At 42.7% G+C, this 573,391-nt stretch overlaps 6 protein-coding genes across 13 annotated transcripts; 2 read left to right on the top strand and 4 right to left on the bottom strand.

Moving 5' to 3' along the window:
* Positions 1-19,090: 19,090 nt before the first annotated feature.
* On the bottom strand, positions 19,091-87,400 carry TMEM255A (transmembrane protein 255A). Of its 2 annotated transcripts, XM_033945317.1 has the most exons (10): positions 87,145-87,400; positions 60,479-60,621; positions 54,231-54,293; positions 42,435-42,524; positions 33,708-33,785; positions 30,043-30,131; positions 28,273-28,432; positions 26,267-26,410; positions 22,706-22,916; positions 19,091-22,600 (listed from the first exon to the last, which is right to left on the bottom strand). In XM_033945317.1, exons 1-9 carry the CDS (start codon positions 87,206-87,208, stop codon positions 22,752-22,754), a joined length of 996 nt encoding a protein of 331 aa, XP_033801208.1. In that variant the 5' UTR covers positions 87,209-87,400; the 3' UTR covers positions 19,091-22,600; positions 22,706-22,751. The 2 variants fall into 2 exon arrangements, with proteins under 2 accessions (XP_033801208.1, XP_033801207.1); XM_033945316.1 differs by having other exon boundaries at positions 19,091-22,916.
* Positions 87,401-108,511: 21,111 nt separating this feature from the next.
* On the top strand, positions 108,512-212,088 carry ATP1B4 (ATPase Na+/K+ transporting family member beta 4). 3 transcript variants are annotated; one of them, XM_033944649.1, is made up of 10 exons: positions 108,512-108,632; positions 108,723-108,800; positions 110,046-110,112; positions 132,422-132,584; positions 143,526-143,654; positions 151,075-151,179; positions 158,371-158,567; positions 165,390-165,446; positions 176,637-176,732; positions 210,179-212,069. In XM_033944649.1, exons 2-10 carry the CDS (start codon positions 108,766-108,768, stop codon positions 210,404-210,406), a joined length of 1,077 nt encoding a protein of 358 aa, XP_033800540.1. In that variant the 5' UTR covers positions 108,512-108,632; positions 108,723-108,765; the 3' UTR covers positions 210,407-212,069. The 3 variants fall into 3 exon arrangements, with proteins under 3 accessions (XP_033800540.1, XP_033800541.1, XP_033800542.1); XM_033944650.1 differs by lacking the exon at positions 210,179-212,069 and adding an exon at positions 181,286-184,998; XM_033944651.1 differs by lacking the exon at positions 151,075-151,179 and having other exon boundaries at positions 210,179-212,088.
* LAMP2 (lysosomal associated membrane protein 2) lies at positions 188,558-222,321 on the bottom strand. 4 transcript variants are annotated; one of them, XM_033944648.1, is made up of 9 exons: positions 222,187-222,321; positions 217,024-217,139; positions 213,411-213,624; positions 209,139-209,303; positions 208,690-208,874; positions 206,511-206,633; positions 203,663-203,726; positions 201,282-201,446; positions 188,558-189,055 (listed from the first exon to the last, which is right to left on the bottom strand). In XM_033944648.1, the coding sequence occupies exons 1-9, from the start codon at positions 222,230-222,232 to the stop codon at positions 189,039-189,041; spliced, it is 1,095 nt and encodes a 364-aa protein (XP_033800539.1). In that variant the 5' UTR covers positions 222,233-222,321; the 3' UTR covers positions 188,558-189,038. The 4 variants fall into 4 exon arrangements, with proteins under 4 accessions (XP_033800539.1, XP_033800535.1, XP_033800537.1 ...); XM_033944644.1 differs by lacking the exon at positions 188,558-189,055 and adding an exon at positions 189,252-189,449; XM_033944646.1 differs by lacking the exons at positions 188,558-189,055; positions 222,187-222,321 and adding exons at positions 189,252-189,449; positions 221,347-221,499.
* Positions 222,322-238,105: 15,784 nt separating this feature from the next.
* Positions 238,106-411,785, bottom strand: CUL4B (cullin 4B). Of its 2 annotated transcripts, none has more exons than XM_033946652.1 (21): positions 411,657-411,785; positions 381,134-381,520; positions 361,423-361,538; positions 331,861-331,964; positions 331,187-331,256; positions 320,880-320,953; positions 320,570-320,732; positions 320,290-320,379; positions 311,897-311,979; positions 310,209-310,276; positions 309,827-309,945; positions 298,424-298,616; positions 289,135-289,239; positions 285,151-285,261; positions 276,688-276,773; positions 269,798-269,905; positions 254,411-254,524; positions 249,020-249,125; positions 248,770-248,942; positions 247,853-248,005; positions 238,106-241,528 (listed from the first exon to the last, which is right to left on the bottom strand). In XM_033946652.1, exons 1-21 carry the CDS (start codon positions 411,754-411,756, stop codon positions 241,433-241,435), a joined length of 2,619 nt encoding a protein of 872 aa, XP_033802543.1. In that variant the 5' UTR covers positions 411,757-411,785; the 3' UTR covers positions 238,106-241,432. The 2 variants fall into 2 exon arrangements, with proteins under 2 accessions (XP_033802543.1, XP_033802545.1); XM_033946654.1 differs by lacking the exon at positions 411,657-411,785 and adding an exon at positions 381,891-382,045.
* MCTS1 (MCTS1 re-initiation and release factor) lies at positions 411,737-442,136 on the top strand. Its single transcript, XM_033946655.1, has 6 exons — positions 411,737-411,895; positions 426,920-427,072; positions 427,143-427,240; positions 433,952-434,085; positions 438,497-438,564; positions 441,910-442,136. Exons 1-6 carry the CDS (start codon positions 411,885-411,887, stop codon positions 441,989-441,991), a joined length of 546 nt encoding a protein of 181 aa, XP_033802546.1. The 5' UTR covers positions 411,737-411,884; the 3' UTR covers positions 441,992-442,136.
* An 11,440-nt stretch (positions 442,137-453,576) lies between these two features.
* Positions 453,577-462,112, bottom strand: C1GALT1C1 (C1GALT1 specific chaperone 1). Its single transcript, XM_033945890.1, is given in 8 exon segments — positions 453,577-457,286; positions 457,289-457,336; positions 457,339-457,423; positions 457,425-457,517; positions 457,519-457,611; positions 457,613-457,699; positions 457,701-458,035; positions 461,276-462,112. Coding segments are annotated over 7 exon segments (951 nt in total). The 5' UTR covers positions 458,031-458,035; positions 461,276-462,112; the 3' UTR covers positions 453,577-457,071.
* Between the last annotated feature and the right edge of the window lie 111,279 nt (positions 462,113-573,391).

Here is a 573,391-nt window from a genome sequence, read left to right as displayed (position 1 = left end):
GTGGTTGTTAGGGAATACCTGAAGTTGTCATAGAGCCTAGTGTCCCTTGCTGGTTTCACTTTCAGGAGAAAAGGAGGGAGATAGCAACCACTGGGGGGGTTAAGGAGGTAGTGTATCTTAATACCTCCAGTAGACAGCTGTCTAGTCGATGCATCTTTCTGTTACCTTGACATGACAAGTACTAGATCGAAATACGGACATCTGTCTTTTTAGTCTTGGATGTCTCTTCCCCTTTTGTGATTAGAGTTGGACATCTATATTTTGGGACCTCTGTAGTCCCATCCAAAACATACCCGGACCGTGCCTCTTTGCTATGGATGTACTGCAGTGCTTGATGTCTGTATTCTGCCATTGCAAAATTTGGGATTTGGACATCTAAAACAAGAATAGAGTTTCTAAAATAAATACATTAGTGTGCAGGTTAACTCTCCATTGAACTCCATGTTAACAAGTGTGCACTAAAAACAGGCATTAAATATCTAATGGGCCTTAATATTTTCAGAGCCATAAGGTTCACCATATTTGGTGGTGTAAGTTTTGCAAGCATTTGTGTTTTCAGAACTACAATTTATAGTGTGGTGCTTAAGTTAATTTGGATCAGTTTGGTAGAAATAGGAACTTCTTCCTTATTTCAACTAGCGACCTGTTCAGATAGTTATTATTAGGCCCTCAGCGTCACCACTCAGAACTCAAACGTCTCATTGTTCTGAGCTTTACGTGGCAAATCGTCACTGGGTCTAATTTTTCTAATTTTTCATTTTTTCAAGAGCTTTAAATATTTCAATTCTTATAACTTTCTATAGTTTATGATATAAATGAATTTTATTTCACTTAGCTTTTATATGGTTGTCTCTATTTAGAGCTGTCATAGTGAAACTATAGAAAGTTATAAGAATTGAAATATTTAAAGCTCTTGAAAAAATGAAAAATTAGAAAAATTAGACCCAGTGACGATTTGCCACGTAAAGCTCAGAACAATGAGACGTTTGAGTTCTGAGTGGTGACGCTGAGGGCCTAATAATAACTATCTGAACAGGTCGCTAGTTGAAATAAGGAAGAAGTTCCTATTTCTACCAAACTGATCTTTATGAAATAGCCACCTGAAGTTGTGTATGCTATTTATATTTAAGTTAATTTAGAATCATTTTGTCATGAAATAAGACTCAATGTCCTAAGCCATAGTTAGAAAAAATATATAATGGACTGAAAAAATGGGTGCATAAGCAGCCTTGTTTTTAATTAAATCTCTATTTGGGTAACAAAACAGAAAAAGAAACATGGAAGTAAATCTTAGCTTGTGGCATTTAAATTGTAACTTGTTTTAGCATGATAATTCATAACAAGGAGGAGTCGTTTGGTGACAACACCAGAAAAAAAATAGTGTCCCTTCAGCTTTTTTTTTTTTTTTTTAAATACCAATAAGGAAACTAACCTTGAGAAAGGATATGGATTTAGTTTATTTTTTTGATATACCACTGTTTGGGATACTGTTTCAACGGTTTACAGTCAAATTTAATATAAAAACAGAAATTACTTCTTTATAGTAAATGCTAAGAAAAGAGTAGTTTGTGAGATTTGAGGTCTATACACTGATCCCACTGTAGATTTTATTTGCCTTATACTTAAATTCACTATCAAATGCATCTTGATATAGCTGAAAGTATTTCTTTGCCTTGAAATGAGTGTAGGAGGGTTTTAATCCTGAGATAATTGGGTGAATCCATATGGTTGGGCTAACAACACTACTAAAGAGACACATGTAGAATCTAAGAAAATGTAACAAAATAAAGGTACAACCAATAGTTTGTTGAAGTGATTTCATTGATTTATGGGGGGTCTGCTGCTATGTAGCCTACATAACGTAGAAACATGATGGCAGATAAAGGCCTAATGGCCCATCCACAGTAACCATTATCTTTTCCTCTCTCTGAGAGATCCCACGTGCCTATCCCAGGCTTTCTTGAATTCAGACACAGTCTCTGTCTCCATCTCTTCCTGGAAACTGTTCCATGCATCTATAACCCTTTCTTTAAAAAAGTATTTCCTCAGATTACTCTGGAGCCTATCACCTCTTAACTTCATCCTATGCCCTCTCATTCCAGAGTTTCCTTTCAAATGAAAGAGACTTGACTCATCTGCATTTATGCCACGTAGGTATTTACGTCTCTATCATATCTCCCTTTTTCTGCCTTTCCTCCAAAGTATACATATTGAGATCTTTAAGTCTGTCCCCATATGCCTTAAGATGAAGACCATGCACCGTTTTAGTAGCCTTCCTCTGGACCGACTCCATCCTTTTTATATCTTTTTGAAGGTACAGTCTCCAGAATTGTACACAATATTCTAAATGAGGTCTCACCAGAGTCTTATACAGAGGCATCAATACTTCCTTTTTCCTACTGGCCATACCTCTTCCTATGCACCCTAGCATCCTTATAGCTTTCGCCATCACCTTTTCAACCTGTTTGGCCACCTTAAGATCACATACAATCACACCCAAGTCCCGCTCTTCTGTTGTGCACATAAGTTCTTCACTCCCTAAACTGTATCGTTCCTTCGGTATTTTGCAGCCTAAATGCATGACCTTGCTTTTCTTATCATTAAATTTTAGCTGCCAAATTTCAGACCATTCTTCAAGCTTCGCTAGGTCTTTGTTCGTGTTATTCACATTATCCGGGATGTCTGCTCTTGCAGATTTTGGTATCATACGCAAAGAGGCAAGTTTTACATGACAGCCCTTCTTATACAGCTTATAAAAAATGTTAAAAAGAGCATGCCCAAGAACAGAATCTTGAGACACATCACTGGTAACATCCCTTTCCTCAGAGCGATCTCCATTGACCACTACCCTCTGTCATCTTCTACTCAACCAGTTCCTGACCCATCCTGTCACTTTAGGACCCATCCTAAGGGCACTTAGTTTATTTATTGGACGTCTGTATGGAACACTGTCAAAGACTTTGCTAAAATCTAAATACACCACATCTAGCGCACTCCGTCTATCCAATTCTCTGGTCACCCAGTCAAAGAAATTGATCAGATTTGTCTTACAAGACCTACCTCTAGTGAATCCATATTGCCTCCGGTCCTGTAATCCACAGGATTCCAGAAACTTCACCATTCTCTGTTTTAAAAGCATTTCTATTAATTTACTTTCCATAGAAGTCAGACTTACTGGCCTGTAATTCCCTATTTCTTCTATTCTTCCACTTTTGTGTAGAGGGACCACATCTGCCCTTCTCCAGTCCTCCGGTACCACTCCTGACTAGAGAAACATTAAAAAGGTCAGTCAGTGGAGCCACCAGAACTTCCCTAAGTTCCTTCAGCACCCTCGGATGTACACCATCTGGCCTCATCGCTTTGTCTACCTTTAATTTAGCTAGCCCCTCAACAAAACACAACCCTCTGAAAATTGATCAAGGTTTACTGCTCCTCCATCCCTGTTTGCGTTTGTCTTCTGGGGTCCCATTCCCAGCATTTTCAGCTATGAACACAGAAAAGAAATATTTAAGCAATTCAGCCTTTTCTTTATCAGTTTCTACATATTTCTCCCCTTCATCTTTGAATCTCACAATACCACTTTTACACTTCTTCCTATCACTGATATATCTAAAAAAGTTGTCTCCCCATTTTACCATGTCAGCTATTTTTCTTCCATTTGTATCTTTGCTTTCCTGACTACTCAAACAGCCTCTTAACTTTTTCAGATAATTTGGTTGTCTTCCTTTCTGTGATCTTGTACTTTATGAAAACTAACCTCTTATTTCTTACCTTCTCATCTAGTACTTTTGAGGACCAAAGTGGCCTTCTTTTCCTCTTACTTTTACTTACTTGCTTCACAGACCATGTAGCTGAAGTATCAGTTGTAGATTCTCTTCCCCATTCCAGTCCCAGTAGTGCAGGGCTTGGTTGTGATAGAGCAGAGCATGCCATGATGCCAGTATTTCCCTGACATCAGGATTCAATTACACATTGCTGCCGGGGAAGGGGGGGGCAGGTAAAACTTCCTCTTCTATATCTTCCAGCAGTTATTCTGTATTTGCTCTTTTCTTCGTGTCTCATAAAGTGATCCTTTGAGTCAGTTGCAATTGGGAAAGATGGGACTGCAAAGTAAATCCATATCTTCCCTTTCCATTAGTACTACTAAAAGCAGCTCTTAAAAATATCTTAAACCAACAATCTCAACCTCAATTTTGGAATCACCAATGCGGATGTCTGCATTTTCCTGTATTTTTATTGAAGAAAGGGGAATTACTCACCTGTAATGGAGGTTTATTAAACAGCAAGAAACTGCTTCCTTCCAGTCCCACTAACTTACTGAGTATCTATAGCTATGATGCGGACTGGTGCAGGAGTGGTGGTCCATAAAGTTTTAAAAGGTAAAAAGCTTATGAAAATCCATATGGCTGCCATCTTTGGATTATGTGACCAATAAGGTATTTATGGCTACACTACCCTGCTATTTATAGAGAATTCCCATTAGAGATGGGCAACTTTGTTTACTAACATGAGATGGTCAATAAAAGATGGGGTGGGAGAAGAGGAAGGTGTATTTTATATATATATATATTTCCCCCCCCCCCCAATTCTTTATTATTTTCAATACTTACAATAAGTGTCATAGTAAATACAAACATTTTATATCCAAATTCCACACTTAATAGTCTTATAATATCCATTTCAGAATTATATCCTTCTCCCCCCTAAATAATCACAATATCCATACATAAATATCTATAGTTACCCCATATCAGTTATTCAAAATTCCCACCTCCCCCCACCCAGATATGCATATTTAAAGGGAAAAACACTATTTAAACGTTACAATATTTTGCTAATGGCTCCCAAATCTCCTGAAACCTCTTAAAATTTCCTTTTTGAATGGCCAATGTCCTTTCCATTTTGTACATATGACATAGTGAATTCCACTAAAAACTATAACAATTCTTCCAATTTGTTGTATGGTGACTCCTGTCATAATTAATAAAAGCCTGTTGTTTTTAGATGATATTTGGATTTTAGCCCTCATGACCATGCCAAATAATACCGTATCATAGGACAATGCCACTGGATTTTCCAATAGACAGTTAATTTGGCCCCATATTGAATTCCAAAATGATAAAATAAACAGACAATAGAACAATAAATGATCTAAAGTCCCTGTTTCGAGATGACAATGCCAACATCTATTCGACTTAGAGCTATCTAACTTTTGTAAACGAACTGGGGTCCAGAATGCTCTATGTAACAGAAAAAACCATGTTTGTTTCATAGATGCTGACATTGTACATGTCAACCTCCAAATTCTTGACCATTGAGACGCAGAAATTTGGTGCTTAATCTCAATACTCCAAATATCCCTAAGACCAGCTTTTGGTTTTTTATTTGCAAATTCAGCTAACAATTTATACCATTGTGCGGCCTGGTGTCCCAGGAAGTCCACCTGAAAACATATGAATTCCAAGCTATACTGTGTATTATATTTTTAGTATTTGATAATCTTGTTGTAGATGTATATTTGGATTTAGCTTTCACCTTTTTAGCAGTAGTTTGGCACGTTACATTTAAGTACAGCAAGTATTATTTCCTTGGTCCTGAAGGACTTATAAATTTGTATCTGTGGCAAAGGAGGGCTAAGTGACATGACTAAAGTCACAAGTTGCTGGAGTAGGATCTGAATTCTGGCTTCACTGGGTCTTGGTCCACTGCTCTAACCCACTGAGCTATTCTTATATTCTTTGCAGAAATGAATATTCTTCATCAATGAGCAGGGTATATGCATTATACAACAGGAGATGCCATCAGATGATATTTACAGAGCTCAGAAAAATAAAGTCCCCCTCAGTCTTTTCATCTAAACTGTTGCACAAACGTGGTTTTGACTTTCTCACTAAATTATTTTTCCATTGTATTTTCTTCTTCTAAGTTCCTGCCCCTTGAAAAACAATGAAAAGTTATCTTTTTTGTTCTTTACTCTATTTTTTTCTTCATCCAGCAGTGTAAGGAGGAAAGGGGGTGCCATCTTCCCTCCTTACCCCCACTGGACCTGCTGCCTGACTCTCGCAGGAGACAAGCCCTGCCCCCTTCAAGCTCAGGCTTTCTTCAGCCCTTTAAGGGCTGTCGTATAGGCAGTCCTTTCCTGCTGAAGGGCTCTTTGTGAGAACCAAACAGGACCGAACACAGGACCATACTTGTCTCCTCCAGAAAGAATTTCAATATCCTCCGCCACCTCCACACTTCAGCGCCAGTAATAAGGCAACTGTAAGCTACTTAGTTCAGCGCATAAAGAGAACTCTTCTTATGTTCATTGCTTCAATGAACACTCTCTTTAATGCCCTGCCTATAACTTTTCCTCCTTTACCTGAACCCTTTTTCTACACACTATTTTAGTGGTTGGGACAAACAATAACAGTGACCAACTACTTATTATTCAAGATGTAAACGTAATTCCAATAGTAGATCACCAGGAAAGCTGTAAAATGAAGTTGCTTCAGATATACTACTTGCCCATGATCTGAATGCTCATTCCCTCTGTAATAAGACCCTGATTTTAAGAGATCTGATAACTAATTGCCAGACAAGAATAATAACTGAAATATGGATCCCAGATGACAACTCTCCTATTTTAGTTGACCTCTGTGCACCAGGATACAAGGTGCTTCATTGCCCCAGAAAACTGAAGAAAGGCATGGGATTACTCCTACTTTATAGATCATTTCTATCATTAGAACTATTAGATAGCTGCAATGAACAGGGATTAGAGTAGATGATCTGATTATGCAGCATGAAGAACCCGGAAGATGGGAAAGATCTAAGCATGCTCCTGATTTATAGACCACCTGGTAACTGATACAAAATAGAGGATAAACTTTAATTTCATTGTACCACAACCTTTACTAATTTGATGATCCTAGGAAATGCATGAGGTTCTCAGAACCGTTACTAGCCTTAAGCACAAAAATAAGAAGGCTAGAAAGAATTTGGAGGAAGCATCAGAAATAGGAGTACGTACTATATAGAAACATAGAAACATAGAAATAGACGGCAGATAAGGGCCCACGGCCCATCTAGTCTGCCCACCTTAATGTCCCTCCCCTACCTTTGCCCTGTGAATAGATCCCATGTGCCGATCCCATTTGGCCTTAAAATCAGGCACGCTGCTGGCCTCAATCACCTGTAGTGGAAGACTATTCCAGCGATCAACCACTCTTTCAGTGAAAGAGAATTTCCTGGTGTCACCTCGTAGTTTCCCACCCCTGATTTTCAACGGATGCCCTCTTGTTGTCGTGGGACCCTTGAAAAAGAAGATATCTTCCTCCGTCTCGATGCGGCCCGTAAGATACTTGAACGTCTCGATCATGTCCCCCCTCTCTCTGCGCTCCTCGAGCGAGTATAGCTGTAATTTGTCAAGCCGTTTTTCGTATGGTAGATCCTTGAGTCCCGAGACCATCCGGGTGGCCATTCTTTGCACCGACTCCAGTCTCAGCACATCCTTGCGATAATGCGGCCTCCAGAATTGCACACAGTATTCCAGGTGGGGCCTCACCATGGATCTATACAATGGCATAATGACTTCCGCCTTACGACTGACGAAACCCCTTCGTATGCAGCCCATGATTTGTCTTGCCTTGGACGAAGCCTGCTCCACTTGATTGGAGTTGGAGAAGGGAAATAAAACTATATAAATTAGCAGTAACAAGCAAAGAAACTATGCCAACCTTACTAATCAGTCAAAAAACTCCTCCAAGAGTCTAAGATCTTTAATTCATTAATATCCACCAAGGACATAACATCCAATGCCACCCTACAACAATATGATGAAACTAGCATGGCAAGTTACTTTCAGGAAAAGATTAGGATAGTGGAATCTTTCACACAGTTTGGAAGACTGTGGTGAAACAGACATAAATGACAGTAGGGAGGAAGGAATACCAACTGACAGCAGCTGGAAGGAGTTCTGTGCTATCATCCCACAACAAGTCTCTACCCAAAAATGCTGTTGCTTGGATATCTGGCCAGCTAATATGCTAGAGCACACGCCACCTGATTTTTTGTTGTGCCTGACATGCTTTGTTAACATATGCTTAGGCAAAGGTATATATCCAAAATCAATATCAATTATTGCTTTGCTCCCTATACCTAAAGCATCAAGTCAGGTTCTAACTAGATCTGAAAACTACAAACCAGCGGCTGGAATACCCTGGTCTGCCAAACTGCTAGAATTCAGTGTTAATACACAACTCATACTTTTTAAACCTGACAGATGGATTCCACAATTCACAACACGATTTCAGGGCGATGCAAAACACAGAATCCTTATTGTTGGAATTAACCTCAAAAATTAAATCCTACCTAAGCAAAGGTAAGCAGACTTTCCTGCTACAATTTGATATTTCCGCTGCATTTAGCACTGTAAATCACTCACTGTTACTTCTAAAACTGAGTGAATTAGGTCTACACAAAGTAGTACTACTACATTGGTTCATGGAATTCCTAGGAAATAGATCATATGAAGTAAGAAAGAGGAACAAAGTCCCAAAATTGGAACACGTTTTGTGACATACCACAGGGCTCCCCGCTATCTCCTTCATTGTTTAATGTACTCAGACTGGAAGAAAGTAACTAGCGATGTGCCTCAGGGCTCGGTTCTTGGGCCTATCTTATTCAATATCTTCGTAAATGACCTGGAAGAAGAAACGACCAGTGTTATTGTCAAGTTTGCAGATGACACAAAGCTATGCTGGACAATCAGGTCACAAAAAGACAGCGAGGAACTTCAGAGAGATTTGAAACAACTTGAGAGATGGGCAGAAAATTGGCAGATGAGTTTTAATGTGGAAAAATGCAAAATGATGCACCTGGGCAGAAAAAACAAGGAGCATGAGTATAAATTGTTAGGTATAACATAGGGGAAGAGCGAACAAGAAAAAGACCTAGGGGTACTGATAGACAGGACCCTAAAGCCGTCGGCTCAATGCGCAGCGGCAACAAAGAAACAGGATGTTAGGCATGATAAAGAAGGGAATCACGAGTAGATCAAGGGAGGTCATAATGCCGCTTTATAGAGCAATGGTCAGACCACACTTGGAATACTGTGTCCAACACTGGTCTCCATACCTGAAGAAGGATATAACACTGCTGGAGAAGGTGCAGAGGCGAGCGACGAAGCTAGTAGAAGGTATGGAGAACTTGAGCTACAAGGATCGCCTCAGAAAACTGGGATTATTCACCCTTGAGAAGAGAAGACTGAGAGGGGATCTGATAGACTTTTAAATTGCTAAAATGGAGCAAGCTCACTCACCAGCAGGGGGAAAGGATGGAGAGCAAGAAATAGCTTTATTCACATTGGCGAATGTGACCCAGACTCGGACCAGAGGTCATGGCCTGAAGCTGAGAGGGGACACGGCCAGGACAAATGTCAGAAAGTTCTGCTTCACACAGCGAGTGGTGAATGCCTGGAACTCTCTCCCGAAAGAGATGGTGGAGGAAACTACCATTCTAGGATTTAAGGGAAAATTGGATGCACATCTTCTTGCAGGACACATTGAGGGATACGAGTGACTAATGTATGCATCAGGGTATGCCTGGCTGAGCCTCCGCGTGTGCGGATCACCGGACTGGATGGATCCCAGGTCTGATCCGGCGCAGGCATTTCTTATGTTCTTATGTATACTTAAGAGTCTTGAGCAATAAATTTTCCTCTTCTCAAGTCCACATATTTTCCTATGCAGATATCATCTTCCTTCATTGCTCAGCCAAAGAATCCTTTACATTACAAGTCTTAATGGGGATTATCAAGGATCTGAGTAATTGGATACAGAGGAACTTCCTCAAACTTAACAAATAGAAAACAAAAGTGCTGTGGTTTGGAAATTATAACTCACTATCAAACACAGAGTTGATACTGGCTACAGGTGAAGAGCTGAAAATGGACAAAACGTCTAAAATACTAGTTGTTCTGGACATTTACCTGACTTTCAGAGACCAGATTGATTCTCTGGTCAAAACATTCTTTCCTTTTTTTTTTGGCTTAGTCAGTTAAGAGCGATAAGATCCACCCTAACCCAGAACAGTTTTAGAATAATTGTGCAGGCTGTTCTACTTCCATATCTAGACTACTGTAACTCCTTATATAATGGTATCTCCAAAAGGGAATATAAGAGATTGCAACTGCTTCAAAATACAACAGCTAGACTAATTTTCTGGATAGGCTGATTTGAGAAGGTTCGTCCATTACTGGATGACTTATAATGGCTGCCAATGAAAAAGAGATTTCAATTTAAGATCACTTACATGGTCGAAAATGGCAAGTAGATTCAATTGACGGTGAGCATTTTTTCACTAAGCAAAGGGAAATTTCTATAACTAAACTTGCTGAAGTGACCCTGGAATCATTATGGGATCTTGTGGCTAACTTTAGTAAAGCCATAAGTCCCCATTTTCAATATATAGAAGGGAAACTAATTGAACAAACAAAAAAGATAAAAGAACTTAAAAATGATATGCTTTCTTCTAAAGTAACTAGTGGAAAAATGGAACAGGACTTGGTATCCTTTAAAAACATTCAAGAGACATTAATCAAAGATAATACAAATCTTAGGAGAAAAATTGAGTCTTTGGAAAATAACGCTTGTGGTAATAACCTAAGATTGATTAATTTCCCAAGGGTCGCTATGGTGTCCCCTAGAGAAATGATTAAACGATATCTACAGGAAATACTGGGAGTCTCGGAGGAATGTCTACCTCCACTCTCTCAGGTTTACTATTTGCCTACAAAAAATCAAGTTCAATGTCAAGTGATTAATAACCAGGAGGTATTAGATGTTTCAACTTTACTTGAAACATCAGATAAAGAAATGGCAATTCCAGCGACATTAATCTTAATGGTGGCTCTTCAGCCAGATAAAGCATGGATTTTGAGACTATTCTTCAAAAATAGACAAAAAGAAGCGCCGACGTGAATTTCTTCTTTTGAAGCCAGGTGTTTTAGCTTTAGGGGCTACATTTTACCTAAGGCATCCTTGCAAGTGTATAGTGCATCACCGTGAAATTAAGTATGTTTTCTTTGAACCTTCTCAGCTAACTAATTTCTTGGCATTATCTCGTTTGAAGGAAGAACATCATTAGCTCTTTAGATTAATTTAGGCATTAGCTCTCAGCCCTACAGTTTTATATTCTTGACTATTTTCTTAATTTTCTCGCATTTTGTTAATCTTGGATCCCTTTGTAGGAGTTGAGTAAAGTTAAACATATATATATGTTCTTTTTTTGTTGTTTTTTTCTTCTTTCCTTTTCTGATTGTTGCAATGTCAACTTTGATGGAATTTGTTCTTATGTTTAACTCTCTGTACAAGTTAATATGCTTGATATAAGTTTGAAAATGATACAAATTAAAAAAAAAAAAAGATCACTTACATGGTCTACAAGGCAATATATGGAGAGAACTGAAAGCAGAAATTAAGGTCACACATTCTTTTTCATAACTCAAGCACTGCAATGTCCAAATTGGCCTTCTCTTTCCCCCAGCAAGTTCAACAAAAAAGTTATTTGAGTCTGTTTGAATTCCAGGGCCCCAAAGTTTGGAATAGCCTACCATGGAGTTTGCATCAGCTATCCTCTTAGGAAGATGCTGAAGACATACCTTTTTCTCCTTGTAACTCACTTGAGATGTACCCTATGTCTTAAGAACCTCTTTGTGACATCAATTGATTATTCTATAACTCTTTTGTAAACCGCAATGATTCCTATCTGAAATTTGCGGGATATAAGAAATCATATGATATGGTACGCTCTAAAAACAGAATTTGACCTAGCAAACCTCTCTTATAAGATGCAATAGAATTGGATTTTAGATTTGTCTTTCCCATATATTGAGTAGATGAGTTTGATCACAGTGGTCTATGCTGTGACAATGTTTTAATAGACAAATGCCCTGTATATAGTCAGACCCCAGAGAGTTTGCATCAGCTCCAGCATGACAGATAGAAAGACCGCACCTGCTTTTTTTGGGAATTTTTTTTTTTTTAATGTTTGGGGGAGGGGGGGTTGTTATATATATATATAAATCCACAATCTCAATGCTGGGAAACTCAGTGTAAAAGGTCCTCTCTGATAAAGGGCTGTATTTCTGCTTAATTAATTTTTCAGTTTTTTCAAGCAATGGTATGTAGTGATTCAGGAGTTCTCAAATGTTCGTGGTAAAATCTGATGGTCCGTTGTCGCAGCTGCTACTGTAACGATTTTAAAAAGGCAAGTCGTTCTTTAAAAACTGTGCATGCAAATGAGGTTTGCGAAGGGTTCCTAAATTTACAAGTACCAATTGCTGGTGAGGGGAAGATTCTCGGCACTTTAACATGGTTGCTAAAATGGTCCCAGACAGTTTAGCGGTCATGTATTTTAGTGGCGGATTATCAAAACGGTGTACCGTGGTCGTGTCCGAGCTTCCTAGCAGTCTCCGACTCTGCCATGCAAATGTTTTACGAGGCCATTAATATTTAAATGAGCACTCCAGGTGATTCTCTACTATCGCCAGGTGATTACCTGATCTTGCTGTCCTACATTTGCGAGCAGAATTTTCCGGCAGGTCTGAGCTGTTCTAGCCTTACTTTCTGGTCAGTGCCTGAGCACTGATTGGCTCAGACATTGACAGGAAAGTAAGGCTTGATAGGTCAGACCTGCCAGAAAATTTTGCTGCCATCAAGCAACCCTCCCCCCCCAACAGCGGGAGAGATGACTACTCCTTTCTGCTGCTACCATAAGTAACCCCCCCAACAGCGGGAGGGATGCCTTCTCCCTCCCACTGCTGTCATTAAGTAAACCTGCCCCCTTGACACTCCCCAGTAGCAGGAGCGATGCCCACTCCCTCCCACCACTGCCATTAAGTAAACCTCACCTGACACCCCCTAGTAGCGGCAGGGATGCCTACTTCTGCTGCTGCTGCTGTAAGCAAACACCCCCCGGCAGTGGGAGAGTTGCTCACTCCCTCCTGCTGCTACAGTTGTGCCCCCGACCACCCCCTGCCCCTTTATTTATGAAGACCTGTCGGAGGGATGCCTACTCCCTCCGGCCAACAGGCCCGCCTCTTCAAAATGGCAGGCCTTCCCCTCCCTGATGCATCCTGGGATGCACCGGGGAGGTTCCTAAGACTCTGGCCCAGGTTGCTTAAGGCCCCTCCTATTTTAAAGAGGCAGGCTCGTTGGCTGGAGGGAGTAGGCATCCCTCTGGCTGGCCTTCGTAAACAAGGGGGGGCATGGGGTCATCAGAGGCACAATGGCGGGAGTGGGCATCCTTCCCGCAGCTGGGGGGGGATGTCAGGAGGGCTTGCTTAATGGCAGTTGCATGGGGGGGATGTTGCTTAATGGCAGCGAGTGGGCATCCCTCCTGCTGTTGGGATTTGCTTAACGGTAGTAGCGGAAGTGAGTGAGCATCCCTCCCTCTGCCGTTGGGGGGGGGGGTTTGCATGATGTCGGTGAGAGGGAGTGGGCATCCGTCCTGCCAATCTTCAGTTTGGGGGTAGGGTGTTTTTTTTGTGTGTGTGTGTTTATTCTGTGCATTTATTGATCGCTATCACCAGCGATTGGCACATGCAAATTTAGTGACCCTCGCATGTGCTGTTTTTAAAAGAATAACTCGCTTTTTTGAAATCATTACAGTAGCGGCTGCGACAGCAACCTGTCAGATTTTACTGCAAACATTTGAGAATTTTCCCCGAGTGACTTGAGGTAGGATGGCTTGATCTGTGTAGAGAAGTTGTTTCCAGATGGATTCACACCATAATGGAGTTAAGTGATGCTGAAGAATTCCTTTCATTGGATGCCTTAATAGTCTGATCTGGTAAAAGAACAGGGATTGCAACCACAGCTCTGGAAAGTTTCTCCTTAGAGTGGGGATTGCTGTAATCTCAGCCTCATTGATCAGAAGGAAACTAATCTATGGCTAACTGCCTTCTGGAAAAATCTTGAACATTTTAATAACTCATGAACTTGGATGGCTGACTTTTGGGCATTTATTTTTCATGACAAAACCAAGGGATTTTCCTACTAGGTTGTGTGATGCTGCTTATGGGCGGTTTCTGAGGTGACAGCATTCAGCTGATTAATTCAACTACAGATTTGCTGCCCTTATTTCTCTTGGTTCTGAGACTGTTGTGAGCATTCCATACATTTCCTTAAGGGATGCCACCAAATGTTTCTCAGATGTGCTCCTGGGTCTCTGACAGCTTCAGGCTCTCCTAACAGGATGGCAGCAGCAGCAGTCTCTGATGATGGGAGGGACTCTGCATCCTCCCTTATTCTGTCAGTTGACTATGGAAAACAAGTCTGAGCAGGAAAGTTGTTTGCCACATTCATGGATTTTTCAGTGGTTGAATGTCTAGGCTGACTGGTAGATTTGGGGAGGAGAGATGTTTACTTCTTCTCAGTCTATGAAATGTATGAGATTCCTTTGTCGCCAAAAGAAAGAGAGGTTGGATGTCTTCAGCGTATGTGTAGATTGTTTCAAGGGGGGATAATTGGAGGAGTTTCAGGGAGGACATATAGATGTTAAAGAGAATAGGGGTGATCCTGAGGGACACCGCAAGATGGTGTCCAAGGAATGGACATGGTCCCATTTATGTTGACAGTGTAGGAGCGAGAGCATAGGAAGTTTGAGAACCACTTTAGGACGGTGGATTCAATTCCTATCTCAGAAAGTTGAAAGCTATTGGGAAAAGTAAACCAATCATGGTTCAGAATGGAGTTTTCTTCTGTAGAACCTAGCTACAGATCACATACCTGAAACGATCAGAGTGCAGCAGAATTTTGTGTGAACAGATGATATTCTGAAATAAAGAGAACTAGCAGAAGTGTCCTATGATTTATTTGAAGTCAAATAGAATTTTTCAGCCAGAGGAGGAGCATGCAAATGGAGAATCTTCTTCACTTCAGCAAGAGGCCACAAAGCTTTCCCTCTGCCACTACTTGCCTTGCCAGAAACAGGAAGGTGGGTGGGGCCTGGACGGCTGCTGATCTCTTTCTCTGATTGCTTCCGGCAGCGGCGCACAAGAAAGGCGCAAGCTTTTCGTGCGCCTGCCTGGTCCCACACTGCTCTCTTGCTGCTGTCAGTTCTTGTGAGTCCCATGAGAACTGTAAGCAGCCAGAGAGCGGCGCGGGACCAAGCAGGCACGCAAAAAGCTCGCACCTGCCTTGTGCGCCACTCTGCAACTGCTGGAAGAGATCAGCAGCTGTCCAGCAAGGCAGGAGCAGGGAAAGTGCGCTAGACCACTGGAATTTTAAAAAAGGTACTGGAGGTGGGGGGCTGCCTAACACTAGACCTGCCTTGTACCTTGTCCCAACCTACCACTCAATCACCAGATGGGGGACAGGGCAGGGCGGTGGGCAGAATTTCTTTTTTTTGGGCTTTCCTCCTCTACAGGAGAGTGTGTCCTATGGTATGGTACGTCTAATAGAACGAAAAATATGGTATGTTAAAAAGCAATGGTTCCACCATTTGTATTAAATGCTCCATCGGATCCAGTACCTTTTTTCATGCATTCTGGATATGCCCTACGGTTCGTGCTTGTTGGACTGCTATGGTCTGACTAGGCTGTTGCAGTGTACAATTCCGCTGTCAGTGAAAGGCTTTCTGCTGGATAAATATGAGGTCTTTAAGTTAGCTATCAAGGGACACTGCCTTTTGTTGTGCAAATATGCCCTAGTGGGCAAAAAAGTTATTTTGTCAGTGTGGTTGAGTGAAGCAGCCCCTTTTTTGGGGATGGAGAAATCGTCTCCACGCCTTGATGTTATTGGAACTTAAATATGCCAAACTCATCCCGAAGTGCAGGACCTTTTTCTTTCAGATCTGGGAAGTGCACATTTTTTCCCTTAATCCTAAAACCCTAAGTGCAGTGTTAACTCCCTTTGAAAGGGGAGGGGGACAGCATCACATTTACAGGGGGGGGGTTGTGGGGAGGAGGTTAATGGGGTGAGGGAGACTCGAGAGCTGAGACTCTTTAGCTGGGATGGCCATAAGAATCAGGCTGCCAGTATTCCTTTTGGTTTCTCCTTTTTTTTTGTAGTCTAGCTCTCTAGTTCCTGGATATTGCCAATATCAGCAGTACGTTGTTCTACTTTTGATTCAGTTCTAGACTGGATCTCATGTTTGTCTTTCAGAGTATTTGGGGGGGGGGGGGTCCTGCTTGAGTGCTTTACTATGTAAAATGGAGACAAGATGTACATGCTGTTGTTGTGTTTTATTGGTTGAATATTTGATATGTACGTCTTGGTGTCTCAATAAAACAGATTTCAAACTAAAAAGCCATGGTCCCAGCACAGACCCCTAGAAAACACCACTATTTACTCTTCTCTATTGAGAATACCGATGCACATTGAAAAGAATAACCCAAATTATAGCTACATGATAATAGGTTCCACATTAGGTGTTGCCACAAAGGAAAAGGATTTAGGGGTAATTGTAGACTATAAGTTTAACATTTTCTGTTTAGAGTGTTTCGTAAGCAAAAACTACCAGTGTTAGGGATTAGGAAGGGAATAGAGAATAAATCACAGAATATCATGTCTCTGTATTGCTCCATGGTGAAGCCGCACCTTGAGAATTGGGTGCAATTCTGGTTGTTGCATTTCAAAAAAAGACATAGTAGAACTAGAAAAGGTACAGAGAGGGACAACCAGACTATTAAGGAGATGGAAGTACTCTCATATGAGGAAATGCTAAAGAGGTTAGGGCTCTTCAGCTTGGAGATTGCTGAGGGGGAGATATGTCAAAGAGGTCTATGAAATCCTCAACGAAGTGCAATGGGTAAACATGACTTGATTGATCACTCTTTCAAACAATACAAGTATTCTTGAAAGGTTTCAGCATTATAATGCAAAGTACTACCAAACACCATTCTCACCTAGAAAGTCCTAACTCTATGGAAGCAAGTAACAAAATGCTGGCCAGTGTTAATGACTCATTCAGTTCTTCAGTACAGTGGTGACTTTCTTAATTACCTATAATGGAAGATAGCCATATCTAAACTTAGGTATATATTTGCCTGCTTTAGTAAGTGCAATAAGTTGTTATTGTCTAATCACTGAGGTTATTGATTGGCTGCTCTTTTAATTGGAATTTTCTTTATTTGGCTTATAAAAGATATATTGTTGTTTTATGTACTCTAATCCAGTGGTTCCCAACCCTGTCCTGGAGGACCACCAGGCCAATCGGGTTTTCAGGCTAACCCTAATGAATATGCATGAGAGAGATTTGCATATAATGGAAGTGACAGGCATGCAAATCTGCTCCATTGTTTTAGTTGGAAATTATTCAGAGATCTTGCTGTGGTTTCTCTGCATCTATGCAAAATCTGTACCCTCGCCTTACACAGAATTGCCAATTCCATATTGAAAAACAGCAAGCCATTTTTGGGCCCCATGCCTCCAATCACATCAGTTTAGCTGGTTACATCTTACATGGCTGAAATGTTTCCATAGGTGCACAGCACTGGCACACCCATGGGTGAACAATACAGTATATCTTTTTCCCCCTTTCATAATTATGATCTGGATGCTACACTACCGGCTACATGGTGGCTCATAGAAAGATACTGAAAGAATACAAAGGCCAACGTTGCCCATCTGGTCTACCCACTTGAGATTCATGTAACCTGTGAGTTCCTGTATGCAGCCAAATCTAATTTCTTCTACAACTTTCCACCACTATGTATCCTCCCCAACTGATAAAAATCTTCAACTTGGCCTCCATCATCCTTGCTGGGAGGTTACTTCAAGTCTTGCCATGCGTCGTATAGGATCCATACATAAACCAACTCCCAGACTTGCTGTCATGTTAAAATTTAGCCTCCCTTAGCCATTAAAGTTTTGGATTTACCTATTTCTCATCTTTCTTAGAGGAACAGTGCAACTCTACCATTGTAGTTCAGGATTGAACCAGCTTTTTTTTTTTCCATCTTGGTGCCTTTCAGGAAGCCCAACAGAGAACCAGTGCTGTTCTTGGGCTGGAGCTACCACTCTGTGTAGATTACTCTAATGCTTTCTTAAATGCAAACTATTGTTCCCATCATCTTAGCATGATGGAACCTCTGTCTATATGCCAATTTTTTTTTATTTCTGATATTTTTGGTCCCTGATCAGATTACCACAGCGATTGTAGGCCAAAATCTAGTTTCTGGAAGAAACTGTTTTGCTTTAATTATTTTTTCTTCCTCAAATGTCTTAGATTATGAGCTTTGTTCTGCAAGGATGGGGAAAGACTTCTGTAAATCAGATCTCATCTTTTCAACCCATTTTTATGGGATATGATTCTATCTGGATAACTATTGGCCAAAGTGCTGCTGTAAGTGTTCAGTTATGCATAATATATAATAAAATATCACAATTGTGGAGAGCTGTAAAAAAAGAGTCCCACAGGGGTCTCCAACTTTGTCATGAGCTCTCTAGATACATTTCTGGTTAATCTGGAGGTAAACTATTCTTACTCTGCTCATAACCTTTAGCGTGTAAAATTTTAATTCCAACATGGTGTGTCCAGGCTTGTATGGATGTTGTTGAATCATGCCTGCACAATTATCTTTAACTACTGCTAAAACAAAAATGATCTGGCTTAGACCTTTGACACCACCACTTATAGATAACACTCCTTTAAAGAATGTATGCTTGAAAATGAACACTGCAGCTGCTTGGCATCACTTTTGATTCTATGTTAAATTCTGAGCATTATGTTGTTCAATTGACCAAGCAGATTTTCTGGAAACTGAGGCAATGGTGCAGCAGATGAAAATACTTCTTTATTACCCGGTTCAGTTGAATAATCCATGCCCTTATAATTAGCAAACTGGACTATTGTCATTTACTCTGCTCAAAGATGTTATGCAGGAGACTGCAGCATACTGTGGCTGGATTGATCGGCCAGGTAAACAAATGGGGAAAAAGCAAATGCATTTGCTTCCTCTAAAAGCATGAAGACAGTTTATATTAAGTATGTTAATATTCAATATTAGGAGCACCTTTGTTTGAAACGAAATAATCATCTGTGGAGTATGGAATAGTTGCATTTTTGTTTTGAGGATGACAATTTTAAATCATTTTTTTGAAGCATTATGATTTTTTGCACATTGGTTTGGGCTTGAGACACAATTGGACACTAGGGTTTATGGATAAGCCATGAAGGAGTGTTAAATTGATGGACATTAAGGCAAACAGTTCCATCGCATGAGAAAGGAGCGTCGCTACCAGCAAGTATATGCTTGTCAACTAAAGATAAGTGTTTTATTATTACTTCTTCAATCTTTATGGTCTTGTTAAGAGGAAACACTATAGTCACTGTTTACTATTGTAACAAGAATGCTGGTAGTGTAGTGATGGTTCCTCTTCATATTGGTCTCGCCTATATGCTGAGCACACCATAACCTTTCAGGGTATATAATCTGTATCCCAAGGGAGTTTGTTATTGAGTTTCATTATTCATTATTTTTTGTGAGAATTATTAATATGCATTTAATTTGTTTAATATCAATATAATTCATGGTTGGGTGCCTTTGCCATGCACAATGATGCTGTCATTTTCTTCTTCTGGGAAAAGTCTTTGTGCAAATGGTCAGTTAAAGCTAAATTAACCATCTATTGATGGCATTAGATAGAAATGTATCCAATCTGCAAAGATTTGGAATGTTTTGTGAACAGAAATTAGGCTGGAAACAAACAGTAAAATATTTAAGAAATGCTTAAAAACTTGTCTATTTAAGTGGTAGCTAAATGATGAAATTTTCAATTGTTTTTGTATACTTCTATGTACATTCCTAGTATCTAACTTGAGCTGGATTATCTTTATTGTGATCTGCTTTGAACCTTATAGTTAAATGTCAAATACAAAGAGTTGTAATGCAATGTGGGTAAATGTAAACCCTTTTCCCTACCCTACTGAACCTAAAAGAACAAACAGATATCACAGTTTGATCTATTACAGATTTTCACAATGATCCGACAGTGGCATGATATTAACAAAATAAAACAAAAAGTACCATTGTTTTGTTAGCCTGGCACCAAAAACAGTAGTAGTAGTAGTAGAAACAACACTTTTGACCCCATGCCCTTGCTAAGGCTGAGTGGGTTTTTATCTGATACACAGGATTCATGCAGACTCTGCAATGTGTGTACATGCACAGCTAGAATCTAGGAATTTCAATTGTAAAAGTTCACAGAATTGCTAGGATCACAACTCCAAAGCTAAGCATTTACTGTAATTTTTTTTTTATGTTGTGTGATGGTGTTTCCAGAAGAGTTTCTCTGGAATTTCAATGCAGCCATGATTGCATGCATGATGAAATCTGGTTAAATACCATACTACTTTGATACACAAAATGAATAACTTTTCAAACACTCCCTTAGCTGAGAAAACAGAGGTAACAAAACCTCTCAGAATCACAAAACTATAGGGTATTAGACCGGTCATGTACTAGATATGCACCTTTTAGGGGCCTAAAAATTGAAATATATGATTAATTTGCTTTTTTATTATAAAAACATACAATGATTCAATCATAGGCACAGAAGGCCGGATTCTATCAACTGCACCGATAGTGATGTCTGCCTAAAAAACATTTGTTGATTGCGTGTCAATCACCCAACGGCACCGTTTGTAGAATCGCAGCTACCTCAAACATGGGCCAGATTTTTGAAGGCCTAGATGTCCAGTGCTGTGATAAGGTGAAGTTCCTCTCCCAGGCCAGCGGAGAGAACCTGAGCAGCTGAAAGAGCTAATCTTCATACCATTCAGCAAGGGCTGCTGGGAGCTGTCTGCTCATGCTGAGGGAAAGGTAGTGCTGAAAAGGACAAGGTCCCAAGCAGAGAAAACCAACAGCTTCAGGAGCCAGGCAACCCTTGGAGTAACTCCCGGTAAGCCCACTACTGAGAAAGTGAGACAGATGCACCCTGCCCTGTATGGCCTTCCTGGTAGAGCTTGGAGAACCCTCAAATTTGATGACCAGTAGAGGGCCCAGTGAGAGAGAGTGTTTGAGGGACCTGGAGAGTCCTCAGAGAGAGGGGACCTGAACCTGAGAGGCTGGCAACCAGAGAGACCGGTGGTAGCCTAGAGTGAGAGTTTACATGGTAGAACTTGGGAGGGATTGGAGAGCCCTCAAGCTTGATGACCAAGGGGAGGGCCAGTGAGAGAGCATCTGTGTGACCTGGAGAGTGCTGAGAGAGGGCCTGAGGCACCAGGGAGAGTCCTCAGTGGAATGCCTGAAGGACTGGGGGAGTCCTCAGGGAGTGACTGGTGACCAGAGGATCTATGGAGAGACCAGTGTACTGATGAAGTTTGGGCTGATAGTGGCTGGTGGGGAGATTGGTGGTGACCAGCAGAGGAATTAGAGTGCCCAGCTGGAGCCAAGAGGCTAGCAATTGGAGGGATTAGTGTTATCCAGGACTGGTTTGGATCCAAGAGGCTGGCAACCAGTGACTGATAGGACCCAAAGTGAGTGAGCAGAGGGACTGGCTACCAGAATGTCCAGAGATGACTACCAGCAGGACCAGCAAAAGCTGGACCTTAGACATTCCAAGGCACCTCTGTAGATGACATTCTTTTTTAAAATCTGTTTTAACGGTATTGCCAATTAAGTTAGGTGCCTAACGTAAGGTATTATTTATAGAATATGCCCCAGATTGCCTGCTTAGTTTTGGAGTGGGAAGGAAAGGAGAAGAGGACCAATTCAGTCCCAGCACCTGAAACTTTGGAGGCCCAAACTATGCCTACGGCTTTAATTAACTGATCCATCAATCTAGATGCATAACTTTCCTCCAAGCAGATCCATCAGTTACATCTGGAGTGAAAATTCAATTGTAGAGCTTGAAAATGACCGCAGCCTAGTAGAGCTTAAGTCATTTTACAAAGAGGCATGTTGAAAGTACCAAACAATTCATGCACAAATGATTTTTGTTTGTTTTCTAAGAATCATCAATCTTAGCTGTAAGACCAGCAGCACTGCATCACTGGATTCCATTCCTTATAGAATCTTTAAGACAAGAGCAGATCAAACATTAATTTCTCTACCTTCCCAAGCAAATTCTGATAAATGTTCTACAGCAAGTAGGTCCGCGCCTCCAAAAGGTTCAAACTGCATCAAAGGGCTATCATTATGTTATAGTTGGGTTTAAGTCCTTCAGTTTGCTCTGTTAATTCCACTGGTAGTGCTTTGGTTGATATTTGAAATCAAGCAATGAAAGAAACTAGATTATTTTGGCAGTGTTTTCTTTCTTGTGGTTCCCCATGCCTCCATCCATAGAATAATAATATACAGTTTGATATGTCTTAACTTCTCCCTAAGACTATGTTCCATCACCGCTTATTCAGAAGATGGTAAGATGAAGTGCTCCCCTGTGGGTACATATACAGTTTTAAAAGACTATTTCCTTGTGGTAGAGAAAAGGAAGTAAAAATAGCTTTATTTTACTTTTCCTTACAAAAATAGCTATTTGCTCCCCTGTTTTAGGGAGGACGTGGGACAGAAGATTTTTTATGTCTTCTTCATCAGCACGAGTCCTCTGCTAGAAGCTCACACCTGGGACATGGATCTAGAGGAGGACTCCTCCGCTCTTTGCATATACTATCCCTAAAATAGAGATGTAAATACACATAAATATATTATATATATATATTTTTTTTAAATATTACTTGTATGGCTTAAGATCAGAGCTAGAAAAATGGCACTCTGCACCTGCAGGGGAGCACTGTCACATAGGTGAGCTTTAGAATGGATTCTTTCATGGGGTGTAAGGTGGTGGCTTTTCATCTGGTGGATGATATTGAGGAGAGTAATGGGGGGGTGGGCCACTTGCCGGCCACAAGAGGTTTGCTGCAAACGGTGATGTTGGAGGAGGGTCCTCCGAGAGACCAGAAGGTGTAGAGACTGGATAAATGCTGGAATGCTGCCAAAAAATAGACAAGAGCTTCTCAGTCTAACATCAAAACTGTGCAAGCATTCCTACAAGCTAGACAGTCCACTATTATATCTCTGCTTGATCTGGACAGAAATGCAATACAACTAGGCTAGTTTACATTTATAGAGTTTTGATTGTAGATAAAGCAGACGATGCTGGATGAAAAAACAAACAGATCTTGGAACAAGTTCTGCGTAGATGCTTTATTCAGGTAATCAAAGTATCACAGTCTAATTCTAACTAGTTAATTTCAGTCACTTTTTTTTATAACAAAAAAGTATCACCAAGAGATTGCAATAGAGTTAAGAGAGCCTTTAGAATGAGTTTTACTAGATGTGATTCTCAGTAAAACAGTTGGCACACTGTTCAAAAGACACTGGTGATCAACTTTGGGACTTAGTCACCTTAATTGATCCCTTTGAAAATGTCTTAAGCATTAGGCATTTAAATTTGGGCACCTCAAAAGTGGTTGGCCAAAGCAATAGAGTTGGGTGCCCACATCCCCCAAGGGCCATGCATGTGGCAGACACAAAGTGTGGTCCAAATGGCATAAGTCACTAGGGGCTGAAAAGCAGGACCATGTGTGAAACACAGAGGCGCTCAATGGCGGGACCAGCCCTGGCTGTAGTTAGGAGCTTAACACTAATTCCCAGCATTAGATACTCAACGCATTTTCTTAATTCTACACCAATTTATAATTGCTTGTGTTACTATGAGGGTTCTTCAAAAGTTTCCGCACTTTCCAATTTTTACAGGAGATAAGAGGGCATGTTGTGGAATGTCATGTGACTAGTCAGTCAGGCAAGCCAGCTCACTTTGCAGGTAGTGATGTATTTTGCTTTTGAGATATTTAATAAATAGTGCTTTAAAAAAAAGGTGTGGAAACCTTTTAAAGATCCCTCAGCAGCACTCTATTTTGCCAGTCCAGCAGGCAGCTCCTGCAGCCACCCAGCGTCCAGCGCTGACAGTGGGATCCTTTCAGGCCTCGATAAAGATCCAAGGCAGCTGCGGTTTTCAGTCACTTCTTAAACCCTCAACAATGATACTGTTTTGGCCTCCAGGACAATCTTTTGCATCTACTGCCCGCTATGTAAAGAAATGTTCTCCTACATTATGCCCTAGTCAAACCTTATCCAACAGCCCTGATACGCACAATCGTGCATTAAGCTCCTGCTACAAAACATCAACCCAATTGTAATCCAAATTCCTACAATTTTATATGGCTCAGCACAGGATATACAGACTCCTGCTGAAGGTATAGGCTGTCGAAACATAGTCTGTGTTGGGTCATTGGTATATCCATTCATCTAGATTTTGCTGCTTCATTTTTTATATAGAGTTTTTAATAAAGTGATTTTATTTTGGACTTCTGCTCTCATCCTGGTTATTTGTGGCTTTTCCACTCCTTGCATTTTTGATTTGACTTTTGTGGTTTGCCACCCCTTTTGGTTTTCTGGCATGGATAAGAAAGAACATTAAATATCTGGATTTTTTTTTGCTCTTGGTGGTCAGTGCTGTAAAAGTTGCTGATCTGCTATGGGCTTAATTATCTAATAGCCTGTCTACATTAAACCACCCACAAAAATGTTACCATTGTTAAATGACTAAACTAGTTTTTCAATTGTCTGACTTCCTTGCTTTGGACTCAATAGCATAAGAACAGCCTTACTGGGTCAGACCAATGGTCCCATCAAGCCCAGTAGCCCGTTCTCACGGCGGCCAATCCAGGTCACTAGTATCTGGCCAAAATCCAAAGAGCAGCAACATTCCATTCAGAATACTAAAGAATAGCAAGATTCCGGAATCCCAAAGAAAAGCAACATTCCCTGCTACCAATATAGGGCAAACAGTGGCTTCCCCCATGTCTTTCTCAATAATAGACAATGGACTTTTCCTCCAGGAAATTGTTCAAACCTTTCTTAAAACAAGCAACACTATCTGCTCTTACCACAACCTCTAGCAGAGCTTAACTATTCGCTGAGTGAAAAAAATATTTCCACCTATTGGTTTTAAAAGTATTTCCTTGTAACTTCATTGAATGTCCCCATGTCTTTGTAATTTTCAACGGAGTGAAAAATCGATCCACTTGTACCCATTCTACTCCACTCAGGATTTTGAAGACTTCAATCATATCTCCCCTTAGCCATCTATTCTGACTTTGCCTAGGGTCATTTTGTCCTGCACAGAGGGGCAAGGCACATCAGTAGCGTAAAATGGCCAATCATACTGTGCTCATGCCCAAACACATGTGGAGGGGCATTTTCGATAGTCCAACTTTGGACGTTTTCAGCGAAACGTCCAAAATCAGGGGTGGAGAAACAGCCATTTTCAAAACAGGTGAAACTACTAGATGTCTAATTTTTAAAAAATGAAAATCGTCTAGTTGGAAGTCTTGGCCATCAGAATGTTCAACCTTAGGACATTTAACGTTATTCACCATTTTTGATCACAAACAAGTCCAAGTTCAAAATGTCCAAACTGACACCATTTAGACATGGGAGTGGGGCCAGTACTGTAGTGGTCTGGCCACACATACATGCTAACAGAGCAGTGGGGGCTCCTTAGAGGGCATTGCTGTAAACTTCACATAAAGGGTGTCCGATGTACATTTCACCATAACCCCCTCAAAATTTATGCTGAGCTCTCCAAAACCTACTCTACCCACCTGTCTACCACCCCAATAGTCCTAATGGCTACAGGTGGCACCTATAGGGTAGTATGGTAGGATTTTGGAGGATTCATATTTTCCATCATAAAAATAGTAGTTTATGGGCCTGGGTCCTCCTCTCTATGGTTCATTAGCCCACCTGTGTGATGCTCTACTAGGATTTCCCATACCAGGTACTGCTGTTCTAGACAGGTATGTACTGTTTCATTCACATCTTTGTGGGGTGGAAGGGGATTAGCGACCACTGGGGGAGTGTGAGGGGGTCATTACTTAATTGCTGTAGTGGTCATCTGGTCAGCATGGGTACCTTTTCAAAACTTACTTTTAAAAACGATCTAGTCTCATATGTCTAAGTTCCATCCAGGACGCCTTGGGAAACATTTGATTATCGCCGCAAGACATCCACATGTAAGCCTGCCCAAAGCACACCTCCAACATGCCCCCTTGAATTTTGGATGCACAGCAGCTAAGAAGTCTAACAAAATGTCTAGAAAGTCAGTTTTGAAAATCGGCACTTGGATGTTTTGCCGATTAAAATGTCCACTTGCCAACTTATGCTGTTTTTTTGGACATCTTTTTTTTTGTTTTATGAGCCTCTTACTGAAATTAGGGCTGATAAATTACACTTCAGACTAGTCTACTCCTGAATAATGAACTGATTGGAACCTACCTGTAAGTCATAGGCTGTATAAGGTGGCAGATGGGGTGTACTGTAGTAGAAACTGTTATAAGATGGCACTTGTGGTCTTGAGTGACTTGGTGTTGAGGGGCGTGGTGTTTCAATGGTACAGCTAATGGTTGGCAGAGCAGGAACCTGTGAAATCAAATATATGAAACAAATATATGAAACACACACAACGCTTTAATTATGTGCACAACAGAAGAGCGGGACTTTGGTGTGATTGTATGTGATGATCTTAAGGTGGCCAAACAGGATGAAAAGGTGACGGCGAAAGCTAGTAGAATGCTAGGGTGTATAGGGAGAGATATCGCCAGTAGGAAAAAGGAGGTATTGATGCCCCTTTGAGACCTCATTTAGAATATTGTGTACAATTCTGGAAGCCGCACCTTCAAAAAGATAAAAAGGATGGAGTCGGTCCAGAGGAAGGCTACTAAAATGGTGTGTGGTCTTTGTGATAAGGCGTATGGGGACAGACTTAAAGAACTCAATCGGTATACTTTGGAGGAAAGGTGGGAGAGAGAAGATATGCGCATGAGTCAAGTCTCTTTAATTTGAAAGGAAACTCTGCAATGAGAGGGCATAGGATGAAGTTAAGAGGTGATAGGCTCAGGAGTCATCTTAGGAAAACTTTTTTACAGAAAGGGTGGTAGATGCATGGAACAGTCTCCTAGAAGAGAATTCAAAAGGGCCTGGGATTGGCACGTGGGACCTCTCGGAGAGAGAAAGAAATAATGATTACTGCAGATAGGCAGACTGGAAGGGCCATTTGGCCTTTATCTGCCATCATGTTTCTATGGCTCAGCACAGGATATACAGACTCCTGATGAAGGTATAGGCTGATCTGTTTCACCTCTTCTCGATGCTGGCCCTTCTTTCAGCGCAAGGCCCGTTTGGAAAGGCCTTTGCGCATGCACTGACATCCGTGTGCTGATGTCATGCATGCGTGCGACATCTTCATGCTGATGCCAGTGCACTTCCGGATGTCTTGAGCTGGGGGTACTAAGTTTAGTGTGCCCTAGCTCGAAAAAGTTTTCGAGACACCGATCTAAAGTAATCATCTGATCCAAGCAAAATCTTTCTTCAGTCCTTTCTGTTCTCCAAATTGACCAAAGTATTTTCTCTTCCCCCCCCCACCCCCAAGCCTCACTCAAACCTTTCTCTCCACTGAATGGGGGGTTCGGTGGATGAGTAGAGGAAAGCTGAGCTGGGTAATGGGTGTTGCGCAAGGTAGTGGATGAGTAGTACACTTCCCCCCTCCCTATTCACGGTTTCGGGGTTTGCGGATTCGATTATCTGTGATATTTTTTTTTGGGGGGAGGGAAGCATAGTTTAGGACCTTCCCACCTTCAGAATTTCACATATTACTCTTTACCTGGTGGTCTAGCGGGCTTTCAAGGCAGGAGCAATCTTCCTACACTCCTGCCCTGTGTAGATCGCCAATAGGAAATGGCTGCCGTGAGCTCCTGTCGTAGTCTCAAGAGACTATGGGAACTCAGGGTAGTCATTTCCTATTGGCGATCTACACGGGGCAGGAACGTAGGAAGTTCGCTCCTTCCCCAAAATCCCGCTAGACCACCAGGTAAGGGGGGGAAGGCGGGAGGGTGGTGGTGGTGGGTCAGAGCCGGATGAGAAGTTATTCGCGGTTTTTCACACTTCGCGGTCCGGCTCTGTCCCTATCCCCCTGCGAATACCGAGGGAGAAGTGTAGTGAGGGTTTGGCTGCGTGGCGGGTAAGTGGATGCAGATTGTGGGGAAGTTGTAGGATATATGTTGAATCAGGGGGCATTTGATGAGTGAGTGATAGATATTTGGTGGGTGGCAGCGAGTGAGAGTATTAGCATGTAGGCAATGTGAACTGGAGTAGGCTTGCAATGGTGGCTGCTGTAACAGTTTTCTAAACTGCACAGCAAATTTTGGCCGCAGATTTGGCTTCGGTTGCTCTTTTTCTCAGGGTCCTGAGGCAGTTTTATCAGCTAAAGAAGTGTATCCTCGTACCATGTCTCTAAAACCTGCAAGAACAGCAGCTGTAATGATTCCCAGGAAGAGGCCCACAATATTCAGGATCGTTGCTGACCAGAGCAAGTGGTAAAGATGGATAACATCCTCGCAGCTGCTGACATCAACATACTCATAATACTGGCCCGAGGTACCCATCCTGCATTATAAAAAAAAAATATATATCATGCAAAAGCATTTTTTTGTGGACAGTTTAAATCTTTACGAGACACCATTAAATCACTGGGGAGGAGGGGGCAGCACAATACAACAAACTGTGCTAGGCTTTGCACTAATTTGTGGCCACACAGATGCAAAAATCCTGTACTGGCACCTGGAGCTGGGCAAACATCTCTGCATGTGTTATGTGTATAAATGAGAAGCACAGAAAAGAAGCATAAAGGGCCTTCAACGTTCCAGGCACTCAAGCTTCAATTTATTGATAAACCCGACATGGGCTGTGTTTCGGCTTATTTGCCTGCATCAGGGGTCATTCATTGAAATTGAAAGAATGATTGCGGAAACAAGATCATCCAATAGAATGAAGCTGAAGTGATCAACCGGAATCTTAACAATCCAATAAGGTCCTCAGTTTGGGAAAACCAAAAGTATGCTAATGCATGCTGCAAAGAGACTGGAGCTGTGCATGTGTTATGCACCTAAATTCACCACTGCAAACATTTTATGCACAGCATAGTATTCCACATATCGATAGATGCATGTGCATGCAACTCTGGGTGCCAATATAGTTTTTTAGGCGAGGACCTGTGCACAAGCTCTAGCTGCCGCCAGCACAGACCCACAAATGTGTGATCTCCCAAGATAACACACAATTTGAGTGTAGGTCCCCCTTGCATACTGTTTACTGACTACATCAGTGAGCATAAAGTTGATATATCAGTGCATAGCTCTAATGCAAGCTTATTGCATCAACCCCTGGGCCTCTTTTCATCCTAGGGAGCTAGATATACTGAGAGGACAGTCTCGCTACATGTTATCGTCCAGGTAGTTTAATGAATGCCCGTTTTGGTCTGTGGGTGATGCCCTGCATCATCTTTTCTTTCCTACGTTCCACACTCACTGCAGGGCAGTTGCTGGCCAAAACAATGCCTTAGGCCAGTGCTGCTTTTCATTAAGCTCCTTGTCATTTTGGCTTGTGTGATTTCAGACTCGCAAATGAACTCTTTTGAACAAATATGCAAGCCTCCCCGGCCTGCCACCCAGGGCAGTCGATCTGCTTGACCACCCTTTGCTACTGCCCTACATATATCATCTGCTCCTTAAGAACATAAGAATTGCCGCTGCTGGGTCAGACCAGTGGTCCATCATGCCCAGCAGTCCGCTCATGCGGCGGCCCCCAGGTCAAAGACCTGTGCCCTAACCGAGACCAGCCCTACCTGCGTTCGTTCTTGTCTTGAATCCCTGGAGCGTGTGGTGATTCCAGTTGTCAACTGGTTTTATCTGATTCTCACAGCCTATCTTCCAGCTAAAACTTTCTTGAATACAAGGAAATACTACAACTCCCTATCCATTTCTATTATGCGTTAATCTGGTGGAGCATGAAAAGTTTTCTGCCGTCACCGACAATGGAATATTAGTGATACTAATATAATCTAGAGGACTGCGGAACTTAGGGGCTGCTATGCATAGTATATTTACTGTGAAACCCAGTTTGTTGGTATTTGGCATTAATGGAACAAATCTTTCACACGGTACCATGGCACGTCACTACACATTACAAACCACGCCTTAGTCCAGCTTCACAGTCACCTTCCACAGTTGTAGAGGTCACAGCAATAGCAGGTATTAGCTTTTATTTTAATTGTACACGGACCACGCAGTGGCAGCTGACAGACCACCTGTAAGCACACAAACAAAAAGAAAATAAATGATAGCTTCACATGGATTCCAAGCTATCAACTCTTGCATGTGCCTGTATGAAAGAGCTTGATTATTACTGGCATACATATCTCAACCTGGTGCCAACCAGGAGATGTGAAGTTGGCAAGCATCCCTATGTTCCCAGATCTCTCACCTTGGCAATGGCTGGAAGATCGCAGCATTAGCTCTGTAATTACATGGGTCATTAGCTTTGAAAGCCTGATTCTGGGCAGACTGGATAGGCCATATGGTCCTTATCTGCTTTCATTTTTTTTTTTTTTTCAATGTTAGTCTGCTTGGATCAATAGAAATAAAGGTTAAAGAAAATAGAAGTTCTGTTGAATTGGGTTGAGTGATGCTGAGATATTGGGTATTAAGGTTTTCCTGGAGGGGGGTGGGTGGGGGAGTTAGATATATACATTTACTGTTGTTTGGACACCTGAGTCTTGGCTTATGATAGTCTTACCGATGTTCACATTACATGTATGACTAGAGTGTTTTGTTTGTAATTGTGCAACTCAATAAAAACATTTCAAATGGGGAAAAACGTGTTTTGTGTAACCAAAAAGATAACTTCCATACTAAGGAATCCTTCAGCTAAGTTTGTACATAAGTATGAGAACAGACCAGGACAGACCCAAGATCCATCAAGCCTAGAATACTGTTTCCAACAGCAGCCAATGCAGATCTCAAGTACCTGGCAAGATCCCTGTTTTATGCTGTTTAAGCAGTGGATTTTCCCCAAGTCTATCTTAGGTGTAAACAAGTTTTGCAGATCATGAAGATAAAAATGATATGGGAAGAGAGTGCAGTGGAGTATGCTATACCATATATAAATCAAGGCTCATTGGAAACAAGATTCTGGGGTTGATGGACCTTCGGTCTGTTCCAGAATAGCAACACTTATGGTCTGATGTTCTAACCATCCGGTATCGTTCTTTAGTGTCTATTTCGACCTCAGTCCTTCTACACCAGCATTCTTCAGTGCAAGGCTTGAGGGTCAGTGGTTGTGCCCATTCATACTCTGATTCTTATGTGAGCCAGGTATAGGACAATCAAGCCATCGTGACACCACTGATGAGGTTGGCTCTTAGGAACTTGTGGCATGAGGCATTATGACATCACAATCTTAGCTCTGGATAGGTGCTACTCTGGGTTTCTGCCTGGTTCTTGGGTTGGAAATAGGATACTGGGCTTGATGGACTGTCAGTCTGTCCCAGTATGGCAGCTCTTCTGTTATGTGACATCACTGATGAGGTTGGCTCTTAGGCACTGGTGGAATAAGGCATTATGATAACAGTCTCAGTTCTGGAATGTTGCTATTCTGGGTTTCTGCCAGGTACTTGTGACCTGGGTTAGTCACTGCTGGAAACAGGATACTGGGCTTGATGGACCTTCAGTCTGTCCCAGTATGGGAACGCTTATGGTCTTGCATTCTTTTTTTTAAAAAAATAATTCTTTATTTATAATTTCCAGCAATTTTACAAAAAATAAACTTCTTGTCAATGCAATACAGCACGGATTTTGATACTTATACAAGCAAAATAAAAAGTGGTATAATTAATTATCCCTCCTTAGACCATAAGTACAGGGGAGGGGTTAAACAAAATTTTAAAAAAACTACAGGCATGTAAAAAGAAAATTATTCCAAAGAAAGGCTATAACGCAACACTTTACTTGCTATCTCTTTTAACACTGGGTCAACGTCAAGCCATCTTTTTCAGCTCCAGGAAGGATTTTAACTTATTAGGAAGAAAGAATATATATTTAAGTTGTGCATATTTTATAATGCGCTTACAGGGGTATGCTAATAAGAAGGAGGTACCCAAAGCTATTGTTTCCTGCCTCAAAGACAAAAACTGTTTCCTTCTTTCCTGGGTGATTTTCATGACATCCATATATGCCCATATTCTTTTCCCATAAAACAGAGATTTTGAGAATCTAAAATATAACTTCATAAATGAGTCCAAGTCCTGTTGAAAATCAAAGGAAATCAGTAGTGTAGTTCTCTCTGCCACATCGGAAATAGATTCTTCTAGAACTGCAGATATATTGTTCAAGTCCATCTGAGGAACCTGTAGCTTCTCTCCATAAGCTCTTGGGCAGACTTTTTAGGCAATGGAAGGTAATTTTATTCAATGGTGGAATATGTTCAGAGGAAAAGGACAAAATCGCCACTACATATTTTTTTTAAACATTTCATATGAAGAAATACCCGGAGTTTTAGGAAAGTTCAAAATCCTCATATTTACCCTTCGGTTGAAAATTTCTATTCTCTATTTTCCAGTGTAGCAAAACACTATCTTTTATTGCAGCAGTCTTATAGGTTTGCAAAAATTGTACTTCATTTTGTATTTTAGTTAAAGTATTCTTAATTTCAATGTTAGTTTGTTCAGATTTTTTATAACGTTATCTTCACCCCCAAAGCTTTTACCTCCTCTGGAGTCTTCCTGGTCGCAACATCCACTCTCAGGCATATCTTCAGGATGGATGCCAGAGTGTCCTCTCTGTTGGGGGAAAATTCCCCAGAGCTGGTAAACATCAGCAGAGGTTCATCTGCCATGGATCCATGCTCCGCAGGAACCTCAGGTGCATCTCCAGCAACTGTGTTTGCCGCTTCCAGGGCTGCAGCGGCGGCGGGACATACGGTGTGGGTGAGAGCAAGATCTCTGGCCCAAACAGGATCGATCGCCCCTGAATCTCTCCCGTAGCAGGGCTAAACTCACCTGTTCTCTGATTGTGGGCAGCCGCAGGTGATGAGGAGGTAGGCACCCTAACGCTGCCTTTTCTTTTAGTGTGCGGCATAGCAGAAAGGAAAAATTTTCCCGCAAACAAGACGTTCTCAGCGTGCCTAGCTTAGCGCCGCCATCTTGCCCCCCTCCCCCCCTAGTCGTCTTACGTTCTAACCATCCCGTGTCATTCAGTGTTTATCTCAACCTCAGTCCTTCTACACCAGAATTCTTCAATACAAGGCTTGAGGGTCGGTGGTTGTGTCCATTCATACTCTTAAAGAATGACTTGGTGATGGGAACAGTGATGAATTCTGTACCACCATGTCATTCTCTACTCTGTAACATGGGACCAGCTATATTTGGAAGTGTCAGCCAGTTACACATGGAAGTTGATAAAGTGCCACTTTTACAAGTGGAAAATGTTGAGCTGATGCTGCTCTTTTTGTCTACAAGTAAATTTATCAGATGGCAGCTCTCCTGGAGATGCTGACAAATATGCATGTACCCCTGCAGAGCCTCTTGTAAACCACCATTAGAATCGAGCACAGCAAATTATTGTCCATATTGTGGAAGGTGTGAATGTCTTTTCTTGTTCACATTACAGATATCCTGAAAACCTGACTGGTTGGGGTTCCCCCCTCCCCCTCCCAGGACAGGTTTGGGAATCATTGCTTTAAGTTCTCTCTTTGTTTCTCCTGTTAACACCTTTGTAATCTTTCTTTATTTCATGTTCAAATGATATATGGTAAATACCTCCGTAATTACATGTACCATCTGAAGATTTCATGCAGGGTGTAAAACATCAGCGGAAAATAATCTCACCTCAGTGGTATGGTCAGTGTAGGGGCGCGTAGCTTTTGAGAAATACTGACATCTTCCTGCGTAAATTGGTCTAAGATCCTAAAGGAAAAGAAAGTGTTATAGCATGCGGCTCATTGGAACAAACCTATAGGCCCAAAGTGTTCATTAAGCATTAAAGGCCCCAGATTGTCTAACCAGCGCCTTTGTCGGCGGCCGCCAATCGCATGTCAATCACACAACAGTGCCCTTTAGAGCAGTGGTTCCCAACCCTGTCCTGGAGGAACACCAGGCCAATTGGGTTTTCAGGCTAGCCCTAATGAATATGCATGAAGCAAATTTGCATGCCTATCACTTCCATCATATGCAAATCTCTCTCATGCATATTCATTAGGGCTAGCCTGAAAACCCGATTGGCCTGGTGTTCCTCCAGGACAGGGTTGGGAATCACTGCTTTAGAGAATCTTGCCTCCGGCCAAGACAGGTGCTGCAAACGTAGACCAGGGTTTTCAAGGCCTACATTTCCGGCGCCTATCTTTGACATGAATCACACCAACGTAGGCACTTTATGGCACCTAATGCCACTTCCAATGTTAGCCATGCCTATAAGGGTGTCTGTCCAAGTTGGATTGTAAGCTCTTCCGAGCAGGGACCTTTCTATAAATGTCAAACTGTACAGCGCTGTGTACGCCTTTCAGCGCTATATAAGTGATAACTAGGAGGAGGAGTATATAGGTGCCAGTAAGCGCCTCAGGAGACGCAATTCCAGTGCCATTTGTTCAGGCACCAGTAGGCGCTTTGAATTTTCACTTGTTGCATTTCAAACAGCGTTTCCCTCTTAATTTAGGCGCCAGTTGGGCACCTACTACTACTTAGCACTTATATAGCGCTGAAAGGCATACATAGCGCTGTACATTTTGGCATTTATAGATGGCCCCTGCTCAGAAGAGCTTACAGTCATTAGATAGACAGGACATATAGGGTTGGGGATGTAGAACCCAATGTGAGAAGAGGAGTTGACAGCGCTCTTGAAGAGGTGGGCTTTTAACTGGGCCTTGAACACTGCCAGAGACAGAGCCCTCCGTTGCTTCTCCCAAGCAAACGGCGCAGCAAGGCAGAAGGGACGGAGTCTGGAGTTGATAGCTGAAGAGAAGGACTTACCAGCTGAGCAGAGCTCACGGGAGGGATCATAGGGGGAGATAAGTGAAGAGAGATAGTGAGTGCATTTGTAGATCAGTAAGAGGAGTTTGAATTGTATTCGGAAACGGATGGGAAGCCAACGAAATGACTTTGGAAGAGGGGTAACATGAGTAAAGTGGCTCTCCTGAATACAAGTCGTGCAGCTGAATTTTGGATGGATTGGCAAGGAGCGAGATGGCTAAGCGGAAGGTAAATAGCGAGTTGCTCACCTTTTATAGAATCCCGCTTAGTGGCTGTACACAGCATAACATTTAGGCGCACCCATATAAGCCAAGGCAAGCCAGGCCTAAATGTCTGTGCCTAAGTTATGTTCGGATTAACAGTGTACCTAACTTTTAGGAATGCCTACAATCTGCCCATGCTCTTCTACTGGCTACACACCCTTTTCAATTTCATGCGCTAGAAGCGACAAGCACCACTTTGTAAATGTGCCTACCAAGTTGTGCATGGAACTTCTAATTAGAGCTATTTAGCATCAAACTGATTGACAATTATCTGCATCAACTGGTTTGTTAAACAATTAAATTGTACAAGCAAATCAGCTTTGCGCACTATCTTGCATTGAATTTGGACCTTGCTCTGTAAAGCAATACAGTCAACAGAGCTGGCTTCTGTTGAATAAGATCACTTTGGACATGTGAGAACTCATGACATCTCCAGGAGTTTTTGTTATTTTTTTGTGCCAGCGTGCCAAACAGGATAGAAAGCATTACTCTAGAATGTTTATGATGATTCACACTTTTGTTTGATAATTCAGTGGCTGATGGATTAAAATGCAGAAATGTCTAAAAACCTGGCTTCATACACTAAACCATGTGGAAAGTCTAGGGTTACCAGATTTTCCCGACCCCCCGACATGTCCTCAAAAAGGAGGACATGTCCGGCGAAATCCGGACATCTGGAAACCCTGGGAAAGTCCAAATTTTGGGTGTAAAGGAGTCTTTTCAAAATTACCATTCCCCTTTAACAGCACTCCTTCACAATCACAGAGCCATCTTAAAAGGCGGGCCACAGAGCAAAGATGAGACAATTCAGTAGGAGCAGAGAAGGGAGGGCGTGATCAAACCAGGATAAAATCCTTCAGCACAGATTAGTCAGGGAGGCCCAGAAGAAAAAGCTTTTCACTCTACGCTTCCATTACAGAAGTGAAAGCTGCAGAAGCTTTACTCGAGTGGGCCACGTTTTAATTTGGAACCTTGATGAAACCGTATCGTTGGACTTAAGGCCCAAGCCTGGGCCCAACTGTGCTAGGGTTACCATATGTCTGGGAAAACCCAGACATGTCCCCTTTTTAAAGGACTTTGGGGTGTCTGCATAGCTTTTTTTAAATTTTGGAAGTCTGTCCAGGTTTGGCAGGGCCGGCTTACCCAGAATCCAGTGGCTTTCCTTATCTTACCTCCTTGGTACTGCAATTCATTTTCTTTGGGCCACCAGAAGCTCAGCGATGTGAGTCTGCTGCCATTGGCCTGCATTGGAAGCCGCCTCTTTGCAGGTCCCGCCTCCATGGGAACAAGGAAGTCGCTCAGAGAAGAGGTTTCTGGGGCAGACTGACGGCAGCAGGCTCACATCGCTGGACTCTGGTGGCACAAAGAAAATGAGTTATAGTGCCGAGGAGATAAGAGAAGGAGAGCCACAGGACTCCGGGGGGTGAGGAGGCTAGAGAGACAGAGGAATGCACCATGCTGTCTAAGGAGTGCATACTTGGAGCCTGTGAAGGTCTTCTTTGCAGTATAGAAAATGTGCCTACAGTATATTTTAGTCACGAACACTTACAGCGGTCATAAAACTGGTGTAAATGTTCATGCCTAGATTATGATTTTAAAAATGTGCAAATCACAGTATTCTATAATTATGTGCAAAATTAGGTATTCCAGGAGCAAAGTCTTGCAAGTGCTCAGATTCACTGAAATTGGATTCCTGGTTAGCAGAATAATTACTTAAACATTTTCTGAGCTGCATCAGTCATTCCTTTAGGAGAAAATTGCTTTTCAGAGGCAAACGGTGCTTAGTACTCACACTATTTAGGGGCCGGGATGTGGGGTATGGGTGAGGCCAGGGGCAGTATCATGTGTTCTTTTTTTGTCTTCATAAATATGGTAACCCTAAACTACTGAATACTGAAAGACAGTAGTACTTTAACTTTTCGTCTCTAGTCCAGACAAGCTGTTCGTGTTTCCTTTTAAAAACCAGAGTAGTGCACGCTGTGGTCTTGTTTTTTGTGTTTATTTTCTCTTGACCTGAAGGGGGAAAAAAAAAATCACCCCATTCCTTGCACATAAATACATTGATTTTTGTTTCACCTTCTAAAACGTCTATGTGGCTATGTTTTCAAGGCGCCAGGCCCTACCCTCACAGTGCTATACTGGGGTCCTCATGTTTTTGTATGCAAAGCCTCCTTTTAATAAAACTTACATGGATTTGGCCTTTGTAATTGTAAACATTTACATGTTTCTGGTTAATTGGGGACATTTATTTAAATTCAAAATTAAAAGCGCACAAAGCAGCTCAATAATGTTGAATTATTAAAAAAAAAAAAATAGCACATGTAAATGTCTCCACACACCAGGCCCTATAGCAAAATGCTCAAATGCAAAATTTCATGTGAATGAGGTCACTAACCTTTAGGAAATCCCTTGAGTTGGCATATTGGCCCCTGGGGGGAAAAACGGTTAAAAAACAGAAATGTCAATCTGCTGGGCAGGGAAAGTTCTGTATTGTGACTTGGTATCCTCATACCAGGTCAGTTTTCTCTGTCCATTTCCTGATCTAACTGGATATAGCAAGATAGGACAGCAGCTCTTCAGTTTTGAGTAATGGAGTGTGAGGTTTATTTGTAAATGAAAAGGTCAGACTGTACCAAGGACAGATGAGGGCACTGGTAAGTATTTTTAAAGCTGAATTCTTGGATCCAAACAGGATGAAAGAAAAGAAAGGCCAAAGCGTTAGCCAAGAATCTGGTCATAAACAAATAAAGTCAACAGAAACTGAGGATCTTGTAAGTTTAACTGTACAAGCTCCTGTAAAGCACAATTACTTACCGTAACACGTGTTATCCAGAGAGAGCAGGCAGATACTTTCACATATGGGGGTGACGTCATCCATGGAGCCCGCTACGGACAGTATGAAAAGTGTACTGTCACTTTAAGTTTTAAGAAACTTCACGACTGCCCGCACCGCACATGTGTGAGTGCTGATGTCTGCTCGTGCTACCCTCACTTCCGTAAGCAAGCTAAGAAACCAACAAGGGGAGGTGGGTGGGTTGTGAGAATATCTGCCTGTCTCTGGATAACACCTATTACGGTAAATAACTCTACTTTATCCTAGGACAAGTAGGCAGCATATTCTCACATATGGGATGGAGGGAGAGTTGGCCAATGAAGGAAAGACATTTTGTAGAAAACTACTTGGCCGAAGTGACCCTCCCATCTGGAAAAGATTCCCGACCGGAGAGGGGCATGAATGAGTAAATTGAGGACCAAGTAGCTGCACTGCAGAATGTACCTATAGGAGAGGAACATAAGAATGCAACTGAAGCCGCAATGGCTGAGATATTAGGTGCTCTATCAGAGATGCTCCAAGTGGCAGTTTAGCCCAAATATGGCAAAAGAGATAACAGATTGTAAGGCATGAGGAAATAAATCTCCAGGGATAAGCAAAGCTAACCCGTAAGAAACGAGGAGACTGAGAGGAGACATAGAAACATTCAAGATACTGAAGGGAGTAGACACAATAGATAAAGACAGGTTGTTCACCCTCTCCAAGGTAGGGAGAATGAGGGCACTCTCTAAAGTTAAAAGGGGACAGATTCTGTACAAAAGTAAGGAAGTTCTTCACCCAGGGAGGATGGAAAACTGGAACGCTCTTCCGGAGGCTGTTATAGAGGAAAACACCCTCCAGGGATTTAAGACAAAGTTGGGTGGGTTCCTGTTGAACCGGAACATATGCAGGTAGGGCTGGTCTCAGGGCACTGGTCTTTGACCTGGGGGCCACCGCAGGAGCAGACTGCTGGCACGATGGGCTACTGGTCTGATCCAGCAGCAGCAAATTCTTATGTTCTTTTGAGAAGAGGTTCTTTAGAGCGTAGTTCCTTTGAAGAGAAAACCAAGGTTCTTTTGCAGTCCAAGGTATGAAGAGCCATTTCTCCAGGGTGAGAAAGAGGCTTAAGAGAAAAATAGAAGAACAACGATTAGATGTATATGACATCTCCTGACCTGTTGTCCAGACAAAAAGGAGAGGTACAGAGAAACTACTGTATCATGGTGCAAAACTGTACAAGGCTCAAAAGAAGGGAGCCACAGTGTGGAGAGAACAAGCTGAATATACCAAGCCACTAGAGACCGAAGGAGGTCGACAAGACCTGTACAAACCTGGAAATCAGAGGATGACTAGTTTGTTGACCTGAACATGAAAAATACTCATAATCTGAAAGCAAACTCTGACTGAAGTGAAGCCAAGAGTTGAGTAGGAGAGGGGCTAGGAAATCTTTCCAGAAGGAAGATATGAAGTAGGTTAAAGGCTTGATAATATAAAGAGCCTAGAACAGTGAAGACCATCTCCCCTACTCCTCATAGGGCTGCTGCAAGTAGGTTGTCTGGACGCAGCTAAGAGTCTGGAAGGATGAGAAAAAACTAGCCATCATACTTTTTTTTATTCTAGTCATGGATATAAGTTTTTCCCAGACCAATTCTAATTATTTTTATCTCCCTTCTGCCTCCCCTATGTACCTTAAGTATCCCTGGTGGTCCAGCGGTGAATCATGGCAGAAGCAAACTTTGTTTGCTCTTGCCCGTGCAGAGCCGCTAGCTGATTGGCTGCTGCGAGAACTCATGGCAGCCAATTCGCTAGAGGTTCTGCATGGGCAGGAGTGATCTTCATTTGCTCCTGTCGCGATTCACAGATGGACCACCAGGAATATTTAAGGTATGTGGGGGAGGCAGGAGGGAGATAAAAATAATTATAATCAGACTGGGATAAGAGGCGGGAGGGATCCCTCCTATAACGGCCACCGCTGGACCATCAGGTCTCATAGAAGGCTTGGCAGAGGCCTGCAAACGGGTTCGGGAGGAAGGCGGGTCAGTGCTCACCTGAATATAAACCGAGACTCCCATTTTTGAGCCATTTTTCAGCCCCAAAATCTCGATTTATATTCGAGTATATACCATCTTTATAGACAAGCAGGCCAAAGTGGTGTACATAAAAAAATCAAAAAGGAAAGAGAACGCCATTTAAAACTGGACACAGTCATCATTCAACAAAAGGATACAATTACACAAACTAAAAATTAATTATAGTAAAATACAGTCCTTGGGAAACTGAGGATCCTGGAGAATCCCCAAATGATGTATGAAAGAGATATGTTTTTAACTGAGTCTTACATTTTTCCATGGATACTTTCTTACGGAGAGAGACTACGAGGGCATTGCAGAGTAATGGTGAAATGTAAAAAAAAATGCTGTACAACGGGTGGATTCCAGGCGAGCACCTGGTGGCCAGCGTGGGTCTTCATGGCAGGAGCAGGGCCCTTTCACTCCTGCCTCTTCGCAGCTGTCGTCTAAAATGGCTGCTGCAACCTATAGCGGGTGCTCACAGCATAAGCTGCCGTAAGAAATTGCAGTTCCCACTTTAGAAGGCAGATGCAAGGGGGCAAGAGCGAGAGGGCTGCGTTCCTGCCACAAAGACTCCCTCTGGACCAGGTAGGTCTGGGGAGGGGGGGGGGCATGGGAGAAGAGCTGCATGTGGCTCGTGAGCCACAGGTTACCGACTCCTGCCCTAGATGATAATTTCAGAGAGGGTCTCTAGTGCAGGGAAAGGATCCACTTCAGAACATTTTGGAATGGATGCCAGTGGGCCCCTTGTCTTGTGGTCCCCATGCTGCATAAACTGCTTGGGAATAATTTATGCTACTGCCAAGCAGTCTTCTGTGTTGTGGCATCAAGGGCCCATAGAAACTAAGCCAGGGCTATTTGGCAGACAACTGAATGAATATTTCAAAAGTTATTAGGGGAGAGACAGACAGACATGGTGACTGTATGAGACCAGTGTCCCCACCTGCAACAAGATTGAAAATTTAAGCTACATACGTATGCGTACACTTGGTTACAACATGCAGGTAAGATTTTATTTCATGGGTCTGGAATGCATGATCTAACCAAGATCACGGAATGTGACCCTTGAAACACAGAACATACAATCGTAACAGAAAATAAGCACGAGGACCATCTCAGGGGTTGATTCTCCCCTTTCTCACACAGTGTCACAGAACCCACTTCATCAACGATCAAAGTTGTTTTGGGCACCCATCACCTTTCTCTGAAGAAATGCTTCCTAATCTATTCTACAGCTTCGAGTCCATAGATATGCATTATTAGGATGTATGTTCCGGATATATTTAACAACTCTATGTCTTTACTTGCACAATGAGCCTAGCCAAACATTTTCTCTTCCACTTATGGCATATTACTGTATGTCATACTGTTACTCAGTGATAAACAATAGTTTGTTTTAGGAATTATTTATCATTTGCAATGCTGTCATTATTTAAAACGGAGAAACATTACTGGCTTTGAAAAAGACACTATTGCCCGCATTCTACATATGGTGCCCAAAACTGAGCGTGCATGCCAAATTTGCGGGCATAGTTGGAGCAACAAACTGATAATTACCTGCTAACCACAAATGATTGATATTAACTGGCTCCAATTAGGATTTGCTTGCGCATCTCAGTAACTATAAAGATGCATGCGCAAATCTTGGTAGCGCATAACTGAAAAGGAGGCACGGCCATGGGAGGGGTATGGGCAGGTCAGGTCTTTTTCTAAAGACGTGCACAATTTGGGGGAACTCCATGCCCAACTTACACATGAGGATTTATAACCACAGTTGGCACCTAAAAGTTGTGTGCGATGCTATGCGTTATTTTATAAATAATGTCCAACTTGGAACGCCATTTATAGAGTATCACTCAGTACGCAGGTTCTTCGGCACTCAAATTTGAACACAATTTACTAAATCTAGTTCATACAATACAATCTTTATTTGTATACCACCAATACCTCTCAGAAGCTCACAGTGGTTAACATAATATAATCAAAAAATACAAAGAAAAACTCTACATTAAAATTAAAACTTTTTAAGAACATATTCCCTATAAAGAAAGGTTTTTAGATCTTTCCTAAAACTCTTGTAATTACATTCCTGACTTATTTGACCTGGTAGAGATTTCCATCGTTTGGCAGCTTGATAAACCTATGTTGAATTAAACATTCTGGTGTATCTTATACCCTTGATTTCAGGGAAAATAAAAAATAAGTCTTGTTTTAAATTGAATACTCCATTTTTTTTTTTTGCATAATTTAACAATGGAGGTGTATTTTAAACATCAAACAAAAGAATTTAAAATAAATCCTTGCTTCCACAGGTTGCCAATGCAGCTTCAAAATCCTATCTCCCTTCTTCAATCCATATATCAGTCCGATAGCTGTATTTTGCAAGGTTTGTAATTTACACAATAATGCTTTCGGTATAGAGGCATTTGTGGTATTCCATACTCACCAGATGTCTGGCAGCAAACACTCCATCGACAATGGCACAGCAAAATGCTGCTATAACCCCAAAACTGATAAAAGCTATTGATGCAACTAGCTGTGGAAACAAGGAAAACACATTAGCATCTACAGTCGCCACATTCTTGTTAAGACACTTTTGGGTTAGATGCAGTACAATAGGCAATGATCGCTTTTACCAACCCGATGCACAAAACGGCTCACTGCATGTTTTTCCCCTCAATCGCCCATTTTACGATTCTGCCATGCAAATTAGCTAAAACCCCATGCAAAGTAGCCAAGCGATTGATGCACTAACATCGCTTGGCTATGCAAAAAAATTTTTTTTTTAATCAAACAGGGGTTTTAGCTATCGGGAAAAAAACAACCGGTAGTGTTACCAACAGGTCTGCCTGGGTTTTTTTTTCAATGGCAAAATATAATGTCCCATTAAAAAAAAAAATTAAAAAAAGATCTTCCACCGCCAATGATGGTCCTCCCCAATGATCTCCCCCACTCCCCCACTTAAACTGGTTCTGTGACATCCCTACGGCAGTGAAAATGGCAGGAGGAATACCTACTCTCTCCTGTCTGGCCAAATACCCCCGATGCCATGCCCCCACCTAGTCCTGGACCCCCCACACACACCGACTCACCCATCTTCCCTTTCCCTCCCAAAAGGCAGGAGAGATGCCCCCTCCCTCCTGCCAACAGATGTTCTCCTGAGCCCTCCCCCACTCCCTGAAACCCCACATACCCTTGGAAGATGTTGGAAGCTGGAGGGAAGCATGGTCCCTCCAGCTCCAAGGCCAGCACGTGGAAAATGAGGTGCCTTACTCTCCCTGGTGCACCATGTCATGCATGGGGAGGAGCCTAAGGTCCTGATTTGCTCAAATGTCAGACTTAGAGACTTAGTCCCCTTCCCGTGTAGCTCCCAACATCTACCAAAGGTAAGGGGGGGGAGGTTCAGGGGGTGGGGTTCAGGGGGAGCATATGGTGGCAGTAGGGGGTGGGCATATCTCCTGCCTTCCACCCCCGAAGGAAGGGTAGGAGATGGCTGGGGTGTGTCAGTTGCACAGGGTGTCCAGGACCGGGTGGGGGCATGGCGCGGGGTATTTGGCCAGGCAGGAAGGAGTAGGCATCCCTCCTGCCATTTTCACTGCCATGAGGGTATCGTAGAGCCAGATTTTTTTGGGGGGGTGGGCTTGGGGAGGGCCATCATCGGCGGTGGGGGACTTTTTTCTTTTTTTTAATGGGGCAGATTGTGCACGTGTAACACACACACAACATCTGTGCCATTAAAAAAAAAAGAATCCCTAACAGCAGTGACAAGAGGCTGTTTCCTCTGTCACTGCTGTTAGGGCTCTGCACATCTGTTGGGTTTAGAACATAAGAATAGCCTTACTGGGTCAGACCAATGGTCCATTAAGCCCAGTAGCTCGTTCTCACGGTGGCTAATCCAGGTCCCTAGTACCTGGCCAAAATCCAAGGAGTAGCAATATTCCATGCTAGTGATCCAGTCACTATTACCGACTGACTTTAGAGCATCTAACCCTTTGGACCAATGGGCTGTACTGCATGCTTGTTAACATACAAGAGCTTCATATTGGTACTGTTTGGGTAACAGGCAGAGGTAAGTGAAGCGAGCCTCAGCTGAAGGACGGGTGGGGCAGGGGTAAAAACAATGTGGTGCAATTTAGAAAAGATTGCTTGGCAGTAGCATAAATTCTTCCCAAGCAGCTGCTACAGAACACAGGGACCACATGAAAAGAGACCCACTAGCAAAAGGATGGAGACCTTAAAGAGGTAAGTCCTGTGCAGAGCCATTCTATAGCATACAGAGTGAGAGTCCTGGAGGACCACCAGTCAGGTTTTCAGGATAGCCCTAATGAATATGCATGAAAAAGTTTTGCATATAATGAAGATGATAGGAATGCAGATCTGCTCCATGCATATTCATTAGGGCTATCCCAAAAACCTAACTGACAGGGTTGGGGACCACTGGCCTAGAGGTTAGTGTGTTGGGTTTGTCCTCCAGGGGCAGCAGCTTCAAATCGCATCGCCTCAGATAGTAAGCCCTCCAGGAACAAGGAAAAACCCAATATACCTGAATGTAACTCACCTTCAGCTATTACAAAAACAAAATAAAGGCATGTATGTGTGTATACACATACAGAAATGCCAAAAACTCACCTAAGTGCTCTTCTGAAACTACACGTTTTATGTAGCATGTATTTTAGAAGTAGGTGGACACACAGACGGAGTCTGGGCAGGGCACAAAGTTATGTGCATACTATATCTCTGGTACTAATTACACACACTTGCATCTGCTCCATGGTGGCACAAGAGCATGCATACCTAATATATAGGTGCATATTTTTGGTGTTAAGTTAGTATTCTATGCAGAAAAGTAGGCCTCTATATTTTTTTTTACAACAGAATAGGCACCAATCAAGCATCTACTTATAAAATTGCCCCATAGGGGGCAGCAGATGAGTAGTGGAAGAAGAGAAGTTGTCCTAGAGATGGATTCAGCTGGAAGGGCTCTAAATATTACCAGAACATATATCCTCTGACTGTAATTGCAAGGGTCAGTCTTCAGTATACTGATCCATAACAGGACATCAATGAACAACATATGAAGCTTACCATCTTACATCTCTGCTGAAGTTTAACAGCCTCTTAAATTAGCAGCTATCATTATCAGCCCTCAGACACTTTATCATGGCACAATGTAACCTTTAGATAATATCACTCTCTCTTCAGAAATCACAGCTTTGAGGCCCTACCTGAATTTCATCAAAGGCAGTGAAGTACTAGGTCTAAAAAGAGATGTAGGAGGAAATATGAAATAGGCAGAGCCGAGTATAATGGGAGATTAAATCTAATATAATAAAGCCCTAAGCGCGCATGTGCACTCCCACCTGCGTACTCCAGTTTTCCGTGTGCTTTAGGGCACCGCAGGTAGAAGTGCGCATGCGCGAGAATCCCCTGAGGCGGATGTCGGTCGCGGCGGCTGTCGGCGGCTGCAGGCCGCGACAGAAGATGCCCTTGGCTTAAAGAGAGAAGCCGCGATTGGATTGAGCCAACAACTGCCGAGTGCCAGGAGGGGAGGGACGCAGGGCCATGCCCCCAGCCGAACCTCCTGTCTCCTTCACCCAAGATTCCGTCCCAGCAGCCGAGCCCGAGAGCACATCCGGCTTTTCCTGGTAACCCTAGACAAATAGACTAAACTCTAGGGGGGGGGGGGGCAAAGTCCCATGCAAGGAAAAGCAGAACTGGCATTAACAAAAATCCAGGACCGGACTTGAAATCAGCCTCCTAGAACGAGCATAAATGTCCTCATGGTTTTGGAACCTTTCATGTAGATCAATGAGGTGGTAGAGTACTTTATAATATATAAGGAGGTTTGTAAATTTACCAAGTTAGAAATTTGTGCTATGCTAGGTTTTGAAATAAGTTCATATCATTATATCTTAGATGGAGGGTATATCATATCATGTTGGTGGTTTTCAGTTATCCCAAGTCCACATTCTGTCCACATTGATTAATCTAATATAATAAAAGCCCTAAGCGCGCATGCGCACTCCCACCTGCGTGCTCCCGTTTTCCATGTGCTGTAGGGCACCGCAAGTGGGAGTGCGCATGCGCGACAATCCCCCGAGGCTGATGTCGGCCGCGGCGGCTGTCGGTGGCTGCAGGCCGTGGCAGAAGATGGCTGAAGCCTGGCTGGAGGAGGATGAGGAGGAGCTGCGAGAGCTCCGCAGAGGCAGAAGGTGAGGAGAGAGAGACAGAGACAGATGGATGAGAAGGACAGAGGGGCTACTAGGGGGACCTGGAGAGATAGACTTCAGGGAGTGTGGAGGGCAGGTGAAACAGGGTCAGAGAGAGATGGTAGAGGGTGTGAAAGGGGGAAAGGGAGAGATGGAAATGGTAGGACCACTGCTGCTTTGGGGCACTGAGGGAGGAAAGGCTGGTACGTCAGGACTACTGCTGCTGCCGCCTCGGGTAAGTAAAGACCCTGTCAGGTGATAAATGCAATGGAGGATCTATGAGGGCCAAAAGGGTACAAAGGAAATGGTGAAAGGTGAGGTGGTGGGACTGGGATCAGTGGGAGGCAGGGTCCGGGCAAGTTTTCAAGTTTCAAGTTTAAGCGATGCACACTATAAAATTTACAATTATTAGAAAACAATACAATATGTACAAATACTTAAATAATGGTAAATTGTTCTTAATTTTAACATTACTAAACATAGGGTAAGGAGGGATGAAATACAATTCATAAAGTAAAGATGAAACATTGAGGGAAAATACAAAAGGGAAATAGGTAACACAGGTATAACAAAGTAAAATCTAATACTCCAATAATAAAATTATATTGTAAAGGCATGATAGAAGTGGGGCATAGGTGGGGGTCAGAGTCAGGGTCAGGTTATAGGTGGGGCTATTCTAGCACCTGTTACTGTAACGGGCTAAAACACTAGTAAAGTATAAGACTGCAAGTACCTGTTGCTATTCATGTGTTAGGGATGAAATGGAGGTGTTATGTTATGGCCATTGAGCCTCTGTCATTATTCTTGTGTTGGCAGTAAGGTAGAGCTACTACGTCTCCATCATCTCACTGTTTGGGCTGCTATGTTGGAGCCAATCGGTTCCATCAATTAGTCCTGTGTTGGGGATAGAATTTTTATGTTAGCATTAACTTTCATCAATGCCTGTTAGAAAATGGATGCACAAGCCATGGACTTTTCTTCAGTGAAAAGATGCCCAGTTGCAGAGAATGATCGAGTCGTGCTTCTCAGACCTACTAGAGAACTGTGATGAGAATCTTGGGAGTACAGTGTTTTGGTTTACAAAGGCTGACAACGTGCCTGCTCTTTTAGTGGAAGCCAAGGGAGCTCCTAAACATAAATCAGCCAAGGTATTCTTTAAAGATGAGTCAAAACACCAGGGTGGCTCCACTCCCATTTTGCATGTCCAGACAATGAATTCCCAATTTCAGAAAACGCATCCAACAGTAGCAATACGCAATACTGTGACTTTCGTGAAAAATGCTTTTGATAATGGTCACCCAGAGCCAGGTCCACCACTGAAAAGAAAGCAAAGAATGCTGGTCATTTTCAGTCTTCGATGGAAACAACCCACAGAAATCAAGTCAGATCAGAACTGTATTCAAGTGCTCAAATACAGGAAATTTCTCTGAATGATGTGCTTCTTAATGGACTACACTTGGCAAACTGCCTCTTAAGAATGGTAATAAATTTCAGGAGAGCGCCATAACAGTTGCTATCCAGCAAATGTCTTCCCAGATGATGAAATGGTAAAACATAAATTACTCAAGATTCCTGTAGCACGCCAACAATGACGTCACTAATGAAATTATCGAATACAGAATGAGAGCACCTTACAGATTCAGAAAGGCAGCACAGAACGGAAAAAGAGGACAGCAGAGGTGCCACTTGGTTCATGGAGAGGGACTTTTATGGACCGTGTTCAACCTAGAGAATAACACGGGGACTCATTTTCCCGTCCCAGTGAGTTCTTTCCCTCTCCCTGCCCCATTTCTGCAACCTCATCTGCACAAACCTCAAAACACTTTAAAATCATAAGTGTTTGAGGCTTGTGTGGTTAAGGCAGAGCTTACAGGAATGTGGCAAGGACAGGGATAGCGACAAATCTCGCAGGGACAGAGAAAAATGTGTCCCCATGTCATTCTCTCCACAATGCTTTTATCCAGTTGCAACACACCAATTATATTTTTTTCCCTTTCATCTTCCAGTAAGAGCTATTTATAGTTTATCAGTTTTGTTTTCTTCAATAAACGTTTCTAAAGATTAATAAATATCCATTCTGTGTGTGTGTACTCTGCCTAGAACCATATTTAATAATTTTTTAAAAATATATTTTAATACTGCACATTAATTTTTATTGTATTTTTCTTGTTGATAGTAATATTTTATTTTTACATTTTCAGCCTGGTTAATTACCGGTGTTGAAAGGTCAGTTCATATAACCCCAATCTTGAACATAAGAACATAAGAATTTGCCTCCGCTGGGTCAGGCCAGAGGTCCATCTCGCCCAGCAGTCCGCTCCCGCGGCGGCCCCTCAGGCCTATCACCTGTGCAGTGGTCCCTAACTATTCCTATAGCCTGGCTCAACTCCTACCTGTACCCCTCAATCCCCTTATCCTCTAGGAACCTATCCAAACCTTCTTTGAAGCCCTGTAACGTGCTCTGGCCTATCACGGCCTCCGGAAGCGCGTTCCATGTGTCCACCACCCTCTGGGTAAAAAAGAACTTCCTAGCGTTTGTTCTAAACCTGCCCCCCTTTAATTTCTCCGAGTGCCCCCTTGTACTTGTGGTCCCCCACATCGTGAAGAATCTGTCCCTGTCTACCTTTTCTATGCCCTTCAGGATTTTGAAGGTTTCTATCATGTCTCCTCTAAGTCTCCGCTTTTCCAGGGAGAATAGCCTGCATTGAAGTGCCTGCATTGGTTGCCAGTAGACAATTGTCTGTCAGGCCCTGCATCATCCTGTTCCATTATATTTTAAATAATCATTGGAGGTTTATCGACTGGGGAGAACATTAAGGTCATAGAATGGTATGTTATTATCATTGAGTAGAGGGGTGAAAGCACATTATGTGGATACCAGAACCTCTATGCTCTCCATTGCAAGGGTGGCGCTATGGAATGCTCTCCCTAGTCAGTTAGGTTTATGTGCTAAGAGGGTTAAGTCCTAAGAATCTTTGGAAAATTCAACTTTTTGTATCTTCAATTAGGGGGAGTTCTAAGGTAGTCAAAATACAGGGTGCCCACAAAAACACTCCTTGATTTTAAATGGTTACAAAACCAAAATTTATTGGAATATTCTTTCACCTTTGAGGCTACAGTTTCATCAACTCAAAATTTCATATGGTATTTGTTGATTACATACACTTGATGTGCGCCCCACCTGTTACTCGGCAAACATCGATGTGATAATCAAGCTTGGAGCAGACTGTCCGAAACATATCTGGCGTGATCGCATTGTAGCATGAAATGATTTTATAATTCTGATATGATCTTAAAATATGTAGCATGGGGTTATGAATTTTGAATTTGAATTATTGCCTGACCCAAGAGATTATTAATTCTGAGTGACTTAAAGTAAAAAATGATATGGTTTTATAATTTATATTGGAGTTAAAGTATATTAATTTGATGGATTTAAAAGTGAATTTCTGATGTGGTCTTTGAGCCAGCATAGCCATCTGTTCAGAAAGGTGTTAAATGCCTCATTCAATAGAGCACAAAAGGACTGAGCCATCACCTTCAGAAAGTGTTAAGTACAAAAGACATGGCCAGGATGGATACCAGAGCTACACAGAACTTTAACAAGATGTAGATCGAACAGAAGCCCTTCACACCAAATTCACCTCTGGGCTACAAGATCAAACAGAAGCCCTTCACACCAAATTCACCTCTGGACTACAAGAGCCCTTTCATACCAAATTCATCTCCAGTCTGTAAGATCAACAAAAGCTCTTCACACAATTTTAAGCTACTCAAAGAAGATTCGATCAGATGACCTCATCTGCCTAGAACATAGGGAAACCACTCAGACAGATTCACACCACATCCAGTAAAGACAGTAACAATACTCTGTATTGGGACATCCTTTTAAGCCGTTGTGATTCTATCATAACACCACCTGGGAACAGAGAAAAAGGCTGAACTGCTTTAATTCAATCATGACATCATCCACCTAGGATTCTATTTTTAGAACAGGTCTCAACCCTATAAACATGAAGTGGAATCCTTTCTAACGAGGGAAGATTCTCTCTCTCCCTCTGGACAACACAAAGGAATCCAACGAAAACTGCAGTATCAGCAGCCAAAGCAAAAACAAAAAACAAACTGCAAACTCCTATGTACCAGATGCAGGCAATGTTTATTATACCAAATATTTTATGCAGTTGAAAATACCATCTTATAACAAACCAAGTGACCTGATAGGTCCGTGTTTCGGAAAACACTCCTTCCTCAGAGGTCCTATGAAAATAAATAAGAAAATTAAGTAGATATATATAATATGTAAATCAATATGAATTGGTGTGCAAAAAAGATAAAGATCCATGTGAACAAATGTATGAGATCGAATAGACTTATGAGATGAAGAAATGAGGATAATGTGCAAACAGAATGGAGAGAAATACTTAGCAACCATGGTAGTTCTCCATTCGTTTTTTTCTTGGTTTTTCTCCTTTTCTTTTTATCTTTTCACCTTTATTGGTATTCCATTTTGGATTTGCTTTTGATAGATTTCTTTAGTTTGTGTTCACTCACCCGCTTGTGGTCTCTGTTTTCACCTCAGTTCAGTATATGTATAAGCTTTATTGTCATTCACCTTCACATCATGTGTTTTTGTCACATAACTTTCAAGCACATTGTTGCACCTCTCATAGGTTTGAGAGCATTTCTAATAGTCTATATTCTCTGGGTTTCAGTTTCACATAAACATAAGCAAATTATAATTTTTTGTATCTGTAATATTGATGTGAAATTATTATGTTCACCATGGTGGTTATATGCATGTATTATAAATGACACTATTTCTCTCCATTCTGTTCGCACATTATCCACATTTCTTCATCTCATAAGTCTCATACATTTGTTCACACGGATCTTTATCTTTTTTGCACACCAATTTATATTGATTTACGTATTATATATATCTACTTAGTTTTCTTATTTATTTTCATTAGGACCTCTGAGGAAGGAGTGTTTTCTGAAACATGGACTGTGTCATAAGGTGGTATTTTCAACTGCATAAAATATTTGGTATAATAAACATTGCCTGCATCTGGTACAAAGGAGTCTGCAGTTTGTTTTTGCTCTCTCCCTCTGGAACCAGCCTGGATCAAGCTACAATTCTTCTTCTCCCTGGATCACCATGCTGCTTCACTAGGCCATGTGACCTCTGCTCCATTTTAAGGACTATTTACATTGTGAGTAATTTTTTGAATCCAGATAAATTAATTGTTCTGCTTTAGAAACATTTGTCTTGTGTAATCCTATTATCTTTGCTCAGAAAGATCCTATCTGTAACTGCTTCTACCTGCTTGATTATGCTTTTAAATAAATTTTCAGTTTGCTTATAAATGTTCTGTCTTAGTCCTTGAATAATAGTCCTTTATAATATACAGTGGTACCTTGGTTTACGAGCATAATTCGTTCCAGAAGCATGCTCGTAAACCAAAATACTCGTATATCAAAGCGAGATTCCCCATAGGAACTAAAGGAAACTCACTTGATTTGTTCCCACTCACCCCATCCCCTGAGGCCAGCAGCGCTGCTCTACCCCCTCAAGAACTGGCATTGCTTCCCCCTCTCATGAAGGCCCCCCCGCGTGATCCGCCATCCCCCCGCTCGTTTTGCCCACCCACCCGTGATCCGGCAACCCCCCCGCTCACGTCACACCCCCCGGCATCCACCCACCCACCCGATCACATTTCTTACCCCCATTTGGCACCAGCACCAACGCACAGGACATGCCGGTGCCAGTGCCCAAAGATCTGCCTCCTTCGCGCTGGGCTTTGAGCATCTGCGCATGCTCAAGGCCTTCGGGTTCCTGTTCTCTCCGAGATTCTCGGATCTCCGAGAATCTCGGAAAGAATGGGAACCAGAAGGCCTTGAGCATGCGCAGATGCTCAAGGCCCAGCGCAAAGGAGGCAGATCTTTGGGCACCGGCATGTCCTGTGCATTGGTGCCGGTGCCAAATGGGGGTAAGAAATGTGATCGGGTGGGTGGGTGGGTGGGTGGATGCCTGGGGGATGCCAGATCGCAGCGGGGAGGGGGTGCGACGCGAATGGAGGGTGACGGATAGCGGGGGGGGACTCGTAAATCGAGGCATGCTCGGTTTCCGAGGCGCCGATTTTGCGAATGTTTTGCTCGTCTTGCAAAACACTCGCAAACCAAGGTACCACTGTACTAGTGTTTAAACCCGTTACATTAACGGGTGCTAGAATAGATGTCAGTCTGTCTATTTTTTTTTTTTTGTCTCTCTCCTTGGACGCTGCCTATCTGTCTGTCATTTTTTCTGTCTGTGTCTCTCCCTATGTCCTTAGTGCCCTCAGTGCCTCCTGCCTATGTCCTTAGTGCCCCTTCCTATGTCCTTAGTGCCCCTAGTGCCTCCTTCTCATGTCCTTAGGACCCCTTCCTACGTCCTTAGTGCCCCTAGTACCTCCTTCCTGTGTCCATAATGCTCCCAGTGCTTCCTTCCCATGTCCTTAGTGCCCCCAGTGCCTCCTTCCCATGTCCTTAGTGCACCCAGTGTCCCCGTACTGTGTCCTTAGTGGCCCAGTGCCTGCGTACTGTGCCCTTAGTGCCCCCAGTGCCTCCTTCCTATGTCCTTAGCGCCCCAGTGCCTCATTCCCGTGTCCTTAGTGCCCCCAGGGCCTCAAACCCCCCCCTGATGCCAGCTTGCCTGCCTCCCATCCCCCTGAGCAGCATGTTTCCATTTAACCCCCCCCCACCCCCCTGATGCCAGCCTGCCTCCCATCCCCCTGAGCAGCATGTTTCCATTTAACCCCCCCCCGGCGCCGACCCTACCCGGCACACCCGAAACCCCCGTTGACCCTCCCAGCCGACCCTCTCACCGCTAGATGGCCGACAAACCTCCCGGCTCCAGCAGCATCCGAGGCACAGTAAATACGCTGCTTCACGTCCTTCTACTGGCCTGATTTCCTCTGCCGCGTCTCTGATGATGTCATCAGGGACGCGGCAGAGGAAATCAGGCCAGTAGAAGGCCGCGAAGCAGTGTGTTTACTGTGCCTCGGACGCTGCTGGTGCCGGGAAGTTTGTGTTTGTCTCGCAGTAGGAGGTTCGGCTGGGAGGGTCAACGGGGGTTTCGGGTGTGCCAGATAGGGTCGGCACCGGGGGGGGGGGGAGTCGCGGTGTGTTACCTGACACCGGTCGTTAGAACAGACCCCTAAGCGCGCATGCGCACTCTGCCAACCACGGAACAACATATCAGGGAACATGGCAGTAAGAATGCGCATGCGTGCTTAGCGTTTTATTATATAATATATGTTTTTCTAAGCCAGAGAGGGATATATATTATTGGTGGAGTTCCCTTCATTTAACAATAATTTTTATAACAGCATTTATAGCTTCAGTGATGCTTTCCTGCAGATCATCCATAGCTGCGGGTAGTGGAGGTATGTACACTCTGGGCTCCTTTTACAAAGCTGCGATAGCGGTTTTAGCGCGCGCGCTAGACGCTAACGCCAGCATTGAGCTGGCGTTAGTTCTAGCCACATAGCGCGGGTTTAGCACACGCTAAAATTATGCGTGCGCTAAAAATGCTATCGCAGCTTTGTAAAAGGAGCCCTCTGTCTTTCACGTACCTCCAAAGGAAAAAAGTCACAAACAGTAATGTCATTTTGTCACCTTGCATTGTTTGAAGGTTGTAACTTCTGCACCAACTGCAGCTTATAAGGGTGAAAACGCAAGCGATTGTGTAAGATCTTGCTAACCATGCTTTTTGGAATTTGCATTTGCTGTCATCTTATTTATAAACATATTCCAATAAGTTTTTATTTTGTAACCATTTAAAATCAAGGAGTGTTTTTGTGGGCACCCTGTAGAATGCATTCGGTAGTCATAGAGAGCACTTTCTCTATTTTGTCTTGTTTGTATAATATATGTTTTTATTGGAACCTGCCTCAGTATTAGGTGTATAAATTTTAAAAATCAATCAATCAATCCTAATAAATAAATAAAAAAATATGTTTACATCTGTGTGACTAGTAAAAATCACTTACCATTTGTCTTTTATTTTCTATTAAATTTGCTCCAATTAGTCCCAGAAATGACCCAACACCAAGCTGAAATAAAAACAATTTTAAGGCAAAATGTCAATCTTTAAATGGCAAAGATAAATAACTCAGGCTATCAATGATCCGCCATTAAAATGACCCAAGCAATTAGATGAAAACAAAATCTTTTGCTGTCAGATTTTTGCATATGTATAACATTTCTTAATCTTTCTTTTCTCTGTCCTTGTGGTAATTTCTTATTCACAAATCGCATTACGCTGTCAGCGGGAAGAGAACCAGACAGACTGCTTTTTTTCTTTTGAAATCTTACATTTTCCAATAACTACCTACCTGAGAAAGTGCAGATAACTGAACTCTTGAGGTTATCCTCAGAACAAGTACAGCAGGGTTGGTGGCAGTGCAGGGTCACTGGCAATTTTCTTTCACGGGGGTGGGATTGGCATGGAAGTGGGCATTCTTTCTGCCGTCTTCGCTACTGCGCAGGGGGTGCATCGGTTTGCAGTGCCGGTGCTTCAGGAAGGGCCATCCTCGGTTGGGGGGGGGGAATGCTTTTTTTCTTTTTTTTTTTCCTAATGGGGCAGGTATTGTGCATGTGTAAGGAGGGGAAGGTGGGGAGGTGCTTTTTTACTTTTTTTTTTCTAATGGGGCAGATATTGTGCATGTGTAATATGCACGGCATCTGTGCCCATTTAAAAAAAAAGGGCTAAACAGGGGAGCGACTGGTCTTGACCAGTTGCTTTTCTTGGATTGCTAAAAGTTATCATGTTTTTAGTGCATCGGGAAGCCATGTTAGAGCATCAATCGTTCTACTAATTTACATGGCATTTTAATATTAATCAGCTTATTTGCATGGTCAATTCAGGGAATGAGCGATCGTGCAGAAAACCACACGGTGAGCCATTTTCTGCATCAGGTCGGCAAATGCGATCATCACTAAAGCTGTCAAAACAGGTTTAGTGACAATCGCTGGCTTTAGTGCATCTGGGCCTTGGTCACTACTCATTTCAGCTTGACTTCAACTGGCAAGTCCAGAGGAGAAAAAGGTTCTGTATCCCTTTGCTGATGCAATTATCCATATATCCCTGAATAATATATATGACGACTAAAGTTGCATGCTCAAATCTGTGGACATTGCTGATTTGCACATTCAACTTACTTGTTTAACAAGCCAATCACCAATAATTGCCACTTAACAAGCATTTGTCAGCACTTTACATGCACAGCTTGCTAAACCCTACCACACACATCTCAAAAGAGCATGGGAGGAAATGAGCGGGATGTGGGCATTCCTTTAAGTTACAAGCATTGTTATAGAATACACCTGATCTGCACTAGAGAATGACACGGGGACAAATTTGTCCCTGTCCCTGCAGGAACTCAATTTCCCTGTCCCCTCGAGTTTTGTCGCTATTTCTGTCCCCGCCCCATTCCTATAAGCTCTGCCTCAACCGCAAAAGCCTCAAAAACATGTTTTTAAAGTGTTTGAGGCTTCTGGAGATGAGCTTGCAGGAATGGGGCAGGGACATGAAAAGAACTTGCAGGGATGGGATAGGAAAATGAGTTCCCACGGAGCCAGGTAAATTTTGTCCCCATGTCATTCTCTCCTTGGGAAAACAGTATAGAAAGTTGAATAAATATTGTGAGAAGTTTCAGCCTCTGATAACCAGAGCTGGTAATGCGACATCATAATGCCTCCTTCCACCAATGCCTAAGAGCCAACCTCATCAGTGATGTCACAATGGCTTGATTGTTCTATACTTGGCTCACTTTTACTACATTTTGATATCTAGAGTGGTACAGTCTGCACCTAAGTTAGGCCTGGGCATTTACACAATATTTTGGTTGGCGTAAATGGTTGCGCTTAAATTTTACCAAACTGAAATCAAAGTACATACCACACAGCAAAGCAAAAAAAACAAACAAAAAAAACCACCAAGGGCCTGAACAGAACAGAACAGGATAATGGAGTTCTCTATTTCATGACCCGACATGGACTGTGTTTCAGCAAATGTGCCTGTATTGGGGGTCCATATGTTGTTAGTGCTACTTGAAAGGGTCCAGAGAAGAGCGATTAAAATGGTTAAGGGGCTAGAGGAGTTGGCGTTCTGTGAGCCTCTTCTCTCTTGAAAAGAGGAGACATGATCGAAATGTTCAAGATAATGCAGGGAATAGACTTAGTAGATAAAGACAGGTTGTTCACCCTCTCTAAGGTAGAGAGAACGAGAGGGCAATCTCTAAAGTTAAAAGGGGATAGATTCCGAACAAATGTAAGGAAGTTCTCTTCTTCACCCAGAGAGTGGTAGAAAACTGGAACGCTCTTCCGGAGGCTGTTATAGGGGAAAACACCCTCCAGGGATTCAAGACAAAGTTAGACAAGTTCCTGCTGAGCCAGAACGTACACAGGTAAGGCTAGTCTCAGTTAGGGCACCGGTCTTTGATCTAAGGGCCTCCGTGTGAGCGGACTACTGGGCACAATGGACCATTGGTCTGACCCAGCAGCGGCAATTCTTATGTTCCTATGTTAGATAGTCAATATCTCAAATACCAAGAACTCTCTAGTAGAAAATGACATGGGGACAAATTTTTCCCTATCCCCGTGGGAACTTATTTTACCATCCCGTCGAGTTCTTTTCCTGCCCCATTCTTGCAAGCTCCGTCCTCATTTGCACACGCCTCAAACACTTTAAAATTATAAGTGTTCAAGGCTTTTGTGGTTAACCCTTTCAGGACCAAGGGACATATTTGTCCCATAACTTTAAAATCCTATAAATTTTGATTGGGATAGTCTACAGTTCTAAATTTGATATGTACGGATTCCATATGATACTGCCTTTATGTAAACAAACTGGTTCCGACATTCATTCATTAGCGTCGTTGCCAGATTGACGAGAAGATTCACTTGCCACACTGTCCATAAGCCAGAAGTGTGATTTTTTAAATAAAAATAATGATATTTCACAAAAAAAATCAATTTTTTGGTATCTGCAAGCCCTTTTTACCATAAAAATGTCGTCAAAACCACAAAAATTGGCCTACGATCCTTATGGTCCTGAAAGGGTTAAGGCAAAGCTTACAGGAATGGGGAAGGGACGGGGAAATTGAGTTCCTGTGGGGAAATTCCTCTCCACTCTCTCCTTACTGGAAAATCATACACGCCTATGAAAAGCACACCTTCCATAGTCACTTTTCCTTATTTCCAAATCTGTTGAATCAGCAAGTAAATAGTAATTGTGAATTAACATTTGCAGAAGATGTTATGTCAGCTTTTATTCACTTATTGCTAAAGGGATCTTTTTACTAAACTGTGTTAGGTGTTAAAGCACATTTATCACAGCTTAAAATGGCCCTGTAGTAGCTGCCGAATTAGTTTGCAATAATCTGGGTACTATAAAGTATTTTTGAGGGGAGGGAGCAAAGAATGGGCATTCCTGTGCTTAACAATAGCATATTAACAGAAGCAAGTGGGAACGCTCATGCGCCCACTACCCACCAACAAAAAGATAGGACTAGGAGGGGGCTGCGATGGGGGTGGGCTCAATAAGGAGAAGCTGCTGCCAGTGGACTTTTTCTTGTTGGGTGGCACCGAGAGTGATCATAATGGGGCGTTTTGGTTTCAATCAAAAATATACTGGCATTTTCAGCCAAAACCCGAACCTGAATTTCAGGCTGGTCTCAGTGCCAAATCCAAAACCGAAATTTGGTTGGCCTCTAATTTGATCAAAGGCGTGTAAACTTTTGTATACAAACAGTAGGTCAGTGATGAACAAAAATGACCTGTGACAACCAAAAAAGTTAACAAAAGATTAAATTAAGAGAAGAAATGCTGCAAAATTTGTGATTATTCTGTGTTTGAGTAAGCAACTGTAAAAAGCAGTAAAGAGAAGGCCAAACTGCTCATAAGACTATCCAGCCAATGTGGCTAAATGCTGAGAAAAAAAACGGTCTTGCTTTCAATGACAACTGATGTTTTGAGGATCTAATTCAGGGGTGTCAAAGTCCCTCCTCGAGGGCCGTAATCCAGTCGGGTTTTCAGGATTTCCCCAATGAATATGCATGAGATCTATTTGCATGCACTGCTTTCATTGTATGCTAACAGATCTCATGCATATTCATTTAGGAATTCCTGAAAAACCGACAGGATTGCGGCCCTCGAGGAGGGACTTTGACACCCCTGATCTAATACAAATACTGAAGTCATTTTGTAATGTTTGAGCTACTCCTGGTCAAACATAATTATATAAATTTTGAATTCAGATGCAGGTACCGATACATATCAGTGAGTACTTTAACCAGGGTTGTCCGTCAATCCTCAAGGGTCACAATCCAGTCAGGTTTTCAGGATTTCCCCAATAAATTTGCGTGAGATCTATTTGCATGCACTGCTTCCATTGTATGCAAACAGATCTCATGCATATTCATTGTGGAAATCCTGAAAATCCAACCTGGCGAAGGCAGAGGTTGGACGCCCCTGACTTAAACAACAATATTCTTCTCTGCAACAGCTAATGGAGGACTGAGTTTTTGGCTTAGCCTCCTCTCCTGGCAGAGATAGCGCGCACATTCTCCAGGAACTGAATAAAGATGTCTACTGCAAAATTCCAGAATAGTTTCAACCTGGGTTCTAGATTTGGCCCTTAATCCAGAGATCTCAAAGTCCCTCCTTGAGGGCCACAATCCAGTCGGGTTTTCAGGATTTCCCCAATGAATATGCATTGAAAGCAGTGCATGCACATAGATCTCATGCATATTCATTGGGGAAATTCTGAAAACCCGACTGGATTGCGGCCCTCAAGGAGGGACTTTGAGACCCCTGCCTTAATCTATAGTTCATGAGTGGTGCTTAAAAAGTATAAAGCACCATAAATAAAGATTCCCAGTGTTTCAGACCCTCATTTCTCCTTTTACTATGGTGCTAAGTGGTGTTCAATCAGGTTTTAAAAGCCCAGGGAAATAAACTAACTACTGTAGAATCTCAAATCCATCACCCATGGGGACTGGTGGATGACAGATTATTGTTTTTCTGGTTGATTGAGAGAGCTATGTTAGAAACCTTGCCTAACATAGATCTCGATTCCCCCTTCCCTCCCACCCACCCCAAAGCACCAGCGGTCCTGAGCTGCAAAAAGTCCCTCTTCCTCCCTCAAGCCCCAAAACAGCAGAAGGCGGCGGGGTCCTGAGCCATGAATTCCCTCACTCCTTTCCTTACTGGAAGCAGCAGACGGTCAGGTCAGCAGGAGACAGCGCTCAAAACAGGCTGCTCATGGCCAGCCCTGGCAGGGCCTTTCCTCTGATGTGTCAGAAGGGACACATCAAAAGAAAGGCCCTGCCAGGGTTCGCCACAAGCAACCTGTTTTGAGCGCTGTCTCCTGCTGACTGGCTGTCACTTCATGGCTCAGGACAGCTGCTGCTTCGGGGAACCTTTGTTCCCCACTGGCGATAAAGTCTATAAAAGAGAGGCATCAATCGTATGGTGCTTAGTGGTGCCTAACCCCTAAGTGGGCATTTCTATGGGCGGAACATGACTTAGGTGCTACTAAGCACGGCTCTCCAAAAAACTGAAGCGTCTGAAACATAGGCCTTTAAAACTCTGGCCTACATTTCAGGCGCCGTGATTCTGTAAACGGCGCTTAAGCGTGACCGACATGCAGCTGGCACCATTTTTCTGGGTGCCGGCCGATTTATAGAATCAGCCGCTTTGTCTATTGTATAGAACAGAAAACGATCAGCCTTACTTGCTAGTTTCTCTTCTTACTGCAAAGCGGAGATGTGTGGGTGCTTTATGGAGTTGTACGAGACGAACTCAGTAGGCAACAAAATCACAAATAATGTCAGAGGGGAACATCCACAGTTTATTATTTATTTACACTGAATCTGTGGTGCCACCGGACACAGTGAAATACAAAACAAAAATTTGGAAAGATGTGTTCTTCCAGGGCTCATGGCGCTGGCGATAGCACACTTACACATGAAAGCTCATAAATCTTGTACCCACCCACTGCAAAACTTTTTTTTTTTTTTTTTTTTAAATCATGGAGCATGCATAGCCAATGAGAGATGGGGGGCGTAATGGATGAAGTTATAAAAGGCAGAGAGAGAGAGGAAAAGCAGAAAAGAGAAAGGAAGAGCTGCAAGAGAAAGTTTCTGTGACATCTCTGAAACTTTGCATGCTTGTTGCATCTCAGGCACATTGCATTCAGTAAGCATGCAGGCACACCTAGCAGTTCTCTACTTACAATAAGCCCTGGATAATAACCGCCAACAGTGACGTTTTGCGTTTTGGTGGTAGCGGCTAGGCCGACAGCTAGAATTAATATGGACACAATGAGGAGAGTCACGGTTACGAAGAGAGAGTTTCTTCTTCTCCTGTTGAATGACCCTAAAAACACACAACAGAAGCTGCTCATTTCACCTGGGAACAGCAATTTGGAAAAGTCTTTAAAAAAAAAAAAAAAGTTCCACGAACCCTCCTTTCTTTTCAAATGGTCATAAGAAGTTGTATGTGCCTTGCTCAGCTGTACCTTTCCCTCCATCCAGCTTTCTTTCTTTTGCATCAGCATCTCAGCTATCTAGCTTTGAGCTAAAGGAGGGCGCATATTTTTTTTTATTATTGAAAATTCAAGTTACATAAACATTTCAGATAAAAAAGGTCATGACACAGTAATATCCAAAAGATATAACATTCGAGAAAAAAAAATAAAACGACACAAATTTCTGGTGAGTGAAGCAAGAGCAATATCATAAACCATAATGTTTTAAAAACTAAAGGAAAAATTAAATGATGCCCAGTATCACTTTTCATCACTCACTGCTCACGAGGGTGGCTATTATTTCACATGAATTGGTTTACATTACTTTACAAGGATCCTAGCCAAACACTATAGACCAGTGCTCAAATTTGTGTGTCTGAAGAAAAAAAAAAAAAAAAAAAAGCTCTAGCACTTAGCGCCATTCTATAAAGAATGCTCTGGGTTGAGTACCCTTTATAGCAGTGGTCTCAAACTCAAACCCTTTGCGGGGCCACATTTTGGATTTGTAGGTACTTGGAGGGCCGCAGAAAAAAATAGTTCTCTGGTATCCTTGTCCCTCTCTATCTTCTTAGTTCCTCTCCTATTAACCTTCATTGTAGTTCCTTTCCTCCTAACTCTGTAAACCGTGCCGAGCTCTACGCTTGTGGAGATGGCGCGGTATACAAACCTAAGGTTTAGTTTAGTAAAACTCTTTATACTTTATAAAACTTTCCTTTAACAGTTAAAAGGAAAGATATATAAACTATAAAGAGTTTTACCTTATGCAAAATTGTCATTTCTTTAATAAGACATTAACTATTTTTTCTGCGGCCCTCCAAGTACTCTATTTTTTCTGCAGCCCTCACATTTAAAGTTTAATATCTTCTCTCTCTCAAAACTGACACATTTCAATCACTATATTGAAAATAAAATCATTTTCCCTACCTTTGTTGTCTGGTGACTTTATTTTTCTGTGCTTTTAACTATGTTTCCAGGGCCTTCTTGTCCTTTGACTGTTTTTCTCTCCGTCTTCACTTTCTGCTTTGCCTCCATCTTTGGCATTAACTTAATATTCAATTTTTCTGCTTTCTTTTCAAAATCTATGTTTCCATGTCTTCCCTTCTCATCCTCTCTCTCTCTCTTCTTCCGTCCTATTTCCATGGTCTGACATCTCTTTCCTTCCTTTCTCTCCCTCCCTCCTTCCTTTCCCCTGACCTGGCATCTGTCTCCTTCCCTCCCCCCTTGCCCTGGCATCTCTCCCTCCCCCTCCATGGTCTGGTATCTCCTTTCCTTCCCTCCCTCCCATGAACTTGGCATCTCTTGTTCCTCTCCTCTCCCTTGTCTTCCTTCTCCTTCCTTCCCTCTCTTTCCCCAATTGGGTGCAGCAGCAGCATTTCCCTCCCCCCTTTCCTGTGCAGGAGTGGCATTTCTCTTCCCCCTTCCCTCCCTCTCCCTTTCCCTGTGCAGCAGCACCAGCAGCATTTCCCTAGGGTCCTCCTTTCATATGCAGCAGAACATTTCTCTTCCCCTCCCCTTCCTTGTGGAGCAGCAGCGTGTCTGGCCGACTCCCAGTCGATCGATCCGTTCAAAGCCGCGGGTGGCGGCTCCTCGCGAGATCCGCGCCTGCGTCAGAAGCCTCTCACAATTTCTATTTGAGGCAAGATGAGCCTTCCATATATGAGGTATAGCTACTCTGTTATCGGTCGGTGATCTTAATAATCACCTAGGCGCATAGAATAACATTAGGTTAGAAAGATATGAAGGTTGTAATTCAAATAATGTTCTATGAGCTAACATCAAGACCTTAAAATTAATCCTATATTCCATGTGTAATACCTAGGTATAGACTCTCGCCCGTATACACCCAGATTTGCGTTGCCCAAATTTGGGCACGATCCATTAGGTAACAAGCCGATGATGTCAGGGGTGAGGGTGAAAGAGTGTGGGTACACCTCTCCAATAAATGAAGGCTTTTTCTTTCACTGATTAGTGCATTTCAGTAGGCTTTTTGTGGCTTCAATTCAATGGAGTAATTTTTCACATTGTCTTGACCCAGTAATTGATTCAATAAACTAAAAGTTATATACAGTATTAAAAAAAAAAAGCTTTAGTTTTAGTACTCTCCCATTTTACTCTTTAACAGAGTAATAAGACAGCAGTTGAAGCATCTGGCCTTCTTACACAGGTTGTGCGCACGGGCGCTTGTGAGACTAAGATATAAATTATCAATGTCTGTAAAGATCACAAGCACCAACTCATTCTACCTTTACTCTGGTGGCCTTTAGGTTCTATAATGGAACGTAGCTAAACCACACGACCACATTCTCCCATGTTTCTTCTTCTGATGTTCCTCTCTTTCTTCTCGTTATACTATTTAAAGTAAACATTGTAGTTCCTTTTCTGCTTCCCTTGCTTTATTGATTATTTGAATTGTAAACTGCTTTGATTCTTGTCTGAAAGGCAGTATATATCAAGAGCAAAATAAACATTAACAAGTACACATTTCCTCTTGGCCTAGTGGTAAGACAATGGTCTCCCCTCATTTCACCTCCACCAGGTGGCCAACGGTGTGAAAACATGGTTTCCAAAGCCTCGTCCCCTTTTGTAAAATCCACCGTGCTCCCCCCACAGCTGTACCCTCAACCTTTCACACCTTTGGTCACTAGGTGGCGGTGGAGAGAAGGGGTCCATTATCCTTACCATAAAGTTATCAAGGAATAAGAAAATTTTAACACAAGTATGAAGTTAGGGTTCTTTTTATACACAATGCTGGCCCTTTATATAGAGGTCTTGAGAATAGCTGCTTGCATGTTAGCGAGTTTGAAGCTTCCATGATGGGGGCCAGCTACGTATACTTCCATAATTGTAAACGTTTCTCCAAAATGTGGTTGGCCAATATTACTTCCAATTGTGTTATTTGATTTGCATAATAATGAGCTGTTTTGCAAGCATTTATATGCAACTCTGCTCATTATTTTTAGTATGATTTGGGTCAGATTTGGCTTTTTTTTTTTTTTGCATTATTCTAGAGCTACATTATTGCCTTAATGCAGCTTAGTATACATAGGGGCCTAAACATATGGAGCTTGAGACATGAACTCGTTTCTGAAAGTACGAAGGAATAATAAGACCACAGAAATTCCAAATGAAAGAGTTTGAATAATATGGCATAAATTGTATGTATTTTTCTTGATTGTATTATATTCTTCAAATCTTATTACTTGGTTTCTCTTACATTTATTAGACTTTGTATGGCCTAAAAATAAAAAAAACTCTCTTTTCTTTAATACTTTGAGTTGCTTGATCTTGTTTTGCACAGATCAGTGTGGTATCCGCTTTGGGTCCTAGGATGAGTCATCTCCCATCCCCCACCACTCCCAATCCTAGGTATAGCAACCACTAAACTGTATATTAAGCTCTGGCAAAATATTTAGTGTAAAATTCAAGAATCTGTATTGTTTCAGGAGAGGAGGGATAGGGAAGATATGATATAGACATTTAAATACGTGAAAGGTACTAATATAGTAAACAAATCTTTTCCAAAGAAAGGAAAATCGTAAAACTAGAGGGCACGAATTGAGGTTGTGGAGTGGCAGACTTGGGAGTAATATTAGAAAATTATTTTTCACAGAGAGGGTGGTGGCTGCCTGGAAAGCCCTTCCGAGGGCGGTGACGGAGATGAAAACAGTGAGAGAATTTTAAAAAGTGTGGGACAGAAACAGAGGATTTCTAATTAGGAAATAAATGATATAAAACAAACTAAGGCCAGTACTGGGTGTCCCGTATGTGGCAATTTGGTTTAGGATGAGCTGGAGATGGCTTTGATAGAAGCTCCAGTGACAGGATGGTTAGAATAGGCTGGAGACGGCTTTGATGGCAACTCTTGTCAGTGGGAACCTATAGACAGTACCGGGTGGACTTCTATGGTCTATTGCCCAGAAATATTGAAGACAATTTAGACATGAATGTATAATGAGTGCGAGTGTTGGGCAGACTGGATGGACCGTTCAGGTCTTTGTTTGCTATCATTTTACTATGAAAACAGATTTGCAGGTTGTAGTTGCTTTATAATACCATAAAAATGATGTAGAGCATGAGCTTTTGATGGAACTTATGAAAACTCATGCAGTAGACTTTCTTTTTAATGTTAAAACAATAAAAGGAATGAAAACTTTTACCAATTTTGATAGGGGAATGAGAGATAAATCAAACCACTCAAGTGCCAAATACACCTGGAGATTTATTAAAGTATGTGGTAATGGTGTTCAGCACTGAGGTCTGGACAGCTCCTCTGGCAGACCCAGAGGCACTTAGTCAAAACTACAACAAAATTAATAGCATATACAGTAAAGCACAGTTACTTACCGTAACAGGTGTTATCCAGGGACAGCAGGCAGATATTCTTAACGTATGGGTGACGTCACCGACGGAGCCCCGGTACGGACCTTTTTAACTAGAAAGTTCTAGTTGGCCGCACCGCGCATGCGCTGGTGCCTTCCCGCCCGACGGAGGAGTGCGTGGTCTCCAGTTAAGATAAGCCAGCTAAGAAGCCAACCCGGGGAGGTGGGTGGGTCGTAAGAATATCTGCCTGCTGTCCCTGGATAACACCTGTTACGGTAAGTAACTGTGCTTTATCCCAGGACAAGCAGGCAGCATATTCTTAACGTATGGGTGACCTCCAAGCTAACAGAGAGGGAGGGGGGATGGTTGGCCATTAGGAAAATAAATTTTGTAACACAGATTGGCCGAAGTGTCCATCCCGCCTGGAGAAGGCATCCAGGCAGTAGTGAGTAGTGAATGTGTGAACTGAAGACCAAGTGGCCGCCTTGCAGATTTCCTCAATAGGCGTAGAGCGGAGGAAAGCCACAGAAGCAGCCATAGCTCGGACCCTGTGGGCCGTGACAGCCCCTTCCAGCGACAGGCCAGCCCGAGCATAACAGAACGCAATACAGGCAGCAAGCCAATTGGACAGCGTCCGTTTAGATACAGGGTGACCTAGACGGTTAGGATCGAAGGTCAGAAAGAGTTGAGGAGAGGAGCGGTGAGCCCTGGTACGGTCAAGGTAGTACGCCAGGGCACGCTTACAATCCAGCGTGTGAAGAGCCTGTTCCCCAGGATGAGAATGGGGTTTAGGGAAGAAGACAGGCAGTACGATGGACTGGTTGAGGTGAAAGGCTGAAACCACCTTAGGAAGGAATTTAGGATGGGTACGCAGAACCACCTTGTCATGGTGAAAAACAGTGAACGGTGGATCGGCGACCAGTGCATGTAGCTCACTAACCCTCCTGGCAGAGGTGATGGCAATGAGGAAAAGCACCTTCCATGTGAGAAGTTTGAGCGAGGTAGTAGCAAGAGGCTCAAAAGGAGGTTTCATGAGGGCTGACAAAACCACGTTGAGGTCCCAGACGACGGGAGGAGGCTGAAGAGGTGGTTTGATATTGAAGAGGCCTCTCATGAACCGGGAAACCAGAGGATGAGCCGTGAGGGGTTTTCCAAGAATAGGCTCATGAAACGCAGTGATGGCACAGAGGTGCACTCTAATTGAGGTCGACTTGAGGCCAGCGTCGGAGAGAGAGAGCAAATAGTCCAGCACAGTTTCCACCGCCAAGGAGGTGGGATTGTGATGATGAAGGAGACACCAAGCGGAGAACCGGGTCCACTTTTGATGGTAACATTGGAGTGTGGAGGGTTTCCTGGAGGCATCCAAGATGCGACGGACCGGCTGAGACAGGTTTGCTGGAGAGGTCAGCCCGAGAGAAACCAAGCTGTCAGGTGGAGGGAAGACAGATTGGGATGTAGCAGAGACTGATGTTGCTGCGTAAGCAGAGATGGAAATACAGGAAGAGGAATGGGCTCCCTGGTGCTGAGTTGAAGCAGGAGGGAGAACCAGTGTTGTCTGGGCCACCGAGGAGCGATGAGAATCATGGTGGCCCTGTCCTTGCGGAGCTTGAACAGGGTCCGCAACATCAGAGGAAGTGGAGGGAAGGCATAGAGGAACCGATCCGTCCAGTCGAGTAGGAAAGCATCCGGGGTCAGACGATGTGGAGAGAAGAGTCTGGAGCAGAACTGGGGCAGCTGATGGTTGTGAGGAGCTGCAAAGAGGTCCACCTGTGGAGTGCCCCATCGAGCAAAGATGGAGTGGAGAGTGGGAGGATCCAGGGTCCACTCGTGAGGTTGTAGGATGCGGCTGAGCCGGTCGGCCAGGGAGTTCTGTTCGCCCTGGATATAGACGGCTTTGAGGTACAGATTGTGGGCTGTGGCCCAGGTCCAAATTCGGAGGGCCTCCTGACAAAGGAGACGAGATCCGGTGCCCCCTTGCTTGTTGATGTAGTACATGGCGACTTGGTTGTCCGTGCATAGGAGAAGAACCTGAGGGTAGAGAAGGTGCTGGAAGGCCTTGAGAGCATAAAATATGGCTCTGAGTTCCAGGAAATTGATGTGATGTTGACGCTCCTGAGGGGTCCAGAGTCCCTGGGTGCGTAGATCCCCTATGTGAGCTCCCCATGCATAGGGGGAGGCATCTGTGGTGATGATCATGGAATGAGGGGGCGGATGAAGAAGGAGGCCCCTGGAAAGATTTGAGAAGTTCAACCACCATTGAAGAGATTGCCGAAGAGATGATGTTACAGAGATGGGATGAGAAAGAGGATCCCTGGTCTGTGACCATTGGTTGGCGAGGGTCCATTGTGGTATTCTCAGATGGAGTCGCGCCAGAGGAACCACATGGACTGTCGAGGCCATGTGACCCAGAAGAATCATCATCTTGCGAGCAGGGATGGATGGTTGGAGGAGTACCTGTCGACAAAGGTGAAGCAGTGTCCGGTGCCGGTCGGCAGGAAGGAACGCTCTCATGGAGTTGGTATCGAGAAGAGCTCCGATGAACTGAAGGCGCTGCGTGGGAAGCAGATGCGACTTGGGATAATTGATCTCGAACCCCAGAAGATGGAGGAAAGAGATGGTGTGGTGAGTGGATTGCAGCACAAGTGGAGCGGTTGTTGCTTTCACCAACCAATCGTCCAAGTAGGGGAACACTTGTAGGTTGTGGGACCTGAGAAAGGCCGCTACCACAATCAGGCACTTGGTGAACACCCTGGGCGATGATGCGAGACCAAAGGGCAGCACCTTGTATTGATAGTGGTGATTCTGAACCTGGAACCGGAGGTAGCGACGTGAAGCCTGATGGATTGGAATGTGGGTGTAGGCCTCCTTGAGGTCCAGGGAACATAGCCAGTCGTGTTGAGAGAGAAGAGGATAAAGTGTGGCAAGGGAGAGCATTCTGAACTTCTCCTTGACCAAACACTTGTTGAGGTTCCTGAGGTCGAGGATAGGACGAAGATCTCCCGTTTTCTTGGGTACCAGGAAGTAGCGGGAGTAAAAACCGTGACCCCTCTGGTCTTGTGGAACTTCTTCGATGGCATTGAGGAGGAGAAGGGATTGGACCTCCCGAAGGAGGAGAGGAATTTGGGAGGAGTGAGAAGCAGACTCTACGGGAGGATGATCTACGGGTAGAGTTTGGAACCTTAGTGAGTATCCGTGACGGATGATGTTGAGAACCCACAGGTCTGACGTGATGGCCTCCCAGCGGTGGAGGAAGATGGTGAGGCGGCCTCCGATAGGCTGAGGAAGAGGCATGGAAGGTTGGAGACTGGCTATGCCCTGGAGAAAAGAGTCAAAAGGGCTGAGGGTTTTTAGTCGAAGGGAGAGGCTTGGTCGCCTGGTGGGACTGAGAACGAGCCTGAGTGTGTTGTTGTTGTTGGTGGCGAGGCCGGCGGGATTGTTGCTGAGGGGGATTCAGCGGCCTGGCAGAGAATCGACGTTGATAAGAGGACTGAGGCCTGTATGGTCGTGCCGGTGGAGTCTTCTTTTTCGGCTTGATGAGGGTGTCCCATCTGGTCTCATGAGCCGAAAGTTTTTGTGTTGTGGTATCAAGAGATTCTCCAAAAAGTTCATCACCAAGGCAGGGCGCGTTGGCGAGACGGTCCTGGTGGTTCACATCAAGGTCAGATACCCTCAACCAGGCTAGGCGTCGCATGGCTACAGCTAGTGCAGAGGCTCGTGAAGTAAGCTCGAAGGAGTCGTAAATCGAGCGCACCATAAATTTTCTGAGCTGAAGGAGGCTGGAAATCTGCTGTTGGAAAAGGGGGATTTTACGCTCGGGTATATACTTTTCCAAAGCAGAAAGTTGTTGGACCAGGTGTTTCATATAGAATGAAAAATGAAACGAGTAATTGTTGGCTCTGTTAGCCAGCATGGCATTCTGGTACAGGCGCTTTCCAAATTTGTCCATAGTTTTTCCCTCTCTGCCAGGAGGGGTGGAGGCATACACACTAGAGCCCTGAGATTTCTTTAGAGTGGACTCTACAAGGAGGCTCTCATGGGGCAATTGGGTTTTATCAAATCCCGGGATCGGGATGACCCGGTATAAACTGTCCAGTTTTTTAGGGGCACCTGGGACAGTCAGTGGGGTTTCCAAATTTTTATAAAATGTTTCCCGTAGGATATCATGCACGGGGAGTTTAAGAAATTCCTTGGGAGGTTGGTCGAAGTCCAAGGCTTCTAAAAATGCCTGGGACTTCTTGGAGTCAGACTCAAGTGGGATGGAGAGAGCTGCAGACATCTCCCGAAGGAATTTCGTGAAGGAGGATTGCTCGGGCTTGGAAGTGGTTTCAGCCATAGAGGGTTCCTCATCGGTAGAAGAGGCATCCTCTTCGGTACCGAGTGGGGATTGCTCCCACAGGTCTGGGTCCCTAACAGCCGGCTCAGTATGGCGTGTTTTAGAAAGGGACTTGCCAGAGCGCATGGATACGGTGCCGGGGGATGAAGACCGGCGTCGATCCCTGTCCCTGGAGGAATGGTGCCCATCCCGGTCCCGAGATGACCGGCGTCGATCTGGGGCCTGGGTCGGGTCCTCTGCCGAGTGAGTCTGAAGTACAGGCTGAGCAGATAAGACCGGCATGGATGTGTTCAGCGGTACCGAAGGGGTGGATACCGGTGGGGCGGTACCAGGCTCGGTCTGGACTGGTACCGGAAGGAGCGGTGCCAGTATGGTTGGAAGGAGCTGTTGGAGTTGCTTCTGTAGCTGCTCCTGAAGTTTGTCCTGGAGGATGGCCGAGATCCGGTCCTCCAATGGGGGCACCGGTACCGCTTTAGATTTCTTCGGTACCATAGGTGCTGCTCGACGCTCCGGCGATGAGGAAGCCGATGACGAGGCACTCACCGTGATCGGAGCGGAGCGTTTACGGGATCGGCGGGACGTCGGAAGAACCGGTGTCACCGCTGTAACAGGAGGTCGCTCAAGGGAAGTGGAAGGCTTCTTAGCCGGCTTACCTGGCGCTATCGACCCCGAAGGAGGATCAGGCGGTGTCGATGTGGCCGGTGCCGATTTAGGCGGTGCCGTCGACGTCGGGGCCTGCTCCATGGTAGAACCGGCACCGAACAGAATATTTTGCTGTATTTGCCGGTTCTTAAGTGTGCGTTTCTTGAGAGTTGCACAGCGGGTGCAGGTGTCAGCCCGATGCTCTGGACCCAAACACTGAAGGCACCAGTTGTGTGGGTCAGTCAGAGAGATCGGGCGTGCACACCGCTGGCACTTCTTGAAGCCCGGTTGCGGGGGCATGAAGGGAAACACGGCCTCCGCGAAATCAAACCCGGAGGCTTGTATGATTACAACAGGCCCCGCCGGGGCCGGCTGCAAAAAAGCAAAGAAAAGACACGAGTTTTTTTTTTTTTTTTTTTTGAAAAGGAAGATAAAGTCAAAAGACAAAATATATACGAAAAAGGATCAAAAAATCGCGAGCGGGAAGGCAAAATAGAGTTTTCAACGGCCGTTGAAAGCACATGCGTCTTCTTCGCTCCGCGGAAACGAAGAAACTGGAGACCACGCACTCCTCCGTCGGGCGGGAAGGCACCAGCGCATGCGCGGTGCGGCCAACTAGAACTTTCTAGTTAAAAAGGTCCGTACCGGGGCTCCGTCGGTGACGTCACCCATACGTTAAGAATATGCTGCCTGCTTGTCCTGGGATAAAAGTTGTTTTTTTTTTTAAAAAAAGGGAGCATTCAAACAAATTATCTATTTTTTTTTTTTTTTTTTACTAGTGGTGCAGCATTCAAAGCATTTAGACACACAAAGTACTATTGAAACCTATAGTACTTTGTGTGTCTAAGTGCTTTGAAAATGAGGCCCATAGTATATGGGCTCAGATCATCTACACCTATGTGCTCTCTAGAATGGACTACTGCAACTCCCTATTTAATGGAATAACCATAAAGGAACTCAAAACGCCTCCAGCAAGTCCAAAACTCAGCGATTCACATTCTATACGGCGTCAACTACCGCGACCCCCAACTCTCCTTCACGCAGAACACTGACTATCTGTCAACAAATGCTGCATATTCAAGGCCCTTGTAATGGCTCACAAAAGATTCAACAACATAACCCCCACCTACATTACATTCAAGCTCCATCAGTACATCTCCAACTGCCCCCTCCACTCTGAAGCAGAATAGACGACTATGTGTCCCCACGGGAAGATCTCTCCAGGTGGAAAAGACATGTAAGTGCTCCTACAGCCACTTCATCCCTCGGTTATGGAACTAGCTGCCTGAACAGAGACGATCACAGAACTCACTGATGGCATTCCGAAGAGCAGTAAAGACCCTCTTCTTCAGCTAGATGATCACCAGCAGAGAGATATCCCTGTCTTCTGTCCATCATGTTTTTGTGACCTGTCATGTCCTTAATTCACTATGAATGTTTTCTTTGCAACCCGTTCTGAGCTTCTAGTACGGGATAGAAATCAAAATAAATATGTTTAAGGGGTCTATTTACTAAAATGTGGTAAGGCTTTGTTACTAATTTGATGTGTACTAGGCAGCACATCTCCAATAAAGTTTTGAAGGTAAAATGGGTGTGGATGGTAAGCAAGAGGGGATGCCCTTATTACTGTATCTTACCATAATGGCTATTGCAGCAGAAGCAGTTAGATTTCTGTAGTAACCGCCTGTCTTAACTAATGCACATTACAGTAAAAATCAAGATATACAAAGACTAGGGGACACTCAAAAGTTACAGAGTAATACTTTTAAAACCAATAGGAGGAAATATTTGTTTCACTCAGAGTATAGTTAAGCTCTGGAATGCATTGCCAGAGGATGTGTTAAGAGCGGTTAATGTAGCTGGTTTTAAAAAAAGGTTTGGACAAGTTCCTGGAGGAAAAGTCCATAAACTGCTGTTGAGACATACACGGGAGAAGCCACTATTTGCCCTGGATCAATGGCATAGAATGCTGATACTGTTTGGGCTTTTGCCAGGTACTTGTAACTTAGATTGGCCTCCATGAAGATGGATACTAGGCAAGTTGGTCCATTGGTCTGACCCAGTAAGGCTATTCTTCTGTGCCATTCTTACCATCCCTTTTCCCATATTTTAAAATAAAATTTCTGCAGAAATTTTTAACATGAGATTTAACATACAGTAATGGAATTTACTATGCATTAAATATTTACCTTTTAAATGTAAGTTAACTGCTCATCTAATCTATTCTGAATTTTATATGCTATTATTATCACCAAAACTGGGTCCAAAACAGTTTATAAGACATGCATGCAATCACAAACATATAACCCAATCTTCATTAAAGGAAATTACAAAGAACAGCAAACAAATAAGAATCACGTTAGGAATCTCCAAGACAATTCTGTCTTAAGACTCTTGCGAAACAATTCATAAGATCAAAAGAATTGCGAGTGGAAGATTATTCCACACAGATACAGCTTTATAAGGCAGAAAAGGAATGGGACTTGTATACTGCCTTTTTGTGTTATACATTCAAAGCAATTTACATATATACAGGTACTTATTATGCACCTGGGGCAATGGAGGATTATGCGACTGGCCCAAGGTCACAAGGAGCAGTCCTGGGATTTGATCCCACAACCTCAGGGCGCTGAGGCAGCCGCAGCAGCTCTACCACTAGACCACTTCTCATCTCTAAGTGAATGTAGTCTTGAAAAGGCCTTTATACTTTATTCCTCTAAATGAAGCAAGCATTAAGGTCAAAGTAGACTGTAATTTTTTTTTTTTTTTTTTGTAAATCTTTATTAAATTTCCAAACTACCATAGTGCAAACAATTACAATATACATAAGTTTACACAAAATGTACATTAAACTTACAGATATTAATGCACAACTATTTCCCCCCACCCCCCACCAAATAATCAGAAAAAATACATACCTACAGGAAACTCTCTATATATTCCCCGAATGAAATTCCAATGCAAAACCCTCCCCCCTCCCACCCACCTTGGATGTATATGCTTAACTTAGTCAATGGTTCCCAAACATCTATAAATTTCTTATACCGTCCCTGTTGTACGGCCATTGAACGTTCCATTTTAAAAGTGTAACGGAGAGATTCCCACCAGAAAGTGTAATTTAATTTATCACAGTTCTTCCAATTCCTCAAAATAAGTTGTATGGCAACTCCTGTCATTATAAAGAGAAGTTTATTATTTCGGGCAGATATTTGGCTTTTAGCCCTCATTAACGTACCAAAAAGGATGGTATTGTATGTCAGTGCCACTGGATTTTCTAATATATTGTTCACTTGATCCCAAATAGATCTCCAAAAGTAGACTGTAATCTTGATGTTGATTCTTTTTCCAAATGGAATATCAATGAGATCTGTCACATCTGGTGCATCTCCATGCAATATCTTAAATATCAGACATGCTGATTGGAACATAATCCCATAGGAGGAGCCTTAGGTGCCTAAGACAACCGGAATCCTAGGCCTCCCTCCCAGTGCTTCTTAGGCCTCCCTCCAATTGGCCAGATCCCTTAGGTCACTCCCTTGCCACGATCAGTTCAGCGGCCACATCTATTTGAAATGCAGGCCAGCATTTCAGATGCCTAGGGCCGCCTAAGCTTGTCTAAGACCACTTCCAGGCAAAGCCATGCCAATGCCTAGCTTGGGCGAACTTAGGCGGCCCCTATGCATCTCCCTAGGCTCACAAAAATGCCTAAAGTGTAGGCTGCCTGTCTCGGGGTGTTTAAAAAAAAAAAAAAGGGCATCCAGATTGGTTGGTTAGACGGCGGTAGGACACCTACCGCCACCTACAATCGGGACACCATTTATAGAATTTGCTCCATTGTACCTCATCAGGGCATAAGTTGTCTTAAGCATTATTTGGAAAGGTGGGTAAAAGCTCCAAATTATTTGTATTTGCCTAAGATGGCTAATATTGGGAAGACAATAGGAAACCTTGAGCCAAGTGTAAAACCTGGTCCTACTAATCATTTTTATAGTACTACTAGATATATGCAGTGCTGTACATCAAAACCCAGAAGAGACAGTCCCCGCTCAAAAGAGCTTACAATCTAGTCAAGACAGACAACTGGACAAGAGGGGGCATCAATACACTGTGGTCAGGTAGGGGGATTTACAGAGAGATATCGGTGCTTAGCAGGTGGGTTGGAGTTTGGAATTGAAAGCAGCTTCAAAGAAGTGGATGGCTACCTCCACAATGCCTAGTGACGCCTAAGAACACCTAGGCACTTCTAGGCGGGATCCTATCCTAGCAGTTGATTGACAACCATGCAGTCCAGCACCTAAAGGTTAGGCATCATTTGTAGAATCCGGTCCTTGGTGCTGATTTTTAATTCCCATTTACTGAATCCAGCCCAATACCACAGATTCACAGATATACTGTATATGTATAGGGTGAGGCATAGGAAACCTAACTCCCATTGAGTTTGTTTTGCCATTTTCTTAGCAAACGCTTTGAATTTCAATGAAAAATTTTATGTACTTATTTAGTCATTATATTTGCGTATTACTATTAAACAACAACATTTACTGTAATTACTTTACTACCTAGTGATTTTTGCACACTAAAAATGTTTTGAGCTACACAGTAAAATAACACCATTCAAACAATACAATTAATGTGTCAGAAATTCAGTCACTCTGAATGTTCCAAATGTCCATCCCCTGCTTTAACACAGGCCTTCAGTCACTTTGGGAAGTTCTTAACAACCTTCCTCTCTTCCACCTCAATTCTTCCTCTTTCCTTTCTTCCCCCTCCCCCATGTGCAGCAGCTTTCCTTCCCTCTCACCCATCCCCTTGTGCAGCATGTTTCTATCCCTCCCTGCCTGTGCAGCAGAACCCCACCGACCCTCCCACCATGAGACTGACATATCTCCACTCAGAGGCCTCCAAAAACAGCAGCGGCAGCATGGCTCTGAATGGGCTGCTTTGCGGTCTTCCCTGCTGGGGTCAGATCTTCCCTCTGCAGCATCTTTCTTTCCTTCCCTCCCATCCTCCCGTACAGCAGAACCCCACTGACCCTCCCACTGTGATGTGGCAGAGGGAAGGCCCCAGCAGGGAAGGCCACGAAGCAGCCTGTTCAGAGCGCTGCCGCCGCCGCTGCTTTAGGAGGCTTCGGAGCGGAGGTATGTCAGGTCTTAGCGGGGTGGGGGGTCGCTGAATTAACAAGTTCAATGTTTTCAGTGAATAGGCCAGCACTAGCGTCAGGGATGGAATTGGGGAGTGTTGGGGACATTTCAGGGGGGACTTCGGGGATCGATCTTGACTAGGGCTTATTTTAGGAGAATCTTTAAAAATCATGCTAGGGCTTATTTTCGGGAAAGGTCTTATTTTCAGGGAAACAGGGTACTACCCTACTAAGACACACTTTACCATGGCTGTTTCAACCCAGCCCTCTTATACAGACTTGTCTTAGTATGTGAATGGAGAAGAGGGGAATAGCTGCATAGAACAGTGAAGCAAAAACCGCACAGTACCCAAATGAATACAGAAAATATATATATTTAGGAAGTCTAAAATATATATATTCAGGAAGTCTAAAAATAACTGAACAGCTGTACTTTATTGTGAGATGATATGTAGTGGAGTATTAGGACCCAACACGGTTCATGTTTCGGCAATACTAGCCTTCCTCAGAAATCCTCAAAAAACAAACAAGAAAACACATTTAAAGTAACATAAGACACTAAAAATGAATAAGAACTGAAAAGAAAATGATCACAAAGATGTGCAATGTGTTTCAAGTTTTATTTTAGTTTGATGAATCGCTTATTTAGTTTTACTAAGCGAGATGCAACATTAATAAAAAATAAGCATATATTTAGACATACCATTTAAAAATTTAAAATAATGGGTTAGACCAACAGACTAATCAATACACAAAGAAAAAAGGGGACAGAACTACAATTCAATGCTTTAAAGTACAGAGGAGAACCATAAATGGAAAGAACATTAGGGAGGGAAAAGTGGAAACCTGGAAGAAAATATAAAATTTGAACATAATTTAAAGATTAAAAGCATCTTTAAAAAGGAAACTCTTTAAGTTACTTTTAAAACGACTCAAATTATTTTCCTCTCATACATACTGAGGCAAAGTGTTCCAAAGTTGTGGAGCCAGTGGACCAGAGAGAACGCGACGTGCTATAGGGGATAAGTAATTTATTAATGAATTGAGGTTCATTAGTGGAAAGGGTTTTAAATATTAAGAGTAAAATTTTATGTTTAAATGATTTTTATTATTCCAGCAGTAAGAAGCAAATACAAACAGTGGTACCAATCAGGAAATAACATTTTCAACAATATAATCAGTTCCCCTCCCATCCCCCTAAGAGTAAAATTTTAAAAGTAATGCGATGGTTAATTGGGAGCCAGTGAGATTTAATCAGAAAAGGAGTGACGTGATCATATTTTTTACTGTTATGAATGAGTTTAACAGTGTGCGTAACATTAAAACGATAGTTATGTGTAATGAAAGCGACGCGAAAAATGAGTGTCAACAAACTGAATATACAAATATGGAGGAGTGAAAATTGAAGATAAGGTGTAATAAAAACAACATGAAATAATAAATGAGTGTAAACAAACAAAAATTATACAAATATGTGAGAATATAGAATAGCACCACTGTGACACTTAACCGTGCACTTTTCAACTTTTTTTTTTTTTTTTTTTTTTAATGCTGGCAGAGTGTTTGAAAAAAGTCCCGCCAAATCACCAGTTTTGAATACTGACTCATAAGTAAAATGAACTGCAGATGTTGGCTTTTCAATGTGACCATTAAATAAGATGACAATATAAAGTTTGACACCGTGAAGGGAATGTAATGTAATGTAATTTATTTCTTATATACCGCTACATCCGTTAGGTTCTAAGCGGTTTGAAGAAAATATACATTAAGATTATAAATGAGAAGTAAGAAGGTACTTAAAAAATTCCCTTACTGTCCCGAAGGCTCACAATCTAACTAAAGTACCTGGAAATTAATAAAGAAGAGAAAATAAAGATGGTTGAAAAAAGAAAAATTATATGTGAATTTATAGGATGGAAATTAAACTGACAGTGAAGAACTGTATGAAAAATGCATATGGAATGCAGTTAGAGAGGGTAGGTTACAATCTATTTATGGTATTTGTTTAATTGGAAGGTGTTAAGGTGGGTAATTTGGGGGAAGGTTATCTGAAGGTAGGTGAATCTTCTGGAGGTAAAAGAGGAGGGGTTAAGATATTTGGATGAATTTTTTGAAAAGCAGGGTTTTGATTTCTTTTCTGAATGTTTTGAGGTTGTCTGATATTGTCATAAGATTGGAGATGGAATGGTTGATTTTTGCTGCTTGTGTTGCCAGAAGGTTGTCAAACCGATCTGCATTCAATTACCTAATTTCACATCTAACGTAGTCTTCCCATTTTTATGCCAGTTGAGTGCAAGGATTTATTTACTGCTCGGCTCAGGAAGGCGAACATGTGACCACTTTCATAATTAAAACCAATATGTTCAATGATCTTGATTAGCGAATGTTAGCAAAGATGAAATGTTATTCTGCATTATGGAAAAAAATATTAATCCGAGTAAAGTTCCTGACAGTTCTAAGCTTACTCATCTAGAACAGGGGTTGGCAATTCCAGTCTTCGAGAGCCACAGGCAGGTCAGGTTTTCAGGATATCCACAATGAATATGTTTGAGATGGATTTGCATGCACTGCCTCCTTGAGATGCTAATCGTTCTCATGCATATTTATTGTGGATATCTTGAAAGCCTGACCTGCCTGGGGCTCTCGAGGACCAGAATTGCCAACCCCTGGTCTACCATGAAAGCCTTTACCTGATCAAACTATATGCATCTTAAGATACATTGTGATTCAAGGAAACCAAGCCTTCTTCTCCTCGTTGAATCTCTATAATCAGACCAAGCAAGAGACAATTGTGGAAACGGGATGCAGAGTACCAGAACACTGTGTAAGGGCAAGCAGGGCTCAACTTGTTTTATATGAAGATATCTTGTTTAGGTCCCTCCTCTCAGAAACTGCCCGCAAACGATCCTACAGCCACTTCATTCCACATCTTTGGAACCAACTCCCCCCTCAACTCAGACAACAGAACTCATTATTAACATTCTGTAAAATGGTAAAGACCCTCCTCTTCAACTAAAGATCACCCTCAGGCTAATCCCCCCTTAAGCCCTACCTCTCTCCTCTCTCCCCTGTCTATCTTCTCCCTAAATTTCAGTATAGTCCTCTCTTAGTCTATACTCTGACAAATTGTATCTAAACTCAAATAACTTGTACTTAAACTAAACTACTTATACTTAAACTCTACTCTTAATTTGCTGTATACTCCCTGTATTTAAATTACTACACAGTCTTGTATGTCCAAACATTTAAACCTATTGTACTTCTTATATGTCTAATTACTCTCCATTGTGTATGTTCACTTGTAGACCGTTCTGAGCTACTGGGAGGACGGGATAAAAATCTAAATAAATAAAAGAGCAAAATGAAGACACCACCAGATAGTTCCACAGAAAAAAGGAAGAAGCCAAAAACAAAAATTGTGGAAACAACGTTCTTGATCTAAAAGTCTTTAACAACAAGTATTCTTCACGAAAGAACGATGCAGTCGACATAAAATCAATCCATATAACACAAAGAATATTGGTGCGGACTTGACATGGTCTGTGTTTCTGTTATGAATAACCTTCTTCTGGGGTCCAATAGAATTGCGCCACAAAAGTTGAATATGCGTCGAGGCATCCAAATGTGTGTGAAAAGACTTACGGAGCGCCAACAGCGTAAAGTGCATTGCCCACTGAATTGCGGTCGAAAAGAGTAAAAGGCTGGGAACCAGGGAAACCCAATTCAAATCTCACTGTAGCTCCTTGTGATCTTAACCCTCTATTACCTCAGGTACAGACTTAAGATTGGGAACCTTCCAGGAACAGGAAATACCTTCATTATTACAGCTGTCTGGGTCTCACTGCATTTAGGTACCCAGCTGCAACAATCTTACACCAGTTGCGGAAGCCTAAAAGCATTGGCATGGCGAGCGTGAGAGATGCCCAGGACGGTGGCGCCCCGTCCCCACCCCTTCCCTTACCTCTAATGTTCACGGCGTGAGCAGCAACCCCCAACCTGCTGTTCACGCCAGCGTCAGCTCTTCCTCTGACATCACTTCCTAGGTGCGGGTCCAGGAAGTGATGTCAGAAGAGCCGACATTGGTGCGAGCAGCAGGTTGGGGGTTGCTGCTCATGTCACAAATGTTAAAAATGTATTGAGGAAGGGAAGAGGTGTGCATATGACAGGAGAGGGGGGATGGAGAGGAGAACAGGTGCAGGTGCCCCCACCAAGAGGGCGTCCTGGGCGGACCGCCCCCCCACACCCCTCATCACGCCACTGCCTAAAAGAACAGACAATATCTTTTTATCTGAATGTAATTTGTCTTGAGCTACTACTGAAAAATATTTTAGCTAAACCCATTCCATCCAAGATGTATATCAGAAGAAACTTTATTTTAACAAAGTTTCTCACGAGAGGCTCCTGAGAAAATTAAAGTCATGGGACAGGAGGCAAAGTTCAGTTGTGCATTAGGAATCGGTTATCAGATAGAAAACAGAGGATAGGGTTAAATGTCATTTTTCTCAATGGAGGAGAGTAAACAGTGGAGTGCCGCAGGGGTCTGTAATAATAATAGTAAATATTGAAGAACTAAGGCCAGTACTGGGCAGACTTGCACGGTCTGTGTCTGTATATGGCCGTTTGGTGGAGGATGGACTGGGGAGGGCTTCAATGGCTGGGAGAGGGTAGATGGGCTGGAGTGAGCTTTGACGGAGACTTCAGTAGTTGGAACCCAAGAACAGTACTGGGCAGAGCTTTGGATTCTTGCCCAGAAACAGCTAATGAAGAAAATAATAATAATAATAATTGAATTGAATCAGGTTGGGCAGACTGGATGGACCATTCGGGTCTTTATCTGCTGTCATCTACTATGTTACTATGCATTAGAACTTCCATTTCTCTACCCTCCTCTACTGGCACTTCAACAAATTGGAATTACTAAAAGATAAGACTCCGCCCAGCCAAGCAAAGCGGCCCCCTGGTAGTTTGCATAGGCTACCACCCTTGTGTCATCTGAGAAAATTCGGACAGTTTTGTTCTGCTGCGCACTCCCAAATGCCTGAAGCGCCAGGCCCGAATCACCAAGTCGGTTGATCGATTACTTCCTGAGAAGGGGACCAGCGTCTCTGAATTGGACACCTTTCACCATGTGCACCCCAGCCGTATAGGCTGGCATCCGTCATCAAATATTACCCATGCGGAGATGCGAAGGAAACTCCACTGACTAAAAACTGCAACTCCAGCCCACAGACTAAACTGCAGTGTGCTTCCGCTATTCAAGGTAGCAGCTGCCGTTGCGGTGCATCCCTCTGCGGGTACCACCCAAGCTCCATCCCATAAGCACCGGCGTCCGTCTTGTTCCCTCTGCGATTCCCCCCACCTGGGCGCATTGTGTTGATGCACCTTCTGGTCCAGTTTGTCTGTCTTGACTAGATTGTAGGCTCTTGAGTTTTGATATACAGCACATCAGAACTAGGAAAAAGGAACCCCACGTATAAGAGAACCCAACACAAGGAGGAGTGGAGAAGGAACTATTCACATCAGCCTCCGGAACAAATGTAAATTTATTTTAAAAATTCTTTAAAACATATACATGGAAAATTCTAGCCTAAAGAGTCCAGCGCTATAGAAATGATTACCAGTATCCTTAACACAAGACAAACAATTATGTAAAAGATTTGTTTTGGAAGGGTCACTATCTTTTTCACTGTAACATACAGCAAATCTTTGCTCTCACTGTGCAACGGTCACTGGGAAAATACATGCACAATATCCATAGGGAGTTCTCTAATTCAAAGATTCTGTGTAACCTTAATGACATTTTTGCTCTGCTATTTTCTTTCTCTTTTTTTCTAGATTTTGTGTCAATTTACTTTTAGATTTTGTGCTCAGGCCGTGGTCTCTCCAGTAGCTGAAAATGTATGTAATTAAAGAGCGATACTAATCCCGAAACAAAAAAAACTCCATAGGAATTCTGCAAGAAACTACTCTGAGGCAAACCCAATTATAGGATCATCTTCCATGAAAACAATGAGCTAAATAAATATATTGGGGTCCCCCATCAATGAAATGTTATAAATAAACTAGTCCTGTACTGGATTTCTTAAACTGGTGAAGGATTACAGCCTGAAACGTCTGCTGCATCTGATGCTCTAGGAAAACAGCCTCTGACTTTAGGAGGTGTTTTGTAAAACAGACAGGCTGGCAGAGACCGAAGCACAGCAATGCAGAGCACAAACTTAAGACTGCCAAGTTTTATCTGCAAATAAATCATTCTGCAGCTGACGCACTAACGTTTTTGCCACAATATCAGATATAACTGTATTACCCAATGGAAACTTCTGCTCTTGCAGGTACGGGGCGGGGGTTTCCTATTCACTTACCAGGGGTTTTTAACCCCATCCTTGGGACATACCCCAGCCAGTTATCCACAATAAATATGCACGAGAGAGATTTGCACATGCAACATTCATTGAATGCATATTAGAGAATGACACGGTGACAAAATTCATCATCGTTCCCGTCCCCGCGGATAATCGCGGGAAACCATCTTCATGTCATTCTTTAAGGAGAGAGGAAAGAATCAGAGTATGAATGGCCACAACCACTGACCCGCAAGCTTTGCTTTGAAGAATGCTGGTGTAGAAGGACCGAGGTTGAAACAGACACTACAGAATAACAGTCTCTGATATCCAGAGCAGATATTGTGATGTCATAATGCCTCATTCCACCAGTGCCTAAGAGCCAATCACATCAGTGATGTCACAATGGCTTCATTATCCTTGGCTCACATAAGAATCAGAGTATGAATGGCCACAACCACTGACTCACAAGCTTTGCTTTGAAGAATGCTGGTGTAGAAGGATCGAGGTTCAAATAGACACTAGAAAATGACAGTCTCTGATATCCAGAGGAGATATTGTGATGTCATAATGCCTCATTCCACCAGTGCCTAAGAGCCAATCACATCAGTGATGTCACAATGGCTTCAATATGCTTGGCTCCCATAAGAATCAGAGGCAGATGGCCACAACCACTGACCCTCAAGCTTTGCTTTGAAGAATGCTGGTGTAGAAGGACTGAGGTGGAAATAGACACTAGAAAATGACATGGGATTATTTCCCGCGGTTATCCGCGGGGACGGGAACGGTGATGAATTTTGTCACCGTGTCATTCTCTAATGCATATCTCTCTCATCTCATGCATATTCATTCTGGATATCCTGAAAACCCGACTAGCTGGATGTGTCCCGAGGACCAAGTTGAGAACTAAGCTTTTCTATAGAAGCAGGCAGCCAAAGAACAGCTGCAGGTAGTATTTTGAGTTCTGCTCCCTTGGGGGGGGGGGCCTTAAATCACGTGTAGGCACCCAAAGCCATGGTTCTACTTGCAGAATTGCAACATAAAACCACTTGTCCCATGGAAACGTCCAGGTACTGCAAAGTATTCCAAGGCAGTTTATGTGTTAACTGGGGATTAAGGCTTTTGTAAAGGTGCAATAGATAAAGACACATTGGATAGATTGTGAACCCACTGGGGCAGATAGGGACAAATGACTAAGGGTTAGATTCTCAAAACTTTGTGGCCAAAGCAGATGGGCCGCTGTAGCAGCCGTAACTGTAGCGATTTCAAAAAGACGAGTCATTCTCAAAAAAAAAAACCGTGCATGCAAATGAGGTTGGCGGAAAGTCGTGAAGGTTCGTTAAATTTACATGAGATAAGTGGCCGGTGATAATGACCGGCAGATGCGCAGAATACACCACGTACGAAAGAGGCGTAAATGCGCGCATGTGCTGGGAAAAGCAACGCCGTAAGCAGTACATCAATCATAGGCGTTGCCACAGCTATTGGATGAAGGGAGGGGAGATGCAACGTCGGCTTTCAACAAGTGCACATAAGATATGCCTTTTCTCCCCCCCAAAACTACTATAATTCATGTAAATCTTGTAATTTGTTTTTAATGTCAAATTTTATCATGAACCACAGCCAGAAACACATGACACGGCTATAATACATGTAGTCAAGAAGCATGCTTTTGGCCAACCCCCCCCCCCTCCACTATAATTTATGTGATTCATGTAATTTTTTACCCCCCATGAGCCACAGTCAAAACATGTACCAGAGATGCGCTTTTCCTAGTACAGGCACCCCCGGGCCAGTCGCTGATTTTTGGTTGCCAAAACCGACGCCGCACTTGGAGAATCACTCAGCGATGACGAAGAATGGGCCGGAGTGATGGTTTAAATTTTGATGAGCCCATTTGCATGGCAGAATCGGAGACTGCTAGGAAGCTCAGAAAGGACCACGGTAAGCCGTTTTGATAATCTGCTGCTAAAATACACGCACGCTAAACCGGCTGAAACCGGTTTAGCGACCACGTTAAAGGCAACCTTAAAGTTTTGAGAATCTGGCCCCAAGTACCTGAATGTAAACCGCTCAGAAAATTAATAGGCAGTTTATAAATAAATAAAATTTAGATGAGTGAGAAAACAAGATTATCTGCTTCCCCACCTAACCCGCAAACTGTAATCCCCAACTGTCTTATCCATCACTATCAAAATTTTAACCGTTGTAAACAATGTACACCTCTCAGGCTCTAATCCTTACAAATCTAGAGCTCTTTGCTCCTCTCAAATACTTTAATTGTCCCCTCCTTCCATCATATCTGATATAATTTGCTACAACAAAAGATTTCTGCATAATTAGATTATACCTATGGAATACCCATCCATTCATTACGTCTTCATCTAGAAGAGGGGTAGGCAATTCTACTCCTCAAGAGCCACAGGCAGGTCAGGTTTTCAGGATATCCACAATAAACATGCACGAGATAGATTTGTTATCTCAAGGAGGCAGTGCATGCAAATCCATCTCATACATATTCATTGTAGATATCCTGAAAACCTGACCTCCCTGTGGCTTTCGAGGACCGGAATTGCCTATCGCTGGTCTAGAACAGGGGTAGGCAATTCCGGTCCTCGAGAGCCGGGAGCCAGGTCAGGTTTTCAGGATCTCCACCATGAATATGTATGAGATGGATTTGCACGCACTGCCTCCTTGAGATGCAAATCTATCTCATGCATATTCATTGTGGATATCCTGAAAACCTGACCTGGCTCCGGCTCTCGAGGACAGGAATTGCCTACCCCTGGTCTAGAACAATCTCATGTAAAATTTAAATCTGGACTAAAGGCATTGTTTATTCATTGATGCCTTCCTTGGCTGATTTTTTTTTCTGAAATCAAAAATCTGGGAGGAGACAACTGAATATGCAGCTGGGATGTCTGCTCTACACCGCTGCTAACTTTTCTTCCTATCTTATCAACAACTGCAGTTCTGCCTATTTCTATCTTCTCTTGTCCCTTACCTCGATCATTTTTATCTCTATTTCCTCAAAATTCCAACTCCTCCTCAAGTTTATTATAAAAGTTTCCAAATTTATTATAAAATTTGATTAATCGCTTATTCCAAATTGTGAACTGCCCAGGAATTACTCCTCATGGGCGATATCAAATATTAATAAGACGAACTCCTCACCTTAATGCAGCTCTTACTTATTATGCATGGGCATTCTTTTTACTTCTCATCCTATCAGAACCTCCCAATCCACTCCTCCTATTCCATTTCAGTTCTTGTTCGCCTAACCCTCTCCTACCCCAGTCTGCAATACCTTGAATCTCTTTGCATTAGCCTCCACTCAAATCTATGTTCCTCTGCCCAGAGGATCGGTAATCAGAAAATAATGGATATACAGTAAAACCTTGGTTTGCGAGCGTAATTCGTTCCGAAAACATGCTTGTAATCCAAAACACTCGTATATCAAAGCGAATTTCCCCATAAGAAATAATGGAAACTCCAGAACCCAAAAACTTTAATACAAAATACTGTATGTACTCATATTGCAAGACCTTGCTTGTTTAGAACATCATTACACTCCTGCAGTGTCAGAGAGAGAAGAACCATCGGCTCAGTTGTGATGTGTTTATACTGTATGTACTTGTATTGCAAGACCTTGCTTGTATATCAAGTAAAAATTTAATAAAATTCACAATAATATTTGCATACATATTTTTATCATTCCTCCAAAATATATTTCTATATATCTAATCCATTCCTTTCTATATCTCCCTTGATCCCTTCTCTTTCCCCCCTACCCTACCTATCTTATTATTGTATATTTATTTGATTCCTTCAATAAAATGTTATAAAATAAAATTTTATAAAATGTTTTGCTTATCTTGCAAAACACTTGCATACCAAGTTACTTGCAAGTCTAGGTTTTCTAATCTTCTATTTCTGCGTCGCTCATACCTAGGTAGGCTCAAGGCGACTTATAGAGAGGGACGAGGATGGGGAGGGGAAAGGGGAGGATACAGGTGATTAAGTGTCAAATAGCTGAGTTTTCAATTACTGTTTATTGAAGGAACTAAGACCAGTCTGTGTTCCGTATATGAACATTCAGTTGAAGATGGGCTAGGGAGGGCTTCGATGGTTAAGATGGGCTGAAGTGCACTTTGACGGAGACGCTAGTAGACAGAAGCTAAGTACACTACCAGGCAGGGCTCTGGGTTTCTGGGCCCAGATATATCTCAGAAAAAAAAGGACCATTTAAACGAAATGGTTAATTTATGGAGCATGTATAGTTGGGCAGACTAGATGGACCATTCGGGTCTTTATCTGCCATCATTTACTACGTTACCCAAGTCTAACAACCTACTGCTGCTCCCCCAACTTGACCCACCGTCAATGCCAACCCCCATCTCTCTTCTGCATCTGGGTCTGTAGGAAACGCCAGTTCCATTCTCTAGGGACCCCCCTCTGTACTGAGCAGAACTGAATCAATTAACAGGAAAAACAGCAGCAGCTCAACCAATCCGGGCTTGAATTACAAATAAACACTTCCCAACCTTTTTTTGCAGCTGTGGTTTACCTTATCCATTCTGCTTGCTCCTTTTATTTTGGGTCTTCCCCAGGTTTCTACTTACTCATTCTCTTTTTCAAACAAACTCTGGCCTTTTTCTTTTCTTCCAAGGGCTGTTTCCCTCCTCTACCGCCTGCCTGGACGTCTTCCCTTCTCCATCTACCTCTCTCCACTTTCCTTTCTTTATCTTAGTGGCTCCTCTCCTCCCTGCCTTCCTCTGCCTTTCCCCATCCAATCTCTCCCTCCCCCCTCACTAGTCTGGGATCCTGCTGCCTCCCTTTTTACGTGCTCTCTCTCCCATTCACTTGAGAGAGCTTCCCGAGCTGGGGGGGGGGGAGCAGAGAGGGGCTGTGGACAAAGGGGGAACCCGGGGAGGGCGCAGAGGGCAGCCGACAGCCTCCAGTGCCAATACCGCCCGCTCGCTTCAATGCCACTGAAAGAAAATGCTGTCCTGAAGCCATAAATTACGACACCTCCCCCCCCCCCCGGGAATAACGCTACACTAGCTTTAAATAGCTGAATTTTTACCGTGGGCTACTATAACAGTATCTGGGAGTAACGAAATATTTCTCTGCCCCAGGGTACGGAAATATTGTCCCCCAAATTAACACCGTCTCAGAACGGTATATAAGAAATAAAATTATTATTATTATAATGTAACGCTACAACGAAACAGTGTACTGGAATAATTAAATACCGTCCCCCTATTCCGAAACAATGTCGTTCCAGCACCAAAATTTGTTTGGGGCTGATGCTAATGATGCCCCAGAATAGCACGACACTATCCCGAAATAACGAAACAACATACAATGCTTCGTCTCCGACTAAACGAATACAATATAACCGTGTCGCCAAATAACGAAACACTGTCTTGACATAACGTAGGCAGCAGCACGCACGCTTTCGGAGGGGGGGGGGGGGGGGAGGGAGCGTCCCTGGGGAGCCGAGCTGAAGGGAAAGCCACCAGCTGCTGCAGCGCGAGTCCGCGCGCGCGGGGCCCTGCCAGACCGCGGCTCGCGACCGCAGCGGGCTACTCACCCGTGGAGTCCGGCGGCACCGTCAGCCTGCAGGCGTGCTGCTGCTGAGTCAGGCGCCGATGCATGCTCGGATCGGGGAAGCCTCCGTGCCCGACCTAGAGCGCAGCCCGGGAGCCCCTGGGCCGCCGAGCGTCCGGGGGAAGCAGCGCCTCTGCTCGCAACCGCATCGTCGCGAGCCCCGCCGCTGCCGCGCGCTGGGACATTAAGACGGCATTCCGCCCGAGGCAGCCAAGTGCGCAGGCGCGAGCCGCTGGTGACGTTGGGCTGCTGTGTGGCCGAGGCGCGTCTTTGTTGTTTTTTGCACCGAGAAGGTTGAGGTTGATTCGAAAGGAGTTAAGTCATTCAGGAGATCTCGTGCATTTTGCAGCTGGGCTGGAAGGGATCAAATCTGCTTATTTGTATCCTAAGCCAGCTATGTGAGTGTCAGTGGCCAAGATCAATCCTGCAGTTATGAGGAAAAAAAAACAGGTAGTTGTCTGGGGCACCAAAGAACTACTGCAGTCACAAAACAACAGATCCTGACAGCCGCACAAATTCTAAGAACTATCAATGCATACTTTTTGTATAGGTGCCATCACACTAGCTCGCGTTCTAGCGACTTGATGAATTACAGTTCTTTTTTTTTTTTTAAATCTTTATTCATTTTTAAACTTATAATAAGTGTGATAACATATCCATACAAATAACCATAAATATATCACTTAATAATCAACAATGATACATATAATATTCTCTTATCTCCCCCCTTCCCACCCTTATCTATCATATAATCAATACTTATACAACATGTAACAATAAAAATACCTTCCCTCCCATCCCATAATTGAACTTGTAAATTCAAGGGAAACAAGATTTTTCTAATCATTACAATACTTTGTTAATGGCTCCCAAATATCTTGAAATTTCCTGAGACAACCCTGTTGTATTGCAATAAGTCTCTCCATTTTATAAATATGACATAAGGAGTTCCACCAAAAATTATAATTTAACCTATTCCAATTTTTCCAATTATATGTAATTTGTTGAATGGCAACCCCAGTCATTATAAGTAATCATTTGTTATTATTTGTAGATATCTGACTTTTTGCTCTCATTGCCATACCAAACAGCACAGTATCATATGATAATGCCACAGGGTTATCTAATAAACAGTTAATTTGGTCCCAAATTGATTTCCAAAAATTCATAATGAATGGACAATAGAATAATAAATGATCTAAAGTCTCTGCTTCGAGATGACAGTGCCAACATTCATTAGACTTAGAGCTATCCAATTTTTGTAAACTAACAGGGGTCCATAAAGCTCTATGTAACAGAAAAAATCAAGTTTGTCTCATGGATGCCAACACTGTACATCTCATCCTCCAAGACCAAATTTGTGGCCATTGAGACGCATTAATTTGATGCTGTGAATTACAGTTCTAAAAAGAAATTGGTTTAGTGCTAGTCTGGTAAAGTCCTCCAGCATCATCCCCATGCAAAAATCATACTTTAAATAGCTCTGGTGGAAGCAGCTCCCAGAATGTAGGTCAGGAAAGGGTCTTTTCTCCCTGGCCTTCAGTGACGGAACTAACAGTGAAGCCCATTGATGATGTTCTTTGCGGGTGATTGACCTATGATTGGATGAGATGTCACAGACCTATGGTTGGATGAGATGTCACAGACTTTTTTAGCCCGACAGATTTCATAATCAGTTTCAAACAGGTTCCTTTCAGACAGACAAATCACCCAATCCATGGCAAGGGGTGCCCTTCAGGCAGGCTAGCTTTCAGTTTGGGAGGAGGCCATGCAGACAATATAACAATGGCTCATGCTCCTGAAACCCATGTAGATTTAGACATGCCTGTTCGATCCGTGAGGCTTCACACCCAGCATCGCAATGTAGGAACTCCAGAGATACACAGGGACCTCAGATTAACCGCAGCACTGAGGGATTGGGCACCAACCCCCATCAAGCCTGAGGCGATACGTCCAGGGTTAACCTGATATCCCAATCATGTCCAAGAAGAGGTTATATGGGCTGGGTTCTCACAAGGTTTCAAAATACCATATCAGGCCTTGGGTTTTGGCCAGGTACTAGGGAACTGGATTGGCCACCGGGAGAACTGGCTACTGGGCTTGATGGACCATTGGTATGACCCAGTATGGCTGTTCTTATGCTCTTATGTGTGCCAAATATAGGACAATCAAGCCATTGTAACATCACTGATGAGGTTGGCTCTGAGGCATTGTGGAATGAGGCATTATGACATCACAATCTCACCTCTGGAATGTTGCTCTCATTGCGGTTCTGGAATCTTGCTATTCTTAGATGCTGGAATGTTGCTACTCCTTGGGTTTTGGCCAGGTACTAGGGACCTGGATTGGCCACTGTGAGAACAAGCTTATGGGCTTGATGGACCATTGGTCTGACCCAGTAAGGCTATTATGTTCTTATGCATGCTTATGTGGAACAAAGGAAAAGGAACAGAAACCCCACGTAAAATCCAACAGTCCTGCGAGAACTGGTGCAGCCATTCAGCGAGTGGCTCAGTGCCGGGCAGGCGCGCAAAAAACTCACTCCTGCCCGGTACACCGCTGGACTGCAAGAACTCGCAACAGCTGTTCAGAGGGGCTCAGCGTGGGGCAGGAGTGCGTAAAGCTTGCTGCTGTCTGGTACACGGGGGGAGGCGGGAGGGAGGTAAAAAAAAATTGCCAGAGTTGGCTGGGACAGGAGATGGGAGGGAGTCCTCCTGTCCCGTCCCACCAGGTCATACGGCAAGCTGGTGGAAGCCTTCAAGAAGCCCAGGAGGGGGGCGGTGGGAACTGACCCAAATATGACAAAAGATCACCATTTTTGGACCATTTTTTGGCCCCCAAATCTCATCTTATATTCAAGTATATACGGTAAATGTTTGTAATTTGCAGTTACGGCTGCAGGCTTAATAAATTCACTTACTGGTGAAGAACGAGTCTGTTGTGTTTTCTTGAAAGATACTAAGGAAGCAAAGAGTGCCACGTTCCAAATTTGATATTCTAAATGCAGTGACACATGCTGTGGTGAGCATATGTACATCAGGGTTTCAGTACGCTTCTTGGAATCTTGTAATGCACACCCCTTGGTGGGTTTTTGCCTTGTTCACATTCCAGTGGAATAGTCTGCTGTGGTCCTGAAAGAAGGAGGAAAGACACTTTCTAAAAGCACTTAGTAAGAACAAAAATCAACAAACAATAACAGTTAATATTTCTAGAACATTTCCAATGTATTCTGTACTACCTAAAATGAACCACATGTTTGCAAAGTCACTGTCCAAAATAAAATAACAAAAACCCCATAAATCTGAGCAATCTCTCTATATAATTCCTCTTGTAATATTACTCTATGCTTAAAATCATGTGCGGGGGCAAGGTCGTAGGTTCTGGGAATGGATGTTTGGCGTAGGTTTCAGGTTTACTGACAATTCACCACTCGGTTAACTACAACCACAGACTACAAAACCTTCAAGAAAGATATTAAAACCATACTCTTCAAAAAACACATAAAACCTATCCAGCACAACCAATCCCAACCCAACATCCAGCACTCTCTAAACCCTTAGTACTCTCTAATATTCTTCTGTTTACCAAACATTATCTAAAACCCCATAATTCACCCTATTCTTATCTCCTAAAAACTTCTACTTCCCGCTGGTAACCTTAAAAATTTTATCTCATCGCTTATTCTATTACTTCAAATTTGGAATGTAATTCTTGTTTTTAGTTTGAATGTAATCTGCCTTGAACCGCAAGGTAATGGTGGAATAGAAATCACTAATGTAATGTTTACTAAATTTGCTTAACTGTTTAAGGACACAAAGTCCATTCAAGCAAGTACAAACAATAAAAATTAAAAGTTAGAAAAGAACTACAGTACATTAATTAAAAGGAAAGGATAGTAAAAACCAGGTAATCTCCTGTGTATCTTCCCAAAACCCCTGGGTCAAGAAGTCACCAACAGATCAACAAATCAAAGAACTGGGAGCTCCAAAACAGCCAAATAGTGGGCCTTAAGCAATCACTTAAAAACAGATAAAGGCAAGATAGCATGAGCACAGGACCCACCACCGACCGTAAAATGTCCCTAAAAGTGGCCATGGGAACTTGGCGGACTGAAGGGGACCGAGAACAGATGCTCCTGGGAGGAACGCAAAGATCTCGTAGGCACAGATGGCAACTGGACACAATCCTGCACGTGCCTGAAACACCAAAAACACTGCAACAACGTGCTAATGTAGCCAAAACTATGGGCTCCTTTTACAAAGGTGCGCTAGCGGTTTTAGCGCACGCTTAGCGCACGCCAGCTGCTACCGCCTCCTTTTAAGTGGGCGATCATTTTTCGGCTAGCGAGTGCTAATCTTGTGCGTGCGCTCAAAACGCTAGTGCACCTTAGGAAAAGGAGTCCTATGTCCATCAAGTAAAAGCGTTTTCTGGGGTGGAGTCTGGGTTGAATATCGATGGAGTCACCACTTAAACACCTCCTTGATACTCATGATCACGTATATTGTACTTACATGCATTTACAGCTGCTCTTGTTTTGCCCACAATTTCGGCACAATTTGTGCTAGAGGTATTTATGTCTTTTTATTTGCCTTTATAATATACATATTTCACACAAAATGAAATACAAGAAATTATAGTCCACATCAATGGGAAAAATAACTGGAATAAAATCACAAATTCACATTTAAATGATCGAAAATGAATACCACTCAGCAGAACCTTTGTTGGTCTTGTAAGTTGGCAATTGGAACCCTAGAAGTGCAGCACAACAAAGAAAAAATGGAGAGACCCAATGATCCACAGTGAAAACAATCCACCGATGAAAACAAAACCAAAAAAACACGGATACTGATGTTCTGGAGATAATTTATTAAACGCTGACATATAAAACCATGAAAATTCTATTCAAAAAGTACAATGGTAAAAAATGCTTTGATGAAAATCCAACCGGACCTAACACGGTCCATGTTTCGGCGAACATGCCTTCCTCAGGGGTCCAATGGTTTGCAAACTCACATATAAAGAATTTTTTTGCTACTTCAGCTTGTCTGTGGTGTTCTTTGCTCACATGTATAAAGTTTCAAGTTTCAAGTTTATTAGGTTGCTTGTTGAATCGCTTAATCAAATTTCTAAGCGATTTACAATAAAATATACACATATGAAAACGAAAACATTACATACAATTTATCAATTATAACAAAAACAAAGGGAAAGAGAGGGAGAAATACATTTTTTATAGTAAAGAAAGAACATACAGGGAAAACACATAAGGAAATTAAAAAATGAGTGAAAAATAATTAACTAGAGTAACACTGTATAATAAAATTTAATTAATTTAAAAATGCGTCTTTAAACAAGAAGGTTTTTAATTCGCTTTTAAATTTCCCAAACACTTTCTCCTCCCGTAAAAACATAGGAAGCGCATTCCAGATCTGGGGAGCTGTACATGAGAAGATAAATTGTCTTCTTGTGCCGATTACTTTTAACGTAGGAATTGATAAAAGATTCCGTTCACTAGATCTTAAAGTTCTTTTAACAGAATATGGAATAAGTAGTCTGAATAAAAATGCTGGAGTCTTATTTTCTAATGTTTTAAAGATAATAGTACATAATTTATGTGTAATTCTGTGTATGACTGGAAGCCAATGAGCCTTTTTAAGGAGTGGTGTCACATGATCGAATTTTTTAGATTTTGTTATTAATTTAATAGAAGCATTTTGAATAATTTGTAAACGTTTAATTTCTTGTAACGTAATTCCTGTAAATAATGAATTGCAGTAATCGATTTTAGACATCACCAGAGAGTGGATAAAGACAATAGACTGTTTTCAGTCCAATTCTTTATATGTGAGTTTGCAAACCATTGGACCCTGAGGAAGGCGTGTTCGCCGAAACACGGACCGTGTAGGGTCCGGTTGGATTTTTATCACTGTATTTTTTATCATTTGTACTTTTTTAATTGAATTTTCATGGTTTTATATGTGAGTGTATAATAAATTACCTCCAGAACATCTGTATCCACAGTTTTTGTTTTTGTTTTAATTGGAACCCTAGAACATAGGTTATTCAAACGTTTTTATGTTAATACATACTTGGGGAAAATATGGTCAAGTATTTCTCTGTTTCTTTCTATTTCAGAACCCTAACATTTAGGGCTTCTTTTACTAAGGTGCGCTAGGGCTTTAACGCGTGCGCTACATTGCCCCGTGTGCTAGATCTTAACGCCAGCATTGAACTGGCGTTAGTTCTAGAAGCGTAGCGCGCGGTGTAGCGCACAGTAATTTCCTGCATGCACTAAAAACGCTACCGCACCTTAGTAAAAGGAGCCCTAAGCTGTGATAGTGGTTGTAGCGCGCACTTAGCGTGTGCTAAATTACCGCACGCACTAGACGCCAACGCCAGCATTGAGCTGGCCTTAGTTCTAGCCGCCAACGCCAGCATTGAGCTGGCCTTAGTTTTAGCCGCGTAGCATGGGTTTAGCGTGCGCTAAAATTCTGCGCGCTAAAAACGCTATCGCAGCTTAGTAAAAGGAGCCCTTAAAGTAATAATTTTAGGTGCTCTTGGATGGTTACTAAGCTAGATACTTATTAAGCAGTTATTGCAAAACCTACTGTCAAGTCTATATTTTTTAACTGGAAAGATTTTTTCAAAACTGGATTATAATAATTGGTAGAATATGCTGTGCTTATATGTTAAGTATGAGAAAATGTTTGCTTTTAAGAGTGGTAACTTAGGGGTCCTTTTATCAAGGTGCGGTAGGGGTTTAACTCGCGAAATACCGCGCGTTAAACCGCCTGCCGCGCTAGTCGCTAAGCCTCCATTGATGAGGTGTTAGTTTTTTGGCTTGCCGCAGGGGTTGGCGCATGATGAAATGCCCGACGCCCTAACCCCCATAGCGCGCCTTGATAAAAGGAGCCCTTAGTAGTCCTTTTACTAAGGCATGGTAGCCGATTTAGCACGCGCTAAATGCTAACGCGTCCATAGGATATAATATTTAGCGCGCGCTAAAACAGCTAGCGTGCCATAGTCAAAGGACCCCTTATCAGTGAAATTTTATAAAATATGGAATATAGTATTTAGATATGATGATGAAATATTTGTAACATCCCAGGACTAATTGTATTATTTAATTTTTTTTTTTTTTTTTTTAGTGTAACTTAAGATGTTTGTTTGTCTGTTTTACGGCTTGTTAAAAAATTTTAATAAACTATTTTTGGAAAAAGAACAAACCCAAAAAAACAAATTCACATTTAAGAGTTTAAATCCCACCCCCATCATCCTCATCATCAACCATTTTTCTAAATTTACCAATATCCACTTGTAAGTAGGCCTTTTACTAAGGTACAGTAGCCGATGTAGCATCGCTAAATGCTAACACGTGCCAACGTGTCCAAAGAATATAATGGACGCGTTGGCACGCGTTAGTGTTTAGCATGCACTAAATCAGCTGGCGTGTCTTAGTGAAAGGACCTCTAAATGTATCTTATGGAATTCAAAGTTATCAGAGAAAACCAAAAAAACTCTGTGGAGTGACGATGTTCCCAAATGGACTTTATTTGAAAGCATCAAAGTTCCAAAGGTACACTAAAATCATCCACATAAAATAATTCCATCCACATAAAAGTAAAACATCCACATAAGAGCATTAAAGGACCTAGTCCGCTAGGGATACAGGACCCAACACGGTCTGCGTTTCGACAAAAAGTCTTCTTCAGGGGTCCCTGGGGGTCCTATAAAGGTGAGTACGTGGGAAACAATTGTGTGGTGAACCGGAAGTTACACTGTCTTTCAATTTCAGGAATTCCTTTCGATGCAGCTGTGGGGTCTTAGCCACATCTGTAAAAATCCAGACTGGGTGACCAACAGCCTTCATGACACAAGCCTGCATTGGAAACTTGTGTGTTGTGCTGTTTGTAGCCTCTTAAACTACTTGGATGCTTTGCCACTTTTGTTTTTAAATGTAAGACAGCCAAAGACCCCATAAGACCCATGAGGAAGGCATCTTTATTTTGCCGAAACATGGCCCAAGTTGGGTCATTTGTATTTTATACATTATTTGTATTTTATTTTGTGGGTCACTTGTGACTGTATGTACCCTTTGTGGATTGTTTATAAGAAATCTGGATGCTTATTAAACTATAAACTGGTATATCCAATCATCTGTTCCACAATCTTTTTGTTATTTTGGAACGGGATGGGACAATGAAGCTGTCGGCACAGTGCGCAGCGGCCGCTAAGAGAGCGAATAGAATGCTGGGTATAATCAAGAAGGGTATTACAACCTGAACAAAAGGAGTTATCCTGCCATTGTATCGGGCGATGGTGCGTCGGAATCTGGAGTACTGCGTCCAATACTGGTCATCGTACCTTAAAAAGGATATGGCGATACTCGAGAGGGTTCAGAGGAGAGCAACACGTTTGATAAAGGGTATGGAAAACCTTTCATACACTGAGAGACTGGAGAAACTGGGGCTCTTTTCCCTGGAGAAGAGGAGAATTAGAGGGGATATGATAGAGACTTACAAGATCATGAAGGGCATAGAGAAAGTGGAGAAGGACAAATTCTTCAAACTTTCGAAAACTACAAGAACGAGAGGGCATTCGGAAAAGCTGAAAGGGGACAGATTCAAAACCAATGCTAGGAAGTTTTTCTTCACCCAGCGGGTGGTGGACACCTGGAATGAGCTTCCAGAGGGCGTGATAGGACAGAGTACGTTATTAGGGTTTAAGAAGGAATTGGATAATTTTCTGAAGGAAAAGGGGATAGAGGGGCATAGATAGAGGACTACTACACAGGTCCTGGACCTGTTGGGCCACTGTGCGAGCGGACTGCTGGGCACGATGGACCTCTGGTCTGACCCAGCAGAGGCACTTCTTATGTTCTTATGGAACTATTTGGATTTTGTTGTTTTGACCACAAAACTGAACATCTTTTTTTTTTTTTTTTCTCCAAAAATACAATTTCAGTATATTCATTTTTTCCTGCTTGGTCGAGAGGGTGACCTGGAGAATTGCCCCTCTAGAAATGTCCTCCTGAGAGGACTCCAGGAAATTAGTCAAATTAATTGATTCTAAATTGGCACCCTCTTTTGCCCCCTCCTTAGCCATCCCAGATTGTGGAACAAAAACATATCAACATTCAAAAATAATCAATTCATCTACTTTATCTAACAACAACATCTCTTTTAAATATCTACACAACAAAATCTCAGGAGTCATAAGGTAACAAGGAGGAAAATTCAAAATACGTAAAGTTCATGAACGAATACGATTTTCTAGAAACTCTAATTGTCTATAGATCAACAAACTGTCCTTAACAAAAGCTGTAGTAGCAGATTGGTTATTAACCAAAGAAGAAGACATTTGTGACAGTCTAGTGTCCATTTTATCAATTTTAGAGTCTAGTTCATGAAATTTGTCAACAGTCTGCTGAGAAAAACTACAAAGTTGTGGAACTGTAGATTTAATACACTCTTCCGTCGTAACCACCAATTACCAAATATCCTTCAAAGTAATATCCTGGGGTTGATCAATTGTTTCAGAGAGGTTAGGGGGAGCCACTGCGGTTGGAAAATCACAAACAGCACGTGCCTGTAATGGAGAAAGTGTACATACCTTGTCCACAAGGATGGGTAGATGTCCCTGTAGGACCAACAGGAGTAAAAGGAGGGGAAGGAGTGGATCTTCCTCTGTCACTTAGGGAAGCACCCAACACTGACAGTTCAGCTGGAACTGAGGAAGGGAACTTATTTTGAACATGCCTATCCATAGAGCCAGATAACTTTGGGGTACTGGCACCTTTAACCATTGTAAAAATTAAAGAAAACAGTACCTCATTTAAGCCTCTACTAGTTAAATATATCATTGAAAACTGTTTTCATCATGTACTGTTCTGCATTTTAGCAAAACTGTGGCATGGTTTACAAAATTCTCTGCATGCATTTCATTGATTCTTTAGCTTTGTCGTATTGCTGTCGTAAATGTGACCTTTGACCTGTCCTACATGTGACCTTTGACCTGTCCTACAGCTGTATGTATATTTGACGCAAACCTAGTAGATCCTACATCTGCCCTATGCCAACCTTCATTCACGTCCAGCTTACAGCAATCCTTTTCTTAAGACATTTACCCCCAAATTATATAAATGGTGCCTAAATTTGTGCGCTTACATCGGTGCGCATAGCCAATGTACGCACACTATTTAATCGACTAATTGGCAATTCACACCTCATAATTGATGCTAATTGAGGCCAATTAAAAGTTATGCATGCAACTTGGAATGTGTGATTCTGTAAAAAAATCCCAAGTAGTAAAACAGATTTTATTCTGCTTATCCTAGGAATAAGCAGCGGATTTCCCCAAGTCATCTCAATAATGGCCTATGGACTTCTCTTTTAGGAAATTATCCAAACCTTTTTTAAACCCCGCTAAGCTAACTGATTTCACCACATTCTCCAGAAATGAATTCCAGGGTTTCAATTACACATTGTGTGAAGAAATATTTTCTCCGGTTTGTTTTAAATCTACTACTTAGTAGTTTCATCGCACGCCCCCTAGTCCTAGTATTTTTGGAATGAGTGAACAAGCGATTCACATCTACCCTTTCCAGTCCACTCAGTATTTTATAGGTTAGGGCTCCTCAGCTTGGAAAAAGGATAACTGAGAAGGGATATGACAGAAAATTATAACATCATAAATAGGGGAGAGAAGACAGTCACTAGAGAGGTTATTTTAACTTTCCAACCACCACAAAGAGCTCTTCCCGTTGAAACATTTTTGTCTTTTTTTGCTGCATTTATTCCTTGAGAAATTTGAATATCTCGATCATATCATATGTCTGTCTTCTCTTCTAGGATACACATATTTACTACTATTAATTATTTCTATAGCGTCCCAAATGCATGCAGCGCTGTACAGAGTCACAAAGAGTAAGAAAACAGTCCCTGCTCGAAAGAGCTTACAATCTAAACAGGCAAGACAGACAAACAGGATATCATGGATACAGTTAAGGGGAACAGTTAATCCGCTGGCTGGGTTGGAGGGCAGAGGGGAGTACAGGACAATCAAGCCATTATGACATCACTAATCAGGTTGGCTCTTATTGGTGGAATGAGGTATTATGACATCACAATACCAGCTCTGCTTCCTAAAGATTGAAACTCTTCAAACTACTGCTACTACTATTAATGATTTCTATAGCGCTACCAGACCAGCACTGCACAAAGTCACAAAGAGTAAGAAAACAGTCCCTGCTTGAAAGAGCTTACAATCTAAACAGGCAAGACAGACAAACAGGATGTCATGGATACAGTTAAGGGGAACGGTTAAGGGTTGGAGGGCAGAGGAGTAGGATTAAGGATTGAAAGCTATATCAAAAAGGTGGGTTTTAACTCCTTATCTCTCATTTCACAGGGTTTATGATGCAAACTCTAAATCAGTGTCTCTTAAACTGTGTGTCACAGTGCAGTGGTGTGCCCTAAAGAGATCCTGGGTGTGCCATGAGAGATTCTAGAATTTTACTTTATTTTAAAAAATTCCCTTCATAAGTATACACTAGAATAGATTACATGTACGTTGCGTACGCAAGAGTCTGTCAATGTTATGAGTGTCTGTGTGTGTAAGGATACAACTTCTGAGACGAGCATCATCCTTTGACGTGATTGGTCCTTGAAAACTAACAGCAAGTAATTTTATTTTTTATGCAGTAGTTATCCTAACTTGAGAAACAAAGCAATCAAGGCTTTGTTACTGTTAGGATCTTCTTATCTTTGTGAACTTAGATTTTCAGCTCTGAGAGAAATTAAATTGAAAAAAAGAGAACGACTGCAGATGGTGGATGATGAAACGCGTATTTGCTTGTCGACTATCGAGACGCACTCAAAAACAAGCACATCCACCAAACTGATTAGCAATTCTATTCTATCTACTTTAGTTTCATCATTGTTACAATTACCCATACATAGCTTAAAGAACGTTAAATAAATAACTCTCAAATTTAATTTTTTCTTGATTTTGCAATTTTATAATTTCAGTTATAACGTGTCGTGAAAAATATTTGCTCCGTTTAGTGTGCCAGAGCTACAAAAAAGTTTGAGAGACACTGCTCTAAATAATGAATTTAAGGGCTCCTTTTATGAAGACGCGTTAGCGGTTTAACACACGCTAAACCACCGTCTGCGCAAGCCGCTACCGCCTCCTCTTGAGCAGGCGGTAGTTTTTCGACTACCGCAGGGGGTTAGTGCGTGATAAAACGTCACGGTGCGATAAAGACGCTAACGCGGCTTCGTAAAAGGAGCCCTAAGTCATGTTTACCAAATGGCCCTTGAAACAGCCTTAAAAAATTAACCACTCCACTGGCCTCCACAGTCACAGACTGGTTGCTGCTGATGTTGGCACCTTGTAACACTTCCTACGAGAGTTTCAATGCAAAGCACTTAAATTTCTCCTTGAGCAACCACAGCCAGGAGCTTAATGTATCTTTGATTTGAAGGATGGATCTCAGGTCTGCTTTGTTTTCTATCGCCGTGCCAAGGTTCTTCTGATTTCTCAAAAACTGGCTAAGAGCTGGAGCTGAACTTGGTGTCTAACCACTGAGAGCTGACAGGTTTAGTTTAGAACAGTGGTCTCAAACCTGCAGCCTGGGAGCCACATGCGGCCCGCCAGGTACTATTTTGTGGCCCTCAGTATGTTTATCATAATCACAAAAGTAAAATAAAACAGTTTCTTGATCATATGTCTCTTTAGCTATAAATCACAATATTATTATTAAGACTCGGCCAAAAAGAAAGATTTATAAACTATAAAGAGTTTTACCTCATGCAAAATTGTCATTTCTTTAATAAGACATTAACTATTTTTTTCTGAGGCCCTCCAAGTATCTACAAATCCAAAATTTGGCCCTACAAAGGGTTTGAGTTTGAGACCACTGGTTTAGAATCTCGCTCATCTGCAGATATTTAAATAAACATAAAGCAGGTATTTCCCATTTTCTTTTAGATTTCTACATCATTTACAAAATGATAAGGGTTGGGGGTTTTGGGGGGGGCATTGATGCTTTCTGTATTTTCAAACTTATGCAATTATAAGTCAGCGTTGCTATTTTCAAATATAGGTGTCTTTTTACGAAAGCACGCTAACCGATTTATTCTGGATTAGCACACGCTAAATGATAAGGTGCCCATTATATTCTTTGGGCGCCTTAGTGGGGCATAGAAACATAGAAGATGAGGGCAGATAAGGGCCATAGCCCATCAGGTCTGCCCACTCTACTGACCCACCCCCAAGTCTACTATCCTAGGGATCCCACTCCTGGTGACAGGTTCCCTTGGCTTAACCCTCTAAGGGATCCCACATGGGCATCCCATTTGCTCTTAAATTCTTGCACGCTGTTTGCCTCGATCACCTGCACCGGGAGCTCATTCCAAGGATCAACCACTCTCTCGGTGAAGAAATATTTCCTGGTGTCGCCATGAAATTTCCCGCCCCTGAGTTTGAGCGGATGCCCTCTTGTGGCTGAGGGTCCTTTGAGAAAGAGAATCTCTTCTTCCATCTCGATACGGCCGGTAATATACTTAAACATCTCGATCATGTCTCCTCTCTCTCTACGTTCCTCGAGTGAGTACAGCCGCAAATTTTTCAGCCTTTCCTCATACGATAGATCCTTGAGCCCCGAGACCATCCTGGTGGCCATCCGTTGCACCGACTCTACTCTCAGCACATCTTTTCGGTAGTGTGGCCTCCAGAATTGCACACAGTATTCCAAATGAGGCCTCACCATGGTTCTGTATAATGGCATTATGACTTCAGGCTTCCAGCTGACAAAACTCCTGCGGATGCAACCTAACAACTGTCTTGCCTTAGATGAAGCCTTCTCCACATGATCAGCAGGCATAATCGAAAGGAACGTCTAAGTCCGTTTTTGTCTAAGTCACAAGTCGTCCAAAGTAAAAAACAGCCTAGGACACATTTTTGAAAAATACGTCCAAATTTTTTTTTGTTTTGAAAATCGTCTAAGTATACGTCCTGCCGATCTGATTGTCCAAGCTGCTAAATCGTCCATCTTTATATCACATTTTTGTCCAACTTTCCGTCCAAGTCAAAAACGCCTAGAACAAGCCCTGTTAGACGTGGGAGGGATCTGCAAAGTGATGGACTGGACACCCAGATATGGCACCTAAATAGTGGGGTACCTTACAGGGCACTGCTGTGAACTTCACAAAAAGGGTGCCATGTTATCATCTCACTACAGCTCCCTTATAGGTCAATCCTTGGTTTTCAAATTTTCTCAACTATGAAACAAACTTCCTCTTATTTTAAGGGGTCCTGGTTCTTTTCAACTTTTTCATAAATCTTTAAAAAATATTTTATTTGCCAAACACTTCAGAAACCAGTCATATTAATATTTTCTAACTGTTACTTTTTTTTTTTAGTTACTGTTAACCGAGTCGAGCTCCTTTCTGGCTTTAGACCCGTTATACAAAGCTATGTTTTAGTTTAGTTTAGTTTAACTATTCAGCACAAACGCAGAGAAGTGTGCCCTAAGTTAACTTTGACTCCTTTTTGTGTACTTGCCAATTTTACAAGGTTTGCTCCCACCTAAAGTGAACATCAAAAATACCAGTCGTGCCATGGACGATTAGGCTTGGTTCCAGATACAGATAGTCAGTTGCCCAATACCCTGAGGTTAGGCCAAATCACCCATCAATCCTGTCAGAGCCTCTTGACAATTATCATCAGCAGTTTGGTGCATAGAAACATAGAAAAAAGCAGCAGAAAAGGGCTATAGCCCACCAAGTCTGCCCATTCCAAGTATCCCCTCCCCTGAATTTACTCCCTTAAAGATCCCACTTGAGTATCCCATTTTCTCTTAAAATCTGTCACGCTGCTGGCCTTTATCACCTGGAGTGGGAGTCTGTTCCAATGATCCACTACTCTTTCGGTGAAGAAGTACTTCCTGGAGTCGCCATGAAACTTCCCTCCCCTGATTTTCAGCGGATGCCCTCTGGTGGTCGAGGGTCCCATGAGCCAGAAGATATCTTCTGACTCGATGCGTCCCGTGATGTACTTATATGTTTCAATCATATCTCCCCGTTCTCTTCTTTCCTCAAGTGAGTACAGCCTCAACTTTTTTTATCTTTCTTCATACGTGAGATCCTTGAGCCCCAAGACCATCCTGGTGGCCGTTCGCTGAACCGACTCGATCCTCAGCACGTCCTTTCGGTAGTTTGGTGCATGGCTCTGGTGCTGTGATTACACGTACTGGAAAGAGTCATAGCGAGATGAAAAACAGGAAACCTTCAAGATATTTGACGTTTGTGTAGCTGCTTTAATCCTAATGTGCAAATTTGTAAAGGAAGTGCTAAAAACATACTCCCTCCTTTAACAAAGCTGCGCTAGTGTTTTTTAGCGCTGGCCGCCGTGGCAACAGCTCTGACGTTCCTAAGAGCGTCCGAGCTGTTATCACCGTGGCGGGCGCTAAAAATGCTAGTGCGGCTTTGTAAATAAGGGGGATAATGTTGAAAGCGCAAACAAAAGGTTGACCCTTAGTCCTCCACAGAAATGGAAGTCTGACGAGAACAAAAACATTGTGGAGAGGATGATGTTCAAGATGCAGGCTTTTATTTAAAAATACAATCCATAATCCACATGAAGAAATATCTAGGATCCAGAGCATTGGAGACGATGGACCCAACACGGTTCGTGTTTCGACAAAACTGTCTTTTTCAGGGGTCCCTAAAGGTCCTGATACATAAACTCCGTGCATCAGAGGCTAAAAACAATCATAGGCGAAACTCTGTGCGGATGAGAAGTCCTCCCTTTAGGGACCCCTGAAGAAGACAGTTTTGTCGAAACACGGACCGTGTTGGGTCCATTGTCTCCAGTGCTCTGGGTCCTAGATATTTCTTCATGTGGATTATTGGATTGTATTTCTAAATAAAAGCATCTCGAACATCATCCTCTCATAAATACATTCAGAAAGTTACAGCATGAGTATACAAAATGTTTAAAACAAGATGTGGATGATATATCAATTTTTTGGTATAGATAATTAGGTATAGAACAAATCCCTATAGCATGTATTAGAAGAATCAATGCTGAAATCTTATGTTATGTTACACTTGTATTCTGTCTTCCTTAAACCAAAGTTCAACTCAAGGCAGTTTACAATGTAATCAGATGCAAAAAAAAGATAATGTCACAGAAGTAATAGAAATTGAGAACAATCTTCACTCCAATTTCTATCTATAATGTTATCAGCCAGCAATGGGAATGCCCAAAGAAAAACACTTTTAACAATATTGTGGGGAAAAGCCTCAAGTCATTTTTACAGAGCCAGCAATCACACAGATTTCGAGCCGCTCATTTCTTATCATGGGCAAAAAACTCCACTGTTCAAAAAATGTAAATGTAAATTCCCTGTGCACAGGGAATTAGTACAGAAAAGCAAAATTTTCACTTAGCTTAAGGCACTGGTGCTTCCCACGTTACAGCGTTATCTTCATGCTGTTATTGAACTCCACTTCCAGCTGTGAACACGTCTGTTGTTATAAGCACCATTAGCTGTTACATGATGATGCCATATTGTGCAATATGCACTTGTGAAACACACAGCTTACTTGTGGTGGCCTTAAATTACTGTTATCAGTCTTTGAACCCATTAAAATCCTTCCCTAGAGAATAGCGTATAATGAAGAGTAACAAGGGAGGCCTGGTTCAATCCCCTCCCATAGCTCATGGTGCCCTTGGGCAACTCACTTAACCCTCAATTACCTCAGGTACTTAGATTAAGGAGAGGGAAAGTCCTACTGCACCTGAAAGTTCTTCAAAGGTTTGAGCTAAAGGCTTCTACGAAATGCAAAGTTGATCACCATTTGGCATCTTGAGGAGCTTTTTACTAAGCTGTGTTAGGTGCTAATGTGTGTTTAATGCAGCTAAAAGTGGAGTAGAGGGGGATGTGCTTTGGCATCGTGTGGTAACTCTGAAATGTGCACGCTCTAAAAGTTTTAGAACTCTTTGTGAGGGCACGCATATGGGTGGAGAGTGGGCATTCCTGCACTAACCACTTAGTTCAGGGGTAGGCAATTCCGGTCCCTAAAAGCCCCAGGCAGGTCAGGTTTTCGGGATATCCAAAATGAATGTGCATGAGAAAGATACGCATACCATTCTATCTCATGAATATTCACTGTGGATATCCCGAAAACCTGACCTCCCTGGGGCTCTCGAGGACCGGAATTGCCTACCCCTGACTTAGTTCATCTACATTACCATGTGCTAACTGGTTAGTGCAGGAATACCATATGAGCCCCTAGGCCCTGATTCTATAAATAGTGCCTAACATAGGCGCCAAGGAGCACAAGTGTCAGTCATAAGTTAGATGATGTTTATAGCCTCACGCCTAGCGGCATCTAAAGAAATCTTAGGCGCTGTTAGGCGTTAAAACCTTAGGTGCACTCTATTTATGCCAGGGTTTTCTTGGCTTGCGCGCGCCTGAGTCGAAATGTGCCCATAAATGCCCCCCAAATGCAAAAACATGCCCATGGTCTGCCCTGTAACCACGCCTACTTTCTGGTAGGTGTCTTGGAGTAAATGTCTACCTCGAAGTGGAAGGCGCCTATCAAATTAGGCACCTTTCATCTAATTAATTGCAATTTTCAATTAACGGTGCTGATTAAGCGCTTTTTTTTTTTTTCCAATTCTTTATTCATTTTCATATCTCATAACAAGTATACAATAATCATTCAATATTCATACAATTCACTTGTATAATTCATATAATATTAAATCTTATATTATCCCCCCTCCCCCCTTCCCTTCCACACATATCAACATTTTATTTGAATCTCACACATTATACCCTCACAATCCCATATCATATTATTCTTCTATAAAAAAAAAAAGTGTCTAATCATTCGAATATTCAATCAATGGCCCCCAAATTTTTTAAAACTTGTTATAATTTCCTTTTTGCATAGCAAGAATTCGTTCCATTTTATAAATATAACATATAGAATTCCACCAAAAAGTATAGTTAAGTCTTGTATAATTTTTCCAATTTCTAGTTATATTCTGAATGGCAACTCCTGTCATAATCATTAGTAATTTATTATTATTTGCTGAAATTTGACTCTTTGCTCTCATCATTGTTCCAAACAAAATTGTATCATATGACATAGCAACTGGATTTTCTAGAAAATAATTAATTTGAGACCAAATTGACTTCCAGAAGGCGTTAATACAAGGACAATAAAAAATTAGATGATCCAAAGTCCCTGCTTCTAGATTACAGTGCCAACATTTATTAGATCTAGAGCTATCAAACTTTTGTAAACGTACTGGGGTCAAAAGAGCTCTATGCAACAAAAAGAACTAAGTCTGTCTCATAATGCCGACACTGTACATCTAATTCTCCAAGACCAAATTCGTGGCCATTGAGAAGCAGAAATTTGATGCTTAATCTCAATGCTCCAAATGTCTCTGAGACCCGTTTTTTGTTTTTTATTTGTAAAACCATATATCAATTTATACCACTTAGCGGCTTGGTGACCCAAGAAATCCGCCTGGAAACACAGGACTTCCAATGATTAAGCGCTTTTAAAATAAGTTAGGTGCCGGTCCACAGAAATTTTCTGCCAGTCCACAGGGCCAGCACGCGCATCAGGCCCAAAACAGTGTTCTTCAACTGCAGGTCCACGGTGCAATCGATGCGGCATTATCTTCGAGCCAGCTCCCTCTTCCTCACTGATTCAGTGCACAAAGCCATGGGCAGTGGCTCCTACGCATGTCCTGCGACTGGACCGGAAGCCTTGGCTTCCAGATGAGGCATGGAATGCCCACAGCTTTGTGCACTGCATCAGTGAGGAAGAGGGAGCCGGCCTGAAGATAACACCAGGGGCGGGATAAAACGGCCAGGCGGGAGCAGGCCAGAAGGTAAGGCATAGCATGGAGGGAGGGAGACAACAAAGGTATGGGGGAATGATTTTATTTTTGAATTTAGTGATTGAATTATGTCAGTTTTGAGAATTTACATCTGCTGTCAGTGTGCTTTGTGTAGTTTAATTTTGTGGTTAACCATTATGTGTTGTTAATAAGATTATATTGCGTATCTGTGAAAAATGAATGGAAAAAATAGTGTTACAATTAGTACTATTATGGGGGCGGGGACTGGGGTGGAGATTGGGTAGAGATGGGTGAGGTCTGGCCCACGACTTAGCCCAGTGTTCTTTAACCATTGGTCCATGGACCGATGCTGGTCCACAGAATAATTCTTTTATTTCTGCTGGTCCATAGGTGTAAAAAGGTTGAAAAAAGGTTGTTTTAGAGACTCTGGGCCTTACTGCCTACAAAATGGGAGGCGGCACGAGCTCACTGATGGCCATATTAGCGAAAATTGACCATTTTATGGCTGGGGTAAAAATGGTCTTTGGTGGGTTTAGAGAAGGGCTGATAAGAGTGAGTGAGTGAGGCGGTGTCCACATTCTCGACTTCAGCATTTCCCAAGAGAGAAAAAAAAGAGATTGCATTTCCTAAACCAACAAATTTGGGCTCCTGCTGCAGCACAAAAGATGGAAAGCAGTGTTGGCTTTTAATTTAAAAAGGAAATGCTGATAGATGGTCAGAGCTCCTGTTGGCGGTGCGTTGCAAGTGTTGGTACACATCTGTCCTTTCTTCCTTGTAATATATTGGTCAGCTGTGAACGACGTGAAAGAACATCTTGCTTTAGAGCAGGGGTCTCAAAGTCCCTCCTTGAGGGCCGCAATCCAGTCGGGTTTTCAGGATTTCCCCAATGAATATGCATGAGATCTATGTGCATGCACTGCTTTCAGTGCATATTCATTGGGGAAATCCTGAAAACCTGACTGGATTTGTCAGCACCCTGGGGTTGTGGGTTCAAACCCCACGCTGCTCCTTGTGACCCTGGGCAAGTCACTTAATCCTCCATAGCTCCAGGTACGTTAGATAGATTGTGAGCCCACCGGGACAGATAGGGAAAATGCTTGAGTACCTGATTGTAGAACCGCTTAGGTAACCTTGATAGGCGGTATATAAAATCCTAAAAAAATCCTAATAAAACTTGATTGCGGCCCTCAAGGAGGGACTTTTAGATCCCTGCTGTACACCTGTTATGATTCTAAGACAGGGGTAGGGAACTCCGGTCCTCGAGAGCCCTATTCCAGTCAGGGTTTCAGGATTTCCCCAATGAATATGCATGAAATCTATGTGCATGCACTGCTTTCAATGCATATTCATTGGGGAAATCCTGAAAACCCGACTGGATTGCGGCCCTCCAGGAGGGACTTTGAGATCCCCTGCATTCGAGGGAATTCAGAGCTTACAAAAGTGTCAACAAATGCAGAGTTTCAAACATGAGAGACATGTCTGGAATTGGCAAGTCAGTCTCCTGAAGTCACCCGTAGCAGCCCTTGCCCCCACAAAACGGTGCCAGAGAGTTTAAAATGAAACTTCAGGAAAGATTTCAGATTGTGATAAGGAGGAGAGAATAAAGGTTCAAACAATTAGATAAAATACCATTTGGAAACTATATTGTCCTTCTGTGCTTTTATTTAGCAAAATTAAGGTGAGGGTGGGAAGGTATCTTCTGCACTAAAATATTAGTCAACTTGAACTTATAAAAGGTTCTATTTTTCCACTGCAGTTAAAAATAATAAAATGTCAGCCGTTCTCCAGCAAAAAAAAAAAAAAAAAAAAAAAAAAGTCTTAATGCATGGGAAAAAGCCACTTTTTATCGCAACTTAGTAAAAAGACCTTTTTGTTTCATACTAGAAAATGACACGGGGGACACATTTGTTCCCGTCCCCACAGGAACTCAATTTCCCCGTCCCGTCCCCGTGAGTCTTGTCGCTGTCCCTGCTCCGTTGCTGCAAGCTCTGCCTTAAAATACGCACACCTCAAACACTTATGATTTTGAAGCGTTCAAGGCTTGTGCAGAGGTGGACGGAGCTTGCGGGAATGGGGCAGAGACAGGGGCAGAACTTGCGGGGACAGGACGGGAAATTGAGTTCCTGCGGGGACAGCGGAAATATTTGTCCCCGGGTCATTCTCTATTTCATACCTTCTGTGTACATGTGTGTTTGTTTCAAATACCATCCTCCAGAATCAAAGCACTCTTTGGGTAGACCATGAGTGGGGCATGTGTAACATTAGCTGATAATTTTTCTGTCCAATATTTTCCGGCTCATGCTGGCTGTCATAGTTAAGCAAGTCTGGAAAACTGACACTGCAGAGCCAAAGCTACAGGCCTGCTCTGATCCAAAGTGATATAAATATAGAACTTGCTACCAAAAAGACTTTGCAAGCATTTGAGCAGGGGGTGGGGGGGGGGGGTCACAGTGACTGACAAGCACATATTGCCCACAAAATTTTAATGTCAGACGCCACTGCAGTCTCTTCTGCTTAAGTACAGGGAGAAAGTGAATTCTGTGTCCAGAGAAATCCTTCATTTGTTTGAAAACTGTAAGTTACAGAGGATCTAAATTAATGCAAAATATTTTCCTGCTTGGGCTTCACCATGTGAAGAAACTAAGTTTTATTCTGACTCTCTAGAGCATCCCGTTCATCTTTACAAGAATTATATACAGAGAGACGCATGCAGCCTGTTCGGCCACCAAGAAAAGCAAAAAGGTACTGAAACGATTTATCTTTTTATTTCAGGATCTGCGTAAAATAGGAAATAGATCGCTTTGGTTATTAGAAAGTGTATAATGTAATGCCAAGTTATCGTTAACTATGGAGTCAAATATGAAAGAATTAGGACTCCTTATACTAAGCTGCGATAACAGTTTTAGCGCACGCTTAGTGCGCGCTGAATTACCCCGCGCGCTAGACCTTAACGCCAACATTGAGCTGGCGTTATTCCTAGTCGCGTAGTGCAGGTTTAGCACGCACTAAAATCCTGCGTGCGCTAAAAACGCTATCTTAGATTAGTAAAAGGAGCCCTTAGTATTTGAAGTTTCAAGTTTCAAGTTTATTTCTGACTTATTGAATCGCTTAATTTAATTTGCTAAGCGATTTACAGATAAAAAAAATAGGTACATCAGATTAATTATAAAAGGATACATAAATTTGACACATTATCATACAAAATAATAAATAAAGTCATACAAACTAACAGATACACGGGGAAAGAAAGAGTGGAACTACAATCGTATATATAAAAGAAGACATGAATGGTAAAAAACAACAGGTAGGGGAGATAACGGGGAAATAAAAAGATAAAAAAGGAAAAATTTGATAATAATCCTTAGTTAAGCTTATAAATTAAACGCATCTTTAAAAAGGAAACTCTTTAAGCTGCTTTTAAACTGTTTCAGATCATTTTCTACTCTAAGATACTGGGGCAAGCTGTTCCATAATTGTGGGGCCATTACAGAAAAAATGTCAGGGCGACGAGTTCCGATGACTTTTAGTGATGGAACTGTTAGGAGTTTTTGATTGGTGGATCTTAAAGAGCGTGACGTACTATGTGGAATAAGTAATCTATTAATAAATTGGGGTTCATTTGTAGTCAATGTTTTAAAAACTAGAAGTAAGATTTTAAAAGTAATGCGATGGGCAACAGGAAGCCAATGTGACTCAATCAAGAGCGGTGTAACATGGTCAAATTTTTTGCGGTTGTGTATTAATTTGATAGCAGTATTTTGAACTATTTGAAGACGTTGTATCCCATCTAACATAGCAACATCCAGTCTGCCCATTAGTTATTCTCATTAGAAATACATGATTAAGTTAACTTGTCTCTTCTTTGATATTTCTGGGCCATAGACTAAAATCTACCTGGTGATGTCCTAGGCTCCAACTGCTAAACTCCTTCCTACAATATCTGCTTTCCCTTGTGCTAATTCTGGAATTTTGCTGTCTCTTTTCTAGTGCTATGGAAAATAATTCAACCAGTGCTGTAGCCATTGACCACCAGGCCAACGACCTATATAAACCAGTAAGTGTTGGGATCTCTCTGGGATGGCTTTTTTTTTTTTTTCTGCCGCTCATAGCAGGGACTGGGGAGTTTCACTCCTGTTAGAAGTAGTTTAGCGAACCTTCATTAGGAAAACAGCTTTGAGCTTCCCACCCAAAACCGTGCAGTTGTGCCAAGAACGCTTGCAGCATAAAAGAGAATTGTTCTGAATGCATCAGTGATGAAGTGGCAAATGCATTTGTATCGTCAGTAAACAAGAAAGGTTCATGGTTAAGATAAATTTTGATGCTGTTATGTCAGGAGTTGCAGTTTATTGCTAAAACTTTTCTCCAGTAATTGTGAGATGACCTCAGGGGTTTAGAAATGATCAGGAGAAGCATTGTTTTGATACAGGTACAGACTACATTTATATATTTATTTATTGAGATTTATTAACCGCCTTTATGAAGAGATTCACCACAGCGGTATACATCAGGTATAATTCAATATAAAACTTACAATTTTGTTAACAGCATAACAGTAGTAAACAGACCAAATATATACCTAATTACAATGAATGAGGTAAAGTTAAATAATAGGACTACCATGAAACAGTTTCAAAAATATACTTAACAGCACCGAAATTCAAATAAGAAAGATATAATACGTACGAAAAGGGGAGGGGGAGTCATAATACTTATGCAGCATCTAATAAGCACAAATTAGAACATTCCAATAGCATATAATAATAATAATAATAATCAATTTATATACCGCAAGGCTGTAAAGTTCTATGCGGTTTACAGTAGTTTAAAAAAAAAAAAAACCCCCCAATAAAAAAAGTTGAATAGAACTAAAAAAGTTAAAAGCCAATAATTAGACACTAAAATAATCAAAATAGTGCATAATAAAATTTTTATGAATTAGCTGCCTAAATATTTTGAAAACAGATGTGTTTTTAGATGTCTCCTAAATGCCCCATAAGTGTCAGTAAGCAAAAGCAATTGTTCTAAATCCTTACCCCATAACGCTGCTTGATATGAAAAAAGATTTTGATGATGTATGAAACTAATGCTTTTCTATAATATAACTAAGGGGGTCAAATGCAGATATTAGATGGGGACAAGATGGGTGGTACGGAGTGCTTTGGGATAAACAGATGGGAGGCTAAACTCAATAATAATAATAACTTTATTTTTTCTATACCGCCATAATCTTGCGACTTCTAGGTGGTTCACAATGAAGAATAGCTGTACAGTCAGCGAATTACAGTGAACAAATAGAGAGGAGGTCACTGAGCGGTCAGTGAATACAAGGTGCAAATTGGCAAGAAGAAAGATAAACATAGGTTACAATATAATTTTGACATGTTACGTTGAAAAAAATGGAAGCCAACAAATAACTGAGTACAAATTGAGAAGAAGACATTGTACAGTCAGAGGGGGGAGAGAGTCTGGCTAGGAAATGAATTTCTTAAACAAGGTGGTCTTTAGTTCTTTCCGAAAAGCGCCATATATCAACCTGGCGCCATCAATGAAGCAGCCTAGCCAAGTTTGTTGCCTGCCAGCTTGAAACTTGAATGTTCTATCCAGAAAGGTTCGGTATCTGCAGCCTGCTATTTTCGGGTAGGCAAATAGGTTGTGATTTCTGGTTATCCTTGTGGGGGAGTAAAATTCAAAATGAGGTAGTAAATAGCTGGGGGCCATTCCCCACACCAGTTTATAGCAAAAACAGGAGAATTTGAATAGAATTTGTGCCTCAATTGGTAACCAGTGCAGCAGTCTGTAGAAGGGACTAACGTGATCACTTTTCTTTAGACCGAATATTAATCGGACGGCCGTGTTTTGAACTACTGTATTCTCAATTTTCTCACGGTTTTTTTAGGTATACCCACATAAATGATGTTGCAGTAGTCCAGGGTGGATAGAATCAGTGACTGTACCAATAGTCTGAAAGATAGAGGGTCGAAGTATTTTTTATGGTTTTCAGTTTCCAAAGTGTGGAGAAGCACTTTTTTGTCACCGAATTTGTGTGTTCGATCATGGTCAAGTGGGTATCTAAGGTGACTCCTAGTATTTTTATAATTTTAGATATTGGGTGGTCGTGACCGTTTGGATGTATTGTTGTTGTAGTGATTTTGTCCTTTGGGCTAGCCAAGAAAATTTTTGTCTTTTCTGAATTTAGTTTCAATTTGAAATTGATAATCCATTGTTCAATTTCAATCATGATGTGTGAGATGAGACATTGGGATTAGAATAGAGATGTCATCTGCGTATATGTAATATGTTAGGTTGAGCTTTTGTAGTAGGTGACCTAAGGAGGAGATATACATATTAAACAAGGTGGGAGATAGAGGGGAAACTTGAGGAACTCCCGAAGGGCTTTTCCAAGAGTTAGAGAAGTTCCCATCGTGGACCACTTGATAAGATAGTTTGGTTAAGAAGCCTTGGAACCAGGTCCAAACTCTTCCTGATAGACCTATTGCATCTAGGCAGTTTAGCATTAATTCATGGTCCACTAGAATAGATCATAAGCAAAGCTAAAGTCTAGTTGTAAGATCAGGGTGCTGGTACCTTTACTGAAGAGGTCATATAGGTGGTTGAGGAGGGAGCCTAGGACTGTCTCAGTGCTGTATCCTTTTCTAAAACCTGATTGGTGTTCTTTTAGAAGATTGAATTTATCTAGGTGGTTTACTAGTTCCAGGTTGACCAGCCCTTCCAGCAGTTTGGTGAACAAGGGGGTACTCACTATGGGTCTATAATTGGATGTCAATGAGATTGTGTTCTTCTGGTCTTTGGGATGGGTGTGATCATTATGTGTCCCATATACTCATGGTATGTTCCACTTTTAAGAGTGGATGTTGCCCAGTTAAATAGGTCCCTTTTAAATTCAGGTACTGCAACTTGCATGATCTTAGATGGGCATTGGTCTAATAGACAATTCGATTTGGCGTATTTATTGAATAAGGTGAGGAATTTGTTCCAATTCGGGGGCTCAAAATGATTCCAGATCATATCGACATTAGACTCCCTTTCATGTGGTTTGAAGTGGAATTCGAAATCGGGAAAGGGGGAAGGTATAGAGGCTCTTAAGTCTATGATTTTTTTTTAAAGTAGTTGGCGAGGGTGTTGAGCGCTGGAATCTGTTCATCATGATTTTTTAGGATCTGTGTAGTATCTGTTAGTCTGTTCACTAGTTTGAACAGTTCTCTACTGTTTGTTTTGACTGCTCTTATTTTCTGTGCATAGCATTTATAACGCTTTTCTTTTATCAGGTTTTTGTAGTTTTTCATTTTTTGTTTCCAATTTCTTTTATCTTCCTCTTTGTCGGTTTTGAACAATATTCTTTCAAATTTTCTGAGTTCTTGTTTAAGGGCTAGTAATTCAGCGTCATATCACTCTTTTGATACCCTTTTATTCTTTTTGTATGTTTGAACAGGAGCTATTTGATTTAGTATATCTTTGGTGAATTTTTCCCATCTGATAGGGAAATCTTGTTCTTTCTCTGATTTGGGGTATAATTCATAGTGCGTCCAGAATTCTGTTGGCTTGATATTGCTTCTACTGGTGACAGTTTTTTTCTGTCTGGCTTTGTTTGTGTGTTTTGCAATTGAGTGTTTCTTTTGCCAAGGCAAGTTGTTTATACAGTTAAACAAGATATAAGGAACTGATTTAGTTACAATGTGTGTAGCGAGCTAAGTGCTGGTGCAGAATGAGTGTATAGTCAATCATCCTATGTATTAAAGACTTGGGTGAAGAGCCAGGCTTTCACCTGCTTCCTGAAGTAGAGGCAATCTGGAGTTAGACGTAGCCCCTCTGGGAGTAAATTCCAGACCAGTGCTGTTCTGCTGGGCTGAACTGTGGCGCATTGCCTATTACCTTTGTGTAAGCTTATTAAATGGCAACTCCTCTTAGGAATTGATGTGAGGGTATTTAGATATAGCTCGTGCCTTATGCATGGGATTGATTTCCCTCTGGTCCTTTTGTGGGTAAGATGCTGGACTGGGTTGTTCAGACTCTGGTTGTTGACAATAAATAGAGGAACATCTGAATTACTAGTGGTCTTATATTAGCACATCCAAACCCTGTTCCCTGAAATTGAGCCAATCAGAGCCTTAGGCCCTACCCACTGCATCCCAAGACGCATTGGTAGGGAGAAGGCCTTTCAGTCTGAGCACATGGCCCTATGGGCAGGAAGGAATGGGCTTGATTTGTCATCTGAAAGTACGGGGATGTCAGGGGATGTTGGTGGGGGTGTCCAGGAATGTTGAGGGATGTCAGGAGTTGGGGGGGGTCCAGGGATGTTAGGGGGTATCTAGGGATGTTGGAGGGGGAGAACTTAGTGGCTTTTTTTTATTTGGTTAGTTTGGAGGTATACTGGAGGGGATTCGGTGCCTGTGAGGGAGGGAGAGAGAGAGGAATCTTCCTGCCAGTTCAGCTGATCCTGGCAGGGAGAATCCCCATCAGCTGAGCCGGCAGGAATCCCTGAAATCGGCCCAGCTGATGGGGATTCCCCTGCCATGATCAGCTGATGGCAAGCCTTCAATGTAATTTTTTTCCCCCATCTATGGGTAGTGGGAGGGAGTTGATGACCACGGGGGAGTAAGGGAGGATCATGCCTTAATCCCTCCAGTGGTCATCTGATCAGTTTGGGCAACTTTGGGGCAGACGCAAATAAAACAGTTCTAACTGCCGGCATCTAAGTTCAATCTAGGATGTTCCGGGAAAGCTTTGATTATCGCTGCAGGATGCCCAGGTCTAAGCCCACCCATAACACACCTCTCTACACGCCCCTTTGAGCTCTGCCTGGACGCACAGCAGCCTAGAAGTGCTGCTGGATGTCCAGAAAGTCAGTTTTGATTATCGGCACGTGGACATCCAAGTGCCGACTTAGGCTGGTTTGGGGACATTTCAAAGTTTTGATTATGAGCCTGTTTAAACCTAAGCGGGTTACAAAATACGTGTAGTTTATTAATCACCTCCATCAACCAGACCCAAAGCATTTTAAAATAATATTAGAACTGGTCAGTGGTTGTCCAGCGTCAGTCCTGGAGTACTGCAAACCGGTTTGGCTTTCAGAAGATCTCTGGTGAAAAGACAAGAGATTTGCCCGTGCTGGTGCACTGTACTCAGGTATATCTCGTGCATATTTTGTAAGCATGTCCTGAAAGCCAGATCAGTTTATGACTTTTCAGAACGAGAACTGGACACTCTTCTTTCCCTTTTCCAGGCATATAAACGTAGGATTTCCTTTGCCGCATCAGTGTCAACTCTCTCTGATATCACTTCTGGGCCCCGCACCTCGGAAGTGATGTCAGAGGGATAGCCGACACGACGCAGGCAGCAAGTTCGTGGTGTTGCTCTCGCCTGGAAAATGAAAAAAGGAAGGGGGTGCATGCACAGCAGGGGGGGTTGGGAAGGAGCGGTGGGGGAGGGGCAACACCACCCCAAGTGCCACTTAACCTCGCCATGCCACTGGTCTCCATCGAGGGCTATACCCTTAGTCCAGTGATTTCCACTTTTTTTTCGTCTGGCCCTCAATGGGGACTGCCCCAGCTTCGTTTGTTGGGCTGAGAATTTTACAGCATTCCCTTGTAGTATTCTCACTATGAAGTCATTAATGCAGTACTCTGGTCTTACAAAATACTTCCCCACAGAGGTGTCACCCTGGTTAGCACTGTGGTGTTCAATATGATGTCTGTATACTGTAGGTTCGGGCTGGCCCTAAGCATTTGGCCTGTCTCTTCACTTTTCACTTTCATATTGGCACCAACAGCAGCATAAGAACATAAGAACATAAGCATTGCCTCTGCTGGGTCAGACCAGGGGTCCATCGTGCCCAGCAGTATGCTCCCGCAGCGGCCCCCCAGGTCCATGACCTGCAAGTGATCCTTCACCTAAATCGTGTATTCCCTATTCATTTACTATCCTGTATAGTTACCCTCTATCTGTATCCTTCAATCCCCTTCTCCTTCAGGAAGTCATCCTATCTCTTTTTGAAACCCAATATCGTATTCTGTCCTATCACCTCTTCTGGAAGCGCATTCCTGGTGTCTACCACCCTCTGAGTGAAGAAGAACTTCCTAGCATTTGTGTTGAATCTGTCTCCTTTCAATTTCTCTGAATGCCCTCTTGTTTTTGTTGTCCCCACTAGTCTGAAGAATCTGTCCCTCTCCACCTTCTCTATGCCTTTCATGATTTTATAAGTCTTTATCATGTCCCCTCTAAATCTCCGCTTTTCCAGGGTAAAGAGCCCCAGCTTCTCCAGCCTTTCAGTATACGAAAGGTTTTCCATGCCCTTTATCATCCTAGTCGCTCTTCTCTGGACTCTCTCGAGTATCGCCATATCCTTCTTAAGGTATGGCGACCAGTATTGGACACGCAGGTTCTCCAAGCAGTAGGTCAGCAGTATGTGCTGGTTTTACACAGAGCCGTTCCATGTTTTTTAGTACTCCTGATGATGATTGAAAGAATATTGTGAGTTTGCACGTTTTATCTGTCATGATTTAACCACAAGACTCCTGAGGCAGGCCCATTTGGGTCGAAACACGGTCGTGTCGAGTCAATCACAATAAAAAGAGACTGAGCACCAATTGGTCACCTTTGTTGTTGTTTCTTGTTGTACGTTTGAAGATGAGCGTGTATGGGATTCCATTATGCCGAATATTTTTCCCATGTGAGCAACTGTGGGGTCCTGTGAAACGTGTTGGCACAGTTTGCAGCCTGGGCATATTGCAGAGGTGTATGCATTGTTTTCTTTCTGAGTTTCTGTTGGGAGTTTGCTTTTCACTCATTTTTGTTCATTTTGAGGGCACTCAAAAAAATTGAAGGGAGATAGGTTCAGAACAAATGCTAGGAAGTTCTTCTTCACCCAGAGGGTGGTGGACACCTGGAATTCGCTTCCAGAGGAGGTGGTTGAACAGAGTACGATTTTGGGTTTCAAAAAGGGATTGGATGAATTCCTGAAGGGAAAGGGGATCCAGGGGTACAATTAGAGGGTTACTATACAGTACAAAATGCTCTTGAGTAATAGATCACTACAGGTCATTGACCTGGGGGGCCGCCGCGGGAGCGGACTGCTGGGCATGATGGATCTATGGTCTGACTCGGCAGAGGCAATGCTTATATGCTTATGTTGTTGGAAGGCCAGCATAGGTGGAGCAGAGAATATTTCTTTCAGTAATTCATCCTCCTGGTGTAGTGGCTGTAGATCTTTTATGATTCTTCTGGTTTGATTTTTCCAGTTCTGTCACTATAAGGGGGTCTCTCTATGTGATTTTCTTTTCTTTGGAACTGCAATAGGTTTTCTCTGGGTGATGTAGGAGAAGATTATTTTGATTTGTTTGAAGGATTCAATCAGGATTTTGAGGTGCTTTGGTCTCTTAGATCCATGGGCGTTGCAACGGGAGAGGCCACAGGTGCCATGGCCTCCCCAAGGAATGGTGGTCGCCGGTCAGTTCTTGCCCACCTACCCCCTAATGGCACTGTACTTTTAAATCTTTGGGCAACCGCTGTGCAGCATCAATCAGCAGGCCTGCCCCGGAACCCTTCATTCTACTTCTGGAGGCAGGCCTATTTGTTGACATTGTGTGTCAGCTGCCCAAAGATTTAAAAGTACAGCGCCAGGAGAAGGTAGGTTGGGGGGGGGGGGGGTCAAGAGCTGGTGAAAGGCTATGCCGCAGGATTCTGCTGGCTAGGGCAGAGCCTTTGTGACCCCCCCCCTAAACAAAATAGCATTCCACTGTCTAGGCTTAGCTCAGAGCATAAATGAAGGTATTATGTGGCTAGGCTATGTATAAGGGACTTTTTTGGTATGTGAAGGGTGGAAGCTGGAGTTGTGGAAGTCATTGCATCTGTCAGTTGCTTTTAGGTGCATTATTTTCATGCACCTAAAACACATCCTTCCTAGAAATGGTCCAGTGAAGCCAGTGTGTATACATTGCCAAGGTGCTGGTAGCCATTCCCAGAGATGAACTGGAGTGAGTGGTGGCATCTGCAACATTTGCCCTAATTTTTACAGTTCCAAAATGCCCTCATACAGGTCCTCCAGGATTTGGGATTACAGCTTGCTGGGTATAATAACTGCTATTACTAATCATTTCTATAGCGTTACCAGACATATGCAGCACTGTACATCATAACATAGAAGAGACAGTCCCTTCTCAAAAGAGCTTACAATCTAGTCAAGCCAGCCAAACTGGACAAGAATGTGCATCAATACACTCAGGTGGGGGAATTACAGAGGGAATGATAAGACAGACATTAAACACCCATCATGAAAGGCAAGGTTATTCCTGTATGTATCTGAGTATTTTCCAGCCTTGGTGAGTTGCTTCATATTGTGTGCAAGAGTTTCTTGCTCCATCTTGCGTCATGTCAGAGGGAGGCATTCAGTCTGATGAGTATTTATACATTGAGGGTAATTCTCTACAGGTTGCCTGAATCTAGATGCAAATTCAGTAAATATTTGGGAGCCAGAAAAATTTCAGAATGGAATGCTATTCTATAAAAGTTGTTCCAAGTTAAGTGCTACTAGTAGGCGCCTACTGAATTAGGCATATAACTTAATTTTTTTTATTAATAATAATAATAATAATAATAACAACTTTATTTTGTATACCGCAATACCAGAAGCAGTTCAGAGTGGTTTACAGAGGAAGAGACTGTACATATACAGTGAAGTTACAGAGTATAATGTCAATTACATTGGTGGGGTGATTCGATTCCATTAGTGAGTCGAGAATGGTTAGGTATGGCTGGATATAGGTCGGTTATGCAATAAGTATATCGGAGATACAACAAGGCAGGGATAATTGAAAGCGCCATTAAAAACAATAAAAAATTAATTAGCTGGTAGGCATCTACAGCAAGGCGCTTAACAGAAAAGTAGGTATGGCAAAGGGCGGAGTTTGGGCATGGATTGATTTAGGCACTGGTAGGTGTCTATGTTAGGTGCTGGGATAGTAGGCCAAGAAAATCCTGGCTTAATACACTGGCACCTAACATTATTATGCCTACTGGCGCTTAAGTTGATTTAGGCGCTGCTAGGTGCAATTCCACCCATGGCACCTAACTTTAACATGTGGTAGTTGCCATTTTGCTACTGAGTTAAGTGCCATGTATAGAATCGGGACTTTAGAGCCCGTTTCCGTTGCCCAAATTTGGACGCTGGCATTTACACCAGCTGAAACCTGGTAAAAATGCTGGTGCCCTGCTCTTGGCATTTTGACATTGAAATTGCGCTATTCTGTAACTGCCCATGCAATTGTTTGGAATGCTCCTGCCCCGCCTCTAGCCATGTCCCTTCTGAGATGCGACTAGAGAGTTGCGCGGGGACAGAAATCCCACCCATCCCCGCCCGTCCCCATCAGGATCCTCTCGGTCCCCACCCGTCCCCGCCAGGATCCTCTCTGTCCCCACCCATCCCTGTCAGGATCCTTTCTGTCCCCACCCGTCCCCATCAGGATCTTCTCCGTCCCCATCCGTCCCCATCCGTCCCCATCAGGATCTTCTCTGTCCCTACCCGTCCCCGTCAGGATCCTCTCTGTCCCCACCCGTCCCCATCAGGATCTTCTCCGTCCCCACCCGTCCCCATCAGGATCCTCTCCATCCCCACCTGTCCCTGCCAGGATCCTCTCCGTCCCCACCCGTCTCCTCAGGATCCTCTCCGTCCCCACCCATCCCCGCAAGGAATTACTTCCATCCCCACCCATCCCCATAAAAAGCAGCAATTACTTCTGACAGGATCATCAATTCCACAGTTTCTTTTGCTGTTTTCCTTGTGGAATCTCTTTGATGGAACCCTTTTTTTGTTTTCTGTTCAGGTAATTAACTTATAAACCCCCTCTTTTACTAAGGCTGATGTGTTCATTATATTATATGGACGCAGTGGCGTACCTAGGGGGGGGGGGGGGGGGGGGCGGGGCCGCCCCGGGTACCAGCCCTAAGGGGGTGTTCCCGGCCTTGCCGTTCAGTCCCCCGCCACCCCCGAAGGACCGCTCGCCCCCCTGGCCTCCCCGCACCACCTATGAACAGCCGCAGCAGGATCGCGAAGTCAGCGTCAGCATCCCTGCGCTGCTTCCTACGACGCGATCCCGCCCCTCCTCTGACGTCAGAGGAGGGGCGGGACCGTGGCGCAGGAAGCAGCAGGGATCGCTGACGCTGACTTCGCGATCCTGCTGCGGCTGTTCATAGGTGGTGCGGGGAGGCCAGGGAGGCGAGCGGTCCTTCGGGGGTGGCGGGGGACTGAACGGCAAGGCCGGGAACACCCCCTTAGGGCTGGAACCCGACGCTGACTTCGCGATCCTGCTGCGGCTGTTCATAGGTGGTGCGGGGAGGCCAGGGGGGCGAGCGGTCCTTCGGGGTGGGTCGGGGCATCAGGCCTTCAGGGTGGGGCGGGCGGGCAGGCAAGCAGGCTTTCAAGGGGGAGGGGGTGACAGGCAGGCAGGCAGGCCTTCAAGGGGGGACAGGCCTTCGGGGGGGGTGCAGACATTCAAGGGGTGCAGGCCTTCAAGGGGGGCAGGCAGGCCTTCAGGGGGGTGCAGACCTTCGGGGGGGGGTGTAGGCCTTTGGGGGGGTGCAGACCTTCAAGGGGTGCAGGCCTTCAAGGGGGGAAAGGCAGGCAGGCCTTCAAGGGGGGGTGCAGGCCTTCAAGGGGGGGTGCAGGCCTTCAAGGGGGGTGCAGGCCTTCAAGGGGGGAAAGGCAGGCAGGCCTTCAAGGGGGGGACAGGCCTACAAGGGGGGGGACAGGCCTACAAGGGGGGGGGGCAGGCCTTCAAGGGGGGGGGCAGGCCTTCAAGGGGGGGTGCAGGCCTTCAAGGGGGGTGCAGGCCTTCAAGGGGGAGACAGGCCTTCAAGGGGGGGAAAGGCAGGCAGGCAGGCCTTAAAGGGGGGACAGGCCTACAAGGGGGTGGGACAGGCCTTCAAGGGGGGGACAGGCCTTCGGGGGGGTGCAGACCTTCAAGGGAGTGCAGGCCTTCGGGGGGGGGGGGTGCAGTCCTTCAGGGGTGGGGTTTAGGCCTTCAGAGGGGGACAGACCTTCGGGTGGGAGGTAAAGTCCTTCGGGGGGTGCAGGTCATCAGGGGTGGGGTGTAGCCCTTCGGAGGGGGGACAGACCTTCGGGGGAGGGGGGGCCTGGTGTAAAAGTACACAGAGGGAGAGAGGGAAGGGGGGGTTCAAAGATACATGCATATGCCAGACTTTGGGGGTTAGAAATAATGGGTCTAAAAACAGAGGAGTGGGAGAGAGATGGTGCATAATGGGATTTAGGGAGGGAAGGAACAGAAAGGGAGAGAACTTGGAAACAGGGGATGGTGTGGAGGGGGGATAGAGATACTGGATAGGAGGATAGTTGGGAACAGAAAGGGAGAGATGGTGGATCCTGGGGTGGTGGGGAGTTGAGAAAAGGTGAATCTGTGGATGGAGACAAAAAAAAGGAAAGATGCCAGATCTCCGGGAGAGGGAAGGGAAACGGAAGGGGAGAACAGAGATGGCAGACGGATGGTTAGCACGGAGAAAGGAGACCCTGGCAAGCAAGACAACAAGAGCCTGGGACCAACAAGATTTGAATATTGATCAGAGAACAAAAGGTAGAAAAAATAATTTTATTTTCTGTTTTGTGATTACAATATGTTAGATTTGAAAAGTGTACATGAGACAGCTTGAAATGGGAACTTTTCTATTTTTGTGAATGGCAAGGCTGAGTTCAGTTAAAATATATGCTTTATAAGAAAATATAATAATGTGTTTTATAAAGTTTATAAGCATTGCTGGCATACTCGGTGAGGTGTTCCTAGTGTTGGTGGTGGTGGTAGCATGTCAGTGTGTTGAGAGGAAGAGGTAGTCTGGGAAATTCTGCTGAGCAAACTCTGGGCCCATTTCCACCCCCAGTTAGTCCACTCCACTCAACTGGTTCACACACTGAGTGGGTCTTTGGGTGTTATTTCTGGGTAGTTGTTTTAGAATCTCTTCCAGTGGTTTGTCAGTATCTCCTTCTGGTCCAAGGAAGGAAACTTTGTCAACCTTAGCATTGACCTTCAGAATATGTTTGTAACAGCGCTGCTTGTGTGGCATTAGGCTATGTAGTGATCGAAAGAAAAAAACAGACCTTTGCACATTTTTGCACTATATGGTGGGTGTATGAGGAGATTCATTTCCTGCACAGTTAAGTCCATTTTTTCTACTGAATAATAGTATAGGTACAATGAAAGTAAATAGCAAAAATGTTTGAGTAGATAATTAAGGAAATCTTTTTCATATTGCTTGCTTATGGACTGGGAAAAAAGACTGTTCAAGCAAATGTCTCCAGAACTGCTTTAATGGAAAAATGTGATTTTTTTTTTTTTAAGTACTTTGTGAAATTTATTGTTGTTGTGAAATTTATTGTTATACTTTGTTTAAACTTAAAAAGCGGTGTCATTAACAGTGAATCTAATCGAAAAATCGATTCAACAGGGTGAATCGGATCGAATGAAATATTTTTCTCTGAATCGGGCAGCACTATTGGCTACCATGAGAATGGGCTACTGGGCATGATGGACCATTGGTGTGACCCAGTTAGGCTATTCTTATGTTATGTTCTCATCTGTAGGGGCCTTTGTTTTCACTTCTTATTTTAATGTATTTTTTTCCTGGGAACTTATCAGTGTTTTTTTTATAATGGGAACAAAAATGGAAGAGAATTAATGTGTGTGGAATGGGGGGGGGGTAACTAATTTCTTCAGCTAAATAATTCAATCCACTTCAAACAGACATAGGAGAACTCACGCACCATTCACACACCCTCCAACCAAAAACGTCAAAAGAAAAAAACTGTTCGACAACCTCCTAGCCATTCGAGCTGCAACACTTGACCCCCAACTCTACAACCTATTGACCTCGACCACAAACTACAAAACCTTAAAAAAAGAAATAAAAACCCTTCTATTAAAAAAACACATAAAACCAAACTAACATAATCAGAACTGTCCCAAGCATCACCTGCAACTACTCCATATGTACTTCTGATGTCATGACAATTCAGACATAATTTATGTTATGTTATGTTTGGAATAATGGTTACATAAATGAGGTTCAATAAAAGAAAATTTTCTGTGGGAGCATTTGTTGGAACTTCTATTATCCTGATTTCTTCTATCTGTGGGCTTTCTTTAGCTAACCTACTTATCTGGGGCTTTCCACTTCTGCAGCTGCCCTTTTCACGGTCCACTTTGCGCTTGCACTCTCTGGGGAGGGGGGGTTGGGTCTGGGCTTGGTGGGGTAGGTGTGTCTGGTAGTTTTGTCTGGGTGGTGGCTGGGTGTTTCTTGGGTGCTTGTTGTGCGGATTGGTGTGTCTGGTGAGCGGTCTGGGTGTTGTTGCTTGTGGGGGTTTTTTTCATTATAAAATATGGCTGAGGATCTAGTCCGGCTTATTATTCTTGTGGGTTCTGGGGTGGGATTTGTTTGCTTGCCCCAAGTTTTGGCCTTTTGTTGTGTATTGCTATGCCTCTCATTGGCAATTTTCTCTTGGGAGAGGCTTGTTCATGCTTGTTGTTGCTGTTACTCTCATTCTGTGTTCTTTTTGATAATGTATAAGTTTCTGTACAGACCATGGTTGCTTGTCTGGACCTTTTGCCATTCTCAATAAAAATACTTTGGAAAAAAAAAAAAAAAGAAAATTTTCACTGCCTGTTTCTATTCTGACCATTTATTCCATTTCATGGTTATTGCAAAAAAAAAAAAAAAAAAAAAAAATTTTACATGAGGGGGGGGGGGGGTGTCAAAAAATGATGGGCCCCGGGTGCCACATACCCTAGGTACGCCACTGTATGGACGAACCCTTCTTCCAAAACCTTCCATCCCCGTGGGAGTCCTGTTGGCTAGAGGGGGGTTCCCATGGGAGTCCCGTGAGCCAGAGGGGGGTCCCTGTGGGAGTCCCGTGGGTTATGGGGGGATTCCTGCGGGACCCCCGCGATCCCCGTTCCCGTGCAGACCTCTAGTTGCGACCTAGGCGATTTAGACATGCGGGAAGATGCAAGCACATATTTTTAATAAGGGGGATTAACTGCAATAATTGATCGTTTACATCACTTGATCGCAATGAATTGGCTGAAAAGCCAATTAATTTTTGTGCACAACTTTGATTTGTGTGCAAATTTTGGCACCATATTTAGATTCTGGGCGTAAGTGTGTAAGCACAAATCTATATTGGCAACTACTTGTATGATTACTGTTACAGAAACAGCAGAAGAAAGAGCACACCAAATAAATATGTGATGCAAAAAAAAAAAAAAAAGAAAGAATAAAACATATGCCTTACGTGGCCACATTTTGCCCAAAGACTGCGTCACGCAAACAACACACTTCTCTCTAGAGTAACAACTATGAGGTGGTCTGAAAAAGTCCAACGCATAAATCAGTCACATGAGCCTCTATGGAAAGAACTCGAAGTGAAGGTTGACAAAATCAAATTACATACCCAGAGAGCTCAAACATTAGATATACTTCTCTCTAACACACCAGTTCAGGAGCAGTCTGAGAAAATCCAGCATAATAATCAGCAGAGAAGTTGTGTTCCAAGCAGCCTTCAAAAAAACCTAACAGCACTCCACAAACTCATGTTGCTGATTTATGCATTGGACCTTTTTAAACTACACTTCTCCCCTCCGTATTTGCTGTGATAGGTGATTAACAGAACCGCAAATACAGAAACACCGCAAATAACTTTTTCATATGTTATTCGCTGTTTTCTATTAAAAACCATAGTGAATGTAGTGAAACTGTGAATAACATGGTGGGAGACGTGCTAGGAATCAGCAATTTTTCTCCGTAAATCCTTGGAATCAGCGATTTCTGGGAAGGGGTAAAACGCAGACCTCACGGACCTGACGGACCTCGCGGATCTAAACCCACACGTCCTTAAAAATCTGAGGTCCGTGCCGCTTGTAGTTAAGTTTCTGGCTCTGACAGACCTCGGTGACAATTTAGCGCTGACGGATCCGTCTCAGCATAGGGAGGGAAAAGTATTAGGATCCGTCAGCGCTACAATGTCACCGAGGTCTGTCAGAGCCGATTTACTGGGGCTGCAGGAAACCAGTTTAAAGGATTTGTTTTAGAGCCGCTCCAGCACTAGTCTCTGGCTCCGACAGACCTTGGTGACATTTAGCGCTGACGGATCCTAATACTTTTCCCTCCCTATGCTGAGACGGATCCGTCAGCGCTAAATTGTCACCGAGGTCTGTCAGAGCCAGAAACTAACTACAAACGGCACGGACCTCAGATTTTTAAGGACGTGCGGGTTTAGATCCGCAAGGTCCGTCAGGTCCGCGTTTTACCCCTTCTCATGATTTCTCTATGCAAGCTGATGTAATTTGGCGGGAGGAGCCAGCAAGCTAAAAAACGTGAATAATCGAAACCGCGAATGCTGAAACCGTGAATGCGGAGGGAGTAGTGTACCTCATACTGTAGTTGTTACTCTGGAGCAGTGTGTCGCAAACTTTTTGAGGTGCGGCGCACTAATCTCGTGACCGCAGCTGGAGGGCACCTAGAAAGGCACGGATTTCAACACAATGATGTCACCTGCATGTACGGATGTCCTCTAGCCCTGAGCCTCCTATTTCCGCGGATGTGGGGGGGGGGGGGGATGCTGCAGAAGGAGAGGTGAGGAGAAGGTCCAGAGGCGCCAGCGAGGGGGAGAGGCGCATCCTGTAAGCAGTCAGCCGGCGCCTCTCCTCCTCGCCTGCAACTCGCGGCACACCTGGAATCTTGCCGCGGCGCACAGTTTGCGATCCGCTGCTCTAGAGAGAAGTATGTTGTTTGTGTGATGCAGCCTTCAAGCGAAACGTGGCCATGTAAAGCATGTTTTTCTTTTTATGTTTTATTTAAACTGTTTTTGCTTTACACACTAGTTTTGGCATTGTAGATCATTTGTCTCTCTTACATATGCCCATATGCCGAGAGGTTGGATAGGCTGGGGCTCTTCTCTCTGGAAAAAAGGAGGCTCAGGGGTGATATGATAGAGACCTTCAAGATCATGAGGGGCATAGAGAGGGTGGATAGGGACAGATTCTTCAGGCTGAAGGGGACAACAGGTACGAGGGGGCATTCGGAGAAACTGAAGGGAGATAGGTTCAAAACGAATGCAAGGAAGTTTTTTTTCACCCAAAGGGTCGTGGACACTTGGAATGCGCTACCGGAGGACGTGATTGGGCAGAGTACGGTACAAGGATTCAAACAGAGACTGGACGGATTCCTGAGGGATAAAGGGATCGTGGGATACTGAGAAAGCTAACCAGAAAATAAGTATAGAAACCCGACCAGGTCGTGCATGTGCAAGACCGGAGGGCTAGGACTTTGATGGGAAGATAGGACGCAATAGGAAACCAAGGTGGCATGGGGGCCCCTTCTGGTGATTTGGACAGGTCGTGACCTGTTTGGGCCGCCGCGGGAGCGGACTGCTGGGCGTGATGGACCTATGGTCTGACCCGGCGGAGGCACTGCTTATGTTCTTATGTTCTTATGTTACATCCCTTGATTACCTTTATAGAACATTTATTTATTCAATTTTTTAGCCCGTCCTCCCAAAGGAGCCCAGAACGGGTTACAAAGTACATCCATAATCGAGACAGGACAGAGATGACATAATTTACATAAATTACAATATAGACATGACAATAAAACATATGCACTAAGTAGCATCTGGTGAGATTAGGTGGCGTACTAGCCTAAGTCCACAGATGCGTGCCTAGTTTTAGATGTGAGCACTTATGCAAGCTCAATAACTGGCGTACATGTTTGTGCCTAACTGCTGTCAGTAACCTGCATGCATACGAGCTTAATTGTTAAATTAGCTCTTAATTGGAATTGACAACTAATAAGGGATATTACACTGGCACTAAGTTGCAGTTAAACGCGTAATTGCCTGTGGCAGAGTCCCGTCCAGACTCACCCGGACCGGCACTGCCCACATGTACTCAAAACAGCCACTGTAAAAAGGTGCAACCGCAAGACCGCTTTTATTTTTCTAGAGACCTGTTTCCTCACAGACTTGGGAAAGGCACAAACAGCTGCTTACTTTTCATAGCCTTAAGTCACTTCCTTATTTTCCTTATGGGGCTTGGCTTACCCTGCTTCGGTAGAGACCAGTTACCCCTGGAGGCTCTTGCACACGCCCCAAACCTACAGCCAGGGAAGTGGAAACCTCTCTCTCCCCGAGACTTCTTCCTTCCTCAGAGACTTTTTTCTCTCGTGGGGACTTCTCCCCAGTGATTCTCCTTTGTGGCGGATAGCCACCTCCCTGCTGAACCCCCCCCCCCCCCCCCCGACTCAGCAGGTTTACCTTGTTAAGGTGGCTAAGCATTGAGCTGTAAAGCCCAGAGCAGTCTGGGACATGTAGTCTTGGTTTGGCAGCTCCTGCTGTGTGGAGGTGGAATGGTAGCATTAGCGGAAGATAATGCCTTACTCCTTCACACTACCTTTAGTTCAGGGGTCTCAAAGTCCCTCCTTGAGGGCCGCAATCCAGTCGGGTTTTCAGGATTTCCCCAATGATTATGCATGAGATCTATGTGCATGCACTGCTTTCAATGCATATTCATTGGGGAAATCCTGAAAACCCGACTGGATTGTGGCCCTCAAGGAGGGACTTTGAGATCCCTGCTTTAGTTGGTATTCTACAATATGTGCACGCAAGTTAATAGAATTAGGGGGATAATGTACTTTCATACGAGTTGTTGTCTACTGGCACTGAAAGATGTGACAGCCCATCAGCATTTGTGTGCGCAACAGTTCTTTCTACACAATATCATATTCATAGCCAGCTGGTTTTATTCTTTATAAATGCTCCATGGCGTAGTAAGGAGGCTAGGGGGAGCATACCATCTCAGGTGCCATCTTCGCGGGAGCGCTGGCACCTCTCCACCCCCCCGCGTACCTCTTTAAATGTTCACCAGCAGGAGCAACGTCTTCCACCGGCTGCTCACGCTGGCCTCAGCTCCCTTCTGACACACGGCATGGTGATGCTGGGCACCACCATCCCACCTTGCCAACCTCACTCGTTATGCCACCGCTAATACTGCATTCAGGCTACTTCTATCACAGAAACCCCCTTTTTGGGGGGTTGTAAAATGGCCACCACGGCTTGGTGGTCAGTTACTAGGGTGAATTTCTGCCAGAAAGGAATTGATTATATTTCTTCACTCCTCAATGACCCTTTTTGATACATTTTCTATAATATCCATCTTTAAAATGGCAACTTGAAGGCTACCCGTTCCTCACCGCATCACCTACAAAACACTTCTGTTAATATTTTAAAGCAGCACAACAAAGAAAAAAAGAATACCCAATGATTCACAGTGAAAACAATCCACCGATAAAAACAAAAAGCTATGGATACTGATGTTCTGGAATTCATTTATTGGACACTCTTACACATAAAACCATAAAAATGCAATGATAAAAGTTCAAACCGACCTACATGGTCCGTGTTTCAGTGAACACACCTTCCTCAGGGGTCCAATGGTTTGCAAACTCACATATAAAGAATTGGACTGAAAACAGTCTATTGTCTTTAAACATGTGAGCAAAGAACACCACACAACAAAGAAAAATGGGGAGACCAATGATCCACAGTGAAAACAATCCACTGATGAAAACAAAAACAAACTGTGGATACAGATGTTTTGGAGACAATTTATTATACACTGACATATAAAACCATGAAAATTCAATTAAAAAAGTACAAATGATAAAAAATACAGTGATAAAAATCCAACCGGACCCTACACGATCCGTGTTTCGGCGAACACACCTTCCTCAGGGGTCTAATGGTTTGCAAACGCACATATAAAGAATTGGACTGAAAACAGTCTATTGTCTTTAAACATGTAAGCTTGTCTGCGGTGGTCTTTGCTCATATGTTTTAAAGACAAAAGACTGTTTTCAGTCCAATTCTTTATATGTGCGTTTGCAAAACCATTGGATCCCTGAGGAAGGCGTGTTCGCCGAAACACAGACCGTGTAGGGTCCATTTGGACTTTTATCATTGCATTTTTATGGTTTTATGTGTAAGAGTGTACAATAAACCAATTCCAGAACATCAGTATCCACAGCTTTTAAAAGCAAGCAGTCCAACTTACCTGCATTTATCGATAAACTTTTTATTCCATATGCTCCTACCCGGAATCCGCGTTCTATTACTCAAAATCTGCTTTCAGTCTCGTCTACAGTATATGTGAATTATTTCTTGACACACCCTTCAAAACTATCTTCTCGGTCACTGCTCCCACTCTATGGAGTGCCCTTCCGTCAGACCTTAGGCTAGAAACATCTCTCGAAAAGTTCAAATCTAAACTGAAAACATTCCTCTTTAAAGACGCCTACATTTCATTTCAATAAAAGCCCAAACAGCTTCTATGCAGCCAGCATTACCGAACTGAAATGCTTCTTTTGAAGCGACTCCTACCCTATTCCAGTGTGTTAAGCCCTTCCCTCCCTCTTAAGATTTTATTTTCTCGTATTTAATCTCTCACCTTTCCCACTTTTTCCCTTTGGTACCAGTAAGTCTGTATGTTTTGTTGTCCCCTCTATTTTTATCTTTATCTTTAATGTTATTTTAATAATATTTGATCATTGTAAACCGTTTAGGTTATGTTTTGATTAACGGTATATCAAAGATTAAATAAACTTGGAAACATATGTGTAGCATGTTCCTGACTTTTGCAGGGCCTCTCTTTTCTCTTGTCTGGGTCATATTTTGTGCTGCTCTGCAGCTGGTTTATCTCTTTCCGTTTGACCTCTTCATTGTAATTCTACTAGCAGCAGTCTCCATTACTACTCCAGTTTCTGCGGCCCTTTTGAAACAATGCTTTCCTCAGTTAAGAGGCTTTTAGTGTGCTTTCACCACATACTAAACTGTCTCTAAGGGCCCCTTTTGCAAAGTGGCGGTAGCGATGCACCAAAGCCCATTTGATTCCCATGGGCTTCGCTGCATTTACCGCAGCAGCATCACTACCGTGGGTTTGTAAAAGTCCCTAAATGTGTCACTTGGTTCCTCTTTAGAGTCAGCATTCTACTAATTTTCTTAACTGTGCTGTATAACAAGAAATAGCCTCGGTCTTCACTCACACTCTTTCATGGCTGCCAACAGGCCGGTTTTCAAGATATCTATGCTGAGTATACATGAGCGAGATTTGTATATAATGGAGGTAGTAGACATGCAAACCTCTTTCATGCATATTCATTAGGGATATCTTGAAAATCTAATCTAGTATTTGTGAGTCGCACAAACGTAAACAGGCTCTAGGCGACTTGAAAAGGAATAGGGTAGATAGGGCAGAGGGGAAGTAAGGAGGAAAGTGGGAGAAAGGAAGAGGAAACCTAATCGAGCTAAGAAGAAGAACAGGTGTGTAAGGCGATCTTATAAAATTAATTGTCAAAGAGAAGAGTTTTCAGTTTTTTTCTGGAACTGGGCGTGGTTGGCTTCTGTTCTTATTGACTCTGCGAGATCATTCCAGATTTTGACTCCCAGGAAGGTGAACATGGTTTGGAAGATTCTTCTGTACTTGAAGTTTTTCGTTGAGGGGGAGGTTCAATTGGATCCTGTTAAGTAGTCTGCGAGAGGCAGACCATGCGTCGGATAGCAGTTTGATGAGAAGGACATCTGAGTTTCCGTAGATGATATGATGCAGGATGCAGGATGTTTTGAATTTTATTCGGGCTGGGATGGGTAGCCAGTGGAGTTGTTTGAGGTATGCTGAGATCGAGTCATAATTTTTCAGGCCGAAAATGAGCCAAACTGCCGTGTTTTGAATGAGCTGCATTTTGTGTGTAAGGGTGGTGTTGATTCCCAAGTAGATGGAGTTGCAGTAATCCAGTTGGGAGAATATCATCATCTGGACAATGAGGGCAAAATGATGCTGATGGAAGTATGGCCTGATGAGTCTTAATTGTTTCATGGTGAAGTGGGTTTTCTTTTGAGGATGGGATATTTGAGGTTAATGGGGGAGCAGAAGGTGTGGGGGGGGGAAAGGAGGGAATTGGGGGGTACCACCACCCCAGTTGCCTCCTACCTTTGCTATGCCACTGATAAGGTACTCTCTGATTTTAAACAACTCATTATGTCTATAGCAACACTAGATGTGTGCCATGCTGGGCACTTTATATACAGGCATTTTTCTCTGTCCCTCATAGGCTCTCAATTTGACCCGTGGGTGGCCCTGGTTGATTGGGAGTGAAATCCAAGGAGCTTTAGCGACGATCGCTTTTACCGACCCGATGCGCAAAATGGCTCACCGCGTGTTTTTCCCCTTGATCGCCCATTTTCCAATCAGGACTTGTCCGGATAAATCCGGAAGTCTGGTAACCCTAATCCTTCTACCCCAGCATTCTTCAATGCAAGGCTTAAGGGTCAGTGGTTGTGCCTATTCATATTCCGATTCTTATGTGAGCCAAGTATAGGATAATGAAGCCATTGTGACATCACTGATGAGGTTGGCTCTTAGGCATTGGTGGAATGAGGCATTATGACATCACAGTCTCAGCTCTGGAATGTTGCTGCTCTTTGTTGAGTGGTTGTGCCCATTCAGACTCTGATTCTACCCTCTCTCCTTAAAGAATGACATGGGGATGGCTTCCGCGGGGACGGTTATCCGCGGGGACGGGAACGGTGATGAATTTTGTCACTTTGTCATTCATAGCCTCCATCTATTTATTTATTAAAAATATTTATCTCCCACAATGATGCACAGTCCTTGAAGAGACATCTTTCCAAGAGATCTAGCCATCTTTCCTGGAATCACCTCCGTATTTATATAACTAAAGGCTCCTTTTACGAAGCCACATTAGCGGCTTTATCACACGCACCTTTTTAGCACGCACTAACCCCTGCACTAGCTGAAAAACTACCGCCTGCTCAAGAGGAGGCGGTAGCGGCTAGCACGGCCAGAAAATTAGTGTGTGCTATTATGTGCGTTAAACCGCTAATGCGGCTTCATAAAAGGAGCCCTAAGAGTTATTGAACTTGTCTTGGTTATGAGGCAGACGTATAAAATTTGTGCTTTCTTTTAACTATATTTTAAATTCATTTAATTCTCTCAATGCCATTGTCGTCACAAACTGTGGTGTATAGGATTTGCAAAGACAGACTAAAATGACTATAACAAAGTAAAACAGGTTGAGAGAGCAAAACAGCAGATTCAACAGTAATTTGATAACAAATTGGAATGTGCAGATTCAACAGTAACATACTTATATATCATATTTGTGATTTTAATTTAATTTATTTTATTTTTTATGTGTAAAGCACATTAGGCAAAACCTCTATATTAGGGGCACGGTATACAGTAGAAGAACTGAAATGAACTGAAATTAAACTATTTCAGGGGAAAAATGACGAAGAAAGGCGAGAGGAGTCAGATGAGGAAAGTGAAGAGGGCAAGCAAGGTGTGACTAAGAAAACCTGGGCGGAGAGAAAACAAGAAATAAAGACATTTATATGGAATCCTGAGAAAGGAGAATTTATGGGCCGGACTGCTCAGAGTTGGGGTAAGTGCTTATCAATTGTTCATAAATCTACAAGCTCATAGAGACTACAAAGCTGCAGAATTAGGCTGTATCTGCTAGCTTAGCTCATTAATCAAGTTAAATAACTGAACAGAAAACACTCTGAAATACGTAATTATACTCTGGAATTCGTTGCTGGAGAATGTGGTGAAATCACTTAGCTTAGCAGGGTTTATAAAACGTTTGGATAATTTCCTAAAAGAGAAGTCCATAGGTCATTATTGAGATGGCTTGGGGAAATCCACTGCTTATTCCTAGGATAAGCAGCATAAAATCTGTTTACTACTTGGGATCTTGCTAGGTACTTGGGACATGAGATGGTCACTGTTGGAAAAAGGATACTGGGCTTATGGACCTTCAGTCTGTCCCAGTATGTCAATGCTTATGGTCTTATGTTTTTATGTGAGCCAAGTATAGGATAATGAAGCCATTGTGACATCACTGATGAGGTTGGCTCTTAGGTGTTGGTGGAAGGAGGCATTATGACATCACAATATCAGCTCTGGAATGTTGCTACTATTTGGGTTTCTGCCTGGTACTTGGGACCTGGATTGGCCACTGTTGGAAACAGGATACTAGCCATGATGGACCTTTGGGCTGTCCCAGTAGGGCATTTCTTATGTTAATTCTAATGTTTAATTTACTTTTACTTAACTGAAACATTATTCATTTTCTCTCCTCTTCAAAATGAAAATATGATCTCGGAAAAATGATGATAAATTAAAATGCTTGTAATGTATTCCTCAAATTAGAGGGGCTAAGTGATACCCCCAGAGGCCATTGCACAAACAATTTGGTGGTGTCTTTGGCCAAAATGCACTTCAGTTCTCCCCAAATTTCTCTCTGAAGACACACAGACCATTAAGAGGCTCTGAGAGTAGTGGTTAGAGCTACAGCCTCAGCACCCTGTAGGGGTTGAGAGTACCAATGCAAAAGTTGGTTCAGGGTGCTGCAGTCCTTTAAGCTGGCCCTGTGATCAATCAAAACAATACCAAAATGGTTATCTGCCCTCTCCTGATACCCATGTATATTACTGGAGAGTGTGTGGTGCAGTGGTTACAGCTGCAGCCTCAGCACTCCGAGGTTGTGAGTTCAAATCCCACTCTGCTCCTTGTGACCCTGGGCAAGTCACTTAATCCCCTATTGCCCCAGGTACATTACATAGAGTGTGAGCCCACCAGGACAGACAGGGAAAAATGCTTAAGTACCTGAAAGTAAACCACTTAGACTATAAGTGGTATATAAATACTAAAAATAAATGCATTTTACAAAACTGCGAAAGCGGTTTTTAGCGCAGGCCGGCACACTGAATGCTGTGCGCTGCTCCTGCCACTCATAGGAATTCTGTGAGTGCCGGCCTGCGTTAAAAAACGCTTTCGTAGTTTTGTAAAAAAAAGGATGGGGGGAGTTAGTTAGCTAGTCATAATAAAAGGCAAAAAGAGTGACTGAGAGTCTCTTCTAATGAAACTTCCTCTTAATGGGCTCTTCAGTAATGTTCATGTATATACAAACAGAAGAGACAAAAAAGCAATGAGGCAACAAGTCCGTAAAAACACAGAGAAGCCGTTACAGAAATAATGAAATTGTTTCAATGAACTGGTAACGCTCCGTCTCTTCTGAACTTTTCTTTTTTCACAGTGCTTCACAGACTGGATCGTTGTAACAATCTTTTCATTAAAAATTTTTTTTTTTTAATTGAAGTTGAACATATAACAAGTGATTAAATAAAATACAATGAGATTTTACAGAACAAATGATTTATAAATGTAAAACATAGACGCAGAGAAGACTAAAAGCATCTAGGTAGACAATTTTAAATACTGTATACATATGCAGCCATACAATTAGGTAAAGGCCAAAGAATAGATAAGATTCGATTAGAACTCATTTTAGTCAATGAAGCATCAGCAGCCATTCCGTCAGCACTCCAAAATGGAACAGTTGTAACAATATTATTCTCTTTGATGGTGCCTTTATCCTCCTTGATATTAGCCAGTAGTCCTCTCCGTCACCAGTTACAATTGGACAGTGGTTAAACCCAGTATTTTTCCACTCTCTCTAGATAGCCATTAATTTCTCTACGTTATATTTTCCCTTCAGTTTCCTTTATCACGCCCATGGACTCCGTGTGATTCTACGTATGCTCGCTAGCATTTATGTTTTCCTTTGGTTGAGTTCTATCTATCTCCTATTCCATTAAGATATTATCACTCACCAGCTCCACTGCTTCCAGCTTCTGGTCCTTTCCCCAACAAGAACTCTCTTGAGGCAGCAGCTGTACTCTCTCTCTCTCTGTCGGAGGATCAGAAGCAGGTCTCCCTGATGATTAATCCGCCCACCTTTAAGGTACTCTCTGTCTCTGAGACAGCTGTGGATCAGACTGGCAACCCCTGATTTGTTCAGTCTTTTTGTAAACAGGCCTCTCTCCTGTCAATAGGCACCGTTTGGAAACACATTGGGGCTGATTCTGTAAGCCTAGGGCTGCCATTTGGCTCCAGAAAATGGAGGACGGATTGCTTTACTTCTATTGAAAGCAATGGAAATAAACAGGATAGATTGAGATATGGGTTTTACTTACATTGAAAACAATGGAAGTAAAACCCGCATTCCAGGTGTCCACCACACGTTCTTCTTTACCCAACGTGTGGTGGACACCTGGAATGCGCTTCCAGAGAGCGTAATAGGGCAGAGTACGGTACTGGGGTTCAAGAAAGGATTGGCCAATTACCTGCTAGAAAAGGGGATAAAGGGGTTTAGATAGAGGATTACTGCACAGGTCCTGGACCTGTTGGCCCACCACGTGAGCGGGCTGCTGGGCATGATGGACCCCAGGTCTGACCCAGCGGAGGCATTGCTTATGTTCTTATGTCTCAATCTGGCCTCCTTTTTCTGGATCAACACACTCAATATTCTTGGGAATTATAAATATATAAATATAAATTTTCTGTTCTAGTTAACACCGTCTACAAAAAAGAAAATCTAATGTTTTAATAAAATATATTAAGAGTATAAATATTCAATAATAGTGCTCAGTGAAAGCCATTCAGAACTTCAAGGCATGAAGAGCACGGGACTCTACCAGTTCTGGCTTAAATCCATCATAGCACTCCTCTCTTCCTACCACTATAATTTTTAAAGATTTCAAAAAGCTAAAGCTAAAGCTATAAATTTATATAAGTGTATAAGTAGAGGAGTACTTATCTCAGCTGGTGTGCTTTGTTGTTAAGGAGCCCCGGTTTCTGCTTCAAGTCCAATCAAGTGCTCAGTGTTTCCCAACCATTCAAAAATCCCCACACGAAAAAACAAAAACCAAAAAATACAAAAAAGTTACAATCCAACCAATCCATAAGATAAAAATCCATATAATATTCTGCTAATCCTTCAACTTCCTTACCTCCCTTTTCTGGAGCCATATGGCGGCAGCTAAAAAATGGGTGCCTGCTGCTTGCCAATCACAGACAGGTATTGCTTGCAGAATTATGGCCAGCAAGGATCTTAGGCACTGAAAATGCAGGCTGGGATATTACAGTCAGTGGCGTAGAAAGGAGGGGGGGGCAGACCGCCCAGGGCTCTGTGTCAGTGGGGGCGCTGGCACCTCTCCGCCCCACCATGCCACGCTCACTCCATCCTTTCCCCACATACACACACACTCCGTATCTCTGTAGATCTTCGCTAATGCCTGATGCTCCTGCCAGCCTGGTTCCCTTCTAAATCATTTCCGGGTCACGGGGCCAGGAAGTGACATCAGAGGGAAACCCAACGCTGGCGTGAAGAGCATGCTGGAGAAAAGCCACTTGCGCTGGCAAAGATTTAGAGGTAAGGGGAGAGAGAATGCAAGTGTAGAATGGGGGGGCGAGAAGGAGCCGGGGGCACAGAAGGAGCAGGGGTGCAGAGAGGAGGGTGCGGGAGTGCCACCACCCTGGGTGCCTCCTACCCTTACTAGGCCATTGATTACAGTCCTTCATTTCCGGTGCCTGGGGTCCTTATAGTGTCGTGACCAGTGGCGCCTAGTGATTTTGAAGTCTAGCGCCACCCCTAAACATGCCCACTTCCAGTCCTGGAGGGCACATAAACATAGAAACATAGAAACATAGAAAAAAGCGGCAGAAAAGGGCTATAGCCCACCAAGTCTGCCCATTCCAAGTATCCCCCCCCTTAAATTTACTCCCTTAAAGATCCCATGTGAGTATCCCATTTTTTCTTAAAATCCGTCACGCTGCTGGCCGTTATCACCTGGAGTGGGAGTCTGTTCCAATGATCCACCACTCTTTTGGTGAAGAAGTACTTCCTGGAGTCGCCATGAAACTTCCCTCCCCTGATTTTCAGCAGGTGCCCTCTGGTGGTTGAGGGTCCTATGAGCCAGAAGATATCATCTTCTGATTCAATGCGTCCCGTGATGTACTTATACGTTTCAATCATATCCCCCCGTTCTCTTCTTTCCTCAAGTGAGTACAGCCGCAATTTCTTTAGTCTTTCTTCATACGTGAGATCCTTGAGCCCCGTGACCATTCTGGTGGCCGTTCGCTGAACCGACTCGATCCTCAGTACGTCCTTTCGGTAGTATGGTCTCCAAAACTGAACACAGTACTCCAAGTGGGGCCTCACCATGGCTCTGTACAACGGCATCATAACTTCAGGTCTCCTGCTGACGAAACTTCTGCGGATACACCCCATCATTTGTCTTGCTCTGGAGGAAGCCTTCTCCACTTGATTGGCAACCTTCATGTCCTCGCTAATGATCACCCCTAGATCGCGTTCCGCTGTGGTCCTGATGCCTAATTTTTTTTTTTTACTTTCAAAACATTTTTTATTGGTAAACAAAGACATACCTGAGAAACGCGAAAAAAAAACCCAACCTCGACCAAAGTAATGTCAGAACCGCATAGCAAGTACATCCAGTTGACCAGTTTAGAACTTCAACCCTAAAACCCCTTCCTCCCCCAAACCATCGTGATTAAACAAGCAGTCAGTCTCAACAAGACTAGCTCGAAATGAACCAGTTACAAAGACACTGGGTGCTCGAGGACAATGACCTGCAACAGAAACTTAGCAAAATGCTGTGACCCAACTCTTACGGGCTACCCAGCTAGTGAAATATTGCCCTCGAGTCCCATCCCCCCGGACCTCCCCCCTCCCATCCATCTCCCCTAATGCCTAATTTTTTAAATGAGTTCTTAATTGGTTTTTAGTAGCATGACCAATTATCGCACCACTTAAAATCACTTAAAACACTATAGTCTGACTTAGAACACCCTGAGAGTATCTCTCCATCTCTTACTCAGGGTCTCCCTGAATTGTTCTGCCACCTCCTTGCCTGAGCCCTGCCCCTCTGACTCCATAGGTTAGCTCCACCAGTGATGGAATGTTCTTGGGGTGTAGAAACCCAATCACTATATAAGCACCTAAGAATAGCCTTGTTGGGTCAGACCAGGGGGTCCATCTAGCCCAGTATTCTGACTTCACAGTGGCCAATCCAGGTCACAAGTAAAGAGTGACTTGGGGACAAAGATTTATCCCCATCCCGTCACCATCCCGGCATTTTTCATCCCTGTTTCCTCACCATCAACACAGTCTTAATTTTCATCCCCACATCTCTCTGCTCAAAACAGAAAGATAATTTTATGCAATTTTATAGATCTAAGACATTGAAAAAAACAAACATTTTAAACTTGTGCTGTGTGTGTGTGTGTGGGGGGGGAGGTTCTAATTTTTATTTTGATTGAAAGAACATCAGAAATTAGATAGCTCTAAGCACTGCTGTCTTGAAGCTGGGACATTAGATCATTTACTGTTCTATTGTCCATTGATACTTAGCTTTTGGAAATCCATTTGGGGAATAATTTACTGGAGAATCCAGTGGCATTATCGTATGATACTGTGTTATTTGGTACATCAATGAGAGCTAAGATCCAAATATCTCCTAATAATAATAAACTTTTACTCATTATGACAGGGGTTGCCATACAGCATATTATGAAGAACTGGAAAAATTGGGACAGGCTGAATTATAATTTGTGGTGGAGTTCTTTATGCCACATTTTTAAAATGGAGTGGGTAATAGCCATACAGCAGGGGCATTTTAAGAAATTTAAGGATGTTTGGGAGCCATTAACAAAGTATTGTAAAGAATGAATATTAGGGGTTTTTTTTTGGGGGGGGGTTCCCTTTTGAACATACACGTCCAAGTTGGGAAGGGTGTGTGGATATTTTATGTCTTCATATGTTTAAAGACAACTGTTGGGTATGTGGTAGGGAGGGATATTTGATATGTATTAGACTTTGGTAGAATATTAAGTGATGTTAAAGTGTAAAATGATTTTATCTTATATTACACTTATTTAAAGTTTTAAAAATGAATAAAGAATTTTTTTTTTAAAAAGAACATCAATAAAAATACAGCTTGTGAGGCGCGCTGGGTTCTGCATTGCGCACAAAAAAACAAACATCAGCTCTGTACTAGTGATATGTTAGGCCAGCTCTCCCCCCCCCCCCAAAAAAAAAAATGTAGTTCTTATTCAGTTCACAAAACTGCAACAAATAAAGCAAGACGTGGTTATTTTTTTTATTGTGAGCAAAACAGACATCATTGCAAACATATCAAGAACAGCCCTCAGGATATCACATGCATATAACTTAGGGACTCTTTGACGAAGCCACGGTAGCGATGCTGCCATGGTATATGCGCTGAAGCCCATAGGAAGTGAAGGGCTTTGGTGCGTTTACTGCAACCGCATCGCTCCCACAGCTTTGTAAAAGAGTGCTTTTCTCTTAGACAATTCCAGGAACCTTGAAACCTACTAAGGGAATTTTTTTTTTTTTTTTTTTTTTTTACATTAACATATAGGACATGGCTTATTGCCTTTTCAGTGAGAAATCAAACAGCCCAGACAGACAAAAGTTTCAAGTTTCAAGTTTATTAGATTTTAATATACCGACCATCAAGCAAATATCTGGACGGTTTACATTAGATTTAAAAATGACAGATAGGGGTAGGAACAATTGAAGAAATATTAAGTAATTTAAATAATATATAGTGAACATTAAAGACATTAACAAGACGGACTTGACAGTGAGGAGAGAGGGAATGGATGGGTAAAGTTACATTGTAGGTAGAAAAAGGAGAAAGAGGGGTTGGGAAAAAAACATGTTGGATGGGAATAAAATATATGGAATGTTTGTAAAAGAGAGAAATTAAATAGAAGAGAATGCATCACGAAATAAAAAAGTTTTTAAGTTTTTCTTAAATTTGTCAAGGTGTTGTTCGTCTCGAAGTGGTTGTGGAAGGGAGTTCCACAATGTCGGGGCAGTTACCGCAAAATTTATTTTGCGTGTGTAATAAAACTCTTTTATAGACGGAATCAATAAGAGATTTTGATTTGAAGATCTCAAAGTTCGAGTAGAGCACTGAGGAATGAGAAGTTTGTGAAGATATAGCGGCAGGTATCAATGTCCATTATAACTGTTCAAGTTTAGCATTACGTTTTAGAAACACTCTTGTTTCCAAGCTACTAAACATTTTTCATTTTTAAAATATTTTTATTGGATTTTAACACAATAAGGGATCCTTTTATGAAGGTGCGCTAGCGTTTTTAGTTCACGCTAAGCTGCCAATACTTTTTTGAGACTAAGGTAAGTAAACACCGATCTGGGTCAGGGGAGAGTATACACACTTTCGAGTCTGGGGTTGGCTCACATTATAATTCTAGGTCACATTGTAATTCTGGGTCTAGGGGGAGTACACATTGTAATTCTGGGTCCAGCGAGAGAACACACATTGCAAATTGTACTAAAGGAGTTCAAGTAGCCCAAGCTGGATGTTGGGGAGTCCCTGGACATCGTATACCTGGACTTCAGTAAAGCATTCGATAGCGTACCACACCGCAGGTTGCTGAGCAAGATGAGTTCTATAGGATTGGGCGACACATTGACGAAATGGGTTGGGAACTGGCTTGGAGGTAGGCTTCAGAGAGTAGTGGTGAACGGCACCCCCTCCGAAATGACGGAGGTAATCAGTGGAGTGCCGCAGGGCTCGGTCCTGGGCCTGATCCTATTCAACATCTTTATAAGAGACTTGGCAAAAGGGCTGCGAGGTAAAATAACATTATTCACTGATGACGCCAAACTAAGCAATGTAGTGGGCAAAAGCAGAACAGACATAAATTCAATATCCGACAACATGATGCGCTGGTCTAGGTCCTGGCAACTCAGCTTAAGTGCCAAAAAATGCAAAGTCATGCACCTGGGCAGCCAAAATCCATGCAAGACTTACACCCTTAATAGCGAGATCCTAACAAGAACTGAAGCAGAGCGAGACTTAGGGGTGATCGTCAGTGAGAACATGAAGACTGCCAATCAAGTGGAGCAAGCTTCATCCAAGGCAAGGCAAATCATGGGTTGCATACGCAGGAGTTTCGTCAGCCGTAAGCCTGAAGTCATTATGCCATTGTATAGATCCATGGTGAGGCCCCACCTGGAATACTGTGTGCAATTCTGGAGGCCACATTACCGTAAGGATGTGCTGAGACTGGAGTCGGTCCAGAGAATGGCCACCCGGATGGTCTCGGGATTCAAGGATCTCCCGTACGGCTGGATAAGTTGCAGCTGTACTCACTCGAGGAACACAGAGAGAGGGGTGACATGATCGAGACATTCAAGTATCTCATGGGCCGCATCGAGGTGGAAGAAGATTTCTTCTTTTTCAAGGGTCCTGCGGCAACAAGGGGGCATCCGTGGAAAATCAGGGGCGGGAAACTGCACGGGGACACCAGGAAATTCTTCTTCACTGAAAGGGTGGTTGATCGCTGGAATAGTCTTCCACTTCAGGTCATTGAGGCCAGCAGCGTGCCTGATTTTAAGGCCAAATGGGATAGACACGTGGGATCTATTCACAGAGAAAGGTAGGGGAGGGTCATTGGGGTGGGCAGACTGATACAAAATGCAGCAGTCAGGATGATTTTCGGGCTGAAGAAGTCCGATCACATAACCCCTTCTTACCGACTCCTACACTGGCTGCCGATGGAGGCGCGCACAAAGTTCAAGCTAGGATGTCTCTGCTTCAAAGTATTAAATGGTCTAGCCCCAAAATACATCACAGATCTCTTCTCATTCCCAACCAACAGACACGAAAGAAAAACACACATGAAATTTGTCTCCCCACCGGCTAGAGGGTGCAAATATAAGAGACACCATCAACAACTGCTATCATATCAAGCAGCCATATGGGGTAAAGACCTAGAAAAACTCATTGCACACACAAACAATTATGAAGAATTCAGGAAACACCTAAAAACTTACCTATTCTTGAAACACCTAGGCAACGAACCGGAACATCAACCCCCCTCGTAACATCATCACATAACTAAACTTGCAAACTGTTAACCCCAACCCCTAATCACTAACTACGAACACTCTATTCAAGTCACGGAATATTTCTACTTCTGAGCAAACAGCTTGGCACTTCCGGGCCTTGCAACACACAAACTGTTGTTAACATTATTAATATTATCAGATGTAGACTGCTATACTCTTTAATTCATTGTACGTAAAGTTTCTCTTTATTGTATTGAGATGTACACTGCTAAACTCCTTAATTCATTGTACGTAAAGCTTCTCTTTATTGTATTTACATTTTCTTTTATTGTATTCACAATCTCTTTTACTGTAAACCGCCTAGAAGTCGCAAGATAGCTGGCGGTATATAAAAATAAAGTTATTATCATTATTATTATTATTATTATAAACAGACCCTCATCAAGCATGGGATAAGTATCTACAAACTAAAAATAGAACTATGTAGACAAAACTGAACTGCCAAGAAGCCAGACTCAGCATACAATGCAACACCACAGAAACAATGACACATGTCCCCTAATACAAAATATAAAAGACAGTAGATGTAAATTTGAAAAAACTGGCAAATAACAATCACCACTTTACAAATTAACAAACAGAAATAAAATAAAAAATGGAAAATATGAGAATACCATTTTTCAGAGGCTAAAACCTCCTTCCTCTGATATCCTGTCCTGACCTGAGGAAGGGGGTTTTGGTTTCTGAAAGTTAGTAAAAATATGTATTAAAATTAGCTCAATAAAAAGATTACAGCTACAATACTATTTTATTCTAAAGCAAAAAAAAAATATTTTTCTACCTTTTATCATCTCCAGTTTCTGTTTGTCTCATCTTCACTCTCATCTTTCCACCCGGAGTCTGCCCTCTCTTCCTTCCATCCATTGTTCGCCCTCTTTCTCTCTCTCTTTCTCCCTTCCATCCAGTGTCTGCCCTCTCTCTCCCTTCCATATGTCATATTCCCTCTCCCAGTGCTTCTTCCATAAACTGGATTAATGAGAGAAAGCCAACATGGATTTAGCCAAGTTGTGTGTGCATCTCAGGGTCACACCATGTGTAGAATTTGGGGGTAAGCTTCTTGAATCATATCATACTCCCAGAATTGCAACATTTAGGGGGAAATTCATCATGGGGTGCTAACTGATTCATGCATGCTAACAATTAGCATGCACTTAACACAAACCCCTCTGTTTTACTAAGATGCGCTAAGCGTTTTAGCATACGGTCAGCGCGTACTAAATCTAACTGTTAATGCATCCATAGACTAACATGCATGCATTAGCGTTTAGCGTGCGCTAAAAAGCATAGCGCACCTTAGTAAAAGGAGCCCATAGACACCTTTAGGAATACTGTATAATGGGTATGTTAGCGTTTAGCGAATACTTAACCAGTTAGCACCAATCTCACTTATACCATAAGCATCTGTGTCCAAATGTTGACTCATAAACGCTGATCTGTGCTAATGGCAATTAAGCATATAATTGTTGATATTGAGTTCATGCGTAATGCACAGCATCATAGCATCTGTCTTTAGGCGACCTGCAAGGAATTTACCCCATTGTATTTGTCTTCCAGGTTTGATTTTACTCTTTTATCTTTTCTTCTATGCCTTCCTTGCGGGAATGTTCTCATTCTGTATGTACGTCATGCTGCTTACAATAAGCCCCTATGCACCGACACAAAGAGACCGTGTGACTCCTCCAGGTATGTGGTTCAGAAATCTTGTATCATCTCTCGGCTTTATTGTGTAACAAGTGCCGTTCTCCTGTGGCTGAAAAATTATTTGCCAACATGAAGGAAGCATGAAGCATTTCCACACCTCATTTCTGCCATTTTTTACTTTTGCATGATTTTCATAACAAGAATGGGTGAGCCTTATTAAATTAATATAATTACAAATTTGAAAAGCATAGTCAGTCATAGGTGTATATAGAACTCTTACTTAAATATTCTCATCCTTAACAAGTCAGCATAACGTAGATGACGTGAAAGTTACTGAAGTCTTAGAAATCCTTTACGTCTTCATAATTTCAATTTGGATCAGTGGCATGGAATGCTGTTACTATTTGGGTTTTTGCAAGGTGCTTGTGACTTGGATTGGCTTCCGTGAAGATAGGATAGTGGGCTAGATTGACCATCGGTCTGATCCAGTAAGGCTATTCTTATGTTTTTATCACATGCTCTCAATTCTCCACTGCCATGCTGGGAAAAGATGGGATCAGAGTGTTGCCATCACTTTTCCCAAACCCCACATAACAGACAGTTCAGGCTCTGGCTTTTCCTTTCCTTTGAGACAAATGGGGCCCTTTTACTAAATATACATACATTAATATAGTAGCATCAGACATCTATAGCAGAAAGAACCCTGCACATATAGATCTACCCAATCAAAAAAAAAAGTGGAGAAAAAGAGACCTCAGAAATTTTCACTCCTTATTTTCAGTACATTAAAAGTCTTGTAATGAAGCTAGCACAGTCATTGGTCTCTGAAAAAACTCCACCAATTACTATTTAAATCTTTTTAATTTCAGTTAAAAATCCAGTTGTGCAACAGGGTATCTTGTCCTAAGGGAGGGGCCTTATGCATCTGGGCCAGAGCCTTAGGCCTCTTCCCGGTGCATCCTAGGATGCACCGGGGAGGGGAAGACCCACCATTTTGAAGAGGCTCTGATTGACCTAGGTTGTTTAAGGCTCCTCCTATGGGAAGGGCCTTATGCGTCTGGGCCAGTCAGAGCCTTCGGCCCCTTCCTGGTGCATCACAGGATGCACTGGGGAGGGGAAGGCCCGCCATTTTGAAGAGGTAGGCCAGCCATCTAAAGAAAGGTAAGGGGGAGAGGGTGGGGGTTCGTCAGAGGCACGGGGGAGGGGGTGTTGTATGGCGGCAGGAGAGGGTGGGCATCTCTCCCACTGCCAAGGGGGGTTGGGGGAATGTTGATTGGTGGCGGGACAGATTGGGCATCGCTCCCACTGCCGAGGGGTGTGTTGATTGGCAGCGGGAGAGACTGGTCATCTCTCCCACTGTTGTTGTTGGGTTTTTTTATTTTGCGTTTATTCTGCGCATGTGCCATCACTATCACCAGCGATGGGCACATGCAAATTTAGCAAATCCTTGCCACTCTCCGCCAACCTCATTTGCATGAGCGTTTTATGGAGAATGACTCGCTTTTATAAAATCACTATTATAATGGCTGCAACATCAGCCCGTTGGTATTTTGCACGTTATTTGAGAATGTAGCCCTCAGTGCCATTGAATATCACCACAGACCACTGGGCTATTATGTGTGCAGACCAGGGATGGAGTTGGCATTTACGCGGTTAAATGCTGATATTCAGCACTTAACTATTTAAGTTTAGCAGTCAATCAATTCACGTAGGCATTAATCAGGGAAGAAATTTTTTAAATAAATAAATAAATAAAAATAATAATAATTTGGACTGCGTAAAAGTCACATGGTGTCTTTACATGGTGGTGTCTGGTACTCTTTGGAATTCCTGAATCTAGTTGTTTTTTCAGATTCTGGAATGTTGCTATTATTTGGGTTTCTGGATTGGCCACTATTGGAAACAGGAGACTGGGCTGAATGGACCACTGGTCTGACCCAGTACGGCATGTTCTTATGATTGTAGAATCTAATTGCATAACAGAAGCTAGTTGCATAAACTCGTATATTTAATGCTAGTGCCAGCTGATGGCTCAACATTGAATATCTGGAAATAACACCAGCAGTGGCTAATTTAGTACTCACTGCTGCTGGCTGAATATCAACCCTTGTGCTCAATGTAGTGTAGTAGAGAGGCCCCAAAGTTTCATGTTTAAATAGACAAAGGACAAAACTGGATTAAAGTCTCATGGAGGAATAGTGGAATTGTTTCCTCATAGTGTTAATTCTCGCTCCCACATTAGTCAATACTATGGATTTTCTATCGTTGTGATGTGTCTGACCAACAGTTGCTTCCTGTTTCAGTATCATGCCGAAGTCTGATGTCAACCTCTTGGCAGCTTCCCTCACTTTTTGAGATTTTCCCAGCTTGGGCCATCTGTTGTAAAACCTTAAACGAGAAGATTGCCTTTAAAGTTCACCCCTTTATCATCAACAGATGCTGGTTAGAAAAGAAACAAACTTATAAAGATCGGAGGACTGGTGTACACCAGTGGTATAGCCATGGAGGAAAGGAGGCCTTTTGGGGCCTGCAGCACCCCTTTAAATGGCCGACAGGAATACCAAAGCCCCATTAGCCAAAGAAATGTAGTGCCCGAGCCGCTCCCCTCCTTCTTGTGCTGTTTCTGTAATGCAGCCTGTTCAACCAGTCAAACTGCATCAAACAAAAAGTAACTCCCCCCTTCAAAAGAAAAGTAAGGCTCTTGGGCTGGGGATTCTCTGTGTTTGGTGTATGGTCTGAACAGACAGTCCCGATTTCTCATCTGGATGGCAGAAAGACTGTAACCCCTGAAGCAGCAGTGCGAAACGGAGATTTTCCCATCGGGTTTACTGGCTGGAAGATAGAGTACCGAGTGAAGTGCTCTGTGAACTCAGACCATTTTTGAAGCTAAGTTTCTCTGTCTTTTTCTGCTTTTGGATTTTTTTTTAAGTTGTTGGTGACTTTATGTTATTGTACAGATATCTTGCAAGAGCAAAGTGGAAATGTACAATCAGAATGGTGCACAAAAAAGTGTCTTTCAACTCATCTGATAAATCCAATGATCTTTATTCATCCAAACCAATTCAAACATCCAAAGCAACTCAATGACTCGACATGATCATGTTTCGGCCATCCGGCCTGCATCAGGAGTCTTAGGAGTCTTTGGGTATCAAATGGTCTTTAAAATAACAAGTGGACTAAAGTAAAATGTTCATGCCGTTGCTCCGAATCTTATAGCACTGCAAAACAACTCAGCCATTTGATACCCAAAGACTTCTAAGACTCCTGATGCAGGCCGGATGGCCGAAACATGATCATGTCGAGTCATTGAGTTGCTTTGGATGTTTGAATTGGTTTGGATGAATAAAGATCATTGGATTTATCAGATGAGTTGAAAGACACTTTTTTGTGCACCATTCTGATTGGACATTTCCACTTTGCTCTTGCTTGTTCGATTTTTGTGGAATTGGTTTCCCTGTTTTATTGTGATTGTACAGATCTTGGTCACACAATTTGTTTTTTTATTTTGGTGTGCCTTTGTATGTGGGTGGTTCCTCTGAGGGCTGCTACAGTGCTGGCTTTTCCACCTATAATTATCACCACATGTATGCAAGTATTTCCAACCTTTGAGTGTTCTCTAGAAAGTGGAGGTTTTTTTGCCAAATGAAGCTGAACTGAGGCTTTTTCTCCACTTTTTTTTTCTTTTTTCTGATTTTGAGTGCTCGGGTTGTGTATGTGTGAGCCCGTGTGTGTGTGTGTGTGTGTGTGTGATTCTCCAAACCCCTAAAGGCCCTGACAGTACTGATCTGAATTTGATTGACTGAGCAGCATCTATCTGCTCTACCAATCAGGGCCTTTAGTGGGTGGGGCAAATCCCCTGAAGGCCTTGACCGCATGCCAGTGATGAGGCATGTGCCTGAGTGTGTATATTTATATCTCTAGAAAGTTCTGTTTGTATGTATGCGCAGGGGTTTGAGGGTGTGTGTATGGGGAAGAGATGGGTATGTGTAGGTGCATAATGGGGGGGGGGGGGGGGCGAGGATCCCATAGAGACCTATTCCAGACGTCAATCCATCTAATTATTGCTCTCAATACATAAGCAGATGACAATGCAGACAGAATATATAAACTATTTATTTCATATCTTCTCTTTATGAATGTATTCATTTTGTAATCAATGAACTCTTAAGCTAGAAGGAAGTCCCACAGGGATTGTGGTACATTTAGACAGAGTACCAATAGCTGAATTAACATAGAGGAGATGGAACCAGTTTGAAGCTGCGCCTTTTTGACGTCTAATAGATCTAGAAAAAAAGGAGTTTTCCATTCACTTCTGATTATGTCCAGGACTGAAGGATGAATAAAAAGGACGTGTCTGTCTGCTTTTTTTGATGTGCAGAAGGTGCATCTTTTTAATATCATATTTTAAGAAAACTTGAGTGGCTATCGTGCCAGATGAAGGTGGTAAAATCTTGATGCTTTTCCCTCCATGCCTATGGACAGAGCTAGAGAATGCAGGGAAAAGTCTCGAAGTCTCGAAGCAAAGCAGAGGACCAGAAAGCAGGCATGGTTAGGGGCAGATCGTGAGGGTGTTTTATGTGTAGGCACCTGTATTGGACTTAGGCATTGGTAGGCCCTGATATGTAGGCCAAGAAAACCCTGGCACAAATAAGGTGTGCCTAAGGCTCAGACACCCACCCGCGCCTAAGTGCACTTTATTTATTTATTTATTCATTCAATTTTTTTTTAGCCCGCCCTCCCAAAGGAGCCCAGAACGGGTTACAAAGTACATCCATAATAATCGAGACAGGACAGAGATGACATAATTTACATAAATTACAATATAGACATGACAATAAAACATATGCACTAAGTAGCATCTGGTGAGATTAGGTGGCGTAGGTGCGTTGACTGAGTGACATTTCTGGGTGAATGACTTTAAGGTGCTGGGTTTGTAAAGAGGAAGGTTTTCACGGCATTCCTGAAGTTCCAGAGTCCATCTAGTGATCTGACAGATGGGGGGGATGGTGTGCCAATGTTTGGGTATGAAATGTGAGTGGGAGCATTTGTGGGCTGTTTCAGTTTTGAGGGAGCGGCCAGCAGGTATGGTCAGTCGTTTTTCAGTGGGAAGCCCCCAGGGCAGTGGTGCCCTCTGCACCCTCCTCTCTGTTCCCCCCCCCCTTCCTCCGCTCTTTCTGCACTCCATTCCCACCCCTGTATGTCTTTAAATCTTTGCCAGCGCGACCAGCTTCTTCGGCCTGCTGCTTGCTCCAGCGTTGGCTTTTCCTCTGATGTCACGTCCTGGCCCAGCGACCCAGAAGTGATTTCAGAGGGAGCCAGACCAGTGCAAGCAGCAGGCCAGAGTAGTTACTCATGCTGAATAAAATTTAAAGAGGCACGGGGATGAGAAGGAGGGGCGCAAGCTTGGCATGGGGAAACAGAGAGGTGCCAGCACCCCTTCCCACCCAAGACGGTGCCTGGGGTAGTTTTCCCCCCCCCCCCCCCGTCCTCCCCTAACTATGCCACTGGGCGATGCTAGGCTTGATTCTATAAACAGTGCCAAACTTAAGACTGACATGTACTATGCACAGCATTCCTAGGTTTATAGAATCGAGCCCAAAATGCACACTTAGAGCACCTTATACAGAATAATAGCATGCGTGGATCATCCCGGCACATAACTTTGGGTGCCATCTGAATAGATGACCAGCTTGTAAAATGTTTTAAGTTTATTTGTGTTGATGTATTGTCAATTTGCTCTATGTGTGTAAATTTTAATCCGTTTAGGTTATAAGCGGAGTAGACATTTTTAAAACAAACAAATCTATGGCATTATAGTGTGGGAATCGGGTTTTGTGAAATGTTGGAAGACAAACACAAATTGAACCAGTCCCCAAGAGGAATCAAATGAATCAAAGCAGTAGGGACGGAAAGAAACTTTCACTTGGGATCCACGGTTTCAAGTCCAACATTTAAGCATCCTAAGTGGACAAAGATTTATGGCATTAAAATTAAGACCCCCCTCCCAGATGTGAAATTTTGTACCACCGCAGTGAATAAAGGCGTGAAAATGATTTATAAATCACTTTCCTGATAACATCAGAAATTCCTCAGTGTGATGTACAAACAGTGTGCTAAGACAATATCATAAAACTGAGTACATTATGTACCAGTTATGCATTGATTCCTCCCTGGGGATCACCTTCAACTGCCAAGAGGAATCGGGCAAGCAGCGCTTCCTCCCTGCCGTTGACATCTCTTCTGCCAGCTTCCCTCTGAAATCAGAACTTCACAGGGCCCTGAAATCTTGTGGGATCCACCAGTCCGGCTCAGTACAATTCCAGAGGCAAGCCAGCAGAGGAGGTGGCAACATCGCATGTCATGTCCCGCCCTCCTTTTACTAAACCGTGATAGTGGTTATTAGCGCAGGGAGATGCTCCCGACGCTCATAGAGTTCCTAGACTTAGTAGAGAAAGAGAGATTGTTCACCCTTTTCAAGGTGGCGAGAACGAGAGGGCACTCTCGAAAGTTAAAAAGGGATAGATTCCGGACAAACGTAAGGAAGTTCTTCTTCACCCAGAGAGTGGTAGAAAACTGGAACGCTCTTCCGGAGTCTGTCATAGGGGAAAACACCCTCTAGGGATTCAAGATAAAGTTGGACAAGTTCCTGCTGAACCAGAACGTACGCAGGTAAGGCTGGTCTCAGTTAGGGCACTGCTCTTTGACCTGCTGCGGGAGCGGACTGCTGGACACGACGGACCACTGGTCTGACCCAGCAGCGGTAATTCTTATGTTCTTATGTTTGTCTTCTGAAATGAAACAGAACTTGGGGTTTGCCCTCTTTGCCTCTTATTCATAAGAACATAAGAACATAAGAAGTTGCCTCCGCTGAGGCAGACCCTAGGTCCATCCTGCTCAGCGGTCCGCTCCCGCGGCGGCCCACCATGCCCATTTCCTGAGCAATGGTCTATACCTATCTATACCCCTAAATCCCTTTTTCTTCCAGGAATCTATCCAAACCTTCTTTGAAACCATTTAATGTTTTCTTGTCTACAACAGCCTCTGGAAGCGCGTTCCATGTATCCACCACCCTCTGAGTGAAAAAGAACTTCCTAGCGTTTGTTCTAAACCTGTCCCCTTTCAATTTCTCCGAGTGCCCCCTTGTACTTGTGGCGCCCCTTAATTTGAAAAATCTTCTAGTTATGGGCAGAATGATAACAGCACGATAGGAAATTGAAGCTAAGCTAAGGTGATTGGCTTTTCCTGTCCCTGTTTCAATGTATTTTCAATGGAATTCTTTTCTGGAACATTCACAAAATATCTGAAAGATTTAAAATGGAGGGTTCAGATTTCATTGTTATGCTTGTGAAACATTCTCTGTAATATTTTGATTGCTAAGCAGATCCAATTTGGTGACTTGCTGAATATAGTGACTTGTCTATGATTGGAGTGATGATCCCAAGGTGTCTTTTTTATATGACAGGAGTGATGATTAGACCATATACAAGTGGATTTCACTTCACCTTCAATGCTTCAGAAATTAGCACGTGGTCATCTTATGTGGAGAGCATGCATAACTTTCTTGAAGGTAAATAATCCTAAGGTTTATAAAGAGAAGTATCCTGAGAGATGGACAGTACAAATCCCCAAATCCAGATGCTCAAAATCTAGACCGCCCGAGAATCATGACCCTTTTAAACTGCAATACAGATTCTTGGGGGGAGGTGGGGAGGTGATGATGCTGAAGCTGTTACCGTAAATGTTACAAACTGGAAAAAATGAACATTCAAAAATAAATTTTACAGTAAAATACCTAAGTTTTCTATGACTCTCCTAAGATGGTCTAATTCGATGAGACATAATATTTCAGTTTCTTTTTATATTTTCCTGTACATATATCCATTTTGATAAATGAAGCATTCTGTATTTGCTAGTAAATAAATCAACCAACAAAATGATTTTGTTCATCTCTTTTTTAGTCCTTAAATTTGAATTTTAAAATCTGAGAATCTGGGCTGACCCCCTATCCCCAAACAGTCGCATTTTTGGACTTGAACTGTAGCTTGAATCTTCAGAGAGGAAGTGTAAATTTTGATGGAAAGCTATCTGATTAGCAGTGGCGTACCTAGGGTATGTGGCACCCGGGGCCCATCATTTTTTGACACCCCCCCCCCCCCCATGTAAAAAAATTTTTTTTTTTTTTTTTTTTGCAATAACCATGAAATGGAATAAATGGTCAGAATAGAAACAGGCAGTGAAAATTTTCTTTTATTGAACCTCATATATGTAACCATTATTCCAAACATAACATAACATAAATTATGTCTAAATTGTCATGACATTAGAAGTACATATGGAGCAGTTGCAGGTGATGCTTGGGACAGTTCTGATTGTGTTAGTTCGGTTTTATGTGTTTTTTGAATAGAAGGGTTTTTATTTATTTTTGAAGGTTTTGCAGTCTGTGGTCGATGTCAATTGGTTGTAGGGTTGGGGGTCGAGTGTTGCAGCTCGAATGGCTAGGAGGTTGTCGAACAGTTTTTTTCTTTTGACGTTTTTGGTTGGAGGGTGTGTGAATGGTGCGTGAGTTCTCCTATGTCTGGTTGAGGTGGATTGAATTATTTAGCTGAAGAAATTAGTTACCCCCCCATTCCACACACATTAATTCTCTTCCATTTTTGTTCCCATTATAAAAAACACTGATAAGTTCCCAGAAAAAAAATACATTAAAATAAGAAGTGAAAACAAAGGCCCCTACAGATGAGAACATAACATAAGAATAGCCTAACTGGGTCAGACCAATGGTCCATTATGCCCAGTAGCCCATTCTAATGGTAGCCAATCCAGGACACTAATACCTGGTCAAAACCCAAAGAGTAGCAACATTCCATGCTACCGATCCAGGACAAGCAGACACTTCCCCCATGTCTTAATAACAGATTATGGACTTTTCCTCCAGGAATTTGTCCAAATCTTTCTTAAAACCAGCTACACTATCTGCTTTTACCATAACTTCTGGCCACTTCATTTTTAAGTTTAGATCTTTCCTTTCAAACAGAGACCTTGCTAGATGTCAAATACAGCACAAGGTAACTTCACATGGACTTAGCTGTGCAGGAAATGTGAATCTCCTCATACACCCACCATATAGTGCAAAAATGTGCAAAGGTCTGTTTTTTTCTTTCGATCACTACATAGCCTAATGCCACACAAGCAGCGCTGTTACAAACATATTCTGTAGGTCAATGCTAAGGATAACAAAGTTTCCTTCCTTGGACCAGAAGGAGATAAACCACTGGAAGAGATCCCAAAACAACAACCAAAGACCCACTCAGTGTGTGAATCAGTTGAGTGGAGTGGACTAACTGGGGGGTGGAAATGGGCCCGGAGTTTGCTCAGCAGAATTTCCCAGACCACCTCTTCCTCTCAACACATTGACACGCTGCCACCATCACCACTAGGAACACCTCACTGGGTAGGCCAGCTATGCTATAAACTTTATAAAACACATTATTATATTTTCTTATAAAGCACATATTTTAACTGACCTCTCTGACATCCTCAGCCTTTCCATTCACAAAAATAGAAGGAAGAAAAGTTCCCATTTCCTGCTGTCTCATGTCCCCGGCCTATACAATATTTTTTTTCTGCAGACCCTTCAAAAGTCTGACCAAATCCTCGTTTCACTTGCATTATAAAGTACTGAGGATGCCATCTCTCCCCAATCCCAGGTCCTAAAGTCTAAGACAGTAGCGCAAACTAATGCTGCCAGATACAGGAAAAAAAAATTTTGATTCGATTCAGCCCTATTGAATTGGTTTTTCAATTTGATTTTCCTGCCCAGTTGGGTGATTTTTTTCAAAACTCCTGGTGGGTTTTATAGCTTTTTCACCCCCTTTGGCTTCTCCTAACCACACTGGCGCTGTGGTGTAAATAAAATAAAGAAACAAAAAGGACTTTTCCTCTTTCTGTTAAATCCTAGCTCACGTTTGCAGTCCAACACCAGCTCTGGCAGGATACACATTTCAAATCTGACATGTTATAATCACAAAACAGAAAATAAAATTAATTTTTCTACCTTTTGTTGTCTGGTTATATTTCAAATCTTGTTGGTCCAAGGCTCTGGTTTTCTTCTGATAACTTGCTTGCCAGGGTCTCCTTCTTTCTGCATGCTAACCATCCATCTGCCAACTCTGTCCTCCCTTTCCATTTCCCTTCCCTTCCCAGGAAGTCTGGTATCTTTCCTTTTTTTCATTTCCCTCCACAGATCCACCTTTTCTTAAATACCCTTTCATCCGGCATCTCTCCCTCCTTCCCCAACATCCCAGAGTCCACCATCTCTCCGTTTCTTTTCCTAATTACCCTCCTATCCAGTATCTCTATCCCTCCTCCACACCATCCCTTGTGTCCAATTTCTCTCCCTTTCTGTTCCTTCCCTCCCTAAATCCCATGGTCCATCATCTCTCTCCCTCTCCTCTATTTTCAGACCCATTATTTCTTCCCCCCCCCCCAAAGTTTGGCATATGCATGTCTATTTGAACACCCCCTTCCCTCCGTGTACTTCTAAATCATGGTCCCCCCCCCAAAGGCCTGTCCCCCCTTAAAGGTCTGCCTGTCCCACCTTGAAGGCCTGCACCCCCCTTGAAGGCCTGTCCCTTCCCCTTGTAGGCCTGTCCCCCCCTTGAAGGCCTGCCTGCCTGTCCCCCCCTTGAAGGTCTGCACCCCCCGAAGGCCTGCACCCCCCTGAAGGCCTGTCCCCCACTTGAAGGCCTGTCCCACCCCCTTGTAGCTTCTCCCCCCCCTTGTAGGCCTGTCCCCCCCTTGAAGGCCTGCCTGCCTGTCCCCCCCTTGAAGGTCTGCACCCCCCGAAGGCCTGCACCCCCCCCGAAGGCCTGTCCCCCACTTGAAGGCCTATCCCACCCCCTTGTAGCTTCTCCCCCCCCCTTGTAGGCCTGTCCCCCCTTGAAGGCCTGCCTGCCTGCCTTTCCCCCCTTGAAGGCCTGTCCCCCCTTGAAGGCCTGCACCCCCTTGAAGGCCTGCACCACCCCCCTCGAAGGCCTGCACTCCCTTGAAGGTCTGCACCCCCCCCGAAGGCCTGTCCCCCACTTGAAGGCTTGTACCACCCCCTTGTAGCTTCTCCCCCCCTTGTAGGCCTGTCCCCCCCTTTAAGGCCTGCCTGCCTGCCTTTCCCCCCCTTGAAGGCCTGTCTCCCCCTTGAAGGCCTGCACCCCACTTGAAGGCCTGCACCCCCCCTTGAAGGCCTGTCCCCCCCCTTGTAGGCCTGTCCCCCCCCTTGTAGGCCTGTCCCCCCCCTTGCAGGCCTGTCCCCCCCTTGAAGGCCTGCCTGCCTTTCCCCCCTTGAAGGCCTGTTCCCCCCCTTGAAGGCCTGCACCCCCTTGAAGGTCTGCACCCCCCCAAAGGCCTACACCCCCCCCCCGAAGGCCTGCACCCCCCTGAAGGCCTGCCTGCCCCCCTTGAAGGCCTGCACCCCTTGAAGGTCTGCACCCCCCCCCCCGAAGGCCTGTCCCCCCTTGAAGGCCTGCCTGCCTGCCTGTCACCCCCTCCCCCTTGAAAGCCTGCTTGCCTGCCCGCCCGCCCCACCCTGAAGGCCTGATGCCCCGACCCACCCCGAAGGACCGCTCGCCCCCCTGGCCTCCCCGCACCACCTATGAAGCAGCCGCAGCAGGATCGCGAAGTCAGCGTCAGCGATCCCTGCGCTGCTTCCTGCGCCACGGTCCCGCCCCTCCTCTGATGTCAGAGGAGGGGCGGGATCGCGGCGCAGGAAGCAGCGCAGGGATGCTGACGCTGACTTCGCGATCCTGCTGCGGGCTGCTTCACAGGTGGTGCAGGAAGGTCAGTGGGGCGAGCGGTCCTTCGGGGGTGGCGGGGGACTGAACGGCAAGGCTGGGAACACCCCCTAAGGGCTGGTACCCGGGGCGGCCCGCCCCCCCCCCCCCCCCCCCTAGGTACGCCACTGCTGATTAGCAATCCAGCCTTTTAGGATCGGATCTCTAGAGCAAGGGTGTAATACAGACAAACATTGACACAGGGGAGCAGCAGTGTAAATTATACCTAAGTGAGCTCTTCAGTACAGGGAGGTCCATGGTCCACTTGTAGCTATTCCCAGATCTTGAGATATAGACTCCCCTCAGTCAGGGAGTCTTTTTCACAGTTGTTGCTTGGGAACTCATAGTTTGAACTTCCACCACTGTTCGGGGGGGAGCAATGGCGTAGCGAAGGTAAGTGGTGCCCCCCCGCTCCTTCCCAACTCCCCCTGCTGTGCGCCCACCCCCTTCCCTTCCCTGTACCTCTTTAATTTTCCCAGTGCGAGCAGCATTATGAACTTGCTGCCTGCGTCATGTCGTCTCTCCCTCTGACATCACTTCCTGGGCTTGTTACCCAGAAGTGATGTCAGAGCGAGCTGACACCGACGTTGGCAGCAAGTTTGTGACACTGCTCACGCCAGGAAAATGAAAGAGGTACAAGGGAAGGAAAATGGCATACACGCGCGGCAGGTGGGTCGTGCAAGGGGAGGGGCAGAGAGGACTGGGCCCCCCCCCTTACTATGCCACTGGGGGGGGGCATTTCTCCCAGAATGTGCAGCACCTGTATCTCCTCTTTCTTTCCCCCCCAGTGGCAAGTCTGTGTTTTTTGTTTAAAGGGACAAGGATTGCTACAATATACAGCAATTGTCTTATTTGGGGATACCCTGATCTCCATTAAACCAATGCAATGGTGCTGTCTGATGAGATCAAGAAAGGGAACACAGAACGCACCTTTTAAAAAGAAAACTGTCTTCTTGTGAATGGAAGTCAAATACATCTTTAAGGTTAGGATATATAATAGAGAAGCGCCTCTCTGTTGGAACACAAACAGGAAATACTTCCTTTAAGATTTGATCATTATTGTGGGGAGACTGCCTGCTGGCACCTTATAGACTAAGCAATTGAATGAGACATGAACTTTCAAAGACAAGAGCCCAAGTCATCTGATAAAATCCCGGAGGAAGAGAAACCACCTCATAAGGGGGGACATTAAAAGGGGACACACATTTCTAGTGACCTGAGTTCATGGATGGGGAAATGCCTCCCTGATCATTTCATTTCTTCATCTTTTTATGCACTCCTTGAAAGGACTAGGTATTCTGAACTCTTTTTGGTGGGCCACTATAATGATGATACATAACCTCGAATGTAAAGCTAACTCTCTCATGAATATAGGCTATAAATACATAAAAATGTGGTCCCCCTTGGATAGTACTTCTGCTTTCTAATTCAATTATATATATTCCAACTGTTTCAGTAACAACGATCATTAATCTCTCTTCTTTTCTTCTTTATTCTCTCATGTTGACCACTTTGGATATAACTTTCATGGGTCTCCTATTGAACTTTCTGGTCTCCTCATATGGCTTCATATGGTTGCTCTCATCTACTTAATATACATGAGAGCTTGTTGCTCCCTAATTGTATATCTGTTATTGGTTGTAACATATTTAATGTATAATGTACTTATTTTGTCATGGCTTAAAATTTCAATAAAAAGATTTAGAAAATTGAAATTGAAATTGAATTCTGAGATGGAAGAGGAGATCCATTATAAATGATCTTTTCCGGTATCAAAATCATTTCTTTGTAATAATCTTAAAGATATTTTGATGTCTTGTTCCAAGGTAGCGGACTGGGAAGAAGCATCAGGAAATATTTCCGCACGGAGGCGAGAGTGGATGCATTAGCCTTCAAGATTCTACACGGCATCCTACCGCCCGTTATCCCACTCCTTTGGAATTCCTCTAACCCACTCTCCTCTAGATCTTCCCAAAAACTGAAACTATCTTTCCCATCTACAAAAGGTATATCCCGCGCAGGAAAACTTGGAACATCCCTCCATTTTAGAACCACAGAACTCTGGAACAACCTCTCATCCCCGCTCAGAAATGTTAGCTCCTTCCAACCCTTCCGTAAACACCTGAAAACTTGGCTCTTTTCAAAAATCTAATCACCCCCCGTTCTCTAGTACCCTGTTCCCTCCCCATCTTCTTTTTTCCCTCTCCTATATCCATCTTTGTAGTTCCTTTCCTCTCAACCTCTGTAAACCGTGCCGAGCTCTGCGCTTGCGGAGATGATGCGGTATACAAACCTAAGGTTTAGTTTAGTTTAGTTAGTTTAGTACAGTCTCCCAGTACAAGGTGGAGAATAAAGCAGTAGGAATCCAAGAAGGCCTGGTGTAAAAACCTGAAGGAAAAGTCATAGATGAACTGTGTCTACAGCAGTGGTTCTCAAACTTGTCTTGAGCGAGCACCAGCCAGTAGGGATTTCAGGATATCATTAATGAATATACCTGAAAGACATTTGCATATAATGGAGACATTAAGGTTTGGGGGGGAGGGGGGGTACGGGCCTGTTGGGGGGTGTTTGGGTCTCTTTGTTCCCTGAGAGGACATCAGAGTCCAGTCCTCTTTGGGGGGGAGGTGGCCCTCCTTTGACTGTTATTGGAAATGTTACAATCCTTATCTGTGTTCTGTGGTTGTGAGTTGTTATTCTCTTTACCAATAAAAAAAGTTTCATAATAATAATGGAGACATTAAGCATGCAAGACTATCTCATGAATATTCATTTAGGATACCCTGAAAACCCAGCTGGTTCGTGCTCTCCAGAACAGGTCTATGGCATTCAAAAAAGGAAGTAAATTAGGTTGGTTAGAATGAAATTTCAATTTTTTCCTGCCGTCATATATTATATTTTTATCTCAAATACTAAAACCATGTTTTGTTTCACTTTAGCATATAATGATAGTGTACAGGCAGTGAAGAATGTGAAGTGTACCCCAGGGAGCTACTTCATGCAAGAAGGAGCTGTGATGGAAGAGAAGAAAGCATGCCAGTTTAATCGCTCTCTCCTGGAAAACTGCTCTGGGATTGAGGATCCAACCTTTGGTTATTCTGAGGGCAAACCCTGCCTCTTTCTGAAGATGAATCGGGTACAGAAAGTTATAATTAACTAAAAGCTCTCTACTTTTACCAAGGATAAATAATAATTTTCATTTTGCTTGGCGGTTTTCCTTCTGCTCCTCAACTGCGACAGTGCAATAAGCCTTCATTTTTAATTATTTGGAGATTTCCCTGTTGCTTAGGTCCTTATTCAGGGTTGCCAACTGTCAACAAATTCACTGAGCCAGTAAAAATTTAGTAAAATTATAAGGGACTGTGGCACCCTGAGCCAACTTTTGCATTATTGCCCCTCCAAACCTCCCATGACCCAGAAGCTTCCCCTCTGTCTCAAGCCAAACCTCCCATGACCCAGAAGCTTCCCCTCTGTCTCAAGCTTCCCTCCTCACCACACACATTCTTGGTGATAAAGGGAACCAAAATTGAAAATCCCAATCCAGCATCTCGCCCTGTTTACCTGCAGATGGGAGGGAAGGGAGAGGGAGAGATGCTGGACCAGGATTTTGGCACTCTTAATCACCAGTGCCTGAATCAGTATCTTGCCTGGTCTGTACTAGAAGTCTGCACAGGAATGGGAATCACCGGAATCCTGCGGGTCCCATGGGGACCCTGCAGGGACCCCCCAGGTTCACAGGATTCCCATGGGGATCCCCCAAGGTCCACGGGACTCCCACAGGAATGGACGCTGGCTCAACCTACCTTTGTTCGATGGATTCTTCTGCCCTGAGAGTTTCTTTTGTGCCTTCCGTGAAATCTCACAGATCAGGGGGTGGGACTGAGAGGTTGCATTCACCAAACATCAGGCACGTGTGCATGGTGACTGGTGATTGGTGAGCTGACCTCTAGCCATGCTTCCTCCTGAGGCATCTTCTTGCTCTCGCTGGATTCCTTTTGCCTTGAGGTTGAGGAGTAGCCGCTGTTGGAGGAGCCATCAGAGCTATCAGAAGAACAAGGCTGTCATAAGTAGGAATTAAATCCTCTTGCAGGGAGAGTGTCAGTGTGTGCTGAGTAGTGCAACACTGCAATCATAAATCTCATCCCTGCAGCTCCGCTCCACTCCACTATGTCTGAGTCCTTGGTGGTGGCTGCTGAATTGCACAGTGAAATTCAGCGGCCACCGCCAAGGACTCAGAAGTAGTGGAGCGGAGCTGTAGGGATGAGATTTATCATTGCAGTTCTGGATCCTTCCGTGCAAGAAAGACTGAGGGGAGAGGCTCTGAGTGTGGAGTATAGGAGAATGAGAGCTGTGGCTTGGGGGGAGTTAGGAGGATGGGAACAGGATAGAGCTGGAAGAAGGCCTAAAAGCGAGCATAGAGACTAGAGATACATGGCATTGAGGAGGGAAAGCAAGCAATGGTGATGTCAGTTGGCTCTGTGTTCTTGGTGCAGGCATTTCCTATGGTACGAGGTATGAGAGGCCCTGAGACAAGTGCAGGCAGGATTAGTAATATTGATATATCTAATCTAATCTTCTATTTCTGCGTCGCAGATATCTAAGCAGTCTCAAGGCGACTTACAAAGAGAAGTGAGAGGAAGCAGAGAGAGGCAGGGAGAGAAGGGGAGGAGACATGGGGGAACATTTGGGCAGGGGAAGATCTGAGATGTTCAAGTGTCAGAGGTAGGTTTTCATTTTTTTTCCGGAATGTGGTGTAGTTGGGTTCCGTTCTGGTCGTTTCAGTGAGGTTATTCCAGGTTTTCACCCCTAGGAAGGTAAGCATGGAGTGAAAAATTTGCTTGTATTGGATATTCTTTATTGAAGGAAGGTTTAGTAGTATCCTGTTAAGGGTTCTGTGAGAGGTAGACCATGCCTTTGAGAAGAGTTGGATGAGTGGAGCTGCTGAATTTCCGTGTATTATTTGGTATATGATGCTAGATATACTAGTTTACTTTGTGGTTAAAGTACATCATTAAGACCACCATTTTTAATTTAGATTTATATATCCATGTGAGAAATTCCAGATAAGTGTTTGGTAGAAATTTCTTGTAGTTGCTAGAGAATATTTTTATTACAGAATCATTTATATAGTATGCACATTACAATATTTATGGGGGGAGGGATGGTTGGGGATTCCTTCTGGGGACGGGCAGGGATGGAGACATACCTTGGCTGCTACATGTATGATTCTGGTGCTCTCTGTCTGACTCTTAGAAACATAGAAACATAGAAAAAAGCAGCAGAAAAGGGCTATAGCCCACCAAGTCTGCCCATTCCAAGTATCCCCTCCCCTGAATTTACTCCCTTAAAGATCCCACGTGAGTATCCCATTTTCTCTTAAAATCCGTCACGCTGCTGGCCTTTATCACCTGGAGTGGGAGTCTGTTCCAATGATCCACTACTCTTTCGATGAAGAAGTACTTCCTGGAGTCGCCATGAAACTTCCCTCCCCTGATCTTCAGCGGATGCCCTCTGGTGGTCGAGGGTCCCATGAGCCAGAAGATATCATCTTCTGACTCGATGCGTCCCGTGATGTACTTATATGTTTCAATCATATCTCCCCGTTCTCTTCTTTCCTCAAGTGAGTACAGCCGCAATTTTTTAAATCTTTCTTCATACGTGAGATCCTTGAGCCCCAAGACCATCCTGGTGGCCGTTCGCTGAACCGACTCGATCCTCAGCACGTCCTTTCGGTAGTGTGGTCTCTCCGACTTTTTTGTATGGGCTGAGTCTGATCCCCAGTAGGTACAGCACCATAGGAGATGCATGCAACAACTGAAACTCAGCAAAAGAGGTCTGAAGGCATTTGAAAACCATCCACGCTGACTTGCCATTTGTTAGTCAGATTGGTCCTGTTCTGTCCTGAGAGCAAAGTTAACCCTTTAATTGGCATATGGCGAAACGGCTGCTTTACGTAACTTGACGTTGAATGAGAGCAACGGTGCCAAGTAAACAGGCTTTGGGAGATGCAGATCTCCCATAAGAGCCATCGAAGACACATGTCGCAACAATGCCATATAAAAGGTTAAACTGACAAGTGACACAGAGGGACAGACAAATCCGGACCCATGGCCATGCCCATAGGCCCACCCAGCTCCGCCCCATTCTGCCTGCGTTACGCCCCCAGACGGCATCCATTCATGCGCAGATGTGACGTGATGACATCACACACACGTGCGAGCGACGTCACTGCATTGCGTCCCCACATGCGAAGATGTCCCCTCCCGATGCGATTTTGACAGGAAGCTTTTCAAAACCCATGCAAAGTGCCGGGTTTTGAAAAGCTGTCTGGACCCCTGGACCTTTCTGACCTTTTTGTATGTGCAGCAGGAAGAAACCTATCGCAGTAGTCCTTCAGCTGAATTATAGTTCTGAAAATGTATACAAAGATAAGGAGCTTTGTGGTATATATAGGGGTGAGTTTGAGCTGTGCATAAAAAGGTGACGGTAAAAATGTGATAAAAGTTAGATCATAAGCCAGAATGCAGCAGTAAAATGAATAAATTTCCATTGGTTGGCAACCCTGGTCGCCCTCCCACCTAGCTTAGTCATTATGGCAACAGTCATTGGCCAGGGACCACAAACGGTGGTATCTTGAGAACCTAGCTAGCATGGACACCAAGGGCTAGTGGTTTTAGCACGCGCTGCATTGCCACGCACGCTAGACGCCAACGCCACCATTGAGCTGGTGTTAGTTTTTATGCATAGCGCGGGGGGGGGGGGGGGCGGACACAGCGCGTGCTATAAACGCTAGTGTACCTTAGTAAAAGGAGCCCCAAGTCTGAGCACTGCAGATGGCTGTTGAGTGAGGATTGGAGAATGTTTTCGATGCATCCCCAACCCTTCCTGGACCACAGAGCAGAAGCCAAGTGTCCCACAGGGCAATGTACAGCACTTGTCACTGAGTCACTGGGTTGCCCCATAAAATATTAGATTTTTGATGTGATCTATCCTATGCAAATTTTCAAAGTACCGTACTGTCTTTAAAACTATCACAAAGCACACATTATCTCATGATGACTAATTTGCTGTGTTTGTCCTCATGTTTTTGCTGTAATTACATTTAGCTGTAGACAGTATTTCTGCTACATGCCTAGAAACTTATATGGTCATGAAGGGTATAGAGAAAGTAGAGAGGGACAGATTCTTCAGACTAGTGGGGGCAACAAAAACAAGAGGGCATTCCCAAAAACTGAAAGGAGACAGATTCAGAACAAATGCTAGGAAGTTCTTCTTCACTCAGAGGGTGGTGGACACTTGGAATGCGCTTCCGGAAAAGGTGGTGGGGCAGAGTATGATTATGGGATTCAAAATGGGATTAGATGATTTCCTGAAGGAAAAGGGGATTGAAGGATATAGTTAGAGGGTTCTTATACAGGATATTTAACGGATAGGGAATAACATGTTTTTAAGCAAAAGATCACTTACAGGTCATAAACCTGGAGGGGCTGCTGCGGGAGCGGACTGCTGGGCATGATGGACCCCATGGTTTGACCCGGCAGAGGCAATGCTTATGTGCTTATGTTAAACAGTTTTGTTAACACTTTGCGAGCCTTCTCTGACCCTGACCCGATTCACTAACCTCCCTCCCGATCCGATCCGCCCAAGCAAATGAGGGGAAATGGCAGGCAAAGTAGGAAGGCAGTGATTCACTAAACAGAAGAAGGAACACCGACTGGGCTGGCCGATCCAAAAAGAAGCGACTGACGAGGACCAGTTGCTGACGTCCTTGCCGACTGTCCTGCTCTCTGCCGCCCTGTCCCCAGAGTGCGAGCCTGTGCTTTTAACCTGCGGGTTAAAAACATGTTCTATATATCTGGCTGCAGCGTGTTCTGTAATCTGTTCCACTAATGTCCACACAAAACTGCAGCCCCTCCCCCCTTTTGTTTTGACCTCGCTTGTGCGGTCTGCGCATGCGTCTGGATCGCTCTGCAGCGATCCGTGGGGTGGGTGTGGGGCATGCCTCTGATCAAATAATGTGCATGAGGACTGTTTCATGAATCGGTCGCCCAACAAGACTTGGCCACGGATCGGCCAACAAATTTCATTTAATTTAATTCTTATATACCGCTAGTAACCGTGAGGTTTCTAAGCGGTTTACAAAAATGATGCATTACAAAGATACAGAACAAACAAACCAAAAACTGCAGATGTTGTACACGACGCAGGCAGTCTTTATTGAGACAAGTTAATCTTTTGATTAAAAACCTTTAACCAGGTAAGGGACCCAACACGGTCCGTGTTTCGGACTAACCTTCGTCAGGGGTCCACTTTGTCAACTATTGCTACTTGTCCAAGGCTCTTTTCTCTTTTGATAATTTTCCCCTTTTATCGAAAGTGGACCCCTGACGAAGGTTAGTCCGAAACACGGACCGTGTTGGGTCCCTTACCTGGTTAAAGGTTTTTAATCAAAAGATTAACTTGTCTCAATAAAGACTGCCTGCATCGTGTACAACATCTGCAGTTTTTGGTTTGTTTGTTCTGGATTGTTTTTCACTGCAGAGAGTTGGACCCTGGTTTTTTCCTTTGGTTTGGTTTGTGGCTTTGCATTACAAAGATACACTAGATAAAAATAAATAAGATAGGTACTTGGAAAAATTTCCCTAATTGTCCCAAAGGCTCACAATCTAACTAAAGTATGAGCTTAGTGAATCTAGCCCATAGTCTAAACATATTTTTCAGTGGCAGTTGTGTTAATTGGTAGCACGGCCTATTAGCACCTTAATTCTACTACACCCCACATCAGAGTAGAATTACAGGGCCTTGTCAATATTTTCACACCCTTGTACATTTTTCACATTCTACTGCCAAGAAGAAAACGCAACTCAAAATGCAATGAAACGAGAGTTTGTTTGACTCGTCGGCACCACATCCTCCGCACTTTCACAGGGAAGGAAAAACGTAGAGAAATCATTCAACAATAATGAAGACTACGGGTTCCTTTTACGAAGCTGCGTCAGCGGCTTTATCGCACGCACCTTTTTAGCGTGCGCTAACCCCCCACGCTAGCCAAAAAACTGACGCCTGCTCAAGAGGAGGCGGTAGCGGCTAGCGCGGCTGGCAAATTAGCGCGCGCCATTATGCGCGTTAAACCGCTAACGCAGCTTCGTAAAAGGAGCCCTAAGAAACCAACAGTTTTTATTGCATCCATATCGTGTCTTTCCTGCTCACTTTCATTTTGTTACAGCCTGCCGCTGATGTTTCTGGCGTCACGCAGATTGCTGTGGACGAGGAAAGCTGGAGGGACGTTTTCTCTGAAACTATCCTTCAGCTTTGGTCTGTCGCTGTAATGGCAACCACCTTCCCTTCTTCTCTCCCCTGGATCACGCGTGTCGTCTTTGAAACATGCGCGACCTCTCCCAGCAATACTGGACTAAAGACTTAGGGGGTCCTTTTACTAACCGATTTCGCGCGCGCAAAATATGAAGGCGCCAATAGAATATAATGGGCACCTTAGCTTTTAGCGCGCGCTAATCTTTAATGCACGCCAAATCAATTAGCGCACGCTAAATCAGCGCGCCGTAGTAAAAGGACCCCATAATCTCGAGTCTCCTGTACCTCTGCACTGTGGCCTGAGCTGTGAGGCCCAGTCTGGGAAACCACCTTGCTTTTATTCTTAATTAATTTATTAATTTTTCAAATGACATACCACGTAATCACTTGTACAGAAAGTAAGTTGGACCTTGCTTTTATAAATTATGGTTATTGCAGTTCTTGTTTTATATAAGAATTCTCACTGCTTTGAGCTTTGAAGGGAAACCAGCACAGAATTAAAACCGTATCGGTTTGGGCTAGGCTGGATTAATACACGCTTGCCGATGAGTGAAATGGACAGAGGAATTTGCAAATGGGGCTGCGAGCGGCCAGAAGAGCCTGCGGCCTTTAACAGAAGAATTAAAGTGTTTTTTTCTTTCTATAGATTATAGGTTACCGACCAGGTCTGGGGATTCCAGTCTCTGTCTCCTGTGAAGTTCAGGTAATTATTCCGATGAGCTGCTGTCTGTAATAATTCTCCATATTGAAATTAAATAGAGATTCATCCTGTGGTCTGCGCTACAGAACTAAACTTTTTCCTTTACTATTTCTTGGGCTATATTTATCGTTTAGGACTCTAAGGGGCCTTTTTGTTACGGTGCAGTGAAATCTGGGCTTTGCATGTTCTATCGGGGGACTTTGCCCTGCACTAAGCCCAGATTCACCATGGCATTAAAGTTGGGCATGTTTTTCTTTGTTGCAGATAGTGTGCAATATGGCCCCATTAATGCCTGGCACTTGTAAAAAAAAAAAACAACAACCAAAAAAACATGGGAGCACTTAGGCCCTGATTCTATAAATAACACCTAAACTTAGGCGCCTAGATCGGAGCCTAGCCAGTCTAGGCACCTAACTTAATTTTCTTCATTGGCTTAATCGGCGCTGATAATTGAAAGCACCATTAAAAAAATTTTTTTAAAAAAAATTATTAAAAAACAATTAATTCGCTGGTAGGTGCCTCACTTGGTAGGGCCCAAACTCTCTAAATGGTGCTGTTTTTGGCGACTGCCTTAAAAGGAGCCACCGATTGTGTGCCAATCATGTGACTTTGCCATTTGGAGAATCGCTCCTTCGGGAAAGATAGGCGCTGGAAAGATAGACCTTTTTTTTTTTTTTAAAATAAATTTAATAATAACAATGTCAGATGATACCGAGGAAAAAAAGGTTTCTAAACACAAAGTTTAACAATAATTGTACAGCACAGAAAAATCCTTTTCAAGCCCACAATAATGGGGAGACATGCCACTTTACAACTAACAAAATTTAGGAAAACTAAGAAGTTGGTTCTTGATTCAGATGAATCACAACCATTTCCTACTAATTGGGACTCTAACATCCTACCATTTCCTCAGTAATAAATCATTTAAGGCAAAAGAAAAACAAAGAATAAACTCATTTCTGTTCTCGAGCTATTAGGAATTGTTGAAAAAGAAAAAAAAAAAAAAGGAAAGGTAGACCAGGGTTTTCAAGGCCTACGGTTCCGGCACCTACCTTTGACGACAATTGCATCTACATAGGCCCTTTATGATGTCTAACACTGATTCCTGCGTTAGCCACGCTAACAGTGGCATTAGGCGCTATAAAGTTTAAGTTTCAAGTTTCAAGTTTATTAGATGGCTTGATTAACCGCTTAAACCAAGTTTCTAAGCGGTGTACATTTTAAAAACTACATATGTAGGGTAACAAGACAGTCAATACAATTAATAAATAAGCTTAATGTGCTAAAAATTAACATTGTTAAACACAAGGTAAGGAAGGATGAAATACAATTTGTAAAGAAAAGAGGAGACATCAAAGGAAAATACAAAAGGATAATAAGACAATTGGGGGAAATAAAATAAACAAAGCAATAAGATAAAAGATTAACTTGCAAATGCATCTCTAAAAAGAAAAGTTTTTAATTCATTTTTAAATTTAGCAAATTCTTTCTCCTCCCGTAAAAACATAGGGAGGGCGTTCCATGTCTGCGGTGCTGTACAAGAGAAGATAAATTGTCTCCTTGTATTAATAATTTTAAGAGAGGGAATAGATAAAAGATTTTGTTCGCTAGATCGTAGCCTACTTGGCCAATGAAATTTGTTTTAAAAGGTCTTTCAAATGGTGTTTGGCTCATAACTTAGGCGCTGGTAGGGACTGGCACCTAAGTTAAGGAATCGTTTATGGATTATGGGCCTAGATACCTACCACTTTGAGGTAGACATCTGCATCAAGGTGCCTACCAGCAAGTAGGTGTGGTTAGGGGTGGATTCAGGGCAGATTTGGGGCATGGTGCCAGTAGGTGTCTACCTTAGGCCAATACACCCTGGCCTAAATGGTAGTGCACCTATGGATTCAACGCCTTCCGGTACCTAAGATCTCTTAGGTGCCACTAGGTGCAATTCTATAAACGGTGCCTAGCAGATGATTGGCAACCAGTGGTGTAGTAATGAGGGGGGGGGGAATGAAGGGGAGGTCCACCTCAGATGCCATCTTGGTAGGGGCGCCAGCAACCATCCTCCTCTCTGCCTCCCCCGCTCCTTCCCCGCCCCTCCACTACCACCCACCCATGCCCTTTCCCTTCCCCCGTGCCTCTGTGACATTTGGTGTGAGAGCAGCGACCCCAACCTGCTGCTCACGCCAATGTCGGCTCTTCCTCTGATGTCACTTCCTGGGCCCTAGAAAAGTGGCGTCAGAGAAAGAGCCGAAGCTGGCGAGAACAGCAGGTTGGGATTGCTGCTCACGCCCCGAACGTTAACGAGGCACGGGGGAAGGGAAGGAGCGGGTAGGGTGGGGGCGGAGAAGAGGGCGGGGGAGGGGTGCCTCTCACCCTCGCTACGCCACTGTTGACAACCACGCACAATGGCACCTAGGAGCTAGGCGCCATTTATAGAAGCAGGTCCTTACTTCCCTCCATTTTGGAGGTGCGAAGTGCTCCCATGTCAACCCTAAGTTATCCAGTTTGTGCAAGATAATATGAACCCACTAGCTAGATCACTCAGGAATATCCACTTCCTCCCATGAAAAACCCCTTCTAAAAATATTTGTAGAAAATAGCTAATGCAAAAAAAATGGAGAATTTTATGAGAGTTAAGAATCTTTGTTTCTTGAATTTTCCTGTTACACATTCTCTTTCTCCATTAGAGCTTTTAAAAATGTACTGAATATGAGGGAGGTCTTGCAGGATGCATATGTGGAAACTTTTGAACCTGATCATCTCCACCACATTCCAAGGGCTTCGAAGGAGATAGTAGATGAGGGGGAAATAGATAAACTAGTTTCAGCAGATAGTTTGAATATATCTCAGTTTCTTGAATCATCTCTCTCAAACTTTCTCGAGCCGGGGCAGATTAAAGGTAGTGGCCACGGCTTGAGGCACCCAGAGGTGCGCGGACGTCGCCGTGATGACATCACACTTATGCGGGACATCATCAAGTCGACGTCAGCGCATGTGCAGAGGTCCTCCAGATGGGCCCTGAGACGCCAGTAGGGGGCGCCAGCAGGGAAGAGGGCTGGAGAGAAGGAGAGGCACTGGCGCAAGCGGATTGCCTACAGCAGCATTTCTCAACCACTTCAAGCTAAATACCCCCTCAGTCTAACAAATATCAACCGAGTCCCCCAACCACAGACCTCCCTAGGCCCACCCAAGCTCTGCCCCCAGATCCCATCCCCTTTACTAATTGTAATGCAATTTTTTCCATTCATTTTTCATATACACAGCAGATATAAATTCTGAAAACTGACACATTTCAATCACTATATTGAAAATAAAATCATTTTACCTACCGGCGAGCCTCTGCAATTAGCTTTAAAGGTGAGCCCGGGAGGCCAGGGGGGAAGCCAGAGGACGCTAGAGAGAAGGGGAAACATGCAGGCCTTTAATGAATCGGGCAGCACTGGCGCTGTACTGGGTAGGGAAGTCAGCTGGTAGGCACCTCTCTTCATCCTCAGTGTGCTGTGGCACACGTGAAATCTCAGGAGGAACACAGTTTGAGATACACTGCTCTAAGGACATAATAACTAAACAGGCTACATTGTTGGTTGTGTTCAAAGCAAAGTTAGAGAAGCAAGCTATTTTAAAGTTGTTTTTCATGAAGAAACAAAATTTGTTCTGTGGCCGAGTGATCATTTTTCCTGATGTGTCTAGGCAGACTCAGTTGAAGAGGAAGCAGTTTGTACTGCTTAAGCCAACGGCTCTAGCAGTGGGTGTGACCTTCTTCTTAAAATTTCCCTGCAAGTGCCTTAGATCATTGATGATGTTTATTTCCTTTAGCATTGTTTGATGTGTATTTGTTTATGCTGATGTTTAATTGATATTTCTTTATGTTTGTTATCTAATTGTAACGAATTTAATTAAAAAAAAAAAACCCTCAAAAACCAGCCGAGTCTATAAATGGCAGCTAGGTTAGGCACTGCAATGCCTAAGGAAAAGTCATGCGCAACTGAATTGATTAAATGGCGTGTTAATTGACCATGCCATTAAAAAAAAAACGATTAAAAAATTATTTTTTTAAATTGACAATTAAGGTTGCGCGTGGTTATGCACACTGCGCCTAGCGACACCTAAGCTGAGGCGCCCTCTGCCGCCTAACGACGCCTACTTGAAAAGTAGGTATGGTTAGGGGCGGAGAGTAGGCATGGTAAACATAGGCATCGCTAGGCGTGCGAGTTAGGCGCCAGTAGGTCAGGCTCGGAAAACCCTGGCCTGATATATTGGCACCTGCCACAAGGACGCTCAGCAAAGCCTAAGCACGCCTAGACACCGCAAGGCGTGATTCTATAAGGGACGCCTAGAGGTTGATTGACAACCGTGCGAAGCAACGCCTACAAGTCAGGCACTGTTAGCTGCTGTTTATAGAACCATCCCCTTAGTGCATACAAACAGGCGTAATAACACGAAACACGTTAACACGTTGGCTAATGCTAAGTGCACATTAGAGTTTAACACCTTTTAGTAAAAGGGTCCCTAAAATATTATCACAGACTATTATAGTCCTAGAATCGGACATTCAGGAATCTAGCAAGGGAGAAGTACAGATATGCATCTTAAATGACATAAAACACTTGAAAGGGTCGTTTTTCTGTTAATGCTTAATTCTTTGGCAAATTGGAAGCATATTTATAATTAATGTCCATTTCTTAGCCATTACCGTCGCTCTCCTCCCATTCTTCCCTTCAGAGGTGACAAGGTTGAACTTCACCCAGCCACAAGTCGGTTGCAAGTAAAGACCGGCAGGAGAAAGGAAGGGAGTACAGACTGTTCTCTGTCTTAAATTACACACAATTCATGTAGCTTTGTATTTAAAAGCATGTTTTTAAAAGCACAAAGCAGCAGAGGGCTGAGTACAGGACTTCAGTGCATAAATTAGAAGGTTGCATTTCAATTTAAAAGTTTAATTGCGATTAATCGCACAATTAAAGGTATTTAGTTTAATTTAATTTAATGAATTTCCCACCTCAGCTCCTTGTGTCTCTTGTCAAGTCACTTAACCCTCCTTAGTCCCAACTTCCTGAACATAATAGGCAAGCCACTGTGTTTAGAACCATAAAGAGGCGATACATCCAATCCCATTTCCCCGTGCCTCCTGTGAGGATGTCTATAGGATGCTGCCACTTCCCCTTAAAGATACTCCCTCATGGTAAGTCAGAGCCACCTTAAAACGCTGAGCAACATTTGTTGTCATAGTCTCCCGTGCTGCTTTCTGGCTGCTCTGTTTTATGATTGTTCTGCTCATGGTTGTATGTTCCTTTGCAGTTGTTAATAAAGATAATTTAAAAAAAAACAAAAAAAAAAACCCCGAATATTCCTGCCCAATGGGGAAGTGATGCAAGAGGGGTGAAGCCAGGATGACATGGTTGAGGACGTAGAAAAGCTGAGAGCACAGCTAAGTTAAGGAGGCTCAGAGGGGAGCAGTGGTGTTCCATTGCATATGCCTCCAGCATCTTTGTATGAACTGTAAATATTACAGTCAGGAAGGCCAAGTTTGACTGGGAACTAGAGTATGACACGGGGACAAATTTTTCCCCGTCCCTGCAGGAACTCATTTTCCCATCCCATCCCTGTGAGTTCTTTTGCTATCCTTGCTCCATCCCTGCAAGCTCTGTCCTCGTCTGCACAAGCCTCAAACCCTTTAAAATCATAAGTAGCAGAGAGATCCTGAAACGGCAGGATCCTACCGTCCTATTTCTTTATTGAATACGGAAGTTAAACTGTTAACGAAAATCATGGCAAAGCGGATGGCCGCTGTGCTTCCCTCCCTTATTCACGAAGCCCAGGTGGGATTTGTGAAAGGCTGAACCATAGCTAAAAATGTAAGAAAGTTGTTGCTGTCTTTGGAACAGAGGGCGGCGTACAATCTCCCATCTGTGCTGGTTAGCTTTGATGCTGAGAAGGTGTTTGATAGGGTGCGGTGGGACTTTCTCTATGATACTTTGGCGGCCTATGGTTTTGATGGTTTTTTTTGTGTCAGCGATGAGAGCATTGTATGCTCTTCCACAGGCTAGAATAGTGTTGAAAGATTTTGAAACAGACCGGTTCCCGATTTCTAGGGGGACAAGACAGGGTTGTCCTTTATCACCATTGTTGTTTGTGCTCACATTGGACCCCCTAATCCGGGATATATATGCAATGCCGTCCATACGGGGGATTGATATCGGAGCTACATCTTTTAAGTTATCGGCCTTTGTGGATGATATTTTAGTACACCTTACGGATCCTCTGCCCTACTTGAAGGCCTTGTTGGACTTGATAAAAGAATATGGTGATTATACCGGGTTCCGCTTAAATTTGGATAAATCGGAGGCGTTAGCATCCTCTGTGGTGGTGCAAGCCCTATGGGGAAATAGGTTTCCGCTGACATGGGCGCCGGGACAGTTTGTGTACTTGGGGACTTTGATGACCATGCCGGTTCATCGTTTGTATCGTCTTAATGTGGATAGACTTCAGCAACTGACGGAGCTTATGCTGGATACCTAGAAGGCATTGCCACTTTCTCTGATGGGGCACATTTGCATGGTAAGGATGTTCATCTTTCCCAAATGGCTGCCGTTACGCTTGCTGCAGAAAGACTTACACATTCTTTATAAAGGAATTACTCGCTTTTATTGGGCGGCCAAGAAACTGAAATTGCAGGTGTCTCAGTTGTTGGGGAATTGGCATGGGGGGGGGGGTGTTAGGATTACCAGATGTGAGGATCTATAATTATGCGTGTTTGCTTCGCCATTTGGAAGATTGGGTGAATAAGACCAGCAGTTACACCCCTCTTTTGATGGAACGTGAGTTTTTTGCTCCTTATGACGTGTTCGTGCTACTACACAGTCCTCGGAGGGCACTGCCTCCTTCTATCCGATCCAGTATAATATTTAGTGCATTGTACGCGGCCTGGCGTTGGCTAGTACAGGCCCTGGGTGGGGATCTGACGGTTACTGATCTCTTGCCCTTGTTGGGTAACCCGGCCTTCCCTCTGGGATGGGAATCCAGAGAGTACCTGTCCTGGGGAGTGAAAGGAGTTTCTTGTTTAGAACATATTTTGGGGGAACGATGGGGCGCTGTTGACCCATGCAGATTTGCTAGCTAAGGTGGGGGAGACCTGGGGTGCGCAGTTTGCGTGTCATCATGTGGAGCACTAGTGGGATCCCTTGACAGGGCACAATTGCACTTGCATATGGGGGCCAGGCTGAAGGAACTGTTTGCTCGGGAGGGGGGGGGGTCCCTCATGGTGTCTAGCATTCATGCTAGTTTGCAAGAGTTACAACCAGCCAAGGACTACCAGAGCATCCGGGGTAAATGGGAGCTGGACTTGCAACTTAATTTGGGACAATGGGATGTAGCCCATACCTTGAAGGCGGCGCCTGGGGTGACCCTGTGTGCTTGGTTGCGGGAAACGCATTATAGGGTGACATTACTTGCCTATTACACTCGTACACGGTTGTATTACAGTGGAGGTCTCCCTACACCACTGTGTCATAAATGTGGGATGGGGGACACACACATTGGGACATGCCTTCTGGACCTGCCCCATTATCCAGCGCTTCTGGAGGCATATAATCTCTTACATGTCAGGGTTAATTGGGAGCCCTGCGCAGTACCCTGGCCCACTGTGTCTTGGATTTGTCTGAGGCATTTGGTCATTTGCCTAGGGGGCATCGGGCTTTGTGCAGGAAGATGAGTTTACTGGCCAGGAAATGTATTCTTCTGTGCTGGATGGTCCCTGACCCTCCGGCGTTTTGGCATTGGTGGAACCAGTTGCATCAGTTGGCCATCTGGGAGGCGCGAGACGCAGGAGGGGCTAGGAAGCAAAAGATGTTGTTCCTAAATATTTGGGAGCCATATCTGCAAGCCTTGCATCCCAAGGCCGCAGTGCGGTCTTAAGATGGGTGTCCTAATTGGGCGCCCGGATAATCGGGCTGGGCGAGTACTGGTGGGGAGGGGTGGAGAGTACCATTGGGGGGGAGGGGGGATTGGGGAGAGCGTGAGGGGTTTGGAATGTTCTGGATCTAGATACGGTCAGAGTAAGGGGATTAGGTGAGGGGAGGGGGTGGTGTGGCATTTCGGGGCCTATAAGAGTCCAGGGCCTCGGAGTGCCTTACTCTCGTTCGCCCTCAGTAGAGTGGGCTGGGGGGGAGATTGGTTGATGTTCCTTTCCTTTTGTCTATGCTTGTTATGCTATCATATCTGATGCCTCTTTATTTGTACTGAGCACCTTGGGGTGCCTTGGCATTGTGTTTGTTGTTGTTTGCATCAGTAAAAATTGTTTGAACCTAAAATCCTAAGTAGCAACATTCTAGAGCTCAGACTGTGATGTCATAATGCCTCATTCCACCAACGCCTAAGCTCCGTCCTCATCTGCACAAGCCTCAAACACTTTAAAATCATAAGTGTTCAAGGCTTGTGCGGTTAAGGCAGAGCTTACAGGAATGGGGCAGGGACAGGGACAGTGAAAAAAACTCATGGGGACGGGGAAATTGAGTTCCTGCGGTGTCATTCTCTACTGGGAACCTTACAATTTGGTATCTTTGATCTGGCTGGTCGCAGGCTGGCCTCACTGAACTGCTAACAATTATATTGGTAACTCAGGGGAGCCAGACCAGAATCTTGTATTGTATGCTATAACCCTGCAACAGAAAAACACTCTAGTAATATGAAAGGACAAGTTTCTTTGTTTATTTTCCTTCCCCACCTGTGAATTGAACAGGACTCCTACCTAACACCTTAATCAAATATTTTGTTCACCTTAACCCACTGTGTGGTTCCAAGGCCTGCCCTCTTTCATGTTACCACACCTTCCGTAAGGGGCTGATAATCTGTTCTTACCACTCCCCTCCCCTAATCCAACATCTCTCTTTTTCTCTTCCTTCCTTCCCTCAGGTCTATTATCTCTCACTCTCTCTCTTCCTCCACCCCTTCATCTCCATCAGCAGTGACACAAACTTGGCAATAAGCAAGCTCTTCGTATGGCTGCTGGAGCTCACTGCCTCAGCCAAAGCTTCCATCCAGAGCCTCTTCCTTTCTGTTTGTGGGTCTGCTGCAGCTCACTCCTCTACCCCCATTCAGCATCTGTCTTCCCTCTCAATCCACCCCCTTCTCCAACGGTCTGCCTTTAGTGTGGTCATCTGTTGGTCCCTGGCAGCAGCAGAGTTGCACATATGCTGCCTGCAGCTTGCTCTGAAGCTTTCCCTTTGGCCCGTCTTCTTCTGACATCACTTCCTGTTTCTTTATTGGGGGGAAGGGTCAGAGAGAAAGCTTTGGACCAGGACACAGGCAGCGCATGTACAGCGCTGCTGCTGCCAGGGACCAACAGAAGACCACCTTTAAGGTAGACCAGCACAGGGTGTGATGTAGAATTATGGGGGGGGGGGGGGGGAAATGCTGGATCATGTAAAGGACAAAGGCTGGGGCTAGAAGAGATGTGCGGAGGAGACAGGAGACAACGCAATGTGATAATTTTTTAATATCGTGATTAGTTTTTTTTTAAAAAATTCCAAATAAATAATTAATGCACTAATCACAGAGTTAACAGCGATTAACTTGTAGCCCTAATAAATTATCATCTTTTAGCTGCTTGGCGACTTTAGTGAAATTACTTGGCATTCTCAGTTGCTTGTAATTAAGACTCTTATTGTCCCCAGTGTTCTGGGTGCCAATCTCAGGAGGAAGAGCATGCAAAGAAAATACTTCTGCTCGCCATGTTTGAGCCTTTATTATCAGGGAGGGGCCTCAGCTCACACCTACATCTCTTCTGTAACATCAGATTCCAGGGCTGTAAAACGGATATCTCTCATAATTATTAAAATTGTATTTCACGGATCTTCTCATTCTGAGGTAATACTGAAAATTTCACATAAAGATGAAAATAGCTAATGCACGCTTAGGAGCTGATTCTATAAATAGCACCTAGGTTAGGCCCCACTAGACGCCCAAATCGCCATTGCCTGGCGATGCCCAATAGAGATTTTTATGCAACTGAATTGGTTAAATGGTGTGCTAATGGACCAATGGTGTAGTAAGGGGAGGTTGGGGGGGGGTCTTGGTGAGGGCACCTGCACCCCTCCTCCACTCCCCCGCTTCTTCCCACCGCATGTGCCTTCACTTGCCCCCCCCCCATCGTACCTCTGTCTCTTCGCTGGCACAAGCAGCAGCTACAAGCTGCTGCTCACACTGGCGTCGGTTCTCCCTTTGACATCACTTCCGGGTCCTCTGCTTAGGAAGTGAAGTCAGAACGAGAGCCGAGGTCGATGGGAGCAGCAAGTTGGTGATGCTGCTGGTTCCAGGGAAGTTAAAATAGGTATGAGATAGGATAGGGGGGTGTTTGGGGCGGGGGGGAGGGGGAGGATGGAGCAGGGGTGGGGAAGGGGTGCCTCCTACCCTCACTGCACCCCTGGGGGGGGAAGTAGGGTGAGAAGGGCAGGTATCTGGGCCTTTCAGCCTTAAAAATGGAGCGAGGCAAAAGCCCTGGTCCCTCCTGTTCCAGCGCCACAATTTATATAAGAAAATGGCTTTGTTATAGGGCTCCTTTTACAAAGGCACGTTAGTGGTTTAACGCACGCTAAACCGCCGGCCGCGCTAACCGCTACCGCCTCTTCTTGAGCAGGGGGTAGTTTTTAGGCCAGCACGGGGGTTAATGCGTGATGAAAAGTCACGCGCGTTAACCCCCGCTAGCGCGCCTTGATAAAAGGAGCCCATAGTATCAGTCAGGGTGGGAGAAGCTCAGTCTCGCACCAAGCTGCCTCACTTCTGAATTTGCCCAGACCAGAGGAATTTACGAACCTTAAGATCCTGACTAGGAGCATTTAGTTTTGCTGAGATGGCAAGACCCTGAGTGGCCTTAACAATGAAAGATTGGGTGTCTGACTGGACCAGAGCGTGCCAAGCAGCTTTCGACACCCTCAGGGAGGCAGTAGTGCCTGCGCCAGTGCTGAGAAGTCCAGATCCAGGGAGGCCTTTTATTTTGAGGCCTAGGCGAACAGAGAATGCTTTCTCTTACAAATTGTGGCAAGCGTACCCAGCAGGAACTAAGATTTTTGGCCATGGGGGGTCAATGGGGGGGGTCTCGCTTACAGTGGAAGCTAGGTGGTCAGAACGTGAGCAAATGTGTGGAGCACCAATTTGAAGCACGATTGGCATCCAATATTAATGCTTGTTTTATTTCCATTGTAGAAAAGTGATGAAAGTGATCTTAAAGCCGTCAATTTCTATCCAGGGAATGGGACATTTGACCTCATGTACTTTCCTTTCTATGGCAAACTCACACATGTAAGTGCTGTGGTAACAGTCTTTGAATACATTTCTCTAGCAAGACGGACGGTGAGGTCTTAGGGAAGCAACAGGTACCACTGACATGCATTCCTGTTAAAATAATTGTCTGGCATTTTCTTCATGTTGTCGGCAAATATTTCACTTTCAGAATTGACCTGAAAAGTATAATGGCAGATAAGAAGCATAAGGCCCATCCAGTCAGAAGTCCAGTTCTTTTGTGATACTGTAGAACTGACCCAATCTCTGGCCTCTTCAGGATCAAAGTGGTAGAAATCAGTCCACAGTATCCAGTGATCATAGGACAGTTTATGTTATGGCATGATTTGGCCTGGTGGGTAGACACTGAATTAAATTCCTAAAATAATTTAAATTTTAACTGTGGGGGACAAGCCTCAGAACATGGAGTCGATCTTTCCCATTTTGGGGGGACTTCTTCAAGAGGAAACCATCCTTTCTTGCACTCCTTTTAGCATCATAGGCTTGAGACCCACCTCCCTACTAAATAACCTAATTTAATTCATTTAAATCACTATATTCCTTCCTTTTATTTTCTTCAATTTTAAATTTAAATTTATCTTATTTACTATTTATTTCATCCAAAATTTAAAACATATTCTAAAACAGTTTTTAATTTAATAATATAAAGTTCATATCTTCCTTATACATATCTACCTACCAATCTAATACTCGGGACCATCAGAATGCTCTACAATATTATACTCTAAAACTTATAAGGTGCTTAATATTAAAGTGCAACAATGCTTAAAAGTGCTTTTTTGTACTTAAACATACTACTAAAAATATATACAAAATACTTCTGTTCATCTCAGTTCATCTAATCTCAATTTCTTTCAGTTCATTCAATCGTAGTTCATTTAATGGCAATTCATCTTCATTCATTTCATAAAGTGCTCACGATGCTTAAATTCATTAAATAACTTAATTGATAAAGTGCTTTATATGTGCTTTTGATGTACTGTTAAGAATATGCAGAATAGTTCAGTTAATCACAGTTCGTAGTATCAATTCATATGATCGCAATTCATGTTAGCGATATTCAAATCAATTGAAAAAAAAATCAAATCTGTGTTATCATATACTTAGCTTAAATCCACTCGAATACATTCTCTTTTTAAGCGGCAGCCGTTGCTGAAATTTAGTCGTCCAACTGCTCGGAACCAACAGAGACATGAGGCTACAAAAAAAGAGGTGTTAGGCATTGTGAAAAAAATATATCCCTGATGCAGCGGGTTGTAAACCAGTCCCGCAAAACGTAGGCCTCGTTGGACGAATTTCAGCAACGGCTGCCACTTAAAAAGAGAATGTATTCGAGTGGATTTAAGCTAAGTATATGATAACACAGATTTGATTTTTTTTTCAATTGATTTGAATATCGCTAACATGAATTGCGATCATATGAATTGATACTATGAACTGTGATAAACTGAACTAGAAAGATGAAACATAGAAACATAGAAGATGACGGCAGATAAGGGCCATATAGCCCATCAAGTCTGCCCACACTATTTACCCACCCCCTTAAGTCTTCTGACCCCTTAAGTATAATTGTAATTATACTGTCACTCTACTGACCCGCTCATTCAAGTCCTAGTGACCCTATCCCTTGGCATGACCCCGTAGGGATCCCACATGGGTATCCCATTTGTTCTTGAAGTCTGGGATGCTGCGTGCCTCGACCACCTGCACTGGAAGCTTGTTCCAATGCTCGATCACTCTCTCCGTGAAGAAGTACTTCCTTGCATCTCCACGAAACTTCCCTCCCCTGAGTTTGAGCGGATGTCCTCTTGTGGTCGAGGGTCCCCTGAGAAGAAAGATATCCTCTTCCACCTCGACCCGTCCCGTGATGTACTTAAATGTCTCAATCATGTCTCCCCTCTCCCTACGCTCAAGAGTGTAGAGCTGCAATTTGCTCAGTCTTTCCTCGTACGGGAGACCCTTTAGCCCCGAGACCATCCTGGTGGCCATCCGCTGAACCGACTCAATTCTGAGCACATCCTTACGGTAATGTGGCCTCCAGAATTGCACACAGTACTCCAGATGCATATTCTTAACAGTACATCAAAAGCACATATAAAGCACTTTATCAATTAAGTTATTTAATGAATTTAAGCATCGTGAGCACTTTATGAAATGAATGAAGATGAATTGCCATTAAATGAACTACGATTGATTGAATGAACTGAAAGAAATTGAGATTAGATGAACTGAGATGAACAGAAATATTTTGTATATATTTTTAGTAGTATGTTTAAGTACAAAAAAGCACTTTTAAGCATTGTTGCACTTTAATATTAAGCACCTTATAAGTTTTAGAGTATAATATTGTAGAGCATTCTGATGGTCCCGAGTATTAGATTGGTAGGTAGATATGTATAAGGAAGATATGAACTTTATATTATTAAATTAAAAACTGTTTTAGAATATGTTTTAAATTTTGGATGAAATAAATAGTAAATAAGATAAATTTAAAATTGAAGAAAATAAAAGGAAGGAATATAGTAATTTAAATTTATTAAATTGGGTTATTTAGTAGGGAGGTGGGTCTCAAGTCTATGATGCTAAAAGGAGTGCAAGAAAGGATGGTTTCCTCTTGAAGAAGTCCCCAAAAAATGGGAAAGATCGACTCCATGTTCTGAGGCTTGTCCCCCACAGTTAAAATTTAAATTATTTTAGGAATTTAATTCAGTGTCTACCCACCAGTCTAATTATTTAATGGTTTTGGATGTATATATATTGATCTATAGAATAACCATTTAACATAAAGTTTTTTGATGATTTGGCCTGGGTCATCAGATAGGTTTTAATTTTCTGTGGAAGATATCGAAGATTGTTTTTGAAAAATGTCCAAGTCAGAATTGGGCCATTTGGGCTTATTTTGTCTAAAAGACCCCGTTCATCTCAGAGCCATTTTCAAACAAGAAAAACATCTGGCTCAGAACTAATTGCACAGAACTAATTTCCAAACTTATAAATGCCAGAAACCAGGCACAAAAACATCTGTGTGCCATCATTTTGAGAGAAATGGCCACATAGACATCCCTGCAAGTCAGAGGGGCAGCCAAGTGGTCATTGCAGTAGACTTTAAACAAATAGCATTCAAGTACAATTCCCACCAAATCTTTTTTATTTTGTATTGCAAGCCCTCAAAGAGCAGAATAAAACCTTCTATACCTAACTATACATCATTACAATTGCCTTCTACCCTGTGGGTATCTTCTATATTTAGGTACAGGAGGTAATTTGGTGGTTTTGGAGGTCTCACAATTTCAACCACAAATATACTAGGTAGAGTGGGATTTGAACCTAGATCCCCTTGTTCATTGTCCACTGCACTGATCACTAGGCTACTCCTGGGAGCAGCTGCTGCTCTATTGGCTATGTCCATAGCTGTCATAGAGCCAGGTATCCATCTGTTCAGGGATTAAGGAGGGGTCCAGCTGGTTCAGTGGTCAGTTGGTCATTCAGAGCATTTTGTTTCTGAAACTTTGAAGGTCTAGATTGTACTTCTTATGAGACTTGGACATGTCTTCCTGTTTCATTATCACTAAAAGACATTCTAAATTTGGGGCTGTCCTAATCCAGCCCAATACATGCCAACACTCCCCCTTGCTATTGGACAAACTCATACTTTAGACATTTGTGGTAGATGGACGTCTTTTTGAGGAGGAGATAATGGATGCTCCAGATGGGCCATTTGGCCTTTACCTGCCATCATTTTACAATGTTTCTAAACCCATTCCCTCTAATATCAGAGCTCGAAATATGTATATAGTATTAAATAAATAAATAATTATGAAAAGTCCTCAGACCCATCAACCAAAACTGTTTAGTGATGTCACTAAACTATGGCTGCCGTTGGGACCATCATTGCCTTTACTATCACAATGCCACCCGCTATTACCATGCTGATATTAAACTTGGAATAGCCCAAGATAAAGATAACACAAATGGACTTATCTTGAATGTGGAAAGAGAGGCTTCTTGCTCATTATGTTGATAGCCATAGACTGGATTAATGAAAGTGCTAGCGCTCATAAATAGAAACAGCTGAAAGCCACGTTGAGAAACCTGGCCCCCCAACTCGAGTTTCGCACTCTTCCTCAGGAAGGGTCACTACAAAAGGACTGATCGGCACAAAGCACCACCATTGCTCCCAAAAAGCGCTGAGTGACTGAGAGCCTGCAAAGCCCATAAAGTTCTATGATATCACAATGCAGGTGTAATGAGCCTTAGCCAATAGGGAGAGGAGGAGATAGTGGATGCTGCGGATGGGCAGATTGGATGGGCCATTTGGCCTTTATCTGCCATCATGTTCTTGTTTCGAAAATAAGCTCCATTGGTATTGACTTGAAGGATTTTTAGATGGGGTTTTTTTCCCTGCAGTTGATCAACCCCATCCATTTTTATGCATCCCTCCAAATTGTGCAGAATGTGGCAATGTTTTTCCCGTATACCAGCTGGCTAAACCTAATTAAGGAATTCCTATTTAGACTTTGTAGTTGACATCTTGATTTATATTGTATTTTCAGCCAAATTACACATCACCCCTGGTGGCCTTGCAGTTCACAGATGTAAGGAAGAATCACCCTGTAGGCATTCAGTGCAAACTCCATGGCAAAGGCATCGTGAATGACTACAACAATGACCGCTTCCTTGGAAGAGTCTTCCTCACAGTGAACATTGGAGTATAGGCTACAGCAACACTGTTGTGGGAACATTTGAGGTTTTACTCCATCTGTTGCAATCATACTCTCTACCTATGTGAAACCGATAAAGCTGATTATCTCTTCTCTTAAGAAGATAGTCATACCATTTCAGACTGAACTGCACACTAGTTAAGTGAAGATTCTACTGCCCCAGTTTCATACAGGGTTTCAAACAGTAGACACAGTAATATTAATTATACTCATCCCATACATATAAGAAAACGACTATCTTTGCAGGCAAGATCTCTACAAAACAATGGTCCAACCTACTATGTTTTAATCTGTTTATTTATGGAGTTTTAAAGGGAGCAGGCTTGCTATCAAAATGTCCCCAGTGGTGTCAAGAGCACAATTGTGGTGCAGGATAACATAGGTCACAACCCCCCCCATCGTGTGTGTCACTTTGTGTCTGCCATGTTTGAACACAGCTTCTTTCACCAAAGCTCCATCCTCCATTAACCCAGCGAGGATTGATATTTATTACATTCAGAACTTAAGTACTTTCTATTATGCTAAAACTGAGCATCACAGGTCATGTGAAATGCTATTTTTATCCAATGCTTTATTCATTAGGTACATTAATGCTAAATTCTGCTGCTAAATCACCATGCTGCTGGGGTGAGTTTTCCCAGAACCATCCAACAGTTAGCACACGGAAAATTCAAATGTGGCCTACATACTTAAGGCATCCGTACGATTTTGATCCTGCACTGCAGCTTGGGAAAATCCTTGCCTAGCCTATTATTTTCTGTAAATGAAGTTTAAAATAAATTTAATAGATTAAAAAATGTGATGCTAGATTTTGGGCTGGGGATTTAAAAGATTTTGCCCCAGTAACTGAATATATCCCTTAAAGGGGGGAGGGGGGGGTTCAGCTAGGCTACCATTAAAGATGCTATTTTACTGTTAATTCGTTATTAGTACCTAGGTCTCATTGCATAAAATGTGACCTGTGCTAAAGTAACGTGTCTTCACAGTAGCCCACATTGATAATTATGCCCCCAAATCTTGTTTGTCTGATGCTAGGTCTGAAAGGGTCATTTATAAGGTTCTTTCCACCCCTAGAAAGTGGTAATTTTGGGCCTCAGTTTATTTGTTCAATTTTTGTTCAAGAGCTCAGAAGAGAAGTAGCAGATAAGTCTCTTTTTGAAGAATTTCTCAAAATACCAAGTTACTCCCCCTATTGGGTTGCCATGAACGGAGAAAGGCCACGTAAAGACCATCCAGTCAGAGGACGTGCACAGACAGAAAAGGCTTGGTTTTATGTTTTCACTTTCTGTATTTGATCACTGCAAACTTCTTAGGCCTTACTTTATAAGGATTGTCTCGTGCTCTTTGCCCTTACTAGATGACGTGCTTAAAGGGAAATGAAATGATGTTTTATTTGATTTGACCGCTCAGCTACTCCCCGCTGCTAGCACAAGCAACACGGGACCAGGACGCCAAATGTGGCCTGAACACCGTGAGAGAATTGAGAAGGATGCAACAAGCAAAGGAGAATTTTAGGAGCTGGATGTTTTTTTAATGGCCTACATTTGTACATATGTATCTTATACATGATGCTCAATTATGTAGATGAAATTAGTTTAATGTATTTGCTTTCTACAGTCCAGTCATCGAGTGTCCTCCTAGCACGAGTTAGAGAAGCCATGAGAGGTAACTAGTTTTCAGTATGAAACAAGACAGGAGTTAGGTGTACTGAGGGAGAGAATGTAAGGTGGCATTGCCTGGTTTCTGAAGGGAAATTAAGCGAACTGCCCAGACTTCTGTTATACTATACTTGTATATGTAACATTTCTAACAACCCACGATGTAAAAAGAAAGGACACACAACGAAGGAGTCGTGAGGGCAAAATGTCAAAAGAATAGCCAAGGGTGTAGAGTTCAAAATACCTTTATTGATGAATATGCCACAATAGCTCAATAAAGGTATTTTGAACTCTACACCCTTGGTTGATTTTTTGACATCTTGTCCTCACGACTCCTTCGTTGGGCATTCTTGTCTCGTCGTTGAGGCCTGTCCTTGGCTTTCGATTCAGTAAAAAGAAAGGAGCCATGTTTTCCTATGGACAGAGGAGAGAAATACAGGTATGCCAGCAGTGGAAGGAGTACAATTTACAGCAACAGGGCTATGTAATACAAAGCTGATTTTAATAAAATGTACAGTAAAAGTCAAAACATGATATTTCAATGATGTTTTATATGATGTGGGAAATGGGGATCGCTGTGTTGATGACCAAAGTCTTCCATACGGGGGCTAGATTCAGTAAATGGCACTGAAAGATCAGTGCCAAAAAAAATTTGGTCCTTAATGCTATTATATACTGGGCACGCAAAAGGCGAGTGTTGATTTCAGTGCCCAAATATTCTATATAGGGTAGGCAGATTTTCCAATTGGAAAATCTGGACCCCCCTAGACCCGCCCCATTCCACTCATCCCTGCCCTGTAATGCCCTAATCCAACCCCTGCCCTAGCCCCACCCTCCCGCTACCGACTTTTGTTGGGTAGGAAGTCTGTATGTGTATGGATGCCATGCACTGTCACTTGCTCTTCACGTCATCACATGGCATCCGCACATTCGCGGACTTCCTCGCTGCCTGATGCGATTTGAAGCTTTTCAAAACCCAAAGTGCCAGGTTTTGAAAAGCCACCCGGACATGTCCTCAAAAGATGTCCAGGGAAATCCGGACATCTGGTAGCCCTAATTCTTTAGCACTGTCTACAACTTGTAGGAATGCCCCCTGACCCATCCATGTAGCTCCTTTGGCCACACCCCTTTTTGGATTGTTTGCTATTGGATTTAGGTGCATAGTTATAGAATAGCATAGCACACAGTGAAATGCAGTAGAGTTGGGGTTACCTGATGTCCAGATTTCCACGGACATGTCCTTTTTGAGGACATGGCCGGAGGTCCGGACGGCTTTTCAAAACCTGGCACTTTGGGTTTTGAAAAGCTTTCCAGGTGGCAGCGACATCGGGACGCCATCTGTGCATGCATAGATGCAACATGGTGACATCACATGCATGCGCGCATACATGCGACGTTATTGTGTCACACCAACACATGCGCCCTCCCGACAAGCGACCAGGTTGAGGGGGGAGGCCCGGGGGCAGGGCCATGGGCCATGTGAGAGGCAAATGAAAGTCCAGGAGCCCTGAAGAAACAGCCAAGACCCGTGAAACGTTGGCTGTACGCAGGACATCATAAAAGTCTAATAACACAGCATACAACACTGTTTAAAATCTCAGTCCCTAACAGAACTTTAGTGGCATAGGGTCATTAATCTAAATGGAAGTTTTTTGGAGCCAATGATTTGGGTGAAGATGGTTTGAGCTCTACCAGATTTGACCTGAGGCTTTATCTGCCATTAGACTTGACCTTCAGCTCATAAAGTGGAATATTTTTGTTATGCACAAGTGCAGGGCTGCCCAAGTCTGGTCCCAGAGATCTACTGGCAGGCCAGGTTTACAAAATATCCATAATGAACCGCTGCTGTTCAATGTATTTATAAATGACCTGGAAAAGGGACACAGTGTGAAGTTATAAAATTTGCGGATAACACTAAACTCTGTAGCAGGGTTAGAACCGTGGAGGAATGTGAAGACCTACAAAGGGACCTGAACAAACTTTAGGAGTGGGCGAATAAATGGCAGATGAACTTCAATGTAGAGAAATGCAAGGTCATGCATATAGGGAAAAAGAACCCGATGTTCAGCTACAAAATGGGGGGATTAGTAGTAGGGGAAAGTAACCTTGAAAAAGACTTGGGTGTGCTGGTGGATACAACAATGAAGTCAACGGCACAATGCGCAGCAACCTCGAAGAAAGCAAACAGAATGTTGGGTATTATTAAGAAGGGTATCACAACCAGAACGAAAGAAGTCATCATGCTGCTGTATCATGCGATGGTGCGCCCACATCTGGACTACTGTGTCCAATATTGGTCAGTGTACCTAAAGAAGGACATGGCGATACTTGAGAGGGTTCAGAGAAGAGCAACAAGAATGATAAAAGGTATGGAAAACCTTTCATACACAGACAGGTTGGAAAGGCTGGGGCTCTTCTCCCTGGAGGAGCGGAGACTCAGAGGAGACATGATAGAGACATACAAGATCATGAAAGGCATAGAGAAGGTGGAGAGGGCACGTGAGCAGAAATAATATTATTTTTTTTTTCTGTAATGTTTTCATCTCTAAGATTATGAGGAGACAAGTATCCCTATAATAGTAAGGATTTATATAAGGTTCGCATAGGTCAAGCTGAGAAATTTTTTCTTTATCTTTTCTTTTACTTTTTCTTGTTCTAGGTGAGCTGAGAATCTTTCCTTTATCTTTTCTTGTATCCTGCCCCCCCCCCCTTTTTTTGTGGGCTTAAAAAGGATTTATGTATGATGAAATTATGAACTTTGATTGTAGATTTATCTTTTTTTCCTGTTATTAATGGATAATGTATTATTCAAATTATAATAAAAAAACTTATTGAAGAGAAGGTGGAGAGGGACAGATTCTTCAGCCTATTGGGAGCAAACAAAACAAAACTGCAGATCTGTACAAGATGTAGGCAAAATTTATTGTGACAACATAAATATATGTAAACCCTTTTACCAATCAAGGGACCCGACACGTCCGTTTTTCGGACAAACCTTCGTCAGGGGTCCATGGTAAAAAAGGATAACAAAAAAAGTCACAAAAATTGTAGAGTAGCAGCAAAATATTAGCAACATCGAGATTCGCCAACTGCAACAAAACGTCGCAGTTGACGAATCTCGATGTTGCTAACATTTTGCTGCTACTCTACAATTTTTGTGACTTTTTTTGTTATCCTTTTTTACCATGGACCCCTGACGAAGGTTTGTCCGAAACACAGACCGTGTCGGGTCCCTTGAAGGGTTTACATATATTTATGTTGTCACAATAAATTTTGCCTACGTCTTGTACAGATCTGCAGTTTTGTTTTGTTTGCTCTCGGTTGGTTTTTTACTGGTTTAGGTTGGGTTGGGACCTCCCTTTTCTCTTTGTTTTGTTGTTTTCAGCCTATTGGGAACCACAAGAACAAGGGGGTACTCAGAGAAATTGAAAGGGAACAGGTTCAGAACCAATGCTAGGAAATTCTTTTTCACTCAGAGGGTGGCGGACACCTGGAATACACTTCCAGAGATTGTGATAGGACAGAGTACATTACAGGGTTTCAAAGAGGGATTGGATAAATTCCTGAAGGATTCGGGGATTGAGGGATACAGATAGGGGTAGAGATAGGACTATGAAAGCTTAATAGATAGAAGGAAAAAGGGGAATGAAAGGTATTCAGACAAAGGATCACTTTACAGGTCATGGACCTGATGGGCCACTGCAGGAGTGGGTTGCTGGGCGCGATGGACCTCTGGTCTGACCCAGTGGAGGCAACTTCTTATGTTCTTATGAGAGAGATTTGCATACCAAGAAGGCAGTGCAGGCAAATCTCTCATGCATGTTCATTGTAGATATCCTGAAAACCTGGCCTGCCTGTAGATCTCAGGGACCAGACTTGGGCAGCCCTGCACCAGTGCGTGCCTTTTCATAAAGTCACACTAAGCGCTATTATAGTTGGTAACAATTTATTTTAGGTGTCATATATAGACTATAGCCCAATGTGAACCTAAGAATCCATGTCAGTTTCTAGTGAAATACAGCATCTGAAATTTTGGGGTAAAACAAAAAACAACCCAAAAACCCACCACACATATAATGATAGTGTTTGCAATATATCTATATGAACAACATTTTCTGCTTCGTACAGGATGGTAGATACAGCTTTGCTTGGAGCAATATCATTAATATATTTACATGTATGCAATAGAAATATGTTCATACTATACATTGCTTTAGTGATTAGAATTATAAAATAGATCAACTGCCCTAGCATCCTTTCACCCCCCCCCCCCCCCATTTTAGAGTATATCATTCACACCACTTCACTTTAGTCCAGATTAATAAAGTTTTGTTTTTAGTGATAAACTTATTGTTTCTGTTTTTTGCTCCTTGTTATGATATTTGTTCACTGTGTGGTAGGCAAAGTTAGACCCTCCCTGCCCATCTGGCAAGTGGCTATAGCTATCACTTCTTGCTGGCTTGGCCTTAGGAACTCAGCAGGGTGGAAATGTGATTGTTTAGCTCCTATGAACAAGGCACATGCGCTGGTCCTGTCGGGCTTTTCAGAGCTCTCATTCATTTGCAGTAGTTTGATACTCCTGTCCTAAGGCCGGTGTGGAGGATTAGACTTTTATTCTTTGCTGTTTAAAAGATGACACGGTCACCCAATGTGCAAGATTACTGTTATGTTAGGAGACTTCTGACTTTGTACAAAGCTGCAGCAAGAGAGCAACTGAGAACCGAGTAGCAGACATTCACAGTCTATTGCAGTGGTTCCCAACCCTGTCCTTGAGGACCACCAGCCAGTCAGGTTTTCAGGATAGCCCTAATGAATATGCATGGAGCAGATTTGCATGCCTGTCATTTCCATTATATGCAGATCTCTCTCATGCATATTCATTAGGGTTAGCCTGAAAGCCCGACTGGCTGGTGGTCCTTCAGGACAAGGTTGGAAACCACTGGTCTATTCACCTAACCATGCAGATGAATTGCAAAACTCCTGCTTTCACAGCGATCGACCAGAGCTGTAACAGCAAATGGGACAAGGATGTGTATCCATCTAACCCAAGATTAAAAAAGAGCCAAAAGATTTCTATTTTTTAAATGTTAACAGATATAGCTCTTTCTAATTTGCCATTGTGAATTAGGGGCAGTGGTTCCCAACCCTGTCCGGAGGACCACCAGGCCAATCGGGTTTTCAGGATAGTCCTAATGCAGTGGTTCCCAACCCTGTCCTGGAGGAACACCAGGCCAATTGGGTTTTCAGGCTAGCCCTAATGAATATGCATGAAGCAAATTTGCATGCCTATCACTTCCATCATATGCAAATCTCTCTCATGCATATTCATTAGGGCTAGCCTGAAAACCCGATTGGCCTGGTGTTCCTCCAGGACAGGGTTGGGAATCACTGTCCTAATGAATATGCAGAGCAGATTTGCATGCCTGTCACTTCCATTATATACAGATCTCTCTCATGCATATTCATTAGGGCTAGCCTGAAAGCCCAATTGTCCTGGTGGTCCTCCAGGACAGGATTGGGAACCACTGAATTAGAGTACAGGGACAAGAAACAAGTTTTTAGATGAAAGAGGAAGAAAATCCAAAAGAAGCAAGGGGACAAAAATACAAAAGTCTATTCCAACAATGAAGTGAACCACAACCTACCTTCTGATTATATATCAATTTAGGGGGGACGGACAAGCATTACATGCACCAGCACTATTCATAGTCTTAAACTCTTGTTTTTAGTTCATTCCAGGAATCTGATGTTAAGGCAAGTATCCTAAGCCAGGTTTAAGCAATAAAGAGATGGCATTTGTCTTGAGCATACTATGACTGCCAAAGCAAAAAGTCAAACAATGAGTGTCCCCATGACTACTTAGGACTGACTGTAGCTGGTCTACTGTTAATTCAGTTCACCAGACTTGGTTTTTGTAGAAGTCAACGTCAATGGTCCAAATGCACTATAGAAAAGTAATAAAACCTAGATTAAGTGTTTTGGATACCTTAAGCCCCAGTTATGACACCATATCCAAAAAGTTACGAGAGTTATATAGTATAATAAGATTCCTGAATGCCATCCTCATATCATTGAGGTATCAGGCTGATAACTAACGAAGTCCTGTGAAGCAGACCGTTAGCCTATAAGAGGACATGCTTGAGTTAAACAAAGATTTATTAGTTGTTAGAAAAAAGCCCAGGCAGCAGAAAGGGGTTATACCGATTGATAACCAGTATGACTTTTTTTCCTTCCAATTAAATAAGAGATGAAGACAAGAATTACAAGGAAGCCCAATGCGATGCCCACTGCGATTGGAATAAGAAAGCCGAGATCAAAATCGGCAAAGCATTCTTCAGCTGTTAGAGAGAAAAGCAAGAAAGGGAGTCAGTGAGTAGTAAGAGACATGAGACACCATGAACTGCAGAGTTTAAAAAAAAGTCATTTTACCCATCAAATCCAATGGTCTTAAATAAGAGAAAGATGTTAAATAAAGTCGTAAGATTTACCCCTATCATGGCAATACCTCTATCAAGGGGTAGGCAATTCCGCTCCTCGAGAGCCGGAGCCAGGTCAGGTTTTCAGGATATCCACAATAAATATGCACGAGATAGATTTGCATCTTAAGGAGGCAGGGCATGCAAATCCATCTCATACATATTCATTGTGGAGATCCTGAAAACCTGACCTGGCTCCGGCTCTCGAGGACCGGAATTGCCTACCCCTGCTCTAGTCAACTCCGGAAAACAACACTCCCCTCAGTACTTTTGAAGGACAGAACGGCATCTATAATGCTTATTCAAACTTGTATGAAATTGTGTTAATAACTTTCATTAAAATACTGCCTTACTAAAACAAATTGATGCTGTGATATTTAGTACACAATAACATTTGATGATGGGGGCAACCCACGTTCATCTTTCATTTTAGCTCTCTAGTTGCTTATGACAAGTAAAGGTTGCTGAGGATATAATAGCCTTATGGTTCCCCCATCTATGGTTCGTGCCATGCTGGGTTAGCGCAATAGTACATTGAGGACAGCATCGTACCTCGGACATTGTGGAAATGCGCAGCAGAGCCTAATGGGGATTTCCACATTCTTACTCGCTCTCCAGTGTAGCTGGCAATCTCCACTAGAGAGTTGCACGGGGACAGAAATCCCACCCAGATCCTCTCTGTCCCCACCCATCCCCGCATGGAATTACCTCCATCCCCGCTCGTCCCCAAAAAAGCAGCAATTACTTCTGACAGGATCATCAATTCCACAGTTTCTTTTGTGTTTGTGCTGCTGTTTTCCTTGTGGAATCTCTTTGGTGGAACCCTTTTTTTGTTTTCTGTTCAGGTAATTAACTTATAAACCCCCTCTTTTACTAAGGCTGACGTGTTTATTATATAATATGGACGAACCCTGCTTCCAAAGCCTTCCATCCCTGTGGGAGTCCCATTGGCTAGAGGGGGATCCCTGTGGGAGTCCCTTGGGTTAGGGGGGATTCCCACGCAGACCTCTAATCTCCACAGCTTCTTGGTTAATAGCCATTAATGGACATGTCCTCCAGGAACTTATCCAAAAGTTTTGTTGGACCCAGTCATTAGTGCAGGCTTTGATTATACAGCTTAGCTATGTACACAGGACACTTAAATGTGTTTTACAGCTGCTGGCACTTCTGCCCTAGTTCTCTAATCTTGTTAGAGCCTTCAGTTCCTTAGTCCACTTGCATTTTTATTACATCTTTGAATTGCTGGTTAAAACTTTACTCACTCCCTTTTCCAGAATTAAAAAACAAACCTGTAGAAAATGCAGATACCAGTCTAGATTCATGGTGCACTCAATTTTCATCTCTTTGAGACAACTTACAATTTGGCCTTCTCTTTACTTCCATTAATCAGTCATCACTCCACAAAGGTATACTACTTCCTCCCCCAACATATTTTCAAGTTCTCACAAGGCTTGGCTACCTTTATTCTTATATTTAATTGCATATTCACCAGAAAGGCAGGTCTCCTTTCTTAAACCCATGCTTAATCTCCATTAAGCCAGTTTATAGTTTATTAAAATCTGCTCTACCAGCTTATTTGAGGCTTACATCAACGTGGTTTACAATTCAATAAAATCAATGAGAAAATGCCATAAATAAAGGTTAGATTATTGATCATTCAGAGGAAAAGGCAGCCAGTCCTACAATAGTCTTCCATTGACGCATCCCTCCTCCTGTGTTTACAGTGGCCCAGTCTGAAATAGTTGAGCAGAAGTTGGAAAGGCTTAATCTTCAAATACATTTTCAGAAAGATAAATTTTAAAAAATCCCCAAAAGACTTATTTCTTTTAAAGTATTTTGATAACCTAGATAAATGGTAATGTGTGCCAAAGGAGAGGGGCAATTTATTTAAAAAAAAAAAAAAAAAGGTGTCAGGTCAAAAGCGCGCCGGGACAAAGGCACGAGCAGACAATTGAGCGCAGCGCAGAGGCGCGCACCAAAGAAAATCACTGTTTTTAGGGCTCCGACAGGGAGGGGGTGGGGAGGGAACCCCCCACTTTATTTAATACAGATCGCGCCGCGTTGTGGGGTTGTAACCCCCACATTTTACTGAAAACTTCACTTTTTCCCTGTTTTTAGGGAAAAAGTTAAGTTTACAATAAAATGGGGGGTTACAAACCCCCAAACCCCCCACAACGCCGGCACGATTTGTGTTAAGTAAACTGGGGCTGCTCCCCAATAAAACCCCCCGTTGGAGCCCCTAAAAATAGTAATTTTCTTTGGCGCGCGCCTCCGTCTTGCGCTCAGTTGTCGGCGCGCGCCTTTGTCTTCCGCGTTGTTGTCTATGAACCAAAAAAAAAAAGGCCCTGGTACTAATCAAGTCCGAGCTAGCTTTTTTGTTGGGTCTGGGATTACAAGTCTGATCATTCAAGACCAAAGGCAAAGTATAGGGACAAAGCGCATGTTAAGTGAAGCTAGATAACCAAGTGAAATTTAGACAAGGCTTGATTAATGAGCATTAAATCTCTTATATTGCATTGTGTTCCAATAAGTAGCCAATGTAAATATTTAAATAGTGGAATGATATGATCTCTACAAGAGGCTTTAAATATAACATACTGCAGTGTTATGTAATGCATGTCAAAGAGCAAACCACTACAAGGTAGAAAAGCACATCACTTGATAGGATGCCTAGAACAGTGGCTTCCAACCCTGCCTTGGGGGACCAGCAGCCAAGTGGATTTTCAGGATATCCCTAATGAATATGTATGACAGATATTTGCCTACCTGTCACTTCCATTATATGCAAATCTCTCATGCATATTTATTAGGGATATCTTAAAACCCAACTAGCTGGTGGCCTCCCAAGGCAGGGTTGGGAACTACTGACCTAGAAGACATGAAAATGTTATTGGAGAACATCCATAAGACTCAAACACAGCTGTGTTCCAACCATTAGGCTTGCCTCAGGAGTTGTTATAGCAAAGCTTGTATATGTATAAGTTATCTTCTGAATCCATAACCCTCGCCCACCATAAGCACTCCAAGAAAATCAGCTAGCAACGTACTTTAGTAGAATCAGGATACAAAAAGCATAAAGAATCAGCTTCCAAAAGCACAATTCTTTGGGTGTGCTTTTTATACATTAATTCAACTAAAGCACATTAGTAGTTGATTTCTTAGAACATGTGTTGCATATAAACAATGGTTCTTAAACTTGTCCTAGAGGACCTCCAGCCAGTTAGGTTTTTAAGATATCCCTAATGAATATATATATATATATGCAAATCTACCTCAAATGATAAAGCTTATACATGTAGAAATTTACAACAAAGACTTGTGCTGCAGGCCTAATAGCTAAAACACAGCCATGTCACGTTTAAATGGAAGCTCTCCACTAACATGTGCACAGCTTTCTAAGCATCCCATTGTTATTTCTGGTCATTGCCATTATGTGTGACTTGCAACATGTATACAGTCATTTAAGATTAGCTTTAGAGATGCTAAAGCATACTACACTACAACAGTTTCCAATTGAACTATGAACACATGATAGAAATACCATCAAGTGTCCTCTTCCACATAATTATCTAAGCTAGGAGCAAAAAAAAACAAAAACCCGCTCATACATTTTGAAATAGGTTTGGAAAAAGAGTTATGAATCAAGAGATGCATTCTAGTGCTAAGGAACATTGCTTGGCATAAAAAAAAAAAGTCTCCACTGTTTCAGCTGGTACTAGTGTCAGGCTAATATATAGGTTTTTCCAGGTTGCCCCAAAGCTGTTTTTAAAAAGAAAAAAGTGGTACAGGCTGCAATTTCATATTTGGAGTCCTTTAGAATGATGGTGTGAATACCATCTGATCCTGGTTATTTGCGTTTTCAGGTGTTCTAAATATCTTTTCTAGGTTTGACTACATCTTTCACTATTTTCTCTAAATCAGTTGCAATGGAATGAGAGAGAATGCCATACCAGCATTAATATTTTCTACAATGAACGGTAAAAGCAAAATACATTCATGGACTCTTTTACTAAAGTGTACAGAGCCCCCAACAAAACTTATTTTGCTGAAAAAAAAGGATAGATTTCATTTATTATTATTTTTTTTTTTACTGCCACAGTAAAAGTAGGACACTTACTACAGCTTAGCCATAACAGAACACCAATGGGGCCCTTTTAGCCCTTATTTAATGGTATACACAAAAAAAACCTCTGCACCACTGTTAGGTTTCTCATACTTTTCATGGTATGTTGTAGGATCCAAAATGCTAGGTTATCACACTCCTCATTAGGATTTTGATGGCTTCTATAAAAAGAGAACCATTGAACTATTTGCAATTTTGTTAGAACAATTGTGAAGCCATCGCCCCTGTCACATTTGACCACATTTACTACCTTATGCTTTGTTACACTGAGCTCATTTGGAAGAAAAGAGTTATCAGTCCTGGAACCCATGTATATTATGCATGGGTATATGAAAGCCTAGTAGCTTTGCTCAGGGAACATACTACACCAGTGGTCTCAAACTCGCGGACCGGGGGCCACATGCGGCCTGCCAGGTACTATTTTGAGGCCCTCAGTATGTTTATCATAATCACAAAAGTAAACTAAAACAGTTTCTTGATCAAATGTCTCTTTAGCTATAAATGACAATATTATTATTAAGACTTGGCCAAAAGGAAAGATTTATAAACTATAAAGAGTTCAACTGTAGGGTCATGAAATAGTTAACTGTTTAAAATATTGCTCTGGCCTACATAGCTGAAAACAGTGTATAATCTATTGACTTCATCTGCCTGAAATGTATGTCCCTGCCTTACCACATTGTAAGCTGAATAGATAAGAGTTTGAGCCATGATGTGCCCTGCCCTTCTGTACATGTAACATTTAGACCTGTAAGATTTAGATAAGCAGAGAAATGAGCTAGTTTCCTATAGGACTATAAGTTGTATCCCTGAACCTATCATAAGTGCTGGCTTAGGACCAATAATAATTGTAGAAAGTTATAGAAGTAACAAATGAAAATTGTAGTTTTGCATATATTAGTTTGAGAAAAGGGCATAAAAGTCCGTGTATTTCCTGTTTCTGACACTCTAGTAGACAGGCTGTTAACTGCACTAGAGTCCGGCATGCTGTGAATAAACCTATTGTACTTTCTTCACGCCTCTGACTTTGTGTGTCCAAATGACCTTTCACTACCTCATGCAAAATTGTCTTTTCTTTAATAAGACATTATTTTTTTCCGCGGCCCTCCAAGTACCTACAAATCTAAAATGTGGCCCTGCAAAGGGTTTGAGTTTGAGACCAATGTACTACACTATATGCATTTAAAGTTTGTGACATGCCTATCCCTCCCAGCTTAGATGAAGCCAAGGACACTATCTCCAATAACAGAGGCCCTTAAAAGTTTAAGCCTAGAGCTTTGCCCATGGTTCTAGCACAGTATCAGACACAGGTAGCAGCTAGATGCTTCAGCAAACAATTTCTACATTGTGCTGTGAGCAATGCAAGAGCAAAACAAGTTGCTCTACATCAACACTTCAATCCAATCGTGTTTGTCATCTAAAATGAACAGCCATATTCACTGCAGATACCCTGAAAACTTGACTGGTAGGCAGCCTCATGATTGGGTTAAGAACCATTGCTAGTACCATAAAAAAAAAAAAAAAGGCAGACTAAGATTTGAGCAGAGGAAGGCATGTGTGTGGCCTAAGCCTATCCTAAGCCAGTACATGTAAATATGCATTGATACTGCATGCAAAACTTACATGTATTTACCCAAACACACATCTAGAACCAAAATAGCAATAGCCTGTTTATGCAGATTCTATAAGAATAAGGGGCCTAGATGATTCCACACCTAGCAGCAAGCATATCAAGACTTGTTTTAAAAAAGTAGAAAGTCACATGTGTATCTATTGCAATAACTTTAACTTTCAGCTGGAGCATGATGAGTGGCTGGGGGCTTCCTTCTCTCCTCCCCCCAATAAAAATAAGTGATAGGGACTGTGCAGGTAGAGGTACGGCTAGCTACTTTTACTGTTGACTTTTGAAGTGTAAAATATTTAGACCTTAAAGACATAACCAGGGCCAGAACTAGGATAGGGCAGCCTGTGGCCAATAGCCAGATTGCAATGTTAGACTATGCAGCAGTTCATTAACCAGACCCCTTAAGCACTTGGTTCATGCAAGAGCTAACAGGCCCTTATGTTTTATGTTTAAAGATTTTATTCTGCCTCAGGAGATCACAGGCAATTTACCTTTGACTGTTTGTGAAGTTCACTTCATAAGTTCAAGCTCAATTTGACATCCCAAATATAAAACCAATGCTACCTTGATATTAAATGTGTGCATGTGTCCCTTAATACCCACTTTGGCCTACAGTAGCACATTTACTACAAGCCAGCTAGCCTTAAAATATGTTAGTTATGGCCACTGACTAGTGTATTAGAACCAACCACTCTAATCATTGGATCAAGCTAGGTACTTGGGATCTGGGTTGACCACTATTGGAAACAGGATACTGCGCTTGATGGACCATCAGTCTGTCCTAGTACAGCAATTCTTATGTGAGCCAAGTATAGGACAAGCAAGCCATTGTGGCATCACTGATGAGGTTGACTCTTAGGCATTGGTGAATGAGGTATTATGACATCACAACCTCAGCTCTGGAATGTTGCTACTCTTTGGGTTTCTTCCTGGTAGTTGGCACCTGGGTTGACCACTGTTGGATACTGGGCTTGACGGACCTTCAGTATGTCCCAGTACGGCAATTCCTATGTTATGTGAGGGGCACCCACACTGCTACTTTTTAAAGCAGAATGAATTGAAAGCTTTATACCATTACCCTTAGTTTCTCAGAGAACAAAATGGGGGTAATTCTCTAATTGTCCTTTATATAGTATGCCAGGGAATACAATACAGTTAGGCCCTGGTATGTAAGTTACACAGTATCAGTTCTACATATGCTCTACCCAAACCACCCATGTAAAAAACTCATGGAACTTTAGGTAAAACAGGCAAGTCAGTCATTTATACAGGTGTACCATTTTAGAAAAAAAACCCAACAAAAACACACCCCAAACTAGGACAGATTGAAAGTCCATCAAGCCCAATATCATGTTTCCAATAGTGGCCAACCCAGTTCATAAGTACCTGACAGTAAGCGCAAGTAGTAAAAACAGATTTTTATGCTGCTTATCCTAGGAATAAGCTGTGAATTTCCCAAAACCATCTTAATAATGGCTTATTGGCTTGTTTTAGGAATTAGCCACACTTTCTTTTTAAAGCCCGCTAAGCTAACTGCATATAGAATGCACACGTGCAGATTATGAAGTGGAGCTATCATAATGTGGCATTTGTCCATAGGGCTACCCTACCACTAGGTATCTAAAGTCAGGAGCATATCTGATCTTGTAACTGTAGTCTCCACCATACCACTTCTTCCCAGGCTGTAATGCCATGCCAATGTGAAACCTTTCACCATAGGCCATGTTAGTGCCAAGCCCTTGGCCTGAGAATAGGTAGGGTAGTTTTGGCCGTGGGATGAGATGCATAGTAGTGGATGTCATGGGGACAAATTTTTCCCCGTCCCTACAGAGACGGGACAGCGACAAATCTCACAGGGATGGGGACAAATTTGTCCCCATGTCATTCTCTAACGCATAGTATGGACAGCTCTGCCAAGCCGCCATCTACAAAAGTTGGTTGGTAAACAGGTGGTGTACCTTATGGACAGGCATGCAGTGCTAGCCTTTTAGATGGCAGGGTAATCTACATTTGGTGGCAAAACCTTGAATGCAAGTTCCATTGCATGCAAATTAAGTGCTTCAACCCTCAATTTTCCACAAGAGGCTTAAGATGGTCATATTAAGTATCTTTATTTAAAGGCAAATGCTTTGAGTATGTAGACAGGCAGACACTAATCTTAAGTTAATAAAAGCTGTAAAAAAACATGAAATATTTACACTAGTTCCAACAGACTAACCCCAGATCCCACTGCAAGTATGCACATTATATAGTACTTAATCCGAATTCAAAGTCAAACCAGTTGAAATTAGAGCCTCTTAGAAACTAAGCCAGAATGTTTGTATTCATACATACCCCACAGAAGCAGACAAACTTAATAGCCTTAATGTTTAAAATTTAGAAGTAAGTTAGCAAAAGGTTTTTTTATGGTCTGATGACCATCTCAATAGTAGACCAGCTCCAAACTTGCTGGATTTAAGATTTACATGGCTTCTAGAATAGATATCCAGCTATTTGAATCTTAAAGACAGCCTCATATGTTTTGCCCAGATGTTATATTCAAGCTAGTTTACATAATCTCTTGAGAACAGGGTGGGTCACACTGAAAATGTGCCATTAATTAGCAACCAGAGGTTTCTTGGTAAAGCTACACAGCTCAGGCCACTATGGTTTGAGTTACCCCCTCCTGCCACTGCCGATAATAGCTTTTGTTCTTTATATATTGAAGGGGGGGGGGATAGAAGGTGGCTGCTCTACAGTTCTAAAACAGACGGGATCCCAATCCATTATACAAACACTAGTTATTACAAACTTAAATTCATTCTAGCTGAAGCTGCCTCCTGGTCTTAATTTGTATAAGCTGCATGTTCCCTTTAAAAAAAACAAAAGGACGACTTACTAATTGAAGCAGTGCCATCACTATAATGCATCAAAAGTATAGCTTAATGGTAAACAAATTGGATGTGTTTTAGCATGATCAGGGATAAGTCAAAATTATGTTGCCAAAGTAGCGTGATCTTGATATGTAGGGTGATTCATAACAAGGGATGCATCAATGCACTACATGGCCAACCTCGCAACAAAGCAGTGTGCAACATAACTAGTCCTCATGGAGGATACAACCACAGCCCTGACCACAACCACTCATGCTGCACCGACAATTACTCAGGAATCTGAAGGCACAAGAACAGATGTGATTTAAAAAAAAAAAAAAAAAAAATTGCCCACACTTAAGATTTGGGGCTAGCACTCAAAATACGGTAGCAGTCTCCCCACATAAAGAATCAAGTGGTGACTATTTTGAGAGAGTGTGGCCTGCTAAGCTCTGGTCCTACATTGTGCAGGCTGAGGCTGAAAAAAACAAAACAAAAACAAACAAAAAACCCACAGGAAATACGGAGGCTTGATCAATTTCATACCAGTCCTTGAAAGTGGTTGGCTACACAGTTTCACTTTTCTGCTTGCTCCTTGAAAATAAAAAGTTGTTGCCAACTGATCGGGAATTTCACAAGGTTTGATATCCAGCGTAGCTTTTTCTTCTACCAATTATGTAAGCAAGCACTATAATGACAATCAAACCTGCCAGAGCAGCACCAACAATTATTGGTATTAGAATGGTGTCATCATCCAGTGAACATTCCTGGGCTGCAGAGAGAAGTTTGCAACAATGAATTGAGTGATAGAAGGCCGACATCTGTGCACAGTAAGTTTAGTTGCAGGGATTCAGTGTTAGTGGGAATCATCATTCTGGACCTGTTGACCACTTGGTTTTATAGCAGCCTCAACATAAGACTAGCTTCAAACTATAACTTGCACCCTTGCTTCTTCCTAGAGAATGACACAGTAACAAATTTATCCCCATTCCCGCAGGAACTCAATTTCCCTGTCCCGTCTTTGCAAGTTTTGTTGCCTTCCCTGTCCCATTCCTGTAAGCTCTGCCTTGAACACTTACGATTTTAAAATGTTTGAGGCTTATGCAGATGAGGACGGAGCTTGCAGGAATGAGGACGGAGCTTGCAGGAATGGGGCAGGGACAGAAACGAACTTACCAGGATGGGATGAGAAAATGAGTTTCCGCGGGGAAGGGGAAACATTTGTCCCCATGTCATTCTCTACTTCTTCCCTCACAGTAAATGGGGGGGGGGGGGGGAAGCATAAATGCTTGTGCTGGAGCTATACAGCAGACAGGCTTGAGGTGGAGAATTTTACTAGTGATACATGCAGTAAGCATGTCTATATGATCTGCAGCATTTCCTAAGCTGGATCTAAAGTTAATATATCTAGGTGCGACATACCCAGTGGCATAGCATGGGTAAGTGGTGCCCCCCCCTGCATTACTTCCCATCTCCCCCTTGCAGCACAAGTGCCCCCTTCCCCCATACCTTTTTAATTTTCCAGGCGAGTGCAACAGAACAAAATTGCTGCCCATGTCATGTCAGCTATCCCCAATGTCACTTCCTAGGAGCGGGACAGCAAGGTCATAATGCTGCTTGCGCAGAAAAACTTAAGAGGTATGAGGGAAGGGTCAGGAAGGAGGGGATGGAGAGGACAGGTGCCTGTGCCCTTTACAAAGACTGCACCCGAGGAAGACTGCCGCCGCCCTCCCCCCACCCCACCCCTTACTAAGTCAGTGGATAAACCCAGGTTAAAATCAGAAACATACAATAAGCCAACAAAGTCTTATAATGGTGTCAAGTCCCCACCACCACTTATCACTCACAGCAGCAGCACTAGCAATGTGGCAGTTAAAGAGTTTGGGCTTATTTTTTTGGCTCAGTGGCATATGGAGAGCCCATCCATCTTATTCAATAGTAGACAGAATGTGTAGCAGCGTACCATCTTCTCAGATCACCAATGTAAGAAATTAGATGTTAACATGACATTGGCCTGGATTAAGCTTAGCATTGCCATCTACATATGACAGATGGATTTGCTTATGCAGTTTAGAAGCCACCAAAAAAACACAGTATAGCTGCTGTAACATTGGCAAGCCCCAAGACTTTGGAACTCGATGAAAAAGTCACCAAGAGTATGTACAGATGTTAAATCTTTCACCAATTTGTTAAAAAACCTCCCTAGTTGAGATTCTTCCTTACTTGATCGTCTGGATACTAGTAGCTAACAGCACTCCTATGTGATTTGAAGATAAGATGGTGGTTTTAATAAGTGTTTTATTTGATAATGTATTAATGGATATGTAATGTGTTACTTTTATGTATGTCCTGACTGTTACCTGCTTAGTTGATAAGCGGGATAGATATTTTTAAAATAAAATTTGAATGACTTGGTTTCTAAAATCTGAAACAAGTGTGGTATTTCCTATCCCCGCTGCAAAATTGGAGGTGCACAAACCAGTCAGGTTCATGCTATCCCTACATATACACTGCCCCCAATCTATGCAAACATAGCCTATTCATTAGGAATAGCCTGAACCAGACTGGTTTGTGCACCTCCAGCATTGCAATTTTGACATCCCTGCTCTACAGTTTTTAAGCTTGTGCTGGAGGCAAATAAGCCCCTGATATGCTCGAGGTCAAGAGGGTACTGGAAGCAGCCAATTTTGAGCCCTGGCTTCATGGCTCTCAGCCAGCTACTGTACCAATAACCCTGTCCTAAAGGGGCACTGAGACATGACTAAAAGCAACCATCTTGGTTGGGTGTGGGGGGGGGGGGAAATAATTAACCAATGTTTTCTGCTCCTAGGCCTCCTACAAGTTGTCTAGTACTGCTGCTTTAGTAGCTTGTGCATAAAGGCAAGATAACCCTAAGTCAGGGGTAGGGAACTCCGGTCCGAGAGCCGTATTCCAGTCGGGTTTTCAGGATTTCCACAATCAATATGCATTGAAAGTAGTGCATGCCAATAGATCTCATGCATATTCATTGGGGAAATCCTGAAAACCCGACTGGAATACGGCTCTCGAGGACCGGAGTTCCCTACCCCTGCCCTAAGTGATGCTTGAGTGCTCACCTGTTGAGAACTTTCCGCTCGTCACGCGGAAAGGCTGAACCCTCAGGTTAAATGTGTTGAGAAGGAATGCATCTGTAATCTGGAGTCTCTGCTCACTGTGGCACATGTAGGAGCTTCCCAGACTTGTTTCCCAATAGCTCAAGTTCCCATTGCCGTCACTGAATGCTTTGAAAGAAAGCAAAATATCATTTAAATGATTTTAAAAGCCACTGCAACTCAGAAGGGATTCACTACATCTAATTTAAGATGAAAAGGAAGCTTGGTGTTATAGGCAGTAAGTTTTTCTTCTTGACAAGTAGGCATTGTCTGTTGCCCAGCTTTACATATCCTCAAAAGTAGAAGATACTGGAATTTCTAAAGTACTTAGAGCAAGTAATTGTTTGGGTGGTGCAGCTCAGTATTAGAACTGCATTAATTGATAACTCAAAGATGTGAGGGCCCTACTCTTCAAGAGTCAACTGGAGGGGAATTAAGAGTGAACAAAGCCCCTGAATGGTAACCCCCAATTCCTCCCCCTTCCCTGAAACAAAGCTCCTCCCATTTCCTCCCTCCTCATACTCACTCTAATCCCAAAATGGCTGCCATAACCTCCACTGGCATTTGCAAGACAGTTAAAGTCACAGTAGACATTTGATTCAAGACAGCAGGAGTGGGGGATTGCTCTTCACCATCCTGGTGGTCCAATGACTAGTTGGGCAAGGTAGAAGGGAGAGTTTATGGTTCAAAAGTAAGGGGGGGGGGGGGTAAGAAGGGAGGATTGCAACCATGGGACATGAAACAGTGTTTCAGCTAAAAATCACTAGCAAAAACTACAAACGAGACATAAAATGCAGATGTCATTTCAGTACCAAAGCTGAAACTCAGCCAGCCTCTAGTGGGCAAGTATTAGTTATTCTAAAGAATATTGTAAGGCCAGTAGGAAAAGCAACCTTCTGTTCAGTCTACTACCACACTCCCAATTACTGTAGGGCCCATAAGGAGATTTGTTTTAGCTCAGTGGTCTCAAACTTGCAGCCTGGGGGCCACATGCGGCCCGCCAGGTACTATTTTGAGGCCCTCGGTATGTTTTATCATAATCACAAAAGTAAAATAAAACAGTTTCTTGATCATATGTCTCTTTAGCTTTAAATTACAATATTATTATTAAGACTTAGCCAAAAGGAAAGATTTTAAAACTTTAACAAGTTTTACCTCATGCAAAATTGTCATTTGTTTAATAAGATATTAACTATTTTTTCTGAGGCCCTCCAAGTACCTATAAATCCAAAATGTGGCCCTGCAAAGGGTTGAAATTTGAGACCACTTAGCTGGTGTCAAGGCCTTGCTATAATCAAAGTACACAATCTCTGCAGAAGGGATTGGAGCCAAGCAGGTAGTGTAGATTTAGCTGACTGCGTATGTCTACTCAAAATGATGGCAGAAGACTGCTTCTGCATCTAATCTAATCTAATCTAAACCTTAAGTTTATATACCGCATCATCTGAAGAGTATATGTTTTACAGGCAAAAGCTCAGGGTACCAGGCTCACTTAAACACATACATGCTACTCACTGAATTGCCAGTGCAAAATATCTACAAAAAACAACTTGTCTACCATACAGTTTCATACTCTGTATACATCTTATTATATCTCCAGAAACTAAGTGGCATACCACTTTTTGGAAGTCAAAGATACACCATTGTCATTTATAGCTGCCAAGGATTCTAAATTAAAACAAAAAATGACAAACTACTCCACCAAACTACAATCTAAAGATAAGCATAAGTGACGGGAGTCCTACCGTAGCCTTACGAGACTTGAGGAAGTCCTTTTGCCAACGCTGTTTGAGAGGAAGAAAATATGTATATACCCGCTTTAATGAGAATGAATTTGATCTTTTGTTCTGATCTCCTGAAGCTCAGGGTGAAACAGGCCCCGTTGAGATCAGAAGCTTCAGTGACTAAAGCAAAGTTCCTGTTTTGATTTTTCCAAATTTTTTAAAATTGGACTGTGTGTATATATAGTGATTGGAAGGGGTGGTGAAAGCACAGTTACTTACCGTAACAGGTGTTATCCAGGGACAGCAGGCAGCTATTCTATTGTGAGTTACAAAGAAAGGGGAGTCTGAGGTCCTCCCCCCTCCTTTTGATATTTCACGATTGGCTTACACTATTTATAACATCATTTAATATTATATTTGATAATTTTATAGAGAATGTACTAATTTGAAGGAGGTTTATATACCCACTCCACTTTTTTTGTGCTTATTTTGCCCAAAGGTTTTAATGCATTATTGGAAGTACAAGTTTGAAAATGGTGTTGGGGAGCGTTTCAAATATAAGCTATGCTCCGGTGTTAGCCTTTGGTCACAAGCTGAAATAATGTGAAGTGGCTCTCTTACCAGATCCATTTACGAAGCTGGGCAAGCTGACATTCACCTCCTTGAGATAGAAATTGCTGTTCCTCTGTAAGAAAACCCCCACAGCTGTAGTAATGCAGAGCAGATTCAATGAAGTCTCCCAACACACCAAGGTTTCAAATCTGAAAACTGCAGCTAATATCAACTTATGTCTCCAATGTTGAGAGCACCACACTTATCAAGAGTTGTTTCAAAAGCAGGAGCCTTAGGTGAAACTCAGTGTTACAGCTCTGTCAGGCCCATAAGATACAGCTTAAAAGCCACAACTCCCTTATCAGGTTGCTCTCAGCATGTGTCTTATGTGGTAGTTTGTTGATATATTTTTTTTTAAATTAAATTTGGAAAATACAAACCACAATATCATACAAACTGGAAAACAACTTATTCCCATATCAACCCCCCCCCCCCAGCCCCTCATCCCAAGCTTTCCACAACAACCAAAAGCAATGCTTAAGTGTACCTCCCCAAGGAACTTGGACTCATAGTCCCAAGGGTAAGAGAAAGAAAATAGAGAAGCATGAAAAATAGAGAAACAAAAACAGAAGGGGGGAAAAAAAAAATAAAGGAATTTTTGGGTTACCATGTTCCTTATGTGGTACTTTGTATAGTTGATTGCTCAGATTAATATCTAATACAGTATCTGCCTTTCTCAAAGCAGGGAATAAGACATTCTTCATCCCAAGAGGCAACAACCATAACAGCCCCAAGAAGAGAAGAAGCATACCCCACGTAAAGCACTGCCTAACTTAGCAAATACGATTGCTCAATTAAAGCCACTAAGGTGTTGGTGTTGCTGCGAGTCAAAAATGGGACATGACCTAATTCAGCTATGCACCGATTCTTAGCCACTGCCCTGTAGAATTCCATCCCCCCCCCCCACTTATTCCAAACAGGGGAATAAAATCTGGTTGGACATTACAAAATTACCTATAGCTGTGCAAGTCATGGTTGCCAATGTGGGCTAAGGATCATGAGCTCAAGCCCAGTAAATATTTGTGAGTTTATACTTCCTACCTTTTAACCTGTTTTAGATTAACATACACAGATGCTGAAGATGTTGCATCAAGCACAGGGCTACTCTTAAAAAAAAAAAAAAAAAAAAAAAAAGGCTGGGTCATTTATGGAGGATTTACTATGAAAAATATGTAAGCTAAATGTAACTGAAGGTGAATCATTCAAGTAATGTTATTGCCCCATCTCTGAAGGGTTTAGAGCAGGGGTCTCAAAGTCCCTCCTTGAGGGCCGCAATCCAGTCAGGTTTTCAGGATTTCCCCAATGAATATGCATGAGATCCATGTGCATGTACTGCATTCAATGCATATTCATTGGGGAAATCCTGAAAACCTGACTGGATTGCAGCCCTCAAGGAGGGACTTTGAGATCCCTGGTTTAGAGTAAGTTAATCTTCCAATGCCTTGGGTACGACTGCCCAGACAAGGATCGACAGTGGGACTTGAAACTCTACCTTCCCTGGCTCAACAGAGCAAGGATCTGGCTATGGAGAGATGAACCCCAGATCAGTTCAGTCAGAATGGAGAACTGATTGAACCCAGACTATTTTGACCCAAGCCTGCAAGTGTCAGAATATGGCAGTCTCAAAGCATGGGAAGAATTCTGTAGCTCACTGAAAAGGCACAAAAGAAGCCCATCTGTCTACATTGTGCTACTGTTTAAATCACAGCAAGCCATAAGTCCTCCAATGGGGCTCATCTTGCCTGGTGCAACTTCTTGCTTTTTTGTTGTGACCCTTCTTAGGGTCTTCTCCATTGTGAATGCTTCCTAGGATCTTAAGATGCTCCTCAGGGGTAGGAAATTAAATATTTGATCAGACCAAGGGACATTCTGTGATAGAGGGTAGAATAAATAAGTATATCCCTTGTCAAATAAGATCGACTAGGACTGGAAGAATTACCAAGCTCCAGATTGCTAAAAAGTCTGGCATCCAATGATGGTAGAGCCCTAAAAAGGGCGAGGTTGTAATGCTAAGCTAGGGAGAGTAAGATGAGGCTGAGGGGAGATGAAAGCAAGATTCACCTAACATAGTACAGTGTGACTACAGTATAAATTTTTAGCTAAAATAAAATCCTGAACAAATGTAGTTTAAAGTAAGGGCAAATCATGATCTTACCAAAAAAACCAAACAAACCCAAAAACCAACTTCCCCTGCACCAAAATATGTTGGCTTCAACTGGCTATATATAAAACTATTTAAGCACACATTACACATTGGGCCTTAACATGCCTTCTGAATGAGGGGCCCCCAAGAGCCCAAATAATTTCAGATGATTTAATGAAACCAGAGAAAGTCAACCCCTCTCTAGAAGTCATGAAAGTCAACCCCTCTCTAGAAGTCATGCTAGTGAAGTCATGTTTTAAACTGCACAAAGTATGCGCTGATGCTTCAATTGAAGATAGAACGCATAGATGTGCAACATGGATTCTGTAAAGGGCCTCCAGGTTCAGACTGTCTGGGAGCCTTATTGGTCTCTTAACAGCATAGGCTCATAGTAATGTACTGAATCTCTAACCAAGTGCCACTATTTGTTCTCTGATGTTATTGTTCCCTATGTCTCACCTCCTTCTCAAATAACAAAAAAAAAAAAAAATTAATTAATTGTTTTGTTTGCTTTCTGGGTGTGTGGGGAAGATTTGGCCTTCTAATATGATTTGTTCAAGCAGATTACCTGACTGTTCCATTTGTTGCTCTGTTTGATCAATAAATAGATATTTGAAATAAAATGTGCAAGTTTTTCAAAGTTTTGAATTATAGCTTTGGGAAGGTCAAGAACTCCCCTCCTAACACATCTGCAGCTCAACATGCATTACTTACCACTACAAAAACAAAGCTGAGAAATCTGTTGCTGCTGTTCAATCTCAGGGTGGCCGTTTTATTGTCACATGTTCCTGTGACATAGGTGTTACTGGGATCAATGTTGATGGTAATCCAAGAAGTCTGAAAGATATGACTAAAATTGTCAATACAAAGAAGCAAAGGTTATTTGGAGGGTACATAGGCTACCCATTTGATTAATGAAGCCACCGATCCGAGGACTGTCAAGGGCATAAATAAGATATGGCTCGACCAGGGATTAACACATGCCTTTGACACACCAAGCCAGCTGGGTTTTCAAGACAGCCACAAATATGCATGAGATTGTATGCAAATATCTTGTAAATATATTCGTTATGGATATCTTGAAAACCCAGCTTGCTTGGTGCTCTGCACCGTCTATGAGCACAGGGATTTTCAACCCAGTTCCCAAATTCTTGACTACCAGGAAACCTGATTTCTTAGCTGCGATACCCAAAAGTTTCCATTAACATCTCCCCTGGCCACCCTTTTGCCTTCAAGGCAGATGGGCAGACTCGATAGGCCATTTGGCCTTCATCTGCCGTCATGTTTCTATGGCTAGCTGTGATACCCAAGAGTTTCCATTAACATCCTCCCTCGGCCACCCTTTTGCCTTCAAGGCAGACTAAATGGGCCATTTGGCCTTCATCTGCCGTCATGTTTCTATGGCTAGCTGTGATACCCAAGAGTTTCCATTAACATCCCCCCCGGCCACCTTTTGCCTTCAAAGCAAACTAAATGGGCCATTTGGCCTTCATCTACCGTCATGTTTCTATGGCTAGCTGTGATACCCAAGAGTTTCCATTAACATCCCCCCCGGCCACCCTTTTGCCTTCAAGGCAGATGGGCAGACTAGATGGGCCATTTAGCCTTCACCTGCCATCATGTTTCTATGACTTCTGATCCAAATGACCAGAACTAGCTGCTGCATAATATGAAAGTGTCGGTGGTCATGAACTCCAATGCATACTCTTGTAACCATCTACAGCTCCTAGAGAAACTCTGCCAGGACTTGTAGGCTCGTTTAAGGCAATGGTAGTCAACACCAGTCTGAGCCCCAGGTAGGTCAGGTTTTCAGGCTCTCCCACAATTAACATGCAGGAGTGCATGGAGTGGCCTAGTGGGAGGAGAATGTAATAAGCTTTACTGGATCAGACAAATGGTCCAAATAGCCCAATCTTCCTGTCCTCAGAGTCCTTCCTCCCATCTTCAGTGGCCAATCCAGGTCACAAGTACCTGGCAACCCCCCCTCCCATCAAGGCTGTGAGTGATTCCCACTGCAGCTCCTTGTGACTCTGGGAAAGACACTTACTTCATTGCCCCAAGTACAAAAAAATTATCTACCATATTTTTTTGCTCCATAAGACGCACCCTAGATTTAGAGGAGGAAAAAAACAAAAACAAACATTCTGAACCAAATTCTCCCTGCCAGGCTCTGCACCCTGTCCCCTTCTCCCTGCCAGGCTCTGCACCATGTCCCCCCTCTGGTGGTCTAGTGGTAGGCTGGAACAGGGCACAGGCTGGGCAGGGAAAGGTCAAGTAGCCGGCCTAGTGGCGGGACTCGAGAACCGACTGCAACCATTCAGAAAGCAGCGCGGGCCCAAGTGAGAGTGCAGAAAGCTTTGCGCCTGACCTCCGTACTCTTCTGACCTGTGCACCACTGGCTGGGAAATAGGATGAGACAGCTAGCAAGGGAGGGATCACACTGGACCACCAGGTTATTTGTAACAAGGTAATATGGTGGAAAGCGGGGGGTTTGAGTTTTAAAAAGGTGCAGTGGCGTTGGGCGTGGGGTGTTTTACAAAGGTGCAGCGGGCATGCGGTAGCAGCACAGTGGGTGGGGTGTTTTATAAAGGTGCGGTGGCGGGAGGGTGTTCTTAAATGGTATGGGGAGGGTAAATTTTTTTTTTTTGTACCTTCGCTACATAAGACGCACCGAGATTTCCACACACTTTTGGATGGGGAAAAAAGTGCATCTTATGGAGCGAAAAATATGGTAATATGTAAACTGCTTTGATTGCGTAAGTCATACAGAAAAAGCAGTATAAGTCCCATCTATGGGTCCAGAGTTGCCTATTCTTGGCTTAAGGCATGCCTACAGAAGGTCATACACATTGAGCAGAAGCTTATTTCAATTCATTTCCCCCACCCAACATACCTTGTTTGAAGTCTGGGAGACATTGAGCTGTAGTCCCATGGTGGCCAGAAGACACACTAGGCTCCCACTGCTGATGGAGTAGTTGCCGGTTATAGGTTCATCTATTGTAGGTGCTGCAGTTGGTGTATATGTGGTACTTACTGGTACTACTGGAGTAACAGGTGCATCAGCTTCACATTGAGATGCTTTAAAAAAAAAAAAAAAAAAAAAAAAAGCAAAGCGACAGTATGAATTAAATTCACATTCCAGAAGTAGTAATCAAAACACAGGAGACATAGGGGAGGGGTGGCTACATAGGAAGGTAACTGACGTTATGGTTCTTGCATTTAGAATGGAATTAGGTGTGGGTGGGGTGTGAAAGTTTTGCTAAGCAACTCCCAGCTCACTCAAGCAGCAACAGGTTAAAAAACTCTGCCATCTGTCTTTCCTAGTCTCAAAAGGCTTCTTACCATTACTGCTGAGGGTGCCGTTCACCACAAATGCCTGAAGTCTCACACCCCAAAGTCTCTGTACAACATCTGTTGCTATTACAACATCCTCACTGTTGCACGTGTACATAGTGTTCAAAGGGACTGGAGGGGGCAGTTCAACATTACTAACTGTGGTGATTGTGCCTAGAAAAACAAAGAGAATGATGCATATTACAAGCCATATAAGCAGCGTGAAAGCACAGCAGAAAAAGCAGTTACTGAAATGGTGTGTTACATGGTGATACATGTTAGAGAGCAGTGTTTTCCCCAATCCTGACCAGGAAACTCCTAAGCAGTCAGCTGTCCACAGTGGACTAAGCATAACTATTAAGTAATATTTCTATTGCATGTTTGGAAAAGTAAATCTCAAAACCCAGCAGGTGGTTTATACCTTCAAAAGTAGTTCAGCCTATGGATGCTAACGGTAGCACTAAGTGATTGACCAGTTAACTTCTGCTAGTAAAGGACAAAACCTTTAACCCCTTCTCAGAGATGTGGTAATTTATCAGCAATATGCTACCAATGTCACCATGTGTTGAGTTGGGTGTTGGCTAGCTAAACCCATCACTAAGATTATAGGATCACTTTAGAGTATCCACCAGCCTCAGCATCTCATGTGTTGGGGTGGTGAGGAATGCAATGTTTCCCGCATAGTCTAACCTGGGTGCATAAGCTTCAGAAAGTCTGGTGGAAATTCTATCACCTTAAGTATTTAATAGTAGAGAATGACATGGGGACAAAATTTGTTCCCCTAGGAATTCTATTTTTCCCGCCCCGTTCCTGCGAGATTTGTCGCTATCTCTGTCCTATTCCTGTAAGCTCTGTGTTAACCACACAAGCCTCAAACTCTGATTTTAAAGTGTTTGAGGCTTGTGCAGATGAGGAAGGAGCTTGCAGGAATGGGGCGGGGACAGGGAAAGAACTTGCAGGGACAGGAAAAATTTGTCCCTGTGTCATTCTATAGTAGTACAGTACCCCTTCTGAATCAGCGGTTTCAGTTATTTGCAATTTTTTTTTAGGAACGCTGCATCCTGGACCTTCCCCAGTGGTCTAGCGGGATTGATCATCTCGAGAGTACTACGGGAACTCACAGCAGCCATTTAGATGCACGGGGCAGGAGCATAGGACGATCGATCCTGCCCCGTGTCGCCGCTAGACCACCAGGTAAGGTCTGGGGAAGCTACAAGGCACAGGGCAAGTCAAAGCCGACCCCGAAAGTTATCCACGATATTTCAACAGTGAAGTAAAGGAAGAAATTTTAACACACACACTTGGCCTGTGTTACTACAAAATACTATTTAAACATGTGATATCAAGGAAAAATACTAAAGCAGAAGTGGAGCTAAGGTCTGGAAACGTAGAAGGATTGGAAAGTACTTAGATCATCAATTCCACATATTAGTACAATCTTTAATTTTGTCTCAACTGGACTACTGCAATAGTACCTTTTTAGATTGCCCTAAATTTATAATAAAAACTACAAACACTTCAGAATACAGCCATTAGATTAATCTTCAGATTTAAAAAAGTGACAAGATTACACCTTATTTACGTGAATTACACTGGCTTCCTATAGAAGGGAGAATACTTTTATAAGTTCTATTGTATTTATTTAAAATACGGTTTGGAGAAACTCCTGATTATATACCACATACTAAATTTTCTAATAATCCATCTTTGAACCTAAGAAACATTGATACTTTTCGGTATCCGGTCATTAGGAACATTAGATACAATAGAACTTTTAACTGCATATGGGCATATCAAGTAGCAAAACTGAGGAAAGCATTACCAACTAATAATAACCAGCAATCTAATTTTAAAATGTTTCAAAAAAGACCTAAAGACAACTATTTAATGATTTTATTACTAATAATTCCTAAATATTGTAACACTAGTTTTTTAATTTGTATCATCATAATTACTTATGTAAACCACTGAGCTTCATGGAGGTATTGGCGGTATACAAAAAAAGATTGTATTGTGAAGGCCTAGGAATTACACGAAATTGTTAAGATAATTCATCACAAGTGTCCTGCTTACTTTCAATACAAAATGAGTTTTACAGAACCAGTAAGCTGCTGAAAGGAAAGGTTCCATAAAATATGGTTAGGGTCATTTGCTAAAAGAGCAGTAAGGTCCAGATGTTCCTTTAGAGATATTTCCCCAATATGAACAGACAAGTTAGTGGTTAACAGCATGGTTTTCATAAGGGTCAAAAGGACAAACAAGAAAAACAGAATATACTGTGAAGACTACTACTGCCATCTAGTGTTGAAGGTCTTAATTACATTGTGAGTTATATGTAGGAAGAACCAACATTGAAATTTGAAACAAGATTCATATTTAGTTAAGAAAAATTATAAATTAAAAAAAGTTTAAGGTAGAAAGATTCATGCTATATCATGCTTCAGAAAGGTAAACAAAACTGTTGATTGAAGAAACAGTGTTTGTTAAAAGGGATAAGAATTGTGTGTGTGTATGTATACTAACATTCTAACAGAAAGATGTGATATGTACCAAGTTTGTAATGTAAATGGAAGCATTAAGATTTCAGGGTAAGATGAAATAAGGGATAAGAATTAAATGCTTATATTAAGTGTGCATATAATTTTAAAGGAACAGATGTTTATGCTGTTTTCCAACTGCTGGCTTTTAGCTAAGACCATGTGATCAGTCTTGCTATTGTGTTACCCAATTATGCAACATTAAAATTACATTACATTACTTTAGGGATTTCTATTCCGCCATTACTTTGCAGTTCAAGGCGGATTACAAATTAATTATCCAAGATGTGATGTAAAGAGAGCTATAAATGTAAGCATGAAAGTTAGACTTGAGCATATAGACAGGAGACAAGGGCCATTTACACTAATACACATAACAAAATTGTAAGTATTTTATTAATAAATCTGATACAGTGTCATCATTTTACAGAGTCATTATTTTATACTGTCTAAATCAATGTGTAAGTGCAGGCTAAGAGCCTTCTCTCCTAGGAGAGGATGCTCACCCTGTATAGTTTCCTCCAGTCACCCTGACCAGGTTAAGCAGCTGCCTGGTCAGTACTTTAAAGGGACATCCATAATCTCAGTATTTAAGCCTCCCAAAATTAAATATTGAGCTATAGTGATAAGATGTGATTTAGGACACTTGTCATTTTCCACAACACTGATTAAGAGATGGTGTAAAAGTTTAGCTTTCCCTTCTTGAAAAACATATGTACAAAACATGATTGTGCCAAAGTGGAATGAAGGAGACCCATATTTTCTTTCTGTATAAGACCAACTTCCAAAGGAAGAACAAGTGTTGTATGAATAGTGATCATCTCCATGCTCCTAGAACTTTGATCTTACTCACCATTCTGAGAGCTGCCAAGACATCAGGTCTTCAGGATATTTCTCATATGCATGAGAATTTAGAGAGTGGAGTGGGGGGAAAGATAGGCAAATCATGCATATTTATTAGGGATATGCAAACCTGACCCATTAGTAGCCCCTGAGGACTGGTAATGAAGACCAAGGCCCTAAACGGAACAGTTCCCATTTGACCAAGGTGCTATTGCTTTTTACTGCTTTACCTCCAAGTTCATGAATATCAAGCAGAGCAGCTTTCTGGTATAGCAGGTTCATGGTTCTGCTGAACCATGAACCTGCTATACCAGGGCCATTATAGAGGATGGAATTATGTAATTGAAAAAAGAAACTGAAGGGGTATGGATATACAGGAAGTACCAGTAAAGAGTATCTGTTAAGTATCTGGGTAACGGATTCTGTTTATTCAATTGTACATCACATCTTTTGTAAACCACATAGAGCTTCATAGTGTTGCAGTATATAATTGAAGAACATAACAATCAGAACAGGGCCATAGCTACTGGTAAGCTTAGAAGGTCACAGGACCACCTATCCCGGCAGCCAATGTCAATTGGGAGGGGAGATAAAAAAGAAACCCCAACATCATTCAACGACATTTGATGTATGTTTTGAAGACTAGGAGATGCCAAAGTGGGCACTACATGTCTTGAAGCAGTGACAAAACCAAGCTTCAACCAACGTTGGGTGGGTGGACAACTTCCTGCTAATGCAGGATATGGCATGGCCTGGGCTGGCCAGAGCTAGCCTGGCTTTATCACTGCTGCAAAAACACAAGTTTAGAAGAGGGGTGGAGAGAAGTGCTTAGTCCTGAAAAGTGACTGCTTCTAACAGTTAATGCTCTTCCACAATTAAAAAGAGTTTTGAAATACATTACCATTTCTTTTAGCATCTGGGAACAGATTAGAGTCACTGAGGTTATATGTGAACTTGATGGCGCTTCCTCTGTAAGCTGTGGCATTTCTGGTGAAGTTGAGGCTCCACGAATGTCCAGATCCAAAGTGCAGCCACAGCAGAGAACCAACAGATTCATTGCCACATATGCTCTTGTCCAGTGTCACGTCATTGGGTAAGGTGAAGGACATGTTTTTCTACAGCGGTGGTAAAACAAACAAAAAAAAACAAACCCAACAACCCAAACAGTTTAGAACTCTAAAAAAAACCCTATTTTCAAGATTAATTAGGACCAACTTCACTCCCTGGATAGTTTACCAGATCTAGCAGAAGTTAGAGGGAACTTTTGATCTCTGCCTCCGAAGCCCACAGCATAGCTTGTTAGCTGGCAGAGACCACTGCTTTGGTGCCCAACTGCCACAGAATGGGATAAGGGATAGGGACTTGAAGACTGCCTTTTTGTAGTTACACAACCACATTCAAAGCGTTTCACATACAGGTACTCAAGCTATCGGTGGGCTCACAATCTATCTAATGTACCTGGGGAAGCACAGGATTAAGTAACTTGCACAAGGTCACAGGGAGCAGTGTGGGGTTTGAGCCCACAACCTCAGGGTGCCGAGGCTGTAGCTCTAACCACTGTGCCACACTCTCCTCCAGTGCAATATCAGAAGTGACCCATTAACACGGCTTTCGTCCCAATTACAGCACCGAATCCCTACTGACCTCCCTAATCTCCAAGGTCCAACAACTTCACTCCCGCAACAAGTTCGCTGTCCTCTTGCAATTTGACCTCTCTGCCGCTTTCGACGTCGTTCATCACGACATTCTACTTTATCAACTCTCCGAGATTGGCATCACCTCCACTGTCCTTGAATGGTTCTCAAAATTCCTTCGTTCCCGCTCCTACATTGTCAACATGAATGGTACCTCTTCCTCCCCTTGGACACCAATCTGTGGAGTCCCGCAAGGTTCACCTCTTTCTCCTATCCTCTTCAACATTTATATGTCCTCCCTAAAACTCCTCCACCTATCCCCCCTTGAAACAATTTACACCTATGCTGATGACATCCTTGTCCTTCTCGAGACCGACTCGAACCTCACCGATCTCCCATCGAACATATCCTCCTGTATCTCAAGCCTCCAATCTTGGGCCCACTCCGTCCAAATGAAATTGAACGAATCCAAGACAAAACTACTTTGGCTCGGCCCAAAATTAGCTCAATTACCCCCCTCAATCCCACTGCCTTCCAGCTCCTCTCTGCAGCTTGAATTCTCCAGAAAGGTCCTGGGCGTCATCATTGATTCTACACTGTCCTTCAATGACCACCTCAACTCCCTGGTAAAAAAATGCTATTTCAGCCTTCACATGCTGAGGTCAGTAAGATCCTGTTTCCATCAAAATCATTTTGCCGTGCTCGTCCAATCCATCATCCTCTCCAGGCTGGACTATTGCAATTCCATCTTCATATGCCTAACGAAGAAAAACCTCCACAGACTCCAGCGGATCCAAAATGCCGCGGCCAAGCTTATCTTTTCTAAAAGTAAATTCGATCACGTCTCACCACTCCTTTCCAAGCTTCACTGGCTTCCAATAACTTCCAGAGTCCATTTCAAATGCATCAACCTAACCTTCAAGATCCTCCACGGCATCCTTCCTCCATTAATTCCTCTTTCCTGGAACTCCTCGAATCTTAGTACCCCCAGACCTTCCCAAAAATCGAAACTATCCTTCCCCTCACTAAAAGGCATTTCCCACCCAGGAAAACTGGGGACTTTCCTCCTCTTCAGATTCACCGAGCTCTGGAATAACCTCACCTCTCCCCTTCGGAACCCGAGTGCTCTCCAACCCTTCTGCAAACACCTGAAAACCTGGCTTTTCTCTAAAATCTAACTTCTCCCCTCTCTGACATCCTTGCTCTCTAACATTCTTCTCCCCTCCGATCTACATCTAACCCTTTCCCTGTAGTTCCTTTCTTATTACAATCCCTGTAAACCGTGCCGAGCTCCACGACCATGGAGATGGTGCGGTATAAAAACCTAAGGTTTAGTTTAGTTTAGTTTAAGTATAGAACAATGAAGCCATTGTGACATCACTGATGATAATGGCTTTTATTGGTGGAATGAGGCATTATGACATCATAGAAAGGGATTAGGACTTATAAACTGCCTTTTTGTAGTTACACAACCACATTCAAAGTGTTTTACATATAGGTACTCAAGCAATTTTCCCATCTGTCCCAGTGGGCTCAAAATCTAATGTACCTGGGGCAGTGGAGGATCAAGTGACTTGCCCAGAGTCGCAAGAAAAGTGCAGGGTTTGAACCTACAACTGCAGGGTGCCGAGGCTGTAGCTTTAATCACTGCAAATATAGAACAAAGGGACCAGAAACCCCACCTAAAATCCAACAAAAACAACCCTGAGACAAACAATCTTTAGTTCTCTCAGCTGGATCCTTTCCAATCACTTTCATAGGACTTATACATTGTGTTTTTATTCGTGTGTTTTTGTATTTATTTTTAACTAGTCTTTAAGCCCGTTACATTAACGGGTGCTAGAGCAGATGTCTGTCTGTTTTGTTTTCTTTGTCTCTCTCTCCTTGGACGCTGTGTGTCTGTCTGTCATTCGTTCTGTCTGTGGCTCTCCCTGGCCCCCTTTGTCTGTCTGTCTCTCTCCCTGGCCCCCTTCTGACTCCCCCCCCAAAGCAAACCAAGATTGCTCCCTGCCCCCCAGCACACCCCTCCCCCCTAAAGCAAATCAAGTTTGTTCCCAGGCCCCCTTTCCCTCTCCCCCACCCCAACTTCCCTGTGCAGCAGCAGCATTTCCCTCCCCTCCCCCACCACCCTGTGCAGCAGCAGCATTTCCCTCCCCTCCCCCACCACCCTGTGCAGCAGCTGCATTTCCCTCCCACCCTTCCCTGTGTAGCCGCAGCATTTCCCTCCCCCCTCCATTTCCTGTGCAGCAGCATTTCTCTCCCCCCCACCCCACTTCTCTGTGCAGCAGCATGTTTGTTTCTGGCCGGCTCCCTTACCCTTTCAGTGCACAACAACAAACCTTCCTCTTCCCCGGACCCGATCTCCACGCTCCTGCCTCTGTACTGCGGAACACATGAAGCGTCCAGCAGGTCAGGCAATGCCCAGGGGGTACCAAGGGGTCGGCAGCCTCTGGACTCGACTGTAAGGGAGTCGTCGCCGGGCGCCATTGAAAGAGCTGCACAATGACGCGCCTCCAGCTACCGTAGGCGCCGTGAGGACTGGCACAGAAGCACACCTCACGGCGCCAGGAATCATGAAGTTTCAAGAGCGCATGCGCACTCTAGGGTTTTATTATTATAGATTTATAGAAATAAGATTTTTTGTCCCAAGGTTGACGTGTTCTATCCCACTCCCCACTTGTTCTCTTTTTGCTTTAACCACTGCACTACATGAGGATCTAGTTTGCATTTCTTTATGCTACAGCGCCAAGAGCCCAAGCATCTAGCATGAAACCCCAGCCTACATTAGCTAGAAAGTGTTTGGATGACCTTGTGCTCTAGCAGATCGCAATATTCAAGCAAGCAAAAATCTCAAAAATGGATTAAAAGATGTTTACGTACCTCACTTGCATTTGTCTCATAAGATACCGTGAAGTTTACCATCAAGGTAGCGTATATGCAGGTCTTATTGGCATCATCTTTCACTTCAACTTGCAGAGCTCTAGACTGCAAAAACCCTAAAATTAAACAGTAAAAACACATAAAATTATTTTGTATGCCTTTATGTCATTAAATTGTATTTGGAATGAATACATGCCCTTTCAGTACTACCTCAAGGCAAGTTACATTCAGCTATGCTAGGTATTGCCTGTCCCCAGATGTCTTATAATCTAATGTTTGTACCTGGGGCAATGGGAGGGGGTTAAGTAACTTCCCTTGCACTATTAGGCAGTTAATCTACATGGCAAACCTTCAGCAGATTAGTAGGTGAAGACAGTCAGAAATTTGAGCTTGTGGACCCTGGTAAAATCTTAAGTACTGTGTCTGTTTATCTTAAAGTGTTACACCAGCTTTCTCCCAACCTCCACCTACCCTAAACATCTTCCCCTTAGCAGCTCGGTGTGGCCATTTAAGGGAGAAGTAACTGTAGTGCAAAATTCAGCCCCAAGAGGTTACTACTACTAATTTCTATAGTGTAGTGCATATATGCAGGTACTTTCTCTGTTCCTAGTGGGCTCATAAGCTAAGACTTTTTTGTTATCTGGTGCAAAGGAGGATAAGTGATCTATTGTAGAAGATTAGGGCTGCACAATGGACTTGGAGAACAACCAGACGACAAGTTTATTGCATAAGTCCACAAACAAATTACATGCCAAGGACCCAACACTTTCGGCAAAAGATTTGCCTGCCTCAAGCGTCAATTCAGTAGCGCACAAAATTAACAAAATACATATATGTATAGGAGAGAGGGGCTGGAAGAGAGGTTCTAAGCTAGAAGGTGGAACTACAACATCAGCATTTGATATCAGAGATATCAACTCCCCTTCAAAACCACGCTCTGCTGCAAAATGTGGCCTGAGGGTGTAGCCAAAAGGGTGTGGCCCTTTGGAGCCAACTGAGGAATCCAGCTGAGGGGATATGGCGAGATATTTACTGGATATAGATCTTGGATACTGTGCTTTTCCTTGCTTTATATATCATGGCCAAGAGGAAAGTGGTAATGAAGATTACTTCCCAGGTTAAGGAAGAGAGAAAAAAAAAAAAAGGTCAAGGCCCCATGGGCAAATTATGCTACAATATCGGGTTTGATGGAGCTCTGATAAAATTTTGAACTTGGCTTTGGAAGTAATACACCTGGACCAATCTCTGCCTGAGCCACCCAATACCATTTCGGATTTACCCTCAGCTACTACTAGCTCCGTGATTGGTGTAGATGTGGCTGGGGGAGAGATTGTCTTAACATAATCCAACTTATCCCTCTCAAGAGGAATCCAATTGAATGCTGTTCTTCTAGACATAGTAACATGACTTTAGATCTTATGGGGTTGAAAGTTCCCCCAATACTTCTTTAAAACCTGTTTCTTTTGGTAGGGCCAGTGGAGACATATGGGGACTGTTGGAGTTTCAACGGTACCCCAAAGAGGTTTCAAATGTTGAAATTTGGCAGCTGGTTTCCAAAATGAAAGGAACTTTGTCTACATATTTATCCCAATTCAGGGAAAAATTGATTTGATTTGGCCTATTGAATCTATTTTGATTCACTTTTCCCGCCCAATCAGGTTTTTTTTTCTTTTCAAAAATACCAGCAGGTTTATTTTGTAGCCTTTCCACCCACCCCACTTTGCCCTTTCCAACCCCGTGCTGGCACCATGGTATAAACCAGGGGTGTCCAACCTGTGGCCCGAGGGCCGCATGCGGCCCAGTGAAGTATTTTGTGCGGCCCCGGTTGAAGGCGATGCAGTGTTTTCCTCTGCTGCCCCTGGGTGTTTACCGTCTTGCCGGCTCCCTCAAGTTTCAAGTTTATTTATTATTTGATTAATCGCCTATTCCAAATTCTAAGCGATGTACAAATTGGTAAAATATATTATCTAAAATATACATAAAATAGACCTACATAATTAACAAGGGGATAAGTTACAAAAAAAAACTAAGTTAAGACATGAATACAATAGGGAAGGTAGGGTAGAAATACAAACTTGGAAAGGAAAGAGTCAACAATTAAAGGTTAAACACAACAGGAATGGAAAGACAAATAAATAGGTAAGATAAAAGTAAACAAAAGAGCAATTAACGAAAGAGCAAATTAACATTTCAATTAAGTATTGAACGCATCTTTAAAAAGAAAGCTCTTAAGTTGGCTCTTAAATTTTTCCAAATTCTTCTCCTCTCAAGTATAGCGGGAGTGAATTCCAAGTCTGAGGTGCCTTAACAGCGTTTGCACGTTTGTGCAGCCCCAGAAACATTTTTTTCGACCAATGCCAAAAGGTTGGACACCCCTGGTATAAACATAACAAAAAAGACTTTTCCTCTGTTAGAGACAGTCAGCATGAGCTAGGACTTAACACCAGCTCTGACAGGATACATATTTCAAATCCGACATACTATAATCACAAAATATAAATTTTTTTTTCTACCTTCCATTGCCATATCCAACACAGTATCTGACCTACAGGCACCAGTTACACCAGGACTAGGTTGATGTATATGCTGAAGTGTGAACAGCAATGGTAAAACCAAGTTTAAAGGTCATGCATGTATTAAGATACCATTACAGCTCAATAAGAGATAAGGGGATTGACAAATGACATAGTAAAGCTTACAAAGGGCCTAAATCTGATTTATGTGTACAAGTCAACATACTATCTAGTTACTTTTGTTGGATTCAGAGCTGGTGCCAGACATAATGGCCTGCTAAGGCTATCCTGGAACCAAGACATCCTCTGGCTATTGAAGCAGTATTTAATAATACCCACCAAGGCCCTTTAGACAGAAGAGGCCAAATTTGAGGTACTTAAGGCATCTATCAGTGCTCTCAGGGCCTAGATTTACCAAATTAGAATTAGACTGCTTTTTTTTTCTTTGCAGTTCTATTCCACTGAATAATCTTTTCAGCTCACAGGGATCTCAAAGTCCCTCCTTGAGGGCCGCAATCCAGTCGGGTTTTCAGGATTTCCCCAATGAATATGCATTGAAAGCAGTGCATGCACATAGATCTCATACATATTCATTGGGGAAATCCTGAAAACCCGACTGGATTGCGGCCCCCAAGGAGGGGCTTTGAGACCCTTGCACTAAGGGCTCCTTTTACTAAGCTGTGATAGCATTTTTAGCACGTGGAGAATTGCCGCACATGCTAAACCTGTGCTACGCGGCTAGAACTAATGCCAGCTCAATGCTGGCGTTAGCATCTAGTATGTGCGGCAATTCTGCACCCGCTAAAAACGCTATCATAGCTTAGTAAAAGGAGCCCTAAGGTGATCTTCCAAGGCTTTAAAACAAAACACTTTAAATAGGAGGTATGAGACATTGAGTTAGGTAGTTGGTAACTTCTTCAAACATATTATATATGTAATGTAATGTAATTTATTTCTTATATACCGCTACATCCGTTAGGTTCTAAGCGGTTTACAGAAAATATACATTAAGATTAGAAATAAGAAAGGTACTTGGAAAATTCCCTTACTGTCCCGAAGGCTCACAATCTAACTAAAGTACCTGGAGGGTAATAGTGAAGTGAAAAGTAGAGTTAGAGGAAAAATAAAAATAAAATAAACATTTTAAAAAGACAGCATTGATCTAAATACTTTGGAAGGTAGAAGAGAGGAGAGAAAGGAATAGAAGCAGAATGGGTCAGCGTCAGTGATGAAGTGGAGCAAGTAAGTTTAGGAGGAGCGATTGACGTATCCAGAAAGGGCTTCTTCTGGCCGACAGTCCCAGGATGCCCATGTCCCCTCCCCTGCGATGTTCTCCCATCCATGCATTCCCTCCCAGACACACTGCCCGTGTCCCAGCCGCTCCAAGGAGGCTGCCCCAGATGAGGTCCATGGTGAATGCAGGATTCTCTCCTCTGCGGGAAAGCCGCCCGGAGCCGACTTGCTTGGAAGTTTGTGACACCCTTATTTATAATAATTAATAATAATGATTTTATTCTTATAGATCTCCATACTGAAAAAGTTCTAAGCAGTTCTCAAGGTGAGCTAATACATGAGATACAGATAAAATACAAATTAGAATAATGGACTTAAAAACAGATAAAGACAGAAAACATTTACAATATAATGCAGAAAATACCGGCATGGCAGGGAAAGAAGTAATACACAGAACAGATAAAATACATCAAGTTGAATATAAGGAACTTGATTGAAAAAAATGAAGCAGAATGCATTAAGATACCAGCCTATATTGAAGGTTGGGGTTGGATATTTCACACTGGCTTAGTCTTACCTCAGTTAAAGGTGGTATAGCAAATAAAAATAAACAGAGCTATATAAAATGAGGACAGGATAAAGCTGGCCTAGCGATTTCTGCAGCAGCGTTAAGTATGTATTCAAGAGCAGTTACCAAGGCCAGTCCTACACTTAGCTCACAGGTAAAACAGCCTAATGAAATGACCCCCCCACCCCATTCCTGTTCTTTGCCGACCACACATGGGCGTTTAATTTTAGGCTAATTACTCCACTTAAATAGTTTTACCACAAATAGTCAGCAAGGATAAGGTTAACTTGACAAACCAGTTTTGGGCACTAAATAAGTCAACCACGTGCTTTTAAATAAAAATACATATTTAGATCTTTAAAACAAGGAATTTTCGGGAACTAGAGAGAACATCGCCATCTGGAAACCCTAGAAAGGGGCTTGCACCTAAGTTAATTTTAAAAGTCTTTTATAACTCAGGAACTACTTTTTTATTTTATTATATACAAGCATATATGTTCATTGTCATATCCGTCTATGAGCCTTTCAACTACTTTTAATGAGTATTAAAAACGAAAAATAGAAAAAAAAAAGAGAGAGGAGTAGGCCATCATGGGATATTAAGTAACGTTAAACGAACAAAAAGCTCATAGTCACTCTCCAAGACGAGAACTAAGAAGGCGCGCGAGGAGTCCCTAAAACCCCCTCAGACGCGCAGGGCAACAGCCCCGACAACAGAGCACGGACTCGAGCGCGTGACATCGCCGGCAGCGGCGAAAGACTACAAGGGAGGGCGCAAGCGTCTCGCCGCGCGACCCAAACCCCCCCAATAGGTCGGGTACAGGCAAAGCAGACAAGGGTGACACCTACCCAAGGCCAAGAGGTAGAGCAGCGCGAGACCCCCGCAACAGCACATCGTCGTGCAACAAACGCCAGACAAGCCGGCCCGGAGCTGACACTAGTACGAGCCGACGCCGCTCACGTGACGCCTTTTATTTCCCGCTCCTCGGCCCGCCCCCCCTCACCCTCGATCTGCTAGTTCTCGACACCTCTAGTAGCAGAACACGCACGGTCGGCGTTCTTTTTTTTTCTTTCGCTCTCTGCCCGCCCCGCCCTCTCTCTCTTTAAGTTGAAGAGGGCGGCAATGCTAAACTGAGCAATTTTGTTTGAAAGCAAGAGCAAGAAAACGCTGAGTCAAGGCTCCAGCTGGAGTAGCAAGTGTGGTGTGTCATGAAGAGCGCTCTGCCACCCTTAACCCCAACCTTAACGGGCAAAATTTAACTCTTATTTAGGGTTCTGTAAAAAAACAAATACAAATCCGAAATCGGACTCATTTGGTACACAGCTAATCAGGTGATCTGCAGGAAGGGGATGGGCTTAGAGCCAGGCCACGCCAAGGGACCTTTTTTTTTTTTTTAGCTTGGATGTAGGATGCATGAAGGGAACCAGGTGAAGACAACATCTCCCGGATTGCCGCTTAACGTAATTAAAATCCGGGTTCAAACGTGGATTTTCCAAAATCCCACGAATCCTGGATTACCTAAACGGGGAGCCTCTTCTTTTTTTGATTGCCGCGGTCCTTTTGCGGGGAGTCCCCACACTGACATCTGCGGTCTCTTTCTGCCGGCCTCGCCCCCTATAACACGCCAGTCTCTTTCGGTACGGGCGGACTCGGCAGAGAAGGAGCGGGGGACGCCTTGCAGAAGGACAGTCAAGATAGAGGCTGTTGGGTTTGGAGAGAGATAGAGGAAGTTGATGCCCTGGGTGAACCGGGGAGGAGATGAAAACGCCACAACCTAGGAGGAAATAAAGAGTAGACAAATTAGGGGGTAAGGGGGGAGGTAGTGGAAGGAGAGAGATGATGTAGAGAAGGAGCAGATATTCTGGAGATCGAAAGGGCAGAAGGAGAGATGTTGTAAATTAAGTGTGCTGAATGAAGGATAGACATGCGGAAGATAATGTGGAGGGGAGAGAAAGGAGATGGTGGAGATTCCTGGGGAAAAGTAGGAAGGAGAAGCTAGAAATAAAATCATGGGGAGGACGACTGAATGACAGAAGCTATGGGGAGGGGAAATTCCCAGAAGGAAACTATAATGAGCCTGGGGGAGGGAGAAGGCGCTGGAGAGAGGTAAAAAGAGAGATAATGGAAATAAACTCGATAGTATAATAATTAAATAGTAAGGCTAAAAGAGTGACATGGTGGACAAGCTTAGAGGAGGGGGCAGAGGGAGATGAGACAGTGGACAATGAAGGGAGGGCAGATATTGTTGCATGGGGTGTGTGCAAGGGGAGGGGAATAAGAGATGGGAGAAAATAGAAATAAACAGCCAGGGAGGTGTGTGACGAGTGTAATCTGTTGCATGGGTTGGGTAGACAGAGGGGTAAGAGAAGAAAAACAGGGAATAAGCTGGATAGTGGAATTATTAACTAGTGAGGGGGAAGAGAAACATACTGAATAATATAGGAGGCACAGAGAGAAGACAGATGCTACTTAGAAACATGATGGCAGATTAAGGCCAAAGCCTGGTGTCATCAAGAAGGCTTTAGGTACTTAGGAGGATGGGGAAATACATGGAAGGACAAGAAGCTATATTGTACTGACGGGCTACACATTACTACAGCAGGAAAAAGAATCCTTGCGGATAAATTTAGATAATATGTTTCTATGCATTTAAACTCGAAGGTGGGGTGGTGTTTGTATGAAGGACAATTATAGAGACCACCCCCAGCAGAAGACAAGATGTTATAGTAGTAAAAATTAACAGAAAATAGGAACACTTGTAATATATAATGTATGTGTTTATAAGCAAGGGAAAAAAGACCTCAAAATACCCCTAGAATGTGATCAATGAGTCACAACTTTTTCAGGGTGGGTATCATCACTGGTCAAAAACCCTTGATTTCTTTATTATTTTAAATATTTAAATACAATTTTTTGTGTATACTTTTGTGATTTGTTTTCACTATATGTGACAATATAAAAATTTTTTTTCTATCTTCTTATGAATGAGCATATATAAAACTAGCATCTTATATATTAAGTATTCACATGATATTTATCATATTTTAAATGTGAGATACTGAAAAAGCACTTATCTCAACAACCCGACGGAGGCCCAGCCCGTTTCGCACTGATGGGCTTCTTTAAGGGTAATGATAAAGCTTAAGATAGTGCTAGTATGGTATTCAATGTTGCTCAGAACTCTTAAACAAAAGAAGAAAAGAGAGAAAGAACACATATTTGTATTGTATTAAACAAATCATTGGATTTTTTTTAAGAACAATGTTAAATATTCAAAGAATGACTACAGAAAGCACCTGTTTATTAATAGTATTATTAATTTGGACACATTTATATCGAGGTTGAGATGATATTAATCTTACTAACTAACATTTTTTGAATAAATCAAGTCTTACTTTGATGACTGTATTTAAAAACTTTTGAAAAATATATTGATGCAAATATACTTAAAGCAACCACTTTCCATTCATAAATTTGTCATTGTTTGAGTCGACATACAACTGACAACTGAAATGGCGCTTATGATTAATTAGAACGCTAAAATTCTTACTAGCCATCGTTGTCTTAATAACATAAAAAAAATGACGTAACTTGAACTGCCTGGCTGTTCTAATTTTAACCAATGAATTTATAATCAATTTGAACAAAAAGCCTGTGGTTAACGTTTTATCCAAATGGCACTCAATATATTTAACATAATTTGAATAATGTTTGCCATTCAAAAAAGCCACTACTGATTTTACCGACACAAATTTGTAACTGAGATGGCGCTCGTATTTGAATTGAACGCTAAAGTTTTTTCAACCAATCATGTCTTAGAAAACGTAAATGTGAATGACGTACTTTACCCAAATTTTAAATGAATCAAAAGTCTAGTTTTAAAAACTATTTAAAACTTTTAAAGAAACTTGGCGAAGCAAATACGCTTAAAGCAACCACTTGCCATTTGTAAATTTCTTATTAATTCAGTCGACATACAACTGACGATTGAAATGGCGCTTGTGTTTAAATGGAACGCCAAGATTCTTGCCAGCCATCAGTATCTTGATAACATCCAAAATACTGACGTGATTCAAACTAACTACTGTTATGCTTTTAGCCAGTAATTTATGAACAGTTTAAACTAGAAACCTCTAGTTAAAATTTTGCCCCAATAACACTTAAAAAATGGAATAATACTTGCCATTCCTGAAAGCTACTGCCGATTTTACAGACACAAACTCATAACTAAAATGGCGCTCGTATTTGAATTGAACGCTGAAGTTTTTTCAGCCAATCATATCTTAGATGACATCAGTGTGAATGACGTACTCCAAAACTACTAACGCCAATTTAGACTGCTAGCGCTAATATATTTGCTTCTGATAGTCATAAGATGGTTGAAGCTAACTTTCATTAATTGTTGTTAATGTAGTGAAGCAAACCTTTGTGTCAAAAATTCAAAAAATGAATTACATGCTTAAAAGTTCAATAGCGTCAGTATGTTTTTTTCTAACAGTCATGAGATGATTAAAGCTGGTTTTCATTGATTGTTGTTGATGTAATAAAATGCCAACCTTTGTGTCAAAATTCAAAAAATAAATATGTCCAACATTGAAAGGTAGATAACATATGTTTTGCAGCTTGTAATGGGCAATGGAAATGAATGATATCTGTGTTCAAAAAATATCTTTTCAAAAGAAAACATGCCAGTCTATCTGATTGTTGAGTCCATCGGGTTCCAATGAGCATAATTTCGAAATCCACAATTGCTCCCGTCTCATGAGAAGTCTGTTGCGGTCCCCTCCTCTAGGTGATTTCGTGACTTGATCAATGACCCAACATTTTAATTGATGGAATTTATGTTGGAATTCATTACGTTATCTAAGACATCATTGGTTGAAAAAACTTTAGCGTTCAATTCAAATACGAGCGCCATCTCAGTTACAAATTTGTGTCGGTAAAATCAGTAGTGGCTTTTTTGAATGGCAAACATTATTCAAATTATGTTAAATATATTGAGTGCCATTTGGATAAAACGTTAACCACAGGCTTTTTGTTCAAATTGATTATAAATTCATTGGTTAAAATTAGAACAGCCAGGCAGTTCAAGTTACGTCATTTTTTTGATGTTATTAAGACAACGATGGCTAGTAAGAATTTTAGCGTTCTAATTAATCATAAGCGCCATTTCAGTTGTCAGTTGTATGTCGACTCAAACAATGACAAATTTATGAATGGAAAGTGGTTGCTTTAAGTATATTTGCATCAATATGTTTTTCAAAAGTTTTTAAATACAGTCATCAAAGTAAGACTTGATTTATTCAAAAAATGTTAGTTAGTAAGATTAATATCATCTCAACCTCGATATAAATGTGTCCAAATTAATAATACTATTAATAAACAGGTGCTTTTTGTAGTCATTCTTTGAATATTTAACATTGTTCTTAAAAAAATCCAATGATTTGTTTAATACAATACAAATATGTGTTCTTTCTCTCTTTTCTTCTTTTGTTTAAGAGTTCTGAGCAACATTGAATACCATACTAGCACTATCTTAAGCTTTATCATTACCCTTGAAGAAGCCCATCAGTGCGAAACGGGCTGGGCCTCCGTCGGGTTGTTGAGATAAGTGCTTTTTCAGTATCTCACATTTAAAATATGATAAATATCATGTGAATACTTAATATATAAGATGCTAGTTTTATATATGCTCATTCATAAGAAGAAAGAAAATTTTTTTTTATATTGTCACATTTTGACTTATAGTGAAAACAAACCACAAAAGTATACACAAAAAATTGTATTTAAAATATTTAAAATAATAAAATAATAAAGAAATCAAGGGTTTCTGATCAGTGTTGATACCCACCCCGAAAAAGTTGTGACTCATTGATCACATTCTAGGGGTATTTTGAGGTCTTTTTTCCCTTGCTTATAAACACATACATTATATATTACAAGTGTTCCTATTTTCTGTTAGTTTACACTTTATTATTTGGTCACTTGAATTTTTCCATTACTTTATTCATTATATACTGTGTATCTATTATGGAAAATACAGACAAATCATGGACTTCTGGATTAAGCTTTACATTAGATAAGGCCAATTCCTTAATGAATGAGTTTGAGACATTAAGCACCACTGTTTGCACAGATTGATCTACTCGTTTAGTAAATTTGACCACATCACCACAGCCTACCTAGACTCATACTGGTTACCAATACAAGCATGAATTCAATTCAAATTATACTATTATTTAAAGCAATAAACGGCACAGCCCCCATTTACCTAAACAACCGCCTGAACCTAAACTTCACTACTAGACAAAGAACCCAGACCCCATTTACCTACCCCCCCCCCCCACTCAAAGGCACTCAGCGCAAGATGTTAGACAGCCTACTAGCAATGCAAGCAGCGAAACTTGACCATACCATCTCTAACTTGTTGATATCAACGAGCAACCTCAAATCTTTTAAAAAATAAATCAAAACCTTGCTATACAAAAAATCCATCTAGATGTCTTAACTCTAACCCTGGTTTTACCCTCCGTGTATTCCCCCCCCATCCTCTCCTCATCTCCAGTTATTCTTTCTCTTCAAAGCCTCAAGCATGTCTACTGCTTCCCAAATTGTATATTTACTAGAATTGCACTATCTCCTATTTGTACAGCTCCCCGAACTGTAAATCTACTGGAATAACCCAGTCATCTTTTCTGCATCCTAAACCCTAAATTGTAATTCTCCAAACTTCTTGTAATCTCCAATCTTTTTGTAATCCTTCTGGAAGTGTCCAGCTGTTTCTTTTGTAATCCACTCAGAACTGCAAGGTACGTGCAGAATAGAAGTCATTAATGTAATGTAATTTCCTGGTCGCTAGCAATTTCTTAAGATGTTGAAAGGTTTTTGGCTGGTCTGAAGGAGTACGCATGGATATCTGGAATACATGTTTACCAAACTTATCCAGGGTTCTGGTCTTGCTGCCTGGGGGAGTATTAGAGGGGCATAATCAAAACAAACGTCTACGTTGAATTTGATCATGCGGCACTAAATGCCCAAAGTTGGCAGTGGGAAAATTCCCAGTCTCGAAAAATACGTCTAGAATTTTTTTTTTAAAGTCAGTTTGGATGTCCAGGCTATTGCTCGTCCAGACTGCCAGAATGTCCATCTTTATACATTGCAACCAAAATTTTGTCCAAGTCCCAAATGCTCAGAACAAGACCATTTGGGCATGGGAGAGATCACCTAGACATGGCAACATAGCAGTGGGGCACCTTAGAAGACACTGCTGTGAACTTCACAAAAAGGGTGCCATATAAACATCTCACCAGAAATCTCTTATAGGTTATGGTGAACCCACCAAAACACTCCCAGAACCCACCTGTCTATAACCTCAATAGCCCTTATGGTTGTAGGTAGCACCTATATGGCAGTAGAGTAGGGTTTGATGGGTGCACATATTCCACCATATATGTAGTGGTTAGAGTGGCTTATGGGCCTGGGTCCTTCTCTCTATGGCTCACTAGCTGATCCCCCAGGCTATTTAAGACACTTGTGTTCAGCTCTGCTACGCTTTCCTATACCAGGTGCTGATGTTCTGGAGACAGGTATGTACTTTTTTTATTCCTATCTTTGTGGGTGTATAAGGGGATCAGTGAACACTGGGGGAGTGTGTGTGGGTCTTTACTTTGTCTCTGCAGTGGTTATCTGGGCACTTATACTTGTTTTTACATTATCAACTTACAACTTTTAAGTTCCATCTAGGATGTCTAGTAAAAACATTTGATTATCCCTACAGGATGACTAAGTCTAGTATAGAGTGAGGATGAGCATCAGGTTTAGTATCCCCACCTATGTGCAATGTCCCCGATGTGGTACCGAAGTACTTCTCAAATTGATGATTCTGGGCCTTCAGTGACCACTTCTGCATATGAGAGTAGAATGTACAAGAAATGTCCTGATGCTCAGGACCAAGACCCTGAACACATTAGTTGTGTGGGTCAGTGTACAATAGGATAATTTCAGGCAGAATGCACTTATTAAAGCCACTAGTTGCTTTGGACATTGAGGGGAAAACCACCAACACAAAAGCAAAGGGCTCAGTGGTCTGCAGGAAGTCAAGTAAAATTCAAACCAAAAATAACTCACTGCTCCCAGAACAGAATAAAGCTTCACATGGCCTACCAATGAAAAAGAAAAATTGACTAAATGGAAAGGAACTAAAAGAAAACAACAAACAATGCAGAAAACTAAGAACTGCAGATCCTATGAGCCCACATTAGGTGGAAAGACACCAGCAGATGCACAGTACTAGTGCTTAAAATTTAAAGTGACAATACACGTGTTACCTGTCCATACCGAGTTCCATGGATAATGTTACCTAAGTGAGAACATTATACCTACTTGTCCGCAGAGAATCTCATTTACATATGTTTTGTGTTTTTTTTTTAAATTTAAATTTTAAGCAATCTAGGCAAGAACATTTATGCCAGCTGTATGATCACACCCAAAGAAAGATTAGGTTCTTACCTTGATAATCTTCTTTCTTGTAGATGTGTCTAGTAGTCCTGAATGATAGGATTATGCATCTGAACCTACAAGTTGCTTGCAGAATGCTGTCAATCATCTTTGAACTCCACCTCCTTCCCAGGCAGATGCTCCTGCCCCCTCACTTTGTACAAAAGCAAATCAAGGAACACTGTAATGACAAACATAACGGTAAGGAGGGAAACAGGGAAAAATCCCTGACACTACAATTTTGGTCTGCTCTGTAACGACTGTAGCAACAAACATTATAACATTCAAGTAACTAATCAAAACAAATACCAAAACTATGTACAACCTGCACTAATATAGAGTAAAGAGCTACCTCATACTGTATGTCCTATCAGAGAGACTTGTTGAGATTGTTTAATTGATTGCAGGATGCTGGTCACTGATTTATTCTATGGTCTGGACCGTTTTATGGTTATAGTGATGTTTGCCATTGATGCATCCTGTTTGTTAATATGTAATTTTATATTTTGTATGTAAATTAGTAATTCGCCTTGGATAAAGGCAGGGGATAAATAAACAAGCAAGCAAACAAAAACTTAAACCAGACTTTTCTTGCATGTTGTGGGGTTTCTTTTCAGTTTATCTGAGAGACAGAGAAGTCTCCAAAAACAAGACTGATCCCAAGGCAGGCAGCGCCCACTTAGAGTGGGGCTTCAGGACTACTAGACATCTACAAGAAAGAAGATTGATGTAAGAACCTAATCTTTCTTTCTAGTGCAATATGTCTAGTAGTCCTGAACCACAGGATTTCCAGATGGATTAAAATGGCCATTACCTCTGCAAATGTGGGCTGTGGTAAGCAACTGCCAATCAAATTGAAAAGTGCTCTGCACCAGTAAAGTTGCTATCTCATGGGCAGAGACTTGGGCGTTTTCACCCGAGGAAATCTATAGAGCAGCTGCATTTTCTACTCTTCATACCTTTACCGTGTTCTATAGAGTAGACATTGCAGCCAGGAAAGGTGCCACTTTTGGATCCTCCATTTTGAAGGCAAGCTCAGTGGGCCCGCCTTAGTCTCAGTAAACTGTTTTGGTACATCCTTGTGGTTCAGGACTACTAGACAAATTGCACTAGAAAGAAAGATTAGGTTCTTACCTCAATAATCTTCTTTCTTGTAGATGTCTAGTAGTCCAGATATTCTCGCATGTGGGTGATGTGATCCAAGGAGCCCTGATACGGACAGGTTTAAAAGTGTATAGCCACTTTAAGAACTTAAGAAAGTTCGTGAACCGCCCGCACCACGCATGCGAGAGTGCCTTCCCGCCCAGCATAGGCCTGCAGCTTCCATCCTTCCTCCGCTATTTAAATTCCTATTTAAAGAGACATTTGAACATTTAAATTCTTATGATGAAATATCTTAATAATCCCTTCAAAAAATCTAATTTCCAAATGAACAATTCTTCTATATTCAGCAAAACGATATAATTATACTTTAATATTTCATGTTTTACTTTTCAATTTCTCTCTTCTTTCTATACTCCTATGTATTTCTCTTTATGACTAACAGATCTTATTTATGTTATTATTACAATTCTCTACAGCAAGGAACTTTCATTCATTGATATCCAGTCCATTGGTGATCCTCATTTACTTTGTATTTATCAAATCATCTCCGATATGAGTTCTTGTTTCTGACATCTCTTGGCAGCTTTTAAAAATGCAAACTTTACTTTTCCTCAAATATCAAATATCGCATTAAAAGAGATTCGCTTAAGAATGAATATACATATTCCCTCACATATTGTCAGTGTAGTAAAGTTTGCAAGTTTTTAGCCTTTTTCCTTTTTACTGAGTGTATTTCCTTGTAGTCATTTAAAGCGGTGGTTAAACCATATCCATTCCTCGTATACCGAAGATCAGACATTTCCAATTGATCACCGATCTTAAAACTAGTTCATGTCAGGACTTCACATCTTAACTCTATATATCAGAATCCATACTGCTCCCAATGTTCGCCGATTAGTTTTATAGGTGAAATGTTTTTAAATAATAATATCAGGTTTTTTTCCTTTGCTTTTTTAATAAACTTCTTTCATCCCATCTTATAAGTTACTTGCTTTCATGCCATATATCCATACTTTATCAGTACCATTTCCATTGTTTTACTTAAAGTAGTATCACATATTCATAGGTCCTTGTTGGTTGAGGAATTCAATAAGCTCTTCTGGTTCCTCAAATTGACAGGTCTTATTATCTATAGTAATCTTTATTATTGCTGAGTACATAAGACCATATTTTGCTCCTAACTCCTTTAGTTTAGTTCTTAGTTGTAGGAATTTTTTCCGTTTTTCCACAGTGGCTTTGGCAAAAATCAGGTATGAAAATTAATTTTGCCCCTTTATATTTTATGTCATTGTTGGCTTTAGCGAAATTTAAAATTTCTATAGCCTGCTAGTGCCTCATTACTCTGAATATTAATGGCCTTGGAATCCCCCGTGTATTTGACTTGACAGGGATTCTTTGAGCCCTTTCTATCTCCAACAGAAGTGGTGGGTTTATTGGCATTAATTTAGGAATAAATTCTTCTAAAAGGAAAATTATATCTTTCCCTTCCAAACCTTCAGGTAAATTTAAAACTCTTCAATTATTCCTTCTTGACCTGTTTTCCATATTTTCAATTCTCTTTTCCATGCGTTGAATTATCAGGTTAGGCAGATTCGGGTCTTTATCTGCCATCATCTACTATGTCTATGTCTACCTGATGATCCATCCTACATTGCTTCAAAGTTTCTTCTGCCTTTTCCATTCTGGTTTCAATTTGTAATGCCTGAGCATTAGTGATTTCCATTTTTTTTAGCAAGGTTGGATACTTCCTCTTTAACCTCCAGCATTATAGCTTTCAGCTCTACTATAATGCCTGCGCTGTCTGTAGTTTCCTCCAGCGGTAACGGCACTCTGGAAGGAGTTGGCAGGTCTGCTTTAGCCCTCTTCGCATTTCCTCCCATAAATGCAAATTCATTTTTTGTTTGACGCGATGTGGACATTCTGGTAAGCTAAATAACTGACAAACGATTTAATTATCCTAAATACATCAAAGGCTTTACAGAGGTACGGAGCTCACTGATTAAGCTTCCACCATGTTAGGCTTCCAAGCTACGCCCCCCTGGGGCAACTTCTTGTTGTGAGGGGACACAAACAGGTCTACCTGAGGAGTTCCTTATTGAGTGAAGATGTGACGGAGAACTGTAGAGTTACAGTATGTAACTGTGCTTTATCCCAGGACAAGCAGGCAGCATATTCTCACATGTGGGACTCCTCAGTTTACTAGAATGGGATGGAGGGAGTGTTGGACATTAAGAAAATAAATTTTGTAATACTGCTTGGCCAAAGTGACCATCCCATCTGGAATAAGATTCCAGCCAATAGTTACTGTATGAACTGAGGACCAAGTAGCAGCTTTACAGATCTCATCAATAGGAGCAGAACGTAACAAAGCTACCTTGCCTCGGAGAGGGTGACCTCGAGGATGCACACCTCAAAGGAGAGGCAAGCTGCAAAAGGGAACATCGCTGCTTGGTCAGCATCATGTTTAGGAAGATGGCTGCTTCTTAACTGGCTTACCTGACGGTGCAAGATCACCAGAAACCAATGCCGATGTCAAAACCTTCAATGTCCATGTCAGTCCTGAACAATTTTTCTTGTTGAAGTTTACAGTTTTTAATGGAGTGCTTCTACAAGGTAGAACACTGAGCACAGGACTCGATCCAGTCTTTATGGCCATGGCACTGCAGGCACCAACTATGTGGGTCAGTGATAGATTGGATCCTAGGCAACTGCAGCTGCAGTAGAGAGACCAAGTTTCTGGAAGCTGTAGACGATTGCTTCCTGGAACAACTTGTTATGGAAAATACAAGAGGAAATGCAATTCTAGACTTAATTCAAAATGGACTTCGAGTACCGGCACAAGGTATAGAAATAGAAACGATGCTGGGAAACAGTGATCACAACATGATCCACTTCAACCTAGACACAGGAACAAAAAAAAAAATTGATCCAGAACAACAGCCACGGCACTGAATCTCTGAAAATAGAACTACGAAGGGATGAGAGTCATGGTGAGGAAGAGGATAAGCACTGTAAATACACTAGAGCAGCAAGCATGGTCCGTTTTTAAGGACACAGTCACAGAGGCGCAAAAATATTACATATCAACAAGGGTTCCAAGAGGAAGAAGAACAAGGAACCGGCGTGGCTCACTGTAGCAGTGAAGGAAGCGATCTTTGTTTAAGGAATGGAAAAGGACAAAAACGGAAGAAAACTGTAAAAAGCACAAACATCAAAGCAAGTGCCATAAGGCGGTAAGAGGGACCAAAAGAGACTACAAAGAAAAAATAGCCAAGGAGGCAAAAACTTTAAGCCATTCTTTTGATATATTAAGGGGAAACGACCTGTGAAGGAAGCGGTGGGGCCGTTAGACGAGCAGGGAATAAAGGGAGTACTAAATGAGGACAAAGCCATCGCCGACAAACTGAACACATTTTTTGCGTCTGTATTTACCAAAGAGGATATATCCAATATATCGGAAGCTGACAGGCTTTAATTAAGACGGGAAACTGGCAGGGATGACGTAGTCTAGAAGAGGTATGCAGACAAATTGATAGGCTTAAAAATGATAAATCCCTGGACCGGACAGCATCCACCTGAGGGTAATCAAGGAACTGAAAGGGGTTATAGCTAAACTGCTCCAACTAATAGCCAATCTGTCGATCAAGTCAGGAAAGATTCTGGAAGACTGGAAAGTGGTGAATGTTACGCCGATCTTCAAGAAAGGTTCGAAGGGAGATCCTGGAAACTACAGACCAGCGAGTCTAACTTCGGTACCGGGAAAGATGGTAGAGGCGCTGATAAAGGACCGCATCATCAATCACCTTGACGGACACAAACTGATGAGGACCAGCCAGCACGGCTTCAGCAAAGGAAGATCTTGCTTGACAAGCTTACTGCACTTCTTCAAAGGAATAAATGGGCAGATAGACAAGGGTGACCCAGTCAACATTGTATATTTAGATTTTCAGAAGGCGTTCGACAAGGTTCCACATGAATGCCTACTTCAAAAAATTGCGAGCCATGGATTCGAGGGTGATTTACTCACATGGATTAAAAACTGGTTGGAGGATAGGAAACAGAGAGTGGGGGTGCATGGACAATACACGGACAGGAAAAGCATCACAAGTGGAGTGACGCAGGGTTCAGTGCTTGGGCCTGTGCTCTTCAACATATTTATAAACGATCTAGAAATTGGCACAACGAGTGAGGTGATTAAATTTGTGGACCATAAAGTTAGTCAGAGTAATGAGGACACATAAGGATTGCGAAGACCTACAAAGAGACATAAATATCTTCGAGGAATGGGCTGTGAAATGGCAAACGTGGATAAATGCAAGGTGATGCATGTCAGTAACAAAAATCATATGCACGAATACAGGATGTCTGGTTCATAGTCTGATGCGCACGAGACACCATCACGCTGACAATCCAATGCTAACAATTTGGCACAAGAAGCGTGCCGCGGAAAAACTTAATTTTAAAGAGCTCCGAAGCGGGGTGTGAGTGGGGACCCTCCCCCCACTTTACTGCATAGTGTTCACGCTGCTGTTGGGGGGGGGGGGTTGGAACCCTGCATTATAGAGAAAACAGAACTTTTTCTGATTTTTTTTCGGGAAAAGTTCTGTTTTCTCTATAATATGGGGGGTTGCACCCCCCCACAACTCCCTCAACGGCAGTGCGAACATGATGCAGTAAAGCATCGGAGCTCTTTAAAATGAAGATTTCCCTGCGGCATACTTCTTTCTTGTGCCAAATTGTCAGCGCTGGCTTGTCAGCGCGCTGGTGTCTGGCGCACGATTATCCCATCACCGGATGTCTGGAGCTATACTCTGAGAGAGCCCCCAGGAAAGAGACTTGGGAGTACTTATAGACAAGTCAATGAAACCGTCTGTGCAATGCACGACAAAAAGGGCAAACAGAATGCTAAGAATGATTAAGAAGGGGATCACAAACAGATCTAAAAAGGTTATCATGCCGTTATACCGGGTCATGGTATGCCCCCACCTGGAATACTGCGTCCAACACTGGTCACTGGACATGAAAAAGGACACAGTACTACTCGAAAGGATACAGAGAAGAACGCCAAAAATAGTTAAGGGACTGGGGGAGTTGCCGTACAACAAGAGGCTAGAGAAACTGGGCCTCTTCTCCCTTGAGAAGAGAAGACAGAGGGGACAGGATCGAAACATTCAAGATATTGAAGGGAATTTATTTAGTAGAGAAAGAGAGACTGTTCACCCTCTCCAAGGTAAAGAGAACGAGAGGGCACTCGCTAAAGTTAGAAGGGAAAGATTCCGTACAAACGTAAGGAAGTTCTTCTTCACCAAGAGAGTGGTAGAAATCTGTAATGCTCTTCTGGAGGCTGTTATAGGAGAAAGCACCCTTCAGGGATTCAAGACAAGGTTGGATAAGTTCCTACTGGAACACAACAGACGATGGTAAGGCTAGACTCAAATAGAGCACTGGTTTTTGACCTAAGGGCCGCCGTGTGAGCAGACTGCTGGGCACGGTGGACCACTGGTCTGACCCAGCAGCGGCAATTCTTATGTTTGGCACCTGCAGCACTTTTTGAAGTCTGTTAACGGCCTAGACATGGACGGGGAGACCATGTCAGCCAAATTAAATTCAATGGCTGAAGAGAAACCACAAACACTTCAAAGGGCAAAGCCCAAGAGAAAAAAAATTCTCTTAAATAGAAAATAAAGAAATCATCAAAAACTATGAAAAAAGAAAGAACAAACAGTTCGCAAAGTGGGAAGGCAAGATGCAAAAAATGAACTGAGTTCAAAAACATGACTTTGTCACTCTGTGGAAAACTAAGAACTGAGGTACCGCGAGCCTACACCAGGCAGGCACTAGTGCATCTGTGGTGCGGACAATTGTGAAGTTTCTAAAAACTTAATGTAGTGATGCACTTTTAAAGCTGTCCGTACTGGGGCTCCGTGGAAGACATCACCCATGTGAGAATATGCTGCCTGCTTGTCCTGGGATAAAAATCGCACCAAAAATGGCCTGTGTAGATTTGGAAAAAAAAATAAAAATGCTGACATAGGGGTTTCGGAGGTGGGAAACCTGAATCCTACCCCCAGAAAATGCTAAAAATGACATTTTTAGACCCCCCCCTCCCTGATTTTACCATAAGAAATAATGGGGCTGTACTCACGGTCTCTTTAGCTCTTTCTCGGCAGCTGAAGGAAACGGAATTTATGCCTCTAATTTTCCCCAACCAGTCCAATCTTCAGGCTGCCAGATGGACAGGCCCCGACTGAAACCTCTGCCCCCTCAGAACCTTGACACACAACTGGCAGTGGGAAAACATACCCTGCACTCCGATACCTCAAGGGCTCTTACTCAGAGTACATGCAGCATGCGCTTAAGTCTTTTACAAGGTCAGAAGGCAACCTTGCTCCCAGGGGAATGGACCCCGAGCTCTGATGGTGGCACACAGCAGGCTGGCTCTACAATCCATCTGAAGCTTGTCCTGAGAAGCTGCAGTTTGGCTTCACAGGAACTGTTTTCTTTCCCAGGAAGAGAACCCCTTAAGATGGGGTCTCAAATCATCGAAGCCACTGAAAATGACAAAACTTATGTAAAAAAAAAAAACCACTAACAAAAAAACAAAACAATTAAATAAGCAGATCAGATAGACTTCTGCATGGTTTGCTTGCAGAAATGAAAAACTTTAGGGGGCTCTGTGTTACTCTGCTAAGTAGGAGGAGCAGAAAATAGTGTGTGGCTTTCTGCAAGACTCGGTTCATGGGTACAGATTGAACACCTACTTTACAGACTCTGGAATGGATGTAACAGAAACATGCATATATTTCTTCCATGCTAATATGCTAAAAAGGAAAGTAGCTCCTATTGTCTTTTATAGAATAGGCCCCAAACAGATGCCTTGGTGGCTCCTCGAAACAGGCGCTCTCTCAGGGCTCCTTTCATAAAACCGCGGTAGCAATTCTCCTGCGGCAATTGCATCAAAACCCATAGGAATTGAATGGGCTGCGGTGCTTTTGCTGTGGGAGAATTGCTACCGTGGCTTTGTAAAAGGGGCCCTTAGAGAATTATTCTGACACGTGGAAATAGTTTTTCAAAATCAACCTCTTATAAAAGTAGAATTTGCAACTTTTCTCTAGCATTGCATATAGCATAATCTATCTAGGTATATTAAAAAAAAATTACACAGGTTTAGCAACACAAAAAATGTTTTAATATTTATTAAAGGACACAAAATACCTAGTTAACACTCTTTCACTCTTAAGGGGACACATATTTACATTATTTACCAACTTAGAAAGACACTGTATCCATTCCATATTTGTTAAACATTAAAAACATGTCGCCTTACGTCTTTAAAAAGGACGCAATGCAGTTGCATCCTTTTTGCAAATCCGCATTATCTAACATTTTGATACAGTGAACGAGCACAAGTTCTTACATTCTATTAGCCAAGTGAAGATTCCTCAATAAGAGTTAGTTTTTCCACTTCAGATGGTTTTCTGAAGACTTGTTATAAAAAGTATATTACATTTTTGAATGCTGCTGTACTCTGTCAGTAACTCAAATGAAAACCTTCCTTGATTTTGATCTTAAAATTACAGCACAACATCAGGCTTAGGTTCATAGCAGAGGCACACACACAACATTTAAAACTGAGGATCAATAAAAGGGATGTTAATGTTAAATATTTAACCCCCCCCCAAAAAAAAAAAAAAAAAGAGACAGTGTAATAAAATAACCCCACAACAATCTGATCAAAACATAGTTCCCACTCCTGGCTCTCACTGAGCCCACAAACCTTGTAACTTAAGAAAATAACTATTTACTTCTTTTTGCTGATTATAATTGACTAGGTTTACTTTGGCACCCTGGTGGAAGCTATTAGCAAAACAAGATTTACAACATTTTTTTTAAACAAATTGCAATAAATAAGTAACTTTCGTCCAAGATAACTCCAGCCACATATGGTCTTAGTGTTTAAAAAGAACTAACAGGATGCAATTCTAAAGTAAGAATAAAATGCACAGTTGCTGTAAACTGCATGCAATATCCATGCTTAAAAAATACATGGAAAACTTATTCAAAATTCTTTCAACAAGGGATTACTGGATAGGCTAGTAAGTCTAGCATATGGTTACAGCCCAGATGTGCAGATCCAGAATCCGATTCACTTCTTTCTGGAACTTACTCTAAGTCAGTCATTTACATTTCATAGGATCTACAAACTTAGGCAGGGGTTTTCAAATCAATCCCTCAAGAACACACCACCACCCTTGTTTTAGCATATCAAATATATAATGCTCACTTCTCACGAATGTACACATTCTGAAAAACAGATCTGTTGAGGGTTCACAAGAGCTATGGGCAAGCACTGTAGCGAGACTCTAAATGAAAGGATATTCTGGGCTTAAAGTTACTCAGGGGCAGAGATACTGAAATTTACCTGGGAAATAAAGTCCTTTGCCTTCCCTGTACGAGATGCAGAGAAGGAAAAATGGAGCGAGTAGTTCTTCAACTCTAGCTCAACTGCCAGGCTCATGAGCCTTTTGTTTGCCAAGTCATTCACCCGCCTCCAAAAGTATTTCCTTACACCATGACAAGTATTACCTGGAGGCCAACCATTTATATTTGCTTTTGAGACAAAAGTCCTGGGGAGACTGGAGCTTGAAAACTGCATTTCAAATAAGGGGAAGTACCCAAGTATGTGGTGACAAAGACCTACATTTTTGGCAAAAAAAATACTTGGAGAAGGAAGTTTATAAAAAGTGTGTGATGCATCTACCACTCAGGAATTGTGCCAGCTCCTGTGAGAGGTTTATGGAAAAGCAACTGTGGTTACTGATCAAGGAATTTTGCTGGTATATAGGAAGAACTGGGACCACGTAATTTCATGTATAAAAAGGGTAGGGACTACCTTGTTAGTGTTTTTCTGCTTGTAGGACTAGAAAATCTGCCTACTCAATTACCTTTTAGCTAGAAGACAGGCTCAGGACTTCAGTTTGCACCAGAATGTTATTTGGTCTTTGTGTCAAATACCATTGGCACCTATGTATATTTTAGCTAGCCCTTGACATGAACCCCAAGGAATGCATATAAAAAGGAAAAAAAAAAATATGGTGGCAAGATTCAAGTCCTCCAGATTGCTGTAGTTAACATCTTTAAGCAATACCCCACCGTAAAAGTTTTTGAAGACTAATGTTAATTTTATGCCTATCATGCACCACCAAAACTTAGTTAAGCCTACAGCATACTATTTTTGCTAACTGGTTTGGCTTATTCCCAGGGGTTTCTTGCCAATGAGCTTAAAATTAAGAATTTAACTCTTTAGGAATGACTCATCAATGCTGATCTCATAACAAAGCCTGAAATATGAGAACTGGCTCAAAAAATTTTGTTTAACTATGCCCCCTGTGAAAAGGATATTAAAGCAACTCGCATGTACATTTGCTATGATGGCATAGAGAACTTATTTAGGGCCCTTTAACGTTTCCCAGAGCCCATCTATTGACATAGGTCCTTAAATAAAGAGATGCCCCAAAACATTACAGAGTTTAAACTTTGTGCCAAACAGACTTCTGAAAAACAAAGATCCTCCACAGCTATGAGTTTTGATGATGATGAGTTTTGATGATGCAGACAGCATGCCCTTTCAAATTTCAGTATGCTTCTCGCTGAATCATAGGGCATTCTGGGCTGGAACTCAGTAGAAGGGTGGGAGAAGAGCATTGTAATAGAAATGTTTTATTTGCTTGGTTAAAACCCGTCTATTTAATTTACTTAAGCTGAAATTTCTTAATAAAGCTAAATACTTAAATTTGAAATATCAGTTCAAATCATACAAGATACAATCTTCATCTTGCAGCTGGAAGACAGTCTATACAATAAAATAATTTCTTATGTAAGCATATTCTGTAAAAGCCCTTATTACAAATATTTGTCTTGGTACCTAGGCTTTTGCTTTTCTCTCATATAACAGAATGTGCATTCTGTGGTACTCCAGCATCATCAGTCCCGATGTCAACTCTTCGTACTTTTCCAGAGGACGGTACCAAAGCTGGACCAGAACAAGTTCTTCCATTTTCTTTAATACAGCCAAACATTCGGCACAGTAAACAGTTGCATGCAGTTTAAGCTTTTTATTTTAAAATGCCATTCTGGCAAAGTTAAACATTTGCAGTTTTAATTGTGGTGTGAAAAAAAAAGAAAAAAAATGAGGAGAATTTGCCATATTTCGAGGGCATCGTCGTGGAGACAAATGAAATGGTGGGCACGGTATTTTCTGATTGTTTTCTGCACATCTTACTAAACATGCAAAGAGTTCAACAGCATTCTTTCTAAATGTAAATAGTACTCTTTAAATGGGCATGGAACCACTGAAAAGTCCACGCGATTACAGCTTTCATTCAGTCTGTTATCGGTGGCATTAAAGAAGTCAATTACTGGGATCAAGAGGCTAGTTTATCCACTGGCAATTCAATATGACACCAAGTGCTCAGCAAACAAAGGCCAACATTTTTATGCAACATAGTTGTACTGGTTTGGATTTTCTTTATCTCTTTCCATGTAGTCTCTATCAATTAAGGATTCTATTCTCTTCTTAAGGTCAGCAGGCTGAAAAACAATGCATAGAGTCAGTACATTAGTATTCTGCTTTCGATACCAGTAACAAATATTTTTTAGCTACTATCTCACATCACCATCATTTTAGTGAATTAAATGCACAACATTAAGCATAATACCCATTATTCAAAATAGTAACATCCACAGAAAATGATACTGGTTTATGTCTAAGCCTTCATTTTCAGTCCAATTGGGTGTTCCAATGATGCATTTTATCTCAGTTTAAAGAAAATACCATCTTGTTGGGGCTTCTGGGATGGTCAAGTGACAGTGTTTTGAGACACCATGCAAGAGATTTGGTGTATTTATTCCTTCAATTGCACTACCAGATTGTCAAAATAGTTCATTTTGGCTTTCTGGACTCAACAACCCCCCCCCCCCCCCCCATTATATTACATTACTGATTTCTATTCCGCCATTACCTTGCAGTTCAAGGCGGATTACATAAGAGTTGTCAGGAGGTTACAAGATAATTAGGTGGATTACATAACAATTGTTGAGAACTTAAGGTGATACATGTTGGGTAATTAGAAACATTTTTTATTTGATAGGGGTAGAAAGTGTGGTAGGTGGAGTTTGGGAAGGAACTGGTCATGTTAAATAGGTTTTATGTATTTTTTGAAGAGTAGGGTTTTAGTTTCTTTTTTGAAGGTTTTGTAGTCTGTGGTCGAAGACAGTAGATTGGTGATTTGTCTGTCTAATTTTGCTGCTTTGGTGGCCATTAGGTTGTCATATAGTTTTCTTCGTTTGACGTTTTTGGTTGGCGGGTGTTTGTTGTGGTACACTTAGTGCTTTTTAGAGAAATTATAATACTGGCAAAAAAAGTGCAGCTGTGCAGAAAATGCTTCTTGGGGGCAGAGGATAATATAATACGAGTAAGATGATTAATTTTTATTGGAATGATATTTTTTGACCAACTTCCAGAAGTTAAAACCTCCTCCCATAGGTCAGGACTTAAGTGAATCCATATCACTGCATCATCATACACTAGTACTGAACACAGATGAGCATGGGCTGTAACATGAGAAAATGACCATTTCTGAAGCCATTCTAGCATTAAAAAACAATTAGAAAGATTGTGGGGTAGTCGGGTATTGAGTTTGGGAAGGCAGCTTCTTGTGGGATCTTCGGTTTGTGGAAATGTCTGTTCAAGAAGGCATGTATGGTGGGTCATAAATGTATTATGCAGTCGTGGGTACAAGATACGCCTCCCAGTTTTTGGCATTGGCGGAATCAACTCCATCACTTATTGCTTTTTGAGGTCTGGGAGGCTCATGGGACTCATAAGCGGATGCACCATTTCTCCAGGTTTGGGACCCATACATTCTATCCCTTTCTCCTAGAGCCCTTAGTCTGGTTCTTAATGATCTACATAGTTAAGGGGTGTAACCCCCCCTTTCCAATTTCCTGCTCCCCTCCCCATTTTGTGGAGGTCACTATTTCCCTCCTGGTCGCAGGTCACCTTCGGTCGCTCAGGGATGGGGGAGAGGGGGGTTTGGGGTGGGGTACTACTGGGCACTGCTGTGGACTAAATATGAAGGCCTTATGTGAAGTTTGAACAGTTCCTTTTTTTTGTCACTGGAGTAGAGCCATAAGAGTATGGGCTCTGCTTGTTATGTTGGAATTTGTTACTTATATTCTTATTCTTTTGTCATTTTCTTTCAAGTTTGTATATGTCATTCAATAAAAATTGTTTGAAACATAAAAAACAATTAGGTTGTTACACACTCCCATATAGCTTATGGCAGATCAGTTGGTATTAGATGTTCCACAAGCATTTGAGATGGTGGTGGTGGTGGTGGTGGTGGTGGTGGTGGTGGTGGTGGTGGTGGTGGTGGTGGTGGTGGTAGGTCCCCCCCCCCCCCCCCCCCCGTTTGCTATGAAGTAAAATGAGCCTGGTAGCTCATAAATGTATTTTGCAATATTAGCCATCTAAGGATGCACCTACCTCTTGGCAATGGCGCAACCAGTTACACCAACTGGCAAGTAGGGATCCTTGGGGGATGTGGAAATGAAAAAAAAAAATCTATATATAAAAGGTGTGGGGAACCCATCTGGGCCAATTATATCCAAAGAAAGCAGTTTATTGTTAAATGAGTTATAAAGTAGTTGGAATGGTTTAAAGCAAGTGAAGGAAACATGTAAAGGGATGAACTTTGTAGAAGGTAGGATAGAGAAGTGGGAGGGTAGGATATGGGGGAGAAAGGAGTGGTAGGTTGGGGATATGGGAAGCTGTTAATTATGAAGCAGTACAAGCACTGTACTGTTTCATTGTGTGTTTGATTCTTCAATAAAAAGCTATCAATTAATACATTATCTGTAAAAAGGCTAAGGGGCTCATAATCGAAAGAGAAAAACGTCCAAAAACCGGCCTAAGTCGACACTTGGACGAACATGTCTCAAAAATGTCCAAGCGCCGATAATAAAACCGGTTTTGGACATATTTCTAAACGACCTAGGCCTTCATAGTGATGCTCAACGTCCAAAGCTAAACGGGGCATTTCAGGAGGCGTGTCAAAGGCGGGAGTTGGGCAGGACCTGGGCTGACTTACTTAGTCGTACAGCATGTATAACCAAAAGTTTAACAACAGAGCCTAGACAGAACTTGGACGTTGTGACTTAGACCATGTAAAACACAAACACCCACCTAAACAGTCACAAACACCCACCTAAACTCACCAGATAAGCACTGCAAACACATAACAGACCCCCCACACACTACCCCAGTGATCACCAACCCCCATCCACCCCCATAAAAATTTTATTCACAACTTTAAATTTCAGCCTCCAGACCATCATCACCTGGCTGCGTGGCATAGGAAAGCCTAATCGTCTAGCCCAGAGGCAGCTTAAGTCGTCTTGGGGGTGGGTTAGGGACCCATAGAGAGGAAGACTCATGCCCATAAGCCCCTATAATCACTGCATTGATACTTAAACATGTGCACTCCCCTATACACCCCCAAAACCCTTTTTTACTGGCATATAATTGGCTCCTGCAGCCATAAGGGCTATTGGGGTGGTAGGTAAGTGGGTCTAGGGGATTCTGGAGTGGTTTGGGGGGCTCACCGTCACCTATAAGGGAGCTGCAGTGAGGAGAAGCCATGGCACCCTTTTTGTGAAGTTCACAGAAGTGCCCTGTAAGGTACCCCACTATTTAGGTGGCATGTCTGGGTGTGCAGTCCATCACTTTGCAGACTCCTCCCACGTCCAACAGGGCTTGTTCTAGGCGTTTTGGACTTGGATGGAAAGTTGGACGGAAATGTGGTATAAAGATGGACGATTTAGCGGCTTGGACGATCAGATCGGCAGGACGTATAATTAGACGATTTTCGAAAGTAAAAAAAAGTTGGACGTATCTTTTGAAAATGTGTCTTAGGCTCTTTTTAACTGTGGACGACTTGCAAGATGGACGTAAACGGACTTAGACGTCCCTTTTGATTATGCCCCTCTAATTGTTGACATTCAGGGTGCTATGTAGTCAAGGGCTCCCCCACTGTTTGTGATTATGGAGAAAAAAAGCTCAATACTTCTGGCCCTCAATTTGAAAATCTCTTCAATGTTTAAAAAAATCATTAACTACACAAGAGTCTGTATGTTAGCTGTCGATTCTCATTAGCTGCAAATATGCAGAACAGTGTTAGTGTAAAATTTTGAAATCCTCCCCTTCTGCAGTGGAGAACATCTCCCTTATCAGTTGGTACCAAAGCATTCAAACTCCACTGAAACAGAAGAAAGGAGGAGAGGCACAGGGAACTTCCCCAGCAACAAATTCTGTTCTGATCTGTAACTTGTGAAATAAACAATGATCAATAAATATTTAACAAGCAAACACTGAACAATAAATCATGCATGAGTAGCTAGGAACCAAACTGCTAAGTGCAACTAGTAGGGAAAAGGGAGCTCCCTGTTTCTGTAGCAATGTCTCTGCTTAATCTGCTTGTCCTGGATCAGTAGCATGGAATGTTGCTACTCTTTGTGTTTTGACCAGGTACTAGTGACCTGGATTGGCCACCGTGAGAATGAGCTACTGGGCTTGATGGACCACTGGTCTGACCTAGTAAGGCTATTATGTTCTTATACAGCAGAAGAGGTCCAGAGATGGACACTGGTAATGTCCAAGGCAGAAATCAGGCAAATCAAAAGTCTGCAAGGAGTGGGCTCGTATGTAACAGAAATCCAATTGTATGACTAGAAATTGGATACTACTTAAATTCACAGAGCTATACCTAGACTAACCCCCTCTTTTACTAATGCGTAGCACAGGTTTTAGCGCCGGCAGCAACTGCTCTAACACTCATAGGAATTGTATGAGCGTCTGAGCAGTTACTGCAAATGTCGGCGCTAAAACCCATGCTACACGTTAGTAAAAGAGGGGAAAAGTTTCATATGGAGACATATGTCTCCATATGTCTGTTCCATACATGCATCCACCTGATTATACTGCTAAACATGCACAAAGTCCTTTAATAACATGACAAAAATCTACAAGCTTCTTTAAGAGATCCACATATCCGTTTCTGCTGAACATGCCGTAAACTACTCACTGGAAAGGTGTGAACTAAATACTAAAATAATGTACTTTGAGATTAATGCAGGGTCTCATATCCTACCTACATAGTTTTTCTGAAGTGAAAATTTACATTGTGTTATTGTTAAAAAAGAAAATATTTGCATCATAAAACCAACAGCAAAGATCTAACATTTTAAAACAATCATCTGACTACACTCTTCCAGAAACTGCCTCATTTTGGATACGAGAGAAAGGAATGGGTAAATTTATCCTCCTGAGCAAGACACAGGGGTCCTTTAATCAAGCTGCGGTAGGGGTTTAACGCGCGTAATACCGCGTGTTAAAATCGCTGCCGCGCTAGTCACTAACGCCTGCATTGAGCAGGTGTTAGTTTTTTAGCCAGCCGCGGGGGTTAGCGTGTGATGAAATGTCAGATACGCTAACCCCGCTAGATAAAAGGACCCCTTAGAATATACTCAGAGCAAATAATTTTATTCTAAATTCTATGTCCTTGTAGGCTATATGTGGTTATTTTCAACTGCATGTTCTTGAAATATGTCTATAGAAATCAAAAAAACTTAGATCTGCCTCTGAAATTTCCTTTTTTAGCTCTTGGGTTAATTTACGTAATTGGATCTTTTTAATCCAAAAATGTTCCTATTTTGTATTTTTACAAAATGATGATGCTTACCATGCTACATGTTATTTACCAAGAGTGGAACAATGGTTTCTGGATGTAGCAGAAAATTAAATAAATAAATATACATACATACATACAATGATTAAATCATATTATAATATTTAAAATCATTTGATGTATATAATAAAAACTAAGGTCAATACCAAAGGCAGTCCAAAATACAGTCCAATTGGCTTAAAAAGGTAAATGTCTAAAGTGGTCCTGTGGGTTTTGTAGACTTAAAAGGATGAATGCCCAAGACAGTCCAATGGCTAGAAAAACTCAGTACCAGGTTAGGACCAGACATGGTGTTTTGACTGGCCTAGCTTTTACGAGTGTTTGGAAGAACAGAACGAGTTCCAATGACTGCTCATTTGATGAATGAGTGCCTTTTCAATCTGTCTAACAACATGCTTATAAATAAATGATTGAGGTCTTGGAGAAAACCGTCAAAAAGGCCGCTTGTCAGTGCATCCGTGACATGAAAGATTTAATACTGGTACTGAGTTTTTCTAGCCATTGGACTGTCTTGAGCGTTTATCCTTTTAAGTCTACAAAACCCATAGGACCACTTTTGACATTTATCTTTTTAAGCCAATTGGACTGTATTTCAGACTGTCTTTGGTACTGATCTTAGCTTTTATTACATACATATGGCATTTATCAAATGATTTTAAATGTTTTAATGATGTATAATTAATAAACATTTGTATATTTATTTACTTTTCCGTTAAATCCGGAAACCACTGTTCCACTTTTTGTTGTTTTGTTTGAGTATTTTCAGTTTTAGTGGAATTCAGGTCTTTTTTGTTGCTGCTTGTTTACATGTTATTTACAATGCATCATCAGGAAAGCTAAATCGATTTTAACACAGAAACATTTGACATGCTGGTTCACTCAGCGTGACAAAATGTTCCTGCCTACCATGCTACCACCAATGTCACTTGATCTCCAGTGTCCCTTGCTCTGTCATTCATGACGTTTATCCTGTGAGCTACTTTACATCAAGAGGCCTAGGCTTTCTGAAAAATCTAGAGCTAAAAAGGTATAAAATCCTCCACAAATATACTTTTATTAACTTACAAAAAGTCAAGTTCTAAGGCATCAGGGAAAACCAACAACCTACCTTTACTGGGAATTTAAGCTGGTTGTAAACTTCCGACACAAGAAGATTGTGACTAAGGGTCTTTCGCATCTTCATAATTCGTACTATTGCTGCATCAATCTGATATTGTCTATCTTGGAATACTCGCTCTGTAGTGCTGGTTTGCTCTTCCACCTGGTTAAGTGCAATGTAATATTCAAAAGGAATGATATTTGAAAATCTACAGTCAACATTCTCTAAATATGGAAAAACTTCAGACTGAGACCTGGGGGGGGGGGGGGGGCAGAGAGAGGAGGAGGAGGGAATTGTCCTTTGGCTTTTAAACATTCAGTAGCTCCATTTCAACAACCTATTAGTTATTCCAACTCGCTTTGTGGCATGTTCAAGTAATCAGAGCAATGAGATACTGATCAGTGGTAAACTGGGATGCAGGTTAACATCTTTTTTTTTAAACCAAGGACAGTAAAAGCTTTTGTCACTCAACTGAACATTTCAGAATTTTTTTACCACTGTCAGTCTGTCCATCCTTCCCAGAGGTGACTACAAACACGGGACAAAGGTAATTTAACTGTACAGGAAGTTGCAATGTTGAATAAAAAATGTCAAAGAAATCTAAATTACGCTTACTTACTGCCCATCCTTAGCTGATTTCAGTTTGCTGTTAAGACTCCAGACTGGAGAACAGAAGCAAGCTCTGGTTGTCTATCAGGTACTGCTCAAATAAATAGTGGAGACCCCTCTCTACCTGGAGTTCAAAAACATCACTCAGCCTGGCATAGGCAGCTTTAATGCAACTCCTGAACTAAATCAGATGATGATGTATACGAACTACTATTCTGTTCAGTACAGAAAAATATCTATGCCTCTAGCCCACACCACCAGACAAAATGTTCTGGACCTTCACAGAAACATTGAAACTACAAGCCAAACCAAAATACCGTTTCTTTCATTTGGATCTGATTGATCTTTATCCTGAAGAGCTTGTGCCTGAAGTCATCGTTGCAAGTAAACTTGTCCCCGTCTTCCACATCTTTCCCTTTGGGGCTTTTACTAAGAACGCGAGCTTTACCACAAGCTAAAGACTGGAGTGTTCTTCGTAACTCTCCATCCTCTGCCGAACAAAATCAACATGTTAGCATTCCAGTCTGGGGACCAAACAAAATATCAAGAGTCACTTTTTGTACAAACCTATTCCTGTAGCCTGTTTTATCTCTTCTAAACTGAATTCTTCTCCTTCATTAAACATAAGCAGCACCAGTGTCTGGAATAGAGAGACCTGTAGCTCCTTTTTGCCCTGTTGGGAGAAAAATTCCTGAATCTTACAAAATGTTCTTTGTACATAAACAAGATAGCTCTATGACCATAGCAAAAGAAGGATCTTCTTTAGATACTTTTGTCTCTCTCTACATATGCATAGTTAATGCTAATTAGTAGGGAACAGGAGAAACAGGCGAGGGAGGGGAGAAGTACCTGTGGGAAGAAGCATAGGTTAAAGGTAGAAAGAAAAAATGAGTGAAAAGAAAGGGATTTACAATAAAGAAAATTAAAAAAAAAAACTGGAAAAAAGTAAGACAAACAAATTGGATATAGCTTAATTTTGTTCCATTTTGAAGTTCCATTACCCAACATAAGAGCATTTTGTTTCTCATCCAATCCATACCAAATTTTCAGGACATGAGGATTCTAGTACGGTGGGTTTTTAAATCCATTTTTGGTTTTCCATTCTATCCATACCAACATTTAAGACATGCTCATGACACTGGTTTATTTTGTGGCATCTGCATATTCCAAAAACATTCCCACAATTTCAGATTTGGCATCTCATCACCAAATTTCTAGGCGATTTCAGAGTACCCTCCAATATATTTCCTGGATTTACATAGCTGCGCAGATACATTCCAAGAAGTAAACGTCTACTTGGTCTGTTGAGAACTTTCTAGTTTAGTTTTTTCAAAAATAAGATCAAACATACGCTTTCAATAAGAGTTATATTTAAATTTACACAGATATGAAGAAAAATCATGGGTGTGGGGGGACCCCATCCCAATTTTAACTCTTGTTGCAGAACTTGACACCAAGTTCCTACAATACAATAAGAGGGCTAGAGTATAGCAAATAGAAAATGTATTTTTAAAATCTTTCTGCCCTATTTTCAACAATATGGGAGAACAATATGACAGAGTGACTGCATACACTAGATTTTTATATACACAGACATGAAGTTTGGTGTATTAATTGTTCTGCAAAATACTGGAAAGCAGTTCCTGAGTAAAGATTCTCCAAAACGGAGTGCTCTGTTGGGCTTCTCCATCATTCTCAGCAGATAAGTTCTTCAGCGATTATCTGACATATAGAGGGGCATTTTCAATAGAATATCCACATCAGAATGTCCCAAATGGACATCCATCATTAATTTTTTTTTAACAGCATTCAGTTTGTTAAAAAATAATGAGATGGATGTCCATGAATTGGAAACTTCCAGCACAAACATCAATTTTATAAACAAGTTCTGAAAAGGAGAAAACAAGGAAAATGGACATCTGTATAGCAGCATTCTTAGAAAGGTGTCAGCCTAGTGCTTAGTGCAGTTGACTGTGAACCAAGGGACCCAAGTTCAAATTCCACTAACTCTAGTTCCAGGAACAGAAAACACCCACTATAATTGAATGTACAACACTTCTATAGCCTTCAGGCTTCCAGGTACAGTAGATAAAGAGATTATGTTCTTACCTTGATAATATCTTTTCTAGTAGATAGGCGAGCCATTATAGACAAGTGGGTTGTATCCCAATGGCCGCAAGCCATATGTAGAAGGAATCTACTCCAGATTTTTTCTACAATTCTCCTGTATTTCACTAGGAGCTATAGAACCCAAGCACTGAGAGTTCCCACAGGCAACATGAAGTAGAGACATCAAAGGGAAAATTCCCAAACAACTGTTCTGCTCAACATGTAAACTCAAAGTGAAACAGCTAACAAAGGCATCAAAGGAGCTCAGGAAAGATCCCTGCATGCACATGAACATATATACAGAATTCTTCAAAACCTTGAAAGGCTGACTGGCATCCAAAAGCAACTTAGAAAGGCATAAACAGAATGAGACAGTAGGCAGGTGCAGGATGGACAGGGCGGGAGTCTAGAATATCTCACCTATCTGCTGGAAAAGATATTATCAAGTTAAGAACAATCTTTTTTCCCCCCAGTGCAATAGGTGAGACATTCTAGACAAATGGGATGTACAAAAGCAGTTCCAAAGAGCTAGGAAGAGGGGCATCCCTCGGCTTGGCCTCATTGTGCCATTTTGGCAGAGGGGGCTGAATGGGAGGTGGAAGGCAGAGCATGCTTGTAGCTGGAGAACTGCTTCCTGGAGCCCTGTGAAAACCTCTGAGACATGGCACTGGAATATGGGTGGGAATGCCTGGAGCCATTAAAATTAGAGCACCCAGAACCTCTAGAGGGCCAGAGCCTGCTATCAGGCAGGGTCTTAAGGTGACAGTTCACCACTGCATTCATGAGATCATCCAGGCCCTTGCCAAACAACAACTGCTCTTTAAAGGGAAGCCTAGCCAGAGTAGCTTTGGAGGTGGAATCACCAGCCCACTTTCGAATCCAGAGCATTCTGCAAGCAGAAATAGAATACTCTGAGACTTACCCAGGACCTGCATAAGGTCATTTAAGGTGTCAGCAACATAACACAGGCAGCTGAGGAGGGGACTCCACAGCCTCACTCTCCAGTGTGTGTAGATGAGACAGTCCAGTATGTATAGATGAGACAGACAAGCGCCAAGCGACAAAGAATGCAAGCCTTTATGTCTAAAGCCACTTCTTCAAAGAGTCTCCTAAGGACCACATCCACACGGTGGTCCTGCATGTCCTTGAACACCACACCACCCTCACTGGGAAGGGTGGTGCGCTTAGTTACCTGCACTACCAAAGAGTCTACCTTAGGTTGGCCAAGAAGCTGCTGGCACTCCTGCACCATAGGATAGAGGCGAGACATGGGACTCACAACCCTAAGAGCACCCTCTGGAGAGTCCCACTGCTCCGAGATCAGAATGCTCCTATCAGGATGCCAGGAAATGGAGGAGGACCTAGTGCACACCACATAGCTACAAAGAGGAAGTAGATGGAGCCGGCTGAGTGATTAATTTCAACTCCTGCATAAACTCTGAAATGAGGTCTGGCAAAGCTGCAGACTTAACGCAGAGGGATCCGAAGATCTGGCATACAGCCCCAAATCCCCAGGCATGGGAAGAGCCGCACCTGAAAACAAGGGGTCAGCAAGCTGGTATTCATCATAAGTATCCCCCAGGTCAAGGGCAGCCTGCCCAGGAACAGTGGCAGACTGCGATGAGGCTGTGCCCCCAGAAGCAGTGCTAGCAAAGGAGAAGTCCAAGGCAGAGCAGGAATGCGCAGGTGAAGAACGGCTGCTCTGAAACTCCTGCCACAGATGTTTCATTGTCCGTGAATACCTCTGGACCCTGAGGCACAGTCACTCTTAGATGACTTCACTTTACATTTCTTGAGCTGTGGAAGGGGGCACTGGATAAAGTTGCAGGGAAATACTTTTAAAACCAATAGGATGAAATTTTTTTTCACTCAGTGAATAGTTGAGCTCTGGAACGCGTTGCCAGTTAATGTGGTAAGAGCAGATAGCGTAGCTGGTTTTAAGAAAGGTTTGGACAAGTTCCTGGAGGAAAAGTCCATAGTCTGTTATTGAGAATGACACGGGGAAGCCACTGGATCGGTAGCATAGAATGTTGCTGCTATATGGGGATCCATAATCTTGATACTTTTGGGGTTCTGGAATCTCGCTACTCTTTCAGATTCTGGAATATTGCTATACCTTGGGTTTTGGCCAGGTACTAGTGACCTGGATTGGCCACTGTAAGAACAGGCTACTGGGCTTGATGGACCATTGGTCTGACCCAGTAAGGCTATTCTTATGTTATGTGTATATTGTAATGTTCATATGAGGACCTGGCTATAACTTGTAATTTAAGGTTACTAATGTTTCTTCTTGAAAATTATTCAATAAAATTTTTTTAAATTAAACTGGAGTGCCTGTAGCCAACTTAATACCACTGGCAGAGAGGAAAAACAACTTAAGAATAAATGGCTAACTGTAGGCTCTGGTAGATGACGACCCCTGGTGTATTGGAGCATATTAATAACATAAGAATTGTTGCTGCTGGGTCAGACCAGCGGTCTATCGTGCCCAGGAGTCTGCTCACGTGGCGGCCCTTAGGTCAAAGGCCAGTGCCCTAACTGAGAACAGCCTCACCTGCATACGTTCTGGTTCAGCAAGAACTTGTCTAACTTTGTCTTGAATCCCTGGAGGGTGTTTTCCCCTATAACAGCCTCCGGCCGAGCGTTCCAGTTTTCTATCACTCTCTGGGTGAAGAAGAACTTCCTTTCATTTGTACGGAATCTATCCCCTTTTAACTTTAGAGTGCCCTCTCGTTCTCTCTACCTTGTAGAGGGTGAACAACCTGTCTTTATCTACTAAGTCTATTCCCTTCATTATCTTGAATGTTTTGACCATATCTTCTCTCAATTTCCTATTTTCAAGGGAGATCTCTCACTGTATTCACTGTGGATATCCTGAAAACCTGACTGGAAAAGGGGTACTCCTGGATCGAGTTGAGAAACACTGATCTAATATACCTGGGGCAATGGGGGGAACAAGGAACAACGTGAATTTGAACCCACAAGTTCAGGGTGTTGAGGCTGTAGCTTTAATCACTGCGCCACTCTTCCCCCCCTAAAAAAAAGGCCCTAAAATGGCTGAGCAGAAAATAAACACAAACACAGGATTTTAGAGGTAGGGTCCCTGTACAAGTGGCAGAAACCTGCAAAAACAGGATTTGCAGTCCCCCTCATTTTGTGCAAATGATGTAACACATTACTCACTGACCTGTGCTGCAGCTATGCTGCAGCCTACCTCAGCTCTCTTTAAAGTAGTTGGATCTGGAGATGAAATCACTGCCTCACTGTCCTCAGATGCTGAAATCTTCAAGCTGTGAGTCAAACTGGTCTGCCTGAACCTCATGACCCATGCACGCGAAAGGGGGAGGCACCCTGAACAGGAGCTAACAGCCCCTGTGAAACAGTAGGCAAACAAAGCTTGTAGGGGTCCAAACCATGAGCTCCATAACAGTTTCTATAGGCTGGCCAACAGGTACCACAGAGAGATTGGCCAGTCAGCTGCAGATCTCAAACCTGCCTCTCCCTTGATCTGGGGAGCTCTGGAGTATCAAAAACTGCCAAAACCTGATGGAAAAACACTGAAAATAATAAAAAAATATAAAAAGCAGGTCAGAAAGACTCCTTCTGGCTCACAAGCATAAGGAAAAACTGAAAGGGGGGGCAGCAGAGCCCTCAGGTGAAAGAAGAGAATCGGAAACCTGGAGTTGATTCCTTCTACATGGCTCATGGGCATGAGAATACGCAATTGCCCAGAATTACACACCCAGTGAACTAGAAATTCTATTATGCATTTAGTAGACTGGTATACCATGGAAGATTTCCATTAGAAATACAGATGTTATCAAAATCAGAAATTCAGGTGAAACTTGCCTCTTTAAACTCTGCTTTTAATACACAGTGTCCTAGTGTTGATTGCCACTGAAGTTTTCTACCACTGTGCTTGCCTAGATAAAAGGTCTTGAAAATCTCCTGCAATTTGACCATCTACAGGTGTTTGGGGGGTAGGGGGAGGGGAGAAGAAAAAGAAAGACACGTTATGCAACCACTATTAGGGCAATTCTATAACTTGTCAACAACATTTACATTTGAGGTGCAAAAAATTGGCAGCTATGCACATGAGAGTATTAGACACTATTCTGAAAGGTCACACCTATGTTCCATAGCATGTAATTGTAAGGACGGTGCACACATGGGATAAGTATGAGGGGGGCTATGGACGCATCTCCAACTTATAGAATACTACATGTTATACACTTTGTATAGCACGTTTAAGCACACTCATTTACCGGTATATCCGACATAAAACCATTGTAAACGGTCACACCAATTCAGGTTTATGCTATTATTCTATAAAGAAATTTGGGGACTGCAGATGATATTAAAAAATTGGCATTCCACACAGCATTGGTGTGCCTTGGATATGCCAACTGCCCCAACTCACCCAATTTTTTGTTTCCCCTTCTCAACTTAGTTTCTATTTTTATCTGCTCCATCTACCATTCTGGGCAGAACATAACAAAAATCCACAATCTTAATTATAATATGTGTTATGATCTAAAACACAACAATAAAAATACAAATTTCATAGGCGAGGAGCAACTCCTAACAGCAAGTCTCATCCTGAGTAATATTAAATGTATGCCGAAACAGAACAGTCTTTAAGGCCTTTTTGAAATCATTCAAATTCCTCAAAAAACTATCAATTCCCAAGGCAAGGAATTTCACAAGTTGGGTCCTGCAATACAGAAAATTGAATTTATATGTTCTTCAAGGTAAACCATTAAAATTAAGGGAAATGGATCTCAAATGCCTTTTTTTTAGATTTATAATTTTTATTCATTTTCAAATTTTACATAAAGTGTACAAAATATTAAAATACAATTAATGAATACACAATATCACTTTTATATCTAATACATCATATTCTAAATATATTTTTATCCCCTCTCCCTCCCCCCACCCTTCTAGTACTGTCCAATCATACATTACATATTGTAATCATATTATATCATATTGTGTAAAAATTATTTTCACTACCCTCCCCTTCATGTGTGCCTTGATGGTTGATTTAAGTGTAAATTGGCAGTCACAGGAGAGATTTTATCAAAACTTTAAAGACCAATAATAAAATCTTATACCGTATCCTATAGTCCAGTGTTCTTCAACAGCCAACCCGTGGACTGGTGCCGGTCCGCAGAAATTTTCTGCCGATCCACAGGGCCAGCACGTCCATCGGGCAGAAGACAGTGTTCTTCAGCCGTCGGTCCACAAAATAATTATTTATTTCCACCGGTCCATAGGTGTCAAAAGGTTGAAGAACACTGCTATAGTCAACCAGAAGCCAATGTAGAGATGAATAAGTGCCAAGGTAGCATGTTCAAACCACGATAGCCCCACTAGTACTTGGGCAGAAAGAATCAGCTCAATCGGCAATGATCAGAGAGCATTTTTCGGCAACCCCAATAACAAAACATTGTAATAAATCAAAAAGAGGTACGATTACAATTTGAATTGCCAACCAAAATTTTCAGAAGTCAAATAGTCTCTCAACTGGCTAAAAGTTTATAAAAAAACATACTGTACCAACTAGCTTAGTTGCTTGCATCTTTATACTCAATGCAGAATCTAAATTGAAACTAAAGAGCAATTTGTTTATTTTAAAATAATTTAATTTCATCTACATAAAATGAATCAGGGGCAACATCACTACTTGTGTCTTAGACATTCAAACTGAGAAGATATGTTTGTTCCTGAGAACTATCAAGCAGTGGATGAAAACTAAATACTTTTCGTCACAGTGGTCTCAATCTTAAAATAAAGAAGTAACTCCCTTTTACTAAGGCGCGCTAGTCGTTTTAGCGTGCGCTAAATACCCAACGTGTCCATTATAGTATATAGACGCATTAGCGTTTCATGCACGCTAAAACGATAAATCCTCAATTTCAAACTATAGAAAATAAACTTCAAGCACATTCACAATAAATAAAAACCTTAAAAAGGACCCATAAATGTCATTGGCATACAGCGCTGTATATGGCTTTCAGTACTATAGAAATGATAAATTGTAGTATGTTCTGTATTGGAAATTTAGACCACTCAGCAAAGTATGTAAAGGCTGAAAAAAACCCACATTTAAACAAAACAGCCAACAAGACCAAACTTTGAGGAACACCTTTAGTTAATCATCTCTGAATTCTCTTCCTTGTACAATAAAATACTGATGCTGATCTAAAAGACAAAACCCAATCCCAAACAATGCCAGCTATATCAATTGCAACAACAAAAAACCTCCCAAACCCCAAGAATAGAAACTAGACAAGGGAGAGAGACAAAAGCAGAGACGGCTCAACTACATTCACCAACCTATCAATAATGTTTAAGATGTAAGTAGATTAAATGGAAGAGCCCTCAGTAACACAGCCACCCACTAGAGAACCAGTGGAAAAGGCTGTCACATGGCTTACACCCAAACGAGTGTTAACTGTGAAACATTGATTGGTTTCTTAAACCTCAAGTCACAAAAGCTAGGTCTTACTTGAAAGACACCACTCACTTTTTGTCAAGTATTGCACAGATTACGGACGTTCGCAATACTTACCTTTTAGTCACCATGGATTTAGAATCCTTATATTCCAACATACCACAAAACGCTGCTCTTGAATTAATTTCCGGGATTTTCATGCAGGACATTCACCATGAGCGTATTAGAGCGGATTTACTTATCCAACTGGCGCAGCTAGTTTTGAATCATAACTATTTTCAATTCTTTCCCCATTACTATTCAACATATTTCTATCGCCTCTCCTAACTTTAGCACAATCTATCGGCTTCACGATCTTTGCCTACGCTGATGACATTCAACTTCTACATCCAATTAATACATCTAATAATTCCGATATCAAATCTATAAACAATAAATTGGACTCCATAAACGACTGGCTTCATCTCAATAAACTTGCACTCAACATAGAAAAATCTCGCGGTCTCATATTTTCAACCAAAAAGCCAGAAACTCTCCAAGAAAAAATTTCTATCAAATCCATCCCAATCCAAATGGAGACAAAAATAAAACTCTTAGGTATTACCATTGATAATGGCCTATCATTCCACGACCATATAAGTTCAGTCGTAAAAACTTGTTTCTATAAACTCCGCTTAATACGCTCATTGACTTCAATTTTAGAAACTGAATCTATCAAAACTCTTGTTCATTCATTGATTATTTCTCATCTAGACTACTGTAACTCCCTCTTCAATGGATTACCACAAAAAGAAATTCGACGCCTTCAATTAATCCAAAACTCGGCTATAAAACTTATCTACAACCTAGGCAAATATGATCATGTCACACCAGCTTTGAAAGATGCTCACTGGCTTCCTGTGACACATCGTATCACATACAAAATTATTCTACTGACATTCAAAATAAAATCTTCACACTTACCATTATTTCTTCACAAACTTCTCATTCCTCAGTACTCCTCTCGAACTCTTAGATCTACAAATCAAAATTTCCTACTAATTCCTTCTATAAAAGAATTTTACTACACACGAAAAATAAATTTTGCGGTATCTGCCCCGACACTGTGGAACTCTCTCCCACAACCACTTCGAGAAGAACAAAATCTCGATAATTTCAAGAAAAGCTTAAAAACATTCCTATTTCTTGACGCATTTTCTTCAGTCTAAACTTCTCTTCAATTTCATACTTCATATACTACTCTACATCACATTCATTTTTCCCCACCCTATATGTTATAACCCCAACCCCTCTATCTCCTTTTTCTCTCTACAATGTAACTTTACCCACCCTTCCCCTTTTGCCCCCACTATCTAGTCTGTTATGTTAAAGTCTTGAATGTTCACTACACACTCTAATTTATTTAATATTTTATATTACTTGTACCTCTTTAAATTTCTTTTTTTTCAAAATTTTATGTAAACCGGCTAGATATTAGCTTGATAGTCGGTATATTAAAACTCCAATAAACTTGAAACTTGACCATCAGTTTTTCCTGCAGACACATGGCGTAGCCATGGGCACCGCAGCGGCCCCCAGCATCGCTAATCTATACGTTTCCCGGTTTGAGGAAACCCACTTGTATCCATCCCAGTGGTTTGCTTATATTAAAGTCTGGTATAGATTTATTGACGATGTTTTTTGTATCTGGATGGGTCCTCCAGAATTGTTGGTGCATTTTGTGGATTGGCTCAATACGTTGGACATAAACTTGAGATTTACTATGACATCTGATCAACATCAAATAGCTTTTTTGGACGTATGGTCCAGAAGTCCAACCAAACCCTAACCACCACTGTCTACAGAAAAGCGGTGGAGGTTAATAATTATTTAAGCTACACCAGTTGTCACCCCACTAAGCTTAAACAATCTCTTCCAACAAGATGGCGTTTGGAGCAGGACGCTGAGAGAAGCACTCCCGTTCTGAAGGAAAAATTCTTCATTTTCATTTTTCAATAAAGATATTACTATGCCTAAAAGAAGAGGGAAACCGAGGGGTATCCCTCCACCTACCCCGGGCTTCTCGACGCCGAGGCAGACTGTGATAACAGCATACACAGTCCCTACCTCCACATCGGGCGTTTCCGCTGCTGTGGAAAGGGAAATCCACAGCTTGGACGGCGAGATGTCGCTCTCGCTGAGCCTGCGAGGACCGCACACCCCTCCCATTCCCGGAGAATCTTCGTTGCAGCGGAGCTGGCGGGAGGGCTCCCCCGGAGTGTGGGGTGAGGCTTGCTCTCTCTCCGTAGTTGACCCGGAAGTCGAACACGCAGCAGACACGCTGATCCCGATGTTGGAGAGGCAGCGTTCTGGGGGAGAGGAGCCGTCGGTGACCAGCGGTGGGGAGGTTGCAGGAGCCCAGATTTCCAACGCTGGAGCAGGAGCCGTGCTTGGGTCGGCTGATGTCCCCCTCCTTGGACCGTTGGTGAAACCACAGGCTGTTACCCTGGACTCCATTTGGTCTGCAATTGAGAATCTTCACCTGGTATGTTCTAACTTTGTTACTATGACTCAGAATTCTACCTCCAGGATAAGCTCCTTAGAGACTATTACCCAGCAACACCAAGTTGAAATAAAAAATTTGGATAAAGTAACAATAGAGACTAAGAATTTGATTACCAAACAAACAGAAAAAATGATGATTCTGAGGAAGATTGAAAACCTGGAAAATCAGCAGAAAAACTTAAATTTGAGGATTCTTAATTTTCCGGTTGCCAAGTTTATGTCTCCTCAAGAACTCTTTAAGAACTTTATGTTGAATGTTTTAAAGGTACCTGAAGTAAGTCTTCCCCCCGATACAAAGAATTTACTATATAAAACAAATGCAGAAAGAAAAAGCTACAGCGGATGAAAATGTTCAATTAGATGTTTCTGCTATTCTGCAGTCTTCTGATATTGAAATTCAGGGAAGAGCAACTTTACTGGTCTCATTGGTATTTCTTCAGGATAAAGAGATGTTGCTGAAATTATATTTCAATTTAAAGCAGATTTCCTATTTGGGGGAAAGGGTATATATATTTCCTGATGTTTCGAGGTGGACGCAGTCCAGAAGGAAAGAATTTCTGTTATATAGATCAAAGGTGATTGCTTTGGGGGCAAGTTTTCAGTTGCGATTTCCTTGTAAATGTTTTATTTCCTATCAGGGAAGTAAATATATATTCTTTGAACCTGCCCAATTAGGTTTTTTCCTTGAAGGTAAAGGTATCTCTACACAGTCCGAATGATACAGGTTAATAATAATGCGGTTATTTTATTTTGGATAGGTAAGATCTGACTGCTCCATTTCTTAAAGTTTTTAGTTTCCTTTGTATATTTCCCCTTTCCCGAGGGGTGTTACTTTCATCTTGTCTCTTCTCTTCAAGTTGTGGACTGTATTATATGATTTATATGGATGTTTAAATTTCAATTCTTGGTATGTAATATGACTAAGAGAATAATATATTTCTGTATTTCTTAAACATCTTGTATAGGATGCATTAAAATGATAAATAAATAAATTTAAATAAAAAAAACAAAAAAAAAAAACAAAAAACAATCTCTTCCTATAAGCCAGTTCCTCCGTATTCGGAGGTTATGTACAGATACTGATGAGTTCCGTATTCAAGCCCGGAAATTATACCACAGATTTAGAGAGCGAGGATACCCGCATCGTGTCCTGCAGAATGTCTATCACAGAGCCCTTTATGCCAACCGAGGGCTCTCCCGTTTAATCTACTTACATCTTAAACATCATTGATAGGTTGGTGAATGTAGTTGAGCCGTCTCTGCTTTTGTCTCTCTCCCTTGTCTAGTTTCTATTCTTGGGGTTTGGGAGGTTTTTTGTTGTTGGATTTGTCTATTCACCTTCCAATTTTTTCGGGTTTTTCTGATTTCTTTAGCTATATCAATTGAGCATAAACACTGCAAGTGAATAACTAATTAAATCAAACATGGCAGACATAGTAGATGACGGCAGAAAAAGGCCCGAATGGTCCATCCAGTCTGCTGCCTAACCTGATTCAATCTAAAAATTTGTTGGGTTTTTTCTTCTTCTTAGCTATTTCTAGGCAAGAATCCAACGGTCTGCCCGGTACTGTTCTTAGGTTCCAACTATTGAAAAATGTCCAAAGATACTCATTTATGAGAGATATCTTTGTTAAAACCAGCCCTAATATGGTCAGTCATAGAAAGTAAATCTCAGTATCACACTAGCATCTAAATCCAAATGGGTACTTTAAGACTTTGGTACATTAATAAAAAAATAAAAATAAATAAATAAATCCATCAATCTAAAATTCTCAACTTTAGATATATCAAGTTTCTCATTCTTTATTAATAGTCTAGTAGACAATTTTCAAAGAGTCAGATAACGTACCTTCTAATAATGATCTGTTAACTATGTAAGTGATAAAAACAATTGTTACTTCTCTCATTGCTTTAACGGAAATGGGACAAGTGTCAAAAATAGATCCTGGTCTATTTATTTTTATAACCAATTTCATCTGCTCAGTCACAGAAGTAAACTCATTCCAAATCTCTTCCTCACATAATACTGAATCAATCGTACTCAGTACCTGTTCAAAGGGCCTAATGACATTAAAAACGTTAGCAGAAAAGGCTTCAAACTGTTGTGACAATATATTACCATTTGAACTGCTCCTGAGTGATCAAGTGCTTCACTGTTGAGAAAAGCTCCCTAGATTGGGAAGGGGTGGATTCAATAATTTTATTAAAGTTTTTAAAAAATTTTACTCCTCTCAATGTGGTTGAATTATATAGTACAATTTTTTTTTAAATTTTTAATTAATGCATTTTGAAGTATTGGGCTAGATTTTCTGAAATAGGAAGGGAGGGCTTAGGGGGGGTTATTTTATTTATATTTGTCATACATATTAAATGATTTACATATTATCTAAAACATTATAAAAATATGAATATGATATATTGTACTTAAAATATTCATGAAGGAAAATCAAGTGTGTGTTTATAAGATTATATGTATTTTTCTGATACACTTGTTGTAATATGAAAAAATGAATAAAGAAATTAAAAAAAAAAAAGAATTATATAGTACAATTTTAAAATTAGAATTCTCTACTATGACTTTTGATGGCTATTTCCTCCATTCACATTCTGTTCTACATGCCTCTTGAGTTCTTTCAATTGCTCCTTGAACCTAGGCACAGAATAGGAGTGTCCTACAAAGCACTGGTTTTCTTTGGAGTTCTCCTCATTCCATGTTTCAGAAAAAGCAATATCCCATTGACTAACAGTATCGTTTACATTGTATCGCAAACTGTGTGCCGCGGTACACTGGGGAAGAGGAGAGATGCCAGCGCCAGACAGGAAGAGCCTCAAGTGAAGAGAAAGGCATGTCCTGTAAGCAATCTCCTGACACCCCGTATGAAGGGCCTTTGCGCATGCGCTTGACATCATCACGCTGATGTCAGCGCACTTCTGGGTATCTCGAGTCAGGGACACTAAGTTTAGTGTACCCTGGCTCGAAAAAGTTTGCAAGACACCGTTTTACATTCTTTTCGTCAATAACTAATATCTTTGGACCAACAGCAGATTTTAATGCTGTGAGCTCAAAAGGATCAGGTCTCTCAAAACATTCACCTTTCTAAGAACATAACATAAGAACATAAGCAGTGCCTCCGCCGGGTCAGACCATAGGTCCATCCTGCCCGGCAGTCCGCTCCCGCGGCGGCCCAAACAGGTCACGACCTGTCTGAATCACCAGAAGGGGCTCCCTTGCCACCTTGGTTTCTCATTGAAGTCCTATCTTCCCATCGAAGTCCTAACCCTCCGGTCTTGCACATGCACGACCTGGTTGGGTTTCTATACTTATTACCTGGTTAGCTTTCTATACTTATGTTACATCCCAGCTCCTCCCTCAGTATCCCACGATCCCTTTATCCCTCAGGAATCCGTCCAATCCCTGTTTGAATCCCTGGACCGTACTCTGCCTGATCACTTCCTTCGGTAGCGCATTCCAAGTGTCCACGACCCTTTGGGTGAAAAAAAAACTTCCTTGCATTTGTTCTGAACCTATCTCCCTTCAGTTTCTGAACAAATGCAAGGAAGTTTTTTTTCACCCAAAGGGTCGTGGACACTCTCATACTAAATTTTACTGTAAGCCTTGTCAGAACACAGAACATGTATAAAATCTTTATAGAAGAAATAGTAAAATTAATAGAATCTTTTATTCACAAAACCCCCCACACACAATATGACCTCTTTTATAAGTAACTTGTTCCGCTATTTGTTACCAACCTAAAATATAAATCTAAAAAGAGGGGCAAAGGGGTGGGATTTTATTTCTGATTATTACATAATATATCAATATTTGAATGAATTCACAATAAAGATGATTTTAGGTATTATTGAATTGGGAGGGAGGGAGGGATGGGGGATTATTATATTCAATAAGACTGATATAAATTTAGATTTCTTACATACTATTTTAACATTATAGAATACTAATTTCCTAATGAAATGTTAAATTTGATGCTAATATGTGAGTTAATCAAGTGTGTATCTTTAAGTTTTTTATGAGTTTAATTGATACACTTGTTGTAACATACAAAAATGAATAAAGAATTATAAATAAAAATCTAAAAAGTCAAAACATATTTTCATTAGACATAACCTGATCAATATGAAAGTTAAAATCACCTTAAATAACTTTAAAGGATCAAGTAATTCACTAATTCAAATAAAATGGGAACAATCCATTACTTGAATCTCCTGAAGCACAACATAACAATAAACATTTGGTGAAAACAGACCCAGTATATATCAGTTCCTGGAATTATTGTTACATCTATATTAACAAAAATCAATAGATTCTTTAAACACAACTAACATTCCCCAATCCTTCTTTTTAATCAAAGGTTGAGATATGACATTAAAACAAGGCTAATAGCCACACAAGTTGAATGAAAAAAATTAAATCAATCACAAAAAGACCATTCTCCAAGAAGTGCCAGTGCAAGGACACAATATATACAGTACATAACTGGAGAAAAGACCTTGGTGTCAGCAGGGATATAGAATACTAGTCTTTAAGCCCGTTACATTAACGGGTGCTATAATAGATGTGTCTGTCTGTCTTTCTGTCTCTCTCTCTTTGGCCGCTGTCTTTCTTTCTTTGTCTCTCCTTAACCACTGTCTGTGTGTCTGTCTGTCTTTCTTTCTATCTCTGTCTCTCTCTCTCTCGTTGGCCGCTATCTATCTTTCTGTCTCTCTCTCCTTGTCCGCTGTCTGGTTTGTTTTTTTTTCTTTCAATCTCTCTCCCTGGCCCCCTGTCCTTCTGTGTGTGTCTTTCACTGTCACCTTTTCTGTCAGTCTGTCAATGTCCCATCTGTTTGGTCCCCTGTCCTTCTGTGTGTGTGTGTGTATGTGGACATGTCAGGTGAGGTCTGGGATGTCGGGGGAATATTGGGGATGTTAGGGGGATGTCAATTATCATGCCCCCTTCTCCCACCTACCTTTTATTTTTTTTAATCATGCATTGTGTTGGAAACGGCAACCAGCACAGAATAACCACTGCTGGGTAAAGTAAACCGCCACTCGCAGCAAATTGAACATGTACGCATGAGCCACACGCTTTACCAACTTCTCTGCTTTACAATATAATTTCCCTGCCGGCCACGGAGCTACGGATGCAGGAAGCCACCAGGTTTGAAGTGCGCATGCGCGCTAAGGGAATTATTATAGTGGATACTGATATCCCAAGGACTCAGCTGCTTCAAGTTTAAAATTGAGGCAGGGAGTACATCCTAGATTGGAAAAACTAACAGTTCAATTCCTCAAATCCAATATTCAAATCAGTATTACAAAACAACCAGTCCTTATCTGCAAACTGCGGCACAATGCAAGAATAGCAGAGATTAGAGTTCCAGAGCTTGAGCACTATATTTAAATCTTTGTGGTACTATACACGAGAGAATGACCCGGGGACAAAATTGTCCCCACAGGAATTCAATTTCCCCGTTCCTGCAAGATTTGTCACTGTCCCTGCACCATTCCTGTAAACTCTGCCTTAACCACACAAGCCTCAAACATTTTTGATTTTAAAGTGTTTGAGGCTTGTGCAGATGAGGATGGAACTTTGAGGAATGGGGCAGGAACGGGAAAAGAACTCGCTGGGATGGGAAAAATGAGTTGCTGTAGGGATGGGGAAAAATTTGTCCCATGTTATTCTCTAATTTACACCACTTATCCCAAATGCAAGCTCTAAGTCATAGGATTCCCAACAAGGCCCGTTTTCACATTTGCTTCATCAGGAGAAACACTCTAAATCCAGCTTCTGCTTCAATAGCTCATTGCAAAATGGTCCTTTGGCATCTGGCACAGCTTATAAATACTTTACGAGAAGATGGTTGCGGACTAGGATACTGGAGTGAATGCACTGGAGAGCTTCCTCTTTTTGGATCTATTTTTCATTTACCTGACCGGATTTGTTCCAGATTTCTTGGCAAAATGCTGAAGAGAAGAGGCCGAAGTGTGGCCGGTGCCTCGCGGTGCTTCTCTTGGTAATATTTAGCAGCTTGTTAGGCGCATGCAGAGTGTCGTGATGACTTCGGGGAGTTAACCGGGTAGCAGGACTGAAGCTGTCTCCCTGGGACCGGGCACCATCTTAAGCCTCGACTTGGGAGCACCACTCCCGCAACCTCGGGCCGCCAGCTCCCCGCAGGAGGGGCAACTCCGATAGAAGAGTTGTCCCTTTCCTCCAAGGCCAAGGAGGTAACAACAGGGAGCTTGGAGATCGGCTCCCCAGTGCTACGGGAAAGCCTGGAGTCAGAGGCTGATATCGTTGGGGGATGGACAAACCCAGAAAGACAATGGTGTGAAAGATCAACCAGTGGGTGGAGCAAACTATTACAAAGCATTCTCAATTCCTTATAGATAAGCCCCCCCCCCCCCGTAATCACACTGGAATCTTTATGGGACTTAGTACCAATTTGGGCAAATCGATAAATCCTCAATTTCAAACTATAGAAAATAAACTTCAAGCACATTCACAAGAAATAAAAACCTTAAAAACTGAGGTTATTTCTTCAAATTTAAAGGTGGAAAAATTTGAACAAGAATAACAACATATAAACAAGTACAGGAAACCCTAATTAAAGATAACATAAGTCTTAGGAGGAAACTTGAAATGTTGGAGAATTACTCTCGTAATAACAATTTGAGGCTAATAAATTTCCCCAGGGTTATTACAGTGATTCCCAGGGATATGATGAAAAGATACTTAAAAGAAACATTAGGAGTCCTGGAAGAATCGTTACCACCAATCTCACATGTTTATTGCCTACCGAACAAAGTTAAAGATAATCTGCAAACTATTCCCCAAGAACCAATGACTGTTTCAAATTTATTGTAATCATTGGATCAAGATTTGGCAACCCCAGCAACATTGATAACTGTGGCTCTTTCACCAGATAAGTCTTGGATTCTGAGACTTTTCTTTAAGAAAAGACATAAAATGTTCCTGGGTTATAAGATTCAAATGTTCCCAGATTTATTGAAGGAAACCCAAAGGCGGAGGAGAGAATTTCTTCTTTTAAAACCAGGAGTTATTTTGTTGGGGGCTACATTCTATGTAAGACATCCATGCAAATGTATTGTGTATTATCAAACACTCAAATATGTATTCTTTGAGCCTTTTCGATTGACAACTTTCCTATCCTTGTCAAGATTGGAGAAGAAGAAGGAAAAAACAAAGCTCTTTATAGTTTGAAATATGACACTCTTCCTCAGCTACCTAGTTAATTTCTACATTAATGGATTATTTTTTCTCTCTCTCACTATAATTACATCTTGGATCTTATGTAATATAGAGGTCTAGAGTTGAATTAAGCCATTTTCATTTTCTTCATAATTCTTTACTTTCTAAGGGAAAGTTTGTATTATTTTTCTTATGGTTTAAATCCTTTCCGTATGAGGAGAGACTGGAAGCCCTGAATATGTATACCCTAGAGGAAAGGAGAGACAGGGGAGATATGATTCAGATATTCTGTGTCTGTATATGGCCATTTGGTGGAGGATGGGCTGGGGAGGGCTTCAATGGCTGGGAGGGTGTAGATGAGCTGGAGTAGGTTTTAACGGAGATTTTGGCATTAGGAACCCAAGCACAGTACCGGGTAGAGCTTTGGATTCTTGCCCAGAAATAGCTAAGAAGAAAAAATTAAAAAATTAAAATTGAATCAGGTTGGGCAGACTGGATGGACCATTCGGGTCTTTATCTGCTGTCATCTACTATGTTACTTTCTGTACAAGTTTTATGCTTAGTAATGTAATGAAAATCAATAAATAATTAAAAAAATAAAACAAATACTTTACGATAATGTCATGATCATATGGCACCAATCCAATATAGGTAATTCTAAAAAAAAAAAAACCCCCCGCTAATCACTGCATTCAAACCAGCAGGTTCACAGGTGTTAAGTCTAAAGATCCATCTCTGCTCACGTTGTCTAAGAACAGTTATAAAATCATGTGCCAACGGTATAACTCTCTCTAAAACCCAACAGTGCATTTCAGAAAATGAGCGATTTAAATCCAGACAATGTTGAACCAGTGGTGTCTCTAGTCTAGCACAGGATAAACACGATCTGTGTTCAATAATCCTTGTTTTAAGTGAACGGTTTGTCTCAAGTATAATTTGTCACAGGGACACTAGGTAACCGATTTGTAACCAAGAACTCTTAATACCTTACCAAGTACGCATCCGACATGTACTCGACGCCTCTACTCTGTGTCTATCACTCTGACTTAATCCCACTCGACTTGTATCCACCCTTCTCCAATTGTACTCGATGACGTCATTGTAATTATCTTCGCTGATTGTCCAGCTCTTCTTGTTGTAAACCGCCTCGAACTACCATGGCTTTGGCGGTATATAAGAATAGAATTATTATTAGGTAAGATAAACCACTCCTCCAGTTTCACACTTAGTATAGTCACGTAAAGAATAGCTCATGTTATCCTAAGGGTTTCTGAAAGAGATACATTCTCATGTTACAGGACAAATTTAAATGCGGCCACTGTTCAATTTGTCCTGTAACATGGGAATGTATCTCGATCAGAAACTCTCAGGATAAAGAGAGCCCAGAGAAGACACTGAAATAAGGGGATAGAGTGTGTAAGAATCCATATGTAGGAATCCATATGTGCTGAGTCACAACCGGTCACAACTGTAGATTTTTCACATACATAGTCTAGCAGCAACATGTATGGTATTTTGGACTAAATTACTAATAATAATAGTTATCTATAGTATTACTAGACATATGCAGCACTGTACATCAACACACAGAAGAGATAGTCCCTGCTCAACACAGCTTACAATCTAGTCAAGACAAACTGGACAAGAAGGTGCATCAATAAATATACTGTGCTCAGGTGGGGGAATTACAAAGGGAATGATAAGACAAATTAGTGCTTAGAAGGTGGGTTGGAGTTTGGAATAGAGTCTGGATTTGAATATTGCCAGAGACGGAGCTTGACGTATCGAGCCAGGCAGTTTGTTCCAGGCATACGATGCAGCAAGATAGAAGGGATGGAGTCTGGAGCTGGCTGTAGAAAAGAAGGCACCCGACACTGTCTTCGCTCCTCCCCCATTCCAGCAGGGGAGAGCCAACGGAGGAGGGCTGCAGTCCGGCCATCGGACCAATGGTCGGCTTGGGGACCTGTTCCAGCAGGGCACCCGACACTGTCTTTGCTCCTCCCCCATTCCAGCAGGGGAGAGCTGACGGAGGAGAGCTGCAGTCCGGCCATCGGACCAACGGTTGGCTCGGGGGCCCGTTCAAGCTGGACTTCAGTTTTGACTGTTTTGATTTTATTTTCATTTCTTCTTTTTAGTTTATGATATATTTTTTAATCTCACTTATTGTTTTACCTCTTATTTTGTTTTATTTTATCATTCAAATTTCATTTAAATTTCTATTGCTTCAACGGTTCTCCCTCTGCATCTATTCTTATCTCCCCTCTTTTTTCAACCTTTCAAAGTCCTTTAGATCATTGTAGTCTTATTAGAATGTTTATTTTCTTATTTTTCTCATCTATTCTCTATTTTATTTCTTCATTACTTTACTAATTGTCATTTTTCCAGGTACTTTAGTTAGATTGTGAGCCTTCGGGACAGTAAGGGAATTTCTAAGTACCTATTTTACTTATAATTTTAATGCACCCTATTGTCTATTTTTCTGTAAACCGCTTAGAATCCTAACGGAGTTTAGCGGTATATAAGAAATAAATTACATTACATTACTTATCCAATGAGCAGAGTGCCTGGGGATGGGGGGAGTGTGGGGAGAGATGAAAGAGGAGAGATACTGAGGAGCTGCGAATACACTTGTAGGTCAGTAAGAAGAGTCTGAACTGTTATGCAGAAATGGACAGGGAGCCAATGAAGTGACTTGAGGAGAGGGGTAATATGGGCATAGCGACATTGATGGAATATAACTACCAAGGAGATTTCTCAAAATACCAAACTTGCTCATTTCTTGGCTTTTAAGTTTCCATTTTTCTTTAAAAGTCCAAGCTTTAGTAAAGCACCATCCCAATTTACTTTGTGTCATGGTAGGTCTAGCTATGTAGGAAGTCCTTTCAAACTCTTAAAAAACAGCAATATTTTAAAAGAGGAAACATACAAAGCCAAAATCTTAACCTAAAACTGGAATTATTAAAAAAGATTTGCTATTGTTATTAAAGATTAATTAGTAATGTGCTCTAACAACTATTCTTACCTCTGCTGGTAGATGAACCTCCATGGGCACATAAGTTGGCCAGTAACCCATAGTAAGTATATTTACTGTTAACTCAATGTTGCCTGGAACATTCTGATTTTGCATGTACTAACAAGAGAAAACATAAGTTTAAATTAGTTCATCTGCAACCTTGTTAAGGCATGAAAACAACTAAAGATTTCTTTCTTTGATTAGACTGCCATAGGTGACTTGCAAGATGCTCATAAACTGGTTAAGCCCAAAGTTTGGGCAGCCAAGTAGAAACAGCACCAAATTACAGGGCAATTTAAAATCTTTCAGTCTTTCTAGTCAAGATACCATTTACATCAGTCTTTTTTTCCTGGACCTTACACCATAATAATACAGAGATCAACAGCAGTTAATATCCTGATCTGAATCGGCCCAGGTGACCATACAGCCTACTCAACTGCTTAAGAGCATAAGAATAGCCTTACTGGGTCAGCCCAATGGTTCTCACGGTGGCCAATCCAGGTCACTAGCACCTGGCCAAAACCCAAAGAGTAGCAACATTTTATGTTACTGATCAAGGGCAAGCAGAGGCTTCCCTCATGTCTTAACAGACTATGGACTTTTCTTCTAGGAATTTGTCCAAACCTTTCTTAAAATCAGCTATGCTATCCGCTTTTACCACAACCTCTGGCAACGCGTTCCAGAGCTTAACTATTGCCCGAGTGAAAAAATATTTCCTTCTATTGGTTTTAAAAGTATTTCCCTGCAGTTTCATTGAGTGTCCCTAGTCTTTGTAATTTTTGACGGAGTGAAAAATTGATCCACTTGTACCCATTTTACTCCATTTTGCTTTCATATCCCTCATTTGTTCATACTCCTACCCTGCCAATCTGGTTATTACCATCTCTGCTGGTTCTCTACTGCTGAAAATACCTGGGAAGTGAATTTCCTCATTTCCTTTGTGCAACCCTTCCCCTGCCCAACACACACACATACATTACAATCCTTTCTATAAAGGCTTCTGTCTCTATGGATAATGTTCAATTCATACTTTTCACTCTTTTATAGTATACTGTACTCCCTCCTGAAGACGCAGGAGGGAAACTCAAGTTGAGGGACTGAGTTTTGGCCACTCGAAAGTTATCTTTTGATTTTCACCATTAAAGCAGTGGAACGCTGAGTGGAGAAAATTGCCTCATCTTCAGATAAGTCATATGTTTATCTGATTTTGTCAACAAGCAGACGTAGGCACATTGAGACTGCAATGCTGCTATGATGGTCCTAGCCAGCAATTCCTGCTTATAATTTAATTTATTTTCCCATAGAAAGTACTGATATAGTGGACTGTATCCTTATTAACTTTGTCATATAGCTACATGTAAACTACTCAACATATGGCAGCTACATATGTAAGAGAATTTTTTGTATGGACCTTCAGAATGAAAATGGGTATTGAATACTGCCAACTGCTAAACTCTTAGGTCGGTCCAATTTTTATTGAAATTAACTTTAAATTCATTTCCTCATTATTTCATCATCATATCTAAAAGTTTTTTAAAAAAATATATATTTATGCAACTACTAATGTAGACATCAATTTCAAGCACTTAGCTTCAAATTCTGTCAGGAGAGGTGGTTATAATGAATTTTAAAAGCAAAAAAGAAAAATTCCTACATAAGAGCTACAAGAGAGTCATCAAAGAACCATCACTGCACTTTCGTTGTTCCTGACCAGTCCCAAGTAGCAAACCATGAGTGGTAATTATGACATTGTAACCCTTACATGAGAAATGGAGTGGCTTTCAGAGAAGAGCAGTACTCAAAGTGGAAGTTATCACCAAGGCAATGTTACTTCTTCTTTGCTTCCTGCTAATCTCTTAATAGACTGTTTCTTTATTATGCTGACTTGCAGTTTTCAGGACATTAGAAGTATACATTCCTGGATTTAACTCCTGCCAAATATTTGCTCATTTTTCCCTAAAATTCAAGATGTCATCCTTTATGGAAGCAGTGCTATAATGCAGATTTCTTCACTCTAGTAGTCTCAAGTGCTAACCCTGGTTTTGATTTGAGCCGGACGCAGACATCAAAAGCCTTCATTTGTAATTAACTGATATGTCAACTTTCCCCAACATATCAAGATCACCATGGTCACCTTTCAGTGATAGTGTACAGACAATATTTAATAAACTAAAAGTGATCATTTCACCATTTTTATTTTATTTTTTTTATTACAAATACAATTACTGGAAGGACTTTTGGGTCAATGGCAACTTTAATCCCTTCCGCTCAAACTTTGGGTAATTATTTCCAACAAAAGATAGAACTACTGAAGGCATCTATAGTTAAAAATTCAATTACTGAGATAAATTGATACTAACCTGCCTTCTTCACCTGTGGCTACTCTAAGTTCTTTTGAGCAATGTTCACAGACTATGAGGTAGTGGGATCAATCCTAGTGCTGTTCCTTGTGACTCTGGCTAATTCACTTACTGTAATCCTCCACTGCCCCAGGTATAAAATAAGTACCTGTATACAGTATATGTAAACTGCTTTGAATGTGTAAGCAAAAAAAAGGTGACAAACAAGTCCCATCCTATGTTCCCTTTAAGCTGAGCACCTGAGCAAATCGCTCACAAATTTTGCATGGTTGCTCACAAAAATATTTGCAAATCTAGAAAATTGTTTTTAGAACTTGTTAACACAAAAATTTTTTTTGGGGGGGATCATGTCGCTCACATGAAGAAAAATTTGGGAGCACTGGTCCCAATCTTTGGGAGCACTGGTCCCATAATCTAGGGCTCATTTTCAAAGCACTTACAGAAGCCTATGATATTTTGTGTGTCTAAGTGCCTTGAAAATGAGCCTCTATACCAGGGGTGTCCAACCTGCGGCCCAAGGGCTGAATGCAGCCCCGTGAAGTATTTTGTGCGGCCCCGGTCGAGGGCGATGCAGTATTATCCTCTGCTGCCCCCGGGTGTTTACCGTCTTCCCGGCTCCCTCCTCTATCTTGCTGCAGCGGCTCCAGAAAATTTTTTTCCGGCCAATGCGGCCCAGGGAAGCCAAAAGGTAGGACATCCCTGCTCTATACTATCTAAAATAAGTGTAGGTATAAAGAACTTAAATGGCCAATGAGATCATACTCCAAAAAAATGGATGAATATGGCAAAACTGACCTTATTCCTTTATTATTGAATCTGATTAACCAAAGTCTTTCTACTAGGGTTCCCATATAGCTCCAGAAAAAAAAAAAAAAAAAAAAAAGAAGAGGATGAACTGAGATATCTGGATTTTACTTCCAAAGAAAGCAATGGAAATAAGGAGGTGGCTTGAACATCTGGGTTTTACTTCCAATGAAAGCTATGGAAGTACAGAGGTGGTACAAACTTATACTAAACAAATTGGGGACTTTACTGTAAATGTGGACTCCCAAGTAAAGGAATTTAGTGAAACCTAGAAGGGGTTTAGAAAGTTTAAACTACTTTGGTAAAGGATAATTTGGATATTCACCAGAGAATGGAAAGATTGGAAAACTATGAGACACGTTTGAATTTGAGGTTTTTGAATTTTCCACAATCCTCTATTTTTCAACCAATGAGAAGGTAAATAAATATTTCAAAGAGGTCTTGAAAATCCCTGCTGAATCTATGCCCCAATAACAAAAACATTTTATATTTTCTTGGGTAGTCCACTGAAAAAAATTACCTTCGTTGCAAAACCAGCAGGCCAATTTAGATATTACTGGCTTACTGGAGAGCTCTGAATTAATTTCATATGCAGCAACCCTAATTGCTACGTTTGCGTTAGAATATGATAGGAATTGGATATTTCAAATGTATTTCAGATTTAAAGATAAAAGTTTATGAATAATTCAGTTTTGATATTTCCTGACCTTTGTAGGTCCATTCAGAGGAGAAAGGTCTTTTTGGCTCTTAAACCCCTGGTATTGGATCTCAAAGGGACTTTTTTCCTGCAGTTCCCATGTAAATGCATTGTTAAAATGGAGGAGAAATCCTTTGCATTCTTTAATTCTGAACATCTGAAAAATTTATTGGAGGCAAGGAAACCTCCAGCCCTAATAGCTATATCTACCCCTTCAAATGCGAAATAAGTTGGAATTTAAGAGGTTTAACAGCTCCGCTTATTGTAATCTAGCCTTTCTTGATAGTATTTTTGAATTATTTCCTGTCTTTTCAACATCTTGCCCTAGTCTTTCTAATTTTCTGTATAATGAGGTTTAATAGAGTTATCAAATGTTAATTTTGGTGGATATTGACTCTTATTATAATTTCTTTTATTTGTAATTCTATTTTCGTTGGCAAGATATATGCTTGAAAAAAATTGAAAATTTGATAATAAAAGAAAGCAATGGAAGTAAAACCCGAATGTCTCTATCCATCTTCCTTTTTCTGGAGCCATATGGGAACCCTACTTTCTACAGGTATGGTTTTCAAGAGTATGGCTTGGCCCAAAATTAGATCAGTTACCCACGCTCATTCCACTACCTTCTGGTCCCATACAGCAGATCGAATTCTCAAGCAAAGTTTTGGGCATCATTATTGACTCTACACTTTCCTTTAATAATCATCTCAACTCTCTGGTAAAAAAAATGTTTTTTTAGTCTTCACAAGTTGAGGAAAGTGAGATCCTGTTTCCGCCAACAACATTTTACTGTCCTTGTACAATCAATCATTCTTTCTAGACTGGACTATTGTAATTCCATCTATCTAAGTCTAACCAAGAAAAATCTTCAAAGACTTCAGCGGATCCAGAACACTGCGGCTAGGCTGATCTTCGCAAAAAGCAAATTCAATCATGTTTCCTCACTTCTGTCAAAATTTCACTGGCTTCCGGTGATTTCTAGGATTCACTTTAAATGTACCTGCCTAATTTTCAAGATCCAACATGGCATTCTTCCTCCCCTAATCCCACTATCCTGGAATTCTTCGAGACCTGACACTACCAGATCCGCCCACATACCCAAACTATCTTTCCCCTTGTTAAAAGGTATCATGTATGCAGGTAAATTAGGGAAATCCCTTTTCTTCAAATTCACTGAGCTTTGGAATAACCTCCCTGCTCTGCTGCGGAATCTAGGCTCATTCCAATTATTCCGAAAGCATCTGAAAACCTGGCTTTTCTCTAAAACGTAAAGCTAACTATTTAAAATGTAAAGCTAGCTCTCCTCTTCATAACCTCTAATTTCTTATTTTGTCTTTCCCTAATTTATTGAATTACCTGTAAACCGTGCCGAGCTCTATCTTTATGGGGATGATGTGGTTTAGTTTAGTTTGGTTCCTATATTTGTCCAGTATTGAAACCTACAAAATTGGATTCCTCCTTGGAGCAAAGTTATGGACCAATTTCTAATCTGAATTTTCCAGCCAAAGCTTTGAACAGATTGTACTTAAGCAACTGGCAGATTTTATTGAGAAGACTAACATATTACATCTGAAACGAACAGAATTTCACTCTAAACACAGTTCAGAGAATATCACCACGTTTCCTAAGTGAAACGTGAATGTTTGGATGATGGTGGCCTAACTCTTGCTGTCTCATTAGATTTGACTTCAGCTTTTGATTTAATATATCATGGTTAAATTGTTATAGACTTATTTATTCAAAACTGTTTTAGGAGTTGATTTTTCAGTATTTTGTAATTGTTTCCCTGAATATATACAGTGTCTCTTTTTCTTTTGTTAACTGCAGCGAACTGCAAGGTTTTTGTGGGATATAAATAAAATTTTATGTTATGTTATGATCTAATGCTTCATAGGCTAAAATCAATTGGGATTATATCAATAGCTTGAGCATGGTTTACTTCTTTTCTAAAGATAGAACTTTTGTAGTATCAATAGGATTCCACTGTTTCAAGTTTATAATGTTATTTGTTGTGTACCACAAGTTCAGTTCTTTCACCAATTTTATTTAATATCTTTATTGCTCCCTTACTTACAATTACACAAAAATGTAGAATCTGTGTTTACTGTTATGCAGATATACTGCTCGTGGCAGGGATTGACCCACTAACCTTAGATTTACGATTTAAAACTGTATCTGTAATTGTATGCTGGCTAGAAGAAAATCATTTGGTATTGACTATCGATAAGAGGCTGATGTGCTGTCATGAGATCTTTCTGGATAAAGTGACAGCAAACATCATTTAAATATCTGGGGGTTATGATAGATTCACATTTAACTTTAAAAGAACAAATTTTTTATGTTGTAAGAAAGGGAATTTCTGCTTTTCAACTTCTTTGTTCAGTATGGAGTTTTTTTTATGAAGAACCACTGCACATTCTTTTACATTCTTGTATCAACAGTTGATTATGGGAATATCGCTTATATAGGAATTTCAAAATCTCTCAAAAACTTCAGTCAATGAAAAGTGCAGGCATACGCTTAAGTAAGCCATGGTACTCTACTATACTTAATATCATTGGTTGCCAATATCTTTTAGAAGCCAATTTAAATTAACAATGTTACATATCTGCTGTCTTTATTTTAACTATGGCCCCTTTTACTAAACTGCAATAGCGGTTTTTAGCGCAGGGAGCCTATGAGTATTGGGAGCAGCACGGGACATTCAGCGCAGCTCCCTGTGCTAAAAACCGCTATCGCGGTTTAGTAAAAGGGGAGGGGTATATTTGTCTATTTTTGTATAGTTGTTACTGAGGTGACATTGCATATTTTAAAGTCATCTGCCTTGACCTCTGAAAAAAATCCTCAAATATAAATTATAATTAACATTTTTTCTGCATACAGTGTGCTTTGTGTTTTTTAAAAATTTTATTGTTGGTAGATCATTTTGTCTTGGTCATTTTAAAAGTAGCTCGCAAGCCAAAAAGTGTGGGCACCCCTTGTCTAGCTCATCTGATGATAGGACTGGCCTAAAGAATGCAACCAAAATAATTTTTTACCTGTTTAAACTGAATCATGATGTCCTTTGAAAGCTCCATGTCTTTAAACATTCCTTCAAGTTTACTGGTAAAAGCAGCTCCACATTCTGTAAGAGAGATAGTCTTTTTCAAATAATGAAAGATTAAGTTCTTAATTTGCTAATCTTCTTTCTGTTAGAAGACATAGGATTCTGTACCATAGCTGTTCCTTCCCCTTAGTTGTGAACTTTGCAGAAGGGTGTCACTCAAAAATGTCCAATTCCTTCCCTTTAGCACTGGAGAACAGCTCCCTCTTGAGTTAGTACCAAAGCAATTGATCTTCAGTGAAACAGAAGGGGCATAGGGAACTTCCCTGGCAACAAACCACATTCTGTTCAGCTCTGTAACTTATAAGAAAACAATGATTAATAACAATTAACATTGAACAACAAAGCATTGTAGCTTGGAACCAACCTGCTAATTGTAACTAGTAGGAGCCATATCCCCCCCCCCCCAAAAAGAGAAAAGGAATAGGAGTCCTCAAGTTCCTGTAGTTTTGACTCTGCTATATCTTAGATACAAGAGAAGATGTCCTGAGACAGACACTGGCAACGTCCGAGGCAGGAATCAAGCAAATCTAAAGTCTGCACAGGGTGGGCCGTACATAATCCTATAGAGGTATGACAATTAAGTTTGCAAACTCATCCCAAAAAAGTGTTACATACCTCATTGTTGAATATCACTACGGTCACCTTCGAAGTACTCCCCTTGGGAAGCTATGCACAGATGCCAGCGCCTAGTCCACCCTTCAAAGCAATTTTGGAACTCTTTTATTTGGAATGCCCATCAAAGCTGTCGTACTACCCTTGATGTCCTGAATGTCATCAAATGTCTTCCTTTCAATATTTCCTTTATCTTCGAGTAAAGAAAAAAAAGTCATTGGGGGCCAGATCAGGTGAGTAGAGAGGGTGTTCCAATACAGTTATTTGTTTTCTGGCTAAAAACTCCCTAACAGACCCCATGTGAGCTGGTGCATTGTCATGATGCAAGAGCCACGAGTTGTTGGCGAAAAGTTCAGGTCGTTTACGTCTTAACTTTTTCTTAAAAAATTCTTTATTAATCATTTCAGTAATCCAAAGTATAAACTTTGAAAGGAAATACATGAAATATTCAAATATTGCCAAATTCCACTGACAAGAATTACAAAGGAAAATATATTATTACTTATAATCCACAACAGGAGGAGAGGGAGTGGAGGGACAAGGAGAATTCCATGGGAAATGGAAATACTTAAATCAAACAACAGGAAATAGAGCAGATACAATCCAAATTTCTAAATAATGGATACAAATTACAATGGTTTATCCTAGGTTGCTATCAAAATCCCTTTACCCTCCAAGAAAAACCGCAATTGAACAGGATAAAAAAAATATATAAACCTATTATCCTGATAAAAAAATAAAGAATTTACAAGGAAATCTCAATTGGTATTCTGCACCTAAAGAAATAACATTTTTGCGACATGTAAGAAATTCTTTCATTTGAGCTTGTGTCCATTTTGAGACAGCAGGAAAAATGTATATCCTTTCTCCTAAAAAGGAGACTTGTTTAAGATTATAATATAATTTCAACACCATCTCTTTATCTTGGTAAAACACGAGAGAGACATAAGAACATAAGCATTGCCTCTGCCGGGTCAGACCAGGGGTCCATCGCGCCCGGCAGTCCGCTCCCGCGGCGGCCCTCCAGGTCCATGACCTGAAAATGTTCCCTACCTAATCTAAAAAGTCCATACCCTATTTGCTCAGTGTCCTGTGAGGTAAACCTCTATCTGTACCCCGTTATTCCCTTCGCTTCCAGGAAGTCATCCAGTCCCTTTTTGAACCCCAGAATTGTACTCTGGCTTATCACCTCTCCGGGAAGCGCGTTCCAGGTGTCTACCACCCGTTGAGTGAAGAAGAACTTTCTTGCATTCGTTTTGAATCTGTCTCCTCTCAGTTTTTCTGAGTGACCTCTTGTTTTAGTTGCCCCTGCTAGTTTAAAGAATCTGTCCCTCTCCACCTTCTCTATGCCTTTCATGATTTTATAAGTCTGTATTATGTCCCCTCTCAGTCTCCGCTTTTCCAGGGTAAAGAGCCCCAGCCTGTCTAACCGTTCGGCATATGAGAGGTTCTCCATACCCTTTACCATCCTCGTTGCTCTCCTCTGGACCCTCTCGAGTATTGCCATGTCCTTCTTGAGGTATGGCGACCAGTATTGGACGCAGTATTCCAGATGTGGGCACACCATTGCTCGATACAGTGGCAGGATAACTTCCTTTGTTCTGGTAGTGATACCCTTTTTGATAATGCCCAGCATTCTGCTTGCTTTTTTTGAGGCCGCTACACATTGCGCCTCCGGCTTCATTGTGTTATCCACCAATACCCCCAGATCTTTTTCTTGGCTGCCTTCCCCGAGTACCCTCCCTCCCATCGTATAGCTGTACCTGGAGTTCCCCTTCCCTATGTGTAAGACCTTACATTTCTCCACATTGAAGCTCATCTGCCATTTTTTTGCCCACTCACTCAGTTTGTTCAGGTCGCTCTGCAGGTCTTTGCATTCCTCAACAGTTCTGACCGTTCTGGAGAGTTTTGTGTCATCCGCGAACTTGATAACTTCGCACTTTGTCCTCGTTTCTAGATCATTAATAAATATATTGAACAACAGTGGTCCCAGCACTGACCCCTGCGGAACACCACTTAAGTTGTGACCCCTATCCAGTCAGAGTAGTGCCCCTTTACTCCTACCATCTGCTTCCTGTCCGCCAGCCAATTTTTGATCCATCTGTGCACGTCCCCTTCCACCCCGTGAAATAATAATGTTGCTCGCCCAGAAAGTTCCCTCTAATGACTCCAACAAAGCAGATAAATCAACTTCCTTCTTATCCACATCTGAATCTTTCTGTGTTCTTTTCAAATAATAATCCTCTAATCGAATTTTTAGTTTTATAATTTTTAGTTTTATATACTGAATCATCTCTTAAAAATAGGAGCTTGAATCGGTTTATATAATTACATCACAAAGAAAGATCCATTAACATTCATTGGAGCTATAGCTTAAAAAGCGATGAAACATACTGTAAAGGGGGAATGTCAGATTCAGAAATCTTTAAAGTTGAAGTCATGAAATTTTTGAAAAGTTATTGAGGAGAAAATACAAGATTCTCAAATTCAAGCTTCTATTTTGATTTTCCAAATTCTCAATTTTTCTCAAAATTAACAACTCATCTGCTATCTGTTGAGTTACTAAACTTTTCTTCTCAGTCGAAAGTTTCTCTTCCTTAGCCAATTCTGTTGTATGTTGAGGGAAAATGCTTGAGTACCTGATTGTAAAACCGCTTAGATAACCTTGATAGGCGGTATATAAAATCCTAATAAACTTGAAACTTGTTGAGTTACTGCCTCAAGATGGTTTACCTTGGTGGCTAGATTTAGAGTAACTTAACACAAAAATTTGTACATACTGAGTATGGGTTTTCAATCGTGTTCCAGAGTGAATCCAGCATGACTGCCCATGGTCTCTCGATCGGCCTGAGGCAGGACACAAGTGCCCAATTTCCATCGGCTCCTTCACCAATAGCCAGGCACCGAATTCCCTCTCCCTCACCACCGCTCAATCTCACTGGTGAAAAACACCCAACATGCAGTGATGTCACCACTGGAGTCGGAGACATCTGCTCTTCCAGGTCAATCGCAGGGTCAACTCGCTCCTCTCTAGCCATATTCCAAGGGCTCTTCATGGGTGCCTGATCCACAGCGACCTCTCTGGGAATTGGGGGTGTATTGGGTCCTCCCGGACTCAATGATAACTCGTCATCCAAGCTATGCTCTTCTCAACACAGCAGACACGTCCGACATTACTGGATTGACTGTATACAGTGTTATTACAGTCTGATGTGGAGATGAGGTAGCAGGAACAGTTGGAGGGATCACCCTCTGCCTCTCTATTCTTTTGGGAATTGAGGAAATAAGTTTTTAGGCAGTAGTTCAGGAAATAAAACCTCGCAGATCAGCTCTCAGCTACACATCCTGCTCAATTGCCATCTTGCCCTCCCGTGTAAAGACGTTGTTTAACTTTTTCATGCAGCCTTTTCAGCACTTCCAAATAGTAAAACTTGGTTGTTTGTCCAGTTGGTACAAATTCATAATGAACAATCCCTCTGATATCAAAAAAAGTTAGCAACATCGTTTTGACGCTTGATTTGGACTGGCGGAACATTTCTGGTCGTGTAGGATTTGCTGACTTCCATTGTGCACTTTCACATTGTTTCAGGGTCATATTGGTACACTCACGTTTCATCACCGGTGATATCATGGTCCAAAACATTGTCTTGCCTCTCAAAAAGGTCTTGCCAAACATTCTCCATTGCTTTTGTTCATCGGCGAGCTCCTTCGGGACCAATTTTATACACACCTTTCTCATGCCAAGATTTTCAGTTAAGATTTTCCTGTTTCTCTATCAATGTTTACTTGGTCTGCTATGCTTCTCACAGTCAGCCGATGATTTTGATGCACAATTCAACAAATTTTTGCAATGTTTTCATCAGTTCTGCTCGTTACTTGTCGCCCTGACCTATCATCATCAGTGAGCTTTCTCTCCCCTCAGAAAAAAGTTTAATCCATTTGTACATTGCTGTTTTCTTCATGGCATTATCCCCATAAACTTGGACTAACATGTCCCTGATAACACTTCCACTCGTCAAGTTTAAGAAATTTACTCCATCTTCTATTAAACTGCGTTAGAAGTTTATAGCGTGGTGAGCCGCGCTGAATGGCCCGCGCTATAATGCTTCCGACGATCATAGAGTTCCTATGAGCGTTGGGAGCAGTTTAATAGAAGAGGGGGCTAATGTTTGTTCTTTGCTCTAATTCAAGCTCAGACATTCTCACGACAGCACACAGAAACACAACAATAATAAACACCACTCAGCAAGACACTACCACACATCGACATGAACACAGCTGTGAGACACTGGTATACTAAGGTTATAAAGCATTACCGTGTTATTTGTACAGTGCTGCCAATATAGGCGCACGGAGGCAAGTTCACGAACTTAATTGTCAGACCTCTTATGTCTTCTAATAAAAAGAAGATTAGCAAGGTTAAGAGCCTAATCTTTCATTCAGACATAGGATTCTGTACCATGGCCAACATACCAAAGCAGTGCCTGTTGGTTTAGAAGAGACAAATGAGCCTGCCCACAGCACTGAGGACCGAAATGCGGCATTCTCTCAGGCTGCCATATCCACTCTGTAGAACCTTGTAACTGCTCTACAAATTTTATCAGGCGAAACAGCCTGGGGCACCGCCCAGGAAGCAGCCACATATCTATTTGAACTTGCTGCAATTGAGATAGGGGGCTGTTACTGCAGGCAATGCAGGAAGATGAAATTGTCATGCGAATCCATTTAGCAATCGAAGCCTTGGAAGCTGGCTTGCCTTGTCTCAATCGGCTGATCAGCAAGCCGGAAATAATTAGTCCTCTCCAGGTAGTGGAGGAGGATTCTATGCACATTCAACCTCTGCAAAATTCTGTCCTGTTTCGCCAAACCCGCACGGTGACAGGCAGACAAACGAATTTTCTAACTGACATAAAAGGCAGAGACCATCTTCGATAGAAAGATGAAACACCAGACTCCGTAAACCTAAGGAAGGGCTCTCAACAGGAGATCTGAGATCCGACTTACCAAGACTAAGGCAACCAAAAACAAACCGTCTTAACCATAAAATCCAAGAGGGACACATCTGGCAGGTGCTCATATGGAACCCAAGATAGGCCCTTCAGAACAAGAAGGGATTGGACTACGCAGTGGAGGACACAATCTGAGTGCCTCCTCAAAATCTGAGCGACATATGGGTAAGACACCCGAGACTGCATACCTCTCTGAGCCCTAAAGCATGAGAGGCTGGCTATTTGTACCTTGAGGGATAAAACTGCTAGGCCCTTTTCTCGACTGACTTGCAGGAATGCTAGAAATCACCAAGATGGGAGACTTCTCATGCTCTATCTGCTCCTTGGTGCACCATAACTAGAAATACTTCCAGGTCTTTGCAAAAGCCAAACATTGCAGGCTTCTTTGTTCTAAGAAGAGTTATAACCACCTCCAAGTAACCCGAGTTAGGGTCATGCACGCAAAAGCCATGCCATAAGAACAAAGTGCTCTGGATTCTCCATAGGAACTGTACCCTGGTTGATGAGGCCAGGATGAACTGGTAGCCTGAGAGATCTGCCTCTCTAGAGGAGTGCCAGATCCACATATCAAGGCCAATGGGGCCAGCCTGGAGCCACCAGGATCACCAGCCCCTGGTGGCTCACTATCCTATGGATGATTCTGCACACCATGGCCCATGGTGGAAACAGAGCAGGTGGTGGAAACAGAGCAGGAGCTCGGTGAGCCAGGAATGAATGAGAATATCTAGCCCTCCTCTTCCGTGCTCGGCTCTTCGACTGTAGAAGCTATCTGCCTTCTTGTTCTTGGCAGTGGCCATGATGTCAGTAGAGTGGGCATCAGTAGAGTGGGCAGACCTGATGGGCTAAGACCCTTATCTGCCGTCATCTTCTATGTTTCTATGCCTGCTTGGGACATGGAGACCCCAGAAGTAGAGCCGGTACGCTCACAGGCAGTGCAGCGCTTCCTGGGCCCGTTAAGTAGGCTTTCCACAAAAGACTGATAAAATCAGAAAAGCCTCCCAAGGACCCCTGCAAGACCCCCGACTGGGGAAAAAAGGCCTCCTCTGCCACCAAGCACTTCCATTTCACCCCCTCATTGCGTGTGGCCTCTGAACAGGATCTCTTCCCTGCAGACCAGGCTTTCTAGGGTTCTATTGCCCTGGAGGACTGAAGAGAGTCTTAGCCAGAAACTCCCTCCCCTTCCTCCCACGCCACACAGAATACGGCTGCTCCTCAGCTGGTAATCTGCACAAAAAAAAAAAAAAAAATACAGGAATTGGTGTTAGACTGGCCTGGGGCATCCATTACAGATTGACCCCTACGCAAAATGAGTGATTCTGAAGCAGACAAAAAAAGCACTTGGGGGAGGGGGGGAACAAAACTGCTAAAAATCCAAGATGGTCGTCATCAGAAAATTTGCACCAAAACTGGCCTGTAGGAGCTTAACAGAAATATTTTAAAAAAATGTCAAAAAAAGGGATTTTGGAGGTGGGGGAAACCTGACAATAACCCCAGAAACCCTCGAAACTGGCTTTTTCAGACCCTCCTGATTTTCCCCATAGGGAATAATGTGAGTCCTCACGGTGACTTCTGGTGCCTGTCAGCTTATAGCAGCCTGCCTTGCAGGGAAAGAATTTCTGCCTCAGAAAATGCCAGAAAGAAGTCTACCATTGGAGATCTTCTGGCCGCCGGATGAACGGACCCAGAACACGGACGCCACCCTGACAATCTATGCAACACTTTTTTTTTTTTTTGGGGGGGGGGGGAGAAATTTTGCAGCTGGCACCCTGATACCTAGAGAGTTGTTACACAGGAATCCCACAGCCTCCGCTCAAGCCTCTGACAGCAGGCAAACAAGTTCCCAGGGGGAAGAACCCTGCATAGAACGCTCTGTAGCTCATTGGGCAGTTATCGGAAACAGAGCCTTCTTCCTTTTAGCTTTCTCTATATGGAATAATCTTCTGTTAGACATCCAAAGTGAGCTTAGTTTTAAAATATTTAAGGCAAAATAAAAAACTTTCTACTTCAACCACTTCAACTACTTTGAGGAATTTTCCCCTCCCGTTATTTTGCCACAAAACTATTTGACAATGTAAGGCCTCTACTAGTTTTTCTGTGCAGATTTTTAAAATTGTGATCGATTTGATGTCAAAATTATTCTATTTTTCTATTTGTCTATCTAATTTATGGAGTTCCTTTCCATTTTTAATTTTATGTACTTTCCTTTATTTGTAAATTGCTTAGATCAGTCAATGCCAGAGATGTATATCAAATTCATAATAAACAAACAAAAGCAAGCTGGTACTCAAAGAGATTGGTCTGGGAGCAGCAGTCTGTCCATGTGGGACTGCTTCCTTTCCCTGGTAGAGTAAGCCCAATAAGGGGACCTCCGAGCACTGAAGCCAGGCAAGAAAATTGAAAACTGATGGCAAAAATACCTGAAAATAATAAAAGAAAGCAGAGCAGAGCAGAACACACCTTCTGAGTTCGCTTGCAAAAGGAAAAACTGAAGAGGGAGCTGTCCTCCAGTGCTAAAAGGGAGGAGTTGGAAGTTTTGAGGGACACCGTTTTGCAAAGTTCGCGACTAAGGGAAAGGAATAGCTATGGTACAGAATCTTATGTCTTTACTACAGACTAGTTAAGCAGAAGAAAATTTGCATTTAAATAATCTGATGGCTTAATTTTCTCTTACCCCTATTTAGTACATGGCTTAAAAAGCAGGACCAACACAATTTGTAGCTTATTTTCAAAAACTATCAGCTTCATTTTCATTTACTGATATACATTAGCCTTACCATGTTTAAGTTTGGAAAGCATAGATTTTTCAGCATCTACAGAGGCACTTTTCCCAACTAATAGTCGTTTTGCCAAGTCTTTCTTATAGAAGGCTTCAAATACATCTTTTCCTGCAATGAAAAAAAGATTTCAAATTCATTTGATGTATGAAAAATGTTTTAAAAGCAGATTAGTTATTGGCTAACCCCCCCATACACAGCTGAATCACTAAAACAAGACAACAGTAATCAAATAATTGGGGTGAACCAGGGACAAAATCAACAGAAAGTACAGAAAACTCAAGAGGCTTTTTGATTTTTTAATTTCTATGAATATGCATTCATTAGGTTCAACAGTGCAGTGTCAAAAATCAATACACTAACGTGTGCAATTGATTTCTTCCATTTGGAAGTTCTAATGCATGTTAAAATAAAAATGAATACAATACAACATTTATCTATATACCGCAAATATTTTAAAAGTTCATTGTAGCTGTGTTAGTTTATTTTTTTTTTTTTAAATCGCTGCCCGCGGTGGTAATAGCTCCGACACTCACAGGAACTCTATGAGCATCGGAACTAATATCACTGTGGCTGGCAATAAGAAAGCCTAATGCAGCTTTGTAAAGGGGGGGAGGGTGAATTCACCTTTCTTTTAACACATTCACTAAACAAATAAGTTTTCAGAACACTTAAAAAAAAACTTTTATAATTACTCGCTGAAGTTACATGATCTAGTAAATTTTTCCAATATTTTGCAGCTTTGATGTGCAACTGTGAAAGTGTGAGAAAAACTGAAGCACCACCCAATATGGGATAAAAGTATGAAAAATCTGAAAATTATTTGCCTATGCAAATAACTATAGATTCTTATTAAGGAAAAAAAAAGTCTGTTTAGGGATAGCTGGTATATAAAAAAATAAATAAAATGAGTCGGTGAGGGCAGCCAGGGAGTTAATGAAAATATTTGTAAAAAATGTCGAGTTATTTTCTATTATTCATTTTCTCTCTCTTCTTGAAATGCTTAAAATATATTTTAAGGAGATATTGCTCTTGAATTTTGGAGATATGGGCGGTAAGAATGCTTATATTTCTAAGAAAGTGAGATTACAAAAAAAGTAAAAGGTGAAGTAGATGTGTTAAGTTCTCCAGATAGTCTGGATTTGCCTAATTTTTTGGAATCTTCACAGAATATAGTGAAAAGAGCAACGTTGTTGGTCTCTAATTTCCTCTGAAAAAAAAGATGTTGATCTTGGGGGGGAAAAAAAAAATAAAAAAATGATATTTTTTTGTGGGCAGCCAATATCTATATCTATATCATTTGAGGCATAAGGCCTTCCTATAACTGAAGCCTAAGATTTTAGAGATAAGAAGCACTTTCTTTTTAATATTTCCTTGTGTGGAAATAATTCTTTTTGGAACATTTTCTTCACAGTAAAAGCACCTTAAAATATGTACTTAATTGGGTTTTGGAGGTAATAAAGGAAAATGTTTTTGCTTCTGGAAATTCAACTTAATTTTATTTTGGAAATGTTTACTCAAATGGTCCTGCATAATGTGGGCTACAATGCTAAATATGTTGGTTGAATATTTCAGATTTTGTATAAGATTTTCTTGCAATTACTTTGAATGTTGTAACATTTTAAGAAATTTAATTTAAAAAAGTGTTGTGTTATGTGTCTAATACTGGCCTTTATTTGCAATTTCTGGATTAGTAATCTAGTATTTGCCAATTTCTGGATTAGTAATTTCTAGTATCTGCCGACTTCTGTTGTTAAGCCACTTGTGATTGTTACAGTTGACGTTTGTTGAACTTCTTGCAAATTTAAACACAATTTAAACATAAAATAAAAATATAATAACATAATAAATGACGATAGATGAAAGACCTGCATGGTCTATCCAGTCTGCCCAACAGTCACACTCATTATCAATTCATGATTAAACTAGCAATGAATGTGATATAAAAATATTTGATTATGGTCTTTCTTTTTCATTTCTGGGACAGAGACCTATGTTCCCCCTAAGCCAGGGGTGCCCACACTTTTTTGGCTTGCGAGCTACTTTTAAAATGACCAAGTCAAAATGATCTACCAACAATAAAATAAAATTTTAAAAAACCACAAAGCACACTGTACGCAGAGAAAATTTTAATTATTTATATTCGGGGTTTTTTTTTCCAAAAAGGTCAAGGCAGATGACTTTGAAATATGCAATGTCACCTCAGTAACAACTATACAAAAATAGACAAAATATACCCCCCTACCTTTTTACTAAACCACGATAGGAGCTTTTAGCGCAGGGAGCTGCGCTGAATGCCCCACACTGCTCTTGACGCTCGTAGGCTCCTTGCGCTAAAATATGCTACTGCGGTTTAGTAAAAAGGGGGCCATAGTGCAAAATATAGACATCAGATATAAATTCTCAAAACAGACACATTTTGATCACTAAATTGAAAATAAAATCATTTTTCCTACCTTTGTTGTGATTTCATGAGTCTCTGGTTACACTTTCTTCTTCTGACTATGCATCCAATATTTATTCCCTTTCTTCTGCCTCCTGCATGCTTTGTCTCCTCCAGACCACATTCCATTCCCCAACCAACATCTCTGTCCTTCCATGAATCCAACTTTTTCTTCCTCTCTCCCTGCCTCCTCCCCTTTCTTTCTTTCTTTCTGTCTCCCTACCCCTTTCTTACTTTCTTTCTATCTCCCTGCCCCCCTTTCTTTGTCTTCATGCTCTGCCTCCCTGTCTTTTCTGTCTCCCTGCTCTGCCTCCCCAATACACTGCTGGGGCTGTCTGGGAACAGACCCCCAAGACACTGCCGACTTCTGGGAACACCGCTGACTTCTGGGCCCCCAAGCCACCGCAGAAACCACCGTTGCCAAGTTCTCTTTGTTTTCCCGATGCTGCAACAGGCCAGCAGCCTTCTCCCTAACGTCAATTCTGCCATTGGAGAGGAAGTTCTGGGCCAGCCAGGCAGCGATTGGCTGGCCTGGAACTTCCTCTCCGACGTCAGAATTGATGTCGGAGAGAACGCTTCTTCAGGGTAAGCTTGGGGCGGTGGTGGGGCACGTCGGGGAGAGGAAGGCTGATCGGCCCGGTAGATCGCGAAGGCAACGCGAGTCTATCACAGAGCCCGGGATGGGCTCCACGATCGACTTGAGTTACCTTTGAGTTCTACCGGTCAATTGCGATTGACATATTGGGCACCTCTGCTCTAAGCTGAGCACCTGTGCAATCGCTCATACATTCTAGGAGGGTCGCTCATAGATTTTACATGGTTGCTCACAAAAATACTTGCAAATCTGGAAAACTTGGTTTTTAGAACTTGTTGCTCTCATGAAAAAAAAAATTTACACACACCAGGCCAATCCTTAGATGGAGCATTGAGAGAGACCATAGTCCACCTGGCAGTCTCCTTAAGTTCCAACTACTGGAGTTGCCATCAATAAATCTGAATCTTAGCAACAGTTCATCAAGGAAGCACCTTTAATCACTGTTTTCCTTAAAGGGTCTCTTAAAATAACAAAAAATACACACACATTACAACTGCAGGAACTGTTTTACTATTCCATTTCTATCCTGCCCTTTTCTAATAAAGACAGAATAGATCAGTACATACAACATTTTAATTTAGGATTTGTTTTGAGCTTTGTTTTAGAATCCAGTTTCAGACTTTAGACAAAGTTTATTTATTTTAAAAAAAATTATATTCCGCTTGCACCCAAGTGGATTCCAAAAAACTCCAATCATAAGATAAAACCACCCAAAAAACCAGTATAAAACAAAATATACAGCTAATATTTCCATTAAACACCTCAGTCTGCTTCTTAACCACTTAACCCAGCCAATAGCTAATTGTGCTGCTGGTCTGATGATTTTTGACCAATTAATTGCATAAACACATAGCAAAAAGCAGTTGTGAATTCCCACATGCCAACTGATGAATACGTTTACAATTTTAAATTCTGTGACCACAAAAGCGGCAGTATTTCAACTTACCATAAATGAACCTAAATATAATCATAATTTTATCCAGCATTTTTTCAAGTTCTTCATCAGTAGCTTCTTTGTTACCTGCACGAAGTTTTGAATCCACATATTTTGCTACATGCAAAAAAACAAAAATGAAAAATCCCTTGAAGATTTGAATATGCACATTTCTACAGTTTGCTACCAAGATTGGTTTCTCTGCATTAAACAACTAAATTGTGAATGTGTTACACTGGCTGACAAGGGATCACTATAATCTATGCCAAGTAAAGATTCACACAAACATATATATACATATATACATACATATAAACCGCTTCGAACTTCACGGTATAGCGGTATATAAGAAATAAATTATTATTATTATTATTATAATACACAAAGCCAGTATTCATTGGCACCTTATCAGGTTAGATTTAATCAAATAATTAATCCAATTATCTGTAACTAGATGTTTTAAGAATAAGAAAATAAAACAACAACAAAAAAAATCAAACATTATGGGCCCCTATGATAAGATCAATGCAACACCCAAAAAGTAGTACCTGCTGTGCTGAGTACCTTAGCCTCAAATCTCACACACAGACTGACTTTCACTTTTAATTTATGCTGACCTCCTTTAAATTTGGTGCTTACAAGAGTCAAACAAGACTACTAAATCCAAGTAACTCCCTTTCTTCCAACCCCCGTCATCTCTTTGCTATGCTGAACTCCCTCCTCAAAGCGCCCCCCACATCAAACTCCTCCTTCTCTCTCTCCCCAAGACTATGGCTGATTATTTCCATGACAAGGTCCACATGATCGCCCTTGAATTCACTACAAAGTCACATCCTTATCCCTTACCCACCATTAAACTCTCCCAAACTTCAAACTCACACCACCCCTTCATCCTTCACCAAAACAACTCAGGAAGCTCCCCTTGTCTGGTCCAACCCTCTCGACCCTCCCTCAACTACCGCTGAATTCTTCCTTCTCTGAAATCATAGGAAGAAACTGCTCAACTTGTGTCTTCAGCCAAGCCTACTACATGCCCCTCAGACCCTATTCCCACCCCTCTACTTGACCCCATCTCACATACTATTGTCCCTCCCGTCTGTCATATTCTCAGCCTATCCTTTTCCAAAGCAGCTGTCCCCGCTGCCTTCAAATATGCGCTGGCTAAGCCGTTTCTCAAAAGACCCTCACTGGAACCCACCTGTCCATCCAACTATCACCCTTCCATTCCTATCCAAGCTACTTGAGTGTGCTGTTCTCCTTTCAACTCGACAGATTCTTGATTCTCTACAAGCTGGCTTTCGCGCCCAACACTCCAGATACTGACCTCACCAAAGTCTACAGTGACTTGTTCATGGCCAGATCTAAGGGCCTTTACTCGAACCTCATCCTTCTTGACCTGTCTGCTGCCTTTGATACTGTTAATCACAACTAACCTCGCTTGGATTCCGTGAATCTGTCCTCTAATGGTTTGCCTCCTACCTCTCCCATCACACCTTTAGTGTATGTGTTGGTGGGTCCTCTTCTGTTGGAGTACCCCAGAATTCTGTCTTAGGACCTCTTCTCTCTCTTCACCTCATCCCACAGTGCCCTGATCTTTTCCCATGGCTTCCAGTATCACCTATATGCTGACGACCTATAGCCCAGATCTACTTCTCTATACCCAAAATTTCACCTAAAGTCCAAAAAAGTGTCTCTGCCCGTTTTGGCTACCATTACTGCCTGGATGACCTGCCATCAACTGAAACTAAACATGTTCAAAACGAAGCTGCTCCTCTTTCCTCCTAAACCCTCTGCTCCTCCTCCTCTATCTTGGTAAATAATACTGTAATTGTTCCAATCTCCTCTGCTCGTAACCTTGGAGTCGTCTACAATTCTGATCTCTCATTTTCTATACACATCTAACAAACTGCTAAGGCCTGTCGCTTCTCTCTCTCTCTCTACAACATCACCAAAATTCACCCCTTCCTCTCTGAGCACACAACCCGAACCTTTGTCCACATTTTCATAACCTCACGCTTAAGATTACTTCAATCTACTCCCGCAGTGCCACCTCTCCCCCTTGCAATTTGTGCAAAACTGCTGCACGACTCATCTTCTACCAACCTCGCTACACTCATGTCACCCCTATCCTTAAATCACTTTGCTGGCTCCCAATCTCTCCCATCACAATCTTCCATCTTAATCTCTCCCATAACAACTGATATCTTAAACTGTTAGCCACTAATCTCCAACTATGTAAGTTCCACTCAATCTGTAGCATCTTTCTAACCATTGTAAACCGCATAGAACTTCACGGTCCTGCGGTATATAAACTGTTATTATTATCTGCCTTCGCATACAATTCAAGCTCCTTTTGCTGACCTAAAAGTGTGTTCATTCTGCTGCCCTTTAATATCTCACTCTCTTCTTTCTCCTTACACACCTCCCAGAGAACTCCGTTCCTCAGATCAACTACTCTTAGCTGTACCCTTCTCCTCAACTGCCAATTCCACACTTTGTTCCTTTCATCTAGCTGCCTCTATGTCAGGAATAAATTACCCAAGTTTGTCCACCAAGCCCCTTCCCTGTTTAAAAGCAGACTGAAAACCCACTTTTTTGATATAACCTTCAATCCATAACTCTACTCCCCATTGATCTCCAACCCAGCCAGCAGATTAACCGTTCCCTTAACTTTATCCACGACATCCTGTTTGTCTGTCTTGGCTGTTTAGATTGTAAGTTCTTTCAAGCAGGGGCCGCCTTCTTTGCGACTCTGTACACTTCTCCATCCGTATTCGCTGTGATGGGGGATTAACAGACCCACAAATACAGAAAAACCGTGAATAACTTTTTCATATGTTATTCGCTGTTTTCTATTAAAAACCATCATGAATATGGTGAAACCGCGAATAACATGGTGGGAGACCTGACATGTTCCTGAAGGAGAGGCAAAACATGGTAAGAAAGTGGTGGGAATCAGCAATTTTCTCAGTAAACGCTTGGAATCAGCGATTTTGCTATGCAAGCTGACATAATTTGGGGGGAGGAGACAGCAAGCTAAAAATCGCGAATAATCGAAACCGCAATTGCTGAAACCACGAATACGGAGGGAGAAATGTACAGTGCTGTGTACGTCTGGTAGTGCTATAGAACAGTAATAGTAGTAGAAAGGGACCTCAGAAAACACGTACTTTCATATTTCAGCACAAACAAAAGTTATGCATATTGAAGCATAACACATTATTAGTCTCTGAAAAAAACTCCACAAAATACTTGTCACTCATGAAAAAAATTTGCACACACCAGGCCAATTCTAAGAGGCCAATCCTTAAGTCAGTATGACATACTCCAGGCCACCTAATTGTGTCAGCTTGGGATTCATTAGAAAGGTCTTGTAAATATATTGACACCTTTCTACAACCAACCATTGGTGTCTATTAATAAATCTTTCATTAAGGATACAAAACATTTTTTACAATTATCAGAGATGACAGAGGTTTTGGATAATTGTTTTTTGAAAATGCTTGATATTTGTTCCCTTTACACAAGAATTTGTCAGAATGAAGCACTGGCTGTGGTAACAGAACATCTTGATTCATCCTCTCAGCCACATGCAATACCTACTGAATTTTTGGTTGAGTTGATGGATATTGCTACGACTTACAATTATTTCATTTTTGCTGATTAAATTTTTATCAACAAATTTCTGGTATAGCGATGGGGGCTTCTATTTTATTCATGGAATCCTTTGAAGAAAGATGAGTGTATTCTACTGTGGGCTCAATATCTGAAATGTTGGTGGTATTACATCAATAACATTTTTGTCATCTGGCAGGGGTCAAAGGATGTTTTCTTACAAATTTTTGCCTATTTAAATGCCTGTTATGAGTCTATTGTTTGAATTCAACTGTCAGATTTCTACCATTTCTTTTTTGGATGTTAATGTAACTAAGTGGGGGTAGGTTTTGCACTTCTACACGTTAAATCAACTGATTTATGCACCCCCCAATTTGAAACTAGTCTTCCTTTTTCGTAATTTCTCCAACACAGATGAATCTGATTCCTCTCAGGAATATTTGAGATTCTCTGAGATTTTGCATGATAAATTGCTGGGTAGATGTTATCCAAAGAGGGCTGTAGATAGGGCTCAAATGGGCCCTGTCTGAATCTGTACATCAGTATTCTAACCTGGTTATGGTGTATGGAATGAAATATTCTTCAAGTTCTATGATGTTGTCTCATATGATCAGAAAACATTTTCAAATACTTTCATCTCAATGTTTTCAAGATAAGCAACTGATGTTTTGTTTTTCACGTAATTGTAATCTAAGGGATCTTTTGTGTAAATCAGATGTATGGACCAAACCTATGTTCATGAGTGAAGAAGAAGTGGACATAGAAGGTGTGGACAATGTTCTATGTACACCATTATGCTAGAAGCAGACAGGTTTGTTCATCCAACCAAGGCTTTTTGTTGTGCAGGAGTTAAGATATGGAACTCCCTGGTGGATCAGATATGAAATTGTCATGAAAGGGGCATGTTTAGAAAATTACTTAAGATACAGTTATTTGTAGATGCCTTTCCCTAGCCAATTATTTTTCTCTTTGGCAGAGTTGATGAACTATTCATGATCCCCGGGTCCGGCCGGAATCCATCCAAGGGTTCTGAAGAAACTAAAAGAGGAGATAGCGGAACTACTACAGCAAATTTGCAATCTATCCCTGAAAACAGACATGATCCCGGAGGACTGGAAGAAGCCAACGTTACGCCCATCTTTAAAAAGGGATCACGAGGTGACCCGGGAAACTACAGACTGGCGAGTCTGACTTCGGTTCCAGGGAAAATGGCGGAAGCACTGATAAAAGAAAACATCAATGAACATTTTGAAAGAAACGAACTTCTGATAACCAGCCAACATGGTTTCTGCAAGGTGAGATCGTGCCTAACGAACTTATTGCACTTCTTCAAAGGAATTAACAAACGGATGGACAAAGGAGACCCCATAGACATCATATGTCTAGATTTCCAAAAAGCCTTTGACAAGGTGCCCCATGAACGCCTATTCCGGAAACTGAAGAACCCGACTGGATTGCAGCCCTCAAGGAGGGACTTTGAGATCCCTGTGATAGAGACTTACAAGATTATGAAGGGCATAGAGAGAGTAGAGAGGGACAGATTCTTCAAACTTTCAAATAATAAAAGAACAAGAGGGCATTCAGAAAAGTTGAAAGGGGACAGATTCAAAACGAATGCTAGGAAGTTCTTCTTTACCCAACACCTGGAATGCGCTTCCAGAGAGCATAATAGGACAGAGTACAGTACTGGGGTTCAAGAAAGGATTGGACAATTTCCTGCTGGAAAAGGGGATAGAGGGGTATAGATAGAGGATTACTGCACAGGTCCTGGACCTGTTGGACCGCCGCGTGAGCGGACTGCTGGGCACTATGGACCTCAGGTCTGACCCAGCAGAGGCATTGCTTATGTTCATTATGCAAAGCTATGGTATTATTGTGTAGTTATGATTTCTGAGGATTGTTTGCATATTTATTCCATCATGTTTTTGTTTTACAATTATGTATGTAAATTATGTAAACCATTTTGTTTTAAACAGTATAGAAATTTTTAAAATAAAATAAATTTTATGGTAACATCTAGATTCAGCCCTTTAGTTCAGAGTTGGTGTTTCTGCTAAAAACTCATACTGAGAGGCAAGCTTTCACTTGTAGCACAGATATTGCATGCATCTTTTTGCATGCTGTGAATGTTTCTGGTACATTATAGAGAAAGCAACAAAAAGAGGCACTGGAGATGTCAAATTGTGGTCAAGTAGCCTCGCACACTTTATAACTGTTTTTTGTGAAATTCCTTAGTCGCTGCGATTGACAAGTCATCTAGCAGCTTTTGATTTTTCATTTTATTTCCGAGGGATTTTATTTTTTTAAAGCACAAGTTTTTTGAAGTACAAGTTATTTTTGGCGCCATCGGCATAAAAAAAAAAATTGACTGGATCCTTGCTGATAAGTATTTTGATTTAGAGATAGCTGATTGGGTGTGCGTTTTCAACGTGATGAGATCATGGCACTGTACTATGGTATGAAACATTGGGTGCAGCTGATTCGAAGTTTGACTAGGATTTAATCGCTAGATGATCGAAGGAGGCTGTCAGATGCTGGTGAGCCTAAGCAGGACATTTTATTTTCTTTGTTGGTTCTTTATTTGTAAGTTCAAGTTTTCAAGTTTAATAAAAATTTGATTTGATCGCAAAATCGAAATTCTTTGCCTGGACTGTTGAAACAGCTTTATGCTAAACAAGGTCGCTGTTGAGTCTGGCTGATTGAACCTCTTATGTGTGTGAACTATGGACTGCCTTCTTGTAACTTTTAACAACCGTGGCTTTTTGTAGTTTGGACCAATTTTTGTTATTTTGGATCTATGTGGTCCTGTAGTACCCTCATGTTTATTAAGTAAACTGCATTTCTGAAAGAAACAATTTCTTTATTTCTTGTATTTTGTTGAGTTTTTTCAGAGACCAATGATTGCGATATGCCCGAATTTGCATGACTTTTGTTTGAGCTGAAGTATGAGGGTACATGTTTCCCAAGGTCTCTTTCTCCACTTTTTTGGTGTTGCAGTGATCTTACCATAGGAATCCATACTGGTTGATTTTTTTTGTTTTCATATACAGTATAGTTCTAGTGATCTTCTTGTTTAAGAAATAAAATACCAGTTAAGTTGATATACACAGATAAGATAGACAGATAATTAGTTGTGTTGGGCCACACAAATATGAGGTATAAAAGGATAAATCAGTTTAAGTTCTTTATCTAGACAACAGGTTATTTGGAGAAGGTGACCACTATCCAGTTAAAAAAGTTAACCATTTCCCTGGCATGACTCCAATACTTACTATGAGGACATCCAGAGAGCTATACACTTAGTCCAGAGATTTTCAACTTTTTTGCTCTGTTGGAAAAATACAGAATGAAAAAAGTGGAAAATTGCTGGTCTAAGCATATAGGCCTCGATGGAGACTGCCTCGACTTTGTTGGTTGTGCTAAGAACTTTTCAGTGGCCCCTCATACTTTTATAGCCAGTTAACTTTGGGCATAGATACATGGAAGGGCATTTTCGATAGTGCATCTAACCGATTTGGATGGCCATTCATCTTTTTTTCCACGATAAAGGCCTCTTTAGCAGTCTTGGCCATCAGGATGTCCAATTTTAGGACGCTTAATGTTTTTGGCCATTTTTGAACACAAAAACATCCAAGTTCTAAATGCCCAAAACCAAGTAATTTGGACATATGCGGGGCCACCATTTATACTACACTGGCCAAACAGACATGCCAACAGAGCAGTGGGGCACCTTAGAGGGCACTGCTGTGAACTTCACAACGGGTGCCAGGTGTACATCACTCCAAAACCCCCTTATAATGTATGGTGAGCCCGCCAAAACTCCCCCAAAACCTGTCTACCAGTTGGCACCTATATAGCAGTATAGTAGGGTTTTAGTAGACTCACACTTTCCACCATAGAGTGGGATATGGGCCTGGATCTCCTTCTCTATGGTTCACTACTCTGCTCACCAGGTTACTCTAGAAACCTACTTGCTGCTTTACTAGGCTTTCCCATACCAGGTGCTGCTGTTCTAGAGACAGGTAATGTACTATTTCATTCATATCTTTGGAGGGTGAGAGGGAGTCAGTGACAACTGAAGGAGTATGGGGGTTATTACTTAATCCCTCAAGTAGTCATCTAGTCAGTTTGGGTACCTTTTTGGCACTTAAGATACTTTTAAAACAGGTCTAGCTCTGGACGTCCAAGTTGCATCCTGAACATCTTGGGAAAAGTTTGATCATCACCGCAAGACGTCCAAGTGCTAAGCCCGCCCATAACACGCCCCCTTGAACTCTGGATGCTCAGCGGACAAGAAGCCTAGCAAGATGTCCAGAAAAGTTGGTTTTGAAAATCGGCACTTGGGTCATTTTTCTTGCCAAAACGTTCAAGTGTTGGTTTATGCCGTTTTTGGGACATCTGAGTTTTGAAAAGGAGCTCCATACTGTACAAATATACTGGAAAAAAATGGAGGTAAGGGGGAAGATGGTCAGCATGTAAATTTTATGAAACACTGACTTGATGACCTAGTAGCATTAGAGGACTGAATAAATATCTTATTTCAAAAACATTTGCAAGGTGCTACCTCTAGGGTTAAGGGCTCCATACAAGTTGTATCAGCACACACTGCTATTATTTAATAAAGGTTTCTCTTATATTTACCACAGTAATTTTGATTTTAATGAAAAATGTACATAAATTAGCCTACAAATTCCTTTCTGTATGCTGTTATGTTTTTAATGTTTAAATAAAAAGGATAGCAATGACCTGGCTAAAATCCAGAATTCAAAATTCCATCTTCCCCATTAGAACTCCTTGTGTCATGGGACAAGTCACTATACCCTATTTCCTCAAGTACTCACTATTATATGAAAGCCAATCTTTTATATGAAAAATCCCTTGTACCTGAATGTAACTCGCCTTGGAAAAAGGTGTGAACTAAGTGCTTAAATAATTCAAAAATTAAATCATTTCATATTGGGTCTTATGCTTGTATCTAAATCCCATCATTTAAGCTTTCTATACTCAATCTTGAAATGGATGCAATTGTTATAGCAGGCCAACAAAACCTTATGCACCTTGAGTGTATTCTGCACAGGGTCCGTATCTCTCACTATATCAGTGGTCCCCAAACCTGTTCCTGGTGGCAATCCAGCCACTCAGGTTTTCAGGATATCTATAATGAATATTCATGAGAAAGATTTGAATACACGGCTTCTGCTGCATGCATTTCTCTCATGAATATTCATTGTGGATATCCTGAAAACCTGACCAGCTGGGGTGCCTCCAGAACCTGGTTTGGGAACCACTGCACTATAAAAATAATCCATTTAATTTACAGACATTAAATATTGTAATGTTCAATATTGTACTGTATAGCATTTTGAATATTTACACAATACAGTACAAAAAGTACAGCTCACACACAGTTTATGCTATAACATTTCATGCCTTGACTCTCTTCTTAAATACACAGAGGTACTGTATGAATAATTATAAACCTTAATAAACTGCACTCAGTCTTGATCTCGCATACTAAACAAAAGGAATCAAATTCCTTGTATCATGAGCATATCCAGAGCCTTACTGTGACCGGATGAGGATAAAAGGGTGGTTAGGATCCCGATAGGCATGCATTGCTTTTTTACTGAGTCAGTTTAACGTAGCTGCACTATGAACAAGAATCTGACAGGACAGGACAGAATACCAATGAGTTCTGCCGGCTTATTTGGTCTCTTGTTAATGAAGGTTTCAAATGCTTCTTTCATGGCATTGACAAATTTTTCATTCTTCAAAAAACAAACATCAATCACATGGTCCACTTTATCCTTAAAGTCCAGCAGTTCTTGCACCATGGTCTTATCCTTTTCTGGATTAATTACTATGGTGCTGCCAAAAGCCTGCCAAAGAAAAAGATCAGATAATTACCAAAGCTAAATTTCAAAACAAGAAGAGTTACATACAATTAATCTATGCTTTTGCATTACCTGTATTATTTTAAATTTCTGTATTCTATATTAATGATAAAACACACTTCAGGGAATGTTTGCTAAAATGTGCTTAGTTAAACTTCTGGTATAGCAGCACGAGAACTGCAGATTGAGTAAACTGCCCTCTCAGGGCCTGCCTTTACCCACTTCACCCCTCTGGTCCCCCAGTATTCCCAAAGAGCTTACCTTTAATGGGTAGGAATGATGCCAACTTACTCCAGCCTCAGCACCACAACCTTGGAAAATAGTGGCACCTGACCCCACTGGTACATCCTTGGCTGCACTAAGTGGGGTCAGTCTACCATACAAGGGAATTTTTTTCCTTTTTTGGTGGCGAGGTGGAAACAGGATACACCAAGTGGGGTCAGGTGCTGCAGAAGAGAGAGGGGATGCCACCAGATACCAAGGATTTATTTTGGAGGCAGAGGGAGAGGGGGAATGCTACACACCAGAGACAATGGGATTTTTTCGATATGTACCCCTGAATCTTCTCAGTACCACACACTGCACTACCACACAAGGTCACAGCTGTGGTCTAATGCCTTTGAGGACATTGATCCTGCCGGCAAAGGAAGGTGGCCACAATCTGAACTCCCCTTGGACTCACTACTCCAGTGCCAGTGGAAAACTACACTTGCAACAACACACTATAAAATACAGATGTGCTCAATGCTCTTGTCTTGGGTTTAGATTTAAAATGTTAAAAATTCCAGCTGAAGGAAAAGAAACTAGGTTTGTTTGTTTTTTTTTGGGGGGGGTGCAGACCTCAAACTAAGGAGAAATTAGGTTCTTACCTGCTAATTTTTTTTCTTTTAGTCCCTCCAGACTGGCACAGAATGGATGGGTTTACGCTCCTCTCCTAGCAGGTGGAGACCGAGACATTGACTTTTGGCTGCAGTACAAGTGGGATGTGCAGTCCCATCTACAATCAGTCTGACGAATAGCCAAGCAGAAACTAACTAGGCTGAATAATAACATACCAACTCCACACTCACAGAGAAGACAAAGGAAAATGTCCGAATCGGACTGGAACACACTGTTGAATACCGCTTAGAACAAGAACCTTCCAGCAACGCCCCACAGTTTGCAAGCTAAACCAGCCAAACCAAGTGCCGCTGCTCTTAATATGTTTCCCAACAACCAAGACAATGAAAACTCGCAGAAAAAACGCCAAACAAAATGACAGGGTGAAGTTTGGGTCGGTCTGGAGGAATTTAGCTAAGAATCTAATTTCTTCTTCTTTATTGTCCCTCCAGAACAGGACATAATAGATGGGATGTACCACAGCAGTACCCATCATGGGTGGGACCTCCGAAAGGCTGCTACAAGAACACACTCACCAAACACCGCATCCTGATGCACTTGAACATCCACACGGTAGTGGCAAACAAAGGAATGGCGAAAAGACCAAACCGCAGCTTTAGAAATATCCACCGGAGGCACAAGTGAACTCTCAGCCCAAGAGACCGCCTGACTGAGTGGAATGAGCTTTGAGAAAATCCGGAACAGGTTTCTTTTGAAGAAGATATGCTGAAGAGATAGCCTTCTTGATCCAACGCGCAATGGTAGCCTTGGAAGCACTGTCCCCCTTACAAGGACCCGCGAGAAAAAAGACGATCCAACCAACGGAACTCTTGGGTCTGCTGAACATAAGTGCAAAGGTCCCTACGGACATCCAATTTGTACAATTGTCTCTGCTCCAAAGAGCCCTCCCATCAAAAACCGAGAGGATCATGGACTGGTTGACATGAAAAAGGTGAAAGCACCTTTGGAAGAAAAGAGGGAACCGGCCACAGCACAACCCGCTCCTTAGAAAACTCCAGGAATGGCGGCTACAAGAGAAGGCCTGCAGTATGGAAACACGTCTTGTGAAAGTAATGGCCACCAGGAAGACTGCCTTAAGAGTAAGGTCCTTCAACGTGTAGGAACCGAGAGGCTCAAAAGGTGGAACAAGCAGCACAGAAATAACCAGATTGAGATCTCAGGCCAGTACAGATGGACGAACCGGAGGGTGAAGGAATTTCGCCACCCGCAAGAAATGAATCACATCTGGAGAAGAGGCCAAATGCCAACCATGCAACAGACTGTGAAAAGACAGACACAATCTGCATCCTAAGAGAGGAGCAGGCAAGGCCACACTCCAGGCCACTCCAAGATGTGAGGCAAAGAAGCATGAAGAGGAACCATGTCACACGCGGAACACTACTTGTCAAAAAGACACCAAATACACACATAAGCCCAAGAGGTGGACAGCCTCAGAGAACCTAAGAGAGGGGGAGATCACCTTCTCCAAATAACCTGTGTTACTTAGGTGCTCCATTTCAAGAGCCAAGGCATAAGATAAAAGGGACCCAGATCTAACAGTGGAATGGGACCCCAAGTCAGAAGATCAGTCGAGAGGGGCAGCGGGAGAGGATCTGCCATAAACAGATGAACCAGATCTGTATACCATGGGTGCCTGGGCCAGTCCAAGGCCACAAGAATCACATGGCCTGTGTGCCAGGCAATCTGAATAAGAACTCTGCCCATCAGAGTTTTGAAAATCGTTGATGCTATTTTATAGGTAATTCTGTAAGAAATTAGAATCCAATGAGCATTTTTCAGAAGGGGGGGGGGTCATGTGGTCAAATTTTTGAGTTAGTGATGATTTTTATAGCTGTGTTTTGAATTATTTGTAGCCTTTTAAGTTCTTTCTCTGAGATGCCTTTATATAATGAATTACAATAGTCCACTCCAGCCTTGATATTATGAGGGAATGAATTAGAATGTTTAAAGCTGCTGGATCCAACATTTTTGATAATGATCTAATTAGGCGTAGTTTGTAAAAACAAGATTTCACTACAGAGCTGATTTGATCATGGTAAGTGAGCTTGTGATCAAGGGTTACTCCTAATATCTTTGTGGACTTAACAATTTGTAGTGGGATTTTATCTAAGATGATTTGAGATGACAGTGTAAGGTCGTCTTTCCACGGGAACAACATTGATGTTGATTTTGATATATTTAGTAACAGAGACTAAGGCAGAAAGACATACAGCAAGCCGTTCGTCAGCCAAGCCTGCACCAGAGCATCTAGCCCCTTGGCTTGGAAATCCCTGCGCTGACTGAAGAACCTCGGCACTTTGGCATTTACATTTGTTGCCATGAGGTCCACAATTGGTCGGCCCCATGACTAAACAATCAACTTGAACTCTTCCTGTCCGAGACACCACTCGCTGGGATCAAGCACATAACGATGAGGAAGTCCGCCTTGACACTGTCCACTCCAGCTATGTGGGAAGCTGAGATGTTCAGAAGATGAGCTTCCACCCACTCCTTGAGAAGAGAGTCTTTATGCCCCACTAGATGACTCTTGGTTCCTCCCTGCCAACTGACGTAAGCCACCGCCGAGGCATTGTCTGAGAGAACTCAAACTGATTTGCCCTCCAGCAAGGACTTGAATTCCACCAATGCTAGCCGAATGGCTCTGGTCTCCAGAACACTGATCGACCAGGACACCTCTACTGGCAACCAGCTGCCCTGAGCCGAGCGACCGAGACATTGAGCCCCACAACCAAGGAGACTGGTGTCTGTGAGAAGCACTGTCCACTGGGGCTGATCAAAGACTCACTCCCTGAATTAGATTGCAAGATTGTAGCCACCAGTGTAGGTTGTGATGAACTAACCAAAATGGTACAGATCGTGAAACCGAAAAAGCGCATACTGAAGAGGACGCATGTGAGCCCGAACCCAACTGACCACTTCCAGCGAGGTCATCATCGACCCCAAGACTTGCAGACCACGGGCATTGACAATCCATCAGGGAGCGAATCTACACCTGCAATTTGCACACCCAGGCCTCTGGAAGGAATACTCTCACCAAGCTGGTGTCAATGAGAACACCAAGCTACTCCAAGCACTGAGATGGTGTCAACCGGTTTTTGGACAGGTTGACCACCCAGCCCAGCGACTGTTGAAACTCCACAACCCAAGTTGTAACACAGGAGCTCTCCTGGAACGACTTGGCTCAAATGAACTAGTCATCCAGATAGGGGTAGAACCAGAATGTCCTCCTTGTGCAAGGCCACTGCCACTACCACCATAATCTTGGTGAAGGTCTGCAGTGCCGTGGCTAGACCAAAAGGAAGTGCACAAAACTAATAATGCGCTCCCTAAAATCGCAAAGTGAAGGAAATGCTGATGGGAGGCCCAAATCGGAACATGCAGATAGGCCTCCATTAGGTCGAGAGAAGTCAGAAATTCTCCAGGCTGGACAGCAAGAATTACGGATTTCAGTGTTTCCATTCGAAAGGACGGAACCCAGAGATCTCTGTTGATACCTGGGATTTGTTCTTAATCAGCATCTGACCATGAAAAATCAGATAAATGTTGTGGTACAAAAGGGCTATTATACTTTATGGAAGTTGCGTACCATAAGACTGTATTTTGAGTTTTCGGCTTTTAAATTTCTGGTTCAGTCACTGTTGTTGAGTCTTCTTGATTACTGAAACAGTGTTTATTTGACAAGTACTAAAAAGGATATGGCCCGACTTAGATTGATTCAGAATACGGCAGTTAGGTTAATCTATAGGTTAAAGAAGTATAACTATGTAATGCCGTTTTACCGTGAGTTGCATTAGCTTCTGATGGAGGCTCAAGTTTTGATTAAACTGGGTTGTTTTTGTTATAAAGTTATGTATGGTACTGTTCCACTTTATATGGCCGATAAGATTTCTTATGGCATCTCATAAGTAAAGTAGAAGATCAAATGCGCCGTTCATTTTTCCATCTGTTCAGGGTTGTAAAAGCAAAAAATTTCTTGATCATAAATTAGCATTTCAGGCAGCTTCATATGATAAAAAATTTTGAGCGTTGTTGCTTACAGCGTGTTCTTATAAACATTTTAGAACTCAGTTGAAAACTTACTCTTTTCAAAATATCTTAAAAACATAAGAATTGCCGCTGCTGGGTCAGACCAGTGGTCCATCGTGCCCAGCAGTCCGCTTCCACGGCGGCACCTAGGTCAAAGACCAGTGCCCTAACTGAGACCAGCCCTACCTGCGTATGTTCCTGTTCAGCAGGAACTTGTCTAACTTTGTCTTGAATCCCTGGAGGGTGTTTCCCCCTATAACAACCTCCGGAAGAGTGTTCCAGTTTTCCACCACTCTCTGGGTGAAGAGCAGCTTCCTTATGTTTGTACAGAATCTATCCCCTTTTAACTTCAGAGAGTGCCTTCTAATTCTCCCTACCTTGGAGAGGGTGAACAACCTGTCTTTATCTACTAAGTCTATTCCCTTCAGTATCTTGAATGTTTTGATCATATCCTCTCAGTCTCCTCTTTTCAAGGGAGAAGAGGCCCAGTTTGAAAGAAGCAACCTCTGGAAGGAAAAGGGGCCAACCCCAGGCCAGGACAGTACCTACGAAAATCACGTGAATGCCCACAGGCAGTACGATCCCGTGAACCCTGGTGCGGTCGGTCCTCTGGCAGCCGTCGCACCTTAGAGTCACTTAAGGCTTGAATCAACTTATCCAACTCCTCCCCAAAGAGGAGAGCCCCAAAATGGAAATTTACTGTGCTTAGACTTAGATGCTGCATCCACCGACCAACCCTGAAGCCACTGCCGACCAACCCCAAAGCCATAGGGTATGGTGGGTCACAACAGAGGGGTAAGAATCACCAAGCTCAATCTTAGCCACCTCCTGACCAGTCGCTCAGACCACAAGAAACAATCCCGGGCTACAAGACTGCCACAAACTGCTGCCTGAACAACCAAGGCAGCCATATCAAAACTCTGTTTAAGGAGAGCCTCCATCTTACGGTCCTGAGGGTCTCTCTCAGGGCTGAACCGCCCTCGACTGGCACTGTATGTCTTCGAGCGATAGTGGAGACCATACAGGAATGGAGTAGAGCCTGGCCATGGACCGCGCCAAGCAAAAAGGCGTGTCCGGAATCTTCCACTGAGCGTACACCACATCCCAAATACAGTGGTGCCTCGCATAAAGAACGCCTCGCACAGCGAACGCTGCACACAACGAACTTCATGTCATGATTCATACAACGAACTTCGTTTCACACAACGAAGTCGCCCGAGCTTCCACGATCGCTGCCGATGTATTGCATCCTTCCGCGCAGGCACTGCAGGCAGTCGTTAGTCACTGCGCTTAACGCGTTTCACATAACGAACTTTTCGCATAACAAACTTGCTCCTGGAACGAATTAAGTTCGTTGTGTGAGGCACCACTGTATCCTGATGCAAAGGGAAAGAATGGGATGCTGACTGGATCCCTCACAGCAGAGGGTCCACAATTCGAGGGGGGTCCTTAGCTTCTTCCTCGAAGCATAAAACCGATGACATCTGAAGAATAAGCTGTTGTAGCTCTTCCTGGTGAAAAATGCGCACAATCGATGCATCCTTGCCAACCGGCACCTCCAATAATCCACCATCCAAATCAACAGACCCTCCTAGAGGATCCTGGGAGGTCCACACCAAGATCCAAGTCCTCATCCGGTGAAACCAGATCAGCTTGGACAATGACTGAGGGGGCTGGACAGAGGTAGCCAGAGCAGGAGACTGAATGGGGGCGGCCGTGGAATGTAAAGACCCCCCAGAACACCACGAGATCCCCGGGACCTCTAGTTGCCTGTAAATAAGCCTTGTACATGTCCAATACAAAATCAGGGTAAAAAAATCCCTGGCGTCAATACAGAATTCACAGAAGGAGCAGAAGACAAATGAAAGGCCTGTTCCTGTCATTCTAAGGCAGGAGGAAGATCGCCTGAGGCCGCAGGCACAATGGCTGTGCTTCCTGCCAAAACCGAGGGAAGGCCAGCCAACTGATTTCTGAAAGAAGAAGTGGCAATGAGGCCTGACTAGACCCACACCGCTAAGGCAAAACCACCTGCAACCACTGCTGCAGCGGCAAGGGAGTCCCCAGCCCCCCACCCACGGCGGTCAGCAATGCTGAATATCCTTGACCACTGGCAGGTGAGGGAAGCCCAGGCATCTCCACCATCCCCCTCTGACAAGCGGTGCACGTGCGAAGGGAAGCCCTGCATGCTGACACCCAAAGCCGACGTCTGTTCCCCCTCGAGGCGGCTGGAATACTTTGTGCACATACCGGCTGCATCCACCACTTGGCACCCACAAAAAACGCACGTTCTGCTTTTTAGAAGTGCTCTTAATAAATGTGCCGAAGACCCATGCACAACAGTGTGGTATAAAAACGGCCACCTCAGGCCCTTTTTATGCTCCTTTTATTTATTCTTCTTTTCTTTTTTTATATCTTCTCACAGCTCACCAGCTCAAGAGAGGAGACCCCATTGGCTCTAAACTGTAGTCTGTGCCTAACAGGGGGCCAGCAGTACAGTTGAGGCTCTTCTAAAACAAAGACATAATGGGAGGTGGGAGGAAATGGGGGGAGGGACTTGACACTTTCGAGAGTGGCACTCCCGAGGTCAGTAGGACCTCTGAGAGGGTCCCCAAGCTCTGTCCGGACAGCAAAAGGGACAAGAAAGATTCACTAATCAGATCCAACAGGCCCTAACAAATCTCAGTACAGAATGCACAAGCTTACCACTCCTCCTGCTGGATTCTGAAAACAAACTGATTGTAGATGGGACTGCACAGCCCACTTGTATTTTAGCCAAAAGTCAATGGCTCAGTCTCCATCTGCTGGCAGAGGAGAGTAAACCCATTCGATCTGTGTTGGTCTGGAGGGATGATAAGGAATCAGAGTTATGCCTTTCCATTGCAGCCTGCATCCCAAAAATTAACCTCAGGTACATGAGCCAAGCCAGTAGGAAAGACTGGTGGCTTTGGCCTACTGCTTGGAAAAAAAAAGCACTGCTGACAGTCTGAACTCTTGGTTTCTAATCCAAGCTTTCTTGAGACTAGTCAAAGAGAGGTAATCATCCTTCCTTGAGATACAGATACATGTTCTCTCCCGTTTCCCGCTTACTGCTAGAGTAGCAAGGAAATGCTGCAGACTTTTAATGTCTTAAGTGAGGCCAAAAAAACAACTCAACAGTGAATGTAGAGGGATGGGGGTGAGGGAAGAACTGATGCTTCCAAGTATCACCTTGCTCTACATCAAATTAAATTTACTTTTGTTTTTGAGATTGAAACTTCAAATGAGGTACACAGGCGCTGCTGCTTCAGTAACCAGTCCAGGAGCTGTACAGTCTGTCCATCACCATCTGCTGGAGACAGAGAAATGCTTATCATCTAAGGCTGTATGGTGCACTTATGGGATGAAGCATGCAGGACTTCATTTTTTTTCTCTGTCTCCAACCTCTGATTGATGGGCACAATCCACATGTTCAGGATTGGACTGATAAGTATGCTAAGGAAAGGGAATGTGGCTTTGGCATTCAAAGCTGGAAAAGTCCATTGATAAAAATTAAGCCCTCAGAATTAAAATAATTGAAAATACAATCTAGGTAAAATATAGACAAGGAAGACCTTTGGAAGGAATAAAAATGGACTGGCATGTGGGATAAGCAAGTAAGGTCCCTATCCTATAAAAAAAAGCCTGTAGCAGGAGTCTTTTCCCAGTTCCATGGATGATGCCAAGCAACAACTACTCTATTTGTCAACAGCAGGCTCCCATCTTCCCCACCACATAAAAGAAATCTACCAAAAGGAGACCCTATGATTCATACATGGCAATTCTAATTTTTTTGTACATGACTAATTCACTCAGTGTCCTGGGAGATCTTGACTCTGATCTTTTCCTCATAACAATACAGGAAAAGAGGAGTTTCGAATAAAGAAATCATTCAATATAAGTATTCTGAAGTGACACTAAATCTCAGACTAAGATATTTGAATAAGCAAAACATTATTTGTGATTTCTCTTGGTTTATTAACTTAAGTGCAAACACCTCCTACAAATTTTCATAAGTTTACAGAAATTCCATTATGAGGAACAAAGTCTCAAAATATATTTTGTGGGCAATTCTAAATAGAATAGTTTCTCAAAGTAATTTGATGCCAACCCAAAAAGCACAGTTACTTATCGTAACAGGTGTTATCCAGGGACAGCAGGCAGATATTCTCTACATGTGGGAGATGTCACCAACGGAGCCCCCTAGATTTGCTCGAGGAAACCCGACAAATCTTACGTGCGAGGCCTTGAGAGACGAGGGGACGCTCAGGCTGGTCAGACCGTGACTGGGTCGAGACCGAGATCAAAGGCGTCGAAGTCGGGACTAGCTGGCTCACCACCGAGGAAAGCTGTGTGGTAATGATAGCCTTAAGCATGTCCTCGAACATAGGCACTGAGACCAAAGGTAGGTGGGTCGGAGGTGCAGCAGTGTGCTCCTTCGGGGGCGACCTCGAGAAGAGTATTCCCTACGTGAGGAGGCATGTTTAGATAAATGTCTCGAAGATGCCAACCAGGCGGCGCTGACATGAGACTCCGAGGTAGGCTTTTTTTGCCGGTACACCTGAGGAGGGAAGAGGGACTTACCCGAGGCCGGAGTAGCAGGAGGGGGCCGAGGCTGAAGGGGACTTTGAGGTCGAAGACTTCGAGGCCGAGGCGCCCAATGAGGGTGTTGAGGCCGAGCTTGAGGCCTGTCCCGCAGGATTCATGGGGCCAAAGAGTTGGAGAATCTTGGCCACTCTTTGACGAAGAGCTCGCAGTTATGAAGTCACACAACGGGGACACGACTCAACGCGGTGCTCTGCACCCAGGCACTCCACACACCAACGATGAGGATCAGTGATGGAGATAACCCAGTTGCACTTAGTACAGTTTTAAAATCCGGAATGAGGCTGGGACATAAGAAAAGACAGCCGCGGCCCCGCGAGGCCAGGCAGCCAGAAGAAGACTGGGAACCCAGTCAAAAATATATGAACTGAAAAAAATGAAAATAAAGATGCGAGCACAGCGACTCAACAGAAACTAGCCAAACAAGCCGCGGTGCAAGAGGGACAATGAGATCGCGCGAAGCAAGGGAGCAGTGCTTCTGGCTCCGCGGAAAACAGAGAACTGAGGACACGCTGAGACGATGCATGCCCTAGGCAGGGTGGGAGGGGCACGCGTGCATGCGCGGGACAATCGCAAGCCTGAAGGTCTTCGAGCAAATCTGCTTGCGAAAACGTCCGCTAGGGGGCTCCGTCGGTGACGTCACCCACATGTAGAGAATATGCTGCCTGCTTGTCCTGGGATAAATAATAAAAATTACAAAAGCTTTGTACAAAACTGTCTGCTCAAAGTTGTACAATATCGGACTTTACCCATCTTTAAATCTGGTTGAACATTCCATTGCACTACCAAATTATTGGCTACTGGCAAGCAGCAGTTGTTGAAGTCCATTTATGGCAATCTTACTGAAAATATTCAGGACAGCCATAAAGGTGATGGCCTATGTTGTCTTAGCGTGGACAAGGGACACAGCCTCTCTTAGTAAGATATCCCCCATTAGTTTTTTAAATGCTCTCTCTTTTGGGCTTGGATTGCTCTCCTTTGTAGCCAGACTCCGTCCTCCATTCATCTTCTCTCAACACTTCAATGTCCCTCTTCTCCTTCATTCTTTGCATTAGTTCCTAGTTATATTTCATGCCAGTTTCAAACTGTTGCAATCCTTTATAAATATAGTTTCCCCTTTCCTCCTTTGTTGCGAGTTGCTGAGATGTGACGTACTTTCCTTTGCACTCCTTGCACAGAAGTGCAAATTGTTTTGCCCATCTTCCCTACTTTTACTTCTGATAAGCGAGATGCCGATTCCCAGTCCAAGCTAAAAACTCACTTTTATCCAGTATACCCCGACAAGTCCTCAAACACCTTTTTCCTTTGGTTCACTTACCAACTTAGACTTCTGGAGTATGTTGTCTAACAATGGATTATTTTACTGAAAGTAGGACACCATATTAAAACAGAAAATAAAGCTGTATTTCAATTCTAACTTATCTAATATTTGAATTATTTCTCAATTCTTATACCGGTATATACATAGTAGTATAAGCAATTGCCTTGTTAGTCCACTTGAAAGCGCTAAAATTAAATTCAAATTTGTTGAAAGTATCTTTTCATCTGCTTTGCTCTTGCTTCAACCACAGTATTTACTACAAAACCTATACTATCTCTGAGCTGGCAACAACTTTGACATTCCAACAGCAACCCTTATGGCACAGTACCTTGATGTATTCAATCCAGTGCTGTAACAGAACCTGCACACCACCCCGCACTCTGCTGAATAACTGATATAGCAGCGATAAGTCCTGTATTCGGTTTTCGTCTAAAAGATGGTTCAAACCTGTATTGAGAATTGTTAACAGGCATTAGACGTCACCAAATCATATGCTAGCCATATCAATCACTGAAACATATTCTCTCAGAGAACCTCAACCTCTGGAAAATTCAAATCAACCAGCAGCACTAGGCCAAGTCTGGCTTTCCAGCCCCATAACAAACTATTGTATATGGGTAAACATTTGGTTTGACCTGGATCCATAAAGCTTAAGGGACCTTAGACTGACTCAGCAGGGTTTATCTTTATGTTCTTAGCATGAAGATTACCTTTCTGAAGGACCGCTGTTAAATGTTCGCCTAGAAGTTGCTTTTCTACAGTGGCAATTAATGGTTTCCTAGAATAAAGAAGGTCTGATTATCTCTCTAGGAAAGGCAAAGTATAAAGATAAGCAGAAACAGACTGCTTCTGAGAGCTCCCCCTCCCAAAAAAAGAGGTAAGCTAGGGCCAGCACCAATAGGAGGGATCCATGCCCTGCTTTCCACAAGGTGTTTAAAGAAACAAGTAGAAGCAGTTCGTATTCAAAAGCAATTATGCTGTCAGTGGAGGTTATGCCAGTCCAATAAAAATATATTTAATTCCTGGGAAATGAATTAATTATAAGTTATACAGCCAAAGTACACCATCTAAAAAGTGGCATATTCAGTGGAATTTATCCAGGTAGCAGCAGTTGCCAAGTACCACTGATCAGGACCCATATCTGGATTTTCAGCAGCATTATTCAGATAATACGCCTGAAAATTGTCCCAATGCTATCCAGGGAGGGGGAGAAGCAGAAATTTATCCAGGTATTGATGATATTCAGTGCCGATACCTAGTCGGCTATCCAGGTAACTAGGACAGAGAAAAAGTTGCCCATTACAGACACTGAATATCATCTATAACCAGCTAATGCTACTGGCCACTCCCTATACTTGAATATTCAGTACTAATATTTAGATAAAATTGGCTGGCACTGAATATTCAAGTATATCTTTAAACACTGTGGCTGACATTTAAAAGGAACACCACCAAATGACAAGTTTAAAAACAGACCCAATAAATTGTGAAATTGATAACATATAGCAGTGTGGAGAGTAGTTTTATAATGCTGGGCCTAGTTCTATGGCTGGAGTAAATGCTAGACAAAATTAATGAATTTTATTATTTTAATGCACACCCACAGTGAAAATGTGTGCTCTAAATAAAATCTGTACTTTCAGTATATATATTTATTTTCTTTTATTTTTTTACAAGAGGTCACTTATATACACAAATGACTAAAATACCAGCATTGGCACACAGTTTTACTGCCTTAAACTAGGTAGCTCCTTACAAATACCCTAAACGTCTAAATTTAGCATCTAGATAAGCCATACAATATGTTGGTATGACTCGAAATGTAACTTGGATATTCCAAGCTGTGTGTATATTCAGTGGCACATCGCTAATATGATTTATAAACTGTCTGTTAGATGTCTCAAATTATTTATTCTGTTAAGTATTTAAATGCAATTCCTCTGGTTAATAGTTACAAGCACAGATGTATTTATAATTCAGAGCTAAATATCTGTGTCACATGGGTAACTGAACTTTTTCACACCATTTCTAGTGCTTTAGTCACAATGTCCTGTGTTATATTACATGACTATTAAATGTCACAGTGTTATATTACATGACTATTTTTCAAAGGCTGAGTCAATGTTAAAACTGGAAAAGTTTCAGCTTCATCAACCCAAGATCAAAGTTGACAAAAATAGGTTTATATATGTATTTACACTAAAGATTAAAAAAAAAAAAAAATCTAAACAAATCTGTCAAGTTTCAATTCTCCAGATTATCTAGAATACATTCTAATCTGGCTAGGTTTGTACTAGCAAACACTAGCAGAGCTGTGTCACTCTTTGGCTAGCAGAGTTTTATGCCATTTTCACAGCCATGGGCAACATCTGTATAAAAGTCATAATAATCCACTTACTGAGTACTTTGATCTAGATATGTGATAATCCGGTCTGCTTCTTCTTCGAGTCGCTTGTTGACATGATGGAGGTATTCTGGAACCTACACAGTTTTATAAAATAAAAAAGTATTGTACATTTACTTTGTTTTCTTGATGTGAATAGTTCACAGTGAACTGCTAGAAATTAACATAAACAGCTATGCAATAACTGGGACTGAAAATATGCCTCGATGCCTCCAGTTCAATCTGGAGGTATCTGTTTTTGGTTTCATATACTGTAAATAAGATTGGAAGCTACGTCAAAGAGGAAGATTCAGAACCTATCTTGCTTACAGTTCTCTAAAGATGAACGCCAACCTACTCCAGCAATAGACATCTCCTCATCGCACTTAGCTCAGAGGATGATGCTTCTTTGGATGATGCTTCTTTGGCTAATCGATGCATATAGCAGCTAATTTCTATATCCGGATGTCTACACTTCACCATTGTTGTTTTGGTAAAAACTAGAGGGAGGTAAAGGCCCAAATATGAATGATTAGGTTTTTACCTTTGATAATCTTCTTTCTGTTAATCCCTGTAGGATTCCATATGCGAGGTGTTCAATCCCAACCCGCAATCTGGGAGTTACAGAAATCCAACGCTTTTCTAAGCACATGCTCCACCCCTTTAGCCTGAGACCTAGCAAACATATCCAGTTAAGTTCCAAAGCCAAGTAACATACCTGTGGGTACGAGGGAATATCCTCAGCAACCCAAACAAGTTTTGAACTGGTCTGCTTTGCAAAACATGACACAAGTAATAAACAGGCTCAAAGGCATTCAAGCAAAACATTTAGGAACGATGTAGAACTAACCTGCTGTGTGCAACGAGCAACCACATGAGCCTTCAGGTAAACATACTCACAGAACTGGAAACTGCCCACAGGATCTGTCAACTGGCTGGAAAGTGTGTAAGCCTGTAAGGAAAATAACCAAAGCAGAAAGAAGCACGCTATTCCAAACCACCGAGTGTACACAGAGAGGGCGGGTCATATGGAATTCTACAGGGACTAGCAGAAAGAAGATTATCGAAGATGAAAACCTAATCTTTCATTCTGTTACGTCCCTTCCGGATTCCATATGCTAGGTGACATACCAAAGCAATGGTAGCATCTAGGCAGGGACAGAAGAGCCTGCCCACAAAACTGAGGTCCCAAAAGTGGCATCAGACCAAACCACCACATCCACTCGGCAAAACCAAGTAAAGGTATGAAGCGGGGACTAAGTAGCCGCCCTGCAAATTTCATCGAGATGAATCGTGGGAGACCCTGCCTATGACGCAATAACACTTCTAGTCGAGTAGGCATACTCGACTAGTAGCTCACTTACCTTCCTCCTTCTTCATCAGCCAAGTTCGGCTAAAGTGGTTGTAAATCCAATAAATCGTGATAAATCGGCCCGTTCGGCCCGGCCCCCCCTCCCTCTATTGACCCCTTCCCTTCCTCTCTACTTCCCACTTCCGCTCCTTCGGCCATGTTCGGCTGAAGATGTTGTAAATCCAATACACTGTTTGTAAATCCAATACATTGTTTGTAAACCCAATTCATTGTTTGTAAATCGGCATGTCAATGCGGATCCTAATGTAATTGTTGTGAACCTCCTAGAACTCGATGGGCATGGCAGTATATAAGAATAAAATTATTATTATTATTATAAAGAGAAACCAATGGCTGCTTGCCGCGCACGATGCAAGTCATGGAAATAGCCTTTCAAATCCATCGAGTTATCGAGGATTTGGACACCAGCAGACCACAGCGAGGCACAGCAGTCAGGACAAAAAGGTAATCAGACAGTCAAATCATTAATCCTCCCCAAACAGTGGAGCAAGACGCTCCTGACATCCAACTTGCGCAAGAGCCTAAGGAATGAAACACAGGCATACGAACTTCCTGGTTGACATGAAGGCAGAACCACCTTCAGTAGAAAGAAAGTTACAGTGCAGAGAACAACTCCTGCATCCTTAATACAGAGTAAGGACTCCCTGCACAAACGAGCCTGAAACTCCGTGCTGAAATGAGCCTGAACTCTGGTCGCCGTGCTGAAACAATGGCTACCAGAGAGTCTTGACTGCCAGATGCAGAAAAGCAGAATCCTTCAGTGGCTCAAATGAGGCTTCTCCAAGGCCTTGAAGAATGATGTTAAGATTTCACAAAGGGAAAAGACAACACAAGAGAGGTCGCAAACGAAGTGCCGCTCTCATAAACCTGGTCACATCTGGATGAGCAGAAAGCGAATTAGTGCTTCCACATGCTCTAAGACACAAAAAGCCTGCAACCGGAACTTTAAACCCTAAACCCTTCTCTAGGCCTACCTGAAGAAAAGCTAGGACCACCAAAATAGGATCCCTCTCAGGCTCCACCTGGACTTTTAGCAGACCACTGCTGAAAAGCCTTCCAGGCTTTGGCATAAGCAGCCATAGTAGAGGGTTTCTACAGATGCAAAATAGAGTAAAACTAACTACAGCTGAGTAATTGCGCTGCATCAAGGCTGAGCGCTCAACATCCATGTTGTAAGACCATAGCGCTGTGGGTTCTCCATGGGCACTGGCCCCCAACTGAGAAGGTAGCAATGAAGAGGGAGCTGAAATGTCTCGTCTCGCTGAAGATAGACAAGAATCACCTACTGTGGGTGACGAGACCAATCCAGAGCCACTAGAATTACAAGACCAGGATGTGTCGCTATCTGGCGGGTGACCCAACCGACCAGAGGCCACAAAAGGGAACACGCACTGGAGCTCTGGAGCCAGCGAGGGCTGAACCAAGGCATCCAGTCCTAGGCTAACGCACTGTGTCTGTCAACTGAAAAGGCATCCAGCCTTAAGGAGTTCTCTGCTGAAGCCACCAAGTCTATCTGGGCTGACCCCAGCGCTGTATGATTAGATGGAACACCTTTCGCGAGAAGGATCATTCTCCTGGGTCAAGAACCTGTTGGCTGAGGAAGTCTGCTTAAACAATGACGACTCCAGCCACATGGGCTGCCGAGAAAGACGGAAGAAGTACTTCCGCCCAGCGGAACAACATGTGAGCCTCTTGGCCCAAAGGAGCGCCTCTTGTGCTCCCCTGACGATTTACATATGCCACCGCTGTGGCAGTGTTGGAGAATACTCACAATACTTTCCCTTCCAGAAGAATCTGGAAAGCGAGTAGCGTCAGCCGAATTGCCTGAAGCTCCAGATCGATTAACGTTTTGGATGAGGAGTCCACTGCCCCTGAATAGAGCGGTCTCCGCAGTGAGCAGCACAACCCCAACAGGCTGGCATCCTTCATAAGAGTTATCCACTCGGCAATCCGAAAAAGCCAGCCCTGGCAGAGTGCTACTCACTGAAGCCATCAGCTCAAGCTGCTGTGAGCTGGCACTGTCCAGGGGAGTAGCATCTTAAGGGGATGACTCTGCGGAGACCCCAAGAGAGGAGGGATCCTATAAAGGGTACAGGTGTGCTCTGGTCCAGGGGACCACCTCCAAGGCTGCCAATGACCCCAGAACCTGCAGACAATGCCAGGCTATGGGAGCCGGAAGGTCCATGAGATCTCTGATCTGTTGTTGAAGTTTCTATCTGAGCGTCTCAGGAAGGAACATATGACTGTCTGGTGTCTAAGAGAATTAGGCCCAGATACTGCAGGGACTAGGAAGGCGTGAAGCAGCTATTCCCGATGCCTGCAGCAAAGACACCACTGTCTCCACCGCACTGTCGTACTCAAGGACCCCCTGCCAGCAGAGAAAAGCCACCAAAACTACCATCACCTTGGTGCTGTCACGAGGCCAAAGGGCAGAGCTGCGAACTGGAAATGCTGCTGCAGAACAGGGAAAACGCAGAAACCTGCAGTGCTCTGGGTAGATCGGAATATGGAGGCTAGCCTCCCAGATCTAAGGATCCCAGAAACTCTCCTAAAAAGACCACAGCTATCATAGACCCTGGACTCCTTTTCTGGCTGACCTGCTGGAGCCCAGAAATAAATCTGGAGGCAGGCAAAAAAGAGGTCTAACTTGTGCCCCTCCCGAATGATGGCCAGCACCTATGGATTCGATGAGTCGGGACAACTCCTAATAAAACTGAGAATTTGGCCTCCAATATGAGGAAGCCCATCTGACTCCTGGCGGCATCAGGTCTGTTGAGGCGCAGCCAATGCACTGGAACCCGAGGTCTGAGGATGCCTGGAATTGGAACTGTGTAATGGGGCGTAGCCCTGGGATATCTCCGAGAGTTAGAACTTGCAGATCCTTGATGAACCTGCGTGAGAAACTAAAGCATTTCAAACCCCTCCCGACGTCTGATTAAACTTGTTCACAGAAAGAGACTTAGGGCGGCACGAGGCAGCACCGGTGATGAGGTCATCAAGTTCAAGTTTATTAGGTATAACCTATCAAGGTTATCTAAGTGGTTTTACAATCAGGTACTCAAGTATTTTTCCCTATTTTTCCTTTCTCCCTATTGTTCCCACATCCCTTAAACTAATTCAACTTGCACGTCAACTCAACTTGTACTTCACTAATCTTTTGTAAACCGCATAGAACTTAACGGTACTGCGGTATATAAACTGTTATTATTATTATTATTATCTGTCCTGGTGGGCTCACAATCTATATCAGCGGAGGACAGGCATGCACCGCCACAAAGGACACACTGCTCAGTCAGGCATGACAGGCTTGCGCCGTAAAGGAAACAGCCACCACCGCTTTGATACCTAAAGATGCCACTACAAAAAGCTTTTTAAAAAAACAAAACAAAAAACAACCCCCCCCCCCCAACAATATGCATCCTGTGATCCCGAGAGACCGTAGCCCTTTCAGGACCAAGGGACATATTTGTCCCATAACTTTAAAATCCTGTAAATTTTGATTGGGATAGTCTACAGTTCTAAATTTGATATGTACGGATTCCATATGATACTGCCTTTATGTAAACAAACTGGTTCCGACATTCATTCATTAGCGTCGTTGCCAGATTGACGAGAAGATTCACTTGCCACACTGCCAATAAGCCAGAAGTTTGATTTAAAAAAAAAAAAATAATGATATTTCACAAAAAAAAAATCAATTTTTTGGCATCTGCAAGCCCTTTTTACCATAAAAATGTCGTCAAAACCACAAAAATTGGCCTACGATCCTTATGGTCCTGAAAGGGTTAAACAGCATGCCCCCATCATCAGGGAGGACTGTGCACCACCTTAGGTTGTTAAAAAAACCTGCTGAAAAATCAGGACTCAAGGAATAGACATAGCATTAGAAGGTTGGAAAGAGCTGTCTGAGGTTATCACATTGTAACCAGATCAAGAAGCTGGAGATGGGATAGAAAAAGGCACATGAGAACGGTCCCCGACCGAAGCCTAAGAAGTGGAAGGTGGAGAATCCAAATTGAGCTCTTTTGGAACAGCAGAAATAAAAAAGTGCACAGAACCTTGCTTAAAAGGTTTGTGGACAGATGGATCAGCACCCAAATCTGGACTCCCAGGGTGGCCGAGGTGACTAGTGCTGGCGAGGGTAGCAGCCCTATCCAATATAGAAGCAATGTCAGGAGACAGAAGAGGCATAATAAATGAATGGCAACCACTGCAATCAATGTCTGCCATAGTCTGACGAGAGGGCTCCTGAATAGGAAGTACCACTACCAGCACAACAGGCTGAGAAAGACCCGACATGCCTGCCGGTTGCATCAAACGAGCAGATACTGAACAAAATGCTTTCCAGAAAACCAAATAAAATCCTGTGAAAAGACACACCCAGCAACCATGGCAGGGCTCTTTTGAGGCACACGTGCCACACCAAAAAAGTCCCCAAACTTGGAACGTAGGCATTTTGCGTCAGACTCCAGAATAGCCTCTGGGTGAGCATTTTTTCTGAAATCACGGACCCAGGCCGGCTCCCCAGCCCTAGAGTACCCATAGGAGGCAAAGTCTGAAGCTCTCGCTCCTTCCCCCAGCGCGCTACAGCACACTGTCGCTAATCTGGCGCCAATCCAGTGCCATCAATTCACACATTCAGCAGATTAGAGGCTGGGGAATCCATCCCAAATGATTTTTAAGCAAAATTAGGGGGTATTGAGGCAGAAATAAAACTGAATAAAAGATTGATTAAAATCCAAGATGGCTGCCGTCAGCAAATTTGGGCCAAAAATGGCAAAAAAACAAACGAACACAAAACCTGAAAATAAAAAATAGCGATTTGGGGTCTGGGGAGGTGGGGGACCTGAACCCTACCCACAGAAACTGTGGGAAATGACTTAAATCATTCAACCAGTTCCCATAGTAATTAATGGAGGTGTACTTACAGTTCTGCAGTATCTTGCCTGCCAGCATTTTTAACAGCAGCTGAATGGAGAGAAAATATTTTCTGCCTCAGAAACTTCTCCAAATGACTAGAGAAGAAGATCTTCGGACTGCCAGTTGGCCGGACACCGACTATGACCTCCGCCCCCACGGATCCTAGCCACGCAGTCGGGAGCGAGAAAGGCAGCCTGCGCCTTCAAACCCGGGTGAGTTTCCCTCCAGACGCATACAGCCTGCATTTGAAACCCGTGACAAGGTCAGCGGGCCAGCAAACTTCCAAGGGAATGGACCCAGAGTTTAGGAAGGGTAGCACAAAGCATACTGGCTCCACAGATCCACTAGAGTTTCTCTGTGAAGCAGCAGTTCGACACCGCAGGACTATATCCTTTCCTGCGACAGGGGACCACTGGAAAGGGGTCTCAAGTAGAGAATGACACGGGGGAAAAAAAATTTGTCCCCGTCCCTGCTCCATCTCTGTGACCACTGCCCCAACATATACATCAAATTGGAACAGAACCCAACAAGTCATATTTTGGTAAGTCTGACTGCATCAGCCGTCCAACACAATCTTTCCTATCCAATGAGAATGTTTTATTACACACACACACAATTTCCCAAACCACTGAAGATACTACAGAGCAGTGATGAAAGCCAATAAGCCATATAACATGCAAGTATTGCATAAGAATGAACAGAAAAAGCTGCCCCTGTTTCTTTCAAATGATATCAGTCTGCCATAAAGACTCTTCCAGTTACTTAATCATCTCCCTACACCGAAGTCCCCACAAGTATAACCCCCCCAACTGCAAACACACACAAAGTACATCTCCCCACATAGAACACCCCCCAAATATATCAAAAGCCCCCCTCGGGCATACTATCCAGATTTGGGAAAGAAGTGATTGGCCATTTATTACTATTCATTTCAGCACCAGGTTAAAAATGGAACCGATCTCTAGAGTTGGATTTAGGTTGGGGGGGAGGGGGTTCTTTGCTTCAGAGTCCAGTTGAGCTGATTGCAAAGGAATCCAAGATCAGCTGAGCCGGCAAGACTTCACAAAGCTGCAGGTTCAGCTGTTTGGAGCTTCCCTTGCGATCAGCTCAACCGGACTCTGAAGCAAAGAACCCACCCCCACCACGATCAGCTCAACTGAACCACCACTATCCCCCCCCCCCCCCCGAACACTGGGCTGACAAGCAGAAGGCAAGTGTGGGGACACTTTTCAATTGAGGCCCGTCTTACCTTAGACTTTCGCTTCCAAGTTCTAGCAAAATCCAGCTATGAAGTTTCTCTCTCACTCCACACCACTCCAGCAACCCATCCTCCTGTTCACGGCTCTGTCCAAAATCGCTGCTGCTGCATAACTACAACCCATTAAATGGGTTTTTCAAGAACGTGTGTGCAGTAGCATTGGTCCCCTCACTGCTTGAGTGGGAGAAGAAGACCCAATTGAGAGCCGGTACACTATAGGGGGCGGAGTCAACGTGAGAACAGCGCGAGTCAGTCGGCGATAAAGAGAAGACAATATGGCCGTCTGAACTTGGAAGACGAATTGACGGTTAATAACGGTAATGATGGAGGGGGTGCTTTTACTCGCGGGGACAAAGCTTATCACTGTTCTTGCGGGTGATGAAAAGTTTTGTTCCCGTGTCTAGGGCAATTCAGGCAGTAGCGTCTCCTTGGCCCGCGGGCAAACCGCGGCCCACTGCGACTTCCTGCGGAGTTTGCTCACCGTGTCATTCTCTAGTTTCAAGTCACTGAAGCCAGCGAGAAAGCGAAAAAACCCCCAACCAAGAAAAAGAAGCAGAGCAACTGCAAAAGGCTTCTGCATGGATTACTTGCAGAAATTATAACTGGATAAATTTGCTAGCTCTCAGTATGTGCTCAGAAAAGTGTTGGATTTCTGCAACTCCTGGATTGTGGGTTGGGATTGAACAACTAGCATATAGAATCCTGAAGGGAAGTAATATAATTTGTATTATCAGGATAAAAAGATGAAGATCACACATAGTGACAATATGGTTCTTTCAAGATTAGCAAAAAAAAAAAATAAATAAAATAAAAATATATATATATATATATATGAAAAAGATTTTTCTTGAAACCTACTTCTCGCTCCTGCATTAACCTCTGGCCTTCTGCAGCATAAAGGCGGTTAGTCTCTTCCAAGAACCGATGCTCAAAAGAGTCTTGATAAATCTAACACACACACAAAAAAATACAATTAAGTTTCAGACACCAGATTAAACAGCTCAAAAAGGATTACAAAAGATTGACAAAGTAAGTCCAGTCTGTCAACAAAATAATATAAATCATATGATGATATACATTCAGACTATGTAAAGTCAAAACATTCTTGGAAATAGAGCATGACCAAACAGATCCTTACTTGTAAATCAGACAGCATACTTAGAAGACTTCGCAGCAAACTCCTATCAATGGCTTCTCCATTTCTTTCCCTCTCAATCAATAGAAGAATTCCATCAATTGTCTTATTTTGAACTTTCTGATCACTAATTATGTGCGTTCTAAATAACTCTAGTCCCATATCCCTATTAAAAAGAAAATATATCATTTTATATTACAAATAGGCCAATTCAAGAAGTACAACATAATTTTGATCTTCAAGCTCTAATGACTAATTATAGAATTTAAAATTAAATTTGATGCTCTAGAATTTTTTATCACTGAATTCTTACCAAATGGATGGCAGCATAGAATTCTGAAGAACATAAGTTCGATCCAGAAACAAAAAGATACTCCTAATCATGATCTGAAAAATAAAATTTTGCATTACTTTAAGTTCTATAAAGCACTAACTGTACATCCTGATCCAAAAAGCACAGATTTATACATGTACAAACTCTGCAAGGCACAATTGCATTGGCTAGTTTATAAGAATACATATGCATCAGGCTTTTTTTTTTTTTTTTTTTAGAGCTCTTTTTATTAGAAGCTTAAGTCAATGAAAAATTGCAGGCAGACCTTAGGAAATTGGAAGACTGGGCATCCAAATGGCAGATGAAATTTAATGTGGACAAATACAAATGCAAAGCAATGCACATTGGGAAAAATAATCCAAATCATAGTTACCAGATGCTATGGTCCATCTTGGGGTTAGTGCACAAGAAAAAGATCTGGATGTTATTGTAGCCAATGCAATGAAACCTTCTACCCAATGTGCGGCGGCAGCCAAAAAAGCATACAAGATGCTAGGAATTATTATCGCTCTATGATGCGACCTCACCTTGAGTACTGCATTCAATTCAGATCACCTTATCTCAAGAAAGATATAGCGGAACTAGAAAAGGTCCAAAGAAGAACAACCAAGATGATGATAAAGGGGAAGGAACTCCACTCATATGAGGAAAGACTAAAGATTAGGGCTCTTCATCTTGGAGAAGAGGGCTTAGGGGAGATATGATTGAAGTCAACAAAATTCTGAATGGTGCAGCAGATACAAGTGGATCAATTTTTGACTCTGCCAAAAATTACAAAAACTAGGGGACATTTGAAGTTACAGGGAAATACTTTTAAAACCAATAGGAAGAAATATTTTTCACTCAGAGAACAGTTAAGCTCTGGAATGCACTGCCCGAGGTTGTGGTAAGAGTGGTTAACTTAGCTGGTTTTAAGAAAGGTTTGAACAATTGCCTGGAGGAAAAGTCCATAGTCCGTTATTGAGACAGACATGGGGAAAGCCACTGCTTGCCCTGGATCAGTAGCATGGAATGTTGCTACTCTTTGGGTTTTTGCCAGGTACTAGTGCCTTGGATTGGCCACCATGAAGATAGGCTACTGGGCTAGATGAACCATTGGTCTAACCCAGTAAGGCTATTCTTATGTTCCTATACAAATATAAGAACCAAAACATACATTATGCAAAAAAAATAAAAATAAAAATGCTTCAAGCATAAAGGCCCAAACATGAACCTATGTTTTTTTATATAAAAATTTCCTACTTGTTCCTACATGTATGAAGCTTTTTGACCCAGATGTTCCCTTTGCCTCCAGTTGAACCAACCAGGTTGGGTTCTGGCACCATAAGACTGCTTGCAACAACTTGGGGATTTTTTCTCCTTGTTTTATATATTCCCCCAAATAATCTGGTCATTGTAGTGACAGTGCCAAACCAAAAGCCATGCACAAGAGCAACTTTCAGAACCCTGCAATTAGAGACTGTAAAAGCCAGCTATTAGCTACCAGACTTTCTTCTCTCCAAATCTGTGAACACTGCCTCTGCAACATACACAACATGAGCCCACCCAGGAGCCAAAAGGTGACAAGAGCTGGGATTTGTTTCAGATTCCTCTACAGCCACTTTGCCATCAAGCCAACCCGTACATTAAGCTCGGTCTTTCCTAAAATATTGGGCACTTCTTAGTAAAAAAGTAGCAAACGCTGGATAGCTCTTGATTAAACAATATGCCCTAAGTTAAACAGCTGGTCACATAATGCTCTTCAACTTGACCCGATTCATTTAAAAGCTGCAACACCATTATGGCTCAAGATTCACTGACAGAGACATGCTAGCATTTTTGCAAAATTCAAAGTGTGTGAAAAGGGCTGCCATATTATCTAGGCCATTTCATGTTTCCATGATTTATCCCTGTTCTTTGCAGTGGAATAGGATGTTCCTTGCTCCTTTGTGCCTGTTCCTTTCCTGGATGACATCAAAATGTGCAGCTACTGCAGTCCAGACTAACACTCAAAACACTCTGCTCATGCTTTGGAGAGGGAGGGGGAGGCTATTTTTCTAATTAATTAGTCAAGTCACACAGGACCTAAACTACTGTTCAAAACACTTTAGCCTACCACCATAGAAAGCAGCTACTTAAAATATTCCTTCAGGCCCACAGGTTTTAGAACAGCTGTGAAACTTAAGGAATCAAAGTTCAGACAGAAAATAAAATAAGTAGAAATAAAAACAAAAGTAATTGTTTCTATGGAAGAGACCTATTACAAGAGCTACATAAGCAGGAGGTCATCATATGGCACTGGGATGAACAGTTATCCTAGAGATCAGAATTGGCTTAATATTCTGCGTATGCATAGCACATCCCACAAAAAGCAGTCACCTCAGTAAGTTGCGCAAGAGAATGTGGCCCCGATTCTATAAGTGAAACCTAGCCAATTTTCTTTGCTGAACCTAAATTTTTCAATTGGCTTAAATGGCATAATTGAAAATGCCACTAAAAGCCAATTAATTAAAAAATTATTTAAGTTCCATGTGGAAATCAGCAGCCTGTGTGGATGGTGGGTGTGGTTAGGGGTGGAATTTGGGCTTGGAATGCCTTAGGCATCGGTAAGCGTCAGTGTTAGGTGCTGATAAATTAGGCCAGGAAAATATACCGATGCCCAAGTTAGGTGCTGCTAGACATGATTCTATTAACAGTGCCTAACTGATTGACATACGGCAGTCACCATTTATAGAATCAGGCCCTGCGTGCCCCATTAATCCTGCTATTTAAGAAAAACACCTGTTACAGGATCGCAACCTTGCTTTCTTGGTTGAAAAGCAGGAATAGTTGGCGACTCCCAAGCTCAAAGTTGAACCAGTTCACAGATCACCTCTTATTGATGAGGAGCAACCTGGTCAAAGGACCAAGTGAGAGAGATTGCTGTGGCTCAATCTGAGGTAGATAAACAATACTGTAGGATACTGGAGAGAATAGGGCTCTTTTGGTACATGAATTAAATCTGTGGCTTGAGAGAGACTTGAGGTGCAGAAGAGAATGGTTGAGGAAAAAAGGTACAAACTTGCCACAAAGACAGCCAAAGAAACACAAAAAGTGGAGTCCCAGCACTACAACCTAGGAAGTCAAGGGTATTCAAGAGTTATTGACATCAAATGAAGAAATGCCTTTATTGGTACAAATCAAACTGATCAATAAAGACATTTCTTCATTTGATGTCTATAACTCTTGAGTACTCTTGACTTCCTCAGTTGTAGTGTTACTAGGACTCCACTTTTTGTGCAGTAGAGGATGACATGAGGATGCAAGCCGTGACAAAAGGAAAATTTACAGCTGGTTTACCTGGAAATAGGAGCAAGGTCTTTTACCGCTCTGTGGGAGTGGTAGAAAGCCTTGCTCCTGTGGCAAAAAAACAAAACATGACCAGATCGGCATCTAAGCCTTCTTCCTCAGCTCCCCTTGCACCTATTTTAACTTCAGGAGCCTCAGCCATGCCAAGTCCCTCCTTGATGTAACTTCCAGTTTTGTGAGGTAGAGGAGCATAGAGATACAGAAATACAGAAGGCATAAAGATACAGACCCGCATGGGAGAGTTGCTGCTGCACCTGCATGGGGGGGGGGGGATTCTGCTGCTGCTGCTGCTATGACCCTTGGGGGAGTGGGGTGCTGGCTGGCTGGTTCCAGAGCTGAAGGGATGAGAAAGAGGTACTGGATCTGGTCTGAGGGGAAGAGACAAAGAGGGTGCTGGACCTGCAAGGGAGGCTGAATGGAGCTAGAAGGAATGGAGAGTGGAACTGGATCATATGGGGGGGGGAGTGACTGGAGCTGGAGGAAAGGGAGAGATGTGCTGGACCCATGTCGGGGGGAGGAAAGTGACTAGAGCTGGAGGAAAGAGACATATATTGGATCTGCAGGAGGAGGATAGAGAAGGAAAGGAAAAGAGATGCTGAACCAAGAGGATAAAAGAAGAGGAAGAGAAATACTGAACACAGTGAAGGGAAAGAGGAAAGTGAGAAGGTGAGAGACATTGATGTAAGTGACGGAAGAAGCTGGACACAAGGAAATATATGAAAAAAGGGGAGATGGTGGGCATTAAGAGAGCATAGGGATAGGGACGCAAAGGGGAACGCTGCCTGGGGGTGGTAAATGGACACAGACCAAAGGGCCTGGGATAGGTGTGTGTGTGTATGAGATACTGGACTTGGGGGGGCATAGGGACACAGAGGAGTGATGCAGGACACGGGGGAAGGGATGGAGACATAGAATGGTGATGATAATGATGAAGGCAGGGAGATGGACACAGGGGAAATACTAGAAAGGGAAGTATAGGAGACTCAAATAAGGGAGATGCTGAACATGGGGAAAAATACATACATAGAGATTGAAGATGGATGGTGAGCTTGAAGAAGAAATGTCATATGGGCAGGAGACCCCAGTGAATGAGTTAAGAGAAGACAGAAGGAAACAAACCAGAGTTTGAGACCAACATGATCTGAGAAATAAAACTGACCAAACAAACCCGAATTTGCCCAACTACACTTTTGTACTATCTCACTTAGACTATTGCAACACACTACTAGTGGACCTGCCTACCAAAACTCTCTCCCGCCTCCAAAGGGTGAAAAATGCTGCAATCTGCATTCTTAAAAACCTTGGCATTGGCGACCACATTACCCCTGCATTAGCTTCCATGCACTGGCTGCCCATTCAAAAATGCTGTGCCTTCAAGGCCCTGATGCTTGCTTTCAAAGCCTTCCATGAAACGATTCCACCCTACAACTAAACTACAAATCTACTTCCCAAAGCGACCACTGAGATCCCAAGGAGAAAAACGACTAACCATACCTCCTGGCTGCTCCCTCAAAACTGAAACAGCCTGCAAACGCTCTTACTCATATTTCATACCCAGACTATGGCACACCATTCTCCCCTTCAGGAAGGCTGTGAAAACCTTCCTCTTCACAAACCCAGTGCCTTAAGGATATGCACCCAGAAATGCTATTCAGAGTCAACGCACCTATGCCACCTACTCTCACCAGAGCTGCTTAGTGGATATATTTTTTTGTCATGTCTATATTGTAAATTATGTAATCTTTGTCCTGTCTCGATTATATCGTGGATGTACTTTGTAACCCGTTCTGGGCTAAAAAAAACTGAGCAAATAAAAAAAGGTAGAAAAATAACTATTTTCTATTTATTGAATAGAATATAGTAGACTCTTAGTTAACCCGCAATCCATGGGGATTGGTAGATGCCGGATAAATGTAGTTTCTGGTTACTTGAGAGCTACAATTAAAAATAGGCCTAACTAATAATATACCATAGCATAAACTGTTCTAGACAAACTACCAGACATATGGTAGGCAAAGCGTGTGGCAAACCAAGTTTACACTTAAATTTCCGTCAGAAACTGATTTTATTTTCATTTAAAGTATTGTATTACAGTATTTCTTTGATTTTTTTTTTGCTGGTCGCTCGAGTTCCGGTTAACAGTGTCCATTGTATATCAGATTTCAAATGTGTATCCTGCCAGAGTTAGTATTAGATATAGCTGGGGACCAAGAAGCTCACTACCAGACAGAGTTTGAGGGGATGGGGCCAGAGTTCATTCCTGAGTCATTCTCTAAGGTGCAGCTTGATCTTTACAGTAGCTTTTGACATATCATAAACCATCTCTGAAAATAAAAAATTAATGAGGCGAAAGCGATTTTGAAACTGTGGACCTCACCGGATTCCCCTCGTATTGGGGTTGGAGACTGGCTATCCTTGAGTTATTGGGTTGGGAGGCTAAGGATGCATGAGGTACCTCTAAACAGAAAAAGCAGTTTTTAGCTGGATGGGATCCCTATCTTAATTCTCTACCACCTCAAAAGTGCAGCCAATTCTGAATTTGCTTTAAATCTACCCTATTTTCCACTGCTTTTTGGTTTTCTTCTACCTTGTCTCTATTCTGGGGAATTGGGGGAGGGGGGGGGGCTAGCTTGGGGTGGGGAATGTTGGGCAGGACTTAGGTGTTATTTTGGGGGGTTTTCCTGTCTGGTCCCCCCTTTTATTTCTCTTTTGCTACTGGCCCTTGGGATGTGGAACTGGACATGTGTTGGGAAGGGTTTTTCTAACTTACGGTAGTTTGGAACACGTGGGAAAATTGTTGATGCTAGGACTGTACCTTTTTGCTTCCACTGTTATTCTTGTTCTTTTATCATCAATAATATTTGTTTCGCATAATGGGAATGGGAGGGGTTTGGGTTGGAGTCTTTCTGTATAATACTGAACACTGCCACTGTTCGTTTGTTGAATGTATCTTCCTTTATTGTTCAATAAAAAATTGTTTGCACTTTAAAAAATTAATAAGGCTATTCCAAGAGAGACAAGAGATCCGAGACACGAGTTATCAAGTGAAGCCTCAGAAAAAAGTCCAGAACTCTGCACTTGACCTGAACACATCTGTGCACAGTGTAGGCAAGCAGTCTGCTTAAGCACAGAGGGATTCATCAAAAGTCTGAGAAATTTGCACTTTAAGGTGGCGCCAGACTTTTGCTCCAAGAAAGCTCGTGCAACAAAATCTAAAATTAAACCCTGAAAAATCAAAATCTAAAAACCTAAAAAACTAGTCTAGACCAGTGTTTTTCAACCTTTTGACACCTATGGACCAGCGGAAATAAAATAATTATTTTGTGGACTGGCACCGGTCCGTAGACCGGCAGTTGAAGAATACTGGGCTAAGTCGTGCCCCATCTCCACCCAATCTCCGCCCCAGACCCCGCCCCCCCCCAATAATAGTACTAATTGTAACACCATTTTTTCCATTCATTTTTCATATATACACACACAATATAATCATTGTAACAACACATAATGGTTAACCACAAAATTAAAACACACAAAGCACACTATGCTTTTCAACATTCATTCCTACCAGGAAACAGATAACCCCAAAAACTAAAAGTACTAATATTTACAAACAAACCCTAAGATGCAAGACTCTGCAAATAGTACAACCCCAGAGGAAAAGAAACAAATGCATTTCTTTCTGAACAGACAGCAGATGTAAATCAATCACCAAATAAAAAATAAAAGCATTCCCTCTACCATTGTCTCTCTCCCTCCATGTGCCTTGCCTTCTGGCCTGCCCCCCCGATGTTATCTTCAAGCCGGTCCACGGTGCGATCAATGCGGCGTCTTTGGGCCGGCTCCCTGAGTGCTGCAGTGCACAAAGCTATGGGCAGCGGCTTCTCCCACGCATCCCACACCTCATCTGGAAGCCTTCCCTCTGAAATTGTGACGTTAGAGAAAAGGCTTCCGGTTCAGGTGCAGGACACGTGGAGCCTTTTCCTACGGCTTTGTGCACGGCAGCACTCAGGGAGCCGGCTCGAAGACACCGCATTGATCGTACCGTGGACCGGTGGCTGAAGAACACTGTCTTGGGCCCGATGGACGTGCAGGCCCTGGGGACTGGCAGAAAATTTCAGCGGACTGGCGGTTGAAGAACACTGGTCTAGACTACAACACTATTTATATAAAACCGCAACAGAGACTCTAAAGACAATTGCCTAAACTGACTTTTATGAAAACGCGGAGTACTTAATTAAAAAAACATAAGAGGACCCTGAAATCAAGTTTCAAGTTTTATTAAAACTTGATAAAACGCTAATCATACATTCTAAGCGTCCGACAATTAAAAAATTAAAATAGGGAACGATTAACAAACTTATTAATGGCATGACATTACTTACATGAAAACAACAGGATGGTAGGGAGAAATACAATTTTAAAAGAAAAAAGTACAAATAAGGTTAAAAACAAGAGGGAAAGGGCGGAATCATATCAGTGTTGAATACGAGTAAAACAGAATTTGGCAAGAAAGGACCCAGAGATCTTTTAGCAATCATAAGCATCTTTAAATAAGAAGCTTTCAAGGTTGCCCTTAAATTTATCTAAATTTTTCTCTGACCTTAAATATGTTGGTAATGAATTTCATATTGTAGGGGCTATAGTTGCGAATGAAGTAGCCCTACGTTACTAACGATTTTTAAAGATGGGACGTGAAGAAGGTGCTGAGAAGTGGATCTTAAAGTTATCGAAGGATCATGAGGAATAAGGAACTTGTGGATAAAATCAGGTTCCTTGGAGTTCATAATGCGATAGTGGATTGGTAACCAATGAGCACTTTTTAGCAAAGGAGTGACATGGTCAAATTTTTTCTTGTTAGTTATAATTTTTATGGCAGTATTTTGTATTAATTGTAAGCGTCGGATGTCTTTTTGACAGACACCTTTGAATAAGGAATTACAATAGTCAAGTTTGGAAATTATAAGAGAGTGAATTAAAATGTTGAGAGACTGAGGATCAAGAATGTTAGCTAAGGATCTGACCATTCTGAATTTCCAAAAACAATTCTTGACAACTGCGCTAATCTTAAGGCGATAGGAAAGTTTATTGTCAATCATAACACAGAGTATTTTGATTGAACTAACAAAGTTTATTGATGTGCCACTGATGGTAATCGGGGATGTTAAATGAATATTTTCTTTCTATGGAAAGAGCAGACAATTGGTTTTGGAGATATTTAGTGAAAGCATATTGTCGCAAAGCCATTGGCTGATCTTATCAAGTTTTAAATTGACGAGATTGATGTCATTAGGATTGGATGCGTCAATGGGATGGATTGATCTGAATATCATCCATCCCATTGACGTAAGCGTATGCGGTAAGACCGATGGACTGGAATAAAGCAAGCAAAGGGGCCAGATCGATATTGATAAGAAGAGGGAAAAGTATAGATCCCTGAGGAATGCTGAAGTTATTTTTAAATACAGTTGATGATGCGTTATTGAAGGATACTACAGAGGTATGATTTGAAAAATAAGAAGAGAACCAGTCAAGGATTTGTTCAGAGATTCCAACGGCAGCAAGTCTTTGGAGAAGTAATGAATCAATAGCGGCTGAGAGATCTAATGAAACAAGAATGACAGATTTGTGCTGATCCAGATAATATTGTATGGAAGTGGTGAGACCTAGTAAAGCATGTTCTGTTGAATAATTTTTGCAAAAACCGGTTTGATTGGGGTGTAAAGTATAGGTATGGTCGGAGAAATCGGATATCTGATTGAATACTAGTTTCTCTGTTAATTTTGAAAGGAATGGAAGATTTGAAATAGGCCTGTAGTTGGCGCAGACTGAGGTGCTTTCCTTACTGTTTTTAAGTGTAGGATAGATTAAAGAATGTTTCCAGGCTGATGGTATTGTTGCTGTGGTAAGACTTTTGGTAATTAATTTAATTATAAATGGGCCAAAGACAGAAAAATGATGTTTTAAGATAAATGGTGGGATGGAATCAGAATTTGAACCTTTGGGGTTTAAGGATTGCATAATGTGCTGAATATCGTTTAGAGAAGGAAGATTGAAGTGAGAGCATGTTGCACATAAATGGCTTGTGGTATTATTGTCTGTGTTTTGAATGTTTATAGGTTTATTTTTTATTGAATTCTTATGGTTGGAATTTTTGCTTGGAAAAAGTTTGCTAGGCTTTGGGCTGTGGGGGAGGAATCGCTTTTGATATTTTGTTTTTGCTTGAAATGTGTCAGATTTTTTAGAATGGAGAATAAGGCCGATGAGTTCTTTGCTTTTGAAATAAATTTTTTGTAATATTTTTTTCTTTTCCAAATTAATTGATTGTTTATAGAATTTTGAATGTTCATTATATTTATCAAGATTAGATGGAGTGGGATTAGCTCGCCATTTACGTTCTAAGGAGCATAATTGACATTTAAGAAGAAGAAGTGATGAATTGAACCAAGGTTTTTTTTGTTTGTTTTTTGGAAGAAATGATACGAGTAGAGATAGGGGCAATTTTGACAAGGAGGGAATGGCAGGCTGTGTCCCAGATCTCTGTTTGTCTGGATATTCCCGGTCAAAGGAGTTGATGTTAAATTGGAATAATGATGGTTAGCTGAGGCCCAAATTTACTGTTTCCCAAGTTTGAATGCTAGCAGATAAGATATTCCAATGGAGTTTTTCTTTTCCATAAGCAAAAAACAAAAGGAATTGACCCTTTAAGGCTCTTATGTGGATGATTTACTTTTATGTGGATGATTTTAGTGTACCTTTGGAACTTTGATACTTTCAAATAAAGTCCATTTGGGAACATCGTCACTCCACAGAGTTTTTTTGTTTTTCTTTCCCATAGCAGATCCTCACTCAGCATCTCTTCAGGACAAAAATGAGCCCATAATGCCTGCTATACAAGCCTAGTCAATACTAGGAACCTTTCATGAGTTTCCGGCACCAAAAGTAACTATTTTTAGACTTACCATTTGTCTGCAATGATCTTGCCAGCATTTATCTATTTTCTTCAGAAAAAGGACACTATCCAAGGAATCCATGAAGAGGTGTTAAGAAAATTAGAAGCACACAAGCCAATTACAGGACAAAGTTTATAAGTTAGACAAACTTGATTTAGCAACAAAAAAGTTTTACATAAAACAGTGTAAATATTCTGTAAGGCTAAAAGGTAAATAGTATCTTCATGTACACAGATAACAGAAATATGACAATGTTCTAATTGTTTAGTTTCAGAACTACAAATCAGTAGATGGTCTGACCTAGCTTGGAGCTCCAAAACAATTTTTTATTCATATAACAATAAATTTTTCACAACATTCAAATGACATGGCAACAAAGGCCCTTAGAAAGTCCATTCTTGTTGTCAGCTTATGCGCCTGCATCAGGAGCTATTTATATTGTTCTTAAACTAATACCAAGTACTAGTTTACCTAGGGCTGCAATGCCTCTTGGACTCAAGCACCATGAGATGGAAATAGTGCCAAAGGCAGAATTTCCATCCCAGTACCTGTAATCGGAACAAAAGTCCACGTCTTATTTATTTTTTACAGTGTGAGTGTACTGTACTTCTTAAATGCTACTATTTTTGATTATGATCCAAGCTTTACAAAGACTTCAGCTGCTTTATAGCTAGAAAGGATATTCTCTGAACTGGTAAATCTGTGCTTTGATGTGGTCTTCACAAATCTGCCTCAGTTGTCTGTACAGGTTTGCAGAAATCTTGTACGAGCAGAGGTTTTCCACTGCCTAAACCAATTAAACAAGAAAAGCAATATTGCATAAATGTTTTCCCATGTTTGCAAGAGTTGTTGACACTGTATTCTAAACGATGACATTTATTCAAAACTATTAAATTTCCTTTCCTTGACTAGATTAATTCATACCAACAGATGGAATCTCTGCCTGGTCAGCAGATAGAGGTACAGATACTGAACCTTTCCAGTGACAAACACTGGTATAAGAGTTGGTACAGGATAGAATCTTTCAGTATGCAGATGCCAAAGTAGGATGCACATGAAGAATTTTTTCTATTGCAAGTCACAATGTAAGGAAACTTTTTTTAAAAATCCTTTAGGAAATCTTGCAGAAATCCTAATCACCAAAAGCTAACTGGAATGTTCTCCTGCCATTGTAGGACAGCAGACCTAGAACCAGTATCCTTATGTTAGTCTTTTAGGGAGGTTCCTGGACTGGTCTACTAGGACTCAAGAAAAGGAAATTAACAGGTATGAAATTCCACCTTCCTTACCTTACTGGACCAGACTATACCAAAAGGCACGTGGGATCTCTTCGGGAGAGGAAGAGATAGTAGATGCTGTGGATGGCAGACTGGATGGGCCATTTGGCCTTTATCTGCCATCATAGGTAGGTGAAAACAAGGTCCCCTGAACGACTGCCTTGCCAGTCCACAAAATAATTATTTTATTTCCGCTGGTTCATAGGCGTAAAAAGGTTGAAGAACACTGATCTAATTGACCATACATTATCTTATAAACTAAACATGCACATTTAAATTTCAGTACCCAATCTACTGGTACCCAATGTAACATTTTCATCAAAGGAGTAATATGCTAACACTAAAAATCTAGCTGCTGTATTCTGCAGGTCTGTAGTCTAGTGCTTAATTTGATTGAACAGCATGCATAAGTTACAGTAACCTAGAAGGCAGCAAGCAATAGGGCAAGAGCAACTGCCTTTTGTCTGTATCCTGTGGTATACACTAGGGGTGGGCATAAATCTGGAGCAACATGGGAAACGCCAAAAATTTTATTAGTGGTTTTTGTGGGGCACACTTCAATTTTAAAATGAACAGGAAAGGAGATGAATGTGTGGGAGGGACAGCTTTTGCTAAGTAGTCCAGTTAGCATTTTTTTCATATTTAATTTTTTATTGAAATTTTCAAGTTTACATACCAAACTCAACAACAATACATTATACAACAGCAGATCGCAAGGACATCCATGTTAATCCTTCACGGAGACCTAAGAGATCCAAACCAATTAGCCTTTTAAAACCTCATTAAAAAAATCATTATAGCCTGCAGGTCCTGTGCTTCCAGACAGATTTCCTAGGACATCGGGCTGCTCAGTGGTATAAATATCTGAATTTTTGAATAAAAAACCAAAAAATAATCTTAGAGACATTTGGAGCATTGAGCTAAAGCAGCAGATTTCTGCGTCTCAATGGCCATGAATTTGGACTTGGAGAATGAGATGTAGAGCGTCAGCATCTATGAGACAAACATGGGGTTTTTTTGTTACATAGAAGTTTCTGAACTCCTGTTCGTTTGCAGAAATTAGATAGTTCTAAATCTAATAAATGCTAGCACTGTCATCTTGATATAGGGACATTGGATCATCTGCTATTCTACTGTCCTTTGATACTCAAAGGTCAATATGGGGACAGATTAATACCATACTGGAGTCATAGATTCCACTGACATATGAGGTTGTCATATGTGGGATGATATTGCATATTAAACCCTCATTGGATAGGTATAAATGTCGGCTTTTCCTTATTATGACCGGGATAGCCATGCAAATGATGACTCGCAATTTGAAAAATTGGGATCGCCTTAGTTTTCCTTTTTGGTGGGCGAACATATGCTTAAGCTATAAGTATGAAAAAATGAATGCTGACATGCTAGGGTATATTAAGAAATTCAAAATAGTTTGACGTCTTTTGTGAATTCGTTATAGTTGTCCTTTATCTTTATTTTCCGTTGTTTTAGCACCCACATATCCAGGGAAGGGTGGGGGGGGAGGGAGGGGGGTATATCTTTTGTTTGGTATTATTCCCTGATGGTAATGTTGAATAGGGGAGGGAGTTTTATTTTTGTATCCATAGAAACATAGAACATGACGGCAGAAAAGGGCCACGGACCATCTAGTCTGCCCACACTAATGGCCCACCCCCTAACTACCTCCATAAGAGATCCCACATGCCAATCCCATCTTATCTTAAAATCTGGCATGCTGCTTGCCTCAATTACCTGTTATGGAAGATTATTCCAGCGATCAACCACCCTTTCGGTGAAGAAATATTTTCTGGTGTCGCCATGAAATTTCCCACCCCTGATTTTCAACGGATGCCCTCTTGTTGCCGTGGGTCCTTTAAGGAAAAAGAGATCCTCTTCCACCTCGATACGGCCTGTGACATATTTGAACGTCTCGATCATGTCTCCCCTCTCTCTGCGTTCCTCGAGTGAGTACAGCTGCAACTTACCCAGTCGTTCCTCATACGGGAGATCCTTGAGACCCGAGACCATCCTGGTGGCCATTCGCTGAACCGACTCAACTCTCCGCACATCTTTTTGATAATGCGGCCTCCAGAATTGTACACAGTATTCCAGATGGGGTCTCACCATGGATCTGTACAACGGCATTATGACCTTGGGCTTACGGCTGACGAAACTTCTACGGATACAGCCCATGATTTGTCTAGCCCTGGATGAAGCTTTCTCCACTTGATTGGCAGTCTTCATGTCTTCGCTAATGATCACCCCCAAGTCACATTCTGCTACAGTCCTTGCTAGGATCTCACCATTTAGGGTGTAAGTCCTGCATGGATTTTTGCCGCCAAGGTGCATGACCTTGCATTTTTTGGCATTGAAACTTAGTTGCCAAGTCTTTGACCAATGCTCCAGCAGGAGTAGGTCCTGCATCATACTGTCGGGCATTGAGCTTTTGTCGGGCACTGTGCTTTCACCAATCCGCAGTACCTAGGTAAGAGTATTAGTGCATAGACCCCTTAGACTGTAAGCCCACAGGGATAGGGAAATGGTCCTTTAGCATCAGGAAAAAGTAAAACTGAGAAAGTCTGAACAACTTTTACATACTAGGACCTGAGTAACCTGCTTTGGGCTCATATTTGAAAGGCAAACTAAGCCACAATCCACTGCTGGTGTTTTACGTAAGTTAAGCAAAACTATATACACTTTTTTGTTGGGGTGGGGGAAGGGGGTCAAGAGACCCACAAAACTGCCAATTTTACTAGAGAATCCAATACACAAACAGGATTACTCTGCTAGATTTCCACATAAGAACTTATCTTGTACGTTTAGAATAAGAACTGTCCACAAGGTAGCTGTCCTTAACATTTGATATAAATTTTAAAAAGCCAACTGTGGTAAATGCTAGTTTTAATACATCTGTGCAAAACAGCTGTACCTTATGTGAAAAGTAACTCATTTTACAAGATGTCACTTAGGTTGGAAGGCCAAGTAGGCAGCTTGTGAAACAATTTTATAACGACCTTTATGACACACCCACAGATGTTTATATCTACTTACTATTGTAAAATACTTAGCCGGATTCTCTATAGGAAATACACCAAACGTAAATAAACTTGGCACAAATTTGAGATATAAAAAATGTACACACATGAAGCACATGCATACTTTGTGACTGCGTTACAGCCAAACTACACCTCAAACCTACATACAGAAGTATTTAGGGCCTCTTCTACTAAACCATGCTAGCGGTTTTAGTGCGGGGAGCCGTGCTGAATGGCCCGTGCTGCTCCCGACGCTCATCGAGTTCCTATGAGCATCGGGAGCAGCACAGGCCATTCAGCACGGCTCCCCGCGCTAAAACCGCTAGCGCGGTTTGGTAGATGTGTCTTTCTCACCATGCTTACTTTCATACAAATAACCCATGGGGTTATTTTATAAGGCTGTTTTAGGTACAAAAAAATTCTCTATAAAATTACTTATAATTCAGGAGTGGGCAACCATGGTCCTCGATGTTACAAGATTCAGAATGAATATGATGAGATGGAAGCAGTGTGTGTAAATCAATTCTGTGCACATAGTTTTCATACATATTTATTGTGGAAATCTTGAAAACCTGATTGGATTGCCTACCCCTGCTTTAAAAAGTATAAGGCAGTGGTTCTAAACCAGTACTGGGGGACCCCCAGTCAGTCAGGTTTACAGGAGATCCTTAATGAATATTCATGAGAGAGAGATTTGCAAGCACTGGAGGCAGTGCATGCAAATCTGTTATGAATATTCATTGTGGATATTCTGAAAACCCGATTGGCTGGGGGTCCCCCATGACAGATTTGAAAACCACTGGTATAAGGCATCCAGGAATAGCTATAGAAAGTCACTCTTTCAACTCAAATCTAGAATTACCCAGCCCAGATTATTCTAAAATTAATTCTCTCATAGATGTAATTTCTATTAGTTTTTAATAAATACTCGGTTATGAGCGGCTTATCCTGAATTGGTCTCTAGTCCATTATGGAGCTATGTATTTCAGGAGTTGCACAGGTCAGGAACTTTGACCTCCTCCTTTACAATACCACGCTGACCGCCGCAGTAACAGCTCAGACGCTCATAGAATTCCTATAAGCGTCCGAGCTGTTACCGCTGTGTCCAGTGCTAAAAATGCCAGCGAGGCTACTGCTGCGGCCAGTGCTAAAAATGCCAGTAAGGCTACTGCTGTAGCCAGTGCTAAAAATGCCAGCGAGGCTTTGTAAAGGAGGGGGGTGAATTCTCCAACAGAATGACGGGAGGGATCTTTAAAAAAAAAAAAAAAAAACCTCGTGTGTTGCGAATGTTTTTCTGCATGCTTTGAAATTCATTATAAAAGCAAATCAATATTTCTACCTACTAAAGTGAGTGTTGTTAGAAATGTGCTTACTCTGGCCCCGATGCACAAAGCTCCTGAAACCACAGTAAAAAAAAAAAAGAAAATACTGTAGTTGTAATGATTTTTCTTTTACTTGCGATGCTCAGCACAATAGCGTGTAAACTATACGCATTATATTTGTGCGGAGCATCTCTAGTAAAAGGGGAGGAACTATGCTTGGCAATTGATCAGAAGAGCAATTGCTAGCAAAGTTTCGCCTCCTACCTGCCTGTCGGAAACAAAAAATAAAAAGCAGCCCTTGCTCTCCCTGTCTGCCGGTTCAGCTGATCGGGGCAGGGGAATCCGTAATCAGGGCTTCAGGGAGAGCTGATTGGGAATTAAGTCTGGCTGGCTGTGGATTACTCTGCCCTGATCAGCTGAACTGGCTTTTTTTTTAAGTGGGCATAGTTGCTGTGCATGTGGTACACATGAACAATAGTTGTATCCTATTAAAAAAAAAAAAGTGTCTGAGCCCAATACACCCCATGCCACGATGGAGGGATCAGGGACTTTTTTTTTTTTAATTGGGAGGTGAGGAAGGGCTGAGCAGTCAAGCCTTACTTTCCTGTTAGTGCCCGAGTCAATCAGCGCTCAGACACTGACAGGAAAATAAGGCTATGTAACAACTCAGACCCTGCTGTTAGAGTCTGCATGGGAAACGACGCATTTCCTTGCTGTGCATTACACGGAATGCTCATTAGAATACTAATGAGCTCTTTGTAATGCATTTGCATAGGGCTCTCGGTGGCCCCTAAAACAATCAATAGCAGCCACAGAGAAGCCTTTCGTGCATCAGGAGGATAAATTTTCCTTGTAAGTAAGACTGGTTAAAACCCACTCCTCCCGGAGAAGATTGGCAGGAGGGATGTCCATTCTCTCCTGCCTCAGCCACCTGGATCTCCATCTGGGAAGATCAGCAAGAGGGATACCCACTCTCTGCTGCCTCGGCCACCCAGAACCCCCCCCCCCCCCCAATATCTTATTCAGACAATGAACAGGAGGGATGCCTACTCCCATCCAGCTGGCAGGCCTCCTCTTCAAAATGGCGGGCCTTCCTCTTCCCGGTGTATCATGGGATGCACTGGGAGGGGTCTAAGATTCTGATTGGTCCAATCACCTAAGGCCCCTCTCATAGGAGGTATATAAGACATCATTAGCAATAGCCACATCTTAGAACCCAATTTGGACTTTCGATATGTCCCAGTCTGGCAATTCTTATGTTCTTATGCATTGTAATAGCTAGAATCTTAGCTAGATTTAACATCTTCCCTTCCTTGATAAGATAATAAGTGCGCCATATTGGAACAGACCAAAGGTCCATTAAGCCCATGCCAGGATTCTCAAAAAACCGCGTTAAGTGATACTGCTAACCGGAACCCATGGGGATTGATAGATGCCAGATAAATGCAGTTTCTGGTTGTTTGAGAGTTACTATTAAAAACAGGCCCAACTAATGCTATACCATAAACTGTTCCAGATAAATACTGGACATGTGGTAGGCAAAGTGTGGGTATACTCAGGTGTGGCGTGCTAAGTTTACGCTTAAATTTACACCAGAAATTTATTTTCATTTTTATTTAACGTATTACACTATTTCTTTGATTTTTTTGCTGGTTGCTTGAGTTCCGGTTAACAGAGAGAGAGAGAGAGAGAGAGAGAGAGAGAGTCTACTGTATTTTATTTCACCAAAAAGGGTACGAAGCAGTAATTCTTAAGCAGCTGAACAAGCTGGCCTGCAGAATCATGATCTACACCAGAGGTGGGCAATCTATACTGTACACAGAGGGTCACATAAATATCAGTACTATCCCTAGCAGGCTGAAACATTAATGTCAAAATCAGAAATGCATACAGGTCCATAGAACTTCTGTGGTATCTGCTATTTTTATATTTACCTACAAAATGATGTAGAGTGGCTATTCTGAAAACACAGTATTTAAAATTGCCAATTCTCTGATTAATGATATTTCCTGTACAGTACTCCCCCGCGAACTCGTGCTTCAGTGTTCACAACTCCAGTCATTCGTGGTTTTTTTCCTTCCTCAAAAATATTACCGTTTTTCATATTACCCCACGCACTTCTCTCCCGTGCTGCAAATACCCAGCACTCCATGCAGCCGGTTTCTCCAAGCGCAACTTCATAGCTCGCACTCGCCAGTGTAAGTCAATACGGAAAGCCACTCTGCAAGGGCGAAAGACAGAAAAATTTTGACGGCTACACACCACGGCGCGGTGAAGAACACCAGGAAAAAAACAGAAGCGCAAGCAGACCGGTGGCGGGGCATTGGTGCAATGAGGGAGCAACCTCCAGCAGAGGAGTGCATCACCGAAGTTGGGCAACCTGCATGGAGAGAAGATCCAAAGAAAGCCGGCCCTGCAGCCCTCTCCCGCCCCCCCTAAACTGCATCCAATTATCGTGGTTTTTCAAAATTCACGGGTGTTCCTGGAACAGAACCCCCGTGAATTTCAGGGGAGTACTTTATATCCTTCCCAGTTTCTCAAGGGTTGCATAAAATTCAGTGATGAGCCACAGGTTGCCCACATCAGCAACTAGGGAGCAGAGGATTAAGTACAAAAGTTAAGTTTATTCCACCCAAAAGGTGAGCTCCTGCCCCTGGAACTTGCAATATGAAGACATTAAAAAAAATGCCGATCCTTTTTGTACTCTTGAAGAGTTCTTAACTGGAAAATAAATGCCTAAATTTAGAACTTGTACAGACACCTAAGAACAGAAGCCCTAAGCAAAACCTAGACTAGCCAGTACTATTATGTACCACTGAAAAATGACTTGGGATCATTTAGGTTTCATGATGAACATCTGGGTAAAAGGCTAATGAGCAGGAACAGCTTTTACACGGATCGAACTCTTGTACCTACTGTTAATTTTAATTTAAAAAAAAAAAAAAAAATTTTAAAATGAAAACACTAAAACCTCAAACAGTGGAGAAACCTGTTCTGTTCACACCTCCAACGTATAGCACTTTAAGAGAGTTAATGGAGAATAATGCTTCATCATTATGGAATGCAGAGATTGAGAAGCTATTTTAGGCCTTGCAGTTTCTTTTGTGCTTCCAGCTCATCTGAAACCTAGCCTAGGATCCAGTACCTTATGCCTTTTCTCAGAACAATCTCAGATGTTTTTCCACCGTTTTATATTCCCTTCCATCTCACCTAGCCATTGCAGAACAGTCTTCATACAGGTATTATCATTCTTTGTGAGGATATAGCTTGAACATTCTGGCGCAGAGCCAAATTATCGGCATCTGCCTGACATAATGAGTCAGTTAGCTGTGTGACCTGTAACTCACTTTCAGAAAGTCGATTCTGAGACTCAACAAAGTCCGCTTGTAAGGCACATAATTGCCTGTCAGCACGAGCTGCCTTATCATTAGACAGACGTTCGGTAGCGTCTAACTTTTCACCCAAACAAACATAAGCAGTAGTTACGTCCGCAAGTTCCATCTGCAACCTAGATAAAACCTCAGCATGATTTTTCTGACAAGTAGATAAAGAAAGCTGTAAATCTGCCTTCTGAGCCCGGACAGTATTAAGTTGCGTCACTAAAGATGTACACTTAACACAAGAAATATCCACTGTACTTTTTTTCTGACTTTCAAGTTCAGCATTCAACTCAGAACATTGATGTCGTAACTCAGACATCACCTGATCAAAGTCGGAATGTTGATCTTCACAATTAGAAGTTAACAGTTCAAGGGAATCATTACGAGTCCGTTCTGCCTGCAAAGAATTTTTACAATCCTCTAATTGCTCATATAAATCACTCTGAAGCTGACGTTGTTGAGATAAACTAGCAGAGACAGAAGTTTTAAAAACAAACAACGCACAGATGAGCTCTGAATAATTTTCTCCTGTAGGCTTAGTACGAGCATGTAGGAGACGCTGCAATACTGAACAGTACGCCTGATTAGAGTCCTCTATATCTGCATGTAATAAACGTACAAGGTCAGAAAAATACACATCAGAATCTGTCTGTTTTAAAACTTGCACAGCTAATTTCTGAAAAACATCTTTTTCAAGAGCATGCCACGAAATCTGAGTTTCAGTGTCCACAGACATGGCAACGGTCGTAAATTAGAAACCTAGATATCCCGGACGAGCCCCCAAAATCTGTAGAAGGATTTATGGTTCACTTAGCAGTAATATAAACACGTTATATCTCTGTTAAGTGGTCTAGAGAAAACCATAACCTCTTATTCAAGTCCAAATATCATGGTCTAATTATACGACACAAAACCCAGGCTAATGAGAAATATCTTTATTATGAAAATAGAAAAATATAATTCACAAGCCAGCTGCAGAATCTAAATATTGTTCAAAATATCTAATTACACAAATGATACTCAGTACATGATTATCACAATCTAATGGTTAGACAATTAAGTAAAACTTCTTGTTAAACACACACTATTCCTTATAATAATAATCCCTGATTAACAAATGATTATATTATCACCCAGGTAACTTTTCAACCCTTTACCTTTATTAATAGATTCCTATCTAATTCCCAAGCTAATAAAAGTAATTTCCGTATGCTCACCCTTAATTAGCCTCTCCGGCACAATTAGGTGGAAGAAAACTTCGTGTCAGCTGGAAGACGTCAGGAATACCGTTGTAAAAGTTACACGTGTTGAAAATCCTTGATGAGGCTATAAATCATCAGCAATAAGTTCCGTTTATCTGTGCTAGGTTCAGAACAGTTTTTAAATGTCCGAATTTCTATCTCTTAGGCAGAGAATCACACGAGGTAACTTACAGGTCTAATTATTGAAAGAAAAAGTTTACAATTAGAACATCTGTGAGCAGATCTGAGCTTCCCCGGACCTTATCACAGACGAACTAATTATTAATTAATTAGCACCTTTCTTTTCTTGAATCTCATCAGATGACTTCCTCGGACCAATCCAGAAACAGAACTTGATGAATAGCCTTTCTGTATAAAGTATCATATATGCTGGAAGACCCAGGGCCGTTAGACAGATAAGAACAAAATAATTTCTTCAAGATTCACACTGTCCCATTATTAAAGCACAGATGAATGCCCTTGAATAGCAACATTCGGGTACATCCCCATAATGCATCATTCTTCTTACTTCTTGCAAAATTCATGCTGGAAAGTTGCTTGCAGAGAGATATTCTTGAAACAATGGTTCAGGCTTGATGACATCATGGAGGCCTAACCTTCAGGTGTGAATACGGAAATATCCCTACAGGACTTCTCCAGGAGCCCTGCAATCATGGGTCCTAATTCCAGTCACTAGATGCAGCTGTTACACAATGACCAGAGACTTGGAGAGATGTGAGCTGCAGTGTGTAAAAGTCCATTCTTTCAACAAAAAAGGGTCTGCAGAAGCTCTCCTAGCTTCTCTTAAAATACAAGAATTTGGTGACTTGTTATAGTTGTAGGGGTGTTTCCTTATTTGCACCTGAAGGTTAGGCCTATCTGACATTATCAAGCCTGAACCATTGTTGCAAGAAATCATTCCAGCCGAAACCTAGCCAGAAGAGAAAGAAGAACACATCTTTGCTGTTTCTGCATGATGAATTCTGGGTATGTACCAGAACTGTATTCTAGTCAAGGACATCCAGTTATGCCTCCATGCTCAGCCTGTGTGAATCTTGGGGGAGGAATTGCTCCTGCACTGGTCTTATCTAACGAAGGCTCCTCTGTCTCAGCCTGTACGAGACTATACAGGAAGGCTATTCATCTAAGTTATGTTTCTGGATTGGTCCGGGGAGGTCATCTGACGAGATCCAAGTGAAACGTGCTAATTATAATTTAGTCTGTGCCAGGATGTGAGGAAGCTCGCATCTTATCATAGGTGTTTCCAGCACATCTTATAATAATTAAGACCTGAAAAGTTACCTCTTGTGACTCTCTGCCTGAGAGAGAGAACCGGACTTTTATACCTCTGGATTCCATCACATAAGGAAACCTTTGCTGCCAACCTAAGTTACAGCTTCTCCAGTTGCTTACTGACTGTTCCTAAACAGAAGAATTTCTATATCTGCTAAGCTAAGGGAAGATGTCTTCCATTTCACCTGATTCTGTGCTACGGCCTAATTGGATGGTGAGGATAAGGAATTATATGTCTTTTCAGCTGGGTTAGACAGGATAAGGATTCGTAAAGCACCTGTGGTGATAAGCGATATATTTAGTTTGCTGCTAATCAGGAATTATTATTATAAGGAATTATTTAGAGTGTAAGAATTAGTTTCTCATTTATCTAACAAGTATTGTGTGATAATTATGTACTGAGTTTCATATATGTAATCGGATATTTTGTGAACAATATTTAGTTACTGCTGCTGGCTTATGAATTATATTTTTCTATTTTTATAATGAAAGTATTTCTCATTAGCCTGAGTCTGGTGTCGTGTAAGTAGGCAAAGATAGCTGAACCTGGATGAGATATAATGGTCTTCCCTAGAAAACTAAAAGGCACGTATTTGTTTATGTAACTGATTAGTGCACCATAAATCTTTCTACATAGTGTTCAGCGTAACAAATAAATACAAAAACTTATATTCTGCAGATTACCAGTTATTGTCTAAGAACTGTACATCCTAGAAATGTCTACTTAATCTTGTTGTAATCCACATAGGATAAACAAGCCACATTGGCTCAAACAAAGAAATATAAATTAAGGTTTTTAACCTTCTTCTATAATCTGAGATCTAACCTCAGTTGGGACAGAATTCCAGGTCAGAAATGCCCAACCCACGAATATTTTCTCAAACTTTTATATGTATGACTGATCTCTTGGGTCACAATTTCATTGCATTAGAGGGAAGAGATACTAAGGTGTCCTTTTACTAAGGCATGCTAACAGATTTAGAACATTAAGTGCCATGCAGCCCACAAAAATACAATGGGCTGCAAGCATTTAACATGCACTAAATCCATTGGGAACGGTCCCCAAGCCACAAAAGTGTTGGTGCAGGCTGGCTAGGTAGGTGCCTGTAATAGGATGTCTCCTCCCAGCTACAGACATCAAGACCACTGAGAGTCTGTGTCTCCACCCAGGCAGAGCTGACCCAGGCAACCTGGGTACCTCTGCAGCACTGAGAAGCCTCCAAAAGTGGATTTAACATCCCCCCTCAAACACAGAACAGATCAGAAAGACATCTTCAACTCATGTGTAGGAGAAACTGAGGGGCACAGAGCAGTGTTAGAGGAGGTGGAGCTTAAAAACAGATGCCTTCTATACAAACTCACGTGAAAGGGTGAATAACCCACTAGGTCAAGACTCGTATGCCTTTTGCACTAGAATGTCTATTTCTTTACCCATCCGTTCTGAGTAGTGTTTTCCCAACCTGAGAATTTGAGTCAGGTTTTCAGGATTTCCCCAATGAATTTGCATGTGATGTATTTGATTGTACTACTTCAATTGTATGCAAACAGATCTCATGCATATTCATTTGGGAAAACCTGACCTGGCCAGGGCCGAGGTTGGATGCCCCTGGACTAGAGGGTCTATGCTGGTGCTTCTGGGCTTTAATCTTCGGCTGAAGAACAGAGACTTTCTTGTTGGCTGCCAATGCCATCAGATTGAACGTTGGCAGTCCCCATTGATTCACAATGGGGTCAAAGGCCTTCCAGGAAAGAAATCAATCCTCTGGATCCAGGGTCTTCTGGCTGAGAGTGTTGGCCTGCACATTGTCCACTCCTACTACATGCACCACCAGTAAAGCTTGTAGGTGGACTTCTGCTCAATGAAACAACTGGGCCTCCATTCTGAACAGGGTGATCTTGGTGTCTCCTTGTCCGCTGACATATGCCACACCTATTGCCTTACTTTCCAGGGTTGTCTCCGATGTATTGAGTCAAATAAATGGCTTGCAGCTCTAATTTGATGATGGACCATTTCCTCTGAGAGTACGACTGTTGGCCCTGACCCCTCCAGCTGTAAAGACTGGCATCTGTCATAAGGGTCACCCAAGAAGAGATGTGGAGAGACAATCTTTTCAACAGTGACTCTGGCCGGAGCCATCAAAGCAGACTTTGACATGCCCCCACTGTTCAGGCCAATGGCATCTGGAGGGAAACTGTCTGCAGAGATCAATGGGACAATAACACATCAAAGGGAGTGTAGCAGAGCTTTTGCCAAAGGAGCCACCTCTATGGTTGCTACCATTTACCCAGCACCTGAAGCAATAAGATGCCAAGCAATAAGAGTTGGCATCTCCAAGCTCTCCAAAATCTGGCATCATTGCTTCAATTTATGAGGCTCTGGAAGAGATATATGGCCTTCCACTATCGAAGTGGATTGTGTCAACTCCAGGTGGCTCTTCCTAACATTGATGGTCCAATCCGGGTCTTCCAGGAGTTGGACAACTTGTGGCATTGCTCTGTCGCCATCTTCCTTGGAGGGCACTTGAATCAACCAATAGTCCAAGTAAGGATGTAGCTGGATCCCCACCTTGTAAAAAAGTGTGCTGTCACAATGACCATCACCTTGGTAAAAGGTGCGAGGCACCGTTGCCAGACTGAATGGAAGCAAATCTCCTTTGTATTGGAAAAATGGGAATATGCCAGTAACCCTCCGTCAAATCCAGAAAGGGAAGAAATCCCTCCAGTGCCATCAAGACAATGACTAATCAAACGTCTCCATCTAGAACCGTGGCACTTTCAACACTCCATTAACAGATTTCAGATCCAGGATTGGTCTCTAGCCGTCCGAGTCTTTCTTGGGTACAAAGTATCTGTCCAAGCCTAATTCTTCTACTGGAACTGGTTCTACAGTTTGAATATCCAAGAGCTGCTTCAGGCGCTCGGACCCTAAAGCACAGTTACTTACCGTTAACAGGTGTTATCCAGGGACAGCAGGCATATATTCTCACATGTGGGTGATGTCATCTACGGAGCCCCGATGCGGAAGCATTTTCAAGCAAACTTGATTGAAGATTTAAGTTTGCTCTGCTGCTCCACGCATGCGTGCCTTCCTGCTCCACTAGGGGGCGCATCCCCTCGTGGTCTCCAGTTCACTTAACTAGCAAAGAAGCCAACCTCGGGGAGGTGGGCGGGTTGTGAGAATATATGCCTGCTGTCCCTGGATAACACCTGTTACGGTAAGTAACTGTGCTTTATCCCAGGACAAGCAGGCATGATATTCTCACATGTGGGTGACCTCCCAGCTAACTGAAAAGGGATGGAGGGAAGTTGGCAATTTAAGCAAATAGATTTCGCAATACCGATTGGCTGAACCAGCCATCGCTTCTGGACAGTGAGTCCAGACAGTAGTGGGAGGTGAAAGTGTGAACCGAAGACCACGTGGCAGCCTTGCAGATTTCCTCAATAGGTGTGGACCTGAGGAACGCTATGGAGGCTGCCATTGCTCGGACCTTGTGTCCCGTTACTCGACCATGCAGCGCAAGACCCGCCTGAGCGTAGCAAAAGGTGATGCAATCGGCCAACCAGTTGGACAAGGTGCACTTGGAAACTGGGTGGCCTAACCGGTTTGGGTCGAAGGACAAAAACAATTGTGGGACTTTCCGGTGTGGTTGAGTGCGTTGGAGGTAAAAGGCCAACGCTCTCTTGCAGTCAAGAGTGTGAAGTGCCACCTCTCCGGGGTGAGAGTGGGGCTTGGGAAAAAACACGGGCAAGACGATGGACTGATTGAGGTGAAAATCAGACACTACTTTAGGCAAGAACTTTAGATGTGTGCGGAGTACCACCTTGTCATGGTGGAAAACAGTGAAGGGTGGGTCCGCTACCAGAGCCTGTAGCTCATTAACTCGCCGGGCGGAAGTGAGTGCGAGCAGGAAAATCACCTTTCACGTGAGGAATTTAGGATGGCATTTGTCTAGGGGCTCAAATGGAGGTTTCATTAGTTGAGCCAGAACCACGTTAAGGTCCCAAACCACCAGAGGGGGTTTGAGAGGAGGGTGGACATTCAGAAGACCCTTCATGAAGCGAGAGACTAAGGGGTGGAGCGAGAGGGCTTTTCCTTCCAGGGGCTGATGAAAGGCCGCAATCGCACTGAGATGTACTCGAATGGAGTTGGTCTTTAGGCCGGAGTGAGATAATTGAAGTAGATAGTCAAGGACCAGAGGGACGGGGACCGACACCGGGTTCTGGCTGTGAGAGGAGCACCAGGCGGAGAATCTGGTCCACTTTTGAGAATAGCAGGTTCTCGTCGAGGTCTTTCTAGAGGCCTCCAATATCTCCTTGACTGATTGAGACACGGGGAGAGAAGTCAGGAGGAAAGAAGAGATGAAGAGATTGAAGATTGGGATGTAACAGCGAACCCTGACTCTGTGATAGAGAGGGAAACCGAGGCAGAGGCAGTGGATCTCTGACACTGAGTTGAAGTAGAAGGGAAAACCAAGGCTGGCGTGGCCAGCGAGGAGCAATCAGGATCAGGGTGGCTTTCACCGTTTTTAGGTGGACCAGCGTCCGCAGGATCAGAGGAAACGGCGGAAACGCGTACAGAAACCTTCCCTCCCAGTCGAGGAGGAAGGCGTCGGCCTCGAGTCGGTCCGGGGAGTGTATTCGGGAGCAGAAGAGGGGCAGTTTGTGATTGTGGGGGGATGCGAACAGATCTATTTGAGGCGTCCCCCATTGTTCGAACACCTGTCGTAGGGTCTGAGAGTGCAGCGACCACTCGTGTGGCTGGAGGAGGCGGCTGAGTCTGTCCGCCAGACAGTTTTGTTCTCCTTGTATGTACACCGCTAGAAGGAAGGTGTTGTTGGAGATTGCCCATTTCCAGAGGCGTATGGCTTCCCGACAGAGGGACCAAGACCCTGTCCCCCCTTGTTTGTTTACGTAGTACATTGCTACCTGGTTGTCGGTTCGGATGAGGACCACCCGGTCGTGAAGCAGATGTTGAAAAGCTACAGCTGCGAGATAGATGGCCCGGAGTTCTAGCACGTTGATGTGACAGCGGCGGTCTTCTGCCGACCACATCCCCTGAGTGCAGAGGCCGTCCACGAGTCCGTGGTGAGTACCTTGCTGTGAGGAGGGGCGAGGAAGAACAAACCTTTGGAAAGATTTGAAGAGTCGGCCCACCAGCGGAGCGATCGTTGCAAAGAAGGAGTCACTGTCACGGGACGATCGATCGGGTACCGGTCTTGACGCCATTGAGAGGCCAGGGTCCATTGAGGGATTCTCAGATGGAGACGGGCGAAGGGTGTGACATGGACGGTGGAGGCCATGTGGCCCAGGAGAGTCATCATCTGTCGAGCTGATACCGAGGTCAGCAGTGAGATCCTTCGGCTCAGACTTACTAACGCCTCTAGACGCGGAGGGGGAGGAAGGAACGGAGGCGAACCGTGTCCAGCGTTGCCCCGATGAATTGTAGGGGCTGTGAGGGGCGTAGTTGGGATTTTGGGAAGTTTATCTCGAACCCCAGACTCTGTAGGTAGATAATAGTCTGTTGGGTCGCCGAGATAACCCCTTCCCTGGACGGGGCTTTGATCAGCCAGTCGTCCAGGTAGGGGAATACCTGAAGACCTTGGGAGCGTAAGGTAGCTGCGACCACCACGAGGCACTTGGTGAAGACCCGAGGTGACGATGCTAGGCCGAAGGGGAGGACTCGGTATTGTAGGTGCAGGTCTCCCACCTGAAAACGCAAGAACTTGCAGTGAGCGGGGTGCACTGGAACATGTGTGTACGCCTCCTTCAGATCGAGGGAGCAGAGCCAGTCGCCCTCGTCGATCAGGGGGTAGAGGGTCGATAGGGAAAGTATCCAAAATTTTTCCCTTACCAGAAATTTGTTGAGGAGTCTCAAGTCTAGTATTGGGCGAAGGTCTCCCGTTTTTTTCAGTACCAAGAAGTAACGGGAGTAGAAGCCCTTCCCCCGTTGGCCGGGGGGAACCTCCTCCACTGCTCTCAGGTGAAGCAGATCTCGAGCTTCGGAGAGGAGTAGGGGTAGCTGCGTCCGGTTGGGAGGGCAATTCCTTGGGGGGGTTGTCTAGAGGGATGGCCCGAAAATTGAGAGAGTATCCTGATGAGATCACGCCAAGGACCCATGCGTCCGACGTGACTTGTTTCCAGCGAGGGTAAAAGACTTTGAGGCGACCCCCGATGGGAAGGGGGCCTGGGACTATGGCGGAGGGGGCCCGCCCCCTTCCGCGTATCCCGTCAAAAGAACGGGGATGGTTTGGTAGTCGCAGGCGGTTGGGACTTGGGCATAGCCCAATGGTGGGCTTGCGGACGCCTGGGCGGAGGCCGCGAGAAGGCAGGAGTGGATTTTTGTGGGTAGCGGCGCGGAGGGGCCCTGAAAGGCCTGGACGCGGGCGGTTTAGGCTTTTGCCGCACGAGGGAGGCAAACGAGCGTTCGTGTTCGGAGAGGCGTTTTGTAGCCGCCTCGATAGTGTCATCGAACAGTTCTTTACCCACGCAGGGGAGGTTAGCCAACCGGTCCTGTAAGTTGGGGTCCATGTCGACCAGGCGCAGCCAAACTAGGCGGCGCATGGCGATAGCAAAGGCTACCTCTCTGGAGGAGAGTTCGAAGCCATCGTAGGCCGCGTGGAATAGATGGAGGCGTAGGTTGGAGAGGGACTCTGAAAGCAGGTTAAACGCTCCTTGGCGGGAGGCCAGTAAGTCAGTCTCAAAGGCTCTCAGTAGTCCAATGAGGTGTTTGAAGTAAGATGTGAAGGTGAAAGTTTAGCTTTGCACCCTAGAGGCCATCATCGCATTTTGATATAGTCTCCTGCCGAACTTGTCTAGGGTTCGGCCTTCTCGGCCTGGGGGGACCGCCGCTGAGACCCTGGAGGGGTGAGCCTTTTTCAAGGAGGAGTCTACCAACAGCGACTGGTGGGAGAGCTGCAGTTGTTCAAATCCCGGGAAGGGTACTGTACGGTACTTGGCCTCCATTTTGGAGGGTACTGCTGTGACCATATAGGGGGTCTCCAGGTTCCTGAAGAAAGCCTGTTGGAGTACCGGGTTAGGCGGTAAGCGAAGGGACTCTCTGGGCAGTGATGGCATATCCAGCTCCGCTAGGTACTCCTTAAGAGTATCTGGAGTCGGACTGGAGGTCCAAGTCCAAAGCGTGGCCCATATCCTGGACAAAGCGAGAGAAGGATGGGCGGGATGTTCCCGAGGCCCCTTGCGGGGTCTGTAAACGAGACCTCCGTCGGGTGGAGAAAGATGGGGAGGCTTCCCTCGAGTATCGAGGCTCCTGCTCCGATCCACGCTCCGAGACCGGGGAAGCACTGTGAAAGTGTTCCGGGGTCGTGGATGTCCGACGTCTCGAGGAGCCCCTCAGAGACGATGCCGGGGTTCAGGGTACCGATCGATGTCGAATCGGTGACCTCGAACCGGATTCCCTTGGTGAAAGCATGAAACCTCAGATCGGAGCCCCGGTCCGAGAGGGAATTCGGAGGATGCGCGGGTTGGAGAGTGATAGCTCCGTCACCCTCAGCGGTCCTGTACGAGGTGTAGGTGAACGGCCTCGTAGAGTGGGAGAACCCCGGGCCTTCTTGGAGGTACGGCGGTTCGAGGTTTCCGTCGGTTTAGCACGACATTTTGCCCCGCGGCGGTCTGTGGAGGGAGAGCGCCTTGGGTGTCTCGGCGAGGAGTCCGAGGAGGATGGGATGCGGCGAAGCTTGCGCGTTTTTCCCCGAGGTGGCTCGAGGCGAGGCTCAGGCTGGTCTGGCACATGCGGGGTCGAGGTCGAGGCAGAGGCTGGTTGTAGATGGGCCATTGCAGCTGACAGCTCCGATGAGATCATCGCTCGGAGTAGGTCCTGGAAAACGGGCACGGACAGCATCGAGGGCATGTCCACTGCCTCGGTGCGCTCCACCGGGGGCGACCTCGTATCAGAGTATTCCCGTGTGGTGGAGGCACGGCCCGAAGGCTTGGAGGGCTTCACCGGGGCTGTATGCATGGGACTTCCGCCATGCGTCGCCGGTGTCCCCGAGGCTGGCTTCTTCGCTGTTACGGGACCTGAAGAGGGAAGAGGGGACTTACCCAGAGCCGAGGCTTTCTGTTGTCCCGAGGACTTCGGATTCGAGTCTCGAGGCGATGCCGAGGTATTCGGGGCCGAGGTCAAGGCCGGGGCTGACCTTGAGGCCGAGGTAGAGGGTTGGTCGGCGGCAAAGAGATCCGCCATGCGGGCTTTTCTTCGGCGGAGGGCCCGGTTCTGGAAAGTAGCACACTGGGGGCAGGAGTCGGTTGGATGAGCGGCCCCCAGGCAGAGGATGCACCGGCGATGCGGGTCTGTGATGGAAAGAAGCCGCTCGCACCGGGTGCACTTTTTAAAGCCGGTCAAAGGCCGGGACATAGAATCAAAACTGGCCACGGCTCGAGTAGCCACGCGGTCACGTGGACCCGGAAGCCTCTGGGTCGGTCAAAAACGAAGTAGGAACAAGTAAAAAATTCACGCAGTGTGACTTAATTGAGAAAAATAAGAAAAAATCGCGGTGCTAGAAGGCAGTTGGGGCAGAGCCTGAAAAAACACGACTTCTAGGCTCAGCGGAAAATTTTGAACTGGAGACCACGAGGGGATGCGCCCCCTAGTGGAGCGGGAAGGCACGCATGCGTGGAGCAGCAGAGCAAACTTAAATCTTCAATCAAGATTGCTTGAAAATGCTTCCGCATCGGGGCTCCGTAGATGACGTCACCCACATGTGAGAATATCATGCCTGCTTGTCCTGGGATAATCATTTTTTCTGGACATCTGGCCAGAAGAGTCCATAAATAAATTCAACAGAGGGTGAGAGTAAGCCGACAATCTTCCTCCTATCACAGGAGTTCAGCTACTAGCCTGGTGTCATTGTAACATCTTGGAGGCTGCTGTGGTGCGTGAGCCTGAGGGTTGAGCTCGCTTGCAGCCTCCAGACCTCTGTTCTGATGAGTCTATCGAAAACCTGGAAAAGATCCATGATATCCCTCCTCCCCGTGCCAGGGGCACATGGTCTATTGTCAAATACTTAGGGTGACATCCACCACACTCGCCCAAAAATCATTCAAACCCTTTGCCAAAGAGCGTGCAGCCCTTGAGAGGTAGCCTACTCAAAGTAGCCTTGACAGCAAAATCTCCTGCCCACTTCCTGATCCACAGCAGAGATAGAATAAGCAGAGACTTTGTTCATGACCCTAAACACGTCAGAGAATCTGCTACATATTCCCCACGAAATTAGCACCTGGAGGTAGGTGCCTTCCTCCGTTTTCATTACCTGATGCCAGACAATAAGGCAGATATGTACGACAAAGTTACTGTGCTGCCTTCAGCCCCAGATCCCAGTTCTCAAATAGTCTTTAAGACCAAATCCACCCTTCGTTCCTGCACAACCTTTAGAATTACTTCTTCATCACTAGGCAGAGGTCCGTTTGGTAACTTACGCTACCAGCGAATCCACTTTGGGCAGGATAAAGAGCTCCCGAAAATGTGGAGTAAGCAGATACAACTTTGCCATTGTCCTGGAAACAAGTATTTCAACTTTAGGAAAATGCTAAAGACCCATTTCTTCTCTTTGATCCTAATAGCTTGAAAAACAGACATTTTACCCTTTATCTATATTCCACTGTTCATGATCACTCTCTAAAGTTAAAAGGGGATAGATTCCGTACAAATGTAAGGAAGTTCTTTTTCACCCAGAAAATGGTAGAAAACTGGAACGCTCTTCCGGAAACTGTTATAGAGGAAAACACCCTCCGGGGATTCAAGATAAAGTTAGATAAGTTCCTGCTGAACCAGAACATACGCAGGTAAAGATAGTCTCAGTTAGGGCACTGGTCTTTGACCTAAGGGCCGCTGAGTGAGTGGACTGCTGGGCACGATGGACCACTGGTTTGACCTAGCAGCGGCAATTCTTATGTTCTTATTGTAAACCGCATTGAATCATTGTCGAAACCTGCAGTATAGAAGAAAGTCTGTCCAATATCGGCCTTAGTTCTTTAATTTATACCGTGTGTTTTCTATTTAGAGATCCTCTGTTTATCCCACACTTTTTTGAATTCCATCACTGTTTTTTTCTACACCACCTCCTTTGGGAGAGCATTCCCGGCATCTACCACCCTCACTGTGAAAAAGAATTTCCTAACATTACTGCTAAGTCTTCCTCCTTGTAACCTCAAGTTATACCCTCTAGTTTTACCATTTTCCTTTCTCTGGAAAAAATGTGGTTCGGTTATTAATATCTTTTAAGTATTTAAATGTCTATCATATCTCCCCTGTCCCTCCTTTCGAGTGTACATGTTTAGGTCTTCCAGTCTCTTCTCATACTTCTTTTGATTCAAACCCCTTACCATGTTCGTTGCCTTCTGGACTGCTTCAAGTGTTTTATATCCTTCACCAGATATGGCCTCCAAAACTGAACACATTGGTTTTGGACCCCCAGTCATCCCAGTCCTCAGACTGGCCCTCCAGTTCCTGAAGAGAAACTTTCAGGGGGGAAGCCACATACTACAAGGGAAAAACTCCATGCATGAGAGCTGGCATGATCCCAGAAGGCACACATGGGCCCTGATAGTCCATACAGAGAGCAAACATAAGTTCTCAAAATCAGAGGTAAAGACCTGAACATCAGGATGCCATGTGAATACCAGCAGAGATTCTCCTTGTCTCCTTGTGGGCCCAAAGAAGTCATCAAAGATGGTGAGTTTCTGTCAGAGGGCTCCAGGGGGGAGATTTCCCCAAAAACTGAGTCACTTGCAACTTCATCACATTAGAGCAGGGGTCTCAAAGTCCCTCCTTGAGGGCCGCAATCCAGTCGGGTTTTCAGGATTTCCCCAATGAATATGCATTGAAAGCAGTGCATACACATAGATCTCATGCATATTCATTGGGGAAATCCTGAAAACCCGACTGGATTGCGGCCCTCAAGGTAAAATTATGGTCTTACCTGTTAATTTTCTTTCCTTTAGAAGCAGCAGATGAATCCAGACTAGTGGGTATAGCTCACATCGACCAGCAGGTGGAGATAGAGAACTGATTAACAGTTGGCCTTAAAGCCTGGTGTTCCTTCTGTTGATTCAGTTATGCACTTTGCCCAAGCATCCCGAAAGGAGAATGAGCCGCAACAAAACTCCATTCCAGTAGAAAATGTGTCTTTCTCTTCTTCTTATTATTATTATTTTTTTTTTTTCCAGCAATGAAATAATACACTTACCAACCATAGCCCCAACTAACCCAATCAACTAACCCCCCCACACACAAACAGTGCCTTTGGGGAGGGGCTCTGGATTCATCTGCTGCTTCTAAAGGAAAGAAAATTAACAGGTAAGACCATAATTTTACCTTCCATAGCAAAGCAGCAGATGAATCCAGACTAGTGGGATGTAGCAAAGCAAACTCAAACTGGGTGGGACTCCAATGCCGCCTCTGACAGCACTGCAGCGCCAAAACTCGCCTCTGAACGGGCCGCTACGTCTAACCGATAATGCTGTGAAAAAGTATTTCCCGACGACCAAGTGGCCGCCCGGCAAATCTCCTCTAAAGACATCCCTCCGGACTCCGCCCAAGATGTTTCCAAAGCCCGAGTGGAATGAGCATGAAGGTGCTCCGGTACCTTCTACCTGATAACACATACGCCGAAGCAATAGTGTCCTTGACCCAACGCGCAATGGACGCCTTAGACGCCGCCATCCCTTTGTTTTTGCCCGCGAATGCGACAAAGAGATGGTCCGACCGACGAAAATCATTCGTCACCCCCAAATAATGGAGAAGCATACGGCGTACATCCAGTAGCCGTAAAGACAAAAATCGTTTCCCCCAATCCTCCCTCCGGAAGGATGGAAGGAACAAACTCTGGTTCACATGAAAGGAAGAAATAACCTTCGGCAGGAAGGACGGCACCGTACGCACCGACACCCCAGTCTCCGAAAAACGCAAAAAGGGTTCTCTGCAAGAAAGTGCCTGCAGCTCCGATACTCGCCTTGCCGAAGCCATCGCCACCAAAAAAACTGTTTTCAGAGTGACATCTTTCAACGTGGCCGCTGACAGGGGCTCAAAAGGTGCCCCCTGCAACTTCCCAAGGACGAGTTTAAGATTCCATGTAGGACAAATTCGCTTTACCGGCGGGTGGATATGGTGAACCCCCTTGAGGAAACGGACCACGTCCGGCTGCGACGCGAGAGCCGAGCGATCCACCCGGCCCCTGTAACAGGCAATGGCCGCCACCTGAACCTTTAAAGAGTTATAGGCTAACCCTTTCTCTACGCCCTCCTGCAGGAAAGCAAGAATAGCCGGCAGAGAAGCCTTGAAGGGCGCCAATTCCTGGCGACCGCACCATGCCTCAAAAATCCTCCAGACTCTCGCATAGGAGGCTGACGTCGAACGTTTCTTGGCTTTCAGCAGGGTGGCGATCACCCGCTCTGAATAGCCCTTCTTTTTCAGCCTTGACCGCTCAATAGCCAGGCCGTAAGACCAAAGCGGGCCGGATCTTCCATCCATATTGGACCCTGAGTCAGTAAGTCCGGAGTTACCTGGAACGTCACCCGCTCGCCTACCGAAAGCTGAATCAGATCTGCGTACCACGGCCGACGCGGCCAATCCGGAGCCACCAGGATGACTCTGCCGCGAAAGTGAGAGATGCGCTGCAACACTCGACCTATCATGGGCCAAGGCGGGAACACATACAGAAGGGAATTCGGAGGCCATGGGAGAGCTAACGCGTCCACCCCCTCCGATCCCTTTTCCTTGCGTCTGCTGAAGAGCCGAGGCAACTTCGCATTGCGGGACGAGGCCATGAGATCCATCTCCGGCAACCCCCACCGACGGACTAGCAGGCTGAACGCTCGAGCAGACAACTCCCACTCGCCCGGATCCAGAAGATTTCTGCTGAGAAAGTCCGCTTGCACGTTTTCGTGACCTGCAATGTGTGCCGCCGACAGAAGCGGAACATGCCCCTCGGCCCATCGAAACAAATTTCTTGCCTCTTCTGCCAACTGCGGACTCCGGGTGCCCCCCTGCCGATTGACATAGGCGACCGCCGTGACACTGTCCGAGAAGATTCTGGTCGGCTTGTCCTGAATCAGTGACTGAAAAGCCTGCAGCGCCAGTCTGACCGCTCTTAATTCCAACAAATTGATGGGCCACTGGGCCTCCTGGAAGGACCACATCCCCTGCACTGACGCCTGCAGGCACTGGGCCCCCCATCCCCGCAGACTGGCATCCGTTGTGACCACCACCCAGTCCGGCGTGGCCAACGGCATGCCCCTCCAAAGATGCAACTCGTGGAGCCACCACTGCATACTGCGAGCTGCTCGACGACTCCATTGGAGACGCACCTTGTAGTTCAGAGAAGCAGGGGACCAGCGAGAGAGCAGAGACTGTTGTAAGGGCCTCATGTGGCTCCGCGCCCAGGGGACCACCTCCAGAGTCGCCACCATGGAGCCCAGCACCTGAACATAATCCCAAACTCGAGGTCTGGCCGACCCGAGAAGTAGGCGAATCTGAGCCTGCAATTTCTCCCCCCGGTCTCGGGGTAGAAACACTTTCCCCAGAGCCGTGTCGAACCGCACCCCCAGATGCACCAACGACTGCGACGGGGACAGAAAACTCTTGGGAAAGTTGACAATCCACCCCAACGACTGGAGGAGAGAGATCACTCGCTGAGTAACCGCCACACTCTCCTGTCTGGACGAGGCGCGGATTAACCAGTCGTCTAAGTAAGGGTGTACCCGAATCCCTTCCTTGCGTAGAAAGGCGGCTACCACCACCATGACCTTGGAAAAGGTGCGGGGCGCCGTTGCCAAGCCAAAGGGCATTGCCCGAAACTGATAATGCTGGCCTAGAATCGCAAACCGCAGATACCGCTGATGCGGAGGCCAGATTGGAATATGGAGGTACGCTTCCTTGAGATCGAGGGACGTGAGGAACTCTCCCGGTCTTACCGCCGCAATAACCGAGCGCACCGTCTCCATGCGGAAATGGCGAACACTGAGAAACCTGTTGACTCTTTTGAGATCCAGCACCGGCCTGAAGGACCCCCCCTTCTTTGGTACAATGAAGTAAAGGGAATATATACCGCTACCTACCTCTTCCGGGGGCACCGGTACCACTGCCCCTAGCTCGAGCAGCCCCTGAAGAGTCATCCTGACCGCGTCTCCCTTGGCCGCCCCATTGCACGGGGACACCAAGAAAGAATCTACGACGGGAGAGGCGAACTCTAACTTGTACCCTTCTTGAACAATGTCCAACACCCACTGATCTGACGTGATCGTGGCCCACTCCGCCCGGAACTCCGAAAGCCGGCCCCCTAAGGGAAAGGCGGAGGGAGCCAAGCCCCCGTCATTGTGGAGTGCGAGTGGCTGGGGTACGTGTCGACTGCCCTGAAGAGGGTCGCGTCGTACGAAAGGAACCTCTCTGCTGAAACCTTGGTCTCGAAGCAGAGGACGAACCAGATGCCGATCTGAAGAAAGGCTTACCAGACCTGGATCTCCGAACATCCCTGAAGCGCGGTCTAGACGATGAGGGCCTCACCGGGGGCCTAGCCCTATCCTCCGGTAAACGTTGAGTTTTGGTATCCCCAAAATCCTTCACCAGTTTATCTAAATCTTCTCCAAACAATAAACCCCCTTTAAAAGGGAGTCTCACCAGCCGAAGCTTAGAAGCAGCATCGGCTGCCCAATGCCGGAGCCATAAGGATCTGCGAGATACTACTGAAAGAGACATCTGTTTCGCAGACGCCCTAATAATATCATATAAGGAGTCTGCCAAATAAGCCAAGCCGGACTCCAAATCTGCCAGCTCCGAAGGGACAGAACCCCCAGGCTCCATTAAATTATCGGTCATTCCTTGCAACCACTGCAGACATGCTCGCGCCGCATAAGAGCTGCAGATTGCGGCCTGCAAGGTAACCGCCGCTACTTCAAAGGACATTTTTAAAGAAGATTCAATCTTCCTATCCTGCGCATCCTTCAACGTAACTCCCCCCTCCACCGGTAAGGTAGTCTTTTTGGTTACCGCTGCCACCAAAGCGTCCACCCTGGGTAATCTAAACTTATCCAGTTCAGTCGGGTCAACCGGATACAAGAGCCGCATGGCTTTTGCCACTCTTAAACTGGCCTCCGGCGTCTCCCATTGCGCCGAGATCAGCTCCTGCATGGCTTCATGCACCGGCAAGGACTTAGGTGATCTACGGGTACCTGCCATCAGGGGGTTACCTGATACCGCAGCATCTGCCTGCGAAATATTCAACCCCTGCAAAGCCTTTGAAATTAAGGAAGAAAGCTCTTTTCTATGAAACAAACGTAGAGCGGACGGGTCATCCACTTCTTGACCCGGGGGATCCACTGCATCCCAATCCAGGACCTCCCCTTCCTCTAAAGATTCAGGAAGAGAGAAAGGGGACCTAGGCAGAATATCCTCTGCTTCCGCGGTCGCGAGCCTACGTTTCTTTGCTACCAGCGACCGCCCCGGCGACCCCACCGTGCCCTCAGCCGGTCTGCCTGTCCCACCAGTTACCACAGCCGACGTCGAGGGCACCGGAAGGGACCCATCGACCACCGGCACCGGCGGGGCAGGCTGCGCACCCTGTAACAAAAATGCCCGGTGCAGCAGCATAACGAATTCTGGCGAAAATGAGCCAAACGGAAGAGCCGCTGAACCGCCCTGATCCGTGCCGGGGAGCGGGGCCGCGACCTCCGCTGGTGCTCCCGACTCCACCGCCGCCGAACTCCCCACTGCCATGGCAGAGCCCTGCAGCTCTGACTCACCCTCGCGTGCCGGGGACACCTCCCGTGCCTCCCTGACCCGGGCAATAGCAAGCTCACAAGCCTGCAAAAAGGCATCTTCTGCCGGTGCAGCCTCACACTCGGCAGAGCAAAGGCCCGACGGTGTTCTGCGCGTTCCACAGCGCGAACACCGCTGACCGGCCTCCGTTGCCATCCCGCGTTCCCGCACGGCTTTTTTTTTTTTTTTTTCACACGCGGCGAACGCCGCCGCTTGCCGACTCCGCCCCCAACCACTCCTACACTCGGGAACGCGACACCCAAGCCACAAGGCAGGGAATACACTCACCACGTTGCACCCGCTATCTCAGACGCCAGGATACAGCTGGTAAGTATACTGAAAGCAAATGCAAAGACTGCAAAGCTCTGCACTAGACAGGAAGTCGACTCTTTTTTTTTTTTTTTTTACTGGAATGGAGAAAGAGAAAGAAGACTCCTGCAGGACAAACGAACCCCTCAATCACACGGAGGGGAGGGTGGAGCAGGGACCTGGGAGGGCCCAGGTGTAACTCCTAAAGCCGGCACCACTCAGCCAGGCACCCCTGTCCTACTGAAGAGACTGAGTCTCAACAGAGGAAGTCCACCGAACACCAATATCTCCGGCAGCAGCCAGAATCCAGGAGCTAGAGGGCTAGCTCAGTCCCTGCTGGGAGATAGAGCAAAACTGAATCAACAGAAGGAACACCAGGCTTTAAGGCCAACTGTTAATCAGTTCTCTATCTCCACCTGCTGGTCGATGTGAGCTATACCCACTAGTCTGGATTCATCTGCTGCTTTGCTATGGAAGGAGGGACTTTGAGACCCCTGCACTAGAGGGACCACAGGGGGCTAAACTCATGGCTCTTGCTCTCTCTAATTGCGCGCTGTGGCATGTGGAATAAGGACACTCTTCAGCTAGCCATCCATCACAAATTTGGCATGAACCAGGGGTTAAACAGCCTGAGAAATCTATATCTGTTAATTTTAATTAAAATTGAGGTGTTTGAGGCAAGCAAAGGTTTTTAAAAATGGATCTAAAAATCCAAGATGGCCACTGTAGCAGCGTTTCGGCACCAAAATAACAGGAGCTAAACAGAAGTTCAAAAAATATGGGTAAGGGTTTTTTGGAGGTGGGGAACCTGAATACAAGCCCCAGCAAACCCCCAAAACAGCAATTTAAGGAACCTACGATTTGCCCCATAGACAATAATGGGCAGTACTCGTTGTGCTACTGGTGATGTTTCAGCTCACAGAAAGGCTGGAAAGTGGTGGAGATTTACTGCTTCAGACAAACATACAAAAATTCTCCAAATGTTTGTTTCTTTGGGCTGCCAGTCAGACTGTGTTAGAACCTGAAGAACCTCTCAGCTCCTCGCACATCTTTGGGGGGGGGGGGGGAATGAATCATAGCCAGAAACCAATAAACTCCCAGGGACTGACATGGATGCCAAACAGCATACGCTCAAGCTCTGGCAATGACCAAGCTTTGCTACAAGGGGGAACAGCCCCTGACCCACAAAAAAAGTCGGTGCAGGCAAGGAAGGTGCCCTGAACCAGGGTTACCCTCCCAGCTACAGACTTTTTACAGTGAGGGTCTGTGTCTCAACCTAGGAAGAACTGCCCCAGGGAATCTGGGGACCTCTGTAGCACCAAAAAGCTTCTGAAAGTAGACCAAACAGCCAGAAAATAAACCAAAAACAGAGCAGATCAGAAATTCACCTTCAACTCACATGCTAAAGGAGAAACTAAGGAGCACAGAACACAGATAGAAGACAGAGCCAAAAAAGGAAGATGACGCCTTCTACACAACTCGTAATTAGAGGTGAATACGGTAACCCACTGGTTCAAGACTCATATGCCTTTCACACTAGAAAGTGTTTTACATGAGGCAATATGGAGAACGAGATATGGCATTTGACTTTTTGTCCCTTGATGCTCCATGTACTTCCATGGCCCGATTCCAGATGCAGGTCATACATACCATGAATGACTCCATATCTGAAAAGGAGCATGAGAGCCATTCATAACATTAAAAAAAAAAAACCAACTTGATTCTTAACCAGGATTTGCTTAAGCCACATATAGGGAACTTGATTTTCCTAAGCATAATTCTCATTGCTATTTAAAATTAGACTGAGCTTCCACATATTTGCTCAAGTCAAAAATACTATTCAGCCACATATACTGTATTTAAGCCCCAATTTTGGGGAAAATCAAGCTCTCAATTTCAGAAAAGACAGAAAAATACTTCCTCAATAAAGCACTTGAAATTCTGAATAACTAATTGGTAATTAAGATTTATTTTAAACAATGGTAGAGCATTAATAACCATAGAAGACTAATCAACCAAACATAAATGAAAAATATTTATGCACACCTTGGATAGAATTTACTGAAAACCTAAGACAGCTGAGCTGAGAGAAAAGACAAGTTCTGGAATGGAAGTCTGTTCTATGCATTTTAATGGTGAAAAACATATCTGTGGAATATAAGTAATATTCTATAAACTATAAAACTGCCAGCTGCCATTTTCTGAAGCCTCATATGCTAGCCCCAAATAACCTGGCAATTTTTGGTATCTGCACTTATTAAAAAAAAAAAAAAAAAAGTTTTGCAACTCAAGTGGTCAACAATGCTTTACAGAACTAAAAAAACCCTGAAACACGTTTAACCTTTTCCTATCGTGTGTCCCGGATGACGGGACATTCCAAAAATGACATAGACAGTGGATAAACAGTCTGTATGGATTAATAAAGAGCCAGGAACACAAAATATTTGAATTTACAGACTTATGACTTATTTACATTATGTTTACAATAGCCGTAAATGATAACGGTGAATAATACAAAACTTTGCTAAAATAATTACGATTGGAACCAGCGCAACGTAAAATTTATTACGATAGGAAAAGGTTAATCAATATTTTCACAGAAAATGACCACTTACTGACCTGATACAGCTCTTCTAAGTTGTATTTGATTGATGTACTGTTCTGGATTGCTTCAACAGCTTCTTTCAGTTTTTGCCAGGTTTCATCTGTATAGTTTTCAGGCAATTTAGGTTTATCTAAGAGTTACACAAACAGGATGCACTATTTAAAGAAAGCAACCTCTTAATGCAAGAGCACGCTAGCATTTCAGTATGGCATTTTCATAAAGAAACAGAAAAGCAGAGGCAGACTCTCTCCTTCCTCTCAAACTGTTTTACAGACCTAACTCTAGGAGTGGAGGAGCAGCTTAGTGGTTAGAGGAGTGGACTGCCAACCGAGCCCATTCAAATCCCACCATTGCTCCTTGTATTTCCTGGCAAGTCACTTAACCTTCTAGGAACTCTGGTACAAACCCTCCAGGGGAATGCAACTCACCTTGAGCTACTACTGAAAAAGATGTGAGCTAAATAAAAAAAGTAAATGTGTGGGATTATGAGGTGTCAGATTAATTTACAGTATATGCCTTCCAAGTACTACAATGTGAATTCATAAGTTAGACCTGCAAAATATTTTTAATGTATGTGGAGGTTTAGTAAATCAATTAACATGCGATGGTAGATGGAACATGAGGGAGCAGAATCTTTTAAAAATATGTTAACAAGTAATCAGATGCAATTACTTACTATAGAAATGGCAAAAATAACTACTGAGCAATCACACTAGAAGTTATTCCTGGCAGAATTTTATAAAACTCTGCATATTACATTAAAATTTAGTTCAACCACTATTTTTCAGTAGTAATTTAAACTTAAGAGATTCTTACTCGGAGATGTAAAATTCTACATGTTTTTGGCACACAAATTCCCCAGGGGTACAGGAATATAGCTCACAATAACTAGGGCTTCAGTTTCCAGCTATGGTGTTCAAAGGGACCTCCGAGCTGCAGGCAATGCCTATTTTCTGCCACTGCCATTACTTGCTATAACACAGCCATGTGCATGTTTGTTGCTACAAAATGTCAGCAGTGGAAAATAAAGATGATGATATGTACAATGCCTTTTGGGTTCCACAAATTGCTAAACGAGAATCCCTGAAATCCAGAAACCCTAAGCATAAAACAGTTAGAAAAGCACCGCCCCCCTGCCCCACACTTACATATACACACAAATACAACCCAAGCCCTTTTACCTCATATTATTCTCCCCCTCTTCTTGACACAAGAATTGAAGAGGGGATCATCTCCCTTCCTCCAAGTAACCTCATCTCCTTACCCCTTCAAGTAGTCCATTCCTTTCCTACTCTGAAGGCCTCTCTCAAAGTGCCAAGTCGAGGGTGGCCTGAAAGCCTCAGCACAACACATCAACACCATGGGATAAATTCCATAAACAGTGCCTAAAATTCAGCACTCAATGCTTTTATATAAAGGGCACTTTGGGATAACCACTCTTTATAGCAGTGTCTCTCAAACTGTGTGCACCAAAGAGATTCCAGGTATGCCATGAGAGATTCCAGAACTGTACTTTATTTTTAGGGTAATATGTAGAAATAAAATAAAATCAAAGGCAAAAAAATATCACCTCCTTTATTGGATTTTATTTTTTAAAATTCCCTTCATAAGTATACACTGGGACAGACATAAGAAGATAAGAATTGTCGCTGCTGGGTCAGACCAGTGGTCCATCGTGCCCTTAGGTCAAAGACCAGTGCCCTAACTGAATCTAGCCTTACCTGCATACGTTCTGGTTCAGCAGGAACTTATCTATCATTGTCTTGAATCCCTGGAGGGTGTTTTCCCCTATAATAGCCTCTGGAAGGGCGTTTCAGATTTCTACCACTCTCTGGGTGAAGAAGAACTTCCTTACGTTTGTACAGAATCTATCCCCTTTTAACTTTAGAGAGTGCCCTCTTGTTCTCTCCACCTTGGAGAGGGTGAACAAACTGTCTTTATCTACTAAGTCTATTCCCTTCATTATCTTGAATGTTTCGATCATGCCCCCTCTCAGTCTCTTTTCAAGGGAGTCTATAAATATTGAGCGTCTGCGTGCATAAGGATACAACCACCCAGACAAGCATCATATTCTTTGACATAATTGGTTCTTGAAAACTAATGGAAAGTAATTTTAGGGGTTTTTAAATGCTGTAGTTATCATAACTTGAGCAACAAAACAATCGAGGCTTTCTTACCATTTGGATCTTATTGCTAACTTGTATTTTCAGTTCTTACAGAAATTTAAATCGAAAAAAAGAAAACAACTGCAGATAGTGGATGATGAAATGCATGTTTGCTTGTTGACTATTGAGCTGCATTTTGAGCTCATTTGCACTCAAAAACAAGCTCATCCATCACATCGATTTGCAATTCTATTCTATCTACTTTAGTTTCACCCCTGTTACAATTACTCATACATAGCTTAAAGAACTTTAAAAAACTCTCAAATTTAATTTTGTGTTGGTTTGACAGTCGGTGCAGAACACTGGAAAGCTCATCTTCTGGTTTCCCTCTGCTTCCATAGTCGTTCCTACTTTAAGATAACACTTAAGATTACGTGCTCCTTGTGTGCCTGCTTTCTTCAGCGCTTTCTTCTTGTGTGTGCTGCCTTCGCTCTACCTTACTATACTTTGTTTGTGTTTGTTCTTTGTGTGCCTGCTTCTTGCCTTCTTCTTGTGTGTACTGCCTTTGCTCTACCTTACCTTACCATTGTTTGTGTGTGTCGTTCCTTCTGCGCCTGCTTCTTCCGTACCTTTCAGTCTTTCCCTGGTGTTCCTGGGTGTAGTAACTTGGCCCTTCTTGAGGCCCTTCGCAAAGGCGCTCTCGCTAAGGCGAGCGCCTTTGCCGCGCACCTTCGCCGGGCGCCGAACGGCTGGGCGCCGTTGGCTCCTCCCCCTTTAAGGGTTAGTCCGGCGCTGCCTCTGACGCGGGGGGGGGGGGGGGGGGCAGAGTGAACTCTCGCCGCTTCCCCGAGCCTGGTTCCTGCTGTTACTGCCTCCTTTCTTCGGTGCTCGGCACCGACGCTGTCTTCCTCCCCACTGAGCAGTGAAACGCTGCCTTTCTCCTCACTGCTCCTCTTCTCCTCTCTGTATGCGGTCGGTGTCAGGAACTGGAAAGCTTGAAGAAGGAAGTCAAGCGACTAGAGGACAAGATACAGGAACTAGAAGGACTTTACACCACGGAAGACCCAGTCAGGACAGCTGAAGATTTCACGAGCGAGAGACACATCGAGGAGGAAGTCAGGGAACTTGAGAAATTCATTGAAGAAGCATACAAGAGGAGGGTGGAAGAGAACGAGCTTCAGATGATAGAAGAAGCTACACCTACATCGAAGGGAGAACAAGAAGCAGAAGACCTCAAAGAAGACACCCACAAAGAGAAATTGACCAGTCGATGCCCAGAAGAAGAGAGAGCGAAGCACACAGAGGACATTGACCTGAGACCGAAGCGAACATTGAAGAAGGGAAAATCAACGATCCTAGTGGGGGACTCGATCCTGAGGCATGTGGACAGCCACATAGCAGGAGGGAGGGAGGACCGACTGGTGACCTGCCTCCCAGGAGCGAGAACCAAGGACATTGTGAACAAAATTGGAAAGATCCTGGAAGGTGCGGAGACGGAAGAGACCGCAGTAATGATCCACATTGGGACGAATGATGTCAGCAGGACTACAAAAGAAGTTCGCTGATAGAACAGTTCAAGATTCTGGGAAGGAAGCTGAAGATGAGGACCCAGAAGATAGCATTCTCAGAGATCCTACCGGTACCGAGGGCAGATGTGAAAAGGCAGGATGAACTACAATCAATAAATGCGTGGATGAGGAGATGGTGTGAGGAAGAAGGATTCCACTTCGTGAGGAACTGGACGACATTCTGGGGCAAGAGCAAGCTCTACAGGAGAGATGGATTGCACCTGAGCACAGCGGGAACTAGACTTCTAGCAAACAATGTCAAGAGAGGAATAGAACAGGCTTTAAATTAAGAAGAAGGGAAAAGCCGACAGTCGACCAAGTGTCGATGTTTCGGAAAAAGGTATCCAGTGAAGATACTGAGGGGAAAAAAGGCTGGGAAGAAACAATGGACAAATTACAGTAGTCGACTAACCAAGAAGAGAAGTTTAGAAAGATTGTAGCCAAAGAGAAGAATCTAAAGACCGAAGCACAGGGAAAGGAATTAAAGGCAACAAAATTACAGGAGCTAAATTGCATATATACTAATGCAAGGAGCCTAAGAAACAAAATGGGGGAATTAGAAGCCATGATCATTGCGGAGGACATAGACATCATTGGAATCTCTGAAACATGGTGGAATGAGGAAAGCAAATGGGATACAGCACTGCCGGGGTACAAGCTCTATCGCCAGGACAGGTCAGGACAGAAAGGCGGTGGAATAGCACTATACATAAAAGAAAGCATACAATCGACAAGAATGGACACAGCGGAGACGGCCAACAAGCTAGAATCACTATGGGTTAAAATACCAGGAAGGAAAGGGCCTGAAATAAAGATAGGCCTGCTATCGTCCACCCGGACAAACCGGAGACATCGATGAAGAAATGGAAGCCGAGATGAAGCGAGAATGCAAAGGCGGTAACACGGTTATTATGGGAGACTTCAACTACCCTGGGATAGACTGGAGTCTCAGAAGCTCAAGATGCGCTAGGGAGACAGAATTTCTGGAGGCTGTACAAGATTGCTTCATGGAACAGCTTGTTAGAGAACCGACAAGAGGAAATGCCACTCTGGATCTAATCCTAAATGGGCTAAGGGGACCTGCAAAGGAAGTGGAAGTAGTGGGACCGTTGGGAAACGGCGATCATAATATGATCAAGTTCAAGATGGAAGTAGGAATACTGAAAGGAAAGAGAACCATAGCGACAACTTTTAACTTCAGGAAGGGTAACTACGAAGCAATGAGCGGAATGGTAAAGAAGAAATTTAGGAACACTTCCCAAAAATGGCAGACGGTAGAACATGCCTGGTCCTTTTTCAAGGACACGGTGAGCGAGGCGCAAAATCTATATATCCCCAGATTCAGAAAAGGGTGCAACAAGAGTCGAATAAAAGACCTGGCGTGGATAACCAAAATAGTGAAGGAAGCGATAAGCAATAAGAAAAATTCATTCAGAAAATGGAAAAGGGACAAAACTGAGGTAAACTGGAGAGAGCACAGGAAGTATCAAAAAGAATGTCACCGTGTGGTTCGAAAAGCCAAAAGAGAGTATGAAAAGAGACTAGCCAGGGAAGCACGAAATTTCAAACCGTTCTTTAGATATGTTAAAGGGAAACAGCCGGCTAGGGAGGAGGTGGGACCACTGGATGACGGAGACAGGAAGGGAGCGGTGAAGGAAGAGAAAGAGGTCGCAGAAAGACTTAACATGTTCTTTTCATCTGTATTCACAAACGAAGACACAACCAACATACCGGAACCTGAGCAATTCTTCAATGGAAATCAAGCACAAAAGTTAACATCCATAGAAGTGAGCCTTGATGATGTGCGCAGACAGATAGAAAAACTAAAAACTGACAAATCCCCGGGTCCGGATGGAATCCATCCAAGGGTGCTGAAGGAACTAAAGGAGGAAATAGCGGAACTACTACAGCAAATTTGCAACCTATCTCTGAAAACAGGTGTGATTCCGGAGGATTGGAAGATAGCCAACGTTACGCCCATCTTTAAAAAGGGATCAAGAGGAGACCCGGGAAACTACAGACCGGTGAGTCTGACCTCTGTTCTGGGGAAAATGGCGGAAGCACTAATAAAAGAAAAAATTGATGAACATTTTGAAAAACACGAACTTCTGATAACCAGCCAACATGGTTTCTGCAGGGGGAGATCGTGTCTGACCAACTTATTGCACTTCTTCGAGGGAATTAACAAACAGATGGACAAAGGAGACCCCATAGACATCATATACCTAGATTTCCAGAAAGCCTTTGACAAGGTGCCTCATGAAAGTCTACTCCGGAAACTGAAGAACCATGGGGTGGACGGAGACGTGCATAGATGGATCAGAAACTGGTTAGCGGGTAGGAAACAGAGGGAAGGGGTGAAGTGACACTACTCAGACTGGAGGAAGGTCACGAATGGTGTTCCGCAGGGCTCAGTGCTCGGGCCGCTGCTATTTAATATATTCATAAATGATCTAGAAACAGGAACAAAGAGCGAGATAATAAAATTTGCGGACGACACCAAACTATTTAGTGGAGCTCGGACAAAGGAGGACTGTGAAAAATTGCAAAGGGACTTGGACAAATTGGGGGAATGGGCAGAGAGATGGCAGATGAAGTTCAATGTTGAGAAATGTAAAGTATTGCATGTGGGAATCAGAAACCCGAGGCACAGCTATACGATGGGAGGGATGTTATTGAATGAGAGTACCCAAGAAAGGGACTTGGGGGTAATGGTGGACATGACAATGAAGCCGACGGCACAGTGCGCAGCGGCCGCCAAGAGAGCGAATAAAATGCTGGGGATAATCAAGAAGGGTATTACAACAAGAACGAAAGAAGTTATCCTGCCGCTGTACCGGGCAATGGTGCGTCCGCATCTTGAGTACTGCGTCCAGTATTGGTCACCATACCTTAAGAAGGATATGGTGTTACTCGAGAGAGTTCAGAGGAGAGCGACACGACTGATTAAGGGGATGGAAAGCCTTTCATACGCTGAGAGATTGGAGAAACTGGGTCTCTTTTCCCTGAAGAAGAGAAGACTTAGAGGGGATATGATAGAGACTTACAAGATCATGAAGGGCATAGAGAGAGTAGAGAGGGACAGATTCTTCAAACTTTCAGAACATAAAAAAACAAGAGGGCATTCGGAAAAGTTGAAAGGGGACAGATTCAAAACGAATGCTAGGAAGTTCTTCTTTACCCAACGTGTGGTGGACACCTGGAATGTGCTTCCAGAGGACGTTATAGGGCAGCGAACGGTACTGGGGTTTAAGAAAGGATTGGACAATTTCCTGCTGGAAAAGGGGATAGAGGGGTATAGATAAAAGATTACTGCACAGGTCCTGGACCTGATGGGCCGCCGCGTGAGCGGACTGCTGGGCGCGATGGACCTCAGGTCTGACCCAGCGGAGGCATTTCTTATGTTCTTATGTTTTGCAATTTCATCATTTCAGTTATAATGTGCAGCAAAAAACACTTGCTCCATTTAGTGTGTCAGAGCTAAAAAGGTTTGAGACATTGCTTTATTGAATAGCATTGAGCACTAAATTTGAGGCTGTTTGGGTGCAAGGACTTACACCAGCTGACATCTGCTTAAAATATTGGCATGCAATTGACAGCATCTTTCGTGAACACCCCTGACCTGGCCATAACCCCTTTTGAACTGTGCATGATCCAATTTAGGGACCCACTGTTAAAGAATAGTGCGTTTGCCAGACAGGTGCCCAATCATAATTAGTGCCCATTAAGTGCTTGCTAGCTCCAAAAATTAAATCATTGGAGCCCATTAACTAATTTTAGGTACAGATCTTGGATCTAGGTCCAATTTTGAGTACTTTTTATAGAATCCAGGGGCGTATGCGACACACTGCAAGAGCCCTATGATGCAGGGAGATAATGGCACCAAAAGCTTTACAACCACAGTACCTAACTCTTGCTGGTTTGGGGATAAATTTGGCACATAAATGCCAGTTCTGCATTGTGTAGAATTCTCCCAGGAGTTAAAAAAAAAAAAAAGGTTGCTAATACATAGTGCAGAGAAAGTTCCAAATTCATACCAATATACCCATGTTAAATTAAAATAGTCTTATGCAAGTAGTAAGGAAAGCATGCAGAGCATGGCTCAAATTCTTTCCATCCCTTCTGCATGTGTATATGGATGTGTGCTTGTATTTGTGTTGCCTCTGTCTGTGCTATCTCTGATCTGCAGGGGATGGAGGAGGAGTGGCAATTTGAATGGAGTAGTTGCACACATTGCTTTAGGAAGTATAATAAAATGAAATCAAATGTGATGCATCAAATCAAGATATAACTGTCAAGTTTCAAAGGATGTATTTTACATTTAAACTACAGATTTACTACTGTAACCAAGGCAACAGGTGTTGCCATGCTTTTCTGCCACTAGAAAAGCACACACACACACACACACATACTAACCAGTTGCAAAGTAAGTTATTCTATTACTAGCCCCCTCTTCTATGAAACTGCGATAGCAGTTTCTAGCACGGGGGAGCCATGCTGAATGGCTGTGCTGCTCCCGACGCTCATAGGAACTCTATGAGCATCAGACGCAGTGCGGGCCATTCAGCGGGGCTCCCCGCTCTAGTCACTATATGTGGTCACAGATACACAGTTCGGTCACTAGATTTTACAGTGTAACTTACAACAAAATGAAATACTCAAAGACCTAGACTAGCAGATATGGAAAAATTATGTTTTTACCTGTTAATTTTCTTTCCTGACGCAGCAGATGAATCCAGAGACCAATGGGATAGCACACATCTACCAGCAGGCGGAGATAGAGAAACTGATTAACAGGTGGTCCTATTGGCTGGCATTCCTCCTGTTTATCCAGTATAGCTCCTTGCCCAAGCATCCGTAACCATCAATAGGCATAGCATGTAAAAAGCTTCTTTCCCATAACAAATCTCAAAAGGCAAAAATACAGAATACAACCATCAATAATAACAAACTTCGAAAGTTGCAAAAGAAAAAACTGACAGCCAATATCCAGAAAGGGTGGGGCTCTGGATTCATCTGCTGCGTCTAAAGGAAAGAAAATTAACAGGTAAGAACATAATTTTTCCTTCCTTAGCAACAGCAGCAGATGAATCCAGAGACCAAAGCAATCCTCAATCTGGATGGGAAGCAAACGCCGCCTCCACAACAAACGAAGCACTAAACGCATCCACTGCATGTGCCTCCACATCCAACCGGTAATGCTGAGATAAAGCACTCTCAGAAGACCAAGTAGCCACGAGACAAAACTTCTCCAAGGAAAAAAACCTCTGGACCGAGTCCAAGAAGTAGCCATCGCTCTGGTGGAATGGTCATGAAGTTCTTTCGCCAACCACTTCCCTGCCATTAAGCAAGCGTAAATAATGTACTCCTGGACCCATCGAGCGATGGAGGCTTTTGGACGTTTGAGGCATCCCTTGAATAATACAAAAAGGTCATCTAAACAACTAAAAGTTGTTAGAAACCTAGATCGGAGAACGCTACGCACTTTAAAAAAAAAAAATTAAAAAAAATGCAGTGAATAAAAGCACGGCTTCCCATTTCTCCTCCCAGGAAGGAAGGAAAAGTGAGTGTGTCATAAAAGAAAGTATGACACCTCCTTAGAAAGAAATTGTGCTATCGTCTGAATGACACCCCAGATTTTGTAAATCAGAAATAGGAATCCCTGCCGAACAAGGCCTACAACTCAGAAAACAGCCAAGCTGAAGCAATGGCCACAAGAAAACCCGTGTTCAACGGCACAGCCCTTTAGAGTCTCAAAAGACAAGGATGAAATGAAGCCTTCGGTAAACTGCGAAGAAGTACCTTAAGACTGTACTCCGGACAGGGCTTTCTAAGAGGTGTACGAATATACCATACTCCGTTTAGGAACTGAACCACATTAAGCTGAGAAGTAAGCGAAGAGCAATATACCTAGCCCTTGTAACAAGCTAAGAATGGCACTTGAAGCTGAAGGGAATTGAACGCTAAGCCCTTGGCAATACACTTGTGCCAAAAAAGAACTCTGGAAGGGTGCAAATGTTGAGAAGTACCCAAGAAAGGAAAAACCTCCAAAAGGAAGCAGAAGCCACAGGTGAAGATGTCTGTATTGCCTGGATAAGAGAAGAAACAACCTACTTCGCATAACCCTTACACGTCAGCCATGACTTTTCAAAAGCTAGGTCGTAATACCAAAGTAGTACGAATATCCATGTTGATCGGACCCTAGATGAGCAAATCTTGAGATACCAGAAAACTCAACAGTCCAGCTGTCAAAAGACTCATCAGATCCGCATAGCAAGGATGGTGCAGCTAATCCAGAGATTCTACAAATACTGTGCCCTGAAAGCGAGCTTGAGATGGCAAATCCAAGCCATCTTTAGCCAGAGGAAAACACTGAAAAAAGAGAAACCAGAGGCGAGAAAGAAGCCACGCTGCTATCCCCTCTGACTCCTACTCCCTGTGCCCGCCGAAGAAGCTAGGAAGCTTAGAATTTCGAGAAGAGGCCATGAGGTCTAGTTCCAGGATATCACACTGCCATAAAAAGAGCTGAAATGCCTGAGCCAAAATTCTCAATATCCAAGATGTAGAAGATTTCACTATTACTAACATTTATACTTTCTAGAGCATACCCAGCGCTGTACACTGTAACATACAATAAATGGGCCATGCTCAGATTTTGCAGAGAGAAAGTCTATCCAAACTCTTTTCCTGACTTAAGAGGAAGATGAGGGTCCACCCATTGAAGTAGAACCACAACTTTACCCACCAACTGAGTACATCACCTACTGCCCAGGCTGTAGAGAAATATCCCCATCATAATACTGACTGAAAAGACCTTCAGCGTCATTCCGGAAGAATGGTCTGAAGCTCCAGAAAGGTAGCCTGACCATTCTCCAGAGTAGAAGAATGAACAAGTACTGAGTTGCCTCTTAAGACCAGACTCCTGTAGCTGAGGATGGAAGGCACCGAGCCCCCCAACCCAACAGCCTGGGATGTTTGGTGACCATGAGCTAGTCCAGGAAAGACCGAGGCATGCCATTGAAAAGAGAAATCTCACTGAGCCACCAAATCATAGAGCGATGCTTGAGGAGACTACAAATAATTGGATCCTTGAGTTACTGGGAACCACTGGAACATAAGCGACTGCTGTAGCGTTATAATGGGAAAGCAAGCCGAAGTTCCCAGTGGAGTCAGCAACATGGATCCTAGAACCTGTACAGAATCCCATACTCTTGGTAATGGTGAACTAAGAAGAATGCAAACCTGAGACTGTGACCCATCGCCCTAATCTCTGGGAAGAAACACATTTCTATCCTATATGAATAAAAACATCTCCCTGACATACCTATAAACAGTACAGGAGAAAAGAGTGCTGTGCAAATTTGAAGATTCACGTCCAAAGAACTGAGGAAAAGAAACCACCCTTTTCATGTCAGTCGTATGGCCCAACTGGAAGACGTCCGAATCAAGCAGTCAGTCAAGAAGAAAGTAGGTGAACCGCCTGGTAGTGCCAAAACAGTACCACTGCCCACATTTTCTAAAATGTTCATGAAGCCTTAGGTAGGCGAAATGGCATGTGCCAAAACCGAAAGCGCTGCTCCAAGAGAGGCAAGCAAACCTAGTGCCGATTCGGAGTCCATGGTGAAAATGTAAATATTCTCCCAGTTTTTCTGCAAAATGTATAATCCTGAGAAACTAATTCAGCAGAATGGGATCCAGCCTGCCCAATGCCCCCGTCTTGGGCACCATGCAGTAAGTGGAAAAACGCCCCTTAGTTCCTGAAGAACTACAAGAATTGCCCTGAGGACCAGTAACACTTAAAAGGGAAACACAAAACATAGAGACTCCAAGAACAAACCGGAAACCTGAGCAAGATGCAAAGTTGCAAGCATCCTGAAAAATGTTCACAGCCCCCTGAGCTGACATAAGAGAAAGCCTGAAGAGTCATTGGAAGAAGTCAAGATCCCCTCAGAATGAAGTGCAGAAGGTCAAGGAACAGCAGGATGAGAACTGTAGGATCTGTAAGAAGAAAGAAATTCTCCTAGGAAAAATCAAGTTTCGCAATGTGTAGAGGAGAATACTGGAACCATGAAAATAGTACTAACTCCATGCAATGTGAGCGAAATACGTATGTCCTTTAAAGTGAATACATACTAGACACAATCAAGATCCTCCCCCCCTGCATTCAAGATGACCGCCCTGTGGAAAACAACAGCATCCTAACAGGTATCAGACAAAGCTCACATCACTAATGAGAGCTTCAGGGATGAGGCTAACAGCCACATAGCGCATGCTCCTCTGCGGTTTTGATAGAATAGGTAACTGGCTCCTGGTTAGAAGGAGCTGTACAGCCCTGCCTGTCTGGTCGGGGGATCCGTCTAGCATGTGCCATGAGAAAATGACGACAGGAGAAACCAGCGTGATAAGCATGGAAATCTGAAGTCCAGGCCTCCTCAGAAATAGAGAAAGAGAGTACTGGCCGCAGGAAGATGCAAAGTGTCATTATGCCCATAGAGACAGCCCGAACTTGGAAACTGTTAGTACTACCTTTAGGCATATATATCCTATGCCACTACCAGACACATGCAGCGCAGCACAGAGGCCCAAATAAGAAGGACAGTTACCAACAGACAAAGGCTCAATCTGCAGGGACCCCAAGAGAAACATAGAAACATAGAATATGACGGCAGAAAAGGGCTGTAGCCCATCAAGTCTGCCCACGCTAATGACCCACCCCCAGACTTCACCCGGCTAGAGATCCCACATACACATCCCATTTCTTTTTGAAATCGAGCACGCTGCTGGCATTAATCACCTGCAATGGAAGTTCATTCCAATGATCGACTACCCTTTCAGTGAAGAAATACTTCCTGGTGTCGCCATGAAATTGCCCACCTTTGATTTTCAGCGGATGACCTCTTGTGGTTTAAGGTCCTTTAAGAAAGAAGATATCATCTTCCACCTCGATGCGGCCTGTGATATATTTAAAAGTCTCAATCATGTCCCCCCTCTCTCTACGTTCCTCGAGCGAGTATAGTTGCAGTTTATTCAGTCTTTCCTCATATGGGAGGTTCTTGAGTCCCGAGACCATCCTGGTGGTAATTCGCTGAACCGACTCGATTCTCCGCACATCTTTTTGATAATGTGGTCTCCAGAATTGAACACAATATTCAAGATGAGATCTCACCATGGATCTGTACAGGGGCATTATGACTTCGGGCCTCCGGCTGACGAAACCTCTACGGATGCATCCCACCATTTGTCTAGCCTTGGATGCAGCTTTCTCCACCTGCTTGGCAGTTTTCATATCTGCACTAATGATTACTCCCAAATCACATTCTTCCCTAGTCCTAGCTAAGGTCTCACCATTCAGAGAGGCAATGAAATACCCGTGTGAAATACAGGGCACTATCTTACTGCTGATCTCACTGTGCCGTGATTTGCCGTATGTCGACCCAGTTCGGAGTCAAACCGAGACTGGGTGACCTAGCACAGGTCAGAGTCTCTCAGGTAACCCCAGAGTCCGATTAAACTAGCAGCTTACTTCAAGTGAATACAGCAGGAACACAGACATCTAATATAATAAAACGCTAAGCCACGCATGCGCACTCCCACTGCGTGCGTCCATTTTCCGTGAGATGTAGGGCACCTCAGGTAGGAGTGCGCATGCGTGCGAAGCTCTCTCTCCCTCCCCCACTAGGCGGATGTCGGACGCGGCGGCTGTCAGCGGCCCGAGGCGGTTGTCGGCCGCGGCGGTTGCAGGCCGCCACTCTCTCTCTCTCCCCCTCCCCTCCCCCCGAGGCGAATGTCGGCCGCCGCGGCTGTCGGCGGTTACTGGCTGCGGCAGTTGCAAGTGGAGCCAGAGGGTCGATCCCAAGGCCCCAGCACACAAGCTTCCTTTCACCACCTTCTGTTTATACAAAGACTGACTTATCCGACTTTTTTTTTTTTTTTTTTTTTACATTACACTGAAAATCTCTTCCACAAAGCCTAATAATATCCAACACACACACAGACATACGCACATACACACACATAAACCTCACACACACATGGTCCAGGGTGTCTCTTTCTTTTCCCCCTTACCTTCTTAGTCAAAGGGAAGTGGGGTGGGAGGGAAATGCTGCAGCACAGGGAAATGGAGGGGTAGAAAAAGGAACGGAGGCGTACTGCTGGGCAGGGGGAGCAGGAAAAAAGGGTTGATGGACAGGGGAAGAGGTGCTGATGGACAGGGGGGGGCAGAAAAATGAAGGCAGGCCTACTGCTGGACAGGGGGAGCAGGAAGGAGGTGATGATGGACAGGGGGGAGGTAAAACAAAGGGAGAAGGGCTGCTGCTGGATAAGGTGAGCAGTGATGGGGTGGTGGAGGACACAGGGGAGGTAAAAGGAAGGGAGAATGGACAGGGGAGCAGGCAAGGGGTGGTGGTGGACAGCCAAGGGAAAAAAAAAAAAAGAAAGAAAGACAGAAATACAGAAAGCGGCTACGGAGAGAGAAAAAAAAAATAAAGACAGACACACACATATAATCTAGCACCCGTTAATGTAACGGGCTATAAGACTAGTAGACATATAAATCAGCCCAAGCTTGTCCCAAAGCTGGTGAAACACGTACAACTTGACTGAACCGGAAAGGAGAGAAGCCGCAGCATACCCTGATCAAAGTCAGCTGGAAATAAACTACCGGAATGCTGCAGCTCTCCTGCCATCGCCGGAGACCCAAGCGCACGCCTGATTGTCGCCGACACGTGGCTGCTGCATCAACGCTCCTAGAAACATAGTCGGATTCAAGCCCCGCAAAATATACCCTGCCGCGGCCTGCACAGAAAGAAAATCAGACTCGGGGAATAACTAGAAGAACGGTGCGGTGCTTTCCACAGCGTCGAAAAAAACATGTTCCATCTCATGCGCACTGTTATAAACCGGCACCTGCACAATCAGCTGCACATGGCCTCAACAATGAAAGAGAAAAATGAAAGACGATGAAAGAGAGCCTTGGAATAAACAGGACTACTACTGTTGCACTGAAACCCAACGAGGAGAACAAGTGCAAGCATGAAATTGCACCACTACTGCCGCGCTGTAACCAACAAGGAAACCAAGCGCGTGCATGCAAAGGGCGGGAAAGTCCCGGCTCCCTCAACGGATTTCTAGTCATAAAACTTAGCCTCAATAAAATATCCATTCCTTAAACATATGTTGACTGAACCCACAGTACTAAGACTCCCAAACAGAACCTGAAGTTCAAACAACAGTAAAAAAACATACATACTCACAAGCTTGTTGTTAGGGACGGTTGAAGCCAGTAAAAGCTGGTTGCGCAGCACTAACAGGGCAGAATGTAGCAACTGTGGTCTCCTTTTTTTTTTTTTTTTTTAACAGAGAAGGGAAAGAAGAAAAAAAAAATTGAGATCCAGACAGACCCTCTAGCAATGGAGGGAGGGTGAGGCAGGGACCTGGGGGGGCCCAGGTGTAACCCCTAAAGCTGGCACCGTTCAGCCGGACACACCTGTCTCACTGAAGAGAAACCTAAACAGGAAAAAATAATTTTCCAGTCACAGTCAGAATTCAGGAGCTAGTTGAATAGCGACCATCACCTGCTGTGAGATAGAGCATACTGAAGATACAGGAGGAGTGCCAGCCAATAGGATCACCTGTTAATCAATTTCTCTATCTCCGCCTGCTGGTAGATGTGTGCTATCCAATTGGTCTCTGGATTCATCTGCTGCTGTTGCTAAGGAAAGGGATGAGATAGCCAGAAGGAGAATTTTGGGGATCCATGGTGTGAAAAACAGGTCTCATGAAATAACTTTCAGCTGTTTATATGCACACCTCTCTCAAGGGCAATTTCTCTAAATGGGTTAACTTTGCGCATACCATGATAGGAATGAAGTTCATTCCCAAGCCCGAGCATGTGAAGTATGATCTCAATTTCTCAAGTTTACTGCTAATACTTACTGTAAAACTTGCACTGTGCCAAAGAGAGCTTCCCATCTTTAGGGGATGAGATGTACATCTGTGAAAGGAAGGAATTACTCATCCTCAAAACAGCTGTCTCAAGGTATTGATGTTTTTTAGTCCCTGATATGTAAAATTTATTTCCATCATTCCTTTATGTTGGAAAGAACAACAACAACAAAAAAACAAACAAACCGAATTCCATATTTCTTATGACACAACATGCAATCTAGAATAAGACTAATTTTGAATTTAAGTACAGTATGTGAAATAGTAACCAAACTCCTAGATTCTTTGACTCAGTTGACTGGGTCATTACAGTCAGGTGTTTAAATAACTGGGTGACAAGTAGAGCACCATGTAAAGCAATCTGGACAACTGAATTTGGGCACTCTGATCTATATAAAAGATGCAATGGATTTTTGAGTTCAGCCTTCATCACAGAAGTCTTTGGAAACTCATCATGCCACAATCAAAAGAAATTCCAGAAAACATACAAAATAAAAGTTGGGCTTGGAAGTCTATCTATCCAAGTGAACATCATTTCTGAACATTTGGGGCTCCATCCATCCACTGGAAGTCTACAAAACACAGAAGTCAAAGATTACAGTAACTCTACCCCGAGATGGCATTCTGCCAAGATCACCCCAAGAGCAAACTAGAAATCATTCACAAAGTCACACAGAACCCTACACTAAGAGAAAGATCAGAAACCTCCCTCACTGCATCTGATAATGGTCAACAAATGAACTCTCTTATGAAATACTGAATGCAAATGGTATTCATAGAATAGCTAAGAAAACACTACTGCTTGCCTATTTCAGATTCACCAAAGAACACCTCAACGACCCTTAAGAATTGTACATTTAAATTTAACTCGTCACAATAACAAATATTCTAATTTGTGAAAAACCAAATAATGCCATCTGTGAATTGGAGCAACAAGACAATAATCCTAAATAGAATGGCTGATGAGCTTTCATGCACACCTGACCTCAAATGTCAGAAATGAAGCAGCTCTTTATTGCAGAATGGCCCAAATTCATCAAGAGTGATGCGAGACTAAGCAATAGATACAAGAAACATTTAGCTGATACTATTGCTGCTCAAAGGGTATTGGGGGGGGGAGGGCACCAGTTGCTGAATTAAGGCCTCCTGTATTTATCCTTGTATGGAAAAACTTATTGTTCAAGCTATGTTGTTTTGATTCAAGTTATTTAATCAAGGAGGTTATATTTCTCTTATGTGCCAATACATAGACCATGTTAGGGAGTTCAGTCTCACCACAATATAATTATACTATCTTGTAATATCGTTTATTAAACTTCATATATCACCTTAGTTGCAGCACAATTCAAGGAAGTTTACAATAAAATAGAAATTGTAATGCCATTAAAAATAGGATAGAACTCTACATTCATACTAAGAAAACATAAAAACATTCAAAGACCAATACTGCAAAAAGGAATGTGCTCTCCGTTACTTTTCCCAGTTAGGAGAAAGCTCGCTCAAAAAGGTAAGTTTTCAAAAGTACTTGAAACTTAGCATATGAAGATTCAAAATGTAAGTTTGCAGGTAAAGAATTCCAACAATTATCTAATTTTTGTCTAAGCCATTAACACCCCCCCCCCGCCTGTTTTACAAAACCGTATTATGGTTTTTAGTACTGGCCGTGGCAGTATTAGTTCCGATGCTGACACAATTCCTATGTGCGTCGCTATTACCGCCGTGGCTGGTGCTAAAAACACTCTACAGTTTTGTAAAGGGGGGGAGTAAATATGGAAATGTTAGTTCTTATTCTTGCCTTATGTATCAGACAGAAAAAGAGCAATTTTCACATATTTAGTTCTGTAATATTCAAAAAGTGATCCATTTGTAACATACTGGATGAGACAATTGTTAGGCCTTGGATAACTTGTAATTTCACATCAAGTAAACAACAAATCATTCTACAGTAGATACCATCTTGCCAGTTTTGCTACTGCATTATTGTTAATACTGCAAAATTTCCATAGGACACTCAATCTTGTAAAAAAGGAAAGGGAAGAGAGCTGGACTTCAGTTTTGACTGTTTTGATTTTATTTTCACTTCTTCTTTTTAGTTTATGATATATTTTTTAATCTCACTTATTGTTTTACCACTTAATTTGTTTTATTTTATCATTCAAATTTCATTTAAATTTCCCCAGAATTCTATTGCTTCAATGGTTCTCCCTCTGCATCTATTCTTATCTCCCCTCTTTTTTCAACCTTTCAAAGTCCTTTAGATCATTGTAGTCTTATTAGAATGTTTATTTTCTTATTTTTCTCATCTATTCTCTATTTTATTTCTTCATTACTCTACTAATTGTCATTTTTCCAGGTACTTTAGTTAGATTGTGAGCCTTCGGGACAGTAAGGGAATTTCTAAGTACCTATTTTACTTATAATTTAATGCACCCTATTGTCTATTTTTCTGTAAACCGCTTAGAATCCTAACGGAGTTTAGCGGTATATAAGAAATAAATTACATTACATTACATTACATCTTTCAATCAGGCACCACTAGCTTCCAACTACCCTTCGGATTTAGTTTAAAGTTGTATCTTTAGCTTTTAGGTTGTTGTGAGAGTATGAACATATTTCTTGGGTAGAATTGTACATACTTGTTAAAAAACTAAATGTTCACACCTGATAAAGATGCTTAAACCCAAGTTCAAGAGAAGGTGTAACTAGAAAATATTATTTTACATGTATTGCGCTGGTTTGGTGAAATTCCTTAGTCTAAGGCAGGGGTGTCAAACTCCCTCCTTGAGGGCCACAATCCAGTCGGGTTTTCAGGATTTCCCAATGAATACGCATGAGATCTATTTGCATGCACTGCTTTATTGTATGCTAATAGATCTCATGCACATTCATTGGGGAAATCCTGAAAACCCGACTGGATTGTGGCCCTCGAGGAGGGACTTTGACACCCCTGGTCTAAGGGCTGTGACTGGCTTCATGTTTTTATAAATAAAATTACTGTAAAAGTACTACTGTTTGGTTTGAAATCACACATGATTATGAGCATAAAGTTGGTTAAGAGCATACTTGTGGAAAAGAAATTAAAAGCTGGGTGGTTGGAAACATGGAGATGTGTAATTAAATAAATTAAGTTTGTATTATGTTTGAGCTGCTTTGTCAAAAGTTTTGCCAAAAAATAAGATTATAAAAGTAAGAAATTAAGTTTTCTGAAAGTGTTACAAAAGAAAATTACACCCCGTCATGGGGACAAAACTGGCCACATACTATCCCCATTAGCAAAAGGAGTGAACACTGTTGTATTCAACAAAACATAAGGCCGAATACTACTACTAATCATTTATATAGCGCTGCTACATATATGCAGTGCTGTACTTTAAAACAACTGTCATACTGGGCCAGACCACCGGTTCATCTGGTTGAGTCTGCTAGACAGATCACAATTATCTGGCTAGCTATTTCCAGGGATAAGCAGTGCTTCCCCCCCCCCTCACAAATCAACAAGTAGGTTTTTTTTAGACAAATTCCTAAAATTCATATTTTCAAACCCAGCTATGCCAACTGTTTCTGCCACATACCACATGTACTTAATTTGTATCTTGTATGTATTTTCAGAAGTTCTTCTTTCCCCAACACAGTTCCATCTAGGGGCAATATCTAGGTGTGCTGCCAAAGATCTGAACATTCCTTGAAATAATAGGGCATGTTACTAGTTTCCACTATATGATACATAAAACAAATTGCAGGTCTCATTTAAGTAGCTTATTGTTTTAAATTCTGTAGTACATGCCTATAGAAACCCACAATGACAACTATGATCCAACTGACAAGCCCTGAAAAGGAGAGTGAATACAACCTTAGGCAAACAAGTTCTTTTATACTTGCATAGAAGATAGTACTTTACTATGAACACTTTCTTCAGATGCAGTGCTGTCAAGGCATCGCCAAGGTATGTGACTTTTAGAAGCTACAAATGTAGATCACATGTTAATTTTTTCACACTAAACAATCGTTTCCGTTTTAACTGCCATGGTACGTGTATATTGGAAACAAAGAGAAAAAAAAAATCTTGGGAAGTCAACGGCCGACATATACGAACCACAGCAGCGTATTACCTTTAAAGTTCTTAATCACTAACTTCTTGGCAGAGCCAGGTTTACTGTTGGCGAAACTGGACACGGTGGAAGCTTTGGTGAGTCCGTTGGCATGGTGTCCAACAGCTATAGGGGAGATTAAAAGGCTTTTATTCTTAATCTGCTGAGAAGTGGAGGACTCCTCGGCCATTTTCACATCGAGTCCTATAAAATCCAAGGAATCCTCGAACCTCAGCTTCTTCTGGATGTGGTTGGAGGAAGAGGTCGAGGATGCGGAATTGGTTTTGGGAGAGGAAATGGGATCAAAGTCTTCCTTGTCCGTGTTGTTTAACTTTCTCTTTTTAGATGTGCTGTTACCATCAGAAGCTTGCCTGACCTCCTGAACTGAGGAATTTGGGGGAGATAAACCTGTCGGAAACATGAAAACACAAAACAAACAAATAGTCTTATCAATCTTGATCAACAGGTTTGCCTCTCGTCCTGTTATGTACTTGACGTCCTTTTCCCCCAACCACCCCCGAGGTTTAAACAGGGGAAGAATTCAACTCCACCACTTTCTTCTCCGGAATTCTTGTTATTGTCAAGACCAAAGATGGCTTCACTTCCTCTCTCAAGGCATCTTGGGAGCGGCCCGTGAAGTGAACGAAAAGCTGCGGCCGCTGGAAGGCACCGGCCCTAGGGCCCCGGCCAGTCCGCAGACCGAGCCCCACCACCCCGCCGGAATTACAACTTTTCAAGGAGTTTTAACGCGGGCCTCAGTTTCCGCACTCTGACCAACCGGAAGTGCTTTGGGCTAGTTCTTTCATAATGCCCGTTCTTCAGCGGCTTCATTCGTGCCTCCTCGCCACGCACCCAGCTGATTGGTGGAGAGGCGCGGGCCGGCTCGTTTATAACGTCATGGTTGATGGGCGGTACTTAAGGTAGCCCCTTGGACGCACGCCGCGTAGCGCCGCCGTAAGTAATACCCGAAGAATAAAGGTGGTGTGCTAGCGTATTCATCAAGCGATGATAGAGACGTTCAGCTGATTTGGAGGAATAACGGGGTACGCCGTGGACCCGTTGTGCGCGTGAGCATTAGAGAAGACATTGCACTGTTGTTTTGGTTTTTTTTAAAGTGATGCATTTCTATAAAGGCTTGACTATGACTTCACACTGTTAATACATCGGAGCTGGACTTGTTGAATTAATATAAATCATGTGCGTTATTACATTTAATTTAATGTCTATTTTAAACTGCAAAGTAAATTATAAGATTTTCTTATTAAACAATTTTTAGGCTTACCATATGGCTCCTGAAAAAGGAAGTAAAACCCAACAGGTCAATAATATTCATTGGGGAAATGATATACTGTAGCCTAATTGCCAACGAAGACACTGATGTATAATAATAATAATAATTTATTTCTTATATACCGCTATACCGTGAAGTTCGAAGCAGTTTACAATAAAGATACACTTGACAGTACATGGGATAGAAAAGGTTTACAATAAAGATACGTTTAGTCAGTACATGGGATAGAAAAGGTTTACAGTAAAGATGCATTTTGTCAGTACATGGGATACAAGTGGGTTACAGTAAAGATACATTTTGTAAGTACATGGGATACAAGTGGGTTAAGATGGGGCTCCTTTTACTAAGCTACATTAGCATTTTTAGCGCACACAGCATTTTAGCGCACGCTAAACCTGCACTACGCGGCTAGAACTAACGCCAGCTCAATGATGGCATTAAGGTCTAGCACGTGCGGCAATTTAGCACGTGTTAAAGCCCTAGCGCGGCTTAGTAAAAGGAGCCCAGGGTGTTTTGCACAACATAATACAGTTTATAATTTTGTGGCTATGCAGAGCAGATCTTTAAAAATATTGTCTTGTTTTCAAGATAATTCTAATGGGTATACAGTTTCCACCCATAAGTACCAACTCTATAGATGCTTGAGCACCCCAGCATTAATATTGCCATTAATATTTACTTTGTCCAAGGAAAGGTAATTAGTGATGGATTTTCAGTGGTATCCACTATCCCCTATTCTCTGAAAAAGTTGGCCCCTGTTTCAGTATCAAGTCTATTACATTTCAAACATTTTGATGAGATATACATTTTAACTTTATTTTTCAAATTGAGACAATCAAGATGGTATGGGATCTCAAACACTGTGCCAAGAAGCATTGTGGCTTTGGGTTCTAGTAATCAATCAGAATAAATTTTTAATAGCTTCATACTTGCCAGGAGAACAGAACAAGTTAGCACAATCTCAAGTATCTCAATCTGTATACTTTGGAGGAAAGGCAGGAGAGGGGAGATATGATAGATGTTGAAATACCTATGTGATGTAAATGTGCATGAGTCAAGTCTTTCATTTGAAAGGAAGCTCTGGAATGAGAGAGCATAGGATGAAGAGGTGATAGGCTCAGGAGTTATCTAAGGAAATACTTTTTTACAGAAAGGGTGGTAGATGCGTGGAGAGAGAGAGAGAGACTGTATCTGATTTCAAGAAAGCCTGAGATAGTCACATGGGATCTTTTAGAGAGAGAAAGAGATAATGGTTACTGCGGATGGGCAGACTGGATGGGCCATTTGCCCTTTATCTTACGTCATCTTTCTATGTTTCGATATTCAGTTGGACGTTACAGCTTCACAAATAGTAACATAGTAAATGACGGTAGATAAAGACCTGAACGGTCCATTCGGTCTGTCCATAAGTTATACCCATTAAAAAATACATGATTAAATTAACTTGTGTCTTTAATATTTCTGGACCATAGACTGTAAAGCACAGTTACTTACTGTAACAGGTGTTATCCAGGGACAGCAAGCAGATATTTTCAACATATGGGTGACATCATCCACTGAGCCCCAATGTGCATAGCTTCACAAGCAGACTTGCTTGAAGAAGTTTTAGAAAGTTTGCGACTACCGCACCACGCATGTGTGATTGCCTTCCTGCCCGACGTAGGGCGTGCGTCTCCTCAGCCTCTCCTCAGTTCAGATAGCTAGCTAAGAAGCAAACCATGGGAAGTGGGTGGGTTGTGAAAATATCTGCCTGCTGTCCCTGGATAACACCTGTTACGGTATCCCAGGACAAGCAGGCAGCATATTCTCAACATATGGGTGACCTCCAAGCTAACCAGAATGGGATGGTGGGAGTGTTAGCAATTCAGGAAAATAAATTTTGTAATACTGCCTGCCAAAGTGGCTATCACGTCTGGAAAAAAAGCCAGACAATAATGAGAGGTGAAAGTATGAACTGAGGACCAAGTGGCAGCTTTGCAGATTTCCTCAATAAGAGTAGATCTAAGGAAAGCTACAGATGCCACCATGGCTCTAACTTTATGGGCTGTGACTCGACCCTCTAGATGCAGTCCAACCAGAGCATAGCAGAAAGAGATGCAAGCAGTCAACCAATTGGAGATGGTTCTCTTGGAAACTGGATGTCCCAACTTATTTGGATCGAAGGAGACAAAAAGTTGAGATTTTTGTGACTTAGTCCTTTGTCAGCCAAAGGTCACTTGCAGTCAAGAGTATGAAGAGCTGTTTCTCCAGGACGAGAATGAGGCTTTGGAAAAAAAAGCACTGGAAGTACAATGGATTGATTGAGATGAAATTCTGAAACTACTTTTGGTAAGAATTTAGGATGAGTAAGGAGGACCACCTTGTCGTGATGGAATACTGTGAAAGGTGGGTCCACGACTAAAGCTTGTAGCTCACTGACTGCAAGCAGATGTAAGAGCAATAAGGAAGATCACTTTCCAAGTGAGATATTTCAGATGAACTGTAGCTATTGGTTCAAATGGAGGCTTCATCAATTGAGCAAGAATAATATTGAGATCCCAAACCACAGGAGGCAGTTTGAGAGGCGGCTTGACATTGAAAAGTCCTTTCATAAATCTGGAAACCATAGGATGGGCAGATAAAAGGTTTCCCTTCCAAGGGCTGATGGAAAGCAGCAATTACACTGAGATGGACTCGAATGGATGTTGATTAGAGACCTGATTGAGATAAATGCAACAGGTAATCCAAAACTGAAGACAAGGAGGTAGATTGAGGATCCTTGTGATGAAGAGTGCACCAAGCAGAAAACCTAGTCCATTTCTGGTTATAACATTGCCTAATGGTAGGCTTCCTGGAAGCCTCTAAAATGTCATTGACAGATTGAGAGAACTATAGAGTGGCAGTTATGTTGAAAGAAACCAAACTGTCAGGTGCAGAGACTGCATGTTGGGATGAAGTAGAGAACCCTGACTCTGTGTAAGCAGAGATGGAAAAACTGGTAGAAGCAGTGGCTCCTTGCTGCTGAGTTGAAGGAGAAGGAAGAACCAAGGTTGTCTGGGTGACCGAGGAGCTATCAGAATCATGGTGGCATGTTCGTGTTTGAATTTGATGAGTGTCTTGAGAACTAGAGGGAATGGAGGAAATGCATAGAAGAATTTGTTTGTCAATTCCAGAAGAAAAGCAGCTGCCTCCAGGTGGTGAGGAGAGTAGATCCTGGAACAAAACTGAGGCAGTTTGTGGTTGTGGGGAGACACAAATAGATCTATTTGAGAGGTTCCCCACTGAAACAAAATGTTATGGAGAGGTGACGAATTGAGTGTCCATTCGTGAGGTTGTAGAACTCGATTTGTCTGCCAGAAAGTTTTTCTCTCCTTGAATGTAGACTGCTGTCAGAAAAGTGTTGAAAAGACTTGCTCAATTCCAAACTTTCGGAGCTTCCTTGCAAAGAGGGAGTGAACCTGTTCCTCCCTGCTTGTTGACATAGTTACTTGATTGTTTGTACGAATGAGGACTACGTGATCGTGAAAAAGATGTTGAAAAGCTTTGAGAGCATTGAAAATCGCTCTGAGTTCCAACAGATGTATGTGGCTCCGACCATCTGTACTCGAACAATGCCCTTGACTACGGAGACCATCAAGATGAGCCCCCCAAGCGAAGGTCAAGGAATCTGTCATGAGGACCTTCAGATGAGAGGGCGTTTGAAACAGCAAACCTCTGGAGAGATTGGAAGAGAGCATTCACCAATGAAGGAATTGCCTCAATAAAGGAGTCACTAATGTGTTGAGAGAGTGGGTCGGAAGCCTGCACCCACTGAGATGCCAGTGTCCACTGAGGAATTCTGAGGTGAATTCTGGTAAAAGGAGTCACGTGAACTGTAGAGGCCATGTGACCTTGGAGAACCATCATGTGTCTCGCTGAGAGTGAAGTGAGGGACCACACCTTGAGACAAAGCTGAATGAGAGCATCCTGACGCTGTTGAGGAAGGAATGTTCTGAGTTGTACAATGTCCAGTACAGCTCCAATGAACTGTAGGTTTAGAGAGGACTGTAGCTAGGATTTTGGAAAGTTTATTTCAAACCCCAAATGTTGGAGGAACCAAATAGTCCGTTGGGTCGCTACAATAACCCCCCTGAGATGCTGAATCTTTGATGAGCCAGTCGTCCAAGTACGGGAAAACCTGAGGCAATGGCTGCGCAGAGCTGCTACCACTACTACTAGGCACTTGATGAAAACTCTGGGAGATGATGCCAGGCTGAAAGGCAGCACTGTCTACTGAAAATGATGATTTCTCACCCGAAATCTGAGAAACTTGCAAGAGGCTAGATGAATGGGAATGTGTCCAATATAGGTCGTAAATCCCCGTCTGCTTCGGGACAAGGAAGTAATGGGAGTAAAACCTCGTGCTCTGCTGTTCCAGAGGAACTTCCCCTCGATGGCACGGAAACGGAAGCAGAACTTGTCTGTGACTGATCTGAAGGATACTCTCTTGAGGGTAGATCTGGTGGAACGTGAAGGACATGAAGAGAGTAACCTTCCCTGATGATTGTGAGGACTCTGAGGTCAGATGTAACGAGTTCCCATCAATGATAAAAATGATAGAGATGACGTCCTATGGTGAGGTGAGAGGAGAGGCAGAACGATTGAAGTTATGCTCTATGTGAGATGGTATAAAAGGCTGAGTAGGCTTAGGCGCAGCAGGAGTCTGAGGTTTACTCTGCCTGTTTTGTTGCTGCCTTCAATAAGGTGCTGCCTTCTGAGGATAATGCCTCTGATAAGATGGAGGAGGCCTGTAACTCTTAGCAGTGGAAGTCTTCGGCTGCAGCTGAACTATTGAGGCAAATGATTTCTCCTGCTCAGATAAGCGTTTTGTAGCTGCCTCAATTGAGTCAAACAGCTCATTCCCTTGACATGGGATGTTAGCCAGTCGATTCTGCAGATTTGAATCCGTATCTACGGTGCAGAGCCAGGCTAAACGGCGCCTCGCTACGGAGAACGCAGTGACCCTGGAGGACATCTCAAAAGCATCATATGCAGCCTGACCCCTATGCATGCAAAGTTGACCAAGAGTGGAATGCATATGCTGGAACTCTGGCAGGTGATGTTCTGGAAGATACTTGAAGAAAGTAGGCATAGCATTGACCCAATGCTTGAGATAAGATGTAAAGACAAAATTGTAGTTTAAAAACCTATTTGCTCATCATACAATTTTGATACAGCCGACGGCCAACTTGTCTATGGTCCTGCCCTCTCGTCCAGGTTGGACTGTGGCATAAACCTTGGCTGGATTGATTCTTTTTAAAGAAGATTCCACGAGAAGAGATTAATGGGATAACTGAGACTTCTCAAATCCCTTACAATGGGCCATCTTATATGAGACTCCAGTTTTGTTGGCACAGCAGGAATGGAATATTGTGTACCAAGGTTTCTTTTAAAAGTTTGAGAAAGAATGCCATTCAAGGGTAATTTTAAGGAATCCTTAGGAGGATTAGCATAACAGTTCTTCCAAATACTCCTTAGAGTATTTTGAATCAGACCTCCAAAGTGATGTTGAGGTCTTTACTCATTTGACATAGAAATTTTTTTTAAAGGACACCAGATAAGAAGAGGGATGGCCCTGTTCAGGTGAAAGTGATCGAGAACCCCTCGAAGTACCTCTCATGGAAGAAAAAGAAGGTGAAGCCTCTCTGGAATATTGATAGCGCAGATCAGAATCCATAGGCAAAGAAGTAGGCGGAAAGACTACTTCTGGAATGAGCCGGAGAAGCAGAACATTTTCATTTTGAAGAACCAGGAGAAGAACTCGACTGATAAGAATGCTGTGGCTTTACTGTAGATTCCTCAACAAGGAAGTTGATTGCCTCGAGAAACAAAGTCTGTCTCGAGAAGAGTACCTGGGCCTCAATGAATGTCTCGACAGATGGTGTGGAGATGAACTGTACCTCGTGGAACGAGGTAGTGATCTCGAATCCAGCCTCGATGAGGAATGTCGAGGAGTCCTTGCCCTGTTCCTCGAAAAAGGCAGTGCCTTATGCGGAGAGATAGCGCTAGAAGTTGGAGATCGAAGTCGAGACACTGCTAAGGACAGCTCCTTGTGCAGATGTATTTTGTGACACTTGCAAGGACTCAACTCCTTGCATAGAGTGTGTGGATATCTTTCGAGGCACTCTCAAGGATTTGACTCCTTGTATTACTGCTGAGTACTCAGGCTGGACTGCAGGAAGCAGGATCGAGGCAAGAGTTAATTTGGTATACTTTTACTAAACTCTTGATGCAGAATTATTTCCAGCCATATTCTGCAAAGCTGGCACCGAGACCACTGGAGCTGGTACATTTGGTGTGGCTATGGACTCCGAGGAAGACAACCTCGAGGAAGATTGTTGCCTCGATTTTTAGACACGCTTCCTGGGGAGTCTTGAAGCGACCAGGTCCACCAGTGTCACTGTTGGGAATGGCCTGCGACTCCTGAGGGGTTGGCTTGGATGGCTAACCTGATGTAGACACTGAGGATAACTCTGGAGAGGATTTAGCTGACTTCCCCGAGGATAAGGACTTCCCCATTGAGGATGGTTTTAGCGAGGTAGAGGATGAAGCTTTGGGTCCCACAGAAGACTTCAATGGAGTCAGGGTCGGAGGCTTTCATTGAGAAAAATCCATTCCCCCGAAGATTTTTTTCTATCTGAACTTGACGACGTTTAAGAGCTCGATTTAGACGTGTAGCTTTGCGGGCGCACAACTCCGGACGATGGTCAGATCCCTAAACACTGTAAACACCACTATGTAGGGCTAGTGATGGAGGATTGCCCACTGACAACTGGCTACATTTCTGAATCCTGTGACCGGCCAGGACAATCGAATAGAAACAATGGGCTCCGCGTGGGGGAAAAGCGAATAGCCCGCAGCGTTGAGGCCAATGACCTAGGACCTCCGCTGTGAAACGGACTGAAAAGAACATTAAACATTATTTTTTCACGTGCAATCACAGCGGAACCCTGTAAATAAAATAAAAGGAAGAATACACGGAACCGCAGTGAAAGAGAAGGCATGAGTTAGAACTAACTCTCTTGCAGAGCGATCAAAATGATGGCTTCTCGGCATCCGCGGAAAACATAGAGATGAGGAGACCGCACGCCTACATCGGGCCAAGACAGCAATCGCGCATGCGTGGTGCGGCAGTCACAAACTTTCTAAACATTTTTTCAAGCAAGTCTGCTTATGAAGCTTTCCGTGGATGACGTCAGCCATATGTTGAGAATATGCTGCCTGCTTGTCTGGGATAAAAATCTGGTATTGTTCTAGGTTCCAAATGCTGAAGTTTGCCGTCCAAGCTCACTCCAGCCTATCCAAGCATCCATTGTTTTACAGGATATTCTACTGTAAAGTCTAGCCAGTAACATCCCCATGTTCCCAATTAGTGGAGTTCCCATCGATGCCCATTCTCAGCCCATCCTACACCTAATCACCATATATGGGAAATAGACCATGCAAGTCTGTCCAATACCGGACTTAGTTCTTCAAATTACATCCTTCGTTTCTAATTAGAGATCCTCTATATTTATCCCACGCCCTTTTTTGAATCCCATCACCATTTTCCTCTCTACCACTTCCCTTGGGAGGACATTCTAGGCATCTGTGAAGAAGAATTTACTAACATTGCTCCTAAGTCTTCTTCCCTGTAACCTCAAATCTAGTTTTACCATTTTTTCTTCTATGGAAAATATTTGGTTCTTAATAATACCTTTCAAGTATTAAAATGTCTGTATCATATCACTCCTTTCCCTCCTCTAATCCAGAGTATACATATTTAGGTTTTCCAGTCTCTTCTCATACTTCTTTTGGTTCAAACCCCTTACCATTTTCATTGCCTTCCTCTGGACTGCTTCAAGTCTTTTTATATCCTTCACCAGATATTGCCTCCAAAACTGAACACAATACTCCAAAAGCGGCCTCACCAATGACCTATACAAGGGCATCAACACCTCCCTTCTTCTGCTGGTTATCCCTCTTTCTATACAGCCTAGTATCCTTCTGGCTACAGCCACCGCCTTATCACACTGTTTAGATGTCTTTAGATCCTCAGCCACAATCATCCCAAAGTCCCTCTCTCCATCTGTGCTTATCAGCCTCTCACTTTCCAGCACATACGGTTCCTTTGGATTTCCATCCCTCAAATGCATTATTCTGCACTTCTTCGCATTGAATTTTAGTTGTCAGACACTAGACCATTCTTCTAACTTTTGCAGATCCTTTTTCATGTTTTCCACTCCCTCCAGGGTGTCCACTCTGTTACAAATCTTGGTATCATCCACAAAAAGGCTAATCTTACCTTCTAACCCTTCGGCAACGTTGCTCACAAACATATTTAACAGAATCAGTCCCTGCACCGATCCTTGAAGCACTCCACTACTCACCTGATCCTCCTCTGAGCAAATTCTGTTTACCACCACCCTCTGACACCTGTCCGTCAACCAGTTTCTAATCCAGTTCACCACTTTGGGCCCTAACTTCAGCTCATGAAGTTTATTTAAGAGCCTCCTATGAGGAACCATGTCAAAAGCTTTGCTGAAATCTAAGTAAATTACATCTAGCGCTCGTCCTTGATCCAGTTCTCTGGTTACCCAGTCAAAGAATTCAATCAGATTCGTTTGGCACGATTTACCTTTAGTAAACCCATGTTGCCTTGGATCTTGTAATCCATTAGATTCTAAGAATTTCACTATCCTTTCCTTCAGCAATACGTCCATTATTTTTCTAATAACTGAAATGAGGCTTACCAGCCTGTAGTTTCCTGCTTCATCTCTGTAACCACTTTTGTAAAGAGGGACCACATCTGCTCTTCTCCAGTCCCGCAGAACCTCTCCAGTCTCTAAAGATTTATTGAACAAATCTTTAAGAGGACCCGCCAGAGATGGAAAATTGCTCCCGCCATGGCAATAATAATAATAATCTCCGGCTAGTGGGCTTGCTGGAGTCTATTTCAGCGGCCAAGCTCCGGGGGTTCTTGGAATGCTGGCTAGTGGACACTCTGGATCTCCATTCTGAGGCAGGATCGGTGCGCATTAAGCGTGCTCATTGGCTGGGGCCCCAGCGCAGCCTGGCTGAAAAGCCGTGAGTGGTTATCTTTAAGCTCCTTAATTATGTCCATAAGAAGGAGATCTGCGAGCGATTCGATCGAAGGGACCCCTCAAATATGACAATCGCACTGTACTATGTTTCCAGGATTACTCACCTCGTGTTTCCACCCAATGCCTCGCTCTGTGCTGATCATCACTGCAAGCACATGCAGTTTGCCTTGCTATACTCTTCCAAGTTGAAGATCTTCTATGAAGGCCTCATATTTTTGATAAGCTGGCAGATGCAACCCAATTTATGGCTCAGATGGTCATCCCATCCATCAGCTTTGCAGGCTCTCAGTGACCCTGGCTTTGTCTCCTGGGGGTGCTCTGATTCTATGCCTGGTGGAGCTGTTGGCGCGGTGGCTCCCGTCTTCTATTTGTTCCATTTTCTTTCCTGTTGGACAGACGGTGGAGCCTGCCACACCGGGGTGCTCTGCTGGTTGCTGATTGTGGCCGACCTTACCCATTTGATCCCAGTTTTACATTTCCTATTTTGTTGGGTCTGGTTGTAGCACTTTTTTGGCTGCAGGACATTGGCCACCTGCTACTTCCTGCGACCAGGTTCTGGAGACTCATGGACTTACCTAATCGGGTGTTACTGGGCAGATGGATTTCTGTGTGTCTGGTGAAGCTTGGGTCCTTTGATTCCTGCTGCAGCTTGTGGCGGTCCTTACTGCTGTTTCTCCTTTACTTCCTTGTGTGCCGGCATAAGAACTGGGCGCTTCTGAACATGCTCAGGGACTGACTGGGCTACACTGCTCCTCTTTTCCATGTAGACATTGGGATGTATGTTGGGTGCTTTTTGGGGGGAGTTTGTTAGTTCAGTGCCTGTGTATGTGCAAGTTGACGGATGGCTGGGGTTTGTTTACTTTTGGATTGGCTCTGTTTCGAGGGTCTGGAGGATACCTTCTGTTTTGGGTTTGCACAGGATTTCTTGTGGGACATGAACTTGGGACACAAGGGAGGAAGGGGATGCTAACGTGGGACACAAGGGAGGGAGGGAATAGAAAGGGAGAATTGTTGGGCATGAGTGAGTGAGGGAAAGAGATGGTGCACATGGAGAAAGAAAGAGGAAAATTTTTGGGAATAGAGAGAGAGGAGTGAGGTAGAGATGCATGGGGAAGAGAAGGATGAGAGGGAGAAATGTTGGATATAGTGGTGGAGAGGGGACAGATTGAAGGGGAAGCAAGGGGGACGACGACAAATATTGGACATAGTGCTGGGGAAGGGTGATAAAGAGAAATGTTGGGAATGGGGCAGGTGGGCATGGGGTGAAAAATGCTGCACGTGACCTGGGGGATAAGAGGGAGAAATGTTGGATGTGGCAGTAGAGGGAGTGGGATCGATGCACCCGGATCTCTCTTTCTCCACCTATACACAGGGGGAGGGATCACAGAATGGTAATATGATGAAGGCAGGGAGATGGGCACAGGATAAATACCAGAAAGGGATGTATAGGAGACATGGAGAACAATATATACACAGTAGAGAGTTGCGCGGGGACAGAAATCCCACCCGTCCCCACCCAAGTCCCACCGTCCCCGTGAGGACTCCCACCCGTCCCGCGAGGAATCCTCCGTCCCCACCCGTCCCCGCGAGGAATCCCCTCCGTCCCCACCCGTCCCCGCGAGGAATCCCCTACGTCCCCGCCTGTCCCTATAAACTACAGAAATAGTTATTTCATTTAATTATGCTACTGAATTAAAGGCTCTGGTAGAAACCCATTTAAAAATAAGCAAAAAGACTTTATTAATTTGGAAATATTAATTGGGAAGAATACATACTTTGTAAACGGGTTTCTACCAGAGCCTCTAATGTTTATAAATTTTTATCAACACAACTAATATACTACTTTATCCTTAAGCAAAAAAAAAAAATAATAATAATTTTTTTCCTACCTTTATTGCCTGGTTTCTGCTTTCTTCATGTTCTCATTCAATTCCTTCCATCCACTGCCTCTCTTCTCTCTGTGTCTTCCATTTGCTCTGTTACTGTGCCTCTCCCTTTCTCCCCTCTCCCAAATTGGTCTGGCACCCATCTTTTTCCCTCCGCTCCCCCCATAATCTGGCACCTCTGTCTTCTTCCCTGCCAGCGTCTTCTTCCCATTCCCTCTTCCCCATTTCCTTTCAGTGTCCTTCTCCCCCACCATCTTTCCCATGTCCTGTCAGGCAGCATCCTTCTCCCCCTCTGCCTTCCCCATGTCCTTTCAGCGGCCTTCTCCCCCCTCTGTCTTCCCCATGTCCTTTCAGTGGCATTCTCCACCCCTTTGTCTTCCCCAGTACTTTCAGCGGCCTTCTCCCCCTTAAGCGTCTTTTCTTCTCCACTCCACCTTTCCTCCCTCCCTGCCTCCACCTTTGTGGCGCTTTTGCACCCGACCGACAACAGAACAGGCCCGGTCGGACAAATCTCCCTGTCCTGTAGCCGCGAATCTAAATTACCTTCTTACAGCAGCTGGAGTAGTGAAGCTGCTGTAAGAGGTAATTTAGATTCGCGGCTACAGGGCAGGGAGATTTGTCGGCCGGGCCTGTTATCGGTCGATCGGGGGATCTGACCGGCTGTGCACATTCTCCGGGGCGGTCCGCCCCTCCCCCTTCTTTCGTACGCCATTGCCTTCTTCCTACCTGCCCTGCCGCACACAGCCGACCGGAAATCTTCTGATGTCAGCGCTGACGTCGGAGGAAGGGAGGGCTTTGCTTAAGCCCTCCCTCCGACGTCAGCGCTGACATCGGGAAGATTTCCGTTCGGATGTGTGCTGCGACAGGGCAGGTAAGGAGAAGGAGACTACCCTCGCGGCTCGACCAACCCCACTGCGATCCAACCCCGCAGGAACCCCGCGACCCTAGGGGGCGTCCCCACGGGATCCCCGTGACCCAAAGGGGGAACCCGCGGGATCCCCGCGGGTCCCGCGGGATTCCCGTCATCCCGTTCCGTGCAGCTCTCTAATACACAGAGATAGATGAGATATGTCAGTACTTAAAAAGATTAAATAATGAAAGGTTTTCCTTTGAATAAAACATACTTGCCCCAAGTTGTATTATGTGATTTACACAAAACATTGAGAGGAACACATTAGCATTTTAAGAACTATTCAACCCCCCTTTTCTCAACAGTAACATGAGATAGGATACTGTAGACTGCTAGCAGGAAACAGTCTTTTTTTCAAGGTGCTATGATTAGAAGAAAAATATGTTCAGAGTCTTTTTACATGAATATTTTTTCTGTTTTCAAACTTTCTTTCTCTCAGTGTAGGTAATATTTTTTTCATATCTTTAGATAAGATTGCCCTGAGACAGAAATGTAAATTGCTGGAAAAATCTGTTGGCTTAGTTATCTTATCTTTTGTAAAGAATGTTCAAATCATCACTAAGGACACAAACTGTCAATTTTATTGAGAAAGAGAAATCTAATATTAGTGTCAGAAAACTTCTTTTTGATTAATTCTTTAAAAGCACATATCATATCTTTATATATAAAATCGGATGTATCTGTGTGTATGTATGTATGTTCTAGCATAACTTTGAAACACATGGAGAGATTTCAACCAAACTTGGAATACATATCACTTACTATCTGGGAAAAAAATACTGTGGAGGTGGGAAGGGGGGTCACACACACAAATGCATCTGATTTTCATCTCTATCGCCAATGCTTAGTCAGAACATTTCCATATAAGGCATATAGAAGGCAGGATTATTTCTTACATATGATCTAGACAAAAACATTCCTGACCTTTGAAACATAACACATTATAAAGAAAATTAACAATTTTTAGAAAGTGCATTTCTATAAAGAAAATAAACTCTTAAACAACTTATAAAGAAAAAAATATATGTTGGAAATATATACAATCACTAGCTGATCACCCAGCATTGCCCGGATATTTATTTATCCCAATCTTCCAATATCGATTGACTTGTATTCAGTGATTACGCCTGGTAAAATGGGAAGTATTTGACAATTACGTTTACTTTCAATTTCCCTTGGGTTTTGGTTTACATCAGGGGTGTCAAAGTCCCTCCTTGAGGGCCACAATCCAGTCAGATTTTCAGGATTTCCCCAATGAATATGCATGAGATCTATTTGCATGCACTGCTTTCAATGTATGCTAATAGATCTCATGCATATTCATTGGGGAAATCCTGAAAACCAGACTGGATTGTGGCCCTTGAGGAGGGACTTTGACACCCCTGGTTTACATTCACTTGAGGATTAACATCGCACAAATTTTCAGTTTTCACTTTCTGTTTAGGCTTCACCACACCACAGCTGCACTTCCTTCTATACTGTTGAATGACTGTCACCCCCTTCCCACCCCCACAGTATTTTTTCCCAGATAGTAAGTGATATGTATATCTCTCCATGCGTTTTAGAATTATGCTCGAACATATACTGTTAAATGACTGTGTGACATCATTCCCCAAGCTTCACACAATTGGTCAAAACAGCTATATATATATGCCTTATATGGAAATGTTCTAAGCATTGGCGATAGGAGAGATGATGTACCACAACAGTACCGGTATATAAGAGGGTGCCTAGCTTTTGGCACTTTGAGAAGAATTTCTCAACAAACATATGGATTAAAGTCTTGTGAGAATTTTCTCCGTCTACTATTATAAAATATTATTTGTGGAGTTTAATTATGGAAATAACTGCAGTTATTATTAATTGCTATTTTCATATAAATTGAATTAAAAAAATCATTTTAATTGAAAATGTTCAAATTTGTGCAAAGTTATTAATTTGGTGCAGCCATGTTGGGCAGGGATACTTGCTTCACTCAACCTTCAAACTAGGTTGTCGCAGCTTCCTTGATATCATCACTTGAAAACCACTGTCCACAGAAAGATTTCTTCAAAACTTGGAACAGGAAATAATCTGAGGGAGCCAGGTCAGGACTATAAGGTGGATGGTTCAGTTACTGAAACACACATTCTCAGATGACAGCCTGTGATTGTCGTGACCTGTGCACTGGCATGTTGTTGTGAAGAAGTAGCTGCTGTAAGTTGTCCTCATCTTTTCTCCTTGATTGACTCCCGCAAAGTAAATCTCCTTAGCAATGACTCCCTAGTAATGAACTCCAGAAGCAAAAGTCCTTCATCATCCCAAAAGATAGGTGTCATGACTTTGCCTGCAGATTTTTTTGTCTCAAACTTTTTTGGGGTGGGGGTAGGGGATGACTTGTGCTTCCACTGTATTGACTCCGTTTTGGACTCAGGAGCTCTGTGATAGACCCAAGTCTCATCTCCAATCACCAAACAATGAAAAAAATTAACTTGGTCTTCATGGAGAATCTCCAAGTTCTCCTGACATCACTGGAACCTCATGGCCTTCTGACATGGTGTCGGCATTCTTGGAGCCCATCTTGCATTAACCTTGGACATGCCCAATTTTTCATGAATTATTTTCCAAATTGTACCTACCGAGATGCCCAAATTTCTTCAGCTATTTGGGAAACCTTAATTCGTTTGTCTGACAAAATTAAATCCGACATTCTTGCACATTTCTGTGGAAATTGCTTCCAAAGGTCGCCAGTGTGAGAGTCATCTTCAATGGACTCTCTACCCCACTTAAATTGCTTGCTCCAAAATTTTTCTTTGTAGGATGATGGGGCAGACTCGCCATAAACTGCATTCATGGATCTCCTCCTTTAGTGAGAAATTATATTGCTGAATGGTACTCCAAATCTAGCGTTTCTTACTTGATTTGCACAAGGACTCTCCTGACATCCTGTCTCTTGGAATGTTAGACTCAAACTGAGATGCAACTGTTATTCCTGGTGGAATTCTATTACTGTGCAATATTCTCCAGGGACACAGAATTCCCTGAGGTCTGCGCAGATTTTGGTGTCGGGTCGGCATTCCATTGCTGTGGCCCAAAACACTGCCGGCAACATCTTTGGGTATCCTGTATGAGCTCTGCAGGCTTATCTCAACCACAATCCCATACTCGATGTCACTTCCTCTTTTTCAGTGGGACTATAGTAGAGGGAAGTTTGCAGAGCTGACAACAGGTTGCCATTAACTGGAATCGGTGTTGCAGAGGTAGTGGACAGGAATGCTGGACTGGGGATCATGGGGAGAAAGTGAAAGATACTGGTTGGGGGGACAGGGGTGAAAGAGAGATGCTGGCTGTGGAGTGGGGGGACAGGGGTGAGAGATACTGGCTTTTTGTTTTCTGTAATATATTTTAATGAAAATACTGCATTGTACTGAAATTCTGGATGATAATTACTGTGTTTCCCTGAAAATAAGACCAACCCCAAAAATAAGCCCTAGCATGATTTTCGGGATAGGTCTTAATATAAGCCCTACCCCTAAAAATAAGCCTTAATCACCGGCAGCAGCACTTCCCTCCACCCCCCCAGCGCGCTCCCCCAGCGACCCTTCCATCTCTCTCTCCCATGGGAACCCCGACCGTGAGCCAAAATACCTGGAAACAAACAGCAGTGTCGGCAACACAGGCCACGGCCTGCTCTTCTCACACCTGGCTGTTCCGTGCCACGTTGCTGATGACATCATCAGTGATGTGGCAGAGGAATGCTCGGACTTGAGAAGGGCAGGCTGCAATCCAGCCTGTGCTGCCGATACTACCGCTTGTTTCTAAGTATTTCATCTTGCAGTCGGGGTTTGCATGGGAGGAAGAGATGAAAAGGTCAGCGGAGGGGTGTGCAGGGGGGGATGAGAGGGATAGAAAGATGCTGCACAGGGGGAAGGGAGGGATAGAAGCTTCAAGGGTTCTGCTGCACAAGGGGTGGGAGGGATAGAAGCTGCAAGGGGATGGGTGAGAGGGGAGGAAAGATGCTGCACGTGTGGGGGAGATAAAGGAAATAGGAAGACTTGGGGTGGAGGAAAGGAAGAGAGAGATGATCATTGTACATGAAAAAAAATAAGACCTAACTGAAAATAAGACCAAAATTAATATGACAGTGTCTTATTTTCAGGGAAATAGCAAAAATAGTGTTTAAATGTAGTCAAACTTGCAGAATTTTGAATTTATTTGCACAGAATTCTGCCAGGAGTAATCTGCATGAGTAGCCTTGAGATATGTCGCAATATGTACAGACTTGTTTCAACACGCTTGCTACTTTATTTTATATTCAGGTAGATAAATTATTGAACACCCCTTGTAAGTGTAGCCCCTGGCCTCCTATGGTACCCTATGGCTGGTTCTGTACTATGGAAGCGGGTCAGAAGAACACTATCAGGTAAAAAGCACAAATAGAAATTCCCCTCCCCCCTACTAGTATATTCAGGGTTCTGGGAGACTGATCCCCAGCGCTATATGTATAGAAGTAACCAGTTGCTTAGAGAAATTTTCAACCAGCTTCCACAAAACTGTTAACCAGAGAGAGACAAAACTGTTTACCAGAGAGAGACAAAACTGTTTCTCCTGTCTCCTCACACCAACTGCTTTCTGTCCTTTCTCTACACTTTCTCAGGCTGAAAAAAACTCTGAATCGTTCAATACAGCCAATAGCAGTTCTCTTCTCGTGGCAGTGGGAAGAGTCTCTATAATGTACAGATAAGTTTCCTTATTGCTGACATCAAAGGCCAGTTTACTGAATTTTTGCAATTTGAAAGATTCAGTGAACAAAGAAATTCTGCATTTTGTGAGGAGGAGTTTTTGTATTCACTGAATCTTTCACTTTCCTCCTGCCACAATTAGAGGTGTCTTCCACACCCATTTGTAAGGCAAGTGTGGTAAGTACAATGCTACCTAATACAGCAGAATAGTTCTGAGTAGCCAGTTAAACATATTTACTCAGGCATTCATGAACTATCAACTAATCAGCAATGACAGTCTTTGCAGAAATTTGTATACACTGATTAGAAAGGGTACTCACTTCATCATAATCAAGTTTAATGGCAGGCTTATGGATCCTGTCTGACCTGCATACCACTACAGTATCATCAGAATGCTGACCAAAGGCATACTTTCACTATCAGATGTATTTTCCTCTCAGTTAAACCATGTCTCTCCCACACTCATATGTATTCTCTTACTCCTTCTCTTGCTCTCTGCTGGGGACATCAATCCCAACTGGCCCTCATCCTACTCAGGTGGTTCACACTGCAATATAACCAATCTTATTTCTGTTTCTCTCCCCACCCCCTTTTCTCAGGTGCTCTGTGGAATGCTCGCACTGTCTCCAACAAACTTACTTTCATCCAAGACCTCTTTATCTCCCGATCTCTCTCTACCTGCTAGCAACGAGACCTGGATCTGCTCCGAAGACTCTGCTTCAGCTGCTTCCCTATGTCATGGAGGCTACCTATTCTCACATATACCTTGTCCAGTTGGTCCTGGAGGTTGTGGTGGGTGGAGGTTATTCTCACCATCATATGGATAACCCTTTCCTCTGCCTCAATCTCCTCCTTTGAATTCTACTCTATTTGTTTTTTCGCTCCTCCAGCTCTCCGAGTAACAGTCATTTACTGACCCCCTGATAAGTCCCCTCTCTTCCTTTCTCACCGACTCCTGGCTCCTTCTTTCTTGAACCGTCATCTCCTTCTCTCATCCTTACTGACATCAACATCCATGCTGATGACCCCCTCCAATTCTTACACTTCTAGGTTTCTAGCCCCAACATCCTCATACAACTTCCAGCAGTGCTCCACCACATCTATGCACCAGAATGGCCACTGGCCACTGCCCACTACCTATCCAATTCTGCACCTTAACTCTTCCCCTCTCCAATGATGATCTGTTAACCTTCACAACTCATCATCCTCCCCACCAGACCCAGCCAATCCTTACCTATAAGTTTAGGAACCTTCAGACTATTGACCCTAACACCCACTCCACCACTTCCTACAAATACTATGTTATACAAGTCTATCAATTAAGCTGTCTTCTCCTATAACACCATTTTCTGCTCTACCCTTACTCCTCCCATCTCACATCCTGTAAGGCATGCCAAACCTCAGCCCTAGCTGACCCCCAACATTCCACTACATGTGCTCCTGGGCTTGATCTGCTGAACATTTTTGGCTTAAATCCTGCATACATACCCTCTCATTTGCCGAACAATAATACTATGCCTATTTAGCTAACTCTCTTAGCTCTAACCCTCTCTGTCTCTTTGCCCACTCAATTCCCTACTCAAAGTGCCCCCACTTCCAATCCCCCCAGACGATGGCAGAATTCTATGACAAGATTCACCTTGCATTTTTCAACCAGGTCACCTCCCTCAACCCCACTTTCAGCTATCCATGCTGCCAACCTCCTTTCAACCCAACACCTTTTCCAAAATCCATGAAGAGGAAACTGCACATCTCTCTTCCTCCAAACCAACTACTTATTCCTCTGATCTGATTCCCACCCACCTATGCAGCACTGTCTCCCACTGTCATCTCTCCTGTCACTCTCCATTGTAACTGTTCCCAATGACTTCAAACATGCCATAGTTATACCTCGCCTCAAAAAAACCCTCACCAGACCTCTCATCTCCCTCCTCCCCTTCTTATCCAAGCTACTTGAATATGCTGTATCCCGCCATTGCTTGGATTTCCCTTCATCTCAAGCTATTCTTGACCCACTTCAATCAGGTTTTCAGCCACTCCATTCCACAGAAACTGCCCTTGCTAAAGTCTCTAATGACCTGTTCCTAGCCAAATCCAATGGCCTCTATTCTTATCCTTCTTGATCTGCTGCCTTTGATACTGTTGATCACCACCTACTCCTCAATATGCTATCCTCACTGGGATTCCAGGGCTCTGTTCCCTCCTGGTTTTCTTCCTATCGCTTCCATTGCACTTTTAGCATATACAATGATAAATCCTCCTCCATTGCTATCTCATTATCTGTCCTGGGCTCTCTCCTTTTCTCCATATATACCAGGGGTCTCAAAGTCCCTCCTTGAGGGCCGCAATCCATTTGGGTTTTCAGGATTTCCCCAATGAATATGCATTGAAAGCAGTGCAATGCACATAGATCTCATGCATATTCATTGGGGAAATCCTGAAAACCTGACTGGATTGCGGCCCTCAAGGAGGGACTTTGAGACCCCTGATATATACCTACTCCCTCGGTGTACTGATCTCCTCCCATGGCTTTCAGTATCGCTTCTATGCTGATGACTCCCAGATCTACCTCTTCACACCAGATATCCCTATAGGAATCCAGACCCAAGTCTCAACCTGCCTGACATTGCCGCCTGGATGTCTCAATCATCTAAGACTGAGCTCCTTATCTGTCTGCCTAAAAACCCCTTCCCCCATTCTCTATTTCTGTAAACAATATTCTCCTCCATGTTTCATCAGCTTGCAACTTCAGGATCATCTTCAACTCCTATCTCTTCTCCACTCAGATCCAACAAACTGCTAATGCCTGTTGCGTCTTCCTCCTATAATAGGAGGGTAAATCAAAATGTAAAGGCAAAATACATTTAACGGCTTTAATAGAAGTAACTGTGAGCAATTGAACATTTCACTTTTCCACATAGTCCCCATGCAAAACAGTGCATTTGTTGTATTGTTCAACTAGCTTTTGCATTCTTGCATAGAAGTGTTTTGGCTGTTCCCAAAGCTAGGTGAACACCATTTCCTTCATCATGCTTTGTCTTTTGCTGTCTGGGTTGCAGTGATGCACCCATGTCTTGTTACTGGTGACAATTCTCTCCAGAATACTTTGATCTTCTTCATACTGGGTAGCAACTCCATATGCTGTTCCTTGTGCAGATCAGTAAGCTGTTTGGAAACCCATCATACGCAGTCTTTCCTGTATCCCAAGTCATCATGCATTATGGCAAATGCAGAGCCATAGCTGATATCCAAATCTGCAACCAATTGAGACACTTTTATCCTTTGGTTTTCTCTAATCAAGGCATCCGCCCCGTCAACATGCTCTTGTGTGTGCGATGTTGATGAGTGACCAGAACAACCTTTGTCGATTACACCTGTTCTTTTCGTTTTAATCCTTTTTATCTACTCATAAACCTTTCATTGATTCATGGTGCCATGTCCATACTGAGTAAATATCCGAATTTCCACAGGTTTCACTCCCTCTGCCCAAAGAAAGTGCACTACTGCACGTTGTTCTTCGATGGTGTAATCTATCTTACAATGGAGCATCCATGTTTCTGATTTCATGGTTGCCACTCGACTAAAGGCCGAGTACTGCACTGTATGTGGATGAACTAGCCATCAGGCAACGTATGAATACATATGTTGCATTTCGTTAGCTCTGTTCCGGTTATTGTGCAATTTAACAATTGCCTTTCATTTTTGATTCACCTTTCTATTACTAAAATCTGACGTCTCCTCTCTGAGTACACTAACAAAATCCTTATCCACGCTCTCTCATCACGTCTCCCTTAGATTACAACTTGCTTCTCTCAGATCTACCACTTGACCATCTCTGGCCCCTTCAATCTGTGCAAAATTCTACTGCACAATTTATATTCCATGAGAGCTGCCATGCTTGCATCTCTCCTAGTCACTTCACTGGCTCCCCATCCATTTCGGAATACAGTTCAAACTTCTCTTACTGACCTACAAGTGCACCCACTCTGCAGACCCTCAAAATCTATCTACACTTTTCTCCCCCTATGCTCCCCGTCAACTCTGTTCACCGGGCAAGTCCCTCGTATTCATACCCTTCTCCACTGCCAACGCCAGACCTTTGTCCCTTCTATCTATCTGTGCAGTATTCAAATCCAAGCTAAAGGCCCACTTTTTTGAGGCTGCTTTTACCTCCTTTCACCTCCTAACTCCCACTCACAGTAAAAACCTATGCCCATCTTATCATTCTCTCTGCAAGAAACTCCCCAACCCCTATCTGTCCTGTCTGTAAGTCCAAATTAAATGGTCCCTACTAGGAAGAACTTACACAATCTATTGTATGTTAAATGTACAGCGCTGCATATGACTTTCAGCCATATAGAAATGATTAATAGTAGCAGTACAAAACCTTTCACGCATGACCCAGACCTGGTGAAAAATTCTCTCTTGTAGGCATTCTAAAGTGGGCGGTGTACTCTTACCATTGCATGGAATGTGTTAAATAGCTTGTTGGCATACATTTTAATACACCTTGCGATGTCTCTTTCCAAATGAGCTGACAATTCCATTTTGCATTTTTGGTTTCAGTTGTTCTGCATTATTCCCCTAGTGGTGAAAAGCAGCAGCCTGAAAATCAGGGAAAACCCCTCACTGGACAGGGAAATAACCTATAGCATCCTCAGAAGGGTCAATGTAAATACAACAACCAAGTGAACAAGAAAATAAAAAGAGATTAGGTTTTTACCTTGTTAATTATTTTCTAGTAGATAGGTGTGTCATTCTGGAAGGTAATCCATGCAGAAGGAATCCTTCACAACTCTTCAAAATCTCCTCCTTCACCAGTGGGCTCTGTAGGGGTGATTACTGCTTCACCTAATGTTAGACCTCAGACTCATGTCATGCAACCATGAACCATCTTTGCCTGAAGCATTCTGGATGTGTTTACAAGAACTGTGTGTTTGCAATCAAGGACATGTGCCCATCCCAGCGTATCCAGCTCTTATGTGAACCTAGAGGAGTTATGAACTATGTTTTGTCCTCTTATCAGCTATGGCGCCTATCAAGGCCTCTGTACAAGAAGACTATTCATTCTTGCTGTTCTGCTTTGATTGGTCCTGGAGGGTCATCTGACATGATCTAAGGAGAGAGGTGTTTGCGGAGAGATAGATTATGTTTTGATTTGGATGAACTCGGATCTAAACTTGTGTTTCTCCTTTGCAGCATTTTACAATAAGAACTGATAAAAGGTTCCCTCTTGTGACCAGCTCTCTTGAGGAGAGTGAAGACGCAGAACTGTCTTTTAGACACATCTGACAGGGCTCTGGTTTACAAAAGGAACTCTGACAAATATATATTACAGCTGCACCAGTGATAAACGACCTTGTCTGACCGGACGAAGATCTAAAACCTGCTAAGCTGAAGAAAGAGAAATTCCATTCCCAGAATTCGCTGAGGTTCTATCTGTTGGTGAGACAGGAATTATCTTTTTCAGTCGCTGGGTTAGATAGAATCTTGTTTGCTATGGACGGGAACGTTATGTCCCCTAGGTGATAAGCTCTAATAGATTGCTGCTAAAATACCAGGAATCAGTATTGTAAGGAATATTTTGTGTGTAAGAATTAGTCATATTTACTAATTTACTTAGTGATTACTGTGTACTAATCGTGTGCTGACATTTATATATATATATATATATATATGTATGTATGTATTCAGAGATAGTGAATAATTATTAGTTGTTGTTTACTGCTGGCTTATGTGAATATATTTTTATATCTTTATAATAAACTTTAAGATATTTTGGGTTTCTCTGTTTCACTCGTATAAGTTGGCATATTGCCGAACCTGTGGCTGCAGTAGTGGTGTATCCTAGACATGAAGTTCATGTGACAGATGTTTACTTGCACTAATTAGTTTATTATACTATAAATCTGCCTACAGCTCTGCTGCCCCCTTCAATTTGTACCAACGCAGGCAATAGCCTCATTTAGAAACATATGCAAAGGAGATATACAGGAAAATTCCCTGAACTACAACTCTGTTCTGGTCTGAAAATACAACAAACATGATAAACATTGTCACTGAGCCATCACAATAATAATCAACCTCTTGGGACTCCCTCAATATCCCGGAACAACTTGAAAAACTGAAGGTGGACAAAGCTATAGGACTGGATGGGATCCATCCCAGGATACTGAAAGAGCTCCGAGAGGTTCTGGTGGGTCCTCTTAAAAGATTTGTTCAATAAATCTTTAGATATAGGAGAGGTTTCGTGGAACTGAAGAACAGCGGATGTAGTCCCTCATCACAAAAGTGGTTGCAGCGATGAAGCGGGAAATTACAGATCAGTTAGGCCTCACTTTGGTTATTGGAAAAATAATGGAAATGTTGCTGAAGGAAAGGATAGTGAAATTTTTAGAATCTAATGGATTACAAGATCCAAGGTAACTTGGATTTATTAATGTAAATCTAACAAATCTGATTGAATTCTTTGACTGGGTAACCAGAGAATTGGATCAAGGACGTGCGCTAGATGTAATTTACTTAGATTTCAACAAAGCCTTAGACACGGTTCCTCATAGGAGGCTCTTAACTCCATGGGCTTAAGTTAGGGCCAAAAGTCATGAACTGCATTAGAAGCTGGTTAACGGACAGACGCCAGAGGGTGGTGGTTAATGGAATTCGCTTGGAGGAGGGAAAGGTGATTAGTGGAGTGCCTCAGGGATCAGTGCTGGGACTGATTCTGTTTAATATGTTTGTGAACAACATTGCTGGAGGGTTAGAAGGTAAGGTTAGCCTTTTTGTGGATGATACTAAGATTTGTAAACAGAGTGGACATCCTGGAGGGAGTGGAAAACATGAAACAGGATCTGCAAAAGTTAGAGGAATAGTCTAATGTCTGGCAACTAAAATTCAATGCGAAGAAGTGCAGAGTGATGCATTTGGGGGGTAGAAATCCGAAGGAACTGTATGTGCTGGGAGGTGAGAAGCTGATAAAGCACTGACAGAGAGAGGGACCGTGGGGTGATTGTGGCTGAGGATCTAAAGATATCTAAAAAGTGTGATAAGGCGGTGGCTGTAGCCAGAAGGATAATAGGCTGTATAGAAAGAGGAATAACCAGCAGAAGAAGGGAGGTGTTGATGCCCTTGTATAGGTCATTGGTGAGGACACTTTTGGAGTATTGTGTTCAGTTTTTGAAGCAATATCTGAAGGATATAAAAGACTTGAAGCAGTCCAGAGGAAGGCAACGAAAATGGTAAGGGGTTTGAACCAAAAGAAGTACTAGAAGAGACTGAAGACCTAAATATGTATACTCTGGAGGAGAGGAGGGACAGGATGATATGATACAGACGTTTAAATACTTAAAAGGTATTAATATAGAACCAAATATTTTCCAGAGAAAGAAAAATGATAAAACTAGATGGCATAATTTGAGATTGCGGGGAGGAAGACTCAGGCGCAATATTAAGAAATTATTTTTCAGGGTGAGGGTGGTGGATGCCTAGAATGCCCTCCCGAGGGAAGTGGTGGAGAGGAAAACGGTGATGGAATTCAAAAAAACATGGGATAAACATAGAGGATCTCTAATTAGAAAATGAAGAATGTAAATTACAGCACGAAGACTGGTACTGGACAGACTTACATGGTCTGTATTCCATATGTAATGATTTGGTATGGGGGGCACCAATGGGAACTCCACTAACTTGGAACATGAGGATGTTACTGGCTAGACTTTACGGTATATATCCTGCAAACAGGATGGTTGTATAGGTTGGAGTGAGCTTGGATGGCAACTTCAGCATTTAGAATCTAGGACAATACCAGGTGGACTTTACAGTCTATGACCCATAAATACCAAAGAAGAGACAAGTTAATTTAATAATGCATTTTTAATGGGTATAACTAACGGGCACACTGGATGGATCATTCAGGTCTTCATCTGCTGTCAATTACTATGTTACTATGGATCTCAAACATTACCCCATTGTGTTATAGCAATAAATTACTCTCCATATCCTTAAGGTCTGACTGACATCCAAATTTCAGTTTGGACTCGAACTCTCTGAGACTATAGGCAAGCACAGGAGATGACCGATAGGACAGGGGTCCAGAATGACACACCTATCTACTAAAAAAGATATTAGCAAGGTAAGTACCTAATCTTTTTTTCTAGTGCAATAGGTGCATCATTCTGGACAGATGGGATTTACAAATGCAGTCCCAGAAATTTAGTGCAGGACCTCTGCGCTGGCTTGTAGTATTGAGGACCTAAAAGCATTTTGGAAATTATATGTAGAATGGACCAAGTCGCTGCCCTACAAATCTCCTCAGGGGAGATCATCCAATCTTCCACCCACAAATAAGCCACGCTTCTACTGGAATGTGCTTTACGGAGACTGGTGACTGCTTTCCACAGGCAATATATGCTGATGAAATGGCCCTAAGGATCCATCTAGAAATCATAGCCTTGAACACTGGTGCACCATATCTAGTCTGACTGGTAAGCATAAAAAGATGGTCAGACAGTCTGAAGATATCAGGTAAGCATAAAAAGATGGTCAGACAGCTTGAATTCATTGCTAACCTAAAGATATCATAAAAGGACTCTTCACATCCAACATTTTCAGAATCCAGTCCTCCTTAGATTTTTTGGCATGGAATGCTGGCAACCTGACCTCTCGATTGACATAAAAACTAAAACAACCTTTACCAAAAGGATGGAATGGTGCACATAGAAACTCTTACCTTCATGATCTTGAGGAAGGGCTCTCTGCAGGAAAGAGCCTGTATCTCCGAGACTCTTTTCGCTGAGGTAATGGCCATGAGAAAAACTATCGAGCATAAGATTCATCAGGGACGCTTCCTTCAGAAGATCGTATGGAACCTGAGTGAGGACTTGCAAAACCACGTTAAGGTTCCAGGATGGTTTTGTCAGGGGCCTGAGCTGCAGCACCCCCTTTAGGAACCTGGCAATGTGTGGATGAGACGCCAAGGAAGCTTTAAAAAAAAAGTTGGGAAATTCAAGATGGCCACGGCACTAGCGTTTTGGCGCTAAAACATCTTAAAAACTAAGGCCAGCAAAAAAGGGGTTTTGGAGTAGGGAAACCTAAGGGAAGATTTTAAAGACCTCCCTCCTCCCAGGTTGTAATAACCTTACTCATTGTGATCTGTGCTGGAGATGTGTTGCAGCTTACCTTAGTAGAGAATGATGCGGGGAAAAAATTTATCACCATTCTTTCCCCGTTCCCGCAAACTGTCAGATCCCATCTGCACAAGCATTAAATAGTTATGATTTTATACTGAACTTATTTTATTAAAATATAAAAATGGATAATATTCTGTACAATTGTCATTTTATAAACACAAATTCAGAGCAAGGATCAACAAAACCCCTGTCTCCCCTTCCTTTCACAAATATCCTCTCCACTATTGTGAAAAATGAACTAACCAAATTACTACAGAATGCTACATAGAAAAATCAAGCTAACAGAATACTTCAGTCATACATGGCAGGAATAGTGTTAGGGGAGAGCAACTAGGGCAACTGCCCCCTGGTCAGAGAGAAAGCCCTAAGCCAGCTGGAAGCTAAAGAAGCACAGCCTGGACTTTGCGGTTCCCAGTTATGTCTAATACCAGTTCTAGCAGGATACATATTTCAAATCTGAAATATTCTAATCACAAAATATAATTTTTTTTTTTTCCTGGTAATTTTATTCTTCAAATCATATTGGTCTCAGGTTTTGGGTTCTTTCTGTCTTCATCGTGGCATGGCTGGCTCCTGAAGGTAACATAGGCACTAGAGGAGGTGGGGAGGAGATGCTGAGTCTGACATGGATGCAGTTTTTTTTACCACAGGAGCAAGACTTTTCACCACTCCCACGGGGTGGTAAAAGGTCTTGTCCCCATTCCCGCGGGGCAATGAAAAGTCTTGTCTCCCATTCCTGCTGTAAACCAGTTTCAAATGTCTCCATTCGTGCAGATTTTACTGCGGTGACCACGGTTTACCGCGAATAAACAGTCCCGTGTCATTCTCAGGTACCTCTAGCTCTTAAAGAATCTGGATCTGGGAGAAGAAATCACCACCTCAATATGATTGTTGCCTACAACGCTGATATCTTTCAGGCTGCCCAGTTGGACTAATAGTCTGAGCTGTATTCTCTAACTCCCTTTAATCTCTGCACACAAAAGGGAGGTGAAATATAGCTGACACACTGAAGAACCCCCATACGGATGCCTAACAGCCTGCACTAAAGTCCCTGTGACTCTGTTGGCGAGCAAGGGCTATGAGGGTAGGTTACCAGATTTTTCCATCTGGAAATCCAGACACCCCCTAGACCCGCCCAGTCCCAACCCATCCCCGCCATGTCTCACCCCCAATCCCCATCTCCAATTCCCCCCAAGCCACGCCCCCCCCCCCACTGCCTTCTTTCATCAGGCATGGACATCTGCGCATGTGCAGCTGCAATGCATTGACATCACACATCCGTGTGACATCATCGCATCGTACCGCACATGAGCAGATACCCTCCTACATGAAGGAAGGCTTTTCAAAACCTGGACAAAGTGCTGGGTTTTGAAAAGCAGACATGTCCAAAAGGAGGATATGTCTGGGAAAATCTGGACGTCTGGTAACCCTATATGAAGGGAACGGTCCCCGAGTTCCACAAAGGTTTCTGCAGGCTGGCCAACAGGTACCATAGAGAGAGTGGCCTGTCAGTTGCAGACTTGTCTTCTTCTCCAGGATTCATTAAATGGGAAGATCTGAGCATCAAAAGCTGCAAAAAACACCCCCCCCCAAAAAAAAAAAAACACAAAACCCAAACAAATAAAAACCAACCAACAAAAAAATAAAGAAACATACAGAGCAGAACTCCTTCTGGATCACGTGCAAGAGGAAAAACTGAATGGGGCAACAGAGTCTTTTGGTGAAGGAGGTGATGTAAAGCTGGAATGGATTCCTTATCCACTTTCTCACAAGCATGGGGATATTACCCATCCATCCAAAATGACACACTTATTGCATTAGAAAGGGGAACAATGAAGCTCTATTTAAGAGTACTTTTACATTCTGGAGGCCACATCTCAAAAGGGACAGAAGTTATAAACCAAAATGGTGCTGGATCTGCAAAGAGGACTTCAGGAACAGACATTTACACTGCAAAGAAGAGACAGGGACTATAAGATACATTCAACACCTGAAACAGACTAACCTTTTTCAAATAAAAAGCAGCAACAGAACTAGGGGTTACGACAGTACTGTATTCCCCAAAACTAGTCAAGGAACATATGTTACTGGAAAGATTGTGGCGATGAAAATACACGTGGATCAAACACAAAGCTTACCCCTTAGCAACAAGCTAAAATAGTTTAGTAAACAAAACTCTGGTGGAGCAGCAATTGTTAAATGCTTTCTCACTCTATGGAAACTTCGTACCATTAACCTTTTCCTATCGTGTGTCCCGGATGACGGGACATTCCAAAAATGACATAGACAGTGGATAAACAGTCTGTATGGACTAATAAAGAGCCAGGAACACAAAATATTTGGATTCACAGACTTATGACTTATTTACATTATGTTTACAATAGCTGTAAATGATAACGGTGAATAATACAAAACTTTGCTAAACTAATTATGGTTGGAACCAGCATAACGTAAAATTTATTACAATAGGAAAAGGTTCAATACTTCAATTTCTTTTCCTTTCGACTGCTCGTTCAATCCCTGATCTTAAGTACCTTAGACTACTGCAATATTATATACTTGGGATCTCTCAAGAAAACCATCAAACAACTGAGTCATCCAAAATGCTGCAGTCCATCTCATTTATGGCCTCAAGAAATCAGACCATGTAAGCCCATATTACAAAAAACTACACTGGCTGCCTGTGGAAGCAAGGGTCATTTTTAAGTTTGCTTGCCTTTGCTTCAAAACCATGACAGGTTCATCCCCAACCTATCTGTCTCACCAATTTGAATTCCCAGGCACAACTAATACACGCAGTACCTACTTGTCGCTTATTCCATCCCTAAAGGGCTGCACCTACAAGAGATACCTTGATAGAACATTATCATTCCAAGCAGGCAAATGGAACAAATGTCTAACCAACTTCATCTCAAATGCACTTTCGTATCAAACGTTTAGGAAGTCAATAAAAACTTATCTCTTTGACAAATTTCTCTGACTCCACTTCAACCTGATGTACTTCCAAAACACTTCCAGATAAACTTGACATGCCAATGTAATTTCGAAAGTTCTCTGTATACAGTCTCTTCCCTTGTAAACTGCTTAGAACTGTTTGTGGTATGGTGGTATATAAAAATAAAGTTATTATTATTAGATTTCAAAATAGCTCACTATTTGAACTATGTTTGCAAAAATAGCACAGAGAAGCAGTAGCTATAACACTAAACGTCAGGCAAACTAGAGATGGTCTATTCAAGAGCGATATTTTACCCCACCTAATACCATTAAAACAAACAGATTTGGGAAGGGGCGTGGCCCTCACAAGCTTTTGCCCAACAACCTTATCACCCAGGGGTGGGGCAGGAGATTGCTTTGGGTGACTTTTTCCAGACAAAAATATATCCCGATGCCTCTTTAAAAAAACCCTCAAAACACAACTCCCCAAAGGTTTGGAGGACAAGAAATTACACTGAAACAGTTTCCTCTCGGTCAAGCTCCTCCGTGCACGGCAACCGTCAAACGTGCCTCTTCTCTTTTCCCCCCCTTTGCGACCGTTCTGTGACGTCATGCCGTAAAGCGCGCAACTTCCCGAATGTTAGGGGCGTCCATAAGGCGGCAGCGCGCCACTGGGCCGTGGACCCCCCCCCCTCCTCCTCTTGTATAAGCTGACAGAGCTCGTGACGCCCGCCGGCCGCGATGTTTAAGAAGTAAGTAACGAGCTGGTTAATTGTAGCGTGCAGTCTGTGCCGATGCTTGATTATTTGTATTGGTTGGGGAGGGGTTGGGTACTTCAATGGCAGCGCCCCTACCTAGAAGTGTGCAGTAACTGAACAGCTTCCGGGGGATACCGCGAACCGGTCTAGTGCTAACGGGGCTCTCGTTCGTTCGGTTGTGAAGTAATGACTACATTAAAAGTGCTAAGAGCTTGCTGTTTGGTTTTCGCGTATTTTTTTTTTTTTTCATTTGCAGATACGAGCCTTGTATGGCGTTAGAAGCGTATTTTCGTTAGCATTAAGCACTGGAGACACTATATCGATTTCCGAAGCCATGAACTCGAAGGAATTTTTAATTTTAATTTTTTTTTTTTTTAATAAATGGGAGTATGAGTTGGGATAGGCTTACCATATGGCTGTAGGAAAAAAAGAGGACGGATTGAGATTTTCCTGTTTTACTTTCATTGCTTTCAATAGAAGTAAAACCTGGGTATGTATCTCAGTCTGTTCTCCACCTTACTTCCAATTGTTTTCTGTGGAAGTAAAACCCGGATGGCTCAATCCGTCTTTTTTTTTTCTGGAGCCATATAGTTGGGATTGGGTAAAGGCAGGATTTTCAGGATAGGGCAAGATCTCCCGGATTTTCGAGGCCACCTTAAAACGAGGAGTCCTGTTGGGTTTTTTTTTTTTTTGCTGCTTGCCCCTGCTGTTCAGGTGGGGAGTCCTTAACGCTGACGACTTCGGTTGTTCTCTGCTAGGAAGAAAAATCATGGGGAGAAGAACTGAACATGTCACTGGGACTCTGCAGAATGACAGAAGGTGTCAGGGGAGGGGGCTATAATGGCTGGAGGTGGGAAGACAGGTAATCTTGTGTAGGGTGGGGGAAGGGGTAAGAGAAGGAGAGTAAGCTGGATAATGTAATAATCTAGTAAGGTGAAAAGAATATGTTGGGCAATGTGGGGAGGGGGATGAGAGATGCTGTGGATAATGAAGGGGAAGATATTCTATTGTATGGGATAGGGGTAAGAGAAAGGAGAGAATGGAAATAAACTGGTCAATGACAACAAGGAAGGGTGTGTGTGAAGAGTATAATCTGTTGCATGGGTTGGGTGGGTGGAACAGAGCTGGAATAAGCTGGAGAGTGAAATTCATAGAAGCCCTGTTAAGATGCAGTACAAGGGTGAGCTTTTATCCCTGTGACATGAGTGAACACACTAGTTGTCCTAACCACTCAGGTTTGCACTTGCTAGCAGATCATGGCTCAGCAGATGTTAAGGTTACTGGCCCACATGGAGCTCTGGGCTATCTGAAACATTTTAAAAGCTTTCAGAGATTGGCTAGTCAACAAAATTGTCCAAATTTGAACAGAGTAGCATTAGTTGCTTTTCTTCTTAAGTGGGAGATGTATCTTCACTGGGAGATGGGAAAGGGCCTAGTGATATCGTCTTCCAAGGTGCAGGTGGTAGGCCTTTCGTGTTTCTGACCTGGTTCTTGAAGGGAGGTTTTGGCATCCCTTATGCTGACCTTATCGAACTGGAATCTTAATATTGTTCTGAAGGGCCTGTCAAACCTCTATAAGAACCTCTTGAAGAAGTGACTCTCTGGACCTCATGGCGAAGATGGTGTCCCTGGTAGCAATAGTGTCCACAAAACGGATATTGGAATTGCAGGTTCCTTGTAGAGAGCCCTTCCTAAGGATCTTGGGGGTTGGGATTTTTCTGAGCATGGTACCTTTCCTACCAAAAGTATCCTCCCATACTCCCCCAATTACCAGGCCATAGTCCAGTATTGCGCTGTGCTAAACCGGGCCGCACAGAAATTTTTATTTTATTTACATTAAAGGCAATCCCCAGGTTCTGGTCGGCTCCCTCCTTCCAGTTGCACTTTTCTTCGCAAAACTGCAAACAGTGACTCCTACACGCTGCCCAAAGCTGACTTGAAAGCTTTCCCATTAGGCTGTATGTAGGAACCGCGGCTTTGTGAAGAGAAATGCAGCTGGGAGGAGGGAGCCGACCAGAACAGGTAAAAAATACCCATGGGAGAGAGGCACGAACTTGGGACACAGAATAGAGGGAGGGAAGGACGAAGAAGGGGAGTGTTGGGATATGAGAGAGAGGAGGTGCATTGGGACTCGGAAGGGAGGGAGCACAAACTTCAGACAGAGGATGGAAAGAAGGAAGGAGGGAGGGGGCATGCATTTGGTACACAGAATGGAGACAGGGGGGCATGAACTTTGGAATACCTGGAATACTGCATCCCAACACTGGTCGCCGTACATGAAAAAGGACATAGTACTACTGGAAAGGGTCCAGAGAAGAGCAACAAAAATGGTTAAGGAACTGGGGGAATTTCTCTAGCCTCTCATCCCCAACCTATCTGTCTCACCAATTTGAATTCCAATAAGATAGATTGGGGATGAGAAGCTAGAGAAACTGGGCCTCTTCTCCCTTGAGAAGAGGGGACATGATTGAAACATTCAAGATATTGAAGGGAATTGACTTAGTAGAAAAAGAGAGACTGTTCACCCTCGCCAAGGTGAAGAGAATGAGAGGGCACTCGCTGAAGTTAGAAGGGAAAAGATTTTGTACAAACGTAAGGAAGTTTTTCTTCACCCAGAGAGTGGTAGAAACCTGGAATGCTCTTCCGGAGGCTGTTATAGGGGAAAATACCCTTCAGAGATTCAAGACAAGGTTGGATAAATTCCTACTGGAACAGAACATACGCAAGTAAGGTTAGACTCTTAATAGGGCACTGGTCTTTGATCTAAGGGCCGCCGCATGAGCGGACTGCTGGGCACAATGGACCACTGGTCTGACCCAGCAGCGGCAATTCTTATGTTCTTATAGGATGGAAGAATGGAGGGAGTGAGGGAAAGATGCTGAGGTAGGGGAGGAAATAGAAAGGGAGAATTGTTAGGCATGGGAGTCTTGAGTGAGAGGGAAAGAGAGATAGTATACATGAGGAAATGAAGAAAGAGGAGGATTGTTGGGCATAGGGAAAGAGAATTATTGGATATTGTGGGAGAGGAGTGAGGTACAGATGCAGGGGGAAGAGAGAGATGAGGAGGAGATATATTGGATGTGGTGGTGGAGAGGGAACAGTGGGACAGATGGAAAGGGATGCAAGAGGAGCCTGAAGGAGGTGGAGAAGGTGGAAGAGAATACTAAGATCATATTTTAGGAGGGGAAAAGTTGCTCAGAGGGAAGGCTTCTGGGTTAGCTGCGGTGTTGGAGAGGTGATACAAGGAGGAATGTTTGATAAGGGACTGGTGGGCAGGAGTGAAAGATGCTACACATAGTCTGGGTGATGAGAGAGGGAGAAATGTTGGATGTGGCAGTATAGTTGGTGGGAGAGATGCACCCTGGGAGGGAAAAAAAAGTTTGCTTTGTGTAGTTTAATTTTGTGATTACCATAATGTATTAGTAAGATTATATTGTGTGTACTTTATGTATGTTGTTGATTATACGCTTGAATCCTTTCCCCGGTCCATGGAAAAATAGTCTTGCATGAAACTGGTCCCTGGTGCAAAAAAGGTGGAAGACCGCTGAAACTCAAGCAAGACAGGGGCACCATGATTCTCATTGCACCATACTGGCTAAGACAGATCTGGTCCCCTTTCTACTGGAACTTTCAACCCAAGAAGCATAGAGAGTGGACTGTTGTCCAACTTTCATCACTCAGGACAAGGGGTCTCTTTTACATCCCAACCTCCAGCCCTCATAGCCTGAATGCTGAGAGCTTAGAGTTTGCCTCATTGCAACTCTCAGAGGGTGTTTCCAAGGTTCTGCTGGCTTTAGGAAAGATTTCACTAAGAGATGTTCTATTATGTATATACACAGGAGTTTGGTGTTCAATCCATGCTCATGAACCACTTACAGAAGGGTGTCAATCACATCTTTCAACTCCTCCTCTAGCTCCCTCTTCCGTTTTTCCTTCTGCAAGTGAACCAAGAAGAGGTGTTCTGATTTACTCTTTGTTTTTTTAATTATTTTTGGGTCTTTTTGCTCTGTTTTGGGGAGGCTTTGGTGCCAGAGGACCTGGGAGAGAACGCGGACTCCATGAGGGCTGACTGCAGCTTGCAGGGCAACCCCTTGCTGTACCTGATGAGCCAGCCTGTTTTGTGTTACTTCAAGGCTCAGGGTTTGTTCCCCTGGAAGCCTGCTTACATTCTGATTTATTAGAAGCTTGTGTACAGGCTGTGGGGCCCCTTTGTGAGTTCCTTTGGGTTTTAGGGAGCTGGCTGCATTTTATTCTCCCCTCGTTATGCTGCAAGGATTTGTGGGTGTTGAGCCTTCAACAGGTTCTGGTCCAATTGGAAGACCGAAGATTTCCAAGTCTGGACTTTTCCACAAGGGTTTGAGGCAGAAAGTTCTCTCCAGTTCATTCAGGCTGAAGTAAAGCAGGCACGAAGCGCTGTGTTATTCCCTATTGGGGGGGGAAGGGTTGAAAAAGCTGAATTTAAGGGTTTCTGGAGTCAGAGAGAGGGTTCCTTACCTCTAAAACCTCTTTCCCTGAGTTTAACTTTCAGGACACAATTTTTATGTCAGTGGCCATCTTAGATTTTAATCTTTTTTTCTAAAGCCTCCATCTTCCTCAAAATCTCTCAATTTGCTCAAAATCAACTGGGATGGACTCTTCATGCTGATCTGCCCCATATGCCAGTTTTGCGCTGCATGATAGGCTGAGGGGTGTCTGTGTGCTGCAGTGCACATGAGGGAGGGGCAGGAGCCTTGGGCTTAGCCTTTGCCAAGTCCTCTAGGGCTGGGGAACCACAGGGGACCGTGTGGTAGGGAGAAAAGCCCTTCCAATGTCCTGAAATAATGAAGGTATGAAATGCAAAAGCACGGATACTGCGGAGCCCAAAAGAAGCCAGTCTGAGGTTCTGCAGAGGTCCTTGGGGTCTCCTCAAGGATTTACTCCAGAATTTGTGAATCTTCTGTGGAAAGCTTATTTGATGGGCCCGGGATGCACTGTGCTGCCTGGGGGTGTCCTGGTATCGGATTGGGGAGAGATGCCTCCTCAAGAGGTGTCTCCACCATGGAGGAAGCCGGCACCTAGTCTGTGTGACCAAGCGGAGCAGGACTGGGAGGATTAGAGATAAGCCTCCATGCATTTATTGTCCCAGGGCTCAGCTTACTTCCTGGCGGATTCCGCTTCCTTGTCAGGGACCGAGAGACAAGAGGTGGTTGCTGCTTTTGACCAGGGAGATGGGAGTCGAGGGGTGATTGCTGCTGGGAGCCAATCCATTGGTGCAGCAACTTCAAGTCAGCTACCATCCCACATGTTATTACAGATGTGCTCAGGGAGTTGAATTGGAGCCAAAGTGCATGGTCCTGAATGGCACAGATGCTCAGACCACCTCTTTTCCCTCGCATCTGCACATCACCTTGCTAGTCATGGAGCAATGGGAGACTCCAGAAGGATCCCTGAATGTGGCAAAAACTATGTCCAAACTTTACCCTATGGTTTTGGAATTTCAGCAGCTGTTTAGTCAGCAGAAGGTGGATTCTACTGTGTCTCAAGTAACTTAAGCATACCTCCCTCTCTTGTGAGGGAGGAGTGATGTTGAAGCATTGGCTTTGGGAACCAAAGCTGTAGCAATAGCAGTCTCATGTATAGCACTTGCTTGCCACACACACCAGGTTACATAACATGTTACTATGTTACGGCAAAGTCTGGCTAAAGAGGAGGACATCTGCCCCCAGCTTCCAGAGCTACCTTAAGCATTGCCCTTCAAACGGAAGATGCTATATGATAAGGGCCTTGATGACCTTATGGCCAGTGTGGAAGATTGCCGCCCCAAATCTCTGCCCGACAGCAGACCTTGCCAACCTATTAAGGGAGGCAGAGGCAATTTTTGTACCCCGCGATGTTCCTGCCAATTTTACACAGGTTCCTCTGCTCAGAGATCTAGGAGTCCAGACAGTGATTTGGCAATTCTAGATGTCGGCAACCCTCAGGGTCTCGTGTTAGAACAACCACCAAGAAATCACAATGACACAAGGTTGGCTGCCTTGCTCCCACACATAGGCAGGAGTCTGTTGGCATTCTGGAGGGAGTGGGAGCGAATTCCCTTGGACAGTTGGGTTCTAGATCTTATTCGAGAAGGTCACAAGAAGAGTTCTATCACCCACCTTCAGATCTATTTATTGACTCTCCAGCCTGATGGCCAGAAAACGAGGCGAGGGTGTAACGCTATTGGACATTCAAGCTATAAAACCAGTTCCTGAAGAAGAATCGGGCTCTGGCAAATACTCTATATACTTCAAGAAAGGACCGAAGACTGATCATGGACCTAAAGTCCGTAAATGCGGCACTGAGAGTACTGCACTTCCACATGGAGACAGTTTGGTTCGTCATTGTAGCAGTGGCCCCGGGGGAATTCCTAGCCTCCTTAGACCTGATGGAGGCGTACTTTCCTAGTCTCATTTTCCCAGACTACTGGAAATACTTGAGATTTCATATCCTTCAACGGCATTTTCGGTTTGCAGTCCTACCCTTTGGTCTGGTAATGCCCCCACGCACCTTCACCAAAGTGATGGTGGTGGTTACAATTCACCTCCGCAGGATGGGAATATAGGTACACCCATACCTGGATGATTGACTGATCAGAGCACCATCAAGCCCAGAGACCGAGCAGACAGTGCGACAAGTTGGGCATCTCTTACAGGAACTGGGCTGGACTGCCAACTTGTCATCTATTTTGTTTATTTCTATTTCGGGTTTTTTTTACTTAGACTATTTTTGTTTTGTTGCTTTGGTTTGTTTTATCCGTTTTTTTGGTCTGATCCGCATGATAGGGGCTTTAATTGGTGATTACTTTGCTGGTTAACAGCTGAATTCTTCAACTGCCCACCTGTTTCCAGGGGAGGCTGATGTTCGTTGCTGTTCATTGTGCTTGCTCCGACTGGTTTCCCTCCTGTTGATGTCGCTGTTATGCAGTGATGGAGTTAGTTTGAGGTACTGGTGCTGCAGTGGAGGGAGGCTCCTGCATGGGCTTGTGTGAGGATCAAGGTCCTGGGCTCCACGACAGCAACCACTAATGCTGCTGGGTTGGCATCTGGAGCCCAAAGTTGAGGAGCCACTTTACTGACTCCGGTAGAGGAGCAGCGCACAACTGTTCCCAGGCCCTTGTCCAGCAGCAGGAGGGAGAGAACCATCAGCGCGGTTATTGGGTGCCGTGCAGCCCTGATGCTGGTATTGGAGGGGGGGGGGAATCTCCTGTGGCCTGCCTTCCCTCCTCTCTTTGATTTGACTTTTTTGTTAATAATGGCAGTATATCAAATAAAATAACTGTAACTGAAAGAAGCCAAGAGAGAGATACGACTGGCGAAAGCAGAAGAGTAAATGGCTAAAAACATAAAAAAGGGGACAAATTTTTTTTCAGATATTAGTGAAAGGAGGAAGATGAAAAATGAAATTGCAAGACTAAAAGATGCTTTGAATTAACATGTGGAGAGTGATGAGGAAAAAGCAAACATGCTAAACAAATACTTCTGTTCTGTGTTCATGGAAGAAAATCCTGGAGAAGGACTGAGGATGTCTGGCAAAGATACACACGAGAATGAAGTACATACTACACTGTTCACAGAAGAAAGTGTTTATGAACAACTTGAAAAATTGAAAGTGGACAGAGTGATAGGACTGGATGGGGTACATCCTAGGATATTGAGGGAGCTCAGAGAGGTTCTGGCGGGTCCTATGGAATTCGCTCAGAGGAAGGAAAGGTGAGTAGTGGAGTCCCTCAAGGATTGGTGCTGGGGCTGATCCTTTTCAATATATTTGTGAGCGACATTGCTGAAGGGTTAGAACAGGGGTGTCAAAGTCCCTCCTCGAGGGCCGCAATCCAGTCGGGTTTTCAGGATTTCCCCAATGAATATGCATGACATCTGTTAGCATACAATGAAAGCAGTGCATGCAAATAGATCTCAAATAGACCTGTACAGGTCATTGATGAGGCCCTACTTGCAGTATTGTGTTCAATTTTGGAGACCATTTCTGGCAAAGGATATAAGAAGACTTGAAGCGGTCCAGAGAAAGGCGATGAAAATGGTAGGAGGTTTGCACCAAAAGACACAAATGGTACTTTAAAAAATCAAGGCCTTTGGGAGAGCTTAGTGATCTGCTAACTCGCAGAGTTCAGCCAAGAATTTCCCTGAACCACTGGTGACAACCCATTTTATTAGCTTCACTAGTCTTTAAGCCCGTTACATTAACGGGTGCTAGAATAGAGTGTCTGTCTGTCTGTGTTTCTTTATCTCTCCTTGGCTGCTGTCTGTGTCCTTCTGTCTCCCCACCCCCGAGCAAAGCTGTCTGCCCCCAGCACACATCTCCCACCCAAAGCAGCCCTCTTTCCCTCTCCCTATCTCTCCATGGGCCCTTCTGTCTTCCCCCCAGAGTAAAACTGTCTGTCCCCAGCACACCTCCCCCACAAAGAAGCCCCCTTTCCCTCTCCCTATCTCTCCATGGCCCCTTTCCCTCTCCCTCTGGCCCCCTGAATTAATCCCCCTGCTTACCTGGCCTGCTCCTCTTCAAAGCAGGCCGCGATCGTGGTGGCCGGCCCCAGCGAACTTCACAGGCCGCTCCCCACCCGGAAGCACGTTCCCCCCGACGCGATCCCGTGCGTCAGAGGGAACGTGCCACCGAGGCAATAAAGCGGCCCGCGAGGCCCGCCAAAGCCAGCCACGATTGCAGGCTGGCCCAAAGAGGAGGATCAGCGACAGCAGCGGTGAGCGAGGGCGAGAGGTATGGTTCCAGCTTGGTAAGGTGAGGGCGGGAGGTCTGCTGAGCTTCCTTCGGGTTGGTGAGGGTGGGAGGAGGGGCGTGGCCAGAGTGATCATTGGCCGGGTTCTAAAATGGAACACGGCCACGGATCACACACCACGGCCGCAGTAATCACGCTTTTTTAAAAGCGCATGCGCCACTAACCTTTTATTATATAGGATGATATTTAATTTTTTATTATTCATATAGAAGTTAGTACAACTTCCAATTACAACACAATTACTTCATTAAGATCCAATGATAAATTGCATTTGACTGTATTTTGCCACTAGGTCCATATTTGGTTCATTGGTCATGTGATTTCTTGTCAATAGTAAATTTACCTAACATTAGCAACTCTATAGTAGTAGTAGTAGTAGTCTATAATGCCTTATAAATCATGCTCTATTGGTTTCGCTCCTATCAGCATTTACATTTAGACTGAGATCATTATTTAATTCAATACACTGGACATATTGTAACAACGTGTTAGCTTAGGGCACAGTGACCTGTTCTGTTCTAGGATCCTTCTATTACCTAATCTTACAAGAAGTAGCAGCTGGGACAAAACATCTATTGAAAAACTTTTAAGTAACAGCTTGCCAGTGTGCTAACCAAATAATACAGTTCTTTTTTTCCTGCAACTAAAGCATTTCTGTATTGTGCGGCTTCATCTTTTTTATATATATATTGGTGTCTGTCTTCAGATATCCCAGGCAAGGAGTGTCTCACATATATTGGGGTATGAGTACCCACAATAATACATATACTCTCAGGAAAAGGGTCAGTTAAACTCCAATAATATTACCTCTAAATCAGAACCCCATATGGACAACAAACCTCCCCTCTGCAACACTAACAGGCTCTAATTTCACACACACACAAGCCAATCACACAACAGGTAGTAACAGGGAAAAAGAAAGGTGGAGAAAAAGCCTCAGTTCAGCTTCAACTGGCAAAAAAACTCCACCTTTCAAGGCTAACCCTGTACTCCAAAATATAGAACCAGTAGAAAAAGCTCTATGGTAGCCTGCAGGGAGACGTTACAAAACACACTGGGACACACAGCCCTCAGTTGTGAAAAAATGGGTAAATCAGCACTGTAGCAAAGTAGTCCAGTATTCAGCGTGGAACACAGCAAAAAAAGAGAACAACTTAGCTGCTTCGGCATCCAGGATCTCTCAGTCCTTCACCTCCTGGGCTCTGCAGCCACTGAACCCGACGAAGAGCTTGGTGGGTCTGGATAGAGCGTATGAGAAGCAGTGAAGTTGAAACCCCTGACGCAGCAACCAGAGCGAAACGGAGGGTTCCCCGTCGGGTTCAGTGGTTGCAGGGCTGTTTGTAAGCTCAATTGAGAAGGGACTGTTTTATTCTTTGTGACTTCGTACAGCGCTGTGTACGTCTGGTAGCACTATAGAAATACAGTGGTGCCTCACACAACGAACTTAATTGGTTCCAGGAGCAAGTTTGTTATGTGAAACGTTCGTTATGTGAAACGCGTTTTCCCATAGGAATACATGTAAAAAAAAATAATTCGTTCTGCAGCATAAAATATGCTAAGATGACATAAAAAAGATAAATTTTTGGTTATTATTTTTATTTAGATACATCTAAAAACATAATTGTTTTTTAAAACAACACACATTTTTTAAATTTAAAGACAGACTAAGTAGAGTCTAATTTTACAGTGAGAGGGCAGAGTCTCAGCGGCAAAAACTGGGACTTAACTGTTCATTTTTTTTTTTTTTCTACCGTGTTTCCCCGATGATAAGGCAGGGCCATCAAATAAGACAGCCCCCCCTTTTTAGAAAAAAATGTAAAATAAGGCACCCCCCCGCAAATAAGCCACCCACCGATACCTGCGCTTACCCGAATCGGGTGGTACGGTGGGAGACTCCGTGTAGTCCCTGGCACCCCCGACACGATCGGGGCAAGAGGGAGCTCAAGCCCTCTTGCCCCCCCGACTCCCCGACACGATCGGGGCAAGAGGGAGCTCAAGCCCTCTTGCCCCCCCCCCCCCGACTCCCCGACACGATCGGGGCAAGAGGGAGCTCAAGCCCTCTTGCCCCCCCGCCTCCCCGACACGATCGGGGCAAGAGGGAGCTCAAGCCCTCTTGCCCCCCCCGACTCCCCGACACGATCGGGGCAAGAGGGAGCTCAAGCCCTCTTGCCCCCCCGCCTCCCCGACACGATCGGGGCAAGAGGGAGCTCAAGCCCTCTTGCCCCCCCGACTCCCCGACACGATCGGGGCAAAAGGGAGCCCAAGCCCTCTTGCCCCGCCGATTCCCCAACTCCCCGACAATATCGGGCCAGGAGGGAGCCCAAGTCCTCCTGGCCACGGCGACCCCCTAACCCCACCCTGCACTACATTACGGGCAGGAGGGATCCCAGGCCCTCCTGCCCTCGACGCAAACCCCCCTCCCCCCAACGACCGCCCCCCCCCCAAGAACCTCCGACCGACCCCCAGCCGACCCGCGACCCCCCTGGCCGACCCCCACGACACCCCCAACCCCCTTCCCCGTACCTTTCTGTAGTTGGCCGGACAGACGGGAGCCAAACCCGCCTGTCCGGCAGGCAGCCATCGACGGAATGAGGCCGGATTGGCCCATCCGTCCCAAAGCTCCGCCTACTGGTGGGGCCTAAGGCGCCTGGGCCAATCAGAATAGGCCCGGGAGCCTTAAGTTTCAAGTTTCAAGTTTCAAGTTTAATATTCATTTGATGGATCGCTTATAACAATATCTAAGCGATTAACAATATAAAAACCATCAGAGTGTGGTTATACAATTAAAGTAACAAAAAATTTTCAACAAATTATACATAACATTGGACAAACATGAGAGGTGGGATAGAAGGTGGAAAGTTACAATTTTAAGTTAAGAATTTAACATCAATGGGAAAAAACATTGGGTAGTAACGGGTTTTAAAAAGAAGAAGAATATGGAAACCTGAAGTATTAATTTTTATGCATCGAAAGCATCTTGAAATAAATAAGTCTTTAAAATTTTCTTAAAAGAGGCAAGGTCTTTTTCATTTTTAATAAAATTTGGAAGAGAGTTCCACAATGCAGGGGCTTTAACAGAGAACATATCATTGCGTCGTGTGCCTATTATTCTAAGCGAAGGGATTGAAAGCAGTTGTGAAGAAGAGGATCTTAAGGATCGAGAAGGTCTGTGAGGGATGATCATTTTTGCTATAAATTGGGGTTCATTGAAGCATAATGTTTTGTACACCAAAAACAGAATTTTAAAGGTTATTCTATGAGTTATGGGAAGCCAGTGTGATTTAATAAGTAAAGGAGTGACATGGTCGAATTTTTTTTGCGTTATGAATTAACTTGATTGATGTGTTTTGGATGATTTGGAGACGTCTATTTTCTTTTTGTGTTATGTTAATTAGAAGAGAATTGCAGTAATCCAATTTAGAAATTATAAGAGAATGAACTAATATATTGAGAGATTTAGAGTCTAGAAAAGTTGAAATGGAACGTAAAAGCCGTAGTCTATAAAAACATGTTTTAACTAATTCGCTAATATGATTATGAAATGAGAGATCAGCATCAATTGTTACACCAAGAATTTTAAGCTTAGAAACCGTTTCTATAGGCGTATTGTCGAGAATGAATGGAAGTTTTTGTACTATGTCTCCTTTCCAAGTAAAAAGCATTGTTTTGGTTTTTTGGGCGTTTAAAACCAATTTGTTATTATTTAACCAGTTTTTTATTAGTTCTAATTTATCATTAATTATTTTTATTTCTTCTGTATTTTCTGGGTTAAGAGGATGCATGAGTTGAATATCATCAGCGTATGAAAATGATGTGAAACCTAATGACTGTGAAATTGTGATAAGCGGGGATAGGAAAATGTTAAATAGAAGAGGAGATAGTATAGAACCTTGTGGGACGCCTAATGCTGTAGAAAAGTTTTCAGAATAGGTTTCGTTAAATTTTACTCTTGAAGTACGGTCTGTTAAGTAAGATGTTAGCCATTTTAGGACTTGGCCTTCTATTCCTAATGAGTGCAGTCGATTAAGAAGTAGTTCATGATCTACCGTATCGAAAGCTGCAGAAAGGTCTAAAGAAAAAAGTGCTACCGATTTGTGATGGTCGAGAAAGTAATGTATGTTCGTAACGAGACCTATCATAGAATATTCAGTGCTATGATATTTTCGGAAACCGGTTTGATTCGGGTGTAACGCATTCGATGATTCGATGAATTCCGACAATTGTTCAAAAACAAATTTTTCAGTTAGTTTCATTAAGAATGGTAGATTAGAAATAGGACGATAATTGATTGGATCATCATGGCTGGATTTGAAATTTTTAATTATTGGTGTGACTATAGAAGTTTTCCAGGCAGTAGGGACAGTAGCTGAGGAAAAACTATGATGTATAAGTGATAGAATGAAAGGGCCAAAGTAAGGAAGGAATTTTTTTAGATATAACGGCGGGATAATTTCTGTAGGGGAACCTTTTAAATTAATTGACTTAAGATGTCTTTCGATATCATTTAAAGTTGGGGTTTTAAAGATTGTGCATTTGGCTGTTGGAATTAAATTGTTTGTGGTTGAGTTTTCTAATCCTGATGAGGTTGAATTATTATTTGAAAGTTTTTGTTTTATTAAAGTTATCTTTTTGCAGAAAAAATCTGCAAGTTCCTGTGCTGTTAATTTTGACTTTTGGTTAGAAGTATGTCTTTTATTTTTTTCCGGATTTACCGATTTTAAGATGTTGAAAAGAACGGCAGTATTATTGGCTTTTTGAATTTTGTTATTATAATAGAATTTTTTTGCCTGAATAATTTCACGTTTGTAATAGAGAGAAGTTTCTTTGAATTTTTGAAGATCAGTGGGAGATTTGGAAGAGCGCCATTTTCTTTCTTTTGCACGAAGTTGAGTTTTTATTAGGGATAGTTTTTGAGAATACCATGGATTTTTTAGTTTTCTATTGAGTATAGTTTTGGAGATTAATGGAATTGTATTATTTAATAGGGATTCTAAATTTGTGTTCCAATAACGAAGATGATCGTCTGTGGATTCGAATATTGGAATGGTGATAAGAGGGCTAAAGATAGGTGAAATATCTGAACTTTCAAGTTGAGAAAAATCCCTATATGAGATAGTTTTGGTTTTAGGGGAATGGTTAGATATCAATTGCTGGGTGGAATAAAGGTTTATCGAGATCAGTTTATGATCAGACCAAGGAACTGGGATAATATTCGGGATAGAATGTGAGAATGATTGGGAAGCGGGGATCAAAATCATGTCAAGTATATGTTGAGCTATGTGAGTAGGTTCATGGGCCTGAGGCACATGGTCGGGTTGGGCCCATGTGCCTCAGGCCCCGCCCCCAGGAGGGACCTAAGGCTCCCGGGCCTATTCTGATTGGCCCAGGCGCCTTAGGCCCCACCAGTAGGCGGAGCTTTGGGACGGATGGGCCAATCCGGCCTCATTCCGTCGATGGCTGCCTGCCGGACAGGCGGGTTTGGCTCCCGTCTGTCCGGCCAACTACAGAAAGGTACGGGGAAGGGGGTTGGGGGTGTCGTGGGGGTCGGCCAGGGGGGTCGCGGGTCGGCTGGGGGTCGGTCGGAGGTTCTTGGGGGGGGCGGTCGTTGGGGGGAGGGGGGGTTTGCGTCGAGGGCAGGAGGGCCTGGGATCCCTCCTGCCCGTAATGTAGTGCAGGGTGGGGTTAGGGGGTCGCCGTGGCCAGGAGGACTTGGGCTCCCTCCTGGCCCGATATTGTCGGGGAGTTGGGGAATCGGCGGGGCAAGAGGGCTTGGGCTCCCTTTTGCCCCGATCGTGTCGGGGAATCGGCGGGGCAAGAGGGCTTGAGCTCCCTCTTGCCCCGATCGTGTCGGGGAGTCGGGGGGGCAAGAGGGCTTGAGCTCCCTCTTGCCCCGATCGTGTCGGGGAGTCGGGGGGGGGGGCAAGAGGGAACCAGGCGGAGAGAGGGCAGTTAAGCGCAGTGCCTGCGCGGAAGGATGCAGCTCGGGCGACTTCGTTGTGTGAAACGAAGTTCGTTGTACGGATCAAGACATAAAGTTCGTTGTGCGCAGCGTTCGCTGTGCGAGGCGTCCGTTATGCGAGGCACCACTGTAATTAATAGTAGCAATAGTATTAGTGCTTGTCCTTAGCTGGTCCTGACTGCCAGCATCACAAGGGAGTTTTTTTGTTTTGATGTTGGATAATCCTGTTTTTTAATGTAGCTGGTTAAAGGAGTATACATTAAGAAGCAATGAAATTGTGATTTTTGCTTTACAGATTTGATGAAAAAGAAAATGTGTCCAACTGTATCCAGCTGAAAACATCAGTGATAAAAGGCATTAAAAACCAACTGTTAGACCAGTTTCCAGGGATTGAGCCATGGCTCAATCAAATCATGCCAAAGAAAGACCCTGTCAAAATAGTTAGATGGTAAGTTTTATTTCATCTCTGTGCTTTGCTTGTGATGATTAGATAGTAACCTACCCTTTATGTTTTGCAGCCATGAACATATAGAAATCCTAACTGTAAACGGAGAGCTGCTGTTTTTTAGACAAAGGGAAGGGCCATTCTACCCAACACTGAGACTACTACACAAGTGTAAGTCTGGGTTTTAAAAAACTTTGTGTGATATTTCAGTTGCTAACTGACTTTTTAATTTGGTGGTATAACATTCACCAAATCTGCAGAATAACCGGCAATCAGATTACATATAGCATATAAACAGATACTATTAGATTAACTTTATAGCTGTAACATAACTAAACATAAAAAAATTTCCTGCATCTTAGCACCCAGGATTCAATACCCTTTACGTTGTCCTTGCATGATTCCTTGAGGATTAGATGATTTTTTTTTTCTTTCCAATTTTAGAAATAGCTGAACAGAAAATGCTCTGATATATGTAATTAAACTCTGGAATTCATTGAACATAAGAATTGCCGCTGCTGGGTCAGACCAGTGGTCCATCGTGCCCAGCAGTCCGCTCCCGTGGTGGCCCCTAGGTCAAAGACCAGCGCCCTAACCAAGACCAGCCCTACCTGCGTATGTTCCAGTTCTGCAGGAACTTGTCTAACTTTGTCTTGAATCTCTGAAGGGTATTTTCCCCTACGACAGCCTCCGGAAGAGCATTCCAGTTTTCCACCACTCTCTAGGTGAAGAAGAACTTCCTTACGTTTGTACGGAATCTATTCCCTTTTAGCTTCAGAGAGTTTCTCTACCTTGGAGAGGGTGAACAACCTGTCTGTATCTACTAAGTCTATTCCCTTCATTATCTTGAAAGTTTCAATCATGTTCCCTCTGTCTCCTCTTTTCAAGGGAGAAGAGGTCCAGTTTCTCTAATCTCTCACTATACGACAACTCCTCTAGCCCCTTAACCATTTTAGTCGCTCTTCTCTGGACCCTTTCGAGTAGTACTGTGTCCTTCTTCAAGTATGGCGACCAGTGCTGGACGCAGTATTCCAGGTGAGGGCATACCATGGCCCGGTACAGCGACATGATGACCTTCTCTGATCTGTTCGTGATCCCCTTCTTAATCATTCCAAGCATTCTGTTTGCTCTTTTTGCTGCTGCCGTTCATTGTGCGGACAGCTTCATCGACTTGTCGACCAGTACTCCCAAGTCTCTTTCCTGGGGTGTCTCTCCGAGTACTGCACCAGACATCCTGTATTCGTGTACAAGATTTTTGTTACCAACATGCATCACCTTACACTTGTCCACGTTAAACTTCATTTGCCATGTCGCGGCCCATTTCTCAAGTGTGTTTATGTCCTGTTGTAGGTCTTTGCAATCCTCCTATGTCTTCACTACTCAGAATAACTTCGTATCATCTGCAAATTTAATCACCTCGCTCGTTGTTCCAATTTCCAGGTCGTTTATAAATATGTTGGAAGAGCACAGGCCCAAGCACCAAACCCTGAGGCATCCACTGGTGACGCTTTTCCAGTCTGAGTATTGTCCAAATACCCCCATTCTTTGTTTTCCATCTGCTGGAGAATGTGGTGAAATCAATTAACTTAGTGGGGTTTAAAAAATGGCTTGGATAATTCCCTAAAAGAGAAGTCCATAGGCCATTATTGAGATGGCTTGGGGAAATCCACTGCTTATTCTTAGGATAAGCAGCATAAAATCTGTTTTACTACTTGGGATCTAGCTAGGTACTTGAGACTTGAGTTGGCCACTGTTGAAAACAGGATACTGGGCTTGATGGACTTTGCTGTCTCAGTATGGCAGTTCTTATGTTCTTACGTTACAGGATATGAGGGCAGATGAATGCCAGAGGGTCCATTTACTTTTAATTCCTTTTGCAGCACTGTAGGCTACAATTTTATCTGCTTTCCTCTTCACTTAACATTCATAACAAAAGGATTTGAGTCTCTGATATAGACTAGAAATTCTGGTGTTAGGTGTCCTTTTTAATAGCTCAACCAGCTTTGCATAGTACAGAAGAAAATGAATTTCTGAGGCTAGATTAGCCAGATAGCTGTCTAAATATCACTGCTAAGTGAGCACATAAAAGTTAGGACAGCAAAAAAGCTGTTCTAACTTTGTGCTCAGTTAACTGGGCAGCAGTCTGAATCTCAGCCAGTCTCCAATTAATGTCAGGTCTGTGCACATAACTGGATATTCAGTACAGGAGCTGATCATGCCCTGGCATTGAATATCGCAAGTTACTTCAGCTTGCAGCAGTGAGCGGCTTACAAGCCATTTACTGCATGGACTGAATATTAGCCTCTCTGTTTTTGTAACCTGGCAATTTCTTCTTGCTCTTCTGGGCCTATATCTCAATTGGAACTGGTATCTTGTTCATGGTTTCACAAGTGCCATGGGAGTTGTTGGCCCCTGTTTTGTCTTCTCTCACACTCTTGGTTTTGGTATAGGCATTGTAATGATAGTCTTCCTTGGGAAGACATGTACCAAGGTTTCTTCCAGAGCCCTGCAGTCATTGGTCACTACGTGTTAACATTTCACCCTAGCTTTTCTGCAAGACCACAAAGCAGACTACTTATTTAAACAATGTCTTCGTTGTTTTTTTTTTCTCCTCCTTTTGTATGGGTTAGGGCAGGGGTAGGCAATTCCGTTCCTCGAGAGCCGGAGCCAGGTTAGGTTTTCAGGATCTCCACAATGAATATGTATGAGATGGATTTGCATGCACTGCCTCCTTGAGATGCAAATCTATCTCATGGCATATTTATTGTGGATATCCTGAAAACCTGACCTGGCTCCGGCTCTCGAGGAACGGAATTGCCTACCCCTGGGTTAGGGGAAGGGTAGAAGATTGGTAGGGAAGATATAGGGTGGGCATAGAAAAAGGAAGAAAACGGGGAGTGGGGGGTTACAAGAGCAAAGATCTCTCATGAATCTTGGGAACTAATGGCTTTAAGGGAGGTGGAGTTAGAAGTATCTTGCAATAATATGTTCTTTTGTGTTATATTGGATTTAAATGACTCGATAAGATGTATGCAGATGATATTATTTATTTTTCCTGCTCATTAGATCATACTAAAACTAAATTATTGCATGAAGATATTAGAGAATTGGATGTTGAATCATCAACTTAAATTGAATAAGGATAAAACTAAATTCGATTTATTAAATCATCCTAATATAAGTTGTGAAGTACTAACCATAAATAAGATGGATTATCCACTGGCTAAAGTAATATTAAGAGTTCATTTTGATCACAACCTTTCACTATTACCTCAGGTCAACTTGTTAATAAAAAAGTCTTTTGGTCTTTTCTGGAAACTTAGAAGAATTAGAAAGTACTTGGATAATTATCAATTCTGCCTATTACCGTGTTTCCCCCAAAATAAGACCTAGTTAAGATTGACCCCCGAAGCCTCCCTGACTCCATCCCTGACACTAGTGCTGCCCGATTTGCCAGTCATCTCTCCCTTCCTCTTCTCCGCCCCAATTCTTCCTCTTTCCTTTCTCTTCACCTCCCATGTGCAGCATCTTTCCTCACATCTCGCCCATCCCCTTGTGCAGCAGCTCCCAAGGCCTCCAAAAATAGTAGCAGCACTCTGAACTGGCTGCTTTGCAGCCTTCCCTGCCAGGGCCAGGTCTTCCCTCTGTATCATCTTTCTATCCCTTCCTCCCATCCCTCTGTGCAGCGGAACCCCACCAACCCTCCCACTGTGAACCTGCCATACCTCCACTCCAAAATAATCCAAAACAGCAACGAGCTGCTTTGCTGCCTTCCCTGCCGGGGCATTCCCTCTGGGCGAGATGCGAGGAAAGATGCTGCATGTGGGGGGGGGGGGGGGGTGGAGAAAGGAAAGAGGAAGAATTGGGGTGGAGGAGAGGAAGGAAGAAATCATAGTTATACATAAAATAAAAAAAAGACATTCCCCAAAAATAAGCCCTAGTGTGTTTTGGGTTTTTTTTTGGGAGGAACATAAATTAATATAAGACCCTGTCTTATTTTCGGGGAACACAATTATATAATCTTTAGTTTTGTCTCAACTGGACTATTGCAATGTCACTTTTTTAGATTGCCCTAAATTTTACAATTTAAAAAAATTCCAAACGCTAGAGAATACAGCCATTAGATAATCTTCAGATTGAAAAAAAATGATAAAATGACAACTTAGTTACATGATTTACACTGACTATCTATAGAAGGAAGAATACTTTATAAATTCTATTGTATTCTATTTAAAATATGGTTGGAGAAACTACTAATTATATGCCACATCTTGTTAAATCTATATAATAAAACCGTAGGCGGCGCATGCGCAGTCTTATCAGCGTGCTTCCGTGATCCGTATGTCCGTGGCCGCCAAGACTGCAGCATGCCCCGCGCTTACTACGGCCCCACGCGCAGCTCAGTTCGGCACGGCGGTTTCCCCAGATAGGGGAAGCCGAAAAACTCAATCCCGCCTCATGGTCCTGCCGCCGCTAACGAATTCCCCCCCCCCCAATCCTCCTGCAACAGCCGCTACCGCTCCTGTTCAAAGCGGCCTGCTGAGGTTCGCGGCCGCTGTAACGAACCTCGCAGGCCACTCTCCACATGGTAGCACGTTCCCTCTGACGCAATCGCGTCAGAGGGAACATGCTACCGAGTTGGAGAGCGGCCTGCGAGGTTCGTTACAGCGGCCGCGAACCTCAGCAGGCCGCTTTGAACAGGAGCGGTTGCGGGAGGGGGGGGGGAGTTTTAACAGGAGGAGTCGCCGAAAAAAACCTTCAGCCGCAGCAGGCCAGCACACGGGAAGGGGAGGGGGAGGGGCCGAACGGAGCAGGGCAGCTCAAGGTAAGAAGGGAATGGGGGGGGGGGGAAAATGTTTCTACTACTCAGCAGGGACCTGGAGGGGAAGGGAAAACCGCTGCTGCTTCTGCAAAGGAAAGTGGTGGTAGGGGAGAGAAGGGAATGGGGGGTAGGTGGGGGAAAATGCTGCTACTACTTCTCAGAGATCTGGAGGGGAAGGGAAATATCACAGCTGCTTCTGCAAAATAAAGTGGGGGGGGAGAGAAGGGAATGGGGGGTGGGGGAAAATGCTGCTACTGCTTCAGCAAGGACCTGGAGGGAAAGAGAAATACCGCTGCTGCTTCTGCAAAGGAAAGTGGGGGGGGGGGGAGAGAAGGGAATGGGGGGGGGGGGGGGGGGAAATGCTGCTACTACTTCACAGGGATATGGAGGGGAAGGGAAATAGCACTGCTGCTTCTGCAAAGGAAAGTGGGGGGGGGAGAGAAGGGAATGGGGGGTGGGTGGGGGGAAATGCTGCTACTACTTCACAGGGATCTGGAGGGGAAAGGAAATAGCACTGCTGCTTCTGCAAAGGAAAGTGGGGGGGGGGGAGACACAGAAAGAAATACAGACAGACAAAGGAGGCTAGGGAGAGAGACAGACAGAAATAAAGACAGACAGGGGACCAGAGAGACACAGAAATAAAGACAGACAGGCAAAGGGTGCCAGGGAGAGAGAGAAAAAAATTACAGGAGGGAGAAAGACAGAAAGAAAGGAAGAAAGAAACAGGAGCAGGGAGAGAGACATAAAGAAAGAAAGACAGACAGCCATATATTCTAGCACCCGTTAATGTAACGGGCTTAAACACTAGTTTTCTAATAATCTATCTTTGAAGCTAAGAAACGATACCTTTTGGTATCCAGTTATTACGAACATTAGATAACGATAGAACTTTTAACTCCACATGGGTATATCAAGCAGCAAAACTGTGGAAAGCATTACCAACTAATATTAACCAGCAATCTAATTTCAAAAAATAATTTGTTACTAATAATTCCTAAATATTGCAACACTAGTTTTTAATTTGTGAACTTCATGGAGGTGGCATAAAAATTGTATTATATTGTTTACTTTTATTGCTTCTAAGGTTTATTTGTTTCATAGTGTTCAATAAAAATACATTTTAAAATAAGAATGCTCTGTATTGACCAGTTAAGTTTATCAGGTCACAAAATCTTATACTGTAGGGGTGCATCACTGTGTTCTAACCCCCCTCCCCCGAAGTTTCAATGAACAGGCCCATTCTGTATAGAAGATACGCAGACTCCAATCATGTTGATAAACATGGGCTGAGGATCATTGTGCTTCATTATCTGTGTTAAAAAAATTTGAATGGAAACTGGATAAATATAGTTCAAAACTCTTGGGGGTTGGACAGGTGCAAACTTTGCTGTATATTTAATATTTTTTTTAATTAAATGAATGCATCAAATAGGCAATATAACCAGGACAAAAAAGAGCATATCCCTTATACACTTCTCCCTCCGTATCTGCGGTTTCCATAGCTGCAGATTCGCTTATTCGCGATTTTTTCAGCTGCTGACTCCACTCCCTAATTTTCATCACTGAACCTGGTGTTTCACATTTGAAATCACTGCTACCAGTGATTCCTGGAGGAAATCGCTGATCCCAGCGTTGTATGGAGCAAATCGCAGGTTGGGTTATTCACGGTTTATTATCTTTTTCAGGTCTATTTTACTGAAAAACTGCGAATAACATGCAAAAAGTTATTTGCTGTTTTTTTGTATTCACGGCCATGTTCTGCCAGCATCCCTTGCAAATACGGAGGGAGAAGTGTACTGTACACCCTTTTTCAGCTGTTTAACTCTACTGTATAGGTTTCCTGCTAGTGAATAAGGTGAGGTTTAAAATAAATGACAATGATGTGTGTGAAGTAGGCATGAGGTACATGGTTAGCATAATATAACACATTGCAGTTGTTTTCAGATTCGTTGCAAGTTTTGGCCATTTTTACGTGGTTTGATAGAATTGTAATATATCAAGTCTCTGTGCATGTTATCTTAAGGGAAGTATCTAGTGTTTATCCTTTCTTTTCTTTCCAGACCCTTTTATTCTGCCACATCAGCAGGTTGATAAAGGAGCCATTAAATTTGTACTTAGTGGAGCTAACATCATGTGCCCAGGTTTGACATCTCCAGGAGCTAAACTCTACCCTTCTGCTGCTGATACTGTAGTTGTATCCTTTCTAGGCTGTCTCATGTTTTCAAGCAAAAATGATAGAAAAACAAGATGTAATTGGAGCTAATGAATACATCATGCAGTCCTTTGGGTGTCTTTGAATAACTGAAATGTATTTCTGTGCATGCCTTTCAGAATGAGTTTAGGACTTTAGAAGGTGTCTTGTATGCGTCAGGAACGCAGCATAAAATCTGTGCAGATTATGATGACCCAGGGAGCAAGGTGGGCAGATTACGTAAACTGTTTTGTTGTTTTATTTTATAGATGAGATTCACTCAGGTGGTTGTCATTAGAGAATGACACAGGGAAAAAATTCGTCCCTGCCCCATCCCCTTGACCACTGTCCCTGCTCCGTCCCCGCAGCATCCTTACAAGCCTCAGTACTGCAATATTTAGCTTATTCCTTCCTTATAAATCAAAGTTCTGGCTGCTGAACTAGAGAAAGAGATGTTCAGCTGGCAGGGCTTTGTTTATAAATTTTTATCAACACAACTAATATACTACTTTATCCTAAAACAAAAAAATAAATAAATAGAAAAATTTTTTTTTCTACCTTTTATTGTCTGGTTTCTGCTTTCCTCATCTTCTCATTCAATTCCTTCCATCCACTGTCTGTCTTCTCTCTACGTCTTCCATTTGCTCTGTTACTGTGCCTCTCCCTTCACCCCGCCCAATTGGTCTGGCACCCATCTTCTTCCCTCCGCTCCCCCCGTAGTCTGGCATCTCTGTCTTCTTCCCTTCCAGCATCACTCTCTGTTCCCCATTTCCCTTTAGCGTCTGTTCCTTTCTTTTGCACCCCTCACGCGGACTGAGAATCTCCCTCCTTCCCCTTACCTTCATGGTGCATTTTAAGTTACTTTCCAGAGTAACTTGCTCAAGCCGGCCGAGCCTGCCTGCCGTCACATGCGCCTGTGGGCGGAAGCTTCTCCTCTGACGCAACCGGAAGTTGTGTCGGAGGAGAGGCTTCCGCCCACAGATGTACGTGACTGCAGGCAGGCTCGGCCAGTTTGAGCAAGTTACTTTGGAAACTAATGCGCCGCGAAGGTAAGGGGGATGGAGGGAGATAGATTCGGTAGGTAGGAAGGAGGAGGCCGTGAGCGATCAGTGACCACGTGAGATCCCTCCCTTAACTGCGAGGACAAGGCCATTCATCGCTCCACGGGGCGGTGAATGGCCTTTTCCCCGTGCCGGCAGTAAGCACTTCGCCCTCCACCGTTTCGGCGGGTTACCCACGGCTAGCCGTGGGAAAAAGCCACTGTGTCATTCTCTAGTTGTCATGACCTGCCTTTATTTGGAAACCTGTGAGCTGGCCTAAATAAGAACCTCATCCAAGAGGACTTGCGTTCAAACATATAGGATTTGATGTCCAGCTGAAAAACCACTGCAATAATTATGATCAAAAATGAGGCTTTTAGGAATTCTGAGTGTCGGAGCAGTTACTGCCGCTGCCAGCGCTAAAACCCGCGCTAAGTAATGGAGGGGGCTAGTGTTGTACTAACAATACAGTGTGGGAAGTGTGTGGCGCAGTGGGTTAGAGCTACAGCCTCAGCACCCTGAGGTGGTGGGTTCAAATCTCTCGCTGCTCCTTGTGACCCTGGGCAAATCGCTTATTCCCCCTCATTGCCTTAGGCCCCGGCTTACTATTCGAGGGAAATTTCTTCTTCTTTCTCGGCTGCCCCCCAGATCTCGCTCAGGGTCTCCTCAAGAGAATGTGTCTTCTCGAAACTCCTCCTTTACTCGTTTCATCTCTGACATGGGTAGGGCCTTGAACATGGACCTCCAGTCTGAGTCCCGTTATACCCAGGAATACCTGACGGAAATGGGTGTTGATCATCCGCCCCGTGAGGCGCTGCGGTTACTATTGCACCAGATTCTCTGACAGACTTTTCTCCGGAACCTGGAGACCACATAAGTGGTCACAGCCATTCCCACCAAGTTGGAGTCCCGTTGCCGGACGATCCCGGTTAAGGGGTTTGAAAGTTCTCAGTTTTCTCACCAATCCTTGGTGGTTGAGTCTTCTTTGAAGAGGTCTAACCCCTCGAAGGTTTACGCTGCCATCCCTCCATGCAGGGAGGGCCGTACGATGGACAAATTTGGTCGCCGTCTTTATCAAAACTCGATGATGGCGAATCGTGTCCTCAACTATAATTTTATCTTCACGTCCTACCTCCAGTTCTGTGTGGCTGCCCTCCGCTCGTTCCGGGAAGCTGTGCCGGATTCTCAGCTTCGGGAGTTTAGTCTCCTCAAGGAGACCTTCTCCCAGCTCTGCCTTTATATGTTTCAGGTGACCTACGATGCCTTCGAGTTGTCCTTGAGGGTCACAGCCTTTGCGATCGCCATGCGTCACCTCGCTTTGCTCCGGATTGTGGATATGGATCTGAATCTACAAGATTGTCTTGCCAATCTCCTGTGTGTGTGGGTCATGAGCTCTTCGATGATTCCATTGAAGCGGCCACCAAACGCCTCTCGGACCATGAATGGTCCTTCGCCTCCCTAGTGAAGCTTAAGCCGAAGGCCCGGCAATACAAAATTCCTCTCAGGAGGTAAGAACATAAGCAGTGCCTCTGCCGGGTCAGACCAGAGGTCCATCCCGCCCAGCAGTCCGCCCCCACGGCGGCCCAACAGGTCATGACCTGCCTTAATCACCAGAAGGGGCCCCCTTGCCCCCTAGGTTTCTCATCGAAGTCCTATCTTCCCATCAATGTCCTAACCCTCCGGCCTTGCACCTGCACGACCTGGTGAGCTGTCTATACTTATGCAACACCCCAGCACCTCCCTCAGTACCCCACGATCCCCTTTTCCCTCAGGAATCTGTCCAATCCCTGTTTGAATCCCTGTACTGTACTCTGCCGGATCACTTCCTCCGGGAGCGCATTCCATTTGTCCACGACCCTTTGGGTGAAGAAAAACTTCCTTGCATTTGATTTGAACCTATCTCCCTTCAGTTTCTCTGAGTGCCCCCCTCGTACCTGTCGTCCCTGTTAGTCTGAAGAACCTGTCCCTGTCCACCCTCTCTATGCCCCTAAGTATTTTGAAGGTCTCTATCATATCCCCCCTGAGCCTCCTCTTTTCCAGAGAGAAGAGCCCCAGTTTATCCAGCCTCTCAGCATATGGGCAGTTTTCCAGCCCTCTTACCAGTTTCGTTGCCCTCCTTTGGACTCTCTCAAGAACTGCCATGTCCTTCTTGAGGTGCGGCGACCAATATTGAACGCAGTATTCCAGATGTGGGCGCACAGAAATCTACTCCTGCCTTCTCGCGGGCACAGCAGCAGCGTCAAACTAAGGCCCAGCTGCCGGCTCTGGCGAACCCTGGTCTGTCTTTTTGACAATTCCGGTCTGAGCCTTTGGGCTCCCTTCCTCCTGGAGCCTTCCCCCCTTCCCATCGGGGGTCGTCTCCATCATTTCTATGCCCAGTGGGAAAGTCTTACCACCGACAGTTGAATGCTTCTATTGTTTTAAAGGCTTGAGTTTTTCTGTTTATTCCTGGTTTGTCCAATAATTTAATATATATATGTTTTACAATGCAGACATGCCTGTCTTCCTGTAATTTTTTAATTTTTTGTTCAACGCTTAATACTGCTGGATAAGCGTTTAATCAAATACTTTGAATAAACAATACTCCCTTCACTTCAGTCGCGTACCCCTGGACCTGCCTCCAAGAGAGTTTCCTTCTGCTCGGCTTCAGCTGCCTCTCCTTCTGCTGGAAGCTCAGGCCCTTCTTCGCCTTCGGGCAGTCGAGGAGGTTCCCCCGGACCAGTGGAACACCGGATTTTATTCCCGGTACTTTCTGGTACCCAAGAAGACGGGGATCTGCGTCCGATCCTGGACCTCTGTGTTCTGAACAAGTTTCTGGTCAGGGAATGGTCCAAGTCACAACGTCCAAGTTCCATCGATCCTGTGCTGTATAACTTTTGGTTATACATGCAGTACGACTAAGTCTAAGCCTGCCCACATCCCGCCCTTGACACTCCTCCTGAAACGCCCCATTTAGCTATGGTTGTTCAGCGGCACTGTGAAGGCCTAGGTTGTTTTTAAATACGTCCCAAACCTGGTTTTATTATCAGCACTTGGACGTTTTTGACTGATCGTCCAAGTGCCGACTTAGGCCGGTTTTTGGATGGTTTTCTCTTTCGATTATGAGCCCCTTAGGATATATGTGGTATATAAATAATAATAAATACCTTGTCATTGCGATTTATGGATAGTGAAGACAGGATTAATTTAGTGTAGTAGCTTCCCTCAAATTTGTCAGTTTAAATAGTATGCTGTGATACTTTGAAAAGGTTTGTTTTTGGGGTTTTTTAAATGTTTGCAATATATTTTCAAGTTTCTAGTAAATGATTTTTATTCTTTCATAAGTTTTTTTTTATTTTTTCATAAGTTTTATTTTCCTTAGTTGTATGTTTAAGGCAATAATGGCAGAAGGAAAACAGCACGCGTTATGTGTTGGAGTTATGAAGATGTCGGCAGATGACATGTAAGTCCTATTAATCACATAACGGTCTGAAATTTTATTTGCATTTCATATTGTGTGAAATAAAACTTACAAGAAGGCAAATGACACCCTAAGAAGCACTTCTGGTGTAGGACAGAAGGTATACCTGTGTTAGCTTACTGTGGCTTCTGATCCATTTCAGATTGCTATGCGATACCATTGTCTGCATATGCAATGAATAGTTTATTTAAGCAAAGCTGGCTTTTTATTTTTAGGGAGTGGAGGGCAGAGTAGTTCTATAAACTGAAAATCAATATGAGTTAAAATTAAGATTGGTTAAAAATTTTTGTTATTAAAAATGTTTAAACACATAAATGCCTACTTGTAACCATTTCTTAATCCACAGTCTTATCATAACACCAATAGGGTATGTGTTTCTCTCTACAAAACGTATTTTTCTTTCCAAAATGCTTCTTTATAGACCGATACTTGGGTTTGGCTTTTCTTTTAGTGTAGTTGCATCTCAGCCTTCCGTATAGATACTTTTGTTTGTCACACATGCAAGATAAACACTTATCATTTGGTTAAAGATAATTTTTCAAACTTTCACACCTCTTCTCGTACTTCTTTCATCACCATACACTCTCACATCATTTCTCACCAGTCATTCTCATCGCATCTTATGATGACGATACTAGTCACTTCCACACAATCAATGTCACTTGGACCTAATCTCACCTTATACACAAATCTGTATATTACACACATTAGACTTTATCCATTTATCTTATTATTATCCATAGGACCCAGTGGTTTGGGTCCTAGATTCTTTCATGTAGGCTTTATTTAAAATGTATAATAATCCACATCTTGAACATCAATCAATCCTCCACAGTCTTATTTTCGTAATGGGTTCTGAATTCATCCACTAGGTGTCGCTCATAGACCTGACACAAGGCATTGCACAGCAATGCCACTGAGCCAACACACTGTACATACATTATCACTTGCATAAAGACATTGCTGCAAGCATGTAAATCGCACTACTCCGACTCAAAACAAATCTGTTAAAGTTTGAATCCGGTTTGAAAGCTCAACTCTCTGTATTGCATATGGTGCACGATTGTAGTGTTGCTCTTGACAGCGGCTCCTTTTCCTACTTTGACTGGTTGGACCTTTTTAGTTTGCTGTTTCTTTTGTTTGTTTGTTAGAATTTTACAAATTAAATCATTTCAGAAATTTCCATCAATGATTCACAAACTTTAGGAATTATAAAGATCTTAAGAACATAAGAATTGCCACTGCTGGGTCAGACCAGTGGTCCATCATGCCCAGCAGTCCGCTCACGCGGTGGCCCTTTGGTCAAAGACCAGCACTAACTGAGACTAACCCTACCAGCGCACACTCTTTTTCAGCAGGAACTTGTCTAACTTTGTCTTGAATCCTTGGAGGGTGTTTTCCCCTATAACAACCTCTTGAAGAGCGTTCCAGCTTTCTACCACTCTCTGGGTGAAGAAGAACTTCCTTACGTTTGTACGGAATCTATCCCCTTTCAACTTTAGAGTGCCCTCTTGTTTTCCCTTCCTTGGAGAGGATGAACAGCCTGTCTTTATCTACTAAGTCTATTCCCTTCAGTATTTTGAATGTTTCGATCATGTCCCCTCTCAATCTCCTGTGTTCGAGGGAGAAGAGGCCCAGTTTCTCTAATCTTTCGCTGTACGGCAGCTCCTCCAGCCCCTTAACCATCTTAGTCGCTCTTCTCTGGACCCTTTCAAGTAGTACCGTGTCCTTCTTCATGTACGGTGATCAGTGCTGGACGCAGTACTCCAGGTGAGGGCATACCATGGCCCGGTACAGCGGCATGATAACCTACTCTTTTGTCCACAATAAAACATGAAAATCTAGAATCCAAGATATAAGGGAAAAATAAACAAGGAAATATAAACATAATATTCCCTCAACTCTCAGCCCACCTATATAGCAAACAGCCTTCTGTAGTTTATACCTGAATGAGCATTTCCTCATTTCTAAAAAAGCAGTGGGAAACTTTTTTTTTGGGGGGGGGGAGGAGTTTGCTGTTTCTTGCTTTAGTTTCTCATTGCTTTCTCTTTCTTTCTGTGTCTTGTTAATTTACAGTGGTACCTCGGTTTACGAATGCATCGGTTTGCGAGTGTTTTGCAAGACGATCAAAACATTTGCAAACTTGGTGCCTCGTAAACCGAGTGCGCCTCGATTTGCGAGCACCCCCCCCCCCCCCGTGAACCGGCACCCCCACGCCGCGACCTGAGGTCCCCCCAACCCACCTGAACCCTCTTCTTACTTTGATGTAGCCTCCGCACCAGCATGTCCTGTGCTGGTGCTGGTGCCGGTGCGGAGGCTACATCAAAGTAAGAAGAGGGTTCGGGTGGGTTGGGGGGACCTCAGATCGTGGCAGGGGGGTGCCGGATCGTGGGGGGGGGAGGGTGTGTGGAGGGTGGGAACCTATCAAAGCGAGTTTCCATTATTTCCTATGGGGAAACTCGCTTTGATAAACGAGCATTTTGGATTACGAGCATGCTCCTGGAACGGATTATGCTCGTAATCCATGGTACCACTATATTTTGTCTCTTCTTCCCCTCCCTTATAGTGATGCTTATGTATTTTATGTTTTCTTTTCATTATATTTGGAATGTAAATTTCCCAGAACCCATTGATGGTTGGTGTATAATTATACAATATGAAACTTCCCTTTTGTCAAGACCAATGGAATTGTGTATACCCAAGCAGTGATTTCCTCCATGTCTGTCTCGATAGCAGACTATGGAATTTTCCTCCAGGAACTTGTCCATACTTTTTTTTTATTTTTTATCCCAGCTATACTAACCGTTGTTACCACTTCTCTGGAAATGAGTTTCAGAGCTCAACTATTCTTTGAGTGAAAAAAATATTTGCTCCTCTTTGCTATAAAGGTGTTTGTTTCCAAGTAACTTCACTGAATGTTCCTTTGTCTTTTTTTGTAATTTTTGAAAAGAGTAAAAAATTTTCACTTTTGCCCATTCTACATTGAAGTCTATAAAATCCTATCTTCCCTCAGCTGTGTCTCTTTTTAACCAAAGAGCCCTCCCACCTCTGTAAAATATCTGCATGTCAGTAGAGAATATAACTACATATTTTGGCAGAGAATGAATTCACTCTTGTTTGCTTTGTTAACACAATGTGAATGTGCAGTTCTCTTTAGGGGTGAGCCACATAGAACTACTATTCTTTTTATGTCTGGTGGACATACACAATGATCCTATTGATTTGATAGGACAAAAGGAAGGAAAATTATCAAGACAGTCATAACTTCTCCTTAAGCCATTTAGCAGTCAGATTGTAATCATTTACTCATCTCTTTATCTTTCACAGTGAGAAAGTCAACAAAGGGATTGGCATTGAAAATATCCATTATTTAAATGATGGTCTATGGCACATGAAAACGTATAAATGAAATGAATGAAACGGTGCAGCTTTCAAGGAATGCACTTAGATTAAATATGGACTGCTTTACAAATTTTTAGGTTTATTATGTGTTTGCGTATGAAGATCATATGTTCTGTGGCTTTGCTAAATAAATTGGGTACATGGTCAAAAAAGTCCTGAGGTTTTTTATTTCTGATTATTCTGACACACATCTTGCTGCAGAATTTTATGTTGTCAAGACTGCTAGATAAAATGGGCCTTATTCTGATTCCATAAAATGGTTTACCTAAGCAGATTTCTCTACTCTTCATATAGATGTTCAAGCATGGTTCTAAAAGGTCCAGATTCCTGTTATTAGAACTGTCTGAATGTGCATGTTGTATGCAAAGAATGGTGGCATACTTCTCTATTCTTTTCAGAACAGAACTGCCTGAGTGTATTAGCCCGTTAATAAACAATATTAGAACAGGCATCTCCCAAAGTGGCAGTAATCCAGGAGCTAGTTAACTTCTGGCCATGTAAATTTTTTTTTTTTTTTCCATCGGTAGGTAGCTGTATCGCCCCCCCCCCCCCCCCCAGTCTGGATGTGGATTGTTGTGGCTCTTTTCCCTCTGTTTCCAGTTTGCTAGTACAAAACAACCTAGTGTGACATGTTTCCTTCCTCGGGGGCCAGTTTTCCAGCGAGCAGTCTCCCAGAAAAAGATCGTCGCCATCTGGCCTTCTGCTATAGGGATAAGGGTTGGATTAGTGCCAAGTGGTATCAAAATTCTTAACCAGGGAACCTGGAATGCTTATTATGATCAAAGGTCCTTCAAGAGGATCATGGGCACCTGTCAGACCCTGAGCTGGGCTTGTCAGACCTCAGATGGACAAGAGTATCTTAGTTATCCTTTGGCCTAGATACCGATCTTGTATCCATCCAATACCAAAGTAATTACAAAATTCACTGACACAATCTGTACAGATATACTCTTTTTGCTTTCTTTGTTCTGGTTAGCTTATTCTCATATACACTGATAGGAAGAAGAGTTATACAAAGTAGAAATAAATATTACAGTACTTGTATAACACATAAAGCTCAGGAGAAACCTCAAATAAACACATAATATTTCAAACAAGACAAGCTAAGTCAGATTTGGAAGAACTGTACCCCTACTCTGAAGCAGAGGAGGAACAGAGTTCCCTCAGGGAGGCTTTGCCCCCTCTAATACTGAAATGCATTGTGTTAGAGAAAACAAGTCGTCCCACTTGCTGAAACTAGGAGCTCAATTTTTATATTTATTAGTTTGGCTCATGTAATCTCTTGTCATGTGCCCTAGCCAAACTCTGGTTTGTGCCAGTGCTTGTGTTACTCAGAAAACTCTTAGTCGAGAGGCCATAATTTATGGGAAGGGGTGTGCAGTAAGAAGAGCCATAAGGAGCAGTATAACCAGGTGTTTATTTTTCTAATGTTACTAACAAGCCTAAAGGGTGCTCCTTGATGGAAGGGGGAGTAAATGTATAGCTAAACTCTTGTGCCAGTTCTCATGTTGCTAACAGGACTTCATTTGGATGTCACTGATTTACAGATCAATAGCAAATATCAATGGCTCCTGCTTTCACTTGGTTTCCAACATACGACTACAATAAATACTCTAAATATCATTAAATTCTTCCACCTTCTTTCTTTCATCATACATATATGTGTTGTTTGGCCAAAGACCTCAGAAACACCACTCCTGTCCCATACAGGTATTATTTTCCAGGGAGGACCAGTGAGGGTCTAACGCAATATTCTCCCTGGAAAGTAATACCTGTATGGGACAGAGGAGTGGTGTTTCTGAGGTCTTTGGCCAAACAGCACTTATATGTATGATGAAAGAAAGAAGGTGGAAGAATTGAATAATATATATAAGCACCTTAACAGTACTGATTTACAGATGACATCGCCATGGTTACTCATGTCTCTGGATGGCACAGGGGCCTTTCACTTGTTCTATGGCCCCATTATATGATGTCTTATCCATTAGAGAAACTGAACACAAAGATTTCACAGAAAATGAATGCAGAAAAGGGGCCTAGGTAGTTTTATTTATTTATTTATTTATTTATATAATTTTTAAACAATTACCAAGCATAAACATCTTGTACAGAAAAGTGTAATCAGAAACATTAACTTAATTTTACTTTCAAACTTGAAAGATAAATCAAATTTTAAAAAGGAAAAAAAAACCACAATAAAAATGCTCACTTGATCACACACTAGTCCTCTAATCTCGGATCCAAGACTTAAAGAGTAGAGTAAATTAAACTCGCATATTTATCAAAGAAGGCTCTATAACTACTGCAGAACAGAGAACTAATCTTTATTAGGCGTAGTTATTATTTCATTCTTAAGATGTTTCATTGAGAGAAAACTTGTCAAATGGGATGGGTCTATAAAAACATATTTCAAAGAACGATATCTGATTATATACACTTGCATGGATATCTCAAAAAGAAAAGACCCCCCATTTGAGTCACTCCAGGTTTCAAAATTAGAAATTCTCTAATTCTTTTTTAAGTCTCTTTCGAGACATCAACCTAAGTAGTTATTTATTGTAGTCTAAGGTTCTGTGAGAGAGAGAGAATCATAGGAGAGAAAAATGTGGTGTTAACTAGAACAGAAAAAAAATGAAATGCCTGTATATTTTAGCATTTGGCAGGATCATCTTGATAACCTCTGCTTTGTCTCACATTCAGGGTTTATAGCATACCAATCATTCCCCTTAATTAGCTCAAAAGGCCATTTTAATGTCCTGACCTGCTTTCCTGTTTGTTCTGTGTGCATTGGCAGCAAAAGCAAAAATATGGTTCAGAGATGTAAAAAATTAAAGTAGTCAAGCTATGATATTAATGTTACATGTCCATTCTCCAACAACCACTAGGTCTCTGTCATGAGTGGGGTATGAAGAGTCTGCCTCAGGCAGAGAGGCTGACCCTAGCACAATTGTGAGTACCTCTGTGGCTTTCTCCCATGAGGCCAATCTTCCAGGACATGAGGGATGGGGAGGGGAAAACAGTCCCCACTCTCAAACGAAACATAGAAACCAGAATGTGATCTTCTTCAGACTTAATAAAGAATTGTGGTCCACTGACAGAACAGCTGCTGTTGCTGATGAGAACAAGCATGGATGCCTTCCCTGAATGTTGCTGCTTAAGAGAAGATAGCTCCAAGGGATTCCCTGAGTTGCCCAAAAGATCCTCTATTGTATCTGGGCAGTAGGAGTTGGCACCAGTACTTTTAACTGCTTTACAGATTGAAACCTCTTCTTACAAGATATGATTTTAGGACTGTGGTACAATCGTTTTTGAGTATATTAGATTACTGTAATGCACTGTATTTGGGATTATCTAAGGTAAAATTGAAATCCCTACAGCTACTGATGAATTCTGCAGTCATACTGATTAGTGGGATATAGAGAACATCTTATATTTCTCCTGTATTAAAAAGACTGCACTGTTTGCCAATTGAACAAAGGATTCATTTTAAAGTACTATCTCTAGTGCATCAAACTTTAACTCGGAATGTACCGTGTTGGTTTCAAGGTCTATGGGAGATATATAAACCTGGTAAAGATTTACAATCTGCTGGTAGTATGAAATTAGTATGTTAGTCCCCCTTTAAATACAAATTATGTATTAACGGAGAAGAGCATATTTACGATTGTAACATAGTAACATAGTAGATGATGGCAGATAAAGACCCGAATGGTCCATCCAGTCTGCCCAACCTGATTCAACCCCAATTTTTTTTTTAATTTAATTTTTTTTAATTTTTTCTTCTTAGCTACTTCTGGGCAAGAATCCAAAGCTCCACCCGGTACTGTGCTTGGGTTCCAACTGCCAAAATCTCTGTTAAGACTTACTCCAGCCCATCTACACCCTCCCAGCCATTGAAGCCTTCCCCTGCCCATCCTCCACCAAACGGCCATACACAGACCGTGCAAGTCTGTCCAGTACTGGCCTTAGTTCAATATTTAATATTATTTTCTGATTCTAAATTGCAGGGATATCCCTGTGGAATAAGCTATCTGGACAAATAAGGTTAACTGCCAGCTTCAAAAACACTTGCAGAAAATAAAGCCTGTAAAAAGGCCTGCTAGTTGCTGCTTTGGACATTTCCCTTAGACCAGGGGTGTCCAACCTTTTGGCTTCCCTGGGCCACATTGGCTGAAAATGTTTTTTCTGGGGTTGCTGCACTAACACAAGCTGATGAGCAAAAAAAAGGTTGAGCAGGTCCCAAATTTGCAATCAGTAATATAGAAAATGTACATATCTAATAATAAACCTTCATTAAAGGGATACTGTGGAGAGGAACCCAAAAGAGCAGTAATATCCCGACTGAGTGATCCTCCAAGTACACCACTGACAGTGGGAGCTGCCACAGGCTTCCGCATCCCCATTCTGATGAGCAGGGATGTGTGCTAGAGAATGACACGGGGCAAAAATCTGTCCCCGTCATTGCCCCGTCCCTGGCCCACCATCCCCATCACCACCCCGTCACCGCCGTTCCCTTCACCGCCCCGTCACCGTCACCGCCATCCCTTTCACCGCCACTGCCATCCCATTCACCGCCCCGTCACCGTCCCCGCTGCATCCATATAAGCCTTAGTACTGTAATATTTAGCTTATTCCTTTCTTATAAATCAAAGTTCCTGCTGCTGAACTAGAGAAAGAGATGTTCAGCTGGCAGGGCTTTGTTTATAAATTTTTATCAACACAACTAATATACTACTTTATCCTAAAGCAAAGAAAAAGAAAATAAATAGAATTTTTTTTTCCTACCTTTGTTGTCTGGTTTCTGCTTTCCTCATCTTCTCATTCAATTCCTTCCATCCACTGTGTGTCTTCTCTCTGCATCTTCCATTTGCTCTGTTACTGTGCCTCTCACTTCACCCCCCCCCCCCCCCAATTGGTCTGGCACCTATTTTCTTCCCTCCGCTCCCCATAGTCTGGCATCTGTCTTCTTCCCTTCCAGCGTCTTCTCCCCACTCTGTCTTCCACATTTCCCTTCATGGTCTGTTCCTCTCCACCCTCCTTCAACGTCTGTTCTATTCCTTTCCACCACCACCCTTCCCTCCCTCCTTCACCATCTGTTCCTTTCTACCACCCTTCAGCTCCTCTCGCGCGGCCTATCTATCTACCTCCCTCTTACTTTCGTGGCACGTTACAATGTAATTTGTGCAAGCCGCTGGAGCCTGCAAGCTCGGTCCCCAAACAATCTGGCTTCTGTGTTCCTATTTTCCCCATTTCTAATATCTCCCATATATATCTGGCATTGCCCCCCCCCCCTGTGTCCATATACCATCCCCATGGCATGTATGTCCCCTTTAAGTCTCTGTCCCTATGCCCCCATGCACATAATTTTCCCTCTGTTTCTGTTACCTTCCTGTGTCCAGATTTCCCCTGTCTTCCTCTTCCACACCAATGTGTCTCTTCTCTTCAACCCCATCTAGCTTCTTTCCCTCTTTCTCCCCCCCCCCCTTTGCTTCCAGCATCTGGCTCACCTACCTGCCCTCCCCTTTCTTTCCTGCTGTGGGTTTCTTTCTCTCCCTCTTCATCCCCTTGGCCCAGAATCTCTTACCCTCCCACTCCCTCCTTCCTAGTGTGAGCCAGCAACACGTGCAATCGCGCGATCCAGCAGCCCCCTCCCGCCCGATTGTAGCGTTCAGTCAACTCCCTCCCTCCACCTCACCTTAGATGCCGAGTTTGCCGGCTTTCTTTTATGCCCAGCCGCACACGTTCAAAAAGCCGCGCACGTGCGGCTGCTCTGTTGTTCAATCTTCTCTGACGCAACCGGAAACAGGAAGTTTTAGCAGAGGAGAAGATTGAATAACTTGAACTGGGCGAAAAAGAAAGCCGGCAAACTCTACATCTAAAGTGAGGTAGAGGGAGGGAGATGGCGGAACGCTACGATCGGGTGGGTGGGAGCTGCTGGATCGCGCAATCCTTCATTGCCTCACTACGGAGACAAGTCCATTCACCACTCCACGGGGTGGTGAATGGCCTTGTTCCCGCCCTGCAATGACCACTATTTTTTCTTTCCCCGTTTTGGTGGGTTACCCGCGGGTAACAATCACCGTGTCATTCTCTAATGTGCGCTCCTGGTTCTCCTATTCACTTCTATTACAGCTATAGTGAGCCTCTTCAGAGGTGAGCCTCATCAGAGCGGGGATGCTGAAAGAGCTGTCAGCAGCGCACGTGGAAGATTGTTTAATCAGGGTAAATATTACTGCTTTTTTTGGGCCTCCCACTTTGAGCTTAGGCTCCCTCAAAATGAATATCTCCCCTGCTGTAGCTAGTAGGGATCCCCAGACCTCACCAACTGACAGCCACCTCCTCCCCCCTCCAACTTCCCAAGTTCTGTAGCTGGCAGCAATATTGCAGAGCTGCTGCCTTCCTCCTCCCTGCCCCCCCCCCTTGGTTTTCATGCATGCATGAATCGGGGGCAGCTTAAGGATATTGCCATTGGCTGCAAAGCTTGGAGATTTTGAGTTGCCAGACTAGAGGAAGATGTCTTCAGTTGGCAGGGCTTGGGAATCCCCACTAGCTCAAGTATTTATAAATTGCACTCGGGCAGGGAGAAACTTTGGTACCCATCCACTAATTTTGGGCTCCAGTCCCTCCCCCCAAATCAGTTGTATATTACTACGCCACTGAATACAAAAATAATTGTGAATCACATATCCCAAAGTTAACATATTCCAGTTAATAAATTAAAAATAAAACAATTTTTTCCACTTTGTTGTCTGGATGTCTTGTTTTTCCATCATCTTGGTCCCAGTTTCTCTTTCTGATTTTTCTCTATCTTCAACTAATTCTCTTTCCAGTGTCTGCTGTCCATTTTTTTTCTCCTCTCATTCCATTTCCTTATGCCTTTCAGCTTTCTTTTTTCTGCCTCTGTCCACTCAAATCTTGCCTTCTTTCTCACCCTTCTTTTTAAATGTTCAGCTACCTCTCGGTTCTCCATTTTCTCTCAGTCCCTAGCTCTCCCGTTTCTCATCTCACTCATTTCCCAGCCTCCTATTCTCTTCTATCTACTCCCCATTACCACATTTCTATCACTGTACTTGCTGCTCTCTCACTCATCTTATCTTACTTTTGACCTCATCCACATGGCTCACCACTTTCAGAAACCCCCCTCCCTCTCTCCACTGGTCAGGCTATAACTCCCTGTTCCTTTCTTTCCATCCCCTAGCATCATCTTATCCCAGCTCTCTTCCCTCCTGCCCTTCCATGGTTCCATCTCTCCTCTATCTCCATGGTCCAACATTTTTCTCCCTCTCTTTTCTGTTTTTCTTCTTCCCTCCCCCATTGACGCTGAACAATAAAATGGAGAAAAAAAAGAGATGCTGCATCTCTGCCTTCCATTCACAGGCCTAACATTTCTTCCTCCCTCCCATCCTGAGATCCAACTTTGCTCCCCCTGCCTGCCACCCTTCCTTCCCCAGGTCCACCATTTCTTTCATTCTGTTCCCAACAGTTCTTCCTTCAAATATCTTTCTCTCTTCCTCCACACTATCCCAGGTCCAACTTCTCTCCCTTCAGCCCATTGCCCACCATCTCTATCCTCTGTTTCTGGTCCCATAACCCCCACGCCCCCACGCCCAATCTGACACTTCACCCAATCTCTCCCCCCCCAAAAAAAAAATCTAAGGAGTATGTGTTCACAAAAGTGTCTGGATTTCAAAGATTGAACATCTAGCGTATTGAATCCGGAAGGAATGCAACAGAAGTGTGTACATGCAGATGCTGCTTGAATCGCCTCTCCCTGTGCCTGCCCACTCACACATGCACTTTAATGTGATCACATTCCGTGTTTCCCCAAAAATAAGACAGTCTTATATTGTGTTCCAAAAAAACACACTAGGGCTGTTTCAGGGAATGTCTTATTTTTTTTCATGTACAACAATCATCTCTCCCTTCCTCTCCTCCACCCCAATTCTTCCTTTCCTTTTTCTCCTCTCCCCCTTGTGCAGCAGCTCCCAAGGCCTCCAAAAACAGCAGCAGTGTTCTGAACAGGCTGCTTTGCAGCCTTCCCGCTGTAGTGTCTTTCTATCCCTCCCCCATTCCTCTGTGCAGCAGAACCCCAAACCCCACCAACCCTCCCACCATAAGCTAGTCATGCCTCCACTCCAAAACAGCAGTGGCAGTGCTCTCAACAGGCTGCTTTACTGCCTTCCCCATCATTGACATGGCAGAGGGAAGGCAGCGAAGCAGTCCATTCAGAGCTCTGTTGCACAAGGGGATGGGTGAGAGGCGAGGAAAGATGTTGCATGGGGGGGGGGGGGAAGAGGAAGAATTGGGGTGGAGAGGGAGAGATGACTGGCAAATCAGGCAGCATTAGTGTCAGGGATGGAGTTGGGGTGGCTTCAAGGGTTGATCTTAACTAGGGCTTATTTTTGGGGTAGGGCTTATATTAGGAGAAAAGGTCTGTGGTACTTTGCACCAGGGTAGGCTGACAGGCAGCAATGGAATATAGGGGTTGTATGCACCCAACTCACTTGCACTTACCTGCATAATGTTGCACTTTTGGACAGCAGTATGCTTGTAGAATCAAAATTAGTATTTAAAATTACATTTGTAAGCCTAAAAGCTTGGTGGCTCCCAGAGTTTTCTCAGGGCCACATTGCAGCCTTTTACATGGAAAAGTTTGAAGTCTACTGCCTTAACCAAAAAGAGCTTTAAAAAAAAAAATTATTCAGGAGCATTTTGTCTTTCTTAAAACAAAATGATTGAAAAGTAGTTCACTCTGTGGTGTATGCACTAGGCAGGCATCCAAAGAGGATCCATGTCTAATTTGTATGTGACAACAATTAAATAATTACTAAGACGTTGGCAGTAAAAGACATAAAGCTAAATTCCACCAGCAAGTTTCTCCAGTTCTTAGTGGAAAAAATTCTGCAAGATTATGAACTTAAAAAAAAAAAAAAAAAAAAGAAAGAAAGAAGAACAAGTTCCAATACTTCAGACATGCTAAGTAAAACTAATGCAAGCAGGCAATGAAGGAGACCAACAGCTAGAATAACATTTCAGAGATCAAGGAATGTTTGAAATTGAAAAGCACACTCCTGCAACTGAGGCACATGCAAGTACAACAAAATGATCTTTTAGGATGATTTTGCTTTATGTAGCTGCCTCAACTCTCTCAAATTTACCACATGTATTGATTGTGTTGTGCACACATTACAGCTGGAAATAAGAGACAATATGCAAAAAGGGACATGCTACTGCTCTGATTGGCAAGGTAAGGAAAATGGTTATTGTTGCCAGAACACCTAAAGTTGATTTTGTTTTGAAGTGGCTGGGCCAGTACCTACTTAATGATTCAGTACTTGTTTGATCTGAAAGCTTTTCTTGTGACATGGCCACAAATGAAAGAATTGGAAAAGTTGCTCTTTACTCATTTATAGTTAATAAAAATTTACAAGCTGGGGATCTGCTCCAGATACATTCTTGAAGGAGTGGAAGAACCAGTTTCATCTGTCCCCAAAAAGGAGTTAATTATAGATGGCATTTCCTCTTCAATTAAATGGAGACACTTCTTAAAAAATAAGATTCTTGGCAGCTGTTCATGTGTACATTGTCATTCTATTTCCTGCCTATTCAGTATGGGTATTTTGAAAACCTGAATAGCTGGGTGTGTCCCAAGGTCTGGGTTGAAAACACCTGCTATAGAGACATAATAATATGAAATAAAACAGATCATCATCACTCTAGCTCATTCAGAGAGCAAGAAGAATTTTGAAGTCAGTTCTCAACCTGGGTAAGTAACAAATCAGAGATGGGCAAAGCATTCACAAAATTACTACCTTGGTTTGAGCCATACCAAAAGGTGCAAACTAAAAAGAGATTAGTTTCTTACTTTGATAGTATCTTTTCCATTAGATAGGAATGGTAAGCTGCTGACCCAGCGGGTTATCCATGTCAGCTTTTCTTCTCCACAGTCTCTGCTGCCCCCTTCAGTTCATACCAAAGCTAGCGAAAGCTCTACCAAAGAAGATAGGAGAAAGGATATGGGGAATTCCCCCAAACCAGGTCTCTGATCTGTTCAGAATGAATTTAAAAGAATCACTGAAGAAGACAGTAATCTAGGTAAAAACATTAACAAGCCCTCAGAGGAACCAAGAAAATACAAGTTAAACAAGAAACATTTATGAAGCTCAATCATTCCTCCCTTGTAATTCCTATAAAGGGATGTACCCAAGCAATCCCCAAACTCTAAGGTGAATAAATGAGCCTGCTCGTAGTACTGAGAACCCAAAAGTGACATCCTCTTTTACTACTATGTCTACCCTGTAGAATTTGATGAAGATATGGAGGGAGGACCAGGTTGCTGATCTACAAATCTCCTCAAGTAAAATTACCCGCGCTTCCGCTCAAGAGGAAGCCACTCCTTGTTGAATGCACCTTTAAAGAGATAGGTGACCGTTTGCTGCAATCAATGTATACAAAGGATATCGCTCTACAAAATTCATCTAGAGATGGTGGCCTTAGAAGCGGGTCTGCCTCGTCTTGCCTAATTGGGAAAGTCCTATTGTGTTAACCAATGTCCAAAACCATTAAGGCCTTGTTCTTCTTGGACCCTGGGGGTGAAATGCTGGCAACCTAACCTCTTGCTTGACATGAAAAGATGAATAACCAAAAAAAAGATACCACAAAACAAATAAATAGAGATCAAAGAGACACCTTCATACTTGCCTGCACAAAGAAGAAATGAAGGAGGGGGGGCAGCAGAAACTGTGGAGGAGGAGTTGAAAAAGCTGTGATTGACATATTGTGCAGTATGCTCACGAGCACAGATGGAAAACCCTACGGTTCAGCATACCATCCTTATTGCACTGGAATTATGAATAATGCTGAGGAATTACAAATCTGAAAGTTACCATATTAGCAACGGATATATGGACTAATCCTCCACAAACTGGTACAGTGTTAGCTTTATGTATGGCATGCAGTATGAACTGCACTATTATAATGTACCATACTGTCAATATATAGTCTTATTACATGATCCATCCTTGACAAAGGTATAGGTGATTATAAATGCAATACATAATACTGTCAGAACAATTACATTAAATAAGATCATCAAAACAAATGTTACAAATTACATTGCATACATGAGTATTTATGGATCGTTAATATGCCCCAATGCAATTTGCAATTTAGAAGAGCTGGTCATGTCCAGGTTTTAAATTATTTCATTAGGGTTCATGATATAGATATCTTGGTTTGTGTTCGTGTAGGCCTACAGTTATGGTATATGGTTTGGAGAGAAGATTGGCCATATCTGGTATTGTAATCTTAACTTTTCAGGTTCTGGTATGTGTCACTTTCTTGGTTTGTGGGGCGATGGGTATGTAAAGAGCTTGATCATCTTATCGAGATGTGGTCTTGTTTGAGTTTTCTACTTGTCGTAGCCTGTTATTTGTGGGGAGAGTAAGATATTTTCCAAATAGATAAGTTTTTAAGCCTTTATAAAAGTTTTGATAGGAGGAAGTGTTTCTTAATTGTGCTGGTAAAGGATTCCACAATATTGCTTTTTTAATATATATTTTACAGAACACAAGGACATCAATAGTAAAGAAATTGAAGGAAATATAAATTAAACTTTAATAGTAAATATTCATATTTACATTCTTTGTTTCCAACACCGTAGATTTTTTGTTTTGCAGATGTACATCTTAGAAAGTTATATAAAGACATGAAATACAGAAATGTAGACAGGAATTTGCTTTCATATACCCTTCATAAAAACTCTTCAAATCAACATTTTGCAAAAAATTAATATTTTCAAACTATTACACCCTCTGTTCATTTCTTAAGTTATTTTGCAAAATATTGTATAAAAAATTTTATATGTAGAGAGCACCTAAACCTTGACCCACACATATTTAACATCAAGTGGCTGAAGGTTTATTCCCGGTAAAGGTCTGAAAGTCAGATCTTTATAGGAAAGTTATCAGATTTCTCTTGCACATTTTCTTTTTCCCTGCAGGTTTTATCCTGTTCTTTAGTTTCTACCTGAATCAAAAAGAGAAAACTATGGGCTGTCATGCTATAAGCCTTTTTCAATCACAATTATCTGGGGTTCTCTCTGTTCTCTGTTACTCCTCCCATCTCAGCCTATTCACTGGTCTCTGTGGGGAGGTAGGGGGGGGGGCAGGGGGGGTATGCATCAGAACCTCCTTTCAAAATACTGCACTCATTGGCACTAAGGAAGTAACTCTATAATACAGGAGCTAACAATTATGTGCTGATTATACACATAAATGTTCGGAATGGAATTTTCAAACATAAGTGCATAACTTGACAAAATTCTACCTAAGTGCTTTATTGTAAATACCCACTTAACTTACCCAATTACTTATAGAATACTCTTAAGTTACACATAGCTATAGCACTTAGGTACTAACATACTAGCTCTATAGCCTAAGTATTGTGCATATATAACTGGTTAGGCTGGTATTTCATAAAATAAGGTGCCTGCCTACATTCCCTTATAAAAATATGCTCTTACCAGGTACCCATTATATAGAACTGCCCTTTAAGTGTGACCAATGTGCATCACCACTGCACAAGGAGTGGGAATTCCTCCTATCCCTGGAGCTGTGGACACTGCCTCAACAACATCCTGGCCAGCCTAGATAGCATTTTGCTTGCATGGCTACCAAACTGGCTTACTATTGAATATTTCTAAAGACATACTTCAAAATATAGTTATGCATCTTACTGTCTCTTGGAAAATATGAAGAATGCAAAACTAACACTCATTCAAAAATGTGTCTCTGTCCAATTTTGTAGGCCACTAGAAAAATTAATAAAGACATTTTGAATTTATTTATTAAAGATTTTCTCCCATTTTGTCTAAGAGGAAAATGTTTAGGAGATACGACCCTCAATGAGCAAGAGACAATCTTTTTCTACTGATCTAACCTGAGCAAGCCTCCAAGTTCAGTAGTCTGTCTCATGCATCACATGATATTGGTGCAGCCTTTGCACACACAAAACAGATGGTGATATTAAAAAAAAAAAAATTTGAGTAATATGATTCTTCAACCAAAACACCCTCCCCCTCCGAATCAGCTCAGTTCTGATTCTGTTAGCATTAAGTAGATCTTTTAGTAACATTTGTTCCCGTTGAGCATTACCACCTTTGGGTCATTTCACATCAACACAAATAAACCTGTAAATATTGTTTCTTATTTTGAAGGATCTTCATTCGGCATTCTTAGATTTACATTCAGCAGTCAAGCCATGAAAGTAATACAGAAACTAATACCTAGGATTATAAAATGCCCAGTCTAGCATTCTGCTATGCCATTTTGCTTCTCACATTGTCCGAACATGTACAGAAAGTTATATTATAGACTCAGACATACGTTCAGCCTAAAGCTGTTTACAGCTGAAGTAGTACAGTCAATTTCAAATGCATCCTGATAGCCATATGCTGGCACTAGTTAGCTAAATTTCCTCTGTCCACAAAACAATTGGGCATGGCAGCCCTCTACCAAATCAGTTTTCATTGAGCATTTTTGTAGAGTTATGAATATTCATATGAATACATGGTGGAATATACAGACTGCAACCATAGCAGCATTTGTCAGCTAAGTAAGCTGGGGAGACAGAGTTGCCAGTCTTAATACTCTTTAATTTCCATTTGCTGTGTGGTTCCTGCTGAACCAGGCAAGTTGTGTCATTTTGTCATGAGTGAAGGCAGTGGAAAGCTACTGATATTTTATCATCATCATTAAAATCCTTTCTATGATAACACCACCACCACAACTAATCCATGTTAACCAAACTAATGACCCATATTTGATGAAAAACTTGCAGAAAAGAAAATTGGAAAACAGTATTTGAACAGGTTACCACATATGAACACCTCTCTTGCACTAATTTAACCATTTTAATCTACTATTTGTAAGGAAAGGTGAGTAAAGTAATCAGAAACAAAACAGTGAGATTTTAATGAATTCTGTTAGAGCAAACAATTTGTAAGTCCAAACCCCATCCTTTAATATGAAAAAATATTTTAAAAAAGTTACAGAAGTTCAGCTGTAACTTTTTCAGACTGCTTGTGGACCCATGACATGAAAAATTGGCCATTCTCAACATTTTGGATCCACTACTTTAGTCACCTTTTCCCAGAAATGGTCACTTTTTGGTATAATAAGAAAACCAGAAACATTAGAAAAAAGTTCAGCTTTTCCTCTTGTTTTGTTTACACACAAAACAACTGTAATGATGCCCAATTTCTAACCAAAGAGCCAGAGATCAATATTCTATTTCATAAGCCTCATTTTAGTTTTTTGGGTCAAATCTGACTCCAAAACAACTATGTAGAACAGAACTTAATTTTCTACAAAGGTCCTTTTACTAAGCGATGGTAAAAATAGGTCTTTGTGCACCCTTACATGGGTATTTTTTCTGCATGTTAAGCCACTGTTGGTATTTGGGTTTCTGCCAGGTACTTGTGACCTGGTTTGAACACTGTTGGAAGCAGGATACTGGGCTAAATGGACCAATGGCCTGATGCAGTATGGTTATTCTTTTGTTCTTAAAACTCCAACTTTTTATTTTTTCCATTAATGGCCATATGCTAATATTACCATTAGCATAAAACCATTTTTAAAAATTGCCACAGGAGCATTTAACACCTATTTTGTAGGCGGCAAGAGCTCATGCGTTTTCCTCACACAGTAAGCGTGTGGTAATGTAGGTAACACTAACTGGTTAGTGCAGGAAATACACCTACTCCACCATTCTAAAATATCACATGATGTTGTAGTGCATCCTGCAGGAGTCCATTTTTTTCTGTTAGGTGCATGTTAGCGACTTATGCAGCTTAGTACAAGGGCCCCTAAATTAAAATCATCAAAAAAATGAAAGGGCACCTCATATAGGATGCGACATATAGCATTTTTCTATGTATATTATCTATCAGTAACAGTAGAAAACCCGTGTATTTAAAAATGTTGTTCTCAATGTATGCAAAATCTTCCCCACTATTTAAATATGAAACCACAGTGAGTTACTGCATCTTCAATACATTATACATGTACTCTTTACAGGGTAAATCTATTAATCATTATTTGAGCCGTTAGGTGGTAGGAAAATCAATGCATCATGGAAAGTACGACCATAAGCATGCAGTCTGTACACACCATACATCATAACATGCATGGTATTAGGCGACGGTTCATTGAACGTGATCGCCATATCTGAGCAGCATCCCTCCACCACTTTCTGTGGGCTACTAGCCATTGCATCCTAAATCAAATCATTGACAGATTTGTGTTGAAGATGTCTTTACCTTCAGAATCTTCTGCATTTTCTGCAACTACTCAGTGTATTTCAGACACATAGCTAACTGTTTATCTTCAGAGAGCTTAAATATCATGCCTCCTTGTTCTGGGCACTCATCTGGAACGTTTGAAAACAGCATACAATCTATTTAAAGTCTCTATACTTAAGACAATACCACCATTAAGTTCAACATAGTCCAGATCTCCAGATCTAATAGTATGGGCCCACATAGAATGGCTGTACTGGATCTTTTTTCAACAAAAAATACTTAAGGTTTTCAATGATGGCAAATGTTTTTGGGGATGCAAGAAAAAAACCAGTTAAAATCATTTTTATAATTTTTCATAGGCATGTTGATATGCTTCCGCATCATTGACCACATGTCATTGGTCTGGAGGTTAACATGATTCAAATGCTTTCACGTTTTCAGAGCTGTAGAATTCCGTCTTATCACAGTGTTTGCTCCATGTTTCCTTTACTGCTCCCCAATGAGTAATTTCTTTAGGTTTCACAAGGATGATACAGTACACACGAATACTCTGCGTGAGTTTCATGCGATCAGCCTCTGGAAGGTTCCAAATCTCTTTCATTCCTGGGGCTTGAACATGATGGTGCTCATGGTGATGTGCTCTTTTGTTATTGTTTGGTTTAATATGTCCAAAGAAGATAATCACAATGCAGGCAATGATTCCTATCATCATACCTTTTATAAAATGACTACCTTCAAACACCATCTTTCCTAAAAATACAAAACAAAAATCTTGTCAAGTTCATTATGAAAATTTTTATAAAATCATAGCCATATGACACTGAGGTCACTTATAAGTAAAAATCATATTATATCCAACTGTATAGACCACCATATTCTAAATACCCATGCACTGTCTGCATAGTTTATTAAAGCCACATTAATATCTGGCTGGAGCATAGGAAACAGAGAGTGGGGGTAAATGGACAATACTCAGACTGGAAGAGCGTCACCAGCGGGGTGCCGCAGGACTTGGACCCGTGCTCTTCAACATCTTTATAAATGATCTGGACATTGGTACAATGAGTGAGGCGATTAAATTTGCGGATGATACTAAGTTATTCAGAGTAGTGAAGACACAGGGGGATTGCGAAGATCTGCAATGTGACATAATCAGGCTCGAGGAATGGGCATCAACATGGCAGATGAGGTTCAACGTGGAAGTGTAAAGTGATGCATGTAGGTAACAAAAATCTCATGCACGAATATAGGATGTTTGGGGCGGTACTTGGAGAGACCTCCCAGGAAAGAGACTTTGGAGTTATGATCGACAAGTCAATGAAGCCATCCACACAATATGCAGTGGCAACGAAAAGGGCGAACAGAATGCTAGGAATGATAAAGAAGGGGAATCATGAACAGATCAGAGATGGTTATCATGCCGCTGTACTGGGCCATGGTGCGCCCCTCACCTGGAGTACTGCGTTCAGCACTGGTCACCCTACATGAAGAAGGACACGGTTCTACTCGAAAGGGTCTAGAGAAGAGCAACTAAGATGGTTAAGGGGCTGGAGGAGTTGCCGTACAGTGAAATTTTAAAGAAACTGACCTTTTCTCTCCCTCGAACAGAGGTGACAGAGGGGGCATGATCAAAACATTCAAGGTACTGAAGGGAATAAACTTAGTAGATAAGGATAGGTTGTTCACCCTCTCTGAGGTAGGGAAAACGAGAGGGCACTCTAAAATTGAAAGGGGATAGATTCTGTACAAACATAAGGAAGTTCTTCTTCACCCAGAGAGTGGTAGAAAACTGGAACGCTCTTTCCGAGTCTGTCATAGGGATAAATAACATCCAGGGATTCAAGACAAGGTTAGACAAGTTCCTGCTGACCCAGAACGTACGCAAATGGGGCTAGTCTCAGTTAGGGCGCTGGTCTTTGAACTAGGGGCCGCCGAGTGAGCGGACTGCTGGGCATGATGGACCACTGGTCTGACCCGGCAGTGGCAATTCTTATGTTCTTATGTACTCACTTCAATACAATAGAATAAAGGTAACCTGCAATTGAGTCCTTTCACTAGACTAGACTAACATACTTGGAATTAAGTTTTAAAAGTTATACTCCATGTACTGATCTTACAGCAGTAATATTTAAAGTTATTTTAATGTAAAATATTTTATTAAAGAAAGACCACTGCATTTTTTTAGCAGACTACTAACACAATAGTGTTAACACAACTCCACTGATCCCTCTGGTTGTTAGTAATAGTAAATGATTGCAGAAAGGACCATTTGGTTTGCCCAGCCGAGATTTTATCACTTTGGTTAAGATAAACATACAAGATCCCATAGCCAACCCAATACCAGCATTTTATTTTTCACTACGTCTTTATGTTTTCAACCTCTTTCTATTACTGTCCTCCATATTAGTCCCAAGCATGCTCAGAACCTGTTAATGTACTAGATTCCATTATCTTCACTGCTAGGCTACATCAGGCTTTGTCATCTTCCCCTGTAATTTTCACAAAACTTACACTCTGATCCTTTTTCATGTCTTTCCTAAGTGTTCTAGTACCTATAAATCAACCAAAACTAGCAAAGTCAAAAGTATCTGCACTTGGCCTTTGGCTAAATAGTAAGATGTTTCATTGTACTGTAGAATAGCATTAGCATCATATCAGTTTTTTAAATATTCTCAAACATGTGCTTATCAAAGTATTCCACTGCTAGGATGCTTAAATTGTATTATGTTATTTGAATGTTCTCTCATGCTGTTTATTATGGTACTCTTTCAACTGTACTAAAAATTATCATATTTCTGCAATATGACTGTTCTATAGAGCTGTTAAATGTGTATACAATTCCCCCTCCAGATTCGCAGTTTTAGGACTCGCGATTTTGATTATTCGTGATTTCCTAAAACCAGAATCACCCCCACCTCCCTCCTGGACCTTACCTGGTGGTCTAGTGGGTCTTTCGGGGCAGAAGCAATTTTCCTACGCTCCTGCCCCGTGCAGATCATTCATACAAAATGGCTGCCGTGAGTTCCCTGCGTAGTCTCGAGAGTGTAGACTACAGAGTGTATTTCTGATACTGTTTCATGTTAGTCTTATTAATAGGTTTCAATTTGCTGTTTCCAAATTTACCTCATCGATTGTATTTATGCTTATAATTTGATCATTTTACTATTGTTATGCCGTTAATAAAATTATAAACTGAACCTGCAGTAAATCACTGTGTGAATCTCTTGATAAAGATGATCAATAAATCCCAATAAATAAATACAGTAGTATAGAGAGGGAAGTTTGTCTCAGTGCAGAGATGCTGGGCATTGCCTTGCCATGCAAACCCCCCCCAGCAGTGTGTGTGTGTGTGTTCTTAGAAGAACTCTTCTTCCCCCCTTTCCCACCTCTTCAAGTTTTTGTTGGCAGCAAGCAGGATCTACCTGCTACTTGTGCCAGCTGAGCCTTGTCTCTGATATCACTACCTGGTCCTGTAAACAAGAAGTGACATCAGAAAGAGGGTCTATCTTAATTGTGCAAGCTCACTGGAGCAGGGGCTGTCTCCTTTGTGACTCTGTACAGCATTGTGCACGTTTGGAAGCACTCAAGAAATAATTAATAGTAGTAATGCTGACAAGAGCAGTGAAAAGGAGATGTTACTAGTTGCTGGTGAAGACTAGAAGAAGTACATTTGGGGGAGGTACATTTAAAAGTCTCCCCTATTGCAGGAGGAGGGGGGAGGGAATAAGTGCAGCTTTTCCCACCAAGATGGAGCCTGGGGCATCCTTCCCTTTACTATGCCACTGCATACATAAACTAAAAGACATTGTTCAAACATCCAGCCTCCCTATGGCTCATTAAAGTTTGGGTTTTAATAATTATCATTCCATTCCCGTTCTTGGAATCCTGATGCAGTTTTGCTAATGTTTGGATTAATTTGGGGAATCTTTAACGAGGGTGTGTGTGCATGTATCCTCTCTAAAAAAAAAAAAAATTAAAGTATTTTCTTACCTGCGTTCTGCTCCTTCTTCAAAATTTCTTCTGCTTTCTCTTTGAAGAGGAGATAAAGTCAAGCTCAAAAGCTAATGTACAATATATTGGAATCCAATAAAAGAAATCATCCAATTTTTTCTTTTTTTTTTCTCTCCTGCAGGTTTTATATTCTGCCTAAATAAAAGTTCTCGATACAGCCTTTACCTCTAGGGCTTTGCCGCAGTTCCTGCTTTCCAGTGTAAACTTTTAAGTCCTGCAAAAGAAACAAGCCAGAAAAATGAGCAGGCAGGGAAATGAGCTGTGGAAGGGAGGAGTCAAGAAACTGTTCCGCCAGTTAAAGAGGAGGGGAAACTTCAGAGGCACAAGACCTGAAGCCATTCGGGCCCGGGCCAACTCCCCCTCCTCTTTGCACTGCGTTAGCCCAAAGAGCAGGGAAGCCTAGAGGTAGCCCACGAGAACATTTGACGGCTCTGACACGGGACCCCCTCCGCGTTTCGGCCCCTACCCTCAAACTCCTCGACCCCCGTCTCCGTCCCACCTGGCTCCTCGCGCCTGGGGGAGGGGGGGGGATCACTCGCGCGCGCGCGCCCAACCTCGCCGTCTTCCCTCTCTGGCGTCCCCTCACCATCTGTAAGGCAACGTTTGGGGCCGCCGGCCGGAAACAGGAAGTTGCCTCAAAGGGGGGCGGGGCGAGGAGAAAGACGTTGGGACCGCGTCGCCCGAGAAGGAAACCACCCTGAAAGATTAAGTTTTGAAGGTAGGGCGTTAGCGCTAAGGAGTCCGAGAAGGGGGGGGGGGAGAGCTAGCGCGGGGCGGGGGTGTCGTCGAGCGGAAGCTGCCCGGGTTCTTGACCCGTCTGGTAGAGTCCAGAGCCGCCGTTTTTGGAGACCGGCTTTGCGCGTGCCCGGTGGAAGAGCATCACGAGGCGGCCAAGCGTCTCCTGCGCGCGCATGCATGGACTTGCACGCGCGTTGTACTTTCCCCAAGACTTCTTTTGCCTTGTATCTTTATTTTACGGATGTGACTTTGAAAAAAAAGGATTTTCCCCTTTTAACTATAGGGGGGACGAGTGGTTAGAGCTGCTGCCTCAGCACCCTGAGGTTGCGAGTTTGATCCCAGCCTGCTCCCTTTGAATGGGTAAGTCTCAGGTTACCCATGGCCACGCCCCCAGGACCGCCCAGTTCCGCCTCTTTCCTGCCCCACCCCCAGATGGCATCCACACATGCTTGGACATGCAATGATATCACCACAGATGACCCTTCCCGGGAAGCGTTTCAAAACCCAGAGTGCCAGGTTTTGAAAAGCCGTCCAGGACCCCGGACATGTCCTCAAAAGGAGGGAATATCCAGGGAAATCTGGACATCTGATAACCCTGCTTAACCCTCCATTGCCCCAGGTACCATAGTTGGTCTGCTGGGATAGATAATGAAAATACTTAAATGTACTTGATTACTTGGTAAACCGCTTTGGATTAATCTAATCTAATCTTCGATTTATATACCCGGTCATTTCCCAGCGGAGCTCGACTTGGTTCACATATACCGTATTTTTTGCTCCATAAGACGCACCTGACCATAAGACGCACCCACCTCTAGAGGAGGAAAAACCAAGAAAAAAACATTCTGAACCAAATGATGTGCCCTGCCCCCCCTCCTCTGGTGGTCTAGTGGTAGGCCAGGTCAGGGGACAGGGCACGTCTAATGGTAGGCAGCCCTCCAGCCAGCCAGCTCCAGGCCAACCAGCCAGCCCAAGCCAGCCAGCTAGCTCCAGGCCAACCAGCCAGCCCCCCCGTACCTTTTTAAATCCTGCCCAGCAACTCCAACCGGCTTCCCTCCCTCCCTGCCTGCCGTGGCACCTACTTTGCAGACGGTGCTCGCAGCCATAAGAACATAAGCAATGCCTCTGCTGGGTCAGACCTGAGGTCCATCGTGCCCAGCAGTCCGCTCACGCGGCGGCCCAACAGGTCCAGGACCTTCACTCTTTCGGGCTCCTCCTTATTTCCCGGCCAGCGGCGAAGCAGATCAGCAGCGTGGATGTCAGGAGCAAGCTTTACGCTCTTCTGCTCAGCCCTTTGCTGCTTTCCGAATAGCTGCCGTAAGTTCTCGCGAGCCCCACCATTCGTGGCAGCCATTCGGAAAGCAGCGCGGGGCCGAGGAGGAGCATGTAAAGCTTGCTCCTATAGTACGCGCTGCAGATCTGTTTCGCCGCTGGCCGGGAAATAAGACGAGGGCGCTGGACCACCAGATGAAAAAGGGGGAACTGCGACGACGGATGGACAGATGGGGTGGGGTAGTTAAAAAAATGGTGGTGCAGAGGGTGGGTGGGTGGATTTAAAAAGGTGGTGCGGCAGTGGCGGGCAGGTTTTACAATGGTATGGGGGGGAGAATATCAAAATTTGTACCTTCGCTTCATAAGACACACCGAGTTTTCCACCCACTTTTGGGTGGGAAAAAAGTGCATCTTATGGAGCGAAAAATTTGGTAATTAAGATTAGAGTACATAGAAAGAGGAGCATGAGAGAAATAAAAGCTATAGTATTATCATTTCGTTGATGCTGTAGTTAAGCCTTTTAAATATGGCAAAGAACAGCAAAGTTTTCAGGGATTTACGAAATAGTTGTAGTTGGCCTATCAGGCTGATAAGAGTCAGGAAATCCATTCCAGATCTCTACCATGATTAGGCAGTTAATAAATCCCAATGAATAAATAAAATTTTCTAAATCTTTTTTGTGTGTGGAATTTTATACGTTTGGAAATGGCTTTTACAAAATTGTGCGAATGTATGTGTGTGTTAGGTAACGCGTGCCAATAGGAGCATATGTGTACCGTACTTTTTAAGAGGTCTGCTTGTAGGTGTTCCTGAGATCTGCATTTGTGTGGAGCTGTTGTATATGTGCATATTTTATTTGATAAAATAGGTATGGCACTTATTTTCAAAGCATATGGACATATCAGAATGCCCTAGTGGACATCGTACTTATTTCTATAACGCTATTAGACCTACATTCTGCTGTACATCAAAACGTAGAAGAGAGTCCCTGCTCAAAAGAGCTTACAATCTAGTCAAGACAGACAAAGTGGACAAGAAGGTGCATCTATACACAGTTCTCAAGTGAGGGAATTACAGAAGACATGATAAGACAGATATTAGAGGATAGTAGATAGTAGAGGAATTACAGAGGGAGTGATAAGAGAGGTATCTGTGCTTAGCAGGAGGATTGAAGTTTGGAATTGAAAGCAGCTTCAAAGAAGTCTGGATTTGGATATGCTTGACATGTTCAAAACCCAATTTTGCAAAGGCAGAAAAAGGATATCCAACACTACAGTGCAACCAAATAGTACAGGGGCCATGATTAGAACTAAGGAGGGTTCAAAATCAGGACATCCAACAGCGATAAAAGAATAGGAAGAAACAACAAATCTTAAAAAGCAGGATGTTCTAAGTTAGACCTGTTTTAGGATTGTTTAGGTTACAGAAAAGTGCTCTGATTGAGCAGCTGGCCACTGAAGGGTTTAAAGCATGACACTTCCTTAATCAGTAGTTGCTGAAAGTGAATCTGGTTTTCCTTTCCAGTTTCAAGTATTATGGGCATTCTTAGCAAAGAAAGAAGCAAATCTGAGGAGTATCCTAGTAGTTAGTGCAATGGACTGTAAACCAAGAGACCTAGGTTCAAATCCCACTTAATTTTTTTAAAATGTGTGCCTGCCAGAAACAGAAAAATACCTATTGTACCTAAATAAATAAGCCATATACAAGCCTGAATGTTATTGAAGGTGTACATTTAAGTGCAATAGGTATTTTTCTGTTCCCGGAGAGTTCGCAAATACAAAATAAGCATTAGAACGGATTTGAACCTGGGTCCCTTGGTTTGAAGCCCACAGCACTAAATACTAGGCTGCCCCTCTGCTCTGCAGATATGTCTGTGGCCATTCTTCTAAGAGTGCTGCCAGACAAATGTCTATGTCCTTGCTTTTTTGCCATTCATATGTTGGACATTCCAGTTTATAACATGCTGGACGTCCATCTCAAGTATTTTTGAACATGAAATCTTGACGTATTTCCTGTTGCAAAATACATGTCCAAAACTGACATCCATCTCATGTTATAAACTGGATGTCTGTCTTCTGATTTCAAAAACGCTGCTCCACCTGTCTGCACTTTCCTTGAATCAGGTGTAACTTTGTGTGAGAGCATTTGTGTGCTGCTGGGGATTATTATAGGAACCTCTTGTTTAAAGGCAACTAAACGGAGTGATTTGTCTTTATAAAACAAGTGTGGATTGATTTTTTATTTTTAAATTAGCCCTCTGTTCTAAAATTACTTTCCAAAATTCTTTTTTTTTTCTCTCTTTCTTTCTTCTTTGGGAGGTCCATTATACGATCATTTGGGGCTCATTAGAGTCCAGGAACCTGACGGTTCTGCTTTTGCTTGGTTCTTGTTCAGACCTCCTTACTGGATGGGTTAGGTGGCTTATTCTTTTTCTACTAGTTTATTGTGGGTAACTCCTTTGTTCTGCTAGCAGCATTCGCTACTGTATTCAATGCTGTTTTCTCTTTTGGGTTGGATTCCTTTGGCAGTTTCTCCCAATTTTGTTTATTTGGGTTACTGTTGTATGGAGGTGGAGAGTGGGGAGGCGGGTTTGGGTGGTGGTGGTGGGGCTATGGGGATTGGGGGACATCTGATATATATGGCTTTTGGTGCCACCCTTGTGTTCTCTGTTGTATTCATTGTCTTTTTTCTCTATTTCTGATGTGCTCAATCAAAAATTGTTACAAGTAAAAAATTACTTTCCACATGTATTTGGCAAAAAAACGTTATCTCAGTCGATAAAGGATGTTCTTTACTTCTTGATGAGAGAGGAACTCCATTCATGTTTTAACTGCCTCAGTCTAGTAGTTGATTATGTCGTGGCAAAGTACCTGAAATGAAACAATTCTGCATTTATTAAAACTAGGTGAAATGTCTCAGCCTTAAATAACTGAATACACAGAGAAATTTAAAGAGTATTCCTCATCATAATGAGTTGTGTCCCTTCTTGACCAGATGTCAGACAGAGATGGTTACTAGTGAAATATGCCCACAATGCCATGCTGGGCAATGCAAGTGTGATTTACAGGGTTGATGCCCTCCATGAGCCATAGCTTGGTCTTGGCATAACACTGAGGGTGGTATATTAACCAGCAGGATAGCCTTGTGTTTTACTGCCTCATAACAACAACCCATTTCCCTCTCTCAGTGGTAAAAACAGAACTTTTAAGAGATTTAGTTATTCCTTTGCTTTTAAATTAACCGAATTCTGGAATGCTTTACTACTTACATTAAGAAGTTTAGGTTCTTTTGCTTTATTCTAGAAAGTTCTGAAAACTTTTTTATTTGCTAAACATTTTGGAAATTAACTATTTAAGTCTACTTTTTCTTGTCAAATTTATGTATTATGTTTTACATTATTGTAAACCGAGTCGAGCTCCTCTTGGTTGATGACTCAGTCTATAAAACTAAGTTTTAGTTCAGAAAGATAGAAGAAAAGACAGGTTAGACTAGAGCTTGGCAAGTGTTTGGTTGCCATGGTGACCAGAGAGATAATCCTAGGGCCCAGTATTTGCACATTTATTGACGGCCTGGAAGGACAATGAAAATGGCCGTTATGGGCTGAAAAGGAGAAGGTGCCAAGTTTTCAGTAAGTAAATACTCTGAGGGAAGAAGTTGTTGGCATGGTCGAAATATTCTACCTTGTTGCTTTTCGTAGCTAGAGAGCCTCTGTAGAAGTTCTTAATGAATGATAGACTTTGAACACTGAATAAACAAAGCACACAGATCTTCTTTATCTGACGTGTTATAACATATTCATGTGTATGTGGACTGTCCCTCTATATCATTTCTAATATTGTGTAAGCTGCAATGATTCCTAGTTGACATTTGCGGGATACAAGAATCAGTATGGTATGGTTAATGAGTATGAACAAATTATGTTTATGCTGCGACTAGTACCACTGCTTATTATTTAAGTGTACCATGTCTAGCACAGACATCGTACACTTACCGTATTTTTTGCTCTATAAGACGAACACACCTGTAGAGGAGGAAAAACCAAGAAAAAAATTTGGTTCTGAATTTATTTTTTTTCTTCGTGTTTCCTCCTTTACACATAGGTGCGTCCAAAGCCTGAGCAGCCTGCAGCTCGAAGAAGTAGCCCAAAACAGCCTGAACAAGCAGCCCCCCTCCCCCCTGGGTACCTTTTATTAACAGGTGGTGGTCCAGCGTGGTCTGCTGGACGGCTGTCTTTCGGTTGCAGAGCGGCGAACAATTCAGGATTGCAACCTTTGCGCTTCCTGTCTGGTCCCAAGCCGCTCTGTGAGGGGTTAATCTTAGTCTTACAACCTTTCCAAACCCACACAGGCTCTGTGGTATAAACAAAATAAATAAAAAATACTTTTTTCCTCTCTCTTTTAGGTCCTAGTTCACGCTTGCTGTCTAACACCAGCTCTGACAGGATACACATTTCAAATCTGACATATTGTTGTCTGGTCATTTTGTTTTTCCATCATCTTGGTCCCAATTTCTCTTTCTGCTTTTTGTCTTTCTTCTACTAATCCTCTTTCCAGTGTCTGCTGTCAATTTTTTCTCCTTTTCTCTCTTGTTCCATTCCTTCCTTATGCCTGTCTCCAAAGTGTTGATTTTTCCCATTCAGCTTTCTTAACTTTTTCTTTTCTTTTTTGCCTCTGTCCACTCAAATCTTACCCTCTTTCTCACCCTTCTCTATAAATTTTCAGCTACCTCTCAATTCTCCATCTTCTTTCAGTCCCTAGCTCTCCCATTTACCATCTCAGTCCTTTCCCAGCCTCCTATTTCCTTCCATCTACTCCCCATTACCACATCTCTCCTCCTCTTTCCCCATGGTCCAACATTTTGCTCCCTCTCTTTTCTGTTATTCTTCTTCCCTCCCCTCCCCCCTCCACCTTGATGCTGAACAATGAGATGTAAGGAAAAAAAGAGATGCTGCATCTCTCTCTCCCTTCCACCCCCAGGCCTAACATTTCTCTTTCCCTCCCTCCCCAGATCCAACTTCTCTCCCTTTCTCTTCCCAACTGCCTCCCATACCATCTCTCCCTCTGCCTCCCTCCCTTCCTCCCCCCATGTCTACCATTGCTCCCTTTCTCTTCTCAACAGTTCTCCCTTCAAGTATCTCTTTCCCTCTTCCTCTATACTACCCCAGGTCCAACTTCTCTCCCTTCAGACCATTGCCCACCATCTCTCTCTCGCTCTGTTTCTGGCCCCATAAACTCTCCTCCCAAGCCCAGTCTGGTACTGCTTTTAATACCTTCCCCATTTGTACTTAAAAAAACACAAAACAGTCTAGTGTGACAAACCCAGGTCCATTTCGGGTTTTTCTCATAATAAACCCGAATCCGTCCCGTGTTTTGCCCCAGTGAGCAGGAGAATACACAGTGCACCTAGATGCAGGAGAGCTGATCAGGTGACTAACCAATTAACTGAGCAAGCTGACTTCTGCTCTGATAATAAGATGGAGGTAGAAGAAACGGCAGGATAAGATCTGGAGAAAAAGCCTCACTCCAGGCAGGCCTGCCCCTACCACTGTCAGAAATCTGAGACAATTTGAACAGCCGGTTAAAACCAAGACTAGGGAGAAACCTGCCTGTAATAGCAGGAAACAGGCTAGTGTGTGGAAAACCCTTCTCCCACCTTCTCAGAGGGGGAGTAGTTTTCCACGGGATATAAAGGAGCTCCTGAGAACAGGAAAAGAGCACACAGGAGAGAGACACTCAGGAGAGTGGTAAGCTGGGGAGAGTCAGTCTCTCAGACTGGCCTATGACAGAGGCAGAGGAATTGTATCCTACCAGAAAGCCTTGGGAGCAGCCAGAGGAAGAAGCCATGGAGGTCCAGGCAAGCCATGCAGGCACTGAGACCCAGCCATTGCCCATGGAAATCCAGTAAGTCTGAGAATTGGATTTTTCCTGCTGCTTGTACCTCTGTGCTGCTAGTGATACTGTAATTTGTATGAACTGAATTCAGAAGCTCTACTGTGAAGCCAAACTGAGGCATTCTTTAAAGCATTGAAGTGTGAGCAAACGTTTGAGTGTTTGTTTTTCCCTGGAGCCAGTATGTTGCCTCATCTCACAGCTGTGCCTAATTTCTGTAGCAACGTTTCAGAGAGGGAGAAACATAGGCATGCTACTGCGGTCTTGAGCAGAACCAATGATTTTGTTTGCTATGAACTGTTTGAAAAACATTATTTGCTTAAAGCATTACTGCTCTGGTGAAGAGGACTGTGTTACTCACCTGATTATAAGTCCAGAAGCAGGGGACTGTACTTAATACAGTGCTGGTCAAGCTTTAACTTCTGGAATGCATTATTTTGAACATTTTGTTATAAGTTCATGCAATATGAGCGTACACTGAACTGCAAAGCTGAAGCCTGTATTTTTGAGTTATTTAATCAGTGCTGGAATAAAGCTATTTTTGTTTTGCCACTTCTGACTGGGACTCTTTTACCTTGCATGCTTATGAGGCAGATAGCGTGCCTGAAGTAAGACCTGGAGGATCCCTTGGTAGTAAGGGACACGCTGGATCTGAGTTTTAGTCACGTTCCCGGGTGTTCACTGCGTCTACAGGAGCGCGGGTGTGACACTAGGAGGCTTCCTCGGCCCAGCATGTCCTCGCCCTTCTCTTTGCGCTTGTCCGATGTCGCCCTCGCCTGTCACACTGAAAAATCTGCTGGCTTCGGCAGTGATTCTGTGGCTCCTCTTCCTGCTTTCCATCTGCCGTGGTCTGTCTCTAATAATGGAACTTCTTGTTTCCACCCGGGTGGACCACGGCAGACGGAAAGCAAGAAGGGGAGCTGCGGGCAATGTTGTTGAATCATTGCCGAGGCTGGCAGATTTTTCAGCCTGACAGAAGGTGAGGGTGACATTGGACCTGTGTGGAGAGAAGAGGGAAGACATGCTGGGCCATGGGGACCACCCAGAGCCTTGGGGCTGGGCTGTGAAAAGGGGAAATTCCCAGACCATGACTTCAAGGCCGGAAGCACTATCACGGGCCACATAAAACGACCTTGTGTTTGACACATGTGTTTTAAATTCTATTTTATTTTTAAAATTTTAAATACGGCTGTCCGCCTGATATTTGGGCTGAGGAAAAATGATCACGTCAGTCCCCTAACACACCCTCACCTCCTTAATACCCCTCAATCCACCTGAACCTCCACCGTCCCCTCTTATTGTGCCCACCAAACCAATTTAACTGTCAACAACCGGTTTTTCCTGTAAATAAACTTTACCTTACTATTGTACACTTATAGTATTGCAATTCCAATGCTTTTTTTTCACTGTTTGTAATCTTAATTAATTGCTGTGAACCGCCTAGAACTCTCTGGGAATGGCAGAATACAAAAATAAAGTTATTATTATTATTATTTTTGATTATTACACTGGTTGCCAGTAGAAGCACAAGTAATATTTAAGTTTGCTTGTATTTGTTTTAAATTAGTCTGGGGACTGACCCCTAACTATCTGTTACCTCATTTTGTGCTATTAAACCCTACCAGGATAAACCTACCCCAGGATCATTGGCTGTAAATACAAGTCTTTTTTGAACAGGATGCTAGCATTCCAAGCAAATAAACAACAATCCTGGTTGGGCAATTATATCAACAGAACCATGCAATCTTACAGCTCATTTTGAAAAGGGATTGACATGGATAACCTGGACATACAGATGATTCAACTGGACATACTGGCCTCACTTGTGTATGCTGGACACTACAGACCTATATTTTCCCATAGCCAGGCCCAGCCTGTACCTTGCTGTCTGTAAACACCTGCAGCCTTTGCAATGCTAACGTTTTTGTCTCCATTCCCTGCTGGGAGGATATTTCTCCAAGGTTCTGCTGAACTGTTATCAGTGCTGTATGACTTCATATGCCAGGCATCCTGGAAAACCATAAAACTTTTATAATGAGCAAGGATCCCTGCAGGACGATGTGGGTGTAGCGAGATGAGAGAACTTGGTACCAAAACATTTGCTCCCTGTCTCTGAACCAAGTTATGGGAACCAAGCAGCTGGATTGTTGAAAGGTCACCTTTGCCAACTTTCAGCATACAAGGACACCATCCTGAAGATGCACAGAATTGTAAAACCACTAATTAGCATCTACAGATCTCAGCGCTGGAGAAAAAGTTCACCAAGAGTTCTCTGTTTCTGAAAGGCCCCCCCCTACTGGGGAGGGGGGGTGGAGGTGAGAGAGGCGTGGACTGAGAGGAAGAGTTAGGTATATATTATTTTATGTACCAATAGGGAATTACATAACCAGAATTTGGGGATGGACTTTTTGGAACAAAGGAAGAATTGCTCTGTATAAAAAACACGTGCATTCTAGGTAAGGCCAGAGAGATTCACTTACTTATACTACGGGGATCTGCTAGCCCCCTGCTAAGCATATGGGTGCAATCTTCTCTCCATTGCATATTCTGAACTGACAATACATTTTTCTGATATGTCTCTGCTGCTATAATACTGGAAGTTTTTATACTAACAATAAACGAATATTGTCTGTTTCGGAAGATACAATGCCGTCTTGTAGTTATTCCAATGAGGTAAACAAAGCAGCCTTTACTTCAGTGGTGACCCCGACGTGATCATGCTTGGGTTTCACGCGCTTGTGTGATTAACAGATTTTATTTTTTAAGGTGTTCCGGTGAACTCCAAAGAGAAACACGTTCAGGGGGCGTAAGTATTTTGCCTTGGTGCTGGGCAGATGGTGCTCCTGTGTGAGGGGGGGCTTTGGGGGGGCCAGTTGTGGCAGGACTGGGGGCCACATCGTGGTCCACTTTTTATGCCGTAATTGGACTCCAAAACTCCACAAAATATATTTCTAGTCACACAGAGACCGTACGGAATTAATACTGTACAAATTGTAAGTACAACCTTTTATTTTAATTTTTATATATTAGACGTCAGGCTAGTGATAGGGAAAGACAGTTGACATTGTACATTTGTATATATTCTGTATATATATATATATATATATATATTAGGGGAAAGAATAGGGTTGAGTCAAGATCTGGATTGAGTTTTTTCTGTGCACCCTGAAAAGGATTAGGTCCCAATTCCTGCCCCATACTTTCTCTCTGTCATTTTGTAAGACAGATGCATCTGGGGACATATCTTAGAGGCAAGAAATTATCTCCCAAAAACATGTCCGCTTTATTGTCAGCTTTACATCCCTTTTATATCATTTTACATGAATCAGTGTTGTCAGCATGTGACGTAAATACAAACCATATATGGAAACAGGTCACATGAAACTTTAAAGAAAATAACAAGCATTTTATTATCTAAAGACTGAAGTCCAAAGGGTGCTGTGGTCAGCAGAGCCTTAGTCTTATCTAAAGCTGCTTGCAAATACAGCTATGAAAACAATTGAATTCACTTCACAACAAGATAACACACATCTTCTCAAACATAAAATGGCCTTGTAGTATTTCAGAGAAGGAAAAACAAACAGGGTCTGGTTTTCTTACAGCTTCAAACATAGCCTAAGGAAAACTAGGAGATACGTGTCCCTTCAATCCCCTCTTACGTCATGAAAATGACGTCATAAATGCACAGCATGAGCTTGGAGGGAGACATACTCTAGATATGTCTCTTGAGGAGGGGTTTTAGGAGCTGTAATACGAATAACACAGGGCATGAGCAGGCAAAAAAAATTACATAAGAGACAAGAGTGCAGATAATAATAGAGATTATAACAATAAAAAGGTCTTTTACCCAACCCTGCATTCAACTAAAGTGCTGATCCCAAGAATTAGATAAACCAGAGTTACATTTGAGCTCAGCAAAGAGGTCTGCTGATTTCTGAAAGGCCATGCGATTTTGAAAACCATCTGAGAAGTGGAGCCTAATTGATCAGCAATACCTTGCAAGGCGTCCCTAGAGTAGTTCACAAAGCGTTGCTGATTATAATAAATTTAATTAATCCAATCAACATTCTTATTAATAGTAACAAAGGGAATAAGGAACTCAAACCCTTAACCTGAGCTCGGGTCTTAAATTCATCTGGGACCCCTCTTGGGACCCCTATAGCATCTATGTATACATGCGGATCAAAACAACCAAGGAAATCAGATTTATATCAAGACAGAAAAGCGGAAAAACCATGTGAATAGGAAGGGTGCCTTTCAGAAAAAATATGCAGGAGCATGGTAACCTTAGCTAAAGCATACTGGCCTATCCACTGGCTGGGTAGCTTAACACGGAGCCAAAAGTCTCCATAGAGCCAGTAAATATCACCTAGGGTGAAAATCTGATGCTGCAACAATGGGGCATACCTATGAGCCAAGACAGAACAATAACCTGGGGGTAAATTACCTACAAAACTACCCTGTGTCAGATTAAAAACATGACATGTGTAATTACCCTTATAGATGGTAACGGCAATATCAAGCTTTTTCTGTCCAGGCAGCAAAAGATATTTAGAACACCACAGTGCACAAAGGGGATAGGTAAAATTAGAGAAGGTAGATAGATCCCATAAGAAAAACTGATGGGTCGGATAGCTAGACCCACCCTTAAACCACATACCCATAATGTACATACCTTCATCAGTAGGTCTAGGGTTGTCAATAGTAAGATAAAGCTTAATAATTTGTGCAGGAACACTTTTCCTATAACAGTTTCCAACCTTACGAAGGGTCCTATGAATAAGCAGTGATTTACCATTTTGGTCCACTTTTTTTTTCAGAGTACTTTCTGGTTTATAAACCCAGTCAGTATCAATATTCCACCCTACCGCTCCCCAGAATGCACACTTATCCTCCCAATGTGAGTCAGTAACATATATATATACATATGTCTTTAGTTTTAGGAATCTCTGAGGACCAGTGACACAGCCTTGGGATATCAATTGATGAACAGTCCACAATGTCACAATACTCAAAAGTGAAGGTGACCACGGGCACACTGCTGGAAGTATACCAAAGGGTAGAATACTATCTGTCTTTCTGGATTCCAATTGAAGGGCAACCCTTTTTGAGGGAGTAGTCCAGCTTGACGTCGTGTTTGCAAAGAGGTGCCGAGGGTGCTGTTTACAGCAGGAGTGTCATTTACAGATGGGTATGGGCAGAAAGTGTCGTGGACCCAGAACACATCATCCCTGTAGACCCAATTAGAAATGATCCATACAGGAAGAAAAACTAGCAGCAGTGTTGCCAGTAAGAGAATGATAAAGTTGGTAGAATGCTGCAATGAGATCATCATGTTCCACTGGAGGAGGTGAAATCTGCGCAGGGAAGACTTGCTTCTGCGGTTTTAGGTTAACCCTCTTCAAGCAACTTGCGTGGATCCAAACAGGAAACTCCTCAGTGAGTACAGCGGTCCTGGTCACAGCGATCGCAGTAGTGGGAAGGCCAAAGGGGAAATCTGTCTGCTTCTGATCCTTGAAAAGCTGGACGATCACCAGGCTGGAAAAAATGGGTAGGAATCTGTGGAGAGAAAGGAGAAGTACAAGACACGTTTCTTTGAACAAGCCCTAATATTTCAATGAGCTTTCGGATGTATTCCTCCTGTATCAAGGGAAGATCACTACTCTCAACTATTGAGGGTTTGTCTACCCATGGGGCGGGGAAAGGTCATCCCGTGAGAATCTCAAAGGGAGAGCAGCCAGATGTCTGTGCATGCAGAAAGAGATAGAAAACAAGAGAGAAACCATGTTGCCTGTACTGAATGTGGCAACATGTGACGATACCAATACATTTACTTAGTATAGCTATGGCAAAAGAGAGACAATATTCAGTTACTTAAGGTTCTTAATTGAACAATCCAAAAAGATATGTTTTTGCGTGCTTCATATAACTATTATGGCACTTCAGAGAGACCATACTAATGTACTGAATGTATTCAAAAATATATACTGAATGGATCATATGTAGGGAGCACCACGAAATAAACGCTGTATAAAGTAAAACTTTTTCTTAAACATATAACCCCTAACTAAACTATATTCAGAATATGAAAGCTATAAGTAAAAGAACATTGCGCAGTTAGACTAATAAGAAGTGGAAAAAGAGCTCTAGAAATGGTCAATGTTATGTATCCTGGGGTACCCACTAAACTAAAGCAAGTAGACATGACACAGACAAAACATAAAGTTTTAAGCGTGAAGCTATTATTCCATCTGTCAAGTGTGCAGGGCTGAATTTAACTCTGCAAATAAACACATTGATATAAAAAAACCAAAACTACAAATAATGTATATCATAACCATCTCGTATTCGGAAAAAGGCATAAAGCTAATGTCTCTTTGGAGCGTCTCTATCTCTGCAGTGATAAAGAGGACCCTTGGAAAACATTAGAAATATCTGTGCCAAAACTGATCTGGGATGGCTATGTATATATCCGAACTACTGCTAAGAAAAAGAAAAAACATTTTAAATTAGCAACATCCTAATTTCAGCTAAAACAATAGAAAGGAATTGTGTTTTCCAATTTGTTTTCAATTCACAAACGTGCCAGCTGTAGCTATCGAGCTATATATATCTGTAGCAAGGAGCAAAAGGTCAAGAATGAAAATATCACTAGCAAGAAGTTAAAATGTCGAGCGAGCACTACGATAACCAATACCATGATATTGGGCAATGAATAAGGGAGAGCTAGCAGTTGGTATCCAGGGTTTCCCCTCTTTGCACCAAAGTCCGTCCAAAAGGGCGGCTTTGGGCACCCGCCAAACGCCAGGCATCAAGTTCAGAGGGGGGTAACAAAGGACTGAAGCTGTGAAAAAAGAGAGGAAGAGAATCCTGTTCACCCTTGAGACCCAGAAGCCCATTTAAAAGAAGGGCTTGGACATCGTGAAAAGTGTGAAGGGTAATGGGGTGACCAAGGGTCAGAGGAGTAACCATCTCTACCACCATAGCACATGCAGCCAGGGCTTTCAAGTAGGCAAGCATGCCATGAACTTGAACAGGAATGACTATAGAAAAAAAAAGGCAACAGAGCGTAACTTACAGCCATGTTCTCCCTTCATGGTGTTACAATGGTCCCGAACAAAGAGATACAACATATGGTCATAATCAGGAATACCCAGGCCTAGGCTAGAAACCAAAGCACATCTCAAATGTCCAACATTTCATGAGTCCATCTGATAAGAGCAGTCATTTCAGAACCCAGGGTCTGTCTCAGAATCTGGTCATAGAAGGAACAATCAGAGATCCATTGGCGGCAGTAACCAATCATATAAGCATGTCTTTCTTGGTAGCTGGGCGGGGCAGACCCAGAACAGCAGCAATGCTGGAAGTGCAGAGTTTCCTCTGACCGTGAGACAGGACAAAACCCAGGTATTTCACTTCAGATTTACACCAGTGCAGTTTATTTCGTGACACCTTGTGACTACACACAGACAACCAGTAAAAGGTGCAAACTATCAGCCTGACAGGTCTCCTGAATTATGGAACACAAAAAGAGGTACAGAATGAGGACAGAACCATGAGGGGCAGTGCATGGCTGTAGAATAGCCCGGAGGACAATGGAGTCAACATAGCCCTGGGGCATTCCACACCAGGTATACTGTTGCTGAAAGGTGAAGGCAAAAAGGAGCTGAAAAGCCTCATCAACAGGGACTAAAAAAAAACTTTCTTTAGGACAATGACAGAAAAAAAAACATTGGCTGCCGATGGAATGGAGGAGAGAAAGGAAGAAACATCAGGGACAATAGGTGCAATGAGAATTACCAAAACATTAACAGCCCTAAAGTCTAGGACGAAGCGGGGGTTGCCATCAGCTTTGACAACAGGATTGATAGTGGTTTTGATAATACCGGAGGAAAGAAAAGTGACAAGCAGTGGAATCATGATTCTCACCGTACTGCTTATAACATTGTCAGTGGAAGCCCAAACCGGGAAGTCGGGGGGGAAGGGGCAAAAGCATTCATGCACGGACCCTGATAATGAAAGCAAAGAACAATAGTCAAAAGTGCATTTGTGCTTTATATAATTCAGACTGTCAAATAGAAAAATATGGCTTTCAGTCAGAAAGAGAAACCAGAATCGCATTCCTTAAGGTCAGTAACTAGGTATCCAAATAAGCACAGAGAAAATTTACAACTTGCTAAGCTTCTAAAAACAAAACAAAATTTTGCCAGCACAGAACTCAAAGGAAGCAGCCATAGAAGAAACGCACAAAATGAGTCAGGATCAAACTATTGTATGTTCAAAAGGAAGACAAGAAACAGTTCTTGTGTACAAACTACGCATGTCCTACCTCAGTGTTAAACATATAAACAGTGCAAACGTATATGGGAAAGGATTGGTGACACAGAAAGATGTAGGCTGAAGGAAGAATGTCACACACACACAGGCAACATAAGCCTTACAAGTCTCATCTGTCTAGGAGGGGGAAAATCCTAAGTGCCTTTATGACTCATTACAAAAACAATATAACAATGCAAAAATATTTGCTTATCTTACCTTATAAGCGAGGTACAGTAATAAGAGGCCATAAAATCTTATACTCTATAAAAAATTTTTACCTCACAAATGACAGAGTGGACAGAGAGGGTTCTATAAATAATTTCATTCTTCCCGAAAGAATGGCAGCTGCTTATATTCACGAGGGGTGCTTACCGAAAGTACCCCGAGATTTTTCCCCCAAAAACACCGTAATAGAACCCAAAGCTTGAACTTAAAATAAAGGGTGGGAACAGGTCACCAATACCAGTGAGTATTAAAGAACAGAAAAAAATTCAGAAATACTCACAAAATATTGGTGATATCATCTGTCCATCCCGGGCGGGCCCCCAACTGAAAAGGATTAGGTCCCAATTCCTGCCCCATACTTTCTCTCTGTCATTTGTAAGACAGATGCATCTGGGGACATATCTTAGAGGCAAGAAATTATCTCCCAAAAACATGTCCGCTTTATTGTCAGCTTTACATCCCTTTTATATCATTTTACATGAATCAGTGTTGTCAGCATGTGACGTAAATACAAACCATATATGGACACAGGTCACATGAAACTTTAAAGAAAATAACAAGCATTTTACTATCTAAAGACTAAAGTCCAAAGGGTGCTGTGGTCAGCAGAGCCTTAGTCTTATCTAAAGCTGCTTGCAAATACAGCTATGAAAACAATTGAATTCACTTCACAACAAGATAACACACATCTTCCCAAACATAAAATGGCCTTGTAGTATTTCAGAGAAGGAAAAACAAACAGGGTCTGGTTTTCTTACAGCTTCAAACATAGCCTAAGGAAAACTAGGAGATACGTGTCCCTTCACACCCTGCAATTGTGTGTGTATGAGACATGCCAGGGGCACGAAGTGATTGAGAGTCCTTATTTGCGTTTCCATTGTCCTGTGAAGGGCATGGCCAGAGACAGACAAAGCAAAAGATTTTTGTTGAATACGGGTAGCTCAAAGGGATAAAATAATGGGTAAAGCAGAAGCGAGAGACTCCCCAGACAGCAATCCTTTGGAAAAGCCCTTAGAGAAGATCCTGCAGTGATAATGACAGTGTGTTCAGTATTAAGAGAAAAGTTTAGTGTGGAAGTAAAAAAAACCAAACAAACAATTGGCTATGTCAAATTTTGCAATTCGTAGGAGAATTGCATGCAGAACTAAGGAAGCTAGAAATGTTTTCCTGTTGAAAAACAAAGGGCTGCCCATGAGACCCCTTAAAGTTTTTAAGTTAGGAAAAAGAATAATTTAAGATGATGCCTTAAACAGAGATGGGAGGCGGCATGGAGGCTAAAATTGTAGCTCAGGAGTGTCCTGTACAGTAAAGATTGTCCCGTACAGTGAAGGTACATTTTATGGAAGGTGTGGCCAGCCGACTGCAAATGTACATTCTCTCATCTGTTCTTGTTTGCTGCCTGTATATCTCTATATTTGCTTAGCCAGCGTTATGAAGCTACAGCATTAGGTAACGTTCTGTTGTGTATATGTATGTTAATATATAATTAAAAAAAACAAAAAACCCAACAAAGATTAGATTTTGGCAAAGAGACGGATTACTTTTCCCGGTTTAGAGCTTAGAAGGCTCACTCCCAGTGTGCCGGTTGACTTCACAGATCATTAGAGGCTTCCTGTACTGAAAAGCAAACATAGTTTGTATACCTTGGACAATTGTGGAGCAATAGGAGTTAGGGAAAAATTGTTAAGCTGCCCATTACCCTTATGTTGTACACTGCTTAGAAACCTGATTAAGCGGTTTAAAACGTCTTTTACTTAACTTGAGACTTGATTTATGGGTTTTAGAGAGTTTGTCGGCCCATTTGAACTAAGGACATGGAGATCTTTGTAATATGCCGCTTTACTGAGTGCAACAGGGCTAAATGTTTTTGCATGTGTGACCGTATGTGAAATGTCATAAATCCATAGGAATCTTCTCTTGCTTCCCGCTTTACGCTAGAGCCTGCGAGCAAGAATGGGGAAAAGAGGAAAAAGTTTACTTATGCCCTAGTATTTAATTTATGCCACGCACATTGTAGAGGCAGGGGGATTGCACTGGATAGTTTTAAGCAGGTAACTATAACTATGATAGAATTTCTTATGTCTTATAAATGACATAGTATTTTAAATTCTGTTTTTTATGGATTTACAGTTACACTGTAAATCGGTGCCTTTATCTTGCTTTCAGTAAGAGGGGAAAACCAAACAAATTAACCCCTCACAGTGGACAATTGTTCTATTACGTTGGAAAAAGAATTGAAAACAGTGGTATACATTATTTTAAACAGAATGGGTCTAGAGATAATACGGAAAGTGTTTTCTTTTTCTTTCTTTTCTTTTATTATTTTTTGTTGTTGTTGACTGTCCCTCTTTTTCTTCTTACAAGAGGGGGGAATACATAGCGTACATAGTCCTGCTTTTCATCATGGAACATCTCAACCCTGCCAGTTATGGCAGGCTTGCAGAAGATGATATAATACAATGCAATCTTTATTTGGGTAATTATGGAGAATCAATGTTAACTGAGTTTGAATACTAATAAAACAAAACACTTAGCTAGCTAGACCTGTGGTTGTGGGAGCCAAGAACTAGTTTTCTGATCTACATCAACTATTTCTGACTTACTAGTTTTAGGATATCTTTTGACTTTAGGAGACATTATAATTCGTTTATACCGCTGTGGGTGTGTGACTTTTACTAGCACCAGTTTCTGATGGCAGACCTTTCTGCGTTGGTTATATGAACTTTGTACACCGTAATGTGTATTTTTATTTAGATTAGATTTTGATGTGACAGGAACAACAAACCCTAGTGTTTGGCTTTAGGGATTGCAATGTATTTTGCCTATGATAAATAACATAAGGTATGCTCATTAGTTCTGAATTGGTTCAGGCTTTTACACAGTCATGCTTGGACTGGATTAACTCTCCTAATCTTATGGTTTAGCACCATTTAGATAAATTCAAAGCAACAAAACAAACACCCAAACATTTTCCCTTTGCCCTATTGCTTTTCTTCCATCTATGTTCTCTTTCCTTTCCTCCTTGAAGTTCTTTTTTCTTTCCTTGTTTCTTATATGTTTAATTCTGGGTTTGTAGAGTTTTTTTTGTAATTTTGTAATTCTTTATTGTTTTCTTCACCCTTATTTTTATTGTTGTCAGAGGCTTAGTATTTGAAATTTAATCAACTTTTTGCCATACTTGTCAAATTGATAAAAGAAAAAAACCTCTGGGGACACCAGACAAGATACAGAGAAGGAGAAATTGGTGATGTTGAGAAATTACCCGGGGAGATGGAAAAAGCATTTAGGTTGGAAACCTGGGAAAGGTTGGTAAAGCAAGACAGCATGATTGTTGCCGAAAGTTGCAGACAGGATAGTGTAAGTTGCTAAACAGGGTAAAATGCATGTGGCTCTAGCCAGAATTAAGAATATGAGTTTCGCACTGATGAACGAGAATAAGGACTGTGATTTTAGACATATAATTTTGTCAAGCTCGAAGGAACTAGTATTTGATCCTGCGTGCAGTGGATTTGTTACAAGCAGTGAGTAATTTAAAGAGAGTTGAGCCAGATAGTTTACGTGTTCTCGCAGTTGTAAAAGTGTGTCTGCTGGTAATAAAAAAGAAAAAAAAAAAAAAAAGCGACTGTATGTCAGACATGTGGGGTTTGTGTTGGGCACAATCCTGCCTTTGTATCCCAGTGTTGGGGGATTTAAAGTACAAGACTACCAATGATAGAGGTTAAGTATCCATATTTTTCTGAAAATTCAAATATTTGCTAAACATGGGCTTGATAACATTGATAACGGATGGATTGAGAATAATTCTTTTGTGCTAACTGTCTCCCTTGCTTTCCCGTATTGTGTCTTTATCCTGGTGTTCTTTATGAATTCTTTCTTCCCATGCACGTTTGTATAAAGTGTTATTATCAATCAGATTCTAAATACAATTGGAAACTGAAATACATTTAAAATAAACTTGGTAGTTCATACTCCAGAGGAAGGGGGTAGTTATTATGTAAGGACAGTGCAGACTAAAGTAGCTACATCTAGTCTGCAGCAGTGCCCATTCCTCAGAGTGTAGCGGGACCCAGGTGGCAGACAAGGGTTCCTGGTCTGCCTGCAGGGAACATGGCTAAGTGACCTCAGGGGTGGTGTCACGTTAAAATGTCTCTTCTTTGTCTTCGCAGTCATACATACAGAGCTGTTCTGGTCCTGTTACAATGAGCCTTTTTCTAACCCAGAGAAGGAGGACAATGTTATGCTTTCAGTAACCTTGAAATGACCTTGCACTTAAAATTTAACATGTTTCTTTTTTCCCTTTGAATTGACATTGCCATACTTCAGAATACCTCTATATTTAACATTGTACACTGTATCTTACTTTTCCTAGTAAGTTTTGCTTATTTTTCAAGATTGAACCCTAGCAGTTGCGTCCCTGTCTGCATTATGAATGAAATAGGCAGGGCACCGAGTCAGAATGATCACATTCTTATGTTTTCTCTTTCAGAAGTTCCAGTAACCATTTAGATGCCTTTTATGATTATGTGCTTATTATGCCATGTGTTATATCGCACTTTACTTTGCCACTGTGTGCACACAATTATGATTCGTGCTATGATGGACGTTTGTTTTTGTATAACTGTGCATTTCTCTGCAGATCTAAGTTCAGCTCTGAATCCTTGCCAGTCGGAAGAAAAGTTCCATGCCTTTTGTGTTTTCTATGTTTGTTTGTGCCCTGTACTCTTTGTGTTGTCTATCTGTTTGGTTTGTGGGGTACCCCGGGGAAACCAAATATACCATTGGCCATTTTTGGAGATTTTTTTTTCTCCCTTTTTGCATTTTTGTTTTTTCCTATCTCAATTGCAAAATATTTTTTATTTTTATTTTCTCTTTCATGGCCTGAGCGCTGCTCCGTTAGGGGTTCTCTTATTTAGAGAAGGTTCTATAGACTTAATTATATTTTTCTGTGCACTCCACTGAGTTTACACCATGTAACATGTCCTCTTCTGCATTTTGTGTACTTGAATCTTGTATCTTTCTTGCTGTACTTATGACCAGTAAATGCTTAATTTTTGTCCCTTGTTGCCGCCCTCAGTATAGGCAACCTGTTCTCTCTCTCTTTCTTTTCTTTGAATCTCTTCACTGGATTTCGGCTGCTGGATGTTGATACCTGGACTTCTTTCAAGATGGTGTGTCCTTCCCTATATGTGCAGACCCCTTTCATTCCGAGTGTGCACCGTACCAGTTTAAAGTGACTGCGTGCCTTGAAACGCTGCATCCTGAACTTTTACTTTCTTGGACACTTTCTCTCCAATGTTTTGTTTATGCCCGTTTTGCTGGCCTTTATCTTTTCTTCAGTTTTGACATTATTTCTGTGCAGGACTGATTGTTTTATTCTGTATATTCTTTTTAAGTTACATTATAGTTTTTATGCTCTGATGCCTAGGCTAGGTTATGGACCTGCCCAGTTTGTCCGTTTTTTTGTTGTTGTTGTTTTTATTCTTTACTGCCATGTCATTCGTTTCTTTTAATTCTTTATTTATATTTTGATAGCTTGCCTCTTATACTACAACCTGAACAGAAAAACTTATGTCCTGTATGTATTTATTGCTTTCATAGCTTCCTATGGTCTGGTTCTCATATTTTTCATGACTCTCAATGCTGTTCTTTAATTAGCAATGACTAATGCGTTGTCTTGAATGCTGTCCTTGTGATTTTTCCTTTGTTCATTCTTCCTTTTTCTATGAGATGCTATGGCATCCTGCTGAGACACTGCATCCCAATTTTCATGCTGTGTACGATGACTCACAGTTCTGCAATCTATGCCTGTTATGTTCTGTGCCTCTGCTTTTGCCCACTGTTTTTTTATTGTTCACCTATTTGCCTTTTGTGCCTACATCCTCTGGTTCTGGCATGTACTGTAGTTCAGTTTAGATAGTTGGGAGGGCTGCCCCTCCTCCACGCCTCCGTTTCTTCCTCTCTCTGCTACCTTTTGTTTGGCGGGCCTCTGACTTGCAGTACTTCAGCCCGCCAAGAGGGGACTGACATGGATAACCTGGACATACAGATGATTCAACTGGACATACTGGCCTCACTTGTGTATGCTGGACACTACAGACCTATATTTTCCCATAGCCAGGCCCAGCCTGTACCTTGCTGTCTGTAAACACCTGCAGCCTTTGCAATGTTAATGTTTTTGTCTTCATTCCCTGCTGGGAGAATATTTCTCCAAGGTTCTGCTGAACTGTTATCAGTGCTGTATGACTTCATATGCCAGGCACCCTGGAAAGCCATAAAACTTTTATAATGAGCAAGGTTCCCTGCAGGACGATGTGGGTGTAGCGAGATGAGAGAACTTGGTACCAAAACATTTGCTCCCTGTCTCTGAACCAAGTTATGGGAACCAAGCAGCTGGATTGTTGAAAGGTCACCTTTGCCAACTTTCAGCATACAAGGACACCATCCCGAATTTGCACAGAATTGTAAAACCACTAATTAGCATCTACAGATCTCAGCGCTAGAGAAAGAAAGTTCACCAAGAGTTCTCTGTTTCTGCAAGGCCCCCCCCCCTACTGGGGAGGGGGGGGGTGGAGGTGAGAGAAGCGTGGACTGAGAGGAACAGTTAGGTATACATTATTTTATGTACCAATAGGGAATTACATAACCAGAATTCGGGGATGGACTTTTTGGAACAAAGGAATAATTGCTCTGTATAAAAAACACGTGCATTCTAGGTAAAGCCAGAGAGATTCACTTACTTATGCTACGGGGATCTGCTAGCCCCCTGCTAAGCATATGGGTGCAATCTTCTCTCCATTGCATATTCTGAACTGACAATACATTTTTCTGATATGTCTCTGCTGCTATAATACTGTAAGTTTTTATACTAACAATAAACTAATATTGTCTGTTTTGGAAGATACAATGCCGTCTTGTAGTTATTCCAATGAGGTAAACAAAGCAGCCTTTACTTCAGGATTAAGACTGCACTATTTGATAAATTCATTTCTTAACTGAAGTCTCATTATAACAATACTTTTAATCTGCCTGTACTTTAGATAACATGCTGTACTTTTCTCAATACTTTGTACTTTGCTGATTGACCAGTTTCTCTTCTGTGTAAACCGCCTAGAAGTAATTTGATTGTTGGAGGTATAGAAGAATAAAGTTATTATTATTATTATTTTCTTCTGTTGAGGAAGAGATAGCAATTCCAACATATTCCAGTAGTGGAGGAAAAAGGCTTCACAATTCTTTTTAGAGAGCTCAACATAGCTGCTGCAGCTGAAAGCTAAGTAAGCCCACAATTCATCATCGGTCAAGGAAAAAAACCCCTCCACTTTACAGGAAAATAAAAAAAACGGTGCTCCTTTTTCTACAATAGGCAAAAAAGCACTTGTTAGCAAATCATACCATTTTAAATATATTTTTCAGTATCACTATTTTATATTACAAACAGGACATTTTAATAGTGTTGAAAACATAAAAACTTGCTGCAATCAGCTAATGGTAAGCCCTGGAATATTCAGATTTATGAGGCACTATTCTCTAACAGGTGCTGTTGCGTGATTGACCAATTTTGGCACCAGTTAGAGAATCCGGGTGTCACTGCCTTATGACCTGGTTTATGACACTGGTGTATTTAAATTCAGAGATACTTCTGTATTTTATGATATTTGGAAAGCTTGTTGACCTGCAAAACTAAGGCAGATTCAGAAATGCATCCATATGAGAAGTAGAAAATGTCTTGGATGTACTGTGTTGATTCTGTTCATAATCATTTCGTGGACATGTATAGAGGTAATACGACATGGAGAAGAGGGTGATTGGCCTTAAAATTAGGGTCGGTAAAGAAAAAGGATGCAGGGGCGGCTGTTAGAGCAGATGGAACCAGTCGGGTGTTGTGTCCTAATCAAGCAAGAGGCCACGTCTGAAAGCAAAAGGGAATACAGTATTTCCTGCATGTAGACATCAAAACAAAACTGGTGCTGCTGGAAGGAAAATGAGGAGAGTGTGCCACCTAGTGGTGAAATAGTCTATTGTGAATGAGAAGTGAATATTCAGTACTGTCAAGAAAGACAAGTGATTTTAATGTTTTTCATTAGATTAAGTATTACATTTTGCTACATAACCTTTTTAATTTTTTATAACAGAAATATCAAAATATGAAATATGACCTAACTGATGAAGGACTCTTTGTAAAAGTTCAAAATGTATTCCTTGTTCCAATAAAAAGCATCTAACCTATTTTACTTTCTTAAAATAAAAGTCAATTCAGCTTCATATTTACTATGAAATAAAGTTGCCAAATGGCTGCACAGGGGTGATCCAGTCCTGGTTTAACCCCACTGCATGCAGGGACTTGTAGTCTTGCTTTTTCTACAAGTAAACCCAGGTGTGAATCAAATCTTTTGGGCAAATTTGTAGCCAGAAGGCAATCCTGCATAAAATTCAAACTGACTTATAACGGGTGCAGTTTTTTCCTGTGAATACAGAAGTTTAGAATATAAGAACTGCCATAATGGGCGTAGCGGTGGCCTGGGGAGCAGGAGGACTTTACTCCTGCTCCCGAAGATTGTCGTAAGAGTAGGAGGGTTCGGGCACCCCTCCTGCTCCTGAAGATGGGAGGATTGTCGAAGGAGCAGGAGGGACGGGGCACCCCTCCTGCTCCCAACTATTTTCAAGGTACTGGGGTGGGCGGGGCACGACTGCCTGTGCTGGGGGTGGGAAGCCTAAGAGCAGGAGGGACTGAGTACCCCTCCTACTCCCAACTTTAATGTGGTCGGTCCATTCCGTGGGTGGGCGGGGCTGTGTTGGAGGGGGGCAGTTAGTTGATGGCAGGAGGGAGTTGGCATCCCTCCTGCCATATTCGTGATGGCGGGGATGGCAGCATTGGGTGGTGGCAGGAGGGAGTGGGCATCCCACCTGCTATATGTGGGTCACTGGGGGGGCCCTTGCGTTTGTCGGGGGAGAACCCTCTGTCTTTTTTTGACAGGTCTGCCTGTCTTTTCATTTTTTTTATGGGCAGATATTTTGCATGTGTAACACATGCAAAATGTGCCATGGAAAAAAATGAATAAAAAAAGGCAGGCAGGCCTGTCAAAAAACCTGCAGGCCTGTCGGTAACTCAGTTACCAGCAAAAAACAAAAGGAATTGACCCCAAAATATCCACAAAGAAGAAAATCAGCATCCACTATCTCCTCCTCTCCCTATTGGCTATGACAATTAACACTTGCACTGTGATGTCATAGAACTTTCTGATTATAGAAACATAGAAACATGATGGCAGATAAAGGCCAAATGGCCCATCCACAGCATCCACTATCTCCTCCTCTCCCTAAGGGATCCAACTTGCCTATCCCAGGCTTTCTTGAATTCAGACACAGCCTTTGTCTCCACCACCTCTACCGGGAGACTTCCATGCAGAGAAGGAGACAGTGACTTCTGACACTCAGACAACATGAGAAATTTACTGGTAGGTTTGGGGCTGTGTGGAAGGTTATGCAGAGAGGATTTCTTGTCAGTCTTTCATATTTAAGTGCTGGGTTTTCTCTTATGCAAGCGGAAGGAAGCCTGAGCTAGTTTTAAAGGCAGATGGTGAGTTACAAACATGTGCACATCTGGATAAAACCAAAAGTGAAAGCAAATATCGGCACCTGTTTTGCACTTGTATAAAAGCCTCTCAAAAAGTTCAGTTGCAAACAGGTGGTTTTTTTCAAAGCTCATATTTAGGCATAGAACAGGTGCTGATGTGTGCTGACACTTTCAGTTTTGGTTTGGACATGTGCACAAAAAGCTGTGTTTACTGCAACACCTTGTGTGCATGCATCCAGCATGTAACCCCCACATTTGCCGTAGGATTTCAGTGCATAAAATTTGTGTATGACTTACTGCGTTCCACGGTAGAAGTTGCATGCATAGACATCAGCGTGCAGCTCTACTGTGAGCCTTTCTGCATCGGCCTCTCAGAGCTAGGGTTACCATGTTTTACAAAGGAAACCCCCAGAAACATTACCCTGCCCTGTTCTGCCTCCAGCCCTGTCCAGTTCGGTCCCCAGCCCCACCCCCAACAAACCTCCTCTCTTCTGCAAGGAACTCCAGTCCCATCTGGAGGGCCTAGAACAGCTGTCTCAAACTCGCAGTCCACAGGCTGCATGCAGCCCACCAAGTACTATTTTGAAGCCCTTGGTCTGTACGCGATTGTCCACTCCACAAGTGTGTGGCGGTCACGTCCGGTGGTCGCATCCAGTGTCATGTCCAGCAGTCAATGTAACCTCTCGCAAGCGCTTTCCTGTGTCTGTACGTGATTCTGAAGTGGAGTCCAATCGCGCACAGATGCAGGAAAGCGCTAGTGAGAGGTTACAGCAGTGAGGCGGGCAACGTTCCAGAACGTAAGGTAACCATTAGAGCAATGGTTGGAGGCAGTGCAGCTTGTACATGTGTCTGGTGCTGGAGGAGGTGAGAGCTGAAGGCGGTTGCGGACGCCTGTTATAATCTTTTGTTAATTCAAAGGAAAAAGGAAAGATGTTAAACTTTCACTGTGAGGGCCACAGAAAAAATAGTTAATCTATATATATATAAAATCGGATGTATGTATGTATGTGCCGCGATCACGCAAAAACGGCTTGCCCGATTTGAACGAAACTTGGTATGCAGATCCCTCACTACCTGGGGTGATATGTTCTGGGGGTCTCTCGGCCCACAACTCTATTTTGCTTGCTCAAGGGTGGGTTCACCCAAGAATGTATATGTTCTTGCTCCTGGAGGTGAAACTAAAAATGTTGTTTATAATCAATTTTTGTGTTAGTTGAATTGTATTCATTTTGTCAAATATTTCACATTATACTTTGAATATTTTACTTTTTATAAAGCTGTAACAAAATTATTTCATTCACTACTATAAAGTATCTTTATTTAAATCCATTTACAGTGTTATTGCTATAATTAAATACCCGTGCAACGCCGGGGCATCAGCTAGTAAACTATAAAGAGATACAAAATTGTAATTTCTTTAATAAGACATTAACTATTTTTTCTGCGGCCCTCCAAGCACCTACAAATCCAAAATGTGGCCCTCCAAAGGGTTTGAGTTTGAGACCACTGGTCTAGAGCATGTGCAGATGTAGGTGACATCACTTGCACATGCTCAGAGGCCTTCCATATGCAGTTGGAGTTCGTTAGGGCTTTCCAAAGCTCGTCAGGGAGCCTGGACAGTCCTCTAAAAAGAGGACATGTCTGGGTTTTCATGAACATCTGGTAACCCTACTCAGAGCCATAACACCATTGTATATGAAACATAGAAACATAGAAAATGACGGCAGAAAAGGGCCTTGGCCCATCAAGTCTGCCCACCCCCAAACTTCACCCCCCAAGAGATCCCACATGCCTATCCCATTTTTTCTTTAAAATCTGGCACGCTGCTGGCCTCAATCACCTGCAGTGGAAGTTCATTCCAATGATCAACCACCCTTTCGGTGAAGAAATACTTCCTGATGTCACCATGAAATTTCCCGCCCCTGATTTTCAGTGGATGCCCTCTTGTGGCCGTGGGACCTTTAAGAAAGAAGATATCATCTTCCACCTCGATACGGCCCGTGATATATTTAAACGTCTCAATCATGTCTCCTCTCTCTCTCTACGTTCCTCGAGTGAGTATAGCTGCAATTTACTCAGCCTTTCTTCATATGGGAGATCCATGAGTCTCGAGACCATCCTGGTGGCCATTCGTTGAACCGACTCAACTCTCAGCACATCTTTTTGGTAATGTGGCCTCCAGAATTGTACACAATATGCTTCGGCAATTACCTGCAAATGCACCTAACTGCTAGGTAGCTGTTGTGTTACAAAGCTACTCATTAAGCCAGTGTACCGCAAACTGTGTGCCTCCTGAGATTTCTGGTGTGCCGCAACATACTGGCGAGGAGAAGAGTCGTCCACGCCGGCTGCCTGCCTACAGGACGTGCCTCTTGCAGCGAGAGGCACATCCCGTAGGAAGTCAGCGGGTGCAGCTGACTCTCCTCCTGGCTGGCGTCTCTCTTCTTCTCCCCGCACCCCTCGGATCCCTGTAATGGCGGGGTCGCAACCATATGGGCCTCTGCGCATGCACGGACGTTGATGCGATGACATCACGCATGCACGTGATGCCATCACGTCGACTTCCAGGTGCCTTCCGGACAGGCACTGAATTTAGTGTGCCGCCAGCCTGAAAAGTTTGCGAGACATTGCATTAAGCAAAGAGCAAGGTGTGAACCTGAACTATAGTTATGTGATGCTGGGTTCTGTGTTTCATACCGCCTATCATTATGTCTAGTTGGTTTACAATAAATTTATAAAACCATATCTTTTAGAGCAGGGGATTAAAAAAAGCATCATTACAGGAATTCACAAACAAAAGAAGCAATGACTGCAGACAAAAGGGGGGGGGGAGGGGATAAGGGTAGGAAGAGGGGAAAAAATACAATTTTCATAAAAAAAATAAGAAAAAAGGCCAGTGAGGGGGGGTGGGGAGTGGAGTCACTGCCCAGGAAAAGGATCTATGTATCTTTGTTGAGGATACGTTGAAACCCTCAGCTCAATGTGCGGCAGCTGCTAAGAAAGTAAATAGAATGTTAGGAATTATCAGGAAAGGAATGGTAAACGTGTTATAATGCCCTTGTATCGCTTTATGGTACGGCTGCACCTCAAATACTGTGTGCAGTTCTGGTCACCTTATCTCAAAAAAGATATAGCGGAATTAAAAAAGGTACAGAGAGGGGCGACAAAAATGATAAAAGGGATGGGACGACTTCCCAATGAAGAAAGGCTAAAGCAGCTAGGGCTCTTCAGCTTGGAGAAGAGACGGCTCAGGTGATATGATAGAGGTCTATAAAAAACCGAGTGGAGTGGAAAGGGTAGGTGCCAATTGCTTGTTCACTCTTTCCATAAATATTAGGACTATTTAGTAGATTTAAAACAAACCAGAGAAAATATTTCTTCACATAATGTGTAATTAAACTTTGGAATTTGTTGACAAAATCAGTTAGCTTAGCGGGGTTTAAAAAAAAGTTTGGACAATTTCTTATAAGAAAAGGCCATAGGCCATTATTGAGATGGCTTGGGGAAATCCACTGCTTATTCCTAGGATAAGCAGCATAAAATTTGTTTTACTCCTTAGGAACTTGAGACCTGAGTTGGCCACTGTTGGAGTCAGGATGCTGGGCTTGATGGACCTTTGGTCTGTCCCAATATGGTAATTCTTATGTTTTTATGTGAAGGGCAATTTTATACTGTATCACAGCACATGAGCACTTGCAGAAAATGTATGGGGAATGAGAGGAAGCATTACATAAAAAGGGGATGTACAAAACCAAAGTAATTTAAATAATTGCAATAAGAATTTAATCATAACAATTTTGGGAAGAGATGGGATGGGAAATGATTCCCCTTCTCCTTCTCCTCTGCTGCATGGGCACCTATGCTGAAATGGTTCCCCTTATTTCATTACAAGTAGTGAAGCCCTACAGCTGCTCATGGTTTAATCTTAGGGTTTCATTTGTCCTAATGGAGCGAAGGCACAAAAGGAACTGAAGTGGGAAAGAGCAGGATATTCAAAGGCATTGAAATACTAGCTTCAGACAAGCCAGGGCTGGCTGTCTCTCATCTACTCTTTCAGGCAGCCTCATCACTGTTTAAAATGATACAACAGTGGCATCTAGTGGTGAAGAAGTATAATATTTCTCAAACGCCTTCACCACATATGAAAGAGCTGAAAGTTAACTAAGTGCTCCTCTTATCAAACAGCCGTGGAGCTATTAGGAACCAGCTCTGTGGGTGTTTGAGCACTCCCAAAATTGCCTAAACTCCTTTATTGTAGCCATGGAGGAACATTCTGAAAAGTTGGCTCCTATGTGCAGAGCCTTTTATCCAGTGGTGTACCTAGCATATGTGGCACCTGGGGCCCATCATTTTTTGACACCCCCCCCATCTGTATGAAAACCATGATTTTTAGTAACAATCCAAACATCACACAAGAGTGTACCAAGGAAAAGGCAGCATCTTACATACTGCAGTGGGCAGTACATCAATAAACCCATTGTAAAATTAAACAAGCCAGACTAGTACAGATCAATCCTACATAGTGAATCCTAACAGAAAACCATATCTTTTTGAACACGCAGAACACAGAAAACACCTTCGCTTAGTATGTAATCACAAACTAACCCCTCCCCCTTTTACAAAACTGTAGTGTGGTTTTTAGCCACGGTGGTAACAGCTCAGATGCCAACGCTAAAAAACGCTCTACAGTTTTGTAAATGGGGAGATAGAATAAAAATACGTAGACAAAGGTTAAACTGAAGCACCAAGAAGCTGGACTCTGCATACAATGCAACATCACAGAAACAGCGATGCATCTCACCTAAAGCAAAAAATAAATAAATAGAATTTTTCTCTACCTTGTCTTCTCTGGTTTCTGCTTTCCTCATCTTTTTGTTACTCTCTTCCTTTCATCCACTGTCTACCCTCTCTCTGCCCCTTATATATGGCATCTTCTCTCCTATTCACCTTCCAGAAACTTTATGCCTCCCCCTTCCATCTCTCCCACACCCCCAAGGTCTGGCATTTCACTCTCTCCTCTCCCTTCCCCCCACTTCCATCAGCATCTGCCCCCTTTCCCTTCACCACGCTTCCATACCACCCTGACCCCCTTTCTCTCCCTTCACCACCCTTCCATACCACCCTGACCCCCTTTCTCACCCTTCACCACGCTTCCATACTATCCTGATCCCTTTTCTCACCCTTCACCACACTTCCATACCACCCTAACCCCCTTTCTCACCCTTTACCATGCTTCCATACCACCCTGACCCTCTTTTTCTCCCTTTACCACCCTTCCATACCACTCTGACCCCCTTTCTCACCCTTCACCACACTTCCATACCACACTGACCCCCTTTCTCACCCTTCACCATGCTTCCATACCACCCTGACCCCCTTTCTCACCCTTCACCACCCTTCTATACCACCCTGACCCCCTTTTTCTCCTTCCACAACCCTGCTATGCTCCTTTCTCTCTCCAACGAAATCAGCAAGGTCCCATGATGACTACTTCTGCTGCCTCTGCTCAGGAAGAGGTAAGTGACTTTGGAGGGGGGGCTGGGCTGGCAGACATAGGGAGTTGCGGAAAGGTCCTGCGATGACTGTGGCTGCGGTCCACCCCCCTCCGACGTCACTTACCTCTTCCGGAGCAGAGGCAGCAGAAGTAGTCATCGCGGGACCTTCGTGCACTTCAGTGCGGCTGCCGTATTTATTCCAGAGCAGAGTCGGCAGCCGCGCTGAGGTGCCGTTTTCAGCAGCGCGGGAGCTTCCGGACCTGGCCGGCTGTGCACCCCCTTGGAGCGTGCACCCGGGGCGGGTCGCCCCCACCCCTTGGTATGCCATTGCTTTTATCACAGACTGGCAAGGTAAATGCCCTGACGACTATTCAATTCCTATGAGCGTCAGAGCATTTACCTCGCTGGCTTGCGGTGAAAGGCTCCACTGCTGCTTGATAAAAGAAGCACTATGCATTTAGGGGAAAACTCTGAAGTTGGCTACTAAAAATTTCTTGTGAGAATTCCTAATTTAGTACTGCTTTCAGCAAGGCTTTTAATAAATTTCAAAGGAGAGGCAAGGTGGCTTAATTTTCTGTTCAAATTCTTTGGAGCCATGGAACCTTGAGGATGGAGAATATATAAAGATTTTTGTTCTTTTCTAAGGGGCCTAATGAAATGGCATCTCTTGTATTCAGAAAGTGAGTTGGTAGCTTCTTTCTTTTCAGCCTACTGGGCCCTTTTACTAAAGTGCGTAAAGCATTAAAGGGCACCTTTTACTTTGCTAAAGTAAAAAGTGGCTTTAATACACCCCTTACATGGGTTTTCCCCACACGCTAAGGCCATTTACACAGCAGTTGTAAAAATGGCTTTATGGAGAATATATAAAGATTTTTTTTTCTAGGGGGCCTTGTATTTTTTTGTATTAGAGGTCATGTGTGCAGCCTTTTGAGGACATGTCCGGGGGTCCAGACAGCTTTTCAAAACCCGGCACTTTGTCCGGATTTCCTCCTGCCTGATGAGAGCAGACAGTGGGGGGGGGGGGGGGGGGAGCTGTGGCAGGGTTAGGGCGGGATTGTGGGTGGGACTGGAGTATAACGGGGCAGGCCTGGGGGGCGGATCTATGTGCAGACAGCTGGCACTTTGCCAGTTAGGTGCCAGTATTTAGCCATAAGGCTGAATATTGGTACTTAATCATTAAGTGTCGAATATGCTCCCAGATCACCTCTTGAATAGCCGGCTTCGGCGCAGGCAGTTAGGCCTGGATTCTCCAAATGGTGCTGTTTAGAGAATCATGCCTCCGGCAAAGATAGGCGCCAGAAATTTAGGCCAGGTTTTTCAAGGCCTACATTTCCACCTCCTACCTTTGACATGAATCGCACCTATGGAGGTTCCTACCGGCGCCTAGCACCACTTCCGGTGTCAGCCAGGCCTACAGTCCACAGCGCCTACTTAGGTTGTTAATATACGCAAACGATTCTTACTTTAAAAATGGCCCTGGTATTTTAGAAAAAAAACAAAAAACCTCTACATTGGCAGATTCTGTTCTAAAATATCACTGGGATTGAGCATGCCCTGACTCGGGGGCTGGGGAGGCAGCGAGGGGGAGAGGGAATATATTTTTTTGATTTTATTGTCAGGTCTCGTGGAAGTCTCTCTCTCAGGCTTTCAGGAGACTGTCTCGGCCTTGATGTTTGCTACATACGATGTGAATTTCCATTACATTTTAGAGTGCGCTGTGTTTTCAAATGGGCACAGTGTGGCGCAGTGGTTAAAGCTTCAGCCTCAGCACCCTGAGGTTGTGGGTTCAAACCCACGCTGCTCCTTGTGACCCTGGGCAAGTCACTTAATCCCCCCATTGCCCCAGGTACATTAGATAGATTGTGAGCCCACCAGGACAGACAGGGAAAATGCTTGAGAATCTGAATAAATTCATGTAAACCATTCTGAGCTCCTCTGGGAGAACAGTATAGAAATTTGAATAAATGAATAATTGCTTGCAATAACATGAAATAATGTGTACAATTATCACATGTGTTTTGTGTTAACTTGCAGCGTTTTGTGCTAGTTTATGCCAAACTGAAATGAAACCATTTCTCCTTGTACACCCCGGGGAGAGGGAAAAGCAATGGTACTTTGTCCATTAGTATCTGATTGAATCTGTGCTTCATCTCTTTGCTCTTTTTAATAAGACATGCATTGGAGAATCACACGGTGACAAAATTCATCACCGTTTCCGTCCCTGCGGATTACCGCGGGAAATAATCCCATGTCATTTTCTAGTGTCTATTTCAACCTCGGGCCTTCTACACCTGCATTCTTCAAAGCAAAGCTTGCGGGTCAGTGGTTGTGGCCATTCATACTCTGATTCTTACGTGAGCCAAGGATAATGAAGCCATTGTGACATCACTGATGTGATTGGCTCTTAGGCACTTTTGGAATGAGGCATTATGACATCACAATATCTGCTCTGGATACCAGAGACTGTCATTCCGTAGTGTCTGTTTCAACCTCAGTCCTTCTACACCAGCATTCTTCAAAGCAAAGCTTTCGGGTCAGTGGTTGTGCCCAATTATACTCTGATTCTTCCCTCTCTCCTTAAAGAATGACATGAAGATGGTTTCCCGCGGTTATCCGCGGGGACAGGAACGGTGATGAATTTTGTCACCGTGTCATTCTCTAACATGCATCTTAACACGTAGTCCTGTATAATGAAGGATAATATTCGCCTTCCCCACAATAAACATCCAGTGCAGCTGAATTCAATCCTATCCTATTCAGCACATCTTTCTCTAACACCTGTACAATTTATTATATTTTTTTTAATCTCAAGTGCATCAGCTTTTGCAATTCTCCCACTTGTACTTCTAACGCACAAATAGTTTTGTTTTGGGTTTTTTAAAAACTAATTAGGGCTCTTGTTGTAGAGCAGGCAGATCATCAACCTTCCAACTTCCTTTTTGATATTTATAAAGCTCCTTAATGAATACCAGCAGCGGCTTGCAGAGCTCTGTCTAATTAAAACTTTGACCTGGATTCGTTTGAGGCAGATTATGTGAGCAGCAAAGATGCCATAATGCTCTCAACAGAGAGCTCTTTGGATTGGAGGGCAGGCGCGACGTTAAACCTGCAGACCCAGAAAGATTTTTTTTCTTCTCCTAAGGTAATAGAACCATTAAAAAAAATAGTGATTAGTCAGGAAGATGCTCACTCATGCTGATGCAGCCGCTTTAAATCTATTGCGGTGAGATTCTTAGCCTAGGGGTTGACGCCAGAGGGAATGAAAGCGAAGCAGTGCCTAGGTTCTCATCTTTATGCCGTCAAAAGTAACCAAACTCCACGGTTTAAATTGTGTTTGCAGTTGCATTGTTTTCCTGTAAAAGTTTGGAGAAAAAAAAACATTAGATACTGTACCCCAGCCCGGAAGGAGCCTTGCCTCGATTTACCACCACGCTGTTCTCCATATAACTCTGAATTTGTGATACGTAGGGCATATAGAACCCCTGAGGAAGGAATTTTTCTCCGAAACACGGACCATGCTGGGTCCGTACTCCATGTATAAGAGAGTCACTTTTTTGGATTACAATTTTTTATATAGTTTTTAAAGAAACATCCCTGTACCTTGTACATTCCATAATCATTCCGCAGTCTTTCTTTGCTCTTTGTGTCTGCCTTTTATTGCAGACCGGTTGGAAAATGTGTAAAATGTGGAATGCAACATATCTATATATCTCCTTCTCAGCCAACAGACACAAGAGAAGCTCACATTCCAACTTCGTTTCCCCCCCAGTGAGAGGTTGCAAACTGAAAAAACACCATGAACATCTTCTCTCGCACCAAGCAGCATCATGGGGTAAAGACCTAGAACAATTGCTTTCGCCCACTACTTATGAGGAATTTAGGAAATGTCTAAAAACACACCTGTTCCTAAAGCATCTAGACAACTGATCCACTCATCTCTCTCCCCCCAATAGCGATTAACTTGTCCTATTGATCACTTTTTCCTCAGCAATGAATTTCCTGCCCTATTAATTCTCTTTCTTCTGCCCCTCTTGAAGTCAATCAATTTGTACCTTTGCTTAATCTATTGTAAACCGCATAGAACTTCACGGTACTGCGGTATATAAGCTATTATTATTATTATTATTATAACAGATGAAACCACTTTTCCAAATGATCATTTATTTATTCGGATTTATTAACTGCTTTTTCATGGAAAGATTCACCCAAAGAGCTTTACAATATATTGAACAGTAAGTAATCAAGCCACAGGTACAACAGACTTCTAGCATAAAAGCGGATAGCGTAGCTGGTTTTAAGAAAGGTTTGGACAAATTCCTGGAGGAAAAGTCCATAGTATGTTATTAAGACATGGGGGAAGCCTCTGCTTGCCCTGGATCGGTAACAGAGAATGTTGCTACTCTTTGGGTTTTGGCCAGGTACTAGTGACCTGGATTGGCCGCCATGAGAACGGGCTACTGGGCTTGATGGACCACTGGTCTGACCCAGTAAGGCTATTCTTATGTTCTCTTATGACAGGGTGGTGGAGGCAGTCCACCCCGGGTGCAGGTACGTGAAACGGTCATGGGGGCCACAGTCCACATATGCATGGCCGCCTGCTCCGCCAGCCCCTGCCCCTTCTTTCAGGGCAGAGGACTGGCAGAACTGATGCCTGTGCACAAGAGACCGCAGCCCCACAACTACTCCACACAATGGAGGAAGAGGGTACTCCACCCTGGGTGACCCCCCAAGCCAGGTATGTCACTGCAACAGACACATTTTTCAAAGCACATTTGGGGCCAATATTCAAAGGGGTTCAACCAGGGGGGGGAGAGGTTCCTGCCCAGTTTAACCCCAGTGAGATAGGCAATAACCAGGTAGTGCATCTGAATTTCAATTCTAACCAGCCATTCCCTAACTAGCTAGGTTAGGGGCAATCTGGGGGAATAGTTTGGGTGGAGCTTAGTGATAATATTCATGGAAACATGAGGACAGATAAAGGCCAAATAGCCCATCCGCAGCATCTACTCTCTCTTCCTCTCCCTATAGGCTAAGGCTTTTTACATCTGCATTGTGAGGTCATAGAACTTTATGATTATAGGTTAAGGTTCTTAACATCTGCATTGTGAGGTCATAGAGCTTTATGATTATAGGTTAAGGTTCTTAACATCTGCATTGTGAGATCATAGAACTTTATGATTATAGGTTAAGGTTCTTAACATCTGCATTGTGAGGTCATAGAGCTTTATGTTTATAGAAACATAGAATCCTTTGAAAAAGAACAGGAGAAACTGCCTTCACACCAGTGAGAAACAACGAAGGTGACCAATTGGTGCTCAATCTCTTTTATTTTGCAATGGACTCGACACGATCGTGTTTCGACCGACTGGGCCTGCCTCAGGAGTCTTATTATCTAATCGTGATTGATATGATGTGCAGATTCATATACCCATATTGTTCATTGAGTTGACATTGAACCATGAAAAACACCTGCTGTATAAAGCTTCTCCTCTGGATGTCTGTGCTTTCTCTGAAATTCTCTGGTTTCAATGTTCCTGGCTGCCTCCAATTGGTCACCTTCGTTGTTGTTTCTCGCTAGAGAAACATAGAAACATGATGGCAGACAAAGGCCAAATGGCCCATCCAGTCTGCCCATCTACAGCATCCACTATCTCCTCTCCCTAAGAGATTCCACGTACCTGTCCCGTACTTTCTTGAATTCAGACACAATCTCTGTCTCCACCACCTCTACTGGGAGACTCTTCCACGCATCTACCACCATTTCTGTAAAGAAGTATTTCCGTAGATTACTCCAGAGCCTCTTAACTTCATCCTATGCCCTTTCCTGGAGTTTTCCCTCATTTGAAAAAGACTCACTTCCTGTACATTAACACTAGGTAAAGGCAGCAAAAAGGCTGTCCTCATTTTATCTGCTGGGTTAACTGAGAACTGATCTCAATATTAGGGAGGCCACACTATAACAAAAAAGTTTGCTTACAGTAAGTCTACTAAATGCTTGAAGCTTAATAAATTGTCATTCTCAAAGCTAACAGGGTTCCTTTGTTATCCAATGGTCTCAGAAATCCCTCAATTTTATTCATTTTCTAGTGTCCATGTGCAAAAAGGTGGCGAATGTTACGCCGATCTTCAAAAAAAGGTTCGAGGGGATATCCGGGAAACTACAGACCGGTGAGTCTGACCTCGGTACCGGGAAAGATGGTAGAGGCGCTGATAAAGGACCGCATCATTGATCACCTTGATGGACATGATCTGACGAGGACCAGCCAGCACGTTTTTAGTAAAGGCAGATCTTGCCTGACAAACTTGCTGTACTTCTTCGAGGAAGTAAACAGGCGAATAGACAAGGGCGACCCGGTACCGCTGTAGCGGGCCATGGTACGCCCTCACCTGGAGTACTGCGTCCAGCATTGGTTGCGGTATATGAAGAAGGACACGGTACTACTCGAAAGGGTCCAGAGAAGAGCGACTAAGATGGTTAAGGGGTTGGAGGAGTTGCCGTACAGTGAGAGATTAGAGAAACTGGGCCTCTTCTCCCTTAAAAAGAGGAGACTGAGAGGGGACATGATCAAAATGTTCACGATAATGAAGAGAATAGACTTAGTAGATAAAGATAGGTTGTTCACCCTTTCCAAGATGGAGAGAATGAGAGGGCACTCTCTAAAGTTAAAAGGGGACAGATTCTGTACAAACGTAATGAAGTTCTTCTTCACCCAGAGAGTGGTGGAAATCTGGAATGCTCTTCCGGAGTCTGTCATAGGGGAAAACACCCTCCAGGGATTCAAGACTAAGCTGGACAAGTTCCTGCTAAACTGGGACGTAAGCAGGTGAGGCTGGACTCATTTAGAGCACACTATGTTACTATGTAGTGGTCATCATACCTCATTCACATGTTATTTAAAAATCCACATTTTCAAATATTTATTGCGCGATCTTTTGCAATTAAATCGCTCTAAGAGACATTCCAATTATTATATTATCATTCATAGGACCCCTGAGGAAGACACTTTTGTCGAAACACGGACCGTGTTGGGTCCATAGTCCCCCAATCACTTGGGTCCTAGGTATCTCTTCATGTGGATAATTGGACTGTATTTTCAATAAAGCCTGCATCCTGAACATCATCTTCTCCACAGTGTTTTCGTTCTCGTCATATCTCATTCTGAACCATGTGATCTTGAGTGACTTAGCTTTCCCCGAATATCTAGTTTAAAATTGCTCTCTCTCTCTTTTATTTTTAGCATCAGCAGCCTGGTCTCCCTGGCTACGGTTGCGCTAGACAGGTGAATCAGTAGTTCTGGGTAATTGCAGCCATGTTGTATGGCTCGCTGCATTGCTTATTAACAGTTACAGATTTTGCTTGTTTTTGTCTTTGGGATTTAAATACTTGAGGAACATTTATTTAAAAAAAAAAACAACAACAACAACATACAAAGCAAATGATAAGTTGCAGTAGGATTGTTATCCTGGAATGCAGTATGCACATTTTTATAAATAAATAAATAGGTTGGGATGAGTTTCACTGCAGCCCCTTTTAAGCCTTCCCTTGGGTTTTAGAAGCTAGAAATAAGTATGAAAGAATTTGTTGCATGAGGGGCTGTTTTTAATGAACACAAAGCATGGACTAGAATGCAATGTGTTCTGCCAAGGAAATGTAATCAAGTACAGAGAGGTGGATTGGCAAATTAGAAAACATCAGGCCTCTGTGCATTGTGGTTCCATTTCATTTTTATCTACACATTCTGCTGTTTGTTTGATGTAACTTCTGACATTTATTTTCATTCAGGCTATATTTTCTCCTGGAGCTGTAGACTTCCAGGGTGTTTTAAAGGTAGAGGAATCAACTTAAATCTTGCTGGCAAAAGAAATATATTTTTATTACAACAATTAAATTTAAAACCACTAGGGGAAAAGAGGAAGTAAAGTAATTTGATTGATCTTAATGTGAAAAATAAAAATGAAAAAGGCGAAACTGGTAGCAGAACAGAACCTTATTTCTGTCTGAAAGATCGCTGAAGTGGTGCTACTGGTGAAGTGAAACCAATCTTTGCACTTTGCTTCGTTCAGATTCACGGGTTTTCACATTCAGATGTGGTTTAGTTAGAACATTTCATGGTGGGACTAAGGCCCCGATTCACTAAAGTCAGCGATCGTCGCCAAACCTGCTTTCACAGGTTTAGTGACGATCACTGCTAACCGACCCGGTCCACACAACAGCCCACCGCGTGTTTTTCCCCTTGATCGCCCACTTTCCAATCCAGCCATGCAAAGTAGTAAAACCCCATGCAAAATAGCCAAGCGACTGATTCACTTACATTGCTTGGCTATTTAGCATCGGGATTTACTGATCCTAAAACCCGACTGCTGTAGACCTGTCGGTAACTGTGTTAACCACAGTTACCAACAGGTCTGCCTGGTTAAAAAAAATTTTTTTTTTCAATGGCACTGACATTTTGCATGTATTTCTAAGGTGACATCACATTTTCAGACCCCCTGCCCCGTTGTCCCCACACACAGCTTCGGGACACTGAAATGTCCCGTTTTCAGGGACAGCGTCCCGAATCTGTGCTCAGGGACAACGGGACAAGTAATCACTTCCTGTCCCTACCTGCCACACACACAAAAAAAGCTTCCCTCCTTCCTTTCCCCCGGTCCGCTGCTATCTTACTGCCCTACTGCTGCTGCTAACGCCGACACGAAGTCTTCTTTCTGACATCAGACGTTCTGGGCCAGCCAGGCAGTGATTGGCTGGCCCAGAACGTCCTCTTCAACGTCAGAATTGACATCGGAAAGAAGACTTCATGTCGGCGTTAGCAGCAGCAGGGTGGTAAGAAAGCAGCGGACCGGGGGAAAGGAAGGAGGGAGGCTTTTTTTTTTTTTGCGCGGCAGAGAGGGAAGGAGGTAGGCAGGCAAACAGGTAGCTTTGGCCAGGGAGGGAGGAAGGTAGACAGGCAGGCAGGCTGGCTTCGGGGGTAGGGTGGGACAAAGTCTGGAAGGCAGTGAGAGGGACATAGGAAGGAGGCACTGGGGGCACTAAAGTCACGGGAAGGAGGCACTGGGGGCACTAAGGACATGGGAAGGAGGCACTGGGGGCACTAAGGACATGGGAAGGAAAGAGGGAGGGAATAGAAAGGTACAATTACTGGGCCTGAGTGCAGAAAGAAAGAAAGAAATGAAAGAAAGGATGCACAGTCAGAAGGAAACGCAACCAGAGACTCATAAAATCACCAGACAGCAAAGGTAAGAAAAATGATTTTTATTTTCAATTTAGTGATCAAAATGTGTCAGTTTTGAGAATTTATATCTGCTGTCTATATTTTGCACTATATTTGTCTATTTTTCTATAGTTACTGAGGTGACATTGCATATTTTAAAGTCATCTGCCTTGACATCTTTGAAACCCCCCAAATATAAATGATAATTAATATTTTCTCTGCATATAGTGAGCTTTGTAGTTTTTTAAAATTTTATGGTTACCATTATGAATTAATAAGATATTATGTGTACATGAAAAATGAATGGAAGAAATTGGGGGCGGAATTGGGGTGGGGCGGGGCAGGGGTGGAATTGGGGGCGGGGCTGACAATTAATAGATGTCCCCTTTTGATGAAAAAAAATAAATGGTCACGTTATGTATTACACAAGCAAAATATCTGTCCCATAAAAAAAATGAAAAAAATCCCCCACCGCTGCTGCTGGCCCTCCCCAACGACCCCCGACAATCGCATACCCCCCTCCCCTGACAATTGCAGCGACTCACATGAACCTCCCCTCTCCCCTCCCCCCCCAAAAGGCAGGAGGGATGCTCACTCCCTCCAACCAGGAAGAAATGTATATAAGGAGCCCATAAGTTTGTCTTCTTGAGAACCTTATGGGTATGATCAACCATATATAGCTTGAGCTTGAAATTAATATAAATAAATGTCAGTGGCAGACTTGGCTACTTTGTGTGAAATCTTCATTGCCCAAAGATAGAGGAGGTTTGGGTTTGCTAAATGTTAGCTTGTTTTCTATTGCTTGCCATTTGAATGGCTGCTATCGAGGGACTTCTCGATTCTCTCTTACAGCAGTGGAAACTCTGGGGCTCATTTTCAAAACAGAAAGATGCCCAAAAACCCCGGCATAAAGTGGAACTCAGATGTTTTAATTTTCCTCCAGTATTTCTTTTTTTTTTTTTTAGTCAATGTATTTTTATTGAAAAATTTTCATATACAACAAATGTACTAGATGCAGATGGTAAAAGGTGCAAGCATAGAACAATAACAGTATAAGTAAAGGTTCGACAAATATTGATATATCAACAGTATAACTCACGAAAAGTGTGCCGATTAGGCAAAGGTCAAATTAGCATGAATCTAATTAACAGCAGAATATAGGGGAAGAACATAAAGTTTATATAAGAAAATGTTTAGTGAGAACTAAATTTTGTATAAGGAGAACTAAATTTTAATAAAAGGAAAAGAACAAAATTTAGGAGGTGGAGCTTTGCAAGTATGACTTGAGGGAGTTCCAATTACTCTGAAATTGTGGAAAGCGATTACAGGTCTTGGCTAGGTATGCTTCAGGTCTATAAGTCATACAGCCCAGATGCCACCACTGGAAATGAGAAGCATTGGACAGATCCTTCCAAGAGCTAAGAAGAATTTTCATAGCCAAAGAGAGTAAGATGTCCATGAGGAAGGCATCATCTATGGACAGCTCACTCTTAAAGGCAGAGGATTTCAGTAGTAGCATCTGGTAAGTCAATGAAACATCGATATGAAAGATTGTACAAACTGTGTCCCAAACAGATTCCCAGAAAGTGCGTATAGAGGAACAGGAAAACAGGAGGTGTTTTAGGGATCTAGTCTCAGATTTGCAGGTCCAACAGGATTTCGGGAAAGAAGGGTTAATCCTATGTGATTTTAGAGGAATCCCATTGTGCCCTGTGCAAAAGGAAGAACATGCTTTGCATAATAGATGCCAATCTAGAGGTATGCAGTATAGATTTTAAAATGTGAGACCCGGCTTCAACTGGAATGGGGATACCTACATCATCCTTCCAGGATTTTTTTCAGAGGCGAGACTGGATTAGGGAAAGTGGATTTAAGAAATTTGTAAAACTTGGACACAGTATGGCCGAGAGCCAAATATTGTTTAGAGAGGGTAAGAAGGGTAGGTATTGTGGCTCTGCCGGTGCCGGCTTCTGCGATGGCCCCGGTCAGCGCCCAGAATAGCCTGCGTCTCACGTGCTTCCAGAAGAGGCTGGAAGTCCTGCTGGTTTCATATTCAATAAAGAAGCACAAAAATGGTCAGGAACAATGAAGTTCAAAGTAAAATAAAGTCCCAATTTATTGAGTTCACAAACCCTGGACAGGGTTTAGTTCATTCTTTCCATGAACAAAAGCAAACATGAAAGAAAAACTGGGTTGCAAAAAACAAACAACCTACACCTTCCTTGCAGGTATAACCGGTGAGTAATTCCAGAGCCTGTGCTAGTCCATTCTTAATAAGTCTGCCTTTAGTCAGCAGGCAGGAATAAGATTATGCACTTTCTTTGTGGAATGGAAGTGCTGCAATCAGGCCTGGGTTGAAGCAGGCCTGTCCCAACCAACTCACAAACAGTTGGTGGGGGAGGGGAGTAGTTGAATCCACTTATTTAAATCTGCTTTTAAACAGTATGCCACAATTGGCCCCACAATCCCAACCAAGGATCTTGTGTGGATTCTCCCCAAATCTACCACCCCTATATAGAGTCCAAATTGCAGTCTCAATCAGCCTCCAAAAGGCAAACACAAAGAAAAAACTTTCAAACAAAATAAACCTGATTTGAGACTTCCAGGTTTAGGCACCTTTGCAGTGTGAGCCCAGCACTGCTCACCGGCTCCACACAGGTACATGCAGGTTTTCAAAATCCCCAACAGTCCACAAAACTAAGCACAGCAAAGGAATTGCACTTAGCTTTCATCCATTGCAGTGGTTTCTGAATCCATGGCAGTGTCCATAAATTCCATGGCCTCTGGGTTGTCTGGCTGGCTGGCTTCAGAGACAGGGGTAACATCTGCCATCTCCACATCCTGATTCTGAGAGGGTTCAGGAGCCCAATCCCTTGAGCCTCCTTCCTGGGCTGCCCCAGAACAGACTGATTTGTTTCTCCTGAGCTGTGCCTCTAAAGCCCTAAGCTGGACACGCCCTAACCTACAGGTGGGAGGGACGATCTGTAGCTTCTGCTGGGCTTTCTGATTAGCCCTAATTGGGCTCAGCAGTTGTGCCTTGGCTGTGTTGTGAGCCTGCCTCCTAGGCTGTTCTTTTATCAAAGGCACCTCCTGCTGCACCGGGCTATTCCCACTCTCATCTTTCCCTCCCCAGTCCTCTTGTTGTAGGGCACCCTTGCCAATGACTGAGCTCTGGGAACTGTTTGTAGGAGGGCTGCTGTACTGGTCTGCTCTCCTAACAGTCAGGGGTTTTTGTCCCTTCTCTGTCACAAACCTCACTCTGGTGTCGGGTTTGTGACAGTATGAAGTTTGAGAATATGGGGTTGAGACCCAACTTTTTGATAGAGGATCTTAAATGTAACCATTGGTAGAATTGTGAGTCAGTGAGTGAGTATTTGTCCATCATTTCATGGAAGGAAATCCAGGAGCCATCTGGATGACAAAGAGAGGCGGTATTCCATATGTGTTTTTTATACCAAGTAGGCCACAAGATGGGCTTCTTTGTCTATCAGAAACTGACAATTGCACCATAAGGGGCAAAAAGTAGATTGCAGCCAGGGGTGTTCTAAAAGTTTGTCAAGGTCTAGGAAGACTTTATGGGTAGTTTGGATGAGGGGATTATGGAGGTAGCGTTGAATGTGAGAGGAACCTAGTAATCTAATAAGTGGGATAGGTTGCATATGAGATTTTACATGGAGCAACCAATTGGGTATGTCGGAGGAATCAATGGAGGAGAGCCATTCTGTGCCTTGACATAGAATGAACGTTTTAAAGGTAGTAAGCAAGGTCAGGCAAATTGACCCCCCCCCCAAGTGTTTTGGGGCCTTCAGTTTTTGCAATGAGATTCTATGGGGTTTACCATTCCAAAGGAAGGTGAGTATTATCTTTTCCAATTGCTTATAGAAAGGCGCGGGAAATAATATAGGGAACATGTTCAGTATGTAGGTAATTTTGGGAACTACCATCATTTTCAGGGTATCAAGCCTACCCCACCAAGATAGATGCAAAGGGGTCCATAAGGCTAACAAGTCTTTAACCTGGGAGAGTAGCTTGGTTACAATCAAGTGAGAAGTTGATTTGAGGTCCCTATCAAAGGGCACACCAAGATATTTTATACCATTATTTCACTCCCATGTGAAAGGGTGTGAAGTAATGGTAAATGGAATACAGACGGCATTGAGGGGCATGAGTTCGGTTTTGTCCCAATTAACCTTATAACCGGATATAGTGGAAAAGGAGGAAATAATAATAATAATAATTTATTTTCTTGTATACCGCCCCACCAACAGTTCTGGGCGGTTCACAACAGAGAAAACTGAAACCAGTCAGCAGAAAATACAAATTTCAAACACACTACTGCATAAAACCGTCAATACAGCATTAATTGAAATACATTAAACAGAAATTAACAATTGAAATATAAAACACCATTGTAAATAGTAAAAATTGCCACGATGTAGTTTGATGTTGCGCCCTGTTGGGTGGTGTATCTTTCACTGCTAATAAAAATACGTTTAAAAAAAAAAAATAATAATAATTTCCTGAATGAAAAATAAGAATAGGCTTGAGCAATCAACGGACTTATCCAGGAGTTTATCTTCCCTGCCTGATACTCCAATGTCCTGTCTAAGAAAGCCTTATAACAGCAGGCCCTTGGGTTAGGGAAGGTGAACATACCTGAATTTCTGGTACATTTTGTTGAATAAGACAATTTTAAATAAGATACTAAATAAGAGGGTGATAATCCAAAAAGTGCCGTATAACAAATACACCCAAACTTAAAAAACACTCTGGCCCCAAATGGCAGCCAATGCAGTCTGGCATAAAAAAAACTAACATGATCATATTTTTTAAGACCGAAAATCGTCCCACAGAGCATTGGGTGACATCCGGGAAAGCATCAAAGAGCTGCAGTTCTACAGAAGTAATATTTTCCAGAAGAAAACGGATGAAAAAAAAAGGAAAATAATAGAAAATGGGGAAAGTGAGAGCTGAGACATTGTCCTAGGAAAGGGTTCCTTAGTTTTGAGAAGGATCTCTTTGTATGTTTTAAGTTTGCTGTTGCCTTCGAATGAGACCGCTCGCTTATTGCATCTATAAGTTGGAATTGGATGATTTCCTTTATTTAATTTTTTTCTGTTTAACTTTGGGCACTGTTCTTCTATTTAATTGCCTGTATTTCTTTTGTGTTTGGGAGAGTGGGCCATATCTACTGTTTAATACACCTCTGCTGTTAGAAAGTATTTTGTTTTTGTTACTGAGAAAAAAATACATATATTTAAAAAAAAAACAAACCTTTTTTGATAACCCCAAATAAACAATATTACAATAATCCAGGGTAGACAATACGGTTGACTGAACCAGCAACCGAAAAGACTCTGTGTCAAAAAGCTTCTTTATGGTCCTCAATTTCCACAATATTGTACAAGTGATGTCAGAGAGGCCTCAGGTTCGGAGAGACATCATCGGCATAGGCTGATAGTTTCAATTATGTTTTAGCTATTGTGATGCCTTTGATGTTAGAAGATTGTCTGATGGTGGATAACAGGGGCTCTAAAGCCAGATTGAACAGTAGTGGGGACCTCGGGCACCCCTACCTTGTTCCTCTGTGCAAGGTAAAGGGGGCAGAGGATTCATCGTTAACTATTATGTTGGCAATGGGGTTATTGTATAGTAGTGAAATCATATGAATAAAGACCTCTGGAAGACCAAAACGAGACAATACGCAAAATAAGTACCTCCACTCCACCCTGTCAAAAGCCTTCTCAGTATCAAGAGAGGCAACTAACAAAGGGTGATTGGCAGACAGGGCAGAGTGGAGTATATGACACAATAGTCTGGTGTTATCAGCCCCATAGCTCCCTTTTAAGAAACCCACTTGGTCTCTGTGAATTAGAGAAGTCTTATTTTTTTCCAGTCTGAAAACAAGTACGGTATCTTAGCAAATATCTTATAGTCCAAGTTCAGTAAGGAAATTGGGAGATAGTTTTTCACTAATTGAATGTCTCTATTCGGTTTTGGAAGAACAATGATGTTCGCTTCATGAAATCGGTGCAAAGTAGCTGGAGAAGTAATGAGTAATGAGGTCTTGATAATAGGTTAGGAGGTGAGGAGTTAGAAGAGGTGAGAATGACTTGTAGAATTCTGACGGTAGGCTGTCAGGGCCAGGTGCTTTTGCTGGTGCCATGGATGAAATGGCTTTGGAGATTTTGGAGAGAGTTATAGATTGTTGCAAAGTCCGTTTCTGGGGTTCAGATATAGAAGGCAAGTCTATTGATTGAAGAAAGTTCATGATGTATTGAGTTGAGGACGAAGATTCGGCCATGTATTAGGTCTCATAAAAGGCACAAAATTCTTCCAAAATATCTCTTGTAGAGGTATGTATTTTCCCTGAGGCTGATTTGATGCGAGTCACACGATGCTTTGTTCGTTTGCCTTTTAGATACATAGCTGGTGGCCAGATTTGTTGAAGGAGGCTTAGTATGTGGCAGATCGGCGGAACAATGAAACAGAGGTGAGGTTGCTGAAGAACTCATTATATTGAAATTTGAGACGTTGCAAATTTTTATATAAGGAAGGATCAAAGTTGAGGTATAGCTGAGTTTCTCGAGTATGAATGTCTGATTCCAATTTTTAAGACGAAGAGGTGAGGTTGCTGAAGAACTCATCCCTTAGCCATGATTTATAGGCTTCCCACAGGATGGAGTGGTCAGAGACGGAGTGTAGATTAGTAGAGAAGAAGGCCTTCAATCCTTTATTGATAGGGGAGATAAAATCTTCATCACGAAGAAGCAAGTTATTCAGTCTCCAATTCCTCCAGTATTTCTAAATCTTAAGGGGGTGTGTCTGAGGCATATTTTGGGCTGGATTAGGGATGCTTTGGGATTTGGACATTTTGCAGGGATAATGAAACTTTTTTGAAGAAGCCCTGGGTGTCATGTAGATGTTCAGATTTAGATCTGTTTTAAAAGCACATAAGGGCTCACTATATGATATAAGGGGACTATGGTTAGATGTGTACCTGGACCTTTTTATGTGAGGTTCACTGTAGTGTCCCTCTAGTGTGTCCCACTGCTCTGTTGGGCAGACTGGATGGGCCATTTGGCCTTTATTTGCTGCCTATGTCTGTGTGGCCAGTCTACTAAAATTACTGGCCCCTCCTACATCCTAAAGACTTGTTCTGTGTGTTTTTGCTTTGGATGTGGTTTTTTAATTTTTTTTAATGGTTCAAAAAGATAGACACACAGAGCACAAAAACATCCATTTTTGAAAAAGCAAGATAAAACATTTTGCAGTGTTGAAAATGGGCATGTTTGCTACTGGATCTTTGTGCGTGTTCTGCAGAACGTCTAAACTTGGAATTGGATGTCATATTGAAGATGCCCCTCCACATCTCTCAGCTTTGGAACACACACTGTGCTATCAACATCGAGGATGCTCTTTTCTGGATTTCAGGTGCTTTCTCTTGTACTGAAAGTCGTGAGAACATTTTTGAACAGCAGGCAAGCAGAAGAACACCTCGCCTTCGAGTAAAGATGTTCAAACAAAAAAGGCAAGGGAGGTGATTAAGTCTTTATTGAACATGTAATGGTCCCAACAAGGATCCCTGTTTCGGTGTGTAAAAACACCTTCTTCAGGGGACATCGAGACAGTATGTTACGAATGCTGCTGCCTGACTACTCATGCGATTCTAGACCTCAGCATTTCACTGTCTCAGTGTCCCCTGAAGAAGGCGTTTTTACACGCCAAAACAGGGATCCTTGTTGGGACCATTACTTGTTCAATAATCGCTGGTTGTGAAGACACCTCCCTTTCCTTTTTTGTTTGACTGTATAGATCCATGGTGAGGCCCCACCTGGAATACTGTGTGCAATTCTGGAGGCCGCATTACTGTAAGGATGTGCTGAGACTGGAGTCGGTCCAGAGAATGGCCACCCGGATGATCTTGGGACTCGAGGATCTCCCGTACGAGGAACGGCTGGATAAGTTGCAGCTGTATTCACTTGAGGAACGCAGAGAGAGGGGTGACATGATCGAGATATTCAAGTATCTCACGGGCCGCATCGAGGTGGAAGAAGATATCTTCTTTTTCAAGAGTCCCGCGGCAACAAGGGGGCATCCGTGAAAAATCAGGGGCGGGAAACTGCACAGAGACACCAGGAAATTCTTTTTCACTGAAAGGGTGGTTGATCGCTGGAATAGTCTTCCACTTCAGGTGATTGAGGCCAGCAGTGTGCCTGATTTTAAGGCCAAATGGGATAGACACGTGGGATCTATTCACAGAGAAAGGTAGGGGAGGGTCATTGGGGTGGGCAGACTAGATGGGCCGTGGCCCTTATCTGCCGACTATTTCTATGTTTCTATGACTGCTGAACATTTTTGAATAGAACATTTTTGCTGGGCAAAAATGTCATCTTATTTGGATGGCTGGAGTCAGCCCCTTCTACAGTATCACAACGGAGAACTTCCATGATCAACCTTCTTCAAATGGAACATCAAGGAGTGAATGATATGGACCCAACACCAGGGTTACTTCTTCTAACCATTTGGGAACCATTCTGGAATCCATTACCACCTATAGCACGCAGTTGTCTTTTGAATTTATAGCTCTATAACATTATGTTATTTTGGGTTACCAGTTAATTGACTTTGATGATTACACGTGGGGGGCGATAAGAGTTGGGAACAGTTGTTATATAAATGTTGAGTGTAGTGTCTCCATTGTTTTTGCAGTTTATTCTATATTGACTGATAAAAATATGTTAACATAAGTGCCAGTGGAAAAATGTGTTGCAATTTTTGTGCCTGTGCCCCTGTGTTCACAGAAAGAGTCAGGGTCACACGAGAACTCTTTACTGTCATAAGTTGACTTTAGTGTGTTATCACATGTCAAGGTCTGCAAACGGACATGCTGCTACATACAATTACAAAGCAAAGTGGCTCCCAAGTGTACTTCTGATATTGACTAACCGTGAGGTCTTCCTCCTTAATATTCTTCCTTCTTTATATCAGCTCAGTTAACAGTTGTTCGACAGATGGCATGTGCTTGGCAGTTGCAGGACTCAGCTGCTCTTTCCTGGAACACGTTGTTCCAGAATTGGTGAGAGCATCTGGGTTTAGTATTTACTCTTGGCTACTTCCCCTGTTGGAGCTTCAAAGTTGCTTTGGGGTCAGATAAGGGTTAGATTTCTAAGACACCGACAATGCTCATATTCCCTCCTGGATGCCCTCCTCAGGTCAGCTCTATTTAGTTAGCAGCTGTAGGAATGTCTCAGTAGCCTTGTCAAAGCTGAATCACATCAATGTTAACTAACTTTTCCCAAATGGATTATTGCTTTGACTCTATTTGGTTTGTAATCATTTGCTGCTGGTATGATTTTATGGGTTTTTTTTTTTTTAAGAGCAATGTATTCCCTTTCAATGAATCAAACAAGCAAGAAAGAATTTATATTGAGCATAAAAGACTACATACATGGGGCTAAATATTTAACCAGTGGCAGTCAGGGTTTTATGGCTGCCACTGGTGTTATTCCCACATATTCAATGCCAGGCCGTGTCTGCGTACTGGTAATAAATGTTCAGGTTTGTGAAGCCAGCTAGATCTTATACAGTTAAGTATAGGGTTACCATATGGCTCCAGAAAAAGGAAAATGGATTGAGACATCTGGGTTTTACTTCCACTGAAAGCATGGGAGTAAGGACGACGGATTGAGACATCTGGGTTTTACTTCCTCTGAAAGCATGGGAGTAAGGAGGACGATTGAGACATCTGGGTTTTACTTCCACTGAAAGCATGGGAGTAAGGAGGACGATTGAGACATCTGGGTTTTACTTCCACTGAAAGCAATGGGAGTAAAGAGGACTCTGGGTTTTACTTCCACTGAAAGCAATGGGAGTAAAGAGGACGATTGAGACATCTGGGTTTTACTTCCACTGAAAGCAATGGGAGTAAGGAGGACGGATTGAGACATCTGGGTTTTACTTCCACTGAAAGCAATGGGAGTAAGGAGGACGATTGAGATATCTGGGTTTTACTTCCACTGAAAGCATGGGAGTAAGGAGGACGATTGAGACATCTGGGTTTTACTTCCACTGAAAGCATGGGAGTAAGGAGGACGATTGAGACATCTGGGTTTTACTTCCACTGAAAGCATAGGAGTAAGGAGGACGATTGAGACATCTGGGTTTTACTTCCACTGAAAGCATGGGAGTAAGGTGGACGATTGAGACATCTGGGTTTTACTTCCACTGAAAGCAATGGGAGTAAAGAGGACTCTGGGTTTTACTTCCACTGAAAGAAATGGGAGTAAAGAGGACAATTGAGACATCTGGGTTTTACTTCCACTGAAAGCAATGGGAGTAAAGAGGACTCTGGGTTTTACTTCCACTGAAAGCAATGGGAGTAAGGAGGACAGATTGAGACATCTGGGTTTTACTTCCACTGAAAGCAATGGGAGTAAGGAGGACGGATTGAGACATCTGGATTTTACTTCCACTGAAAGCAATGGGAGTAAGGAGGACGGATTGAGACATCTGGGTTTTAGTTCCACTGAAAGCATGGGAGGAAGGAGGATGATTGAGACATCTGGGTTTTACTTCCACTGAAAGCATGGGAGTAAGGAGGACGATTGAGACATCTGGATTTTACTTCCACTGAAAGCAATGGGAGTAAGGAGGACGATTGAGACATCTGGGTTTTACTTCCACTGAAAGCAATGGGAGTAAGGAGGACGGATTGAGACATCTGGGTTTTACTTCCACTGAAAGCATGGGAGTAAGGAGGACGGATTGAGACATCTGGGTTTTACTTCCACTGAAAGCATGGGAGTAAAGAAGACGATTGAGACATCTGGGTTTTGCTTCCACTGAAAGCATGGGAGTAAGGAGGACGATTGAAACATCTGGGTTTTACTTCCACTGAAAGCATGGGAGTAAGGAGGACGATTGAGACATCTGGGTTTTACTTCCACTGAAAGCATGGGAGTAAGGAGGACGGATTGAGACATCTGGGTTTTACTTCCACTGAAAGCAATGGGAGTAAGGAGGACGGATTGAGACATCTGGGTTTTACTTCCACTGAAAGCATGGGAGTAAGGAGGACGGTTTGAGACATCTGGGTTTTACTTCCACTGAAAGCATGGGAGTAAAGAGGACGATTGAGACATCTGGGTTTTGCTTCCACTGAAAGCATAGGAGTAAGGAGGACGATTGAGACATCTGGGTTTTACTACCACTGAAAGCATGGGAGTAAGGAGGACGATTGAAACATCTGGGTTTTACTTCCACTGAAAGCATGGGAGTAAGGAGGACGACTGAGACATCTGGGTTTTACTACCACTGAAAGCATGGGAGTAAGGAAGATGATTGAGACATCTGGGTTTTACTTCCACTGAAAGCATGGGAGTAAGGAGGACGACTGAGACATCTGGGTTTTACTACCACTGAAAGCATGGGAGTAAGGAGGACGGAATGAGACATCTGGTTTTTATTTCTATTGAACGCATAGGAAGTAAAACCTAGACGTCTCAATCCATCCTCCTTTTTCTGGAGCCATATTGTAACCCTAGTTAAGTGTAATAGTCAATACTTAACCCAGTGATTCCCAGATTTGTTCCTGGAGGTACCTCATCCAGTCAGAGGGAGCTATCCTCTTTGAAATAGTTCAGTGGTGTAGTCCTCCTAAAGTTGTAACGAACTTGGAGTTTTGGAAAATGGTAGCCAAAATGGAGGCGGCTGTATCTGGCGATCTCAGCTATTATTTCTGGGGAAGCGGCTGCTAAATTGATTTTCTTGGAAACTCTGGTGTTAGAACATAGAGCAGTGCATCGCAAACGGTGTTGCCGCCTGAGATTCCAGGTGTGCCAGGAGATGCCGGGAAAGGAGGAGAGGCGCTGGCTGACCGCCTACCAGGATGTACCTCTCACGGCGAGCTGAGAATCTGGGATCAAAGTCGAGAGGTATTTCTATTCCAAATCTGCTCCTGCTTATTCTCCCAATACATCTCCTCTCTCATGCACACGTGCTCTCACTTCCACAAGCACTAAATTCACCAGAATTTGTGTTTTAAATGATGAAATGAACTTTATTGGCAGCACCTTTTGCACATTCTTGTTTACACGGACTTATGGTTTTAGCTTTAGAGGCACGAGGGGATGTTTGACACATCGGTTTTGAATCAGGCCACACAAAACGCAAGACATTTTTTTTTTTCTGACGTGAGGCTAGGAGCCTGAAAGCAAAGTTCTAAGCTTCCAAAACCGGCTTTGCCTAATCCCAAATCACACAGTGGTGAGCTAGAAGCAATTACTGACCTTTCTGAAAGGAGAGAATTTCCTGCTCCGTGCTGTCTTTGATTTTACCCCCACTCTGGGCTTTAGGGGGTCCATTCACTCACAAATGATTATTTTTTGTTTTGTTTTCTTTTAATGGAGGCAGAACTCATTACGGTAAGCATAAATGCATTCTCTGCAACTGTTTCCAGTGGCAGGTTAAACTTGTGATTCAAATGTGTTTTCCTATAGCCAAAAGACCTCGCGGAAGCTGAAATACTGTTACCTTTTACCAAGGAGAAAAGTGGATGGATTGATGTAACGCAGGAATAATTCTTTGATTTCCTTTGCCTAGCACAGCTTGTGCAGAATGGCATTCTTAATGCATTTTAAACACTCAGGTCTCCTCGCCAGTCTCATTACTTTTCTAATAAAACTTGCCAATTCATTTTCCAGGAAACCATATGCAGCCTCATATTTATTCTATTTGCACATTATAGTGTCGCACACTTTCTGCATGCGATTACATTGATTGCAGCCAGACCCAGATATGTAACAAATCCCTGACTCATTGAACCCTTCTCACTTTTTATTTCACGGGGGTGTTTCAGTTATAAATCTTTCACAAATGGCGTGGATGATAAACATTCGGAATACATCATTTACGGGCCCGAGGAGAGGGGGTCCGGCCGGTACGTCGCTCCAGGGCCTATGAAGCTCAAGGCTATGACAACGCAGCCAACGTGTGAGGAAAATATAAAGGTGAACAAGGAAGAATACTTGAGCAATGTCCAACAGCTATGTTGGCTGCCTTTTGGGGCCAGAGTGTTTTTCGAGTTTGGGTGTGTTTGTTACAAGGCTCTTTTTGGATTATTACTCTCTTATTTGGTACCATATCTGAAATTGTTTAATTCAAAAAAACATTCCAGAAATTTGGGTATGTTTATCTTCCCTACCCCAAGGGCATGTCGCTATAAAACTTTTTTTGACAGGATTCTAGAATATCAGGCGTGGAAAGTGAATTCCTGGATAAGCCCGTTGATTGCTCAGGCTCATTCTTACCCTATATTTAGGAAATTATTAAAAACTCATATATTTGAGAAACAAGAATGTTGATTTTTATTAAATCAAAGTTTGCAAAGGTATTTTCATTACACTGGGCCCGATCCTATTCAACATCTTTATAAGAGACTTGGCAGAAGGGCTGCGAGGTAAATTAACATTATTCGCCGATGACGCCAAACTAAGCAATGTAGTGGGCAAAAGCACAACAGACATAAATTCAATGTCCGACAACATGATGCATGACCTACTCCTACTGGAGCGCTGGTCTAGGTCCTGGCAACTCAGCTTCAATGCCAAAAAATGCAAAGTCATGCACCTGGGCAGCCAAAATCCATGCAAGACTTACACCCTTAATGGCGAGATCCTAACAAGAACTGAAGCAGAACGAGACTTAGGGGTGATCGTCAGTGAGAACATGAAGACTGCCAATCAAGTGGAGCAAGCTTCATCCAAGGCAAGGCAAATCATGGGTTGCATACGCAGGAGTTTCGTCAGCCGTAAGCCTGAAGTCATTATGCCATTGTATAGATCCATGGTGAGGCCCCACCTGGAATACTGTGTGCAATTCTGGAGGCCGCATTACCGTAAGGATGTGCTGAGACTGGAGTCGGTCCAGAGAATGGCCACCCGGATGGTCTCGGGACTCAAGGAACGGCTGGATAAGTTGCAGCTGTACTCACTCGAGGAACGCAGAGAGAGGGGTGACATGATCGAGACATTCAAGTATCTCACGGGCCGCATTGAGGTGGAAGAAGATATCTTCTTTTTCAAGGGTCCCGCGGCAACAAGGGGACATCCGTGGAAAATCAGGGGTGGGAAATTGCACGGGGACACCAGGAAATTCTTTTTCACTGAAAGGGTGGTTGATCGCTGGAATAGTCTTCCACTTCAGGTGATTGAGGCCAGCAGCGTGCCTGATTTTAAGGCCAAATGGGATAGACACGTGGGATCTATTCACAGAGAAAGGTAGGGGAGGGTCATTGGGGTGGGCAGACTAGATGGGCCGTGGCCCTTATCTGCTGTCTATTTCTATGTTTCTATATTTTTTGTAACCTTTTCCTCCAATTAGGCTGTACTTAACTGTGATATTAATAGCTGTGTGTCTGAAATTGTATTTTAACTATGATGTAATGTAATTGTAATGTAATTTATTTCTTATATACCGCTATATCCGTTAGGTTCTAAGCGGTTTACAGAAAATATACATTAAGATTAGAAATAGGAAAGGTACTTGAAAAATTCCCTTACTGTCCCGAAGGCTCACAATCTAACTAAAGTACCTGGAGGGTAATAGAGAAGTGAAAAGTAGAGTTAGAGGAAAAATAAAAATAAAATAAACATTTTAACAAGACAGCATTGATCTAAATACTTTGGAAGGTAGAAGAGAGGAGAGAAAGGAATAGAAGCAGAAGGGGGAGCCGTTGAACAGTAGAATTCTGGAGAAATTTAAATGATAGAAATAGAACAAAACAAAGACAAAAGGCAAAACAATAGATAAGATTAAAGATAAATCATAAGCTGGAAAGAAAAATAAAATAAAACTTTGTCTTCAATCCACGGTTTCAAATGATGTATTAATTTGCTTTTAAGTAGTATGTATGTGATTGTGTTTATTAATTGAAATGTTTTTAACTCTCTGCTGTGAACCACCTAGAACTACTGGCAGGGTGGTATACAAGAAATAAATCATTATTATTATTCTCCATGTGGATGCCACACACACACGTTGTGTGGAAATGAAGCTGCTGAATGTATTCCTGAAACCATAACATACTTTGGAACTGTACAAACTGTTTATAACTTGTTTAGCTCTAGTCCATGTCAATGGAAAATTGTGCAAAATCGTATTGGCTGTTCTCTTCATGGCATATCTAGCACACGGTGGTCAGACTGTGTTAAAAGTGTGAGCCCTTTGTAGCCCATCTGCCTGGCATCAAATTAGCATTAGAAGACCTCTTGAAGCTGAACTTAAATGTCAAAACAAGAAAAGAGATTAATGGAGCTTTGTCTTACACGACAATGTCTGTTGTAGGGTACAAAATATGAGTTCCAGTTGATATCTGCCACAAAGTTATCCAATCCAGAAATGCAACGCTGATTGTTGAAGTGTCCAACATAAAAAGCCTTGATTTCAGAACTGACAGATCTCCGCAACAGCTGGAAAAGTATGTGGAGTGAAGCTAAGCATGTTGCTTCCAATTTACACATAGAAATTAAACTATCTGGAAGTTGTGGTGACGTAAAACGCAAAAGGAGGTTCCATGGTGAAGATGCCAAATTGTCACGACCACATGAAACGGATGACTCCCCTGAAGAAGCGTATTTCAGAAAGTCTGTTTTCTATATAATGTTGGATAATGTTATTGGTGGACTCACAGTTAGTTTCAATGCTGCAGTGAACATTTCTGAGAAGTTTGGCTTCCTCTGGAAGTACCTAACAATTCCTGTAGATGAGATGGAAGAAAACTCAGAATCACTGGCAAATCAATATCCTGCTGATATCAGTGAAGATCTTGTACTGGAGATGAGTCATCTGCCAGCTGTTCATGGATCAAATTTTGGAGAGAACCAGCTGAGCCCATTGGAGCTGCTGAATTGCTTGAAAAAGTACAAACTGGAAGGACTCTTTCCAAATATATGCGTCGGTCTGCGTATTCTGTTGACAGTTCCTGCCCTGTCGCCTCTGCAGAGCGCTCATTCAGCAAGCTGCAGCTGGTACAAAATTTTCTAAGATCCACTATGTCACAAGTGCGACTAGTAGATTTGGCCCACACACCTTCTTTGTACCGGGGCCCGGATTTTCTCTCGGCGGCCCTGATCATTTATCCAAACATCAAAGAAGTTAACCATCTTTTAGTTAAGCACATGGAGGGGGGGGGGGGACAATTTTAAATAGCTTGTGTGATTCAAGGCACATGCTCACAAGCCGTGCATCTAATTTCCAAATGAATACAGAAGAAAGCTGTCCAAGTATCAGACAGGTATTTACCAAAGTGGGAAAGTGTCATTATCTCGTATCTGGTTGCCTGGTCAAATAGATGTGGATAAGTACACAATTCTACTGTAGAGTATATCCCTGAATATTGCTGCCAGTCTATTTAAATAATTCCTCATAGTTGGGGGCGCTATCATTTCTTTTTCTTCTGTACTGGATGCTTCAGACATTTTTCTTAGTTTTGCCAGTTTGTTTTGCTTCATGGTGATTCTAAACAGTGCTTTGAAAGGCTAAATAATCGTAATGCTAAAGAGTTCCATATTCTAGAAGTTAATCAATGCAATCTATACTTCCAAGACACATGAATGGCCTTGTCTTGGGCTAATAATGGAAGACTTTTAAAATTACATTCCACATTCCTAATTATTCTAAGACGTTCTTTGGTATATGTCCGTTCTCCCGTGGCTCTGGTTTAGTTTAAGAAATACATACAGATATATATATATATATATACTAGTTTTATAGCCTGTTAAATTAACGGGTGCTAGAATATGTGCGTGTGTGTCTGTCTTTATTTATTTTTCTCTCTCCTTAGCCGCTTTCTGTATTTGTATCTTTCTTTCTTTCTTTTTTTTCCTTGGCTGTCCACCACCACCCCTTGCCTGCTATTTTTGTCACATAGTTAAACTGCAGTGCCCTGTCCTCAACAACTAAAACTTAACCGATTTAATTACCGTATTTTTTGCTCCATAAGATGCACTTTTTCCACCCCCAAAAAAGGGGGTGTGTCTTATGGAGCGAATATACTCTGCGCCCCCTGGCGTTCTGTTGCTGCTCGTTGCCACCCCACCATCCCCTCACCGCCCTCTAACTTGCTCACCATTGCAGGAAAGGAAGATAAGGACCAGCGGTCTGCAAGTCTTGCCCCGATGTCAATTCCCATCGGAGAGAAGGTCCAGGCCCAGACCTTATCTCTGACATCAGAATTGACGTCAGAGGAAGGCTTGTGGGCCCAATTGCAAGCTGCCGGCCCTTCGTGGAGTTGCGTGCAGGAGTCAGCAGTCGCTTTGCCCTGTCGGAAGCAAGAGTCAGCCGCTGCCGTGTCGGCAGCGGCATTGGGTGTGCTCTGTGGTCCAGGAGTGCAGGAGCCTCGTTTTGAGTGTGTTGCAGTCCAGGCCTGCCTTGAGGATCATGGCAGGGAGGAAGGCATTGTTTGGCGGCCGCTGGAAGGAGGGGGGAGTGATGAGCCAGCGGTGCATCTGGATTGTGAGCAGCCCTGCCTTCGGTCCTGTCTCGGTCCCACTAAACTGGCTGGCAATAACGAAGCCAGACATCACGGGGGCTTTCCCTCTTGCTAATCGCTATAGGCTCTGCCGGTCTCGATCCCGCCCCTCAGGATCGAGACCGGCAGAGCCTTTAGTAATTTGGCAAAAGGGAAGAACCCATGGCATCTGACTTTGTTATTGCCAGCCGGTTTAACAGGGACAGGACCGAAGGCAGGACTGCTCACAATCCGGATGTGCCACAGGTCTCGGCGTTCACTCCCTCTGTGACGGTTCGTCTTCTGCCAGTGACGTACTAAGCGCGCATGCGCAGTTGTGCGGCCACACCACTACAGAAAAGGGATCAGGTAACACGGTTCGCTACTGCGCATGCGCGGGCTAGCATTTTATTATTTAAGATATATATATGTGACTTTTGAGTGATAGTCAAGAATTAGGGGCACAGTTTTGTGGAAGATGGTTCTGCGTGGGTGAACATGCATAGGCAACCTATCCAGAGGTGTTTGGAAATTCTTTTTGATCAAGCTTGTGGCACCCAAAACGACAGGAAATATTTTGGTATCTTTCTGCTAGATTTTCTTGGTCTGGGATTGCATTTCTTAGTAACTGAGGGGTCGTTTTATTAAGGTGCGCTAACTGATTTAGCGGGCGCTAAAGATTAGTGCATGCTAAATGCTAAGGCATCCATTATATCCTATGGGCATCTTAGCATTTAGCGCCCGCTAAATCGGTTAGCGCACCTTAATAAAAGGACCCCTGAGAATCTTGTCTTTCCGCACGATTCACAGATGCCCTAGTCACTACGGCTAAACAGTCTAAACAGAGGTCTGTATTTACACATTATATTAGCTTGTTGCCATTTATGTGAAGATGATGCCAAGAGAGAAATCCGTGCACATTTGAACAACAATGCTGTGAAGTCACTGAGACATGTCATTTAAAAAAAAAAATCTTTATTCATTTTTAAAACTTTCAACAAGTGTAATATAAGATACAATCGTTTTATACTTTAACATCACTTAATATACCATCAGATTCTAACTCACATCAAATATTCCCCTTCCTTATACCCGAGAGAACCTCCCATATGAGGAAAGACTGAATAAACTGCAGCTATACTCGCTCGAGGAACGTAGAGAGAGGGGGGACATGATTGAGACTTTTAAATATATCACGGGCCGCATCGAGGTGGAAGACGATATCTTCTTTCTTAAAGGACCTTCGACCACAAGAGGTCATCCGCTGAAAATCAAAGGCGGGCAGTTTCATGGTGACGTCAGGAAGTATTTCTTCACTGAAAGGGTGGTCGATCATTGGAATGAACTTCCATTGCAGGTGATTAATGCCAGCAGCGTGCTCGATTTCAAAAAGAAATGGGATATGTATGTGGGATCTCTAGCCGGATGAAGTCTGGGGATGGGTCATTAGCGTGGGCAGACTTGATGGGCTACAGCCCTTTTCTGCCGTCTATGTAATTGTTCTTAAGCATAATAAATCAGAAAATATTCCCTCCCCACCCTGAACGTGTATGAACAAAGGGAGAAAATAATATTCATTCTGTACAATATTTTGTTAATGGCTCCCAAACATCCCTAAATTTCTTAAAATGCCCCTGTTGTATGGCTATTACCCGTTCCATTTTAAAGATTTGGCATAACGAATTCCACCAAAAATTATAATTCAGCCGATCCCAATTTTTCATAATTTGCTGTATGGCAACCCCTGTCATGATGAGCAAAAGTTTATTATTATTAGAAGAGATTTGACTCTTGGCTCTCATGAAAGTACCAAATAACACAGTATCATATGATAATGCCACTGGATTTTCCAGTAGATTATTCACTCGGCCCCAAATGGATTTCCAAAAACTAAGTATCAATGGACAATAGAATAGTAAATGATCTAATGTCCCAGCTTTGAGATGACAGTGCCAGCATCTATTAGACTTAGAGCTAATTTCTGTAAACGAACTGGGGTCCAAACTGCTCTATGTAACAACAAAAAAAAACCACCCAAGTTTGTCTCATAGATGCCGACATCGTACATCTCATCCTCCAAGCCCAAATTCGTGGCCATTGTGACGCAGTAATTTGATGCTTTATCTCAATGCTCCAAATGTCATGCAGACCAGTCTTTTGTTTCTTATTCAAAAATACAGATATTAATTTATACCACTGAGCGGCCTGGTGTCCCAGGAAGTCCACCTGAAAACATAAGACCAGCAAACTATACTGATTAGTTAGATTTTTCCATTCAGGGAACCCCTCCTGAATGGCCTGCTTCAACTGCAACCATCTATAATTTTGTGATTTGTTAAGACCAAATTTGTGTTGCATTCGTGAAAAGTCAAGCAGCTTACCATCTGATATAACATCATCCAAAGTACGTATAGCTGCCTTCATCCAGTGTTTCCAGATGACCTTAAACCCTCCAATTTGAATCTTGGAGTTCAGCCAGAGGGTCTGACATGTGGATTTATGGATTGGAATAGGTGTTAAATTATTGATAAATTTTAAAGTTTGCTAAAGTCTACTAAACTTCTGTTGTCCTTATATAGCCTAGGCATCTTGATACATAGAACGTGACCTAATCGCAGTGGAGACATGAGTTGCCATTCCAACCATAACCAATCTGGGAGATTTTCCATGAGCTCAGGGAGGATCCAGTACTGAGGCATGTCAGATAACCCAGAATGTTGGACAAGTGGAGGTCAGATAAGAGACCCTCTATTCCTGTATTAAGTTAAGAGGGGATTTGAGAAAGCAAGTTCCAGATGAGTGCTAGGTTTTCAGTCAGGATATCAGTGTTTGGAGCAATACGATGCTGACATAGAGGTCTGAGGACTCTTTCTGACGTGATCTGTAATCAGCTCTGCTTATCAGGATCTCAACGGGGTGCTAGATTGGAGCGCTGGGTATCCAGCATGTATTGTAGTGGAGCTCAGATATAGTCTGTGACTTCCATTACAAGGTATTCATTAACTAACAAGTTCATAAGAAGGACAGCCTTGCATTGTTCAATCTGAAAATTTAGCAACAAGAATGGGATTTCTGACCTGAAACTTTGCTTCTGTTATGAGAAAATTTGATTGGTAGAGCTCTTGGGTTCTGGATTTTAATGAAGTTAAACTTGACACTAAACAGTTCAAAAGTTGTTAAAATGCATGCGGATTGTGAAAAATTGCAGGCAGACCTTAGGAAATTGGGCAGAAGAAATTTAATGTGGACAAATGCAAAGTGATGCACATTGGGAAGAATAACCTGAATCACAGTTACCGGATGATAGGGTCCACCTTGTGGGTTAGCACCCAAGAAAAGGATCAGGGTGTTGTCGTAGACAATACGATGAAACCTTCTGCCCAATGTGTGGCGGCAGCCCAAAAAATCAAACAGGATGCTAGGAATTATTAAAAAAAAGAAATGGTTAACAAGACTAAGAATGTTACAATGCCTCTGTATCGCTCCATGCTGCGACCTCATATGGAGTATTGCATTTAATTCTAGTCTCCTTATCTCAAGAAAGATATAGTAGTGCTAGAAAAGGTTCAAAGAAGAGCGACCAAGATGGTAAAGGGGATGGAACTCGTCTCTTATGAGGAAAGACTAAAAAGGTTAGGGATCTTCAACTTGGAAAAGAGAAGGCTGAGGGGAGATAGGATTGAAGTCTACAAAATCCTGACTAGAGCAGAACGGGTACAAGTGGATCGATTTTTCACTCCGTCAAAAATTACAAAGACTAGGGGACACTCGATGAAGTTACAGGGAAATACTCTTAAAACCAATAGGAGGAAATTGGTTTTCACTCAGAGCTCTGAAATGCGTTGTTAGAGGTTGTGGTAAGAACAGATAGTGTAGCTGGTTTTAAGAAAGGTTTGGACAATTTATTGGAGGAAAAGTCAATAGTCTGTTATTGAGAAAGACAAGGGGGAAGCCACTGCTTGCCCTGGATCGGTAACATGGAATGTTGCTACTCTTTGGGGATTCCGCATGGATGTTGCACTCTTTGGGGTTCTGGAATCTTGCTTACTCTGAGATAATGAAATGTTGCTACTTCTTGGGTTTTGGCCAGCTATTAGGGACTACCATGAGAACGGGCTACTGGGCTTGATGGACTATTGGTCTGACCCAGTCATGCTATTTTTATGTCCTTACGTTGACCTAATATTTTTAAGGACAGCATGAAAATACTATTTAATGTAATGTAATGTAATTTATTTCTTATATACCGCTACATCCGTTAGGTTCTAAGCGGTTTGAAGAAAATATACATTAAGATTATAAATGAGAAGTAAGAAGGTACTTAAAAAATTCCCTTACTGTCCCGAAGGCTCACAATCTAACTAAAGTACCTGGAAATTAATAAAGAAGAGAAAATAAAGATGGTTGAAAAAAGAAAAATTCTATGTGAACTTATAGGATGGAAATTAAACTGACAGTGAAGAACTGTATGAAAAATACATATGGAATGCAGTTAGAGAGGGTAGGTTACAATCTATTTATGGTATTTGTTTAATTGGAAGGTGTTAAGGTGGGTAATTTGGGGGAAGGTTATCTGAAGGTAGGTGAATCTTCTGGAGGTAAAAGAGGAGGGGTTAAGATATTTGGATGAATTTTTTGAAAAGCATTTTAATGTTTCATCCATCCTACCCAACCTGAAAAGATAGGTAAAACCTTACTGCCATGTCTTTTTAAAATCATATTTTTAATCTATAGCACATTTTCACTGGTTGATGCACCCTATGGGGCTCATTATTGAAACAGAAAAACATCTACAAACCGGCCTAAATTGGCACTTGGATGATCTAAAAGACAAGTCGTCCAAGTGCCGATAATCGAACCGGGTTTTAGACGTATTTAAAAATGACCTAGGCCTTCACAATGCTGCTGAACGACCAGAGCTACAAGGGGCATGTCAGGAGGATTGTCGAGGGCGAGATTTGGGTGGGACTTGGGCCGTCCTAGACTTAGGGCTTCTTTTACGAAGGTGCACTAGCGTTTTTAGTGCACGCACCGGATTAGAGCGCGCTAGTTGAAAAACTACTGCCTGCTCAAGAGGAGGCGGTAGCGGCTAGCGCACGTGGCATTTTAGCGCGTGCTATTCCGCGCATTATGGCCCTAATGCGCCTTTGTAAAAGGAGCCCTTAGTCGTACTGCATGTATAACCGAAAGTTTTACAACACTGCCTAGATGGAACCTGGACGTTGTGACTTAGGCCATCTAAAACCAGGTCTAAGTCACAAGAAGGTATCCAAAGTGACCAGATAAGCACTACAGACACAAAGTACAGATCCCCACATACTGCCCCGGCGATTACTGACCCCCCCTAAAAATCGTAATAAGAACTTTACAAATCTGCCTCCAGAACATCAGTACCTGGCAGCCTGGCATAGGAAAGCCTAGTAGAGCTGCACAAAGGTAGCTTAAGTGGTCTTGGGGGTGGGTTAGTGAACCATGGAGAGGAGGACCCAGACCCATAAGCCACTCTAATCACTGCATTCATGGTGAAAAATGTGCACCATCCAAAAAAAAAAAATCCCCTAACCCTTTTGTACTGCCAGTGGCTCCTGCAGCCATAAGGGCTATTAGGGTGGTAGATAGGTGGGTCTAGTAGATTCTGGGGGTGTTTTGGGGGGCTCATCATGACCTATAAGGGAGCTGTAGTGAGATGTTTATGTGGAACTCTTTTTGTGAAGCTTACAGCAGTGCCCTGTAAGGTACCCCACTACTCTGGTGTCATGTCTGGGTGTCCAGTCCCTCACTTTTCTGACAACCTCCCGTGCCCAAAAAGTCTTTTTCTAGGCATTTGTGACTTGGATGAATTTATGGCCGAAAATGGGGTATAAAGATGGACGACTTAGCGGTCTGGACGATCAGACGGCTGGACGTACAGTTAGATGATTATCGGGAAAAAAAAAAAGTTGGATGTATTTTTCGAAAATGGACCTTTTCCCATGTCTGACTTTTGTCCGACTTTGGGCGACTTGCGACTTAGGCCCAAAACGGACTTAGACGTTTCTTTTGATTATGTCCCTCCACGTTAATATTTCCTAGGACATTTTACTTTAACAATTTTCAGAATCTCAATGACAATGACTGGCGTCTGCACTCCATGGCCATGGCTCTCTGTAGTTAAACTGTATAAGGAAGCATAGAAAGAGTTAGCAAGAATTTGGACTCAGAATAAAAGGAGTCTGCTTTCCTGGACATGCATGTCTTAGTTCACAAATATTTATTAATTGGGATTTATTAGGGTTAACGGCCTTTTCATGAAGGGATTCACCCAAAGCGATTTACAAGACATTGAATAGTAATCAGGTACTCTTGGGTATTTGCCCTATTTGTCCCAGTGGGCTCATAATCTAACTATATAGTACCTGGGGTGACTTGGTCAGGGTGACAAGGAGCGGTGCTGGGATTGAATCCACAGCCTCAAAGTGCTGAGGCAGTGGCTCTAACCACTAGGCCATTCCTCCACACTCATATAGAATAGTGGATCACATTAAACTTCTGAATTGTTTGGATTCTATTGAGATACACGGAATTGTGTACAATTGGTTTGAAGGCTTTTTGTCAACTCGTTCGTATCAGGTTAGATTCATTGACGCATTTTCTGGAAAGTGGAGGAGTCCATGCAGAGTGTTACAGGGCTCCCCACTTTCCCCTTTGTTATTTAATGTTTATTTGTCTTCTCTGGGCTCAAAATTAGCTTCCTTGGGACTAAAACTATTTAGCTAGGCAGACATCACCGTTATCTTGACATTCACCCTTTCCATTTCTTTCATCAGAAATGAAATAGAGGATATATTTAAGATCATTGAAACATGGATGTTAGAATTTAAGCTGAAATTGAACCCAGAGAAGACAAAATTTTTCATTGCACCCTCAGGTAAGAATTTTACAGAAACATCTTTTGTGTTAAATAACACTACTTACCTTATACAACCTACTGTTAAGATCTTGGGGGTTATTCTAGATCAACACATGACTATGCAGGATCAGGTAAATGCTTTGGTGCGGAAGGTCTTCTATAGTCTGTGGAAAGACTAGTATAAGATCTTATTTTGACACCACATCGTTCAAATTACTGGTTCAGTCATTGGTGTTGAGCCAACTGGACTATTGCAATATAGTATATTTGGCAGGTCCTCAAAAGAATCTATCTAGGCTGCACATAGTCCAGAATTCAGTGGTTCGCCTGATTTATGGATTGAAAAAGTTCGATCTCGTGAGTCCTTACTATCGAGAATTACACTGGCTTTCTGTGGAGGCTTGAATTAAATTTAAATTTGGTTGCCTTTTGAAGACCCTAGGCCTTCACAGACAGACCACTCAACTCTCTCTATGCTGGTTCAAATAATATGAATTTAATAATCAAGTAATAAAATCTTACAGGAACAAATCACACAGCATACAGAGTGATAGAGCATACACCAGGCTGGCCAGACTGATGGAGAACTTCCGATGAGTTCTGAAACTATGGTCCAGGGATCTTTCTTTTATATGATTCTGGCAGCTCTGGCCCACGTTGGTGCATGTTACATTTCACACTTTCATTGGTTAATTATATTCATTATCTCATATATTAAGCTATGGATTGGTTAACGTGATTGAGTGATTCTGTGTCATGCCTTTTTCCATATGCTTCTCCCTCACTTCCCCATAAGTGTTCTCTTAATATATCAAGACCCTCCCTTGAGCACCTGGGCCTAACGGTTTTCCAGCTCTGTGGTTAGCCTTCTGTCCGTGGTTCATCTTTCCTCTGGTGAAAGTTATCATGTTGCTTATATTTTTCATCAGAATTTTTTTTCTTTATAGCTACGCTCGCTGTTTCTAGGAAAAAGCAGAAGTGTCTTTCACAGTTCACAGCTTTTCTCAGAGTTTGACAATTTCTAGTCAGAGAGCCTATTTCCTTTTTCAGCAACCATTTTAGGTCATAGCTGTAGCTTACAGGACTTTCCCTCCCCCTCCTCACTTTCTTTCAAAGTCCTCTTCGGCATGGCGCCCACTTACCTATCTGAATTATTTTCCTTTACTCAATCCAAGCATTCATGCGGTTCACACAGTCTTTTTACTTTTCCATCTGCCAAAGGCTGTCGTTACACAAAATACCACCAATCTTTGCTTTCTTATCAGGCGGTTTCCTGGGACAAGGAACTGAAACCTTTGTTATTGAGTTCCATGTCTTACAATCATTTTTGAAAGCAACTGAAGACACATTTGTTCGCAAATTAAATTAATTTTCCTTAGATTGTATTATTTGTTAAATTTTGTAAAGCATCAAACTTATCGGTTATGCGGTATAGAAATGGTACCTGTTGTTCTGTTCTGTCACATTTATGTACCCCAAAAATAAAGGAAAAACAATCCCACGTGGGAAATGTAATATCAAAAAGAGTGATTTTTGCAGCGAATCTTTGTTTGGTTTTACCTGTGAGAGACAGGCTGTGACAAACTATTTTGGAGGCTCTTTTAACATATTCCCGAGGAAGGCTGTTTCGGCCGAAACAGAGGATTTAAAGACTTTTTTTAGGCCTTGCTATATATCTGAAATAATAAAACGCTAGCCGCGCATGCGCACTCAACTGTGTGATTCCGTTTTCCCTGATCCGAGATGTATGTCCGTGGCCTTGCAGGCAGGATTGCGCATGCGCGAGCGCTGGGCAGATCACCTCCACAAGCCAGGACCACAGCCAGCCACCGCGACATGGTGGAAGAACAGCAGTAGCCCCCGAGCTCCTCACCAGCCTGTCCCACCCCCTCGACAAGGGCTGAAAAGCTGGCCTCGCGCGCTCTGCAACCAACTGCCGCTCGCTTCAGCGTGCCAGGGTGATGCGCAGGCGCGGGGGCTCCCGCAGTGTCCGGAAGCGGCGATGGCGGCGCTGCTGCTGGTGGCGCTGCTCCCGCTGCTGTGCACGAGCGACATGCCGGAGCAGGACCCCGCCTGTCGGCAGCATGCGCTTCGCTCGGCCGCTCCGTCTCCAAAACACCGGTCCGCTATTTCCAGCCCGCTGTCGGCGCCTGCAGGCCGCGGTGTTGGTTTCAGGCCCGCGGTGCTGAGCGGCGGCTGACAGGAGGAGACGGTTTCGCCGCGCACACCGGTGCGGAGCAGTGGCTGCCAGGAGGAGGCCTTCACAGAGCGGGGACAAGGGGAGCTGTTCCTGCTCCCCCTGTCCAGCAGTAGACCTTCCTTCAAGGCAGCACAGCTAAAGCACTCAGGTAGTACATAGGACAGGGGGTGGGAAAAAGGAAGGGAGGCCTACTGCTGGACAGGGGGAGCAGGAACAGGTGCTGATGGACAGGGGGCGAAAAAGGAAGGGAGGCCTACTGCTGGACAGGGGGAGCAGGAACAGGTGCTGATGGACAGGGGGGGGGGGAAAGGAAGGGAGGCCTACTGCTGGACAGGGGGAGCAGGAACAGGTGCTGATGGACAGGGGGGGAAAAAGGAAGGGAGGCCCACTGCTGGACAGGGGGAGCAGGAACAGGTGCTGATGGACAGGGGGGGGGGGAAAAGGAAGGGAGGCCTACTGCTGGACAGGGGGAGCAGGAACAGGTGCTGATGGACAGGGGGGGGAAAGGAAGGGAGGCCTACTGCTGGACACGGGGTGCAGGAACAGGTGCTGATGGACAGGGGGGGAAAAAGGAAGGGAGGCCTACTGCTGGACAGGGGGAGCAGGAACAGGTGCTGATGGACAGGGGGGAAGAAAAGGAAGGGTGGCCTACTGCTGGACACGGGGTGCAGGAACAGGTGCTGATGGACAGGGGGGGAAAAAAAAGGAAGAAAAGCCTACTGCTGGATAGGGGGAGCACAGAAAGCGGCTAAGGAGACAGAGAGAGAAAGAAATAAAGACAGACACACACACACACACACACACATATTCTAGCACCCGTTAATGTAAAGGGCTATAAAGCTAGTATATATATATATATATATTTTGTATATGCTACACGGGTCAATTTTTGTGTATATGCTATATGTGTCATATTTTTAATAAATTGTTGATTCTCATAGTTGGTTGATTGTGTCCTGCATTTACATACCCAGTCATTAGTAGCGGTATAGAAGCTTTCAATACACATAAGCTGTGAGCACATAAATGATAGATGTACTCAGTACTGGGTAATATTTATTGATTCAATTTTTAGTCCATCCTGTCAAAGGAGCTCAGAATGGATTACAAATCAGGTACTCAGTCATTTTTCCAATCTGTCCTGGCAGGCTCACAGTCTATCTAATGTACTTGGGGCACTGGAGGATTAAGTGACTTGTCCAGGGTCACAGGGAGCAGCATGTATAAAACAATGAAGCCATTGTGACATCACTGATGAGGTTGGCTCTTAGGCTTTGGTGGAATGAGGCATTATGACATCACACTATGAGCTCTGGAATGTTGCTAGTACCTGTATTTGGGTTTCTGCCAAGCATTGAGACATCAGGTAAAGGCATTGGGACTTGTATACTGCCTTTTTGTAGATTTACAACCACACTCAAAGTGGTTTACATACAGGTACTTTAAACATTTTGCCTATTTGTCCTAGTGGGCTCACAATCTATCTAATGTACCTGGGGCAGTGAAGAATTACTGTATATACTCGAATATAAGTCGAGACCCCCTTCCCCTCCAAAGGAGGAAAAAAATAAAAATAAAAAATAAAAAAAATAAAATAAATGGCTGACTCGAATATAAGTCGGGCAGTTTAATATTCAAGTGTCCTGCCCTGTCAAGCTCTGCACCCAGCCCCCTTCCTTCCTCCCTCCCCTATCAGGCTCTGCGCCCAGCACCCTTCCTTTCCCCCCTGCCTGTCATTGCACCAGCCCCCTTACTTCCTTCCTTCCCCTCCCTGTCAGGCATTGCACCAGCCCCCATCCTCCCCCCCCTGTCAGGCATTGCACCAGCCCCCTTCCTTTGCCCCTTGTCAGGCATTGCACCAGCCCCCTTCCTTCCTTCCTTCCCCCATGTCAGGCATTGCACCAGCCCCCTTACTTCCTTCCTTCCCCTCCCTGTCAGGCATTGCACCAGCCCCCTTCCTTCCCCCCCCCTGTCAGGCATTGCACCAGCCCCCTTCCTTTGCCCCTTGTCAGGCATTGCACCAGCCCCCTTCCTTCCCCCCCTGTCAGGCATTGCACCAGCCCCCTTCCTTCCTTCCTTCCCCCATGTCAGGCATTGCACCAGCCCCCTTCCTTCCCCCCCGTCAGGCATCGCACCAGCCCTCTTCCTTCCTTCCTTCCTTCCCCCCTGTCAGGCATTGCACCAGCCCCCTTCCTTCCCTCCCCTGTCAGGCATTGCACTAGCCCTCTTCCTTCCCCCTCCCATGTCAGACTCTGCACCCAGCGCCCTTCCTTTCTTTCCCGTCAGATTCTGCACCCTCCCTCTCTGCCCTAGCCTCATAGGTACCTCATCTGGCGATCCGCGGTGGAGGTGCAGCGGGCAGGAGCGAACTTTCCAAGTTCCTGCCCTGCTGCTAACCAGCTGCTGGAGTTTCTTCGCCGCTGAGCGATATGAGCAGGAGCGCAATTTGGTGCTGCTGCTCGGTACCGAGAGGCATCCTTACTGGCTCCCGTGAATTCTCGGGAGAGCCAACGGGGGTCACAGAGAGCATGTTGTTGAGGAACTAGAGGTATGGGGGAAGGGAAGAGAGGGGAGGACTGGGAAGAGGTGGGGGGATGCAGGCACCTCCACCAACAAGGCGCCCAGGGCGGACCATTCCCCTCACCCCCCCTTACTATGCCACCGCCTGGAAGCACACCTAGCCATCCGGGTTTTCAGGATCACTAAAATGAATATGCATGAGATAGATTTGCAAATCATGGATCTTGGCTATATGAAATTATTTATTTTTAACATTTCTATACCGTTTTATTCCAAAACAGTTTACATATACTTACATACATAAAATCTTATAAAATTCAGAACAAGGTAAGAACAAAACAAACAAGTTCAATCCTCATAAAATCAATTTCTCAAAGAAATACATCTACAAATAGTTGTGTTTTCAGCATTTTCCGAAATGAGCTCTTATCTCTACACTTTCAAATTTGACCATCCAGGCTATTTCACAACTTAACCCCTGCACATGTAAAAGTCATGGCATCTGTTTCCACATATTTAGAGTTAGGGCTATTTTTATCAAGCCGCGCTAGCGGGGTCAACGCGCGCGACGTTTCATCACACGTTAACCCCCACGCTGGCCTAAAAACCACTGCCTGCTCAAGGGAGGCGTTAGCAGTTAGCACGGCCGGCAATTTAGCACGCGGTATTACGTGTGTTAAACCGCTAGCGCGGCTTGATAAAAGGAGCCCTTAGTCTCTTGCATATTTTTTGTGGTGTTCCAGGAGAGGGTTGAGAAACGCCACCCAAACTTGTTCTAAACAGTGTGTGGCGCAGTGGTTAAAGCTACAGCCTCAGCACCCTGGGGTTGTGGGTTCAAACCCACGCTGCTCCTTGTGACCCTGGGCAAGTCACTTAATCCCCCCATTGCCCCAGGTACATTAGGTAGATTGTGAGCCCACCAGGACAGACAGGGAAAAATGCTCAAGTACCTGAATAAATTCATGTAAACTGTTCTGAACTCCCCTGGGAGAACGGTATAGAAAAATTGAATAAATTAAAAAAAAAAAAAAAAATTTTAATGAACAATCATTACGTATTTTGGTTCACACATTCTTTGACTCTAAACTAGACTGTGGGAATATGGTATACAATGGAATTTCAAATACCAATCTTAAGTGCTTCCAGACAAATACAAAATGCTGCCTTAAGAATCTTGGGAAACGGGAGGAAATTGGATCATGTTATGCCATTATTCCTGCATTTTCCCTGGCCACCTGTGTATTGCAGAATTTGCTTCAAAAATCTTAATTATTGCCCATACGACATATTATGAACGCATGCCTGCATACCTAAGTAATCTTGCTATCCCATATACACCTTTAAGAACAGCGAGATCTTTGAAAGATCAGGTAATATGTTCACCGTCAGTTTCTAGTGCTAGATGGAAATCTACATGTGTAAAGGCCTTTGCGTGTATCGCTATCTCACCCTTTGGAATGCCCTGCCTAAAGCCATCCAAATGGAAATGATCCTGAAAAAAAAAAAAAATTCAAAGTATTACTAAAAACACATTTATTTAACCTGGCCTTCAGGTCAGAGGCTGAGGGGTTAGAAGATATACGTGCCTTATTTATGCTATAGGTTGGTTTGTTCTTCTATATCAGTGGTCTCAAACTCAAACCCTTTGCAGGGCCGCATTTTGGATTTGTAGATACTTGGAGGGCCACAGAAAAAGTAGTTAATGGCTTATTACAGAAATGACAATTTTGCATGAGGTAAAATTCTTTATAGTTTATAAATCTTTCCTTTTGGCTAAGTCTTAATAATTAATATTGTAATTTACAGCTAAAGAGTCATATGATCAAGAAACTGTTTCATTTTGCTTTTGTGATTGATAAACATAACGAGGGTCTCAAAATAGTACCTGGCATGTGGCCCGGGCCGCGAGTTTGAGACCACTGTTCTATATGGACTGATTGAATTAGGACTGTCCTATACAAAACAATGGAGTTTCTTTCTTTTTTTTAGTTTATTTGTGCTAGCTTGGTGGCATATCAAGTTTTAATAAACGATAAAGATTTGATGTGGATCGGACACAAGTATAGAAATCTTATACACATCCTTTCCCTTTAACCCTTTCAGGACCAAGGGACATATTTGTCCCATAACTTTAAAATCCTATAAATTTTGATTGGGATAGTCTACAGTTCTAAATTTGATATGTACGGATTCCATATGATACTGCCTTTATGTAAACAAACTGGTTCCGACATTCATTCATTAGCGTCGTTGCCAGATTGACGAGAAGATTCACTTGCCACACTGTCCATAAGCCAGAAGTGTGATTTTTTAAAATAAAAATAATGATATTTCACAAAAAAAAATCAATTTTTTGGCATCTGCAAGCCCTTTTTACCATAAAAATGTCGTCAAAACCACAAAAATTGGCCTACGATCCTTATGGTCCTGAAAGGGTTAAGAAGTGGACGTGAAAAGACCTGATGAGCAAAGATATTTTCTGCTCTCAGGCATTCGAGGCCATGTGATCGGTTTCTGTCAGTAAATAGCCCAGGGGAGATCTAAGTTGGCTGAAAGCCGCATGATCTCTTGGGGGAGTGATGTGTGAAGGAAAGGGATCTTTTGCATTTAGCTCAGAGCTCTTTGTAGTAGCTCAAAGTGAACTGCATTTGTAGTATGGTAGACATTTATTTGTCCCCTGAGAATTTGCAGTCTAAATTTGTATCTGAGGCAACGAAGGGTTAAGTAGACTTGCCTGATATCCTGGGATTTGAACTCTGATTTCCCTGGTTCTTACTCCTGGAAGCTGCTGCTGTTAACAATTCTGCTGTGCATTTGTTGTGGCCTGGGTATACTTTCACTGTGGCTGACCCAGCATATAAAAGCATTTTTCGAGTAATATTCACCTAGAGGAGCAGTTTATTGCCGCAGATGTGCTTTATATCTGTTATCCTCTGATGGACGGCTGAGCAAGAAAGTTCAAACGGAGAAAAGTGTGGGTCTACTCTAGACGTTGGTATGAAGCTTAAATTGGAAAAGCTTGAGAGAATGGAGTCCAATCAAGTGCATATTCATTCCCTATACCGCGTGTTCTAAGGTGTATAGGGAAGAGCTGTTGTCTCCTGTACAGGAGTGGAATTTATGTTAGCAAAATACGCATGTCATGTATAAAGCCGTTTACATGAATAAATAGGAATCTACACCAGCAAATTAGTTTGCTCTTTCTGCTTAAAAGCACGTAGGAGCTTGGGCTTCCACTGCACAAATAATTTCAGCCAGATTAAAAAATGCATGCCCATGGGTAGGTTTTGCATTATTTATTTTTTAGCCTGCCCTCCAAAGGAGCTAAGAATAGATTACAAATCAGGTGTTCAAGCATTTCCCCTAACTGTCCCAGTGCGCTTACAGTATATCTAATGTACCTGGGACAGCAGTGGATTAAGTGACTTGCCCAGGGTCACAAGGAGCAGCATGAGGCTTGAACCCACAATCTCAGGGTGCTGAGGCTATATTTCAAACCATTACGGACAGGAACAGAAGACAAAAAAATGGGAAGGGGTAAAACGCGGACCTCATGGACCTGCTGGACCTCGCGGATCTAAACCCGTACGGCCTTAAAATTCTGAGGTTCGTGTCGGTCCGTGTACGTGGCGTTTGTAATTGCTGTTGCTGACAGACCTTGATGAGATTTTTGCACTGACGGATCCGTCTCAGCATAGGGAGGGAAAAGTGTTAGGATCCGTCAGCGCTAAAAATCTCTTCGAGGTCTGTCAGAGCCAGAGGCTAGTGCTGGAACGGCAGAGCAGAAGCCAAGAGAGCGGGGACATAGGTTTCGGACGTGCGTTATGGAAAAGAAGTCTCCAAACTCCAGCACTAGTCTCTGGCTCTGACAGACCTGGAAGAGATTTTTAGCGCTGACGGATCCTAACACTTTTCCCTCCCTATGCTGAGACGAATTCGTCAGCGCAAAAATCTCATCAAGGTCTGTAAGCAACAGCAATTACAAACGCCACGGACACGGACCGACACGGACCTCAGATTTTTAAGGCCGTACGGGTTTAGATCCGCAAGGTCCGTCAGGTCCGCGTTTTACCCCTTCCCCAAAAAAATCCGCCGCACAAAACAAGCACACGAAAGCACAGAGAAGTAGACAACAACCAATTCGATATCACAATATGACATGACACGCGTCATGTTTCGGCTTGAGGCCTGCATCAGGAGTCTAAAGCTTGCAAATGTTCGATGATGTTCCAGGCCATTTTGGTTCCAATGATCAAATGGTGTTTAGTCTCTAAATGAGAGCAATCCAAGGAGCTAATAAACAAGTGTAGTCAAATGCTAGTGTCTATCCGCTGGATTCTGTATAGGGCGCCCGGTCTCAGAAGCCGCCTAAGCGACTTTTGAGAATTGGACACTGGCGTCCTGTATAGAATTGTGTCTGTCTGTGGCCCGCCTAATACCACGATTCTCTAACTGGCGTCCAGATCACAGGCACCAGTTAGAGAAGTGGGTTGCTGCTGAGCTTATCACGGCAAGGGATCTCCCTGCCGTGATAAGTTTAACGGCTGTGGCAACCCGTCCCCCCACTGCAAAGACCACGATGTACCTGGAAGGGGCAGGACCGCCATTTGTGCAAAGGCGGGACAGCCAGCTGGAGGCAGGAAGGATTCCTTCAGCTGGCCATCATTATAAGTTAGGAGGAATTTCTGGTGGGGCTGGGGTGGTCTGGGGGAGGGTTGGTAGATGGGATCCAGGGGGGTGGAGGAGTGGGAGTGTATGTGTGTGTGTGTGAGTTTATGGGGTGGGGGGATGGCAGCAATGTTCGGGGGGGGGGGGTCCGGCAGGAGGGATTGGGCATCCCTCTTGTCCGTAGTCTTTGCAGTGGGGGGGGGGGGGAAATGGGTTGCTGCGGCCGTGGCCACTAAACTTATCAAGGCAGGGAGATCCATGTAGGCACCTACCATGGGCCTAGGAAGGTGCGTAGGGCCGCCTAAGGCTACTTCTGGCCGAAGTCACGCCCATGTCTAGCCCTAGGTGAGCTTAGGCAGGCCTACGCGCTTCCTTAGGCTTCCGGAGGCGCCTACAATATAGGCAGCCTGCCTCGGGATGTTTTTAAAAAAAAAAACAAACATACGTCTCAATTGGCTGGTTAGGCAGCAGTTGGCCGCCTACAATCGGGACGCTGTTTATAGAATTTGGTCCTGAGTGCCTGGATAAATGTGAGAGTGGTATTTCTGTTCTCCTTATAAATGACCATCAAATGTTTTGCAACAGAACTGAAGTATCAGAAAACAGTGTATGAAGAATGAATTTGTGATATACTAATTTTCCAAAATCTTCTTTTACTTCCCCTCTTGAAATATTGAAAGTATTTGTCTGAGACTCTGAAGTGTCTCACAGAGACCTTTCCGCTGGTGTTCTAGGCCTACTTTCAGCTTTTAAGAAAAACTGAATATGTGGGATTAGGTGGCAGCTTATCATTTCTATTAACTGTCGATAAAACACCTCTGAGTGTATATGGTTCTTCTTGGGTAGACATCTGAAATGTAAAAATGTCTCCTTTTAGGTCCCAATGCAGATCTAGACTTCTCTGGAGTGCTGGGGTGTCTATTCTGAGATCTAGATCAGGGGTGTCCAACCTGCAGCCCGAGGGCCGCATGCGGCCCTGTGAAGTATTTTGTACGGCCCTGGTCGAGGGCAATGCAGTGTTTTCCTCTGCTGCCCCCGGGTGTTTACCATCTTGCCAGCTCCCTCCTCTGTCTTGCTGCAGCGTTTGCGCGGCCCCAGAAACATTTGTTTTGGTCAATGCGGCCCAGGGATGCCAAAAAGTTGGACACCCCTGATTTAGATCTTTTAAATCAGTGTATGACAAACTGTGTGCCTCCTGAGATTTCAGGTGTGCCGCGACACACTGGCGAGGAAGAGAGTCATCCACACTGGCTGACTGTCTACAGGACAATTTCCCCATCTCTGTGAATTTTGTCGCTGTCACTGTTCCTGTCCCTGCCCCATTCCTATAAGCTCTGCTTTAACCACACAAGCCTCAAACACTTCTGATTTTACAGTATTTGGGGCTTGTGCAGATGAGGACGGAGCTCAGGCATTGGTGGAATGAGGCATTATGACATCACAGTCTGAGCTCTAGAATGTTGCTACTTAGGATTTTAAAGTGTTTGAGGCTTGTGCAGATGAGGACGGAGCTCAGGCATTGGTGGAATGAGGCACTATGACATCACAGTCTGAGCTCTAGAATGTTGCTACTTAGGATTTTAAAGTATTTGAGGCTTGTGCAGATGAGGACAGAGCTTACAGGGGACAGGAAAATAACTCGTGCGGACGGGACATTGAGTTCCCGCAGGGACAGGGAAAAACTTGTCCCTGTGTCATTCTCTAGCCCGCATACTTTGCAAACAACATGGGCTACTCAAAATTATCCTTGACGACACAAAATAAATTGTTATCAGGCACAGCATTATCATGCAAAGGCAAACTTATGTTTCTGACCACCACCAGACATTCTTCTGATATGCTTATTTAAACCAACACAGGTGACCTTTACATTTTAATGAGTTCTGTATGACTCACATAGGAGACTTGCAGACCATTTCACTCATTGTGCAGCTCTAATGTATTTCAGTATCTGTGGGATTACAGCTGAGTGTCAATCCAGACCGCACAGCTTGCCTGACAGTGCTGCAGGACCGTCTTGAACCCGCAGAGTAACGTGGCCAAGATCTGATCTTCATCTTTACTGATTTGAGTCTCAAACATGCTTATCACTCATCTGGGTGTATGCAAATGAAATGGCAGTGGATTTTGCACAGATTTTACTGCTCCCTTCATTACATTATGTGGGAACTATAGTGATTGGTGGTCGATGAAACAATATAAGAGTAATGAAGGGTGATATTGAATGTAGGAAGGTTAATTATCAATTTTCTCCACTACAGAATCTCAATAAAAAAATAATAGCTTGGTTAGTATCTGTATGGAACTCTAGAACTGGTGTCCATCGATCCCCAATCATTGCCCCCTCCAAGCAGCACAGACCAATCTTAAAAGACGTGTTTCATCCAAATTTATGTCTGTCATAAAGTTATTTATTGACTGTGGTTGAATAAAATATATCACGTCTTACTGTAATTTTTTTTTAGTTCAATGTTTTTTATTAAGTTTCCAAAAATCATAATACATAACAGAACATAAAAATAATTGCAAAGTACATGGTCCAAGCACATAAATAAAAACACAACATTGCAGTCGTACATCTGGTATAAAGCTATGCAAATCTTGTACAAATAGTATACCTGTTATCACAATATTGTATGTTTAAGTAGTTCGTCATTTTGCAAGAAGCATATATTTTAATAATACGAAAGATACTGTTTAAATTTGAACTATCTTTCGTCTTACTGTAATTTAACAAAAATCAAAAGACCCAGATATTTTGGAAAAGCTTATATAGAAACAGTTGTGAAAGGATGAACTGCTTCTATTCATAATCATTTCTAAAGAATATGATCACTGAAACCTGCTACTGTTTTTCCTGTATGTATCTTGATATCCCTTTGTTGTAATGGATAATGTATGGCACCCCACTCTACCACAGGGCCTGTGTTGGGTAAGAGAAAAGCAATCTCCAAGGCCCTGCCTCTATGGAATTGTTGTGCTTCTCTTTCAGTCTTCAGCACTAGGTCGCCCGAGATATTTTATTTTTGGGGGAGTGTGCTCCACTTTCCTGTCAGTGCTAACAGGAGAGTAAAGCTGTCAGTAGTTTGACAGGGGATTTGGGCTGCCCGTTATTCTGTGCATTGCACCAAACCTGCTAATGAGCTCATTTAAATACTAATGAGCTCATTAGCACGGGACTTTCAGTCACTGCTTCCTTGCATGGTAAAGCAGTTGCTGAAAGCCTCTCTTACCTCCAATGTCCATATCCTGTTATAGCAGCAGGTCCCCTGTCCTGCACAGTCTTTCTCCATGGCTATGGAGATAAACAAGTCCCATTATGAGTCCAAACCTTGTGTCTTAGGTTGGGCAGCAACTACTAGGCGGGGAAACCCAATATGCTACCTCAGTGCCCATCATAGAGAGAATGAACAGTGCATAAGTTTTCTGAGGAGGTTAAGGCTTGATGCCATGAGTGGGAGTATGAGGGTGTGGGAAGAAACCGTATCCTATGACTGACCCTGGTGTTCAATGCAGTAGAACCAGGGATAGGTAATTCCGGTCCTCAAGAGCCATAGACAGGTCGGGTTTTCCGGATATGCACAATAAATATGCATGAGATAGATTTGCATCTCAAGGAGGCACTGCATGCAAATCCATCTCATACATATTCATTATGGATATTCTGAAAACCTGACCTGCCTGTGGCTCTCAAGGACCAGAATTGCCTACCCCTGCAGGAGATAATGCCAAATTAGCCAAATTAGATGTCAGAGATAGATACTGGAAAATCACGTGTAACTATCTTAAAATGTTTGATGGCATTTTGTGGGATATGCGCTGTAAAGAGATGTACATGTGTTTCGTTTTACAGCATAGGAAAATCATTGCGCATAGCAAAAGTTGTACAATAACTAAGATAATGATGGGTTGATCAGCAGTAGGCGAACACCCAAAGAAAAGTTCCCAGAGACATGAGCATCTCGTTGCAAATTTTCAACAGTTTGAGCAATCTGTCCACTCTCAAAAGTGATGGTATGATTGACTTGTTTAGATGTTGCCTTAAGTTGTTCAATGTAGGCTACATTCAGATTCAAACCATTTTCAGACATCCATTTATTGATCTTATTCAAATAACCTTTTAATTCCAGGGATAGTTTCTCATCCCATCCCTTAATCATGAAAAAGAATTGAACATCATCAGTATATATTCTATATGAAATGCCAATCTCCTCTAACAAATTCCATAAAGGAGACAAATAAATGTTGAAGAGAATCGTAGATAATGCTGATCCATGTGGAACACATACAGTAAGGAGTGGAATTGTCCTAATCAGATTGATGACCACAAATTATGAAAAATATGTCCTTTTACTCATCCAATGGTTCAAATGACTTTATTCATCCAATAACTCAATGGCTTGGCATGTACATGTTTCGGCAAACAGGCCTGTTTCAGGAGTCTACAAATATATACATATACATAAAAAGGTTAAAAACATGAAAATGCATCAGATCACAAGTCAAAACGCATGAATATGACTGAGCATAAAATCTTACTAACATAGCCATAAACACCTTATAAATCAGAAAAACTTAAAATCATGTTATTAATGATACATGGAACACCTCTTTTCACCGAAACTTCATCTGAAATTTCCCTGTTGCAATGAACACACATCAGAAGATGCATACTACCCTATGTAAATCACCAGGCACAGATAAAAATAAAAATCGAGGCTTTTTGGCAATGAAAATCGTACCAAATCTAAACCCACTAGACCAATTCCGGTCCTCAAGAGCCGGAGCCAGGTCAGGTTTTCAGGATATTATGTATGAGGTGGATTTGCATGCACTGCCTTCTTGAGATGCAAATCCATTTATTGTGGATATTCTGAAAACCTGACCTGGCTCCGGCTCTCGAGGATTGGAATTGCCCACTCTTGCACTAGACTAAGGTATCACTGAAACTTTTCACTACCTAGTGGCAATCTGCCTGTGCACCACCAGTGCACAGAGACTTTGAACCAAATCTAGGGGTCCTTTTACTAAGGTGCACTAGCTGTTTTAGTGTGTGCTAAACGCTAACATGTCCATAGGATATAATGTACTCAATATCCAGTCTTTATATCTTGTATATTCAAGCGTTTCCCATAAACTTTTCACGATCCTCAGAGGGCTAAAGAATCCCTTTGGTTCAGGTGAATTCTATCACAGAACCCAATCGTCATAGGATCAATAGTTTATGTATTTTATATATTTTTTTAATTATTTTTATAAATTAGTCATATTTATTATATATATTAAAACTAATTAAAACTTTTTCATAGTATTATACTTAGCTTAATATTATTAGCCAGTATTAGGGAGCCAACATGCACATGTTTCAAGATAAAACTTTTCATCAGGGTTGAGGCTCCTGTTGTTAATCTAGAAACAAACGACAAAAATATAAAAAATGTATCATCTTCTATATTTGAAACAATGGCCCTTAATTGACAAGGGGGTGTGATTCTTGTGGAGACCTGGTGGATGGAGTCAGTCTATCTGGGACCCTTTGTTCTACTCAAGCTCCTGTTGTTATCATATTTTTTTGAAATTCCAGGGCTTTGCAGGATACTTCCAAACATTGGGCTTAAGACATGTAGATTTCCAGGAGCTATTCAGTCTATCTGCAGACATTCCCAGAGTCATATATGTTTAATATAATATCCCAGAATCCTTTGCTTGCATTCTGGATATCATTGTGAATTATGATGATGGGGGCTGCATATAGATTGTTTTTTTATGTGTTTGTGAATAGAAGTTCCTATGAAAATCTATCCTTGTTGGAACTTTCTACTCAGGGCTGTGCTCCTTCACTTGCTTCTAACTCTGAACTGGTCAATTTCTTTCTGCTTCTCATACCTCCCCATTTTGCTAGCCTTAAAGCACTTTTCACACCGACGCGAGCAAAAAAATGCTTATACAATGCTACCTGGCAATAGATGACAAAAAAATTAGGTAATATTTTCCTTTCCACCCCTGTAATGTGATTCCAAGCTTGTACTGGTGAAAATTGCTTTTCTGTGCCAGAACAGAAGCAAATAGCACTTTGCTATCTTCCCGTCCTCATCCCTGACAGAACCAGTTAAAATAGAAAATTACTGTGGCGTGAAGATCAGACCAAAGACACTGACAGAGTGCAGCAGGTTTAGAGCAGCTTTTGATTAATCCATCATTTTTGATTTAAAATTGGTGGTGTAAAAATTGTCAAGGTCACGGGGGACAATGCCCATCAGCTGCCTGTTCCCCATAGGACTGGATTCTCAGCTTACGGTATTTGCATTTCTTCCTCAGTGGACAGTGATTAAGAAATGGAGAGGGCACAATGGTAGATAATAAGGGATTCTTATCCCATTTAAAATCTATTAGCTGGTGAAGACTGCAACAGTATATGGTCAGCTTGCATTATATATAAGGCACTGAGAGTGCCCTCAGTCGTACATTTTTGCTATGTTTCAAGGTTGTTTTTATCTCTCTTAAACTATGATGTGAAAATCACCTTTGAGAAATGCTAATATTTTAAAAGTCCATAGTTTGACTATTGCATTTACTTGTTAGGCAAATTGGATCCTGCAACATCTTAACATTCAAGTAAAGTTTGTAGATTTTAAATTATCTAGATTCAATTACATGATGGGGTGGGTTGAATAACTGTGCAGATTCATACATCCTTACATATACTCATATTCCTCCACTTTGATAATTATCCCAGGTAATTTATAGGCTCACAATACATCTGATCTTTGGCATATATAAATTTCTCAGTTTATAAAGTACGTGTGCACACATTAACTTTTCTTTAGAGTCTAGACTAGTCTTCATCAATATCTCTGCTTAGTCTGGGTAAGTGTCTGTGCATTCAGACTGTGAGTGACATACAGATTGCAATTGAGAAAACCAGGTTGGGATGTTTCAAGTTCCACTAGTATTTGAACACAGGATTTACTGACATAGAGCCTGAAATAGATGTTTATGATAGGATAGAGGTCTATAAAATACTGAGTGGAGTGGAAAGGATAGACGTGAATCACTTGTTTACTCTTTCCAAAAATACTAGGACTAGGGGGCATGCAATGAAGCTACTAAGTAGTAGATTTAAAACAAACTGGAGAAAACATTTCTTCACACAATGTGTAATTAAACTCTGGAATTTGCTGCTGCAGAGTGTAGTGAAATCAGTTAGCTGAGCGGGGTTTAAACAAAGATTTGGATAATTTCCTAAAAGAGACATCCATAGGTGGGGAAAGCCACTGTTATTCCTAGGATAAGCAGCATAACATCTGTTTTACTACTTGGGATCTAGCTAGTGCTTGGGACCTGTGTTGGAAACAGGATACTGGGCTTGATGGACCTTCGGTCTGCCCCAGTATGGCAGTTCTTATGTTCTTATGTGAGCCAAGAATAGGACAATCAAGCCATTGTGACATCACTGATGAGGTTGGCTCTTAGGCATTGGTGGAATGAGGCATTATGACATCACAATCTCAGCTCTGGAATGTTGCTACTCTTTGGGTTTCTGCCTGGTACTTGGGACCTGGGTTGGCCACTGTTGGAAACAGGATCCTTGGTCTGTCCCAGTATGACAACTCTTATTTTCTTATACATCAGTTATGTGGGGGGAAAAGCAGCCATTTTAGATGAACAAACATCTAAAATATCAATGGGCACAACTTGGCAACCTAAGGGATCTTTTAACTAAGCTGCAGTAAGCAGCAACATGTGCTTCCCGCAGCTTAAAAAGCGTCTCAAGGTATGATTCAAATCTGCATGCGCTACAAAATATTTTACATTTTTTTGCCCAGGGTGTGTGTCTGGGGACAGAGAGTATCTATGCTAATCAGCACATTGGCATTACTTCTTGCTAGCTGGTTGGCATGGGAGCTCTCAGGCCTGGATTCTCTAACTGTCAGCTGTCTAACTGTCAGCGGCTGCACATGGCATAATTTAGAGAATCATGCCTCTGGCAAACGTGGGGACCCGGAAATGTCGGCCAGGGTTTGCCAGTTACCTTTCACATGAATCGCGCTTCTGTAGGCATTTTATGGTGCCTAATGCCACTTCTGGTGTTAACCACGCCTACAGTGGCATTAGGGGCTATAAAGTGCCTACAGAGGCATGATTCTGGTGCTGTTTTTTTAGGTGCCTTGAAAATCAATTTAAAATGTCATTTAAACAGCATTTTTCACTTAGCTTGGGCTATGGTTACCAGATGTCTGGATTTCCCCAGACAAGTTCTCTTTTTGAGGCAGTCTGTGCAGCTTTTCAATTTAACAACTTTTGTAAGGGGAAACTAAACATCTAGTAACCATACAGCAGCTCAACCTATCCAGAGTCCTCTTCCCTCCCCCCACCACTATGCGCACCTATCTGGAGTCCTGTTGCCTCTCCAGCCCTCCTCCCCGCCATGTGCACCTATCTGGAGTCCTCCTCCCTCTCCTCCACCCCCCATGCACCTATCCGGAGTCCTTCTCCCTCCCTTACCTCCACGGTATCATGTGCTTGCTCACCCAGCACTTTTGTAACTCTTTGGCTGTTGTCAGCGCCAGTGAACTAAACATGCTCCCTTCGGTGACCTGGAAGCTTTCTCTCTGCAGAGAAAAAGCTTCCGGGTCGCTGAAGGCAGCCTGTTTAGTTCACTGACTCTGATGATGGTCTCACTGGTTGAGGAAACAGGATTGGGGGGGGGGGGGGGGGGTGTGAAAGATGCTGGAGCGCAGGGATGGAGAGGAAATGGAAGAGAAAGGAAGTATGTCAGAGACATATGTATTGAGGGAATAGAAGAAGATAGGAGGAAAGTGGAGAAAGGACCAATAGCACCCACTAGAAAGAGAGCAGAAGTCAGGCAGGAAAATAGAAAAGAGAAACTGAGACCAACATGCTTTGAAAAATAAAATGCTAGTTCAACAAAAGTAGGAAAAAAGTATTTTATTTTGGAATTTATTAGGTGTAATATGTTAGCTTTAGGTAATGTACAAGGATGTCTTTGTATTTTGTGTTTTTTTTTTCCCTATGTTGTGGTATATGGCTAGTTTAACCATGAAGTTCCTAGTTTAATTTTTGTTTTTATATTTCTGTTTCTAATTTATGATCCCTTGTTCTGTACTTGGTGAGGGTTTGTCTGTGTTTTTGGGTATGATTGAGATGTGGTATTCTGTTACACAGTAACAGTAAATGGCGACAGATAAAGAGACCTGTGTGGTCCATCAAGTCTGCCCAAAAGTCACCCTCGTCATCCAGGCAATGTTGAACCAACAATCTAATAATTATTCATTGTACTTGCTAAGTTCCTCTATTAGATGTGCTCCCCTCCCCCTCGTGTCAGGCAAGACCTGTTCTCAGATGTTTGAAGTGTCTCTCAAACTGTGTGCCAGGGCAGTGCCACGAGAGATTTCAGAATTTTAGTTTATTTTTAAAAATTCCCTTCACAAGTGTACACTAGAATAGATGAGACGTACGTTGTGTATGCAAGAGTCTGTTAATGTTATGAGCGTCTATGTGTGTATGGATACAACCGCCCAGACAAGCACCATTCCTTTTCACCTTCTCCACCAACAAACACAAGAGAATCTCACACCTGAACTTCGTTTCCCCCCTAGTCAGAGGTTGCAAACTAAAAAAAACACCACGAACACCTTCACTCACATCAAGCAGCATTATGGGGCAAAGACCTAGAACAATTGCTTTCGCCCACCACTTACGAGGAATTCAGGAAGCGCCTAAAAACATACCTATTCCTGAAGTACCTAGACAACTGACCCGCACACCTCTCTCAACAACGCTTTTCTTGACCTATTTCTCACTCTCTTCAGGTCACTCATTTTGTACCTCTTGTAATCTTTTGTAAACCACTTAGAACTTCACAGTATTGCGGTATATAAACGGTTATTATTATTATTATTCTTTGACATAATTGGTCCTTGAAAAATAACAGGAAGTAATTTTATTTTTATTCAGCAACAAAGCAATCAAGGCTCTGCTACTGTTTGGATCTTCTTATCTTTGCGAACTTGGATTTTCAGCTCTGACAGAAAACTTTCAATAAATTTTCATGGAAAAAAAAAAATAAATTAAATCGAAGAAAAGAGAACGACTGCAGATGGTGGAGGATTTGTTTGTTTGTTTTTTTAATTTATAATTCGCTTTACCATATACATTCGAATATAAGTTGATCCGAATATATGTCGAGACCCCCATTTTTTCCCCCCTAAAAAGGAGGAAAAATGGTTGACTCGAATATAAATTGGGTGGCTTAATATTCGTGAGAATTCGTGGTAGCCATTCAGGAAGTTGCTTAGCGCCGAGCAGAAGCGCCAAAGTACGCTCATGCTCAGTACCGCTCAGCGGCTGAAGCCGGAACTCTCGGCAGTGACCGACTGGGTTAGCAGAAGGGCAGGAGCACTGAAAGCTCGCTCCTGCCCGCTATACCTCTGGACCATCAGGAATTCCAGTGGCAGAGGAGGTACGATGGACAGGGCAGGGAGGGGGGGCAGGATGCTGAGTCTGGGGGCCTGGTGGAGGCCTGCAATAAGTCTGGGAGTGGGGGGTGGGCGCTGGCCTGAATATGAACCGGGACCCCCATTTTTGGGCCAATTTTTTAATTCAAAGAAGAACAAAGAAAACATACATACACAATACAACCAAACACATGTACAAAACTACACATCAACACAACAAGATGCAATCCTAAAAACATAAAATTTTACAGTTCCAGTTAATCTAGCTTACCTGTAGTAAGTATATTGGTGTTCTAGGACCTCATGTTATATTTGTCTGTTCTTAGGTAAGGTTCATGTTGTTTGAATCATAGGCATTGGTTCTACTGTTGGATGGTAAATTTGCAAATGTAAGCAGTGTCTCACTTCCGGCTCATCACACAATTGTTTCTCACGTACTCACCTTTATAGGACCCCCCAGGGACACCTGAAGAAGACTTTTTGTCAAAACGCGGACCGTGTTGGGTCCTGTATCCCTAGCGGACTAGGTCCTTTAAGGCTCTTATGTGGATGATTTACTTTTATGTGGATGGAATTATTTTATGTGGATGATTTCAGTGTACCTTTGGAACTTTGACACTTTCAAATAAAGTCCATTTAGGAACATCGTCACTCCACAGAGTTTTTTTTGGTTTTCTTTGGATGGTAAATTTGCTACATGTATGTTGAATTAGGATTTTTTTCAAGTTTTGTATTTCACAATGAGCCTGGTAGGGGAGAAATTTATATTGCTGTTACATCCAGGTGACATGAGTATTTTTATATGCCAACTTCCATGGAGAAAATGTACTAGTTATAATCTGTACCTGTTGTTGGGCTTGGGGGTGGGAGAGAGAGGATTTTGTGGATGCAGAGCCTATCTGCATTTAATTCATAAGAAATGCCATACTGTTTCAGACCAAAGATCCATGAGGGTCATATATACAGAAGGTCACCTAAGCGAGCATTTTTGTGTCACACTTAAAAAATGTTGAGAACCACGGCCAATATGTGTGCCTTCCTGGGGCAGTATTTCAGCACAAATCATGTATGTGATATCTGCCTCCCTTATCCCCCCCCCCCCCCCAGTGTTCAACCGGTTGACTGCTTCCTTAGTGCCAGGCCGCAGGCAGGTTTCAGTGAACCCATAATTGTTGCTTGCAGGCAGGGGCCATAGATTTCAGATCGCTAGTTTCCTACAAACAGGGCTACCATATGGCTCCAGAAAAAGGAGGACGGATTAAGACATCCGGGTTTTACTTCCAGTTCTTCCAACAGAAATAAAGCCCAGATGTCTCTGTCCTCCTTACTTCCATTGCTTTCAGTAGAAGTAAAACCCGGATGTCTCAATCCGCCCTCCTTTTTCTGGAGCCATATGGTAACCCTACCTACAACTGCAATACAATGCTATACAGATACAGTATTGGATTTTTTTTTCTTTTTCTGCCAGGGTTAATAACTGTCTGGAAAAGAAAAACAGCTTCGATCTAGACCAGAGGGTTTTCATGCCTTACACAGGACATAAATAATTTAACCAGTTATTAGGTATGCCTTCATTTACAGTCGTCGTGGGGCGGCTTAAATGAGAGCATTTTATCTTTTTTGTCTGTTTCCTTGCTATTAGCTGTTGCAGAGGAAGAACTGAAACTGTTACGTGACCTCTGTGGATCCCTTGATGCAGCAGGAGAGAGCTACGCTGCCTTGAGCCATGCAAGGTAAGTGTGGACTTTTATTAAGAGCTGGAACGGAAATACACATATTAGGGGTGGTCTGTAATACTCTAATGCGGAGGTGTCAAAGTCGGTCCTCGAGGGCTGCAATCCAGTCAGGTTGTCAAGATTTCCCCAATGAATATGCATGAGACCTATGTGCATGCGCTGCTTTCAGTGCATATTCATTGGGGAAATCCTGAAAACCCGACTGGATTGCGGCCCTCGAGGACCGACTTTAACACCTGTGCTCTAATGTGACTATTTCAAATTTAGAAGATTTAAAAATACCTATGGTATGTTTTGGTGTTTGTTCAGTATGGGTTTTTGTGTCATGCATGTGGACGAATCAGAGAGAATCCTTAGCAAAGAAGGTTCTGTGTTTTCGGTGAACAGTCTAGATATGGTTTAGTGCAGGGGTCTCAAAGTCCCTCCTTGAGGGCCGCAATCCAGTCGGGTTTTCAGGATTTCCCCAATGAATATGCATGAGATCTATGTGCATGCACTGCTTTCAATGCATATTCATTGGGGAAATCCTGAAAACCCGACTGGATTGCGGCCCTCAAGGAGGGACTTTGAGATCCCTGGTTTAGTGGTTTATGCTGCTTGTAAATACTAACAGGAGGAGACACAGTACGACATTTTAATACTGAGAGGAAGTGCAACATTAAACTTAGGAAGACACCCAAAAGCATACAGTAATATCCCAGGCAGATGACTGGTTTAGTTTAGAGAGTTGCATAGGGACAGAAATTCCACCCATTTCTAGGGTTACTAGACCTCCGGATTTTCCTGGATGGCTTTTCAAAACCTGGCACTTTGTCTGTGTTTTGAAAAGCTGGTATGATCGGGGCTGGGGCTGGAGAGCATCTGCGCATTTGCGGATGCACTCCAGCCCCTGCCCGAAGAGACGAGATTTGTGTGGGGTTGGGTTTGGGGGGGCGAAGCTGGAGGTGCAATGGGGCAGACCCAGGAGTGTAATGGGGTGGGCCCAGGGACGGAACGGGGCAGGGCCACACATCCTCTTTTTTCTGTTTTTTGTTCAAAAAGTTTTATTAAATTTTTCATAACAAAGACAAAGATATATGTCAAGATCAAAGGATGCAAATTGATACTACATTGAATACAATAATATGCATCCTCTTTTACCAGATGGAAAATCTGGTAACCCATTTCCAGTGGAATCTAACCCATACCCTCTTTGATCCATTCCATCCCCACGGATTGAGACATTCAGGTTTTATTTCCATTGAAATCAAAGGAAGTAAGAAGGACGGGTTGAGGCATCTGGTTTTTAGTTCCATTGAAAGCAATGAAAGTAAAACCCTGATGTCTCAATCCATCCTCTTTTTTCTGGAGCCATATGGAAACCCTAGAAGGGTCACCCATCCCCACAATTAATCTCCTCCATCCCCATCAGGTAGCCTTAGGAGTCAATGCTGTTATTTAGGTGCTTGCAGCCCTGTTTCCTTCCAACCCCAACACCTCCTGTGCAGGGCAGGATTAATCAATAGGCCAAGTAGGCATGTGCCTAGGGTCCGAAATGGTCAGGGGGGCCGATGAAGGAGGGTATCAACATTGTTTTTTCCAAATGGCGATGGGCCCCTCCAGCATCGATCGGCAATGCGGGCCCCACCCCAATCAGCAACGCAGCCCCCCCCATCGACGGAAAGTAAGACAAGCAAGCAACACGGGTAAGAAAGGCAACGGGAACTGTAATTGTGCAAGCGGTGCTGCTTGCCCAAAGCTTCCCTCTGACACAGCTTCCTGTTTCCGCCTGGGCGCATGGTGGGGTGGGGTGTGGCGTGGCAGGGGGCCCAGTGTACTTGTGTGCCTAGGGGCCCTCGACAAATTAATCCTGCCCTGCTCCTGTGGGTTTTTAGGAAGGTATTCACTATTCATCTGTGGAATTACTGCGGGTATGGAAGAAGTTGCCATGGGATTCCCACGGGAGTGTAGTCAAAATCTCTGGTGACTTCAGAATGAGGTTTGGAATGCACTGAAAGAGAGGCAATTGAAGCACTAGAATGAGGCTTGGAACACAAAAGTGATATAACATTGAGACAAAGAGAAATATAGAAACAGAGAAAATGATGGCAGATAAATGCTATATAGCTTATCTAGTCTGTCCAGTGATGCCATCTACTATCCCTTTATCTCCCCTTGAGATCCCACATGCCTGCCCCATGATCTCTTGAATTCAGACACAGTTTTTGTCTGCATCACCTCTACCAGGAGGCCATTTCATGTACGTATCACCCTTTCTGTAAACAAGTATTTCCGTAAATTATTCCTGAGTCTACTTTCACCTTCATCCTAGGCCTCCTCATTCCAGAGCTTCCTTTCAATTGAAGGACACTTGCCTCTTGTGCATTTGTATTCCACACAATCTATACTTCTGGAAAGGTAACAAAATAAACATACATCATTTAATACCCATAAATCATAAAACAACTCAAGCAAAACAAAACAAACTAGCCTTCATTTGGACAAGACTCTCAGTCCACTTACACATTTGGGGGGGAAATATTATACATGGCGTTGGACAACACGGCTCTACTTCCGTGCTGAATTTTTGTCACAGAAAAGCATTTTAATGGATGAACACAAGGTGTCGAAATGGGGCAGAAGCAGCAGATCTGGAAGGCATGTTTTAGAGTTAATTATTGCCCTTCCTTTAAAGACTTTTGTGATAGAGAAGGTAGTTAACACATTTAGGGCCCCTTTTATCAAGCTGCCTAGAGGTTTTTTTGCGTGAGCCGGCACGGTAAATGCCCAGACGCTCATAGAAACCCTATGAACGTCGGAGCACTTACCTCATGGCCCAAGCTAATAACCTCTATTTTATTTATTTATTTTAAAAATTTACAGACTGCTTAAGTCTAAGCGGTTTCCATACAAAACATACATAATATTCAACCATACAACAAATTATAATCATCAATACAGCAAATTTCTACTACAAATTCAAGCTTAAGCCCCTTCATGTACCAGACCTAATTACAACATTCTATGTAAGGGCGAGAGTAAAAATCAGCCAGGCTTTATTCAGTATATACTAATACTGAATCATTCTTCATTGCTGTATCATAAAAAGGCGTCAACAAATAATTGTGGTTTTCAGCATTTTTAAAAACTGCATGATCCATACAAATCCTCAGGGTTCCAGGGAGGGAGTTCCAAAGCTTCACCCAAGCTATAGAAAGCATAGAGATGCTCTAGATCAGTGGTTCTCAACCCTATCCTGAAGGATCACCAGCCACTCAGGTTTTCTGGCTAGCCCTAATGAATATGCAGATTTGCATGCCTGTACCTCCATTATATGCAAATCTTTCTCATGCATATTCATTAGGGCAAACCCGACTGGCTGGTAGACCTCTAGGACAGGGTTGGGAACCACTGCTCTAGATCTTATGTAATGAACACAGTCAGCCTCATCCCTCCTTCAAATCTTAATTTTCTACAAGATTGATAAAAGGGAGGGGTGAGGGTAGGTATTCTTGGACAGACCAAGCACTGATTTCTTTTTCCATTGAGATAAAAAGTAATGATTCTCCTGTAACTATTATTTAATATAAAAAGCAGAAATTTGAATCAGGAAGATTAGAAGTTTCCAAGTTTCCAAGTTTTATTAGTGCTTGATAAATCGCTTATTAAATACCTAAGCGATGTACAATTCAATTAAAATAGAAATACAAATACACTGACTTTTAAATAAAAAACATACTGGGTTAACACACATGAAACATGAGGGTAGTGGGGGAAAGTTACAATATATTTGTAGAAGAAAATATACATTAAAGGGAAAAATAACTCAGGGAAGGGAAAAAAAACAAAATTATGGGATATTAAACCTAGGGTTAAAAAAAATTTGTAAATCTGAGAGTCATATGTTAAAAGCATCCTTGAAAAAATAGGTTTTTAAAGCTCTTTTAAAAGAAATGAGGTCCTTTATGTCTCTAATGTATTGAGGTATAGAGTTCCATAAGGTAGGGGCGATAATTGAAAACATGTCTTGTCTTCTAGTACCAATAATTTTTAAAGATGGAACTGTTAACAGATTGTTTGAAGCTGATCGAAGGGTCCGTGAAACGTTGTATGGAATGAGCAGTCTAGTGATGAACTGAGGTTCATTATAGATCATAGATTTAAAAACTAGCAGTAATATTTTATACGAAATTCGATGAGCAATAGGAAGCCAATGGGAGTCTATCAACAGAGGGGTGACATGGTCAAATTTTTTAGCGTTATAAATTAGTTTGATTGCAGTGTTTTGGATGATTTGTAGCCTCCTTTTTTCTTTTTGCGGTATATTGAAAAAAAGGGAATTGCAGTAATCGATTTTGGAAATAATCAACGAGTGGATCAAATATAACATCAATATTATCACTTTTTCTGGATAATTTTCTGAACATGACCTTTAATCAGAAGGTGGCGGTTTGGGACAAGGTGCTAATTGAATTTTGGGTCCTCTTAAATAACTTTCAGGAATTGAAAAAAAACACCAAAACAGATGGTGTCATAGTGGACTTCATCTTTTGAAGACACAAGTAAGACCTGCAGAAAGAGCTTGGCGTAAGAACTGGTCAACAGCTTGCCTGCAAAAATGTAACCAACTGCAATGTTTTTACAATCAACAAATTAAATATGCAAAGAGATAGTACTATGTTTCCGGCACTAGGTCTTATTTTCAGGATATGTACATGATCATGTCTCCCTTCCTCTCCTTCACCCCAATTCTTCCTCTTTCCTTTTTCTCCCCCACATGTGCAGCATCTTTCCTCCCCTCCCTCCCATCCCTCGTGCAGCAGGACCCTTGCCCAGATTCCCTTCCCTCCCTCCCATCCCTTGTGCAGCAGGACCCTTGAGCGAGCTCTCCCCCCCCCCCGAGCACCTGCCACAAAGACAAGCAAATTTAAAAATAACTCTGGCTTCCAGAGATAGCCAATGTAATTTTTTATAATAAGGGCTATAATGAACAAAACGAGGCACTGGAGATGCCAAATTCAACCTGTGGTGACAAAATACTTTATTGACAATTCATATCAACGTTCAATGATGAGTCTATTGAATGCTACAACTATCAAAGTCCCGACAAGGATTCAAGTTTCGGCGACATGATCTGATTTTTTCAGGCCAAAAATGAACGGACTGCCGCATTCTGAATAACGCTTAGTCGCGTAATGGTTTTCTTAAAAGATCCTATATATACGATATTGCAATAGTCTAAGATATTTAGAATCATGGACTGGACTAATAGTCTAAGGGTTCCTTTTACTAAGGTGCGTTAGGGCCTTAATGCGCGGAATAGCGTGCACTAAATTGCCCTGCGCGCTAGACCTTAACACCAGCATTGAGCTGGCATTATTCTAGAAGCATACCGCGCAGTTTAGCACATGGTAATTTTGTGCGGGCGCTAAAAACGCTAGCGCACCTTAGTAATAGGAGCCCTAAAAGATGGAAAATCAAAATAATGTTTGATGTGATGGCGTTTCCACAGTGTGAACGGACATTTTTTTAACCTGAGCGTAGGTGTGATCTTCAAACGTAGATGACATCTACAGTATTTCAAGTCTGTTCTATGAAGAAATGTGAGAAAACACAAAAAGAGAAGAACCAACAAAGTCTACAGTGAAGGATATGAGAGCAAAACACACGTACAATGATGCAGGCTGAATTTATTATATCAAATGCGGTTAAAAACAACACCTTAAAACACACTAGGGGAACCGACACGGTCCGTGTTTCAGTAAACATGCCTTCATCAGGGGTCCTAACAAACTAAAACAAAAATAGCTCAGATTGTACATAATAATAACAAGAGATATATCTATATGTATATATAATTACGGGTATGTAAAGCATATAAAAAAAGGTGTACAATAAAAACCTCAAACCAAAAGCAAAAAGCTTAAAAACAAAAGGACATCCAAATCTGAAATGAACATAATAAAAACCATAATGAAAGTTAAGAAATAAATATTGAAACTAACAAAAGAATAATAAAGACAGAACCGACCAGAAGTATGACTGATATCGAGGGTATTAATAGTGAAATAGATAAAAAAAACAAACAAAAAAAATATACATGCAATACGTGAATCGTGGAAAAGTGCCACCAATAAGTGAAATCAGAGGAAACTAAAAATAAAACAATGATACCTACCCAGGTTGAAAGGGGATCAATTGGATCCGCCAATAAACTGTAAAAATGGAATTAAATTAATGATGTTGCTATGCACAATTAAACCAACCATTAAGAAGAAATGTGGGCACAAATGAAAGAAAATATGTTTATATTTAAGGCACAATTTCTTACACCATCCACATTATTATTACTACTCAGTTGTAGCTTAAGATGAATATACTATTTATTCATAAAAATCACAGGATTTTTCACTGCCGGTCAATCAGTATTTTTAACCTAATCTGTGTTTATCAAGGAATTAATGAATAATGCATTTTGGTTATTTACACCTCTTAATTTTATTCCCAGAAATATTGAGTCATTAAAAAAGCATAGTGGTGTAATAAAAATATAACACTCCTTTGGGTGCACTAAACCCTTTTGTATGCATTTAACACACAGGATTTATTTCCTATGGCTTTATTGCCTTTCTCCTCTGATAATTCCCTTTCCATAGGGAGATTTTTTTTTTTTTTTTAAATTGATTTTCTGTGATGTTCTACAGCAGTAAAATGATGAAGCGGTAGGCAGAGAATATGATTTCAGTGTGAAAGGGTCCTGTACAGTCAGTTGTTGAAAATCTACCTTTGCATGTAATTTGTGTGTGCTTCTGTGTACAGATTTTGTGTCAAATTGTTCTTGGAGCTTACCAAATATAATCGATTTCTTTCCTTAAGAAAATTGCTGACTTACCGAAGAAATAGCTCCTTAAAAGAGTACACATTGCTTTGCTGGAAAGCTGTTGGGGAACTTTGTGTTTGACGCTGTTCTGCTTGAAGTAAAGGACAATCTACGTTAACATATAAATATGAAGACATATGTGATGCAGCAAACTGATCACTTGCTTTTCAAGAGAACAGTTAAATATATCTGAGTTATAAAATTGGTAACCAAGGACTATATTGATCATATGTCATTCTTGTAATAGAGGAGACCATGTTATTTTCTGCCAATATTGAGCTGCTAGGTCAAGGTACATTTCATCCTATATTTTAGATGCCAGAATAATTCTTTCCTGGTTCTGTGGATGTTCTATTTCAGATGTGATGAAAACACACACAAAAAAGAGAAGATGGCACTTCACGGGAATTGGAAAAACAAAAAGTGAAAAGAGCCAGAAAATTGCCCAATCCCTCCTGCCGACACCTCCCACCCCCGGAAAGTTTGCCCCACCCCCAGATCCCCCCAAAAGTTCACCCCCACCCCCACCATGATCCCCCCTCGGCCTAGGGGAGTTGGCCAATTTGGAAGGCCACTCTCAGTGCATCCCAGAATACACTGGGAGATAAGCCTAACATTCCAGTTGGCCCAGGTGCCTAAGGCCCCTCCTACAGGGGGGTGGGGAAAACCTTCAGCGGGTTGGAGGTGGAGGGGGCAAACTTTTGGGAGGGTGGGGGGTGCCGGCAGGAGGGACTGGGCATCCCTCCTGCTGCCGATCATTGGGGGGGTGGGTTGTGAGTCATCCCTCCTGCCGGGCAACATTGTAGGAGGGTTCGGGGGATTGGGCATCTCTCCTGCCAGCGATCATTTGGAGAGGTTGTAGTGGCTTTGGGCAGGAGGGACTGGACATCCCTCCTGCTGCGATCATTACGGGGGCAGGGGGATGGTTTGCCTGGCCGCTGAGCTGATTGCGGCAGCTGTGATCAGCTCAGCGGCCTAATCCGGAACTTATGCCTGTTTTGACTTGTTCTAAGTCAAAACATATAAGTTCCGTCCAAGCAACCTGTCAAACTTTTCGATTATGGCTGCCAGACGACTAAGTCTAGGTTGGCCCACTTCCCGCCTACCTCCCGCCTTACCCTCTCCTCCAAAAACGCCCCTTTTCGCTCTGGGTGCACATAGGCAGGGAAAAGGCCTAAGCTGGTTTTAGCTGTTCGATTATTGGTTCTTGGACGACCTGTCCTTTTTGATTAGGCGGGTTTTTTTAGATGTATTAATGTTTTGATTATGAGCCCCATAATGTCTTCTTTGGTTACCATGTAATATCGGTGTATTGGTATTAATGGCTATCAGGGAACCACTGGCTGGAATCTTTATTTTTCCCCCATGCTGAGTTCAACAGTAAAATCGTTATTGAAAAATGCCCATGTTCTCCTTCTATTCTCCCACCCTCTAAGTTGCTCTATAATTCCCAGTCTTACTGACAGATTCAGAACACCTTTTCCACCTTTAACTCATAAGGGATTATTTTTCTGCATAGATGCTTCATACAGAGGCTCCAAAAATTTTCCATTACTTAACTACAAGCTAGATCTGATGTTCCCAGTAACACGCAGGTACAAATGACCTTTGTTTTTATATTTCTGTTCATATATCTGTCTGGGCTTCCTGCCATTCACTGCCACTGTGGTCACTGGCCCATGCAAGATTAGTGCTGCAGGCGTCATGCAAGTTGGTCGATGAACATTTTAAGAATGAACAGAGGCCGGGTATGCACTTTGCATTGTGTAAAGATGTATGTGAAGAATGTGAGACCCATTTTTAAAATTCAAATCTCTTTATTCAGTTTTAACAATCAAACAAAATTAAAGATCGTGACGCCATCTATACAGTCCTAAGAAACTACATTCCTGATATGCAATTATCCAATAGTTTCCATTAGCGAAGTTTATTCTTTCTTACTCAAGTCTCTCTTGCACTTTTTTCTCCTCTGCCTCCTTTTCATAACTACAAAACAGACCGAATTCCACCGCTGTACTCCAGTGAATGAAAAGGCATCCTTCCATTTACTAATAATCAATGTAAGCGCCATAGCAAAAAAAAAATTCACACCCCTTTGACAATAAACCTTCCAGACCCCAAGATTTTCAAATCAAAACCTTATAAGGTAAAGTCTCTAATAGGCACTAGCTGAGTCTATCCCACACTTCTGATCAAAAAGTCTGTAAATCAGGGCAAGCATATAACATACAGTACAGTGCTTCCCCACGAAATTGCGGTCGGCGGTTTGCGGTCCCGGTCATTCGCGGTATTATCTGACTGCGAATGACCGGGCTGGAGAGGGCAGCCGGAGCACCGGCGAGTGAAGGAAATCACTCGCTATATGCTCCGACTGCCTCTTCATGTACTAAAGTCGGGCCTTACCAATCAGGAGCTACTAAATTTTACTCCTAAATAGTGACCTGTGCCCGTACTGATGTCCTTTTATTAACTTCATATTTTTTCTAGAATTTAGTCGAGCCTATATATTTTGGCATTTTCTCACCAGGTGGATAAAAGTTGTTGCCCATTACGTTTTGGGCATTATATTTTGAATGACTTACACATGAACAAAAACATTCTCCTCTTTTACTAAGGACTATGGACTTTTCCTCCAAGAACTTTTTCAAACCTTTCTTAAAACCAACATCAATAGCCTCCCTAGTAGTCAACTTCCACCTGTAAGTTGAAGTTAAAATGAAGAGAAACTGAACTCCTGTCCCCCCCCCCCCGCCCCCTCCTGTGCTGCTGATTTTACAGAATCACTGATGGGGCCCACAACTTGCACCACATTCATTCTGCATTTACTGCTTGATTAAATGATTGAATCTTTTGCCTTATTGGTCACATTTAAGCAGAAGCTTACCTTTTTAATATGCGAGTCACTCAGACTCAAAATCTGCGGTTGCTGCAATTTCTCATGCCTTGTACCTCTTTGAAACACTAATGGCATTTTCACTTATCTCATTTACTCTAGCAGCTTGAGCAAAATGAAAAAAAAATATTGCTTCCATTTCATAGGAAAAAATGACAGAGCAACCCATGAAGAACAGCAAAAGAGTGTATTTATCTTATGACTGCAGAAGCTCTTTAATAATGAACCACTACATCACTGAAGTCAAGTGTTGAAATGCTCTTTTTAACACGCATTATATGATCACTACATACCTGTAGTTGGCCGATGGGCAATTATACAGTACACAAACTTTTCACAAACCTATATTGCTTCATGGTGCGACTTCATCTGGAGTATTGCGTTCAATTCTGGTCTCCTTATCTCAAGAAAGATATAGTGGCACTAGAAAAGGTTCAAAGAAGAACAACCAAGATGGTAAAGAGGATGGAACTCCTCTTGTATGAGGAAAGACTAAAATGGTTAGGGTTCTTCAGCTTGGAAAAGAGATGGCTGAGAGGAGATAAGATTGAAGTCTACAAAATCCTGAGTGGAGCAGAACGGGTACAAGTGGATCGATTTTTCATTCCGTCAAAAATTACAAAGACTAGGGGACACTCGAGGAAGTTATAGGGAAATACTCTTAAAACCAATAGGAGGAAAGTTTTCTTCACTCAGAGAATAGTTAAGCTCTGGAACGCTTTGCCAGAGGATGTGGTAAGAGCCAATAGCGTAACTGGTTTTAAGAAAGGTTTGGACTAGTTTCTGGAGAAAAAGTCTATAGTCTGTTATTGAGAAAGACATGGAATGTTGCTACTCTTTGGGGTTCCCGAATCTTGCTTACTCTGAGATAATGGACTGTTGCTACTCTTTGGGTTTTGGCCAGATACTAGTGACCTGGATTGGCCACCGTGAGAACGGGCTACTGGGCTTGATGGACTATTGGTCTGACCCAGTAAGGCTATTCTTATGTTGTTAACCATTCAAATAAAGTGCTGTAGTATAATATTTGGCCACTAGGTGGCCAATCTGATGGTTTCTGGTGAAATTGCATAAATATTAGCAGTGGTGTGTGAACTTTTTAAGGCTGTAGCTATTTGGGCACTATGGAAATGAGTTTCCATAGTATGAATGACAAAGAAACGAGCATCAAGCAATTGAAAGATGCCATAGAAAACAGGGAAGCATGGCGAGGACTGGCCTATAGAGTAGAGAATGACACGGTGACAAAATTCATCACCGTTCCCGTCCCCGCGGATAACCGCGGGAAACCATCTTCATGTCATTCTTTAAGGAGAGAGGGAAGAATCAGAGTATGAATGGCCACAACCACTGACCCTCAAGCTTTGCTTTGAAGAATGCTGGTGTAGAAGGACCGAGGTTGAAACAGACACTACAGAATGACAGTCTCTGGTATCCAGAGCAGATATTGTGATGTCATAATGCCTCATTCCACCAGTGCCTAAGAGCCAATCACATCAGTGATGTCACAATGGCTTCATTATCCTTGGCTCCCATAAGAATCAGAGTATGAATGGCCACAACCACTGACCCGCAAGCTTTGCTTTGAAGAATGCTGGTGTAGAAGGACTGAGTTCGAAATAGACACTAAAAAATGACATGAGATTATTTCCCGCGGTTATCCGCGGGGACGGGAACGGTGATGAATTTTGTCACCGTGTCATTCTCTACTATAGAGTAACCAAGGGTCAGACAAACCCCCCTCTGAAAAGTCCCCTTAAATGACATATCCTGACCTTCCTCCTACCCCACCTTCCACGCAGGACTCACCCAAAGTACTCTCTGGATGATTGCTCTTATATGCTAACTTGACCTGTGATTTTCAGTGGCACTAATCAGTTAACTGCTGCCAAAAATGACCAGTTAGCTCCGAGCAGGCAATATAGCTGGCCAGGAGCCATATCCGGCTAGTTAAATTGCTTTGAAAATTGACCTCGACATTCTTAGGATGAGAAAACCGTTATTTCCATATTGCAGAAAAATTGTCTATATCTGTTGTGCAACCGTGAGTGTATAATGATAGGGCAGCAGCGTCAGAGCCTTGCTATCACTCGTAAACGAAGAAAACAAACAAGAGTGACACAAATGATTTACTCTGCAATATGTCACGGTGTGGCTGAAAAAAAAATGTACATTTCAGCAATTTGCTTCTAAAAAGTGTTTGGTAAATACGAACTCAGAAAAGTTATGGCAGATAAAGACCATATGGCCTATCAATAGGGTTACCAGATGTCCGGATTCCCCTGGACATGTCTTCCTTTTGAGATCCGGATGGCTTTGTCCGGGTTTTGAAAAGCTTCCAACAAATCGCCGTCAGGCAAGAGGGCATCCGCGCATGCGCACACATAACATCATCGCTTGTGCGATGCCCTCCTGCCCGACGAGAGAAGGCAGTGGGGGATGGGCTGGGGTGGGGCTAGGATGGGATTAGGGGCGGGACTAGGGGGGTCCGGATTTTACGTTTGGAAATCTGGTAACCCTATCTATCAACTACAAAGCTCTACAACCCCTTGCACTCCGAGAGCTTATGTACTCTTGAATCACGCACAGTCCTCAACTCCGCCATCTCCACTGGAGGCTATTCCATGCATCCATTACCCTTCCTGTATATAAATTTTTCAATGGATACTCCTGAGCCTATTCTCTTACACCTTCATCCTATGTCCCCCCTCATTCCATAGCTTCCTTTCAACTGAAAGAGGCCCACTTCCTATACATTTCCGTATGCTAGAGAGGTGTTTAAAAATCTGTACCATATCTTTGCTACGTCTTTCTTCCAGATTATTCATATTGGGATCTTTCCGTCTGTCGTGATATGGTTCGTGATGAAGTCCATTGGTCATTTTAGTAGACTTCCTCTGGACCAACTCCATCCTGTTTACAGGTTTTTGAAGGTGCTTTCTTCAGTACTGAGGTCTGACCAGAGGCTTACACAGAGGCACTATCACCTTTTTCCTTCTGATCATTTCTCGCCCTTCTGATTTTGCCATCACATTTGTGAGGGAGTCAGGGATTCTCCCTCATGAATGATATTATTATGTCAGTGGGCAGCAGAGGTTGCTGGCCCATTATTGGGCAAACTACAGGGTCCAGGATGCACTGAGCTCTGTAGTTCAGAAGAGCTCAACCCTCAACCAGAAGGTGATGTTGAGTCATGGGGTGGGACCCAGGCAGGAAGAATTTCATATGCCTAGTCTGGGATTTATTCAGAGAGGTCCCCTTGGGAGGGTGAGAGCCTCCATGAAAAGACTTCCCTGAGCAGAGAAGGCTCAGAAGTCGTGGGTTAAGGAGAACCCTGGGAAGTTGAGAAGACTGGAAAGGACTGTTTGAAAGAGCTGGTATTGTGAGATTTTTTTGTGCTTGGCTGCCTGAGGTAAGTCCAATTTATTATTCTGAGAACTGTGGAATATTTTTATGGGTCAAAGGAGTGTTTGGAGAGTCCTGTGAACCTTATGAGATGTGAATAATTATGTTATTGAACCAGACTGCTGGGTTGAACTGAGAGTGATTTTCCTCCCTGGTTTGTGAAGGAACAGACTCAGGTCCTGTAAATAAATAAAGGTTTTGTGGCAGTTTCAAAGTGTGTTCAAAGTGTGTTCTGACTCAGTGTGCACTGTGCAGTAATTTTCATGAAATTCCTGCCCAGCACGTTCAAAACATTTTCTATTTGATTGATCCCATTAGAAGTTATGTACAGTCACTCCCAGGTCCTGGTGTTCTTTCATTCACAGAAGTATTTCACCCCTTATATAGTACAATATCTCTTCCTTAGGTTCTTGCAGTTCAAATGCGTGACCTCAATTTTTTGTAGCATTAAATTCTTAACTGATAAATTACAGACCATATTTCAAAATTTTTCTGGAGTCCTTCTTATGTTATCCACACCTTCCAGGATACCTACGCTATTGCAGATTTTTGTATTTTCTGCAAAAAAGCAAACCTAATCCAACCGCTGTTTCACCATATTGCTTACAAAAATATTAAAAAGAACTGAACCAAGGACGGATCCCTGTGGCACAGTACTGACAAAACTGTTTGATGACTTATGTATGTTTCATGGTACCCGTTTAGTTTTAAGGCAGGCTATATTTTTAAAAAAATAAATAACCAAAATGATAAAACCACTCTTCTAAGATTGTTTAAATATACACTTCTCCCTCCATGTTCACGGTTTCAGCAATTGCGGTTTTGATTATTCACAGTTTTTAGCTTGCTCGCTCCTTCCCCCCCCAAATGATATCAGCTTGCATAGAGAAATCGCTGATTCCACGCGTTTATAGACATCTGGTTTTCCCAGATGTGTCCTCTTTTTCGAGGACTGCGCATGCATATACACACATGCGTGTGACATCATCGTGTTACACCAGTGCATGTGCAGATAAACTCCCGACAAGCAAACAGGTTGAGGGGGCGGGGCTGGGGGCAGAACAGGGCATGACCCAGGTGGAATGGGGCGGGGCTGAGTAGAACTGGGCGGGTCTGGGGGGCGGGGCCATGGGTCCAGATTTTGTTACGGAAAATCTGGTATCCCTAGACAAAACCCTTATCCTCAGAGTGAACTCCATTTACAGTCTGCAATTTGCCATGATGCAAACCACATAAAACCCTCTGTATTCGCTGTGATAGGGGATTAACAGACCCGTGAGCACAGAAAAACCGCAAATAACTTTTTCATATGTTATTCGCTGTTTTCTATTAAAAACCACTGTGAATATGTTGAAACTGCAAATAACATGGCGGGAGACCTGGCCTGTTCCTGAAGGAGAGGCAAAACATGGTGAAGAAAGTGCCGGGAATCGGCAATTTTCTCTGTAAACGCGTGGAATCAGCGATTTCTCTATGCAAGCTGATGTCATTTGGGGGGGGGAGAGGAGCGAGCAAGCTAAAAACTGTGACTAATCGAAACCGCGATTGCTGAAACCGCGAATACGGAGGGAGAAGTGTATATTTACACAATCTTAGAAGAGTGGTTTTATCATTTTGGTTATTTATTTAAAAAAAAATATAGCCTGCCTAAAAACTAAACGGGTACCATGAAACATACATAAGTCATCAAACAGACATAAAATACAATTAAAATCTCATATCCTATAATTGGTATCACACTTCAACCATCTTAAAAGAAAAAGACTTCTACAAATAAAGAGGTTTTGAAAAGTTTTATGAATTGTTATATATTATTCACCATCCTTATCTGTCCAGCTAAGTCATTCCACAATTTCACCCCAGCCACTGAAATGGCCCTTACTCTAATATACTGCATATTTAGGCTCTTGCAGTCTATTGACAAATGCATTGTCACCTCGGATCTCAATGAACGTTGTGCATGATACCATGTCAGAACTTGAGAGAAATACCATAGTCAGATTCATCGTCAATACGTGATTAAACATGTAATCCAGCAAGGTTGCAAACCGATAACATTGTACTTGCTATCAAAAGTATCTTCTCCTCTCCCTCTGAGATACAGTCATAGCATGTGAATTGAATGTTATTAAAATACACGCTCTTCATCTGTCCTTTCTGTTTTCGGGTCAAAGAGCATAGAAGTCTGTTTGGCACTGGCCTTACTTCCGAAGCCCGCTCCAGTCCATCTAGATCTGTCTTAGACCGTAGAAGTTTGCTCAACTACTGGAGTTGCTGTTTCAGCACTAGTCCATCCCCTTATTCCAGATTAATCCACAGCACCTCCTCTTTAACTGACAAGTCCTGCAATTCTGTTGCTTTAATATAATAACTTTATGATATACAGTGGTGCCTCACACAACGAACTTAATTGGTTCCAGGAGCAAGTTTGTTATGTGAAACGTTCGTTATGTGAAACGCGTTTTCCCATAGGAATACATGTAAAAAAAAAAAATTCGTTCTGCAGCATAAAATATGCTAAGATGACATAAAAAAGATAAATTTTTTGTTATTATTTTTATTTAGATACATCTAAAAACATACATCTCCCTGTCCTTTTACTTCCACTATCTTCCTATCCCATCTCTATTCCCTTTTGTCCCTCTCCCCATGATCAATCATCTCACCACCTCTCTCTGCCCTCACCCTCAGGGTTCAAGATTGCTTCCACTCTTTTTCCTGTTGTTCTCTCTGCCTGTCACCCTATGATTTAGCATCCCTTCTGCCCTTGTCCAATATTTCCCCTTCTCTCCCTCCCTCTCATCCCCTGCTCCAACATGTGCTTTCAGCGGCCTTCTCCCCCCTTAAGCGTCTTTTCTTCTCCACTCCACCTTTCCTCCCTCCCTGCCTCCACCTTTGTGGCGCTTTTGCACCAGACCGACAACAGAACAGGCCCGGTCGGACAAATCTCCCTGTCCTGTAGCCGCGAATCTAAATTACCTTCTTACAGCAGCTGGATTATTGAAGCTGCTGTAAGAGGTAATTTAGATTCGTGGCTACAGGGCAGGGAGGTTTGTCGGCCGGGCCTGTTGTCGGTCGATCGGGGGACCTGACCAGCTGTGCACATTCTTCGGGGCGGACCACCCCCTCCCCCCTCTTTCGTTCGCCATTGCCTTCTTCCTACCTGCCCTGCCGCAGCCGCACACAGCCGAACGGAAGTCTTCCTGATGTCAGCGCTGACGTCGGAGGAAGGGAGGGCTTTGCTTAAGCCCTCCCTCCGACGTCAGCGCTGACATCGGGAAGATTTCCGTTCGGCTGTGTGCTGCGACAGGGCAGGTAAGGAGAAGGAGACTACCCTCGCGGCTCGACCAACCCCGCTGCGATCCAACCCCGCAGGAACCCCGGACTTCGTTGTGTGAAACGAAGTCCGTTGTACGAATCAAGACACAAAGTTCGTTGTGCGCAGCGTTCGCTGTGCGAGGCGTTCGCTGTGCGAGGCACCACTGTAGTTCCATTCCACTTTTTCTACCCACCCTGTCCTTCCTGAATAGATTATGTAAGAGTGTATATCAAACTGTGTGCCTCCTGAGATTTCAGGTGTGCCGTGATATACTGGGGAGGAGGAGAGGCACCAGAGAGAGGCATGTCCTTTGGGCAATCAGCCGGCGCCAGCTCCTCCCTGCTGTCACCCCCCACTGGCAAGTTTCAAGTTTCAAGTTTCAAGTTTATTTACATTTGATATATCGCTTATAAAAATATCTAAGCGATGTACAATTAAAAACCAGCAGATTGTGGCATTACATGTAATTTCACTTAAGTTAGACAATTGACAAAACAATGTGGACAAACATGATTGGGTAGGAAGGAAGGGGAAAGTTACAATTGCAATATTTGTTAGAATTTACATAGAATGGGTAATACAATAGGTATGATTAGAATGAAGCAAGAGAAAAGAAAATTAAAGACATGTAAGAATATAAAATAAATCATTTCATAAATCAAATGCATCTTGAAATAGGTAGGTTTTTAACAATTTTTTAAAAGAAATAAGATCTTTTTCATTTTTAATAAAATTTGGTAGGGAGTTCCACAAGGATGGAGCAACCACTGAAAACATATCTTTGCATCTAGTGCCGATTATTCTTAATGAAGGAACTGAAAGCCGATTAGATAAAGATGATCTTAAGGATCGAGGAGGATTATATGGAACTAACATTTTAGAAATGAATAGGGGTTCATTTGAGAGCCCGTCTGGAGGGCCTTCGTACATGTGTGGATGTCAGCATAATGACATCATGCATGCACTTACAGATGCCTCGAGCCGCAGCCACTATGTTTAGTGTGCTGCGGCTCTACAAAGTTTGCGGGACACTGTTATATAAGAACATAAGAGCAGCCCTACTGGGTCAGACCAAAGGTCCATCAAGCTCAGTAGCCCATCCTCACAGTGGCCAATCCAGGTCACTAGCACCTGGCCAAAACCCAAAGAGTAGCAATATTCCCTGCTAACGATCCAGGGCAAGCAATGGCTTGCCTCAAGTCTTTCTCAATAACAGACTATGGACTTTTCCTCCAGGAATTTGTCCAAACCTTTCTTAAAACCAGCCACGCTATCCGCTCTTACCACAACCTCTGGCAACGCATTCCAGAGCTTAACTATTCTCTGAGTGAAAAAAAATTTCCTCCTATTGGTTTTTAAAGTATTTCCCTGTAACTTCCTCGAGTGTCCCCCTGGTCTTTGAAATTTTTGACGGAGTGAAAAATCGATCCATTTGTACCCGTCCCACTCCACTCAGAATAAGCTCTTAACAGATGCCCTCTAGACACTTAATTATAGATGTACTGCTAAAAAAATTGCCGTACATGACTACATCATCAACGCAATACCACTCTATAGATAATCGAACATTGTGTAGGCCAGGGGTGCCCAAATGGTCGATCGCAAAGGCAACGCGAGTCGATCGCGTTGCCCTTGCGATCTTTTTCTCCCTGCTGCTTCCCCGACTTCACTTCCTTTCACTTCACTTCCAAAACAGCGCTCTGTCTAACTACCGCATCCCGGCACCAGCTCCCCCACAGAGTCACTCCAGTAAGGCGATCTCCAAACTCCAGGTCGAACTTAACCCGGCCGGCAACATGACTTCAATCCATTGCGTGGGCTCACTGGTGGGCGAGCGAGCTAAGTCTCCTCTCATTGGTTGCGCTTTGCCGGCCCACTGCATGGTAGGCGGAGGCGCGGGCTGGTGGGTGGGGAAAAAGTGCAGAGCCCAGAAGACTTCACTTCCGGCATCAATTCTAACATCGGAGAGGAAGTTCTGGGCCAGCCAATCGCTGCCTGGCTGGCCTGGAACTTCCTCCCCGATGTTAGAATTGATGCCGGAGGTGAAGTCTTGTGGGCCCGGCGCTTGTATGTGCCAGGCCTGACTCGGGGAAGAAGCAGGGAGAAATCGGCGTGCTGGATTGGGGGTGGGGGTAGGGAAAGAATTGGGGAAGTGGAGAAATTGGCACGAAGGCTTGGGGGGGTCTGGTGGAGAGAAAAAGAAAGGCAAAAATAAAGAGGGGGGCCAGGGGGAGAGAGAAAGAAAGGCAGAAAGAAAGAGGCGGGGCCAGGGGGAAAAAGAAATGCAGAAAGAAAGAAATATTGGCTTTACAGAAGAAGGAAGTGCAACCAGAGACTCATTAAATCACCAGACAAAAAGGTAGGAAGAATGATTTTATTTTCAATTTAGTGATCAAAATATGTCAGTTTTGAGAATTTATATCTGCTGTCTGTATTTTGCACTATGGCCCCTTTTTACTAAACCGCAATAGCGGTTTTTAGTGCAGGGAGCCTATGAGCGTCAAGAGCAGCGTGGGGCATTCAGCGCAACTTCCTGCACTAAAAACCACTATCGCGGTTTAGTAAAAAGGGAGGAGGGTATATTTGTCTATTTTTGTATAGTTGTTACTGAGGTGACATTGCATAGCGTCATCTGCCTTGACGTCTTTGAAAAAAACCCCAAATACAAATGATAATTAACATTTTCTCTGAGTACAGTGTGCTTTGTGTTTTTTAAAAATTTTATTGTTGGTAGATCATTTTGACTTGGTCATCTTAAAAGTAGCTCGCAAGCCCAAAAAGTGCGGGCACCCCTGGTGTAGGATTTCTGCTAAACTGCATCACATGTTCTTCTGTATGGTTAATCAGAGCAATCAGGTTTTTCTGTAAGATATACGACAAGACTGTGAACTCGTTTGTCTAATAAAGTGTCTTTAACTTAAAGCTTAGGCAAAAATAATGAGCAGTGGGGATTTTTACTGCTGCCTCATCATTGCTCATTCTTAGCCATTATTTATCATCTGGAAAATATTATTTAAGCTCTGTTAGATAGCACATGAAATGGAAAGCTGCACATTGCTTTTAGTGAACGATAATGAATTTCCCTCTTCTCTATTACCATCCAGTGGAATTATTATTATTATTTTTTTTTAATTATTTTTTTGGATTTAGTTCAGATCTTTTCAGTAGTGGTTCAAGATGAGTTAATATTGTAGACCAGGGCTGCCCAAGTCCGGTCCTCACGATCTACTGGCAGGCCAGATTTTCAGGATATCTGCAATGAATATGCATGAGAGAGATTTGCCTGCACTGCCTTCTTGGTATGCAAATCTCTCTCATGCATGTTCATTGTGGATATCCAGAAAACCTGGCCTGCCAGTAGATCTCGAGGACCGGACTTGGGCAGCCCTTTTGTAGACGTTTTCCTGTGAGTCTAAAAAGGGGGAAAACGGCAGTTAGTTGCGTTTGTGGCATGTAAGTAGTAATAGCAGGAAATGCATTTTATGTTTGTAATTATGGATATCTTATGATACGGAGATACTGTACTGTATATATAGTATGTCTGTGCTGTGATGCATATTTTGATGTGTTTGTAGCAAGTATAAAATGTAATGTGTGTGTTATTTGTGATGCATGTAGAGCAGGGGTGTGAAAGTCCCTCCTCGAGGGCTGCAATCCAGTCGGGTTTTCAGGATTTCCTCAATGAATATGCATGAGATCTATTTGCATGCACTGCTTTCATTGTATGCTAATAGATCTCATGCATATTCATTGGAGAAATCCTGAAAACCCGACTGGATTGCAGCCCTCGAGGAGGGACTTTCACACCCCTGATGTAGAGTGTACTGTGGCGAGTGATGTGTAGCATAGCTTCTGTTTTTATTGTTTCTGTTATGGTATGTTCATGGTTTTAATGCTATGTATGCATGTAACACCTGGAGTATGTACTCATTGTAAAATGTGTGTTTATTTATCTACTAGTCTTATAGCCCGTTACATTAACGGGTGCTAGAATATATGTGTGTGTGTCTGTCTTTATTTTTTTTTCTCTCTCCTTAGCCGCTTTCTGTATTTCTGTCTGTCTTTTTTTTTTTTTTTTTTTTCCCTTGGCTGTCCACTACCACCCCTTGCCTGCTCCCCCTGTCCATTCTCCCTTCCTTTTACCTCCCCTGTGTCCTCCACCACCCCATCACTGCTCACCTTATCCAGCAGAAGCCCTTCTCCCTTTGTTTTACCTCCCCCTGTCCATCATCACCTCCTTCCTGCTCCCCCTGTCCAGCAGTAGGCCTGTCTTCATTTTTCTGCCCCCCTCCCTGTTCATCAGCACCTCTTCCCCTGTCCATCAACCCCTTTTCTGCGCCTCCATTTCCGTGTGTTGCAGCATTTCCCTCCCACCCCACTTCCCTGTGCAGTATTTTCCTCCCCCCATACCTTCCTCCTGAACTTCATGTTAAAATGCTTTCCGGGTTTGGCTGCCGCAGCCTGCAGCCACCAGCAGCCGCCGCGGCCGACATCCGACTCGGGCCACCGCGGTCGACATCTGCCTCGGGGGGGAAGGAGGAAGAGAGAGAGCGGAGAGAGTACGGTGCGCAAGGGAACGACGGCGGCGGGGACGGTCAACTTACAGGAAGGGAGCTGCGTCTTTCAACAGGGAGCAGGCCAGACCGTAAGCCGCGCATGCGCACTTCCTATGGGTCGCTACAGCTCATGGAAAACCGGCGCACGCATAGGAAGTGCGCATGCGCGGCCTAGCGTTTTATTATATTAGATAATAATAAAATGGCAAGCGCGCATGCACACTCTAAAGCCGTGTTCCCTGATCTGTCAGGATGTGGCCACAAGAGTGCGCATGCACGCTTACTACGTCACCCGCACCAGGCAGGGATCGAGAGAGGAGCTGCGGCAGGCCGGGGACCGCAGCCAGCCGCCGATCGCCTCCACGAGGGAAGTGAGGAGCCGGTTCGGGTGATGCAAGGTCCATGCCCGACCCCGACTCTGCCTAGCGCTGGCTGCACGGCCGAGATGCTGCCGTTGCTGCTTCGTGCGCCCCGGCCTCCTCCTCCTCCACATGTGTGTTCACAGATGGGTTGCCGGCCTGCAGACAGGAGGCTGCTGAAGCCGCGGCGGAAACGCACAAAGCTTCCCCAGGAGGGGGGGGGACAGCAAGGAGGGAGTGGGAGCAGGCCGCAGAGGCTGTCTGTGCTATTGAAGGAGCGAGCGAGGCTAGATAATACTTTTGTTTTTTTGAAACGGTTTTTGCACTATATCTGGCGATTATTCAGCAGGGCTGGCCCGTTGTCGCTAAGTAAGGCAGGGGAATTTGTACCTGGTAGGAAGTTTTCTAACCAATTGGAATTTCGGTTCCCAAGTTGACGCGCTGGGGGTTCCCGCTCTTTAAATTCAGTGCAGCCATTTTTAGCAAACACAGCAGTGTTACAGCACAACCGAATAAGCACAAGTGTTAGATTAGGTAAGTTAACTTTGTAGGAATGAATACTAGATTTTGGTTTGTTGGAAAATTCAGTGTGGTAGAAAGCATGATTATTATGTAATTGTTTAGTACAGTCACAGTATTTGCTTCCCGAAAGACAGAAATACAGAAAGCGGCTAGGAAAAAGAGAGCGAGAAAAAGAAATAAAGACAGACACACAGACATATATTCTAACACCCGTTAATGTAACGGGCTATAAGAATAGTATATATATATATATATATATATATATATATACTGTATATTTATTCATTCAATTTTCTACACCAGTGGTTCCCAACCCTGTCCTGGAGTTCCACCAGGCCAATCGGGATTTCGGGATAGCCCTAATGAATATGCATGGAGCAGATTTGCATACCTCTCACTTCCATTATATGCAAATCTCTCTCATGCATATTCATTAGGGCTAGCCTGAAAACCCGACTGGCCTGGTGGTCCTCCAGGACAGGATTGGGAACCACTGTTCTACACCATTCTCCAAGGGGAGCTCAGAACAGTTTACATGAATTTATTCAGGTACTTGAGCATTTCTCCCTATCCCAGTGGGCTCACAATCTATCTAATGTACCTGGGGCAATGGGGAGAATTGACTTGCTCAGGGTCACAAGGAGCAGCGTGGGTTTGAACCCACAAAATCAGGATGCTGTAGCTTTAATCACTACACCAGGGGTCTCAAAGTCCCTCCTTGAGGGCCGCAATCCAGTCGGGTTTTCAGGATTTCCCCAACGAATATGCATGAGATCTATGTGCATGCACTGCTTTCAATGCATATTCATTGGGGAAATCCTGAAAACCCGACTGGATTGTGGCCCTCAAGGAGGGACTTTGAGATCCCTGCACTACACCATTCTAGAAATCAAAATGTAGTAAAAGTGAGCCAAGTACAGGACAATCAAGCCATTGTGACATCACTGATGAGGCTGGCTCTTAGGCATTGGTGGAATGTGGCATTATGACGTCACAATATCAGCTCTGATTGAGACAGAAACTTTTCACACTATTTATTTATTTAATTTTCCATACCATTCTCCCTGGGGAGCTCAAGCATTTTGCACTGGCTGCTAATTGAGGTGAGAATATTGTTTAAGTTTGGTTGTACTGTATATCTTAAGTCTTTACAAGGTCTAGTTATTTTCTCGACCGCTTTGAATTTGTTAATAGAAAACGCCCTACACGGGGTTCGCGGATATTTGACTTTCCATCTATTAAGGGATGTGTTTACAGACGATTCTCTGGCAGAATTCTATTTTATCAGGCCGATATATGGTAATTTTATATTAAGTTCCAACACCTATCTGGCAGTAGAGGAAAACACTGCATCGCCCTCGACCGGGGCCGCACAAAATACTTCACGGGGCCGCAGGTTGGACACCCCTGGCCTAGAGCCAACTTCATCGGTGATGTCACTATGGCTTGGTTTCCCTATACCTGTGCCCATTCACTAGAAGCATTTGCCTCATTGAAATCAAAAGTGGTAAGAAAAGTGTGGAATAACTTGTAAGTTTTGTGGCTCCACATCATTCTCTTCTTGGTTGGGCTGAGAACTTTTCAGCGGCCCCTCGTAATTGCCCTCGTCCAATGCTTTGTGCATCTGTACTTGGTAAACTCATCAAAAATAAAACAAAAATTCTGCTATTATTCTACATTGATTTCTATCATTAAAGCAGCTTTTCTGAAGTTAGGATTTACCAGAACACATTAATCTGCTTGCATTACTTTTGTTCACTTTCCAGAAAGTAGCTTGGATTAAAAGCCTAATGTACTCTATGCACCACAGAATCCTGGTTTCAAGGGCTAATCTTTTTTTTGTATGAAAATGAAAGAATAGACCCCCCCCAACAGATTAGCAGATCAAAGCAAGGAACACAGTCTGTAAACTGGGGTAATTTTGTGGCTTTTAATATCAAGTACTCTGTTATGTGTGTGTGCAATATTTTTATTGGAAAGAAAAGAAAAACGTTTTAGGCATAATTTTATATTGTTGGAATAGCTTTTGAATTATTTTATGTTGCTTTAGTAGAAGGGGAGTTTTAAAGAAGCTTGTTTTAGGGATTTCTTTTAACCTCTCGTTCAAAGGGGGGAGGCAGGCTAATTACATTACATTACATTACATTACGGATTTCTATTCCGCCTGTGCCTTGCGGTTCTAGGCGGATTACAATATAGAAAATATCTGGGACATTCCAGTAGAATTACATTTCAGGATAGGAGTAAGTTACAGGAACAGTGAAGAGTTATGATATTACAATTTCACAGAAGATATTACTTATTACAGAAGATAATACATATAGCAGAAGATAATGCATTTTGCAGAGGTAATACATGTCAACTCGATAATTATACTCTCTTGAGGTCTAAGATGTTACTCCCCTCTCCCCAGTCTTTCAAATCTTGCTATATAGACCCAATCACTAATTGAGCCCTTCAGAGCAAAAGCGGGCCATATCTATTTTTTTTCATTAGTTCAGCTATGCGCTAATTCATATCTATATGACTGATAGATTTCTTAAAGCATCTTACAAATACAGTAGAAGATCTCAGACCCTGTTCATTTTCCTATCGTTTCAAGGTGGTAAAAGTAAGAAATACTTGGATCATACATTAGCATTTCAGGCAGCTTCCTACGCCAAAGAATTTCGACCGCTGTTACGTAGAGCTTGCTCTTACAAACACTTTAGAACCCTGTTGAAAACCTATCTTTTCTCAAAGTATTTGTCCAAATAGTTCTAGGTGTCTTTTATGTTATTTTATTATTAATTTTTTGTTCACCGCATTGAACTTCTGGTTACGTGATCTATTCTATAAGCATGATGTTATGTACTGGTATGTTATGTTATCTTCTAGGCCCTATAAACTTAGAGGAAAAAAAATCAGGCTATGTCTATAGCTGACCAAAGACTACTCTATACACGTTGATTTTTATGCATACCTTATAATTAAGATAGCCAATATCTCCCATTGTACTAAAGTGGACTTTGCCCACTTTTGTTCTGAGGGGCTCAATTAGCTCAATTGAATTAGATAGAAGTGGTATTGGTTGGAAGAAATAAATCAAGAAAGTAAATAGATCAAACCTTAGTTATCTGGTAAAAGATAGCAAGTAGTTATATTTCAGTGCGCTTTGACATACAATTGGTCTACAAAGGGAACACACTAGACTTCAAACTTTAGAATACATATTTTTTTTTTGTAAATCTTTATTAATTTTCAAATGTTAACAGTGCCATACAATGACTTTAAACATGAACACTACACAGAACACACTTTAAATACACAAATAATTAAAAAAACAATCATTTTCTCCCCCCTCCTCCCCATAATTAATAGAAGTACATATTTAATTTCAATAATATAGATAATTAAGTATAGCAAACAATAATACATTCCCCTCCCCCCTCCCTGGATGTGTAAGGAAGTCAAATAAAA

The sequence above is a fragment of the Geotrypetes seraphini genome, chromosome 5 (genome assembly GCF_902459505.1).
Source record: "Geotrypetes seraphini chromosome 5, aGeoSer1.1, whole genome shotgun sequence".
NCBI classification, from domain to species: domain Eukaryota; kingdom Metazoa; phylum Chordata; class Amphibia; order Gymnophiona; family Dermophiidae; genus Geotrypetes; species Geotrypetes seraphini.
Note: the sequence above shows the minus strand (reverse complement) of the source record. Positions and strands in the feature narration are given on the sequence as shown.

What these genes read in the sequence shown, in the direction of transcription:
- LAMP2 (XM_033944644.1), bottom strand. Translation starts at nt 222,232, where the DNA reads ATGTGCTGTTGCGGGGGTCTCGCGCTGCTCTACCTCTTGGCCTTGG. An exon ending in ATGAGACAAATGCAAGTGAG is followed by an intron (nt 213,625 to 217,023) that starts GTACGTAAACAT and finishes CCACCGCTGTAG; the next exon opens with AAAAACATGTCCTTCACCTT. An exon ending in CAGCTTCGTAAATGGATCTG is followed by an intron (nt 201,447 to 203,662) that starts GTAAGAGAGCCA and finishes TTTCTTTCAAAG; the next exon opens with CATTCAGTGACGGCAATGGG.
- TMEM255A (XM_033945316.1), bottom strand. Translation starts at nt 87,208, where the DNA reads ATGCATCGGCGCCTGACTCAGCAGCAGCACGCCTGCAGGCTGACGGTG. An exon ending in GTTATTATCCAGGGCTTATT is followed by an intron (nt 54,294 to 60,478) that starts GTAAGTAGAGAA and finishes TTTTTATTTCAG; the next exon opens with CTTGGTGTTGGGTCATTTCT. An exon ending in ATACAGCCTATGACTTACAG is followed by an intron (nt 22,917 to 26,266) that starts GTAGGTTCCAAT and finishes ATTTTTTGGCAG; the next exon opens with CATTCCAGCATTTATCCAGT.
- MCTS1 (XM_033946655.1), top strand. An exon ending in CTGCTGCTGATACTGTAGTT is followed by an intron (nt 434,086 to 438,496) that starts GTATCCTTTCTA and finishes TGTATGTTTAAG; the next exon opens with GCAATAATGGCAGAAGGAAA. An exon ending in AAGATGTCGGCAGATGACAT is followed by an intron (nt 438,565 to 441,909) that starts GTAAGTCCTATT and finishes TATCTTTCACAG; the next exon opens with TGAGAAAGTCAACAAAGGGA.
- ATP1B4 (XM_033944649.1), top strand. Translation starts at nt 108,766, where the DNA reads ATGCAGCCTGTTCGGCCACCAAGAAAAGCAAAAAG. An exon ending in CCACCAAGAAAAGCAAAAAG is followed by an intron (nt 108,801 to 110,045) that starts GTACTGAAACGA and finishes TCTCTTTTCTAG; the next exon opens with TGCTATGGAAAATAATTCAA. An exon ending in CATGCATAACTTTCTTGAAG is followed by an intron (nt 151,180 to 158,370) that starts GTAAATAATCCT and finishes GTTTCACTTTAG; the next exon opens with CATATAATGATAGTGTACAG.
- CUL4B (XM_033946652.1), bottom strand. Translation starts at nt 411,756, where the DNA reads ATGACGTCACAGAACGGTCGCAAAGGGGGGGAAAAGAGAAGAGGCACG. An exon ending in TATCTAGATCAAAGTACTCA is followed by an intron (nt 310,277 to 311,896) that starts GTAAGTGGATTA and finishes TCTTTATTCTAG; the next exon opens with GAAACCATTAATTGCCACTG. An exon ending in AACAGCGGTCCTTCAGAAAG is followed by an intron (nt 309,946 to 310,208) that starts GTAATCTTCATG and finishes TTCTCAATACAG; the next exon opens with GTTTGAACCATCTTTTAGAC.